The sequence below is a fragment of the Acinonyx jubatus genome, chromosome A1 (assembly GCF_027475565.1).
Source record: "Acinonyx jubatus isolate Ajub_Pintada_27869175 chromosome A1, VMU_Ajub_asm_v1.0, whole genome shotgun sequence".
NCBI classification, from domain to species: domain Eukaryota; kingdom Metazoa; phylum Chordata; class Mammalia; order Carnivora; family Felidae; genus Acinonyx; species Acinonyx jubatus.
In genome coordinates, this window is record NC_069380.1 from 176,489,811 (window position 1) to 176,977,397 (window position 487,587).

Genomic DNA, 487,587 nt, shown 5'->3' on the forward strand with positions numbered 1-487,587 from the left:
GAGAGCCCTTCGTCTGGCTTGCCAGTGACCACCTTCCTTTTCTCTGAGTCCTCACATGACAGAGAGAAAGCATTGGTGTCTCTTCTTATCAGGGTACTCATCTATCTCATCAGGAGGACTCCACTCTCATGACCTCCTCTAAACCTAATTACCTCCCAAAGGCATCTCCAAATACCAAAACATTGAGGGTTAAATCTTCAACATACAAATTTCAGGAAGACACAATTCAGTCTATAGAATTCTCTATGTTTGTCCACCCTCCTCTGAGCCCCAGGAGGTTAACCTAGCCTCCACAGACTGCACCACCAGGCCCCCTTTCCCTCTGGCTTTTGATTGGGGCCAGCTAACTGATGGCACCAGAAGGAGATTGAAGGGCCAAAGGAAAGAGAGGTCAGAGTATGTGTTTCCCCAGGTGCTTCCCTCTGGATCACAGGAGGCACAGCTATTCCTCTGTGGGTGTCTCTCACAGCTACAGATCTGGCTTGGTTCAGATGATCATCCCCCTTTGCCCATGCAGGCCCTGGGGTGGTGATGGCATCATGTGGTTGGCGCCTGAGTGTGTTCTCATCCCTTCTGGATTTCCCTCGGCCCTGTTAACACTTCAGTAAGTAGTCTCTTCATTAACTTCTCCTCAATTACCCTTCCTGAGTGTGCCATCTGTTTCTAGCCAGGACTCTGTCTACTAGAGCCCAAGTCTCCTTCAACACAGCCCAATCTCAAAAGCCGGGGATTAGCAGTCTTGAGAGGGTGCCAGTTACAGCTAGGGTGTGATCAACCCAGGCCTCCTTCCTTTGCCTTCTCAAAGTTTTTGGCTTCAAGACCACTAGGTATTCATAGAAATTATTGAGGACTCTATTTGAATCCATAGTTACTGTATTAGAAATATAAATAAGAAAATTTAAAAACACTTATCAATTATACAAAAAAGAAGCACAATACACATCAAGACATAATGTTTTATACAAAAGGCTATATTTTCCAAAACCAAACAATTATGACAAAGATGACATCGCTTTATGTTTGTATAAATCTCTTTAATGTTTGGCTTACGAGAAAGCAATTGAATTCTTGTATCTCCTTCTGCATTCAGTCTGTTTTTTTTTTTTTTTTGAAGTATATTGAAAAATAAGTGATGCTCTGCTGTTATTTTGAAACATTTCTTTGTATAGCAGATTTTCTGAAACTGGCAATAATATTACCAATCTCATCAGGAGTCTTTAAACACTCAGAAATTGTCATGCCCACCACGGCACATACACATTTCCCAAAATTCTTTTTTTTTTGTTTGTTTGTTTTTGCATAAAAGCCCTAATTTTATCAATGCATCCAATCCTGTCAGGCTTTCTTGAATTGACAGGTTTACTTCATTTTGTTTTCAAAACAATGTCTGTCAAGTACTCAAGATGGAGTAACCACAGTTGTCTGTCAGGTGTTCTTTCAGGTGAAAATGGCGTGTCATGGAGAAAGTGGCTAGTTCAGCTTGCAACTCAGACTGTGGCACACTCGATCCTCCTGGAGTCAACCATTGTACACAGATGAACTTCAAATGTAGCCTTTCTGCATTGGGTATTCTTCCTGTTTTATTCCACAGAATATTAAGGACATCTGGGCTCCAGGGTTGAGATTTAGTAAGACTAGTAATCTGTACTGTGTCATCAAGAGCATTCTTGAGTGAAACTAGCTTTTCTCCCTCCGCGTCAATGGTGGTGAAGAAGACAGTGACCAACAGTGCAATGTGAGGCTACCACCTTGATTCCCTCTGAGCTTTAGCACTTTGATCCCCTATCGCTTCTGTACTATCAGTGCAAATGTCAACACAGTAAAGAAGGCAAATAATGTTTTAGTATTATCATTAAAAGAGTTTTGACCCTGCAGATCCTCTGTGGGGACCCCCAGGGGTTCTCAGATCACTCTTTGAATTTTTTTTTAATGTTTATTCATTTTTGAGAGACAGAGAGAGACAGAGCGTGAGTGGAGGCAGGGCAGAGAAAGAGGGAGACACAGAATCCCAAGCAAGCTCCAGGCTCTGAGCTGAAAGTACAGAGCCTGATGTGGGGCTCAAACTCGTGGACCATGAGATCATGACCTGAGCTGAAGCCAGACGTTTAACTGACTGAGCCACCCAGGCACCCTTCAGATCACTCTTTGAAAACCAGTGCCCTGTAGCATAGAACAAAGTAATGGAACTGCTGACCACATCTTTATTTTGTTCAAAGACCTTTTCTACCCTGAAACTCACTTGAGCCTCTGGAATCTAACTTCTATGAAGGCAGAAAGTCTTTGTTTGCAGAATTGGGCAGTGCCTACATGTGAGATGCCAATAAATAATTAGAAAGATTATTAAGAAGAAAGGTCTTAAATACTTAGAAATGCTATAAATTGTTAGATTATAAATCATTTGTAAGATTATTAAAAAGACTTAGAAAGATGGTTTAAATTCAAGGTAAGTAAACAAAATAATGTATGCTTTTGATCTCTTCTGAAAAAAGTATTAGCTAAATGGATGTAATAAAATATTTAGCTTAAGAGAAACAGCACTCTGAGCCTCACTTTTTTTATCTGTAAAATGTGCACAATTTAATCTGCTACTTATCAAACTTTTCCATCTGAGGATTTTATAGAGCAAAGGAAAAATAAACAGGTATTTCTTGTGTTAGCCAGAAGCAATCTGCATTGAGCAAACACATTTTCTGAAATTTCCTGTTTTATTTACTACAGTTTTGGGGGACCTTGAAATTCTAGTCCACAGAACACCTTCCTTCCTTCCTTCCTTCCATCCTTCCTTCCTTCCTTCCTTCCTTTTTTGTAGGAGCAAAACCAAAAGTCTGTTCTAAAAGGAGGCTGATGGCCTGCCTGGAGGCAAGGGAAGAACCATATAACCATTTTGAGCCCGGGACTATGTCTGGAAGAGCTTGGTCCTGGTAGATTTTCAACTAAGAAATGAGAGTTCTTGCCCAGAAGGAAGAAATAGGCCTGGAAGTACGCATCTGGGCAACATAGAGGTCACAGATGACTCCCCTCCCCACCCCAGAGGACTTAGTGTCACATGAGATGTCTGGTCTCAGGGCACTGCATTCTGGCCACAGGAAAGCTGGATGAGTTGTACAATGCAAACAATTGGAGTCTGGAAAGCATAATATGACTCAGGTGACTCTGAGGCATCACATGAGGAATCCAAGGCTCAAGAAGCTTGAATAACTTGTCCTAAGTCACATGGCAAGGCAGGTGGCAGAGCTGGACCCGGCACTATAGCAGGGCCTGGTGGGTAACATGTATGAGATAAGTGGACCTGGTGGGAAACACCTGTCCGTCTCTAGGAAGCAGCTGTTACTCAGAGGCTCAAAATGTCAGCTTACTCTTTCCAAATCTTCCATATCTTTCCAGATCTTTTTCAAATGGAAGCAGGAAATGTGTTTTGTTATGTGAAATTCCTCAATTTCGAATGATGGTAATTCATGCAATAAATTTAAAGATCCATGTGGGTCATATACAGTCAGGGGTCACCATCATTCTTTCTTCTGAAAGGAGAAATGTTGTGAATTATGCTGGAGAGATAAATGAAAGCTCTTGAAGATTAAGACGAGCCCAATAGGTGAAGAGCCTTCAGATATAAACAAACCTTCGCTTTATAGCTGCTCTCAAACTGATATTTAGAGATTGGGTTGAGACAAATTGAGTAATCCTATATACACCCGAGTGACATATTTCAATATTTAGGCTACAGACTAGGCTTGATCTAGCCAGGAACAGCAAGAACTTGGGGAAAAAGTCAAGTGAAAGTTAGCAGTCCTGATTGTTTAGGGTTGCAATTAAGTTAGATAGGAAAGAATCATGTTCTGAGGATTTTTCCCTCGCAAACCAAAGCAAAGGGGATGTGAAATAGCAATCAGAGGCAACGCACTTCTGGAAAATGCTGAGTAATGAAGCGCCTATAGAAACAAATCCAACAAAGCAACTTGAAAATTAAAGAGAAGCTGGGTTGGTGTCCTCTTCCCTAGTTTAGCCAAAAAACTCCAGCAAAGCGACAATGCCAACCCATCGTGGCTCTCAGGGGACCTGGTTCAAATCTCAGTCCTGCCCCCCACACCACCTGACCCGTCACTCTCCCTGCTAGCTGCTATGATCTGTTCCATGATGGGAACCTCACTGAGCTTTAGGGCTCCCGTGGATGAAATGGGAACTGTAGTACCTGGGGAGAGGGCTGTTAGAAGGAAGGAGACAGAGAGAAACATCACAGCTCTCCCTTGCTGAATGCTTGCTGAATGTCAGGCATGAATCATCTCACTTTGTCTCATTACACCCACATTCCTGCCTCCATCATTGTTGTCAAGAGGTTTATAAGCCCCTAGCATGTAAAATAGTGCCATTTGTATTATCGTTTTCATTATAGATGATGTGTATGCCTCGTAGGCCAGGGCAGGGGGCAGCTTCTCTGAGTCCTATTATTGAAGCCCTGGGAAGCCTCCCTTCACACAAGAATCCTAAACAATCTTGCCCGGGGAGAACCATCCTCGAGAACAGACGTACGCTTCTTGTCTTTATATTCTAACCCTTGAATTGTAGTAAGCAATTTGAAATGAAAGTAGACTGTCTTTCTGGGTAAGTAGATTTGAAGATTTATCTTTTAGATCTACCCACCTCTCACGTAATGCTTGCCCCAGCACTGGGAATAAAGTACCTGCTACATAAATGTCGCAGAAAGTAAGTTTATTGTGTTTCTCCATTTTAGAAAAGTAATTTAAGTTTGTTATAATGAGCTTGGGAACTACAGGTGGTGGGAAGAAATAAGCTCTTAAGGGCAGCAGGTAATGCTAAGTGGTACAGGGGTCTTTGGAAAGCAAAATGCAAATCCCAGCCTAGAAACTAGAGGGTTGGAGGGTGGAAGCTTTCTTCACCAAACCCCAGGAGGCTGCGACGCATGGCTTATTTGTGTCTCAACATCATCTTGCTCCTCTCAACATGTCCTGGGCGAACCATAGTGCCTGGCAGGAGGAAGATGCTCTGTAAAGTTCTAACTTCTGCTCAGAGTGTGTGCAGAAGTTCTGGGAACAGGGGAGCTTCTGGTAGTCATAAGACCCATGAGGGACACTAGTAATTCGTGGGCAAGAGCTAGGGAATGCGAGGAACAGTCTTGCACCCCTAAAGGTCAGGAACACAGAGTTCTGTGTGCATGAATGCATGGAGTCTGGAGGAACACACAGCCTGAAAGCTAATGGTGTTAACCCTCTGGGCTGCAGAATCATGAGAGGTTTGGGGTTTTGTATCCTTTTTTCTTTTCTTTCCTTTCCTTTCTTTTTCTTCCTTTCCTTTCCTCTATTTTCCTTTGCTTTCCTTTTCTTTCTTTCTTTCTTTCTTTCTTTCTTTCTTTCCTTCTTCCTTTCTTTCCTTTTTTTTTTTTTTTTTTTTTTTTTTTGCTTTGTGCATCTGTATTTAAAAAAAATTTTTTTTCCTGGAAAAGAACTTAGGTGATGCATGTGATGGGGTCAAGAAAAAAATAATGTATTTTCTTTCAGATTTTTTCTCTAAAGATAGGAATTACTTGCAAATGCAGTAGAAAGAATCACAGAGTGAAGAATGAAATAATTGAAGGAAGTAATTTAACATTAAGAGAGTAATGATCAACGGTTGGAAACCCTCCTAAGGGGCAGCCTACTTGACCCCAGTGGAACCAAGAGGTGCATAGAGTCCCTTCTCTTCCTCCTGGTCACACCACAAGCAGGTGGCCACGTGAAATGTAGAAGGTAGCTTATCAGCCAGGGCGGGAACAGATGCTATCCCCGAGGCCAAGACCCACACAAAGGCCTCAGCCCCCACTTGTATTTCTAGCCCGTTCTCCCAAGATCCCTGACAGCCATCTGATAAGATGCATTTAGCTGTCTAGTTTGCATGGTCCTGACAATTTTCATTCAAAACATATGCAAATACTGGGGGCCGATTTCTGGGGATAGAGGCTGTGGTGAAATGCTTCTAAACTTTTAACCAAATGAATCTATTAACCTCAAGAAGAGGAGCTTCTGATTTCAGACTCTATTTGCATCAAAAGGACAGTTAGACCCCTGTCTATTCTTTTCCTTATCTGGCGGCTTATCTCATCTCTGGGAAGATGGCAATTAGCAGTGCGCCTGGTGACTTTCCCAAAGTCACTGGGACCCTTGGCTCCTCGTGCGGTGGTGATGGCTATGAGGCCCCTGAACTCTCCAGCCAGGCCCTGTGTGAGATGAAGCCTGGGCGGGCTCAGGGCACAATCCCAAGCCACTAGGTAGTGGTTGGAGCCAGCGCTCACCAGAAGCAGGCTCTCAGGTCCTCTGGGCACCTGCCTGGTGTGTTTATACAGCGGCAGGGTCGGCAGTTGAGGAATTAGCACACAAAGAGAACAGTGCTGCACAAACCCCGCTGATTAATTAATACTCTGACCACAGTGCATCTGGGGTGGTAACCCAATATGCTGCCAAGGGAAGGGGCTAATTTCCAGGGGGACCAGGATAATTTTTGCAGAGGCATTTCCTGGTTTCTTCCCCAGGCCTGGTGGGTTTAGGCTCTCGTCTCCTGAATCCCAGACTGGACATCCTACATTAGACCAGTGGCCTTGGGCAACACCAGCTTCACAGGCTTGCAACCAGTGCAGTCCCACAGGAGCTTACAGGAACCCTGACCTTAGTTTCATGCCCTGATGTCACCACCTTGAAGTTCTTAACAATTTTTAAGGGGGAGGGGCAGAGAGAGAGAGAGAGAGAAGAGCACGACGCAGGACTCGAGCCCACAACCATGAAATCATGAACTGAGCCAAAATCAAGAGCCAGATGCTTCACTGACCCAGCCACCCAAGCGCCCGTCTTAATAATTTTTTAACGAAGTTCCTCCTTGTTCAGCCTGCACCACGCCCCACAAACCATGTAGCCAGTCCTGGGCATGGGTGACAGCATGGGGCCCTGGGGATTGCTGGAGTACCTGCAGCTTCTCAAAGACCTTTCCAATTATCTCCACATTCCACACTCTCAGGTACCTGTTGCCTTCAGCCAAAGATTCTGTCACACACCTCCCTGTCTTTGCACTTCATGTTCCTTGTGCCTCATAAACTTTCCCCTTTCCTCATCCTCCTGTAGACTCCTGTTCATCCTTCAAAACCCCGGAGCAGAATCTTCCCCCCCCCTCCCCCAAACGAAGATTGCTTTAAAATCCTGCAGGCAGAGTTTGCCCCATCCTCAGTGCTTTCAGAGCCCCTTAACGCTTCCATTGGTGCTTTTGGTGAACTACATCATGGTGATGCTTCTGTCTCCTGGGAGTGTTTAAAAATATTTAAAAATATTTACCAATTGGTATGGCAGAAGCATCGACCAATGAGAGTTGATGGAAGGAGGCCAGACACAGACAAGGAGCAAGATCTCTGGAGGACCCCCCATGGGACCTGGGGTTAACCCTTCCCTTTCTGGTTCATGGGAGTCAGAGGGCTTTAGGAGCCCAGAGCAGAGTGTAGTTGATCAACTATTAGGGAGTATTTCAACTTTTCAAAGTGTGTATTGTTGTCCTGGTGCATCCTGGCTGACCTGCAGAGCCGAGAGCTCCCCACTCAGAAATGAGCTGACTTTCAGCACAGGCCTTGTGTGGTTCATCTCTCCGTGCAGGTGTCTGGGACAGGGGTTGGTCCAGAGCTAGTACTCAGAAGAGGAGGATGGAGGGGGTGGGAAATGATCTGCGGTAGCTGGGTTCCGGGGCATCCTTCTCGGAGGTTAGGGAATAAGGAGACTGCTCTGAAATCAGGAGGCATCCCTTTCTCCAGCTTTCCCCAAAGGACCCTCTACAGGGAATGAGTCCAGCATATTATAAGGTGTCCTGCAGTAGCTGGGAGAAAACACAAGAAAAAGGAGTCAGTCTCAGGCCATATACATACAACTGATGAGTTACTATTACAGAAACACACGCACCTACATACAAACATACACAATCTATAGATGTGTGCTATTCACACACGCCACCTACTCCCCAACGTACCCCCACATACCCTAAAGCTGGGAGTGACCCACAGAATCCAAAGAATGGCCAAGGCAGCCTTCCATGCTGGGTTGGAAGGGTGGCCAGAGGGTGGGGGTGGCAGGAGTTCCCTGGAGGGAGAGCAGCTTGGTGCTGGAAGGGTCTGGAGAAGCAGAGGCAGGAGCAGAGGGCACCAAGGAGGGGCTGGTTAAACAGGGGGTGCAGTGAGGCACCACCCCAGCTGGGGCAGAGCATGGATCTCAGGAGGTCATGGGGCAGGAGGGTACAGAGGGGAAGGTTATGTAAAGAGGAGAGTGTGGAGCAGGGAGGAGGCTGGCATTGTGCAGAGAACCTTCCATACAGCAAGTGTATGCTAGGTACCTTGCAGACATCATAACTTCTCATTCCCACTGTAACCCTCTGAGGTGTGAATGATCTCATTTCACAGACCATGGGCAAACTCATGAAGTGGCTTGCCCAGGGCTGCAAAGCCATGGATTGGAGCCCACATGTAGACCCAGGTCTTCTGGGCTCCTAAATCCCCTGTTATTTCCACCTTGCACTCAGTGGGTAGAGCTGTGTATAGTGACCTTTATTCCCTGCCCCGTACTTCTCCTCTTCCCAAAGGACGCACTGGAGTGTCTGCCCCTTATTACATCTCCACAAACTCTAATTGGGAACAAGTGGGTAATACAGCAGTGTAAGGGATTTTGGCAAGAGCCAGGTTTCTCAACTTCGACACTGTTGTCATTTGGGGCTGGATCATTCTTTGTTATTTGAGGCTATCCTGTGCCTTATAGGATGGTTTTTGTTTGTTTGTTTTTAAATGTTTATTTATATATTTTGAGACACACACACACACACACAGAGCAAGCGGAGTGTGGGGAAAGAGGCAGAGAGAAAAGAGAGAGAGGGAAAAAGAGAGAGAGAGAGAGAGCGAGAATCCCAAGCAGGTTCTGTGCTGTCAGAGCTCAGCCTGACAGAGTTCCATCTCAGGAACTGTGGGATAATGACCTGAGCTAAAGTCAAGTGTCAGATGCTTAATGAACTGAGCTACACAGGTGCCCCTTGTAGGATGTTTAAAAGCCTCTTTGGCTACTAGCATCATTCCTTCTTCTCTACCCCCAGTTGTGACAACGAAAAATGTCTTCAGGTATTTCCAAATGTCCCCTGGGGGGGGAGTTGAACCCCATTAGTTGAGAACTGCTGGGTTAGACAGATGGCTAGCTTATGAGGATCTAGAGGGGATTTTACAAGTCTCCTAGCCCCTCTGCATTGATTTCCAGCACTCCAGCAGAAACATGTCCCTCTTGCTTAGGTGATGATGAGTCAGGCTAAGCAGCAGGGGGGTTGACACCATGACCTCCGGAGGGCCTTCTGGGCAGCCTTGCTGATCTGGGCGGGCACCGGCCCCGCCCTCCCCCATGGGCGACTGGGCTCCCATAGAGCGACCTTGTCCAGCAGCGCTCTTCCTCCTGCACCCCCAGGACGGCAGACCCAACAGCCAATTATGAAAATGAAAAATCCAGGTCTTGGCCTCAAATGAGTATTTTCCTTTGGTGCTTTGAGTCTCCTGTAATAAGCTCCTGGTCACCAAGGAATCCCAGGAATGTGGCCTTGATAATAAAAATAGGCACCTGGCCCAGAGGGGCCCACTCACTGGACTGGCACAGAGGCCTGGACAGGCGGCCTCCAAGTCCACAGCTGCCCCTCCCCTGCTGGGCAGGGGCACTTGCTGAAACTGCCTGTCCCGTCTCAGCCCTGGGCCTGTTTCTACATCCTTCTTCCAGGGCCTCGCTGCAGCTCCTGCTTCCTTAGGAAAGTGAGAAGCCTTATAAATGTGTGGCTTCATATCAAGAGAAACAAAACACAACACTTCCACCTCCGACCTAACATGGTTTGATTGTTTACTTCCTCTTATGCTATCACCAAAAATGATACTCTTCTCATTTCCATTTTAAAGAGGAAGAAGTTGAGGCACAGAGAGGTTAAGTCACTGGCCCAAGGGCTCACAGCTGACAAGTAGCTTTGCTGGGTTGTGAACTCAGACAGCTGTTTCAGCTTCATCTGCCAGGTGACCAGATTGTCTGGGGCCCTGGGGCTGACACCAGGGGTACAGGAGATCTTGACTTTGAGTGTACCCTCCCTGGGTGGCTGGGAGGGTGATGAGCTCCGTAGGAGACTGAGAACTCTGGTCGCTCCATGTCTCCCTGGCTGCAGGAGTGTTACTCTGTAAAACAGGAGGGTTGATGGGGAGGAAGGGCTATGTGACCAGGCTGCCCAGGGAATCTACCTTCCTCGGAGCTCCTCCCGAGATCCTAATTCTTTCATATTTTACCCCAAAAGAGCATGCTCCCAATTCAGGATGCCAGTTGATGGCATTTCCCCAGGAATAAGTATAGGGAGGCAGTGTAGGGCATAGCCTTGGATCCTCAGAGGGTAGGGTTAGGGCCATTTCTGCTATTTGATACTATGTGCTCTCAGCCAAGTTACCGAACACATGGGCCTTCTCATCTATATTTTGGAGCAAATGAAACCAACTTCTAGAGTTGTGCCATTCAATGAGAAAATGAATGTGGAGCCTTGCGCACTGGGCACACTGGGCATACTTGGAACACTGGGACCCTCTAGAGTTGTTTGATTATTATTTTGATGGAAGAGGTAGGGCATCATCTAAAGCCCTTGGGCCCTGAGGCAGGTGGCCAAACATCTCTGGGACTCAGCTGGCTCACCTATAAAATAAGGGAAACACTGAAGTCCCATTTCAGGGCATAGGGAGCGTCAGGAGGTGGGGACACATGTGCAGAGGCCCAGAGGTGGGCACTGCGCTGGCTGGTTCAGGATTCCAGGTAATGAGGATGCCCAGGTAGGGATACAGGAAGGGCATTCACAAGAGTTCCGGCTACAAAGTGGGCTGGCTCCAGTTTTGAGACTGAGAGCCTTTCCTGGCTTCTGGAGCCCAGGGACTTGTAAGTATTAGAGACAGTGACACAACCGAAATGGTTGTTGACTCTGTGCTTTGTCCCCAGCACCCCTGGGGCCCGGAGCTGGGTTCCTACAGGAGTGAAGTTCTACAGAGTGAAGTGAAGTGAACAGCCTAGAGAGGCCAGGAAAAATTCCAGGGTGGGAGGCTCCAGGGGCAGGTATCTCCTCTTCCCCTGTGCCCTGGTCCCTCTCCCACAAACACTATCATGTGGCTGATTGTAGGCACCAAGAACCTAGGACAGCGACTGGACTGGAGCACAAGACTACTAATAATAGCCACTAGTTATCAAGCGCTTTGTATGTACCAGGTACCAAGCTAAAATCTTCCCAGGCATTGTCTCATTTCATCCTTACCAGGGCTCTCTGGCATAGGGATCGTGTTCCCTGTTTCATGAAGAACTTAAGGTTCAGAGAGGTTAAGCACTTTGCTCAAGGTCACACAGCTGGCACATGCTAGGACCAGGATTCAGCTACAGGTGAGCCAATCGAAAGGCTTTAACTTGTACACTCTTCGCAGCCCTTCCAGAGACCTGTTTCTCTTAAACTTGTGATTAAGGTAAGGCAAGCACCCTATGAACCTCCTTTCCAAGCTCCCTGAAGAGTTTATCCTACTGCATTTGGAGTCAAGTCAGTTCAAGCCATAGGGAGTGACTTCTGTAAACTGTATTTTCTATATCCAATGTTCTGAGACACATCATCTTCTTTTATTTTATTTATTTATTTTTTAATGTTTATTTCTGAGAGAGGGAGAGACAGAGTGTGAGTGGGGGAGAGGCAGAGAAAGAAGAAGACACAGAATCTGAAGCAGGCTCCAGGCTCTGAGCTGTCAGTACAGAGCCTGACGCAGGGCTCAAACTCACGAACTGTGAGATCATGACCTGAGCCGAAGTCAGATGCTTAACTGACTGAGCCACCCAGGCGCCCCCATATCATCTATTTGAAGATGCACTGTTGGTTTAATGATGACCTTTGGAGAGGAAATAAAGGAAGGGCACATTAATCTAATGTTCCTAAATTCTTCTACTTTATATCACGGGTATATGAGCATCTTAGGATGGAGGAAATACTGGGCCAGGATCTGTGTTGAACCCATGATGTAATAATAAGGTGTATAGGAAAATTCATGCATTTATCTGTTCTTTCCAGAACACATGCATTTTGCATGTATTTTTTATTAAAGTGTAATTTACATATGGTAACATGTGCACGTATTAACTGAACTCCTTCCTATGTGTACACCCACATAACCACCATCTCTTCAATGACTGTTTATTAAGCGCTAGTTTGAAGGCCAGGGATACAATGATGAACATCATTGGCAAGGTCTCCTCCTTCCAGCAAAGAAGAAAACAATAACTAAGTAAACAAGTCCACAAATTATTGCAACGGTTTTTGTATTACGAGAAAAACCAAGTGGTGTGTGAAGATGAAGAAGAAAGAGAAAGAGTCTCTGCTTTGCATGAGGGGAGAGGAATCTCTCCTGCAGGCAGCTGGCCCTTGAAAAATTAAAGTTTGTGGTCCCCAGGGGAAAACATTACAGGCAGGGAGGACAGAAAGTGTGAGGTCCCTGAGATGGCAGAGAGCAGGCGTTTGAGAAGGTCAGTAAAACTGGTAAGATGTGGGTAACAGGGAGAGGTGGGCATTGACCAAGATATGCCTGGCCTCAACAAACATGGCAGGGATTTGGGCATTGCTTCCGTGTACAGATGCATCCTATCTAGTGATATTGATGGTACGGTTGAGAGGCCAGAGAAGGCTTCACAGTGTGGTAACTTCTTTTTTATTATTATTTTTTTTAGAGAAAGGGGGGAGGGAGCAGAGAGAGAGAGAGAGACAGAGAGAGAGAGAATCTCAAGCAGACTCCATGCTCAGTACAGGGCCCCACATGGGTCTCGATCCTACGACCCTGGGATCATGACTTGAGCTGAAATCAAGAGTTGGATGCTCAACTGACTGAGTCACCCAGGTACCCCGAAGGTGGTAACTTCCGACTGCCAGCTGGCAAGACAGAAAAAGGGCGCGTTCCAGGCAGGATTCTGTGTGTCCAAAGGCTCTGTGGTAGGAAGCAGGGAGTTTGTTCTCTAACACACTACCTGGTTGAAGGCTGGTGGAAAATGAGGAGTGGGGTGGGAAGTGTAAGCAATGAGGTAGAAATGGTGTGCAGAAACCAGTCCTTAGTGTGCATCAAAGGACTTTGAATTTGTCCAGAAAACCTGCCTCAGAAAGAACTTCTGAGCAGTGCCTAAGGTGACTTGGAGATAGCACAGATATGGCATGTGGTTAATCCCCAGAGACACTGGGGCTCTCTGAAAACTGCAGTGTATGGGTCTCCCGTGAGCATCACAGTGCCATGTATAGAGTGCCTGGAGCACCACTGTCTGCCTTAGAAGTCCTATTTCAGGAAAAGTGCTATGTTTTATTTCGAGATCCACAGTGTCTGGACATAGTAGGTGCTCAATAATAGCTAATAGAGTGAATGGATTCCAGTCTCACATGTACCTCTTACCGCCACCCTGGCCGTCCATCCATTGCCCTAGCATCCCCTCTCTGGACTCACTCAGCACTCTAGATGCTCACCCACCCCTTTCCGCCCCAGTAGAACAGAGAAGTAGTTATAGGCCATGGGGTTTAGACAGACTTGGGGTCAAATCCTGGCTTGACTGCCTGATTATTGTGTGATATTGAGCAAGATAGTTAACCCCTATGAGACTGTTTTCCCGTTCCCCCAAAGAGCTACCTAGTTCCCAGGGCTGTGCAGAAGACTCAATAAGCTAATGTTCATAGCAAGCCCTTCATAGGAAAGGAAGATGTCCCTGTCTGGTCTTGGTCCACCTGCCACCACCCACAACAGAACAGAATTGACCAGAAGGGTAGAAGCACAAGCTGTGGAAATTAGCAAAGGGCATCTCTCCCTCACGTGCCTCATACCAAAGGCTGGTGTTCTCCAAAGCTGGTAGTAATCTGTAAAGTAATCCAAGAGAAGAGTATATACTCCGAGATCATTCAGGGATAAGCTCGAGTCTTCTCTGCAATGACTATGGTGACTCATGAATCATGGAGAGAGATGCCCACTACTCTGTCCTTCCCACCACATGTGCCAACCATGACTTGACAAACATTCCCTGCATCTCCAGCATGAAAAGAGCTTCTCACTCACTGGAGTGCGATGTTTAATTTGAAAATACAACCTGAGATGGTAAGGATGGGGAGATCTAGATAGCTCCAGAAGCCAGGACTCAATCAAATACTTCTAATTTTGAAAGAAGCTCTCTGAACGACTTTTCTCAGAACACTAAGACTAAAGGGGCTGGTTATCTCTCCCTATCTCCTCTCCCATCCCCAGCCAAGGCATTCCCAGGATCCCTGGCTTGAGTGGAGTGATTCAGGTGTCTGGTCTACCACCAGGGTCTTCCTTGGGCCAGCAGGTGGGCCCAAGGGTGATCCAGATGCCTTCAGGGGTCCAACAGGGACAGGAGAAAGTCAATCCCCCATGGGCTTCTGCATTCCAGACATATATTAAATATCAAATAATGGATGATGTTAAAAACTCTCAGGATGCTAGACACACAGTCAAACCAAATACATGTGCAAGTTGCTTAGGAAGATGCTTAAAGATCCCACTTGGAATGGAAGAGGCTGTATTCAAATCCCAATTTTTCCCCCTACTTATCACCCAACTTTGGAATATTGATTGGGATTAAGATAATGTGCAAATTAGTAATAAATAGTGTCATCTAAGTAAGATAAAAGTAAAAATTCAAATATCAACAGTCCATGGTTGATATGGTAGTCTTTGGTGCTGAGGACTTAGGCTCTGACATGCATGAATCCTCCCAAGGTTACCTCATAGGCCAATATGGATGCTTAAGCTCCTGCCATCATGCCCACATTCTAGTTGACAGGAAGAGGCAAGGAAGGAGACAGGGAAGCCCCCTGTCCCATCCTCCTTTTAAGAACACTTCCTGGCATTGCACATACCACCTCAACTTAAATCCCATTGGCCAGCTTTAGTCATCTGGCCACATCTATATAAAAGGGAAGCTGGGCAATGTCATTATTCTGGTTGTCCATGTGTCCAGATAACAACTGGAGAGTACAGACCTAAGGAACTAGCAAATATCATGTATTGAGGGACGAATAGCAGCCTGTGCCACCATTGGGAAAAATCACTTCCTTTTTCTGATATCCATTTTATTCATTTGTAAAATGGAGTTAGTAGTAGTATTCCTAGGGTCATTAGAAGAATTCACCGAGATTTTGTAAAGTGCCAAGCACGTTGCTTAGAATACGGTGAGGGCTCAATATCTTTCAAGAAATATTAGTGTTCTTGTGACACATGACTCTCGCCTTTGAATATCTGCAATAAGAAGCAGAGGGGCTGTGCTTTCAAAACCCAACCCAGGCTGTATTCAAGCCCACTCTGGATGGACTTAATGTCATGTTACCTCACTGGCAACACCTGGTTTGAACGGGGAGCAGAGAGGATGCTCACAGGGGGATCAGCTGTAGGTATTGTCATTATCCCTATTTTATAGATCGGTATACCCAGGCTCACAAAGGTGGAAGGGCATATGCAAGGTTATCTAGTTAAGTAACAGAAAGTGCTAGAATTTGAACTCAATCTTCTTCCCTGGGCCTGGCTCCTAACCACTACACCACACTGCCACTCTTGTATGAATGCCCATGGACATTTTCTTGGGAAGTGTCTCTCATGCTGCAGGGACCCATAGTCAACCCTGTGTGCTCCAGCAGGATGCTCCTTGGACACTCCAGCCTGGGGATGAACTTGGTGGCCCCATCCACATCCTCTGGGAAGCTCTGCAATCCCAGGGCTGCGGGGGAAGCTGGGCTTCAGTGGGATAGGAGTTTCCTTCTGGCAGTCACCCTCCACACTCCTCAGTACCACAGCGCTGCAGTGAAGGGCTTGTGCAGGTCCCAGCCTGTGCTCTGGGTGACGTCACTGTGTTTTACTTTTTCACAATCACTACCAGTGGGTGCCCATCCGGTGCCGGGGCTGTGATTGGGGTTCCGGGTTGGCCGACATACCCAGAAAGAACCACAATTGCTTGGGGCCTTCCATGTCCAGCAGCCAGGGAAGCCAAGCCAAGGAGTACTGCCAAACCTGCCTCCGATTCTGCCCACAGGGAGGAATTGGTGACAACAGGGCTCCCTCTGCCTTCTCCTGAGCTTTGGACACTAGTGCCTGGGGACCTAATACAGAGGATCCAGGACCTGGCCCTCCTTGCAGCTGTGCCTTAGAAAGTTCTAGAAGAAGTGCAAGGTGGTGGGTAGAGGAACTGTAGGGATGTAGAGAGAGGTCAGCATCTGAGAGTCTGTCTTTGGGCTCTTATCCTCACAGTATCTCCTCACTGCTCAGGCCGGCTGAAGAATAGGGGCCAAGATGGGGAGAGAAAAGGGAAGTCCCAGGGAACTGGGGAAACTGAGGCTGAGTACGACCAAGGTTCCAGTCTTAGAAGTCACCTTGGAGGGTTTAGATTTTACCCCAGGAGGATGGGGAATTAAAGGTAGGTTTAAGCAGAAGGGATAAGTGGGGTATGATTCAACTAGTGTTCTAGAAAGATCTCTGAAGCAGTGTAGAGGTCGATACCAAAATCTGTATCAGTCAGGGTCCTCCAGAGAAATAGAACCAACTGGAGACACACGTATCTATGTATATATAACCTGTATATATATATAACACATATAACCTGTATATATGTTATATAAAACCTGTGTGTGTGTGTGTGTGTGTGTGTATAATATATATATATATATATATATATATATATATATTTATATATAAAACCTGTGTGTGTGTGTGTGTGTGTGTGTGTGTGTATAAAACCTGTGTGTGGGGGAGGGTGTGTGTATATATATATATGGGTTAAAATTTATAGGTATATAAGGAGGGAGAAAGAAAGATTTCTTTCAAGGACTTGCTCACAGGATCATGGGGGCTGGCGAGTCTGAACTCTGAAGGGCAGGCTAGCAGGTTGGAAGCTCGGTCAGGAGTTGACGTTGCAGTCTTGGGGCAGGGAGACATCACCAATATGCTATGATGTGTGCCCAGAGGCCTCTGGGGGATCTAGGGTAGGCCATGCCCCTGAGCTGTGGGACGGTTTCTGCCCAAAGCTGACCTTGGTCTGGGCTTGTCTTCTCCTGTGTCAGCACTTCCCCTGCACTGCACCCCAGAAGCCATCAATGTATCTGTCCAATCTGAATTGCAGACTTCTTGAAGGCAGAGGCTGTGCCTTATATCAGGGCACACTACATTAACACAATGCCTGGTTCATAGGAGGTGCTGAATAAATATGAAAGAATTCATGAATTTCCACCCAGAACCCACACCTGTGTCATGTGTATTTCTCACCGTCTCCCATCCTCCTTCCTTCTGGACCTACTGGACACTCCTGAGCCCACCTGTAGGACAGAGGTGCTTACAGGCCATGGGGTATGGCCCTGGGGCTGAACTGTGGTTCTGACATTCACATGCAACCTGTATATAAATAAGGTTTGATGAATTGATCAATTGATTCATTTTTTTTTTTTTTCCCACATGCCTATTCATTAAACTTTTGTATCTAGGTAAGCCAGATTCAGGCGCTGGATTCACACAACAGAGACCAGCTATGATCTCTGATCTTAACATGGTCACCACCTGGGCAGGGGAATTCACACACACACACACACACACACACAGTAATAATAAAACAATGCATCTTGAGGACAGCGATGGGAGAGGTAAGCACAGGGTGTTAAGGGAGCATGGGGAGGGACACCTCAGCCAGTTGGAAGGAGGGCATCTGGCTTCTGCTGGAGGGGAGAGCTGAGCCGAGCCTGAATGTTGTGTAAGAGTCTCAAGGTGGAGAGCAGAATGAAGCTGGCAGGGAGAAAGCAACCCAGGAAAATAGTCTGGCCAGGGCAGCCCTGGAGCCCAGCAGACTGCAAGGCAGAGATTTCTCAATAGAGCAATCCCTTGGCACTCCTGCTGGGAATTGAGTTATATTTCTTCCCCAGGCTTTTCAGCATCCAGGCCACCTGCTCATCTGGTTCTTGCCATAAAGAATTCACCCCGTGCCAGGCTGCAATGAGACCTTCCTTCCCTCCTCCTTTCTTCCTCTCCCCCTGGCTTGGCACATATCTAGTTCAAGGGAGGCTGAACCAATGGGGAGGGACTGGCTGAGTGGCTGAGGAAGCCAGGAAGGACAGTGGGACAACCTCAGCAAGCTTGCTGTCTGCAGATGCCAGGCCTTGTAATCCACAGAAATCCACACCTGTCCAGTGCAGGCTTAGGTGTTCTCCCTTGCTCTTCCCATCTGTAAAATGGAGCTAGACAATCACATTCCAATTAGGTGAGAGCTCATCAGCCATTTTATGCCCTGAGCGCAGCACAGAACTGACCCAGGGGAGCACTGAATGTATTTGTTGAATAAATGAAAGGCCCGAGAAGACAGATACTAAACATGTGATTGCAAGTGGCAATCTGCTTTCCCTAGGCAAAGCAGACCAGGAGGAGGCTGCTTGCCTTTAGGGTCTCCTGAGGTTTAGGAGTGGTCTTGCTTATTTTCTCCTTGGGGCAGAGGCTGTGTCTTAGGGGACCCAGCAAACGGCCTGAAAAAGCCAATGAACATTTATTAAATGACTGCCATATGCCAGCTGCTGTGTTTAGGCCCCTGTTGAGCGGGCTTTCTCTTGTACTTTTCACCACGGCCTCTCGCACAGTTGAGGGCCCTGAGGCACTTATATAACTGGTGCTCCTCAGACATTTATAGTTAGATCAAATCACTCAGTTTGATTTAGACCAGAGATTATAAAAGGATTTCATTTCATGGGCCAGCATCTCCTTGTATGGGTCAATTAATTTGAACACTACACTGAGAGAGATTCTGTGGCTGTAGTGGGCTAAATTGTGGCCTCTAAAATGATAGGTCCATGTCCTAACCCTTGGAACCATGAATAGGATCTTACTGGAAAGTAAGTGTTGAAAAATTTGGAAAATTAAATTCTCAGATGCAATTAAGTTAAGGGTCTTGAGATGAGCATATCCTGGATTACCTAGGTCCATCCTAAAATCATGGACAAGCATCCTTTTTTGTTTTTGTTTTTTTTACACATTAAGATCTAAGTGATATTCTTTTTTTTTTTTTAATGTTTATTTGTTTTTGATAGCACGCATGCACATGGGAGCGGTAGAGAGAGGGGGGGAACAGAGGATCCAAAGCAGGCTCTGTGCTGACAGAAGAGAGCCCTATGTCGGGCTCACACTTATGAACTGTGAGATCATGACCTGAGCTGAAGTTGGACGTTTAACCGACTGGGCCATCCAGGAGCCTGGTGAACAAGCATCCTGACAGGAAGCAGAAGAGAAGACACAGGGAAGAGGAGAAGGTCATGTGAAGACTGGGCAGAGCTGGTGGGAAAGCAGCCACAAGTCAGGAATTCCTGAATCCACTGGAAAGTGGAAGAGATAAGGAATGATTCTCTCCTAATGTCTTTGGAGGGAGCATGGCCCTGTTGACACCTTGGTTTTGGATTTCTGGACTCTGGAACTGCGAGAGAATAAATTTCTGCCATCATAAGCCCCCCAGTTTGTGGTGATTTGTTAAGGCTGTGCTAGGAAACTGATACTGCGGCCTTCCCAGAGCTCAGCAGGAAGGGGCACCATGACAGATGGATGATGTCTGCACGGGCAAGGGAGGGCAGAGGGGCAGGGCTGAGTATCGGCCAACTCTGATTTAGATCAACCGGGTCTTTGAGTGGGGAGACTTCGTTTGCATAAGCACATGCCAAATCATCCTATCACCATGATTCAGCACCAAATGGCACAGAAGTTCATCAGGACTTCCATCCTTTAGCTGAAGGGAGGCAGGTGAGTTGTGGGAAGCAGTGGCACGTCAGTATCCATTGTTGTTGGCTGAACGAAATAATCCTGGAGGCAGAAAACCTTTGGGGAACTTGGGAAAAGTGAAGGTAGTACCTGGTCATCTTTCTCAGTCCCCGCCTGCCACCTCTAGGTAGGACCACCAAGAATCATCCAGAAGAGATACGGCTTGATGTTGGTGGAGAAGTCATCCTGGAATGGGGGCAGATTCTATTTTTGCTGGTGTCACCCATTCTAGAATCTAACAGTCATTCCTGTCATTCCTGTCATTCCTGTCGGGGTCTCCATCATCACCTCTGTGATGAGGGTGTGACTTCACACCAGCACTTAATCCTTGGTTTTTCTGTCCTACCCACAGCAAAATATCAGCCAAACTCACACTTCCATGTAATAAGAGGGCAGTCCAATGTGGGTTCAAGCATTTGCAGACATGATCTCAAGCCCTGGCTTTTATCTTTCCCTGTGTGATCTTGGAGAACTTCCTATCACTGGTCCTAATTTTCCTCATCTGCAAAATAGAAAGAAAATAATATCAACTTCAAGGTGTTACTTTGAGGATTCAACTAGATCACAGAAATAAATGTGCCCAGTACATACACTTAATGCCTGTGCAAAACTGTTTAAAGACAAAACATTGACACAGACACACAAAATCTGTTGACCTACAGAATTCTAGACCCCTTTACTGAATTCTAGACCCTTTTACCTGTTCCTATATATTTTGTCCCCTGAACCTTTGGTGATCACCATTTATTGAGTGCTGTGTGCCAGGCACTGTGTCAAACTCTTTATGTGTCACTCAATTCAGCCCATCACAATCGCCAATCAAGTAGGTGCTATTGCTATACCCATTTAACAGATGAGGAAACTGAGGCTAAGAAAGGAGAGCAGCATGCCCAAAGTGACCTACTAAGTAGAAATTCTGTCTCTTAGCCATCATATGGCTCAGCCTCCTCACTGAGGACTCCCCTGCAAATGCTCTTTCGCTGCTCGGTATGTGGTGAGTAGACCCCAGGGTCCTGTGATCCCTTTAGCCCACAGACTCCTTGGGGAAAGGGAATGAGCTCCTTTGTCTTTAGATCCCAAGCACTCCAAACTGAGTTTGGCATAGAGTAGCAATCGCCTAGGAGGGCAAAGTGAGTGAATAAAAACTGTCTTAACAAAGTGGAACCTTTGTGCTCAGACGAAGGAGATCTCAGTTCTTATCCACCTTCCACCTTTATTTTCTGGGTGACCCTGTGCATGCATGGCAGTTATTTCTTTTGTGAAATGGGGCTAATAATACACTCTTTGCTTTGACATGGAGGCAGGGTCAAGGGATCATTTTGAGAACGTTTCAGTTTGAGCAGAGCTAGATGATGACTATCTGGTTCATGCCATGTCCCCAATAGCACCCAGCAGACAATAGGTGCTCAGTGGTTATTTGCTGTATGAGTAAATGACTCAGTGCTCTTCTTGGCGGTTTCATAGTTATTAAAAGCTGCAGAATGAGCTTTGAACTGTCCTGGTTTGGAGGGGGTCTCTCCACACTCCTGTAGGAACCAGCTGAAAACAGGGTGCTGGGTTAGGGGTAGTCCATACACTCACCTGCTGTTGCCTAGGAAGGGTTAAACCTTGGGCAGCTTGGTCTGGGTGCTCTCCAACCCCGCCTTGCCCCATTACTTTGCCTCCAGCTGAGATTAGTCCATTCGTTTACTCATAAACAGGTGGCACACTCCACCTGAGCAGCTAGAGATAAGGGCAATTTTCAAGCTGAAGCACTAAATGCGGCTCTCTGTGCCTCAGCCCAACTGCTACCTTTGTCTCAGGAGTCTGGGAGGCTTTTTTTAGGCAGCTCTGCATCCTTTGGAAACCCCATATGTTTAAGACCTGGGGGGCCAGGAATGGCAACACAGACAGAAATGAAATCCATGATCAGGCTCCCAGAACTGAAGGAGTCTTGGGCCAGGAGAGCATTAGTCAAGTCCTGCCAAACCTGCCAAGTCAGGAGTAGTCTGGAGAACCCTCAATCCAGAACTAAGGCTAGATCTTCTCAAGGCTCCAGAAGCCTCAAAATTCTTTATTTCTAGTGCCATATAATCTCAATTCTTAGGCCTTCCTCCCAGTATGTCTTCCATGCCAGTCAGATAATAGGCCCAGAGATGTCCCTTAACAATCCTGGTTACCAGCAGCCCAACAATTCATGCTGGACCATGGCCTGTGAGTCAAGTCTGGCTCACTACGTCTTTTTGTATGGCCACAAGCTAAGAACGGTTTTTACATTCTTTTTTTTTTTTTTTAATTTTTTTAAATGTATTTATTTATTTATTTACTTACTTATTTTTAAATATGAAATTTATTGTCAAATTGGTTTCCATACAACACCCAGTGCTCATCCGAACAGGTGCCCTCCTCAATACCCCTCACCCACCCTCCCCTCCCTCCCACACCATCAACCCTCAGTTTGTTCTCAGTTTTTAAGAGTCTCTTATGTTTTGGCTCCCTCCCTCTCTAACCTTTTTTTTTTTTCTTCCCCTCCCCATGGTCTTCTGTTAAGTTTCTCAGGATCCACGTAAGAGTGAAAACATATGGTATCTGTCTTTCTCTGTATGACTTATTTCACTTAGCATAACACTCTCCAGTTCCATCCACGTTGCTACAAAAGGCCATATTTCATTCTTTCTCATTGCTACGTAGTATTCCATTGTGTATATAAACCACAATTTCTTTATCCATTCATCAGTTGATGGACATTTAGGCTCTTTCCACAATTTGGCTATTGTTGAAAGTGCTGCTATAAACATTGGCTGATGCATAGGGGCAGTTGTACCCCAATGTTTTTATTTATTTTTGAGTCAGAGAGAGACAGAGCATGAGCAGGGGAGGGGCAGAGAGAGAGGGAGACACAGAATCTGAAGCAGGCTCCAGGCTCTGGTTGTCAGCACAGAGCCCGACGCAGGGCTCGAACTCAGACTGTGAGATCATGACCTGAGCTGAAGTCCGATGCTTAACTGACTGAGCCACCCAGGCACCCCTGGTTTTTACATTCTTAAGTGATCTTAAAAAGTCAAAAGAAGACTATTTTGTGACAAGTAAAAAGTATAAAAATCAAATTTCATTGTTCATAAACAAAGTTTTATTAGAAAAAGGCACATCTATTTACCTACAGTCTATGGTGGCTTTTGCGCTCTGCAGAGCTGAGTAGTTGCTGAGGTTCTAACAACTGAGGCCATTGCTTGGTGTGTTACAAATCTCAGGGATGCCACATGACACTGTCAGATGTGACATGTGTAAAATCTATTTGCAGTTCAGCATTAACACGTGAACATTTGCAATTGATTTTGATGGTAGGTGATACTCACTTTGAATCCCTATTAAATGAAATATTATCCCCATGAAAGACTCCCATCTTTTTTTCTTTTTTAAATATTTTTAAAATATTTATTCATTTTTGAGAGAGAGACAGAGCATGAGTAGGGGAGGGGCAGAGAGAGAGGGAGACACAGAATCTGACGCAGGCTTCAGGTTCTGAGCTGTCAGGACAGAGCCCGACATGGGGCGTGAACCCATGAACTGTGAGATCATGACCTGAGCTGAAGTCAGACGCTTAACCAAAGCTGAAGTCAGACGCTTAACCAACTGAGCCACCCAGAAGACCCAGGAATCCCATCTTCTTATTAGTGGAAATGTATTTCAAAAATTGGGGCTCAATTATTATTATTACATTTTTTCATTAATAAAATTTGAGAGACTTTCTTTATTCTCTCTTGCACCTTTATAGTGTCCTAAATTTTGCTTCTTGGCCTGCAAAGCCTAATGTGTTTGCTATCTGGTTCTTTACAGAAAATTTGCTGACCTTTGACCTAGACTGTGCCAGAAACTTCTTTATTTTCATCTCCCAACTCCACATCCTAGGTTGTCTTACATCCATACAGAGCCTAGCAATCCTTTACAGACTGTAGTCAAGTTTGGGTTCAAGAGTTCTCACCACCCTAAGGGGGCATAAAAAATTCACAGGAAGACCTGTTAAGATGTACCCCTTGTCCTGGCCTCCTGGACAGCTCTCTTCTTCCCTCCCGGCATATCTGGTTAATACTCTCAAGGAAGCCTGTCCTACTCACCAAGCGCTCATTGATTTTTCCTCTCCTCTGCTCTGAATCTCCATAGGAGAAATTTAATTCATCCTGGCCACTCCATGGATCAATTGATTCCAGACCAATGGAAAATTAATTCCCTTATGTAAACATTTATCAAACATCGTGTTAGTGGCTAGATCAGTGGGAGATCCAATTGGTATGGATCACAACCTCCAAGACCAAGTGGCTTAGGGATTCCAGATTCCCCTGGGAGTCAGGAATCTTGAGCCTAGATTTCGAGATATTGCATAAGTTCCACCACTTCTTAACTGTGTGACCTTCTCAAGTTGCTCTGTCTTTCACGGTCTGCATTCCTTCATCTGCACAAGATGGGGCTCAGGCTGAGTTAGGACCAGGCTAACCCGAAGAGTTACTTTACACTAGCTAAGTTGGCAGTGAGGCACCTGTGCTGGGCTAGCACTGAGTACTGCCAATGTACTCCTTCTTTCCAAGCAATAAACCCAGTCCTCTAGACTCGCCCATCCCCAGTCTCAGACAGAATGTCTCTGTAACCACTTGCAGCCATGTCCTCCCCACCTTCTGCCTCACCCCTCAACCGCAGGCTCCCAAGGATTCTGGAGCAGACTCACCTCCCATAGCCCCAGGCTCAGCCAAGCCCAATTTCTTCATCCAGGATCAATTATTTTTTTCCTCTTCTTACCTTAAAGAGTAATAATGAATCACACTGTCAAGCCCACAGTCCTTTCTATTATTCCCTCTGCCTTGGATTTCCTCTTTGGTTGTGTAATTTGGCCTTTACGATATCCTTCCCTTGCTAACAGAACTCAAGCACTCGGGAGGAGGTGTTGGAGGACATTTGGTCTCCTAAGCCAGGAGCATGGGGAGTTCTTGATTCCTACCTCTCCTCACCCCCATGTCCCTTGGAGCTTTATTCACCCAATCCTGCTGCCTATTTCTCTCAAGAATGTCCCAAATTGACCCTTCCTTCCAAGCTCCACAGTCCTATTCTCTCCCTCTCTTGGTTTCCTGGGACTCCTTCCTCTTTCCCTGTAATCTACTCTCCACACAGCAGCTATGGGGACCTCTGTCAATGCAGGCCTGGTCACAAGGCTCTCCTCTCCTGCTTAAATCATTCTATGGCTCCCCATTACCCAAAGGATGAAGTCTAGGTTTCCTTACATATTGGTGGCTCACAGTTAGATCTGACATGATTTTTCTGTCCTAAAGAGTAGTTTCTAAAGTTGAATTTGGAGGTCTTTAGTAGAGACATAGGCTCAGCTGAGCCTGAAAGCATCTGAGTTTGAGTTGCCACTAGGTTCTTATTCAGCTTACCTCTTGAAATGGATATTTGTTACTCCCTCCCCACCCCCCAGATTTGCATCCAAGTCCTTTTTTCTTTCTTTTTTTCTTTTTTTTTAGGGAAGAATTCTGTGTGAGTCTTGGAAGAAAGCAGGGTCTGGATGCCACCTCTCCTATCCAGGCAGAGTGGAGGTGCAGGACCCAGCTCGGTCAAGTGCAAGTTGCCCCTTGGGCTTTGAGTTTTGGGGAATGGCCCTGGTACAGAACTACTCCTGAAAGAGCAGCAAGGTACTGGCACTGTGGTTCTAAACACAGGGCCCCAGCGGCTGACCCAGACTGCAGTTCCTGTACCCAGTGTTCCTAGCCCTCACCTCTCTCGTGAACCTGCTTCTCTGGCTTATCTTAGAGTCTAAGAGTCACTCAAGGGCCTTCCTTTGTGTCTTTCTCCACTTATTGATATGCAAAGTGAGTTTCTGTGGCTACTAATAAGATGCCCAACTGCTGCCCCAAGTCCACACCATCTATGGGCCCTTTGTTCCCTAAGCTCAAATCTCTGACCATGTTCTTCCACATCCCTAGAGATCTGCACCTGCTGGTCGTAGTGGGAGAGCAGCCAACCCTACGACGGGGGTTTTTTGTTCTGTGAGCCAATGAAATTTTCCTGGGTGGGATTTTCCATCCCTTGACACCCAAAGAGTCCTATTACAGTCATTAAGTCATAAATGTTATTAAATTTAGAAGACATTTATTGAGTATCAGCACTGGGTCAGGCTCAAGGGGAGATCAGCACTAAGTCCCCTTGGCTAGCCCTGAATTGTTTGTCCACCCTGGAGCTGTTTCCAAGGAAAAAATCAGGTGCTGTTATTAGAAGGAGGAGATGGGGAATAGGTCCTGAGCAGAAAAGCACAGTAGTCTCAGTGGATACTGGTGATCGTCATTATCTTATTAATTCTGAAGTTAAGGAAATGTGCTTTCGTTAGGAGATAAGGGACCCTGAGTGGGAGCAGACAGGAGACAAGCTGTGGACCAGGTGTAGAACCGGCCTTCTCCAGCGAGGGTTCATGCTGAAATCCCCAGTGCTAGAAAGAAAGGACGGTCTAGACCACTTGCTCTGAGGCCTGCCCACAGCTAACTTCCTGCTCACATCTACTCAGATTGCCTTGGTGCAGATTCACCGTTTTCAAAATTCTTAGAGAGAGCCACAGAGAGAGAACATGGGATGTCTTCACTACCTCTTCCCACACCATTCTTCACGGATGAATTCGGGATGATCCTAAGGCTGATACTCAGAGTTAAACACCTTGCCCTGTCTAGTCAAGCTTTTATCAATCTCTCCCGTGTCTCTGTGCCTCAGTTTCCTCATCTGTAACATGAGACAGTTTGAGTTGACTGCACTATTGACCTTGCGAGACTGCTGTGAAGATCAAGCCTAAGATTCCAGTTTTGAAACACACTGAAACGTTCAGTCTGACAGAAATATCCACCAAAATGATTTAGAAGGTAAGTATGTTCTGTCTTTACCTGAATTCAACCATTTGGATGGTGGTGCCCTGCTTTTAGAACTCCAAGTCCTTCCCAGGTCCACAAAAGTTCTGCCTGACCTGCCCCCACCAAACCTCCAACATTATCATGTGTCCCTTTCCGCTTTGGGCCTTCCTTCTGATCCTCAAAAATGGAAGACTCCCACAGGATCATGCCTTGTGGTGACCTCTCCTGCCTCACTCAGAGCTGTCCTCTCCTCTCTCCAGTCAGGCTCAGCCCAAAGCTCACCTCCTCACGGAAGCCTTCCCTGATACCTCACTTCAAGTCAGGGGCCCTGATGCACATACTTGTAGCACTGGACTTGGCCTTCTTCGCTCTGATCACAATGGCAGTAAATTAGTTATTTGCATAAGGGGTTGATTTATGTCTGGCTCTCCTGCTAGAATATAAGCCCCTGGAAGGCAGGGACTATGAGAGACCTACTCCGCGCTCAGTCCCATAGTCCAATTAAAAGTTCGTAACAAGTATTTACTGAAAAAAAGAAAATGAATAAATGCATTAATTAAATAATTTAATTCCTTTTCTATAGTAGATATTGGGGTAGATACTGATTATGTCACATATTTTACCCAAATCAACGGATTGGGTAGAAAAATCCAAAGGCAATTGGGAAGCATTAACAGATTCACAGGCAAATCTGCTCATTTAGAGAGAAACTTCATGGAAAGTATCATCACTAGTAACTTTACAATACAAGCTATGTAGTGGTCATTTGGGCCAACAGGCAGGGAAAATCTTCTTTTGTAATAGTCAGGAACAAAAAAGGTCCTGAAGCTGCATCCAATATTGTCTTTGCAAATAATTAGTAAGCATGTACTATTCATAAACTGAGCAAATAATTGGGGAGTGCCTCCCGGGTGCCGGGCTCTGTGCTGTGCCCTAGGATGGCTGAGATGAACCAGACAGACAGTGTCCTGCTCTCAAGCAGTCTAAATGGGGAATCGGAAAACAAGCAAGTAAATAAATGACACAGTCCTGCAGAAAGTGTTTTCAAAAAACCCACTTTTGATGAATCATGAACCGCTCCATAAATCAGGCACAGCAGCCCGAGTGTACAGAGGAGGGGACTGAGGCTCAGAAAGAAGTGATCCACCCAAGGTCACCGGGCTCATGAGTGGTGGGGCTGGAGTTTGTTCTCCTCTTTGTCACACAGGGACTTTGTTTCCCTCTTTGCCTGGCACTTCTTGTGGCCAGATTCGTGTGGAAGATGCCAGAGGCTTTGGTGATTGAGATGGAACTGGAATTTTGCATAATAAGGATTTACTGAGCTGCATCTGGATGGCTCAGTCTGTAGAGCATCCAACTCTTGATTTTGGCCCAGGTCATGATCTCACAGTTCATGAGTTCGAGCCCTGCGTCGGGCTCTGCACTGACAGCTCTTGTCCCCACCCTTCTGGAAACCAGGGTATCATCATCTGTATTTTGGGGAAAAAATAGCCAGTTTGAAGTGTTGCTGGTGCCCTTTAATTGGAAGACATATTCAGGGGTGGTCCTGGGGTGGCTGTGAGTCCTTCAAAGCGTCCTGAGCTTAGTCTCTTCTATTTCTCCCTCCACACAAACTCTTGTCCCCACTGCTCTCCCCTTTAGTTGTGATGAAATCCAAACTGTTGCCAAGTCCTGTGAGGTCCTGCTAGTTTCTTCCCCTTCACTTTGCTCACCACCCCGGTCTTGGGGTTATTCCTCAAACATGCCGTGCTCTTTTCCTCTCCAGGGTCCTTGCACTTTACTGTCCCCACCGCCCTGGTGGAGTGGTCTTCTTTCAGCTGTCTGCATGGCTGGCTTCTTCACGTATCCAAGTCTCTGCTCCAATGTCACCTCACTCACTGTCTGAGCCCTGACCCTGTTTGGGCTTACTTTATAGCAATGATCACTACCTGGCCTAGTATTCAATGCTAATATAATTATATAACCTGCTTGTGTTTTTTGGCTGTTTCCCCCATTAAAAATTAAGTTCCACAAGGGTACGGACTTTGTTCCCTGCTGTGGCTCCTACACCTAGTTCAGCACCTGGCACAAAGTAGGCGCTAAAGAGAATCTTGTTGAATTAATTAAATTCACAAAGTTAGAGGGACTCCCCCCTGCCACTCCTCTCCACTTAGCTAGCTAGTCCTTCGGGTTTATAATGAGAAGTTTCCCCTTGTTTTAGGACCCACAAGGGCACCACCTGCGTTGTGTTTCATGTGAATGAGTCTAGCTATCCATGTGGGGGTGAAGTGGTATCTTACTGTGGTTTTGATTTGCATTTCTCTGATGACTAATGTTTGCAAGCATCTTTTCATGTTTTATTGGCCATTTGTAAACCTTCCTTGGAGAAATGTCTATTCAAATCCTTTGTCTCTTTTAAAAATGGGTTGTCTTTCTGTTATTGAGCTGTAAGAGTTCTTTATACATTCTAGATACAAGTCCCTGGCTAGCTATACAATTGGCAAATACTTTCTCTTACTCTGTGGCCTGTGTATGCACTCTCCTGTTGGCGTCCTTTGAAGCATGCAAGTTTTTAATTTTGATGAAGTATCTAACTTTTTCTTTGTTGCTTGTGCTTTTGGGTCAGATCAAAGAATTCCCTATACCTTCTACTTAGGTTCATATGCTTTTATGTCTTAAATTTAGGTCTTTGATCCAGTTTGAGTTAATTTATGTATATGGTGTGAGGTAAGGTTTCAACTTTATTCACTCACATGTGGCTCTCCAGCTGTTTCAGCTTCATTTGCTGAAAAGATTTTTTTCCTTCTATCGAATGGTTTGTACCCTTGTCAGAAGGAGTGGACAACAGATGTGTGGGTCTCTTAACCTTATTTCACAGGTCCCTATGTCTACCTTTGTGACAGTACTACACAGTCTTAATTACTGTTGCTTTGTAGGAAGTTTTGAGATCAGGAAGTAGAAGTCCTCCTACTTTGTTCCTTTTTTTATTTTTTATTTTTTTATTCAGGATTGTTTGTTCTGGATCCCTTATAGATCCATATGAATTTTAGAATCAGCTTGTCAATTTCTATAAAGTAATCATCTGGGATCCTACTAGGAATTGCATTAGATCTGTAGATGAGTTTGGGGAGTGTTGTCATTTTCACAGTGTTAAGTCTTCTGATGTAGGAACATGGGAATATATTCATTCTTGAAGGATATTTTCTTGTGTCTTGTGTTTGTGACTCAGGCAGCCAGTCAACAATGACAATTTTGTTCTTTCCATGGGCTACTTAAAAAAATGGTGAGGGGCCACCATAGACTCTTGGTTACTGCAGGGTCGTTGAGTCCCTAGCCTGGATGCTGAGCCAGGAAGCCAAGGCCTTATTGATAGGCTCTTATTGAGAGAGTGTAGAAAATGTCACCAGGTCAAGGGTAGGATTCATGCAGGTAACAAGAGACCAGGCTTACCTGAGGTGAGGGCCTTTATCATTGCCGGCAACATCTGTCACAAGTGCTGGCCAACCTACTCCTTCCAGAATGCAAATCACACCTGGATGGTCCCATAGGAGGGACCGCCTGCTCCAGCCAGACACAGATGGGGTCGTCCCCTCAAGGAAATGAACAGGAGAGAGCTGCCATGTCAGCAACTGTCAGAGCAGGAGCAGGTCTGATACTTTACCTCCAGGAACACAGAGTTGCCCAAATGCATCCCTTAGGCATTACTTTTGCTTGTTTTCATTTCGTTTTGAGCCATAATCATGTCTTACCTATAATCTCTTCACTTGCTATGTTTTTTTGAAATCAAGTCACGGTTTCCTAAAATAAACATATTGGACCTTTATGTCATTACTTTGCAAAGCGAACCAGCATCACTTACTATAGAGAGAAGGCAACAGTAAAAGTAAATACAATTAAACAAACTGCTATTCAATTACCATTGGATATCATCTCCTCAAAGGGCTGTAAGCTTCTGTTAAAAAAAGAGATTAGCAAGATTAGGGAGGTGCTAAAGACAGGCCGGTGCCCAGCTGGGGATTTCTCCTCAGCTGAAACCAGGCCTGAACAGGGAAAAGACAAGCTTTGGCCCAAGGATCAGTGTCATTTAACTCCTTGTCTATGAGTCACCTAAATCATCTTGTGTGCACCAGTGCCATGAGTCCCACATGCTCGGACACGCAGCTGTACCTCATCAAGATTTCACAGGCATTCCATGAATAGTGAGGAGGGTGAGATGATTACTGTTATACTCATGAGAAAGTTGTGGCCTCAGGGACTTGTCTCATGCAGTGGCAGGAGCCAAGATTTGGACTGAGGCAGTCACTTTCCAAAACGTGCAATGGTTTTATTGTCTGCTGCGTCCTCTCCCCCCACGAATCCAGCTTCTGGGACCCCAGCATGGAAGAGTTAGATTCAAGAGCTATCTCTCTTGGCCCCAAGTTCATTCCATGTCTCTCTTTGTGTCAGTAGTTTCTCTCCCACGTAGGCTGGACTGAATTGTCCCCCCAAATTCATATGTTGAAGCCCTAACCCTAATGGGACTGTACTTGGAGACAGGGCTTTTAGGAGGTAACTAAGGTTAAATGAGGTCATAGGGGTGGGGACCTAATCCCACAGGACTCCAGAAATGTCTCTCTGTCTGCCATGTGAGGTCACAGCGAGAAGGGTGACCATCTCCCAGCCAGGAAGAGGAAGCTCTCAGCAGAACCTGACCACACTGGCACCCTGATCTTGGACTTTCGGCTTGCAGAACTAAGAAATAAATGTCTGTTGTTTAAGCCATCCAGGCTATGGTATTTTGTTATGGCAGCCCAAGCTGATGAAGACACCAGATCTGGGGGATTTAGGAATCTACGTTGTCATTGATATGGTCTCACCGACACTCCATGACAGTGCAGACAGCTCACAGAACCACCCTGGTCTCTCACACCTGCTCTGTCACTAGGGTAAGGCCTCACTCTGTATGCCCATCATCTGAGAAATGGAGATAATTCTCATCTACCTGTCAAGGTTCTTTTGGCCATCAGAATATGAGCATGGATGTAAAACAGATGGTCAAAGCTAAAAGGAGCTTAGGAGTTTAGTTTGTTCCACTCTTTCCTCTTCCAGGTGAGTAACTTAGGTGCCTGAGGGCCTGGACCACATAGGGCCCAGGCCAGAGCTTGGGTCGGGGTGTTCTCCCTACCCACCCACCCACCCACACACATACACTGTCAAACGCTTTCCTATCTCCAGGCACCATACTAAAGTAAAAGCTGCTGGAGAAAGTGAGACTGCTCTCCTTGTAGCAGCAGAAGAGTCATCTGTGTCCAAACTCACCCTGACGTGGATTGTGCCCTCTCCCCGCGGGCTCCACAGTCCCAGCGCCGAAACGGCTGGTTATGCTCTCTTCCCACGGTTAGCCCTATTAGCATTCCTCCCCCCTCTGCTCCACGTGTCCCATACCAGGCCATTACCCAGAGCCAAGACAGCACCATGTGTCCCTGCCATGTCAAGCTCCAGAAGAAAGTGCCCCCCCCGCCCCCCTTCATTCCAGCAGAACTCTCTCCCGAAGGATGCCACTCTTGTATTTATGGCACCATTTGCTTCCAACCAGTTTCCTTCAGAATGTGTGGTCTTTTCTAAATAACGGCCACCTCCCCTCCCTTCTCGCCAGAGGTGAGGCAGATTGAGAAAACTGGCAGGGCAGGGCCCAGCCTATATGGAAGACCTGGTCACAGACCTGGCAGGGTGGAAGAACTTGGCATGCCTGGGCAGCTGGTACCCAGCAATTTGCTCTGAGCTGCATTGGCTTGGTCAGGCAGCCCTATTAGGAAGATTAGTATTTCTCCTTTCCCTCTCATTTTTATTGTTGAAGGACGTTGGGCTTGTGGGCCAGATAAACCTGGGCACAAGTCTTGCCTCTGTGGGAATGTGAGCAAAACAAGGTCTCTAAGACACCTTTCCTTACCTGTTCAATGGGGAGAGTAATGCCCACCTGGCATTATTATTTTAGCATTTGGCTCATGGGAGGAGCTAAAACCATAAGAGCTCTAATATGAGCCTTTGCCTGTATCAGCACTTAAAGGTTTCTAAAGCTCATTCATATCCAATATCCAAACTCGTGCTTATTTTATAGAAGGGGAAACCGAGGCTTGGAGGGAGGGGGAGTGCTTTGAAGTGTGCAGTGATGAGTGGCAGGAGTCAGACCTGCAGCCATGGCTGTGGGTGAAAGGGCAGTGCTTCGGGGCAGCTGGGAGCTGACTGTCCTTCCGGGGCTCTCTGTCACAGGGAGTGCAAGCAGTGGCTCTCCCACCCCGTCTTTCTGAGCATTTTCTCCAAGGTTAAGCTGGAAGTTAGTTGTCCACAGGAAATGTAAGTCTGAGGCACGCCTGGGTCTAAGAGATTGGGAGATGCTGCCTCATTTATTTTTTTTCCGGTGCTATGTGCTGGGAGCTTTGAGGATTGTTCTGGATCCTGGGAGCCATAGTTGGGGAAGAGGGTCCTCAGGATCCATGGGGCTCTGGGAGGAGCTGGTAAGTGTGCTGGTCCACACTGCGGACAGCATAGGTCCTTTGAACCCCAAAGATCGTATGCTGAACGTCGGTGACGTGTGCAAAACACAGAGGTTGGGGAGAAGTCTGCCATCTCCTCACAGGCAAGACATACGAGGTTTCCAAGGCGGTCAGTCCATCCCAGCAAGGATCCAGAAGGCAGGCAGTGTGCCTGGGTAAGGAATGGCCCCATGTCACTGCCCCAGCCTCTGGCCATTAGATAGAAAGGAACAAACATGTACAGCACGACCTAAATTGTATATCCATTTCCTCGCTGCTGGGTCAATACAGACCAAGAGCTGCAGCAGGGGAACAAGATGGGGATTACTCAAAGAGACAGACTCTCCTGACCACCTCCTGTGTGCCAGGCATTTTCAAATATAAATTCTCATTTAATTCTTGAAGGCTATGGTGATGGTAAGTAATGTCTAAGATTATGAACTCTGATATCCCGATTCTAGCATTTACTAGCCTGTGATGTTGGCCAAGTTACACTCTCTGATTCTTGGTTCCTTGTCCTTAAAACTAGGCTGACAATTACTTAAAAGTTGGTTGTGCAGGTTAAATGGGGTCCTCGGTAAAAAGCACCGCATTTGATACCCAATAAATGTGAATTCCTTGACTCTGCTCTGACCTACCAAATGAACATGCCCAGGGCAACAGAAGCAGGAAGCATGGGATAAAGATCTTCTCCATCACATGTCCTCCAATACTGGAAGCCTTTGCAGATGAGAGACACATCATTGGCCACCTCAAGGATTAGAGTGTCTGGTGCCAGAGAGGAGGGGTACCTTGTAGTAAGAGTTTGCTAACAAAGGCCATTTGACCTCTGTGAGCAGATTCTTGTGTCCAGGGCAGGAGGACATGTTCAGTTGATCTGTCATCAAGGGTTATGGAATGATAGCTCCCTGGGCATAGTGCCAACATTGTTAAGCATTGGAGGGTGCACTGGATTAAATAGCATCCCCCCAAAAATTCATGTACACTCAGAAACTCAGAATGTGATGTTATTTGGAAATAAGGTATCTATAGATATAATTAGTAAAGTTAAGATAAGGTCATACTGGGCCCTAAACCCAATATGACTATCGTCCTTAGAAGAAAAGGAACCCCCCCCCCCCCAACACACACACAGAAGAGGCCATATGAAGAGGCAGAGATCGGAGTGATGTGTCTACAAGCCAAGAAAGGTCAAGGATTGCTGGTGGCCGGAAGTTAGAAAGAAGCAAGGAAGGACTCCTCCCTAGAGCTTTTGGAAGGAGTCTGGCCCAGCCCACACCTTGGTTTTGGGCTCAGCCTTCAGAACTGTGAGGGAATATGTTTCTGTTGTTTTCATCTGCTCAGTTTGTGGTAGTTTGTTATAATAGCTCTTAGAAATGAGTGCAGGTTCTTCTGAGCCACAGAAGGAGTTAGCCAGTTGAATGAAGGCTCGGTGATGTCGTTTAAGTAGGAGGATGTGACTTAGTAATAAAAGCTACTGTTTACTGAGTGATTGCCTGGTGCCTTACCGTCTTATTTCATTTATTTCTCATGGCGACTCTGCGGGGGTGTTAGTGTTATTCCCTTTTTACAAGCAAGGAAACTGAGGCTCCAGGAGGAGGTCACACAGATGGTAGATCTGAACCCAGTCTGTGTGACTCCAAGACTGTGTGGTTTGCACCCAAGAGGGGTTCCAGGAGCTAGTGCCACAGAGGAGCGTTCTCAGAGACTTCCTGGCCTGTGGCTGTCAACCTCACTAGTAGCATTTGAGGTCAGAACCTTGGGCTGTGCTTCTTGTAGATCTGCAGGAGGGGCCGGGAGCCTTCCTGGAGCTTAAGGTGAGGGGCACACAAATTGCAAATCCTTCTCTCTTGCCCTAGCACCTGGGTTAGGCTGGCCTCTAGCCTTGCTGCTGCCTCCTGCTGACACTGGGGGTGGGTGGGGCATAAGCTGGGAGAGTTGGGTTCTTTTAAAAACGACTTGTGTTGGCTTCATGTCTTTCTTATAATAACAACAAATTACATTTAAAAAATAGAAAATATAGGCAAGGAAGCGCAAGGTGGGGGGCAGGGGGGCGGGGCAGGGAGACTATAGAACCAAAGAGAAAAAAAAAAGAAAACTTCGATCCATTTCAAGATGGTTATTAACCTGATCAGATACCTTTCCAAATCCCCTTTCTTCTCCCCGCCTTCTTCTCTCTGTCCCCCTTCCTGTGTTGTTTTCTTTCTTTCTCACTGGCACTCTTGATCTTTTTCTACCCCTTTCTCTGTGTGTGTTTTGCTCCATACATTTAAATACCCATAGCATATATTTGCATACATAGGGCATGTGACATATGGTTTTATAGCTTGCTCCCAGCCCCTCCCCTTTCAGTGCACCGTTTGCACCTTTCCAGGTAGATCTGCAGGGTCTAGCTCCTCCCTTTTATCAGTTATGCACGATCCCGTGATTCTCGCGTGCCGCCGCTTATTTACTCGGTTTTTTGTTCACGAACATGCAAGGTAGTCCACTGCTTGACTCAGATGAACCTCCCTGACATGGACATACTTGCACATGCAACAGCCCACTCAGCTTCAAAAATAAAATTCCCAGGAGAGAAATTCCTAGGTCAAAAGAGATGCACATGAGACACTTTTAAGCACATTCTTGAAATCGTCCCTAAGAAGATCTCTCCGCCTGTCCTCCCGAGAGTGCGGGACGAGGGCACCCGTTCCCTCCCACGTGCAGCACAACAGCTATCACATGGTTAACGTGTGCGTGGTGGACAGGGCAGGTCATTCTTGCTTTCTTTCACATTTCTTTAATCATTAAACAGACTGGGTGTCCTTTCCTATGTGCGTTAGATATTTACTTTTCTTCTTGGGTGAAAATAGATTTTCTACTGGCAAGGACTTTATCTCAACTTGTCAGAGATCTTCCCGTGTTCGGGTTGCTAAATTTTTGACGTGTATGCTGTACTACGTCCCTCCGTGTGTCCCTTTGATGGTGGCTGTGCCATCCAGACACATGCCATTTGTAAATAGTCAACTTTGTAAGTTGTTCTCTTACAGTTTCTGCCTCAGCTGTCGTGCAAAGCAGGGGCTCTGTCTGTGAACGTTCTGGGAGCTCAGGCTCTGCCTGTGCACGTTCTGGGAGCTCAGGTTGTACCCTAAAGCAGGAGGGGCTCTGCTTCCTTCACTGGCTGCATTTTGCTCCTGCGTGCTGAACCACTTGCATTTCCCTCTCTCTTCCCCCCGGCCTTTGCACATATTCTACCTCTGCCTGAAGGGCTCATTCCTTCTCTCTTTCCTACTGGGGAAAGAGGAGAAATCCTACTGGGCCTTAAAGACCTTGCCCAAGTGTCATGGACTCCAGTGAGCCTGCCTGACCCCCTGCCCTGTGTTAGGTGCCTCCTCTATGCCATTCTGTTGGAGCACATGCCACAGGCATCGCTTGCCTGTCTCTCTGCCAGCCAGCCCACAGGCCTCTTGAGATTGGGCCCGTGTATCGCTCACTATTAAATCTCCAGACCCCAATGGTCCTCACCACATAGTAGCTGCTCAATAGACATTTGATGAATAAACAAATCCATGAATGAGTTGTAGACCTGCCCAGTGTCAATGTCCTCCAGCCAAAGGCCACCAGGGACACACTTGTGGTTGAATAAGTTGGAGAATTGTGGGCCTCTCAGTGAGAGGGTATTAGAAAGGACTAGGCACTTCAGGAAGGGTATCAGGAAATGAGGCTTTGCTCTGGCTCAAATGCTACCAGGAGGAGGTGGGGGCAAGCCTAAGATTGGGCATCTCAGTAAATTTTGCCTACAGGGAGGGAAGACCAGACTATGGCTGGAGTTGTAAGTGATAAAGAAGCAGTAGCCCCTCGCAGGAGCCAGGATGGGGGACGTTTGGTCATTTTTGTAGCTTGAACACTGTCTATGTTTTATCTGTGTTCACACACGATTACGGAGGGACTCGTTTGTGTCTTGATCTGTCTCAGTCACAGAGTGAGCGGTCCTGCCTGATGCTGATGTTCTGAGAATTGTTCATGTTCAACAGGAGAACACAAGCCTGGCTGTGAATACCAGGCAGGGTCCCTGGGTTTCTGACCAGCTGCCCACCTGCTCAGTCACCTGTCAGCGCCACCACTCCTCCCACCCTGGTCTGGCCTCCATCTTTGCCGTTCACCTCATGCTCTTGCCCACTGTCAAGACCTGCTCCTGGACGGGGTTTGATACGGGTGGTGGGGGAGGCATGTTGAAGTGTCAAGAATCCTGGACCGCATAGGAAATCAGCACATTTGTGCCCGGACGTGTGTTCTGTTATTAACGGGCAGCATGACATTGGTCCAGCCCTCTCTCTCTCTGAGGGTTCAGTTTCCTCATCTTTGAAGTGATGGCCTTGGGACCAAACTTCTAATAGGTCCTTTTATTCCACTCTGAAGGGGACTGAAAAACTTCATTATCCTCTGACAGAGGCATATAAGTTTTTGTTCCCTGTTGAAATGAATGGCTTCTGACCTCTAGGGACAGGTGTAGGGGTCAAATGCACATGTAAGTGTGTGTGTGTGTGTGTGTGTGTGTGTGTGTTGAGGGGATGATTTTCTGGCACTTCTAAACCCCACGATGAAGCAGCCCCCATGTTGCCCATTCCTAGGGTCACCTTTCAGTTTGGGAACTTGGGAACATGAGTATGGGGAAGGGGAGCCAAGGGTGGTCCTTTGATTCTTGGCTCTAGTCTCACCTCCTCCATGCAGCCTTCCTCCAACACACAGCAAGCCCTCATCTCAGACCCTTTACTGGTGTTGGTGGCCATGTGGTCAATGGAGAGCCAGACTGTAGTGGGGGGATAAATACAACGTCCAGCCAGAGCTCTGTGCACAGGGTTGAATGCTTGGTGGATGACCGGTCCTCCTTCATCCATCCCTTCCTTGCCCCTTCTCTCCAGCTCTCGTTTCTTCCCAGAGGACGAGGACCAAAAGCGGGGTAAGAAGCAGCCTGTGTAAGCTGACCAGGATGTCCTCCTCTTGACTTGGGCCTCTTGTGAGTCCTTTCCTGTGAGCTCCCGGCCTGCTACCATGAACTCCCCACGTTCAAGTGTCACAGTCCAGTGGCGAGGTCTTTGTGTTGTCACAGCCCTGCAGACATTCCTTTCACTGCCATCCCCACTGGATTCCTGGCTGAAGAGGAATGGAGACTTGAGTGCTGTGGCCTCGATTCTAAACCACCACCTCCCACCCTGCCAGGCTGGTGTCTCTGGGCCCCTTCCCGCCCTGTGCCTTGCTAAGACTGGACCCGTGGCAGGCTTGCTGGGGAAGGGGTGAGGCCTGCAGAGCAAGGTGCCATTATCAATACAGAGGGTGGAGTTGCAGAGTCAGTTGGGGCAAATTTGGTGGCATCTAGTGTGACAGAAAGTCCTGGTCAGGGCTTCAAGACCTGAATTTCAGCTCTGCCTCTGACCCATCTCCCTGGTGACATTTGTGAAGTCCTTTCTTCCTCCAGCCTCACATTTCCCATCTGTGCAGCGAGGGCACCACCACTGTATCTGCCTCTACCACCAGAAGTCTGGCTCCCTGTGGAAAGGGATACCCCAGGAACGAATCTCAGGGGTCTCTAAAGAGGCCTGCTTTTTCTCTTTGCAGCTTTCCTGATTTTGCTCCCTTGTGACGAGGCTGGGCTTTCAGCACTAGGTGCAGTGGGTTAGAGTTTCAGCCACAGCAGCATTTGAATCCTGGCTGTGAGTCCTGGATCAAGTTACAGAATCTCTCCAGGCCTCAGTTTTCTCATCTCTAAAATGGAGATAATACTGGTGGTTTCATTGGATTATTCGAAGGATTAAATGCAATAAAACAAGCCAAATCCTAACACAGCGCCTGACACATAGTAAACCTTTCATGAGTGCTATTATTATCATCATTGTTATTGTTACTGTTGTTGTTTACCACCTGACCTCTGTTACTCTAGGGAAAGAGAGCCCCTGCTGAAGTCTAAGTGGGCAGCTTGGCATGGCTTGTGCAGGTGGCCAGGGAGCCTGGGTTTGAGCCTTCTGCATGCATGCCCCAGGCGGAGACTCCAACTAGAAACTTCCAGCTGCCATGGACAGGTCCTTCAGCATGCACTGTGCCAGCAGCCCAGGGAATCGCCAATATACACACACATGGGCTGCTGTGAGCATAAAAGAGCTCCCACCTGCACAGCGCTTGGCCAGGTGCCTGCCTAGAGCCCTCAGTGAATCATAGCCAACAGCACTGTTGTCATTGCCACTAGGCGTAGCCATGTCCAAGGTGCAGGAGTCAGACGCCCTGGGCAGGGACAGGCTGTGGACTCCAGGCAAGTGGTTCAACCATCCTGACCCTCAGTTTTCTCCTTTGTATAATGGGACCAGCAGCACCCCTTTCACAGGGTTACGAGGGGGATTACACAGAGCACAGCTATGAGGGTTGCTTGAGCTGCAAAGACAGTCATGCTCAGTTCCTGTTTTGTGTCCAATATGGATGGCTTCCTTCATGCACTTACCCCACCCCTGCAAGTGCCCCTCTTTTCACTGGGGACATTTGTCCCATCTCCACGTTGGTGGCAAAGAAGACAGAATCCTCGACGCCCATTCTTTCTCTGTCTCCTGGCCCCAAAACCTTCAGCTCCAGGCTGCACTTGGCTCCATGATTAGTCGACCAGCAGCTAAGAGACAGGAAAACTCAAAAGGAAGGGACATGCACAGTGTTTTTGTTTTTGTTTTTGTTTTTGTTTTAATTAAAAAGAAAATGAGAAAACAAAAACACTTCCCAGGGTATGCTGTGATGACACATCACGGGCATGTAAATACATATAAAAATGAGAAAAAAGTCCCAGGATCTGCAGGCATGGACCCCTGTGCAGTGGGCTATAGGTCCCTCCCTTGAGGCTTTGTTTCCTCAGACGTTCACCTCTCCCGGGCTATAAAAAAGGAAGCGCTCATTCAGCCTTGTTTCTCTTGGAAGACTCAGCCACTTTCAGCTCACTGGTCCATGACATGAACACAGGAAGCTGGGCTTTACAAGATTTTGTAAGTGGACAGTGCTGGGGTGGGGGGCATGGGGTACGTGACTCCTCTCCCTGCCCTGCTCAAGGTCTCCGGGGCTGGGGAAGTGATGTCCCCCTGTGGGGAGAGGTGGGACACACTGTCCTTCAGGGGCATGAGCTTGGGCTTTCCTCCTGAATGGCAGCAAAAGAAGTGCCTACAGGTAAGTTGGGAGCCCCAGAACAAGGACTTGGAGCAGGATGAGATGTGCCTGGGGCCAGGGCTAAATTTTGATGGACAGCCATAGGGCAGTGGATGTGCTTGCCTTATAAGCAGCTGACACACTGACCTGCCTTGACTGTTCAACCAATTGTTCCGTTCCTGCCTTTGTTCACCCAAACTCTGGGGGTCATACAGACCCAGACTCAACTCATGACTCTGTCACTTACTAATCTGTATAATCCTGTGAAGTTACTTAGCTTCCTAGAGCCTCAGTATCCTCATCTGTTAAAGGAGGAGGTTCATTTGAACCCCACAGGGTAACTGTAAATAGTAAGTGTGATCATGCCTTTAAAGAGCCTAGCATAGCACCTGGCACATAGGAAGTACTCAACAAATGGCTGCCATGATTACTGCTATCAGGAGCACCAGTATTTCCACTGCAAAGTTGGTGAGTGTGTGTGTGGACGTATGTGAGATAAACAGAAGGTTTACACAATGTTCTAGGGGAAGGATGAATTGCTCTGAGCTTCCTGTGTATGCCTGGGTAGTTGAGAGTCTTGGACCACAGCGATGCTGGCATGGGAGGCCTCAACTGCTTTCCTCCCATGCATGTCCATGTGGTTCAGGAGCTGTTCTGTTCTAAACCTCAGTGCCCTCCCTGGGGTAGAGGACACTGTTTGTGTTGATGCTGTTGTAGAAATGAGGGCTGAACTGGTTGAGGACAGAGCCTCCATAGCCGAGAGCGTTGGTGGGCATGGGGTTGGCCCATTCGCCCCCGCCCCCATGGCTGCTGAGGTTGGTGAGTGGGGTGTAGGAGCTGAAGTTCAGCAAGTTCTGCCCCATCTTGTCAGCGGGCTCAGGGCTCAGTCCTGGTGTTGCCACAGGGCGGCTCACCGGGCTCGAACCGCTCACATAGGCTGTCATGGTGGAGAGGAAGTTGTTGAGGCATGGGGTACCCGACGGGGGAGGTGAGGACTGCTTCTCTGGGGAGCTCGTGGTGCCTGGTGACGCACTGTCCAAGATGTCCTGGGCCTCTGCGGTCTTCGGGCTGCCCGCCAGGAGGCTGCTGTCTGTTTTCTCCGAGGCCAAGGATCCCGTGCTGGAGGAGACATCTGATTTTCTCTTCCTCTTCCTGCGGAAGTTTCCGTTATCGAACATCTTCTCACAGTTGGGATCCAGGGTCCAGTAATTCCCTTTGCCTGGCACACAAGTGAGAGAGGTTAAGTAGAGAGATGGACAAAATGCTCTGCTCCCGTTTCTGTGTAGCATCACAAACTAAACACCAAAGAAACACACGCAAAAGGCGGAAGAAAAGGCAGGGAGAGAGACACAGAGGAATTGTGTACAGAAAACACAGGGATCTTTAGCTCAGCTCCCTGCTCACAACTGGGAGCACAGAGGCGTGAGCCATGAAAGTGCTTACAATGCAGGCCTCTGGGAGACGTTCAGGGGCTGGGGGAATGGAGAGGGAGGGGCTCCTTCCATTGCTGACGTGCAAGAAAACTAAGGAAACACTTCAGGGCTCCCTGAAAGTTTTGGGCATGGAGTCCAAGGGTGGACTTGAGTCCTGGCTTTGCTCCTAAGTGGTGGAGGGACTTCGGGCAAGCCTCAGTTTCCTAGTCTGAAAAGTGGGTCGGTTGTACCAGTCCCTTCTTCCTCAGGCTGACTGTGAGAAAGGGCTGATGCTAGACGTGTAGCTGGGCTGCATCACCATGAGGTGCTGTCCAGAGGTAAGGCCTGAGCTCAGCCTGCGGGTGAGGCCAGTCATTGGACTGGACACTTGCCTTCCCCTGGGGCCCCAATAGTTCTACCCTTGCTAGCCTCGAAGTGGGTGAAGGTGGGGGCTCTGAGCCATGCCCTGGCTTCCTGTGGGGGAAAAAGAATGGACTTCAATTCAGGGAAATGCATAGCTGAGTTTTTAACGGTCCTGTATGGCCATTCTGTATGGCACTGAATTTTAGAAAGTCATCATTAAAAAGGAAAAGTTCACAGTCTTTGGTGGTAGAGAGACCTCCACTCAGCTTCAGGCTCCATGGCTATCCCTCCATTCTGTGTCACCTTAGGCAGGATGCCTCTAAGTGTCAGTCTCCTTATCTGTACAATGGGTTTAATAAGAGCTATCCTGCAGGGTTGCATTAAAGAAGGTTATGTACGGCAGGCAGCACAATGTGGCCCATGCTTATTCAACAAAGTTAGATCTTCTCCGAGAAGGCTGGGGGTGCACTTGGGCTTGGCCTAGTCCAACTCACCCCAAGGACTTTCTATGAGCTGAGGGCTGGGGACTCAGATTAATCATAACAGTTCCTATAGTCTACTGGGTGCTTGTTAGCACCAAAATCCCTGCATACATTATCTCATGACCCCCATCACAGGCCTGGAAAGGAGCCACTGTTACCTTCCCTATTTTGCAGGTGGGGAAACTGAGGCTCAGGGACCTAAAATGCTGGAAGTCGCTGGCTGGTCCGTGGTCCAGCCAAGGTCAAAACCCAAATCTGCCCCCTGGGCTCTCCCAGTCTCCTTCACTGACAACCTTGAGCCCCCTGTCTTGGGGGGACACAGCCATATCAGAACTGTCTAGAATGGGGTGCTGGTTTGGAATGACATGAACCTTCCCTGGGAGCGTCGGAGGCTTGCCCCACCCACTCCACACTGCGCCCGCAGCCCCCTTACCCGGGTCGTCCTCATCGCGGGGCACCTTCTTGAAGCAGTCGTTGAGAGACAGGTTGTGGCGGATGGAGTTCTGCCAGCCGGCCTTGCTTTTGTTGTAGAAGGGGAAGTTGTCGGCCACGTACTGGTAGATCTGGCTGAGGGTGAGCCGCTTGTCGGGCGCCCCGTGGATGGCCATGGCGATGAGAGCCGAGTAGGAATAGGGGGGCCGCACCAGCTTCATCAGCTCCTCCTGCGAGGGGATGGGCAGCCAGCCCAGGTCGCCGCCCCCCAGCCCAGACATGCCTGGCAGCAGCTGCCTCTGCACACCGTAGGCCTGGGGCAGGAAGGGGCTGGTGTTGGAGCCCGACAGGTAGGGTGGCGGAGTCATGGCCGGTCCATTGAGCCAGAGGTAGGGGTTGGGGGTGGCCCCGTACTCGCCGCCCCCCTCGAAGGAGGGGGGCCGCTGAGGGCTGGGCACGCCCTGTGGATGGAAGAAGTTCTCATAGTAAAGGCTCATCTCGGGGGGCTCCTGGCCGATGCTGGGGAACTGGGGGCTGCAGCGAGGTGGGGAGGGTGCTGGGAGGTCGAAGGAGCTCATGCTGGGGCTGGGCTCGGCCGGAGCCACCTGCCTGGCACCTGCACAGGGGAGCTGTCCCTGACAGGTGCTCTGCTGGCCCAGCCTCCCACTTATACCCCTGCAGGCTTGGACTGTGGGCCCCACCCAGGGGCGGCCACCTGCTGCAGACCCGCCCCTCCTCCAACAGCCCTGAGAGCCAAGGGGAGGGGGCCTCCTGGCCAGGCCCACTGCGCGTGCTCAGACCGGTGCTGTAGCTGATGTCCACAGTGCCCAGGGTGCCCCTCTTCCTTCTCTCTCTTCCCAGTTCCCCTCGCCCCCTTATCTCTCTCCTTTCTCCTCGTCACCTGGTTCGCCTTGTTTCTCCTTCATTCTGTCTCTCTTCCCGTTGTCTCCTCACTTGTCTCTCCCCTTTCCTCCCCTTCTTTCATTCTTAATGTCCTCTCTGCATCTCCTTCTCTCCTTCCCTCCTTGCTGCCACATTCTTTCCCTTCTCTTCCTCCCCCTTCTCCGGATTCTGTCTTTTCAAAGCACTGTTCTGGACACCTCTCCTTCCCTTCCTTCTTTCTCTCTCTGAGTTTGTTTCTATCTCTTTCTACTTCTCTGTCCCCTCTTGCTCACCTCCTGTGTGTTTCTGCTTCTCTCAGCTCTCTTTCACTCCTGTCTCTGTCTCTCAGTTCCTGTGTGTCACTTTCCCTGTCTCCTGTCCGCTCTTCTTGCCCACCCTGACCCCTCATTCTCCGCCCCCTCACTCAGACTGGATGAGGCACTTTACGGGAAGCCACATCTTTGGGTCTTCTGAAGTGAAGACACACTTTCTGGAGTTTCAGGAAAGAGCCTGGCCTTGGAGAATCAGAAGAGCAGAAAGGAGCCTGGCCAGAGAGGGCAGCTGATTGGCTGTAGGCACCCTGTGTGCACCCACACACACCACCCAGGGCAGGCAGGCTGACAGGGCTTGTGGACAGGCCTGGGGATTGTCCTGGAGGAACAGCAGGGCCCATCAAGACAGTGACCAAAGGAAGAGACTGTGAATGGGCTTCTGGGGAAGATGAGAGAGAACTTGCACTCTGAAAGTTTCTTTCTGCCTGCAGGGGCCAAGCAGGCCCCCGGGCCACTATCTGATCAAAGGCCTTTCATGTTTCAGATTGCAGGCCCCCCCCCCCCCCCCCCCCCCCCCCGAGAGCTGAGGCCTGGAGGAGAGCCCTCCACCCCTCAACTCACCATTCTCCTCACACCATCTCTGCCTCAGGCTCTCGAAGCGGGAGTCCAGCTCTCCCTGCTTCTCCGTGTTACGGTCGGTCCCTCTCCTCCCTGGGCTTCATTCTCCTCCTGGAACTTAGAGATGGTTTGCCCCAGCCTTCCTTCATCCCAGGCAGGCTCTCAGCTTGAGGGGAGGGGAGTGGGCCCCTTCTCAGAGGGTAGGCAGCTGTCCCTGAGCAGGCTTTGGTACAGCCTGAGTACTTCTCTCTTGGATCAGCAGATTGGAAGAAAGTTCCAGTCCACTTTCTCTGGTCACCACCTCCCTCCTGCCCTCCTACCTTCCTTCTCCCCATTCAACTTTGTCTCACTCCTCCAGACCCCATGTGCCTGAGGGGGAAGAAGGAGGTCACTTCCTGTGTTAGCTGGAGGGGCTGCCTCTCAGGGAATCCCCCCTTCCCCGGCTGTCTGTTCTCCTCTACAGCTGTGTCAGGAGACTGACGTGTGGGAAACCTGAGGGCCATGGAATGCATCTCGTTTGCAGCATATTAGTGCTCAGAGGATGAGCTCAGGTAACTGGATGGGAGGGGTCCTCCCAGGTCCTGAGAAACCACCTGTCCCCACTGGGGAACAGTGGATGAAGTGACTCCAAAAAGGCCTGTCTGCCCAGGTTAGGCATGGGGTAAGCATACTGCGCCTTCTCTCAGAAGAGTAAAGCAAAGGAGGCCCCATCTTTGTTTCAAGTTTCTCTGCTGGGCCTGGCTTGCTGGTGTGGGGGGGGGGGACATGACTCTTTAAGAAACAGTCACGTTAGAGTAGAGACCACCAATACAGACCCCAGGTCTGATGGTATAGCTAACTGTACAGCCAGACCCTGCTATCTACAGCTCACAGTCACAGCACCCCAAGTCATGTGACAAGTTCACAGTCAAGCTGGTCAGGAGCCCTTCTCCTAACCCCTTCATCCACCTTTTGCCTATTGCTGGGGTCTCCTTCTGGAGAGTCATTTTTTTTTAATTCTTTTTATTAAATTTTTTTTTAATGTTTATTTATTTTTGGGAGAGAGAAAGACAGACAGAACATGAACAGGGGAGGGGCAGAGAGAGAAAGACACAGAATCCAAAGCAGGCTCCAGGCTCCGAGCTGTCAGCACAGAGCCTGATGTGGGGCTCGAACTCACAAATTATGAGATCATGACCTGAGCCAAAGTCAGACGCCCAACCAACTGAGCCACCCAGGCGCACCCCCCCCGAAAATTTTTTTTAACGTTTATTTATTTTTTTGGGAGAGAGAGACAGCAGAGGAGGGAGGGGCAGAGAGAGACAGGGAGACACAGAATCTGAAGGAGGCTCCAGGCTCTGAGCTGTCAGCACAGAGCCCGACGTGGGGTTCAAACTCACAAGTCACGAGATCATGACCTGAACCAAGATCAGACGTTTAACCGACTGAGCCACCGAGGCACCCCCTGTAGAGGCACTTTTTTGAGGAAGCTCACCCAAGCCTCCCTGTTGCCCCTGGGCCTTGGTTCTTTCCACTGGAGATCAGAGAAAGCCTGGCCTGTCTTAGGAGTCCTGGCCCCATGTGCAGCCGACAGTCCTGAGTCCTGTGGCTGCAGCTCACAGCCTCTCATGTCCTCCCTCACCTGGCCACAGGATCAGGCCGTCAGGTCAGGGGTGCCCAGAGCTTCCCAGAGGCCCTTATCCCTGATTTTCATGAGCATTGCTGTGGTCTTCGGGGTAGGTGACAGGAGCTGGCTGTTCCTATCCCCAGGGGAAGTTTGGGAGTTACAGCCCAGATGCCCCTTGACGAGTCCTGGAGCCTCTGGGAAAGGTATTAAATGTCTCTATAAACGAGGGTCATTTGGTGGAGGAAATTATTTCAGGCTTTTGAATTTCCCACGAGTGGAAATCCTAACCTGAGAAACTTGAAGGAAATAAACAAAACGTTGGGCAGGTGTGGCCCTAGGGCAGCTTAGGGAGTGCTGAGGCTGAACTTTTCCTTCCAGAGGGAGGCTTCTGTGAATGAGAATGACCCCGAATTATGATATCTGGGATGGAGCAATAGAACATGAAAAACTCTGGGCTCTGGGCTTCTGTGGAGCTGGGTTCCAATCCCTGTCTTGCTATTGGTAGTTGTGTGATCTTAGCCACATTTCTTATCTTACAAGGTCTCGCTTTGCTTACTGTTATATGGAGCTGCACGTCAAAACTGTCTCGTGGAGATTATACAGGAAAAAGTGATGTGATAGGTATAAACTGTAGAGCCTGAGATCTGGCAACTCCTGGACGACAGGTGTTGTCAGGGAGGTGGCTCTGGGCAGGAGGCCTGGTGTCGTCTCCTCCAGCCCAGGTTTCACCATTGGCTCTCACCTTGGGAAAATCTTGCCATTTGGGGTGACGCCTGGGGAAAGAAGGAAGGCCTGCCGCTGTCCTGGAGTACGTGCCCAGCACACAGCTGTGTGCACTGCTGGGCCCAGAAGCCCAAGGAAGCTCAAGGCCTACAGAAAGGCAGAAAGGGTGAATGTGCACAGGCCCCATCTAGACCATGGCTGGCCAGGGCCTCCACCCCTGGCCTTGACTTTTGGAGGGGTGGAGGAGTGTGTGAGGAAACAGGCGGGCGGTGGGGGGTGATGAATAACCAGAGACAGAGGAGGCAAGTGGGGTGTGATCTGGCCAGTGCTGCATTGCAAGGCAGTGCAGGGGGCAGACAGACTTTGGAGCCAAACTTTCTGCATCTGAATGCTAATGGCTTCTTCTTCTTCTCCTCCTTCTCCTTCTCCTTCTCCTTCTCCTTCTCCTTCTCCTGTTTATTTATTTATTCTGAGAGAGAGAATGCACGAGCAGGGGACAGGGCAGAGAGAGAGAGGGAGAGAGAGAATCCCGAGCAGGCTCCTCACTGTCAGCACAGAGCCCGACGCAAGGCTTGAACCCATAACTGTGAGATCATGACCTGAGCTGAAGCTGGACGCTCAACTGACTGAGCCACCCAGGTGCCCCCTGACTCTACTTCTTAATATGGCACTGCCTAGTTCCTTAATGACACTAGAATACCTCAGATAGCAACCGACCATTCTGGGCCTGTTTCTCACCTGTGATGGAGAAAACCAGCTCCCTCCACGTGTTGCTTTGAGGACTAAGTCCCAGAGAGTTGGCACATGCTCAGTAAACATGAGCCCTCATCAGGGACTCAGGAGCCTGAGGGTGGGGGAAAAGGCCGGTGCCCACCAGCTGGGGCTACCGCATTCTCAGGCTCATGGACGTTACCTGCCTTCTCCCCAGTTTCCCTTCGGTAGGGGCTTGGCTTCTAGAGCTCTTTTCCTTTCTACACATACGACACAAGTAGCTTCCGAGTCCCAGGGTTTCCAGGTCGGGATGGGGCATCAGGGGATTTGGGACTAGCTTCGTCTCTGTGCCAGTTTCTTTACCTGTAAAAATGAGTATAAGAAACTGCGGTTTTACTACCTACTGTCTGCAAATAGTCGTGTATGAACAGCTATGTGTTGTCATCTGGGCGTCCTTTCTTGCTCACCAAAGCTGTGTCTCAGAATACGCTGGGGCTTGCCATGGGGCCGGCTTCTCTGTCCCAAGTGTGGGCTTTGAGGAAGTCTGGCCCAGGCGTCAGCCAGGTTGACTCTCATCCTGGTGCTCTCTCCTCTCTGCTGTTGTGGCTTCTGGTTGAGCTTAAGGCTAGAGAAACATAGACATATACCGCCCTCTGGTGGCCATCTATTTAAAAGCAGGGAGCGGAGAGCAGAGATTCCATGACCTTTCCGTGACCTCGAAGGGGCACGTTGCGGAAATGAACAACACATTCAAAGGAGCAATTGTGCCCTGGGGGCAAAAAAAAAAAAACCCCATTGTCATTCCACTGCGATGGAAATAGTGGGAACTGGATTATCAGTGGAGCAAAATGTCTTAGAAGTCAGCCAAGTGGCAATCACACTAGCAGGAATTAAAATCCAATTTCTCAGATCGTGTTTTCCGAGTGCCTTGCCTTGCTTAATCTCTGAGCCTGTGCTCCCTCCTCTGTACAATGAGGATAACCAGGGTCACCTCCTTCAGAGGGCTGTTGCAAGGACTGAATGAGACAGCCTAGGAAAGGCCTCTGATGTGCTTGGCAGTAAGTCATCACCTCACTCATTCAGCAAATACTATTTGATCATCCCTACAGCAGCGTTTCTGGGGGGTGCAGGACACTGTGACAGCCACAAGTGTTGAGGCTCCTGATTTTTCATCTTTGTGCAGTACCTGTAGTTTGATTTACTTACTAACTTTTTAACTGGCTCTCAAATTTTTTTTTTTTTTTTTTACTTAACGAATTTATTTAAAACATTTTTTTTAACATTTATTTATTAGAGAGACACAGAGCATGAACATGGGAAGGGCAGAGAAAGAGGGAGACACAGAATCTGAACCAGGCTCCAGGCTCTGAGCTGTCAGCACAGAGCCCCAGGTGGGGCTTGAACTCACAAACCACGAGGTCATGACCTGAGCTGAAGTCGGACGCTTAACCGACTGAGCCACCCAGGTGGCCCTTAACGAATTTATTTTGAAGATAAACTGTATATGACTTTTGGAAATGGGTCATCAGTAATCAGTATCGCTTGCCATAAATAGAATGAGAAGAATTAGCCTTTATCTAGAGTTTACAATGTGCTGGGCACAGCCCGAACTGTTACCCATTATCTCATTCAGTGGTCGCTGTAATCATCCCCATTTTATAGATGAGCAAACTGAGACAGTACAGGCCTAAGCCTGCTCACTCTTTGCAAGAAGGTGAGACCAGCGAGCATTAGGAAGGGGATGAAACACAGGCCAAGGACTATCTCCTTGGAGAAAGTACAGGGATCAGAAGAGAATAGAAAGGGAGAGATTTTTCTCGTCATGAGAGTGGTAGACAGAATAATGACCACCCCCTCCCCATCACAGGATGTCAGCCCAGATCCCCAGAATGTGAATTTGCCATCTTCCAAGGTAAAGGGGACTTTGCAGAAGTGATTAAGTTAAAGACCACAGGGACCAAGAAGCCTGCATTATCCAGGTGGGTCCAATGTAATCAGAACTGTCCTCACAAGAGAGAGACAGGGAGATCCGGTAACAAGAGATGCGACAATGGAGGCAGAGATTAGAGCAATGTGGGCATGAGCCAAGGAATGCTACCTGCTTTGCAGCTTTTAGAGGTTGGAAGAGGCAAGAAAATATACTGTCCCCTGGCATTTCTGGAAGGAACCAGCCCTACTGTCATCTTGATTTTCACCCATTAGACTTATTTCTGGGGGCGCCTGGGTGGCTCAGTCAGCTGAACGTCCCACTTCGGCTCAGGTCATGATCTCACAGCTCGTGAGTTCGAGCCCCGCATCGGGCTGACAGCTCGGAGCCTGGAGCCTGCTTCTGCTTCTGTGTCTCCCTCTCGCTCTGCCCCTAACCCACTCGCATTCTGTCTCTGTCTCTCTCAAAAATAAATAAACATTTAAAAAAAAAAAAGACTTATTTCTGATTTCTGATCTCAAGAACAGTAAGAGAATAGATCTGTGTTGTTTTAAGCTACTAAGTTTGCAATAATTTGTTACACCAGCAACAGGAAACCAATACAATTGGATTCCATGTCACGTGGAGATGTGACCCTGCCCACCGGTGATCCCTTCCCAGGCCACCAGAGCCTTTGTCTTATACTTAGGGAAACATAGTCTGGTCAACAAGAAGTCCCCTACCTCCCTTCCCCCACCTCTTGGTGAAGAACACAGGTCGGGGCTGTGGATTTAGGGGTTTGGTCACTTGTTTCATTCTGGGACTTTTATGGGTTGTGGTGGACCCTCTGGGCCTCAGTTTCCTCATAAACAATTGGAAGGCAATGCTGTGTGATTTTGAAGGCCCTGCCCAGCAGGTCCTACCTATGGAGCTCATTAAAAGGCATTCTCCTGGGCCCAGACCCCAGAGATTCTGACTTGTGAGGCCCGGGTGGGGCCTGGGCACCAGTGCTCCGAAGCATACCCAGCTTAGAGAGCAAGCAATCTGGGGATCCAGCCCCTGGGCCCAAAGTCATCCCTCAGAAAACTGCCCTCAACCACCTGTTCCTTGGAGCCCATAGCATCAAGCCCCTGATCTACTGCTTCCAAGCTGTGTGATCCAGGACAAGGGCCTGTGCCTCTCTGGGCCTATTTCCTCACCTGTAATTTGGGACCAATAGTAATCTATACTTCAGAAGGTGGTTGTGAAATTTCAGAAATTCAGGACAAAATGCTGAGAAGAGTGCTTGGCACATAGTAGGTGCCATGCACGTTGCCTCTCAAGTTACTGGTTCCTCAGCATGGTGTTCAGAACTGAGCACGCCCCCAGCCTCAGCCAACCTCTCCTGTCTCATTCTCGCCTACTGTTGGTGCCCTTCCTTGGCTCATGGCCATGTGAGCTTCTAATGAGCCCTCAGGTCCAGGCACCTTCCCTTTGTCTGGAATGCCCTTCTTCTCCACCTGGAGAACCCTGACTTAACCTTTCAATGCCAACTCAACGCCATCTTCCCAGGGAAGCCTTCCTTTTGGTGTCCAGGCCGCTGTTTCTTCCCTCCGGTTTCCCTCCATACCAGGAACCGGTTCAGCCTTTGCCATGATGGCCAGTTTATTGCCTGACTTCACTATGGGGCCTGCAGTCCCTTGAGGTAAGGATGGTAGTTTTTTTCAGGGCTTTGAACAATGTTTGCTTATTTTAAGTGTTATGTATTTATGTATATATGTATGCATTTATTTTGAGAGAGAGAGAGAGAAAGAGAGAGAGAGAGAGAGAAATTCCAAGCAGGCTCCACACCATCAGCACAGAGCCTGATGTGGGGCTTGAACCCACAAACTGTGACATCATGACTTGAGCTGAAACCAAGAGTCAGATGCTTAACTGACTGAGTCACCCAGGTGTCCCGGGACTTTGGACGATGTCAAGCACAAATTAAGCTCTAAGCACATTTGTGAGGGAGGGAGAATAGGCTGTGGGATGTCACTTCGCGTTGTTCTGTGGAAATTGGGGCCATCGTGGTGACTATCCCAGAGGGTCTCCATAAATCAGAAATGAGTTGAGGCCTCTAAAGTGCCTGGCCCAGTGGTCTCCCACTCTCACCTGTGTGTCAGTGGTCACTGTGCTTACCCGGGGTCCAGCTGGGTGGATTTTCACCGGTGACCTGCCCAGAAGGCCATTCCTAAGATCAAGGGAAACCACACCTGTTCATTTGTAAACGTGGCCACAGCATTGAAAAGCCAAGCAGCCGCTTTTCCAGGAACCTAATGCTTTCCTCAGTGTTCACTGGTGTAAAGCCATTGTAATTAACATTAGATTTCTCATAACGTTTGACACCAAATATATTATTTATTTTTAATTTTAAACTCTTTTTAAGATCTGTGTGAATTTTGGGGGTCTATCATAGAGACAGATTTTTTATCCACTACATCCCTTCCCCTCAATTTCATAAATAGTGATAAATAACTGGACCCAACCCTCTTAAGAATTTTTCTCATTGGAATCACCAAGAAATTGAGTCTAAGGAAAACAATATGGTTTATAGTGCTTATTATTATAAGAGTTTGGTTATTAGACCTTATTATTATAAGGATTCTTTATTATAAGACTCTCAGTAAATAGAACACATTAATATTTTATAGATCACTATTGAAGTCTTTCAGCCTGGTACCTGCTCCATAGGTTTGTTAACAATTCTTGCCTTTTCTTTCTTTTTTTTTTTTTAATTTTTTTTTAACGTTTATTTATTATTGAAAGACAGAGAGAGTCAGAGCGTGAGCAGGGGAGGGGCAGAGAGAGAGAGGGAAACGCAGAATCTGTAGAAGCTCCAGGCTCCAAGCTGTCAGCACAGAGCCCGATGTGGGGCTCGAACTCACGGACCACAAGATCCTGACCTGAGCCAAAGTTGGACGCTCAACCGACTCAAATTCTTGCCTTTCTGTACTCTGTCCAGACTCCCAGGCAACAGGAGAAACCCACCCTAAACTCCCAGCCCCATCCCCTCAAGCAGGATGGTTTCCTGTAATGCCTGTGCCTCTGTTCTTCACCTGCCCTACTCTCTTGCTTCCTGAGCCTACTTCTGGCAAGAATCCTTGGAAGAGGACATTTGGCTTCAGAGCTGGTCCCTCCCCCTTCGAGTACCCCTCATTACCCCACTCCTGGGCCTCACTCCCCCAGAGGTGTTACTCTTAGCAGAATTTAAACTTCTCCATGTACAGACCCACCATGGTGGCTCCAATGGTGTGTGTCCCATCTAGAGACACTTTTACTTTGGGGATCACACTAAAGGTGCTTTGTACTGAATACCCCTGATGAAGGGGTTCTGGAGAGGAGGTATACTGTTCTTTAGCCCCTGGTCTCAGAAGAATTTATGAGTGCAAGAGTGAGGAGTTCTCTGTGCACTGTTCCTGGATTATCTTCCCTTTGGGAAAGGGAAAGTGAGTGATTTTGGACCCAGTGGCCTTGGAAGTATACCACTTTGCATTGGTCAATAAATTCTGTTCACAAGAATGTTTCAATTCCTTCCATTAGTAAACATCATCTCTTCAAGCAAAGTCCAACCGGGGGGCTGATGGCAACCTAGAGCCCCTCTCTAATGGGCAAGTCTTGGGAGTGAATCAATCACGAATCATTGAACCCTCACTTGGGCTTCAAGAATGAAGATAATGATCACCGTGGCTGCTGTTGGGTCTCTAGCATGTGCTCTGGCACCAGAGAATGGTAGGTGCTCCCTTGCTGTCGGTCAGTGTTGGGGTAGTTGTGTCTGGGGGGCATGGAGCTGTGGAGCAGAAGTAGTAGTGTGGGGTGCACCGTGGAAGACGAGGACCTCAGAGAAGGCCATGTTCTTCCTGTTTGCTTAGTGCCTGAGACACTGCGGATCTCTTTGCAGGTCCCTAGAAGTCACCCTGGCTGGGACACTGTGCAGGTCCAGAGCTGAGGTCCGCGCGTCACTGCTACTGTTTCTGCCACCAGCCAAGTGCACCCTCAGGAGAATCCCCCACACTGAGGATGCACCTCATTGGATTGGGGGTGCCAGACCAGGGCGGGCAGGGGAGTGGTGCCTCTCCCAGCAGCACCAAAGCTCTACTGTAACCACCAAAGGTCTCTCTTGCCTCTTTTGAAAGAGCCTCTTGCCGACAGTGCAATATTTGGTGAGCCTGCAGGGCTGACTCACAGAGAGCTGACAAACACCGTTGCCCCACGGCCTTAGTTCCTCCAGCTGGCTTACTGTCTATCTGGCATCATTGTTTGTCACAGATGAGGAAACGGAGGCTTAGGGAGGCCAAGTGCCTTTTCCAAGGTCACGTTCTCTGATTACTTCTCTCCAGGAACCATGGATTCTTCTGGAATGACATTCCCTCATTAATGACCTTGGGGATTTCCCAGGAGAAAGGCAGAGATAAAGGGTGCTAAGCCAACACACCAGTTCTTCCGATTAGACTTCTCTTTCACTCTCTGCAAGCAAAACAAAGCGACTACAGCAGTGGTGGGGCAGTCTGCCCAGCAGCTCCCAATCCCCAGCAAATGTTTTGAACACAAGGCTCAATGAAAGGGTGAGAGTCGTGAGGTCCGGCCCGGTGAGGTGTGGTCTGGCTGCTGTGATCTCCTGGGTTCCGGTGGGAGTGAGCTACACCTACTCCATGCTCTTCTCCGCGTCCTCCACCCCCTGGGGCCAGTGAGGAGGCATTTGGACGGGAAAGCCAGACCACCGCCCACCGACACCACACAGCCAGGCTGACCAGCCACAGTCCCTGGGTTTCTCACCGATCGCAAGTTAAGTAAAACGTCACGTGAGGCAGTGCGAGATCCGTCTTCCCAATGCTGCCAAAGGGACTGGAGAATGGACCCTGGAAGTGCGGGGAATTGGTTCATCTTCACTCCGACCAGAGAGAAACAGGAGATGGAACCTTCTCCATGTAGCCTGCCCAGGGCTGTGAGAGCAGACGAGGAGATACACCTGTGAGCAACGTTTCTGCGGCTTGTCGTGAAGCCGTGGCCAGCACAGCCACGTGGCATCTTGAATGGCTCCCATCCTTCCCTGCCTCACTGCTCTTTTCCCTCCTTCTTGCTGCCTGGGCATGCCCTCCCGGATAAAGGGTCAGCTTCTGATCCTTGGGTTATGTTTTCTTGGTTAGCGCTTCTCAAATTTTTATGTGCGTGTGAATCACCAGGGGCTCTTGTTAAAATGCAGTGCCAGTTCGGTGGGCCTGGGTGGAGCCCGGGATTCTGCATTTCTAACCGGCTCCCAGGGATGCCATGAGGAAGCTCTGCAGACTAGTCTAAATCGTGAGATCCTAGGGGACTCGGGCTATCATATTTGGAACCAGGAGTGGATTTAGGAAATACAGTTTCCAGATGGGGTTTTGGAACTACAGTGGCCTTGTGTCTAAAGGCAATAGGGACCTCACAGTAGGTGGGGGGGTAATAGCTCCTAGCATGCAGTGATGTCATAATCCCTCTTGCTTCCACCCACAAAATGAGGTGTGGGTGGAGCATGGTATTGGGGGATGAGGCAACTGAGGTGCTGAACTAGTTCCAGAGTCGTGATAATTACAAAAACTGTAGCGGCGCCTGGGTGGCTCAGTCGGTTAAGCGTTCAACTCTTGATTTCAGCTCAGGTCATGATCTCAAGGGTCATGAGTTCAAGCCCCACATCAGGCTCTGTGCTGGCAGCACGGAGCCTACTTGGGATTCTCTGTCTCTTCCCCCCTTTTTCTCTGCCCCTCCCCTGCTCATGCTGTCTTTGTCTGAAAATAAATAAATAAAAACTTAAAGCAAAAATTAGAAAACAAAACCAAACCGTAGAGTAGGGTGGCTTCTTACCATGGCCCAGGAGATCTTCCAAATAGAATGTGGTGGGCTAGGACAGTTGCAGGCATGTTCTCCAAGTCTAAGTGCCTCTGCATTAGTTTCCTATTGTAATAAACTATCACAACTTAATGTCTTAACACAAATTTGTTATTTTAGATCTGTAGACCAGAAGTCTGGGCTAAAATCAGGGTATTGACAGAGCTGTGTTCCCTCCAGAGTCTTGAAGGGAACATCTATTTCCTTGCCTTTTCCCCCTTCTAGAGGTTTCCAGCATCTCTTGGCTCATGGCCCCTTCATCCACCTTCAAAGCCAGCAATGGGCAATGACTTCATCTCACTCCTCATCCCCTGTCTCTCTCCCGCTGCCTCCCTTTTCTGCTTTTAAAGACCCTTATGATGACATTGGGGCCACCCAGGTAATCCAGGAGAACCTCCCTATTTTAAGGTGAGTTGATAAGCAACTTTAACTCCATCTGCAACCGTGGCTCCCCTTTGCTATATAACATATTTGTAGGTTCTGGGATTAGGGGGTGGTCATCTTTGGGGGGCCATTATGCAGCCCCTGTGGGAGTTTTCAGAGACACTATTTCATGAAGTTGCAAAGCACACTGTGCTGAAATCAGGCCAGAGTCGGAGTACAAGGGTGAAAGAGTCTCACAGATACTAATGCAAAGCTTCAGCAAGTCTCCTGTGGTAGAGTCAGGGCGATGATAGGGAAAGAGCAGACCCTAGGGTCTGGTTTAGGACATGGGGTATATGAGCCTGAGGATCTTGAACCCTAACCTCCCGACGGACAGAAGCAGTCTCTTCTCTCTTGTCAGAAAGAAACAGCCTTCCCTCTCTTGGAGAGCTCACGGGCAGCACATGCTCTGCGGTTTGATGCTTATTCCTCTGGAAAACTGACGCCCCCTCCCCAGCCACCTCTCACCACCTCTACCTGGTAACCAGAGCCAGGTCCTGGCATAGCCTGAGAGGGGAACTATATGTCCTTCTTTGGGAGGGCACAGCTTATAAGCAAGGGATTAGGCATCTAACAGGTACTGGGAACATGCACAGGGATCGATCTGAGGGTGTCAAGGCTTAGGTGGTTGTATAAAATAAGGTTAGGTAGGAGAGAATTCACTAGCATAGGGCACTAGTTCCTTACTCTGGTTTCAGTGTACTGGTGAAAATATCTGGAGCTTGTTCTAACAGTTTTCGAAGATAGTTCCTTCAAGATTGAACTGATGGTGGCCCACAGTCAAAGGAGTGGAGATGCCAGAACTTCCTTGGCTTATTCAATGTTATTATTGAAGAAGGGGGCCTGCCACCCCTCGCCCATGTGAGTGTCACCAATGTTTAGGTCTTCAGGGGTCAGGACATGCTGGGACATGCCATTGAATATACATGACAAGCTGTTGTATTTCACATTTCCTTACACTAAAAAAGAGGCATTGAAATTGAGGAGTCGTTTTGTATTTTTAGACATAAAAAAGTTGGGAATACTGCTTTAGACTATTCATCAAGTGACTTTGGAGTATGCCAATTTGAGCAGTGCCTAGAGCAAAAATAGTCCGCAGCAGGTCCAGGCTGTGGTTCAAGCAGTTCTGCCTCCAGAACCATACGACCCAGCAGGTCTGATGCTGCTGAATTATCGGTAGTAGACGTGGATGCCAAGTGGAGTCCCTGACAAGGGACTGCGACATATGATAATTACAGCACATACCTCTAGGAATCTAAAGCCAAGCTGTGTTCTCCTCAACCTTCTGTTTAAGAAATAGCTCCCAGAGTGCTACTGGGTCCTAGCAGAGGCTGAGCACCTCACTGGAGGACACTAAGTGACAGAGCAACTGGAGATGTCCATCACGGGTGTCCTAGGTATCTCAGAGTCATAATGTGGGTCAGCATGGCAAAAATCCGTCATATTATTAGAATCCCATGGTACCTACTTTTGCTTCACTGATGTCTTTCCTTCAACCCAGACCTGTGGACCCAGGGAGGCGTTCCATATGGCCAACTTAAGGAGAGAGACAGGACTGAAGCCTTGTTTATGGACAGGGGGCCTGCTCTGTTGGTGCTAGGCAGGAATGGACCCATGGTGCTATTGGTTTACCTAATAGAGGGAGGCATGAGCTGAGATAGACGTTCATACTCCCGGGCAGTAGAACATGGTTTGGCTGGGTGGTCAGAGGACTGAAAAGAATCGTACTAGAAGATTTACTACTGGGATCTAGGGAGTAGGTACAGGCATAATCCAGCAGGAGTAGATTCAAAGCTTCCTTTCCACACTTGAATGCCCACCAGAAGGACCACTGATAAGGCAGACAACGATCGAGTGAATTGGATGACCAGTACTATCAGTCAGCCTTGCTCCTCAGCTATCACTTGCTTGCCCAATGGAGCACAGAACAAGCAGGCATGGAGGCCGTGCATGGGTCCAACAACATGGTATCCTTCTCATCAAGGATGATATAGTTGTTGCTACTGCTGAGTGTCCAGCCTCCAGAAGTGGACTGACATTGAGTCTGTGACATGGCTCCATTCCTCAGGCCGGCATGGTAACTCCCCACCACCTTCTACTTCCTCCATTCCCCTTCCCCCTTTATCACCACCCTAGGATTGCATAGCCCCCAAATACGGGTCATCAGTCATTGCCTAAGGATCTGTTTCCTTGGGAACTGGAGCTATGACTGGAAGGCAGAGGCACCCAGTGTTCAGAAGGAACAACAAACAGATGTGTTACAGGTTAGGAGGTCTGGAAGGCAGGGCCCAGCCTGATTTTAGATGCTGGGAAGGCAATTTGTTTCCATGAATTTCTCTACTCTTTGCTGATATAAGCCTAAAAGTCTGGAAGAAAGAAAGAAAGCTTCCACTCCCTGCTTAGAGAGAAGGCTTAAAAATGCCCCTCCCCTAAGAAGAGTAAATAAACTTGGTGCCCTGGATCACATTAAAGTGTGAATGGTAGATATCACCTCTGTCTCAAAGGCAGAGGAAGGGACAGCAGAAAGCAAGGGGTCTCTGGGTGCCTAAACAGAGGATGAGGGAGTGCCACCAAGAGGAGATTACCTACAAGGAAACCACTGAGTTAGGCAGGGCTGATTCTAGATGGAGTCCTGCTGATCACAGCTATGTGGCCTTGGAGAAGTCATTGAATTGTAGGATGAAAGGGTTGGATGAAATGATCTCCAACGGTCCCTGAAAACTCTCCATCAGGAAAGGAAAAGATGCATCAAGTGGATCCTTCCTCCCATCCCACCCACCCCACCCTCCCTCCCTGGGAGCTCTGAGGCATCCTTATGTCCTTCCTTGGCAGCCCTAGCTAGTTTCTGACAGACCTTGCTTATAGTAAGGGAACATCCAGGGGCACAAGGACAGTTGTGCTGGACGCATAGCCCCCACCCTCACTTATCCTGGGAGCCATCATAGGCATTGTGGGGGAGACTTTCACAATGGGTATGGAACGTACACAGTCTGACACTGAGCTGAGGTTAAAGCAAGAAAGTGAACATATGGGTTAAGGTCACGAGGCTACAAGTGGACACAGCTGGCTGTGCCCCTCACTGGCTGGGTGACAAAGGCACACGGCTGGCTCCCAAGCCTGGGTTTCCTGGTTGGGATCCCATTGCCAACCTCATGGGATTGGTGTGAGGGTTTAAGAAAAGGATGCACGGGGTGAGTGTCTGGTAAATGGAAGCTATATCATTATTGTTATTGTTCTTACTGCCGGCATTGCTGTTATTGCCACGTGACCACAACATCTGGAGTTGTCCTGAAAAAGCACCAAGTGGGTCATCAACCCGACGAGCGTCCTAACTGAGATGAGATTTGACACTCAAACTCTGTTTAAATAAGAATCCACGAATTTCACTGTTTGCCCCATTTCTATGGGACAAGGAGGAGTGCTCAAGACCCTTTCAGACTTCATAAAAACTCACAGATACTGACAGTTTTCAGAAAATGGAATTCAGAAATATTACCACCAGGGCCACACACTGTTGAGCCAGGAGAACAGAGTGATGGGATTTTTAGAGGTTAAAGCTGACTTGCTCGGGACACAGCACAGTCTCTGCAAGATGCCTTGGTGAGAAACAACATCTGCAATTTCAAGGCAGAGGATCGTATCTGGTTTTCTACAGTCGTGGGTAAAGGGGGAAGGAGCCATTTTCTTGTCTGTGTCAAGATTTTTTCCACTAGTAGTTGGAAGAGCAGACATTTGAAAGTTAAACGTTGGGATTTCACAGTTTGGACCGAGAAAAATCACACCTGGAAAGCTCAAGCCTATAACCTGGAGAGGAAAAGGGCGGAACAGGATTAACAGATACAAGAAGAGACACACAAGCTCCAGTGTCCACACGTGAAGCCATGAGATGCCCAGGAGTGGTGTCCAGCTCCTCCACTTCTCGAGGACCCTCACTTCTTGCTCTTTTGGAAAGTGAATTCAGCCAGATTCCAAACCTCCAGGAGCTGCCTCCTTACCTTAGGGAGCGCACAATGCAGACAAAATGCCAACCACCACCATAATGGGACTTTTTGGACTGTTGAGGATATTGGAAGCTGGACCAGCAACAGGTCTGGGGCCTGTTGGCAAAGGGAACTGGGGGCCCCCAGGAAGAGACTGGGGTGGACAAAGGCTACGGGGACTCAGGCACAAAGGTGTCCAGCAGATAGCACAGGGTCATGGTTAAATGCCAAGCTTCCCACCTGGCTGCCTGGGTTTGAATCCCAGACTTTCCACTTACCAAGTGGATGATGTTAGGTCACTTCATGCCTCTGTTTCTTCATCTGGATAATAATCATCTCCACCTCCTAAATCTTGATATAGGAAGTTAATTCTCATCATGTCTATAACACTGTGCTGGGGACAGTGGAGCTCAATCAATTGGAGCTCTTATCGTCATTCTCTCTCATCTGGGGACTCTTTCTCTAAGAAGTGAGTGCCCACCCCACGTCTCTAGATGGCTCTAGCTCTGAGCCCCATGTTGCCCTGCACTTAAGATCCACCCAGTACTGACATCTTTCCCAAATGGGGTCCTCAGCCTCTGCCCACCAAGACCTCTTCATGCACAGCTCCCTCGGGCTATGGAGGTAGGCCACTGCTCCCATGTTCTGCCCAGAGGAGCTCGTCACCTTCTTTGGGCCTCATCTGAGGAGCCCAGGATTCCTCCAAGAAGAGCTACCCCTTCCGACCTGATGACAAAATCCAAAGGCCGGACTGTTAGTCCACTCTTTTCCTAACTCTTGACCATTTGGTTGCATGGTTTTTCCATTCCTTTCCAGAAGAGGAGAAAGGTAATATGAAAATGACCTGAGGAAGATTGTGGCAGACTTTTCTGTCATCCTTACACCCAACATTCATGGAGAAGATTTCTTGGGGTGGCATGAATGAAGTGGGCAAATCCGGCACTAAGACAGTCTGGAGCCAGGCCCCTTAACGTCACCGCAGGCCCTGGGTGGCCTGCCATCCTCACCCTCTCCAGGCCTCAGAGATGCAGCTGGCGAATTACGCAACAAGGCAAACTGGCGTCATGAAACCATTTTTATTGTCAGTGAGAAACAGCAACGCTTCAGAGATGATCAGCTAGGAAAAACACTGGTTGGTTGTATTAAAAAATGTAAAGTACAAAACTATCATCCAAAAATAAAATAATATTTAAAAGGCTTTTCTGTTAAGTGCTAGGACTTTGAAAATGAAATAAAAACACAGCTCCTTATACCTAAGAAACTGGGTTATGAAAAGATGCGCCGAAGATATTGGGGAGAGCACAGTGGGAGAAAGTGTCCTTGCTCGCTTCTTGTGACCACAGCCCACAATCCAGGCCGCAGCATCCTCACCCACCGCCTGGGTCGCAGGGGGCCAGATCAGCCCTTGCTTCCTGAGTGAGGGCGACTGGTAGGAGGTCTCCCCGCTGTGTGAGGCATCAGCGTCCCACCGTGTCTCTCTTCCTCTGGAAACTTCTCTCCCTGGCTCCCCATGTGTGGCCCTGGTCAGCAGCATCTCACAGGTCAGAGGACAGGAAGTCAGGGATCTGTTTGCCTTCTTCAGGAGGTTTGCTGGCCAGCTTTGTGGGAGAAGAAAACAAACACCATCCCAGGATGGGATTCTCATGAGCACCAAAGTGGGGCTCACAAGATCCCTGCCCAAAACCCATGGAGTATGAGGGGCCGTGACCTTGAATGTGGCCAGACAGGCAGAACCCCACAGTGGTTAGAGCACAGACTTGGCTGCTTCATGTACTTACTTGGGCCAGTCGCTCACCTAACTCTGTGAGCCATGTAAAATCCTCACAGGGATGGTGGAAGGTCAGATTGGACCATGTCTGCAAAGTGTTTAGCATGGTACCTGACTCACTGCATGCTCACAGTAAACTCGGGATTATTATAGTAGCAGATATCGGGTTTATATCATCTTGAGGATCAGAAGTGTCAACGGTACTTTTTTTATCTAGAGTGAAGACTGACAAGTAACAACAGGAGATGGGACTTGAAAAGTCAGGCCTTGGAAACTAACTTTTAATTAGTAGGAGTTTGTAATATAAGTTGAATAGGAAAGCTCTTCAAAGGAAAAAAAAATTAAAAAGCACTTTCAGGTTCCAAAGATAGCCAGCTGTTGTGGCTCTGACAGGCGTATTACCAGAGGGCGGTTTGGGGAAAGGAGGTCCCAGGGGCCCTGCTTATCCCCTTGGGACGTTCCTGCAGCCCAGCTGGGATCAGTCCTGCTCTGAGACCAGGGCCCAAGAGGACTGCTGGCAGAAATGCATTCTGGCATTTCTGTCCCAAGCCCTGTGGGCCCTGACCATGCCTCCCTGGGAGGGATCACACGTGTGTGCACACATATACGTGCCTCCATTCCCACCCCCCATTTTCTCCTCTTTCTGTGTTGCTTTCCTCCTTTATCTCTCCCCATATACCCTTGTCTTTCCAGCCATCTGGGTCCTCACCATTGCCTTGAAGAACTGATTTACTTTCTTCCGTTTGAGCGTCTTCTTGTCACCCTCTGAGAGAGGGAAGAAGGTCTGGCTGAGGCGGGGGGACGCGTTGGCATCATCCATCCCAGGTATGCCCGCCACAGAGAGAGTGAGGGCTGGAAGGAGAGTGGAGAGTGGGGGTGAGTGGGTGGGTGGAGGAGAGGCGGTGCCCAAGAGGGTGATGTTGGCGAGGCGGAGAGGACACAGGCTGTGGGACAGAGTCCTGGGAGGACACATCACGGTGCCAGGCAGGAGGCGGGAGGCCTGCTTGCTGCCCTGAGGGGGCCTGTTGAAGCTGTCCTCTTGGCGAGGCTTGCCAACCCCACAGACAGGGGCCTGCCACCTGGCCTGATCCTTGCCAGGGCTTCTGTGCTGGAAACACAGTGCGGGGAGGTGAAGGCCCCTTGGCCACTGGGGTCCTGATTTCCTCAGGGGACGTGGCCTTTGGCCCCAAGGTGGGGAGACAATATGAGCTTTTTTCCTTTTTCTCCAAGGCAGGGGCTGGTAGACAGAACTGGTGGTTCCAGCTCCCAGCTTGGAGATGCACAGACCTGACAAATCAGCTACCTCTTGCCCCTCAGTTTTGATGTCAGCAAAATGGGGACAAGGGCACCAGCCTCCAGCATATTGAGGTGCTGTGAGAAGGCGACGGTGGAATGGCTCTGTGTCCGGCCAAACAGAGTTAGGGGGCCGTCCTGCCTTGTGTGGCTGGGTGGGGGTTAAGGGCATGGTTCCAGGGACAGAGGGCCTGGTCTACACTCAGCCTCCGCCACTTCCTAGCTGCTGACATTCTCCGTGCCTCAGTTTCCTCATCCACACAATGGGGCTGATGACATTATCTCTATCATAGGTATGTGTTGAGGCATAAATAAAAGATGAAGAATTTATCACAGGGAGGGCCTAGTGCTGGGCAGCACTCGAGAAATAGCAGGCATCTTTGCTGAGATCTGCCTGCTGAGTTCCACAGGGCAGTGGTTGTGTCTTGCTCTTCTCTGCCCTGGCCCTTGGCACAGGGAGCCTGGCCCAGAGTGGCTGACCCTTGAGACAGCTGCATGTCAGATGCAGCAACCCCAGGTGTGCCCACCCCGTCATGGCTGTGGCTTCGCCTTCTGCCAACTAGGAACGGTCATCCGTGTGCTGCTAACCTCCTCCCTGGACGACGAGTGCATGCTGGGGGATGTAGGTGGCAATTATGCATTAGACACTTGACCTCTATAAGATGTGCTGGAAGTTTCTGCAAGTTCCTGAAATAGGGCCCCAGGTCAAAAAAGGAAACACGGGGCTTCTGGCCTGTGGGGAGGCCTAGCTAACTGAGAGTGCAGGGCCACCCAGTGTGAGAATGGAGTCCCGGTGAGTCCCGAGGACAGGAGTGGCAACAGGCCTTTACCCCAGCCCCAGGTGCAGCTTGCAGGGCCGCTTCCCCTACAGAGCAGGTGGGTGTGGTGCGAGCTCAGAGGACAGGGGGCCTCTGAGCAGAGCCTCTTGCCCCCAGGATGCCTGGCCCCTTTGCCGTGTAGATCCAGTCTCCGCCCATCCTCCACCCCCAGGCTGGTGGCCCCACCATCTCTGTACCTTCTGGTGCTGGTGGTGGCAGGGTGCATACCTGGGATGGTGGGCATGGACTGACTGGCGAAACTCATCTGAGAGAGGATGGATGACCTGGGGGGAATGGCTGCATGCTCCGAGAGGTTGGTGTCACTCATGAACTCGTGCTTCCTGGAAAGCTGAATAAGTACACACACACACACATACACACACACACACACACACACCACAGAGGGTTAGCATTAGGCAGCTCTGTGCCTTGAAAAGTCAGTAACAAGGGCTTGGCAAGGCTTCTGTGGACCCAGCTGTAAGTTGATTTATTCTGTTATCTATCACTCCATGCCAGCCTGCCAAGTATGGTTGCACAGGTTGCACACTATACAACTCCAGGGGTTAGGGAGGCATTGAGGCATTCATTTAGACTATCATGTGAATGATACCCTCTAGAATTGTAAAACACAGAATACTTATTTCTAGTCTTCTCCTCTGGCAAGAGTAGCCTCTGGGGTCTACTGGGAAGTTTGCAGAGGGTCTTCTCTTTCCTGGGAGGCATCTCAGTCGGCCCTTTGCCCTTTCAGCTGCCACCCCTCCCTTGCCAGTACAGTTAACCCCTCTTCCTTTCCTAGGATCCAACAATGCCTTCAACAAACCTCTCTTTTAGGGGGCGAAACTAAGATTTGGACCCAATGACACCAAGTTTCATTATCAAATCGTTATAAGACAAAAACTCAGAGTCAGGGCAGTGAGTCCCTCTCTGTGTCCCCAGCTGGGCTTCTGGCTCACTGGAGGAGCCTAGGAGGGTCTGAGACCTCAGTGGTTGGAATGGCCCTGGGGTTGGCGACAGGGGGTGGACATGAAGAAACCCCTTGCCCAGCACTGGGAGGACAGCTTCTGTCCTGTCTCACAAAGCCCTGCACAGTGGTGGGAAAGACATGCACGGGCTGGAGTCTACTGGCCTGGGTTCAAATCCCGGTTCTGTCACGTCAGGCTGTGTGGGTACCCACAGGACTTGACCTCCCTGCTCCTCAGATACGGCCTCTGCATCACCCACCTCACTGCAGACGTGAGGCCTGAATGGGACCTCATCTGGGGCCCCCAGAGAGTACGGCTGCTGTGCAGCAGAGATGGGCTAACAGGGCTAGAGGTGACCTGCCGGTGCCGCTCACCCGCTTCAGGTCCGACTCGGCTGCTGCCTTCTCATCCGCAAACACCACGCTGCTCCTCTTGGCCCTCTTCTTGGACCTCCGCAGCTTGACTTCCGGCAGAGTGCTCCCCACAGAGATCGTCTCCGCCGGCTCTGCTCTTGGAGTCTTCGGAGGTGCCACCTCCAGGTCAAAGCTGGAGAACGGGAGGGACAGCGGTAGAAATTGCAGTGAGAGCGAGGTTCAGTGGAACTGCCTTGCAGGGACCCAGGCTGGCTGGGTTGTCACTGCGGGAACAAGGAGTAGCTCAGGTAACCCGACAGAGTTCGGGGAGCTGCTTGCTTAATTTGCAAACACTCAGAATGCAGAGTAAAACGAAACTGAAGGAGGTGAGCCGCAAGCCAGGGAGACTGGTGGTGAGGAGAGACACCCAGTTAAGGTGTGGGTCTGATTCAAATCCAGCACTGCCACCCTTTACTGAATGCCTTTGGGCAAATCACTCAGCCTCCCTGAGCCGTTATTGCATGCGGAGTACTCGGCTCACGTTCTCATGTCCTTAGAGTAGTGGAGTTTGGGCTGGGTGGGGATGAGGCTCTAGGACGGTGGAAGGGGAGAGGCTTTTCTTGGGGTGAGGGAGCACCTCCCCCCGGCTGCAGAGGGATGGATGGGTGCAGGGAGATCAGCTCCGCGGTAGGGACTTGCAGGGACACAGCCCTGGCAGAGGTGAGGAGATGCCAGACTGAAGCAGGACCTGTGTGGGGCTCTGGCGGCACAGATTGCTGAGCTGGGAGAACGCCAGCCGCAGGTGAATCCTGCTGGGGACCCAGGAAGAGCCGTCTTGCCTCTCAGGCCTTGAATGACCCCCTATCAACGGCACCAACGACAGCAGCTGCACAGGGTGGTTGTGAGGGTTTTAGTGACTTCTTTAAAAAGAAGGGTTGGGAGGAGATAGAAAGGTGGCCTCTGGGACAGAGGGAGAAGTAGCAGGTGTTGTTGGGGGCTGAGGGGGCAGGAGTGCAGGGGGCTCCTGGGGCAGAGACTGACCTCTCAGAGGCGGTCTTGCTGGGGGTGCTGCAGTCAGAGTTCATGGATGCCATGGAGATGATGGACATCTGCCTGTAGGAGCGCAGCATGGACCGTGGGCGGCCCACTCGCCTGTCTTCAAAGTCGGGCTGCGGGTGGGGAGAACGGGGTGGTCAGCAGTCAGGCCCTCGGGCTGGATGGGCCGGGTAATGTGGCTTCCGCCTTCCCGCTGCCTCCTGCACCTGAACAGGGCAGGGCTGCAAGGCAGATCAGGGCATCAGGACAAAAACTCCTGGCTGGCTGAAGCTAGGTGGTGGTTGTTTTGGAAAAGAATTTGGCTGGCCTTCATTCCTTGTTCCTGGGAGGTGACCTGTTAACCCTTGCAATTTGTCCCAGTGACAGGAGTGTCATCGTTCCTTGTGGTGTCCCCTTGATGAGCAGACTCAGGCTGAAGGCCAGGCCAGAGAGACCAACCATGTGGTTATAGGGTGGGGTGGTGGGGGGCGGCTTTGAACCAGGTGATGGAAGTTCAACCCTAGGGAGGGGAAGGGGCTAGAGACTGATTTCCGTCATGTGGCCAATGAGTCACCCCATCATGACTATGCAATAATAAAAGCTTTCAACGTTTAGGCTAACGTGAGTTTCCTGGTAGGTAATCACACATCCGTGTGCTGGGAGGGTAGGAAGGGTGATGCATCCTGAGGGCATGCAAGCTGTGTGTTTGGGACCCTCCCAGACCTCACCCTGCGCATCTCTTCATTTAGTTGGTCCTAATTTGTATTCTTTATAGCAAAACTGTAATCATAAGCATAGTGCTTTCTTGAATTCTGTGAAATTGTGCGCACCTGAAAAGATAGAGGGAGCCCCCAAATTGGTAGCCAGTCGGTCAGAAGTGCAGGTGGCCTGGGAACCCTGGTGTCAGAAGTAAGGGGATTTTGTGGAGGAAGTTGTCCTTAACCTGTGAGGTGTGACCTGACTCTGAGTAGGTGACATCAGATTGCACTGCACTGTCCTGTCATTGTTGAAGGACACAACCTGTTTCCTGAGAAGCTCCTGGGCCAACAGACAAGAGACCCAGACTTACCTCTATGCTCTTTGAGCAGCTCACTTCCCCCTCCGGGCCTCAGTTTTCTCATCTATAAAATCCGAGGGTTGACCCCATGGCCTCTAAGAGACTCTACAGCCTTGATGTTCTAGGACTCTACTTTCTGGGGGAGGAGGATCGAGATGTCCCTATGAGCACCAGGCCATTGGCAGCTTTATGTCACAGAGCTTATTAGTGGCCCAAAGCACTGGCTTTGGAGGCCAACAGAGCCTGGTGAAAATTCTCACCCGCTAGGTAGCCTTTGGCGAGTTACTTAACACTTCTGAACCTCCAAGAGAGATGCAAGGAGTTGAGAATCATTCCTACTTCCCAGGCGCATTGTGGGGATTAAACGAGTAGTGTCATGTGCTGACATCAAACTGGGCACACCCTAGGTGCCTCCACAGGCAGTGTGACTTCTATTCTTAGCATAGCCCCTCAGTGCTAAGGGCTCACTTTGAACCTGATGTTTACCTGGGGGTGACTGTGAGGGACCAAGGTTATAGGAAGGCTCCCCTGGATCAGGTTCCTTGCTGGGTCCCTGCCAGCCGCAATCCCCATGGCTCCCCACATCCCTCTCCTCACCCCTCCCAGCCACAGGGACCACCCGTACCATTTCTCGGACACCATACTCCTTCTCCACCTTCAATTTCAGGTTCTTGAAGCATTCTTCCATTCGGTCATGGAAAGGCCGCAGATTCTCTGACACTCTTTTCTCATGGATTTTGATCCCAGCTCCCAGGAAAGGGATCTAGAGGGAAAAGCGGTACATGGTGAGCCACAGGCTGGTCCCTGGCTGCAGCCTGGGACCTGGACCATATGAAGGTGGCTGAAGCCAGATCAGCCTGCTCAGAACTCGTGGAGGGCACTAGAGTCTCTGAGACCTTCACACAGGGTCACCAGCCCTGGGACGTAGGGTATCTGGGGTTACGCTGGGGTTGCTCTGGGAGGGAAGAAAGACCTCCAACTGCCCTTGCCCCTAAGAAGGTCGGAAGCCCATTAGAGGCTGTATGTTTAGGCATGTCTCCCCCTTATGAATCTACTAAGGGGCAGAGTGTGGGGCCAGCAGGGAGGAAGCTCTGAGGCTCGGATGTAAAACCTTGCCCAGGAAGCTCTGGGCATTGGAAAAGGGAAATATGAGCATCAGAAGCTGGAAGATAGAAGAAAAGAAGAGCTGAAAGGAAGAGGAGGAGTGACACAGCCTCATCTTAGAACACGGCGGTCCCATTAGAGCTACGTGGCTGCTGAAGAAAGATACGGAAGTGCTGATGTCCTAAGGTACCAGCCAATAGGGAATTTTTAAAAAGTGATGCAAAATCCTTGGGAAGATGGGGGAGGACGAGGTGGCAGATGTGAGGGAGTTAAACTCATTCATCAACAAGAGAGGTCAATGGGATGCTGTCTAAATGGCAGTTAGAAGGAGGAGTAGCTGAGCCATGGTGGCCACTACTAGAAGAAACAGCTGGGAAAGTTAGCAGTGTGGTCCTGGGAGACATAACTAAGGCTGCAAAGACGTGGAATATAGATTATTTTGAAGAAAAGCAATTAACATTTCCATGATGCAAGGAGTTGAAAATCATTCCTACTTCCCAGGCGCGTTGTGGGGATTAAACAACGAGTAGGTGTCCATGATGGCGACATAAAGACATTCTGCCTCCTTCTCCGGGAGGCACCCTTGAAAGGACAAGATGAAGGAGTTACTAGAATCTGATCTGACCTACAACATGGCCAGTGGATGGAGGATGGCAGCTCGCCTTCCAGAGCAGTGGAGGGAGAGTGACAACAAGAGGCCAACCTGCCTCTAGAAACCCAGGAGAAGCTTAGGCATTGGAGGCACCAGGTACCCCGGAAAAGTTAGGGTGACTCGAGGAGCCGAACACAGAGGGATAGATTGAGATTCTGTGACAGCAGCAGTCAGGTCTCCAGGTCCTCACCACTTCACCCTGTAGCCAAGTGCTGTTTTCTCATATCCCCAAGAAGAAGGGGCTTTCCTTCAGAACGATTAGGACAAGGAGTACTGGGCTCAAGGGTACCAGGCACAACAGAAGTCAGGGATGACGAGCCAGACTGAAAGCAGGGGGTGGAAGGGAAGTCGGCACGCTGGTAGTCAGACCTTTACTCCAAGTCACAAACTCCAGCAGCATAGTCGCCAGGATGATCTCTCCTATGTTTGAGAGAGTTCTCCCTGGAGAAAGTGAATGGCCCGTTATACAGACATTTGTGGACTGCTCCGTTACTATAGAATGATGCCATCCAGTTGACAAAGGCATCATCCATGTACCCAAGGCTTCACTTAGCTCTTTAGTGCTGCAGTCCCAACTATGAAGATCACCAGACATTGAAGGAAACTCTCTAATATGAAAGACCGAGATCCGAACCAATAGACAGGAAAGAAAACAAAAAGGAAGGAATGAAAAAAAGGAGGGGAGGAAGGGAGGAAGAAATGAACGAACTTGAAGAAAACAGGGAAGGTGAAGAGGGCCTAAGAAACATTATTTTACAAAGTTTACTAAGTATGTAGAAACAGAAGAGATCCTCCATCCATGAAATAAGAAATATTTTATTAAAAAAAAGAAGAATGATAATAGAAATACCACATATAAAAACTAATAATATATAAAGAATGAAGGTAAATTTATAGCTTTAGTTTTACCTATTAAAAAGGACAAAAAAAATCAATGATCTAGGCATCCATCCCAAAATATTAGTAAAAGAACAGCAAATTAAACCCAATAAGAGTAGAAGGAAAGACATTAATAAAAGTGAGAGTAGGCCTGAATGACAAAGGAAACAAACTTACAGCAGAGAGGACTGACAAAGCCAAAGCTGGTTCTTCGGAAAACTGTTTCTTGGTATCCAGGAAGGCGAAAGATGCCTGACCTGGAAATTCTAGTACCAGATATATGCTGAGGGAAGTAAGTACTTATGTTCACCAAAAGACACGAACTAGAATGTTCTTTGCAACTTTATTCATACTACACAAAACTGGAAAGCAACCCAAATGTCCACCAACAAGAGAATGGATAAATAAATTGGCATATTATTCAGTATGTTGTATATTCATTCAGTGGATGAGGGAAACAAAACCCACAAACTTCTGATATTTGTAACAACCTGGATGAATGTCAAAGGCGCTGTGTTGAGCAAAAGAAGCCAGACTCACAGTAGTACATACTGTGTAATACCATTTATATAAAGTTCAAGAACAGGCAAAACCAACCTATGCTGATAGAAGCTTGGCTGCATTTGCCAGAGCTACATATTCTCATATACTATAAGCGACTCAATGCCTAGGCACACACCCAACAGAATTTATGCATATGTGTGCCCAAAAGACACATATAAAGATGCTCATTCCTTGTAATAGCCCCAAATTACAATCAACCTAAATCTCCATCAGTTGAAAAATAAATACATTTTGATATAGTTACATCATCCAGCTGTACAGACTATTACACATCAGTGAAAATGAGGGGTGTCTGGGTGGCTCACTCAGTTGAGTGTCCGACTCTTGATTTCAGTTCAGGTCGTGATTCCAGGGTCATGGGATTGGCCCCATGTCAGGCTCCATGCTGAGCACGGAGCCTGCTTGGGATTCTCTCTCTCTCCCTCTGCCCCTCTCCCCTGCTTACACTCTCTATCTCTAAAATAAATAAATAAATAAGGGGTGCCTGAGTGGCTCAGTCAGTTAAGCGTCCGACTTTGGCTCAGGTCATGATCCCACAGTTTGCGGGTTCGAGCCCCCCGTCGGGCTCTGTGCTGACAGCTCAGAGCCTGGAGCCTGACTTGGATTCTGTGTCTCCCTCTCTCTCTGCCCCTCTCCTGCTTAGGCTCTGTCTCTCTCTGTCTCTCAAAAATAAATATAAAATTTTTTAAATAAATAAATAAACAAATAAATAAATAAATGAAAATGAATGAATCATAGCTATATACAACAAGATGAATGAATTTTTCAAGCATAACATTTAGCAAATAAGTTAGACCCAAAAGAATGCATACTGTGTGATTCCATTTATATTATAGGCCAAAAATCGGCAAAAGTAAACTCTAGTGTTTAGAAATGAGTGCTTAAGTGATGAAAACTATTTTTTATTTTATTATTATTTAATAATAATAATAATGTTTATTTATTTATTTATTTATTTATTTATTTATGTAATGTTTTATTTATTTTTGAGAGAGCGAGCAAGTGGGAGCGGGGAAGGGGCAGAGAGAGAAGGTGACAGAGGATTTGAAGAGGGCTCTGTGACAACAGCAGGAAGCCCGATGGCTGGCTTGAACTCACAAACCATGAGATCATGACCTAAGGTGAAATTGGATTCTCAGCCAACTGAGCCAGCCAGGCTCCCCGAAAACTATTTTTTAAAAAGCAAGGAAATGATTACTTCAAAAGCTGGGTAGTAGTCAGCCTTGGGGAAGATTAGCAATGACTACAATCTGGGCTTATAGACACAAGCTGGCTTCTGGGTGCTGGCAGAATTTTATTTCTTCACCTGGATGGTGGTCAAATGGATATACATTTTGTGATAAATCACTGTGCTGTATATTTTTGCTATGCATATTTTTTATATGTAATATTTCACAAAACATTTAAAGGACAAATGCACTGTAGACATCTTTCCATGCCAGTAAATATAGAGAAAAGCTTTACAAAGAAGAAAAAATTAAGCAATCAGTCTAGAGACCTGTGAAATCTTGAACACAAAAAAAGTACTTGGAAGGCTCTGGCTTTTGTTGTGTTGCTAGACTAGGTACAAGGACATTCCCTTTTGAAATCTACAGTTCTCTGACTTTGAGGAAAATCCAAAGTGTATCTGGCTTTGTGAAACCAAGATCCAATTTAGAATTAAGCTCCAAGAGGGCAAGGAGCAGGCCTAGGTCTGTCCAGCACTATTTCTATGGCTGGGCACAGAGTAGGATCTCAATAAATATAAGGTACAAGAATGAACAGAACACACAAGGAAGAGCTAATTCGCTGTATGTAGCATTGTTAGCAAGGCTGCTTTCACCCTGGCAGGGCAACATCTTTGAGTGTAAAGTGCCCAAAGTTAGGGTACCTGGACGCTGGGAGGGAGGCACGTGGCCCCCTTGGCAGTACTGAGTGGGGAGGGGCCTCTGTAACATGGTGGTTCACTGGGGGCGGGGGTCTGTGCTTTGGAGGAAGTGGCCACTAGGGGGTGTTGTCTGAAGAGCCCAAGCTAATGCTTTTGAAGTCTTCTGTCTTGGTAGTGTCTGCCCGTTAGCTCCAAGACTTTGGTAGAATTGTTTTTAGAAGGCACAGCCTGGAACTAGCTGTGCTGTGAGGCTGAGGTTCATGCTTTGGGTGTGGTGGGCACAACATGGAGGATCCATTACCAGGTGATAAGACCTGCCCAGGGAGAGGCCCAGGGCAGTGTTACGGATTGAGAGTGACACCCAACACCCAAAAAATTTGTGTGACATGCTGGCCCTCCCTAGGGCATCCCAGAAATACCTGAGAAAGGGGACTAATCAAAGCCAGGCCTTCCTGATTCCCGGGTTGGCGGTGTGAGTGGGAGCTACCATTATTTGGGTATTAAAGACCATGATGACCTCAGAAAGCTGGGGATCTTGGGTATGTCTGGGTTTCACAGGTGGCACAAGGTAAGAAGGGAGAGAAAATTCCAGACACACAAAATGCATTCAGGAAACTGTGTCTGTGCAGCACTTGCTGTTTCATTTTTAAAGCCTCTCTTTGCATAAATTGGCAGAGGCAGAGAAGGACCTGAATTAGGAATCCTTATTTTAAGAAAAGAGGCTGCACCCAATGCTTCTCATTCCCTGATTTCCCTAGAGTAACAAAAACTCCCTACCACAATAGCTTGCTTTTCTTTGCAGGGTGACTGGCAAGAAGGGAGGGAGGGAGGACAGGCAGCTGCAGACAGCTGCCCCCTGCTCCCTGTGCCTCCCTCCAGCTCCTGCCCTCTGGAGCCCACCTGGTGTTCTGGGTGCTGAGTGCTCCCTGCAGAGCAGGCTGAAGTGCAAAGAGGGAGAGGCTTGTCCTTTGAAGGCCTCTGGTGGGGGGGGTCTGGTGGACTGTTTCTTCTCTAGGGAGTGAGAGCGAGGGGGAGAGAGAAACAAAGGGAGAGAGGGAGGGAGAGAGAAGGAGGGAGGGAAAACACAGGAGAGGGAGCTGGAGAAAGGCAGGGAGAAGGAGGAAGGGAAGTGGGGAGAGAAGAGGAAGGGAAGGGGAGAGAGGAGTAAGATGTGAGGGGCAGAGGGAGGCAAAAGACAGAGAGAGGAGGGATAGAAGCCGAAACATCTATGAGAAAAAGGGACAGATGCGCAGGAAGAAAGAGATAGAAAGAAGGAGATCATGGAGGGAGGGGGCGGGGTGCCAGGAGAGAAGGGATGGAGGGGAGACAAAGACAAGCGGGCAGAAGGAAGGACAGGGCCATCCAAGTTTTCTGGCTTGGCTCTGGAGGTGCAGAATGCAGGCTCTGTGACCCAAACCCCACCAGACAGAGGCCTCAATTATTTTCCAAACCTGGTAATCCATCTGAGCATTATCTGCCACAAACTGGGTCAGCTTTAGCAGGAGGAGAAGTACGTGTGGGGGGCCCAAATCTTCTACTATCTGATTGGCGTGTGCCAGGTGGGGGGGTCCTGGCTTTCATTTCAGTCCCACAGGGATAAGCCACCTCCTCTGAATTCAACATCCATCCGATAGAGCAGCGTTAGCATCATGCAGCACAGCATCGCTGCCCAGCACCCCAAGGGTGCAGTGCCCCAAATCCCCGTTCCAGGATAAGCCTGCTTGTGTGAGATGTAGATTCAGAAGAAGGGCTGAAAGTCAAGGGACAGGAGAAGAGGTTAACCTAGGCCACGCCAGCCAGAAACTAGCAAGCAGAGGGCAAGGGAGTCGGAACAGGACAGAAAGCAGGCAGGGCGACCCCGCCCCAGTCCAGCTACACTTTACCTGCCATGCAATCAGGTCCTTGAGGCGGCTCAGTTTTTCCTGGTCCTCAGGGTGATCCCTCGTGTACTCCTCTGTGAAAAAGGCCTGGGGAGGACAGGCAGGAAGTTTGGATTTCCTGTTCATTTGGTGTGGACCCCAAAACCAATGTCTCTGTTACTGTGAGAGGACTCCATGTGAGGGGGGCAGGCATGAGGTCACACGTATTTGGATGGGACAGGGACCTGTAGGGACTGACACTGTTTCCTCTTCTTAGAGGCTCAGATCAGAACCCATTGGGCAAGGGCCACAAACCCCAGGGAAGGAGTTCTCCAAGTCTCCCTGGAGCGGAAGCATCAGCCTCAGTTGGGAATCTGTCAGATGTACAAATTCTTGGGTCTCACCCAGACCTACTGAATCAAAACCTCTAGGTGGGGTGGGTGGGGATGTGGAGGAAGAAGCCCCATAGGAGATTCTGATGCTGCTTCAAGTTTGAGAGCATTGCCTCAGGGAAGAGAACTCAAAGAGTTATTTCACCCGTGGTGCTCCAGCTGGCCTTACCACCTCCCTGTGTGTGCCCTTGCCCGCACCCCCACCCCCCAGCTCTTTCTGAGACTTATGTCCTTTGCGTGTGTGCACACACACAGACATATATTATCACCTCTCAAGGCTAAACAAAGGGTTACTGATGATGACTGATGGGGTATCCCAGGGTGGCTAGAAGGACTGCTTGTGTGACTGGAATTACTGTCCCTGAATTAGACTTCTGCATAGTTTTCTTAGTTTTGTATCAGTGGAGGACACAGAAATAGGGAATTCATTATGAGATATATTGGAATGAGGCATTCATTTTTCCATCTGTGCTATTAATGTCTGTACTAGGTAAAAGCACAATAAGGACTTTTTATTCTACTTTAGTGCTGGGAAAAGCTCTGTCCCTCTCCTGAGAAACTGGTATTTTCCCCAGTGGAAAATGTGACTCATAGAATTATTGGCATTTCCCTTTTTGCCATGGATACCAGGAGGCTCAAAAATAAAATCGGTGGCTAAAATGTGTAGGTATCTCTGGAGGGACCTTATGATCTGGATACCTAGATTATAACTCCCATTTTGGAGTTGATCTCCTCTCTTTTCTCTATTTTCACAGATCCTGGGTTTCATTTATTTCCATTTGTTGAGGTCATTTTAATCATCTGTGGAAGAGATAGATTCACACAAAGTGGCATGCACTTTGATTTGTGGCTCCTGTACTTTTGCGATCTGGCTCAGATCCAGAGCCTTTCACCGATGGAGGTGCCTGGATGTGCCCAGAGGCACAAGGGATCCGTGTGATCCCTACTCCTTCCTGCCACAGCAGAGTGTAGCACTGAGGCTGGAAAGGAGATGAGAGAGGGGCTGTAGAAACTCTGGAAGACATATGAGGTCTGCCAAGCTGACAAACAGCTACAGTAAGATAGTGACAGGCAGTTACATCTTCCCCCGGGGGGCCCTCCTGCCACTGCTCTGTCGCCACTGGGGCCTGAACAGCAGCCCTCACCTTCTCGTACTTGGCGAAACCTCCCATGACAGCAGGGTCCACGATCCCATTCAGGAGCATGGACAGTGGGTTAATGGGGAGGCTTTCGTCACTCTGGTACTGGTTGATCATCATCAGGATCTTCTCATTGGCTATGGACATGGTTTCGATGGCATTCTCCAGAGGACTAATTGTGGTCTGTTGAAAACGAGATCACCAAGAAGAAAGAGCCTTAGCAGGTCGCTTTAAAAACAGATAGAATTATTGGTATTGATTTCAACCGGGGTTGGAATTCAAATGAAGCAATGCTCCCTGAGGGACTGTAACAGGCTCTTGTTATAATTAGTGAGCTCTAGGGGCTGTCTTCTGTCTGGGGAGAGACAGGCTAACTTTCTGCTTAGTGAGAAAGGCATTTCCCTGGGGAGGTAGAGGCAGGAAGTCTCAAGCTCTGGCTGGGGTTTCAGAAGCTGGGTGTGCTCTCGGGAGAGTTTTCTCTTCTTATTACCTGGGCGAAACACGCTCCAATTCAACCCATCCGGTATTGGTTGTCCGCCTACTATGTGTGAGCTATTAGCTGTGTGAGCACCTGGTGATGTGATCACATAGCCTTGCCCATAGTAGGTCCTAAAATTGTTGTATAAAGGGTCACTGCTCCAAGGCAGGTTCAGTTTAGATGAGAAGATAAAACTAACCCCCTTTCCAACACCTCTTAGAAAGCATATAAACAGAGTGCCATCAAATGGGAACTGGCAAAACAGTGCGGTTTTCAAAAGATGGGATCTGGAATACAAAACTAAGCACAGGGGTCTGTACACTTTTTCTGTGAAAGGGTCAGGCAGTGGATATTTTAGGCTCTGCTGCAAGGATACGACCCTGCTCTTGCAGGGAGAAAGCAGCTTCAGGCAATATGTAAATGAATGAACCTGGCTGTTTCAATAAAACAGGTGCAGGTGGGATCCTGCCCACAGGCCATAGTTTGTGGACCCTTGAACTAAACAAAGTAAAGCTGAGTATAAATCTCAGCTCTGCCATTTTTTTCGAGCTGTGTTACCTGGGGCCAGTTTCTAACCTTTCTGAGCCTTGGTTGACTCCTTGGTAAAATGAGGATAAGAAAACCCACTTCAGAGAGTAGCTGGTAGCCGTTGTTATTAAGTCTTGTCGGTGTTAGGACAGAGACCGGCAGTCGTCCTCAGAAGGGAAGACTTGTCAGCAGGGCAGGGTAGAGGCTGGACAAAAGGGCCAAGGAATTGGAGAAGACTTCTTGGAAGAAGGGACCCTACATTTTATCATCTGTGAGATGATGGTGATATAGTCGCTGCCTCACTGGGAAGTAGCAAAGATTGTTTTAGATAATACAACACTTGACTCGTAGCAGAATTCTTTAAAAATGGGCACCTGCTAGTTATAACTACTGTGTATATGAGAACGGCAGAACCAGCCTCTACAGCCATGTTCTTGGTCATCCTCTTAAACCATTTCCTTGGATCTGTGAAATCCGAGCCTCTTACCCCTGTGTTTCTGAACCTTTGTGAGGATGACTGCCCTCTGCAGCAAAAAAGGGTAGATGCCACCTCTGTTTCTTTCTGCCCCCTGCCACATCACATTGGCACAGTCAACATTCAGACACACACACACACACACACACACACACACACACACACACATGCTCGTGCGCACACACAAACACACATATGAGGGAAATGAGGTGAAGGCTGCTCGTGTTGGTGGGGGCTGCAGTCCATATGCCACAAGCTGCACCCCTGGGTCTCATTTCGGTGCAGCACACAGACCAGCCCCACAAGGGTTTTACAAAGCTGAGGTCTAGACCGAGTTCTAAGGAAAATCTGTCAGGACCACTTGGATTCAGCCCAGCACCACACCTGGATTTCAACAATAGCCTGGCATGTCTGAAACACGCAGGCTTTAAGGTGAGTTATTAAAAATGGAAAGTCCTATTGATTGGCTTTTCCCCTCATTTCTGAAGCTATTTTTGAATCCCTAAGTCTTTAGCCTCATTATAACCACCAGGAACAGAGAATGAGAATGAACATTCTTTGGGTTTCTCACCTACGACTGAATATACAGCTCTCAGCAGAGTTATGGGGTTATGTATTTGGTGGGAGGCCTGGTTGTCAGGGGCTGGTAACAGGAATAAAAGCATTGATCATGATAATGGAGCCAGCTCCATTTACTGATTGCCTCCTCTGTGTCAGCCCACGCTGGGCTTATAACACTCTCGCACTTTCCTTTTGTTCCCCCCACAGCAGGTCAGCAGGTCAGGTCACTTGCCCCAGGGCAGATGACTGCAGAGCTGGGAGGAAACAGGGACAGGGGTGTTCCTGATTCCAAAGGTGAGCTTCTCCCACCACAGACAGCTCACACTCTGCTACCAAACTTGCCTTAAATTCCCTGTTAGGATTCAGTCAGCCTCTTGGATCACTGGACACTTTTCTAAGCTAAGCCTTGGTTTCCTTTTCTGCAGTGTAGTGCAGTATAGTTGTGTAACACTTGCCCAACTTGCTGTGAGGGGCAAATAAATTATCAGGGAGAAAATACTTTGGAAACAGTTTCAAGGGGGAGAAACATCAGCCAAAAGATGAAGTGATGGTAATCCCTTGCAATCAAGTGGCTGAATTCCATATTCTTCAAAGGCGTTTCTCTCATCTCACCCTCCTAAATCCTCTTAGGAATCCCATGAGCTGCATGAGACAGGCATAATTTACTCCTACCACTGATTACTTTGACACTTCAAGTCCCACTCTGGACTTCAGTGTTTTTATAAGCAAATAAAGGGACTGGACAAAAACCAGGAATGGCTTTGCACACTGGAGACTGATAGGCCCATCTGGGCCCGGAGAAGTCTATCATTTAGCCAGTATGTGAGTTCTCATTTTAAAAAAAATTAATTCACCTGGAGGGAGCTTGCCACAGCTTCTGCCACTCCCTGTTGTCTTGATGTCACTATTTTACATACTTACATTATCCTCCTGGGTTCTGAAGGCTTTTGATTTTGCAGCTCTTGGACTAAATGACCTCTAAAGTACCTTTCAGTTCTGCAATTCCACGGTTTTTTAATCTCTATTTTGCAGGTGATGAAAACTAAAGCCCAGAAATATAGTGTTTGTCCAACATCATATAGCTCGTTAATGCCTGAGTTGAATATGGGTCTCTGATCCCCAGATTGGGGTGACTTGTAAAGACTGCATGTTTTCAGGGCCAAGAACAAGTAAAGAACCCTTAATATGCAGAACTGACACTTGAATCCCATCAGAAAACACGGATGTATACAAACAGTCCCATAGTGTTGACAATTCATGGAAGAAACAGCCGAGATACAAATTCATACAAGACAAAACCAAATTTTTTGAAAATGAGCTCACTTGGCAGGCATGAAACCTCTATGTCTGAGACATCCTGAAGTTCTCGGTAACCCAACTGAGGGGAGGCTATTAGAGATAAGTTGATTGCAATAAACTTTTTGGAGGTCTTCCCACCCTTACATCAGAAGGTACCAGTATAAACAAAGCAAAACAAAAATGCTGGCTCTTTCCTAAATTCACAACCCTGAGTTCATAAAATAAATAACCAGCTCAGATACTATGGGGTTCTGCATATTAATTGAGTGACTATTGATGGATTTACTGAACAAATTGTCTTGAGCACCAGTTATGTGCCTGAAACTAATTTTTGCACTCAGAGATGTGGTAGGGAATAAAATAGACAAAAACTTCTCTTCCTAGAGCTTATATTCTAGTAGAGATGATATTCTAATATGTTATTATATTTAAAATTCTAGATATTAAAAATAAACCTATGGGAAAATTATGTAGTCTCTTAGGGGGTGATGGGTGCTTTGAGGAGAAACACCATAATGGGGGTGGAGGGTGGGTGGGAGGGCAGAGAGCACAGCAGGACCTCCTACGGTTTGCCCATGGCCTAGCAGGTACAGGGAAAAGAGTACCCCCAAAGGATAGGTCACAGCCAGGGCCAATGGGTAGAGGCTACATATTAGCAGAAAGTTTCTGATTCCTTACCTCAAAAATGGGATTAGTAATAGTATCTATGTCACAGGGTTTTGTGAGGATTAAATGGGATAATGCTTTAAAGCCCTTGATACAGTGCCTGGGACACCTGTCAAACCTTATCATGTACCAATGTGTCCCATGAGTAAAGGACATGAATAGTTTCTTCCTTTCCATGGTGCTGCTTATCATTGGGATGGGCTAGGGATATGCTCAGGAAGGAAGAGAGAGGGAATCCAGTTGACATATCCGATATAGGAGGTGAAAGTCAAATCTCACTTCTTTCACTAACCTTAAATAACCTGTACATCAGTCCCCTCATCTATCAAATGGGAGAATAATAATGTCTACCTTGCGGCATTGTTGAGGGGTTTAAATGAGGTCATGCATGTGAACAGTTTAGCATATGCTTGATAAACGTTTGCTAATGTCATAATCATTATTACACCTCTCCTAAGGTCTAGGCCAAGCCTGTGCACAGGAGATTGGAGGGCCATCAAGCTGCTGGCGGACATTAAAGGCTGGAGTGGAATGGCTTCAAGCTGATGATACAGTAGCTTGAACACGTCAGTCAGACCATGTCCCTCCTCTGTTCGTGGCTCTAAGGCATTCGGTAGAAAAGCTAAAGTCCTATGCTGGCCTACAGGGTCCTACAGGACTTGGTATCGGGCTCCCCCTACTCATCCTCACTTGCCCTGAATCAGACACAATCATGTTCTGTCCACAGGGCCTGTGTACTTGCTAGAATGCTAGAATGTCCTCTGTAATATTTGTGTGGTCCACTCCCTCATTTCCTGCAGGCCTTTGCTCAAAAGCCATTTTGGCAGGGAGGCTTTCGCTGGCCACCCTGTTTGAAATAACATCTCTCCTCCACCACCTTTCTTTTGTTTTTCTCCAAACTGGTTATCACCATGACATTATTATATTTACTTTGACTTTTCAGTATGTCGTTCCTACTAGAATGTAAGCTTCATTGAAAAATCTTCAAGTGCTTGACATGTGTTAGGTACTTATTAAATATTTGTTAAATGAATAAAATGAATAAGACACCCTGAATATGTCCCCACTTTTTAAGTTTCCTCACAACCACCCTGGCCTTTCCTTGGCATCCTGGGAGCTGCAAGATCCTTAGCTGTTTGAGGACATGGAGACCCTGAAGTTTATTGAGACACAAAAGACATATTCAAACAATTGCAGTCTAGCCGGTGTTTTGCCTCTGTGTGATTGCCTCTCTCTGAGCCTCAGTTTATCCAACTATAAAATGGGTTCATAGTGGGATTCTTCAGAGGTGCCCTAAGTTGCTGCTGAGATAGAAAGATATGAGGACATGATTAAGTGGATGGTGTTCTAGGCTCTCTGCCTCCTCGCTGCACCCAACCACAGAAGCTCCCATTCATCAGCTTTATTACAGGACTCTATGTAGGTTTCATTTCAGTTTATCTGATGCTTAAGAAAAAAATCTGAAAGCAGGTAATCCAGATGGTACCTCAGGTCCCTTCCTGAATTGGAATTCTAGCATTTCCCCAGTGGCCTTGAACAAAAGCTTGTCCCCTTCTTACAGTTAAAGGGCTCCTGAGATATACTATTCCCTGAGGGCCTGTAGACTCACCTGGGACATTTGAACCACTTCAAACCAGCGCAGGATCCCTGGAAGCTTGTATGCAGTTATGAAGGAGGTTCTCTCGATCCACATCGACTGTCCCATAAGCAGGGGGTGGCAAGGGTAGAAAAGAAACACACTTAAGAAACCTGGCTATTAGAGAAGTTTGGCAAGAACCCAGCCAGGCCCCCAAACCTCTCATCAACCCAGAGCCTGAATAAATGTTGCAAGACCCAGAAACATACTCCCACTTTACCCTTAAGAATTCTTTCCTGATGTGAAGTTTAAGTTTTCCCTGGATTTAGGCCTGGTAAGTTTTAACCTGGGGTCTCTGAATAGTCAGAATTTTTAAGCAATAATGAATGCATCTATCTGCATTTTCTGGGGTGGAGGGGTGTTCACAGTGTTCCCTGCATTCTTTTTTTTTAATATGAAATTTATTGTCAAATTGGTTTCCATACAACACCCAGTGCTCATCTCAAAAGGTGCCCTCCTCAATACCCATCACCCACCCTCCCCTCCCTCCCACACCCCATCAACCCTCAGTTTGTTCTCAGTTTTTAAGAGTCTCTTATGTTTTGGCTTCCTCCCTCTCTAACCTTTTTTTTTCCCTTCCCCTCTCCCATGGTCTTCTGTTAAGTTTCTCAGGATCCACGTAAGAGTGAAAACATATGGTATCTGTCTTTCTCTGTATGACTTATTTCACTTAGCATAACACTCTCTAGTTCCATCCACGTTGCTACAAAAGGCCATATTTCATTCTTTCTCATTGCCAAGTAGTATTCCATTGTGTATATAAACCACAATTTCTTTATCCATTCATCAGTTGATGGACATTTAGGCTCTTTCCATAGTTTGGCTATTGTTGAAAGTGCTGCCATAAACATTGGGGTACAAATGCCCCTATGCATCAGCACTCCTGTCTTCTGCACAACATATCATAGTGAAACTGGCAAAATACAAGGATAAAGAGAAAATTCTGAAAGCAGCTAGGGATAAACACGCTCTAACATATAAAGGGAGACCAATAAGACTCGTGGCAGACCTATCTACTGAAACTTGGCAGGCCAGAAAGGAATGGCAGGAAATCCTCAATGTGATGAACAGCAAAGATATGCAGCTGAGAATCCTTTATCCAGCAAGTCTGTTCACTACATTCTGAAAGGGCGAGTGGCTCCCAAATTTGAAGAATCAGTCTAAGGCAAAGAGCTGGGAGAGACTTAGCGCGTCCTCCTTTTGCCAGTCATGAGAATTAGAAGACAGATCCTTGCTGGGAAGCACACAGCAGACACTGGGGACTGAAATCACTGTGTCTTCTTATTAGTATGTCCTGGAAGGTTTGACTTCATCAACACTCCTGCTTAGCCTGAGGGTCCCTGCCTTCTGGAAATGCCTGAGTGCCCTGTGGTTGAAAGGTACACCTCACACAAGGCCTGGATGGTATCTTGAAAGTGTAGAGGTTCAAGAAATGAAAACAAGCCTGATGGAAAAGACTGGAGAATGGGTGTCATCGTATCAGTAGATGTTAGCTTTACTTCTTTTTGCTTTGGATCAAATGCCCTCCCATTCTGACATTGACAGACACCTGTTCTGGTTGGGCTGGGTGGCCCTGGGGAATGATCAAGGCTGCTGAAGATACTCACGGCAAATTCATTCTCAGGGTCAACGGTCCCTTTGCGCACAGGCCGGGAGTAGTGGAACTTTTGCACGTAGTTGGATTTATAAAAGCTGCAAGACAGAAAGAGGCAGAGGCTCCTGGTAGCATGCCAGGTTGCTGACACAGAACCTGAGCTGACCTTGTGCTGTCAGGGGAGGCCCACTACAGTGAACTTCAGGTCTGGCAGTTAAAATTGTAGCATTTAAAATCAGGTGCCCCTGGGGCACCTGGGTGGCTCAGTTGGTTGAGCATCTGACTTCTGCTCAGGTCATGATCTCGAGGCTTGTAAATCTGGGCCATGCATTAGGCTCACTGCTGTCAGCATAGAGCCCGCTTCACATTGTCTGTGTTCCCCTATGTCTGCACCTCCCCTGTAGGTGCTCTCTACCTCTCAAAAATAAATAAACATTAAAAAATAAAATCAGGTGTTCCTTGTAAGGTGATTGAGAAGCTAAACAGGTCTCATGTCCTTTAAGAACACAATACCCCTTAGAGTACCAAGGAGTTGGAATTCTACCATTAATGCATACCTAGGTCATCATTTCTGTGACCTCAGTGAAGAATCTAGATATGCCTATGGTCCTAGCCTAATGTCCTAGGGGTATCCTCCAAAGATTTCTTTAGTTATCCCAACCACCCCCCAAATCACTCTTCCTGAATCTCTGGGGAGGTTCTAACACTGGGGCCGGCAGGGCACGGTGCTAGCTGGATGGTTGTTATCTCTTGCCCCAGTGCCTGGCTGAAGAGGTTGGGGGGAGGCTCAGACCCAAGCTGAGCTATACCTGCTCAGCCTTCTGCACTGGTGTGGGGCTGCTGGGACAGACTCCTCACAAAGAGCTCCTGCTTCCCACTGTCCTCCCAGAGGAGAGGGCTTTCTCTAAGGCACTCGAGGTGCTATACTGGGTACCCCGGGTCTGAGGAAGGTAAACTGGGCAGCTCTGAGGTGTGCCCCACAGGCCCCCTGCCTCATGGCCCCATCACTGACCTCACAATCTGCTACTGAACAGAGGGAGGGAGACCTTGCCTTTATGCTGCTTTCTCTACTGCCCCTTCATCATCGTCAGGACATATCCACTGTCAATGCACAACCTCAACAAATGCTGAAAAGCTGTCCCTTTGGAAGAACGTGCTCCGTATGAGCACTGTCCCCATCCTCACCCTGCCTGTTGCCTGCCCAGCCCACACACTCTGGCTATGCATTCCTTGGAACCACTCTGTCACCTGAGTGACAGGCTCTCCACCTCCAGTTCAATGAAATGTCATTGCTGCTTCCTGATATTTCACTGTGCCTTGTTCCTCCCCTCTCTGGCTTCAGCCTTTTCAGGGACAGCACCCAGATTGCTAATTGGGCTGGAGGGGGTCATTCTTTTCCCAAGAGGAAAAGAGATAAAAGGCTGGCTAAACCAGAGAAAGAACTGGGAGGGCACCAGGGCCTGTCCTGCCACCAGCTCAGCTTGACAGCTCCATGGGATTTTCTTCCCCATCCCTTCTTCCAATGAACTGTGGGTCTTACTTTATTATCTGGTCAGGCACTGGCTTATTCTTGAACCTTGGGTGTTCATCCAAGACAGGCTGGACGGTGAAACACTGGATGTCTGGGATTCCTGTAGTTAAGGGCTCACAACGTGTTGTGGGCTGCAGGGACAGTTCCCAGTTGAGACCTCCCACGACAGCCCTCCTGGGGCCAAGATTTTATTGAATGACTGACCTCAGGCTGCTGGCTGCCAACTAGATCCTAATGACAAGTTAGTAGTCATCATGGTCCTTATCAGAATTGCCTGTCACTTGTAAGCCCATCTCAGGGCTCAGCCCTTGCTAACAGTTGTTCAGTGGTCCTTAATCATCATTATCATTTCTATACTAACTGTAATACCATAATGAATTTATAGTTCTCAGTCAATTGCATAGCATATCCCCCATGGTCTCCTTGCATCTCGCCAATTCCACTCAGCAGTGTTATTAATGTAATTCTCCCCCCTTTATAGATGAGGACATCAAGGTCAAAGAGGCCAGGCGAATTACTGAAGGTCACACAGCTTGTGAGAACAGAACAGAGGTCTGTAGTTGGGTCTTTTAACCACACGCTTGGGGTTCTTTGACCCTAGACTGCTCCTCAGTGTGTTCCTTTGACCAGCAGCATCTGCATCTCCTGAAGCCTTGTTAGAAATGATGAGTCTGGGGGGCACCTGGGTGCCTACATCAGTTGAGTGTCTAACTTTGGCTCAGGTTATGATTTCACAGTTCATGAGTTCGAGCCCTGCATCAGGCTCCCTGCTGTCAGTGCAGAGCCTGCTTTGGATCCACTGTCCCCCCCTCTCTGCCCCTCCTCTTGCTTGTGCCCATGCTCTCTCTCTCAAAAATAAATAAATATTTAAAAAATTATAAGAAATGGTGACACCTACCTCAGACCTATGAATCAGTGTCTAGAGTTTTATAAGAGCGTCATGTGATATAGAGGCATCTTTAAGTTTGAGAAGCACTGCTTTAGAGCATGCAAATAGATATCATTTTGCATTCCAGCCCTGAAAATTTGAAAGTAACTGCTTGTGGCAGGATTTTGAGGCCATGTCCAGGCTGAGTGGGAAAGAGTTCTATGATTGATTAGTGATGCCTTCCATGGGCGCAGGCTATGGGAGCTTCGTCTGCCTATTCTAGACCTTTATTCATTTTAAACCGATAGCATGGCAATCCAAATAAACAAAACCAGTCATCACTGATCCCATCTCCTGGCCCCTGTTTCCCTTCCCATGCCTTTCATGTCTCCTTTACTCATCTCTCTTCAGGTATCCAAGATCTCTAATCCCTTCATTCCACCCAATGATTACCACAACTCCAGAAACTCTCCCTGAGCCTGGAATTTTTGCCAACCAAGGAATCACAAGCTCTTCTTTCTGGCATTCAAAGTTTCTCTCTGGTTTCCCAAAAGATTCTACTATGCCCTTTGCTTGAAATATTTTCTCACATCACCCCCTCTTCCCGTGAGCCCTTGAGGCAAATGTCAAATACCACAGGCTCCATAAGTATTCAATTTACCCTCAGTCAGGTGTCGTTTCCTTCCTTTGACTCTCCACAGCATTTTGCCTATACTTAGGACTCTTATCTCTCCAGCTTCCTGTCTTTTCCCTTCCCAGACCCTCCCCACCAAACTGTGAGCTTTTTGATGGCAGAAGCTATGATTCTTTCATACAGAAGAAATGGCCAAAATATAATTCCAAGTTAAATTCAATTGTCCCCCTCTGATAAACTCACTCCATATTAGTATGCTGTGAATTTAATTGTTTTATCTCTGCAGAATATTTCCACATTAAATGAGAGTTCCTTAGAGAGAGAGAGAGAGACAGAAAGACAGAGAGACAAAGAGACAGAGACAGAGAGAGAACACAATGCTTAACATAAATAACAAACCTCACTGGAAGGATTTCTGTAATATTCAGAAAAACCATTTTCTTTTTCAAGCCATATAGCCAACAGCTCCCTTCTCTGGGAAGGAAACCACTTTGGTTTCCACACCAATCCATTTATGTAGCAGCCAATCTATGGCTGCTCTCCCACTACAACAATAGAGTTGAGTAGTTATGACATAGAGACCACATGACTAACAAAGACTGAAATATTTCCTATCTGGTCCTTTATACAAAAGTTGGCCAACCCTTGTTCTAGAGAGGCTTCTAAGTCACATCCACTGATCTTAGCAATTGGCCTTGGACCAGGAGGAGAATCCAAACCTGTCCTGAGGAAACTAGTGACACCAGAGCCTTTAAATCATGCCCAGGAGGATGCATAGCTGGACTGTCTCACTACATGTTGAGTCTGTACATGGAACTGGGACCCCAAGGTTTGGGCAGGGGGAATGTGGGAGACAGGACACTCAACTAAGAGGCCTTAGCTTTCAAATGTCTTCCCCTACTTGGTTACCTAAAAGAGAAGACATGAGATGTGTTGCCCTTCCAAAACTGCTTGCTAGCTTTTCTACTAGTGAAGGTGAGAGGACAGAGCATTCAGAGCTCAGGTTTTGGCAACGAGGAGATCTGGGTTCAAACCCTAGCTCCATCAGTTTTCAGCACCTTGTGCAAGCTGCTTATATTTTTTGAGCCTCGGTTTTCTGATTTGCATATGCAGAGAGTAATAATACCCAACTCAGAGGATTACTATAAGGATAAAATGAAACAATGCATGAAAAATGCCTGGTACATGATGAACAGCTAATAAAGAACATCCTGTTCATTAATTTTAGTGGGAGTAATGGCATTATAGAAAGAATATACACTTTGAGACAGATCTTGGAGTTCAAATCTCACTTCCATAACTAGGTTTGTAACCTTAGGAAAACTACTTTACTTCTTTGCCCTACACATTCCTTCTCTATGAAACAGGACAGACATAATACCCATCCCATAGAGTTATTTGGGGGTTAAAGAAATAATGGTTATAAAGCACTCAATCTATTCATGGCATGAAGAGGACTTTTAGCAAATGTCAACCCTTTTTCCTTTTCAACCTGGTTCCTGGTGCTACTAAATCAGGCCTGCATATGATGAGATAACCTAGTAACACGTAGTCTCCCTTCACCCCAAGCTAAAATGCCATGGAGCTATTCAACACCATGAGTCCACTTAAGAAGGGCCTTAGTGCTAATCTCCTGTCTCGCCTGTAACCAAAATCACATTTGTAACCAGTCAGCCCCAGGACTAGTTGCATTTCCTCTTGCAAATACCATGGTAGAGCAGGCATGAAGGGCAGGTGAGCATAATGAAAAGGTTACAGATGAATATGTATCACCCAAGGGAAAAATATTTGGATTAAGGTTCGGCAGACTTAGCAGACCAGCCATGCAACCTGTCAACCCCATTTTAAAGGCTGTAACTTAATTTGTGCTACAGGGTGTGGTGCTGGGAGCCAGGGTGGGCTAATACATCACCACTCAGCCATCTGCCCGATCCTTGGGTTAATGTGCTCTCTGCCACCAGGAGTCTTGCCCCCTGCCCAGTGTCAGCTCCTGGACCTATGAACATCTCACTGGCATCATCTCATATCCCCCATACCCTCCTCTGTAGACTTCAGTGAGCTGGCTCCCTCCCTGCATCCTTCCCTCCTTCTTTTCTTTATTTATCTCTCTTTTCTCTCTCTCTTGTTTCCCTTTCCATTAATCAACAAGTATTTTATTATCATTACTTTTTTTTTTTTTGCTTTGTGCTGGGCACGAGGGGAGATGGGGGGACTTACTACAGCAAACAAGGCAGTGCAGGTCTCTGCCCTCCCAGACCTTATAGTCTAGCTTATGTGGACCTTTAAAAAGCACAAAAGATAACAGATTGAGATCAAGTCTCTAAAGAAAACAGACAGGGTGTGAGATAAGAGGCTCATGGAGAGTTCAGAAAAGGCCGCTTTAGATGAGTGACCAGGAAAAGCTCTTCCAGGAAGTGACACCAAGTTAAGATCTGATGGGTAAGAAAGGGGTTGGGGGAAGGGCATGGCGAGAAGAGGGAACAGAAGATTCATAGGTCCAGAGGGGACCAGCTAGGTGTGTTTAGACAACAGAAACGAGGCCAGTGTGGCCAAAGAGACATGAGAAAGGGAAGGAAGAATCCTGGGGAGGGGGGCAGGGTTCAGATGGTGAAAAACCTACTTGCCTTGATCAGGAGTTTTGATCTTATTGTAAGAGAAGTAAGGTGCCATTCCAGTTCTTGGAAGCCACTGTGTTCCTTCCCACTCAAGGCCTGTGAGCACAATTGTGCTTCCCTCTGTCTGGGCCCTTCTCCCCACCTCCTGCTAACCTTTGGCTTGTTGCTAACCTTAGATATTACCTTCCTCAAGGAAGGCTTCTCTGCCCTCCCACAGTGTCCTGCATGGCTTCCTCTTGGCATTAATCCCATTTCTACAAATACATATTTAATGGTGCAATTAGTTGTTCACTGTCTCTTTTACTTGCTAGACTATAAGCTCCCTGAAGGTAGGACCACTTTGTGAGTGTGATCATCAGTGTCTTGCACAATGATTGGCACAGAGCCAGGGCTCTATAGTATTCACTATGAGAATGAATGAATGAGTGAATTAATCAATGAGCACAACATTTAGAATTTCCCGAGATGGATTCTTTGGATACCATACTAGACACTGACATTGGCACCACTGCAATGATTCTGGCAGCAGCTTCTAAGCTCTAAGGTGGGGCTCTGTGGGCCTTTGCCTGGCCCTGGCTGGGCCATTCTCCAAGGATACACTGGCCTGGGGCATTCTTCACGTCATCTCCAGGGGCAGAGGTTGTGTTCATCTTCTCTGCATTGGGGAACTGGCTCATCAGCTGCATCTGGAAATCTTCTCTTCGCTCATACTCCTTCCCTCGGTAGATGAACACTTTGTTCTGCAGAGAAATGACACCCAACAGAGATCTTAGGGCCTAGGCTTGGAAAACATGATGCAAGCAAAGCTGGGGGCCTTGTGACCTGAGCACCAGCTCTGGTGACCTCCTAGAGATCTCTCTCCTTTCTGCTTCCCCACCACAGAAAACAGAAGCTCAGCTCACAGACCTAGCTAGGTATACCACTTCTTTAAAAAGAATGATTCTAAAAGGAGAGGGGATTGTGGATGCTGGGAACTTTTTCAAACTGTCTTATGTATAAGTTCCAGAACTGTTCCTCACTCAGCTTTCAGTGTGTCATACCTGGTCTTCTGTTTGCATGACCACAAAAGGTCCCTCCTGCCTTTAATGAGCCATGTAGGCTGGGCCTGCAGGGTGGAAGGTACCAGTTTTTGGGTCCTTCATCACATAGCTCCTGGCTCTAAATCCATGAAAATACATTCTTTACCCTTCTTTGACTATGTTAGCCTTCTCTAGATCAGTAGTTTTCAAATAGGAGGTGATTTTGCCTCCTAAGGGATACTGGCCATGTCTGGAAATATTTTTGGTTGTCACAACTTGGGAGAGGGGGAGCTACCGGAACCCCGTGGGTAGAAGCCCAGGATGCTACTAAATGTCCTTTAATGCACAGGACGGTCCCCTTAACAAAGAACACCCTGATCTAAAATGTCAGTAGAGCTGAGGTTGAGAAACCTTGTTCTAGATCATATCTACCATCCGTGCCACCTCTACTGGCCCAGAAGCTCTTCAGTCTAAACCCACGTCTGTCACCTCTGCATGTCAGTGCTTCCAAATCTGGGTGATTGTCAGATGGGCCTAGGAGACTTCTAGAAGTTCAGATCCATAGGCCTTGCTCTAGACCTGCTGAAATGGAATCTGTGGGAGTAAGATCCAGAAATATATGTTTTTAACACGTTCTCCAGGGGGTTCTGATGTACAATCAGGTTTGGAAAGCCACCTCTACTCCAATGAGGAAACCCTCATTCTCTACCTCTTTTGCAGCCTGTGGTGCTTACTTTTGTGAGTCCACTCTGACTTCCCCATTGACTGGTAACAGTGAGTAACTTAGCTACTCAACTAGACTGCAAATCAAGTAAGGTCAGAGATCAGATTTGCTGTTTCTTTTGAATGTCCCTGACTTTAGAATTGAACCTCAGTTTCACTGGATGGAGTCCTATGGGAAGGAAGCCTACAGCTGACCTAATCCAACTCTCTACATGATCAGTGAATAATCCACAAGAGCATTACTTCAGAAAGTATGCTCCAGAGGGGGGCCTGGGTGGCTCCATCAGTTATGCATCCGACTTCAGCTCAGGTCATGATCTCATAGTTCATGGGTTCGAGCCCCACATGGGGCTCTGTGCTGACAGCTTAGAGCATGGAGTCTGCTTCAGATTCTGTGTCTCCCTCTCTCTCTCTCTCACTCTGCCCCTCCCCCACTTGTGCTCTGTCTCTCTCTGCCTTTCAAAAATGAATAAATGTTAAAAAAAAAAAAAGTATGCTCCAGAGACCCCTGAAGGTCCCTAAAACCCTTTCAGGGCCTCATGAGATCAAGGAGCACTCTTCATAATAATGGTCAGTTGTTATTTGCCTTTTTCACTACCATTCTTTCAGATGTGTGGTAGAATTTTCCAGAAGCTGCATGATATGTGTAGTCTATCACTACAGACTAAATGCAGAAGAAAGTGTAAGTACCTCGCCATCCTCTCTTAATCTAAATATTAAAGAGATTTATAGAAATATGTAGCAATCTCACTGTTGGCACACATTTTTTATGGGAAAATATAACTATTTTTTCATAATGATGCAAGTTATGTTAACATGTGACAGGTTAATTATTGTTATTGTTAAATAAATTGATAAATATTTTAAAATTTTCTTAGTTTTAATTTTGAATATGATAAATGTAGACAGCTAGAGTCTATCAATACAAAAGTTCATTGGAGACCTCAATAACTTTTCAGAGAGAAAAGAGATTCCTGAGCCCAAAAGGTCTGAGAACCAGAGCTCTACAGTGCTGGCAGGGTAGCAGAAGTCCACCGGCTCCCCTTGAACACCACACTCAAGAGATGGGGAGCTCGCTACCTCATGGGGCAGCTCTGTGTATCTATAGGAACATGGGGTAGCTGAGGGTGGTGATGATAGAGGAAACTGGGCATGTGCTGGGGATGAGGGCAGCCCTCAGATGGAGGAGAGCACATAGTCTCAGTACAAGCGGATCCCTGAAGCACAAAGCGGCAGCTGAGAGGCCCCAGGCCCCTGGACTGGGTCTCAGTCACCCTCAAACTCACCCGCAGAAAGGAGGGAAATCCCTGGCCATAGTATCCAACAGCAAAGTAGTCTGGCTTGGGCCTGAGGATTTTCATGATGTTTTCATAGAATTTTGCCTGCTGGATCTGGAAGGAGAAAACTCACAGCTTGTAACAACATAGATATGTGTATCAAAGGCACATTCATCTCAGAGAGGCCACTCTTTTTTATTTTATTTTATTTTTTATTCTTTAAAATTTACATCCAAATTAGTTAGCATATAGTGCAACAATGATTTCAGGAGTAGATTCCTTAGTGCCCCTTACCCATTTAGCCCATCCCCCCTCCCACAACCCCTCTAGTAACCCTCAGTTTGTTCTCCATATTTATGAGTCTCTTCTGTTTTGTCTCCCTCCCTGTTTTTATATTATTTTTGTTTCCTTTCCCTTATGTTCATCTGTTTTGTCTCTTAAAGTCCAGAGAGGCCACTCTTGAGAGACGATCATTATACCAGAACCAAGATGCCCACTGCACATATTTGCATATCTGTGGGTATGTCTATAATCATAATAGCAATGGCTGTATTCACCCTATACCAGGTTCCACGTTAATCACTCTACCTGCACCAGCTCATTTACTCACATCATCCTCTTAACAACCCACAAGTTTCATATGTCTGTTTTGCAGATAAAGAAATGTTTTTCGTATCTCATAGTGCAGCTAGTAAGTATGAAGCTGAATCCAGCCAGCTGTCCAGAGCCCCCACCTCGCCATGCTGCTCTCTCCTTCGGGCACACAAGGCATGTGTTTGTGGGGGTCTATGGATGCATAAATATCTCCAGATATATGTATCTTCCCTTGTATGTACCCTTGACGTATTTCATCAATTCTAATAGGTGTGCATTCTTCATAGTTTAACATCTCTGAAAACAGTTTACATCTTACTTTACACCTGATAGCATCTTAGAATTGCTATTAGTCAGATAGAAATCATGACAAGGCACATACAAAAAAAGACTGCATCTCAGACTGATGGCATCTTAAATTTGATACAATATGGGAGATAAGTGTGCATGGACACAAGCCTGGGCAACATGGACTTGGAGAATGGACATGCATGTACATCAACATGTGCATGAATGTGTACTGTGTGTATGTGCATGTGTGTGTACAAATGTGTACTAAGTACGTGTGTACATGTGTGCACATGAATGTTCACTGTGCGTATGCATGAATGTGTACTATATGTGCATGTGTGTGTGCATAAATGTGTACTGGGTGTGTATGTGCATGTATACACATGAATGTGTACTCTGTGTGTGCACAAATGTGTACTGGATGCATGTGTGTATGTGTGCCCCCATGTTTGCAAATATCTATGTGGATGTATGTGTAGGGTAGATATAAGTGTTTCTTGCTGTGACTACATATGTGTGTTTGCATCATATCTTACACACAGTACAAACAGCTAACAGCCCAGCTGCTTTTAACAAGAATACTGCATTCAATACCCATCCCCCCCACAAAGAAACAATAAATCATCTCTCATGTTTGGACTCTCATTTTATAGTTCCCTGGACAGAGCTGGACTGGCCTGTCAAAATAGGCTACCATGGGGCACTGGTGTCCTGGCTCTGAGGTGGCCAGGAAATATGTAGGAGGTGTACAAGTGGGGGGGAGCAGCCCAAATGTTCTGCATTTTCTCTGCAGAGGCCACTTCCCCGCCAAGCCCTGGCGTCTGCAGCACAAGTAGGCTAGGCTGGCTCCCCCACTCTCCACTTACCACCCCCACCCCACCACCAATCACAAGCACCGAGGAGCTAATGGGGAATGGCCAGATGGGGAGCATTTTAATGTGATTTATCTGTTAATCAGAAAGCACAAATTTGCGTTTTTATTTAATTGGCTTAGTGATTTGTAGCGATTTTACTGCAAATGTAGCACAGTGTTTATTGGGTGTGCAACGGCAGCAGCAGCCCCAGTGCCAAGCAGGTACTTACTACTCCATCCGGGAAACTGTCACTAATGAGTTTTCCCAGAATGCTTTCTTCTGGAAATATTCCCAACTGGAAGGAAGGCTTTCAGCACAGCCTTACTCAGCTCAGGCCCTACGTACATTCTTTTTCTGGTGTCCTGACCCCACCTGGCCTCCTGCTTCCTCTCCCCAGCCTCTCTGGGGAGCTGAGGCCCTGGGCACCCTGTCTTACCAGGTTCTGGCTCAGGAGCTCATAGTCAAAGATCTCCATCTCGTACTGTTCCGCCAGCTCCTTGCACAGACTGATGGCTTCTTCCCACATCTATAGGAAGGTCATGGACACAAAGGTTAGGAGGTACATCCAAGCTTGCAGAACCCTTGCTGAGGAAGGGACTCAAGGCAGCTTGACTCCTGGGACTGTACTGCAAGCCTCACTCCAGCCCAGGCCCGGCCCCATGCACGGCAAGCCAGGTACTTACCAGTGAGCATGACCCTTCCTCCGCCCCACTCTAGTTTCGTGACAAATAATGGAACAGCCAGAGACTAGGCTAAATGCTTTATCTGCATGCTTCTTGGGTCTTCACAAACACTCTGGGAGGTGTCTAGTAACAGCTGCATTTCCCAGGTGAGAAATGGAGGTTCAGACAGGCAGAGACATTGTCCTAGGTCACATGCTTAACCAAAAGCTGGGCTAGAATGCACACCTGGGTGTGACCTGAGAATTGTCAACTATAGACCTATTGTTGTACAGCAGATCTCTAAAACTTTCTCATCTTGTGTAACTGAAACTTTATACTTGTCACTTGGGGCCATTTGGAGTATATGAGTGGGGAGGGGGGCTGCATAGAGGTAGCGGTGGAGCTGAGTATAACGAGAGTGATTAGAACTTTTTGTAAATAGGCATTTTCCATTTGAAAAAAATCCTGGAAAAGCAAACCCTTTTCCTCTGCTCTGTCTTAGGCTGAATCCGATAGATCATCCTTCCATCTTAGACTGAAGGGGGTCGGGAGCCTCTGCAGAGGCGGGAGATGCAGAGTGGGCTGGAGATCTGGCAATCTCAAGGGACACCCATCACATTTCATATTCAGTTTAAAATGGGAAATGCATCTAAATGGAGAAGCTAGGGGAGGTGGGGAAGGAGAGAGGGGAGGTTGCCAAAATGTAGTGTGTGCTGTGTAGCAAAAATGCTCTCTCTTCATCCAAGCATAAAAATAAATAAAAGCAAGTGCCGAGTGGAGGAGCCACGGCTGTAAACCCGTGGACAACTTAGTGAGCAGCATAAAAATGCTTTATGTGCCAGGAGGAACCAAGTCTACAGGCCAGGCTGGGCTGGGGCTTTCTTTCTGTTCAGCCTGAACAAGAAGACAGTGGTAAAGTCCCTGGGCTGGGTCAGGGGACTTTTTGGCTCATGTGGAGATCTTTGCAAACTCTGTACCATACTCTGCCAGAAATGCCCTCACCAATGTGTTAAGAGACCACTGATGGGCCAGGGAGGGAGTCAGATATCTAGGATTTCCTCCTGAGTCTGCCTGTATGGCCACCAGGACCTCTGACAGTCACTGATCCCTCTGAATCTCATATATTGATTATTGAGTACCAGCTGGCTTCTAGGCATGGTATGGTATACAGTGATGGAATAGGCATAAATATGGACAAGACACAGTCTCTCCTGTCCTGAAATGTACGTGGGTAAAGCATGCACATAAATAGATGCAAGAATTGGGTTTTGAGGGATGTAGAGGAGTCCACAAAATATTGACAGATGGACTTGCAAAGTAGAAGGCTATTGTGTGTGTCTGGAGCAATAAATCTACATGAGGGAAGGTACGGGGAGAGGAGGTTAAAGGGATGCTCAAGAGTTTGGGCTTCATTCTGGAAGTTTCCACAGCAGTGGCTATTGAAGTGAGCTGTACCCATCTGCTCTCTCCTCTCTGCTCCCAAAGTACCTGGGCACTACCCTCATTCTCCATTATTGCACAACACCAAAGGGTAATATGCAAAGAAGATCATGATTGGTTTGTCTGTTTTGCCAACTAGATGATAAGGTCCTTGAGATGAGGGATGGCATCTTTTTCCTCTCTGTTCAGCATCGGGTGAGTTGAACTGGATACATGGCAGAAGACAAAGCTCAACATGTCCTGTTGGGGCTTTCACACCGTGATGCACTGAATCAGCTGTAAACAAATAGTAAGCTCTGACTTGATGTCAGCAGGGCAGGAGGTTTCAGCAACGGCAGACTCACTGCCCTCAAGAGGCTTATAATTGTAAATTATAAAAACAGTGGTCTCCAACTGCTCAACTCCTGGGAATTTATAAGCCCTTCCACAGACATTACCTCATTCTGTCTTTCCAGGGAAGGTGGGGAGATCAGGCTAAGACAGATACAATGAACTGCAGTGACAGAACAGATCAAAATTAAGTCCACTAAATTATGTCCAGATGAATAGTAAGAGGTCTTGTAATTCAGAGGAGAGGCAAAGCTGTCGGTAAGCTGGAGGACTCAAAAAAGGTTTGATGGAGGAAGTGGCCAATCAACTGGAGCCTTGAAGGCAGAGTAGGGTAATGATGACAGTTAAAATTTAAGAAAATATGACTATGTACCAGGTCCTATGTTAGGTGTTCTACCTGCATTCTCTTACATAATTTTCACAATACAACTAGGAAGTAGGTACTATTAGTATCATTATTTTGGATGGGAATTGGAGTCTCTAAGAGGTCAAGGGAACTGTGACAGAGGAGCAACGTTTGAAACCAGGCTGACTCCAGAGCCTAAGCACTTAGCCACATGCCACATCTCCTACAGGATGAATGGTTGCATTTGGGTTGGTGCTTCTTGAAGGTCCACTGGGGACTAGAGGATGAGTATCAGTTGGTCTGGTTAATCTTCTCCCAACCAAACATTTTGTCCTTGTTGTTTAAAGATCAATGGCATCACCCTGTCATTCATTCATGTAATTCATTCACTTATTCAACATATATTTATTTGTCCCTGCATGCCAGGCTCTGCACTAACCACTGGACATTCAGCAGTGGACATGTCTTTGTGTTTGTGTCATTCTAAAATGACAAGCCAAACAATGAATGTAAAAACAAAATGAACAAGGTGATGTCTGATAGTGACAAGTGCTTGGAAGAGGCAATAAAGGTGACTCGGGGCAGGGGCGCTGTTTTGCCTAGGTTGGTCAGGGAAGGTGTCCTTGAGGACATCTGAGCAAAGCTCTGAGCTCTGAGAGGGAGTCTTCCATGGAAAGCTATGGAGGAAAAATGTTCGAAGATGGGAGAAGCAAGTGCAAAGACGTTGATGTGGAAAAGAATTTGGCATACAGCATGGGGGCAAGAGGGAGCTGGCAGGGAGGAAACAAGAGAAGCGGTCAGAAGACAGCTCATGTGAGGCCTCACAGGTCACAGACAGGATTGTGTACTCTTTCTGGTGGAATGTGGGAGCCATTTCCTGTACAGAGGATGATCTGTTGGAGGCACTAGAGGGAGCAGGCAGATTTCTCAGAACCCATTGAGTATCCAAGTGAACAATGAGGAGGCCCTGAATGGAGGTGGTGAGAAGGTGGAGCAAAGTGACCAGACTCAGAATTGGGAGGGAGAGCTGACCAGACGTGCAGATGGATGGGGTGCAGAGTATGGGAAGGAACCACCCTTCCCCATAGCCACGATCTCCACAGAGAGAGGGAGGACAGGGGTAAATTACCTTTCCTTTGTCAAAGTAGCCTATGATGATGTCATAGAGCGTCTCCTTCAGCTGCCGGTGAGTCTGGGGGTGCTGCTGGCCTGTCTGCATGACCTGCGATGTGCACTGCTCATCTGACCACTGAGGACAAGAGATACACCAAATCACCCGGGGCTGAGAGGGAGCCAAGGGGAGGTGTCTTCCCTACTTATGAGGAGCAGGAGGAAGCTCTGCACACACGTCTGTCAGCTGGCCTGTCACCCTGGGTGTGAATGGTCAGTCAGGGAGAGGCTGGTCTGTGGTTTCCATTGGGAAGTGTCTCCTGATTTTTGCCAATTGTGCCTTTTGGACTCTCTATTGGCTCACGTGTGTGGTTTGTAGGGATTTTCCTGGAACCCCTATAAGACATGAGCCCAGCTTTTCAAAAAGCCAAAGGAAATCCTTCAGAACACTGTCCAGCTACAACACTGTTTTCAAGAGAAAGAAAACAGCTCACTGGGCATGCTAATGATTTATAGGTGATGTTTGAATGTTATATAAAACTGTAAAACATGTCTCAGGGGGGTTATTGTTGTTGCTAAATGTGAAAGTCACTTGAAACCTTATGTGACCAGGAAAAGTAGTGCAGAACAGTAACTGGCCAAGTCAAGAGTTTGGGGACATAGCAAAACAAAATTTATTGGGCTAATTATTTTCCTTTTCCTTTTCTGTTTCCTTCTCCTTTTCCTTTCCTGTTCCTTTCCTTTTCTTTCTTCCCTTCCCTTCCCTTCCTTTCCCTTCCCTTCCCTTCCTCTTTCTCTCTTTCTTCCCCATGCTCCTTAACTCTTTAACTTGCTGTGAAGGCCACATAGAGATCCTAACACAAATCACCTTTATTGGAAGGACAGTACCTTGAGAAGCCAGGTGTGGAGAAGGAGTGTGTAGGCAGCCTCTGTGTAATTATCACAATCCAGGTGAAGATCGCGGAGTTTGTACAAGTACCTGTTTGGGGAAATATGCTAGGTTACCAGGGTCAGTGATAAGGAGGCCGGAGATAGGGCCAAGTAGGAGTCAGACAGAACAACTAGGCACCTCTTGGGATCACAGAGGAATCCTCCATTGCTGATAACCAGCTCCACCCTGCATGGGTGACAACAGCAGCTGTTACTGTTTATGGGACACCTAGTGTGTGACAGGTACCAGGCTAGGTATTTTGAATGCCTTAGATCATTTAATCCACATGGCAACCTTGTGAGATGGGTTCATTGAGAAAAGTATGGTTTGGAGAAGTGTGAAGTATCATCCCAGCTGGTATTCAACTTGATACTAAAGAATCTGGCCAATGCAATGTGACAAATAAGAAAGGTGAAATGAATAACTCATCACAAGTCTTGTGCTAATAATTGGAAGAGCTGGAACATGATCCCAGGCTAATTGTCTCCACAGCTCGTGCTCTGAACTTTGTACCATTCCGGGAGAATGAACAAGCCACAGCACTATAAAGGACAGCTCTTCAGTGGGCTCTTGGTATAAAAGAAGTGCATTTTCTGGTAAGAGAAGGAAGTGGACCAGGGTCTCAAGATTAGATATTCATATGGAGACCTTGAGCAGTCAGTAAGGAGAATATACTATTCAACCAAAACCACATTCCTACCTTCTCTCCCTTTACAATGTGAGGTTCCAGTTCTGAACCCTGGGATGACTGCATTGTAAAAATACAGTTGTGAGCTATGTTGGGAAGAGAGATCTGTGGTGCTATGAGAACAGGACTCATCTATGTAGGGAGAGAAGGGATTTCTAGAGAAGTTCCTATGGCATGGCAGTTGAGCAAGGATCTAAAAGTGAGGGGATGAATGAGGGATGAAGATTCCAGGTAGAAAGATTTGCCTATTCATTCATCTAACAAATGGGTACTTCAGATATTATATCAGTTCATCCTCCCAGTCAACCTTTTATAGACAAGAAAACTGAGATTTATGTTAAAGTACACAGAGCAAGAAATAGGTAGAACCAGGTTTAACCATCAGCAATTTCTGCCTCTATAGTCATGGCCATTCCACTCCCCTCCCTTTTTACCTTTTCTCTCATCAGTCAGTTAAAAGTGAAATTATATGTGGCTTGCATGCTGGGAGTGTTGAGCTTGTGGTCTACCTTTAGAAGCCCCTATGTGCATGGCTGAATCCTACTTTATCTCCTCCTGCCCATCCTTCATCCTTTAGATCCTTAGATAGCTGGGTCCAAAAAGCTTAGAGCATTCAGAAGACAGATTTACTCCTTTACTGGCCAAGGCACCCTCTCTTCTCCTTTGTCAGCTCAAGGGTTTGGTGATCTACTGCAGAGCCCAAAGGAAAACACCCTAACGGGCCTGACCAGGGATTCAAACCCAGGTACCTACATAGGCCAGATGCACAGCTTGAGTGATGTAGGCAGGGTGAAGTCTGCCTACAAGGGGGAATGGGGACAATGTCATGACTAGAGTGCCCCAGATTTGTCAGGACAGGAGGAGGGCCCAGTGTTGCCATACCTACCTTCTGAGTTTTTAGAAGAGGGAAATTTTTATTTTATTTATTTTATTATATTTTACTTTTTAAGCTTATTTATTTTGAGGGGGGGTATAGAGAGAGGGGTACAGAGAGAATCTTAAGCAGGCTCTGTGCTGCCAGTCCAAGGCTCAATGTGGAGCTTGAACTCATGAACCATGAGATCTTGACCTGAGCTGAGATCAAGAATTGGACACTCAACTAACTGAGCCACCCAGGCACCCCGGGGAATTTTTATTTTTTTGTAAAATCTCTAGATTTCCAAATTTTGGCAACCAATTAAAAAATGTTTTTAAATACTGTGCCTGCCAAACAGAACAGGTTTTCAGACTATATCCTGTTACATTGTTTGGTTTAGGCAAATGCAGTTTTCCTAGATTACAACAGAACTCAAATCTCCAGAGCTTATGGAGATCTGGGGCTCACCATCTGTGTTACTAAAATGGGAAGGAGAGAAAAGAGGTTGGAAGGATGGATCCATGTGCTAGACACTTTACCTATAGCATCTCATTTAATCCTCAAAACAGAAGGTAGAATGGAAACATTCTATAAAGGGAAACCTCAACCCAGAGAGACTGAGGGATATTATCCAGACTCGCCAAGAAGACAAGGTGAAAACCCCAGACCCTTTGGACTCCAAAGCTTTGCACTACTATAATAAGTCATGTCTGGTGATGTTATAAATACTATCTCAGCTTAGGACAGCCTATGGAATTATCTCTTATCCAAATGATAGTTCCTATTCCTGGAATAATGCTAAACTAAGTACCTAAAAATATCTGCAATAATAGCAGAGTAGGTTCAGGCTTGGAGTCTCTGGCATTTGACAGAATGGGTCAAAAGACTTGAAAACGCTTGTTAACCTTCTGGCCAATTTCTCTTTGTGACTCTTGTCTCATAAGGATATGAGCAAGCTATAACTTGGACACATAAGATATATGTCCAAGAATTTTGTCGTTGTGCTATTTATGATAGGAAAAAGTTGGAAACAACCTAAATGTTCAACAATATAGGATTGGCTATATAAATTATGGTATATTCTGGAAAGAAAATTTTATAGTTTCATTAAAAATGATGTTGAAATTCATCTGTTGATATGGAATTCTTGTCAAGCAAAGAATAAATTATGAGCAATATGATCTCATTTTTGTAAAAAATATGCAGGCATAGAATTCCATCTCTATATAAATATAAAAGGGTCTGAGAATATGTATGGATTATGAGAGTTTATTTCACTTTTTTTGGTCTATATGAGTTGTTTGTTGCTGTTGTTTTGATAGTAAGTATGCATTATTTTTGTAAAGAGTAAAAATAGCAATACAAAAAATTTGGAGAAAAGAATATGAGATTCTGAGAAAAAAATGCCCTCCCCCCAAAAAAACCCTTCATGATATATTCAAATAAATGTCTTTTAAATGCCTACAAGAAAATAGGTTATCATGCATCTTGGTATTTTTTTTCCTGTGCAATTGGGCTGGCCAATGGTCTAACTACATGCTTCATAAACCCTAGAATTGGGCCCCATATGCTAACCCTTCAACAAATGCAGATGTAATTCACCAGCTCGATCCATAAGATGGGTTAAGGAAACTATGGTCTGTGGATACAACAAAACAGCATGCCAGGTTGTAGAACTCCAAGTGGCGTGGGGGGCTGCTTAGGAGAATGAAAAGAGTTGAATCTGGAGAGATTGATAGGAATCAGAATACACAGGGACCTAGCATCAAGAAGGTAAGTTTAAATTCCATCCTGAAGGCAGCAGGGAGCCATTGATGGATACTGAGCAGGAGAATGATACAGCAGGTCTGAATTTTAGAAAACAAAAATCTTACCTTATGTACATCTCTTCCCGATTGTTATCTTTGTAGAAATTCTAGGTAGTGGAGGAAAAACAGTGGTGAGTGTTTTTCTTTGCAGAGTGGCAGGAGTAGAGGGAGTAGTGATGGAGACGTGGGGAAGACTGCTCTTTACTATCTGGGCTCTCTGAGATGCGAGCCTGGAACTTACTTTCTTGAATGCATCAAGCACCCTTTCTAGGAGAGTCTACCTTGAAAGCCACTCCCCTGATCCTTAGGCTATAAAGGGACAGAGGGGGTACCTCAGCCACCACATGTCAGGGTGCAGATGGGCTATCTGCTGCACTGAGAGGTGGGTTGTCAGGATTGCGGCAGCCCAGCTTGATTTTACAAGCTCAGACCCATTACTCAGAAGGAGCTGGTTGTTCTCAAAATAATAGCAGTAATCAGAGTTCTAGGAATAGTAACAGATTTCAGAGATAATAACGGATCACAACTCCTGATAGTACAGTGGTATGAGGAGTTACGATGAGACTCCACAGGCAAAGACATTTAAACTTGGCAATACCTGGGAAGCTCGACTCAAGCTCAGGGATCATTTAGACCAGTAGTGGTCCTGGGCTCTACCACCAGATATCCTAATCTTGTGCATTTGTAAATGAGCCCTTAAAAATTTTGAGCCAGGAGGTCATGATCTGACCCATGAGCTATACTTTGAGAAAACCCTGGTTTAACTCAATGTACCCATGTGTACCTGAGGCTCAGAGGGAGGAAGGTGATGTTCCGGGTGTTCCAGGGTACACAGTGGTTGGCAGAGACACCCTCCCCCCATCCTCCTTCTTGATGCCGTGTTTACACCACACCAAAAGCTAGCAGGGTCTAATTGCTTGTGGATCTACCTGTCCCAAGGTCAGAGTCTGACGGTTGAAGGTCATTTTCTTCAACTCACTTCTGCCTCTCCATAGAGACAAATTGCTAAACTCCTGGAAAACCCCTCTTCCTGCTCTTTATGTAAATTGGGCCTGGTGGAATTATTAGCAATGAATTCCTTTCTGCTGTAATCAGGATATTTTAACTCCCCTTAGCATTTCAGAAAATCAATGGCAATATCTGGGCTATTAAAAAGAGAGTCCACTTAGGTTAACAGAGGCCACACAAAAGAACTATGGGACAGGATTTATATTTTTGGAGCATTGAGCATGGCGGGGGCGGGGGGGTTGATATGATGGATGCTACATGGTCTTTTGGCCAGCTTCATTCATTTAAACCACTTTAGGGTGGGCTGATGTGGTGGTGTGGGGTGTTGCGGCTGGTGCTACCTCTCATGACTGTACCACAGCACATGTGAACGGAGACTGTTCAGGAGACGGCTCTTGGCGGGTCATGTGGTATAGGGGTTAAGAGCCTGCACTTGAGATTAGCTGTTCTGGCCCATACTAATTTGCTGTAAATTCTGGTTATTAGATTATTCTGTAAGAGAAGGAAACTAACATGTAGGAAGCATTTAACCACGGCCCCAGGATGAATAACCTAAGAAATAGGTACTACTACTTTCTCTATGGAATGGATAAACCAACTAAGCCTTCAAAAAACTTCCTTGACTTGTCTATTCTATTAGTTATCAGAGATAGGAGAACCTATGGGCTATGAAACTCCAAAGCTCATACTCTTAACCCCTTTTTACTGCCACTTTCCTTCCATGTGATGTGTTAAGTACTAAAGAAAACACTCATTCCCATTTCATATATGAGGGAACTGAGACATGGAATGGTGCAGTTACTGGTCTCAAGACACAGAGCTAGCAGATGGCAGAGCAGGGATTCAATTCCACTTCTGTCTGCTTTCTGAAGCCCTTAGCACTACTTCCCTATCAAGAGCACAGTGAAACCCCAAACCAGGCCTGCCCCCAGGACTTGATGGGACCTTGGGGAGAGGTGGCTGACCCCACATACCAGCAGATTCACAGTGCAGCTCATGCGGTTGTCTTTGCTCTCATCGGTCATCACACCCCGGTAATCGAGCAGCTTCTCCAGGAGGCCTTTGACCAGGTTCACAAAGTTTTCCACTGACTTGAAAATAGTCGGGTGCTCTGCGGCACATTCCATCAGGCTGTGGGCAGAGATGGCAGGGCAGTGAGCTCATGGCCAGAGGAGAAAGAGTGTGTTGAGGGGTGGCGGGGGGGGGCGTCGCGAATGAACCAGTGAGTCTAAGTTCCCCTGGTTCATGTGTTGGCTCATTTTGCTCATTTATTCAATCATGTATTCATTTATATACTTAATTGTCTATACAGTTTAGCAAGCATTTAATTTTTTTTTGCCCACCATCAGAATGGAAAAAAAATGTCCAATGTGGGCAGCTATCCAAAAAAATAGTGACTTCTACACACGGGGAAATAGTCACTTCTACACATCCACATTGGGAGTGAATCAGTACCACCCTTTGTGTGGCAATTTCCACAATATCTATCAAAATTGTAAACGTACATACCCTCTGGCCCAACAATTCTACTTCAGTGAAACTATTCTACAGAAATATTCCCAGAAGCATGCAAGGATTTATGATACTTACATATTGTGTCTATAGTGAAATAGTTGAAACTATCTTAAATGTCCATCAGTAGGCAAACGGTTAATAAATTAAAGCATATTTACAAAATGTACTTCTATGAAGATACTATAAAGTATGAGAAATCAACATGCTTTGACACAAAAAGCTCTATAAAATGTACAGATCAGTGAGAAAAGTAAGTTTCAGAACAATATTTGTTTTTTATTTAACCAACTCACATAGAACCTACCATGTCCCAGGCATTATTCCAAATGTCTCACAAATGTTAACTCACCTAATCTCCCATCATAGTCTGATGAGAAAGGATGTTTGCAGATAGGGAAACTAAGGCACAGAGAGGCCAACTAACTTGTACAAGGTCACACAAGTTGTTAAATATCAATATTCTGGCTCTGGCATTTGTGAGTGGAAGTGCATGTCTGCATCATGTGTTTCTGTGTGCTTAGAAATGTGCCAAATATGGCCCGGAAGGATAAACACCAAACTCTTAATGGTGGTTTCTTCTGACAAGCAGTCTAGGTGGGGGAATAGAGAAGAGAGTATTCATTTTTTAAATTTAAATGTGCATACATTATTTGAAAATTCTACATTTTGTTATAATATTAATATTCTAAATTTTAAAAGCAAAAATTAAAAAAAAATGTGACATTACTTAAGCATCTATTAGTTGCTAGGCAATATGATAGGCATTGTGTGGGGTGGGGATGGAGAGAAAGATAAAATAAAAAAAGAAATATAAAAAAAAAAATGCCTACTTTCAGGAGGCCCACAGGCTAGGCAAGGAGAGACAGATGGATTAAAATTTTGATTAATGACAACTTTTTATTAATCACTTATTTTGTACCAGACACTGTACTAATCATTTTTTTCCTTTTTTTTCTAATTTTTTTATTCTAATCACTTTTTCTTAAGAAATCATAATAATAGGGGTGCCTGGGTGGCTCAGTCAGTTAAACGTCTAACTTTGACTCAGGTCATGATCTCATGGGTCATGAGTTCGAGCCCCGTGCTGGGCTCTGTGCTAACAGCTCAGAGCCTCGAGCCTGCTTCAGATTCTGTGTCTCCCTCTCTCTCTCTCTGCCACTCCCCCACTCACACTCTGTCTCTCTAACTCTCAAAAATAAATAAACATAAAAAAAATTAAAAAAAGAAATCACCACGATAATTCTGACTGGTAAAAATTATTCCTTTCATTTTATAGAGGAGGGAATCAAGGCTCAGAGAGGTTAAACGACCTCCTGAAATCACTCTCCTAGTAAGTGGTGACCTTGGGAATCAAGCCAAACACTTCACTATTTTCCCACAGAGAAACATTGTGGTGTGTTCTCTGGCATCTTGAGTAGACAAGCATTACCCAGGCTACTATTTGTTTCTGGCTAATATCCCTGTGGCAGCTTAGGTCCCAAGAGCTCCAAGTAGGGAAAGGTGAGAAAGGCAAGGACTTCAGAGGGTCATTTCTTCCCAGAAGCCAAATCAGGCTGCAAGGAGGCGACACCTCAAACTGTGGTGTGATCAGACAAATCCATCTTCTCCGTGGGAGAAGCACCTGTTCCCTGGCTCTCAGTGAGAGACGCAAATTGCCCTGTGATTTAGGCCTGTCTGGCTCAGTCACAGCTGTGCCTGACTCCTTCTGGGACCGTCACTTCCAGCCCCGTTTCCCAAGCTAATAACAATGCGACAACGCTTTGTCCAGTGTTTGGGTGTGATTCCTCACAGCCTCTCAGGCAGCTCAGACCCAGAAGGTATCTCACGGACTGAGCACAGCCCAGACCAGTGGTTCTCAGTCCCTGCGACATGTTAGAATCTCCAGGGGAACGTTTTCTAAAGCTCAGTGACCACCCTAAAATCAATGGCTTTGTATCTTTGGGAGTGGGAGCCAAGTAGCAGTATTTTATCTTTAGAATTCTCTAGGTAATTCCAATATGCAGCCAACATTAAGAACAACTAGTTTAGTCCAGTGATTTGCAAAGTTCAATGTGCATGGGAATCGCCTGGGGATTAACAGATTCCAATTAATAGATTCTGTTAATAGATTCTGGTTCAATAGATCTGGGCTAGGGCCTGAGATTCTGCATTTCTAAAAGCTCTCAGATGATGCTAGTGCTATTGGTCCTTTGCAAAGCATGGGTTTTGAAGAATACTTTCTTAGTTTCTCTATTCTTTAGGTGTAAGATAATAAATCTGCTCATATGGTCTAGGATTGGTGAGATGGATTGGCAGACTGTTTGGAACTCACCCATCCATTCACCATTCATCACCACCTACCACCATCCACCATCCATCCACTCAACAGATATTTTTCTAGGAACCAGGGATTCAGAAATTATTAAGACACTGACTTCCAGGAAATCACAGTATAGCACAGGAAGCAGATACAAAAATAAAGACTAATCATAGTATATGATACTCCCATTTATTATTTCCTGTGTTCCAGATGCTGTGCAAACCCATTTTATTGGTTATCTTATTTAATGCTTACAAAATTTCCTGGAGTTGGGCATTATTAACACTGTCAACTGATAGAGGAGGCATGAAACCCCCAGGACTGGGTTCTAATAAGGGTCTTGCCAAAGTCCCCCAGCTGTTTCTCTCCTTTGAATCCACAATGGAGGACAGATACAATGAAAAAGGGTCATGGGAATCTCCAGGTGATGCAGATAATTCCTCACTCAGAAGAAGAGGGGGCGGAGCACTTGCCAGCCACTCCCTGTCTATACTTCTGCCTGGGTGGGGGTTGGGGGGGGACTGGAGGGAACTCACACTGCCCTAGAGTTGATTTGCATTCAGCATGGGAGGCCTTCAGAGGGAAGAACCCAGGCCCACGCTCTGTGTAGGTGCTGATGGAACTGGGTTTTCACTCACCCTTTAAAACTGATGTATGGAGTACCTCTTATGACAGGTCCTTTTTCAGGCACTGAACTGGTTTGGGTGGGATCTTGGCCCCAGAACACACATTCTCTGTCCCTTTCACCTTTCCAGCTCCCTTACCACTTCTAGAAAAATTCTCAGGCAGATGGAATACAGCAAAATAGAGTGCCTAATTACTCTTTTCAATGTGGGGACCTTCACATTAAGAGATATGGACAGGGGCACCTGGGTGGCTCAGTCGGTTAAGCATCCAACTCTTGATTTCGGCTCAGGTCTGGATCTCACAGTTGCCCCTCCTATGCTTGTGTGCACTCTCTCTCACTCTCAAAAAAAAATTAATTAATTAAAAAAAAAAAGAGGTGGACAACTGGGAGTGGGCTTTGGGGACAGTTCTGAGGGGGGGGGGGATGTTGTATAAGGTTGTATAGCTTGTACACTGCACAAGAGCCCATGAGGGCTGAAATTGAGCCCCACGTCATGCTCTAAGTCTGTGCCCTAATGCAGGTCTATTGCTGCCATAGGAAGGGAAACCCTGCTCTATTCACAAAGGCACCATCATATTGCTAAGCCATGTACCACAGGACTGTGTCTGCCCAGAGAAGGTCCTCCATAGCAGTAGAGGCCCTGAATGAAGGGCTGAAGGAAGGGCTAGAGGAACTGTAGATGACTAGACTGGAGGAGAAATGACAGGTATGTCCATGGCTTCAAATAACCACATCAGTGTCTACCTAGAGAGCAACAATAATAGCTAATATTTCCAGACTACTTACTAATTATCAGAAACTGCTAAGTACTTTACATGACTTTTCTTGCTTAGTCTCAACAAAAACTGTAACAGCTGGATAGTATTTTATCCTCAGTTTGCAGATAAGGAAACTGAGGCTCAGAAAGCTCAAAGGCAGAAGAAGGGACCTGGCCCCTGGACATTTTAATTGGACCTTGACTCCTCTGGTTGGGCTTGATGAGTTTTGCAGAAATCATTCACACCTCTATCCTAGAAGCAAAAATAATGAGCTGCTTTTAATTTCCTCGACCTCTAAGGATTCCTTTTATAAATAATCACTCAGGAAGGATTTGAAAATCCTGCTGATCATCTGAAGACTGCTGCAGAGCCCCATCCGCTTATAAAAATGGAAATTGCCAGCACTGTAAATGGTTTCCCTTATGGTCAATATTTAGATTTTCCTTTTTAGAACTTTAAAATAAACATTGACTCAGGCAAAATGTCACTTTTTCCCCTGGACAGTCAGTCTTGATACCCACCCGAGGAGCAGACAGTGGGTTTCTCCTTCTGAGTTACGTTTGTGTTCCCTGTGTGTAGTGAGGGCTGTGCGCAGTGACAGAAGGGGGACAGGGCCTGCTGAGATGGTGCTGCCTGGGAATCTGCCCTGCCTACTGAGCAGGGCAGGGAGGGTCACTGTGAGGGTTAGAGCAAGGCCTTTAGTTTGCTTTTGTTGTTGGAGATAAAATATTCAAAAAGGATGAGGAAAAGAATCTGACATCAGAGTTCTATCAGAGAATCATACAAGTCTGAGAATATACAATTAGGAAGAAATTTGAAATGTCTGAGCCACATTGCTAAGCCTTGGGAGAAGTCCTTCGGGAGGAAAGGGACAATGACATGAAGACGGAAACTGGGAGTCAGATGGCTGAACAAAGTATATTTATTAAGCTTTTACCTGCTGTGTGCCAGATGCTTTATAGTTATTCAGTCTTCAAAATAGCTACAGGCTTATTATCCCCATTTTGTAGATAGAGATATTGAGGCCAAAGATGTGTGATTGGTCCAAAGTTACACAGATGCTAAGTGGTAGAATCAGGGTTGAAACCTAATGTCTTTCTCCAAATATATACAATTGGCCTACATGCACATGAAAAAATGCTCAACATCATTAGCCATCGAGGAAATGCAAATCAAGATGGCAATGATATCAGTTTCACAGCCACTGGGATGGCTTTAGTCAGTAAGGCAGATATTAACAAGAGTTGGGGAGAATGTGGAGAAACTGGAACCCTCACACACAGCTGGTAGGAATGTGAGTGGTCAAGTACTTTGGAAAACAGTCTGACGGTTCCTCAAAAAGCCAAGTAGAGTTACCAAATGACCCAGCAACTCCACTTCTAGGCATATACCCAAGAAAATTGGAAGCATTGTGTCCACATAAAAATTTGCATGTGAATGCTCATAGCATAGTCATTCCTAATGTGAAAAAGTGGAAACAGCCTACATGTCCATCAATTGGTAAATGAATAGGGGTGCCTAGGTGGCTCAGTCAGTTAAGCGTCCAACTTCAGCTCAGGTCATGATCTCGTGGTTCACGAGTTTGAGCTCTGCGTCAGGCTCTGTGCTGACAGAACAGAGCCTGGAGCCTGCTTTGGATTCTGTGTCTCCCTCTTCCTCTACTCCTTGCCTGCTCACACTCTGTCTTTCTCTCAAAAAATAAATAAACATTAAATTTTTTTTAAAAGATAGGTAAAGGAATAAGCAAAATGGGGTATATCTAAACAGAGAAATATTAGTCAGCAACAAAAAGAAATGAGGTGCTGACGACTGCTACAGTGTGGACGAACCTTGAAAACATGATATACGAAAGAAGCCAGTTTCAAAGTACCATATACTGATTCTATTTACATGAAATGTCCAGAATAGACAAATCCACAGGGGCCGAAAGTAGACGGGATGATGACTAAAGAGTATGGGGTTTCTTTGGGGAGGTAACAAAACTGTTCTAAAATACATGGTGGTTATGGTTGCATAACTGCAAATATACTAAAAGCGATAAAATTGTACACTTTCAGTGAGCTGTATGGTATATAAATTATATCTCAATAAAATCTTAAAACAAAAAGACGTGTCCTGACCAAGTTCAGTGCTGACCACTGTCCACTGCCTCACGCAGACCTATTCCCTGCAGTCAGGCAGAGCTGGTTTGGGTCCCAGCTTGTCTACCCAACTAGATTGTTCTAGTTTCCTCAGACAAGACCCTTCCATGAGCCTCAGGGCCCAGCTCTATGAAATAGGGGTCAGAGAGTAAATGCAGCTAAATGAGGCAGTGCACAGACAGCATCTAGCTCAGCATCTGTGCACTGCGTGTACCCTATTTATCTTGGTCATGATCAACATCTGTGTAAGATTAATAGAGAAAGAAGGAAAAACTAGCAAGAATTATTCCACAGCAAAGAGATAACACAAGTGAACATTTTGGTGGATTGTTTTTCTCTTCACAACACAGCAAAGTTTCTTTTTATCCATCCCATTCCATCAATATCAAAGAAACAGCCACTCTAGAGAGAGAGAAATTTTAGGTTTCTTTCAAAAATGGAGATTCTCCAATACCAGGAGCCAGAAGATCGATCTCCAGGGGAGGGAGGAGTCTCTGAAGGCCTGGAGTCCCAAGCTCTCCAGCCTGCAGCTGACCTTCCCGGCTCCCCCCGCACACGGGTGCTGAACTTACATTGACTCAAGCAGCTGCATGTACTGCTCGTCTCCTCGGCCTCCTTCCACCTCATGGTCCAGCTTGAGGATGATCTCATTTTCAAACTAAAGCAGTAGGAGACGAAAAATCAATAATAACAACATTAGAAGGCTGAATGTTGAAATTAGTCAATTTGTTATTTTAGCCAAAGCTTTAGGGAGCACCTATCATTTCCCAGCGTTTGTGCCCAGAACCGGGAGTGCAAAACGGAACGGGATGCTGTGCCTGCTTTTAGGAGTTCCCAGAGTATGCGGAGAAGAGGAGTGGATGATAAGTGCTGGAGAGAGAAGGAGGGACAGGAGGGAGAGAGTGACCACGTGAAGGAAAAGGGCATTTCAAGCAGAGGACACAGCGTGTGCAAAGACGTGGAGGTATGTGACAGAGCACTGCATCTTCAGGAAGCGGCACGTTGTCACAGACAGCTGTCTGCCTAGCCTTCCTTTCTCCATACTTTGGTGATCACGCTGGCTCTAATCTTAGTCCTGGGGACACAGATGAGCTACCCATACCTCCCTAGCTCCGGGTGTGGGCATGTGACCCAGGCCTACCTCTTAATCAGTATCTTTCATCATCTAGACACTAAGATTAATAAAGGCTCAGGCTGAGTAAGTGAGACTCAGATCCAAGGCTTTGCTGAAACTCTTAGCAAAGAGTCTGTCTGCTCAACGTGAAGATGGAAGGCTGTAAGCCTGAGGCTGCTGGAGATGGCCATAATAGAAGAGCCCGCCTGGAAATGACACCAATACAGAGGAGAGTGGAAAAGGGGAGACAGAGAAACACTGAGCCCCTGAGCCCATCCATACTTGAAGCTCTCATAGGTACATGAGCTGATGCCTCAGAAAGTAGACTGGTGGCAACTGTAGTGGTCAGAGATCAGACTAGGTAAGTGACCTGAACACGAGTATGTACCTATAGTCCCAACATATCTTGGTACATGAAGCCAGAGAGCGTTCCATCTCCCCATTTTCACTCTTAAGAAGCATCTCACCCAGTTCAGCTCATGGCTCACGCAATGTTTTGAAGGGCCATACTGTGTCCCTTTTCATGGCTAAAATGTAAAACAGTTTGTACTTTCAATAACATGCCGTGATGAATCCATCCAAATCACGCAGTCTGCTTCTCCTCAGTTTTACCATTAAATACGAAACTGGCATCTGGAGGAGGGAAGAAGGCCCTTGGCAAAGGTCACCAAGGACTAGGGAGTCTTTGGGTACTCCTGGCTTCTTACCCAGCCTCTACTCTCAGACCTTAAAATCTCTCCATGAAGTCTGGAGGTCATATTTAAGGAGGATCATGTCTAAGGGTGATAATGCATGAAAAAGCAGCCAGCCCCGGATTGGTTCCACTTCACTAAGTGTCAGGTATTATTACACATGAAGAAGTATGTGTAATGCTCTGTGAATGGCAGCGACCTTTTGGCAGGCTCCTTCCAGTGCACAAAGGATCAAGCCCAGTCTAGTTGGTTGGAATCTTTAAGTGATGAAAGGCAGGGGCTGGATTCACTTTCTCCTCAGCTCACATCTGTGGTGCCATTGTTCCCTCACTTTTGTGTGCTGAGGGCCAAAAGAAAGGACAAAAAGCTTGTGCTGATACAGCACAGATGAGAAAATTTCCTGTGAGTTTCCTCAGTCGGGGAAGATTTATGGAAGGAGATACAAAAAAACCTGGAAGACGGGTAGGATTGTGATAAATATGAAGAGGAAGAGCATTCTGGGTAGGAGGAACGGAGTGAGCAAAGGTTGTAGAGGTGGGAAAATAGAGAAAAATGAGGAGAGCAGTTAAGAAAGATCAGAGTTCAAGAAGAAAGAAAAGAAAAAAAATTAGAATGAAGACCCAGATGGGGGCCAATCTGATGAGGGTCTGGACTGCCAGTCCACACATGAATCATGTACCTTACATGATGCATTGTATTAAGCATCTCGTATGCATCAAATATCATCCAGACTTAAGGGTTGGGACTATCATGATTAGAGATGTCTACTGTGCCAAGCTTGGGGCAGGAAGTAATACAGCTAAAGGACTGCAAGCATGGGCTCTGATGTTAGACCATCTGATTTACATGTCTGCTCCATTCCCTCCACCATCTTAGGAAAGCTATCAGGTCTTTCTAATCCCACTTCAGAGTTTATATCAGGCATCAGGGGTCGGCAAACATTTTCTGTAAAGGGACAGATTGTAAATATTTTAGTCTTTGTGGGTTAGTCAGTCTTTATTACAACTACTCAGCTCTGCTGCTGTAACACAAAAGCAACCATAGATAATGTATAGACAAATCAGCATGGCTGTATTCTAATAAAACTTTATTTACAAAAACAGGTAACAGGACAGATTTGGCCTGTGGACCCTATCAATATAATAGTGGCCCCTACCACATGGGGTAGTTAGGAGGACTGGAGGAGACTTTATATATAAAGCACCAGGGGAGAGCATAAACTCAAATGTGCATTGGATTTGCTCATCTGCTTATGATTACTGCTAATGTTATTGTTATTACTGCTGAATGTTACTGGAAAGCAGCTTTATGGGAGAAAAATAGCATTTTTTTCCTTGTCTGAGTTGTTCAGTGTTAAGTGTTGGCATGATTCCTCCCGATGCGATGAACTTTCCTTTAGAGCAGAGAAGTGCATGGGGTAAATAAGCACTTGTCACAAAGTCACAAAGAGCCTGCAGGGAAGGAAATTATAGGGTGCCAGGGGCTGTGCAGAGCTGGATGACTGTGCCACACGTGAGCCCTTCAGGCCAGGTCGGAGAGCGAAGGTTTCAGTCAAGCACGTCCCATGACAGACGCCAGCCCGTTTTGTTCCCAAGCAGGCACTGTGCGCAGGAGCGGCTATGACCACAGCCTTTGGCATCCAAGAGACTTAGTTTGAGTCTTGCTTTGACTTTTCTCCCCACTATGTGATCTTGGGAAAGTTAATAAGCTTCCTGAGGCTCAATTTTCTCATCTATTACGTGAAGATTTAAAATAGCACCTACTGGGGCACCTGGTGGTTCAGTTGGTTGGGCATTCAGCTCTTGATTTTGGCTCAGGTCATGATCCTAGGGTCATGGGATTAAGCCCTGCACCAGGCTCCATTCTGAACATGGAGCCTGTTTAAGATTCTCTCTTTCTCGGGGTGCCTGGGTGGCTCAGTCGGTTAAGCGCCCGACTTTTGGTTTCAGCTAAGGTCATAATCTCATGGTTTGTGAGTTCAAGCCCTGCATTGGGCTCCACGCTGACAACATGGAGAGTTCTTGGCATTCTCTCTCTCTCTTCCTCTCTCTCTGTCCCTTCCCATTTCTGCTCTCTCTCTCTCAAAATAAATACACTTTGAAAAATGAAAAAAATTCTCTCTCTCTCTTCCTCTGCCCCTCCCCTAATGGTATGTACATGCTTCTCTCTCTCTCTCTCAAAAACTTAAAAATAAATAAATAAATAAATAAATAAATAAATAAATAAATAAATAGATAAAACAGCAGCTACTTAGAGTAGTGTTGGGAGAAGTTAATGGGAAAATACACGGGAAAGGCTAGCGTGGTACTTGGCACACAGTAAGTGCTCAATAATTGTTATCATGACACTGTCAACATTGCCATTGTCAACAGTATCACCATCTCAGTTAGTCTTTATGATAGCCAAGGGAGATAGATATCCTAATTTTTATTTTTTAAATGAGGAAACTGAGGCAAAGTGGAATCTTTGTCTTGGGTTTCAAAGCATGGATGGACTTGACCTAGAGCAGGCCCAAGGGTCCAGCATATGCTGTCACACATACACTGTGCCATGCCACTGTGCAGAGCTTAAAACAAAGGTCTGGCTCCTCCAAATCAATTCCGTTTTCGCCACAGCTGCACAGCTGCATCACATTGTTGACTCCTCACCCCACCCCTGCAAGGGGGATATTTGTTAAGGAGCATCTGCAGGTTACTTTCGCAGAAGTCAGTGCTACAGAGGCCCACCAGGAATCTTAAGAGGCCCTACTCAGGAAAAAGGAAGTGAACTCTAAGAGCCCAGCCCTCCTGAGTGGGCCTCCCTCCTCCAGCAGAATGACTCATGCGGGCCTCACGTTTGCATCATGCCTTCCCCAAATTGCTTTTGTGACCTCTCCTTACTACTTTAGAATATCTTGGATATTTTCCTTATTTGTTTGCCTAGAATCCTGTTGAAGTGTGAAATTTAGGGAACAAGAGCTCTTCTTCAAATGTCTGGTTCTGACTTTGACTTCGTATGGGAGGGGCAGAGATAGTGTGAAAGGCCAGGATGGCTGAGTGATAGGGATAGAACTGGCACCAGTAAGTCAGCCCGTGGCCTCCTTTGTTAGTGAAATGCTGGTTGTCTGGGGTGGCTGGAAGCAGACTTGGGGGAAAGCAGGAGAAGGTAGTGTCATGTGAGAAGGGATGCTTTAGGGAGTCAGTGCAGCTTCCTAATTTTCTTTGAGTTATCTTGTCTCCACCTGCTCCAGATCATTGCCTGTGGAGCTTGGGTTTGGGAACCTATAATGGTATTATGATATTCATTTTACAGATGAAGAAGCTGGGCTTGAAAGAGGTTAAATAACTTACCAAATTTATCCAGCCCACAACAAGCAGCAAGTCTATCTAACTCCAAAGCACACTGGCCAGAACACAGTAGGTGCCCAGTATATATTTATTGAATCGATTGTTCTTTTCTTCATTATATTCTAAGCCATCTGAAGCACCCCCTTACTCTAAGCCAAGACTCCGTTTCAGGGAATCTGCTCAACTGATATCTCTGTCCATTAATTCATTTACCAAGCAATTATTGAGCTCATGCTGAGTCCCAGGTGCTGTTCTAGGTGCTATCAAATGCTGTTACCTCTTCCATCTCTGAGAGGAGTTTTCTCTAGGACATCTTGCCTACTATGGCTCAGACCCTCAGGCTAATTGTGCCACAGTCCTGTTCTACAATCTGTAAAATAGGCAATCACTCTCCTCAGTCTCTAGACCCCAGGACTCTGACTCTTTGCCACCATCTTCACCCAGACACCCCAAAGCCCCTCCCTGCACAAAAAATTGGTCAGGAAAACAGGTGGTCTACCCAGCCTCTGGGGATTACTCAAGCAATCATCAGCTACCCTCATTACCCTAAATGATGAAAATATTCACTGGAATGTTCCTCCCTGTGCTAAGGCTTTTCCTCTGAAATGTGGAAGGATGCAGGTCTAAATGCTTCCATTCATCCTGGGAACATTGACATGGTTCTCACCCACACTCATGACAGGCACTTGACAAGTTCAGGAATGAGAGACTACCCTTGGCCCCAGAAAATCTCACGGTCTTGTGATAGAGAGAGATCTATGAGCAGATCGTCATGCAGTGTGGGTCAAGTGATATGCCTGAGCCTCACTTAGGTAGGTCAAGACACATTTCACACTGACTGGGCATGAATGTGGCAAGCCAAGGCTCCTTTTGCCAAAACTGTCCTGTCCATTGCCCCACCAAGGAGTAACAGTGTGCCAGGGATGGGACATTCAGTCCGAGTCACAGGATAGGAACCCCTGAGATGGTCTTGGGTGAAGTGCTGTACTTATGAGGGGTAAAGGTTATCAGTCAAATGCAACAGCTATCTAATTTGGGCTACAAGAGAAGACAGGGAAATCTGGCAATGAAGTTGCAAAAAAACTCAGAGCAGAGAAAGAGATTGCCCCAGAGCCTCCTTTTCCCCACCCCCACACCCCCTTAAGCCCATCAGTGTTTAACCCCCTCCTGTCCCAGTTCCAGCCCATGCACATCCTGCTTGAGCTCATCTGTCTTTTGCATCCAGATGAACCACTGCCTCCGGAAGCAGGAAGGGCCATCTCAAAATGTGAGGCCTCAGCTGAAGGATGAGTAGAATCTCTTCAGGTGAAGAAATCAAAGGAAGAGCCTGAGCAAAAGCAGGGCGGCAAGAAAACCACAAGATGTTGTGTCCCTGGCCAGAGGCAGGGGTCCTGCTAACTTTTCCTTTGGGTTCTGCTATTTCCTTTAAGAAACTCAAATTTTAGAAAGGAAAGCCTATCTGTCACCTTCTAGAAACCTAGTTTTTAGCTGATAATTTTGGCATCATTCCCTAATGCTAGTTTGCATGCAAGACCTCCTGGATTTCAGACCCAGTGCTGGGGTTTGCTCTGGATTTGGCCATCAGGGCTGCTTGGGGCTCCTGGGGGACTGGCATCCTCCTTTCCTGGGAAAACCTTCATGGCTGCTTACTCTGAACCAAGGAGTCGTGCCTGGATCTGCTTACCCCACAGCTGAGTTCCTACCAATCACACCAGCTGGTTTTTTCATGGGAAGCTGCCCCATTAGTCAGCTTGATTGTGCTGTCTCTTTTGATAAGGGAGAAATTAAGAGAAGCAATTGGGGAACATTATTACGATGAACACATGCTTCGAGTGAGGAGTCCAAGGATGACCCCCATTCATAGAAAACAGATGGGTGGATGTCATGGGGATGCCACAATAAGGAAATCCTTTCAGGAAAAAAAAAATCACATTCAGGCAAGCCTCTGAAGGCCACCAAATACAACTGTCAGGTTGTAATCCAGAAATGACGGGCTTGCTTGTTTTTTAAACATTGCATACCATCAGGTACTTGGAGTGTTTCCTTTGCACACCTGCCCCTAGGACATCTTCTGAGCCAGCTGGTGCACACGCCTCTGGAGGGTGTACTGATCTGAGGGTAAGTATGATGCCCTTTATGTCACATTGTGTGCCCTCTACGTGTTTCCAAGCTTCACATAGTTGGCGTCCCCCTTAAAAGTCAGCAGATTGCAAACTGCCTTCAATACCCAATCCAGTGTTTCACCTTCTACTCCCCCTTATCCCAACTGGTTGGATATGGTATCTTTCTTTATCTGAACTCCTCAACCTGATTTCTTTTCAGGCTCTTTGCTGAAAGAGGGGACAGCTGGTCACTAGCCTTTCTGGGACTAGAAAGCTCCTGCTAATTAATCCCTGGGCAGAAGAGTACTATCTCACACTGATATCATCAGAGCTAACTACAGATCTTTCTCAGCTTATAATGAGGTTATGTCTGATAAACCCATTGTAAGTTGAAAATATAGTTAATTCAAAAATGCATTTAATATCCCTAACCCACTGCGGCCCAGCCTACCTTAAACATGTTCAGGACACTAACATTAGCCTATAGTTGGGCAAAATCATCTAATGCAAAACCTATTTTATAATAAAATGTTGGTCAGCTCATGGAATTTACTGAATACTTTACTGAAAATGAGAAATAGAATGGTTATGTGGGCATAGAATGGTTCTAAGTAAATCTGTTGTTTACCCTCATGGTCACGTGTTTACCCTCATGGCTAACTGGGAGCTATGGCTCACTGCTGCTGCCCAGCACACGGCAGAGAATCTACTGCCTACCACTAGCTCAGGAAAAGACCAAAGTTCAAAATTCAAAGTAAGGTTTCTACTGAATATGTATCACTTTCACACCATTGTTAAGACCAATAAATCGAACCATTATAAGTCGGGGACCACCTGTAGTCTCTTTCTCTCCTTAGAACAATGTTTTCCAAAGTGATTGGCAGAATGGCACATCCAATTGATGTTTCTTACACAAATAAGTTTGAGAAACTGGGCAGGTCTGTTTACCGTGGAATGCCTCAGTGCTTTGACTATGTTAATGTGCACTGGAGATCTCTAAGAGGGGTTACCATATGCAGTAGATTCCAAAGGTATTTAATTTCCAAACCCTCCTCCCTAGAGCATCTGGTTGGATTAGTGCTCTATGGAACATATTTTGAGAAAGCACTAATGAAGAGGATGCCATTCATTCTTTCACTCAGGCAACATTTACTGTGACAATACCAGGGACGGGATGATGCAGTGGGCACAGCATGGTTTGGGGACTGTAGCGACTTGTGTGTTGCAGCCTCTGCCCCACCTCTTTGTTGATGTGTGACTTCAGGCAAGTGACTTCACCTCTCTAAGCTTCGGTATTTTCATCTGTAAAATGGGTATCATAATGCTACCTAACTCTCCATAGGGTTGCAAAAAACAAGATCACAGGAACTAATGCATGGAAAGTACTGATGGTGTGCCTGATACATAGTAAGCACCCAGTTAATGGCAGTCATTTTTGTCATCATCATCATCATCACCTATATTAGATAAGGTTGAGGAAAATGCAGAAAATGCTCAGAAATGAGTATAACACAAGGCAGTATATAATCATCATACCTCAGACAGATAAAATGATGTAGGAATGGAGAGAAAAGGTCTCTTAAAGGACACAGGACTGCACTGGACTTTGCAGGATCAGTAGGAGTTTAGGTGATGGCAGGCAGAACTGTGAACATGGCAGAGCGTAGAAAGAAGGAGAAATGCATGGAGGAGGACATTGACGGAGGTAACCCAATTCACGTGAGCTGCAGGAAATAGCTGGGGAACAGGTTGGGGGGGGGTGGGGAACAAGGTAGGCATAATGGCTGAAAGGGCTGAGTGAAGAGCAAGGAAGGCCCTGAATGCAAGCATAAGGGTTTGCACTTTACTGGGTGAGGATTAGAGAACCAGTAAGCCAGAGAGGGGAGAGATCTGTAAGGATTTTAAGGAAACACAGTTTGGAATCTGTTGCTTTTTAAGTACCTGTCTTAAGGGGAACTGTTGGGTGGCAGGAGATGGTCTCGAGTGAGAGGCAAAAACGCTGGGGGAGGGGGAGAAAGAGCCTGTAAGGGGTAAAACCAGGTGGGAAGGTGTGGCAGAGAGGACAGCGGGGCAAGATTTGAGGGAACCTCGGCAGAGGCAGTCTGGCAAGACTTGAAGACCAACCTTCCTGAGCTGGGTGAAACTACAGAACACTGCCAGGAGCCTGTTGTGGAAATGGGTGCTTATTCCACTGTCAGAAGCTTCTACAGTGACTGGGCCCAGAGAGCGGTCCTCATCCTTCAAGTCTGATGGGACTTTTAATGAAAACATTTGGCCAATGACACTTGCATTGCACCCAAGTTGCCCACTCCCTCCATGCTGGGGAAAGCCTCCTACTGCCACCACAGATCCACAAGTCTCTCCTGAGCAACAGGCCTTTGACTCCATTCGCTGTCATTTTCACTCATGGCTGAGTGTGACTCCTGGGAAGCTCAGCTCCTTCTAGACAATATAGAGCCTCCAAGTTGTCCCAGAAGAGAAAGAGCTGGACAGAGGCCGGCGTGAGATGAAGGCAGGTGGGAGGGGCGGGCTCTTTGGACACACCTCGAGGGAACTCTTAGGTAGGGAAGTATGGTCCTTGTACTATTGAGAAAGGGACCAAGCTGATACCCAGCAAGAAAGCACATTTTCATCTTGGCCTTGGGCAGCAAAGCATGATAAAATAGTGACCTAATCCAATCTGCCAGCTCATTCTGGGCACATGAATAATGTCCCTTGCCTACTGTCAAGCCCCTGAATGAAGCCCAGGCAGATGGAACGAGGATATCATTATGGGGAAATGGGCTGGGGATTAGGAAGGATGGCATGGGTTTCCAGCCTCATTTTTTACCTTTTTGAAATCCCCACTTCTTTGATATTCACACAGCATCATGTCGAAGAAGATTGGTATGGTGGCTTTCCGGAGCTCAGCCTCAGGGATAAGTGTCATCTCTAATATAGGTCCCACCATGCCTGGGATGAAGCAGATTTTGTTCTGGCCTGTAAGAGAAGAGGGGCATGGACACATAAAACAGTTTTCATGATGCACAGATCCTCCTCAGACCAAGCCTGTGGAAAGGAAAAGAAGGGAGGCAGAATAGTAAAAACAATAGTTAACACATATATGGTTGTTTATGGGAGCCTGGCACCATTTTGAACACTTTACATATATTAACTTCTGTAAGAGGCGCATGCATCATCCAGAACGAGCTGTTATTAAGGATAATAACATGGGTTTGTGGAAAGCATGTCACTGCTTACAAGGGCTTTTACCTGCATGATCTCCTTGGCAAATGGAGCCCTGATGCAATATGTTGGTGACGGCCAATCACAGGGATATTTGAAACTATGCCTGTCTACATCACACACCATGTTTCTGAGATTGGAAAACATGCTTTTACCAACTATTTCATGAAACAGGAAAAGCAAAATTTGCTGCTAAGAATATGCTACTAATAGTATGGTCAGCGGAATGGTGAAGCACTCCCACACCCTTCCCCTTGAGGGAACAGTATGGCCAATGCAATAGTGAGTGGAATGGTGAGGCATTCCTGTGAACTGCCTGTTGCTCTTGGCATTCTAGCTACACTGGCCTGCTTCCGGTGTCACAAACTCACTTTGTGTCCTTCACTGCCAGGCCTATGCACACAGTGCCCCTTTGTTGAGAATAGTTTTTCCTGTCTGTGCCCCAACACCCCCATTGCCACCTGGCTTCCCCTGGAAGGGTCCCACTGGATAGATATGTTGAGAAAAGCCCCCAGCGCGTGCCTTCCCACCCCAGGTAGGTCAGACCCTCCGCACTGGCTTCTTGTGTTGTGCCCTCTCCCCCAACTTTGCAATTATGGCTTTATTTGTGAAATAATATGATAACTATCTGCCTCCTCCATTTCACGAGAGTAGAGACAATGTCTGTTCTCACTGTTGTACCTATGGCACTGACTACAGGACATATTAGATGTTCAATACATGTCTGTTGAATGAGGAAATCAATTGCCTGACCTAACTAGCTATATGACTTGGATATACATCTTTATAAAAATGCAAAAGCAATACATATACACACCTGTTGAGAAGACCATGTGAAAATATACCTGTGTATACTTAGCACAGAGCCTGGAAGAATCAGCATCTAGGGGCACAAGTAGTGTGGCACAGTGGTTAAGGGCACTGATCCTGGAGCTAGAATTGCCTGAATTTGTAAACTGACTCCACCATCAACTGCTGTAAGATATTAGACAAGTTGATCTCACCACTTGGGGCCTCAGTGTCCTCACCTGTAACCTGGGAGAATAAGAGTATTTATTTGATAGGCTTGTTGTGAAGAATAAACGGATTTTTACCAAGTGCCCAGGACAGTGCTTGGCATGTGTCACACTTTACACAGTGTTAGCTACTACTGTTCTGGTGTGTGGCCAGAATGAACCATCAAGGGAAGCCTTGTTGAGCCAGAACTAAGCAGACTACTCAGAATACACACGAGAGAGGCACGGTGAGGGGCACTTAGGAGTCGCAGGGATTTCCCGGAAAGCGAGGGCAAGGGTATCCAGGTCACCCTATCATCAAAGCTGATGCTTGGGTGTTCCATCAGCGGCTGCCACTTCAGAGCCTCAGAGCCCAACCTGGAGCAGAGAGCTCCTGCGGGTGCAGAAACTCGGGTGGTATGGCGCACAGCCTGGTGCTGTTGCTTTCGATTAAAGTTCAGACAAGGAGCCAAGAGGGAAACTGCAAGAAAATGAATTTTCATGTAGCCTAAAATGAGGCTTAATGCTCAAGTATTTCCCCAGAATTCAGATAAAAAAGGCATCATCCTAGGACTACCTTCGGCTAGTGAGAATGAAATGGTGAAGTCAGGCTGAGAGTTTTGTGAAATATAAAGACACTTTTCCAGGATATCCGCTTCATTTTATGATGCATTTGGATTACACTTGAGCTTCCAGTCTTCGTTTTGGCCCAAATAGAAAAGAAAAAAAATTGTACATTGTAGCAGGTTTATAGTAATTGCTAATCTAGGTTTTTGATTTCATCCTTCAAGATCCTTTAAACCCACAGTGGGGTTTTAAAATTCAAAGTCAAGTGCAATAATAAGTAGAAAGTAAATGGGAAACTGTCAGATAAGCCACCACGGAATGGAGAAATTGCTTATGCAACAAAGGCCTTTAGAATACTGGAGGGCATTGGGTATGATAAGGATATATTTAAGATGGTTTAAAATAAAGAGCGGACATGCTGTAGACCAGGGATTTGTTAGATACTTTTGACCTCCATTCTTTGCAGTCAGTTGAAGAGATGTTTGGAAGAATCAGGGAAATGGAGAAAGATGCTGATCTCTAAATACAGTGTGAGCTGAATGCCCCTTACAATGCTCTGTGAAGAAATTTTATTCATTTACATCAAAAGCAGAATTTCAGCACATTGGATTTTGTGTTCAAATAATCTGAATGTGTGCATATATGTGTCTTTATACACATAGACACGCACACACGTGCACACACATACACACACACACACATTTGTAGTTAATTGGATGCAAACTCATTTGGAAAAAAAAAATCCTCATTCAAGAGACACACCTGCTGCTGTATTCCAAAAAAGGCAAGGCAAGGAATCAGAAAGAGGGTCTTTTTTCATATAATGGAAGCTGAATCTCACTGAGCACAGATACCAATTAGAAAAGGCTTTTAAAGTGCCAATAAGCCAGCAGGATAAATCCACATGCCAAATTACATAGGCTTTGGGAAAGGCTCTGGTGGTAATGAGAGCACAGAGAAGAGCTTCGGTGCGTGGGTGGAAAGGAGTCCTGTGTGTTCTCGGGCCTGGGTTTCTAATCTGTGCAATGGCCTCATCTATCACACCTCTCAGGAGGAGACTGGTATCAGGGCACTAAGAAGATGACCTGACAGAAAAGGAAGAGGGAGGAAGGGAGCGGGGAGGGAAGGGGGAGAAAGAGACCATTGTTGTGAATCTGCTGAGACCAGAGTAGAGTCAGTCACTGACCTTGTGAGGCTGATACGAACAGAAGGGGCACTCTTTTGGAGAGAAGACGGCTCTCCAAAGGTGGACACAGACTCTGGAATGAACAGGGATGTGGACAGGTCATGACCTCCTGGATTTCAGAGTCCTGCATCCTCCCTGGGACTCTGAAGTGAAGCTGGGCCGACCCAGAAAGATCACACATTCAGTTCCAAAGGGGAAGAGAGAACACAGATCTCTGCTGCTCTGGCTCAGGCTTGGAAAAGCTCCCTTCTGGCACTGCTCTGAGACAGGCAGTCTGTTTGCTCCTCATCGTCCAGCACATACCCAGCTCCAGCTTCCCCCCAGGCCTTGGAGAGTCGCTGAGCCCTACAATCAGGTCCCACTGTGGCCCACTCCATGGCCCCGTGGCTTTGTGCCTGTCATTTAACTTCCCTGAGCCTCTGTGATCTCATCTGTAAAATGGAGATAAAAATAATCCCTGCTTGGTAGGATTGTTGAGAAGCTTAAAAGAGTTCATATAAACAAAGGGCTCTGCAGAGTGGCTTATTAGAAAGGCTCAGGAAGTACTGATGTTGACAGTGGTGATGATGATGGTGAGTACTATAAGCTCAGCCTCTGCTGGATTCTGGAAAAAGTAACATATAAAGACATGTTGCAATGCACGGAGCTTCCTAGAGCTTTGCACGGAACATTTTATACCTATCAGTTTACTTGTTCACCTCCAGAGCAAAGAGCTGGCATGGGGAGAGAGGGTCAGGATGGACTTACCTTTTCTCCCAGGGCTGACACTCACAACCCTGCAGACCCTTCTTTATCCCATCTAAATATTTCATAATCTGTCCTCAAAGATGTTTGAAAAACTCCAATCTGCCCATGTTGATCCACAGTTTACAATCCTTCCATGGCTTCTGTTGCTCTTGGGACCCAGCTCCGTAGGCCCGTTTGGTTCAATGCTCCTGCTCTGTACCATTCATCTTTCCTCTTGCCTGCCTGTCCTCCCTCCATGCCTGGCTCCATGCCTCAGGCACACTCTGTTCCTCCTCCTTGGGCCTGCATATGGGCCCTCCTCTGGCCACCCTGCTTTCCCTTCCCTCTCCCTGACCCCATTTCTACACGGAACCCTACCTCCACCTGTCCCCACAAATAAACCCCACTCATTCTCTAACATCATTCTATCAAATACGGAAGCTACAGCCAAATGTATCTTTTGAGCGCTTGAGACTAGTCCAGGTTGAGATGTGCTGTTGAGTATAAAAAGCCCACTAGATTTCAAAGAATCAGTTCTGGAAACCAAAAACAAAAGTTAATACATCTCAATAATGTTCTGTATTGATTGCATGCTGAAATGATAACACTTTGGAATACAGGGTTACATCAAATATATTGTACCATTAATCTCACTATTTCATTTTTCTTTTTAAAAACTTTGCATTTAGACAGGGGGCTCACATTCCAGTTTCAGAGGATATGACTGCTCTGGAGCGAAGGCTCCACACCATTCCTCATCGAGGCCATCCTCGGCTCACTCATGAGACTGTCCTTTACAGAGTCTCCAGCTGCCCCAAACTTCTGCTCTGCAGCAATCCCCTTTGACCATAACGAGATAGCTCTGCAATCAGTAGGTTGCTATTCAGTGCAATGATCACGAGTCTATGAAGTCAAGGGCTCTATCACGAACCTGTTTCCAGTTGTAACTCCAGCCAGAGGCACAGTGCCTGGCATTTAGAGGATGCTCATATTAGTTTCCTGTTGCTGCTGTTATAAATCACCACAAACTTAGTGGCTTAACACAAACAAAGTTACTATTTTATACTTCTGGATGTCAGAAGTCTGAAATGGGTTTCATTGAACTAAGATCAAAGTGTGAGCAGGGCTGAGTTCCTTCTGGAGGGTCTTAGGAAGAAACTATGTACTTTCCTCTTGCAGCTTCTAGAAGCTACCTACATTCCTTGCCTCCTGGTCTCTTCTTCCATCTTCAAAGCCAGAAGTGCATCTTCTTTAAATCCCTCTCTGACTCTCCTGACCCCTTTTATTCACTTCTAAGGACCCTGTGGCTGCATTGGGTCCACCTGGACAGTCCAGCATACTCTCACCATCTACAAAATTCTTAATCATGTCTGAGAAGTCCACTTTGTAAGGTAATATATACACTGGATCTAGGGATTAGGACATTAACATCTTAGGGGAAATGTTATTCAGCTTACCACAATATTTTGCTCAGTATTTGCTATTCAATGAGTAAATCAATATTCAGTTGGATACATGGATGGATGGATGCCTCCCTATTTCCATTTTCTATTTCCTGCCAGCAGCTTCCTCCAAACCTAAGAAGCCATGCTTGTGTAGGCTGGTTGCTCTCCTGGAATACCTGTCCTTTCCCCTCTTTCTTTCAGTCTGGACATGGGCCAAACTGGGGTCTCATTCAAGAGCCATTTTCCCGAGTGGATCCATCCTTACTGCCCTTGCCTACCTCCCATTTACCTGAACTCTTGAGTCTCTACCACACACTTCACGTTAAAGAACACATCTCAGTTTGTTCTTTAAATTAAACATCTCAGTTTGTTCTACTCTTAGGACTAGATGGTGCCTCTTCTTAGAAAGGTGGGGACTGTGCCTTATCCTTCTCCAATTCTCCCACCCTCCCTGGAGCCTAGTGCTGAGCTGGACACTCTGTACATGCTTAAAAAGTAAAGGCCCAGTTGATCTCATGGCTCTGCCAGTAGCAACCTCCCCACAGACGAGGCCATGATGCCAGCCGCTTGAATTTGTCTTTCTTTCCCACGAAGACTGTTAACCCCGCAGCCTGACATTAACCCAAGTGAATGTGGGATGGCTAAGTGCAAAGTCATTTTGGCAAAATGTGCATTGCTTCACTTCAAGCAGAAATCAAATGTTATGATGTTATACTATCAGGAAACGTATATTACATTTGGCATAGTCCCATTCCAAAAACACAAATGGCATTAACCCCTTAGTGCTCTGGCCCTGGTAACAAGATGTGGTCCTTCTCTCCATCAAAACCTCCCACAAGTAACCTCTGTCACAAAAGCACACACAAACACAGAGACATGCACACACACGTATTTGTTTAGGCTTTTCTCTGAAGAATGTTAAATAATCTTTAAGCCTGAGATTATCTTTGCAATTAGCTATCTTATCATCACAGGATTGCTCAAATCTTTCCTGATGAGAAGAAGAAGATGATGATGATACTGATGATCATGGTGATGATGCCCTGATTGCTTTGGGCATTAAAACAAAATTTAAAAGGTTAGTATGCATTATGATTTACTCATTATCAGTAGTCTTGGAAAAACAGTTCACTATTTCACACTCTTTGAAAATAATTTGCATATTCTGAAAAAATATTAGTCAGAATATTGGACTTGGGAACAAGAGATAGGTTCTTTCACTTCAGCTGAATCACTGATTTGTTGACCTTGGGAATGTCCTTGTGCCTCTCTGGGCCTTAGTGAGCTCCCCTATAAAATGGGGGGGGGTTGAATTGGATGATGTATCAGTTAGGGATGTAACATAAATCTGATTACCATGGCTACACTGAGTAAGTTTTGCATTAGTTTTCTTCCTTAACAAGAAGTCAAAAGATGGTCAGTCCTGAGCTGCTCCCCCATCCTTAGCATATGACTTTTGTCTTCATAGCTTCAAACTGGATACTGTACATCCAAGCATCTTGTTTTCCAGAAAGGAAGAAGGGGAAGGTCTATGGGCAAAAAATGTGTTGTGCTCATTGAATTTGTCCCCTTCCCTTTTTTGTTTTAAATTGGACAAAAAGGATTTCCTGAAGCCCCAACAAGTTTGTTTCTGTTGACTCTCTTTGGACAGAGATGCGTCATATGGCCATCATGTGCAGTAGGATGTTGTTAACTGAGCAAATTGTGATCATGAAAAAAAAGAAAACCTAGGGTTCAGTTAACCAGGAAGAAGGGAAGGATGGTATTGTGTGCGTTCTCAGCTGTGTCTGCCACAGACAGCTTCTAAGTTTCACTTGGTCTTGGATATCCCATAAATTGTACTTTAAAACCTATCATTATCTACTACATTGGTCTCTAGTGTGTACAGTGCTTAGTCCTGGTTTGGATTATCAGGTTAACCTCATTAGCATACTAGGAGAATGCATGCTAATGCCAGCATCTAGTAGAACACAAGGTGGGGTGGGGATGGGAAACCATCCATTCACTCTGCCTCCTCTTTCTGTTCACTTATGCCTGAAGGAAGACAGCTGAGGAGGAAGGCAGCTATGTAACTAATGAGTAACAGGAAAATCCCTTCAGGCTGATGTACTTTCCTCTTTATGGAAGCCCAGGCCAAGAGGTGAGGAGGGTGACCATCTTCGCAAGAGATCCTTCACTTCTTGTTTTATTCAGTGGACATCAGTGACTTTGACCACCCCCCCCCAAAAAAAAACTCCATAAACATCTTACTTTGGGAAAATATACCCCCTTCAATGGACAGAGACTTGGTGGGACCATCAAGGGAGAGGTCATCCAAGGAAGGCCAATAGAATGACATCCTCTGGGGACTGGATCTTTAAACAGGGTGATACCTGAATGGAACATACTAAAGGCAAAGTTGTGCCACCTCCCCTGGATCCTAAAGTGGCTCTGACCCTCTCCTTCACAGCCTGGTTCTCCTTGCCCTTCTGGTAAGTACCTTCTTTGATTAAGGCAGGCACAGTCAGTTTCTCTTTCTTGCAACCCCAAACCCTAATAAGTATATCTTTTTTTTTTAATGTTTATTTATTTTTGAGTTGAGAGAGAAGAGAGAGAGAGAGAGCGCCAGCAGGGGAGGGGCGGAGAGAGAAGAAGACACAGAATCCGAAGCAGGTTCTCGGCTCTGAGCTGTCAGCACAGAGCCCAACATGGGGCTTGAACTCATGAACCGTGAGATCATGACCTGAGCCGAAGTCGGAAGCTTAACCGACTGAGCCACCCAGGCGCCCCACAAGTATATCTTTTAATTGCAGTAATTCATCATTTGTATTTGTAAATAGCAAGGAGTCTGCAATAGTTCAGGGCAGACACTCAGGCCAGGGTCCTTGTCCTGAATCTGCTTCTTAATCCACGATCTGACTTTGTACATACCTCTTCACCTCTCTGTGCCTCAGTTTCCTCACAGGTAAAGTGGTGGGTTGGATTAGACCCATAACTTCACACCCTTCTCTGAAGTGCTTCAGGATCTTTCCCCAGAAAATCTTCAGGGGTCCACATGGGAGCTCAGGTGTGGCCCATTATAATGGGCTCTGGGCCCCCCACCCCACTTTAGTTAGAACAGCTTGGCTTTCAACCAACTTATGTATTGAGCAGGAGATTCTTTTTTTTTTTTATTGGCCCTCAGCTAAAAATAAACGTTAGAAAAATTCTGGACAATATGATCTCTAAAGGGCCCTTCCAGCTCTGATGTTCTGTGGAATTCTAAGCAGGTGGAATATTTGGTAACATCTTTCCATTCATCAGCATAATTGGGAATGCAGGAACGTCTGCCAAAACATAATCTATATCTAAATAAAATCTTCTGTGTGCAAAACAACGGCAATGAAGGACATTCAGGAAAGAGCAGCCTGTGTGGAAGAGCTAGAGACAAACAAAGCGCAGATCCTGGTTTTGCAGTTCTGGCAATGGCTGGGGTATTGGTGTGGGAAAGGAAGCCCACACCACACACGAAGGTAAAGACGTGGCTTTACCTCGTCTCTGCCGTTGTGAAGCAAAGAGTGCAAGGTCAAACGCAAACCGAAGCCGGGCCACTCGTGTTTCACTGGGCATATGCAATGTTTTTAAAACTTCTGATTAGTTATCATCAATATTTAGAAATTGGAAAATGCATTTAAAAAATTTGTTTCCTGGCTTCTTTTGAAAAACTGGAAGATGGGGACATCATTGGCCTTGCTTTCTAACAGGATGGCAATGAATCAGATCAGAACGGCAGCTGCCCCTTCCGCTGGGGGTATGTTTGCTTGACTTCGTTCCAGGCCAGCTACTTCCTCCCATATTCCTGACCCTGAGGCCATGTGCTGACTATTAGGTAGCCTTGCACTTGCACTATCCTTTTTTTTTTTCTTATTGAAGAATAATGGTCAATGACACATAAAATATTTCTTATATCCCTCTCCTTTTCCAAAGTGGAGAAATAAAAGACTGATAAAGGCATGCTTTTCTAGAAAAATAGGGCAGAGATAGTATTTCTTTACAGCAGTGGTTTTCAAATAGGGGTGGTTTTGCACATCCCTTTCCCCCTCCCCACGGACATTTGGCAATGTCTACAGACTTTTTGGATTGTCACAACTAGGGAGTAGGGAGGATGCTGTTGGCATCTAGTGAGTAGAGGTCGGGGATGCTATTAAATATCTTGCAGTGCACAGGGCATCCATACAACAAAGAATTATCCAACTCCAAATGTTGACAGGACCCTGTGTTATGGATGTCTGTGGGTTTAACATAGCCCAGCCCCTTCACTCTTTTACATTACCTGCCTGGGCTCTGCCCTATAGGCCTGGTACTAATGATTAAAGAGGCATAACAGGAAAATTAGGTTCTGTCCTGATGGGGCAAGGATGAAAATGATGATAAAAATTCTGACCATGGGTATGGCCTCCATGGCTTTACTCTCTCAGTTTTTACTTTTATGAAACTCATAAGTGCCCTGGGAGAAGGTGCTATTTCCCCAGATTCTACCCAGTGTCACTCAGTCCCCTTGCTTTGGACCTCACAGCTTGTAAATGACAGGGCAAGGCCCAAGGCGGGTATGTGGCAGTCTGTTCTGGGCCTGGTTGTCCAGGCCACCCTTTGATTTTGTAAAGCAATTCATAGCCCTTCTGGTACCAGTGTGTGCTCTTAACCCAAGTCTGATGCTGCCAGAGACCACAGAACCCAGACTGATGGTCTATCCACTGTGCTTCCCCTGCAGTGAATGGACCTTGCTGGAAAGGGCAAGAAACTGCTGTCCAGGAAACCCGAAGGGAACTGAAAGACATTAAAACCCCTAGGGAAGCAAGAAGCAATGTCAGGAGAGGTAACTTAGGTTGAATCCGAAAACTGGGCACAGTCCCTGTGTCTCCTCTGAAGAAGGCTACATCCAAGCCCAGGGCAGAGTAGATTAGCAGCAGAGAGTCAAGAAGGGCACAGGAAAATTGGAGATGAAAAGAGTTCATTACTTGTAACTACTCATTAATCTATCCACCTATCCATTCATCCTTTCAACACTTATATTTATGGAGCAGGATTCAGGCCTGAGGCAAGATGTGTGGCCCCTGTCCTTGTGGGATCAAAACCAAGCTCTGGGCCTTGCAGCTGTTTGATCTCAAGCAAGTTACTTCCCTCTCTGAGTTTCCTGATCAATAAAAGGAGGGGGCATTTTTCCATCTTGCAGAAGGTGACTGAAGATTAAATAAGATCTCCTTAGCACAGGGCTGACTCAGACTCTCAATAAATGTCTCCCTGATCCCATCTCCACTTCCTTCCATCCACGGGCACCACACAGTTCACACATGAGTCCTGTAGCTCACTGGGACAGGGGTGGCTTCTGGGGTCACCCTCCGGCTCAAATCATGTCACAAAAGACCCTCATCTTCCACAGAGCCAATTCTCCTCCGTGGGGTTGGAGGGTCTTTTGTACATCACAACATCACTTAAGAAACTGGAGGTGGAAGGGCACACCAGTCAGCAGGAAGCATGCATGTGATGTGTGAGAACATGAGTTCCCTCAGCAGTCCTGCCCTCCCTCCTTTTTGTGAATTCCAATTTGACTTCCTAAGCCCTCAGGGGCATCAAGCAAGATCTGCGGCTGTTTGGGGGCAGGACACGGGGATGGGCACTCTCTCTCATCAGGCGCTTATTAAGGACCCAGGATGCACACAGTGATAAACTGTTATTTCAAGCTCCCACCACTGAAACCCCTGTGGCCCTCTAACAGATGGTCTTCTAGAAGGAGCTTGGCGTGTGCAGATGTGTCTGTCTGGATGCATGGGCCTACTCACCAAGCTTGTACCACATATCACGGATGGAGAAGCCAATTAGCCGTCTCATGTCCCCATACCTATGAGAAACAACAAATGTCTGCTTCAGTCTCCATCTCAGAGATTTCCATGAAGCCCCCACTTCAAGGAGATCCAAATATTCAACCTACTTATTCAGGATTTTGTTGTATTTGGCGTGCGAGAACTGCTCCAGCTGCAGAGAATCCTGAGTGATAAAAGCCACCGCCAGATGAAAATAGTTGTTCCACAGCTGTAAATGAAGGAGTAGAGAACAGTCATGGAGAGGGTCTGAAGTGGGAAAGCATATTAAATGCTGGGTAATGTGAACAATTTATGAAAATGGCAGAAGATAGTGGCAGAACCAGTTTAATTCTGTGCACTGCAATTTTCTAACTGGCATGGACTCTGAAATTAACATCCTGGCCAAAGCAAGGACAATGGATGGATTTCTCTAGGCACTGACCAGGTCCCCAGTCTGGTGACAGGGGAGGGTTTTAGGGCTGCTTTTGAAAAATTGCTTCATTTTGTGTTTTGAAAGACAAACAACTTGCCCAAGCTGAGTGCCCTGGTAGAATTAGAGGTTGATGAGGGATATGTATTTCTGGAAGTCCTCCCTAATCCACCTGATAGCTCAGAGGACCAGCCTGAAACCCATTCTGTCTTAGAACATTTTGCCTCCTCCTTCCCCTTAGGTCAGTGGTTTCAAGGTATGGCCCCAGACCACTAGCAATAGCATCACCTGGGAACTTGTTAGAAATGCAAATTATCTGGGGCGCCTGGATGGCTCAGTCAGGCTCTTGATTTTGGCTCAGGGCATGATCTCACTGTTCATGGGTTTGAGCCCCGCATTGGTCTCTGTGTTGACAATGCAGGGCCTGTCTGGGATTCTCTGTCCCCCCATCTCTCTATCCACTCTCCCTCTCTCTCTCTCTCAAAAAATAAACATTAAAAAAAAAAAGAAATGCAAATTCTCTGGCTCTACCCTAGACCTACTGAATCAGACTCTGAAATCTGTGTGTTCATAAGCACTCTGGGTAATTCTGATGTTCATTTGAGTTCAAGAACCTCTGAGGGCCTGGTTTATAGGTAGGCTCGTTGTAATTATAATACTTACCTGATCAGTTGGTGCTAAACACTAGGGCTAATACAAGACACCACTCCACTGGCTTTTGTTAAAATAGAACCAGCAAAGCATTCTGCACATGGCAAGTGCTCCAAAGTATTGGCTGCAGTGATAACGATATTGATACAATCTACAGAACCTGAGAAATGGAGCCTTAGTGAACCCATCTGCAAAAGGGGTACCTCCTGTACCCATTGCAGAGACCTAGTAGTAAAGGTTACATGAGATGATGTTTTTAAAGGGCATGGATCTCTGTAAGGGCTCAAAAGCACTGGCTATATATATTGATTCCTTTGGTAGCAGAGGAAATAGTACAACCTGGCTCCTTGAGTGCTCAGGGCTATTATTATAAGATGACAAGCCCCTATAAGGAGCAGATGGTGGGGGGAACTTTGCTGCACAAACTTATCCACTTTCAGCCCCCTCTCAACACTGACTAGCAAGAAGATGGGTAACACTAGCTAGAGAAATCATTCACCATTGAGACTTTCATCCTTAATTCAAAGATATTCATTGGAGGTTTCAGATGGCCAAGACTAAGTAAAAGGCAGCTTTACCCTTGATAACATCATTACTGCTGCCCAGAGTGTTGCTTTCAAATGGGCTTATGCTTCCAGTTTCAGAAAGAAGAAAACAAGTATTTCATTTTTACCATGGGCCAGGCACTTTCCCATACATCCCTCCTTTCATCTCTTAAAACCTGGTAGCTATCATTAGTCCCATTTTACAGATGAAGATAATGAGGCTTGGAGGGGTTAGGTATTTTTCCAAAGGTCACTCAGTTTGTTACATACACAGTAGATCTGGAATTTGAACTCAGGCCTTCTGATCAAAGTTGAGGACTCTTTCTACACACCATGGTCAGTCTTTGCCTGAAGATGCATTAATACATTTTTTATTGAACACCTTCTACATGCTAGGCATTGTCGTCATGTGGGCATAGAGAGTTCACATACACAGACAGCAGTCCCTACCCCCATGGGGCTCGCATTCTGTGGGCAGAAAAAGTTTTTCTTTTTTGAAATTTATCTCCCAGGGTCCGAAAGACCAAGCCACTCCTGGAGTACAAAGAAGCAAACTACTGGCTTGTGGAGTCCATCAAGTCAACTCTCCACACAGAGACCAGAGGATCTTCTTAAAACAAGGTGGGTTCAAAAAAAAAAAAAACCAAGGTGGGTTCTATCACTCCCTTCCTCAACATCCTTCAAAGACTTCCCATAAGAATCACATCTCAAGCTCTCTTGTTTCCGTAGTAACACTGCTTATCCAAACACACTATACAGGTCAGTTTTCCCGGCCACTCTGGCTGTCCTTCCTCCTGGTGCCCCCATGACTTTCAGGTTCTGAAAATGTGTTGCTTTGGTCTGCCTAAGCACAGCTAATACCTCCCCCCATTTAAGATCAGATGGAACAACAATCCAAGGAAACAGAAAACCTGGTCAAAGGGCATGGAAAGTGTTATTTTGAAGGTGATAAATTCCTGATTTCAGGAAATTTCCATAAGAATAATTAGGGCACAATAAGAACAAAGATAGGACAAAGTAAGTTGAATTGCTATTACTTTCAAAAACCATTCCAGAAGTGTCCCCTCAACACATCTGGAACACACAGACACGTCAAATCTAGAGTCTCTTGCTAGCCTCTGTCCTGACTTAGTCCTTCAAAAATGTTTTCTCTGCCACCCCATTCCTGTTATATATAATCCATACATCATAACATTCACTTTTTAGAGTATAGAATTCAATAGTTTTCAGTATATTCACAAAAGGTAATACAACCATCCCCACTATTAGCAGTCATTCCCCATTCTTGTCTCCCCCTTAGCCCCTGGAAATCATTAATCTACTTTCTGTCCCTGTGGATTTGCTCAATCTGACATTTCATAGAAAGGGAATAATAAAATATGTAACCTTTCATGTCTGGCTTCTTTCACTAAGCATAATGTTTTTCAAGGTTCATCTGTGCTGTCACATGTATCAGTACTTCACTTATTTTTACTGCTGAATACTAATCTATCATATGGATATACCACATTTTACTTACCCATTCATCCATTGACTGACATTTGTGTGGTTGCCACATTTTGGCTATTATGAATAATGTATCTATGAATTTCTACATACAAGTGTTTGCGTGGATGTATGTTTTCAATTCTGTGGGGTACATGCTTAGAAGTGAACCTGATTTTCCTTTGTCTTCCCTCCTTGAAGATCTTTGTGGGTTATGAGATCATAGATCCTATGCCTCTTTTTTCTTAGTAGATCAGAAATGTGCCCCTAAGTATCTCATCCACAGGCCCAGCCCATTTTTGCCCAGAGAGCTATGTGGAACGAATTTTGGAACTGAGGGAAGTCTGTCATGGTGAGTGGCTCTATGCAATAACCTGAGAGGTGAGCAGTGGCCAAAGCAGACACTTCTGGGTGCTCATAATGCCTCTGCTCTGGACCTTCCTTGTCTTTTGCTCCTAAAGAACCAGGACAAAATGCAATAACATGGCTTTTCAGGCCTCATTCAATTTCCAGTGTTCTCTCCCTCAATAAAGTGCCTATTCCAAGGGGGCTGATCTGCTCAGACTCCATAGACACAACATGAGCATCTTGGCCTCCTTGGCTTGGCTCACCTATTGCACCTAAGTTCTATTCTTTCATCAAAGCCCCGTTCAAGACCCACTTCTTTCACAAAGCCTTCTCAACGTTTATTTATTTTTGGGACAGAGAGAGACAGAGCATGAATGGGGGAGGGGCAGAGAGAGAGGGAGACACAGAATCGGAAACAGGCTCCAGGCTCTGAGCCATCAGCCCAGAGCCTGACGCGGGGCTCGAACTCACGGACCGCGAGATCATGACTTGGCTGAAGTCGGACGCTTAACCGACTGCGCCACCCAGGCGCCCCTCACAAAGCCTTCTCAGATGGCACATCGGGTCTGCTCAACCCTTCCGAATTTGAGTAGCTCTTAGTATGTGCAACCACAGATTTGGGTCTACTGTTCTACACCTACCCTTGTGCTCCACTCACATTCCATGACAATATCATCCAGTGGTAGTGAAGAAAATACAAGCATCAGTGTCTCATGGACTACGATGTGAATACCAGTTCTATCTCTTACTAGCTGGGTTGCCTTTAGCTACTTATTTGACTTCTGAACCTCATTTTCCTTACCTGTAAAATGGAAGAAAATAATGGTAACTACCAGAATGGATTGTTGTTAAGTGCTAGGTATCAACTGATGAGTGGATAAAGAAATTGTGGTTTATATAAACAATGGAATACTATTTGGCAATGAGAAAGAATGAAATATGGCCTTTTGTAGCAACATGGATGAAACTGGAGAGTGTTATCCTAAGTGAAGTAAGTCATACAAAGAAAGACAGATACCATATGTTTTCACTCTTAGGTGGATCCTGAGAAACTTAACAGAAGACCATGGGGGACGGGAAGGAAAACAAAAAAAAACAAAAACAAAAACAAAAAAAAAAAAACAAGGTTAGAGAGGGAGGGAGCCAAAACATAAGAGACTCTTAAAAACTGAGAATAAACTGAGGGTTGATGGGGGGTGGGAGGGTGGGGAGGGTAGGTGATGGGTATTGAGGAGGGCACCTGTTGGGATGAGCACTGGGTGTTGTATGGAAACCAATTTGACAATAAATTTCATAATAAGTAAAGTAAAATAAAATAAAATAAAATAAAATAAAATAAAATAAAATAATATGCACATGAAATCATCCACCACAGGCTTGGCACATGTCAGGTGCTCAGTAAATGGAGTGGTGGCATTGTCCATGGTGCTAGTCATAGATTATTTGTCTGTCCTGTCTTTCCAGATGTAAGCTCCACAAGCACCAAGGATCTTGTCTTCTACTTATGTGTATCCCTAATGCCATATTCAGCACAATGGCTTAAATGTAGCTGGGTGCTAGAAAATATTTATTTATTGATCACCATATTGTTAGAAAAATTCCCCCATTGTTTCAAAAGGTTTTAGATTTGTCTTTCCTCCCTGCTCCAAACTGCCTGGTGGCATGTCTATTAAACACCCAGCTCAGCTGGCTCAGGCAAACCACAGAGGCTTTAGTCAAACATATGGATCTTTCTTCCCTGGGGGAAGAGTTGAGGTGGCTTCTGATTGGAAATTTAATATTTTGAAATAATAGGACAATAGAAAGTTAGAACTAGAATAAATTTAAGGGTCATCTGGTTGAACTCCCTTATTTCACAGATGTAAGTAAACAGTGAGATCCACATAAATGACCACCCAAAGTCATACTGCTAGCGGGTATAACTAAAATTTAGCTACTTTCAATTAGCTCTCAAAAAATTATAAGTGTAATATACACATGGCAAAAAAATGGTATAAAAGATTAAATGATAAAAAGTAATTTTCCATACTACTTGGACCCTAGTCTAATTCCCCAGAAGAAAAATTTTTTAACACTTTCCTGGATATCCTAAAAAATTTTTTATGTATAAACAAACATGTATAGACATTTTTTTAAAAAAAAAGTAGTCTGCTGTACTTTGCTTTTTTCTCTCATCAATATTTCTTGCCTATGTTTCCACATTAGCCTGTACAGATCTACTTCTGTCTCTTTTATTGCTGTATGGTATTCTTCTATAAGTATATACTTTAATTTTAACCAATTACCTGTTTATAGGCATTCAGATTAACTCCAATTTTTTTTCTTTAGCAGCAGTGCTGTAATCAACATTTTGTTTATACATCTTTATGCATGAGAGACTATAATGTAGTAAACATTCCGAGATCTGGAACTGTTAAGAGACAAGGTCTACATAGATTTTGTTGTTTGTTGTCTTTGTTGTTTGTTTTAATAGACACTGTAAGGTTGCCTTCCAGGGTTCCACTCCAGTTATCAGCTCCATTTTCATGGGCAAGTTGCCCTACCTCTCTGAGGCTCAGTTTCCTCATCTGGAAAGATGAAGCTAATAGTATGTAAAGGGAGGTAATTATAAGGGCCAAATGAGGAAATCACTGCCTAGAAAACTCCTACTTCATCTTGCAATCTCAGTTCAAAAATCACTTCCTAAGTGGGCATTGGTCATATAATGGTGAGCATAGCTGCCTTCCAAATATCACTTCCTGGGGAAGCCTTCCCAATGTGCCCTGTCTAAAGCAGATCCACCCATTCACCTTCATTACACCCTGCTCACAGGATTTTTGACATGTTTTAGGTTGAACTTACTTATTTCCTGTCTCTTCTAATGGATGTGAGCATCCTGCAGTCAAGAACCCCCTCTTTTTATTTACTGTTGAATATCCAATATCCAGTGTTGTGTCTAACCCAGCACATGCTCAGGAAATATTTGTTGAGCAAGTTCATTAATGAGCCCAGCACTCCCTGTGCATTCTTGTTAATTTGGGAATTTGGGAGTGATTTTGGGAGTAAAAGCCTCCAATCATGGATTCAGGTTAGGAACATCATGTCAGAGGTAGTCTAGAGTCCTCAAGCTGAAGCAGGTATGGCCAAAGAAGCTATCCCCAAGCATGCGACCATCTTTTGGTGTGGGGAAGTTGTCCCACCAGGATCTTCCCTGGGTGGGAAGTACTCTGGGGGGGGGGGCGGGTACAGTGGGCCTCTTCAAGCCTTCAATGGGTGCTCTCCATGTGTGTGTATACTCTCTCACACTTTTTTTTTTTTTTTTTGGCCATTACTAGTTGCATTGCCTTTATAAAGACCAAGCCTGCTTTTAGTCCTTCACTAATGACTGGAAGTATCCTTTTCATTTCATAGGGTCTACAGTACAGGTTCAAAAATGATCCCAAGGTGATCTGGTGCCCAGAAGCTGATCCAGAAATGCCTCAAGGCCAAGGCTGGAATTACCAAATGCAGAGCCAATTACAGTTTCCCAAGTAGAGAGAATGTTCTTAGTAGTAATCAGACAGCTGCCTAAGAGAGAAACAATCTTCCTAGGGCCAAAGAGCACATCTGAAGTGTAGCCACGGATTCCTGGCCAATCAGAGTACCCAATATGGAGAATCTAATCCCACAGCCAATCATTGTAGAGCTCTCTATCCCAGATTCCAGCAAGAGCTAACTAGGGCAGACAGTGTTTCTGAAGCTAAATAGAGCTGTCTCCTAGATTTGAAAGGCAGTCTGTTTTTAAGAGACAGTGCAGAAGAGTGGAAAGGGCCTGGGACTTGCACACAGGACTGGAATTGAATTCCAGCAGCTCCTGCTTAGCGGCTAGATGACCTTTAACAGAAAAGTCAACCACTTCTCTGAAGCTCAGTATATTCACCAGTAAACTGGGTATATCCCAACCTAACAGGGATGGTGAGGATGAAAATGCCCTAAGTAGACGCTTAATAAAAGTTAGTCATCTTTGGGGCACCTGTGTGGCTCAGTCAGTTAAGCATCCAACTCTTGACTTCAGGCCATAGTCTCACGATTTGTGGGATTGAGCCCCACGTTGGGCTCTGTGCTGGTGGTGAAGCCTGCTTGGGATTCTTTCTCTCCCTCTCTCTCTGCCTCTCTTGCACATTTTCTCTCTCTCCCTCTCTCTCAAAAATAAATATATAAACTAAAAAAAAAAAGTTAGTCATCTTCAAAAGCTTGGATGCTAGAAGGTGGATTTACAGCCTACTATATGACTCTAAGATCCTTGAGGGCAGAGCAGTGCTCTGCTCTGCTTCTGAGTTCCTCATAATGTGTTGCAGTAGTCCTGGACCCATGAGAATTGCTCTTAAACAGAATTCCTTGCTGAGTTGAACTTGAAATCCTCCCTTGGTCTTCCCTGACCATTCAAATGCATGTAAATGCCAAGGCCCAGCCTCCTGAACAGGGCTTGGGAATGCAAATTATTTTAGCCTCAGGCAGAAAACATAATTTCTATAATTCCCAGGTCTTGTCACCCACAGAGTGGCACCCACAGAGCTTCTTGCTTTTTGCCCTTTGTATCATAAAACCGCAGTTCCAGAAAAGATATTAGAGATAATCTCATTGCACCTACCCCTCCTCTGGACAGTGGCTGCCAAGGCCAGCAGCACTTAGTGATGGATGCTGTTCCTGCTGATATTAAATGCATAATTAATGAAACCATAAGAAGGAAACAAGGCATGTTCCAGGCAGGGTACAGAGAACAAATCCATTCTCGCACGGGGTGAGGAGAAGGTAGGAGAACAAAGATAAGGTTGAAAAATGATCCTGTTCTTGAATACTTTTTAACAAATATCTATGGAAGTCTCATTAGGAAAAGAGACTTATTTCATTCTGTAATGTTGGCCATTTTTCTGTTTTATGAAACTCTGTGGGTATGACAGCCCTAGGCAATGTGTGGGACTGGAAAGATGCCTTCCCACTATCCTGTTTACCAAGGACTGACATTGAGTTCCTAGATTTGACATATTTTAGGGCCATCACGTCAAAATGATGACCATTATTATAATAAGCTAACATTTTATTAAATTGCTACCATGTTCCTGGTAGTGTTCTAAGTGCTTTACATGAATTAGTTCACTTAATCCCCTCAAAAATCCAATGAGGCAGCTATTATTAGTATTTTAATTTGATATTGAAGAGACTGAGGCACAGAGGAGTGAAGTAATTTGCCTAAAGTCACACAGCTCATAAGCTCAAACCTTCTATGTATGAAATCCCCACTTCTCTGGGCATCTCTCAGATGCAGATTCTTTTCCAGGAAAACAGGATAAAACCTAAAATAATGGCATGAGGGACAGGAGCTGCACTTCTCTTGGAAAGTATCCCCTAAGGCCATGGAGGAGAGCCAGAGTCGGGGAAACCAGGTCTGAGGCTGTCATTGCCACCACCCACGGAAAGAGATGGACGGACTAGCTGGCAGTTCTATGGCCTAAACACTGCCTCACTGCTGGCCTCTAGGTACGTTCCTCCAAGCTGCCCCTCCAAAAAAGCAATGACCTTATTAGCTTCCTGGAACACACTCGTACCTGAAGCCTGCAGGCATCTGGTTCACATTTGGAAGGGAATCAAATACTTCTCTTGATTCAAAACAGCCAAAGTGACATGTTTTGTTTCCATGTCAGAGATTTATAACTCTCAGCCAGAACCTCTCCATGAACCCAGTGCGGGGGTGACTCCCTATCTAGCACATGACTGTGGTGATCTGCAGCTGTGATGTCAGCCACTGCTGTGCTTTGGGCCCAACTCCTCGCTGACATGCTGTGACACTTCAGGCTATCTGCTTATCACCTCTGAGTCTCAGTTCCCACATCCTTCCAGCAGAAAAAGTACTAGTAAGAGTAACTAACTTGTAGTGTAGTGGTAAGGGCTGAGAAAGATAATGCCCATAGAATGCTTGCCATGAGATCTGCACATGTAATCCATCAGAAAATGGCAGCTACTCTTTTTATCATCATTATCATAATAGCTCAGTTGCCTGATTTGAATGCAAGGTAGTGGGAGAGAATCTTATTCAAAGATAATGTTTATTACGTACTTATAGGATAATGCTTTCCAACAGAGTGGACCTCGTAGCCCTCCACCCAGGCATCATCTCCCCAAGGAGGCCTACTATGCATTGGGCACAGAGCATAGAGTCTGTGAGTATAAGGTCTCATGAAACTTACACTTTACTGGAGGAAAGAGAAAAAAATGTGCATGTAGACAAATAAGAAAGATAATTTCAAATAACATTTAGTGCTATGAAGAGACTACAACAGGCTAAGTGGTAATACATAAAAACCATGGGATCAGCGGGGAACCCTCAAAGGGGCTCAGTCAGGGAAGAAAGCATTTGAATGGAGACTGGTGAAACCTTACAGTGAATTCTCCCAGCAAGCCCCCTGACACATTCCAATTCTGCAAAAACCCTATGAAACAGAAAGAGTAGGTATTATGAACTTTTTACAGATGAGCCAACTGAGGCATGGAGACAGCCCAGGCCTTGTCTGAAGCTGTACATCTAGTCATAGGCCAAAGCCCAGCTAAGAAATGAACACCCTAGATGAGCAGGCAGAAAATACCATTGCCTCAGCTCACCGGCTACTTGCTAAACTTGCACTGCAAGAGATCCTGGGGGTCAGGGGTTTCCCCAGAGGAGGGATCCCCTTTCAGGGACCTTCTCTCTCACATCTCTAGCCAGAGGTAGCAATCTGGGCTTTTCCCCAAGGCTTTGAGGAATTGTCTCTTCTTGCCTATGCCTTGAGCAGATGTGGCACTCTGCTTGCCCCAGGGATGTGTTTTGAGACCCTCACATCTCACAGAGGCCCCAGGGATTGTCTGAACCCAAAAAGTGACTTCTGAAGGAATCATGAAATGTACTGTGAGCTTTGTGAGCTTTATTTTTCAGTGTGAGTGGCTGCTTTTCTAGGCTCCGGTGAATAGAAAACTACAAGAATGTGATACATTTCTAAAAGGTGGTACCCACTCTGACAATGGATGAACGCAAATCTCCTCTTTAGCATAAGATACATTATACAGTCACATTTGCATATGCTGCTCAGTTAATGACTATTTAATCAAGGGCCTGGTTCTAAACCCTCAGCTTCAATCAAGGGCCTGGTTCCCTCCTTGCCCACACCCGTCTGTGGAAACCCCCAGAGGCACTGGCATACCTTATGTGTGCTTCGGGATGTGTTTGATGGTAGCAATCAGCCCAAGATGCTAGACCCGCCTTGCCAGGGCACCCCAAGCACACCATGGTGCCTCACACTCACCTGGAACTCAAAGTTTGTGTGTTCCAGGAACTTCTGATTCATGGTTTCTGCAAACTTGTTGATCGCTCTCAGGAAGACCCTGGAAGAGGGGAGAAGGTCACTAGGCCATCTCAGCATGCTAGGTCAAGCATCCCTCCCCATCTTCCAGACCAAAGTTCCCTCAGGGAGGGGCTCAAAGACCCAAAGAAGAGGTCAGCTGACCCACCTGCTCATACAGTAGACCTGGGGCCATGTTTGCTCTGCAAGAACTTAAGAACTAACCATTTGACTTCCCTAGAAAATGTGCATTATCTTTTGTTTAAACTATTACAAGCTTATGCCAGAAAATTTATGCTATCCAGAAAGACAGAAATTGCCTCCTCCACAACAAACAAGCAAACAAAAAAACCACCAAATTTTATCACCTAGAGAAAACCATCCTTGAGATTCTGATGAACGTTATGTTCAAAGGTCTCCCTAGATGTATACACATGAGTGGTATTTGAAAGATATCATTTTGATAAATAGGGCTAAACGGCAAATGCTGTTTCACAGCTTGTCTTTTTTACTCAGCAATAAATAGTGTGTTCCTTTCGTGCCAATGAATGCAGATATACATCATGCCTTTTAATCACTGAAGAGCATGCCATTGTATGGATGTGTCACGGTTTATGTAATCAGTCATTTAGTGATGATCCTAGATGCTCAGCTCTTACAGTGTTTCAGTGATCGCTCTTTATGTATGCCTTGCACCTCCTATATATACCTCTTTTCCAGTCTTCTTCTTGAAGTGGTAATACTTAGCAAATGTTATGCCCACTTAACATTTTGGTACCTGTTGTCAAATTGTGTTTCTCCTTAAATGTCTTCCCATCCATCTCTTCCTTCCCTTCCTCCTACCAAGCCCCACTGACTGGTCTTTCAGCCTCCCATCTCTTGCCTCGTCAATATCAAGAATATTTTGCCCAATGGACCCCTCCAGTCATGTTAATCACCCATTTCAGTGACTGTCCACTGTCCACAAGATAAGCCCAAACTCTTTCTCTTGACAGTCAATGGCCTTCATGACTGGACCCCATCCTTTCTGGACTAATTTCTCACTGCTATTCTGTGCTTTTTCTTGTTTTCTGATACAAAGCTGCATTCCTCCTTTGTATAGACTACCTCTCTTCTTTTAAATCTCTTTAGGGCAGGGTCTGCTGCATCTTTGTGTCCCCCAAAGGACAGTCATTGCAATTTCTTTTCTCAGAATTCATCATGGTCTAGGATGACTTATTTGTGTGACTCAATAATGCCTGTCTGCTCCACTAGACTGTACTTTCCTTGAAATCAGAGACTCCCTCTGTGATCTCATCTACTCTCCAACCTACTTGCCTTTGGCTCCCAAACTTACATCTTCCTCCCTGGTCTCTCCCTTGAGCTCCAGCTTGCAACCCAGCTCCTTACTCCATACCCTCACATGGATGACTAATAGGCATCGCAAACATAATGTCAAAATTTCAACTCCTATTACCTGTAGTCTTCCCATCTAAGTTAAGAGTAACTCCATTCTTCCAATTGCTCAGTGGGGGAAAAAAAACCTGGAAGCATCTTTGATTTTTTCTCTTTCTCTCATATCCTATACCTGGCCTGTCAGCAATACCTCTCAGTGTTACTTTCAAAATACACTCATAATTTGACTTCTTTTCATCACCCCATTGCCAGTGACCTCAACCAAACCACCATCATTTCTCTCCTAGATTTCTGCAATAGCCTCCAAACTGCCACATGCCAAACTGTGATCTAGTTTCCATTGTGCATGTGTTTTTGTAAAGTCTTCAAGGAGAGTGGACAGACCTTACCTGTACCACTGTCTAAAATTTTTGATTAACAGTGAATAATCAATAACTACTTATCCATTGAATGTCTGGTCCAGGGAAAATGCCTATTTGGCTTACCTGAGACACAATAGGATGCCAGTAAAGAAAGTATTAATTAGAAGGTTATTGCTTTGGGTAATGATTTTTGCTTAGGAAGCTCTGAGAGACTGTATAAAGCATACCTGCACATCAGAGGTATCCCCTCCCAGGGATGAGGAACCTGGGCTATTTATTTACTAATGCCAGCCCCTCACAAGGTGAAAATTACTCCTGAGGACATTAAGTCCCTAGCACTTCTGGCTTGCCTTGCAGATGGACTGATCTCTCTCTTGCAGCCAGAGAAAGTCCAGAGAATGAAAGAAGTAGGAAGCTCTCAGGATGTGTGGTGAATGTCCACCAAAGCTGCAGGTATACTCTGGATGGGCCAAGAGTGTGGGCAGGGCAATTATAGCATGTGCTACATTGGGCATTCCTTGTAAAGAACCTGAGCCAGGTGTTCATCAAGCACTTAAATGTTTGTTGAACAAAGAAGACAGTGCAGCCTGGTATCAGGATCCCAAGATTTGTATACCCCCCCCCCCACACACACACACATACACGCACAGCTGGATGTGGTTTCTGGCTTTCCCACTTGCCAGCTGTGTGGATTTGGGACATCTGTTAATATCACTTTGACATCTCAGCTTCCATGCTTGTGAAATACCAACAATGTAACCGCTTTCACAGGGTTGCTGCAGGCTTCAATGGCAAAAACATGGCAAGGGTGGAGCATGGTGCCCGACACCATGGTAACGACAGTAAGAGAGCAGCCGTGGCCACTTCAGACCCTTTGCATGGCTTCGTTCTTCTTCTGAGGTCAGGGACTGACAGCAAAATGGGCAGACAGGACAAGTTGCAACCAGTAACCAGTTCTGAGGTAAGCAGGATCACACAAAGACAAAACAATGAAAGTTTCACAAAATCCTTCCCATATCAGGATGTCAGAAAGTGAGATTTCTTTGGTTTTGCTCTTCTGTCATTTGCTAATATGGCTTTGAAAAATATCTATATTTTCTCCTTTAAGATTAGTATCTGATTCCCCAGAGGGAAATGCATTGAGTGGCTGTCATGTTATAAACTTCTTGGAATCTGTAATGTGATCCCAAAATGAGGGGTTTTACAAATTCTCAGAAGCAACAAAGCTATTAATAGTAGTCAGTAATAGTTATTATTCTGATTGTCAGCCTAAATCTGTCTCTGGTTCTCAAAGGCCAGTTGAATGATCAGGAATTGATCAACACTCTTGTGTTAATGGTGGATACTGATAGCAGATAAGGGCTGGGGGCAGTAAGTCAAGGTTCTTCCCTCTCTCTGGATTCTTCCACAGCTACCCACTGGGAATCACAATATCACTTAACTTTGGTTTCTCATGTATGGGTTTGGAAAAGTTATGTCTTTTGGTTTCTCTTTAAAAATAACTATACTTAAATCCTAAGCACTAATATGGTGAAGTAGATTGGAATTAAAACATACTCAATGATCTCTGTTACTCTCAACAATGAACTTGAATTGTTGAAAACAAAGTTCATGATCAAATCTCAACCTAACACTTCCTGCAACTCATTTGCAATGCTTAGCAGGATCTATAAAATCAATAATAATCAGAGCCACAGTTACCAGTAATGGGCAGGGCTCTCTGCTAAGTACTTAGCATGGATTCTTTCTGTGTTTCTGTTTTTCTTTTTTAGTTCTCACATTAGATGTTGTTTCCATTTTAGAGATACGAGTTTAGGTAACTTTCCTAATAACCCAGACAATACATGTGAAACCAGGATTTAAACAGAGGTACGATGCCTTCACATCCTAGGTATTTAACCACTATGCTATTCTGTCCATAAGAAAACCTCTTAATTCTGTTCAACGGGAGCTATGAGTTCACCTTATTAATAATAGCAACTACAGAAGTACAGGTATTCATGTACCCTGTGCTAAGTACTCTAACAGACACTCTTTCACGTAATTCTACAAACTGAGGTACGAGCCAATGTTACACCCATTTAACAGAAGAAGAAACTGAATATTGGAAAAATAAAATGATCTCCCCACATTCACACAGCACATAAGCAGCAGAGTCCAGACCCAATCTCAGGGTTGTCTCTCTCTAAAGACTTTGCAATTAACCAGAAGGATATACTGGCTCCCTTGAAGGCCAGCCTGCACAGTCTTTTGGCGCTGGGCATGCTCGAACTCGTGCCTGCCATTCTGCCCAAAGTTCCTATACACTTTGTCCCTATCATCCTGCTGCTCTGCCCACAGCTGCCTGGGCACAAGGCCAACGCTTGACTCAGACAGTCTTCCCTGGGTGGCCAGCAGCCCATGGGTGACCTTATGGGTACCCCGTGGGGGCACCCAGGCCTGAAGTGTAGTTAAATCAAATCCTTTTAGGCAGTCCGATAGCATGACAACCAGGGAGAGTGCAGTGACCTACGTCCTGAGTAGAAGCCATGAACAGATGACTCTGACAGGAAGCAGAAGCTGTAAGAGAGAGAAGTCAGCTGCTGTAAGAAGGAAGAAACTGGCAGAAAGATCCTTGAAGGCACAGTAGGGTCATAATGATGATAGTTAAAATTTAACAAGATATTACTAAGTGTTCTATATGGATTTTCTCAACCAATTTTCACAATATCACTAGGAAGTAGGTGCTATTGGTATTACTTTTATTACATAGACTCCAGCATGTGCTGGAGCAAGTTGATCCCAGGTCAGAGTCCCACTCTGGTCCTCTTCCATGCTGTGGCCTGGAGCTAGTTGCTTGACCTCTGGGAATCTCAACTGCCCCTTATATGAAATAAGCCATGTAAAGGTTAAATAAGATGTAGTGTATAAAGCTGGTGGCCTAATGCCTCAGCACATAGAAGTCCTCAATAAATGTCAGTCACTGTTGTTGTCATTATTGTTAACAGCCTGGTCACCTGGTAGCTCTGTGGCAGGAGTATCCAAGGCTGAAAACATTCTGATGTGACAACCAACCCACACCCAGAGGTTGTGCTGTGGAAATAAAAGGGTATGCCCTTTCTGGTGAAAACACCCAAGGGAGAGAGAGGGCCTCTCTGAATCCCATTTCCCCTTCCCCCTGCAGTCCATAGGATGCAGTTGATTCTACTGGTTAAAACTTGACAATGGAAAATAAAAGAGCTGGAGAAGGGAGCTCTCACTCCTCCCCTTGAGGCAGTGAGAAATCCATTCTCCCAGAGCCTTTAAGCTGCTTCCCTCACAACACACAAAAGCCCCATGCACCCAAGAGGTTAGAGTGAATCGACAGCTTCCAGCTCAGCGTCAAGGAACGGCTCACCCCGCGGTGCCCCTGACCGCTCATGTAATCTGGGATTCTAGCGAGCCATGCAGTAGGCTCTTGGGATCTAGACTCCTGCAGCCTGCTGAACACCAGGATTAGTTGTGCTGTGCTGGCTAAAGAACCCATGGAGAGGCCTCCTTCTGGGCAATATGCACTGGAGGAGGCGAGGTCCATAAAAAGGAGTAGGCACTACAAATTAATGTAGGTAGTAGGAAGGGGAAGTGGCAGTCAGTGATTTGTCAGCATCCCGATGGAGCCACCATATGACTGCTGGGCACTGCCCTACTCAACATCCTACACTTGACTTCTGTGACCCCATTGTGTGCCTCTTATGTGCTTGAGACAATGTTAGACCTTGAAATATGTCACTGATAAAGGTAGACAAGATCTGGTCCAGATTTGCCTTTTCTGTGAAATATTTTGGATATTCCCAAACCATAGGAATGTGACAAGGAAAAAAAAATAGCTAACACTTATGAAATGCTTGCCATGTGCCAAACACTGTTCTAACCACTGTGTGTATATTATTTCATTTCATTTTGGCCCTCACAACTGTGATAGGTACTTTTATTAGCCCCATTTTATAGGAGGAAAAACTGAGTCATAGTAATTACATAACTTTGCCCAAGGCCATCTAACTATTAAATGGTAGAGGCAGGATATGGACCCTGGCAGTCGTAAATCCTAACTTGTCTGGGTATTCTTTGTGCTCTGAACTCACTGCAGTGACTGCAGCAATTGGTCATATTTCCATGGGCACATTTACTGTCTCACCAACTAGACCGTAAGCCCCCTGCCTTCTGGGACCACGGCACAGGCCCACTCCCTAGAGCCCTGCATAACCAGGACACTCAATAAATATGTGTTGGTTGATTCCATTTAAGATGCTATAGGGATGTGTACAAACCCCCAACCCCCCTCAAAATGTTGGATTTCCAGCTTGAGGTGCAGATGGAAGGGGAGAAAAGAGGTTCCTAGGTATAATTTTGTTAGTTTATAATATTATGAAGAACTTCATCATTTAAAAATTTACCATATCATGTAAATCAAATCTTTCTGAAAGCTGCATCTTACCAAAAAGAAAAAAATGTTCTAACAGAAGGCATTTGTTGCAGTAGACATGTCGCTTTGTCTGCATACACAAACAGTACACACAGCTGAGGAGACATTCAACTCTGGAAAACTCCATTCTCTCCAACAAGCAGATAAATAAATTACATATGACTAATACATACACACATAAATCATAAGTGATAACAGAGAAATTATAACAACAGGTAAGTTTTGTAATATATAAGTAATAAGGAAGGAAGGAAGGAAGGAAGGAAGGAAGGAAATTGTAAAGTACATACTAACCAGCATAGGAAGTAGAAATGATGTTCTGAAAAATCCTAGTCAGGGATAAGCAAGGCTAATGTTCTGTTTGTCCAATTTACATTGAAATCTTTCACTAACTAGTTGCATGACCTTGGACAAGTTACCTCTTTGGGTCTCTTTCAGTTATCTGAGCCACTACATATGCAGTGAGCACATCTGTACAATGCACTTCATAAAATGAGCCTCACTATTTTACAGGATAAAGCAGTAAAGATAAAGAACACGGACTCTGATCGCATGGCTTATTAGCAGTGCAACACTGTATGAGTTACTCATCTATCCTCATATGTAATATGTGGACTGTAGTAGTTTACATCATAAATTTGTTGGTAAGATTAAATAAACTCATACAGATTATAAGATTAAATAAGGTATTCACAGCAGGGGTGGATCTAGGTGATCAATACATGTTAGCTATCATAACATCACAGCAAATGTAAAAGAGGTGAGAAAATTTCAAGTGCCCCACTGTGGACTGAAGATGAAGGACATCTACTGACTCATCGACATGACTTCAAGGAGAAAAGAGTCATTTTTCTGGTTGACATTAGGCACATCCTTCTCTAGTCCAAGGCTAAATTTGTTGTCTACACCTGGAGATGCTTCTATTCAGTGAGTTTTCTGAGGTCCCACCACTGTGCTGAGGAGTCACTCATTCTATCCTCACAAAAAATACCATGAAATGGAGATTATAATTAATCCCCACTTTACAGATCAGGAAATTGAGAGTCCAAGAGATTAAATGACTTCCCAAGAAATAGAAGTGGCAGAACTTTTTTTTTAATGTAGAGACTTAAGTACTTAGCTGATCCTTAAGAGATACAAATATTTCTACTTAGGAGACAATTCCACTTCCTTAGATCCTTTAGAAAATCATATTGTAATTTTCTAAGTTTAAAGAAACCAAGGATTATGGTATCATCTCTTGGGGCCTGTCCCCCAAAAAGACGAAAGTCCATAGCTCGCTGGCACTGCAGGAGGGGACATTCCTCCAGACTCTTCCACATGCTTCCTCTAAGATGACTGTAGATGACGCAGAAGAAATTGCTGGCCTGGTCAGGGCTGCAGCCTCTCTGGGCTTCCATCATCCTGACCCTGTATAAGTGGCAGATGTCTGTGCATTTATTTGCCTATCTATCATCCATTTCTCCTGCTGGTAATAACACCTAGATGTTTCCTTTGGGTAACTATTCCCCCTACCTCCCCTTTTGCTCCCAGGCTTTGTGGTTTGGGTAGAACTAACCATAGCCTCCCAGTTGCAAGGTGAGTCACGTGACCCAAGCTTGATGAAACAGCAAATTTCATTTTCCTGTCCACAGAAGTTTATAAATGGGCATGCAGCCTAAGCCAGAACTCTGAATATTAGCCTGGGGACTCTTGTTATACCTATTGAAGAAGAGGCCTTTTCTTTTTAGTGGGGTTGCTAATTCAAGACATATATCTGGAATTTCTAGAGCCCATTTCCTCCACCACAAAGAGAGTATCTACTTGAGAATGAAGCCAACAGAGAAAAGAGCAAAGATAGAGATACAGATTTCCTACAACACTGTTTGAGCACCTAGATACATCTATGCCTGAAGTCATAACTCTGAGATTTTTCAGTTGTCTGAACTAATAAACTTGACTCTCCTTTTACTTAGGCAAATTTAAACTAGATTTCTTTAAAAATTCTAATCAGTAAGTACTCACTGGATACACAGAGTTCATTATATGTATTTATGAATGTCAGGCTCTGCGGTAGGAGCTGGAAACACAGAGATAAATTAGATATAGTGCTTGCCTTCAAGAAGTCCATTCTTTAGTGACAGAAACAGTCATGTGAAGAGATAATTATAGTACAGTAGAATAAGTGCCATAATATGGGCATGTATAGAAACACAAAGAAAAGAACACATTCTCCTACCATGACAAGAGTTCTAGAAGCATCCACAAAGGAGAGATTATAGTGTCAAGAATTTGAAGGATACTTTCATGCTGAGTTTGGCCTAGAAGGGAGGAAAGCAATAGTTTATGAGAAGTCACAGAAGAATAAAATGGTAGATAACAGTGAATAGTTGAATGTATCTAAAGTAAAGGGTGAGTTGAAGATGACTCATGTGGGTGCCTCATGTATTTTGGCAAAGCCTGAAGACATTATTGACCAGCTGGCAGACAGTAAGAGGATTCACATACAGCTTAAGAGCTGGCTACTACCATAATATGAGATGACTGAACATTGACATAAGGTACTATCAGCTACATAATTTGTTGAGCTCAGTACACAATGAAAATGTGAATCTCCTTGTCAAAAAATTACTAAGAATTTCAAGATGATAAAGAGAGGGCATTACACCAAGTATGGGGACTTTTATAGTGTAGGGTGGTAAGCAACTGCACAAGTTGCAGACCCAGAAAGCTGGCCCTGACATAGAGGTAGAAATGGACCTGCCTCTGATCTGTGATGTGGCCTGGGTCTAATTCCCACCAACACTTTAATCATTGCAAAGCCTGACTCCCATCTGTGCGATGTGAACAGGGAGAATCAGGGCAAGGTTAGCTCAGAATGAGAATTCTGACATTTTATTGCTGGGGTGATTTTCCTCCTCCCAACATAAGCTCTGATGCACAGACATACTTTTTTCTGCCTTGAGAAACCTCTTCTTCCCTTCACCAGCCCCTAAAGCTGGCCCCAAGAGCACTGTGGGTAAGTGTGTCTATCAAGTCACATGGCTAGACACTTAGGCATCCAATTAGTAGAAGAACATCTTTTCAGAGGACAGAAAGGTAAGGGATGAGGGTCACCCGGGACTGGAGTCAGCTATGAGGCATACACGAGATAGAAATTCTCAGACTGTATCCAATGACAAAATTATTAATAAGTAAATGTTTAGAGTCTTTCCTCCTTGCCTCCCATTAAGGAGAATTCTGCATCTGCCTCTTCAACTTCTCTTTTTCTTTCACCCTCTAGGGATATTCCCATTTGCCAGTCAATTCTTGGTTTTGCGATATGGAACAAGGGCAATAGGTAGAGACAGACAACAGTGTAGAGTGAAGGCCTTTCATTGGGTGGATTTAAAATAAATATACAAAGCCAAAGGGAAGTAAGTGAGGGGAAAAAAGGGGAAGGGGCCAAGAGGATCCAATTTTAAAGGGGTTTGTGGATAAGGACTGAGAATAAGATTCTAAGAGAAACTTGAATAAAGCATAGGATGTGAGAGATACTGAGAACCACAGAAATGGAGAAAGGGAATAGCAGAAAGTATTGTTGAGTCTTAGCATTTGAATTTCATTTGGATGAGATGATACTATTTGAGAGATAATTACTTTTCTTTAATGTTGTGCTGGGTTATGTGGGATCTGAATTATACTTGGGTTATACTGGTATCCTATGAGATGTTAATAGAAATTATATACACACAGAGAAGCATACATATATGAACACCAAACGATTCCACTAACAAATACATTTGTGAAATTCTGTATCCTAAATCCTCCAGAGAATTCCACGAGCATACTGAAGGCTCTAGGAAGTCCTGCAGCACAGAAATCTTTTCAAAGCTATTTAATCCAATGCTTCCTAAATTTATTTTACTCTGTGTCACAAAATATATTTTATTATTTTGAATAAATGTTAAAATAATATAATTTTAATAAGGCTGACCTTAAGGTCTACTGTCTCGAGAGTTTAGGGAAGACTTCACAAAGCATGTTACTTTAACTGGTATTTGAAGAATGGAGAAGGTGGGGGCTAGCCAACTCAGTATATAAAAAAGGCATGAAAACTAAAACATTTAAAAAAAAAAAGAAGGTTCAAGATTGGTGTGGAACTCCTTGGGGTTTAAAAGAAGAAAGACTCTGCTACACTTTTTATTTTCACCAGGGAAAAGGTATCCCCACCTTGTCTCTACGAGTGCTCTTTAAAATGATCGCTGGGGTGAGGTAGCTGTTAGGAATGAGTGACAGCTCACCTGTTCTGAACCATACTCATGGCCATCCAATCTACAGGATACACATTTTTCCCAATGAGGTCCTTGAACATGATGAAGGTCTCCATTAAGAAGTCCTGAAATTGTAAAGCGAAACACACCCGTCATCTTCTTTTGTAGGAACTCACTAGAAGTGCCCAGTGCTGTTTACGTTTTTTCTTTATTATTTTTTGGAGGGGCAGAAAAGGAAAGGGCACAGCCTTTCAAATAAGTCCAAAGAAACCAATAGCGGTGGATTTTTAAGTGGAAGCTTCAAGTTACTTACCAGGAGACTGTTTCACAAATACAAGTGGAATGTGAATATGGAAAGTGAAAACACTCTCAAAACAAAGCACTAGCAATTCTGTCTTTGGGAAGAAAGAAGTAAATGCATTTATTGATGTTGCAATTTTATAATCATCTTCCCAGATATGTATTTAATATGGAAATACTCTATACTTTGTGAAGGCATCTCAGGTCATTTAGCAAACAATTATAAACACAACCATCTAATTATCAGTAGTATAAACACAGCTCATTCATATGTAACAGATACATCCATGGGCACATTAGAGGAAACAGCCCAGGGACTCTCTTCCTCTCATTTGAAGAGGCTCAGAGTGGATCTCAACACACCCCATCAGATATTGATTGAAGCAGGCCAAGATTCTGCTCCATCTTTGGAGAATACAAATTCAAGACAAGTCCAAATGGCAAAGACCAGGACCACTGTCATGTGGACACTCCTAAGCTTGAGGAAGAAAAGTCATACTGTCTCTATGCTTCCAGTAAAATTTAAAATCAGTAGGAAACCCACTCAGAGTTCTTTCCTTAAGCCAGGGGTTTCCAAGTTATTCTAACAGCAGAATTCCAGGTCCAAAGAAAATATTACCCAGAACCTAACATATAAAATAGATAAAAGTAGGGGCGCCTGGGTGGCTCAGTCGGTTAAGTGGCCGATTTCGGCTCAGGTCATGATTTCGCGGTCCATGAGTTCGAGCCCCGCGTCGGGCTCTGTGCTGACAGCTCAGAGCCTGGAGCCTGTTTCAGATTCTGTGTCTCCCTCTCTCTGACCCTCCCCCATTCATGCTCTCTCTCTTCTCAAAAATAAACGTTAAAAAAATTAAAAAAAATAAAATAAAATAGATAAAAGTAGAAGAGCTGTGGGGTGTGTGTGTGTGTGTGTGTGTGTGTGTGTGTGTGTGTGTTTATGGTAGAAGATAGTGAAGATGGGAGGAATATAATTTGAAAATCACTGCTTTAAGCTAAATTGCAAAATTCTGGAAATGACATCTGTTCCTTTTCAGCAATCTTTGCTTCTAGGGAAAATTACCTCAATACTTTAAGTCCCAGTTTCCACATCAGCAGAATGGGGATAACATCTAACTCAAAGAGTTACTATGAATATTAAGTGCACACTGTCTAAAGGATGCTCAGCATAGAGCCTGGACCATTGTAAGAGCTCATTAAGCGCTCGATGATGACAATGCTGAGAATTATTCATCCTTGATAACACTTGGGGGAGTGTGGGTATCATCACAGGCTCATTCCCTTCTTATGGCAACAAAGCCTCTGGCTCATAGATGTAAAACCTAGCTTCTGAGTGAGAAGCTATAGCATGCTGTCAGGGTTAGGACAGAAGTTCAAATCCTACTCTGCCACATACTTCCTATGTGGCCTTGAGCAAGCAGATTGTAGACTTGTAAAATGTGACTACTAATCCCTATGTTATACTGTTGTGAAGATTATACAAGAAAGCATATATGTTCAACAAATAAGAATTCCCTTTCCTACTCTCTTCCCACCATTCTTTCCATTGAGGATCAAACATTAGGATCCTGATCTCTCTATTTCCATGTCACATGGCATAGAGAAATTGGGGAGAAATCCTGGGATATTTGGCTCTCCTTTTGTTTTCTTTTGTGTATATCCAGAAATAGGTTCCATTTCTTCCCAATACTGCACCCAGTGAGGAGACTATCTCTCTGCTGAATGGCTGAAAGAGTAGGACATTGGCTTTCTAATAATTCCCTTTATATGGGCCACTCTCTGAGATTGGTTCAATTCTAGAACCCTTGGTTACTCTAAGGAAAGTTGAAAGTGAGCCCCAGCAGCAGAATTCCTGACTGGCAGCAGTAAGGAGACAATGACAAAGGTGATTATGTCATGTGCTACAGAGCTATGAGCCTATAGGCTACAGTCCTGTGCAGACAGTTCTGTAACAAATGAGTCCTGAGAGGCTAGAAGAGTAAGGGGGTTCAGAGGCCAACTTCCTCCATGCATTTGTGATCATAATATAGAAATAGCTACCTTTTACTGGTAACTTAATATGTGAGAACTTCTGTGCTCTCATTAATCCTTCCCCACACTATGACATAAATAACATCATCCGCACTTTTCAGATGGGGAAACTGAGGCTTAAGAGGGGTTAATTTGTCCATGGTCACATAGCTCTCCATGACAAATCCTGGATGCAAATCCAAGACTGTGTGGCTAACACTCATGCTTGTAAGCCCCCAAATGTCCATAATTCATCAATAAACATTTGTTGCAGCATATTTAGACTGGACATTCAGGTTTCACCTCTGACAGGGACTGAAGACATCCTTCAGAAGTGGTATATACAAGCCTAAATGGAAATTAGAACTAGGAAATCACATGAATGTGTTTGTAACTTAGACACACACATGCACAAAGTCCACTGGGACATCTTACTCTAAACTCTTTTTTTTTAATTTTTTTTTAATGTTTATTTATTTTTGAGACAGAGAGAGACAGAGCATGAACAGGGGAGGGTCAGAGAGAGGGAGACACAGAATCTGAAACAGGCTCCAGGCTCTGAGCTGTCAGCACAGAGCCTGATGCGGGGCTCGAACTCATGGACCGCGAGATCATGACCTGAGCCGAAATCGGCCACTTAACCGACTGAGCCACCCAGGCGCCCTTCTTACTCTAAACTCTTAAGAGCCAACAGTGTGGCATGTCTCCCCTCCACTGCCCCCCACCCCAGCATCCTGTAGACTCACCACAAGTTCAGAGCTGGTCTGGAAGGTCTCAATATAGAAGGAATAGTGCTGGTCACCCATCTGGTTTAAGATGGCTGTCATACATGCCACAAAGTGACTCTGTAAGAAATAAAGAAAATTGCCATGAAATAGTGAAGAGAGAACCATGAGATTCATCTTTTTCATTTCCTTGACTTCAGACTGGAAAACACCGAACCATCTCGGGCAAGTATAAAAAGTCCCCCAAAGGGGATCAGCAAGTGAAACTTGCCTATGAAGAAATGTTTCCTTATGGTTCATTTATGGGCTCGTTCTTCCCAAAAGCATTTATTGAACAGCTATTATGTGACTGGGACTGTAGTGGGAGCTCGGATACAGAAGATAGGGCCTGACCTATCACTTCTACAGCTGCTTGTAGAAGTCTTTGGGAAAAGACCACTGAGTTGGTGTCAGGAGATCTAGTCTCTATCAAGATCCCGAAGACAGTTTGATTTTCTGATAAATAATTTTAATATCTAAGCCCCAATCGTTTCATCTGTAAAGCAAGACAATAATCCATCCATTTCAACCCCCACATATGTGTCAAAAAGATCAAATGATTCCTATAATGCTTTGAATTCACTTATTTTCTCTATAGAGGGGTCAGTTGTTAAACCATCATGACTCAGTCAGTGAGAAGCCAGTAGCTACCAGTAACCAGCACTTGTTAAGGGCTTTGGAGGATAAAAGAAATGAGAAGAGGTGGTTCTTGCTCTTCAGGAGTTCATGATCTAGTTGGGAAAGGAAGGTTAACATCCATGAGGGAAAAAGTACAAGACCTTTAATCTGCCAAGCAGACCAAGCGTCAGAGGGATTCAGACAAGAGAGAAATCAATGCAAGGACTTGGAGAAGAGGCGGGTCTGCATGGGATCAGAGGAGCAAGAACCACATTCTTTCATGCACCAGAGTACATCACCATACCCCTTTCTGCTTTACCCTTCCAAATTTTATGACTCTGTATCAGGGTGTATTTTCTGTTTAGGCTAGTATGTGCAAGCAGCATTTAGGAATATCTACTCTGGAAACCTTGTAAAGGGAGTACCAACCACAAATCCACCAGGATAGAGGAGCCACTCAAGGTTGTCTCCTGCAAGATTCCAATGGGACTGCCATCTTAGTCAAAGGAAGTCCCACTAGGTTTGGTCAAGGGCAGGCTTATGGAAGAGGGCCTACTCAATGTGATGTAGGTCTTTCCAGGGAACCTTACTGCTAAAAGGTGTCAGACAAATGGCATACCAGAGTGGTGGGCCTGGAAGTATTATGTGTGAACCAAGAAAATGGGCTTGGTATCACAAACTGCTATCTTTGTTTAGAAAGACACACACACACACACACACACACACACACACAATACATATCCTTATACATTACAGCTTTATAGTTTATAGTAGTGGAGGAACAGCCTCAATGTCCCAAGAAACTCCTTCTGTGTTCCTCCACAGGAAGTCTTTTGGATAACTGAATGTCCTCAAGATCACATTCCTAAAAGTAACTCCCAGAGAACAGGAATCTCATTTGCTTCTAGGTTTTTTCCAATTAGGATGTCAGGAATAACATGCTTTCCCAATCAGCAAGACCCACTGTAGAGTTTGTGGGGCTCAGAACAAAATGAAAATGAACAGTCCTTATTAAAAATTATTCAGAATTTCAAGACAGCCCCAGTGCCCATTCTGGGCACCAGGCAAGGTCATACACCCATGAAGCCAGCCCTGCCCGCCAGTGACCACCACCACACTCACACACCATAAATGCTTAGAAAACATGCAAAGCTGGCAGAGAGTGCAAAGCTGGGACTCTTGGGAGCAACAGTGAGGACACTATGTTTATGGGGACCCGGAGCCTCTACACTGGAGTGAGCTGTCTTGACCATCCAGGAAGGCAAATCCTCTTCTGCTCAGGCCCCCAGGGGGTGGTGGTGAGTTTGTGAAATTATCAGTCCTTTTCAAACGAGACAGAACACTACCATCTCTGTTAACTTAAGCAGGACCCACTTAAACCAAGAAAGAAGATTTATAATTGTGTATCCCGCTGGCCAGGCTGGATGCCAGGAAGGAGAAATCAGAGAGTTTGAGAGGTGTGTGTGTGTGTATGTGCATGAGCGTGTGTGTGCGCGCACACACGCATGTGTTTCCTCTACTCCCTCCATCTCATCTCTCCTCTCCTCAAAGATTTCAGCCTATGACCACTAGAGGTCTTTTCTTTTCACATGGTAGCTGCCGAGCAGTTTGTTCGGCTTTTTATTTATTCCTACGTGAGCAGACCCACTACACTTCTTGCATATAAACAGTGAAAATTACAACATAAAGGACTCATCATTCCTTCTTTTGGAGTAATTCTGCTGCTGGTCAAAGCCTGGCTCATTTTGCAAGGAAAGGGAGGACATCTCTGCAGGTAATTCTACTGCTTCAAGGTAAGAGATTTGGGCAGGTTTTATTTTTTATGATCCATGATCCTCTAAGAGAAAATGCTATCGCCTCTTGGACAATAGTTTACTTTTAAAGCTTTGGCTTAAATGAGTCCTGGGACCGTGAGCTTGTGTGTGTGTGTGTGTGTGTGTGTGTGTGTGTGTGTGTGGTTGTGTGTGGTGGAAAATCTACCATTGTCAGAACTGCAGGCTGCCCCAAATGCATAGATACGGAATGCTTGTTATTTCCAATGGCTTGATTTGAATTTGAAGTGGGGGAGAAAAGCAAAAAAACAAACCTCAAAGCTCAAGTTGCTTGGAATTACCTTGAAAAGGCTGCATTTTCTTAAGCCTTGTTTAGAGAAACTTCCATGCTTCATTTTAAAAGAAAATAAAAGGGGAAGGGGTTCTACTCCCGACTGAGAGAGAGAGTAACCATTTTAAGAAAGGATCCACTATTTTTTTTATAAGGACTTGCTCAGTGTGTTACAGTCCACCAATCAATCAAAATTACTTTTACCGGCTTGTTCATTTCTTCCTTCTAACTACCACATAGAAAAACCCAGCTCAGTGCCTTACAGTACGATTTGTAGTGCAATGTGACTGAAGTTTGGACAAGTTACCTGCATTTGGCTGTTAATGAAAAATGACAGTGTTTTCCATCCGACTAGAAGCACCCCTTTTTTCCTACTATGATGTCTAGCCCACTTTAGTACCAAATCTGTCAGAAATCACACCAATGTGACCGACTGATTAGTGAAATGGCATGAGATGCCAGCAGCAGGTTTGCATTCAGAACAGGTTCCCCTCTGTCATTTAAATTAAAAAACAAATAACAAAGCAAAACAAAAAAAAAAAGGAAGAAAGAAAGAAAGAAACTAAACACTCTGTCACATAATGATAGAATGATGGGATAATATTATGCCTCTCTGACGTTTATCCCTTTTTCAGTAATATCCTTAACATGGCAATCCACCTCTTAGCTTCCTGTCCCCTTCCCTTTTTATGAGTTTGAGACCTTACTCCTACATCCACCATGTTTTAAATGTTTAGAAAGAGAGAGGAATGGGGTGGGGGTGTGATTCACTAGCAACTCAGATACTCCTAACATCGACATTGCTCAAACTTTATAGTGTAGGAGCCAAATCTCCCAGTCCTGTTGGCAACATGGAAAAGCCCGAGTACTGCATGGGGTACTCGACGGCAGGGTGGAGGGATGCCCTTCAGTCCAAGCTAGGGAGAATCCCCCTCTTCCCATCCCTGGCAGAAATGCTATAGGTGACATACATTTACTACCAAGGCATGAGGCAGCCACTCATCCATAGCCAAGCAGCATGCCAGCTGCCTAGATAGGAAATTGCTTCTTAAAACAGAATAGCAGGGGGACCTGCATCTTAACTCCCAGAGAGAAATTGTATCCGAGACGCTGGCACAAATCAGGCAGAGTCACCTCGGCTCCGTTCGGGGCGGTTGAAAATGTAGCTAATGAATCACAGCATGGAGAGACACGGTTTGAAACTAGGTCAAACGTGTAAAAATAAGTGCAATCATTGCAGGCACTTGGCTGATGAGGGGCTACTTAACGCCTTGAGTGGCAGGGTTTATTTGCCACATAGAACCCTCTTCAGCGATCCGCCACAATCAATCCTCTTAATTAATTCAGCCCATCAGTGTGGAGAGAAGTCTTGCACACCTGGGAGAGAGCTGAAGCTCCAAAGGGAAACAGCCAGGGTCTCTTCACTGTGTGATGGCAAGAGAGAAAAAGAGAAACCCGGTATCGTGTGATTAATATTAATTAGCTGGGATACTAGATGACTGGGATCAGGAGAGTAGCCCTCCCCAAATCATTTGGCTCCTTTGCATAGAAAAATCATCATCGTCGTCATCATCATCATCATCAGCAGCAGCATATTGATAAGGCCGATAGCTGGGTGAACATCAGTTAACTCAAACATATCTATTTAACCACCTCTAACGCAAACACACCTACACACACATACACACAACAGTCAAGCCCCCTGCAGTGCTGAGTGGACCCGGGAGAGGCTATCAGTTTGCCCTGCCTTGAAAAACAAACAAAACAGGGGGAGAGGGGATGGTTGCTGTGGATGCATCCCCCACTCACCTGAGATGGTGGGAGGGATGAGCTCACAGAGGGAGAGAAGCAGCTAACTTTGGGAGCTTGCTACCTAAATGCCAACATTACTACGCGATACCAGCTGGTGACACGTTGCTATAGTAACTTCAAATAATGTGCAGGGCCAAAATAAAATAAAATATAGAAAGCGCCAAGGAGAGGAGATGAAGGAAAGTTTTCATACCAAGGGAGGCTCATAGGGAGATGAAAAGTTCTATTTATCAGGACATTTATTTCCTTTGGAGGCTAAGAGTGGCCAAATGTCATTCTCAGGTTGCTTCTCCATTCACCCCCACATCTGCCATGTGGTTATATAACAGATTTTATTCCTGGGTGGAATTGGCACTGTCTGTGTGGTGGATCCAGGACCGGAAGTGGGAGGCTGTTGTGTTAGGAGAAATAGGGACTCTAAAACCCCTTCATCTTAGAGCTTTGTAGGCTACTCAGAGTTACAGTTTGTAGTGATTTGGGGGGAATCTAGTGTATTGTTCTGTCTTAGCAACCATCAAGTCTGGGCACTGTGCTAGGTGTGAAGGTGCAGTAGTGAGCGGGATGGATAAGGCTGTGCTCCAAAGAGTTTACACCTGGTTCTGCCAGGATGTAGAGCATCAGAGGGCCTAGGAGCCAGCCTATCTGAATTCAAATCTCAGCTCTATCTCTTACTAGTTGTGTGGCCTTGGGCAGGGTCTTGTGCCTCAGTGTCCTCATCTGTAAAAGGGGATAAAAAATGTTCCTTACTTCATACAGTTCTGGTGAGAATTAAATCAAAAGGCACTTAGAACATAGAAAGCCCTCGATAATTGTCAGCTGTTATTATTATTCTCATTCTTGCTGACTGTGGTCTAGGGAAACTATGCAGATTAGCCAATTGAAATCCCTGACCTGGAAGAAGGATATGATGAGATCACTTACCCATGACTGTCTGTGGACACATCAAGTGCTCCCAATAACAGCTCAGTGCCCTTTGACTCCGAACATGCCTTTGGTTAAAAACATGCCCAAAGTCCAGCTGTCAAGTATATTGAACATGTGCCTCTTGGGCCAGATACGTTGGGAGGTTTCTTTTATTTGGGGACAATTGCAAGAAGGTAGGAAGAGTCACAATAGCACCCAAATTGTTCAAAAGCATGAAATACAACTGTCTTCATCAAAAACGTATCCCCCTGTCTCTGTGTGCAGTGACATTCTTTGGTTACCCAGAGATCCTGCTGTGTGATAGAGTAAACCAAGTTACCTTCTTTCAGGGGAAGCTTCTTGATGGGCACAGACCCCAGGGTTTCATGTGGCCAGCTCCACGTCAAAGGCACAACATCACAGGAAAACAGAAAAGTGCACTTGGATGCCATATACTCTGGATATGCCCTGACACATTATATCTGTACAAGATGACAACTAGTGTAGAGTTATCTGTGTGCACCTCTGCCTGGTGCTGTGGGCATTAATGATGGCTCAACTACTCAGCATTGCCAGGGCCAGAGCTGCAGGTGTCTCCTCAGAGAGCTAGCATCACTCACAAGGAGCAGGAAGGGAGGGGCAGACAAGGCTGCTTTAAATCAAGGTTGGAAAAGAAGACTGAACTGGTAACATACTCTTTATTTGAGACGAACACATTCTGATCTTGGTGGACCTGTGCCTATGGCTCTGTGATGTGGGTCACTTTAAACCATCCAAAGGATATAATGGGATCCCAAGGGGGAGGTGGATGGCAAGCAAATTCCATTCATTCATTCCTTGTGCTCAGGACTCTACATTCATCATGTCACTGATTCATTTCAACAAACTCATGAGGTCAACTTTATACCCATTTTATAGATCAGGAAAGTGAGATGTATGGAGGTCAAGCAGCTTGCCTAGATAGACATTTAGTATATGATGGGACAGGGATTAAAATCTGAATCTTTCTGACTCTAAAACCTGTATCTTTTCATAAATCCACTGTGTCTCCCATGTCAGCACTGTCAGCTCACCTGGGGAGAGATTTTTGTCCATTTATTCATTGCTGTATCACCAGTCTAGAATTGAACTTGCACTTAGTGTGGGTTCAATAAATACATGTTAGATGAGAGACTGAATTTATTATAGTATTCCTCATCTCTAAAAGAATGTTATAGGGACCACCCTGCACACACAAACTCTGAAAAGTTAGGGTCATGTGTAGACCACCTTTGCCTTGGGAGAGGCCAGAAATCAAAGAATTTTTGTTCTGCTTTTGAGTGTACTCCATCTTAAGTTATATTTGATCAAGCTACAGTGAGATCGTTCTTTCACACATTCCTTAATTCAACAAATATTTCTTGAGCACCTACTATGTTTCAGGCTTGGTTCTAGCTGCAGGGGATACAACCAGAAATGAGAGTAACAAGATTTGTTCTTAATGAGCTCTTATTCCCATTGGATAGAGGGCCAGGGATGGAGAAACACAGTAGAATGAATGAATAACCAAGTAATAATATTTTAGGCAGTGATATCTGCTACTAATGAAATATTACCCAGCAATGAAATGGGGATGGAGTGAGAAGGAAACTATTTTCAACAGGGGAGACAAAGGCAGCCTCTTAGAGAGCTGGCATTTGAATGGAGATCTGAATGATGAGAGTCAGTCATGCAAAAATCTGGCAGAACAGCATTTCTGGGCAATTGAATAGCAGATGCAAAGGCCCTGAGGTGGATGTGCTTGGAGTCCTGGAGGATCCCAAAGAAGGCCAGCATAGCTGGAAGGTATGAAATGAGGGAAGACACTATATAAGATGAGGTCAGAGAGACAGGCAGAGGCCAGATCCTATGGGCCCGTGGGGGTCAGAGGCAAGCATATGGATTTTCCTCCAAAGTGCAGAAGGAGGCCATTGATTCGAGTTTTAAAAAGCTCACTCTTGCTGCTGTGTGTTTCAAGAACCCCTCTTTAAAGAGATGGCTCCCATATCTTACCACATAAGCCCATCTCCAAGACACTGTACTGGACTTATTCCCACGGTCATGGGTCTGTGAAAAGTGCAAGTTGTTTTCACTGTTGACTCTTCCTTATTCCTGGTAGTGTGACCTCTTTTCGGCAAATGCTTCTCACTAAATTATTATTTTATAGCGTACTCTGTCCCTCTTTGTTCAGGCAAGAGAGTGGACTCTAGTTTTATGCGGATCCCATCTATCTTCAAGCTTAGTGGGCTCATCTCCCTTTTATTTGGAGCTGAATGAAGGGGAGCCTGCTCCAGTGGCTCCCAGTCTCTGATTAAAGCCATTCCCATCTGTGGTACCTGAGAAACCTGCTTGCTGGGAAGGAACACCCGCCCAGTTTTAATTGAACAGAAGATTTTTTTTTAATGTTTCTAATAACATTTGTGGAGGTGTGGGTGAAGTTCACAAATGTGATTGCAAGAAGAATAGTTTCAGAAGCATGGATTTATTCTCAGCACATATACCAGTGATGGGCCTCCAAATCTTTGCACTGAATGCCTCAAGAAAGGCTGTGCAAAAAGACTGTTTGGAGTCCTGGACAATACAGTATTGTCCTCAGCTCACTTCTCCCTGGGAAAAATCAAAGCGCTGAGTATCACCAGGATGTGGGCTCTGGATAAGTATCCTAAGCAGCCCCTCACCTTCTTCTACAAACGTGTGGATCAAGGTTATGTATGACACCAAGATCAACCTCCAATAGAAGAAAGATTCACAAAAGGATACTATGTTTCAGGCAGGAGGCATTGTGGGGTAAAGGACAATAACTACCATTTAAAGGGCTAAGCCTGTATCCAGCACTTTTTATAGGACTTTTTATATGGTTGTGGCAAGAGAAGAAAAGAACTGGAAGAAGGAGAAGCTAATAGTAGTTGGACATTTATGAGTCAGACACTAGGCTAAAAAGTATAGTGATGGTCACAACCACCATCAGTTATTGAGCACTCGCCATGGGCCAAGTGGTATATATGCATTAATCCTCCCAGTATCCAGGTGATCTTGATAAAACCACATGTACTTTACAGATGAGAAAACCTAGAAGCAGAGAGGTGACATGACTTAGCTAGATCAGCCTGACCCCACGATGCTTTTGTTTTTCTTAGAAAAAAGAGAAAGACATTACCATTTTGCAGACATGATATAATCTTAGTGACAGGAAAATTAAGCAAATCCTTAAAGTACACGAAGAAAGGAAAAGGGCATAACATTTTACCTCACTGTGCTCCCTGCCTAAATAGCCTTGAATATTAAGAACATTCAATATTCCATTCAATTCAATAAACTTCTCGAATACTAAGAAATATTCTAGATATTTCCTATGCCTGTATAGAGATGGAAGGATGGGTGGATGGGTGGATGGATGGATGGAGGGATGGATGGATGGAGGTAGCTTGGCATATGGGTAGACACAAAGCCACACAGACAGAGCTAGCTCTCTTCATGACTGTGCCCTGTGGCTTATGAGTCTCCCATGATTTTAGGCTCAAATGCGGATAAACACTCGATCTTCTGCAGTGCTTAGGGCATTGAAGGCCAAGAAGGGTTCAGAGTGGAACATCAGTGCCATGTACTTGGAAATATATCTGGTTTCCCATAGAAGCAGTTTTCCTAGAAGGCACTAGACAGGGAATCCTAAGTCTGGGAGCAAACGCCGGTTCTCTTCAACATGCTCTGGAACTTTGGACAAGATACTTGATCTCTCTGGCCTCAGTTCTCTCATCCCTGAAAAAGGGACCAGTGCTACCAACAGCACTGTTGTGAGGAGTAAGTAGAAGGCAGGTGCAGGGGTCCTGTGTAGAGCCTGGCACACCAGAAGCACTCAGAAAACCTTCTTGCAATGCTCAGCTTCAGCCCCCTCTCTGGTTCACCAGAACAGTTTGCTGATCAGCTGAGGAAGTGTGGAGTTAGCTTTTGGTTGACTCGTGGAGGATGATTTAAACCTCCCTGTGGACCTGGAGAGCTGCATTGCGGATGATGATTTATACAATCTCTCCCTGCCCTTTGTTTCCCTTTACAAAGTCTCCATGTTTAGATGAGAGGAGGGGCAGGCAGACAAATGTGTTCACAGACAACCAGGCAGCGAGGCAAGAAGGTTTTCAGAAGGGATGATTATTTTGTGGATAAAAGGATTGCTTAGTTTACCCCTTGTGTTTACTTCACAAGGAGTGAAGAAGAGTAAAGAAGATCTCTCTCACATTGCGTTTTAAACTTCAAGCCCAGCTTTCCAACCAGGACTCTCCCTGTGCCTCCCCAACCTCCCCCAGATAGGTCGAGTTTTCCCTGCTGCAAGTGGCCTGCTAGTCCCAGCAGAATCTGGTACTCAGGTCTGAGCATGATAATAACGGTTGGGTGTGTGTGCAGGTGGCCTCTTTGCAACACCTGCCTTGACTGCTTAACTTTACAGGGCTCAACCAAAGCAATGACACACTGATGGTTTAATTATTAATCCACATTAGGGCAGGATTTTCTCCTTTCCCAGCTAATCCTCCACTTCTTATTCCCAATTAATCGATCGGTTAACAAATATTTACTCAGCACCTATTATCTGTAAGGAGCTGTATCAGGTACCTATGACACTCTGAAGATCTCAGAGTACTAGGGAAGATTATCCCTGTCTAGGTAGCTAGCTAGCTATCATTTATCTATCTGTCTATCAATATAGTGGTTTTCAACTAGGGCAATCTGTCATAATTGGAGGAGAGGGGAGGTTGCTAGTGATATCTATTGCATAAAGGCTAGGAATGCTGCTAAACACCCTACAATATACAGGCCAGCCCCAACAACAAAGAATGATCCAGCTCAAAATGCCACCAGTGCTGAAGTTGAGAAACTCTGATCTGAAGAGAGATATATGTTATGAAGCCAGATGACAGGTGCAAAATGAGTGCTATAAGTAAAGCTTTCTCTAGGCTTTTAAGAAGTGGAAATGACCTTTGTGGGTAGGGATGTTTAGGGAAAATTTCACAGAGTATGTGGGGCTTGAGGAACTACATGATTGAAAGGGATTAAGCTAAAAATGGGAAAGGACATCTTAGATCTATAGAAAATACATTTCATTTTATAATTTGATTAATTTGATCGGGAGTAACTGCCTAAAAGAGCTGTGTGGGGAATGATTCTAAGGCCAAGTCCTAGCTCAGCAGGAAAGAGTGTTGATTGATTAGTGATGTCTGCTATAGGCAAGGGAGGGGGAGGGATAGTGGAGATGCTGCGAAATTGCTGTCCCACTTTTGTATGTGGAACAGGATGAGGAAAGACGCAGAGGTGGAAATGAGCAAAGTGTTTTGGTATAGCAGAAGTTCACAGAGGGAGATCACGAGAGAGACTAGGAAGGACAGACTGGAAGGGCCTTGAATGCCAGGTTGAGAGCTTTGAGCCTCAATCTGCAGGTAATGGGACGCCACACAGGCACCTGCCTACTGGGTTGCCTTCAGGACAGCTCTGCTGACAAGGTCTTGAGAATGAAAGACAGCTGTCCAAAGTCCTTGCTCTTCACTTCTATAAAGAGAGTACTATTTCATCTGTTAACAGTAAAAACTGGCAGAATCATCATGCTTGGGCTTTTATGAAGCTGATTCCAATGATGAAAAAAAATCCTATGAAGCTGAACTCAGAGATAACTCTTTGAAAAGCTGACTCCAAGGGTTCACATTAATGAGCTCCCGTAAAGCCCTTTTGGATAGAGCATTCCTTCTGATGTCGTATGTGCAAAAAAAAAAAAAAAAAAAAAGCCTCAAGGAGGAGGGGGCAGAATGGTGGCAGAATGGTGGAAGACCATTTCTGGGGCTCATCTGCCACTGACCTTCTGGTAAGGACACTACACTGCCCACTGATGTTGTGCTTCCCGTCAGCCCCCAGATCCCCGACCCACTGGCTCCATAGGCTGTTTCCTCTCTGCCCTGGGAATGATACCTCATTGATTTATTGGTTTGCGATTTTCCGAATGACATCATACTCCATTTTTTTCATTCTTTCCTTTTGCTCACCTCCCTCCTCTTAAATTCCCATTTGTCCCACTTCTACTTCCCTGTCCTTTGGAATGGTAACAACACCTTCCAATTACTCCTCTGCAGTCCGCATTAGCTGCCTGCTGACTCCTTCTCCCTGTCATCGTTAATAAAGGTGACACTGCAGCTTGGCGTGAGTGCAGGTCCGCCTCCCACCTGCCCCACCCTCCCCTCTCTTGGACCAGAAGACTCCCTAACCACAGAGCCCCTGCCTTTGACGCTTTCTTCCTGTACCCAGCTCCCTTCCCTGTGTTCTAATCCACACTCAATTAAAGAAAGATCAAGTGACACAATAAAAATGCCATCCAGAGAGCTAGCCTGGTAATGCCCAGATATCAGATCAACTTACTACAACCCCGTATCTACTAATTCTATCTAGAAAAAAAAAAAAAAGACGTCATAGTTGTCTGGACGGATTTGTTTTTGAAAACCCCTGCTGACTCTTTTGCCCCGGCAGGCCTGGAGAAATCCTAGCAAAAGTCTAATCAAAGTTAAAGCTTAGAATTGGAGAGATGATAGGGAGGGTGCTCCTTGGGAGTCCTTGCAAGCCAGTGTCCTTGCAGCACAAGGGGAAAGCTATGGACCAGGGAGATTAGGTGGCTTCCCCATGGTCACTCAGCAGCTGTCAGTGGTAGAGCGGGTGCTAGAATGCAGCTGTTCTGACCACAGTGTTAAATCGACTATACCATTCTCTACCAAGTCTAAATGCTGGCCCCTGGCCTCCAAGACCCCCGCAAACAAAATGACTGTTATTTTCCTATCTCAGCCAAGGGGTTGCCCTGATACCTAGAATAAATGGACCTCCACTAATAATGAAGGCTGATGTTTGATGTGCACATGCTTTATCTCCCTCACCACGTAGGTTTCCAGATTTGGGGAAGAACAAGCCATTGAGCACTAATTTCATCTTTCAAAAAAAATTGAATGGGTGCCTCTATTACCACTATTCATTCCCACTTTGATTGATTATGTTCTGTGCCCAGCATCCAAATCTGGTTAAGAACATCAAATTAAAAACCAAACGATTGATCACTGAAGTCACTCTGTGTAATGAAAATGGTCTGAATGTGCCTCAGGGCAGGAACAGGGTGGGATGTGGGAGGCTTTGCTTACAACACTTTGCTCTGAGATCCTCAAACTGGCAGTGCGCAGGACTCACACAGTGCACAGAAATGCTTTGGTTGGCATGGTATTGTTGTTGTTGTTGTTGTTTTTAACATTTGACTTGTGTGTCAACTATATTCAAACAAAAAACTAAAAAATAAAAAATAAAACATTTGACTTTTTGTCAACATTTAAAAGATAGAAGCTATTCCATAAAGTTTTGAATTTTCAGCTTCTCTTGGACACTTACTTGGAAGATCCAGAGATAGCATTCTGCATTCCCATATGGCAGCACTGGGAGCTACCTCCAGAAGTGGACAGGGCCTATGGAGGTTGGATATGCACTTGCCAGGCATCCCAGGCCTGGCCTTATTCTTGGGTGACATACTTGTCTTAGCATTGAAGTCCTCTGTCCCAGGAAACCCCTTAGCCCCTGGCAAACCAGGATAACTGGTCACTCTACCTAGTTCTTCTTTTACATACTTGCCTGGTCCCTGTGGGCATGTGCACATATGGCATTTTCCCCATGGCCTCTTCCCCATGGCTCCCTTCAAGCCCACATGGTTCCCCAGAATGACATTCAAGGCTGCCCAGCATCTGAATCCTGTTTCTCCTCACTTCCCCAACCTACCTGCCATCTATTCCAAACTTCTCTTCATTCTCTTGGCATCTGCATAAGCTAAGGATGCCTTCTTTTACACAATTCCTTTTTCAAGACCCATGCAAGTGATATTCCCTCCTCCAGGAAGTCTTCTATGATTCCACCTGATGCTCTTCTGCCCCAGACAGACCTAGGTACACCCTCCCTCTGCTACAATCATTCTTTCTCCTTCTGTTGTATGCATCACCATTAACACAGCATCAAGTGAGTAGACTGTGGTGGTGGTCGTCCTAAAGACACAGAGGGAGTCAGAATTTTGATGAAGTTTTAAAAAAAAAAGTAAAAATTGTAAAACTTAATTAGAAGTCCCGGTATCTCTGTGAGTTTTTTATGATTCACCAAAATGAAAACTGAATACCATCCCACAGGAACCTGTCCCCACCCCATGACAATATTTAGCATTCCATAGTCTAAGAACATCTGGGTCTCCTGAACACTGACATCCAACTCTCCTTCTACTTATAACATGGAATATTAATTACATGCCCTCCTGTGTTCTCTGCTAGCCCTGGAGGTACTCAAGGTCAGGGACCTTCTTCCATATCCTGTATCTTCAATACCTGGCTCATGGAAAGTGCTCAGTAAAAGGTTTTCCAAGTGAGTGAGTGAGTGAGTGAACCTCCATCAAAGGGTCCAGGGGGACTGTCTCATTTGCTATGATTTTAGAAAAAGAAAAAAGGTTCTTCTTAACTGTCCCAGTGCCCACAGGACCTCTGTTTCTTAGCTGGCTGCCCTGAATCATATTACAAGCTAGAACAATCAATCTATGATTAGGGTCAAGCCATCATTCTTTTGGACATTTATCATGAGATCATAAGATTACAAAGTGTTGGTAGCTTTAGGGTCTTTTCTTATAAATAAAGAGAATTCCAGAAGTCCAACTTCCTACTGGACATATCCCCTGGGACACCCCATTGGCAGCTCATCATAAACATGTCAACATCATCCTTCCCTCTCAGGCCTCTCTCCCTCCTCCCTATGTTTTCCTTCTTAGAATCACCCTCAGCTTAAGACAACAGCCTAGCCATAGACTTTGATTCTGATCATGCTCCTTTTCTCTCCCTTTCCTCTCTCTCTTCTCTCTCTCTCTCTCTCTCTCTCTCTCTCTCTCTCTCTCTCTCTCTCCTATAAATCACCTAGGCCTGGGGATTTAGAAATTTATCTTGAATGTGTTTGTTCTTTGCCCCCACTCTCACTGCCCTGATTGAAGTTACCATCATTGCCACCTGGCTTACTGCAACGACCTCCTAAGTGGACCCTGCCTCCAGCCCTGCCCCTTCTAATCTCCATATTGCAGGCAGAGTGTGGTCTTACTAAACTGGAAATGAGACTGACTCTCATTCCTGCTTAAAATCTTCCCCTGACTCAGGGTAAAAATCCAAACTTCTTAGCACAGGATGCAATTCTCTGCATGATCTGGTCCCTTTCCAACTTGATTTCTTCCACTCTTTCACCTGCTCCTTTAAACTCTACCATCAGGCAACACAGAATTGCTGTCCAACTCACTTATCCAGGTCATAGTCCTCTCACCTCTGACAGCCTGACACATGGTGTTTCCAGCCTCAACACATCAACACGCGTGAACGTGCGCACGCGCGTGCACACACACACACACACACACACACACACACACACACACACCTTTAAACAATTTGCCTCATCAGCTCTATTGAGCTTCAGGTTTCATATTTGAGATCACTTCCTCCACTAAGTGTTCTGGGAGTCTCTCCACCCCATGCTGAGTTGGGGGTCCTTCTCTGAGCTCTCATGCCCCCAGAATCATCACTTTGGTGGCACTGATCACAGTTTTCAGGACCCCTAACCTTATCTGTCTATCTTTGCTATAGGACTGTGAGGGCAGACACTGGATTAGTATCCTACTTTCTTATCTCTTCATCTACAATATAGTTCCTGGCACATAGTTGGTACTCAACAAATATTTGCTCAATGAATGGCTATACGGTCTCAGATGGAAGAATAAATGGGGCACAGGTACCTAAAGGGCGTGTGCTAATTTGGGTCTGCTTTAAGGAGACACACAGATTGTTACAGGGCTCTCTTCTAATCAAATAATTTCCTCAAGGGAATTAGAATAAAGTTTGGTCTGTCATGGAAAGTAACTTCCTCACTGTGTAATGGCTTAAGCCTGAGTGGGAAGGGCAATGGATTTTGGAATCCTGGACATTCTTTCCAGCCTCATATCCCATGGACACAGTAGGAAACAACACTAGGCCCAGAATTAGCAGACCTGGATCTCGGCTCCAGTCCTGCCACTTGATTCCTGTGTGCCCCAGGGAGGTTGCTTGCTCTATCTGTCTTCACCTATAAAACAAGGGTATGGAACCAGCTCCTTTGACTCTGAATGTGGTCACTTGTGGTTATCCATAGCTGAATTTGCATCCTGATTCCCAAATTCCTAGCTGTGTAGGTCTCTGTAAGTAATGCTGACTTTGTGGGGCTGTTATATAGATTAAATATGATTACATTCATAAGGGGATAATGCAGTAGTGCTTACAGAATATTCAATAAATGGTTACAATTAAGAGTATAGGCATATCACATGGTTAATTTTTTAATGGTTATAGGATAAAGCTACACAGAAATAGCTAAGATTTAAGCTCTTTAACTCTGAGTCATGTCAACCCCCTCCCAAAAAAAAGATTGATTGTACATATTTGCAGCCCTCTGTATCTTTAAAACAAAGCATCCAATAAAACTGACATTATGTCACAATTAAGACAATAAATGTTAATTGTACTGAATCAAGCCACTAATTTTGCTCCTACCATAATGGAATTATATATTTCATTTTGGAATTTTAAAGCCCTTACAACTTCAAAGCATCATCTGTCGCATGCTATCATTTCAAGATTGGCAGGATATTGTTGTAAAGGAAAACTTCCCTGCCCTTGTGATGTCAGATGATGTTCCCCAGGGCATCCACCCCCTTCCCTCAGGTCTCATTTAGTGTCCAAGGTTCCAGCTGGTGGCACAGCATGAAGATGCCTTTCCAATGAATACCCTGTGTTCCTGGAATCCTTCTCTGGTCCAGGACCCATGTGGATTATCACTTTCACAGCTGGTTAGAACAAGGAGAGGCCTGAATTCTATCTAGTCCTAACTTTGCCATCAAGGAGTTGGGTAATCTTGGGTGAGTATCTTAACCTGTAGAGGCCTGATCTGGAAAACAGTAAAGAGGCTTATGGCTTCAAATTCCAAAGGTGTATTATTGGTATGTGAAATTAGAGAGATTGCAGAAGTAGGTCCCTTCCTTTCTCATTCCTTGGATGAGGCTGGGCCGGGAAGTTGTGGTTACCAAACTTTGCTACACATTAGAATTACCTGGTAACCCAATTCCCCAGGCATCAGGACTTTTAACGCTCCCTGGGTAATTTCTGATGTGCAGCAAACTTGGAGAACCTCTGGTCCTAGGGAGTCAATATAGCTCAATAGACAAAAATGAGGCAGGCTTCCCTGACTCCAGACTGGCCACTGGTCATAAATAAGCTACTCGATCCCTACAAGCCTACTCTTCCTTACTTCTGAACTCATAAGGTTTTTGCAATCAATAGGTGAGATAATGCACAGGCACCTAAGGCTACTCAAAGCATGGTTCATTGACCAGCAGCACCAGGGTCACCTGGGAACTCATTGGAAATGAAGAATCTCAGGACCCCATCCAGACTTGATGAATCAGAATCTGATTCTCAAAAAATTCCCACGTAGGCAGCTCTCAAATATTGAGGTTTGAGAAACACTGCTCTAATACTCAGTTCAATAAAATGTACCTTGTGTAACTTTCTCATCAGCCCTCTGCGTTCATTCATTAGCCATTCATCAACACTTGCACAGCACGTGTGAGGCCAGATGCTGGGCCCCTAGCATAGTGACTGGCTCATAGCAGGGCTTCAAGAGATGTTTGGCCATTTCATGAATGGATACAAAAGGGAATTAGACCTGCTTCCTACTCTCCAGGAAGCTCATGGTCCATGAGGAAAATCAAGATATGAACTCGCATATCTGGAACAGAGCAATAGTTACGAATGATGAAGGCTCCCCTTTATTTGTATACTTGCCACATGGCAGATATAATGCTAAGCAATTTAGGTACACGATCTCTTTGAATTCTCAAAACAATCTTAAGGATAAATACCATTATCACCTGCCTTTTGCAAATGAGGGAACTTTGGCACAGAGGAGAAAAGTAGCTTGTCCAGAGCTACACCCGATGAGGAGGTGGCACTGACAAGGTTTGAAGTCAGCGCAGCCCCAGCCTGTTCACTCTGCAGCACTGCCACTATGAGATGAAGCACCAGAGACAATTTCTGGCTTAATAACTTTGACTACAGCCTGTTCAAGGGCAGCCCCATCCCCAGGTGCTGTGGGATACGCAGCAGGAAGCCCTGCAGGCAGAGATGCTGCCAGGTTTCTATCGCAGCAGAAGAGCCGGCCAGAGGGCCGAGAGCTCCTGCAGGCTGCTTGTCGGACACAGTCCACCACATCTAGCTGTCCCTCTCCCTTGGCCTCTCTATGCTGCTTGGATATTTTACTTGCAAATACATTTGGCAGTTGATGCCAGCCTCTCAATGACAAGTCCAAGGAACAGAAAGAAAATTCCTTATCAGAGCTTGGGTATAAAAGCAAAGAAACTTTCTGAAAATCACATGATGAGTTGCAGGGTCTCAAAGCAGGGGTCCTGAGCTCTAGGCTCATGAGAAGTTGTGAAAAAGGACAGGTCTGTGATCACCAGGGATAAAGGGTACAATGTAATTCCTCTGGGTCTTCCTCACCAAATAGAGTTCCCAAGAATCTGCGTCTAAATCAGGCTTGGCATAGTAATTAATTGAAATATTTATTTGTGCTTCAACCTTCCCATAATTTCCCTTCCCTCTCCCTCCCTTCTCCCTGCCATTTCCATAAGGGTGTCCAGGGATTTTGCTCCCTCTCTTTGCAGGGGCATTCTCAGTATGAACCGGCAGCATCAGTTTCACTTGGAACCTTGTTCGAAACACACATTCTCAGGTCACACCCCAGAACTGCCGAATCAGAACCTCAAGAGCAGGCCCAGTGATCTCTGTTTAACAGGTCCACTAAGGGGCTCTGATGGGTCTAACATTCAAGAACCACTTGGGTCGCCTGGGTGGCTCAGTCAGCTAAGCATCTGACTTTGGCTAAGGTCATGATCTCATGGTTTGAGTTCGAGCCCTGTGTCGGGCTCTGTGCTGACAGCTGAGCCTGGAGCCTGCTTCAGATTCTGTCTCCCTCTCTCTCTATCCCTCCCTGACCGGTGCTCTGTCTCTCTGTCTCTAAAAAATAAATACATGTAAAAAAATAATATAAAAAATTTTTTTTAAAAAAGAACCACTGCCTTGGACAGTTTTGAGGGCAAAGCAGCCTCAGTGAGCAACTGAGGCCAGTAAGAAGGAAGGGGGACACAAGACACAAAGAGGGACAAGAAGACAGAAACTGAGGGGGGAAACAAAAGGATGAAAAGAGATTCCTAAGACTAGCAGGGGTGGTGGTGGGTTGAGATTCTAAGTACCACAGATCAGTAACTCCTGCATGCCTGAGGGGACTGTGCCTCTAGGATGGCCCCAGCAGTACTGAACTAGCAAACTTTCACCCTTAGGGATATGCACGATCCTTTAATGGCTAACTCAGCAGTGACTAGAGTGTACGTAAGACTAGAGGGATCTCCATGAGTGCTCAGCTGGGCATAAGACCCTAAGGACTTCTCTATGACCCTCTGGGTAGGGAAGAGGAAGCTGAGATTGAGTCTGCAAATGCTGGCTGAGTCAGGCCAGGGCTGCTCCAGGTGAGATTTAATTTCATTTAGAGAAAGTCAAGGATTTATCATCTTGTATCTCACAATAGTTCATGGATGTAAATCTCTACCCACTACACCTGGGTGACTTTCAAGAGGTACTTTTCCAAGAACATTCTTCGTCCTTCCCAAACTTTCTTTAGGCAAAGGCAACAGTGCCTTGTGAACACAGAACACAGGGGTGGGGAGGTTTGATTCCCAGTACAGATTTCCCAGAGGCATCCAGTGGAAATCCAAGAACACAGACTGGGACCAGAGACAGCCCAAAGGACCACTTATGTCCTTCTCATTTCTAAGGAGGAGAAACAGCAGGTTCTCCAGACCATATCTGGCCAATGTCCCTCCCATTACTCAGCTTCTTCTTGGTGAATAGTTTTTCTCCAGACCCTCATTTTAACCATCAAAACATCAATTCTCACAATCTTGGGTTTAGTCCAGATAGAGCTGAGAGGTTAACATCCTTCCACCTCCTAGCCTATGCCTGGCTGGGTGATGGTTGCAGAGCACCATCCAGGCGAGTACAGGTGCTAAAGCTTTCTCTCTTCTGGGCAATAAGAATTCTGCCTCACCTTGAGTCTGGCCTTAATGTCCTGTCTCCTCACTCTGACTTCTACCTTGATGTCCACCATCCACCATCTCAGCAGGTAGTGCTTTTCTTCTGCTTTCAACTCTTAACCTACTTCTTTCTCTCTCTAATGATGAAAAAAAAATATTTCCTACCTTCAAGGGCAGTATTTTCTAATATGTCATCTTAAGCAATAGGCATTAAGTTCCTGGAAGTCAAGGATCATGTCCTACATACATTTTGTACTGCACCCACTCCAGTGCCTGACACAGGTTAGGTTTCTAGTGAATGTTTACAGAATGACTCTGTAGACACTACCTGTTTGATAACTCCAGGTGAACATTTTACAGGTATCCTAAACTCAAGATGTTCCATTTAAATTTTTGATTTTCACCTCTTCACTTAACTTCAAATCTAATCCTCTTTCTGATAGAGGTAATAGCACCTCTGTCCTCCCAGTTGCCTATATAGAAAGATTCAGGCATCTTTGAGACTTTAATTTCCTGGCCACATCTAACTGTTGACCAAATCCTTTCCAGTTCTATGTACAAAATATGGCTGGACTTTCTCCATTTCTGTCTACCACAGTTCAGTCCACCACCATATCTCCCTAGCACTATAGCAATAGCCTCCTAACTAGTATGTGATTCCAATCTTGCTTTCTCCCATCCAGGGAACAACCAGAGTTGATTTTTAAAAAAATCTGAGTCTCATTGTTCATGTTTCTACTTGGCCAGAATTAAACCTGAAGTCTTTCCTTTGGTTTCATCTCCCACTACTCTGTTCAGACACAGTGTCTTTCTCTAAGTTGGACAAGTTAGTTGGTTCTAATAGGTTTCTCATTTTATTCCTCTTACAAAAACTTTATATTTTTCCTTCTAAGCAATTGTCACAATTCTTAACTAGATATTTATTTATGCATTGACATGTTTAGTGCTTGTTTCCTTTCCTAGGTGGAGCTCCTCAAGGGCACGGACAATGTCTGTCTAGTTCACCAATGTCTTCCTAGCATCTAACACAGTGCCTGAATATAAGAGGTACATAATTAATATTTTTTAATGAACACATGCTTAAATTCTAAACATTATGCTCAGCATGCTACACTTATTCTTGCTCTGTTGTTAGAGTTGATTAGCTAGCAAAGGTGAGACATTCCCCTGATGTAAAGCGAGATTAGGCAATTCAATTTAATTCTGTTCAGTGCAGTTCAAGTCATTTCAATTACATTCAGTTCACTTTAATTTAATTCAACAAGTCTTGATAGGTACCAAGAAATATGACAGTTTTTATGCTAGGGTGTGGAGAAATCAGTGATAAAAATTATCTACTTCCTGCCCTCAGGAGGTTCTCCATTTATAACCCCTCATGTTACAATGAATGACAATTGTAGCACATATGACTAAACTTACCTATGCTCATTAAATTGCAAATAGACAACTGGTTGACCTAAACTGGACCTCGTTGCCATAACTCACCAGTGTAATGTATTGGGGTGTCTGATGACAGTTACAGAGGTTTAAATATTGCACAAGACCAGTGGAGGTGAATAATGAGATGGTGATGAAGAATGTTGAGTCCAATGACTCACCCTCCATTATTGGTCCTCTCCAGTGATAGGAATTCTCCAATCCATATTGAGATTCTATCCTAGAATCTCATGTCCCTTTCCAACTGATAATTTCTCCCTTTTATTCTGTTCCATCTTAAATATATGAGATCTTAGCCTACTCACTTTCCCTAAGACGTGAGGTGAATATGAGATAAAAACGTTAAGACATATTATTGATGTCCTAAAGTGAGATTATCTATTACAAGAAGCAGAAGCAGTGACTTTCAGGTATCACCACTGAGCATATGTAAATACCTAGAGATATGGCTCTGAGTCCTCTAGCAGCTAAGGCAGAAGAAAAAGGAAAGATGTCAATTTATACAGTTTTACCTTTCAGACATGGAAAAGCAAGAACAGCTTTCTGCAGAAATGACATGATTTTCTTCTCTGTAAATGTATACTGGCAGAAATTTATCATGAATCCTTATAAAAGGACTTACACATCAAGTCAGAGGATCTCATAACTGGAAGGACTCTTTAAGGCCAACACTCGCCTTCAAACATGATGCCCTCTGCAGCATCCCCAATAAAAGATCCAATGACCTCTGCTTTAATAACTTGAGAAAGAGAGAAATGCCCACATAATCAGGAATTCCCTTTTCCTGTAGACAGAATTGTTAGAAAGTTCTTTCTTATATTGGACTGTAAATGTTTTCCTTGTAATAGCAAGACACTGAACTAATTCTGCTTCTGGAGAAGATTCCCCTAAAATATTCCGAGAAGTTTATGCTTCTCATACACACCCACTCCTGCTCACTGGAATATTCTGCAATGGCACCTAAATTTGCATATGTTGTCTCTGCCCTGTCCTTAGCTTAAATATTTTGGAAGTCAGTAATTTATTACTGGACTCTATTTGATCTCGATTCTGGGAACCTGTGTCATTCCTTACCAAACGTACCATGAGCTGGTCATGCTGATAAAACACAATCATTTGAGGGACACAAAGCATACTATATATTTTTTCCCTACTGTCTTAAGTATTTTTGGCAAAAGAGAGAAGTGTGAAAAGGTGAGAGCCCTTTACCCCGAGTCAATTATGAGGGTGACTGGGTGGCTGATAAATGACAGCCACTTCTGCATGAATAGCCTCTCTATTGCTAGGCATTGCTGGCACACCAGCTTTTTTTTCCTGGCCTTAGTACTTATTTAACAATCTTTCAGAGAACTCTGTGCCTAATATTGAATCTTAAAATGTGACATTGTTCATATAAAATGAATATTTAAACCACATGCTGCAAATTCATACCCCAAAAAAGGGGAAAAAATATCCCCTTTGTCCTCTCTTTTAATAATAAAAAGGAGTGGGGGTGCTGAATGGAACAGCCACACTGCATGTGTATAGAGAGCTATAAATTGAATGTGTACACCAGGATTTCAACAAGAACCTTCTACACTGTCAGCACTGTTATTCGAAAGATGGTTTTTTTGGACTTTCTGTTTGCCCTGCTCTTGCTTGCCCACCTCTGGGGCTTTTCATTGCCCTTAGAAATCCAAACTTAGATGGGGAAGGAAAGCAAAGATGGTGCCTAACAGTCTTAGAGCCTCCTCATTAACAACAGACAATAGGTGTGAGCCTGGTAGGTTCCTTTTCCAGCAAAGCAAAGCTTCCAGATCATCTGTGTGTCCCTTTCATCAGGACTCCTTCCCCATCATGAGGGCAGATAATCAAGTTCACTAAGAACTGTGCTTTATTCATGTATGTGCATGTGTGGATATCATGTTTCCCATATGCACATCCGTTCACTCTGTTCGGGGAGAATATCCACCAGGTGAATTTTAAATGTGCCTGTGCTGCTTTAGTTTTCAAGAGCACAGTGCCTCGGTGAATAGTTGAGGTGAGCTGGCAGGGAGGGCCTCTCTGGCACCGTGCTCACTCAAGGTAGATTTTGCAGTAGAAACCGCCCCCTTCTGCTGATGAGCTCAGTGTGTCTTTGTAAGCAGGCCTGTTTAAGGAAATACTAAATACCCAGAAGCTGGGGGGTGTTAAGGGGGTGAGGAGGAACAGCCGCAGTAACTGGAACTCAACTGACCCTAGAACTAACAGGGCCACGAACAGATCAGGAACCTGGGAAGGTCAAAGCTCTTCACCCCACAAAACCAGGTCCATCTGGAAAATGACCCAGAACAATCTTGACAATGAATTGAATCCATTTAGCTATCTCTGAGAAAGACTGCATTTGTTCTCTTCTTTGCCAGAGTCTGGAAAATCCAGAAGGATTCCCAAGTGTTCCTGAGCCTTCCTAGTGCATTGCCTCTGCTGTTCCATTAGTAGAAATGAAGTCCTGATGTTTTCATTCACTGACTGTCCAGCAGTGGAAAGAGGTCCAGGTCCACCTGTGATCTTATACCTCTGAGTCTCAGTTTTCCCATCTATTCAGTGGGGACAGTTATACTTATCCTCACAGGGCTGTGAAAAGGACAAAATAAACATTACATTGAAATAATAATAATACCTAACATTGCTTGAGTCCTTATTATACGTCAGGCAATGTGTTAAGTTTTTCTATCTCTTGTCTCATTTAACCCTCACAACAATCCCATGAGGTAGAAACTCTTGCTGTGCCCCACGATATGGATGTAGAAACTGGGACTCAGAGCAGTTAAGTAACTGGCTAAAGGTCACACAGCCAAATAGTACTGATGGTGCCCATTTTCACTCATTCATTTATTCACCACCATTTATTGAATGCTTGCTACACACCAGACACTGAGAAGCAAAACCCCACATAGGCCTTGCCCTCGTGGCTCTTATAGTCTTGTTACTGGAACACCCCAAGTGCAGATTAAATGGAGGTGGAATAGAATCCCAAATTCTGCTCAACTCAGTGGTCCCCAGATCAAACCCTCTGGGACAAGCCTTGCCTGGTGCTGATGATCAAAACATGCTTAGGGTGACACTGCTGGTTCTACAGATCATCCAGGGACAGAAACCAGGCATATTGGCCAAGGCAGAAAGGTCTTGTGAGTTTCTTTGTGTGAAGCATTCCCAGAGTTATAGGTCTGAAAGAAACCTTGAGAATGAATTGAATCCATTTCTCTACCTCTGAGAAAGACTGCATTTGCTCTCTTCTTTGCCAGAGAGATTTAGCCAGGGAAACTCACTTTAAAAACCTGGCTAAACAGAGTCTGTGTTTACAAACAGGTGAGTTTAAGGGCATTCCAGTGCCTTTAAATAGTGAGCACTCCTGGTGCATTTTAAATGGGATTGATTCAATGCGTTTTCTTAGCACACAGCTTTTCAGGAATGCAAAATACACCTGTGCCCAGCATCTTAAGGCTTCTAAAAGGTAGATGATGCTTTTCTCCTTATTTGGTTACATGCTTACCTCTTAAAGCATTTGTATAGAAGTCCTTCTTTAAACCTAACTGGCATCCCACCTGAGATACTGAAGGTATCGGCCATACTCTTTCTAATACAACTGAAGAGAGGGGGACTTGAGGAAAGAGGGTGGATTGGGGCAGATCACAGCCTTGCGTTGAGGATTCCTGTGAGATCTGGGGCAGTCTGTTGGGTTAATAACATCACTTGTGGTTGAACCATTTCCCTAATTCTGTTCTAGCTGTTCCCAGACATGCAGTCCATTTCTGAAAACCTTTTTCTTGGAGATACTTAATGCGGCATCTGTCATTTTTGCCATGAAACCTAGCACCTGTTCAACCAGGATGGATCATACAGGTCATCAAGCCATTCCCTTGCAGGACAGAGGAGGAAGTTGAGGCTTTGGGAATTTGGGCAAGAATGTGCAGCAAATTTGTGGCAAAACTGGGAGGACCATCCAGACTCCAGACCATAACCCAGTCAGTGCCCTGCCCTTTGAAGATCCAAGTCCTCCCCACCCTCACCTAACTCTTTGTCTCTCTAAGGTCCAGAGCAGTGTCTTGTTCTTTCTTAGGACCGCCACAGCCCAGGTATAGGCACATTAGTTGCCTAAGACACATCTGCCTTGCTTAGACTTGAGCAGGCAAGACCAGGCAAGACCACCTTGGCCATGAGACATGAAGAGCCTCTGTACAGTACCTGTTCATAAATACACTGTTTGTAAATAGACTTTGCTTAACCAGGTTTTTACAACAAGGTCCTCTGGCTGAATATGTCTATTGAAGAAGACTATAAATGCAGTCTTCCTTCCTTCCTTCTTCACATGCTTATTGAATATACTCAGTTATGTGTTGGAGCCCAGAGCCCTCCCACTGGAAAGAAATGCCCATTACTCTCTGTGCATGCCCTGACACTGTCCAGATGACCTTCTGTCCCCAGTGGTCCTGAGCAGGGGCATTTCCCCTTCTTCTCCTCCCGGACTACTTTGAGCCCTAAGTAAATGGAGAAGGCTGGCATTCTCACCTCCTCTGGGAATGTGCAACTCCCCAGCTTTCCATCATTCCTGAATCTCTGCAAGGCTCAGGAGGGCACAAAAGTGCTTAGCTCTACCCAGGTTTGCTCTCGGTTGGTGGCAGCCTACAATCACCCTTCCACTCCCTCAAACTCCCCTCTTGGAGATTTGCCAGTCACAGGAGGCACTGCCTGCATTTGATTTCTAATGCCTCTGCTAAGTTGTTTTCCCTTAAGATTTTTTTAAATGTTTATTTATTTTTGAGAGAGACAGATAGACAGAGTGTGAACAGAGGAGGGGCAGAGAGAGGGAGACACAAAAACCAAAGCAGGCTCCAGGCTCTGAGCTATCAGCACAGAGTCTGATGCAGGTTTCAAACTCACAAACTGAGCTGAACTTGGACACAACCTACTGAGCCACCCAGGTGCCCCACCCCTGCTAAGTTTAACAACTGGAGAAAATACCTGCTTGTATTTCGCGACAGTTCCCTAGCTGGTGGTCCAAGTCACTACTGATTTAGTCATTGGGTTGCATACATGTACAGCCCACATAGACCCATCAGAACCTTTCCAGAATTCAGTGACCTTGACCACTCATGTAGTCACTTCCCTTGACCTTGGGGGCCACCCTTGAAGATGTCTAAAAACCAAGGACTCTGCATCTGGGGATCAACTATCTTTTGGGCAAGTCACTCCCCTCCTTGGACCTCAGTTTTCCCATTTATAAAATGGGAGAACAGGTATAGATGAGTCCACGGGTCCTTTCTGAGGCCAAGTGTCATCTGACTGCTGAGCCACAGCTGTGGGAAGGGAGGTTAGAAGGGTCTTGCTGGCCACCAGTTGACAGCCTGTCATAATTAACCTTGACTGAGGCCTGAAAAAAATCTTTTCTGTTTCAAAATGTAAAAAGAAAATTATATAGATGGACATTTGAGCTCTTTCCATACTTTGGCTGTTGTTGATAGTGCTGCTATAAACATGGGGGTGCATGTATCCCTTCAAAACAGCACACCTGTATCCCTTGGATAAATGCCTAGTAGTGCAATTGCTGGGTCTTGGGGTAGTTCTTTTTTAAAGTTTTTTAAGGAACCTCCATACTGTTTTCCAGAGTGGCTGCACCAGCTTGCATTCCCACCAACAATGCAAAAGAGATCCTCTTTCTCCGCATCTTCGCCAATATCCGTTGTTGCCTGAGTTGTTAATGTTAGCCATTCTGACAGGTCTAAGGTGGTATCTCAGTGTGGTTTTGATTTGTATTTCCCTGATGATGAGTGATGTTGAGCATTTTTTCATGTGTCGGTTGGCCATCTGGATGTCTTCTTTGGAGATGGATGAATGGATAAAGAAGATGTGGTATACACACACACACACACACACACACACACACACACACACACACAATGGAGTATTACTTGGCAATCCAAAAGAATGAAATCTTGCCATTTGTAACTACGTAGATGGAACTGGAGGGTATTATGCTAAGTGAAATTAGTCAGAGAAAGACAAAAATCATATGACTTCACTCATATAAGACTTTAAGAGACAAAACAGATGAACATAAGGGAAGGGAAACAAAAATAATATAAAAACAGGGAGGGGAACAAAACAGAAGAGACTCATAAATATGGAGAACAAACTGAGGGTTACTGTGGGAGGGGGGATGGGCTAAATGGGTAAGGGGCACTAAGGAATCTACCCTTGAAATCATTGTTGCACTATATGCTAACTAATTTGGATGTAAATTTAAAAAAAATAAAAAATAAAACAAGTTAAAATTTAAAAAAAGAAAATTACAAATCAAAACGAGGAAGTGTTTAATTGAATGTTTACACATTGGTAAATGCCATTAATTGTTAAATTTGGTGTTCATAAAAACTTTCATTATATTTAAAAACAATTTGTTCCTTAGGATTTCTCACTTTGAGAGAATGTTAAAAATATGCCTGGTGACTGCTGAGGGCTAATAGCCATGAGTTACAGCCAAATGCTTTCAACAGCCAAATCATAAAGAAATCCCTTTTAAATATTTCACAGCAAAAAAAAAATACTAAGGTGGAATGTGGGTAACTTTAAATGTGTTTGATAAGATGTAAAGTAAAATCTCCAAAAATAAGAATGCCTAGAGCCTTTGAAAATCTTAACACTGTATGAGTACCATACCAAGAACTAATATTTATTAAGCACTTGCTCTGGCCAGCCTCGTTTTCTGAGCCTTTTGCATGTATTAGCTCATTTAATCCTTTAGACCATCTTTGAGTTAGGTACTGTGCCCATGTTATAGGTGAGGAGACTGATGCAGAGGTAAGTAGTAACCTTCCCAAGGACACCAGTTAGTTACCAGCACAGCTCAGGCAGGAAACCACTGTTCCAGGCCCACACTTGTAGCCACTCTACTGTACAAGATGCCTGGTGACCCTGGGTGTTTCCAGAGGAGAAAACAAATGCTGGCAGTGTGAGAAGGAAGGGATGCATGGCTCTACAAATTAGGAGTGCAATTTATGTGGCATCAAAAGACTCCATCCCTGCTCAGCCCAGCTGCTTGCTGCTATCTCCCCTGTGGTGTTCTTCCGCCCTCAACATCTCCTCTCTAGCTCACTCTCAGCCCCACCGCATGCTATTGGTAACACAAAAAATAGTTTTTCTTAAAAAGAGCTGATGCCCATTGACAGCTCCATCAGCATGTTATATAGTAGTTAATCTCATTCAATCTGCACAACAAACTTCATTTTATGAACAAGGGATTTGGAATTTAGAGACTTGAAATAATTTGCCCATGGTCACATAGCTCTCAGAAGCAATGGAAGCTAGGACTTACACTCTGGTTTTATTCAAAAGCCTAAACTCTCTTTTATAATAGGAATATATATGTATTGTTTAAACGATTCCATTAATAAGTATCATGAATAAAAAGTGAAGCCCTCCTTTTCCCACAACCAATCTACTCTTCTCTCTCTGATCCCCTCTCCCTATGTGTCCACTGTTCATAGTTTAGTGGGCATCCTTCCAGGCTTTTGCTGTATATTTAAATATCTTCTTAGATATCTATCCATCTACCCCTTCCTTCCTCACTTATTTATTCTGGCTTCACTCTCTACATGTAGCAACTCCCAGGATGGAAAAAGCAATGACAGTGCCTTAATAGTCATGTCAAAATTCCAAAGGAAAGGCTGACCAGAGCCCTTATAAACATCCATGGGATGAGGAAAAGCTTTTCACCCTTTTACAAAGTTTCTTTGGCTAACCCACCAGTCTTGTCTACTCCTGCCTGGTCTCATGTGCTGAAATAGCACACTACCTTCTCAGCCTGGGAGGTCTCTGGGCTCAGCTGGCTCAGATCCCACCTGTGGGGATCTTTGAGAAGAACAGGGCATCTGCATTAGACTCATGGTAAAACTCTGACTCACTGCTGCTTCTCTGTCCTTTGCTCAAAGGGAAATCACAATCAGAATTATCCAGAAAAGAGAATCAGGCAATAGACTGAATTACGTGGGGACAGGGTCATGCTACACTGGTTTTTGCATACTCAGCGCCAGCAGAGAATTAAGTACACAGTAGGTACTAAATAAATTGTCAAATGAGTAAGTCTGTAGAATAAGAACAGGGTCTCTTCCCAGTGTTGCATGCAGAAAAGCTCTGTTACAGTGAATTTTTTATTTGAAAAAATGACAGAGTTTTAGGCCTCTGGTGGATTGTTTTTTCTTTTATTTTTATAGTCACAGTTCGGGGGCAAAGAAAAGCCTCTATCTCTCTGAAATAGTAGGAGATGCCCATGGGGTTTGGGTAGCTTAAAATACAAGGCTCTCTTACACATGTTGTAACAATGGGAATATTTAACAATGACATCGACAATGTCATCTGTGCAAAAGAGGTGATTTCCTGGCTGAGAGATCCTCAAGACAACACTGTGCCTAAGAGTGGGCAGTCTGTGAGTTCAGGGCTCTGGTTCTGGTGCCTGCTTCTTGGCTGTGTTATCTTGGACAAGGTACTTAACTTTTCTGTTTCCTAGTTTCATCATGTGTAAAATGGTTATAATAATAGGACCTGCCTCATTCAGCGTATAGACGAGCACAGTGTTTGATGTACGTGTGTGTGTGTGTGTGTGTGTAATAGTCTAGACCCTCATCATTATGCTACTCTTAATATCTAAGAACTTGATTTCTATCGACAACCAGCTGTCGAATGACTGAAGAATGCACTGTAGAGCAGGGTGAGATGCTGAAATAGATGTTCCATCTAAGGCATCTGAGTCCCCAGTGTTGGGCAGGCAGCACATAGCAACCTTTCTAAGTGAGTTAGCCAAATGTTCCTAATTGAGAAGCATAAGTGGGGAAGGGGGAAGGAGCTCTAAACTTCTATCCATAAGATCTGGATTCAAGCCCCAAATTTGTCATTTATCATCTTAAGTGGAAACATTAAGAAATCTTCTCTATATGGGGCCCCCGTGCAGCTTTAGAAGGAATATCCATGGAATACAGAGAGAGATTCAAACAAGAGACTCAAAGAATGTGAGCCAGAAAGGCCTCTAATACTGTCCAAGCTAGGGGTGGTAAGACCCAGAGTCTTCCCATTTTTTATAAAGTCAGTGTAATAGGGGAACCTGGGTGGCTCAGTCGGTTGAGCATCTGACCTTGGCTCAGGGCATGATCTCATGGTTCATGAGGTCAAGCCCCACATCAGACTCCCTGCTGTCAGCACAGAGCCCACTTCAGATCTTCTGCCTCTCTCTCTCTCTCTCTCTCTCTCTCTCTGTCCCTTCTCACTTATAAAAAAGAATAAACATTAAAAAAAAGAAGTGGGTATAATAAACACTCCCCTTTCCTCTTACTTCTACTGTACCCCTGCAAGAGTCATGATAAATGAGGGCAGCAGGGGAGACAAGAGGGAATGGTTTGGACTGTGCTCAGCTAAAGCAGGCAGCTCTTATCAGCTTTAGCCGATCATCACCATGTCCGGCAGACCTAGCCAAGCCAGCTAGTCTGACTTTTTGGCAGCTGGAAATCTTGATGATCACATAAAACCTCCCAAATTTTATATATTCCCCTCTAACTCAGAATTAATTTTATAATTTTGAATGGGCCAGCACCATGAGGACATCCAAACACTGTGTGCCAGTCGCCCCATGGGCTGTGTTTGACCTCCAGTCCAGTCCAGTAGGCCGAGCCTACAAAGCCAGACCCTGAAGCACAGATCCCACAAGGAGCCTGCTTAAGCTGGTGGTTAGTCATACAGAGGCAGGGATGGGATCTGATCCTGATACTCCAGCCAATCCTAAGAGATCAAATAATGCTATGACAGAATGTCATTGTTATAGGGAATAATGACAAAGTGCCTGAAAAAACACAACACTAAAAAAAATAGTTCCTAGGTGAAAATAGCATATCTGAGGCTTTCTGTCATATGGAAAACCCACAGCAAAATCCAGGGCCAAGAACCAAAACCAAAATAGAAACATATAACCCTCAGTGAAGGATTCTTCTGCCATAAGACAGAGCTATATTGTGTGACCCCAAACTCAAGCCTCTCAGTCCTGGTCACAGAGCGATCTCCACTCCTGTTTGGCCAGATTTTTCTTCTGAAAGCTTCTGTTGCTTGAAAGTCTGAAAAGGCCGTTGTGCTGAGATCATACTAATATTTATTGAGCTCTTAGTACATGCCTGATGCCGCCTAAGTTCTTTGCATATGTCAGTGCACTTAATCCTCAAAACCCTGTGAGGAGGGCTTACTTGTTCCCCTATGAGGAAATTGAGGCCCAGAAAGGTTAATAACATCCCCCAAAAGCTCAGAGCTAGAAAAAAGCAGCTCTGGGGTTAGAATTCAGACAGGCTGGCTCCAGAATCCAAGCTTTTAGCTACTGCCCATAATGGTTCCTGCTTAATCTTATGGTACCAGAACACACAGAGGGCAAGGATGCCCCCAGCTACTGAGAACATTGCAAGACGGGCTACAGGATTTAGTTTGGCTGTACCCTGAGCGTTCCTCAGAACAGAGGGTACCAGATCCCCTATTGAGCAGTATCTATGGTCCCTGAAGGGACAGACCTTCCTCCCTTGTGACTTTTATTTCGTCTAGTGAATGTGAATTCTGCCAGAGGACCATCTAAACCAGTATTCACACTAAAAGAAAATCAGAAAAGGAGGGTTACTTGCTAAGTGATAGGAGGATGTATGTATATTCAAGTCTATTTGCATTCCTCGTTTCAAAAATGAGACCTCTAGCTTTTTTATCAAGAAGTCTTAAATGACGGGGTGATATGATATCCTGCTCTATCGGCTCCTTTAATTAAATGAACTCTGAAAAGTTACACCTCTGTGTACACTCAGAAAATCCCCTACCCTGTTCCCTTTTGATCTCTGTAATTTATTTTAAAGATCACATTGAACATGTTATTTGTTCTGGGGCCATGGCCCAAAGAAATCAAATTCTAACCTGATCATAGCAATCCATTCCATGTCACTCCAGTCATTAAAAAGCTGCCACACACCCCCACCCCCAGTTACCACTGCCTCTGAATCAAGTATAAATTCAGTCTGGAGTTTCAGGCTCCAGACACCTTTCCAAGTTATTTTCCACTTTTCATTGACTGATTCTCCTGCCTTTCAACTAAACTGGGCTACTGGTTGTTATCTCTTTCATGGGATATCTTAGAAACCATCCCTTCAAGCAGCACAATTACACGTGGACTGAATTTTCTCATTTTGGGGGTCTCCATGAGGCTTCTCAGCCATCTGTACCTGTAATTCTGCCCATGTTGGAATCCGCATTGTCTTGATCTCCCTCTTGAGAAGTATAAGCAACAGGAGGGCAAAAAAATTATATCTTCAGTGATTCCCTGTCACATTTTACACATAGTAGGTATTCAGCAAATGTTTCTAAAATTGAATTAGTCACCTGGGGAACTGATGCATGAATGGAATAGTCTTGGATTTTGTGTTTACATTCAAGACAATACTGAGGGAACCCTACCACTGAGTTATACACCTCTATCCACATGCTCTGGTTTTCACTGAATAACAATCCTCTCTGTTAGGGATCACAGTTCTAAGTAGAAAGGGCACTCAGTGGCTTCTCTTACATCTCTGTAACTGGATGAATGTAAAAATAGTATGGAGATATTCTTTTAATTTGGTAACTTAACAAATCCTTGTAATGCCTGCCTTATGCTGAACAGTGCTTTTGGCATGTGGGAGACACAAAGGAGTAACCAGGTGCTGGTCACTGGGGAGTTCCTGGTCAGCATAGGAAACAAACTGCCCTAAAGGTCTGGCCCTGGGTGGGTGGCCAAAATTATCTGTGGAATGAAGGAATAAGGTAGAGGAGAAGGGACGGAGGGACAAAGAGAAAGAGAGACCTAGAAAGAATATATAAGGGGCATCTGTGTAGCTCGGTCACTTAAGCCTCTGAGTCTTGATTTTGGCTCAGGTCATGATCTCATGGTTTGTGAGACAGAGCCCCACATTGGGCTCTGTGCTGACAGCACAGAGCCTGCTTGGGATTCTCTCTCCCTCCCTCCCTCCCTCCCTCTCTCTTTCTCTCTCAAAATAAATAAACTTAAAAAAAATAATATATGAATGTACATGTGTCTGTATATGTGTGTGGGTGCATGATAGATAGATAGATAGATAGATAGATAGATAGATAGATAGAAATGTAGATCATGGATGGGTAGATATGAAAAAATAGAAAGAGGTGAAAATAATCATTGTCTCCTCTCCATCCTGTCTCTCTCTGTAACATTATCCTATTTTACCTTCTCTATAGCACTTTTCACAATATTAAATTAATTTATGTACATGTTTATTTACCCTTTATTTTTAAAAAAGTATTCAGAATCCCCCTATCAAATGTAAGCTCCATATGACTGGGAACCTTATCTGTACTGTTACTCGCATATTCCCCGGAGCCCAGGCCATAACAGACAAAGGGCTATTTGTTTAGGTGAATGAATAAAAGGAGCCATCAGGTAGAATTTCACACCTAGATTTTGAACCAGAAAGTAAGGCAGGTGTACTATCCAGTGGTGGTCCACTTCTTCTTCTGGGGCCTTACAAGAGGAACTCTCTGGGTCTCCCAAGAATGGGGTCAGTCCCAGGGGGAAAGGTCTAGGGGAACAAAAATGGCATCTGCTGACCTTGCTTCTAAGAGCAATTGCAATGACCACCCCTGTCCCCACCAGGGCATAGCTTTTCAGAATGCTCATGGTGTGGCATTTATTTTTTATTTATGAAATGCTTGTGTGCTCATGCCAACCTAGCAGGCACTATGACACACAAGGACCCATTCCTGTTCGTCTCCACCAGATAACAGGCAATATGAAGAACAATGCATGCATGCTGACAGCTGGCCAGCCCCTCCCCACAAAACAAATGCACTTATTGTTATGGCTTTATCGTAGTTGGAAATCTTCAGCTCCAGTTTTAGAGGGAGAAATAGGAAATAACGAAACAAAAAGGAGGCAGTTTTATATGGAGGGTCAGATAAGCCCAGGTTCCAGGGAAGACAGACCTGAATCCCAAACAAGATAATCATGAATTAGTTGAGTGGCCCCAGGCAGGATGAATCTGAGCTCTGCTTTCCTGTCTGTAAAAAGGGGGTAATGAAATCTACCTTAGAAGGTGGTGGCGAGGCTAATGGATGAGAAAGCGTGTAGCCCAGTGCTTGGCACAGCCCAGGCACCATCAATGAACGCCAATTCCCTCCTTGTTCCCCTTAGAAAATGCTCCCTCTTATTCCAAGATGCACCTCCTCTTCCTAATCATGGCCCAATTCATTAATTCAAGTGGGTTCGCAGTGACGGTACTGGGTAGTGTGTCAGTTCAAAGTATAGGTTCTGCTAGCAGACTGCCCTGGTTCAACTCATGGCTCTGTCACTCATTTGGTGTGTGACCTTGGAAGTCTGAACTTCAGGTTCTGCAGTTCTACACGGGAACAATTCTAGGAACTCAGTAGAGCTATGTGAGAATGAAGTGGATGTTGCACAAAAGACATTAGAACTGTACCAAGAACATCATAAATGCTCCAGTATTAGTGTACTCAGTAGTCCACTCTGCCCCCTCTGGCCTTCGTTCTGTCCCTCCAACATGGCTGAACTCCCTCCTGACTCAGAGCCTTTGCCTATGCTGTTCCCTCTGCCTGGAACACTGCGCCTCCAGATCTCTGCATAGCTGGCTCTATCTCAATATATAGGTCCCAGCCCGAAGACCTTTTCCATAGTGAGATCTGTGCTGCCCACTCAATCTCTATTAGCTTCCCTCAAATAGGACATTGTTGATGAGGAAGTCCTATTGTATGATTTTCAGAACACTCAGTATCACCTGAAATTAGTTTTCCTGTTTGGTTTGCTCATTTATTGTCTCTCCCCACCCCACCAGAATGTAGCTCCGTGAGAGCAGAAACCAGCCAGTCTTACTTCTTGAAATAGTGTCTGATGTATAGCAAGTCTTGAAGAAGTGAATGGATGGATGAACTAATGGGTGAATGAATGGCTATACCTCCAGTTGAGAGAGTGGGCTGGGACATCTGGCTCTTTGCAGTGCTTTGCTGGGCTTCTGCTCACCTGAGGCCCAATACAGAAGCTGTGCTAAAGGCCAATTGCTAAAACTCTCCTGCACTTTCCTCCAGATATGAAAAACAGCTTAATGATAGACTTAATAGATAAAAATAAAGATAAAAGTGCTAAAGATAGATCCTGGGAGAGACCTCTGAGACATCCTGTGACTGATCCCCCTCAATCACCCCACTAGAGGAGCTCACACATCTCATCCCTCAGATTCCTGCCTCCTGATGCACCAGGCTGGGCTGGATGTGGTTGGGTGGGGCACTACTGCCTTCACTGGCCCCTTCCAGAATGATACTGGTGGCTGGAGGCCTCCTCTTCTTTTCAAGTGACCTGAAACTTGGGACCCTTTCTCCCTCAAGGGCAGAAAGACGGCTAAATTTCACCTTCCTCACATTTGTTGCTGCTGAGATCACCTGTGGAATAATCTGGGCCTCTTGGGTAAACACAGGTTTGGCTCTGAAGAACCTCATTCAGCTGATGGTTTGTGAAAGGAAGGTGGGTAGCAGAGGAGGGAGGTCATGTTGCGCCATGGAGCCTGGCTGGCCCAGGCTGTGTGTCTTCCTCGAGCCAGCAACGTGGGGGATGTTCACCTTTCTGCAAAAGAACCACATCAATATTCTGGATGACTCTTACACAAGTAAAGACAAGTCTTGGGGCTAAAAGCCAGGAAAAAAAATCAGGCCACACAAAGGACCGAGGCCTTGGAAAAATCAAAATAATAAGCAAAAACCAGAGGTACTGGCTTCTAGAGAAAAACCTTGGGGCTATACTTCCACAGGGAAGTATTCTACAGGCTGGAAGAATGAGTGATTTCCAAGTGGGAGGGATACACCCACAATCCTTTCTTCTTAGTGTACACATAGGCTGCTGACACAGCCCAGCCAGTCATTAATTGAGGGCCACGGGCAACTTACTTCACTTCTCCGAGCCTCAATTTTCTCACCTCTGAAATGGGGACAAGAATACCTTAGGGAAAGAACTCTTAGGAAGATCAAATGAGACATGATACAAAATGCTTAGCACCATCTGGGCACAAAGCAGAAGCTCAATTAATGGCACTGTTTATTATCATTTTGGTTGAGGTTATTCCCACCAAATTTTTACTCTAAGACCCAGAGTTCAATTATATTCTATCCTACCCTCCTGATCTTTTTGCATAAAATGCCGTATCTTCTCTAACTGGAGGAGGGAAAAGAACTACCTTTCATGATGTACCTGTTATGGCATTGACCCACAGCATGGATGATAACACAACCCCAGAGAGGTGAAGTGACTTTCCCAAGGCCACAGAGCCAGTAAGTGGCAGAGCCAGGGCTGTTTGGTTTTAAACCCATACCTTTTGAACCATGCCGAAGGATTCTTCCTGGGTCAGGAGGAAGAGAAAGGAACTATATCATATTCCCTAATCTGGGAACAGAGGCTCTTCATGGTTGCAAATGCTCTTTTGTCCTAATCTTGTCAAGAAGGAACTCTGAAGTTGTAATATGGATCTAAATCCTTCTAGAGTTATTTGCCAGCCATTCTCAGGGGAGACAGACCCCAGAGAGGAGGTCTGAAAGGAAAGAAAATTAGAACATTTGGCAGATGGAGATAGGGCAATGAGACAAGACATCTGGGAAGTGAAGTGTTCCAAATGAATGGCGCCCACTGGGCTGACTGAGGAGGGAGGCTTCTTCCCACTGAGATCACTCAACTTCTGCATCATCACAGCCAATACTGCAAGGGGCTCCCAAGGCTGCTCAGAAGGGGCATGAATACTAGTGTGGATGATAGCTCCCCAGTGCCTTTATAAACCTGTTTGTTCATTTAATCCTCCCAACCATTATAAAGCGGGTATTGTTGTCCCCATCTCACAGATAAGGAGACTGAGGTTCAAGCTGGTGAAATGCTCCCTCAAGGTCATTTGGGTCTAGCACTTTGTAAGGGCTAGAGCTGGAATTCCATGAGGGCTGGGCAGGGGGTGGGGTTTCAAAGCCTGGCCGGTCCTCACTACACATGCTTGTTTGTTCTCCCTTTCTCCAAACCTCCATATTCCCACCAGCCCCACTTTTGGGGTCCTTGCCTGCTGCTTGTCACTGGGGCAGGGCAAGACCACTGCTGCCATGCTCTATTTCTGACAATACTTCTTGCTTAGCAGAAAATGCCCTGCCTGCCTTGAAGGGCCAGCCTGCTTTGTTCTAAGGTGCCAGCCACAACATTCTCATTACCTTTCAGACACTTCTCCATGTAGGCAGAATATCAGGTAGTCAAGGGCTCACCAGATTTCCAGGTTACATAAAATCAGGGTCCTCTGTCAGGGCCTCTGGCATGTTGTTTCACCTCTGTGCCTCATTTTTCTGTTCTGTCAAATGGTCCCTTTTGAGGACCACTGCAACAGTGAGAGCTAAAGCGCTCAGCCCTGACCTGGCACATGGAGAGTGCTTTATAAATGCTAGTTATTAGCCCATAGACCTGAAGCATATAGAAGTGTGCTAAGTCAGAACACTCTTGGAAGCCAGTTAGTCTCTAATTCTCCCACTTTACAGAGATGGTGCATAAGGCCCCCAAAAGTAAGGCAACTTTTCTAAGTTTTTACAGCAAGGGGCAGTGATGACTTAGAACCAGTTCTTCTCATTCTCAAGCATGTGCCCCTCACTCCAGGATAGAGGTCCTCAAGCATAACAAGCTTTAGTGTCACCTGAAGGCAGGCTAAAACAGAGTTCTGGGCCCACCTCACAGGTTCCAGTTCAGTAGGTGTGGGTGGGGCCTGATAATATGTATTTCTATCAAGCTTCCAGGCGATGCTGATTCTGTAGGTCCTGAAACTCTACCTTGAGAACCATTGTCATAGAGTCTGCAAACTCTAATGTCTGGGGGAGGCCAGGCAGGTAGTTAATGTAATATGTGAGCTAGGATCTGAAGGCAACTGAAAATTATTGCCAGGCCTTGTGGGAATAACCACTACTCCACATGAGATGGGCCTTGTCTAGATATGTGGATCCTATGTATCCAGATCTTCCGTTTTCTTAAAAGAAGCCATAAGTATGTCCTTTTTAATGTGAAAACTCCTAGCATTTAAATATTAGCATGTAGCTCACATTTAAAAAAGTATTTGAGCCAAGAAATTACATCCATGTGTGGAATTTGATCTATAGGCCACAAGTTGAGGAACTCAGTGTTGCCCAGGATCTGAGTGTGGAACCAACCCTACATACAGCTGCTGCTTATTTGGCAGAAGAAATATAATCCAGAAAATCATGGTTTGCCCCAAAAGGGAATGTGCCAATGAATATTTTAAAATCTATTCATCTGATTCACATTCCTGAGGCATTCTCCAAAGCTGAAACTCAGCTTCATGTACAAAGCAGGGCATTTGATCTGGATGCAGGGAAAATTCTAGTTAAACCCCCATTTTATGGAGTAGAGAAGCTTCAGGGGGCATTCCAAGCTGTGCAGACTCATCCAGCTCATCCTGGAACATTCCTATATTTATTTATCTCTCTTTTTTTTTGGCTATTGCTATTAACAACAATGTTTGTTGTATGTATATGATTTGCTAGAAATTTTACATATAGTGTCTCATTTAACCTGAATAATATTGTGAAGAAACTGTTATTATCCCGGTACTTCAGCTGAAATAAGCAAACCTATACTTAGAGAGAGCCCCTATAGTGGTCAATTATGGAGGAAAAGCTTACACCAGGTCTTGAGAGCATTAAAGACCGTTAAACTTCTAGTAGGTTGATTGGTGGTTTAACTGGCTCCTGAGCCCTGTAGTGTCCCATATGTAAAGGTCAAGGACTATCTTATATTTCCCTGTAGCCCTTATAGGGCCAAAGTCAGACCCTACCCACTTCATATCCTCAATGCATAAAAGCTTCAGCTAGTGAAACTGGCACCATCTTGGAGAAAAATTCCTCCTCATCATCAGAGGGGGGACTCGGGAGAGAAAATTACAGTTTTCTGTAAAATATGGAAATAGATGCTTACAAACAAGTTCAAATTTATGATAATTTCCTGATACCTCAAGACATCTCACTTGAACATCTGTGTAGTTCATGGACGAGTGCATGAACTGTTGCTAATCAGAAATGAATTGTGCCAATTCCACAGACCCATGTTCTTGCATTTTCAGATTTTTCCCCTTCAAGCTAGTCTCCTTCTAAGTTAATTAGACCACAACAGAGGCATGGATACCCTTCCATGAATCATAGTAGGCAGAAATCACTGGCGGAGAGAGAATAGACCAAGGAAAATAGTATTTTTCTTGCCTTGACAGTTGATTCTTTAACTCTCTTCTCCACCACCCATACACACACAGCCATAAATAAGATACACTACAGACTTTCTCAGGTGTCAACATCTTAATGAGTATATCTGCTTTCTGACACTTTGCAAAAGGTCAATAAAGGAAAAAGAAATTAGACACAGGCCTGCATCATTCTCATATGGAAGTTACTCCATTCACACTAACAGCAGCAGTGGAATTGTTATTTTGCAACTGTAGAACAGATGTGAAGCCCAAATGATATGGTAGAGTTTTACTTTTGAATGGTGCATATTTTTAAATTGGGGGAAAGGATGGGGTTTGACATTTATGGGTGACAGAGTTCCTGTTGCAAAGCGACCCTGCTGTTAAGCTTAAGCTGAAACAGGCAGCCTTGGAGAAGGGGGGCTCTGTTCTGGAGGGACCTGTCCCCATCCCATCCCTCCAACCTGGAGACAGCTCATAGCATGACATGTCTGCTAGTTTCCCATGGCCACTCTTATTCTCCAGTCTGTTTTCCACAACATCATCACAGTGATTTTTTCTGACCCAAACAGAATCGGGTCATGTCCTGCTGAAAGGCGCTTCAATGGTACCCACAACTCTTAGGATGAAGTCCTGAATCCTTAAAGTAGCCTAGGCTTTCTGCCTGGTCTGATCCTCCCTTCCCTCATCATGTACCACACCCCTTGCACAATCCATTCCAGCTCAAGGGTCCTCAAATAGCCACTTGCCCTTGCTCCACAGGGCCTATGCACCTGCAGTGACCTGTGTCTGGAACACTGTGTCGCTCTACCTGCCCTCTGCAGGCTTCCAACCTCAGGCTGTCCAGACCTCCCAGACAAGGACTCCTTGCCATGTCCTCTCCTTGCACCACACGCTCTTCCTTCAAAGCACTTCTTCAGTTTTTAATGAAAGACTTGTTTGTGGGTGCCCTGATTGATAGCTGCCTACCCCACTGTCCATGAGGACAGGCTCTATATCTGTTTCTGCTCACCTCTGAATACTTAGACTTAGCATGGATCAAGGGTCCTCATCCTCAGCACTACTGACATTTGAGACTGGGTAATTCTACACTGGAGTAGGAAGGGCAGTCTTGTGCATTGTAGGATAAGCAGCAGCAGCCTTGGCCTCTCCCCACTAGATGCCAGAAGCAATTCCCAACTTGTGAAAAACAAAAATGTCTCCAGATGATGTTCAATTTTCCCTTGGGGGGAGTAGGGAGGCAAAGTCACCCCCAGTTGAGAATCACTGGATTAGAGCCTGGCGCACAGTTGGCACTTAATAAAGGCCCACTTACTTTCCAAAGCCCTTTTTATTTCCTTTTGTAAAGCAGGAGGTCCCTTTCTAAAAATCAGTGGAATGCTAATACAGAAAACAGTGGAACAGGTGCTGCTTCAGCAGATGGATGGGGATCCTGGGACCCACCTACTCACCCCTCTCCGCACTGCAGTGGTCCCAGGGCTCTAGAAAACGCCCAGGGGAATGGGGGCAAATAGGTCTGGGGGTAAAAACAAAAGATGACTCTGCCAGCTAACCTGCGCAAGTCACTTAAATGCCCAGAGCCTCCATTTTTCCATCTGTAACTGGGAAATGAAAGTCTCTACCTTACGGGTTTTTTGGTAAAGGAAGTAAGTTAAAGTGAGCAAAGAATCTTGTACTGTCTGACGCATAGGAGGAACTAACAAGTATAGGGTGACTTTTTTTTTTCCTGTTTCTTATATCCTTCAGGGGCCTTAACAGAGAGCTGAGTCGCTTACAAGAACTTTAAGCATCTTATTAATTTTATATGAAAACAAATATTTGGACATGGGAGATCCCTGAAAGAACCGTTTATTTTTATGCAAAAGAAAAAGAAAGAAAGAAAGAAAGAAAGAAAGAAAGAAAGAAAGAAAGAAAGAAAGAAAGAAAGAAAGAAAAACAAAAGACTTGTTTAAAGTGGCAGTTGTGGTAGCTCTGTAAAGAAATATTCCTGGAATGATTGTAAGCATTGGGGGGGGCAGTTCACCCCTGCAGGGTAACTTCCATGGCCAGAGGATTATAGGGACACAATACAGGTTAGCTTCAAAATGTACAATCTCAGAATTTTAGTCAGCTTGCATTTTCACTATATGACCCACCGCACCTGGAGGTGATGACCCTGGTGATGCCACCAACCGCCATGCTGTAAAGGGCAGGAGAAGTTGGTTTGGAAGATGAGGAACCGAGACAGAACAGTTCTCCAAGTTCAGGTGAATGGACAAAGGGGCCCACCACTCGAGTGAGAGAAGAAAGATTGCATTTCAATGTTCTTAGTGACCATGGGTAACATGGGTGGCATGCCTGATGCCTGCTGAATTCCAGACCCCAGTTGTCCAGGGGTAACGAGGCACAGAAAAATCATGCCCTTGAGCCAATTACCATCCAGTAGAGGTTGGGCGAAAGTGTTATATACAGGAAGTAAATATAAGGGAGTTTAGAAGAACAGATAAAAAAAATAACAAGTCATCTTTCTTCATCTGAAAAAATAATTATAATATCTACCTCATAGGGTTGCTGTGGGTATTGAGTTGATATATAGAAAGAGCTTAGAACAGGGTCTGCCACATAGTAAGTACTCAGCAGATGTTTCTATCATCATTAACCCTTTACTGAACACTTACTATGTGCTGAGCACAAATAAGCATGTTACCTCACCTCATTCTCACAGCCTCAGGAGACAGGCTTTGTATTATCTCCATTTTACATTTAAGGAAACCATAGATCAGGAAGGTGAGAAAGATCTATCCAAGGTGAGAAAGATCTATCCAAGGTCAGGCACGCTAGCAACATAGATCCAGGAAGCAAACCCAAATCTAGGGCTTGGCAAAAGTGTTCATAAAGGGTCAGATTTTTCTTTTCTTTATTTTTTTAAATGTTTTGAAAATTTTAATGTTTATTTGTTTTTGAGAGAGACAGAACACAAGTGGGGGAAGGGCAGAGAGAGTGGGAGACACAGAATCTGAAGCAGGCTTCAGGCTCCAAGCTGTCAGCACAGAGCCCAACACGGAGCTTGAACCCACACACTGTGAGATCATGACCTGAGCTGAAGTCAGACGCTTACCGCCCGAGCCACCCAGGTGTCCCAAGGGTCAGATTTTTCTTAAACAGATAATGCATTTTTAGGTTTTGCCGGCCATAAAGTCTCCACTGCAGCTCTTCAACTCTTCCATTGTAATGTGAAAGCAGTCATAAACAATAAGTAAACTAATGGGCATGGCTGTATTCCAATAAAACTTTATTGACAAAATCAGGTAGTTTGCTGGCTCCTCTAAACCACTGCCAGACACAGTCTCTCAAAAGATGTCTGCCAGCTGAAGATAACAACAAGAGCTGTCAAGACTGATTTAGGTCAAAGAATGTAGGCTGGGGTACTGCCTTGGAGATTCCCCTGACCATAAGCTAGCCAGCCCCTACCAACTCACTAAATACTACCCCTCTCCTCCCAGAGGGTCTAAGTCACAGTGTTTGCAAAGCTGTGGCAAGCGAAGCGGTGGAAGAGCTAATCCATGATGGAGAAGCTTTGTTTGATTTTTCTCTAAGTATATTTGAATTATTAAGTGTCTTGCTCATTAAGCGAAGGGTGCTGTTATAATTCTATCACTAGAGACAAAATTGCCATTTAAATTGAGTTTTGCCAATTTAGCTAATTTAGTAAGTGGGCATTGCCACATCTTAATTATTATCCTCTGATTACAGATTATTCATGGGGATGATGCAGTGTTGGTGCACCAAATCTATAGGCTGGAGTGCATGCACCTTCCTTGGAAGGTTGTCCACTCTGGGAAATGCTCTACCCTGTAGTGAACGGGTAGCCAGGCCGGTTTCTCCAGTGATGTCCAATTATTTACTAATTAATAAAGAAAAGAATGACCAATAATGACCACGATAAAGACCTACTGATTCTGTCTCCTTACCAAGACACACAGAATAGTTATCGTTATTCATTTTGATTATCTTGCAGTTGGCTATGTTTCCTTCTCTCGGCTCTAGGTCTGCTATTGACTAGCAGTGAGATCTTTGACGAGTCACTTCACCTCCTGGTGCCTCAGTTTCCTCCCCTAAAATTGTCAGGCAAGTTCAGAGTTTTGGTGCAAAGTTGAGACTAGGGGGTGGGAAGAGAGGTGCCCTGAGCTTGCATGACCCTCATTAATGTTGCCTTTTTAAATGCTCACTCTGGGCCCCTTCCTTGAAGCCCCCTGGCCCCAACTCTTGTAGAGGCACTGGCATTGCCTTCTGTATAAAATGATGTCTGACAGTGTTATCATTCTTGGGTCTCTTAAAAAACATTTTATGCTTCTGGGGTTTGATTCTGTGCATATCGTCAAGATGTAGACGCTGTTGATTTTGTTCTCTGTCTCCTGAAGGGCAGACAGGTGGTTTTGAAAATTTTCAGACAACTGGGGAACTAATTTGTTCTCATTTGCAAAAATACTTAGGAAACAGAAAAATACTTCCTTAAAGTTGTTTTTCCCCCAAGAAAAAAAATTTCTGGTAACTTCCTAAAGGGTAGCTGACTTGACTTGGCCTTTCATTAGTTGTGTTGAGAGGCATGAAACTACACTCATGTAAGGATGTAGCTGATAGAGAATGGCTTTTTCTGTGTGCTCTGCTGAGTAAATGTCATTCCTAATTATTATTTATCTGTAGGACTTTTAAGCTATAATGTTTTGTTCTACCAGAAATGTCTGATTTTTGATATTTTTAGAGAACCCGTTTTTCTCCTATGAAGTCAGTGTACTGTGCACAGTTTGACAAGTTTTAAGACAGAACGTAGTGGTTGGAACTCTAAGCAAAATAATACAGTAATGAAGGATGACTTCTCCGCATCTGCGATGTTCATCACTGCTCTACTATGAAGACCTTCATTTCACCGCTAAGTAGGTAGGACATGATAAAGCACTGAATTCTCAACTAGCATATATTAATGTTCGCTTCTTAATGCAGTCTCCCAAACCTTGACCTGATACTCAAATGGCTGCTGTCCAAAGGCTCTAGTGGTTTTAGAATCCAAACTTCTCTGCTGAGCTGCCTTTCAGCATGTCAGACCTTGCTGACTGAGCACCAAAGAAAGGAAAGAGAGCTAGAACAATCCAGTCCTCTGTGACGCCTTGGCAGGATCAGAAGGACATGCCTGACGTTCCGTTTTCCTACACTGTCATTGTGAGTCAAGATCTTCTTTGCTGATTTTAAATTTTGATCCAATGATGTACAGGAGAGGGCATCTCTGCTGTGACTCATGGATTTTGGCTCTTCCAAGCTGTGTACAAATGCACTCAGAAACGGCAATAGTACAGTGAACTGCAGACCATCCCTGTACGCTGTAGCTCCCTCCAATTACCAGGACTGTGCACACACAGTGCAGGCCAGTCCTGGAAACTCTGCCAATGTGTCTTCACCACTGCTTAGCAGCCTGCTCAATGGACTCCCTCTCCAGTGCTCTACCAGAAGTTCCCGAGATTAAGCTCCCTAATTTAAGCCAGTACATAGGTGGATAAGATTCACATCTGGCTGATAGAGCATTAGCTTACTCCTGCCTAGTTCTTTCACCTCACAGACCACTTAATTTTTTTTAAATCAGACTTAATACTAAGGCTAGATGGTTAAAGTTGTTTTGGCAACATATCATATTATATTTTCCAATTTGTAGATGATGTGATAAAATGACTGTATCACATAGATAATAATGGAACTGATGATAATAATGGCATGATAACCAACATTCATCGAGTCATAAGCCTGTGAGCAACACTGTGCTAACATTTAGCATACACTATCACATTTCATACTCATTAGTGCCTGATAGGCTGGATCTCAGAACTAGCTCCATCCTGGAAACAAGAGAGACAAGTCTTGGCAAGGTGAAGTGTCTTGCCCAAGGTCAGGCAGCCAGGAAATAAAAAGCAGGATTTAGATCTAGGTATGCATGAATCTAATGTATGCAGTTAGCTTGGGAGAAGTGTGAATGCTGACAAGTGTTTGGTTCCTTGCCTGCCTGCATGCATTCTCCTCATATGACAGGTGCTGTGGTACCTTGCCCTTAAGGGTTTGTAAGTCAGTGGTGACAACACAGGGTGGTTTCAACTATGATGCACTTCAGGGACAACTACCAGAGTACTCAGGAGGGGAATATAAATCAGACCAGACCAAGGAAGTCTTACTCCCCGGGGAAAGATGGTGGAGGGAACTTGTCCCAAGGGATTTACAATTCTGTTCCTTTTCTACTAAATGAAAAATAAGGGAAGTGACACAGGTCTTGTTCTGGTTCCTGGTTACTGCCACCCCATATCCGGCATCTATTTGGTGCCCTGCCTCAGCACTTCTCAACCTTGGGGACACCCCACAGATGTGAGGTGAGCTACAAAGCAAATACTAATCCATGCACAGCACAAAGGGAAGATTAGCACTCTGTGCTCCACATGGTTAGGTCTAACATTGTTAAGCTTATTAGCCACAGACTCTGGTCAAGCTGAGTGAGGCAAAAGCAGGCAAGGTCCCTAAAACAGCACCATTAGAGATGACACCAGAAGTATGGTCAGGAATCGTGGGTACTCCCTGGAGTACACTTTGTTCATTCTTCTCAGTGATTACATCAAGTCTGGACTCCAGCCACCCCATCAACTCCCTGCCTCATCAATCTGCATGTTGAAGGAAATCCAAGAAGGGAATGCAAAAGATGGCAACTGCCTGGAAGTTGGGGAGGTGGGCGTCTGACCCCAAAGCTGCTTGAAGCCTCATATGGACAAGCACTCTGCTAGCATGCTATGGCCAAATTTCCAGAACAAAGGCCAGCAAGGCCCCTTGACATCCACATGTGTTGCCCCTTCTCATCAGGAATGAGACTGAATCAAAGGAAAGGACATGAGTTGAACTAGAGATGCATTGTTTCTGAAAGGTGGACAAACGAGCAGACTGCTTCCCCAGCTGAAAGTGGTATCAGTATTAAAATAAAACAAAGTACTGAATTCATTTATGCTGACTCCTGATGCTCAGGATAATGACTAATTTACCAGAACAGGGAGAGCTGACCTCCAGCACTGGCTCTCAACCTTTGCCTGCACATGAGAATTACCTGGGGATTCCCAGGCTGCAATACAACTAATGAAATGGGATTGTTGCAGGTGGGACCCAGGTGCCAATATCTGCACAGCCCCCAGGTGATTCCAGTGTGTAGTGAAGGTTGAGAGCCACGGTCCCACAGGCTAACCTGCCACACTCCAATAGAGGAAGCTACTGGTAAACACAACCTGATTTCCATGGCGACGTGTCACTGAGCTCCTCTCCCTTTCAGAGCACACCAAGAGGTGAATTATTTAGTTTCCTTGTCCCTATCCCCACCGTGTTTCAAGTGATGGGGCCTCAAGTGGCAGGGAATCTCTCTTATTTAATGACTGGAGGCTAGGATGGGAGCATGATATAATCTTGCCTGTAAAGACCTGCTGGAGAAACCATTTCTTTGCAGAGAACGGCAGGCAGATGTGGAGTGTGCTGAGGAACAGTTAGGATGTGGCAATGGGGACAAGAGACAGACTTTTCTGTGAGAATTGCTATAGTTTGAGGATGCCACATTGATACTAGAATATTCTGGTAGTCTTTCTTGGGATTTGGTTCCTTGGAAACTATGATATCAGATCTCTCAAAAAAAAAAAAAAAAGAAAGAGAGAGAAGGAAACCACTGTTTATCTTTAAACACTGCATTTGTGTTTGTGTATTTATAGGAAAATATCAGAAAGATACACATTTCACTTTTAAGACTGGTCACTTTTGGAGGCTGAAATTTAGGGAACAGTGAAAGGGACTTGATTGTTTTTTATGTAACGCTTGTTTACAATGTTTGGATCACTTAAAACAAGAAGTATATAAATATTGGCTTGGTGGGCCAGCCTTGCTCTCACTCAGTATTCGGTTCCATATGCCCCAGATCCAAGTTCCCCATCGCCAAAACCTACATCAAGAGTGTCAGTCACACACCTCTTTGCTGAGGGCTTCATGAGGAGGCCTAGGAGTGTGTCACATCAACTGGGAAGTCTCCAGCACTTTCCCTCCCTCTCCCTGCTCACATCTCCCCATGTGGTAGCTGCCTTCTCTGCCTCCCAGTGATCTCCCTACCTCATGTCACCTACCTGAACCTTCTTTCCCTTCCTCAGCCCCTCCTCAGCCTGGCTTATACCAGTGGTTTTCCTGCCTCCTACATCCCCTGCCCCCAAGATCCTCATGACATGTCCTCCTCACTTCATAGAATAGGGGATCTACCCTCCTCACTGTGCGTATGTGTGTGTGTATGTGTGCAGGTGATCTTAAAGATCACATGCTGGCCATTAACATTAAATTGGTTTCCATCACCTCCATCATATCCCTTTGTCCTATTTTACCTTCTCTATAGCACTAATCACTTTCTGACAGTATGTCTTCATTTGTTTATTGCATCTGTGTCTATCTTCCCACTAAAATATAAATATGTGGTCAGGATTCTGTTCACTGCTATAACCCTAGCACCTATAACTGCTCCTGACATGCCCTAGGCTCTCAGAAGTATTTGTGAATATATGGTGGATATATGAATGAATGAATGAATGAATGAATGAATGAATGAATGACATTTTTTTCTGACACACAATGGCACAAGAGGAATAAAGAAAAGGGCTGGCAAGAGGGAAGTGATCAAATCAGAGGTTCCCTGGAGGAAGGTTTCACACTGTTTCTGGGACTGGCTGGGAACTGTCTCCTGGATTTCTTGGCTGTGTCTCCTAGAACCACACCACATGTAAGCCACTACACCAGAAACTTCACATTCCTCATTTTAACCCTCACTGTCATCCTACAAGGTAGCATTAGCCTAGTTTCACAGATGAGGAAACAATCTCAGGGATCTTTTGTCCCATTCTAGTCAAACAGCTAGAAAGTGACAGAAATGGGATTAAAACTCCAATCAATCTGATCCCAAAGCACTTTCCACAAAACTCTGCTATCTCATAAAATAACCAAATCTCATTTTATATGCCATGGGCTTAGTGCACTTGGATAGGTGGGAAGGGTTTCTTCAAAGAAAACTGAAGTTCAAAGAAACCAAGCAATTATTCATTTCCTGAGAGACAGCCACATCAAACCAAACCCCCTTGGAATGGCTCTAGCTTGGGTGTCCTTTCTACTGACCCACTGTGGGTAGCAAGGCACATGCATTGATGGCTTTTGTTAGCAAAGGGCTGATGTGAGCTAAGCCATTCTCTCAGTGTTCTTTGGAATGCATGTGCATTTTTAAGATGGCTTCCCAAGTCTGGGCTCTGTACAAAGGAACCCTTCATGATTGAAAGCATCCCACATACAAGTCTTAATCCTGAGATCAAGGATGTCAGTAACACAGTGACTTCACCAAGCGAGCTGACCAGCCAAAGACATTTTATCTTTCCCAGGAGGAAAATGAGCTCACATGAATTCACTTTCCCCAGCGTGTGTGCTCCCCTTGTTCTGGCGAGTGCGTGCCATGGCTGTGAGGACGCCCCATGAAGGAGGCTCACCCATGAAATGTGATGAGGATGCTTTCTTCCCTGTTGTTGCTGGTTTTTTAAAAACACTTATTTATAGAGCTTAATTGTGCAAATGTGGGGAGAAAAACAAATGTAAACCTTGATGGATTGCTGAGAGCATGAGAAAAGAAACCAAGGTTGCTCAACAATCTAGAGAGGCTCACACGTAAAGTGCTTTCCACCATCACTCTGGGGGTGAAGAAGATGTAGATTTAAGAGAGAGAAACAACCCTTCTTGAAATTAATAATTCAAGGCAGAATCACAAAACTTAATTGCTCCCTGTCAGCCACAACTCATCCTTGTCTTTCGTTATTTTGCACAAATTGATTTGGCAGCATTAAATAGCCACCACATTCATTTTTAAAGGACTTTCTTGTTATCTTTAGCCTGTTAATATGCTCATCCTTCACCCCCCCTTAAGTAATTCTGGGCAGATTTTTACTCATTGAAGTTCTCATTTGATCGGAGGAGGGAAATTGTCCAAGATGAAATGTCATCCTGGAGGACATACATCACCACCCTAAGAGGCCCTGAGGTCCCTCACACCCAGACATGCAGCCCAGAAGTGGGTGCATTAAAAAGGAAGAAAAGCTGGAGTGTCTTCTGAAGCTGTGCTTTAACCACTCCTCATATGTGGCTACTTAATTTAAATTAATTTAAATTTGTCAATTTGTCTGTCAGTCACATTAGCCCTATTTGAAGTGCTCACGGGCACTCATGGCTAATCACCACCACATTGGTACCACAAAACACGACTTCTGTCATCACAGGAGGTTCTGTTGGATAGCACTGGTTCAAAGCTTTCAGCCTCCAATAGGGTGGCTTCTTACTACCTTACTCATTCATGACAAGGTAAGCCAGATACTTTTTTTTTTTAACGTTTATTTGTTTTTGAGACAGACAGAGACAGAGCATGAACGGGGGAGGGTCAGAGAGAGGGAGACACAGAGTCTGAAACAGGCTCCGGGCTCTGAGCTGTCAGCACAGAGCCTGATGCGGGGCTTGAACTCATGGACCATGAGATCATGACCTGAGCCGAAGCCAGCCGCTCAACCGACTGAGCCACCCAGGCACCCCAAGTAAGCCAGATATTCTGCATACAGTTTGCCATAATTGACTTTGTGGAAAATCCAGATGTGAAAAGCTATGGATTTCGTGCCTGCTCTTACCCATTTGGGATAGTCTCCTTGGTGTCAATAGAACAAGGAATGGGGAATGTTTACCATGTGACCAAGGATGGATGTGACAGAAGAATACTGGTCCTTGGGAGCCTGGCTTATAAATGTTTTATGCAGTGAGCTTGAGAACATCTTTCACCCCTCCTGTGCCTAAGTGCCATTTGCATATATGTGGCAGGTGGCCTCTGAACCTGCGTAGGCATACTGCATAGATACTGTGATTTCCTTTCAAGGCAGAGCACAGTAGAACTTCAGTCTACTGGGCCAGTTGCAGGTTCAAGTTGACCTTGAGCATCCCATTCCCTTTTCTCAGGACACAGAGATAAAAGGAATACATAGATACCCCTCATCCTACATGTTTGGCCTTTAGTCTACCACCAAGCAAGCCTTGGTATAATTAATAGTGCAGTTATCTGCCAATTATTCCACTATTCAAGCAGCACTAGAAGTACCTGGGGCATAGAGTGAGCATCATGTGCACAATTAATAATTTTCATCACTCAACTACTTGTGTAGTATTTAACCTAATAGCATTAGATGTGCATTATTGGGCTTTGATTGCTGTTTTCTTCTATCCACCCACTCTTGTATAACTGTTCTCTATGAAGTTGTCATGATTTGTTGACAAATCATATATTTTTTTCTAATTTCTTACACTTTTCAACAGTTTGCATGTACCTGAGCCTCTCCTTTTTAAAAATGTTTCTTTCCTTTAGCTTCCATGACACTGTCCTTTCATGGCCTCTCTTTTGGATAGACCATGCTTCATGTCATTCACTAGTTTTGTCCTTCTGCCCAGCAAAAGTTACCTTCAGACTTGGATTTCCTCTGAGCAGCACATACTCATGGCAAGGAGTTAAAATTGTGCCCTGGTGGAATTGGGACTGGAGAACTTAACTGACCCCATGAAAACAGTGGGGCATTCCAGGGCAGGGCAGGGCACGCTTAGACCCAGTTCATCTAGGTGGAGAGTGAGTGTCCCTGGTCAGCAGCACTGCCACTGGTTAGCACCACCGGTTGGAGGAATTAGGGGTTTGTTTGTTTGTTTGTTTGTTTGTTTACTTTAGGATGCAGGAAGTAGAGACCAGACTACTACAAGATGGTAGAAGAGGAGGATCATAAGAATGAGCCTGTCCACCTGGGATCACTAGGTATAATATGTGTAGCAGCAAGACTAACTATAGACCCTATCTTCTGGTGGACTGAAAACGTTGCCAATATTCACTTGTCTTTGGGCAGGGCAAGCCAATGAGGTGGCTGGCCCCAAGTTTTCAGGGGGAAAGAGTTGGCTAGGAGGACCTAGAGAAATTCCAGGTTGACATCATCATATTTCTGCCTCTTCTTCCTCTACATTTGTACCCTCTCTACCACCCATCTTTGAAAGGCTTAGGGATGTGTGAATTCCCATATCCACTGAAACCCATGAAAGATTCCTACTAGCTATACTGTTTTATCATCCAAAACCAACTAAAGACTTTTTCCTCCATAGTTCACCCCCAATCATATAGGATTATACCTTTGTTATTATCTTTGATTCCTATCCCTCTTAAACCCCACACTTAGTTGGTTACTAAATTCTGACAATTCTATTAAACATCTTTCCGATAGGTTCCTCATGGCCTTAGAGCAGTGGTTCTCAAAGTCTGGTCTCTAAACCAGCAGCATTAGCATCACTTGGGAATGTGTTATAAATACATATTCTCAGCTCTCACTTACAGAATCAGAAACTCTAGAGATAAGGCCCAGACATCTATGTTTAACAAGCCCTCCAGATGGTTTTGACTCATGCACAAGTTTGAGAGCTACTGCCTTGAATCACAATTCAAACTCCTTACACTGGCCTCCAAGGCTCTAGATAATCTGGCCCTTCCTAATTCTCCAAACTCATATGAAGCTGCTTCAATGCTTCAGCCACAGTGGTCTTCTTTCAACAACTAGGAGGGCCTAAGATCTTCCCACCTCAAGCCTTTGTAAATGCCAAGTTCTCCATCTGGAATTCTCTTAGGTTCTTTGCTCTTCTTCCCACTTTTCACATTGCAAACTCCTCTAATCTTTTAATTTTTAGCATATATTATAGAAGTTATGCTTGGCCAAGCTACCTAAAGTACCTGCCTCACATCTGCCCTAACTTTTTTGGATATTCCCTATATCTGTTCCTTGATTATTTGTTTTGTATCACAATCTATATATATTTTTTTTTCTGGTTACTGGCCTTGTTTGAAGAAGAAGAGGAAGATGTAGACATGAAGACATCACCTGTTTTACTCACCCTTGTGTTTTCAGCATGAAACCTGAGACACAGTGAAAGCTCAAAACAAAATAAAACAAAACAAAACAAAACAAAAAAACCTAGTTGTTGAATGAATGCATCTAGCCTGCCTTCACCTCTACGTATAGAGCTATAAACATTGGAGGCCTTGGTTTGTTTATCTTCAAATGATCCTCCCAGTCCCCTCTAGCTCTATGCCATGGTATGATGGGTGAAATACTATATAATACAATGCAGCAAGCATCTTTTACTCTGGATAGATTCTGGTCCACCCTAACTTGGCCAAACTTTGAGCCAGGTCATTGCTCCCAACTTGCAGCCTTACGCATCCATCAGATTCATTTTCCCTCATTCATTATTTTCACCATGCCCTCTTTGGATTTGGCCATCAAACTCATGAAAGATCAAAGCAAGCCATTCCCATTCTAAGGTTCAGGCAATTAGGAAAAAAGGCCTATTTGTTAACAATAATGCCAAGGTTTGTATGGCAGTTCAAAAAATATAGAAGGTAAGAGGCTCATTTTGCAGATGTTCAACGTAAGTAAGAAAAATGTGTCTGTATGTAAAGCTTCTTCCTTTTAAAAACAAGGGAGATCAAGGTGCTGAGATAGGTCTGCATGTAGCATGTGAGAGACCTTGAGTACCCTCCCCATGGTCCCCAACTGGGCCTGGGTCTGTAGCTATGGGAACTCTTGGTCCTGGATCCCTTTGGCCTCACTGGCTTCTAAATCCATGTTTTCTCAAAGCATTACACTTGATCCTAAGAGAGGAATTCCCTTTGCCAAGATCAGCTCCAAGGAGTGGGTCCAAAAACCTGAGCCAATGACACCCTGCCAAGGCACGTGAGCGCTGCTGTGAGTCCCTGGGCACATGGTTATGCTTACAAAGTACCTTTAGGCACTTCACAGTTTGTTTTTGTGGAAATATGAGACCTAAACCAGGTGATGATACACCTCTTCCTCAGGGAACCAGAACTTGCTAATTTCCAAGAATAATGACAACAACAACCATAGATAATATTTATGGAGGAATTACTCTATTGGTCTGGCAACCCGTGAAGTACTTTACACGAATGGTCTCTTTTAGTCTTCCAATACAATCTTATAAAACAGGTGCTACTATTTTCCTGCTTTATAAGATGAAGTACAGAGGTCCCCATGGGTCACACAGCCAGTCAATGGCAGTGTTGAGATTCCACCCAGGACAATGCTCTGATCCACCCATTGCAGCATCTCCATCATCTTTCCCATGAGGCAGTTTTGACTTGCCACTTTTTAGATCAGGAAACTGAGGCTCAGCTAGGGCTACCCAGCTGCACCAGGTCCTTAACTCCCTCCTATGAAGTCAATGTTGCTCCTCTTCACTATATGTTAAACTTTGTGACTTTCCATAAAAAGAACAGATGGGTGGGAGACAGGGGAGGGTAGTGGAGAGAAAGCATCACAGAGAAAAAAAAAATTAAAAGAGAGGGAGAGAGCATGTGAAGTCTAATGTTCTAGGTGGTAAAATTAATTAGGGAAAACAGTCCAAGACAGAACTGATTAGATGGAAACCTTCGCAGGAAGACTGAAAAGGAGCAATTGTGTCTGGGCAGACTGTTCACTTTCAGTTCTAGGGGCTTCTGGAGGGTGTAGTTACTAGTGAAGCCCCAAACTGCAGAACTGTAACTTGGTCTTCAACAATATGAGTACCTACTCATGACAGTCCAAAGAGAATTGCAGAATCCTCCAAATTGATGAAAAGAAAAAAAAAAGGTCAGAAAAGATGGTTTTGTTAATTATTAAGTTGTTAGCCGTTCTTCAGGAAATGTATCTCGGATCCACTAAAAGGCAAAGAGGAGGCTCTCCATTTTTTTAAGCAGGATGGAGTTGTTAATAAGAAGTCTCAGTCCCTTCAGGTGAAGAATGTGATTGAATGGAGCTGAAGAGACAAAATGGGTGTTCACTGAGTCTAAATTGCTATCTAAGAAGCGGCCAAAATATCATCTAGACTTTTGGGTCCTAATACTTCTTGGGAACAAATGAATGAGAAAAACCCACCCTACTTGAGGGAACACACAGGGAAATCCAGTTTGCCAATGACATGGTTGGAGGAAATAAAAATGGGTTATTGGATGTCAAGAAACTGACAAGGCAGAGGTTGGGTTTTGAGGGAGAAAAGATAAGAGAGAAATAAGATGGGGGGCAGAGAATTCCTATTTATACTAAAACTACTCCCTGCCTGAAGCCCAATGTCTTGCATGCCTGACCTCATTTCCTACTGGCCCAGGACCACAGGGCCAGAGCTCATTTGTATGGACAGTATAACTCTCACCACTGATACTGACTCATCAGATGGCTGTGGCCCACTGGGACTTTCTGGACACCATGTGGGGAGCAACATAGTGGGAGGATGCAGGTGCCTCCGCCTCTGAATTCAAGAGGGCACACACAGCAGGGCAGGAAGAAGGTGGGGGATGGCAGGAGGAGGCAAGGGGGGTCAGCTAATTACCAATTACCAAGCCCTTTGCAAACACAACAGCTTCACCTGAATGATAAATGTTATTACTCTAGCTCCATTTTGCCAACTGCGATGTTTCTACTTGCAAATTTAGAGAATTCTCCAAGGGAGCAGCAGATTGCTTATCCCACAAAACTTCCACCCTAGCTCACATCCTGACTGGCTAAAGGCTGCAGGATAAAATTCTTTCCAAAACACAAGTTGTGTAACATCTATGCAAATAGCCAGGAATGGAAACTTTCAAACACATGTCATAAATGTCTTTACCTAAACAGAGTCATTTACATTTTATAGCATTTTTCAACTTATAAAGCACGTGCACATCCTGTGTCTCACTTAGTCCTCCTAACCTTCTGTGGAGTAGTGTTATTCCCCATTTATCAGATGAGAAACCAGTGGCTCAAAATAGTGCAGATATGCTCAAGGTCACAAAGGCATGTGCAAAAAGGAATGAAGAGGGGTTAAATACAAGTTTCTTGGTTCAAAATTTCCCTCATATGAGTGTGTGACTGTGCATGTATGTGTTTGTGTGTGTTTGCCAATATATCAGTTTCAGCGCCTAGCATAAAGGGTAAAACTCCACACTAGAGTAATTGTTTTCAGTAGACACCCTTTTGTAATGATGAAAGTAACACATAGATACTGTAGAAAATTTAGAAATGATATGAAAGTATAAATAAAAAAGTGAAAACCTTCCATATAAGCTTACCACCTAGACAACCTCATGTTGTTTAGAACAACAACACAAAATCTCTCAATCTGAACCACCCTTGGCCTGATTCTTCTACCCAATCTCATATTTGCATAAACAGAGGAAAGGAGAAGGAGCCAGAGAGGCTGTGTGCAAATTGTAGTTCAAACAGGTGGTATCCTCAGTAGAGTGATTTAACCTCCCTGATCTTAGTTTCTTTCTTTTTTTAAAAATTTATTTTGAGAGAGAGAGAGAGAGAGAGAGTGCGAGAGAGAGAGGAGGGGCACAAGCAGGGGAGGGGCAGAGAGAGATGGAGAGAGAGGATCTAAAGCAGGCCCCACTCTCCATGCTGAGTCTGATGCAGGGCTTGATCTCATGACTATGAGATCATGACCTGAGCCGAAATCAAGAGTTGGACTGTTAACTGACTGAGCCTACCAGGCACCCATGATCTTGGTTTATTTTGTAAAATGGAGTAAAATTATATCTGCAGAGTAGGACTGATAAGAGAAATCCACAACTTGGCATTTACAAAGTGTTTAGAAACCTATGACAATAATCACTGTATAAAAATTTGTTAAATAAAAGGGTTACTCAGTCTCAACACACAAATCCAAAGCTCCCTTCCAGATGATTCTCCTTGGAAAGCCCCCCAGAATATATCAGATACTCAAAAGAGATAGGTTATAGCCAATCGAACAGCTCTGCCTGAGGAACTCTGGGGAATGAGACAATACAATTTAAGGGAAATACAATGGGTTAGGTTCTGGCTTTAGCTCTGCTATGCATTAGCTGTGTGACCATACACAAATCACTTAACCTCTCTGAGTACTGTAAATCTATAAAATGAAATAACTCGATCAGTCCAGGAAGTAATGTAGGTGATACTCTATAAACTGCAAAATCCTCAATTATTAAGGTTGTTTTCTCATTGCTGTTATTATTATAAAGGTAACAGCCAATACCTACCTTATTGAGATAATTAAATGTATTAGGCCTACTTCAAATACAATAGCAAGGGCATTAAGAAAGCTCTAACCTGGCCAGGTAAACAGATTCTAGATCATTCAGCTAATGGCTTCAGTTTATTGACAATATTTTTATTCACTAACACTATTTCTTGGTATCCCATAATATTACCTTGGTTCTACCTGCATAAACTAGGGATCATCTTCTTTGAGGCCCTACCTCTCATCCATAAAGTAAGAGAATTCTCTTTGGAAGCAATAAATACCTTAGGCAATGTGGATGCTCTATTGGAATTCTTTCTGGGAAGCTTCCTCCAAAAGCTGCACGCCAGCTATGCAAATCCTGAAGAGTGACGTTATTGCAATTTGAGTTAACGTTCTTTCTCAAAAGTGAAATGGCATGAAAGTTAAAGAAATGCATGAACTGAATAGAAAGGCCACTTGGGTTATGACAAAGCTCTTAAATAAGATTTATCAAATCTCAGCAGGCACATGGCATTCTGATAGAGACAGAAATGTTCTAACTTCCAACTCCTCTGAAGCATTTTTTTTAAAGATCATCTCTCCATTCTTGAGGGGTCACCACACTATTCTCTTCCTTGCAGCAAAGGGGCAAAATACTGTGGTTGTGCACGATTCGACTTAGGAACTTAAAGGTTCAGTTAAGATCTTGGGTAAAGATTGTCATTAATACTGTTTACAACTTGTTCTGGACAGTGGTCCCTAACCGTCAGCAAAAGCAGTTATCTCCTTGTACTCTGTGGGCATAATCCCCTCTCTGGAAGCATCTTCTCCTGAGCACTTATTCTGCACAGGGGCTCTGATGAAATGGGTTGGGAAACATGGGTTAAACAAAATTAAGCAGACATCTTTACTGGAGGCAGGAATTCTCAGAGCTTTTAAGGTATAGCAAATTCCTAGGCGAGGGATAAAAGTGGCAGAGTTTCCCTCATTAATTTGACCACAAAACTGATCTGTAGGCCTGAGTTTCCATGGAATGTGTTTGGGTAAGTTTGACTCATCTTTAAAAATATTGTAACAATTTTCAATTTCTCAAAAGTCCAAGCTTATTTTTCTGGATAGCCTCTCAAAACTTTGCATTAAGAAAGAAAAAAATATATGTAAATAAAGATCACATGGTGTTAGAGTGGCTGGTTAGCTCAGTTGGTTAGAGTGTGCGGCTAATAACGCCAAGATTATGCAATGTTTCTTGTTAGGAAATGATGATCTTGAGTGTTATAATCTGAAATCTCACATCAGGAGCAATATGGATTTAATTCAAATTGCAAATACGATTTCCTGAGTGCTTTCCCCATTCCAGACATTTTTCTAGGCTACCATTGCACTCATTCCCATTGACCATTATCTGACATGCCCTTCCTTCATGGCACAAAGACACTGGCATTAGGACTCTTTCTTAAACATTTGTAGAAGGAATTGACAAATAAATAACTGAGAGAGATAAATAGCATGCTTGAAAAGGTAATTGAGAAAGTGTTTCTACGCATTGAGTGAAGACCTAACAAAATGAATTTTAGTTCATAGAGCCAACTTTAACTATATATTTTGACAATAAGAGCTGCCAATCTCTAGGAGAACAACTTTCTGTCACTGGGCTCGGAGGAGCTCCAGGTGTCCTTGGGTGGAGGGCAGAAAGCTGAGAAGAGCCTTCTACATTGATCATGGTAAGTTCAGTCATTCAGTTCTTAGGCTTTCCTGTAAGTCCAAAGGAAGGGCCAAGTTCCAGCTATAAATTAAGTCTGCAGAAATGAACGAGTACAGAGGTGATGTGCTCTCAAGGGTTATGCTGTCCATCACCTGCCACTGGAGCTGCACTATCACCTTTTATGACATCAATGGAATGCTTCAGCTGAGTTACAGCTATGTCCTCTTACCAAACCCACCAGTTACTGCCAGTTACCCAGTAAGTGAGCTCTCTGTGTGGTGTGAATAGTGAGATCTGGGGTTGCATTTATCTCCCAAGTAAGAGTGCCGGCCAGTAAACTGTTGAGCCATGAAAGAAGGGAGGGGAGGAGAAGAACCACCTGATAAACTTTGCTCAAAGCCACCCAGTTTCTGGAATTCTATTAATAACTCCCAGAGAAAGTGTTTCCACCCTATCCCCTTGGCATTTTTAAAATTAAAGTATGTAAGTGAGTCCCCACACAGCTAATTGCATATAATTATATCTTACATGATATTTTATTTTATTGTATTGCATTATATTTTGTACAGTCATAATAAATGCATAATCATTATTATGGCACAGGCAATATGGCATAGTGGTGAGGAGCTGAGGCTCCGAAATCACACTGCCTGGGTTTGAAACCACCTCTGTCTCCTACTGTCTGACATTCACCAAGTTCCTAAATTTTGAGAAGCCAATCTTCTTCTTAGTGTTTATCTATTCACTGGAGATAAAAATAGTCTCTATCTTATTGTTTTGTGGATTAAATGACATAGTTCATATAAAGTACTGGATTCTAAATCTAACAACACTGATGACAATTATTACCAGGATGTGTATTAATATTAATACACATTATAAATGTGTGGTCATTTAGTATAATTTCAGGAAAATTAGGAAGGCAAAAAAAAAAGTTCAATAAAAGCTTATCTACTAATACTAATCTACTGGTTAATATCTAATATTTTACCTTTAAAATACCATCAAATTTAACTTAAGGTCCTGATCTCTGTTAACATATAAATACTTCAGGGAAGAATAATATTTTAGCTGCTTTCAGCTGCCTACATATTAGCAGGTTTCACTGGGGCTCAAAGAATTGCTGTTGAAGAGGTCATGAACACACTGCTTACCTGAAGAAAGATGGTGACACAAATCAAGGCAAGTGACTCCATGATCATTATAATGAAAACATCAGGACAATTCTACTTGCCATACACTCACCACTTCTTCAAAACATAATGGCCACTTTAATGTTGACATCAAATTAACACATGCTGGAGAAATAGGGGCACAATTACACCAGATAGCAGACCCCAGAGAATAAGTCAGGTGGCCACCAGTCCAGGGTAAACTGATGGGCTCAGTGGCCCTGGACATTAATTTTTAATCTGGAGTTTAGAGGAAGTAAAATTTGATGAGTGTGGTCAAGTTTGTGTCCAACAATTCATTTCCATGGAGTTAAAGCAACTTAATAAATCTCATGAGCCTTGGAGTAGAGCATTGTCCAGTGACAGAATAAAATACAGGGTATCAGGAGACTCATTTGGGCCCCAGCTCTGCCCCAAATTGATGCTGTGCCCCTGGAAAATTCACATGGCTTCTCTGAGCCCCAGTTACCTCAATTTAAAACAACGAGTTGAACAACATCACCTCGGAACATTATTTTAAATTTTAAATTATATTTAAAATCATTTATCAATTCCACAAGCCATCTGGGCTTGAAGTGTCCTTGTGAAAAAGCTGAAATGTGATAGGGGTGTCTGGGTGGGTCAGTCTGTTAAGCATCTGACTCTTGATTTCAGCTCAGGTCATGATCTCGTGGTTCGTGGGATCTAGCCCTGCATAGGGCTCTATGCTGACAGTGTAGAGCCTGCTTGGGATTCTCTCTCTCCATATCTTTCTGCCCCTCCCCTGAACACCCACACTCATCCACTCTCTCTCTTGCTCTCTCAAAATAATTAAATAAATGTTGAAATTTGACAGTTAAACTTACCCTTAACCACCATATCAAATCCAAACCCATCACTCCTATACAGTTTACCCATTACTATTTTGGCAAATGTTTTTCATTTTCCATCTTTACATACTTGTATATGTGGCCCCTATAATACGTTTTTAATTAGTTTGCATTTGTTAAGTAACCTAAGCATTATCATAATGGACAATATTCTGAAAATTGCTTTTTTCTCCCTTATCTACGATTTGTCCATTTCAGTACTCACTTTTTTTTTTTTTTTTTTTTTTAGAGAGAGAGAGAGAGCACATGAGTGGAGAGGGGAGGAGAGAGAGGGAGACAGAGGATGTGAAGGAGGCTCTGCACTGACAGCACTGAGCCCAATGTGGAGCTCGAACTCAGGAACTGTGAGATTATGACCCAAGCCGAAGTCAGATCCTCAACCGACTGAGCCACCCAGTCACCCCACATTTTTTTTTAATTGCAAGATGGTGCTGCTTAGGATGAATGCTATGCCATTTATTTGGCCATTCTCCTCCTAGTGAGCATTTGTATGGTTTTCTATGTTGTGATATTACAAACAGAGGTGCAATAATCTCCTTGTTTATATGGGTGAGTAATTTTTTAGATGAGATACCAAGCAGAGGAATCATTGAGGTATGATGGATTATAATTTATTATCCAAATAAGAACTCAGAAAAATATATTAATAATTATACTAGTATAATAGGCAGAAGCCGGGACTATTCAAGACAAACCAGAATCTATGTTCTCCCTAGACAAGAAGAATATATGGTTTTTTTGTGTTGTGTGTGTTTGTGTTTCTGTTTAATTTTCTTTTTTTATTTTAGAGAGATAGAGCACAAGCAGAAAGAGGGGCCGGCGGGGGCAGGGGGTGGGGAGGAGAGAGAGAGAGAGAGAGAGAGAGAGAGAGAGAGAGAGAGAGAGAGAGAATCTCAAGCAGGCTCCATGCTCAGCACAGAGCCTGATGCGGGGCTCGATCCCACAACCCTGGGATCATGACCTGAGCCAAAATCATGACCAGTTGCATGCGTAACTGACTGAGCCACCCAGGCACCCCTGTGTTTAATTTTAATAGATAGCAGCAAGTGACATCCAAAATAAATCGAATGGGATATTTTTAAGCTTTCATTCTACTATCTAAAGTTTGGTTTTCCCCCCTCTCCAAATGAAAGACAGAATATCAAAAGCTTATGCTTCCTTAGATGCCAGCTAATCTTTAGCCTATGCTTCCTTTAGATGCATCATTTTCACTGAGAGGCCATCATTTTCTATATGGTATGGCTAGGAAAAGGCCCTTTTTGAGTGTGACAGTATGGCTTCCATCATCCTCAATTACCTTCCCTATGAGCCTACCCTACAAACATGTACTTTTTTTCAACTTCTATTTTTCATGCATATCTAGTTCCTTTGGGACTTTCTAATGTTTCACAATCACTAAAAAAATGACAAAAACTCAATTAAGCAATCATCAACAAATAACAGTCAATTTTCACTTTATTCTGCCATTCTATTCTCCTGATTGGAAATCAAAGATTACCAGCAGAGCCTCACTTCAGTAGAGAACTTTCTTTGCAGACATAAGAGAGATGGTGATTTCATTATCAACGAGTAATTTGTCCCATTGTTATTCAATTAGAAAGCACTAGAGCCACAACTTTGCACCAAAGTAAATTCTAGAATTCCTACCTTGACTACTGAAAAATTATGTAAACAACAAGGATTGTTGATATCAGGGTACAAGATAACTGGAACCAATTCATTCACTGGTATTTATTAGAGTGCCCAATACTCATGAGTGTTGTGGGAGACAAACTGTTGTATAAATATGGCCTAGTCTACCAAGAATTTATAATCTAGTTGGGGAAACAATACTAGTGAGAGCAATTGAAAACAAGGTGGCTAGAAGCACCTAGAATCCTTAGCCAGATTGGTGGTTGTGAGTTTTCCTTCACTAAAAAGGCTGAGTCTTTGATCTAAGAAAATGCTGTGATTATCAAATGGCTTAATTATATCAACCTCACTGGCCTTAAACTGTAGGTAATAAGGGAACAATACAGGCTCTTTTGCCCCAAGCTCTCAGAGATCAAGCATATTTGCAATTAATGAATTCAGTGTTGGATTTGGAAGAGTAAGCAAATATGGTTTGCATCTCTTTATGGCATAGTGGTTAAGAGCATGGGTTCCATAGACTAATGCCTACTTTCAAGTTTGGCCTCTATTACTTAATAGCTGTGTGACCTAGGGATATTATATTTCTATGCCTCAGTTCTCCGAACTGAAAATAGAGATAATAATCATAGTATTTTGTATATTCTGTATATATAACATATATTTTGAAAACAAATGACAATACATGCTAAATTCTTAGATTGGCTCCTGGCACATGAAAGGTCTCCAAATACTATTTGTTATTTAAAGCAATATCTGACACTGGGAATGTGTCAGGGAAATGTTATTTAACAGCCCCTAGCCTAACTTAACCTTATTATGTCCCAGGTGCTATTCTAAGCACTTTAAATGGATTAATTTGTTTGATCCCCCCAACAATCCTACAAGGGAGGTACTATGATTATCCTCATTTTATAGATGAGGGAACTGAATCAGAGAAAGGTAACCCAAGGGTGAATTTATGGCAGAGCCATGGTTCAAACCTAGTGCTCTTAACCAGTCCACTAGGCTGTTCTCACCACTCCAAGTTCCTGCGTATGCACAGGTTGCCTCAGATCTAGCACAGGGATATCTGGGATGGCCAGGAACACAGTGTGATCAGGAAGACAGTGACAAAAGGACCCCTGCCAAAGTGGCTGGTCCTTAGATCCACATGTATACAGACATGGGTCATAAATAACAGGCTCTTGTTTTAACAAACACACCTCAAATTATTTTGCCTCACATGTAGCTAGTAGAAAGCTCATTTAGAATAGGTTCTTTGTGAGTCCCACACCCTGAGAGGACTCTATTCTCAGAATTTCAGCAGCTTATGCCTCATCCTGCTGAAGTAAAACAAGACTCAGGAAGACCTAAATCCAGTCCGAATTCTCATTAACTGTCTAGATGACCCTCTGTTCTGCCTTAAGAGCTCCCTATGATATGTTTGAGTATAAACATGACAAAATGAGAAAGGGTCAATCAAGGAGCTTTTCAAATATTTCTGGTTTAGTGTGACACATTACTTATAATCTTAAAGATTCAGCATAAAATTTTTTGAGAGGTAAGATTTGCCCTGTTAGAATTTTTTTTCTTAGCCAAATTACATTCTTTAATAATACTTACTATGGGAATCAAATCCTGAATCACCGATATCACACTTGGATTTCTTGTATTTATTTACCAGCTTGCTTTTGGTGTATCTTCTAGTTCCCTATGTGGACTCCTCCATAAAACACCTTTATCATTGGTCCTTGATGGTTTAATATAGCTAAAATGATCAAGACTGAAATTTCCTGTAAATATTATAAATAGATCTAGATAATGTAGAGTGGGGAAAGATTCTGCTCAACCCCTGACACTGGAGACTGCAGCATTATTTACAGAAGCTTTACACTAATGGAGTGTGTGTGTGTGTGTGTGTGTGTGTGTGTGTGTGTAATCTGTCAGTCCTTCATTTCTCCATATAGTCAGGAAAATTGATAAATGAGTCAAAATTATTAACACATTTGAGAAATTAAATACATCAGTTAGATGACCTTGGACAAGTGACTTAATGTCCTTGGGTTTTCATTTCCTATCTGTAAAATAAGGGTAGTGTGTTAAATTAGGGGAGATAGACAACACATAAAAGACCTGCAATTAATATTAGCTGTTGTTATTGCTTCTGCTGCTGACTTTGAGTCAAGATTTTCAAAGCAAAACCCAAACAAACTTTAAGAATACTAATAATCAGCATTATTCCTCAAAATATTATCAGACTTTATTTGCTTTTGATCAAAGGTTCTCTTCTTATTTACTTATGATTCGGTTGGCTCTTACCAGGGATAATTTCTAATTTTCTGGATTTGTTGGTTTTATTGACTTGCACTAAATCTCTGGAAAATGTTTAAGTAGTAGGCCCTCAACATCAAGGCCTGGAAGAGATGATCCTGGGGTGAGAACAGCCAGTTGCTGTCCAGGAACTGAACATGCCCTGAGTTTGCCCTGTGATGATCCAGTGTCCTCTTAGATCCACACAGATTACCTTTGTCTGGCTGCCAGTTCTGGTCCAGGCGCCACCTCTGGGGAGAGGCCACAGTGGTGCCATGGAAAAGCTAGACAACCACAGCCATGTCAAGATATGAAGGGACTCTGAAGATCATTTACTCTGCTAATCACAAAATCTAAAGTGTCTACACGGGTCAACAGATAATGTAAATGAGTGTAGCCTAAGCAGGTATGGTTGAAGCAGATGTAGTAAAAGAGCTCACCCCACCCAAAGGGCACATTCACATCAAAGGGATTATGGACTGGTGCCTTATGGGGATGGGGACCCAGGTAATCACTGAGACCCCAGAATCCAGGTGGTTTTCTATGTGGAATCTCTTGGTTTTAACATGTTAGCAATTCAATTTTTAAGACATTCCACAGACCAAATTAAAAATAAGTCTTTGCTGGGGCACATGGGTGGTTCAGTCGTGTAAGTGTCTGACTCCTGATTTTGGCTCAGGTCATGATCTCCCAGTACATGAGATTGAGCCCTGCACCCAACTCTGTGCTGACAGAATGGAGCCTGCTTGGGATTACCTCTCTCCCTCTCTCTCTGCCTCTCCCCAGCTCATTCTCTCTCTGCCTCTCTCTCTCTCTCTCTCTCTCTCTCTCTCTCTCTGTCTCTGTCTCTCTCGTCTCCAAATAAATAAATAAATAAATGAAAAAGATAATAACCATTTGCCACATCTGCTAGTTTTTCCATTCTGATTTAGCCCTGATATTCTGAATCTAAATTTAGTGCTTTGCTAATGGTCCCTCTAGCCAAGAGAGTGAGCTCCAGAAAACAGGAACCTGTCAGTCTGGTTCACTGATAGGCCCAAGAGCAGTTCCTGATTTTGAGTGGGCACTAAATATTATTTTCTTTCCTGAGTGAAGCAATCAATGACATTAATCTAAGAAAGGTTAAGGAAGAAAAAGTTATTAAAGTAGTTATTAATCTAGTTATTAATCTAGATTATAGTCAGAAACAATGAGGTAAGACTACTTTAGCTTTAGCATGAGGGAAGCATCAAGTTGAAAATCAACAAATCATGGGGATAAGAGGAAAGCAGGTCAAAGAGAATAAAGGAGCTTCACTGGAGTCAAGGCTGGCTTCAAAGGGCTGTGTTCAGGCTGTAAAAGCCAGAAGACATCCCTACCACATAACTTCTGAGGAATGAACGCATGGGTTTTGTTTCTTCATTCAAAAGCTTCATTTGAAACTGCATCCTCAGTAAACCGAGGGTGACAGTCCACGTCTGCCACCGACCTGAGTTTTCTGAACCTATTTCTTCATCTGTAGAAATGAACATGATCCTAACTGCTTTATCATTTTGGCAGCCAAAACTGAGGATTAAAAGAGATAATGTTGTCAGAGCCTCTTGCGCAGTCTATAAAAATTCTTAAATGGGATCAACACTGCAGTTGTTATTATAACACCTATGCATCTAATCCCTCCTTGGGATAAAATGAGAGGGTTATACCAGTGAGATAAATTTTTAGACCTATTTTGGATAGGTCTAAATGTCCACACAGAGGCCATAATTTCCATACCATCCTCACTAAATTCAATAGCAAAGTTTGAAATAGCTCTATTCATAAACTACTCACTTCCAGAAAGCAAAAAGCATAAAAACTGCTACAAATATCATAGGGGATTTTAGTGTGCTGGTTTGTTTTTGTTTTTGTGTTATCTCAAATTTTCTAGAGCTCTTTTTTAGGTAATACATTTAAGTACCATCTTCTAAAGAGTCAAAGAAACAGTTGAAAATTAGACCCAACCTGTACTCTACCATCAGTGAGCTTCCTTGACAATGAGCTTGCTCTATTCCCAGGGTATTCTTGGGGAAAGAAGAGGGCAGGGCAATCATAAACAGGTTCTAGAGAGGCTCTATATCGCCCTAGCCATATATCAGCCTGATAAATAAGACTCAAGCCGAGTGGAATTTAAATGAAGCTATTTTGTGTACAAAGAGAAATGTTATCTCTACTCTTGGGATGAGTACAGCCAAATAGTTTCCATCAGGAACCTCAAAGCTCTATAAACTTCAATAGTACATTCTAACTCTCATCGCACACTAATGAAATAGTAAAAGTATAGTTGTCCTTTCATTGTTTGTGCCTGAAGTTATGACCGGTTGCAAATGACAGGAAATTGGAGACAACATTTTAATGGCTATGAATGTATTTATAAAGAAGCTTTGGTGTCTAATGAGAGTTGAGAAGGCACAACAATTGAGCAACAATTTACTGCCAAGAAATCAATTTGAAAATTCTATACAAGATTATCACCCACTAAATTGTCTTTCTTCAAAACTGTAGGCCCTAAAATGTTACTTCTGGACAAGGAATTTCACAAACAATAAATGCTAATTAAGTAATCTATTCAAATGAGTTGATTGAAAGGGAAAAAAGGAATCACCTCTTGTAAAAAATTTCAACACTCTTGGCTATATTCCTGCTGTTGCTGCTTTCGGTCCATCTTTCTTTATTGAAAACTAGTGGCATTGGGCAATAAACCAGGCAACTCCATTTTTCTATCCCCTTCGTACATTATAATACAACATGAATGACTATTCACACACAGACTCATACAGACACACACACACACACACACACACACACACATACACACATACACATTCTACCACACACAATGACACACAAGGAATTCTGTTTCTGATGTAACAAACTTAGGTAGGCAGAGATAATTATATATTGCAGTAGTTATAAAGGCAGAAGAGAATGTTGATGTCTGAATAGGACCTTAAGAAAACATACACATGTACACGCACACACACACATGCTCATCACACAACAAAAGAGGAACTTGTGTGCATCTCAAAGCTATTTAATACCTTTTGCAAACAGAGCAACAAATAACCTAAAAGCCAACAGATAACCACAGGACAGGGCATGCAAGTAAGAGCCCCACTTGAGCCAAAAAAGCTAATATATTTTCTGCCCCCAAATAAAGAATAGCCTGGCCTATAGCTGAAAGACAAGACCAAACAACGAGGCAGATGAATCACTTTATTCTTCTCATATCCAGGGTGCCTTACATCATCAAGAGTCTTTAGGTAGATGCTGTTTTTTTTTTTAAGAGAGCAAGGTGCTTTGGTTGCTCTCCAGCCCAACATATGTGGATACCCAGTTAGCCCTTGCCCTCTGGTCTCAGAGATCACAGATGATAACACCATGGTAGAGAAGACACCAATTTTGACCCAGCAAACTGCATGGAAATGAAATCAAAAGACACTTGGTAGCCCTGTGGCACTTTAGAGTAAAAACAATGGGGCATTATTTTCTCCAACAGTCACATCCTTCTCTTTATTTCTTTTCCTGGTATCTAGGCTTTTCATGGAACTTGTGGATATGAGTTGGTGATCCAAAACACCTCTGTCTTGTGCTGGTTTTGCATAACTTAAAAAAGGGTGTGTGATCAGTTTTTACCATTTGTGTGGCACCAACTTCTTGGCTAAGTATGGGAAAATTTAATATTGTGCCCTTTAACTTGAACACAGAAAAGTATTAAACAGGAGAATTGATTTAACATCGTGTGAAATTAAGCCTGAAGGACATTATGTCCTCATAAAGCATAATTACTCCTAAAGTTTTATCTCAAATTGTCTCAGAGGAACTGTCTCAGCAGGTAATAAACAGACTTGGAAAAATGTCACTGGCCACATTAAACATCCCCTAGTCTGGATATGGAGGGCAATTTAATGTGTAGTTAAGTGTAGAGGGAAGAGCTCTTGCTTCTAAAAGCTCCACTGACCCAGATGTCTCATGAACACTGCCACATGAAGAGAGAAGTTAGGAGGGATTCTATGATAAAGAGCAGGCTGTACAAGACCTGTATGTGTATAGAATGTGACATAGCCTTAATAAGAATATGAGAAGGACAAAAACTCTTAAATGAATAATAATTGTTCTAATCCTCTGATTTAAGTATAGCATATACCTGAACTATTAAATAAGTGAACTGAAGAGGAGCCACTCTGACAGTGTAAAATAAAATGAAGTAAAGATACTAATGAAATACAAATGCAGGAAAAAAAATGAAATCACTGAGCTCTTAGCAGCCAGAACCACAGCTGCTGGCAAATCCTCCAACGAACACCCACAAAAGTGGAAACACTTTTCCAGGGGGACCCTGGAGGGACCTGAGGGTTTTGCTTGTTGCTCTCACCTCCAGATAACCCACATTCTAAATATATTAAGGACACAGAGACTGTGATTTGCCTGAAATAGTGCCCAGGGGGAAGATGGATAACCTAACCTGGATGATAAACGAAATGAGTAAGCTTGAGAGGGCCTATGGTTCAGAGAGAGCAGAAGTGGTGGCCTCACCAGAGACAGAAGGGACATCTTCTCTAGAAAGCTGTGAGCTAAAAAGTTCATGGAGCAGTCCATATTTCTCCAGGATCCCACTTAAAGTTGCCTATCTGCCTCCCTTAGTCTTACAGCTGCAGGCAAAATAGTTCACATAGGGGACTTTGTTGCCATGACCCTTTTAGGGTCATCTGCTGTGAATGTGGTGCATTTATTGTTGTCACTGAAGGCTAAATGTTTAGTGCTATGAACCTCAGAGAAGCTCCCTGAAACAGAGGGGAATGATGCCAAAAACAGGTCAGTGATGTTTTATGAATTAGGCCTGAGAAAATGTAAGCATGTCTCCAACTATAGGCAGCACAATCAATCTGCTGATCTTTTTTAAAAAGTTAAAAGAGTAAGCAATAAATCAGCAGTGAGGGGTAGGTCCTTTGCCATCACACTGTCTTGAGATGCAATTTTAAATGACTTTGTAGTGACCTTGCCTATGTAATTTCAGGACTCAAAAGAAATTTTCCTCACATATTCCATGTGGCAACTCTCTTGGACAAGTGTCCTGCTTCTCTTAGATGGCCACTTCTAACAATTAGATGTCCGTACTGTGACTCTCCTCTTTCTTATAAATGGACAGACTTGGGATCTGGATCTGATTCTAATCATCTGAAGCTGAGAAAGTCATCTGGGCCAGGAAGGTGTGTCATAAGAACATATGGCTCAGCTAACACCAGGCCACAGACAAGGGAAAAAGCCTGGCTCTAGTACCATTAAGAGTAAACCCTGTCACCACGACTATTCCATGGCAAACCTGTTCCAAATACTGAAAGAAGAAAGGCACCCTGCTGACCTGTAGAGTCATAAAGGAACAATGCTGATGCAGAAGTGGAGTGTCATTTTGTAACTCAAGCTGTGCAAAGGGTGACTGTGTGACAGGAAAGAAAATATTAGAGGGTTAGGCCCCAGGAAGGGACTCAGTGATATTTAGTGTAAAATATGTCTTGTGAGACTGTGATATTGTTTATCCACTCAAGTCCTTCCAAAAGCTCCAAATCCTGATAAACTTTATAAGTGATGATCTTTGAGTGTATCTTCTTCAAAGCAATATTGACTTTGGGGTAGAATCAAAGTTTTTATTTTTCTTGAGGACTCATGGTGTAGAACAAAGTAGATGCATGGGTCTGGAGAACAAGTTGTAATTTGGATCCTTGCTCTATTACTTAAAAGTTGTATTTGCTGGTCAAGTAACTGAACTTCAGTTTCTTCACCCATAAAATGGATTATCATAAAGATTAGCACAAGTTAAATATCCCCAGCTTCATGCCTGAGAGTGGGTTCAGAACAAACATTTAAACCTCTTCCTTAAAAAGCAAACACTTCGATTAAAAAAAAATATTTCAAATTGAATAATACCTCTCCAAAATACTAAATACCCCACAGGTTTTATTTCCTTAATTTAGTCACGATGATCCAGTGTGAGTCAACAGAGTGAAATGTTCTGCACTGTCCAGGATGGTAGCCACTAGCAACATGTAGTCATTAGCACTGGAAATTGTGGCTAATGGGACCAAAGTATTGAATTTCTTATTTTAATTTTAATCAATTTAATTTAAATAACTTCACATGGAAAATAGCTCCTATAGGGCCAGACAACATGTCAAGTTTGAGCTCTGATAGATAAAGAAGGAAGGCTTTGGAAATGTATACATAGCAAAGGTGGGGAATTATCCATAGGCTCTTCCCCATTAGCAGCAGCCCCTGAAGGCAGGTGAGCCGGGTCAGCCTTGCTCAGACTCACTCTACGGACTGGCGAGGATGAGAGAAATAGGGCCAGACGGTGGCTTTCTCTGACAGAGCCAAATTCTGTGACCTTGAACAAGTTTCCCAATTTTTCTGAACATTTTTTTCCTCATCTATAACTTGGGATAATACCTCAGGGTTATTTTCAAGGGTTAAATGCAATAATGCCAAAATATATTGAAGCCTGTAAAATGAGGGACAACTAAAAAATAGTTTACCATATCCTTAGTAGTTTTGTAACACTGGCCATGACTCATTGTTTTTCTTTCCAGCTTGATTGAGGTATAATTGGCAAATAAAATTGTAAGATACTTAAAGTATACAACATAACGATTCGATATATATAAACATTATGGATGGACTTCTCCCATTGAGTTAATTAACATATCCACCACCTCATATATTGGCCTTTGTGTGTGTGTGTGTGTTGAGAACACCTAAGTTCTACTCTCTTAGCAAATTACAATTATACACTACAGTGTTATCATTTATAGTCCCATGTTATGTATTAGGTCTTCAGAGTTTATTTTTGAGCTCAAAGTTTGTACCCTTTTTACCAACTTCTTCCTATTTCTCCCACCACCCCCAGCTTCTAGGCAACCACTTTTCTACTCTATGAATTTGATTGTTTTTTAAGATTCCATGTATAAGTGATAGCATGTGGTACTAATCTTTCTCTGTATGACTTACTTCACTTAGCATAATGCCCTCCAGATTCATCTATGTTGCCACAACAAACAAGATTTCCTTCTTCTCTTAAGGTTGAATAATATTCTACTGCATAGATATGCCCTGTTTTCTTTATTCATTCATTTGTCAATAGACACTTAGTGGTTTCTATACCTTGGGAACACACCTGCTGCTATAAACATGGGTACATGTACTCAAAGAGTACAGATATCTCTTTGAGATAATAATTTTATTTCCTTTGGATAGATACCCAAAGAAGAGATTGCTGGGTTGTGTGGTAGTTATGTTTTTAATTTCCTAAGAAATATCCATACTGTTTTCCATACTGGTTCTTTCAGTTGACATTTTCACCAAAAGTGCACAAGAATTTCCCTTTCTCCACATCTTCCCAAACACTCATTATCTCTTATCTTTGTTATTATTATTATTATTATTATTATTATTATTATTATCATTGTTGTTGTTATTTTGAGAGAGAGAGAGAGAGAGAGAATGAAAGTGGGATAGGACAGGGAGAGAACAAGAGAAAGAGAATCCCAAGTAGGCTCCACACTGCCAGCACAGACCCCAATTTAGGGCTCCAACTCACAAATTGGGAGATCATGACCTGAGCCAAAACCAAGAGTCAGACACACAACTACCTGAGCTACCCAGACGGCTCATCTTTTGTCTTTTTTATGACAGCCATTCTAACAGATGTGAGGTGGTATCTCACCATGGTTTTGATTTGCATCTCCCTGATGCTGAGTGATGTTGAGCACATTTTCATGTACTTGTTGGTCCTCTGTAGGTCTTCTTTAGAAAAATGCATATTCAGGTCCTCTGCCCAGCTTTTAATAGGCTTATTGATGTTGTGGTTGTTTATGTTCTGTTTGGTCTTGCTTTGCAATTGAGTTATGTGGGCTCCTAATACCTTTTGGATATTACTCTTTATCAGATATGTGGTTTGCAAATATTTTCTCCTATTCCCATAGGTTGCCTTTCATTTTGCTGATGGTTTCCTTTGTGTGCAAACTTTTTAGTTTGATGTGGTCCCATTTGTTATTTTTGCTTTTTGTGTCAAATTCAAAAAACTCATTGCCAAGATCAATGCCAAGAAGCTTATCCTTCCAAGTTTTATTCCACTTTTATGTTTTCAAGTCTTACATTCAAGTCTAATCCATTTGAATTGATTTTTGTATGTAGTGTAAGATGTAGTGTAAGGGATCCTGTTTCATTCTTTTGGATGTGGATGTCCAGTTTTCCCAGTACCATTTATTGAAGAGACTGTCCTTTTCCTATTTTATATTCTTACCTTCTCTGTCATAAATTAGTTGATCATATATGCATAGGTTTATTTCTAGTCTCCCCATTCTGTTCCATTGATCTATGTATATTTTTTATGCCAATACCATACTGTTTTAATTACTATGACTTTGTAATACACTTTGAAATCAGGGGGAAAGATGACTCTTGCTTTGTTCTTTCTCAAAATTGCTTTGGCTATTTGGGGAATTTTGTGGTTCCATACAAAATTTAGGATTTTTTCTATTTCTGAAAAAAGAATGCGATTGAAATTTTGGTAGAGATTGCACTGAATCTGTAGATCGCTTTGGGTAATATGGACATTTTAATGATATTAATTCTTCTAATCTATGAATGTGGAATATATTTCCATTTACTTGTGTTACCTTCAATTTCTTTCATCAGTATTTATAGTTTTCAGGGTACAGGTCTCTTACCTCTTTGGCTAAATTTATTCCTAAGTATTTTATTCTTTCTGATGCCTCATAAAATTGGATTGTTTTCTTAATTTCTATTTCTGATAGTTTGTTGTTGGTGTATAGAAATGTAGCTAATTTTTGCAGTTATTTTGTATCCTGCAACTTTACTAAATTTGTTAATTAGTTCTAATAGGGGTTTTTGTGGTGTAATTTTTAGGATTTTCTATATATAATATCATATCATCTGCAAAACAGACAATTTTACTTCTTTCTTTATGATTTGCATGCCTTTTAATTCTTTTTCTTGCCTAAGGGCTCTGGCTAGGACATCCAGGACTATGTTGAATAGAGGGTGTTCCTGATCTTAGAGGAAAGGCTTCAGTGTTTCATCTTTGAATACAATGTGAACTGTGGGCTTGTTGATAGTCTTTATTGTGTTGAAGTATATTCCCTCTATACCCAGTTTGTTGAGAGTTTTTAATCATGAAAGTATGTTGAATTTTGCCCAGTGCTTTTTCTGCATTTATTCAGATGATCATATTATTTTTATTCTTCATTTTGTTAGTGTGGTTTACCACATTGGTTTATTTGTGGATGCCGAACCATTCTTGCATCCCTGGAATAAATCCCACATGACCACGGTCTATGATCCTGTCAGTGTATTCTTGAATTTGGTTTGTTAATATTTTGTTGAGGATTTTTGCATCTATGTTCATCAAGGATATTGGCCTATAGTTATTTTTTTCTTGTGGTGTCCTTGTCAGGATTTGGTATCAGAACAGTGTTGGTTTTGTAAAATGAGTTTGGTAGTGTTCCCTCCTCTTCTATTTTTGTTTTTTTTTTTTTGGGGGGGGGAAGACTTTGAGAAGAATTGGGATTAGTTTTTCTTTAAATGTTTGGTGGAATTTACCCGTGAAGGCATCTGGTCCTGAATTTTTCTCTGTTGGGATGTTCTGGACCCTAGTTACTAGTAACTGGTCTGTTCAGAGTTTCCAATTTTTCATGGTTCAGTCTTGGTAGGTTGTACATTTATAGGAATGTATCCATTTCTTCTTGGGTGTCCAATTTATTGGTATATAATTATTTATAGTAGTTTTTAAATGTTTATTTATTTATTTTTGAGATAGAGAGTGAGAGAGAGTGTGTGTGTGGGAGGGGCAGAGAGATGGAGAGAGAGAATCTCAAGCAGACTCTGCACTATCAGCACAGAGTCTGACAAGGAGCTTGAACTCATAACCGTGAGATCATGGCCTAAGCCAATATCAACCTACTAAACCTACTAAACCACCCAGATGCCCCTTATAGTAGTTTTTATGATCCTTTGTATTTCTGTGGCTTCAGTTATAATGTCTCTTCTTTTCATTTATAATTTCATTTATTTCAGTCCTCTTGGTAAGTTTAGCTAACGGTTTGTCTGTTTTGTTCATCTTTTCTTTTAATTTAAATCCAAGTTAGTTAACATATAGTGTAGTAATGGTTTCAGGAGTAGAATTTAGTGATTTATCACTTATATATAACACACAGTGCTCAACCCAACAAGTGCCCTTTTTAGTACCCATCATCCATTTAGCCTATTCCGTGACCCAACACCCCTCCAGCAGCCCTCAGTTTATTCTCTGTATTTAAGGATCTCTTACGGTTGGCTTCTCTCTCTGTTTTTATCTTATTTTTCCTTCCCTTCCCTTATGTTCATCTGTTTTGTTTCTTAAATTCCACATATGAGTGATATCATATACTTGTCTTTCTCTGACTGACTTATTTTGCTTAGCATAATACACTCTAGTTTCATCCACATTGTTGCAAATGGCAAGATTTCATCCTGTTTGATTGCTGAGTAATATTCCATTGTGTGCGTATGTGTACGTATGTTCCTTATGCTAACTTTGGGTTCCATTTGTTCTTCTTTTTCTTGTTTTTGGAGGTATACAGTCAAGTTATTTATTTGAGATCTTTTTCTTAACATCTGTGTGTGTATATATATATACCACCATCTTTTTTATCCATCACCAGTCAATGGACATTTGGGGTCTTTCCATAATTTGGCTATTATTGATAATGCTGCTATAAACATTGGGGTGCATAAGCATTTTTTTTCTCTTTTGGATAAATGCCTAGTAGTGCAATTTCTGGGTTGTAGGGTAGCTCTATTTTTAATTTTTTGAGGAATCTCCATATTGTTTTCCAGAGTGATAGCATCAATTTGCATTCCCACCAACAGTGCAAAAGGGTACCCCTTTCTCCACATCGTCACCAACATCTATTGTTGCCTGAGTTGTTAATTTCAGCCATTCTGACAGGTGTGAGGTGGTATCTCATTGTGGTTTTGATTTATATTTCCTTGATGATGAGCGATGATGAGCAGCTTTTCATGTGTCTGTTAGCCATCTGGATGTCTTCTTTGGAAAAGTGTCTGCTCATGTCTTCTGCCCATTTCTTCCCTGGATTGTTTGTTTGTTTGTTTGTTTGTTTGTTTTGAGGGGGTGTTGAGTTTGCTAAGTTCTTTATAGATTGTGGATACTAATCTTTTATCCTATGTGTCATTTCAACTATCTTCTTTTATTCCATTTGTTTCCTTTTAGTTTTGTTGATTGTTTCCTTCACTGTGCAGAAGCTTTTTATCTTGAAGATGTCCCAATAGTTCATTTTCACTTTTATTTCCCTTTATGTCTAGTAAGAAGTTGCTGTGGCTAAGGTCAAAGAGGTTGTTGCCTGTTTTCTCCTGTAGGATTTTGATAGTTTCCTATCTCACATTTAGGTCGTTCATCCACTTTGAATTTATTTTTGTGTATGGTGTAAAAAAGTGGTCCAGTTTCATCCTTCTGCATGTTGCTGGCCTGTTTTCCCAATACCATTTGCTGAAAAGACTATCTTTTTAAAAAAATGTTTATTTATTTTGAGAGAGAGAACAGGGGAGGGGCAGAGAGAGAGGGAGAGAGAATCCCAAGTAGGCTCCATGCTCTCATCACAGAGCCTGATGTGGGGCTTGAACGCACAAACCATGAGATCATGACCTGAGCTAAAATCAAGAGTCAGATGCTTAACCAACTGAGCCACCTAGGCACCCCAAGACTGTCTTTTTTCCATTGGATATTCTTTCCTGCTTTGTTGAAAATTAGTTGGCCATACATTTGTGGGTTCGCTGTGTACATGCACATACACAGGGATTGAGCCCAGTGAGATAAGCAGCACAGCCAAGTGGAGAACAGAGCTGTTCTGCACCCACCATGCATTCTGGGCACATCTCTCAGAAGACCAGCACAAATCCCTTCTACTTGCTTAGTCTACTGACAATCGTGTGCTGCATAGTTTCAGTTCTAGGGGAAACTGGATCTAACTTCATTTGAGTTTCATTCTGTTTGCTTGTTTGTTTTGCTTCTGTTTTTGCTTATTTTTTTCATGTTTTCAAAGAATCAGTTTAGTTTCACTGATCTTTTCTACTGTCTTTTCAGAATCTATCTCATTTATTTCTGCACTGATCTTTGTTATTTCCTTCCTTATGCTAACTTTGGGCTCCAGTCGTTCTTCTTTTTCTTGTTCTTGGAGGTATAAAGTCAAGTTATTTATCTGAGATCTTTATTTTTTCTTAACATCTGTTTTATTGCTATAAACTTCCTCTTAGAACAGTTTTGTCACATCCCATAAGTTTTGGTATGCTGTGTTTCCATTTTCATTTGTCTCAAGAAAGCTTCTGATTTCTCTTTTGACCCATTGGTTTTAGAAATATGTTACTTAATCTCTATGTACTTGTGAATTTTCCAGTTTTCTTCTTGAGCTTGATTTCTACCTTTACACCATTGTGATTAGGAAAAAAATGCTTGATATAATTTTCATCTTAAATTTATTGAGATTTTTTTGTGGCCTACATGTGATTTACCCTGGAGAGTGTTTCATGTGCTCTTGAGAAGAAGGTGTATTCTGCTGCAATTGGATGGAATGTTTCTGTATGTCTGTTAGGTCCATCTGATCTAATGTGTACTTTAAGGCCAACCACCTTGCAGTAAGTTACTACAAGTAAGTTACTTGTCTCTATGAGTAAATAAAAGCATAATTTATGACTTATACATTCTGAGGAATTTCATTCTCCTAGCAGGTGGGAATTCATTTGTGTTCCTTTCTGTTAATCATTCCAAACTTGGCCTATCTCATAACTTGGGGATCATATTCAGCAGACAAAATATCCTCATTTGAAAGTTAATTTTAAAACACAGAATGGAGATGGGAATGCAAGCTGGTGCAGCCACTCTGGAAAACAGTATGGAGGTTCCTCAAAAAAACTAAAAATAGAACTACCCTATGACCCAGCAATTGCACTACTAGGCATTTATCCACGGGATACAGGTGTGCTGTTTTGAAGGGACACATGCACCCCCATGTTTATAGCAGCACTATCAACAATAGCCAAAGTATGGAAAGAGCCCAAATGTCCATCGATGGATGAATGGATAAAGAAGATGTATTATATACATACACACACACACACACACACACACACACACACACACACAATGGAGTATTACTTGGCAATCAAAAAGAATGAAATCTTGCCATTTGCAACTATGTAGATGGAACTGGAGGGTATTATGCTAAATGAAATTAGTCAGAGAAAGACAAAAATCATATGACTTCACTCATATGAGGACTTTAAGAGACAAAACAGATAAACATAAGGGAAGGGAAACAAAAATAATATAAAAACGGGGAGGGGGACAAAACAGAAAAGACTCATAAATATGGAGAACAAACTGAGGGTTACTGTGGGAGGGCAGATGGGCTAAATGGGTAAGGGGCACTAAGGAATCTACTCCTGAAATCATTGTTGCACTATGTGCTAACTAATTTGGATGTAAATTTAAAAAAATAAAACATAAAATTAAAAAAACCACAGAATGGAGAAAGCATATTCTTAGAGCATGTATGATTATGCCTAAATGTACATGAGGAGTCAGAATCATATTTGCAAATAGCACAAGAATGTGCTTATGTACTTTATTGATTTTCCACAGTTAAAAATCCCTTAATAAATCTAGTTGCTACCAATGGACCAGCTATAAAAATAAAGCCTGCTTTAAATTAAAGGTGAAGCTATTAACATTTGTCCTACAGCCTATAAGACTCTAATGAGTTCCTTTCCGGCATTAGTGAACTTGAAGCTTAACTGAAATGGGGCTGCAAAACCCATTGGGGTTTCTGTTGTTCTGTTGTTTATTAAATGTTTTTCTTGGGACTGGCTTGATCTAAATTGTTTCATAGGTGCTTAGATAAAGATAGAGCAAGTGAGGATGTAAACATACCACTTCAACAGATATTGGGAATATTTTATAAAATACAAACGCTTCAGCAAAAAGTGTCCATTCAAGAGATGTTTAGTTATGATGATAGAGCACTATGAAGCACTGGGGCTCTGCAGTGGGACTTCTCAACTGAGACTCTATTGACATTTTGGGCTGGAAAATTATTCATTGCAGGAAGCTGTTCTGTATATTGCAGGATGTTTACAATATTCCTCGCCTCTAGCTATTAGATGCCAGGAGCGACCTCCTCCTAGTTGTGACACCAAAGTTGTGGACAGACTTCCTAAAATGTCTCCTGGGGGTCAAAATTGCCCCTGGATGAGAACCACTGCTCTAGACAAAGTCAGACTTGCTTCAGTTGTCCCTCTGCCATTCCCAGCTGTGTGACCTTGAACAAGAATTTGACTTCTCTAAGCCTTAACCTTATTTCCTCGTATGTAAAATAGGGATATTGCACTTCCATTTGTACTTGGTGGTTTGTGAGGATTAAATTAGATAATGCATGTAAAGCATTTACCATAACTTCTGGCAAATACTCTTTACTAACTGGTAGTTACCATTGTCATTAACTACTTTGACTTTCTAAAATGTTCCAAGCAAACAAGCCAGAGACTCTAGCTCCTTCTCTGCATGAGCCCAATTACCAGGTACTTGGTCCAAACAGAGAGTAAATGGAAAAGCAGAAATTGCCAAAAGAATCTTCCCAAGGGCTCCCTCTGGAAATGCTTTGCTATTGCCTCTGGATGAAAGCAGGCTCTTCTCCTAACATAGGGCTTATTGATATGACCTGGACAACTTGATTTATCTTCAGTAGCCCAAAGAATGAATGGAAACCAAATGAAAAGCCAAGATGCCTGTCAATAAGCAAAAAACCCCATTTCATTAGGGAATAAAACTCCTCAGTGGCCATCAGATGTGAACCTCAGATGCACTTCTAGCCACATTTTTTGCTTCCTTTCGATTGTCATGTCTAAAATCTCACATTTACATTTGTACATCTTTCCATCTATAGGATCATGATAGATCCATAGCTCCAGGAGGGAAGTGACTCTGCTCTGCTCACTGCTGCATTCCCAGTGACACAGACAGTGCCTGGCTCAGAGAAGGGGTCAATAAATATTTACTGAATTATAGCACTTCCCTCTAAACAGCATTTGTGTTCTCAGCACCCTGATCATTGATTGCTCTTTTGCACATTTCCAGTAGAAGGTTGCTGGCTGGCAGTCTTTCTTCCTCAGAACCTACCTAAATCCCCTGTAGTCTTCACAGAGCTTAAATTTAGGATTGCCCCTAATTCTTTTTGACAGTAAAGCAAGGAGACAAGGAATGGTTTGCCCCTGGCAAAGTGATTTGGTTAAAAACAAACAAACAAAAACAAAACAAAGCAAAACAAAAACAATGGGCTTTGGTGACTGACTGATCCCAGTGCTGACACTTGCTAGGTGTGTGGCCTTCAACAAATTAAATGATTGCTTTAAAACACGGTTTCCTCCTCTCTTGGAAATAGGGATAACAGTAATATCCCAAAGGTTGCGGTGATAATTAAGACAAATGATCATTTGGTAGCTAATATTTACTGAATACTGACCACAAGTATTCACGGTCTGTGTAATCCTTTGAATATCATATGAGAGTTAGCATTATTATCCTATTTTACATATGAGGAAACCGAGGCTCTCTTAGCAAGCTTCAAAGCCTGTATTTGGTCTCAGAATTTTCTGATAATCCAGGGCTCTTTGCACAATGCCTGCCTGGTGTGTATTAGACACTTCATGTTTATTGAATGAATTAAAAAAATGGTCATATTTGGAACACTTAGTCTTAGTGTGAGAAAAATTTCTTCATATTCATTTGCAATTAGGACCCCATCTACTTCCAGTGGGCCAATACCTGCTGAAATATTAAACGTAGCATAAGAGAGAATGTTTTTGGGTAAAATGGAGCAGAGGATTTTTTCAAGGCAACAGACATTTTAGATATAGTCAGGTTCAAGAGAGTTGACCTTAGGAAATCAATTTGACTCCACAAATGAATATGTAGACATACTCTTTTCAGTAAAAATTACCTGGCTGCTATAGTTACCCCAAAGTATTCTCACTTGTTTTCAAGTCTCAAGAGGGCAGAGGAGCTGAACTGTAGCAGCAGTGAGCACAGCCCACGTGAATGATGTGAAAGTCCTGGGTGTAGTTTTGCAGGCCATTTTGCTGGTCACCCCCTGGGGACTCTCTACCACAGCATATGACACGGTGCATTTGTCCAAGCCCTGCTCAGACCTCCCTATTTCAGTATGATTCTGGGCCTGATGAGTGAGTTGTGCTACCTTCGAAGGAGTGGTGGCATTTCATTACTCTGTGACCTGCCACAGACAGTCAGCTCCCAACATGCTCTGGCCTGGGAAGCCTGAAGCTATTTATACTCAGAACCCAGTTTTAAATTATTCTTGCAGAAAAGAGAACCCAGAGGTTGTAAAGGGGCAGCTTTCAGATGTTTTTAGTTTGGCCCCCAAATTATTTAAAAATTTTAAATCAGTTACCAACAATTAAAGGTTGGTATTTTTAACACCAAATCCAGGAGTCTTTCACAAAATCATTGGTTCTAATAATAATGGACCTGGATATCATTTGACAATGAGGGTTGCAGGTGAGCAGTAACTGTCCCCTTGATGGCATATCTCTCCCTGCCAATTTTTTCCCCAGCCTGCTTCACTCACCTAAGTTGCTCTGAAAGCAGGTGGGTTTGCAACGCTCACTAAACACACTGTAGAAAATAATAATAATAATAATAATAATAATAATAATAATAATGGTATCTCATTTTACTGAATACTCTCCAGTGCCTCATATCGTTCTGGCCACAGCCCAGTGAGAGGGTTATGACTAGTATCTCCATTCTGTAAATGAGTAGCAGAGGTTCACTCAGAAAGTTTCAATAGCTTGCTCATGGTCACACAGCTGGAAAGTGGAAGAGCATGGATTCAAACGTAGGCCTCCCTGGTTCCAGAAGCCAGTTCCTTCCCTATAACTGAACTGCTTTGTTTGGGGAGCAGTCACAAAGGTGCCCCTAGTCCTCTACGCAGACACTCCCATGTGGAGATGGATCTTTGTTAGGAGTGATTGGGGGTTAATTAACCCAAAATTATCTCCATAAAGTGTTGCTGAAGGGAATTCCAATGTGGCTAATATACTTAAGGCTTGATGAGCTGTGGCTACCCATGGTGTCTGTATCAGACTGCCACTGCCTGTTCAAATGATTGGGAGTCTTCGTAATTGACTGAGGAGCCCTCACAAGGGAAAGGCCTCCATGTGAGTGAGAAAGGATGAGCTGAGGGGGCTCCTGAAGTTGCCAGTCCTTCCCTCCCCACCACCCCTACAGGTTCTACTCCTACCCATTGAGATCCTTTCCCCCAATGCCTGTTACAGAGAAGCTGCCTAGAAATGAGACCTAGAAGTGTATTTGAATGCATTGGTAGAAATCCCACACAAAGGTAGCTGATATAGAGGGAATAAGTAGCTCTCCAGAAAATAAAACACATCTCAGCTACTTGGCAAGCTCAATGTAAAAAGCAGGAGGGACAACTTCCATTAAGCCTCAGAAGGAAAGCCCTCCTCAGAGCCAAACAAAACCACTTCCTGGGGCCCAGATCACCAGGCCTCCTGCCAAAGACTCCATCAGCACATCACTTTAACCCAAGAAACATACAAAGGATCCACTGCCCCAGAAAATGTGTTACCTTCCTCTCCCCTCAAACCCATGGGAAACTTTTTACTGCTCTCAGAGTGGAACCCAAAGTCCCTGACCTATTTGATATAGCACCCGTCGGCCTTTTTCGAGAGCTACCTCTGTTCTCATGCCTGCTCTGAGCACCTTCTACCCTCTGGTGCCTCCGAGAACCTGCTCCCTACTAGTCCCATACTCAGAGGTCTCTGTGTCTAGTGTTTCCCAAAGTGCTTTCTCTCCCCCATTGCCCCATTGGCTTCCACTCCCAAACCCTTCACCTAGTTAAGTCCTACTCATCTTACATGCTCACACTAAATGCCCCTTCCTTTGAAGGGATTCCCTTACTATATAGCCTTTCACACTCAAACTGCCACAAAAATGTGTCAGGGATTCATGCCACTCCTGTGGACTCCTACAGCATATGACTTCCTCGTGGTGGGTGGTTATCACATTGCACTTAAATTAAACCTTTTCTCTTATGACTCTTTAGTACCTTGTGAACTCTAGAGGAACATCTCAGCTCATAGCTGTATCCCCAGTACCCATCCCCGTTCCTGCAGATCAAGGGTGCTTGGGAAGGATTTAAAGAAGAAATATATATGTGAACAGAAACAGCCCTTTATAGAAGGTTCTCCACTCTATAAAACACCCAGCACCACATTGGAAATCTTAGTTCCCAAATGGGCACCACAGAACCTCAGGAGCATGCAGCCTACAGAGCCGCTAAGACTTGGTATTTCCTTCTTTTCTTAGCTCAGATCAAGGCCTTCTCTGCTATGGGCCTTCCATTCTATCTCACTTAAACACAGAAGCTAGGAGCATGAGCTCTGATACAAATATCTGGTTCAAAGACCTGTTACACCATTTACTGCTATGGGAGATTAGCAAAGTCATTCAACTTCTCTGTGCCTCAGCTTCCTAAAATGGGACTCAACTGCATAGCTGTGAGGATTAAATGAAATCACATTTACAATCTTTCAAACAGGGCCTGCTCCATAGTAAGTGCTCAGTGATATTGATTAATATCATGCCTCTTCTCTTCTATGAGACTTCTTAGAAATTTATTAGCTCCTTTGTGGGGGAGCTAACACATGCCTGGACTAATCCATTATTTCTCTCCTGTACTTTTCTTGGTCTTTTTAGTATTTCTAGCATTTCTCTCCAGCGTAGAAAGCTGGAGAACCAAACAGTTCACCTGATTGGGCATCTGGGTGGTCTTTCTCTTCCAAAGGGTGGTGCTCTAGGTGGGATGGGGCACACGGTTTATGTTCCAAACATAAGAGTAGGAGAAGACATCACTACCTCCAGAGACATATGCTCCCACAAGTTGACCACCACATAGAAGAAGGAGGTGTGTTCTTTACCAAAAGATATAAGCAAACTTGGTAGTCACATCACAGCCCATGGCTGAGAGGATCCAGAAAACCTCTTCAAGTCGCCCTGGAAAACCCCAGTTGAAGCCATAAGTTTAACAAACTCAAAATGTTGTTTTCCAACTCAGGTCAACTCCAATCAAATTAATTTCCTCACTCTATATCATTTCCCACTCACCACCATCAATAACTAATCTATTACCAAATTTAACTGAAATAAGTTTTTAAATTTATCTAATTCACACCATCTTCATTATTACTACCTAGTCCAACTGCTTCCATTTCTCACTCGGATGACTTTAATAGTCACTTTGCTGTCACCCTGCTTACACTTTTGTCTCTGTCCAACCCATTTTTCTCAGGACAACCACACAAGTCATTTAAAAACACAAATGTGCTCATGTCCCCCCACCTCCACCCCGCATGTCTCCCTTTCTCTCCCTCTACCCCAAACACACACAACTTAAAACTCTTAACATCATCTTCTCGTTTTCAGAATCAATCAAAAGACTTAACATGGCCTTCAGGACCAACATTATTGCTCCTGTCTGTTTCTTTAGGGCCACCTTTGGCCTGCTCCCTAGGCTCCAGCCCTAGTGGCCTTATTTAGTTGTTACAGAGGCCAAGCACCTCTTGCCTCAAGGCTGGTATGAATGGTACTCTTTTGCCTGAAACACCATGCCCATCTCTTGATAATCCCTAGGTAACGTCAATCATCCTTCCTGAACTTAAATGTCACTTCTTCAGAAAGTACTTCTCTTATGCCTGCTGGAAATCCAGTCTCCCTATTATTCTCTTATAGGACCTCATCTTTTTTTCTCAAAACACTTAGCATGGTTTATAATTACATATTCAAAATCAACTTATTTTATCATTCTAATTATTAAAGGCATGTATAACTGCTAATCAAAGCTTCTAATTAGTAACAGTGGACCAAGAAGACAACATTTTTGAGATAAATACAGCCCAAACATAGAAACCTGACATTTAAGTTTACCTCATAAATGTATACTTTACCTAAGCCTTGAAATGTTAAAAGTAGCTCCAGAAGATGTATTTGGCCTGCAGAATCCTTCCTTCCCTGCCTCCTGCCAGCCAGTCCTCTCCTGATACTTGCTACTTATCCTTGCCTTGCCACAATGACCAAGTTCAGATGGAAGGAACATTCATTTTCCTGTCTAGATTAGGCACATCATCAAGTATGCTGCTTCCTCTTCTTCACGTACTTGAATTCCTATTCATCCTTAAAGGCATGGCTCAGGTGTCCCCTCCACTGGGAAGCATCTCTCCACTACAGCAACAGGTTAGGCACCCTGAAGGTGGCTTTTCACAGTACCTTGACCTTGTTTAGAGCTTGCCTCTTACCATACTGTCTGTAACATGCCCATTTCATCCTTTAGACTTGAGAACTTAATGGTACTCCTGATGCCCAGCATGATGCTTGGCTCACAGGGCACATAGTGGGTGTTTGGTAGAAGTATACTGGAAGAGAGAAAGGAGAGAAGGAAGGGAAGGAGAGAAGGAAGGGAGGGAGGGAGGAATAGAAGGAGACTGTGATTTCTAGGGCTGAAAAAAAATGGACATTTTGTAAGAATCCCATGAACATAGCTGAGAAAGATGACATAAATTGAAAATCAATACCAATTAGTATATGATGAAGGAAGGGATGCCTGATAGCATTAATTGGTGCTGTAAGAGTCCAATTTTTTTTTTTCTAAGAAACCTGATACGGTCTCCCTCTCTCTCTGCCCCTCCCCCATTCATGCTCTGCCTCTCTCTGTCTCAAAAATAAATAAACGTTAAAAAAAAATAAAAAAAAGAAACCTGATACAAAAAAAGTATGGAATAAAAACTTAGAGGTAAAAAAAAGCACAATATGAACATTAGGGAGACCCATTTGTTAAGCAGTCTTCATGCGTCAACAGGGAGTGGAAAGGAACATCGTGAGCCTCAACTCTGACAGCAATAACTTCCTCAAATAAAATGGGATATGCAGACAGGTCCATTCCAGGACACTAATATCAACCAAAAGCAATCTAAGCCAAGGGCCTTCCCATACTTGCTCCAATCTTGAGTCTCCAAGTGGCTCTTCACAGACCAGGACAAAAATTCATATGCTTCATTACAGATCTTTTGGTCCTGCTGACCTCAGATCCACTTGGGGAGGGAAAGGCTGAAATGCCAAAGCTCATTACTGACACACACAGAGACTGCAATCATTGATTTTGATACTGACTTGACATAATATTTCTAGGTAGGAGGTGGGCAGGATCTCCCTCCATGGTTCCATTACAGCTGCCTCTTCAGGGAGAAAGCTGGGAGTACTGGCCCTATTTACAGAGAGTGAAATAGGAGGCTCAAGGCAGGGTGCTAGGTACTCTCAGGATCCAAAGTCCTTGCTCTACCTAATGAGCCATACTCTGTGGGCATCCTTGAGGAAAGGGGAGGCCATCGTTCAGTTTGATTTAGTTAAGATCAATAGTCACTTTGTCATCATCATTCTGACTGATGACACTTACTGAGCTCTTACTATGCACCTGGCCCTATGTCTCATTATCTCTTTTAATCCACATATCAGCCATTTGAGATAGGTCCCATTTACTTGCCATTTTGCATTTTACATATTAGAAAGCCAAGGCTCAGAGAGTACACACCATTCATCTCAACCAGATTTAACCCCAGATCTGTCTCTATAGGCTGAGTTCTTAACCACTGGGTGGTACTACTGAAACCACCATTCTACCACCTTTTATTTCTTCTCATTAGCCTCTGTGGTTGCTTAAATTTTCCATCTGGTCATCTGACTTGCTGCTTCATATAATTACAGGGATTGGCAAACATCTTGCCCACAACCTGTCTATGTAAATAAGGTTTATTGGAATACCACCATGCAAATTTACTTATGTATTATTATCTATGGGTGCTTTCATGCTACAGTGGCAGAGTTGAATAGTTGTAACAGAGACCACATGGCATTGAAAGCTGCAAATATTTACTATCATCTGGCCCTTGATAGAAATAGTTTGCCAACCCCTGATATGATGAAGCAACCACTATGCTAAAAGCTTAACTTTTATTTTCTCATTTAACTTATACTACAATTGTGTTTGTATGTATATGGCTGTGTGCGGAGAGGGTACTCAAATCAATCCTATTTTACAAATAAAGAAACTGAGTTGCAAAGAGCTCAGAAACTAGTAAATGATAGAGCCATAATTCAAACCCAGACTTTCAGGCTCTAGAACCCATGCTCCTCACCATACACTACAGATTGTCTACTATGGGGCAAGCTCTCCATAGGAAGTGCTCAAATGATGCTGAGCAAAATATGGCACTACTCAAAGGAGTCCTGCTGAGAAAGGAGAGGACAGAAGCCCAGGTGATGAGTGCCCAGATGGAGGAGAGCTGGGGTGGAGCTGCGGGAAACTGAGAGATGCACACTTGCTCATGCTGATTGCAAATGGGACACATAGAGGAGGTTGGCGGCCAGTAATGTAGTTATTTCTGACAAGGAGAATGTCTCCCCCAATCTACTGACAATTACTTGGACAAATGATTTCCTAATGGTCTTTATCTTAAATAATAATTTTAAAAGATGAGTTGGTAGCCAGGCTACCCCTTGATGTCTAAGTGAGTAGCTCTATAGGGAATGGTTTTTGTTAGCTGTTAATCCATGTTCAAGGGAGAAAAGCTCATCTCTCTCTCTCTCTTTCTTTTTTCTTTGAAAGTCTGTTCCTATCTTACATAAACTTGGAGAATATGAAAGTGGCCTGGGATTCAGGAGTCATCTCTCTACTCCCTGACAGTGCAGTGAGCCTTCTCACATGGCCCTGAAGGTGGCCATCTAGACAACATTTGCATGGAGAGGGACCTCATGGGCCACTTCACTGCACTGTTGGATTACTTGAGTTTGGTGACTTTATGACTTTAGCTGAAACTCAGTTTGCATTCTTGAGGTATCCCACCAAGGAGTTCTGGTTCTATTTTCAGAAACATCACAGAACAGTGCTACTCCCCACTTGGCGAAGTCTTCAAAGGAAACATCATGTTTCCCCCAACCATTTCTCTTTTTTGGATTAAAGAGCTCACATCCCTTCAACCATTTTTACTGTGATGCCATTCAAATCTCATCAGAATTCCCTTTTCTCTTGGAGTTTAGGCCTGAAATTTTAGATTTGCAAAAATTTCATATGCTCCTGCATAAGAAGAGGCTGCTTCTCTCCAGGCTAGGTGGCAGTGGGGCAGGGGGTGAGAAGACTTGGCTGAGTGCACATGGCTAAGAGTGAGGAGCTCCTGAACCTTCAAGAAAGGGGTACATGCACCCAACTCAGTGCCTTTCTCCATTTTCTACCCTGGAGGATGAGAAAGGGGCTGGGCTGAGTGTAGCCTGGGCTGCTGCCAAAAGGTGATGCCTGGCTCTCTTGTGATAAGTTTTTCTTAGAGCTGAAGTCTCTAGTGATGAAATTATGTACTTCCCAGCACTAAGTAATGATAATGACATGTCTCATTGGGTTTCTCTTTTTGCTATGGCTTAGTAGGAAGCTCACACTAAAGTTACACTTGAATTTTCTCCTCTTTCCTTGTTTTATTTTTGGCCTCTTATTTCCTTTCAATTACTATTGCTTTCAGTTTTACTGTATCTACTTTTTATGTAAACTATCTCATACATACACTTCTGTTTTATCAATCAATTCTCCCGCCCACTATGTGCAGCAGCTTTGTTGGTTCTCACACTTTGATAATAATGATGATGATGATGCCAATAGTAATGATATTAGTAATGATAAAAGAAGCCAACGTTTATTAAGTGCCTGTGGCCTGGCAGGCGCTTTTCTGAATGCTTTAAAAGTGTGATTTCATTGAAACCTATGGTCATCCTATGAAGTAATATTTATCAGCCACATATTATAGATGGGGAAACCGAAGCATAGAGAGGTTAAGTAAATTTACCCTACATTATAGATTCAGAAAATAGCAGAGCCAGTTTGAAACCTAGACAGTCCATCTTCAAAATGTATTTCCTTGTCCAGTGTGCAACACTAACTAAATTATCAGGCCACTTCAAGCCACTGCATATCAACTCTAGGCCCAGAAGGTTTTGGATCTCATCCTAGGGAGTACTGATGAGGGCTTTGAGGCATTGCTCACCATTGCCCCCAGCAACAGTGGTTGCTGGCTCCTTCACTGTCTCATGCTCTGGGTACTCCTTCCAATCCTGTGCCCCTGTCCAGCAAGCCAGACTCAAACACAGGACTGGGATACAGAGAGGCAGCCCCAGGCATGGGCCCAGCTGGGATCATGGAGGGTGGCCAGGCCCTGGCTTGAGAACCATATCATTTGTATAAAGGTCCATGTCCAGGCAAGACAAGGGCGAGGTGGGACAATCAGGGAATGATACACAGGCCAAAAAATAGGAACGAAGGAAGACAGAAAGCCAAGAGGTCCTCTGGCTGATCCTTACTATACCTATTATGTGCCAGATACTTAATTACATAAGCCAGTTATTCTTCTCATTCTGAAAGAAGGAAACTGAGCTCACAGAGATTAGGTGACTTGTTCTAGGTCATTCAGCAGTATAGGTATAAGCATGGAAATAACTCTTTGTAGGAAAAAAGTCTCACCATATTAGTGTAAGTATTTCATTCTAGGAGATGGGAAGTCCCCCTACTCCTAGGGGCTGTGGTTAGAGTTGGGGATGTGGAGGGAAGGCAATACCCCCAGTGGCTAGAGTCTGAGGAATGCATGGGGGCACTGGGGGAGATCCAGCATGAGAGGAGGCTGCTTCTCTCCAGGCTAGGTGGCAGTGGGGCAGGGGGTGAGAAGACTTGGCTGAGTGCACATGGATAAAAGTGAGGAGCCCCTAAACCTCCAAGAAAGGGGTGCATGCACCCAGCTCAGTGCTTTCTCCATTTTCTACCCTGGATGATGAGAAAGGGGCTGGGCTAGGTATAGGCTGGGCTGCTGCCAAAAGGTAATGCCTGGCTCTCTGTCCATATATCCTTACCCTTGCAAGGAAGGGAGGGAAAGAAAAGGGAAAGAAAGGAAGAGAAGGAAAGAAGGAGGAGGAGAGAAGATATTTAAACATGAGCTTCTATGCTTTTGTGAGGTATATCATAGGAAATCTTTGTTCTTAGGCAAACACCGTGGGCCTGTCAAGTGAAAGGGAATGAAAGGTGTCCTCACTGGCCTGTGATTTGCATCGGAGGCAGATGGGGCTTCACAACTAGCACTGGCAGGGAGCATATAAGAGAGCCAGAAAAGGACACTGGCTTCAGCAACAGTCTGAGATCCCTGTAATAGAGGACCAGGAAGGAGTCAGAAGGAAATGGACCACAAAAAGCCACAGAAAACCTCTTGGTTCCTTGGAGGACAAACAAACAAACAAACAAACAAACAGCTTCACAAAGAACAACAACAAAATGAGAGGAGACATTTAAAGCATTTTCTCTGAAACTTCATTTTTATTAATTCTACCCTTAATATTACTGGAGATTTGCCACAACCTCCAGCGAGGACTTTCACCTCCTAGAATTTTGTGCTATCTCTATGTGACCTGAAGCCCAATGCATAATGGTAGTCATGATAAAAATAAGAACAGTAGTGTCCACTTGTTGGGATGAGCACTGGGTATTGCATATAAGCCAATTCGACAATAAGTTATATTTAAAAAAAAAGAACAGTGGTGTCCATTGTTTATTGAGTGCCTACTATGTGCCACACATGATACTGGCTGGGCACACCATTTGCTCATCTCAGAAATGAAGGGTGGGCTCTTTAATAGCTCTGGAGTCCTCTGTTTCTGCAACTGCTGGCTGCCACTGAGCTCGCAGTTTATCTGTGATTAGATCAGACCATAAAGTAACCCCCCCTTCCCTTCTCCTTGTTAAAATTCTGCAGTGTGGGCAGGGATCCAGAAATGGAAAAGCCTTCATTGCAGTTGCCTGCCAATGTGTTGCAGTGCCACAGTGGATGGAGCACTGCAGAGTCCAGGGCTTGACAACTGTCCCTGGTAGGTGTGTGGTGTGTGTGTATGTCAGGGGGTGAGGGTCCCTTGCAAGCTCAGGCTATAGGCTCTTCTGCTGGCTCCCACCCAAGGCACCTCTGGTGGGCACTCAATTTCTTCCAGGCCCCAGGGAAGCTCCCTGATCTAATAAAGATTTGAGGTCCTTGGGTTCTGCCAGACCACACTCATCTTGGGCAAATCCTTCTTCTGCCTCCCACAATTTCCTCATCTTCAAAATGGAAGTGATAATGCCTGGTCTTGGCAGGAATTATTGTGAGGCCAAAATTGGCTGGTAAATCTGAAAACACTTTGAAAACATTAACATTGCTAGTAAAAAGTGGAGGGGTCACTGGAGCCATTCTTATTTTAGTGTAAGTACATGCATGTTAATCAACCAAATATGTTGGACTGGTTTACACAGAAACATAAATCTCTTTGGAATGGGAAGACTTTTCCAATTTATTCCTAACAGCTGTAGATAATCTATAGGATGAAGTTACCAAGTGTAACTTAGACTAAATAACAGCGAAACAGAGTTCCCAGGTGCCACAAAACCAAAGAAGGTGGTACTAATGGGGGAGGCGTTTCCTGCCTGCTTCTACTGCCACTGGATCCCACTCCCATGCTAAAACAGGAAGTGTCGATGTCTCAACATTGGAAAAGAACCTAGAAATGACCCAAGCCAACTCTACCCTATGAATGAGTCTGTTTATACGAATGCAAATCACTGGTCTATTTGTTGGCTTTTCTGGACTTGAGCTGATGGAGAAGGGGGTGAGACATAACCACTGAACCTTGCACCCCTCACTCCCATCTGACACATAGAGTTATTTGTCTAATGATAAATCCAAAAGGGTCCAGATTCTTCCATATGTCTGAGGAGGCAGGTTTTCCAGTGTCTGGTCCCAAGAAGAGTAAATAAAATTATTTAAAGGTAAAAGACTACAACCTAAAAAGTGGCAAGAAAATGTTCCCAGTGATGCAGGGAAAAGAACTGCAGTGAGAGAGATATCATAAAAACCTTCTGGAAATGCTGACTAAAATATAGAGGTATATTGGGCTATTGCTCTTTCCTCTATAAGAAAAAGCTGGACAAAATGGCCACAACTTGCATCTGATGGTAGTAAAACTTTACCCTAGAGAAGGCAGGCTGGAGGTGACCTTTCAGAAGTAGCAGCAGAAGGATCCAGTGCCTCTAGCCAGGAGGACATGTGGACCAAACAACTATCCTCGTAAGGGCAGGTACCCTAAGGTTTATAGGAGAGGCAATTCCAAGAGATACGGAGTTCCCACCCTCAACACTGAACAGCCAAATGAATGAGTCACTGACCCACGAGAACTTATTAAAGATGCAGGAGAGAAGAAGGCAAGAGAAAGGGATAATGAGGAAGAGAAGAAAAGGAGAAAGGGACAAGGATAAGGAAGGAGAAATGTGATGCAGAAGGGGGCAAGAAAGGTGGCAGGGCAAAGAGGATTGGGGGAGAAGATGGGGAGAGAAATCAGGAGAGAAGGGCAAGAGTAAACAAAAGAGGAGACACAGGGAAGGCAGGAGAAGGGAATAAAAGGAGAGAGGAGAAGGAACAGAGGGGAAAGGTTTCTGCTGGATTTGTAACATTTTCTTTTGAAACTAGGCTGTGTTTTTTGTTTATGTTCATTACATTCTCCTCCATGCTGTTTTGCATGCCTGAAACATTTTCTAATTTTTTAAAAAAAGGAATAGCAGGAAGAAGAAAGAGACTAAGAATGAAGAGGACGTAGAGGGAGATGGCAAGACTATCTTCCCAGCTTTCTTTGACAAATGTAATCAGAGGGTTGGGGTTTGGAACCAAATAATAGCATTGGTGGCTTCCTCATCCATGTGAAAGGTATTTGGGAGCATGAAGCTGGTTTTGTCCACTAGGTCCAGTTCCAAGTAAGGCACCTGAACCTGAGCCAGATGGAAGTCATGATCCTTCCACCATCCTCACTGCTGCATTAGAGAACAGAGCTCCAGAATGGCATCCAGTTCCACTTCTGCCTTCAACTTAGTATGTCACCTGAACAGCTCAACACATGTTCCCTGAGCTCCTGCTCTGTGTCAGAAGTCATAGTGGGGGCTGGGATACAAACCCTTTCTTTTTGAAGAGTTTATGGGTAGAGGAGAACTTCTCAGAGCCTCAGTTTCCCCATCTGCAGAATGAAGGGGTTTGACTCAGTGGTTTTCAACTTGGGCTTTTTGGAGCCCTAGGATTCCAGGTTGTGGCTCAGAGTGACTGGGGGTGCACTGCATCCCCCCTTTTCTAGAACTTTATTCTTTATTTTAAAACTTTCTAGCTTTATTCTGTCTCAGATATTGGGATTGGACTTAAGCTTGAATTCAGAAATATTATTTCACTTCCAAAGAAGATATGAAAGCCATTGAATGAGATACTCCCCAAGGTCTAAAGTTTTAAAGCTCTCTGTTCTGTTTCTAACGTTGTATGAGTTCTTAAAGACTCTAATGATAAGAATTCATTTGGTCATTCACTCAATAAATGCTTATTGAGGTTCTCAATAAATTGGGACAATCAACAAATAAATAAACAATCTAATAAAACAGGGTAGTGGCCACAGAGGACATGGAGGATGGAGAAGAGATTAGGGAGGGCCTCTTGGGACATTCTTGGAGCTGAGGCTACATCAGTGCGAGTTCAGCCTTGGAAAGATCTGGGAGAAGGGCAATCTAGACGAAATGAACAGCCAGTGCAAAGACCAGATGACAGAAATGAATCCAGCATGTCCAGGACTGGAGGATCCAGGTCATAGACAGCAAAGGTGAAAGTGGTATGACATAAGATGGAATGAGGAACATAGGCGAGGCAAGATGCTGTAGGTTCTTGCAGATTTTGTAAAGAGTTGGGACCTTACTTTAAATTCAGTAAGATATCTTTGGGGAGTTTCAAAGAGAGCTCTGATGTGATCTGATTAAACTTTATAAAGATCACTCTGGCTGCTGTGTGGCGGATGGATGGTAAAGGGGGCAAAATGGAGACCTTTCTTTGTTGGTATGGATGATAGATGGAGACACGAGAATAAGTAGTAGAAATTGTGAGAAAAGGTCAAACGTGGCACATTGAAAAATGAGAAAAAGATTTCGTGATCACTACATATCCAATACCTTTCTAGACTCCAAATATATGAGTTCTGATCTTAACCTCACCTTTTGGTGTCTAATTTTGCCCAAGTACACCTATGCTTAGTAATTCCAGAAGGCAAAAATAAAGCCAATTCCCTTTAACTTCTTGACCATTTGTGGGAAAGTATAGATTCAAATAGGCCCCAAAATGTACCAACTCTCTGTTCCTTATTGAGAAGGCTGCTGGGGGCAGTTCTCAATTGGAAAGACAAAGACTTGGGCCACAAACATTAATTCTTTAATCTCAGATAGGTATGCAGTAATGCACACCAACAGATCTGACCAAGCAGTTAACTGAATGCAAATGGAAGGGAATCTAAACTTTGATGTGAAGAACCACAAGATCTAGTGGTAAGTGATCAATAATTATTTTTGAAGTGTCTCCCAAAAAACTCAGCACTATGCCTCATACTTTGAAGAATATAAAAGGAATATGAGACATATTCCTTCCTTTTACATATGTATCCTTCATCTGGCAGAAAATGACCAGTGCATAAAATAGACATCTGGCAGTCCAAATGGAGTGGGGGGTAGTAGGGTGGGGACTGGTGCTCTCCACCGGATCCAAGCTGGCATCAAGGGAGCTTGGGTTCCAGCTCCACCTCTGTGTCTTAGGACAAGTAATTATTCTGGAAGTGATTCCTCTTCTTTAAAACAGGGGTGATGTTTCCCAACCTTCCTAGTAGGGATTACATGGAATTTGAAAATTCTTTGTAAGTGGTAAAGTATGGTATAAATAGTAAGGGTTATTATTACTGACTCTAAGTACAGAAGGAGAAGGGAGATGGCAGTGTATCAGCAAATAGAGCCTTTTCTGAAAAACAAAAATCTAATCAAGCCTCCCTTGCTCAAAACCCATCAGTGACTCCCCATTACCTAAAGCAGGAGGTGGCAAACCTCAGGCCAAATCTGCTCCATTGCCTATTTTATAAATTAAGTTTTACTGGAATACAGTCACAGCCATGTCTGTGACTGCTTTCCTGCCATAACAGCAGAGTTAAACAGGTGCAACAGAGATCGTATGGCTAGGAAAGCTGAAAGTATTTACTATCTGACCCTTTAGAGCCAGAGAGAGAGAGAGAGAGAGAGAGAGAAACTGCTGACTCCTGGCCTAGAGGATAAAGTCCAACCCTATTTAAAATGTAAAGTCTCCTGGTACTTGAAGCAATATTTGAATATATAAAATGAACCAAATACCTTCCTCCAAGTCATCCCCAACTCTGTACAACATTTTGTACCACTTCCAAGAGATTCATTCCATATGAGGAGGCATTATCAGCTACCTCCTTAGTGCTACAATGGGGATCAAGAATTACTCTTTTTTGTAAACTCCACAATGTTTATCACAGTGCCCAAGTTATAATGTGTTCTCAATAAAGCTTAACCAAATTCAATCTGAGTCGTAAATACAGCAAATATAGTACACTGAAGGACAAACATTTCATTTGCCCCAGAGACCTACTGTTGATACATCATTGATAATATATCATTAAAAGCAAAAGCAATTGGGAAGTGAATTAATTAATTTTCTCTTAATTAATTAGTTGCACAAGTATTTATTCCATGACAACTATTCCATGCCATAGAAGCTAAGGCAAATTAGGTAATATGGATTATACTCATTGCTTTGACAAGAAGTAAACACCAGTTCTGTGTCAAGCTGGAGGTAAGGGCCAGGGGTTGAAAGTGACTACGACCACCTTCTGTTTTCAAGGAGCCTGTAGTCTAATTGAGGAGGCTGAAGGTCAGCAGATAATCATGGCACAGGGAGACAAGTGTAATGCCAAAGTGGTAGAGAAAGCATGGAGATGCAGGGAAATGGACAAGATTCCTGGGAATGCTGTATTGTACATTTCCTCCTCTATATTTACCTACAGTTTATTCCCCCAAGGAAAAGTAAGTGAGCCAAAGCCCACTCACTAGTATCCCATGGTCTCCAGTTGAAAGCTATCTGATGAGCTCACATTGACTGTGTTATTTAATATAGATAATCTTATTTAATCCTCACAACAACTCTGATTTTATGAAGGCCAAGTCACTTGTTCCAGGTCAACAGTCAGGAAATGGAAGATTATACTCCCAGTCAATCATCATCTAAAGCCTAGGCATTTAACCCTTTACTGTATAGCCTAATTACATGTCAGAGAAGAGGACTAGGAGTCTATTTTAGAGAAAGGTTTCTAACCTACAGATATTGTACTAAATGTTTCTATTCCTACTAAATGGACACTTATTTCATGAGGACTATCAAAAGTGGACCAAAGGCATGGCTGGAACATAAATAGTCAGTGTGTGTTCAATAAGTCAATAATCAAGGGAGGAAGGAATAAAGTGTTGCAGAGATCAGCAATAACTCCCAGTCACTGGGCGTGCAACAGACTACTGCAATATCTCTGGGGAACCATTCTGAACTCTGGACAAGATATTAATTAAGCCCTAAATACCAAGGCTAGGGAACTCCCTATCAATTAGTGGCCAGCTAGGAGCCTGTGAAGACCTGAGGCCTACAGAGGGTGATTCCTTTTAACCAGGTGTACTCACCAGAACATCTGTGCAAAGGTCATGATGGGAATTGGGAGCAGAAGAATTGAATATAAACAAGCAATTTTTTTAAAGTGGAAATTTTTATATTTACTAAGCTTCCTAGGTTATGTCTAGGACACAACAGTTTCCACATTAACTTAATTATTCAAATTGTCATTTTCAACTTTTCATTCCAAATGTAGTATAAAACCAATAAATATATGGAAAAATGCCCAATCTTAAATTCCATAATGTGAATAATGATATATAATCCTGTCCCATTTTATTGGCAGGGATTGGCAAACTATGCCCTTAAAAAAAATCATCAGACTGACCAAACACAGCGACAAAGAGACTCTGGTAAAAGTCCTTTTCATGCAGTAAGGGTGGAATTGCATAGTAGAAGTTTCTGGAAGGAAAAGGGGTAATATCAATAAAATGTAAAATCTATGAGTACTTAGACCCACTAATTCTTGTTCTAGAATTTGTTCTAAGGAAATCATGTTCCAAGATTCACATACTTTAAAAATTTTATTTACAGCATTAATAAAACCAACTATTTAGAAACAACTTAAATATTTACACACACAAAAATACTATTTAAATAGATCATAGTATAACCAGACAATAGAACAACAGAGTCCTATTAGTCTACCTAAAAGAATGGTGTGAATCTATATGCTTTAATGTGGAACTTCCTCCATGCTGTTTGGTTAAAAAAAAGAAAAAAAAAAGGCTTCCTGTAAACCTGCAAGTGTATGCAGTATGCATGCAATGAATGTGCAGATGGTACCAGCAAGATGCATAGAATGAACTTAACCAAATCAGCGATGCCTAGTGGCTCTTTCTGGATGGTGAGATTTTAGGTGATTTTTTGTCCTTCCTTTTTTTTTTTTTTTTGATTATATACATTATTTGAAGTTTTACAATGAACATGTAATACCTTTAAAAATGGAAAACCAACTGTTTTTAAATATCAAAAGAAAGGGTACATAAATTTCCTGTAGAAAAAGCAGGGCTAGGGATACCTGGGTGGCTCAGTGGGTTAAGCCTCTGACTCTTATTTTCTGCTCTGGTCATGATTTCACATTTTGTGGGTTCGAGCTCTGTGGATGTGGGCTCTGCACTGACCGCTGTGGAGCCTGCTTGGGATTATCTCTCTCCTTCTCTCTCTGCCTCTCCCCTCTCCCCCAATTGCTCTCTATCTCTCTCTCAAATAAATAAACACTTAAAAAAGAAAAGAAAAGAAAAAGCAGGGCTAAACTAGAATAATGGCTGACTTTTAGAAGGAAAATATAGAGGAAAATGAAACCTGTCTGACAGCCTTACACAAGAAGCTTAGTCCTTCCCCAGTCCTGGAGAAGGCAGGAAGGACCAGTGGTTAGGAGCCTGTGTTCCAGGATCAGTCCTTGGGTTCAAATGTCAGTTCCATCATTTACCAGGTGAGCGACATAGCAAATCACTTAACCTCATGTGCATCAGTGTCCTCATTTATAAAATTAGGGACAGATAGCATTTGCCTCTAAGATTGTTGTGAGGATTAAGGACTACAGTAAATGAAAAACACTTATACAATGCCTGTCACATAATCAATGTTCACTAAACATTAGCTCTTATGAAAACCAGCTTCAGCCAATTGTAGCCTAAGTGAGTTAAGTTACCCAGAATGAAGAGCTAATGAATAGTTAAGGAGAGGAAATAGACAGTGGACAATTAGGCAAAGAAATCCACAAAAGTAGACATACAAATATCTAGACTCCGCAGCACAAACATTAAGGGTATGGGCTGTGCAGTTTCAGGCAGGTGACTTAACCTCACAAGTCTTAATTGCTCATTCTGCAGAATGGGGATCACATACAGAAGGCCATTTTAAGGATTAAATGTCAAGTGCTAACATAGTGCTTGGCTATAATAAGTTTTTAATACATATTTGCTATGATTAATAATTATTATTGGGACATATGGGTGGCTCAGTCGGTTAAACATCAAGCTTCAGCTCAGGTCATGATCTCGCAGTTCATGAGTTTAAGCCCCACAGCGGGCTCTGTGTTGACAGGTCAGAGCCTGGAGCCTGCTTTGAATTCTGTGCCTCCCTTTCTCTCCACCCATTCCCTGCTCTGTCTCTCTCTCAAAAATAAACAAACATTTAAAAAAATTGTAATAATTATGATCAACTATGAGATTAAATGGTGAGCTCCCTGTCATTATAGGTAACCAGGTAGGCTTACTTGCTGCATGCAAGGATGATGCAGAGAGGACTTAGTCATGGAATAAAGGGATGGACTACTGAATTTTTCCAGACCTAAAAATTCTGCAGTCATTGAAACATGAAACTGATTACAAAAGTGGAGTTGTTTGGGACTGTCATACTGAGTGAGGTGGGAACCCATCACCAGCAGGGCTATCTTCCCAGAGAGTAGCGTGGTGTTGCAGCTCCCAGAAGCCAGCCCTGCTTTTCAGATAGGCAAGGTAAGTGTGAGGTAATTCCCCCAAACATTGTCCATTCTCTGTCCCAAGAGTTGTTCTACCTGCTCTGAAAAAGCTGTGGATAGTGGTTCTGGCACTCACAACAAGGAAACCTGGCTGCAGATGAAGAGGACAGTATTCATAGCAACAGCTAACCCATACTGACTGCTTACTGTAGGCCTAGCTTTGTCCTGAGAGATTTGCATAAATGTCTCATTGACTTCTCTCATCAAACTCCTGCATCTGTGTCTATACTGTGAGCATCACCTGCATTTTAACAGATGAAAAAAAAAAAAAAAATGAGGCTCAGACAGGATAAGTAATACCCCAAACCCTTTAGCCAGGAAGGGACAGGGGTTTTAACTCGGGTCTAAGGTATATTCAGAATGTGAAGAGTCATTGTAGGGCCTCAGGCCAACTCATTAGCATTACAGATGGATCCTATTCCCTTTCAGATCTGCCACTCAATGGCTCCAGCCCCACAGGCTTAGTTGGTCTTTCTCAAGGTAGTTGGGAGCCTGGAAAGCCAAAGTTGCCATGGGCATTATCTAATAATTCCTGACTGGACACCACAGACAGAATACTCAATCAAAGATACCCAAATACTTAGCACTTTTATTTTCCTTTAAAATCCTTTAGTCAACCCAGGCAACATTCAAATTTGTCTCATCCCAGTGCTGTGGGATCCACTGGACTTAGAGAAAACAGATTTTCTTTGCCATGGCCAGGCCAGGGGACAGCTCCCTGCACCTCTCCAGACCTGCACAGGCCTTCAAACTCTGTTCTCAAATCACAGATATAACCTGCCTTACAGACCAGGAAGATCCCAAGGGGGCAACTTCAAAACCTCATGGGTAAGAGCACAGGCCTTGGAATCGTGAACTCTCGGGCTCACATCTCAGCTCCTTCACTGAGCACTTACCCTCTCTGAACCTCAGTTTCCTCCTCAGTCCAACAGGGGTTCCAACACTTATAGATTTGTTTTAAGGATTAAGTGAGATGATGCAATATTGGAGAGGCAATGGAGTGTAGAGGTGATGAGCACAGACTAAGTTCAGACGCTGCTATCATTAGCTGTGTGTCCTTGGGCAAGTTACTTAAACTTTCTGAGCCTCAGCTTCAGCTGTAAAATGGGGAAAATGAGAGTATCCACCTCTCTAGGGTAGGGAATTGAAAAGTTGTATCTTGTAAAGTGCTTAAAACAGCACCTGGTAGGGACGCCTGGGTGGCTCAGTCGGTTAAGCGTCCGACTTCGGCTCAGGTCATGATCTCACAGTTCGTGGGTTCAAGCCCTGTGTCAGGCTCTGTGCTGACAGCTCAGAGCTTGGAGTCTGCTTCAAATTCTGCACCTCCCTCTCTCTCTGACTGTCCCCTGCTTGCACTCCGTCTCAAAAATAAATAAACATTAAAAAAAAAACACACAGCATCTGGCATATTAGTAAGCACTTAGTAAATGCTAGCTATTATGATTAATACATGCAAAGACCTCAGTATGGTAAAAGTAAGTGTTCAATAAATGGTAAATGTTTTTACTACAAAGTACACCTTCCATGGATAATTTTATGCACATTTATCTTCTGGAAAGCAATTGAAAAATGAAGACATTAGGGGAAAATCTTGTCCTTAAGTAAATGTTACAGTCAAAGCAGAGAAAACTCAGCACCCTGTTGCACTGGCAGGATGCCCTAGGACCTCCGTACTATGCCCAGGCCTCCTTTGCTTCCAGGGGATCCTTTACTTAGCCATTCACTCTTTCAACAAATGCTCATTATACACCCAAAGTGAGCCTAGAAGCAGGCTGGAAATATCCAAGCAGTTAAAAAAAAAAAAAAAAAAAAAAAAAAAGGCTCCATCCCCAGCCATCCTGGAGTCTACAGGTTAGTGAGGAAGACATACCTAAGTACATGCAGACACAAATGGTTCTTTCAGGACAGCTGCAGTTTTTGTTGTGAAGGATGTGCTGAGAAGGTATAATGGGTCTTGCTGTGGTCTAGCACTGAAGGTGTATATGAGGGAGGAGTCCTTGGAAAGGCTCCCAGAGGAAGTGGCACGTAAGCTGGGACTGCAAAGATGAATAGGAGCTGGCTGACGGGTGCCTGGGAGTGAGTGGGAGGAGGAAATGGTCCAGGCAGACAGGCATTTTGTTCCCAGGCTTTGTGGCCACAAGGTGGTTGCCGCACCAGGGGACTGGAAAGAGGGGCGGTGCGGCTGACTTACTCCTAGAGCACCCACTCAAAAGCACTAGGCGAGGATGCTGGGATTGGGAGAGAAACCCAGGTCTGAACTTCATTCTCAGTTACAACTATTCTCTCTTCCCTTTCAGACGCTCCTTGCTGGCTGGCAGGACTGCCAGGCCTCAGACCCCTGCCCCCAGGCCCAGTGAGCTCAGTTCTCACTCAAATTCCCAGAGGCTGCAGACGTGGCTCACTTTGCCTACATGTGAACTTCAGCCAAGACACTCCAACAGGGTCTCTGCCCTCTGAATGCCCTCGGATGCTTCAATCCTGTCATGGTCACACAGCACTGAGTTTTGTGACAAAAAGGGAAACAGCATGAAAGAAAACAATGGCCCCAAAGGAGGAACTTGTGATTGACACAAATGGGGATGTTCCCTTAGGGGCACCATGTATCATCAAAGAAGCCAGCCCCCAGGTCACTGATTTCCCTGTCTGCCTACATGCTATGGAAAGAAGATGTGTTTAAGTTTCCTATAGTTTTACAGTGGAAACTGATGCTCCGGGAAAGGAAGCCGTATGTTCCAGACGTAGCAGGTTTCTTTTGGAATTCACACACTGGGAGTCTGGCGCTATCCCCTAAATGGTACTTTTGTTGTCTTTTTGTTCAAGACAGCAAGCTTCTTCCAGGATCAGAACCGCCTGCCAGCCTCTCTTGATAAACAGCCCACCAGCTCTCTTGGTAGATCAGATGTTTAATGATTAGCCTAACCCATTGTTTATCTAAGTGGCAATTACCACCGCAATGAAATAGTATTTTAACTGCAGGGGGAGCATTACGGCGAGTTCTCAAGTAGAATCTACTGTCTGGGAATGGCCAACAGAGCTTCCCATACACAGAGGAGAGGACCACTTCATCCTGGCTGGCAGATCTCCATGCCTGAGATGCCATCATTAGATGCTGCTCCAAAGACCTAAGGAAATGTGCCCCGGAGAAGTGTACGGTCCCAATCCTCTCAACTGAGGCTCAATGGCCCAGCAAAATATGAAAGTGCGGCCTGTGCTTCTAAAGCGTAACAGCCTAGAGTCAGTGGAGTTTGTGAAGCAACCCCACCACCGCAGGAGCAAATCTCAACAGGTTCGATTCAAGGAAGATGGGACCAGTAAGACTCCACCTGGCCTAGCTGAGGCTGATGTCCAGACTTCTGAGGACCAAGGTGCAATGGGTAAGACTCAAGCCTCCAGGCACCATCACCTTCCCACCTACTCACTCTCCTTCCCCAGGTCCCAGAAGGCAGGGGGCTTTCGGAACATTGCGATCCAAACCTCCCCCAGTCTCAGGAAGCATTTCCCAGCTTTCAAAAGGAAGAGACTCACAGCCAGCAAGTCCCTGGTAGAAATGCCAACAGCATCCCAAAGTGCCATCCAGGTCAACGGCAACCTCTCTGAACAGGACATTGTGTCCTCTGACCTTGCCTACTTAAGATTGGCTCAGCATCTTGAGGATGGGCCTCGAAGGGTCAAAGTGTCTCATCCATTTCCTCCTAGAATGTCCAAGGTGCAGAGCAATGGGCCTATTAGCATATGCTTGGAAGCAGGGGCTTGGAGGGCTTCAGAGAAAGCAACTGCTGCCATTCAGGTCCCCGATGATATTTACCACAGTCCTACCTGGGCAGCTAGAAAGTCCACTTTCAGCCCAGACAGGTCAGGTGATATAAGCAATTCCATACATCCTTTGGTTGACATATGTCCAGGTGATGGGAGAACAGTGCCACTATCAGATTCAGAAAGATCCCCTTCCTGCTTAAATGCCACCAGCGATGCCAGCCACATGCCAGGCACAGGGAAACTTAAACCCGAATTGCTTTTGCCCAAAGACAACTCTGATGACAAAGACCTTGGACCATTGTCATCTCGGTCAAAGGAAACATGTGTTCCCTCACCTCCATGGACTCACCGCTCCCCCTCACCAGGCTCCCACAGCCAGCCAGCCCATCTGGGAGGGGCTTCAGACTATTCTTCATCGAGCAACAATCACCAGGATCTGCTGTCACTCAAAACTAACAGTGTGTCAAAATCTGTCCCCATGTGTCAGGAGCAGATGGCAAAGAACCCCACCCAGTCAGACACCCAGGACTTTCAAAATTGTTCAGGAAACAGTCACCTCCCAGCTCCTCTTCCAAGGAGGGAGACCACACTGCAGAGCAGCAGAGAGACTGGTGGGATTAATCCAATTCACCTGGCACGGGGGGAGCTCTGTGATCTCCAAGGCAGGCTGCAGTCGGTGGAGGAATCTCTGCATTCGAACCAAGAGAAAATTAAAGTCCTTTTGAATGTAATCCAAGACTTGGAGAAAGCTCGAGCTCTCACAGAAGGGTAAGGTGAATTTTTTTTTTTATATTGAAAACTACTGGGCTAAGTCATTTGCCAAGACAAGGGCAGAGAGAGAGCATTGGTTTCTGTTAATAAAATGTCTCCAAAGTCTTTGAGGTTCTATGGTTTCCCCAAGTCATTACCAATGGCCTCTCTTTGTTGCAGATGGGTTTCATTAATTTCTAGGCTTTGGTGGATTTCCATTGCTATTTGTTTTTGTTTCCAGATATCAACAGACTGGAGAAAGGGGGGGGGCAATGAAACAACAGGGTCAAAAATTATTTTCATAAAGAGAGGGGGTCAGTTAATGATGGGAGAAAATGACAGCACACAGGTACCCCCCCCGCCCCACACACACCATCATCTTAGCAAGTTGCTGTATTTGCACAGGATTTTAGTTATTTGTGTTTGTTACAAAGGACTTGAGGGTACTGTTGACCTTCTCTTCCACAAACCACTCTGATGAATCCAGCCAGCCCATCACTGATCTGCTAGGTAGAACCTCAAATGAGATCACAATTCTGCAAAGAGGAAAGAAGTCACAAAATGCTTTCCTGGGTGACTCAGCACCAGTCTGGGGAGGGGGAAGGCAGTCGTTTAAGTGTGGAATGCTTGTCCTTTGAAAAAGTTCTCCCTAAAGAGTGAGTAGAAGGAATGGCCAAAGCTAATGAGCAAAAGGGTAGAAGAGAGAAGTAAATAACTGGCATTTGCTGATATGAATTAGAACAAACATTGCCTTATAAGAGGGAAGCAATGCAGTGATACAGAGAAATGCACTGAATGACACGGTCAGAAGTTTTAATAATCTCATCTCTTCTACTCATTTGCAAAGTCCCTCAGTTTCCCTTCCTATGGAGTGGGGGTAAGAGTAACTGACTCATCTCACGGGCTTATTGTCAGCATAAAGAAAACCTCAGATATGAAAGTGCTTAAACATTTATTAAGCCCTCCAGAAATGTGAGATCCTAGTATCATGGGTTTCTTGTTTCTTTATTTGTCATGCAACTCCAGAACACTGCTACCCAAGAGAGGGGCAGTGCTATGCTGTAGGAAATAAGTAGCTAGAATGTGTGCATCCCATGGGGCTTTTGCCCACAGATTTATCCAGAAAATGCTCTCTCTTGCAGGCGCAACTTTTATCGAACTGGCCAAGATCTCAACAACTGCAGTACCTGCCAGAATACAGCGTGCATCATATACAGGTACCTGGCCACAACTGAGGCCTGCTCTGTAGAGCACAGAAGCTGTGGGGGCCGCAGAACAAACACCCTTGTAAACTCTCTTAGACATGTAAGGTCAAGAGAGAGGCAAAGACAGGAGGCCTTGGAATGCCTGAAAATTTTAAAGAACAAGGTGTTTAATTAGGAAATGTTAACATCTGGTTCCAAGACAGACATTGCTTTGTGTCCTTACAATAAGATCTGTGAGCAAATCCTTTTAATCACCCTACATTTATTGCACACTAAGTATAGGCACCACAACTAAGCTCCACATGCATATTTGCAACTCATTTCACAATTGCACCTTGTGAGGCAGGTGTTAATGTCCTCAGGGAAGTTGAGCCATTTGACCCAGCTTGCATTAAACATTTTCAGAGAACAGAACAGGTCAGACTCAGGACTCAAGTCCAGATCTTTCTGATGACAAGCCCTATGATCTCAATTATTCCACCATGCTGCCCCTTCCTCACAGTAGCAGTCACCTGCCAAGCATGCACTATGTGTCAAGAATCGAGCTAAGCACTTTGTGTTCATTACTAAGCACATCATTTCCTTCTGGCAGAGGGTAAGGTTGCTGCAATAAAGTAGATTTTTATAAGCGGTTGATGGGAAAAATCATATAGTGATAAGTACACTAAACTTGAAGTCAAAATCTCCAAGTTTGATGCCTGCTAAATTACCTGGGGCTCATTGCCTCACCTATGGAGTGGGAACAATTATCCCTATTAAGTGTTGCCAAGAGGAGCAAATAAGATCAGATAAGTGAAAGTCTTTTGTAACTGCAAACTTCTATGCAAATCCAAGGGCTTATTACTGTTATTACTAGAAAGATCAATGCCCCCTTAGCTGGAAGTCCACTTTTGGTTGCACAGTAGAAAAGTGGTCAAAAGCAGTCATTTCAGTTGATGGCATCTAATTTTGTTTGACTAAAGTATACAGTTTTGCTCTCTCTATTACTTTTTCTATCTTGGAGGAGAAAAGCAGCAAGAGCCTGAGCAAATTGAAGCCCAAATTGTGTTGCCAGTGTCTTTTTGAAATCTCTCATTCTCTTTAGTAGAATCCTGAGACTTTGTCCTAACAAGGGATTGGGGGTAGGCAGAGGGGTGCTGGAACAGGAAGTCAGGAGCCTCCTACACTTAGATGGGGTCTTGGGCATTTTCTAAGTGCACCTTATATCCCCCCGTCTTAAGCAAATTTTCTAATCACTAGAACAAAAATTATCAAATGTCTAGGGGAACCTGGGTGGCTCAGTTGGTTAAGCTTTCCACTCTTGATTTTGGCTCAAGTCATGATCTTACAGTTTGTGAGTTTGAACCTCACCTCTGACTTTGTGCTATCAGGGCTTGAGATTCTCTCTCTCTCCCTCTCTCTCTGCCCCTCCCCAACTTGTTCTCTCTCTCTCTCTCAAAATAAAAATATATTTTTACATAAACATAAAAAAATTATTAATTGTCTATACATTTAGGAAGGGCAAAAAACTATTCATCATAAACAAGAAGAATTATTTTTAACTAACCTCCATTTAAATTTTGGATGATCTCTTTTTTTTTTTTTTTCAGCAGCAGATGATGTATTTTCTACTATCTTAAGATGACTTTTTATTTAGCTCTGTAAGTGAAAAGGACAAGTGGTCATTTCCCAATCTACTGTGAGCTTCATGGCCTGGCCTTGGGCAAATCATTTCTGGCCTCTGAGTTTCTTCATCTGAAAAATGAGGGCCTTTAATTAGATGGTCCCTATGGTTCCTTTCAGTTCTGACATTCTGATATTTTATGCTAAATTGAAAGTGGCAATATTTGACTAAATTATGACCTTCCAACAAGTCTGAGAATGTTTGCATTTTTCTGGTACTTACTTCAAACATCCCAAGCAAACATTCTAAATTAAGTGACACCCCTGGATGGGTTAGCAAATCATCACACCCACATCCCTTTCCAGTTTTTCAAGAACAGCTATTGTATGTATCCAACCCTTATTACCATTCAAAAGCAGACTGCTCTCCCAGACATTATCTACAGTCTTGTATCTAAGCCATTGCAGAACGGGCAATTAATTTGATGAAAGCAAAGAGATCAGAACAACATCCCCATCAGGGTAACAGTGGGAAGAGGAGAGTTGTCAATTTTTTTTTTTAACATTTCAAATGACTTCAAACCTTGTGTTGTGCCCTGGAAAGTCAAATCTTACAAACTAATGAATAAGTGATGTGAAATATTCATCCTCAGGCCTTGTTAAGCTGCAGTCTCTCTCCTTGGTGATGGATGGGCCCAGTGCACATCACTGTACATAAAGTACATGGGCGTGTGATGAGTTGCCTGCTGGGTCTTCTATGGAGATGTTGCTGCTAAGTTAAAAACATAAGGTTTTCCAAGTGGCCCCATCAGCCAAAGGATATGGCTCTGCTACATGTGAGGTCATCAGTTCTATCCCATTCATTCTCCCTGCTCTACGAGCCTTCTGGGTGCCCCCACCCCATGTCTCCTTGGCTTTCTTCTTACTGGGGATCATTCTGGCAGACCCTACCTCACCAAGGAGAATAGCACTAACACCAATGCCTACAGAATCCATGCATAGCTCTCAGGGACTTCTATACAGCCGGCAGAATGGACTCTTTGTTAATGTGACTGCCATAGGTACCAAGGCAAGAGTGTGGGAATTGCCTCTAGATGTCTCAAGCTGGTTGCAGGCTGTTTAGTCCCCAGTCACTCTCCTCACCTCTCCTTAGTATTAATCCTAGGACAAGTTACTCAAAGGATTGGGTGAATGCCCATGTGGTATCTAATGTGGTTCCAACATTAGACAACATTGAATTACCTGGTGAGAAGGTTGTCCTTTTTTCAAATTTATTTCGATCCTTCTGCTTATCTAGGTGGGGGTGGGGGGGTGGGGTGGAATCTGAATTTGGTACTAGAATATCTTCAAAGCCTTTCTAATGCTTGCTTATCACATGCCTTTGCCAAGAGAGAGCAGCTCTCAGGTTCATAGCCATAGGCAAGCAATAGTATCCGGCCAGAAGGTAATCATTTTACATGTTTTACTTAAGTTTTTAACTTTGAAAACTAGTCCCCCCTATATATCCATTGCAAGTGACACAGGTCTCCATTTTCAAAAGTGATATTACTTGTTTTGTATAAATGTTCAAGTTTAAAAGTGAATTGATTTAGAGAGGAAAAAAAACAAGTAACTAATTGTGCAGATGGCATGGGGAGTTTCACAAAGATCTTAGAGGTGGTACATAAAGGATGAAGTTTGGGAAATGCTGTCCTAAGGGATAAGCTCCCTTCCCTTTTCTCAAGGGCCTGGGGTCCCTCCATGCCATATTCCTCTTCCTGTTCTCTGCTTTTCTAGCACTTCATCTTCACATCCACGGCCACGGACACTCTAAAAATAATCACAGAGCCTCTTCGGAGGTCTTTGGCTACACCGATCATGCATTTATTTTCTGTACGTAGATCCCAGGAAAATAGCTGCTTGGTTTAAGTTGTAAAATGTCTCAAATGTTTTAAGGAAAAAAATAGGAAGTCTTTCTCAGAAAAAAAAATTCTCCTCCCATCTAAGTGTGTTGCTTAGGAAATGGAAACAAAGTTCAGGCTACATATTTACCATTTGAAATGGCTGAAGGAATGAGGTTGGCTACGTAGGGTTTGAAAGGTGCTAGAGAGCAGAGAGCAGCAGAAAATCTGCAGTTTGTGAGAAAGTCGACCTGGAGGGCTGTCTCCTGCCTCCTCTGCTCATCCTTAGCCTCTTTTCATGGCTTTCACTACGCTCATGGGTCTGAAGTTTATTTCTGTGACACTACCCTTCCCTACCTTTCCATGAGCTTGCTCTTTCCCCTTCTCTCTCTCTCTCTCTCTCTGTATGTCTCTCTCTCTCTCTGTATGTCTCTCTCTCTCTGTGTACCTATGAATATTTCCATATTTGTATCTCAAAACCACCTCAGATTCACCATTTATCAAAACACACTCCTTATTTTCTCCTACAAAATTAATTCTCTTCCTGTTATTTAGTTTGCTCAACACCATTGACCATGGCTCCATAAACTATAGTCCCCACTGCCTCACTCTTCTCCCTCACAACACACATCAAATAGGCTACCAATTCTACTTGCTAAATCCATCCCCTTTAGCTTCAGCCCCTCTGTCTCTGGTCAAGTCCCTCATCATCTGTCACTTGAATGCTACCTCATCTTGTTGCCATCAGTCCCTTTTGCCCCATCCCAAGTAATCCTCCACATAGATTGCTAAATTACCCAAAAAGTAAAATCTTAACATGTCACTCCCCTGCTAAACAATCTTGCCGTGGTTCCTGCTGTTGCATTTAGCTAATTTTTCAAGGCTCTTTGAATGTGATACTAACCTTCTCACCTGCTGGGTCTCCTATTTCTCCCCAATCACAAGGAACTGGGCTAGCTTCAAATACTGTGTGTTCTATCACATGTTGGTGCTTTTGCATAAGTCCCCTCATTTCCTGGAATGTCTTTTCCACCCTGCTTTGTCTGGGAATTTCCTCATGTTGTTCCTCTGGATAACCTTACATTCCTTCCTATGGAGGATCCCCATGGCATGCATGTCCCTCTGCTATACCATTTATCCTATTGCATTGTAATGTAGTGTTGATGAGTTTCTTTCCTTCAGTAAATGGCTAATATCTCAAAGTTGTGGGACAGTGTCTAATTCATAGTTGTCACTCAGTAGATACTTGTCAAAAAAGGGAACACTATATTGACTGGGGCAAAGATAAAAAGCAGTGATGGGATTGAGACAGTTATTTAGATTGTCCAAAAGTAAAGCCATTATTACCATTTGTGTGTGCCCCGACCCTTAGTTAATTAATGAAATGTTCTTATAAGGGAAGGAAGGCTTCTATGCAGCAGGTCCTCAGTAGATAATTTTGAACTGAATCATACATCTGAATGTAATACAGAGATTGTCAATTTTCAAATACCTGGAGTGCTACATACTCTCAACAAGATGGAACCTAATCAAATCTTCTTTTGATGACTCAGAGAGCTTGTTGCAATTTCACAGGACATTGAGATCCTCGTTCATCATGGCCATCCAATATTACTGCCCAGTACACTTCTGTACTGGCTGTGGTAAAAAGGCAGTTTGATTTGCAGCAAACCACAAACTCCCTCCATGCTCCAGTATCTCCCTTCTCTGGTATCTGATCTGCCCCCAATGATGTCTTTGGAAGAGGAGATTAAGACATTAGAGATCTGTGGTCTTTCTTGGTAAAATATCAAAACCCAATGTGGTGAGCAGAATAATGGCCCCACAAGGTATTCACATTCTAATTCCTGGGCACTGTCAATATATTACCTCACATGGCAAAATGAACTTTGCGATGTGATTAAGGATCCTGGGATGGGATGAGTGTCCTGGATTGTCCAGGTGGGCCCAATTTAATCAGAAGGATCTCTATAAAGGGAAGAGAGAAACAGGGGATACAGAGTCAGAGGAGGTACGCAATGGAAGCAGAAGGTGAAGAGAGGTATCACAAGCAAAGAATGTGGACAGCCTCTGAAAGGTGGAAAAAGCAAGGGACAGAACTTCTCAGAGAGCCTCCAGAAGGAACAGTGATTTGCTGACACCATGACTTAGAGTTCTGGGGACTTCTGATCTCCAGAACTCTGAGAGTACCACTGGTGTTGTTTGTCACCACTCATGTGTGGTGATTTGTTTCAGCAGCAATAATAATACAACCAGATTAAACCCTTATGATTAACAAACTACTCACATCTAATTGGAAGTCAGTTTATTTGACTTTTTTTTTTTTTTGGATGATTTTTACAACTATGATAGCTAGCTGAGGGCAGGGATCTGTTGGGAAGAAAATCAGGGGAAAGAAATAAGAAGTTTCTATTATTACTTGTCATTATAAATACCTTTTGTTCTCACCTGTAATCCTCACAACCATGTGAGACAGATAAAAACACTCCCATTTTGTAGATGAAGTAAGAAGTTCAGGTACTTGCACAGTACTCAGATAATACAAGTGGGAACAGGTGAGTGAGGCACTCTCACATTCACTCTGAAGCTAGTAATGACAAGATTGGGATGCTGTTCTAGGACCTGCTGGCTAGATTCCACAGCATGCTACCTTCAGAGTCAGACCTATTTGAGGAGTGTCAGCAGAGCATTACATGACTAAGTTCTCCTCAGCCAAGGGCATCGTGAGGGCTTGAGTTGAAGACGCAGGCCTTCAATAGTGTTTTCAAAGGGTGATCGTGGACTACCTGTATGGCAGTCTGCTGGGTATATGTGAATACTGGTCACTGGCCTTCACCCCCAACCTTCTGGAGAAGAGGGGTGGGGTGGAGGATGGGAGTCTGGTTACAGCAAGCTTCCTGGGAAGGTCGGATCCATTATAGCTTCAGAGACATTCAATCAGGGTCTTGAAAAGAGGGGGTGGCAGTTGATTTACTAGGCACTTTTGTGACAAACAGCTTACATGTCTATGAATAGAAAATTCTTGCTAATAAAATAGCCAAGTAAGTAGTTTTTGTCTTAAATACATCATTAGAAAGATGACTTTCCCTTCTAATTACAGGTTTAGGTGGTCATATACAGACCTAAATAGGGGGTGCAGGTGAGGGTGGACACAATGGGAAAGGAAGAGAAGGTCAGGGGGCTTGCTCACAGAGTAAGTGGAACTTTTGAGGCCTCCTGTTTCCAATGAAAAGGGAAAACAAGTCTCTGTCAGTCCATTTTGAGGTCCAGGCTTGCCTTATGCATTACTTAGGGTATTCATTTGTAGTCACTCCTTCCTGCTACATCTCCCAGCTCCTTGGGTCTCATCTGAGATCAGAAATGAAATGGCAATCCTTGCCCACATTCCTCTTCCAATTAAGATTAAGACCAATTAAAGCCCAATTCTGCTGCCAAGCCAAGAGAGCAAATGCTAGGAACTATCCTCTGGTGAGTCCTGGAGGAGCAGTCACAAACACTAGGTGGGGTGGGTATGCAAAGTGCTGCCCAGCACCACCACCCCCTGTTCAGGAGAGGGCTATAGTCACCCCATGCTCCTGAGCCAGGTAATATGCATGACACTGAATGCCAGAAGCCTCCACCACCATTTCCTCAAGCTCCACAGACCACAGGCTGCATTTTCACCATTATTGATTCCTCCACTGTTATAACTCCTTCTGGACCAGACAGAGATGTTAAGGATATGCAAAGGGAGATTTACAGCAAGCGCCTCTCCGTGTACCCGGCAACCAGCTTCCTCATTCCCGGTGTCTCTCCCTTACAGTTTTGATATTCAGAGCTCATTAGAAGGCGCCTCTCTGGAACGCAAGCCAAAGTCTTACAGCTGTGTGCCCTGCAGGAGAAGCCAGGCCAGGCCTGCACCTTACCAAGGAAAGAGGCTCTGGAGAACTACGTGAGCCAACTAGGGGTCAGCAGCCCTGAGCGTCTTCCTTGCGTTTCCATCTGAGGTGATGCTTTCTGGCCACGGGGTCTTGGCCTGCCACTTAAAGCTATTGCCTGACCAGAGAAAAAGGCCTTAGTTTATTAGAAATGTGATATGCACCCAGGCCTGTGGGTTTAGTAACCGACTTTCCACTTAAATTATTTAGTATTTTTCCTTTTGTCTGCCTCTGATGCTCTCCCAGTGTGGAGCTGGGTGAACTGTGAGAGCTTTCTCTGCCTTCCAGCCACAATCCTCCCTCTGGCCAGCAATGAAGTCCACAATGAAAAATAATTATAAATTACACAGCATATTTGTTCTTTCTGGTAACCACAGATGCACTTGCAGCCCTCACCACATTTCAGTCCAGACTGAGCAGCATTTATTGCAAACAATGGAATGGGAACATTACAGCAATATCATCCAGTATCCCCCAAACAACTGCCCCAAACATGGTTCAAGCTATCTCTTTAGGAAACAGATATAGAGTTTGGGGTACAGGTGGAAATTTCTCTGAGCCCTGACAGGTTGATCCCCAAGACATTTGCCCCTAGCCTCTGTTTCTCTCAGTAGCTTTATCCCTTTCTTTTCTGTAGAATGCAAGGAGAAAGTATGATTTATTGCATTGGCAATTTATCTGAAATAAAAATTAAACCCTATTTTAATGCATTAATAGCTAAAGAGGCTGAAACATGCCATAAATATAAAATCAATCAAGTTGAGAATTTCACAGGAATAACAAATGGATGGCTGCTGGCACAGAGGCCACGGTTGACCACAGAATGACCCAATCTTTATTTCTCTGTCAAGTTAATGTAACAATCATTACCATTTGTTGAACCAGGCATGGTGCCAGGCGCTTTGCTAAACACTGGACATGTATCATCTCACTTCGGACTCCCAACAAACAACCCTAAAATGTGGGTATGGATATTGTCACTCAGCAGAGGAGGACACTAAGACTCAGAGGGGCTGCATGAAGATTTGTCCAAGATTCAGTGGAGCCAGAGCTCAAACCAATCCTGCATTCAGGAGATTTTCCTGCCCCTCTTACCTTTTGACCTTGCATAATCAGTGAATATATGTTAAAGTTCTCTGACATGGCCTGCCCTTTCTGAAGGCCTAACCTGAAGGCCTTCTTGACACAGAGCCACAGAACACAGAGCACAGATCTCTTTCATAGACAGTGATCAGCAGTGAAGACTTCTACAGCTTGGTTCTGCTTATCTATGTACCAAGGAGAGCACCTGTGATTTTCTGAGGATTCGTCAGCAGACAGATGCCCTAGGAGAAGAGGTGCACTTGCCAACTTAACATGGATGCAAGTTGTGAAGCTTGAAATTACACCCTATAAATAATGAGAAAACTAGTCGTTAGAAGAAAGTTTTAGGAACAAAATCCCTTCTATGCTGGGGTGGGGAGGGTATTGGGAGGGAGAAAACAAACTAAAGCCCCTACTTTCCCAGACTGTAATTCTTCCCCAGAGACACTTTCCAAAGCAGCATGGTTTATCCAAGTGGATAGGAACCAAACTATCCTCACTGATTCTATTGATTCTTACAGCTAATTCTTTAAAAAAGAAAGTGACAGGAGGTCAATAAATCTGTGGTTCACTTGGGTTCCATGGCAAGAGAGGCCACAGAAGCTCTCTGATGCACAGAGATGATGAAGAGATGGAGAGGGGTTTAGAAGATGTTTTATCTTCAGGAAGATGCTGTGGATCATTAATTTCTCAGCCAACTTGCCTGGAGTGTATGGTTTATGGAAGTGGCTTATCATCTTTTCTCTTTATAAAAGAGCAAGACTCACCTAAGAAGGAAGTGCACAAAGCCTACCGCAGACCTCAGCAGCCTACAGTAGACCCAAGATTGCAGAGCCCCTATATTGCCTTGAGTAAGCTGCCTCCTAAGGGGGTTCCCATCTTCTCTGGCAATGCAGTGTCACAGTCAGAACTGCTCTGCAATCTAGAAACATTATTACAGAGGCACCTGGGTGGCTCAGTCAGTTTAGCATCCAACTCTTGACTTCAGCTCAGGTCATGATCCCAGGGTTGTGGGACTGAGCCCTGTGTCAGGCTCTACACTAGAAGGGGAGCCTGCTTAAGATTCTCTCTTTTCCTCTCTCCCTCTTCCCCTCTCCCCCACTTGCACTCTCTCTCTCCCTCTCTTTCTCTCTCAAATTAAAGAAGAAGAAGAAGAAGAAGAAGAAGAAGAAGAAGAAGAAGAAGGAGAAACACTATTACAAGGTGTATTGGTCAACTGGGTCATAAAGTGCCCTTCATGCAGCCCAGCCCCAGGTTAGGTCTGGTGTCACAGGGGGCAGTGAGGTCATTAAGGTGCACCAGGCCTTGGTCATCACACCTCACCACCCCTACCCCATACATATTGGGCAAATAGAATCTCACACAGATAGAGACTATTATGTTCTTTCAGTGCAATATATCTTAGTGTACAAGCTTTGGAGCTAGACAAAGGAGGCTCAAATCCTGGCTCTATCACTGACCAGTGCATGCTCTTGGCAGAATATTTAACCTCTCCTTGGCTAAGTTTCCTTGTTTGTAAAATGAAGTTAATTGAGAAATACATGAGACATGTAAGAATTACTGAACTTGTAGTATAGTATCAACAATATGGATTACTACTAGTTCTTCTCTTTCTACTCCCTTCCTCTCCCTCCACTTCCTCCTCCTCCCTGCCTTCCTACTTCTCATTATTGTTATTATTATTCACTTAAATACTACATGTCCTCACCTAATGTGATACAGGTCCTCTCATTCTTTCTTCTTCTTAGAATAAGACCCCCAGTAATAGACAAGCCCCAGGCTAAAACATTTGACCCCTCTTTAGGAAAAACAAAGGACTAGGAATCAGGAGACCAGGCTTATATTCTGATCATAATTCATGGTATGACTTCCCTTTGCCAACCCCTTTTGTCAGTTAAATGGGGATAACAATCTTCCCATATTTCTGGGCTATTGTAAGGGTAAAATAAAAACACAGATTTGAAATGTTTGCGGTTTGAAAGTGCTATATAAAAGTAAGAGGTTTCCACTGTTTGTTTCTATATAAACTTTTATCTCCTTTTGGCTCACCCAACTTTAGTTTGCCTAGCCAAGATACTACATCCAGAAACCAGCTCTATTGTTTGCTTATATATTTATGTATTTATCCTCTTTTTGCTTCTCACTATTTCTTCTTCTAGACAAGCCATGACTTAGGCTTCTCGCTGCTTCCAATTACCTAGAAAAACATCCTTCTACTTTTCACCTAGCATGATAGCTGAAGCATTGATCTGTCAGTTAGATTAGTGAGGTGCCCTCAAGAGGAAAACCTGAAAGCTCTCTTCCATTTCTACTTTACACACAGCTCACTTTCTAAATCCAATGTGGTGCCATGCACAGTCATCTTGGGTAGGAAGGGCTTTAAGGCTCCCCAGTGAACTCTTCAGTGCCCCCACCCCTGAACCAGGTGTTAGGTATTCCACACATCTTCAAAGGACTAACCTCACAGACCTTGAATACTCTGGACTATCTCAATGGCTCCAGGCCTGAATCCCATACTGTAACAATTTCTTGACCACCGTTTGGCCCAAACTCTGAGCCAGAGCTCTACACAAGCTAGGCACTCAACATTTCTCTCCTCCATATGGAATATGTATGCAGAAGATGATAAGAGTGGCAGGGTAGGGAAATTAAGAGGAAGAAAAGAAGCAGAGGTGAGGCTGGAAAAGTTACTGGTGTTCTATGTCAATACCAACCTACAAAGAACCCTCTGATAAGACTTTACTTGAATTCTTACCAAGTAGGCAGCTTATTTCCCTTTTCAAGAGGTTGCCAACTTGGTGTGGATTGGATAAGTAGGAAGTTAAGGGGTATCTCCTCTTCTCTACTCAGCCTCAAAATGAAAACAGATGAGAGAGGGCACTGCCCCTGCCTATTTATAAGGCAGCTGCTACCAAAACAAAATATACTCCCTCTCCTCCCCTCCAAACTAAACAGTAGTTTGTCAAACGGATGGATAAGAAGAAAAGTGACAATTTTCCTTTATGTTAATAAATTGCTTTGGCCGAAAACACATTAATCAATTTCTTTCCAAAGCATACATGCTTCCCTACACTATGCTATTTCCCTGGCCTTGAAAAAGAAAGTCACTTTCAATCCCCTTTAAATTGTCAAGACCAGTGGGGACAGTTGCAGGAGCGGGGTGGGGAGCCCTAATGATTATAATGGAACCCTGTGGTGTTTCCATAGAAACATAAAGAGTGTGTTCTTCCCCGAATGTATACCGAGGGGAGGAGTGAAGAATGATGTTGCCGACAAGGTGTACAATTACTGAAGAGCTAAAGGTGTGAGTGAGGAGGTAAGGCATTCAGTCCCTAAGATAGGGAGACAAAAGACTTATTGAAGAGTGGAGTAGGCAGAGACCATATCCTACATGAGGACATTTCATCTGTTATTTTGTCCCATCTGCACAACTACCCAGTGAGGTAGCTTTATAATCTCCTCTTTCAACTGAGTCTCAGAAAGAGTAGCAACTTGCCCAAGGTCACCCAGCCAGTAAGTGGTATAGCCTTAGTTCAAACCCAGGAGTGTTCTACTCAAGAGCCCCTGTTCTCTTCTCTATATTGTGCTGAACTTTAAATTGTAATGAGGAGACTGAGTTTACATTGTCTCCTGGCTCTTCTCTCCCCAGGCATGCCAATTCTATACACATTCTGGAATCACCCAGAGCATTATGTTTTCTAACTGATATTAGGACACTACTGTGAGTCTTGGCAAACTCAGGTGATTTGCTGTTGTTGTCATTTGTTTGTTTGAATTATGAAGTCAGAGAAATGTTACAGATGAGAAGAAGGAGGCCAGTTTATGTGTATGTTCGTATCATTTGGTAGACATATATGGATGAACAGTTGGCAAGTAGGGGTAGTGGGGATAAATGCAAAGCATATTTGTAAAGCAACTGTTAGTTTAATCACATACCTCAAATACCGGGATGTAAGATCCACTAAAGCAGTAACCACATCTGTCTGTCTTACTATTATCCCTGCAACTGAGCACAGTGTCAGGCCCAGAGCAGGATACACTGGCTGACCAGCTGGTTGGCTGGCTGGATGAATGGATGGTAGGTAGGATGGATGGATGGGCGGATGTATGAATGGATGGATAGACACATGGATGAGTGGTTGGATACATGGATGGTTGGCTGGCTGGCTGACTGGATAGATGGGTGAAATATCCTATACCAGAAAGCACAAGAAATTCCTGGAACGAGCAGGGAGTACCCACTTTCTTGGGCTCTATCTGGTGCTCTAAGATTAAGGTCATTTTTGTGCCTTTGGGGGAAGGATAGGGATATTTCAGGAGGTAGGAGAACTGTGAATATGGATGTTCCCTACCTGTGAACTAGTGCTAGAGGGGGTAAGAATCAGAGTTTGCAACATACTGCTTTACCGGCTTTCCTTGAAGCAGTGCAGAGGTTGCTGAACAACTCTTCCCCAGCCCCCAAATCCATCTCTTTAAGTTTCCACAAGGGAGAGTGAGGTGCAGGTAGTGCAGACAGAAATTCACCCCAGGCCCAGAGACAAAGAGGAGTACAATGCTGATACTGCATCCTGGAAGGAAAGCCTCACTGTTTGAGTCTGTGGATGCCTCTGCTCACTGACCTAGCGAATCCTGGGCTGTGACTAAAATGCCCCTAATAGCTCTTGATGTTGGCTATCATTTACTGAGGACACAGAGCCACTGGACTACCAGCATGAGGAGGCCATAAATAATGTTTATCTACCATTCCTTCCCTAGCACCTAGCATAGGGCCTGGCACATGGGTGATAATAAATATTTGTTGAATGACTGACTGAAAACTTGATGCCTTGTTCTGAGCTGAACTTCTTAAATTTCACTGAAATCCTATGAGTAGATATCATGTTTATTTTGCAGATGAAGATACTACTGCTTAAAAATAAGAAATGACTTCCCCAAGATCTCACAGCTAATCAGTTGTGGAGCTTTGCTTTGGAAAATACAGCCACTATGTAGGTCATCCATCCAGGAGTATATCTTTATAGAGGGCACCAGGGAGAAATGGAAAAAGAAAGGATGACACCAAGGAGAAGAAAATCTGGGCGAAGCTTATCAAAACTACAGAAATGAAATAATCAGAAACACCTTCCCAATACTCCCTAAGCACTGACACCCCATCCGTCTGGCTACAAAACATGCCATCTGGCTCTTCTGACTCTTTAGCTTCTTCCATCTCAGAATGCCCATTTGGGGACTTCATTAGTCATGCATGACAACCATGATTTGCCTTTCCAGCAGCGCTTAGTCTGATCCTGGGTCTCTAGAAGGTGATATGGGATAGTAGACCAGGACCAAGTATCCTTTTAATGACAGCTCTTTTTCATCCCTTGCTGGTTAGAAAGGCTTTGGACACTCATGTCACATGGCAAACCAATGTGGGGTCTTTCGTCTTCAATATGAAACATTTCATTTCCCTTCATGCTAAGCAAGGAGAATGTACTGTTTCCATGACTCTGCATTTCCTCCCCTTTCCACACTCCTACACTGGTTACTCATCTTGGGCCATCTGAGGCCTCTAGAATGAAACCAGGTAAAAATACAGCTAAAAGCTTAAGAGCCTTCTTATAAGGATCTCAGCACTGGAAACTCCTCCATAAGTAAATCTCCGAGGGAGGAAAGTGGACAATTAAGGGCAGAGGGAGCCCCTGCACAGCCTTCAGGGACATCTGCAGGATTCATTCTTTCTGGCCTGCCTCTCAAGCTTCTGGGAAAACTGAGCCCGAGTTATGAGTCAAGCTGACAAACCCTAACACACCTGCAGGCCTGATTCTCAAGCCCTCAAGGACACAGGATGTGTGAGTACCCACTATGAGCAAGCCAGAACTTCTGTACTCCCAGGTATCTGACTCTCTCAGCCTCTGGGAACCCTGATCCCCAAATACATCATGTTTAGCTCACAGACCTGTGTACAAATAATACAATGGAGTCTGTACATTAACAACTCCAAAACATACAAATAAAATAGCAAAGAAAAAAACGAAGATTAGGAAATGCCCAGTGAAGTATTTAAATATGTCTACATTGAGGAATATTACGTGGTGAATGTATATGGAAAGCCCTCTGAGACACATTGTTAAGTTGAGAAGCAAGGCAAAGAGCAAGACATAATGTGTTAGTGGCAATAGTCGCAATGGTGACTCATAGAAGCTACCAAATATGGAAGCCTTACTACATGCCAGGTACTGCCCTAAACACTTCCTTTGTATTCTTTCACTTGGTTAATATACATATTAATTGCAAAGAAAGCTGTTGGAATAGTTGCTATTATTGTGTCCATTTTACTGATGAGGAAACTGAGTGGTTAGTTCTTTTGTATCTTCCCCTGTATTATTTAAATCTTTTATAATGAGGCAGCTTTCATGCAAAATGTGTAAAAATAATTAGCAATTAGGGGCATTAAATAAATGTGAGAGAGATTGTAGCAATATTTACTGAACACCTACTATCAGGTTGTCATATTACATGTCTCATCCTCAAAAGGAAGGCATTACAGGTTCCGATTCAACCAGTGAGGAACTAATGGTTGAAAGGGGTGGCACAGTTTTCCCAAGGTCAGCAGGTACCTAAGCATCTGGAACTTGATCTCAAAGCCTATGCTCTTCCATGTCAGTTAGATACTTGGTGATTCTAAATCAATAAGTGCTGATTTGAATTTACTTTCCTTCCTTCTCCTCTGTGTTTTTCAGTGTAGAATATGATTTTCGACAGCAGGAAGGCAGGTTCCATGAAGTTCTACAGAGTCTGGAGGAAGCAGAACCAGTTGAGGAGGAATCTCCCCCACCAAAGTCCCCAGCAGAGCCTCCAGTCCCTGAGAAACAGGACTTAAGGAGGAAAACCAAGAAAGTGAAGAAGAAATGCTTCTGGTGGATCTGAGCTTGTTGGGTCCATTCCCTTTGCCCTCCCCAAGTACCTCCCCAAGGTGGGGAAACCACTGCCCTCAGGCCTTCTCTACTTCTTAGCACAGGCCCCAGGTGGTGAGCCATTCAACTTGCAAAATGGGAAAGACTCGGGGCTGGTTTAGCTGCTGCTGGACACCTGACCACTAATCTCACCTAAATGAGTGACACTTGCTGAGGACTTTATGGATACTAGAGTGACCACTTGCCTAGTTCCCTGTCACACATGACCAGTTCACATCCTTGTTTGATAGCCTAGGTTCCTACCATGGGCAAAAACCCCATCACATCTTCTAAAACCTCCATGATGCTAAACACTCCCTTCCCATCCTGAGTTCATCATCCCAAAAGAAAAAAAAAAATGTTGCGCACAACAGGAAAATAGAGGAATGTTATAATCAGATACCCCAGGGTGGGGGGTGGGGGGTGGGGGGGGGCAACTAGAAACATAAACTGGCAGTTTTCTAAGATATTGGCATACATAAGTACATCAGAAGCGGTAGGGCATAAAAATGCAAGATCACTTCATGGATTGGGTAATTTTCATTTTTAGTTAGCCCTTAGATCCCATGGGACCCAGATCCCATGTCATCTCATGCTATGTGAGCTTTACAGTCTGTGGCAGAGTAAAGTTATGGCAGGATATAAGGAACTTGTTGGTATGGCCATCCTGTAATTATAGCCGCTGCAGGGCCTGCCTTAAACCATTGTGATTCTCAGCTTGGGGCCTCAGACCTGTTGGCAAATGGGTGGGACCTGGTTTGGGCTTGAACTTGAAGGTTCCACAGTTACTGTCCCTGCAATATTTAAGGCCATGAGATCCAGCAGCCTGTCTGTCTGTTTCGTCTCACCAGTAACATCAGACTAAGATGAAAACACAACACTGGTTCTTGTTCATTCATCCCAGCAACAGCCTTGTAGATAGGTCCCAAAGTATATTAATCTACACAATTTCCCTTTGTGATGACCAGGTGATGGTCACCTGATTGAAGAAGCAGCAGGACTGGGGATGAGGATATATTTTCTTCCATTTTAGTATTAAAGACCTTTCCTTCCCAAAGTCTGAATTCTTTTGAAGTCTGACTCATTCTTTTGGCAAGATCCTCATACATGTGGGTCCAGTCAAACTTGCGTGGCTGAACAAACTACTATAATGTAATTAATTGCTACATACTCTTGGGGATAAGGGGTAGGTTGGAAAGGCTCGCATTCCTTTGCATTAAATTCTCTAGCAGCCTGTGGTTGCATTGATGCTGCTTAGAAAAGGGATCCTAAAGCTCCACAGGCACTCAATGAAGAAGGCATTTTATAATCCCCTTTGCTGAAGATCAGGTCGCTGAGTTAGAGTCTTTGTGGAGTGCACGTGGGGTGTACGTACCCCACTGCAAATTGAGACTCACTGAACAAACCACTCCGACAGATTCACCTTTCCCTGTCACCGTGCTGCAGTGCACAAAGCTATTTCGGTGAGAGTGAGAGGGAAATTTGGCAAAGAGTCTCAGCTTGCACTATTTAAGTCTTGGAATGTCATTCAAGATGTTCTCATTCTGTTTCTAGTGTAATGTTTAAACCCACAAAATGAGACCGGAATACATAACACTAAGTTGGAATTAAGATAAATACACTTGTCATACTTAAGAAGTCACATTTCAATAAGATATGCTACCACTGGCTAAAAGCCACAGATCTTTCTGTATCCACACAATCAACTCTCAGTTGGCCCCAACAGTGGAAAAGAACAGCACAGAAGATAATCCAATAAGACAAAATCATTTGGGATGTCTTATGTAATTTTATCTCATAGTAGAGCTTCCATCTTAATTTGCTTTGCTTACACCGATTTTCAAATTAATTTATATTCTTGGGTAGCATGCTGGGATGAAAATAATCCTGTTCCCGGAATTAAGAGACCCAGGCAACAGAACAGTCTATAACACTAACCTTCGGCAAATTGCTTAAATTTTCAGGGCCTGGTTGTCCATTCTTGAACGGAGATGTAAACACCTACTCTACCTACTTTGTAAGCTCTGTGCACATTCCAACATCAAAATGAGCAGAACGACCCAGAGCTCAGTTGGATCATTTGCCAAAGTTACCCTGGAACGATGAAGAGGTGTCTGAGGTAACTCACACAAAAGGATAATCCAACTCTTAAATGATGAATCTCACCTTGTCATACACTTGTATTGAGTGAGGGGCCTGAGATAAAGCCTCAACTGAATTAAATGAAACTGGGGTTGGAAAATTTTGACATTTTGAGAAAAAACAAACAAACAAACAACAACAACAAAAAATGAGGCTATATAATTCTATACCAAAGCACAACATAGCACTGCTCAGGCCACCAGCCTGAAACCAGAAAGGTCTCTTCTGAATACTGAACATTTAAAATAGTTAGGAGGGAAATGGATTCAGTAAACACCTTCCTGCTACACAAAAATGGTCATCTCCATGTTTTGAAGAACATACAGATACGTATGCCAAACCTCTATCTATACTCGTCTACCATGTGAAATCACTTCTTTGTAAAATACGATGTAACATCTACCATGCTATTCTACAGAAATGCTGTACTTGAGGTTATATGGTTTTATGGAGAGATATTAATTTGGCAAAAATTACTTTTGTAAAATTGAAGGGAAAGAGACTCACATATCAACTTAAGTTGCAGGAGTTTGTGTAGCTGCTTTCTCTGTAGTTAAAAAAATAGGTACTCGCTATACTTGGAACTTCATGCCAGCTCATCTATAGAGAGCACCTTCTTCAAGACTGTGTACCAATGTAAGGTTTTGTAAATTTCTAAACTGTTTTAAATGGGATATTATCTTTTGCAATAAACTTACGTATTTTTCCTAGGTTTTAAGACTCCATTACTAGCTTGGGTTGATTTGGGTTATAAATTTAAACTTAAGAAGGATGCCTCAACGGTCCTAGGGACAGGGATAGTTTTCATTATAATTGCTTCTAATTGTGTTCCAGGAAAACAGATAAACAAAGAACACATTTACAATTTGGTGCCGCAATGATCACATGAAGCCCCACATGTCCTAAGAGTGAAGGAGGCAGTTTAAATCAATGGAATAGTTCCTAGCTTCATTTAGATGGATACACTTTCATATTTTTTATCATTATTGTGCCCATACACCTGAACTATAATTTATTCAACTTAAAAAAAAATTTTTTTAATAATTTTCTTTCTTCCTTAAAAGTTCCCTAAAAGGCAACTCTATATTGCCACCATAAGGAAACCAATATGATGCTCCAAAAATAGAAGATGAAATCAAAATAATTTTATTAAACTCTTGCTAAGATTTTTGAGTGTTGAAGGTGTTAAGCCTGAGACCAGCTCTCTTTGTTAAAAAGGGAAATTAGCAAATATTCAACACATGCTAAAGCCACTTTAACACCAAACACATTTTCTACTTGACTAATCAGGACGTTTGAGAGAGAACTGAAAAGAAAACAACTTTCCCGCCATACGATTCCTTTTTTTTTTTCCCCTGCATCGTCCATGAGCCATCTAAAGCCAGCTTGTTTACCAATTTAAGGCGGGAAGAGTCATGGGCATAGAATCAGAAGTCTTGGGTTTGATATTATTCTGCCACTTTCTTTTTGCTAGGTGACTTTGGGAAAGTTAACCTCTGGGAGCCTCTGACTCCTTATAATACTGAACATAACCTTTGTCTTACAAGGGTCTCTGACAATGAAGTGAGTAAAAGCCCTGAGCACAATGTAGGGTACACAACAGGTGCTCACTAATTGCATATTCGTTCATTTGCTGATTGGAGTAAATTGGGAGAGAAGATGCAAGATGCCTTCATGGGGCTGCGGTAGGTTTTCAGAAGCAAGCTTAAGATTTTCTCAGTCAAAAAATGGTGTTGATAAGGAGTACACTCTTCTTGCTTTTATTAAGACCAGAAACCATGACAATGAATTGTTAAGTGACAAAGTCCTCAGTGATCCAGAAGAATATGAATGTATATTAAACACAGCATAGCACTCTGAGAAGCGAAAGATCCTTGTTGCATGGAATAAATATCCTTGAGGTGAAAGACACTGCAAGAGCTGGGTCTGTGCCATTTTCAGCATGAGGCAGTCAAGTAAGGCTCGATGAGTCGTCCAAGGGCTCATAGCAATCACTTGGGGAAGTCAGTGCTGGAGTAATGTAGTGGTGGGTAGAATATGTGAAGGTCGATGGGACCCCATGGCCCCGGGTTAGTTCCAGGAACCACTGACACTAAACTTGAGACCAATTCTGACTGGCAGGTTCAACTTCCTCATTAGCTGAGCAGAGGTCTCAATACCCTTTGCTTGAAAAGGCTTTCATTTCGAGCTGCTCAAGGCAACTTGCTGTATGCTAAAAACATATTTTTTTTAAGTCCCAAGAAACACAGGCGTTTTATGATCATTATGCTCATAAAGCATGGCTTGCAATGAAAAGAGCTGCCGGACAAAGCCACACCCAACCTACACTGTTTGTGTTTGGTGTAAACTATGTTTGACAAGCTTAATATTCAAAAGCCCTTTGAGCTCCATCTCAACTTCATCCCCATCTTTTAACCAACTTACAGCTTGAATTCTTATTGATCACATCTATCACCCCTACTCCTGAGGTTTCCCAAATATATGATTTCAGCCTGCCTCCTACAGGACACTCAGCCCAGGAAGAGCAAACCTAGAGTTTGGTTTTCTCACTGCCAGATGAAGCCAGTTCCAAGATAAACTTGCCTCTCCTCCACTGCTGGCATCCTGTCCCAAACCCCTTCTCTCAGATGGCCTCCACAAATGTCCCAATTGGTCCCCCAACATATACTCCCTTTCCCTTGCAGCATATTCTCCACATTGCAGCAAAGACAATTACTGCAAAATTTAGATCTGACCCATGTCACACTCTGGCTTCCTGACAAATTTAGAAAGTAAGACCAGGTCTGTCACCCAGAAGGGCCCATCTGACTCTCCCATGGAAGCTTCCATCTCAGGCACTTCCCCTGTCTCCTCTACAGACCCATTATCCTAACACATCCTTAAGGATCTGTGTAAGCTTTTCTGTCTGCCCGGAATAATCTACTCTATGTCATCCTCCCCTGGTCAGTTTCCAGCTCTACTGGGACTTCCCAGGTAAGGTTTTCTAAGACTACTACCACCACCGTCCTAGATCACATGAAAAACTCCTTTTGTATACTCACCTGGCACCAGAGACCCCTCCATCAAAATTCTTGACACAGTTGACCTTGTACATATATTTGTGTCATTCTTTGATGACTATATTTCTCTCTCATTAGCCTATAATCTTCTTAAGGTAGGAATCCTGCTTATTTTTGCTTACCTTTGTGTCTCTAGCACTTAGCATAATGGAATTCAAATATCTGATGCAGTAATAAATAATGAATGAACTGGATCCAGTGGATCAGCATGAAAAAATGATTCCCAGGGTTTTTTCGTTTGTTTGTTTTCTTGCCTATCAGTCCTCCAGTGGGGATGGTGCCACTGGAATCTATAGGCTCTATCTTTCCCCCAGGAATATCCATCCTTCTACTGATTAGTAAGCAATGTGCTCAGGGCTTGTAATTCTACTATGGTCTACCTGGCACTCAGGACCCAGGAACGTCAAACCACTATCATCCTACCCCCACTGCCAACCTCCTAATACCTTTATTCTGAACGTTGACAGCCCAGTTTAACCTTGTTTCAGAACAAATTGCCATCATAATTAAATCCCAATGCATTTTTCACATTTTACCAAGATACTGCCTTACTATATGAAAGAGGAAATTAGTTTTGAAATTAAAGCAGATTGTTAACTATTTTCTCTGTAATGTTTTCATTAAAATGCCAAAATTTATTACATGTGACCTAGTCCCTTTTATAGAAAATGCAATTTAAAGGAGACAGGGTCTATGTAACTGAAGAAACATTTTGGGCAGAGCATTTTGCCTTGGTTTAAACCACAACTAAAATGAAAAGACAATAAGCATCAAACCAAAGGATTATTCGCTCCAAAGCAAATAAAGCATTTATTATCACGAATGGCCTCACAAATTCTTAGAATCCACAACCATATTATATTAAACTTCATTCAAATAAAACCAAATTTTTTTCTCCTGGCAAAACTTCAATATGTATTTTTTTAAATCATCAGCTAAACACAATGACCTCCCATTGGTGCTTGGGTTTGGTTTCCCAGGTAGCACATGTGTTGTGATACCCTGGTTATGCTGACAGAAAAGCCTTCTTTCTCCTGAGCCAAATGGGCTGAGTCACTTTAATTGATGAAATTGAGAGTGGTTCACATAGCTCTTTCAGCAAGCACTCCAAGCCTGACTGAATCCAATCCCACATGCAGAAATCCCATATGGGTGATGGAGAAGAGAAGTCATGAGCTGTTGCCATTGTTTTTTTGTTTGCTTGTTTGTTTCAAGATAGAAAACAATGTGCTGTCTATAGTTAGGGATCAAGGGGAGCAAATTCAAAGCCATGTAATGAACTCACCACTGACCTGAATGGATTTCCTGAATAGATCCTTCCCTCTTCTCCAGAACCATGTATCCACCAGCTCCAGGGAAACTTCTCAGATCAACCCCAGCCCTAATCACTTTTTTCCAACAGTTATTGATTCCCTTCTCTGTGTTGGTCAAGAAAATCATAGATGCAGCTTGCCTTATAGAGCTTATTATGCCCCAGAGAAGGGTGATGTGTTCTGACAATAAGCACATGTCCTTTTCTGATTCACGCACCTGTATGTAACACCCCACCTTCCCTCCTTTTGACCCTCTTAAAGCAGTCCTCGTTATTCTCTTGTGATGATTATTTGTCTTAAATTATAGCTATTTCTAGTCCTCCCTTCACCCCTTCTTTCCCCACTATATGTTGTGTCCTGAGAGTGGGAACTGCTTTCCTCAGTTTGTAAAGTCAAGGAGGTCCTTGTTTAACTGAAATGAATGACTTCACCATCATGAGCCCTTGACTGTTCTATGTAGACCACTGTACTGGCCTTCAAGGGCTACTTTCTCTACTTTTCTAGCTCCCTTGGATCCAGCTCTCTCCTGGCTGCCTGAGGGATCTCTCTAAGACACACATCTGGCCATTACCTGGTTTCTACACCCTTAAAAGCATCCCACCAGCATCCTAGAGCATAACAATCCTCCCACAGCAACACAATTTCTTTACAATCTGACTGCAATCTAATATGTATTGCCTAACTTCCTACTATTCTACTTCCCCCTATCCCTGCCTCCTTGTCATCTTGCAAAAAAGTCAGAGGCTATTGCATATCAGTGACTTAACACATGCTGTTCCCTCTACTTGGGACACTGTTCCATTACCTATCTATCATGGAAAATAATTTTCATTTGGGAGGAATAAATGAATATGAGCCATGTTACTACTAATTATGATAATAAAGGCTCTAGCTTCTTGAAGTTAAAATGGGCTGTTAAATGCTTTGCTTCCATTAACTGATTTATTTCAAGGTAGCTTACAACCACCCCATTTTCCAGGAGAATAATTGAGGCTTAGAGGGTAATAGTAATGTGTCCAAGTATACAAGTATGAGGTGGTGAAGACTGGAGTGCCTTCAAGGTCTGCCAAGCTTGGGAGCCTGGGCTTTTACCTCCTATGCCAGACAGCAAGTTGCAATTTAAATGTCACCTCCTCTCTGTAACTTTTTCTGATCATCCCCCGCCCCTGCCATGGGATTAGTCACTCCATCCTCCCAGTACTCATGGAGCTTTGAACAGGCTGCTGCTTATATTATCTTGACATTTCTTTTGTCAAGCTCTCATGCACATCTCCACCAGGGAGCAAAGTCCTGGGGGACAGAAATTGTCATCTGAATCTCTATGGCCCTCTAGGTGTTTATCACATTGCCTAAGATGCTATATGTGCTTCATATATGATTGTTGAATGAACTGGGAGAAAATAGGGAGATGAAAACGTTAGGAGGAAAAACAACCCATGGTACAAAGACCAGAACAAGGCTAGAAGTACTGACTTCTGCCCCTGACTTTCTGCACAATTTTGAACAAGTACGTTCACCTCCATCCCCCACATCTGTCTTTAAAATGTAACCATCTGCCTTTCTGGCTTCACAGGCTGGTTAGAAGAAAAGTAAAATTATATACATGAAAATGCTTCAGTAAGTTTGACTATCTCATTAATTCCTATTTTTAAAGAAATAGTGTTTGAGGATTTTTTTTTCCTGATTATAAAAGGAAAGCAAAATCATTTTAGAAAAAAGTGAAGCTACAGAAATGTACAAATCATGTGTCACTTAAGCAGAAGATATCAACAAAATTTTAGCTTCAGAACAGAGTCTCTGGGCCTGACCTCTGGGAGATCCAGGGATTCTGGTGAAGGGCCACATGTCTTCCCTCCCTGGCTTCCAGGATCCCTGATGGCTTTCTTTTTATTTTTGGGTCTTTTGACCCTGTCTCTATATTTAAGACATAGAATTTCCTCATGTTATTAAAAAATCATCATCAATATTTAATGACTGCACAAATGCATCACTGGATGAACATAGCATAAATCTAGAAAAAGGGGGTTCTGATCTTGAAGAGTCATTTGATGGCATTGATTCCTTTGAGTCCCTTTAGAAGGTCAACACCCGGGAAAGCACAGCATGGACCCTTGTGGGGGAGCCTGCTGCACTCAAGGTCGTGCTGACAGGGTCTCTCAGGATGGCTCCAGACCCGCAACAACATTCCCAGGGAAGGACCCTCTGTGATGGGATTTCTCCTTCAAGCTTTTGTAGCAGACATATGGCATCTGGTTTCATCTCAAGGGGGCTTTGTGCACAGCCCAGCTGTAGCAATAGCTTAATAATACTTCCCAAATCCAGGAGAGATCCCAAGTCAGGGCCACAAAATAGTTTGTCATCTGATACATAACATTTGTGTCAAAGCAAGAGAAGACTCCAGTACTGAAGGAGAATAATAATGGCTCTTCTTTACCAAAGACCTGCTAGGTGGTAAGCCCCATGTGATAGGCTTTAGACATGCTTTTTCATCCAATCTCCACCATTATACCCCCATTTTATAGATAAGGGAACTGAGGAACAGAGAGCTGTGAAGTGAAAAGACTTCCTAGCTGTGGAATAAGGTCTTCTCACTCCTTAAGAAAAGTATGACCAGTTTCCAACTAGTAAAATCCTTTCAAACTCAAGACCTTGGGCCCCAACTCCACAGCCCTTAGAAAGCAATGTTGGGTGTGAGAGCACTCAGTCAATGCCCAAATGGCAGACATTCTAAAGTTTCCAAAGTTTCCAAAGTTCTCCAAGGACAAGAAAAGGCTGTCCTCTCCTCCAGTGCCAGGAAATAGGACAGCAGATATAGTGAAGTCTTACCTTTAAGAATATACTTAAAATTACTTGTTCAAAATCAGGTCTGGCTCCACTTACGGAAAGCTAAAAGGCACTGAGATATTTGGATGTACTTTCATTAGGGCGATGATGTACCAGTCATGCATTTCCTAGTACTCCGTATACAATTCCTAAACCACATCTCTGTCTCTCCCTCTCTGGGTGCTGACAACAGTAGTGTGTTTCCTATGCTGCTTGCCACCAACTTCTCCAGGGCCGAAGCTCACCTCCTCTGTAGAATCACATGTTGTGTGTCACTGCATCACATGTGAGACTGTTATGGTAGCAGCAGCAACAGGAGAGTGCTTATTATCTAGGAGCATTCTGTCCTCATAGCAGAGGTTTGCTCAACTGGACAGACCAGGGAGGCTGCAGTAGCTGTTTTAATGAATTTAGGAACCTCACATTTCCCTTTCATTTTCATCTCTGTGGCTCATCATGGAACAGAAGGAAGGTTGGGAGAATGAAACCAGCTCTTTTTTATGCCCCAGTTCTGAAACTTTGTCTGGAAGAATTCTACCACATAGGGCTCATGAAGTATTTGGGAATTTTATATAGGAAAGACCTTCATGGGAAAGCTTGACATGAAACAAATCTTCTCTCATATTATTTTTTAAATCAGAATTATTTTAAAGCTAGACATTAATTTGTACTTTTCATTTTAGTTTGTTCTTTCCATTCATTCATTTCCACAGCTTGGATAAATGCCAGCCACATGCCAAGTCCTAGGCCTATGGACGGGATCTTCAAAGATAATGGGATACAATCCCTTTCCTCAAGAATCTTAGTCTACTGTGGAACATAGACAGGTAAAGAGAAAATTCCATTATGATATGGTAATACTGTAATTTAAAAATGGGCAAAGAACAATGAGATCACTGAAGAAAGATGATCTTGAGGAATGAGAAAAGATTTCACAGACCAGGAGATGGAGATAAGGCCAAAAATACTGCTCCCTGTTTCAACCCCCTTACTCTTCCTCTCCATCTATTCAAATTTTCATGTTACTCAAGAACTAGACACAATTATATGAAGTCTACCTTGATAACTGACTTCTGTGCATACATGCTATGGGTTCCTTGGAAGTTGAGATACTAATTCATTTTTTTTGCATATATACTTTAGGCCATGTACTCTTTGATATGCAATTACCAAAATCCTTTTTAAAGTAAAACTTCCCAGGGTGCCTGGGTAGCTCAGTTGGTTAAGCATCTGACTCTTGATTTTAGCTCAGATCATGATCTCATGGTCATGAGATGAAGCCCCACATCAAGCTCTGCTCTGGGCATTGAGCCTACTTAAGATTCTTAAGATTCTCTCTCTTTCTCTCCTTCTGCCACAGCCCTGTGTTCTCTCTCTCTCCCTCTCTCTCTCTCAAAAATAAATAATAAAATAAAATAAAGTAAAATAAAATAAAATAAAACAAAATAAAACAAAATAAAAAAGTAAAACTTCCCCACCCACAGGACATAAGCACCCTCTATAAGACCATATCAAACAGCAACCAAGCTACCCCAAGCTAATGACGCCACCTCTTGGTACCAACTGGAATTTCAGGACTCTTATATAATGTTTCTTCTCTTTCTTAACCTGATCTCCCCCTAACACATACACATACACTTACACATACACACATTTACTCTTTTAATTTTTTCAAGTTTTATCTCAGAAAAACATTGTCCCAGACATGCACAGTGAAATGCTTAAGATGGTGGCTTCAAACTCTGTAGACCTGGATTTGGATTCTGTATTCCTCCTTCCCCTGAATGTGATGCTGGACAAGAGCTCAAACCCTCTGATCACTGTTTCCTTTCTGAGAGCAGATAATAATTTTTTGTCAACCTCACAGATTAAACGTGATAATGTCCTCAAATTTCCATCTCTGCCACACAGCAAGCACCCTAGAAATTTTAACTGTGATCATCACCAACATATATATCCTCTGAAGAAAATGAATACATCCTTTCCCCAATTCTTTACATTTGGTCCAGTTATTCAATAGCAATTCTCTCTCCTCCCTTACTCTCCTAGTCTAATCATGCCCTAAGGGTGATAATAGTAACACTTGCATAAGGGTAATGCAAGTAACACTTGCATGTTAAGGAAAAGAATCGTGGTTTGTATGTAAATAAAGTAAATAGCAGAAATCTTCCATTCCTTCAGCAGTGTTCATTCAGGTCATCCTATATGCCAGGGACATTGTGTTTCCTACAGATGCAGAAGTGATGAAGACATTGTTCTCTAGTGCTAGGAAGAATGTTCTCATGACCGTGTGATGAGTACATGAGACTGGTTCATGCTGAAGAGAGCAGAGGGGTACCAACTTGCATGAGTGGAATGTGGGTCAAGATGTGCCTCCAGGCCAATACATGAAAAAAAAAGAGGAGTTTTCGAGGAGGAAGGTTTTGCAAAGAAAGGTAAGAGGAGTATGTTCTAGACAGAGGGAATGGCATGCAGGAGAATGCAAAGAAGAAAAGGAACATTCTGTAGCTAGCAGAACAGTTCCATCAATTTGGCACAAGAGCGGGAGGTCAAGAGCATAGGGGAAAGAGGCAGGCCTGTACTGGGCACACTGAAGGCTGTGGTGAGCAGCTGGGCCATTATCTTCAGCCACGGTGAGGCCACTGAGGCTTGCCCACCAGGAAAGCTCTACGTGATAAGACCACATGGGCTGCAACGGGAAGAATTCAAAAGGGACAAGAGAGGAGGCAGTGTGTCTTGGTAGTAGCTACAGCAGAGGAAGTGGTAAGAGACAGTCATTGACAGACCCCAGTTAGTAGCATTGATGGTAGAGGGAAGCTCTGGATTGGAGAGGCCTTTAGACATAGAACCCGGTGGTCTGCTCAAGAAAGTGGACACAAGCTGTATGTGGAAGGGGAAGGAGACTTGAGATCATTTCACACTTCCATTCTAGCTTTGTCTTCTGCAAAACCTGCTATTTTGTAAGTCCCAAGACTCCAGGCTCTTGTTCTGACTTTACAGATTCCCATAATTGAGGAGATTGATTCTAAATATATCACTGTCATTACAAAGCCACCAAGAATCCAGTGCCACTTCGCAGGTTTCTGAAAGTTGACATGTAGGTCATCTTACCAGACTGCAAGGTCTAGGCAGAGCAGCATCTGGAGCTTGGAGGTGCCCATTATTACCTTTAAAATATTCGATGCCTAAAGAACAATTTAAGGTCTTAGTGGTGTAGGAGTATATACTATGCTATTTAAGAGGAGGAACTCTACAAACAGTTTTGCCTGGGTTCAAGTCCCAGTTCCTCCACTAACAAGTTGTGTGATTATAGGTAAGTTATATAACCTCTCTGTGTCTCAGTAACCTCAGATGTAAAATACAAGTCTCTGAGGCAGGTTGAGAAGTAAGACACATAAGGTGCTTAGCTCTTTGCCTGGAAAACAGATGATTTGCTCAATAAGTGATAACTTTGTTGTAAGTATTGTTTGTTAACAAAGTGTTGGGTTGCTGAGTGAAGGTGTGGAGTCAACCAACCACTTCTGGCTTGGAACCTCACATCCTCCTGTCCTAGACAGTCCTCACACCTGCTCTCCATGGGACAGGTTTGGGTGGAGGTGGCACTAACTGTCTTGCTGTGGCCCCTGCACAAGCATCTTGAAGTCTGTGGGCTCACAGTGTATCAGAGAGTGGTCATGTAGGTGGGCCATTTGCCATTTGGAAAGTGAAGTCAGAACTTGAAAAGCCTGGCTCTCTGATGACTCAGGTGTTTTCTGGAGTCTTCAGCACTATTGTGAGGTGAAGCAGTGGAGGATGGGGCGATTACCGCCTTTTTTTTCCTTCCTTTTTGAACAAACTGCTCTGAATTTCCGGAGCTGGCTTGATGCCAGCTGCATTTACCTTTATTTAATCACTCAATAGACTCCTCTGCAAAAACCGGGGTAATTAGGCCCAAAATATATCACCCAGAGGCTTATTTTAATTACCCGAAATAAAAACTAGATCCCAATTTCAACAAAATTACCAGATTGTTCCCCTTCCAAGAATTTCTGGCAGTGTGTAAATTCCCTGGTTGATTCTCCCTATGAGATTGTCCATCCCCAGCACTAAGGAGGCCACACACAGGGAACAGCCTTCTGTAGACCAGTCAGCAGAAGGATGTAACAGTCAGGGAAGGTTCTCTGAGACAGCCCCTCACCTACCCAAAAAAATCTGAGAAGTTTTCCTCGCACTGTTCTAAGACCTACAGGATAGCACAACAGACACACGCTCTGATGTTGGACATCCCTAGTTCACATCCCACCTTGCTACTAGCCATACATATGACTTTGACCATGATGTTTTCATCCTCTGATGCTCAGTCACTATTCTCCCAAACAATGGGAGATGATGACAATTACCCATGAGGAATCAAAGACATGCTCCATCACATCTGATTTCCAAACTTTTTTTTAACATCTCTGAAGATTACAATCAATGCAAAAATAAGCCTCTGTGTCACAGTTTAATTGGTAGCATGATCTCTTTCATATGGGCACATAAAATCATAGTGATTCTTACATTTGATAAAATAGGACATGTAGCACATAGAATCCATTCCCTGGTAAAATGTTAAGTTCTCAGATTATTTTTTTCCATTACTCTTCTGCTCTTATACCACAGCCTTCTTAACCAAAAATATGCAAAAGAGAATATGGGTCCTACAAGAGATTTTGGACTGGGCTGGAAAAACACCAAAGATTTTAGTCAATACATAGTATTTGTAAGTATCCTGCATACATCACTATTCTAGAATCTTATGCTTATGACAGACATCACTAATCAATTCAGTACTTCTTCCCCTGAACACAGATGTAGCCTCTGATTCTTTCTCAGGGCAGTACTACAGGCAGCTATTACCAATGCACCCGACCTAGCATATGAAGCAAAATCTATTTTACATCCCTGGCTCAGGATCTTGGGAGATGGAAAAAAGAATAAGCATCGGCCAAATCAGAAAAGTTAAATATATGAAAAGGATCTTAAAAATGATAGAGTTCATTGCACAGAAGAAACCAAGGTCTAGAGGGGTGATATTGGCACCAAGTCACAGAACCAACTACACAGAACAAGTATGGACAATTTCTCATGTTCACTCTTAAGGACAGGGAACTAACCGATGGTTGCCAGAAGGGAGGAAGGTAGGGGGATGGGTGAAATGGATAAAGGGGAGTGAACTTATCTTGATGAGCACTGAGAAATGCATGGAATCATTGAACCACTATACTGCACACCTGAAACTAATGTAACACTATATTCAATTATACTTGATTAAAAAAAAAATTTTCCTGTTCTCTCATCTCCGAAATGTCCTTTCTACCAAACCATGCTGCCTTTCTTAGCATCAAGGTCAAACTCCTGGGTAACTTTAGTTAACAAATGTATATATGATTGTTTAGACTCTTGGCAAAGAGAAGAGGGGGAAGCAGTCGTGTAAAAGTTTTTTTGATTTTTGTTTTTGTAAAATTTCCTTTTGCTCATTTGCCACCATCAACACTTCCTTGTTTAGGCAAGCAATTTACAGAAAAATTCAGGAATGGCTTTCCAGAAAATGATAATTACAATGTGCTGCACACAAGAAGTGATCCATCCTAGCCCTATGGTTCCTGTAATTTTAATAGCTAACACCTTTTATCACAATGTTCCTACTCCTACAAATTAAAAAAAAAAGTCACCACTTAATCCCACATAATGACATGCCAATGACCATGCACCCCACATCCGATCAAGGTCCTCTCAGGATTTCAGAAGTATTAGGCATGTCTGGTGTTTGCCGTAAATATTGTTTAATATTCCCAGGCAATAGAAACTAACCAATAAAAATTATATCTGGAAAATTGAAAGTGATGGTTGGAATGGGCTCTCTCCTTCTTGTCAAATTTCAATTTGAAATTAAATTGGGGCCTTCAGCACTAAGACAGGGACTCCTGACCTCTGAGTAATTACTTTCCAACATCATTTTCTTTAATTTGGAGGAGATATTTCTGTTCTAAAAGTGCTAGAAAGGACCATTTTATGAAAATAAAGCTACATCTTGAGAAAAATCTGTTTATTCCTTCCTTCTAGTTCAGGCACATTCCTGCTCCTAGTTAGGTGTGCTTTCTACATACCTCCAATACTCCCCACTCAGCCCTCCTGTTGCTGTAATCACACCAACAAACTCAAGAGTCATTGAGACTAATGACACAGCATGTGACTTAGAACCTCTGCAAGGCTCCTGGAATCAGCCCAGGGGATGGGAAAGTATGAACAGACAATTCCTTACACTGCGCCCACATTCCCTGAGATACGGGTTCCTGATACTGAGAGGAAACATTCTTTGATGAAGGAAAAGCATTCCAGACTAAGAGAAAGACATACAAATACATGAAGGTATGAAACAACAGCATTTCTAGGGATTATTTCACTCATTAATTTGCTTAACAAACATTCATTGAGGACCCATGGTATACCAGGGGCACTGCTGGAAGCTGAGGGTAAAAGAGTAAGCAAACATGGTCCCTGCCCTCAAGGGCATCCACAGAATGTAGGGAGACTGGAGCACAGAGACAAAAAAAATCACCTTACAATGAACTAAGTACAATGAATCCAATGGCTGAGGTGTACAGGGGGCTCTGAGGGCAAGCAGGAGAGCCAGGTGGGGAGGGACTGAAGCCAGATGTGCAGAAAACAGCAGGATTTGGTGGGAGGCTAGGAGGACAGGCAGGTGAGTGAGAGGGGGGAATCAAGGGCAGCTACTACAGTTCTAGGTCAGTACTGTAAAATGGGATCCTAAATGAAGGGAGAGTATGGAGCAGGCTCCTGGGGGGCTGGTGATGAATTACGTTTGGGGCACAGTGAGTCTGAGGTACTTGAGAAACACCCCACTGAAAGGGGTCATGGTTTTCTTGAGGGCACAGACCATGCCTGACTCATTTCTGAGTCTTCATGCTGAGTATATAAGAGGTTTTCATAAAATAGTGAATGAATAAATAAATGAATATTATGTACAAGAAACGCATGTGCAAATGCTTTTTTGTGTTATTTCATTTAATTTCCATAGGAACCCTATCAGGAAGGTCAAGTATTACCCCCTTTTATAAATAGGCCTAAGCCTTAAAAGTTCTGTGGTATAAGAGAGGAGCTATGTATGGCAAGTTCACCAGAGTAGGGGTGTGTCCTGGCAAAGATTGATGGGGCAGCAGTGAGGAATGCATGTTGGAAGGGCTAGCAACCAGAGTACAGCATTAAATGAAAGGCTCAAAAAACTGGGTGTAGTGAATGAGGGCCAAACTATGCTCACATGCAAAGGACAGAGAGATGCATTGTATCAGATAGAAAGGAAAATAATAACAGACACCAGTTATTTGGTGCTTCCTATGATCCAGGCACTGTTTTAAAGAATGACTGTCCTAAAGGAGAGACAGAGAGTTAAGACCTGCTATAAATGGATAAACCAAATAGATGGATGGCCATCTTTAGGTCTAGCTCTAAAGAAGAGGCATAAAGATTAGGGAGGTAATAAAATGCTTATCTCAGGCATGTTATGGAAACCACAGACATGGAAGCTTATAACTAAATAAGATATGGTGAGACTTCTAAGGAGGAAGGATGGTAAGTTAGAAAGTGATGGAGACCAATTTACATGACTCTCTGTCCCAAGAAAGCAGGAGTACCTGGCCCTGAGAGCCCTCTTTATGAATGTCACCACTCCATACACACAGTGTATGGTAAGTAAACATGCATTGACATGACTAAACAGAGCCAAATGGGTCTAAAGAAAATGTTTACCCTCTGTTGTTTCTAGGGATCAAATCCTTACTTGCCCAGCTTTTGTTGAAATGACACTCAGCCCCTTGCTTTGTATCCATGAAGCAAGACTAGAGCATATCGACAATCAACATCCCAAACCTAGCTGAGATCCCAAACTGGCTTCCTGAAAGCTGAATCCAGCTGTTCAGGGCTCAGAGAATGTTTATAAATATAGTTTCTTATTAGCTGCCAACACTTAAATATCAGGACATTTCACATTTTCGGCTTCTCTTGAGAAGCTGGGAGTTTTGGCAACTATATGGCCCAGTTCCATATGGTGTCAATCAATCACAGCTGGGTAGCACTTGTCCTCATTAAACATTAGAGTCCCTGCCTGGTTCATTCACTCATTCATTCACTCATTCATTCAACAAATACATATCAAGTACCTACTATACGCAGGGCACTGTTGTAGGGTCCAGAGATACAAATGAACAAAACAAATGAAATCTTTACATTTTGGAGCTCATTTTATCACAAGGAGAGCAAGACAATGAATCAATCAAGGTATACATATTTTTCTAGGTGGTGAAAAGTACTAAGAAACATAAAGAAGTAAGGTGTGGAGCTTGAAAGAAGATTGAGAGGTGCTGGGTATTATACACAAGGTAGTCAGGGAAGGGAAGCCTCTCTGATTTGGTGACAACTGAGCCAGGATCTGATTTACATGAGGAAATAACCCCTCAGTCCTGAGGCAGAGATAGGTCAAGCCGAGGGAACAGCAAATATAATCATGTTTTGTGTGTGGGAGAAATGAGGCAGAGGACATTTCAGGCCCTAGCAATGGTTTGGATTTTATTTTGAGTGAGATGGGAAACCACTGGTGAGTTTGAGCAGAGGAGTAACACAGTGGAACATACTCATTTATGTTGGTGACTGGTCCCCATAAGCATTATTTTTGGCCCTCAATTTAAAGCAAGATGGGCAGAGGTTAAAGGGTTAGAGATGGACTCTTTCTGGAGAGGGAAAATAATCAGACTATGAGGCAGGAACCTCCTGATCTTCAGAATGTAGCATTTGTACAGAAGAATAGCCCAAAAATTAGCAGTGACTTGAATTAATTGACATCTACGGGCAGAGTTAACATACAATGAATCCACTTAGAAAACCAAGCACACAAGACACTGAGACTGGACATTGTCCAACTCTATGTCAAAAGAAAAGGCTCCTGGTGGATGTGAATGTGGAGCATTCTGTCTGGCCACTTACAAAAAGCTTCTCTCACTCTTTAATCTTTACCAGTGACATTCCATCTCCATTGGCACACTCACCTTAGTTGACAAGTCTTAATTCTTGTTTTATTTCAGCAACTTGAGTTAACTCTTGTGTTATCCCAACTCAGATAAGAAAAAATCTAACTACTGTACTCCAAAACAAAGTAATGATTGGTGCTAGGCTTTCAACATAATCTGGAGTTCCAGAAAATCCATTCCTTGACCCTGAACAGTTTGAAACGTTTGACAAGAGGAAGAGATGTACTCACAATCAGAACATGATCCCGCCCCATCGTGATGACCGTCCGATTCACTGTACGAAGAAGCTGGACCATGATTTCTTGGATATGGTGGTAGGTAAAGGCCTGTAACATAGTCAGAGACATCTGTGTGACAACCAGACATTGTATCTGCACATCTCTTCCAAAGAACATCCAACAGTGGTCAGATGTGGTCATCACCAAGACCTCCACCACCACAACTGCTATCACCACCACCACTATCATCATCACTGTAGCCATTGTCATCATACCTCCATGACCATCATCACCTGGCACTGGGCACGAGGAATTTCATTAACTACCTTAACTATAAGGTAGAGATTAAGAGCCTAAATTATGGAATCAGAATCTTTTGTTGTAGAATACTAAGTACAGAATTATTGTGCCACATTGGCTGAGTTACTTCTCTGGACCTTGGTTTCTTCATTGGTGTAACAGTCAGGATCTAACCTGGGATAGGTAGGGCATTTACTGCAGGAAATTGGTTACATGGGTGATGAAGAAGCTGAGTCATCAAACAAGATTACCTAGGGATCAGCACTAGAAGGAAGTCACTATCACCTCTGAGCTAAAGGGACAAATAGACGAGGTAGTGTTTCTGGAGTCCAAGACTGGGTTTCTGTGATGGAAACTATAACCTTGGGGGAGCTGATGCAGTAGAGGCTGCATTATCCATCTTGGGGGAAATCCATGGTGAGCCTGGTTACAACATCTACAGGGTACTACCCACTTTAAATTCAAGCCACTGAACCTTGGGTAGAACTTATCAATGCTTTCTGAGCATTTGCCATGGTGAGCAAGAGTTTTATGGATGATTACAACACAGATTCACTACATCCTCAAATCCTCTTACCAGCATAGCCTTAAGGCACAGAGTTTCATCTATGCATATCTGGGATGGTGGTCATGGACAAGTGGAAAGGCCACTTGGAATTCTAAGATCAGCAGCTCCAGGTATGAGTTCCAACTCTGCCCTTACCAGCTATGTGGCCACACTTGTAACTTAAACTCTGAGTCTCAACTTCATCATCTACAAACTGTGGAAGGTTCTCTCACCAGCCTTTCAAGGTTGATGTGAACTTAAAAGTGACACATGCAATTTGAAACAATGCACTCACCTAATTCCACTGCAGGAGATTCTGTGGGTCTGAGAAATAGCCTGGGCATCAGTAATTTCTGAATTTTATGTGGGTTATTCTGATGGCTGAGAACCATGACAAACGTACTGTGAAGCTCTACAAATGAAGGCTGGAATATGGAAACAGCCTGTGTCTCCAGGACCCAGTCAGAGACTGACATAAACAAAATGCTAAAGAAATGGGTGATTTAAAAAGTGGTTAACTACTCACACTCGTTCCTAAGTACCTCATTAAACTTTGCTGCATTCACCTCAACTATAGTTTGTCTTTTAATGTAACCAATGAAAGGAAATAGACTCGTAGTTGGGGGAGGGCAAAAAAAAAAAAAAAAGAAAGAAAGAAAGAAGGAAGGAAAGAAAATGTGCTTATTAAAAAGCCCCCTCATCTCCCAACATGCTCTCGGTGACTATTGTTTTCCAAAGGTGAATAGCCCAGAGCTTGCTTCCTCTCTCTGTCCCATACTTGCTTCTTTTGCACTTTAGCTATAACCCCCAATTCTCCAGCCCTGTAGAGCTCACCAGCAAGACATCTATCAAAGCATATATTTTACAGCAACAGCAGTCTCATGCTCCATGGGGTCCAGCTGGACCTCAATCTCTTGCTAGATTCTCTTACTAGATTAGGTGAGCTCCCCACAACCATCCAGCCCTTTCCCCACATCTACTCAGGGGTAGGGGTAAGAACATCTCCCCTCACTTCTTGGCTGTAGGTCAACCTCTCTCCTGATTCCTTCTCCTTTATTTCTTCAAGCCTTTTTACTGACTTACAATCTCCTATTTCTTACATTACATGACTGTGATGCCTATGGTAATAACAATAATAGCTAACATTTCTGAGTGCTTACTAAATACCTGGCACCTTGCTAAACGCACTAACTCATCTCACAATGTGATGAGCAATATTACAATCTCCATTGTTCACATGTAGAAACTGAAGCCCAGAGAGGTGAAGTAACTTGTCCAGAGTCACACAGTTAGAAAGTTAGGGAAAAATGATTCAAACCCAGCAGTCTGGTTCTACAGCCTGCTCCTCACCCAGGCAGACTCAACAGGAACACAGATCTCTGGCGGCTACTTGCCAGCCTCTTTCCATATGTCAAGATACATAGACCCCGACTTCAATTGAGCCAACTTCTAACTGCCTTCAGTGACTTCTGATCTTTTCTCTCCTTTTTAGAAAATCTTCAGTGCTATGTATTCATGACTCCCTTATCTTTTCTGCATTCCTTTGCAATTTCATCAACCTAAGCCCACTGCAAATTTATATAATGGTTTCCATTTGATGTTATTTTTTTTTCCAGGATTATATCTCTTCTTTTACCAACAGAGATAATAAAACCCCTTTTCTCTTGACCTCCTGCCTCCTTCTTTTAAATAGCCATTTCATCTTAGTCCAAAAAGCGGCAATTAGACTGCTCAGGAAGTTTGGTATTTAAAAGTGGAAAACTGTCAAATTCAATTCATTTCACTCTGAAAGCTCCCAGTATGAGAGGCTGTATGGCAGAGTGTTTGGGGATCAGACAGACTTGAGTTTGAATCTCAGTTCTGCTAATTTGAGCTAGGTGACCTTGGGCAAATTACCTTTATTCTCTGAGTTTCAATTTATTTATAAAATGTGGCAAACCTCCTAGTACATGTTTGAGGTATAAATAAAGTAATGCAGGTAAATCCCTTGATATTAAGGGTTAGCACATAGTAAGCCCTCAATAAGTGGTGGCTGCAATTCATATTCCCCTGGGTCTGCATCAGCATTCAGGCTAGGCTTACAGATTCTCAGCACGTAGCAGAATATGCAGTATAAGGCAATACATAATCTAAACTCTGGATGATATCGAATGTCACCTAAAAAAATGTATAGCATATATGCAAATAGAAAACTTTCAAGATGATAAACCTGTGCTAAGCAGTAAAAATGCAGCCACAAATCACCTACTGTTAATTGCTCTAGTGCCAGGCAAGTGGAGGGAATCTCTAGGAAAGTGTCTTCTGGGCTCAAACTAAGCAGTGGCTTATAATTGAAAAGACAAAGTCAGTCTTCCCTTTATGGGCCTGGCAAAGATATTAATCCATCCAACCTAAACACACTGCAAATAGTAGTGATTTTTCTTCTTTAATAATTACAGGCTGTGATACCTGGATGGATCTTGGAGTACTTTCTATAAGTGAAATCTTGTACATAAGCCCTGTTATATATAACATAGTGGAAGGAGAGCTGGAAAGCTGGCGGGGGGCGAGGGGGGTTGCTTCTTGCTTCACTCGAGCCCCTATGCCAGCCCTGGGACTTTGCAGAATGCCATTCAGAACCGATCCCCCACAATGTTTCCAGAATAATAATAGAACATACCATACATGACATGATTTTCAGTAATAATATATAGACACAGCATTTTCAAACACTGAATCAAATTATGCTGAAGGCATCCTCTTTTTTCATTCAAGGTTCATTCCTTTCATTCAAGGTTTCAAACAAGGTTCAACCTTTGTTTTGATCTCAAGCAGAAAAATCTCCCTTTGATGTGAATATGTCTTTTTTTCCCCCTTAAGTTTATTTTCTTATTTATTTTGAGAGAGACAGAAAAAGTGCAAGTGGGGGAGCGGCAGAAAGAGAGGGAGACCGAGAATCCCAAGCAGGCTCTGCACCATCAGTGAGGAGCCCGATGCCAGGCTTGAACCCACAAACCATGAGATTGTGACCTGAGCTGAAACCAAGAGTTGGATGCTCAACTCTGAGCCACCCAGGTGCTCCAGTTCTTTAAAAAATTTTATACTATATTTCCTCTGATTCATGATTGTCTCTTATTTTTCAAAATTCTATTTTTAAAAGTTTGCTTTGCCTCGCAGAGTCTCTTTCCTCCAAGTTGCTTCTCTTCTGTTTGCTTGTTTTGCACTCTTTTTTTACATTCAAATTGTTCTCTGTTCTCTGGAATGGGTGATGGTATGTTCATATTTTGGTGTGGGTAACTGAAAGGCTGGTTGCCAACTCTGAGCATGTGAGTAGAGCTTGTGGTCTGTGAGCTTCTCTGCAGGGTGAACCAGTTGGGACAGTTAGCCAGAGAGTCTCAAATACTCAAATATACAAGTCTTTTTTTTTTTTAATTTTAACATTTTTAAATTCTTTTTGTTTTAATTTTTTGAAAGAAAGAGTGAGCACAAGCAGGGAAGGTGCAGAGACAGAGGGGGATACAAAACCCAAAGCAGGCTCCAAGCTTTAAGCTGTCAGCACACAGCCTAACACAGGGCTCAAACTCATGAACTGCGAGATCATGACCTGAGCCAAAGTCAAACCCTTAACCAACTGAGCCACCCAGTTACCCCTATACAATTCTTTCTTCTTGTGCTGCTCAGATTCCACACACAGGCATTCTCTCACCTCCTGCCTGAAGGATTAAGCACCAGCTGTAACCTTCCAGAAGCCAAGTGGGACAAAAGTGTCTGAAGCTTCTGCTTCTAGGATGCATACTTTGATTGATACCTTATTTCTAGTATGGCATCATTGACTTCCGTTTTGATGAGTGTCTCCTAGTCCAGCCCTGTTTTTTGTTTTGTTTTGTTTTGTTTTATATTAAATTTAATTTACTGTCAAATTGGTTTCCATACAACACCCAGTGCTCATCCCAGCAGGTGCCCTCCTCAATGCTCCTCACCCACTTTCCCCTCTCCCCGACCCCCCATCAACCCTCAGTTTGTTCTCAAACTTCAGCCTCTACTACAAAGCTGTTTTGTCTTTATAGATTAAGCCTCCAGTGACCCAGCTGCACCGAGTCAGGCTGCTTCTTCAACAGACTTGCAACCCGTCTTCCTTGTTACAGTTCCTCTCCGTCATCCCACCTCCAGGGGGACCTGGTACTACCACTTTCTGAAACGTTGGGGGAATCTTTGCTTTAGATTGGATGGATGAGTTCTCAGCTTTCCCCAATGCCAGCCTATGAATTACCTTTCCTGGGCCTGCTAAGTCACTTATTCACTTTCCATATGATATCCACCTTCTTTTAGAATCCTCCCTTATCTTCCATATCAGGTTTTCATAAGGGAGCAAAACATGGGACTACAGTTTATGTATCACCTTCACAAGGGGTTTCTACACCAAATTTTTGAGTTTAAATGTTTATAAGTGAGCCGATATCATTCAAAATATTGCAAGTTCATGTGATAACGTTAAATAACAAAAAATGTGATTGTGTAATGCAAATGGCTGAGGTTTTGAAAAGAGTTCCAGTGCAACCCCTAAGTTTACAGAAAGAAAAACTTCAGCACTGAGAAAGGGGGGTGGAGGTGGGGGGTGGGGGAGGTCATGTGACCAGTGGCAGGTAAAGTCATCAGAGCAAAAATGAAAAACCAGTTCTGCTGAGCAAGTCCGGGCCAACAGCTTCCTCCACTCCAGCAGGCACACAAGCAGCCTTGGTCTTTGCGTTCATGCCAAGAACAATCCCAGCTTCTCCACCTGCTTTGTCTTTAGATCTCTTTAGTAGGAAGATAAAGATCTCAAGGTCACAACTACAGAGTTAAATCCAAAGACCTTTTTTTTTTTTAAGCCAAAAAACAATGCATTTTCTGACCACAGAAACAGCTACAATCTATGGCTGCTACTATTTTTCCATGCTCTGCGTTTCTATGTAAGAGGCCTTTTAAACTTCTTTCTTATCTCAAAGGAACCACAAACACTTAGCTAGAAAGAAAATATCCTAACTTTCAAAAGATAGTAACAGTATCATCTAAAGTAGAGTCACCTCTTTCTATGACCCCTTGAGGCAATGTGATTTTCCTTTTTTTTCTTAAACCTGGAATTGCTTCTTTCTTTTCTTTTTTTTCTTTTCTTTTGAGAGAGAGAGAGAGAGAGAGAGAGGAGAGAGAGACAGAGGGAGAGAAAGAATCCCAACCAGGTTCCACACATAGCACAGAGCCTGACGCAGGGCTTGATGCCATGACTGTGAGATCATGACCTGGGCCGAAATCAAGAGTCAGATGCTTAACCAACGGAGCCACCCAGGCACCCTGGAGACAATGTGATTTTCTCATGAGTTCTAGGCTTAGTGCTATCTGCCTTCTTTCTTCTTGTTTGAAGTAGTTTCCGTCCGGAAAGATTTGACTTTAACTGTATAACACTACATTGTGGGGAGCAAGTGACAGAGGCTGCCAGGGATTCAGAGGAGGGGGAACTGGGGGTCAGCAAAGTCTAGCAGGGGGCTTTGTCACTCCCCATCATCTCTGCCTCTCCTACCCACTGGGTGACTTCCATTTCCCAGGTAGGACTTAAGCAATACCTTTATGTGGTCATAGGTGTCTCTGAACCATAAGTTAGCCTTCTTGAGAAGGGGGGAGTTTGAGTTGGTGGCAGAAAGATATAATAAAGAAGAAAAGAAGATATGGGTCCTCATCCTGACACTGCTATTACCCAACAGTCTTGAGGTCATACCATATGCCAGGAACTGTGCATGTAGATTTGAAACCTATAATCTTACTTTTTTTTAAGGCCCATTGAAGTCCAAGATGAAATATGAGGATCGAGAGGTTTATAAACTTGCCCAGACATTATCCACTCCTAAGTGGACACGCCTGAACGCAAGCTCAAGTCTGTCTAATTCTGGGCTCTTTCCAAAGCATGGTGGTGGTGCTGGGAGGTGAGAGTGCTTTGGATTCCAGGCTTATAACTACCACCGCCTCCATCTTTTAGGATCACAGAAATGAATAGATGCAGCAGCACTTTGTAGATGATAAATCATTCTGCAAATTTGTCCAAAGTTAACAATAAGACAAACATTTGTGTGCACAGCTGTTTATAGCATATTGTATTGCTTTTAATATCCAAATGCACCAAGCAAGATAAATATCCCCAAGTCTGGGGTCCTATTATATAAACGACAGCTTATCCATGCAATAGAGTAGAAGGTAGATATGCCTTGACCTGGACAGATATCTTTAACACACTCAGTAAAAAGAGACTACAGAGCACCATTCATAAGCCCATTTATGTTTGTGAAAAAATATTTTTCTATGTCCAAAAAGTCTGTAAAAATAATGGTACCCCAGAGCAGAGGTAAGAACGAGAGATGTGAGGTTAGAGGGATAATTTTACTTCCTGTGGTTTGTTATAATTTTTCATAATAATCATATATGATAATAAAGAATATAGAAATTTTTCCCAACCAGAAAAGAATGAATGTCAGTCTACACACCCAAGAAATCGTATTCACAGGGATGGAGTGGATACACAGCAGGGCCACAATGTGCTGCGGGCAGGCCTGTGGTGAGGCGCGAGGGCACTCCCCATCCCCTAGACCTTCCACCCCATGTCAAAGCTGCCATAGAATCCTGGTGCTCACAAGTTGGAGTGAAGTTGTCAGTGTTACTGAGCTGACAAAAGAGCGCTACAAAGTAACACAGATTAACCCTTTTAAAAAGGCACAAGTATGAAATGTTTTATCCATTTATCAAATGCTTTTAACTTCCATTTTCTAGAAGGTAGGGGGAAAAATCTACTTAAAGCAACCAGGAGAAAGCACAAAACCATCACGTCCAACAACAAAAAAATCCCATTGTGCTTAGAGAGAAACGTTGCTGTTATTCAGATCCTGTAAGTTGCTTTGTGGGAACTTTTATTAAAATACACTGGACCCTCCAACCTGCAGCCTAGAGCGAAAAAAATTAAGCCTTCTTAGGTCTGTAAGTCTAACATCTCAGCGCTGATGAATGGAGACTGGTTGGACCGACTTATGAAGATGTACCACGGAGATGCTCTACTTTTGTGTTCAGTTCTTCAAAACGGGAGGAGTCTATGAGATTGTATAAGGAGAAGTGGATAAAGAACACAAGTAACAATTGTTGAATTCTTACTGTGTGCCAGACTATGGACTGTGTGCTTTGTATTTATAATTTCAGTGTGTCTTGGGAAAACCCTGGGACAAGTATTACCCCAATTTAAGATATAAAATAAGATTCATTCTGATTGTTAATACCATTCAGTATTTATTGAACACCTAATGTATGTCATTTACCATAATAATACTGTTTTACGTGAACCACCTCATTTAATTCACTGAATAATCTTAGAAAACTGCTATTCTAATTCTTCCTATATTACAAATGAGGAAATTCAGAGGTTAATGTAACTTGTCCTAAGTCACAGAATTACAAGTGATGGAGGTGGATTTGAATACATGTCTTCTTGGTTGCTAGGCTTATATGTTGTGTACACAGGTATTTATAGAAATTTTGTATTATTTACAACATCTAAATGTAACAAGCAAGATACATGTGCAAATGGCCCTACAGCAATGGGCTCCTTTAAGATTTCCATTGTAGAAATGGAAGTTTGTAAACTTTTTGTAATATTCCAAAAAAATTTAACAGAAATTGTACACTCATTCATCTTCAGTATCACCACACGGGCTTATTAATTACAATGTCAAGATTTCTTGTTTGCATGAGAACTACAGGTCAATACTCTGTTTAACTCTGCTGGTCAGAAAATTCAGAATGGTGCTTATATATTATTCTTTTTTTTTTAAAATAATGAGTCAACACATCACAACGTTTAATACATGTTTCTTGTTTGGGAGACAATATATTTTAAAACGTGCATCCAGTGAAAACCGGTGGGTGAAAACTGCTTGGTGGTGACAACATTTTCTATTATTTATCCAGAAAGTCATTCAAAATGTGGCTTCTGTGTCTCCATGCCAGGGCTGCCTGATGAGCTTTCTCCCTCCCTCCAATACTGACCTCCTCTCCATCCCCTCCATTGGCAGCCTAGTGTTTCTATTCTCTTTCCTTTGTTTACTTTTGCTTTATGCCTTTGCTTTATCACCATACTTCATCCCTGATGCCAGGATGGCTTCAGCCACAGGCAGAGAAGTTGCCTGTGGAGATCAACGTGATTCTTCCCCACCCCAAATGAATTCCCAATATATCTCCAACTGTTTATTGATACTTGAAATTCCATGGAGATAATGTCATTCTTTGACTTAAGGCTAATTCTCTCCTGTTAAAATGCAGCCCTGATTGAAAACTTTAAAACATTAGAATACAAACCCCTGTGAGTTAAGAGCCATAATGCATCCACTACTATAGGTTGTGCATCATCCCTGAATTCCTTGAGGATAGGGATTAAATCTGGTTATTGTTTTAGGTTCAACACCTAGCACAAACACCTGGCACACAATAAGGAATCACCACATCAATTTAATTTAATTAATTAATTAGAAAAGCTCACATGAAGTGTCAGGTAATTTGTCAAGACGCAAGGAGAGGTTCTTAGATGAGGGGATGGAATCAGAATGGAGATTCTGGAAGCTTCCGGGCATGGACTTCCTCAATTGTACTGATAACACAGCTTGACCTCACACAATGACTAAAGGGTTCTTGGACAGGAGAAAAGAGGAATAAAAAAAATATACACAATCTTCCACCCTCCTTCCTACAGTGAAAATACCCATAATCACCCAGCCATCCTCCAGAGAAAGAACATAGACATCAGACAGCTCACTTTGTGATGAGTGATCTAGTTTCCTCACCAGGACCTCCCCAAATCAAAATCCTATTGTCCTCTTTTTTTTTGTAAAATGGAAGCTCTCCCCACAAATCCCTCCCAATTCAGGTAGGCATAAAACTAAGTTCAGAGACAGATCTCATGAAACACCCCAGTATCCTATGCCTCAGCCAAAACTCAGAGCCCACTCTCACTGACTGCTTAGGAATTGATAACACCAGAAACTTTAGAAAAATTACCATCAATGTGAGGCTTTAAAATCTTCCTGTCCAACCTCTTTTCCTTTGCCGGGAAATTATGGAGAAAGTAGGCCAATTTAAAATGTAAGAGAATTGACCAGCAAAAAGCAATAAATCTGAGGAATAAATGTGAATCCTCTGATCTACGTGTGCAGTTACACAGACATCAGTGCTGTTTTTTTAGCTCAGACTGGATATAATTAAAACCCTCTCCAGAATCTCATCTCAGAACAAGCAATAGAGGCTGTGCATCTCTCCATGGTGCTGATAAAACACTGCCTTCTAGAACTAGGGCATTTCTCCTCTTGAGAAGTATGAAGTCTCAATCTCTCTCTCTCTCTCATGCTCTCTCTATATCCTTCTCTCTGTCTCTATATCTCCGTCTCCCTTGACCACCACAGTGTGTGTCTTTGCTTTAATTTTGATAAATCATTTGCAATTTATTTTATTGTTCCATAATTGTAATGATGATTTCAATATATTTTTACACTCCTATCATGTGTCTGATATTTACTATCATCCCCACCCAACTCTTTTTGGAAAGTTTAGATTGTATGTTCCCTCTTCTACCACTATCTCTCTGTGGCCAACCTATTTCCCACAACAAATTTGGAAGGGGGAGAACTAGTTTATTTTCTGATTTATTATAAATTTTCCAATTTGATCTATGGTTTCTGGTGGTTTTTCTAGATGAAAAGAAGATGCCCACCTTACTTCCCAGTCTCCATAATATACTCAGCACCACCACTTATAACCCATATCTCTGATCCTTCCCTGATCAGCTGCAAACAGGAAAGCCTTTCTTCTGAATGTTCAGCTCCTTTATATGCTCAGCCAGTGACAGCCCAGCCTAAGTGGTTAGTATAACCAACTCAGCTTGAAACAGATCTATGTGTTTATTCCTAGAAGTACATTAAGAGTTTCTTTCCAATGAGCGTGTGGCATCTAGAAGTAGTATTCTGCTTTCAGTGTTCGTAGGTCTAGAGATGAATTTAGAACTTTGGGGCAGTGCCTAAACATTGAGTTGCTGCCCCACCCCAAACTCCTATCCTACAAAAATGAAATAGCCAGGGTAGCACTCATTGTCACTCAGTATCTCCAGAAACATACTTTGAGTATCTATTTTAGTAGTTGATAGTATGGCTGCATTTCTAGAATAACCTAAGGACTTTCTAAATATATAAATATTTTCATGCCCAGGTTCTACCCCAGACTAACTCTAAATCTCCAGGCATTGCTATTTTTTTTGAAAGCTCTTCATATAATTCTGATATGAAGTGGAACTGAATACTACTGACTTACTAGGTGCCGTGCTCTGTCCTGAGTTCTGGGGATTTGGGGACAGAGAAAGCCTAGTACCTGCTTTTAAGAAATAAGTCCATTGGCAGGGTATTACTAGGGAAGAGCCATACAGTGAGGAAAGGCCATAACAGTGTTATCACAAAGTGCTGAGTAAACTCAGAAAAGACATAAAAAACCTAATCTAGGGGAATCTGGGATGATGTCCTGAGGGAGGTGCTATTACAACCAGCCAGGTAAAATTTGCACTTGATATGCTCTTTGCTATAATAAGTAGGGCTTTATAATAAGAGTGCTTTTCTCTAATAAGAGTATAATCTACCAACACATTACTAACCCATATATATTGTTCCAACCCCTTTCCCTCAGCCTGTGTCAAGTCTCACCCTGCTCGCATACATTCTTACCTGCTCCCTGGAATTCTGATTATGATCTTCCCATAATCACAATGTCTTCATAAAACAGAGTTTACCACATCTTAGCCTTGGACTGCAGGCCACTCCTTGAGGAAGTTCAGCCCTTTGAGTCTGGTGAGGTTTTATTTCTTTCAGGCACTAACCCAGATATCCTAATCATCTGTAGCCAGCTCATCCTTCCCACAGAGAGCAATCAGATGGGTTTTTACCTGTGTTTGAGATCCCCTTCTCCCCCTGGTCACCTGCCAATCTCCTACTCAAATAAAAAAAAAAACAACAGTTCAATAATCATCTTCAGGAAGCCTTTTCCCACTCGACCTCTCTCAACCCCTACCTCACCCTAGGTAGGGTTGGTTGTTTTTTTTGAGTTCTCACAAAACCTTACTCAATATTTCTTTGAACTAAGGTACCACATCTATCAATTTTGAGTGTCCTAGTGTAGCATCCACTTGACATAGCACCAAGTACATGTATAAATATGTGAAGTGAATGTGTCAATGGATGGATGGATGATTGGACAGATGGATGGAAGGATAAATATATGGTAAAATGATACTCCTAAATTTATTTTGTATCTTATCAATTCAGAGTTTAGTGCAAAATAATAGATGTGCTAAGTTATCTCTTCTCAAAGCAAAGATGCTTTCTTTTTCTTACATGCACTCTTTCTTTTCTTCTTTCACTGTTTACCCTATAACCAAGATGTGGTGTTATAACTTGTCTTTCAGAGTAAGTTTCAAGTAGATAAATAATTAGTCTTCTGAGGGTATTCTGGAAGATTATAACTATTCCTTTCCAACCTTCCCTGAATTGTGTCATTCCTTGCCCCTAGATATGAAAGCATTCCCTCTGCTCCCTAAAGACTGGTTCTATTCACAGAAGAAAAAATATTCCACTTTTCACAGTAGTTGCTTTCAGACTCTACTTATCATATTTCTAGCACCTCTCAATGAGTTTCTTTGAAGCATATCTGCCCTTTATTACCTACCCACAGCCACAGTGACAGTCAAGCCAGAGGAAGACATAAACAATACCAGTCTTGTCTCCATTTAAACATTTCTGATACCTCACAAAAATGTGTATGATAAATTATAATGTCTAACAAAATCAACTAACTCTTTTATATCCTAAGATTACACCTCTAAATTATGTGGAGTTTTAAAAAATTCACTATTTATTGCACAAACATTATCAAAAACAAAAATGACATCATATACCCACAAGCCCAGCCCTGAAACATATCTAACTTATTGTTCTATAATGCCTTCAAGTCTTTTTCATGAAACTCTATGCAGCATGTAGACAATTTGTTTCCTGCTTTTTCCACTTAACATGGCATAAACATTTTTATTATCATACTTTTTGGCCAAAGGGAAGGCTCTGTTTGTACTTACCCTCTGAGGTGGTATAGGGGAAAGATTTAGACATAGACAGATTGAATTCTGGTTCTGCCAATAACTTGCTAGGTAGCCTAAGTCTATTTACTTAAACTCCTGTAAGCCTCAGTTTGTTCATCAGTAACATGGGCACGATAACAGCTAACTCACAGAATTGTGGTAAAAATTGACATCTGTATATACGTTGCTTGACAGTGTTTGGCTTAAAACAGGCATTCATGGATGTGTGACTCAGGCGTAACAGTAATATTTTTAAAACATGGATCTATCATGAATTAGAATACAAAGTACACACAAATAATTAAGATAAAACACAAGGTTGAATTAAAGTAAATTCCACCTTTGGGTTCCACCCCCAGAACACTGAGAGTTTATATTCACTCGCCTGAAGTTAGAGATACTTAGGTAGAAAAGCTTGAAAATAACTGAAATCTATCAGCACTCTTTCATAGATATATTTGAGCGATCTGCCTCAGATCACAGACTGTCAGGACTAGAACTGGAAATAGAGCTCACGTGTTCTCAAAAGCTGCTGAAAGGCTTTAATACCAAATATCACCTTTCCTGTTACCACCACCTCAACCAATACGGCACAAAAAGGAGACATGATTAATCAATTAATCAAAACTTTTTTTTGAGGGATTACACTGTGGCAAAATGAAAGAAGAAACATAGACTAGGTATCAACATGGTAGTCATGACTAACAAAATATTAGGAAGCAGTAAACTAATGCTCAGAGAGGCCGTGGAACTTCTCCAAGAGCACACACTTAGCTAGCAGTGAACTTGGGAGGCTGAATCCACATCTGCATGTCCCCATAATCTTTCAACTAGAATTTAACTCAATGAAAATCATCAGATATGTTCTGACTGCCCAATCTGTGCCAGGTGCTGTGTAGGATATGGCAGTGAACAAGATAGATACAATCCTGGCATCCAAGGGGCTTGTTGTCTAGATGAGAAAACAGACCACTTAAAGGTGAGCAAAGTGTGGTGAGTGTCAGGTAAGGGAAAGCACTTACAATGTTTGTAAAATATTCAGGCAATGAGGACATGTAAATGTGAGCCTCTACTCTTTGTCCCCAAATTCAATTACACTATAGGTTAAACATGCTTACACAGGCTGGCCTGGGAATTTGACCACCATTACTCTTCTGCATCATTTCTGTGGGAAAATGTGTGCTGAATTCTAAACTGATTCAGGAGCACAACAATGCTCAAAGCTGGGAGCACAACCATAGTCAAACTTGGTACCTGCTTTTTATATGATGTTTTAATGCATCAGCAGCAGATTTACCTTTCTCATTAGCTTCTGCTGACTATCAAACATAAAATTAGCATCAGCATGTATTTCTAGAAAGTAGAGCAACTGGGATGGGAGGATCAATCAAACCACAAAGATTAATTATTGAGTATCTGCTTGGAATTCGGCACTGTGCCCAGAAAGTGCAGAAATATAGAAGAAATATAAGACTGGGTCAGCCCTATCCTTAGAGAGCCTGTGAACCAGATATAGGATATCCTATATCTACATAGAAGTAATTCCAGGAAGTAATAGGTTGTGTCAAAATTTCAAGAGACTGGGGTGGACATATGACTGTGGAATGGTTAGGTGAATCAGAGATCAGGGAAGTTAAGCCTGGCTTCAAAAGACAGCTACAATTTGGATATTTGGGGAGAATTCATCATGGCAGTGGGAGGAGGTTCATCGTGGAGAAAGGCATAAGATAAGATGGGTTCTGAAATAATGAATAGACCATTGAGACTAATGTTGGGAGTATTGGGGAATTAGGTCTTACAGGTAGTTCTGAATGAAAGAGCATTTTGTCTTAATCACTTTTGTGTTCCCAATGCCTAGAAGGGTACCTGGCAAATAATGGGTCCTCAGTTAATATTTAGTGAGCTGTGAAATAGAAAGACAATGCATTAGTTGAAAAGAGAAAATAATTTTTAAAAAGTGCTAGTCCTCTTTCAACATAAACCAGACAAGCATAACATGATAAGAACAAATGTAAAACTGCACATAATTAAGGGCTAAATGTGATAGTAAAGCCAAAAGCTGTCAGAATGCAGCAGGGAAAGTAAGACAGGGCAAAAGAATCTGTGATGATTTTTTTCTTTTTTTTTTTTTTAGATTATTTATTTATTTTGAGAGAGAGGGAGGGAGGGAGGGAAGGAGAGAGAGAGAGAGAGAGAGAGAGAGAGAGAGAGAGAGAGAGAATCTCAAGCAGGCTCCACGCTTTCAGCACAGAACATGACATAGGTCTTGATCCCATGAACTGTGAGATGATGACCTGAGCCAAAATCAAGAGTCGGTCACTTAACCGAATGCCCCTCACCTGTGATGATTTCTTAATGGAAGAGGCAATTTCGTCAGGTTTATTAGGAAGGGTAAGGTTTGGCTCTCAGAAATCACAATTCAGATGCTCACAGGGTGAGGCAGATAACACAGACACGAGAAACCTATCATCTAGAAGCACGACAGGAAGTGATGGCACTGTGGCTTTTACTAAATAAGTTGGTGAGCCAGACAAAATATATGTGTGGACTAGATTCAGGCTGTGAATCACCAAGTGGACAACTGGACGGCGAAAAGAAGCGAAAGAGTACATTCCAGACGGAGGAAAGGGGTAAAGGACAAAGAAGACAGAGCATGAAGGCCTGGGGGGAGCCCCAGAGACTGGTCTCACTAGAATGCAGAATGTTGGCTGAAGACAGTAGGAAATGGAGTTGCAGGAGAGAAAAGCTAAGCTGAGTTTGGATTTCAGGTAGAAGAAAAGGTAATAGATGGAGAGTCAAAGATAGCTTCAGTATGCTGTGTTGCTTGGAGAAACTGTGCTGAAATTAAACATTTTATTTTCTAATCTGAGCTGCTAAATCAATGACCTTTATCTCTAAGACCAATGTTGCCTGAAACTTCCTGAGAATATGTCCATTCTAGAACTCTTCGATTGTTTTCTGAAAACTTTTCCTGTTCTATTGCCAGCTGCTGCCCCCAGATTGTATATGACAGTTGGAGCGCTATAGAGAGCGCTGTGGATCAAAAGCATCTTCAAACACAGAGCATTTCCTTCCTTGCTTAACACATTTCACTTAAGGATTTACATTTACACCAGTTGAACAAATCAAAGTTATGGTTCCCTCAGTAACTGTAACCTGGACCAAACATTGCTATATTTTTCTGCTGCCAAGCAGGCTTTTAACTCATGCCTCCCAACTGTGAAGGGGAGATTTAATTCAGACATTATGCAAGAAATGCTTTTTGGAAAGCAAGTGGCTGGCCCAGCAAAGGTTTCATGTAAATGGCTGTTCCTTGCAACATGTGCTTTTATGCAAAGGTTCCCTGCAGACAGAAATCTTCCAGAGCCCCTCCACAGTCTTTCATGGTGAACAGAGAGGTACCTTCTCCACTCCTGCAAGCTGTCACACTTGATCATTCATGGGTCAGAGCCCAGCTTTGTTATATTGAAGGCACTCAGTGTCAATGAAAGGCACTACATGGAGCCAAGACTGGATGACAGAGTAAGGCAACTAGGGCACTTGCCCAGGAGGCAAAATTTAAGGGGCATCAAAAAACTCAGTAACAGATACAAATCAAGTTTAATGTCATATTTTTAGAAATAAGAATTAGTGCAAAAAATCCATAATGAACAGGAGCGCCTGGGTGGCTCAGTTGGTTAAGTGTCTGACTTTGGCTCAGGTCATGATCTCATGGTTCATGAGTTCAAGCCCTGCGTAGGGCTCTGTGCTGACAGCTCGGGGTCTGGAGCCTGCTGGTTTGGAGCCTGCTTCGGATTCTGTGTGGGTCTCTCTCTCTGCCCCTCCCCCACTTGCACTTTCTCTCTCTCTCTCTCTCTCTCTCTCAAAAATAAATAAACATTAAAAATTTTTGAAAAATCCATAATGAACAAAATATCAAAATGTATTTTTTTAAATATTGCATTCATATATTATTTTTTCTTGATTACTGAATTTTGCTGCCCTCTTACACTTTGCCATCATCCCAGGCAAGTACTTCATTTGCCTTACCCTTTTCTGTCCCTGAGGGGTAGTCCAGGTGGGTGAGGGACAGAACAGAAAGAGCAAATACGGAGAGGCCATTGTGGATTTGGCTGTAGGCAAACTCCTTTAAACTTTGGTCATGGCAGATAAAGGAATATTAAAGAACATCTCAAGAAGTATTTCTAGTTGGTATTGATGGAACAAAATGTGTTGGATTATTAATTTTATTGGAGAGAATTTTAGTCAACCATCAACAAAAGCTGTCTTCTAATTTTCCAGGTGGATTCTCTGAGAATAAACGACACCAGGACCATCTGGTAAGTTATGCCAAACTACTCACTTTCCAAGCCTACCAAGCAAAGATCAAGTGACATTCAAGTCCCACATGTTGGCCGAGGAAACATCGAATGGACAGTGTTGTCAAATAGCCCAAGTGAAATGCTATAGCCTGCAAAGTCCTTGAGCCCAGGACAGGCTTTTATGCTCTTCCACATACCCAGTCCCCAGAGCCTAGTCCTGGGTTAGTGCATGCTAACATTGGTTTAATCAATTGCTCATTCAGTGGGAAGTTACATTTTGCCTCCAGATAGGCTGGAGCACTTCACAGGGTGGAATCCTCCAGTAAGGCCAATCATCTGTTGGCAGATTTTGCTATTGTCTCTGATAAAGCAGAGAAAAACCCTTATCTAACAGAATCCCTTCACATTGGACTAGGCATGCTTTGGGGAACTGTTCATCCTCAAAATGCATTCTTTGCAAGTGAGCAATCATTCCTCAAATACTTCAAAGATAAGCTTTTAAATTTTTCTGAAATATTGTTAGCTTCATGGACAAGTTGCAAAAATGGTACAGAAGTCCCTATGTATCCTTCATACAGCTTCCCTTAATGTTAAAATCTTAATGTTAACATAACCAGAGCACAATTACCAAGCCAGAAAATTCACATTGGTACAACATCATTAACTAAACTATAGACTTTATTCTAATTTTTCCAGCATTCCTTCTAACATCCATTTTTTGGTTCATGATCCATTTCAGGATCCCACATTGAATTCAGCTGTCATGTTTCGTTAAGTCCCCTCCAATCTGTGACAGTGTTTCATCTTTCATGACCTTAACTTCTGAAGGGTACTAGTCTGTCATCGTTTAGAATACCCCTCAGTTGGGGCTTGTTGAGCATTTTCTCATTATTAGATTGAGGTTGTGCATTTTTGGCAAGATTCCCCACCAAAGTGATGTTGTCCTTCTCAGTGCATCTTATCAGAAGGCAAATGATGCTGATACGTATCTTTCCTGGTGATGCTCCTTTCATCACTGGTTAAGGTGGTGGCTGCCAGGTTTCTCCACTGGAAAGGTACTAGCTTTCCTTGTGTCATTAAAAAGTGGATTCTTTGGGAAAAATACTTTGAGATTATGCAACGACCTCGTTTCTCATCACACTTTTGCCCATCATCTTTAGTCCCCATTGGTGGTTCTTCCTTGTAATAAGATTATTGTGGTGTTTGCCTAATCAAAAGTGAATTTTAATTATCTATAAACCCTATTTAAGGTCCAAGGACCAAAACCTGCTGAGGTAAAAGACAGCACTCTCCTGTCAAATGTACCTTTCCCACAGCTTTGTGGGGTTGGACACCCAGTTTAGGTACAGCAAGCCTCTGGCACCCAACTCATCATCCCCACCCCTCACCTATGCAGGAATTGGGGCTCTCTTTCTCACTGGCCTATGTAAACACTCAATACTACTAGAGAAGAAACCATTGCCAATAAATAAGAATCACCATGGGAAATGGAACATATTTCTATATCTCTGCTCTAGGTTGAGTGTTTAGTTTGTCTTAAAATTGCTACATCCCTGGCATATCCTCTCTTTGACCGTGAGAACTTGTAGACAGTAGAACCAAGCCTGTTAGGGAGAAGAAAAGCATGGCAGCAGCTTCCCTGTGCTTTGGGGTTTTTATTGTTTTTGGCAATTCCATTGGGTCTCAGCAATGGTGTGCTGGTAAAAGTTTATCGACTGGCTCTCCAGGAAGACAAAAACAGAGGCCTGGATATATGGTGTTTGCCAGTTCTGTGGTATGAGGACTCCTTTCATGATTGATTTCAAGCCACCAACATGACATCACTGAACAGAGTTAGAGAAGAGATGGGCAGCCTCAGAAGAGCGTTAAACAGCATTCCTATTGCAGACACAATAGATTCAAATAACCTCACGCACACAAATAAGAATAAAGTGTAGTAAGATAATTAGGAAGGGATGTGTTTTGAATATCTATTTATCACATTTGATTTTAATATGGCTTATTTAATTATAGATACCTATATAAATTTTTAATAATGGCAATTATTTAACAAATAACTCATAAAATTCCTAAAAATTTAACACTTGGTTCCCTTGAGTGGTGTGAGCCAGCTCCAGCACACCACCTCATACAGTAGTTATCATGAACGAAATTCAGGAACACCCCAAAGGAGCCCCTGAAAAGGGAGGACGACACTTTTCTCCAGACCCTCCAGGAACCCATATGAAGTCCAGATTCCCTGCAGGGAGTGGCTTGGCTCCAGCAGCAGCATCTGTGGCCTTTTGGCAAGCCTCCTGTGGAGGCTGTGAGGGCTTCAAAGCATCTGGCTGCCACCAGGCCTGGTTCAAGATCTACTTTCGGTGCTAATAGGGTGCAGAGTCCTTCCCAGGCTCAGTACCTATTTCCCATTCTCCTAGGAGGCCACTTGGCCCTTTACTCTTCTTAAAAGAATTATAGGCTTAGAACAATGGGAGGAGCATAGGAGGGAAGGGGAACAGAGAGGCAAGAAGAAAAGTCACATGTACTGAGTATGGATTATATGCCAGGTACAGTGCTGGGGTGGTTTCACAGATGTTCTTGTTCACTGTAATCCTGGCACATGGGGAAATAGCATCCCCATTTTACAGACAGAGTATATGACTTCTCAAGATTCCCAAGCTAATAAGATGCAGATCAGAATGTATCCCCAGCTCTGCTTATCACTATAGCCTCAGCATATAGAACACTGCACAGAATAACACCTCTAGAAGTATTTGTGGGATGGATACATGAATGTAGCCTGACCCCAAAGTCTATGCTCTTACCTCCACAGGGAAATGAAGCTGGAGACAGTGTTCTTAAATAGTAAAGCGTACATGTGAAAAGGCAAAAGGCAATGTGATGTGTGAGGGTTTGTTGACTTGAGAGTGAGATGAAGGGATTCCTGCCAGGCTCTGCCTTTTGCTAACTCTCTGACCTCATTAGGAGTGCTACCTACTCTCTCTCTGAGGCTTGGCTTCCTCACCAGTAAAAGGGGGATAATAAAACCTACCTTTCCCATGGGGTTGCCAGAAACAAATAATTATAAGACATGAGAGAGCACTTTGCAGGCTAAAGTGTGCTGGGAAAGAAAGTGTCTAATATGTCACCATCCATGACATCATAATGTTATTCTACTAGCCTAGAAAGGGCAGATTTAACACCAAGGAAGCAGAGGAAGAGCAAGGGGTAAAAAGAAAATGGCCTTGGACATAGCAGAAGGTAGAGGATTCTCATCTATTTCAGCTTTAATTTGGAGGCTTAATTAGCTGCTCTCTGTTTGGGATGCACCACAGACAAGAGAATTTTTGCAAGCCCTGTCTCCCTGCCTTTTGTTTGAAATATGAGGGAGCATATAGGTTAGAAGAAAACCCTGCTGCTTCTGCATGGCAGTATTGATTCCTAGGAATTAAATGGTAATTCAAAGAGGCAGCAGTGGCCTCCCTTCAACCCTGCATCAAGCAGGCTGCCTGGGATTATCAGAGAGCCCAGAACTAGGGTGGCCCTGGGGGGTGCACTTCAGAAAAAGACACCCAAGTACAGACTTGCAGAGTCTGCTTCTTTCCCACATGGCAGGTCAGAGGCAGGGCTGGACCAAGAACACCCTCTAGCCTAGACTGCTCCCTGCGTCCACCATAGTCCCTTCTCCACCCATCGGAACCCTAACAGAGCTGCTGATACTATTTCCCTTTTGTGTCAATATCTGATCCCCTTCACAGGAGAGGCATGAGTGTGAGTATTCATGTGTGTGTGTATACGTGTGTTTAAAAATACGTGTACCCCACATCACATGTGCATATTCAATATATTAGACAAAGGAGTCATAGCAGGTGGGGGAAGTAGGGGAATGGGGAAAAAAAGATGGAGATAAAAGGTAAGAAACCCCCCCTCCCACACACACACACAAACAAAAACACAAACAAGGGAGGACCTTGCACATACCAATGATGGTAACATGTTATAAACTGAGGGTAGGTAATTCAAGCCCTGCACCTGACATCCAAGGAATGCAAAATGAAAAAAGATAATACCTTCATAGCTCTCAGAGCAGAAGACCTGAGGGGGGGGAATCAAATTCCACCACTGATTTGGGCAAATAATATTCATTCATGTATTTATTCCTACAGCAGATAGCTTCGTGAGCCAGGCATTATGAGGGGAGGGCTGCTGTAAGATTTGTCTCTGTCCTCACAACATTCCTGATCCTACAGACACAGAAGTCTGCAGAAGATGACAACACAGAAGCCACGACAAAGTGGGCACAAGCTGCTCCTAGACCACAAGAGAGGGGTCAGGGAAGAGGTTAGTGAAAGAGTTTTAGCGGAGCAAGAGGATGGAGAACAAAGGTGGAATTGGTAAGAGGTGAGGCTGAAAGTGTGAAGCTTTGCTCCCTGAGCTCAAAGCCTGGCAGGGGACACACACAGGAAAGTGTAACACCAAGCAATTAGTGCTATAATGTCAGTCTGAATATGCGGTTAGGAAGACACAGAGAAGGAAGCCCCAAATTCTGTTTAGGGGTTTGTGGAGGGGGAGGGGGAGGGTGGTGATGAAGACATGGAACTGAGAAGACTTCAGAAAGGAAATATTATCTGAGCTGAACCTAAAAGGTAATTAGGACTTTACTTGCATAGAAAGAATGGGAATTGAGGACATTCCAGGCAAGAGAAAATGAATGAGCAAAAGCCCTCCCTACCAGTGTCTAAGCTGATAAATACAAATATCAGAAATCCCACTGACTATGACTGATAGAGTGCCTTGGTTAACCCCTGCTCCCCACCAAGATTTAGTCAATGGGTTCAAAGAGTTTTAAAAAATAAATAAAAAGCTGATTCTGCGCATTCTCTACCTCCGTGAGGCGAGGCAGGTATAACCAATACCATCTCCTGTTCAAAATTAAGAGTCATCTTTACATACTTTATGATTGCTAAGCAGGGTACAAAATGATGACTCTCCTTTCTGTTAGAGGAGTGAAACATAAAAACGAAAAGCCTGGTTTAAGAGAGGGAAAAACACTCCCTCTGGGTTTGGCGCAAAATTAAATCTTATGAGTTACTCAGCAGCCAGAAAGGCACAGAGCAAAGCCAGTGTGAAACAGCCTTTCAAAGTAACTGGAGTTGACGGCTAACCTTGCTCAGTAAGGGGGAAAGAGGAGCTACACAGGCAGAAGTCAGGCCTTTATCCTTCACCTGAGCCTGTCCCTTTCCTATGCCAAGTGCAACTCAAGCAAGCTGGAGGAGGGAATTTAACACTATCATTAAAAAAAAAAAAAAAAATCCATACCCAGGCTAAGGCAGACATCATCCCCTGAGTCATATGCCACCCAGGGTTACACTGAATAAGGTAATAACAGGAAAGCAGAGCTTCCTTATGCCAGGCCTGCTGTGCTGGGCTGTAATTACCCAAACGATGACAATCAATTGAAGACAAGCATCCTCTCCCATCCCCCAAACACACAATGCCCCCCAAAAGGAAGCTTGGCATCCTGCACTATAATTTCTAGATTTCCACGCATGGTTCTACCCCTGAGCAATGGTTCCCGCAGGTAGATATAGTCTATACTTGGGAAGGGAGACAGGCCAACAAAGCAACAGTAAAAGGGGATGGCTATGCTACTGTCAGCAGAGAAGAACCAAACAACCAGAAGAAAAATCCAAGACATTTACCCCGGGAGGCTTTTTTATTTTTCCTCCAAATTTCCAATTTTGAGAAGTCAGTGCCTGTAGAAACCAAAGAGCACACCCGACAGTCTGGATTGTCAAAGTCAGATCTTTGCACTGGCCCTTCCCCACTACCGCATGAAAATGAATTTATGAGTACAAATGAATGTGCTTGAAGATTTTGCCATTTTACGGTTTATTAAATGCCATATTGGAAGACGCTAGGTTTTATAGACTGGAAAGGGCTCTTTAATTGAGAAGGTAAAGGAATGAGGATGAGCCCAACCATTCTTCCATTTCCAGTGAATATTGAAAATAAAGAAAAAAAATAGGTCACATTAGAGTGATGGTTCTTAAAGTATAGTCCTTGGACCAGTAGTATCCACATCACCTGGGAACTCAGAAAAATAAATGATCAGGTCCCATCCTCCAAATGTAAGGATCAGAAACCTGTTTTAACAGCTCCTCCAGGTCAGAAAGTTAAAAACTTTCTGCAACTAGAGCTGTGGTCCTCTGCCTTGGCTGCCTCTTATCACCACCTGGTAAACTTGCCCTTGTGATGCCCCTGCCAATCCCAAGCCAATTCAGTCAGAATGGCTGGGACCAGAGCCTTGATGCAGCTGCTTTAAAAAACTCCTCTGATGATATACATGTGCAGCCAGAGTGGAGAGCTGCTACATACCAGAATAAGAGAGATTTAGATTAGATACATGGGGACTTCTGATTGTCAGTTGAGTTCAAAGGGATAATGGCAACTAAATGAGTCTCCTTGGTGGAAGGAAAACCTTTTGAGAAGAGAGGTTTCCATGTTCATGAGCTGAAGAGGTTTGCTGCAAAGCTCACGTAGAGCATCAGAATCTCATACCAAACCCAATGGTAACAACTGTATTTAATAAGTCATCCAGCAAAGAGAGTTGCTCACCCAGGGAAAGGGGTGGGCTAGGCCCCATAGGCAGAAGTCATTATAAAAGCAATGCACTCAGAGGCAGTAGAGTGACACCACACCTCCCACACACCTCAAGTCCAAATGCCGCAATCCTCCAAGGGGAGCTCAGAGCCTCCCACTCACTTCTCATCTTTGAGGCCCCCACTACCCAGAGTGTGTGAGATAGCAGCCTCTTCTCACCAGTGTCTGATGTTACCCAGTGTGCAAAATGATGACAACCCATCAGAACAGAACTCTAGGAGGCCACTCCCACTGGATGGGCAGAGCCTGAGCACCTCTGCTTCACAAATGAAACATGAACTGGGGCCATCCTTCTACCCAAATCAGGGAAATGGTCAACCCATTATAAGTGTATTCCTTACATGGGGGTCCACTGGCATATCTCAACAAGCCAGGCTGTTTTCCCCCATGAAAAGGGATGTGAGGATTACTAAACTGTAAGAAATATTATAAATTCTTTTCAACAGGAAGAAGCAATATCTTTAGGATGTTCTAGAGAAATGATGAGTCAACTCTCATGTTCCTACACTGCAAGTGAGAGTAAGACCAAATTCTCCCTTAATTTTTTTTTAAAGATCAAATGGCAAAGACTGGAACCAGTTCAACAGCTGGTTGGTGAATGTACTTATAAAAACACCACCATCATCATGACAGCATCACAAAGTGAATCCTGATGATCCAAGCACTTGGGTATCATTCTCCCTCTCCCCAAGCAAAAGGGTGAGGATAGGAAGAAAATGAGAGAGAAAAGACCATGCTCTTGTATCTCCAATGCACATGATAATTCAGACTTTGGAGTCTGACTGACCTGGGTTTTAATGACCCTGCCATTTATTTGCTGTCTGGCCTTGAAAGTTAAGTCCATGAATTTCAGGTTTTTCATCTGTCAAATGAGAATAATAATCCTTAGCACCTATCAAGGGTGGGCAGAAAGAAAACAGAAATAGCATTTAGCACAGTGCCTAGAAAATAGCAAGTTAAGTAGCAGCTGTGACCATTAATTATTTATCCTTGAACACCCAACTTCAGTTCCTTTGTGAAGAATTCCTTGACAAAAATGCTTACACATAGACTCACACACACACACACACACACACACACACAAACACACTCAAAGTTTTTATAACTCCAGTACTGTGTAAATCCAGATTTGGTTATTATATTACTTTGCAATTGTTTATTTACATATTCTTATATATATTCATAGATTTTCTTAAGGAAAGAGACCAGGCTTGTATGTCCTCAATGACTGGCACACAGCTGGTGTATCATATATATTTACAAATGAATAAATGAATCAAGCTACTGTATTTATCTGGTAATGAGATAAGAAGCTTAATTAGGATGGCAAACATGGAAAGGACAACAGACATAGAGAAGTTGATAATAATGGTTGACTATGGGATATAAGCAGTAAAGGAATAATGTTTTGCTGTGTTTTCTAATTATAGTCAATCATAGATACAGTTCATCTAGAAATGACTTCTCTCAGAATTTTCTAGGGAGGAGAAGGGGTGGGAGGGAATGCTCACCCCAATACTTAGAAAATACTCAGTTGTTTAAGTCTACCCAGTCTTCTGAAACCAGCCCATCTAGGAAAATAGACCTCTTGGACATTACATAAAGACAAGGTGAGGCTGCCAAATGAACATGAGTTGAATCAAGAGCCTTCCCTTTCTTCCAAATCTTAACAATTCTAGTTTGTCTCCCCATCTTTACTGTTACCACCAATCCCTCTTCTGCAGACTCTGCCCTTTGGAGGCCCTCTACTTACTCCCCTGAAACTTTCCTTTTGGTGCCATCCCTGACTAATCTCTGAAGGATGTCTACCAAATACACCTTGGCTTCACTGCCATAGCCACCCCCCAATCACCATCCTACTCCTCACCCTGAGCACTCTGTTCATCCAGAAAGAGCCTTAACCATTTCACCATTGCAGGAGATAACTAAGGAAACAAAACCAATGTAAATCAGCTAAGAAAACTGATGAGGGTTTTCTTGACTGTGCAGGCCTAGGAAACTCCCCTCCTCCCCCTGCAGACAACAGTTTTAGTAAACGGACAAGTCACCCAGAAAGTCTGCAATACATCCATACCTACATCCCAAGAAAGCCTGTCCAACAAGAAATATGGTGACATAATGCTACATGTTTAACTCCAGTCCCCAAGCCATCTTTCACAGCCATGGGGGTTAGTCACTGGAAAAGCAGGCCCGCTGAGCAAGCCATTGACTTTTATCTTTAGACTTCAACTGCTATTCATCAGCATCAATATTTCAGAGCTTAATCAGCTCAGCGTTAGTCTGAGTCCAGGACGTCTACATCATCATGAGGACTCACCGCATCCTGACAGCTGAGGACCTCCAAAATGCTGTTGAGTAATTCGACACAGTACTTCTTCTCCTGGACCTGGTGTTGCATCTCATCCCTCTGCTCCAGCAGCTCCTTCAGTTCTTTGGTGATGACAGGAAGCAGAATGTCCCGGCATTCTGGAATGAAGGACATTCAGAAGCATTTGAGCATCCTCCTTCTTTTTTTTTGTTTTAATTTTTTTTTCAACGTTTATTTATTTTTTTGGGGACAGAGAGAGACAGAGCATGAACGGGGGAGGGGCAGAGAGAGAGGGAGACACAGAATCGGAAACAGGCTCCAGGCTCTGAGCCATCAGCCCAGAGCCTGACGCGGGGCTCGAACTCGCGGACCGCGAGATCGTGACCTGGCTGAAGTTGGACGCTTAACCGACTGCGCCACCCAGGCGCCCCGAGCATCCTCCTTCTTTAGTTTTCTTTCTTTCTTTCTTTCTTTCTTTCTTTCTTTTTGATAATTTTTCACTAAATAAACAATTCATGAATATATTTTCCTTGTAAAAAATTTAAGTGTTAAAGATTAGGTTCAGGTTTCCTTAGAACATCATTCACAATTCCAGTCCCTCCCCCAACACCCGCTCCCCAGAGGAACCCAGTTCTTTTATTCCATACATATGTGTGTAAAAGAACTGTATGTGCACATATGCAGCTACAGAGCCAACATAAATAAGAGGCAGACATAAGTAAACAAGACAAAACCCAGTGCCTTCACCTCCTGGGAGTGGCAACCTGTTAGGAGTATTCACACAACAGAGCTGTGAAGTAATGAAGGTCAGGTTTTCCCTTAAATGTTGATTCTGTTGGTGTTCTAGTTGATAACTCAGACCCCATTACAAAGATATGAATCCAAGGGAAAATGCCAGTTGGGAGATTTTAGATATTAATGAATATCTCCTTGGGAAGTCAGCAGACTTTAAATTCTACTTCAGATTGAACTAAAATAGTAAACTCTCATTGGAAGTTCTGATAGTGACTGCCCCATCCCTACAAGTATTTAAGTAGTAGGTAGCTGTCTATGGATAGGGGTGATGAGAAGGTATTCAAAGAATCAGATGAAGGGGTGAACTAAATGGTTGTTAAGTCCCCATCCAGAAGTCTATGATTCCCACAAAATACACATTCAGAGGAAGCGGCAGGCAGAAGGATATATTTGGTAGGGGGAAAGACACTGGACATGTTTGCAATGTTTACAAACCACTGCTGATGTTGTGGGAGCTGCAGACCAGTCCCCAGCAGAAGCAGTGGTTTATCAATCTGAAAGTCACCTACTTTACAGATTATCAAAAACAGCATCCCCATGAGACAAAGCCTCCCATGCTGAGAGTCAGCAAAATTTTAGCTGAGGAGGCCATTAATAACCTGGTCTGTTTTTCAGAAAGTACTTTGTCTTCTCATTAACCATGATTTCTCAGAAACGTCTGGCTCCTCTGTTTTGAGATGAAATAATTTTTCTCGTTTGTAATTGGAGCTGTGAAATTATATTAGTCTGTAAAGCTTCAGGAAGCAGCATTTCTAAATTGTCAAGCAAACAAATCCAAGTATTTTTAAAAGACAAATGTTGCAGAGCCTGAAATCAATCTTTACAGGCAGAGCCAATGAGTATCAGAGACTTGCATACCCACCCTGGGTACCTGATACCTAATAAAGACTGGGAGATCTCCCATCTGGCAACAAGTCCAAATTGTAATTGGACCAGCACTTAGGAACCTGCAGAGCTATTCAACTCTGTATTTTCACAGGAAGGTGCTTTCTTTCATTGAAGTGATGACAGAGAGGACAAAGCAGTGTTTCTGGGCTCTGGTTTCTTCCTTCTTGGAGAAAGTTTTGTCCTATGGAAGGTGTTACTACCTGAATCTATAACTCTCTTGAAGTGTGATATTCTTTTGCAATAATTTCATGACTCAGGGATACTTTAAATAAGAAGGTCCTTTTCCTCGCCTCCTACTCTGCAATATTAGTGCCGTGGAAAGAATGAAATGGAGATTCTTAGCCCACTTTAGAAAACTACCTTGAGATGAATCAGGCCAAAACTACATCTGTGACCACAGCCCCCGCCCCAGCTCTAGAGGGAAGCATGACTAAGAACCACATGTGAACTCCCCATCTTCCTTACAGGTCCACTCCTTCTCTGCTCTGTCTCGGAGTGGAGACACCTTAGTCACACAGTCAACCAAACAAACTTGCTTCCTCTCTATGAACCCAACATCAATCCATCATGAAATCATATCTATCCACCCGCAAGCCAGCCTTCTCTACCCTCTATTCCAATCCCAAACCCATCTTCCTATTTCCAATCTCAGTAGCAGGAACTTCCCTCAAACTCAAGCCTGACCATAGGTCTCCCTGCTTAAAGTTCTTCATTGGTTTCCAATTGTCCTCAGGGTGAATTTTGTGAACTCTTTGGCATAGCTGAAGGCCCTTTGTTACCTAACCCTTCCTTATCCGCCCACTGTCCACCTTGCACATTGTTCCTGACGTGGTCTCTCCCTCTCCTGCTTCTCAGTTTTTGCACATTATTTTCTTTGCCCAGAATGCTTTTATCCCACCCATCTTTACCTGACTTTTTCTTGCCTTCTAGGTCTTAACTTAGATGCCAAATCCCTAGGACAACATTCCTGACACTCAAATATGACTTGGCTGACCCTCTTCTGGGATCCTGTAGCACTCAGACTTCTGTCTTAACTGTTTGCCATACTATCTGGTCATTGTCTGTGTAATGGGATGAGCAGTGAGATCCTCCTTCCAGTGAGAAGATGAAAACAAATGGTGTGATTATCTTACATTCTAAATTCAAGTCTCCAGTTGCTAGGGTACACCACAAGGTTTTCTGAGAGGTGCCAGTTCAGCACCAGCCCCACACCAATCTGCATGCACCTCATCCCAGAACCGAGAGAGGATCAGCAGAGGCCTTTGCATGTAAGACAATGTCCATAAAGAGAAGCCCCAAAGTGGGCGTGGACTGAGGAAGAACCTTCACGAAATTTATGAAGACGGGACTGGCACCATACCTTCCCACTAGGGATTTGTTGGCTGATCTTTGAGCCCAGATGCATCCCCATTCTGCCAATGGAATGGGGAGATGTGGGAACACTCAGGAGTCCCGCTCTGACCAGAGGGAGAGGGTTAAACACAAGCAAGGTGTCTTTTCAGGGACTCAGTCACATCCTCAGCGTGGTTGCCCCATGTCCAAGCCTGCCTATGGCAGCCTTCACTCAGAGTTCCACTCCACACACAGCCAGCCCCTTACTTTGTCACCAACACAGGATAATCGACTCTTTAACCCTGTTCAATATTTTACAGGCTTTAAGGTGAAACTCATTCTGCTTTAGCCAAGTTCCTATTGACCGAAAGGTGAATTCAGCTCAGCTCAACCCTCCTGGGGAAGGGTGAGGAGCATTGTCACGCCTTGCCCTGTCCTCCCCACAGCCCTTTTGGCAAACAGAGTAGATGCCTAATTGAAAGCCAAAATTCTCCCTGGGTGAGGCTGAGTGGTACGCACTTGGCTTGGTGCTTCTGTTTGTCCGAGGAGCGTTCACAGATGTCAGAGGCCACATGGTTAGGTCAGTTGGACATAAAGGGGGACCTCCACACACAGCTCCAGTCTGACAGATAGCAATTTGTTCTCATAACCTTCCTCCTCCAGCCAGTGTGTCACAAAGAAAAGTAATTCCACCCACCGGGAAATCAATAGCTACCCACAAACTTCATACTCCCGATCAGGTCACAAGCCTTTTACAACTCTACCAGCATTTTCCCCCAACGCATTCTTCAGCAGCAACTCATGATTCACTTTCCTTACCTCCCTGAAAGCACACCTAATTACAATATTCAGAATCATCACTCACTCCCCCTCCAGCCTGCATCTGCCATGATGTACATCTTTACTTTATGAACCCTGAGGGCCAAAATATGTCTCCCAGCTAAACAAACAGCCTATTTAGAGATTTCAGAATCCAGCACCTGTAAAAAGTCTCTTTAGGTATCTTAGAGGGGTGAATGCTAAAGAAGAAATGTACTTCCAGAACTTTATTGTAGATACTCACTGGAAGTTCATTCCAAGCTATTGCTTCTACCACATATCTCTTATATTTAACATAAAACATGACATTGCACCAAACCTATAAGAAAACGCCCTGTAATAAGTTGACATTTGCCATTCAGAAACAGCGATGGGAGGAAGGGTAGATTGATATGTAACTGCTGGAATTTTTAAGAGGATGTATGTTTGTGCCCCAAAGTGTCACACTGATTATAAATATACTTTGTAAGCTCTGATAGTCTGTATGTAATCTATTTATGTCTTTGAGTATATATGGGCGGGGGGGGGGGGACGGGAGAGAGGAAGAGAGAAAGAGAGAGTAGGGAAAGAGAGATATAAGAAATAAATACTGCTAACAGGCATGGTTCTAGTGGATATTATATTCTAATGGAGTATCAAAAATAATTCAAGAGGATAATAATTGTCTTAGGTTGGATTCTCCAGGAGCAAACTCAAGAGATGAGGTTTGGGTGAAGGTGACTTACTTATTAGGAGGAGTTCCAGAAAACGCTGAAAGGGGAGTGGAAAAGTGGGACCATGAAGGAAAGGAGGCCAGTCAGGCTGCAAAAGCAGTTAAGTGTCACAGAAAGGGAGCTCTGGACACAGAGAGGGCCATAGGGGGACATAGGGGCAAAGCGGCTAGGGTATTTCAACCCTGGGGACAGACAGCCACAGGCACTATGAATGCCCTCAGTGCACGGGCAAATAGGCCCCTACAGCCTAAGGGCAGCACAAGGAGGCCGGTCCTGGCTGTTGGGAGAGAAAGTCCTTCCAGAGCTATTTTATGCAAAAATAAATATTCATGGATTACAGGAGACACAGTGCCCTGGAGTGGATGTTGCAATGACAAATACAAATATCTGATAGTAAGACAATTAACTAGGTAACAGGAGAAAGAAAGTCTGGGTGTGTGGAGAGGACTGTTCCACGTGAGGCAGTCAGGCCTCTCTGAGATGGAGATTCCTGAGCTGAGACCTGAGGGTGAGAAGGGAAAAACCTGCAAAGATCTCAGGAAAGAGCATTCCAAGCAGAGGAAAGGGCATGTGAAGGCCCTGGGGTAGAAATCTGCTTAACACACTGAAGGACTCACATGGACAAAGTGTGGCCAGATTATAGAATATGGGGAGCACAATACGAGAGGACAAACTTGGAGATTCTGGCTAGGGCCAGGTCTCGTCAGGCCTGATGGCCCATGGTAAAGAGTTTGACTCTTGGGTGGAGATAAACATGTTGTGTTTCATTTTGTTTTGTTTTGTTTTGTATTTTTAATGAAGCTTGGGGGTGGGCCTAGAGAGGAAGGCAGAACACTGAGGAGGCTTTTTGAGAGGGGGAAGAAGAGGTCTAATGTTCACTGAGCCCTCACTATCTACCAGCCATTCTCTCCGTGAAAAGTATATCATTATACCTATTTTGTAGATGAGGAAACAAGTTCAGAGAGGTTCAGTAACTTGCCTAATATCACACAGCTGGGATTTAAACCTAGGAAATGTGCTTCCAGAGCCCATGTTCACATCTGCCAAGCTATCCTGCCTCCTTACAGTAACAGTGATGGGGAGAAAAGATGAAAGCTTGACCAGTTTGTGGCAGGAGGGTCAGACAAAAGCAGAGAGACTTGGGGCAGAGTCGACATGTCTTCCTGATGGATTAGACATGCTATATCGATGTGTATTTTGAATGCATTTTGAACAACTGCGTGAGAGAATAATAGATTCATTTTAGGGTTTATCAAGTTAGGACCCAATCACGGAGACCATTTCATCGCCTCAACTAGCAAGTAATGAAAGATTCCCATCAACATTTCTCAGATGGTGTGAAGTGGTGCAGCAGTAGCCTATCATCACACCTTCTGAAAGCTGTTAGGGCATAATTGGTGTGTTCTGACAGGTGCCTGCACTTTCACCTACCCCTCTGCACTTTCCGAGATCATTTTCACTGTCACTGCTGACCGGCTTCCTCCCAGCCAGCTCACTCATTAAACCATAATCCAGCTCCATAGAAAGTGCTTTTAGGAAAATAAAGGTGCAGATATGGCCAGTTGAGTCATGACCCAAAATTTGATTTGTCCCTAATGCTTAGAACAATTACATTCGCAATGCCATTCCAGATGAGTGTAGCTCAGCCTGTTAGAAGACTGTCTCACCCACCTCCTAACCCTGGCTAATGGAAGGAGAAGCAAATGAAAAAGCCTAGGGTGGAAACAAGTGGCCTCTATACTGGATAATCGGAGCCGTTTGTAAAGGAAGATTCCCATCAAAGTAATAGGCTCCATTTCAAATTCATGCAGGAGGAGAAAAGAGTCAAGTTAGCTTTTTGACTGCAAAGAGCTATGTCTTACATCCCTCGCGCCCATTTGATTCCAATTCGGTGACATCTGGAATTCAAATTAATTTATAAGCACTTAGGACACATATTATAACAGTCAGTACCACCCACACCCCTCCAGGGCTTATCATCCCTGACCCACTGCCTCTCTTCTGTACCATGCCACACAGATCCCTTAATCCCTTCACCCCCAGCCCTTGGCCCTCTGGAGACTCACACAATTCCCTGGCTCCATGAATTTCAATCTGTTCTTGACCAGGAACTCTTTCTGAGCTAATCTGTGGTCATACACTCAGAGTTTTCTCAGCAATGCGAGTCATTATAACAGCTATGTTTTAAGAAAGGGTAGAAACCATTTGTCTAGAAATCTGTTGAGAATGAAAGAGAATGGGAGAAGGGAATATCAAATATGAGATATGCAACCTATGTTGAACTCCTCCTCCTGTGAACTCCAGACACCACATTGAGAATTCATTTGGTCCTTCTCAAAACCTCTTCTGGTATATTGTGTTATCCCCATTTTACAGATGAGACAATAGGAGCTCCAAGAAGCTTACCCAGGGTCACTTAGCTAGGGTGACCATAACCGAGGCAAGATTCCAACACAGGCCTGTCTGACCCCAATGCCGGTGCCACTCCAACTTCACATGTGCATGAGTACGGACAATTATTCCCAATTCCTAGATCCTGCCAGCATGAGGCAGCCACCCTTTGAATTTGTTAGCTCCCTCAAGCTGGCCTGAAATAGAAAATCCAAAACCCTGGCTGCCTGGTTTGTTTAATGGTTGGTTGTTTTGTTTTGTTTTGTTTTAATAAGGGGTATGGTCCCAGGTGAACAAAACAAACAAATTCTGATCCTAGAATCCTAAAAAATAATGAGCATTCATCAACTCGGTGATTTAACCTTTAGTCCAGTCATTCACTTTCATTTTGTTAATTCAGCCAACCATTTATTGAGCAACAATTGGTTGAGCTTACCCATCTCACTGCAGTTGGTTAGCAAACAGCAGTCATGACCTTCAAACTATTCACTACCTTTTCCTAGAAGACAGTGAGAGTCTGGAGCGAGATGTCTAATCTCAATCAAGTCCTGTCTCCTACAGTTCCTGGAACAATGCTTGTCACACGGTAGGATCCTAATATGTGTTAGATGAATGAACAAGTGTTTGCCGATTTCAGAGAGGGAGCCTGTCTGCCTACATTGAGGCCAACGCTCACAATCAGAATGCTATTTAGTGTTGGATTAGTGCAGTATTTATTACTCTGTGCTGTCCTTGAAGAAACCAAGTGGCAGTAGCTGGCGGCTGGAGGAGGGGTGTTTAAGGAGCAGAACTGTATGTGTGTTTCTTCCCCTTTCCCTCCTCCCCTTGAGCGGCTCTTCTAGTAAGACCCTCCCATTCTTGGCTTTACCCTATCATAGGGGCAAGGGTGGGGAAGTGGAGAGAACTCTGGATTTACGGTCCAGAGCCCTAGGTCTGAGTCCCAGCTTACTACTGGTAGGTGGTGTGACTTCAGACAGGTCATTTTACCTCCCTTCCTCTAAAAATGGGGATTAAAATGCCTAATTCATAAGAGGCTCCAAATAAAACATCATACACATTCAGTTGTAGTTATTAAGTATAATGAGGTATGGGGATCTAATGTTATGCCTAAGAAGTTTTGAATTCCAAAGCAAAGCACGTTGGAACTTTAGTTTCCTTCAGCTGTAGCTGACATCTACACTTGACAAAACGCCTGGACCAGGCATGCCGGAACAAAATGGATTCGAAGCTATTACCTGCATCATTCAAACAAAGTGTGCTTCTGTCTGAAACACCAAACTCGGAGAACTGCGTTCCAAGAGGTGGATATAAATTGAAATGATTGGAATATATGCCTCAGATTTTTATGTTCCCTTTTGTATGTGGATAGACTAAAGGAGAGCTTGGGCATGCTTTTTCTGAACATCCTTTTACATTTCTGCTTGCACCTTAGAATAATAATGCCACTTACCCGCAATCCTCAAGCCGCCCGTGAGCGATCCTATATCGCTGCCATCATAAAACTTACAAATACCAAGAAGAACAAAAACCAACAGCGATGCTTTGGATCAATATTGAGCAGCCAGCATTCCATTTCTGGGAAAAGCGCACATTAAAAGCCTCTTGTTTACATTTTAAGGCTAACAGAGGGGCCCTTCATTTCAGAGAATTAAATGAGAAAATTCTCCTGGATTCAAGCATTAGCAAAATGGAATGGTTGTGTAATTGTCTCCAATCATCTCTGTTCCTCTTACCTTCCCCATAACAGCTCCAGGGGAGAGGAGGGTGGGGTCCCTCTCATTTACAGCCCTACACGTTAAAATTCCAGTGTTGCTCATTACAAAGGGAAAACAGAGAAATGTAATATATTTGAAACAAGCCGACTAATTGCAAACAAACTTCAAAGAAGAGGGGAAAATCACTGCCTTTTACCCCCCCTAAATAAAAGTGGGAATGTGGAGAATTTCTCCTCTGGCCTGTTCTTCTTTCCTAAAAGCACTCAGCTAAGAAGGTGGAGAACAGAGACAGCCCTAAGGGGGCAGGGGTTCTGCCTGCTTCCTTTCTCCATTCCTGCAACAGAGCCAATGTGAGCCCTCCTCTGGAAGGCCCAAAACAAAAGAGTGACTTAAGAAATGAATCACCTACTTAGGCTGGATATTTTAATGAGAGGATCAAAGAGATCCTGTTTGGACTCTGAGGCCAGCGAAGAGGAAACTGAGCTAAGCATGAGACAGGAGAAAGTAAACAGAATAAATATCAGTCACCAACATGTAATAAGCTTTCTGTACTAAGGGAGGACAATATATGGTCCTTACCCTTGGGGCAGTCCAAGTATAATAAAGAAAAGAACCTGTCAATTGATAGGAACAGTATAGAAATCACATACAATGAAACGCACTGTTTCCAATTACGTTCAGTCCCTGCTGATGAACCTCGAACTGTACTTCTATGAAACTGACACTAGTATTTTATTTGGGGCACGACATGTTGATATATTTATTATTAGTTATATGTACTCCTTCCCATGATACCTTACTCCAAAAAGAAGAAAAAAACAAAAGAAGAGGACATACCAATGTAAAAGTTAACAAACACAAGGGCTCCAAGTGCCCATAAAATGGGGCTCCTCGCTTGTCTGATTATCAGGGCAATAAAGAAAATCAACCAAGTTCTAGAGTTTGTTGGCCATTAAGGTAGAAGAGAACTAATTCTGTAAGAGAAACACAGTTTTGTCTGGAACTAAATTCTTACAGAAATTTTTCATACTGAGTTAATGTTAATGTTCTTCATTAAAGTTTAGTAGTGTTTAGTTGCTTTTGACATCAAACTGTGGAATTTTAACTCTGAAAAGAACCTGAGAAAAGCTAATGGTTTCAATTCCTTGGATGTGTCGAGTGCCCATGCAAAACATCAAAACAACAAATGGAGGAGGGCTCAGGATTGCACACTTGTCCTCACATGGCAGCTTCATTTATTTTTCATGTGAACAAGTATTTATTGACTGCCTAGCAAATATTAAGCATCATAAATGGCATAGAGGTATATAGAACCAGGATATAAGTGGTAAAGATAGAGAGAAGTGACCAAATTCAAGGTATATATAAGAAAGATTCAAAGGCCTTAGTGATTGATTGAAAGTGAAAAATGAGGGGTGCCTGAGGGGCCCAGTTTGTTAAGTGTCCAACTCTGGTTCAGGTCATGATCTTATGGTGTGTGAGTTCAAGCCCTGCATTGGGCTCTCTGCTAGCAGCACAGAGCCCATTTCAGATCCTCTGCCCCCTTCTCTCTGTCCCTTCCCCCCTCACTCTTTCTCTTTCAAAAATACATAAACATTTGTTAAAAAGTGAAAAATGAGGCACAGGAAGATTTGAGGGCTAGTTCAAAATGACTGGCAAAATAATGGAAGAAGAAAAGCTTTTCGTGAACAGAATGAATACAGTTTTGGAAATGTTGAGTTGGAGTGCCTGTAAGACATTCAGATGGAGATGTCAAGGGGACAGCTGGATAAATATGTCAGAAAATAATCTTCTACAAATGGGTAAGCATTACTTCAGCTATATGGAAGATACATAGAACACTGCTGCCTCCCACAAAGAATTTATAATGGGCAATTATAGTGTATTTAAAAGACAGCAAATTACTAAAGCTTATTTGGTGATGGTCATGACAACCATGATGAAAGGAAAGGAAAGAGAAGGAAAACGAGGGGAAAGATACAGAAGACGAGGAAGAGGAGCAGGAGAAAGTGAAGGTGGAAATGGAAAAGAACAACACCTGGGGTCTGAAGCAGGACAGCTGGGGATACATGTTGGGACAAGGGAGCTCAAAAGAGCTTGGAAACATGAGGGATTTTCATTAGAAAATTTTGTATCATCACAAGGACAGGTTTAGATAAAGCCCAAAGATGGTTAAGCAGCCCAAACTGCCCATTTGCTCAAGCAGCCCAAATGTATTGATCTAACCAATACATTTGTCAACACCATCTCTTTACTAAGTGGGAGCAAGCAGGAGCTGGAAGGCAGGGTTTTCTGGCAACAACAGTTAATCACTATTTCTGGAGCACATCCAATGTACCTGATTGTTAAAGCTGGGATGGAACATAGCTAAAGTCTGTCCCTTTCCCTCAAGGACTCTCCTGCTAGAGCATCACACACAGCCTACTAGCCCAAGAAAAGGCACAGTGATAAATTGGACTATGAGGAGGAGGGATGGAAAGAAATGTCAGCCATGAAGGAGGCTCCATTCTCATTCTTCTGATGCACTAAGTGCCAGGCCACACAATGAGTGCTACAGAGTGAACGGTAGAGGATATTAAGAGCAGGAATCTCTCTCTATCCTTGTTTCCTTCTCTGTAAAGTGGGGAAAATGAGAGCACCTCTCTTCACAAAGTCATAAGAATAAAATAATATGTATAAAGCACTTAGAGTGGCACACCTGGACCATGGTAAGCACTATAAAATTATAAGCCTTTGTTTATTTATTTTAAAAATATTGTTTATTTTTTAAATTTCCATATGTAACTTTCTAGGTAGTAAAATTATGCTGTATCTTGTATGGATGGTGATTGCATGTGTAGATGCATATGTAAAAAATTCACTGAGCTGTACATCTATGATCTGTGTATTTCACTTTATGTAAATTTCACTAACATTTAAATATATATAGTTAGTTATCAGGTAGGTAATTTTAGTTTCCCTTCACAGATGTACACAGTGGGGCTTGAGGAAGTCAAGCAAATTGCCTGAGATATTGTGCCAGATCTCAGCCTGGGTTCCTATTTCAGTTGAGCCTTGCTCCCTGACAGGGCTCAAGACAGCAGTTACCCAAAGATGCTGTGCTACACTCTACTTTGAGAGTCTCCTGCATGAAGAGACAGCAGCTATTCCCTCCTCTCTGCCATTCTTTCTCCCACCTTCCACCCTCTTCTCATCTCAGCTCAATCCCATTGTCTCATTAACTATTAAGACAAAAATCCTTGCCAAGTAACAACCCACAGGGAAACACCCAGAGGAGGACTGGCAGTGATTAAGGACTGAAGGGAACACACCCAGAGCTCTGCAAATCCCTCAGGGGCCTAAGGTGCCCCGCTACGCACTGAAGTGTACCCCCTCTAAGTATGCATGCAGTTCTTGCCAGGACAAAGAGCATGAGCCAGAGAAGAGTGAGTGCTCCTAATTTAAGAAGTGCTGTAGAAATTAATTTTGTATGCCTCCTCCATTAGCAGTGTGTCTGAATTAACTTTAATATGCAAGTTATCATGTTAATCTTTGATACTAAAAAAGAATGTATCATCATTAACCTTCCTATCCCTGAATTTAGCAGTGCAGTCTTTTTATTAGCCGTACGTAATAGAAGTAGCATGATTTCCTGGCATCTCAGTACTCTACCTCTCTGTATGCAGTTCCACCAGTCACTCTGTAGAATCTCTGCTGATTCAGAAGTCCATTTTTCAAACATTTGACTCTAACTGCCCATAAGTCACCAGAAGCTGACTCCACCTCCCCATCCTTTTTTTTTCAGATTCTTCTAAATGGGAATAAATTTTCCACTGCAAGCACATTCCAAAAAAAAAAAAAAAAAAAAAGAGGTCATGATGGTCAATGGAAGGGGGCCCACAGCAGGAAAGAGACATGAATAAGTTCTGTGTCATATTTATGAAAGGCAAGCTCATGACAGACTAGCAGTAACTGGTCTTCAGAGCTCTAGGATATTTGGGGGACTAAGTTATGGTTACAGTAGGAACTGATGCTTCAAGGGATAGGTAAACAAATTAAGCAACACTGGGAAATTAGCTGTTAAGGATAATAGGAAAATCATCCAATAGTATAACCTAAGACATCTTTCTTTTTGTGTATTCACTTGATATATGTAAATTATAGGTAAGGAAAGTTACCTATACCTCCATTTGATGAATAACTTTAACATTCCTGTTCCACTCATTCCATACGTTCTAATCTTTAAAACGTGATAATAGTGCAAAATAAATTGCATTTTGCCACCTTTTTATTTCACACCCTCTCGTTGAACAGCAAGATCATGAGAAATTAAAGAACTTCTTAGAAGGGGAAAATAAGACAAGAATGAGGTCTAAAATAGAATCTTAAATCATCAGTCCTTGAAAAATAAAACCAGTTTCTGTTCTCAATAAATGCAACAGCATAGAGTTTAAAATTATCTACATATTGAAACTAAATTGGCTACCAATCCAGCTTTTCTGCTTGTAGGAAAGCTACCAGTAATACAATTGTGGACATATCTGAGATCACCTCTGGTGTGTGGGTAGTTTTTATGTTCTCCTTTTAGATTTAATAATTGCTTTTCTGGCTGCTACCTTAAGAAGGTACGACATGTGGGGCACCGGGGTGGCTCAGATGGTTAAGCATCTGACTCTTGGTTTCAGCTCAGGTCATGATCTCACCATTTGTGAGTTCAAGCTCCACATCAGGCTCTGTGCTGACAGCACAGAGCCTGCTTGAGATTCTCTCTCCTTCTCTATCTGCCCCTACCCAACTTGTGCACATGCATGTGCATGTGCGTGCACATACTCTCTCTCTCAAAATAAACAAACTTCAAAAAAAAGTCATGATAGGAATAAGAAGGCAACTAGTATTTCAGCCAAATATATCTTCAAAGGGCTGAGAGCATTCTAAAAGGCAGAGTCAAATATTCTCCAAGCTTTAACCATTTATTTTCCAAGTTAATCATTATTTTTGCCAATATGAAACCCACCATGTACTGCTCATAATTTACACCCGCACTATTAATTACTTAATATTTTTATAAAGTAGATGCATTCTAATCTGCTTATATTCTTTTAAATGAAAAATTTGCTATTTCAAATGGAAAATCAGTATTGTCTGCCATAGATGGAAGGTAAGTGTACCAATCAATACTATTAAAACAAAACACTTTAATTAAATTCTAAGAGTAACTTAAGCCTGAGGTCTGCTCCCTTGTTATCAGAGGAGATTAATAGAGAAAGATTAAAGACAAAACAGCAAAAGTATACAATCCTTGACATAACTAGAAAGACTGAAAGGGAGTTAGAAGAGAATGGTCTTCTGCTTCTATGATATTACAGTTTATTTGTGCATGCCCAAAATTATCCTTCATGCCAAGGAAAATAATTTTGCATATGGTAGTACATATCCACACTTTGAAAAACACAATTGCTAAGAAATAAATCAAAATTGGGATTCCTGGCTTCCCATCTCTGCAATTAACTGATGGTGTGACCTTGGGTAGGTCTTCTGGGCCAGTGTCCTGGGCTATAAAATGAGAAGGCAATCTCTCCAAGGAGTTGCTCAACTCTATGTGTCCGTTTTTGTGAAACCCTTAAACATGTTACAGCATATCTTCTCATCAACTGAAGTTTTCAGTTGTTAATTGCATTCACCCTCTTATCTGAAAGTCTTACCTAGAAGAAATAGCAAAGATTTGAAAAGATCAGCTACTTTGGGGCAGAAGAACCTTTTGAAGCTGTTGTGTTGGAAAAAATCAATAAAATTGACTGCAATCCAGGCACCACAGAGGCTGACTGTCCAGGATATATGCCTGTGGCTCCCTCAACTTTGGAAGCCAGTAGACAAAGCCTGTCTTTAAATCGATCTTATAAGCCTAAATGTCCGTCAACTGATGAATGGATAAAGAAATTGTGATTTATATACACAATGGACTACTACGTGGCAATGAGAAAGAATGAAATATGGCCTTTTGTAGCAACGTAGATGGAACTGGAGAGTGTTATGCTAAGTGAAATAAGTCATACAGAGAAAGACGGATACCATATGTTTTCACTCTTATGTGGATCCTGAGAAACTTACCAGAAGACCATGGGGGAGGGGAAAGAAAAAAAAAAAGGCTAGAGAGGGAGGGAGCCAAAACATAAGAGACTCTTAAAAACTGAGAACAAACTGAGGGTTGATGGGGGGTGGGAGGGAGGGGAGGGTGGGTGATGGGTATTGAGGAGGGCGCCTGTTGGGATGAGCACTGGGTGTTGTATGGAAACCAATTTGACAATAAATTTCATATTTAAATAATAATAATAATAAAACAATAATAATAAAATAAAAAACAAATCCATCTTACATACCATCGCCTGATCACTTGCCTGGGCCAAGTGGTAGTTTATGCCAGGTGAGTAATAGAGGATCCTGATTCAAATGACCAGTTTCCCCCTCCCTATGAGAAAAGTAGGTTGATGGTGGGGGGAATCGGTTAAAAACCAGTAGGTAACTATAAGCTTGCTCATCTGCAAGGTCTGGTATAGTTAAACAAGTTTCTGTATTTGTAAAAGAATGACAACAACCTCACTTATAAGGTTTATATAAGAAATTACAAAAAGTCACTATTATCAGAACTATAGTAGTACAGTTTTTTCCCCCTGTCTTAATATTCTAAAAAAGCCAATTTAACCAACATTTTATTTTTAATGCTCTATGTTGGCTTCACCTCTGAACTGATAATAATGAAAATGAATACAATAATTATGAGTGAAAATTTTATGAAAATAATAATTATACTTATATTAATTTTAAGCGACCACTTATGGAGCATTTGTACCACCCAAAGACTGTGCTAAGCACTACTTCATTTAATATTCATATCAACCCTATTATTATCCCCATTTTATAAAGAAACAGAACCAAAGAAGTGATATGACTTTTCCAAAATCATAGACGGATACAACTCAGAGATTATGAAACAAAATGAATAAACCCCATAGTGTCTTTCTAGAACTAAGTAAGTCTTTGGTAAAGAGATCATACAAGAAACCTTTTTCATACATTTGGGGCCAAAATCAAGAAAGCCATGAAAAAAAATTGGGGAGAAAAAGTTCTGAAAAAAAAAAAAAGTCAGGGATTACCAAAATATAGTTTAATATATTGAGAAAGACTAAATATTCACAGCTCTGAAGCTCTCTTTTTGTTTTGTTTTTTTAAATAAATTTTTAGATGTTGTAAACAAGAAAGACGGAATCATCTAGCTCTCTCCTCTGAAGTCCCATGGCACTGTGCTCATATCTCTACAACGGCATATTCATCCTGCATTTTAATGAAGAGTGCCTCATTTTGCAAATAAAGGCAAGCTCCTTGAGGACATCACCACGTTTTTGCCAAGTTTGTATTTTCTAAATGGCTTCCCAACGCTTTGTTTATAGTAGCGAATCAGTAGCGAAACATTTATTGAATTGAAAACCCTATTCTAAATGCCTCTATCCTGTATGGAATTTGAGATGCCAGGGAGGCAGTTAAAGATACGGGTCTTCAGGTGAAAGCAAAGACTTGGACTGCAGATTAAGGTTGGGGGTTGCGGACCTCGCAATGGCACTGAGCCACCAGGGTGGACGGTCTCCCCCAGGCAAGAACAGACAGGGCGGAACTGGAACGCAGCTGAGTGGTTGTGGCATGAACTGAATTTGCTCCATGGCAGTACTCTTTCTCGCTCTGTATCCCCGCTTCTGACCCTCAGGCATAGAAAGGAACAGCTGCAGATCTACAACCATGCAGCCGTGCATTCTGAGGATGTCCCCCTTTTCCAGGACCAACTAGGGAACAGAAGCTATGGAGGGCTACTCAGTGTTTTCCCCTGCGTTGGCAAGAGAGGGAGAAAGGTAGGGCAGGGGAGCAAAAAGCCTGGCCACATGGAAGGAGCCGGGCGTCAGATGCACAAAACAGCCATCTCTCCTGCTCTACTCCTCAAATCCCGAGGTCTCTTGATGCGTGTGGCTGAGATCTCCTGATGAACTAGGACGAGGGAGCAGCAACACATATTGTGCTCAGAGAATTATGTTTTCCTTTTCCTACTGAACCCACAGTACAAGCCATTCTGCTATTCACAGATTGGCTCCACTATCCACCAAGGTTTGCAACTCACTGTATGCCCCTGAAACACCACAAATTTTCCTGAAAGGTGACTGGGACCTCTTGATTTCTCAGCATGAGTGTTGAACAGACAGCAGAGCGCTACAGTGAACCTCTTGCTACCTGGGCTGTAGATTTTAAAACCTGCAGCTTCAACCAAAAGGAAGCCCAGAATCCCTGTAAACCAAAGCAAACCAAAGAAGGCATCTCACGGCACACATAGGTTATGGCAAATCTGGGACATTGGCAGGGAGGGGCAAGTCTGATGAAAATGAATTTCTTGAGACCCACAGAAATATTTGTATAAAGAGAAAAATCCGCCTGCAAGTGGGGTTCTGTTGTCCTCACTGCTATTCCCTCTCCAAGTGCTCAGAAGACGGATGGAGTCCCACGTCCCCCACACCAGGAAGCACAGACTCAGCCCTGACAAACCTCTTAATGACACACTGTGGATTCAGCTAAGGCCTGTGTGAACAACGCACTGCTCAGCATACATCTGAACACAGTGAGTTCTTTGGTGTCTTTCATGTCAGGCTGACCCCAGTGCCCTCAAAACCTCAGGATAACAAAATGCTTTTCAAGCAGTCTTAATTGTACTTGAAGTTGCTGCCTCTTTTTCTGTGCCGTTCTGGCAATGCAGCTTTACTGACACAGATGGACACACTCTTCGAGATCCAACTCTCTGACGATACACATGAGGAACAGAGCCCAGAGAGGTTAAGTGGTTTGTCCAATGCCACACAGCTTGTTAGTAGGTTTACTGGACTAGAGTTCAAATCTTCCAATTTTTAGTACAGTATTTTCTCCACCAGACTATGTTACCTTCCTTAAATTAAGATAATTGTTCCTTCATTCTATAAACATGCATTGAGGATCTACTCAGTGCCAATTATTTAGAATACAGGAAAACACTCTTTACCTGAACTCAAGAAGGTGCAAATATTTCCTAATACCTCGGGGAAGTGTCAAAAGAATAAGAGCCTCCCCAGACCCATAATATAAGGATTCTCACTGCATTTATTTTATTTTTGATGAAACAAATGTGAACTGGGAGGAGTGCCCCGTGTGGCCAGAAGCTGGCGTAAGAGGCCCAGAGCTACTATAGTAAGTGCCAACTTCTCTTAGCTCATTCTCACACTAGGAGAACTTAACAATTTCCCCATCATCTTGAGGAGCCTGCAAAGAGTTCACTCGGGGGAGGTATGTTAGAAGAACCCAACACAAATTTTGTAAAAAACAAAAATACAGGGTTGCCTGGGTGGCTCAGTCAGTTAAACGTCTGACTCTTGATTTTGGCTCAGGTCATGATCTCATGGTTTGTGGGATCGAGCCCCACGCTGGGCTCTGAGCTGACAGTGGGGAGCCTGCCTGGTATTCTTTCTCTCTCTTTCTCTCTCTCTCTCTCTCTCTCTCTCCCTCTTCCTTTCTCTCTGTTAATCCCCTGCTTGTGTTCTCTCTCAAAATAAATAAACTTTAAATACATACATACATACATACATACATACATACATACAAAAAACATACTTTCATTATGGAGGGGAAGGATGCTTAAAATTTACAATCTAATCAGAGCTGACTCTGTCCTTCCTGGGTCACAGAGCCACTTGTAGCCAGAGTAGAGTGGCAACTCTGAGGGCAAAATGGGCTTAAGCTGGGTGGGAAAGAGCTGCAAGCCTCCTGACACAATAGTGGCAGGGTCAGGTAATCCAAAAGTATCAAGGCCAAAGCCAAATTAGTAGGGGAAATATGCTTCCTTCAAGTGAAATTAGACTGTGCTGTGTCTGAAAAAAAAAAAATAATAATAGTGCTCACCATGGCAAGGTGTGCTTCTTAGATGAGCCAGAAAGAAAACTCTCCCTGTAACTCTCTTGCAACTCTCTTGTAACTCTCTCTGGCAGGGCAAGTTTCATGGGATAAATTCCTACAGCCTACCCTCTCTCTATGAAGCCTGTAGTCAATTACCATCCTTACCCTACATTCTGGAACCAGAGGGGATGGGCAGAAGAGGGCCTCACTCAGAATCAGCTAATGGCTGATGCAAACTTAAGAAGAGGCCAAGGGGCAATGGGTAAGATTTTGCTCCAGGGCAGGGGGGAAGGCAGCAGATTTAAGGAAGAGGCTGCACAGGGAACATGTACAGGCTGGATGAGAGGCCTGGCAAGGACAGAGGAGACAGGTAGTGAGATGGACAGACCTGCAGAGCTGGGGGCTGGTGGGCTGCGGGGTAGGCACAGTGTGGGTCTGAACAACCACCTAATCACCTTGTGAGTTCCTCCCAAGGCAGCCCTGGGAAATCATCACCACCGCTGGCTCACAGGCGGTTGCTGCAGGGACTGTGATCCCTGAGAGCCAGCAACAGCAGACATATTCGCCAACCACTGGCCTACCATGGACGGGAGTGATGAAATAAGTTCCCCTGCCAGCTCCCTAAGTCACTAGCATGTGCCTTGAACCAGAAAGAAAGAGGCCCCTACCACACTTGAGTCACACTTCCAGTAACAATTTGTGTGTGGGCAGCTAACTGGCCTCATGGGAGCCAGCCAATCTCTGAGGGCCTTTCCCCTTCCTCTGCAGACTGGATGGCAGGAGGGACAGCTCAATTTCTGTTGGTGTGTATATGCTTACTTGGTGTTTAGCATTTTTAAAATAGACACATTTTAGGGGCACCTGGGTGGCTCAGTTGGTTAAGCATCTGACTTTGGCTCAGGTCATGATCTCACAGTTTGTGGGTTCAAGCCCCACATTGGGCTCTGTGCTGACAACTCGGAGCCTGGAGCCTGCTTCATATTCTGTCTCTCTCTCTCTCTCTCTCTCTCTCTCTGCCTCTCCCCTGCTTGTGCTCTGTCTCTCTTTCTCTCAAAAAATAAATAAACATTAAAAAAATTAAATAGACATTTTTAGAGCAGTTTTAAGTTCACAGCAAAACTGAATGAAGGAACAGAGTTCTCATGTACCCCATGCTCCCCCCCACACACACAGTCTCCCTCCACTATCAACAACCATCATCAGAACCAGATCAATTTTTCAGAGATTTCTTTAGATCTAAACTGTGTAGAGAGAGGGGGAGGGGGGAAGAGAGGGAGGGAGGGAGAGGGTGGGCAGGCAAGTGAGAGAGTGCTACTCTTGTAGAAGCAGGGGAAGTGAGCTGACTTGCTATCCATTTAAGGGTGAGCCTTCTTCTTCAGATCTTCTCTGAATTGCTAAATTTGACCACTTCTGTACAGCTGGTTGCTAATGTCCCTTCTAGCTCAGACATTTGATCTGCCTCCTGTGTGCTCAATACTTTAACACACACATGCATATACAATCCTTTAGGTCACTCTCAAAACACCCCACCAGGCAAGGAGAACAAGTATTTATCACTTTCGTTTATGTTAAATAGAGCTGAGGTGTCAGGAGCTGTCCCCAGAGCCTGACAAGAGTTTCCTTCCGGACTTCCGTATCTATTGTTCTGGAGGGATTGAGTAAAAGTGTGAGCACAGTCCTGGGTTTCATCACCATCTCAGAGATTCAGAAGCCTTAAGTGCAGCAACAGATATGTATGCTGGGGACATGCATACAATTAAGGGAAGTATGGAAGTCAGGAGCCTGGAGTTGAATCCCAGCTCCCAGTCTATGCAGAAAAAAGAGATAATAATAGCACCTATGAGGTAGGGTTGACAAGAGGCTCCACAAAGAGAGTGATACACAGCTCTCAGCTCATGTAGGCCCACAAACGTCAGAGTGAGAGACCTGACATGACCCCAAACCCTTCATCTGAGAGACAAATGAAATAAAACTTAGAGGTCCATTCACTTCTAACTTAGAATAAATAGGAAACTGTGAGCTGAGAACCCAGCCAGCTCTGGTTTCACATTCTGTTCCACTATCAGATGATTACAAATAACAGTAATACTAATAATAGTCACTGGTGATGATGGTGATGCTCCATTTATGAGCCCTTACTAAGTACCAGACCCCATTACACCTCTCACAGGCCCTATTGCATGTGAGGCTCACAATAAACCAATGAGGTGAGCTTCCTATGCTGTTCCCATTTGGCAGATCAGTAGTCAGATGCTCCTAGAGGTGACGTGTCCTGGTAAAGGCAACAAAGTCAAGAGTAGATCCAAGCTCTTGTTCTGAACGATTGTCCTGTGCTGTGCCTCAAAAATGGGATGTCTTTCCTCAAATAATTGTACCCTCTTTAGCTGAAGCCATAATTAGAGCCTTGTTTGCCTTTGAGTAATTGGCTTCCCTCTTTGCTCTGGTGTCTGGTTCCACTTGGGCAGTCGCTCCAGCCTGGAGGGTATCACACTCAGCAAATCCACTTTGGCTGCCTGGGGCTAATGAGGGCTCTTGAGGTGGTTTTCATTTAAGTGCCTGGTACTGCAGAGAATATCCACACACAGACACACCCCCTACCATCAAGGACGACAGTGGAGTTGTAAAAACATGTCCTTCCCAAATTGGATCATACCACTCCAGCTTTTTGCAGAGGACAACATGGTCTGCTTTCTGCTGAGTTTATCCTATATGGAAGAAGCACAATCCTGTGTGACAGTGTGTGTGTGTGGGGGGGGGTGGGTGTACATGCATGTGCATGCATGTGTAGGGGAAGAAGAAGGGACACCCAAAATCCTTGATAAGCCCTGGGAAAGTTGAGCAAGATTTGTGTCCAACAGTGAAGAAATAATGAGCACAGAGGACAAAGATTTGTCTATCAAGGTTATGAATTCCAACAAGTTTTTCTAGCACTAAATTAAATGAACCCAAATGTCCCTAAATAGGAAAATAATGAAATCAGTTGTAGCTCACCTATATGATAGAGCCCTATGAAGTCCATAAAAATGACATGGGAAAATATCCCAAACAATTCTCAGTGAAAGAAGCAGATTACAAACTTGGTAAAACATTATCTCAATCATATAAAATACATGACATGAAAGATGGGAAGAATAAACAATGTTTATCTCTAAATTAGGAGCTCATAGATGCTTTTATAGATTTCCAAATGTTCTACAAAAACACAGTATTTTGATAATACTAATTTCTATAAATAATAAATGTCATCTTTCCCAATCCTGGACCAGCATTCCCAGGAATATGCCCAATGAAGCTGATGATGTGGTCAGAGGCCCCCATTTGCAAGGGACTTTGTCAGGCAAAGATGAACGCTGAGTTCTGAGGCTTGAAAGTCAGGGTCTTTGGAGAGACAGGGTTCCACCTCTGACGCAACAAGGTTGACCCAGAGGCAGTTCTCCAGAAAGGGGCTGTAGCGCACTCATTATTCTCTGATGTTTGGCTGATACCCTTCCTCCTCCATAAACCTGTCATTCCAAAAGCACTGTTCTCACTGAATTCTGGTAATAATCATACTTACAGCATTATTTGTAAGTAATACTATAAATTTGTAATAAACTTATTCAAACCCTATAAATCATTTTAAGCCCATAAATCATAAATTTACCCCAGAGGCTTGCTGTCCTGGGTCCATGCATAGGTTTTACTTGGCCCGCATATTGTTTTAAAAAATTTATCAGCAGGTTCCATATAAAAACACATTTGTAGAACTTCCTTCCAAAGAGGGGAAGATCAGGTAGCATTGGGCCCATGTAATGACGTGGCAATGATTCCTTGGCACTGATTCACAGCCCTCCTGTCTACCCAAGGCATGGACGCCCCCTCCCGGTCCTCACCACTCCCTGTCGCCTCTTCACCATGAGCTGAGTTGTAATTGATCATTCTCACTCTGTTTTCTTAGTAGCAGAGAAAGATTTCTCTGTATACTTGTCTCTGTCAAAGGTGGGGAAATGAATGATTAACCAAATGGTACCATGCTTTAGGAGAAAATAGAAGGAATCACATTTCTTTCCAAAATGAAGAAAGTTCTCACATGTTTCAAAGGCAAGAAAGAAATCTGTTATTAAAAATATATATAAGTGAAGATTACATTATTAAAAAACATATTGATAAGGTTATCTTATCAAACAGCATAATTAGCTATCACTCTGCACCTTCATTTCTACTACCTTCACGTGTAGGCTCAAGTTGGAATACCTCTGGCGTAAATCTTTTCTCTCTCAACTGTAAGCTCCCCGGGGGTGTGGGCAGAAACCCTTCTGTTCAAACACTGCACAGCAATTTGGAGCGTGTACTGGGAATCAGACTCCACCTGGTATCCTGGCCCTCTCATGCTATTGGTCTGTGGCTGCTGGAAGGTTTCTCAACCTCTCTAACTATCAGTTTCCTTACCTGTAAAATGAGGATATTAATACCTACCCTGCACAGGGAGGTCATGATAATGAAATGAGAATATGTGTGAAAAAACTTAGCGTAGCATCTGGTACCAAATAATGGCTAAACAAATGGTGGCCATAAAATTATTTATTACTATATTTCTTTCATACTCCCCATAGCATAGTGCTGGCTACGTTTTTAGATTCTCAATAAATATAATTTGAATTGAAATCAATCTGCAGCTGGTTTTCAATTCAGCTGTATTGTGGTCTTAAGGAAACTTCCTTCTATTCTAGGAAAATTTTGGTGGGGGCAGGGGGAGGAATCAGCAAAATCAAACTTAAGTCCTCCTAAAAGCCTCAGAATGTCCTAAAACCCTGACTCACTATAATTTAAACCATCTACAACTGTAATCTCACAATGAAAACAAACAAAACAATTTTGGAGTCAACATATAAATGTGTAAAGATTTACATAAGCTTTCGCATTGTGTATGTTTCCACATATAAAGAATCACTCCCAAACTGGGAAAGAATCCCATGGATCATGGACTGAAAGGCACAGAAACAGCCTGATCCTGCAGTTCTCTAGTTTTAATGAGGTACTTTTTTTTTAATTGCTGAAGAGTTGATTTGGATTGTCATTAAAGAGGTAATCTGGGATTCCCCCCAATTAAACCATACTTCATAATGTCATTAAAAGCTACTATTCTAAGTATTTTGGGAGGTTCAAGAGGGATTCTTTTCTTTGATTGTATGCCAATTTTTTTTTTTTTTACCTCAGACCAAAAAAAAAAAAAGGACACTTTACCAAATCTCTCTTGGATTTATTCTGCAGCTTATTAAATCACCGTCTTCTCTGATTCTAGATCTGAAAGTTTCTTCCCAAGACTGAATTCTGCAATCAGTCACATTGAAAAGGAAAGAGATGTGAGGGACAGCCTCTTCTCTGATCTCCAAGTGTAGAAGGGACATTTTGGAACTGGATGTAGCTTTGTAACACTGTAGGTGGGAGGGACAAACCCCTATTTGAAGAGCTTTGATGTCTCCAAATGCTCTGATGAGAAAAAAAACTTAGGTCCTCAAAACTCAACAGCTCTTTCTTGAAGAAAATAAATTGGCTCCAGTACGTAAATCCTTTTACCTTTTCCAGGGTTCTGAGCTTGGCTGTGAGGCCTTGAGGGCATCATGCAGTTTCCTTCATCTGTTTGACTTTGTATAAAATGGCCTCATTCCTTGCTCCCAGCTCAGGCAGGCTATTTTAAAGTGTTGGGGGCAATATGTGGGAGCGGAGGTTTTTAGGCACTAAATGATGGTCAAAAGATTCAGCAATATATCATTGTGAATCAAAGAATGATTTTTTAAATCACAGGTTTTCATATTGGTAGATCTCTAGAAATCTCATTATTGTTCAATCTATGATTGTATAGTTGATCTACAGAGGTTATGTGACTTGCCCAAGACCACACAACTACACAGTAAGTGAGATAATGTACATTAGTGTGCAGCACAGAGCTTGGTGCATAACAAGCACTCAGTAAATGTCAACTGCAGTTGCTACTGTTGATATTATTGTTGTTTCTATTATTCAGGTCTCTTTACCCTTCGTTCAGTGCTCTTTTTATCAGATACATAAAGAAACCACCCTACGGGCCCAGTCATTTCTTGCTATAAGAAAAATGATCATTCGAAGGAACCATCTCATTTCTTTCATAACTGAGAAGGTTCAAGCCTTGAGAAGTGCTATGTCTTGCCAATAACACAGGAAGCCAACACAACAGAGGAGCCTAAATTTGGGACTTGCCTGTGGAAGGAGAGGCCTGACCCTTCTGATCTTTCCACCCTTGACTAGTAATAGCACAGAGGAATTGTACACTGTGTACCAGGGATTGAATTCAGGCTCCAGCAACCCTCCTTACCCTCAAATCTCTGGGGAAGAATAATGTCCTGGAAATAGAAAATCACACTGGCATGGAGAAAATAAACTGTCCCACACTTGAAACTGGGAACAATGTATGGTCAAATGGGGAAAAAAAACAAAAAAGATTAAAGCAGACTCCTACCTCACACCATATATAAAACATAAATTCTGTTGATTGATTACAAACTTGTGTATCAAAAATAAAATGATAAAACTCTTAGTAAAAATATAAATGAAAATCTTTTAGCCTTGGGATTGGGAAAGATTTCTTAAACAAGGCATAATAAGATTTGACTATTAAAATGATAAATAAATTGATATTAAAAGAACTTCTGTTAGAAAAAATGCTCTTAAGCAAATGAAAAGGTAGGTTAAAAGTATATAAATGAGAGGAGATATCCTTAATACATAAGATCAGCAAAATATGCATATGAAGAATACATAAAATCCTGCAAATCAATAAGAGAAATACAATCAACCCAACAGAAAAATGAACAAAAGAATTGGACAGACCTATCACAGGCATGAAACACAAGTGGCAAAGAAACATAAGAAAAGATTTTCATCATCACTGGTGATCAAGGAAATGCAACTCAAGACAGTGAAGACTTAACCTCACACCTATGTCTTTGGTAAAACTTGAGAAGTGGGACAATACCCAGTGTTGAAGCGACTGTGGATCCACAGGATCCCTTATGCATCACTGATGGGAACGTAAACTGATGCAACCACCTTTGGAAAACAGTTTAGCACCATCTCTTGAAGTCAGGTATTCAGGTCCCTTATGACCAGGCAAATCTTCTAGTAGTTGTATACCCCAAAGAGACTCTTGGATATTTGCAACAAGAAGCATGTACAAAAATATTCTTAGTAGCAATGCTTACCATAGAGAAATACTGAAACAGTCCAAGTGCTTAAAATTCCATAGTTTATTCACAATGAAGCCCTCCACAGTTGTCAAAACAAGGAACTCCAGCAACATGTAATATGGATGAATCTTAGTAAAATATTAAGTGAAAATAAAGTAAGTGTCCCCCCTTCCACCAATTTACTCATGTTTCAATACCCTTTTCAGAAAGATAAAATAACCAAAGCACTAGATATATAGAGATGCAATAAAACTGCATAAAAGGGAAAGCAGAGAAATGATTAAAGAAGATTCTAGAATGTGGTCACCTTTGGTAAAGAAAGATAGAGCCACACAGTTACATGCCACTGATTGTTAAGTTTCTAGTTTTTGTTTTGGGTAGTGAGTGTATGAATGTTTAATTTATTGTTAACAATAACTAAATGAATATGCAAATAAACAAAAGCAGACCCCTGTGTGGACCAATGATGAGGTATATTATGACTCAAGTGCTGTGATGCCTCCAGTTCTGTACAAGTAAAGTCCTTTCTTTCTTTTCCCTATTTGTAAGCAACTCTGGCCATTTAATCGTATGACTGCCAAGGTCCAAAGACCAGTTTCTGAAAGCTGGTATCAATGGAACTCTAAGGAGAGCAGGCACATAAAGAAATAAATCATAGCCCTTATCCATAAGCAGCCCGCTCCATCAGCACAGACAGCCCCATAAACAGACAAACGAGACTACAGGATGTCAAGTATCACAATGGAAGTCTGCACTATGCACCGTGGGAGCCACTTCTCATGACCTGCACTGCTTTCCTTTCCCTCACTCAGGCTCCTGGAGTTGTGTTTCCAAATCCAGAGGCGTCAGCTGGAGGGCTACATCTATCAGAATCTCCTTGGAGGACTGATACCATGCACATCACTCACTCCCTCACTCCATCTTCAGAGTCACAATCTTTGGCATAGGGTCCAGGATTCTGCAATTTTAATGAACTCCGCAGGTGCACCTAAGGTTTGAGAAACCACCCTCACAGAGGGTCTGTGCCTTGTTTTATCCCCTTTGTAAACCCAAGATAATACTCCGATCATACTGAACTCTCTACCATCACATCTTCCCCTATTGGTCAGGTACCCTGGCAGCCACCCCACTTTTATAGCCCCTGGGGAAAGAGTTGGGGAAGGCTTCCTCAGAAAGGAAGGTGTGACAGAGGGGAAGGCTAGCGCCCCCTCTGCTTGAGGTTGAGACCTGCAGCCACAAGACATGTGTGTCCCAACAACCTCTCTTGAGCCAAAGTCCCAAGGAGAACCATTTTAGATAAGTTGTGGAGAAGGCCAAAAGCAGTCTTTCTTCCCTTTCCTAATTTGGTCCCTGGGACACAGTTCCAGATGCAACTTTGGAAAGAGGGAGGGGACTATTTTGAAACTGAAAGACTGGTTACATCTGAAGCCACAAGGTACCACTAAATGAAAACTTTAAATTGCCACAGTACAATGTGAAGTGAAAACTCAAAAAGATTAGATTAAAAACAAACAAAAACTAGAAGCTGTATCATCTTTGCACACTGAACTTGATGCGGAAATTTGCAAACTTGCGACTGTTGTGTCCCCACTACCTCCCAGGCTCAACCTACACTAGAGACTGAGTAAGTGCTGAATGGGGCAGAGGTGACATGCCTACTTACTGAAGACTGGACATTTGGTTTGGGCCTTAAAGGGATGAGTAGCAGCTGCTGGTTAGTGGCTGGGGGTAGGGGAAGGCGCTGGGGAGGCAGAAGAACTCATCCTAGATAATATTTGCAAAGAATAGAAGTATGGAAGGCTGTGTACAATAGTGTACAATGCCAGGAGAGACAAGAAGCCCTCCACAAGACGAGCTCATGTCCTGGAGGAACAGGACTTATTCTCTTACTGCCTTTTCCTTCTGAATGGTCTCAGAGCCCAGCCTGATGTGGACATTCCAAGCTCCAGGTGGCCTCCTAACACTACTGTTTGCTGCAGCTCTGCTCTGAAAAGTTATAGCAAAAGTTACAGCATCAAGAGTTCCATTTCCCACCCAGGCAAGGGTCCCTATACACAGCCGTCAGAGAGTTGCCCAGCATTTGAAACAGGGATAAGGAGTGGAGGATACAAGAAAAAAAATACCTCAGGAGGAACAGTGAGGCATGTCTCCTAATATGAAAAAGAAAGCGCTTTCAACAAGAAAATAGGCACTGTCTTCTCCTTTTTATTCATTCTGAGAATAAAGCACCGTATAGTAGAAAGAAGATGTGTTTTGTTATTCAAATGACTTGTGCCCTGAATCCAACTCTAATACTTACTACCTGTGAATGGCAGAGACAGCACTCATCAAATATTCCATGTGTATCCCATCACTTCCAGATTCCCTTGCAGCTAGGTTAGGAACTTGTGATGGGTTCTGGCCAAAGGACTGTGGATGCACTTGGTGGGTGTCACTTTCAGGCTGACATGGAGGCCATGGTACCAGCTAGAATAGCTTCAGAAGGGACAAAAGGTGCAGGGCCCCCCATCAGACTTTACAAAAGAGAGAAATAAACCTTTACATTGCTAAACCACTGAGATCTAGGGATGTATTTCCTACTGTGGCATCACATAGCCCGATACATGAATACCCTAATATACTGTGTAATATTTGGTCTCATTGGGATAAAAGTTACTTGGTATTCCAGGCCTTGGTTTCCCCATCTATAACATGGGAATAATAATACCTATGATATTAGGTTGTTGTGAGAATTTAATACATGTTTATGTCCTTTATAACACTTAATGCATAGCTAGCATGTAATAAATATAAGTCTCGCTCTAAAATGCTATTGATAGCATTATTATTCTTGTGGCTATTACTGTTATGCAATAGATACAATAGATACTTTTAAGTACACAGCAAGTATGTAAAGTACTCTGCTGGGTAGTTTTACGTATGTTATCCCATTTTTGTAGGTAAGAAACCAAGGTTCAGAGAGGTTACTTGTTCAAAGGAACACAGCTAGTAAGCGACCAGGCCAAGACCAGAAACAAGAATTACCTGAATCAAAAGTCTGTATTCTTATGGCAACAGTCTTACTCACATTCTTCAGATGTGGAATCCTGGAGGTTCAGAGATGTTACATAAGTTCACCAAGCACAGTAATAACTGTAGAGCAAGAGGACTCTCCTCTGCTCCCAGGCCAGTGCTGCAGGGATGTGCTGATTAGCAAAGATAAACCCCATGGCACTGGGCACAGCCACCTGTGCCCCCACCCCCCTGGGGAGCTGTGGGTATTGTGGGCAACAGACAAGAGGAAAGGGAAAGAAGGAAATTGCATCCTGATAAAAGAAAAACTGGATGCTTTGTACTCACAGAAGAACTCCTCAATAAAGTTTCCAAAGAAAAACCTACTAGCTGAAAATAAACACCAGAAGAATTTCCAGATCTCTGTCAGCACTGTGTCTCTTGTCTCTGTCTCTCTCTGTCCCTTTCTGTCTCTTCATTCCCTTCTGTCTGACTTTCTGTCTGTCTGTCTCTCTCTGTTTCTCTTTGTCTCTCTCTGTCCTTTTGTTTTTTTCTTTCTGTCTCTCTCTCTTTTGGTCCCTGTCTCTCTCTGTTTCTCTATCTCTGTCTCTGTCTCTTCCTCTCCTCCTCCTCTGTTTGTTTTGGAAGTTGAGAAAAGCGAGCAATGTGGATCCTAAAGCAGTTTACACTGAACCAGATGGTTCATCTGATTAGCATCAAACTAAAAAGACACATTACTTAGAGATTAGGTTCTCATAGGGACAAATCTGTTCCAAAGGCACATAAGGTTTGCTTTTCTCGCAGACTCCCCCCAGAGCTTTCTCAGGGCATATCTATTCCTTTCTCCCATCACCACCAGCGGGCAAGTCTGAGCTTGACTTAGAGAAGATAGCAAATTAGTCTCCACAGATTTCTTAGTCTCCTCTCACTGAACCCTGAAATCATTCACACTGGGTGGGCCACTCCCTGTGCGACCTTGGCTGCTTGAGACTCTTAACTCCCTCACACCCCAGGCTAAAAGGCCATATTATGCCATTGAGTCCACACAATAACCCAATGATACCCGTTCTGTGGTTATTCCCACTTTTCAGATGAAGAAATTGAGATTTACAGGATTAAGTAATTAAGTAATTTATTCAAGATAATAGGTCTAGGAGAAGTTGAGATTAATTGCTTCCATGAAAGAAAAAAGGGGGGAAAGTGTGTGTGTGTGTGTGCTCGCACGTGTGTGTGTGTGTGTGTGTGTGTGTTAAAAGGGTCCTACAGAACAAACCATCATAAAATATGGCTGTCAAGTGTTCCAGACTGTGTAACTATATTGAGGTCTACAGCAAGACAAACAATAAAATGAGAAAGCACAAACATCTCACTCTGACCTGTATTTCTTGTAGCATACATAGCACAGGCCTTTCGCAAAAATAAAGGGAAATGAAATTAAGATTGAAAAAAAATAGGAAGCACACATAGGCCAAGGCCTTTTTATTGAATAAGTTCTGTGTTTCTCAGAGGTTGAGGATATACATGTAGCTTCCAGGGAAGGAAGGAAGCTTGGCTTCCATGCAACTGTCACATATGAAGGGACCCTCTTATTGCAAGGAATTGAGAAGTCAGAACAGAAGTTAGGAAAATGGAAGGGGCAGCAGGAATAATAACCACAACACCCATAATAACAGCTATCACTTAGTATAGGACACTGTGCTGTGATAGGTACTTTAAATGCATTATTCACTTCATTAGCCACATGGTAGCCTTCTGACATAGACACGGTTATTATTTTTCCATTTCACAGATGAGCTTACTAAGGATCTGAGAGGTTAAGTAAATTGCCCATAATCACACAGCTAATAAGAAAATGAACTAGGAATTCAACCCAGACCTAGTGATATACAAGAACGGTGTCCTTAACCAGTAAACCTTGTCTCTCCCCCCTCTCCATAGGATCCTCCTGAAGATAGGCCAATAGGATAGTCTGCCAACATTTCAGAAAGTGCTTAAAAGCCTTCTGGCCCCTCTGCTTGATGTCAATACACATGTTTAAGGCTGTGAGTACAAGCTAATGTCACCGACAATACTCCAGGCAATTTGCACATCTGGCAGTTAAATGAGTGCAGGCTCAAAGCAAATCACATCCCTGAGGCACAGGACACTTCACAGGGAGAACAACAGGAGGGATTTCATTTCAGCTCAAACTTGGCCAAGGAATCAAACTCACCTTATTTAAGGGTATAAAGGAGATACCCAAGAGCCAATGAGACCCAGCAAGCACGTATGAATTCGGATTGTATTAATTTGGAACCTGAGCACTTAAGAAGAGGCATAAGCTGATGTTTCCCTTTGGGGTTATTTTGGGAAGAGGGTTCACTTAGCAAATCAATAGTGGGAGAGAAGTTACCTTTAAGCTGTGCATACTGCTTTCACATGTGAACCAGTGATGGATAGACTAATTACACATTGCCTCCCCTTTGAAAGATGTCTCCAAAGAGTTCTCTGTCCACCTATTTCTGGTCTCTGTAAGTGTTTAAAGGGAAGAACTTTGCAATTCTTTTCCAACTGTGTACAACGCTGGGGCTGGCCTTCTGTCTGTTAATATTAATTAGAGGGTTTTTACCAAATCTGAAACTCAGAGACACAGCAGGACTGGTGGGTAGCAACTGTCCAGCCTGTGATTATGCTGACTCTTGGGGGCCACCACCAGTCCGGGAGATGTGACTCCAGTATAGGAGTTACTCCGACTTCCACCAGCCTGGAGTCGACACCACATGCCCAATCCAGGACGGTGCTGGCACTCCATCTGGCCTTGATGTTAAGCCGGGCCCCTGCAATGACGGCAGCTCTGAACAATGAGGGGAAGCCAAATAGCCCCACTCTCTGCTGCCTGTGCAGTGCAGCACCATACGTACCTGAAGTCATCCTGGTCCCTAGGGTGGGACTCAATTCATCTCTACAGTCTCCACAGTGACACCCCCCCAAAATCCAGGAAGAAACTGCCAGGGCAGAAAGGGGCAGGCATATTTCAAAGCTTTCAGAGTGAGGGCAATTCAGTCTGATGTGGAAGTCAGAACATGAAAACCACAGAATGTCCACTTAAAAAACCCAGTACACAACAGATGCAAGAAGACTTACCAGGATTAGTTTCTAATCACCTTGCCACAAAACACCTTGTAAAAACAAACCATATATTTGTTGCATTCATCTGTTGTCACACATCTGTCTGAATGGTCAGGAAACCACAGACACAAATATAAAATCACAAGAACGCTTTTCTTCCCATGCCCTTCTCCTACCCTTAACTCCAGGGACAGGAATTCAGAGAGCAATTTTGGATGCACTATGTTAACCAGGCATTGGGGGAAAAGAATATTTACAGTGAAGTGGCTGCTGAATATTTCTGTGATTACTAGGCAATTTACGTAAGTATTCAAGCCCAGCTCTCTGAATAAATTTCAGCTGGGTGAGGACAGATTCTCTGCCTTCTAAGACCTCTTGCTTCTTGCACAGTTTGCTTCTCATTTTATCACTGACACCAGGGTGGACACAGAGGAATTAAAAATTGGGAAGTGTTGGCCTTAGCATACAGAAAACAGTGCTGACCCTCAAAAATCATTTTTTCTCATCCTCACAGATAGGATTGATATCAGAAATGTCGGGGCGCCTGGGTGGCGCAGTCGGTTGAGCGTCCGACTTCAGCCAGGTCACGATCTCGCGGTCCGTGAGTTTGAGCCCCGCGTCAGGCTCTGGGCTGATGGCTCAGAGCCTGGAGCCTGTTTCCGATTCTGTGTCTCCCTCTCTCTCTGCCCCTCCCCCATTCATGCTCTGTCTCTGTCTGTCCCAAAAATAAATAAACGTTGGAAAAAAAAAAAAAAGAAATGTCAAATGTTTCTGGAGATGAGGTGAATGATGAACTGACTTCTAATCCTGCCTGGCCATATCCAGAGGTGTGGCCCTCTAGGTCACTTAAAAAACAGGGCACCCCAAGGCTCTTAGCAGTGGGGCACTGGTCAGAGGACTGGTGGTTACCAGAGATCAGTTTGGGGTGAGCAGAAGCTCCTGCCCAAAACTAGTGTCATTCCCTGCTCTTGAGAAAATACCATTAAGTGAAGAAAGGCAAAGTACAGGACAGTTGGATATTACACTATTATTTGAGTAATAATAATAATAAAAGATCAGGGAAGAACGTATAGTATAAATGTGTCTGATCGCTTATACATGGAGTATCCCCGGAAGCAAACATAAGAAACTGGAACCATTGGTTGCCTTTGGAGAAGAGATCAGAGAGATTATGAAGAGGGTCTGGAGGAACTCTTTTCATGTGGTACCTTTTCATACCTTTGCATTTTGATCCATGTAAACACATTAGCTATTCAAAGGTAATTTACATTTTGCAAAACTAAAACAAAAACCCCTCTAATTTCTACTCCATCAGAATCTGAGATGGGTCACAGGAATCCGCATTGGCTCTCGAGTTTATTCTTACACTCTAGAAACTTTGAAAACTTCTCTGTTACAGGTTCTTTCTACCAAAAAAACAAACTTTACCTACTTCCTCTCAAGTTGAAGACATTCATACAAGTATAAACCGTGTAGGGGAAAATCTCATGGCAGAATGACCTAAAGATATGACTCCAAATTTACCACCTCATTAAACTCTCTCAGGAGGAGCAAACAATGCAACCTAAGCTTTCCTAAAATCAATTTAGATTCCGATGGCTAAGTTGTCAGCTACTTCCTACTTTTTGCATTTATTCAGACTGAGGGAGTTGTTAGAGAAGAAACCTTTGAGTCACTGGGTAGGTTTCTCTGGTCTGTTGAGCATGTGGTTTATGGCACCTTTCACCCAGCCAGGATGCTTTGCACTCACCTTGCTTTTTAAAGAGGTTGCTCTGGACTATCTCATTCATAGACTGGACTTTCTGCTTTTGGAGTTTCACAGGGGGGATGCAGGTGTAGAACTCATATAGGAGTTGGCTGAGGACAGGAAAAATAGGAATGCAGAAGACAAGTTAGATCAAGTTAGATGTTTCCCACATCTTGCACTTACAATGCACTCCCAGACTGCCAGCTCTGTGGAGGCAAAAACGACATATATCTTGCTTCCTTGGCTCCACAGTTCCCGGCAAAGCATCAGATGCATAGTAAGCTTTTATGTCATTGGTGTTAGTGTTGACTACTAATAGCATCCAAAGAGATGCGAAAACCTGAAAATGATACCAGTAACCCTGAGCCCTTATGTGTATCAGACACATGCTTTGCACTTTACATCCATTATTCTAGTTAAACCTCATGACTCTCTGAGATAGATACAATACTTATCCCAATCTACAAGTGGAAAAACTAAGGTTCAGAAAGGTTAACTAACTTTCCTAAGATTGTGTAGCTGGCGGGGGGGGGGGGCGGGGGGGGGCATTGAAAAACAAGGATTTAAAACCAGGTTCTGATTTTGTTACCATAACATTTTATTTACTAATGTTTTATAGTTAGTAATGCTTTATAAGTCTTAAGATCAGAAGGGTCCTTATTTTTTAAAAAAAGCTATGAAAAGTTGTGAGTAAGAACTAGTTTAGGACATGAAAAAGAAGATAGTTCTTCCCAGATAGAGTGAACACAAAGACACCGCTGAAACAGAATTATAGCCCCTGTCAGCTTTCCAAAATCATCTCATTGTGCTCATTCATTCTTTCAAGTACTTGTTAAGCATCTATTTAATGTGTGACAGACAGTGTGCAGAACAGTGGGGATACAGTAGGAACAAACTTGGTCCCAGTCAGCATGGAGCTTACATTCTGATGGAGGTCGACATTACAACACAGAAGCAAACAAATCAATACAAAGGGATACGTGCAATGAAGAAAATAAATAGGAGTTGCATCACAGAGTAATGGGGTAGGGGGTGGGGGAGAAATTTAATTTATTTACAATATTCAGAAGTAGCTTCTCTGAGAAGATAACATTTCATTTGAGACCAGAAGGATGAGAAGAAGCCAGCAGACATCTTGATACAAAGAAAAAAAGGACATTAGTGAGAAAACCAATGAGATCCAAATAAAGCCTGGGATGCAGTGAATAGAATTACAACGATGGTAATTCCTCAGTGTTGATGGATATGCCATAGTCACGTAAAATTTGAACTTTTTAAGAGAAGTTCGGTGAAGGGCATGCTATCTTTGCAACTCTTTCCTAAATCTGAAAGTATTTCAATAAAAAAAGTTTTTAAAATCATCTATATGTTATATCAGAACTTAGGTGAATTTAGGAAAAAGAGGAAAGGACATACTGGTTCAGATGCCTCTATCCTAACAGCATGATCACCCTAAACTAATGTGTTCATCTCATGAGACAAGTGGGGTAAAGAAGGAGAAAGCAAACGGGAGCCTATCTCTATTATTCCTGTAAGGTTGCTCCCCATTTGTAACTATCTGGCATAGAGGGCATAGACTGGGACCCCAAAATAACCTTCAAGTCCAAATGAAATTAAGACATTTACAGCAACTATCAGTTCTTTAATCTATATGTTTGCATGCTGTATCATTTGTGTCACCAAAGAAGGAAGTTTATTTTATGTCGGTGTTCATCAAAGTCTGGCAAAATAAAACCAGAATGTCAAAATCCCACAGTGGAGGCCCTACACCAAATTCCCACCATGTGTCCTCCCCACCCTAGCTCCAAGTGCCCATCTAGAACCCCCCCCCATAAAAGCACTCCTCCATTCCCGCTGAACCCCTGGCTTGCCATCAGAGCCCAGGAAAGCACATGGTGAGCTCTCACCTGAGTAACTTCGCATCAAAGACCGTTTCCACATCATGGAGGACAGATGGGATGTATTTCAAAGCTGCCACCTAGGTGGAAAGTGAAATAAACATAAGGGATGCCCACATCCGACAACTCCACATGGTGAGGAGGGTACTTCACAACGTGAGAGGGATCAAGAGAGAATGACCCTGAATCCTGGGCACTCCTACAGAGAGATACAAGACACTGTATGTAGACTGAAACATTAGCATGCACTTCTTTGATTACAAAAGTAAGGCACAAGTTCTTCTATCTTCAAGGAGGAAGTAATGTATACAATGATCACAGACTTTGAAGTTAGACACCTGCTGTCAAATCCTGGTTCTACTCCTAGTAACCATGTGGTTGTGGACAAAACTTAACCTCTCTGATGTCTCAATGTCCTTGTCTGTAAAATAGGGAAAACAGTACCTATTTTGCAGGATTGGAAAAATTAAAAATAATATACATGAGGCATCCAACAGAGAGCCAGCATACTTATTTTGGAGACTGTTAAGTGGTAACTTCTATTATTATTGGAAGATAGTGTGTTTGAATTGTATTGTTGGTGGCAAGGACAGCTTGGACTAAGTTATTCATATTTTCTCACCGTGGCCAATTTGTGAACAATGGTGGGAATGTTTTGGTCCACTAGCTGGGTTAGCATACTAGCTGTGCACTGCTTGTTGCCTGTTTCTTTCCTCGGTGCAAGTTAACTGATGCCGCCAGAGGTATGAGACACACCCCCAGTCCCCCACATAGCAGCATCCTTTGCTAAGCAGCAGAAAGACTGCAGTTTCTACAGAAGGAGTTTTAAGTCACATGGCTGGAAAGCAACACTGAAGAATCTAGTGGAAGGATGCATTTTAAACTTTTCTTTTTATTTTTCTTTATATTCTAAGTGTACTATACACTAAGTGTACTAAGTTAACACTAGTTAACTAAGTGTACTATAGTTAACATCACCCTCTAATGATCAGACCAAAATAAAAATACTGAAAATTCCTTTCTTAAAGAAAATCTTACTTCTAACCATATACAGCTGAGTTTCTTAGTTAACATAAATAATAATTATGACTATTCATTCTCGGAGAACTTTGACTGGGGCAGGCACTGAACACCTGACAGACTATCTTCTTAAACCTTATGTCAGACCTACAGGAGAAATACTATTTTCATAGATAAGGAACCTCTGGTGCACCAAGATTAAAGAGCCAAAAGTCACAAAGTTAGCAAGTAAGAGAGCCACGATTCAAACTCAGGCAGGCTGCGTGGATAGCCACCCCTCAGAAGCCTTAAGCTACGTGCCCACCTCACTCAAACAGCAATTGTCTCTCTCTATGCCTTCATCCTTTCATTTGTTCTCATTGTTTATGATTTTCAAAAGTCAGCAATATAAGTGCAATGTACAAAAACATCACACAGGATAAAGTATTAAGGTGAAGAGTGTCACTGAAGTCCCACATCTCCATCTCAGCCCAAATCCTTACTCCCCAGAGGGGCCACCGTCAACACTGTGGTGAGTTTCCTTCTTGACTGTTTTCTATGCAAGAATGTGCACAGGTGCACGCACACGTGTGTATGTGTGTGTGTGTGCTTGATTTATACAGTTCTGCACCTTGTTTTTTGCAGTGAGCCATCTAGCACTACTATCTTTGCATGCTATCACATAGACTGCACACCCTTCATATCCAACCCCTAGTTAGCAATGCCCTTATGGGCACATGGTACCTTCTCTAACCCCTTCCCTACTGATGGAGTTCACACTAGTTTCAGTTTTTCTTTATTATAAAATATGTAGTAAGAAAACAGTTAGTATATACAATTGTGTACCTGTGAGAATCCCTACAGGAGGGATTGCTCAAAGATGAATTAGTGCATCAAAATGTATATATATAAATAAATATAGAATATATTTATAATATATTATATGTATTTATATATTATAAATATATTCTATATAAATACATATAATATATTATAAATATATTCTATATTTATTATATATTATATAAATTATATTATTTATATGTTTGTATATTATATATTTATTTATATATTATAAATATATCATATATATTTTTATATATAGGAAATATTGTCATTATTACATTAGAAAGAAGTGATAACCAATTTCCTTTTACTCCTTTCCCTATGCTAACACTGGTATACAAATCTTTTTAGTTTTGTCAATGTGATGTATAATTTGCAACTAATTTACAAATCTTTGGTTTCTAGTGCATTGGGCACCTTTTGTATATTTATTGAACATCTGTCTTTACTAACTTGCTTGTTCATATCCTCTCCTCATTTCCCTTTTGGGTGATTTATTTTCTTATTGGTTCGTGAAATTCTTTATGTATCACTAAAATTAGCCATTTTGCAGTAAAAAAAAAATTGGAAGAATTTCCTTTTGCTTGTCCTATTTGCTGCTTGTCTTTCAGCTTTGTTTATCAGAGCTTTCATTGCACAGAAGAACTTTAATCTGTATGTTGTCAGATTTGTCAGACTTTTTCTTTATAGTTATTTGATCTTGTGTCTAGGAATTCATTTTTTATTCTTTCAAATCAAGATGACAAGAGATAACAAGATTCTAAAGCTGATGCTCTATTGGGACACTCTTGTTCCACAGGATGGTGTTGGGTATTCTGTGAGGGGAAAAAGGACTTGCAATAAAATAATTTGGGGGAAACTTTGGTTTAGGCAAAAATAAACCAGTGAGCTTTCTTTTTTGTTTTAATTGCAGAATTTTTCAGAATTGCGATATGCTAAGACACACTATAACATCCTTCCAGGCAGTTACAGTGTCTAGCACATTCCAACCTCGTTGGTCAAGGCCATTTTTGTCAGGAAACCCCAAGCAGACATGGCAAAAACAGATGCCTGAAGGGCTGGGAGAGCAAAAGAAAGAAGTGAAATGGAATGAGTCTGGGCCAGTGGGAAGTAATGAAGTGTGTGGAACCCACATTCTCTCTAAAGAATAAGTTGTTCTGGTTCACCTCTTTTAACACCATGCTAGCCAAATCAAACACATGGGCAGGCTGCGCTCCCCCCACCATGGGCAGCTTGTTTACAATGTCTAAATTCTAAAGAGATGCCCTGTGCTGAGGCGCATGCTCTGATAAAAGCTGGTTCAAGCACTCCTAGCAAACTGTCCTTCCATTCACTCTTAGGCTAAAGAACACAGAGCTCTGGGCCCGCAGGGGCCTGGACAGGAACCCCAGCACTCCACCTAGCCCCTGCATGCACCAAGACCCACTTCTTCATGCCCTGAGCCTCAGCATCTTCATGTGGGATAAAAGGGAAATGACGTAAAACAACGTATATCATGTACCTACTGCAATTTCCAGCACACAGTAGGCCCCCAAAAGTGTACGTGCTGAATTTCACCTTATTTCATCCCTCAAACCCCTGCCCTCATTCCCCAGCACCTGGACAAAGTATAATACGTACTCATCATAATTAAGACCAAAGTGAGAGGACAGAAACAGAAATAGAACCCTCAGCAAGTTGAGAAAGCCAAGACCTCAGTGCCGGCAGCAAGTTATTGGCTTTCAAGGGCTGCATATTGTTCCAGGGCTTTGAAGTGATGCTGTAGAATTGCAGTCACCAGAAGTTTACACTGACACACATAAACACTTCAGCTATTAGGAAGGAGAAGTTGGACAGGGCTGGAACAAGGACTGTTTCAGAAGGAGCCAATCTTCCCAGCTTCTCAGCTCTGGGCTGGCAATAAAGTAAAACAAACTAAGTAGCTGTCGCCCCGAGACTCAGAGGGTGTTATCAACTCAACTGGAGAGTATCAAACTTCCGTCTGGTCCAGGCGGCCTCACAGAGAAGCAGCAGGCCTGTGGTTTCCTTTTCCAAGGAGGGCAGCTCATCTCTGACCCAGGAAGTTTGCAGCACTGGCCGCAGGGCTCCTGTCCATAGTTCTCCCCTTCACATGGCTCTTACACACATGAATGGAGTAATAGCAGGTGGGTGCAGCAGGGGCAACCACCAAGCTCCCCCAGAAGGCAGAACAGCTCAGCCATAAGATCCTCTGGAGACCTCCATTTGTTGCATGTTTCTAAAGCCTGGAAACCAGAAACAGCTTGGCATTCTAGACCCACTGGCCTCTTGGGAACTATGTTACTTTGTTGGCATAATTTGCACTCCCATTAATACTACTATTATACATAAAATAATATTGCCATGTTGTTACGTTTATTCCATAGTATATATTCCTGTATTGCATATAATATTTAAGAAAAACATATACAGACAAGTTTATGTGAGTGTGTGTATATAAATGTATATAACAGTCTTAAAATAACAACCATTACTAGAAACTTTAAATGCGTTAAATACTTTACATGCATGATCTCATTGCACTTTACAACTACTCTAGGAATAGATACTGTCATCCCATTTTACCAGTGAGTAAACTATGGCAGAGAGAGGTTAAATAATTTGCCAGAAGCCACACAGCTACCATGCAGCATAGAAAGAATATGTACCTGATTCTGTCCAGCTGGCCAGTGTGTTTTGCTACCACTCACCCTGCTGTAAGGAAAGGCTTCCATGTTAGAAGATGAGGAGGTTTTGATGGGGGAGAGAAAGATGATTTGGGAAAGGAGGCAGAGAACCTTCCCCTTTTTATAAGGATAATTTTTGAAAAGAAGGTACAGTTTTCCTGACATCTCCTCAGTGAAGAGTCTTCCTCACCACATATATCAGGGGTTGTAAGAACAGAGACCAGGAAAACATTTGCCAACTTAATAATTAGCTTACCATGTGGCACCAAGTGGTCTTCTAGATTAGTCACGAATTCTGGACCCCTCTCAAAGGCTATCAAAGGCTAGTATCAGCCTCGAGAAGACAGCCAGGTCCAAACCAAACAGCAGTGGTTTCACTGACCCAGAGAGAAGTCATGGGAGGTCACTTGAGATGATTATTATCCAGATGGACTTCTCTAGAATTGATAATCCTGGGCTGCTAGGAAACAGCAAGTATTTAAAAATAACAACAAAAATCAAAACCAAAGAGCTACACTCCCTCAAAATCAATGTGGATTTTCTTTTTGAGTGTTTCCTCCAAATGGAGGAAGATTGAACTGCACCGATGCCAGTAGACAGAATTTTAGCTAAAAAGAGCACACCTTGCAGTGATGCAAGATCATACGAGAGCACTGGACCTCTTCCTCACTCAAGAACACAGACAGTATTTCCAACCCACCAATATTCAGTCCTGTAATTTTTGCCAAGCGATGGATGGTTAAGGTCCATGGAAACTGGACAATGTCACAGAAATTCACCACAGCATGACCACAAGAAGACAGCTTCCCTAGAGATGCAGAGCTGTCCCTAAGGAAAGTACATGCAGCTCTGTCAGGACAGTCAGCCTCCTCACCAATATTTCAGGGAAAGAGAAGGAAATAGGGACCAACACATTCCAGAATACATGAGTCTCCATGCTTTCCATGATGCAACATTATGCTGGCCCCCAAAGCTTGGTGGGAACAGGGGAGTTCAGTGTTTATAAATGGCTGGCTGAAGAGTGAGATTGTCTGAGTCAAGTCCCTGTGGACCACTTTTATCTGTGTGGCCTTGGGGAAGTTAACTCTGTGTTCTAGTTTCCTCACCAGGAGAATGGAGGAATAAAGTTACCTAATTTAGAAGCCGATGTGAAGATTAAATATTAGTTATCCATATTACTACAACAGCCTCACTGGAACAAAATTTCATCCTCCCCACCACTGAATCCATTGTCCTCAAATATTACGTGTAAGTATGGGGTATACAATTGGGAAGGGACAAGTTAAATAATAAGTCTTGTTTCTCCTACTTTGGGAATTTAGCCTACAGCTGTAGGCCACTTCACAAGAATGGACCACTTTCTTCCCTTAGTTCAGGCATTTGAACATTTTACACTAATAAACAATGAAAAGAGAGGAAAGAAAAATGTATTCTTAATTAGCTTGCCTTCATGTCTGTGGACCAAACATCTATCCATCTTTACTATTGTTTACTGTCGCTTACTGCTTATCTACTTGGCATTTTGCAGGAAGACTTGGGTCTTTCATGAAACTATGCTTTGTTTGGTGGTGATTAGGAACTCAAACTCTGAACTTACACAGTCTGGATTCAAATCCCAGACCTACCCCTTCTTAGTTGTGGTTAAGTTATTCAACCTCACTAAGACTCCATTTCCTCATCTGTAAAGTACAGATAAGAAGAGTATTTGCCTACTAAGGTTGTTGTTATAAAAATCAAATGAGCTAACAATATATGTAAAGCTCTCAGCTTAGTATGTGATACATAATAAATGTGAAAATACAAAACAGTGGAAGCTTGTATTCATTCTTTCATTCATTTAGCCAAAAGAATATTCGAGTACCTACTAAGTGGCAGCTGCTGGTTCAGATACTGGGGATACAGAAGACAGAGCTACCCTGCCCTTTTGGACACTCTAGTGGCATTATTAGTATGCATGACAATCATAGTTGCCACGGGAGAGTACCATTCAATATGAGCTGTTCATTTATTTTCACTTGCACCATCAAATTGGAGCATTATGATGAATTCTGGACCTGAAGGAGAATGGAACAAATGGGTCTACATAATGTCAACAAATGTCCTTTCCTCGTAGTTAAGCTATATCCAATTCACTAGTGTCTGATTTTGAACCTCTCCACCTACCATCAGTTTTATCGACAGTGCTCACAAGGCTGGCACACATAGGGACTTGTAAGCTTATGGCCTGTTACTGAAAACACATGGAGCAGTGCCTGGGTGGCTCAGTCAGTTAAGCACCTGACTTTGGCTCAAGTCATGATCTCGTGGTCCAGGGGTTTGAGCCCTGCGTTGGGCTCTTCTTGTAACAGCTCAGAGCCTGGAGCCTGCTTCAGATTATGTGCCTCCCTCTCTCTCTCTCTCTGCACCTCCCCTGCTCATGCTCTGTTTCTCTCTGTCTCTCTCAAAAATAAATATTAAAAAAAAAAAAAAGAAAATATGTGGAAACTCCCATCCTAATCCATGCCTTGTGGTAGAGAAAACATTAATTTTGGAATCAAGAGACCTGGGAAGACTCAAATCCTAGCTCCACCACTGTGGATAGGTATAATTTGGGATGAATTATTTAACTTTATGAGCCTCCCGTGGACACCAAAGACAGTGATTCCTTGCAGATCTCTGGCAGGATGAAAAACACTGTATGTGAAGAGCCCAGCTTCATGCCTGGCACATGGTAGGTACTCCACCAAAGAAAGGTATTTTTAATGATCTTCTACCTTCTTTGAATGGCTGGTTTTAAATTCTCCATAGTTTAGGGTTAGCTGCTGCCATGCCAACTCTGAACAATAAGAAAAACTACAGGAAGCAATTCACAAAAGCCAGATGAGTCTTAGAAATGAGAAATAACTTGATTAGGTCCCAGAACCCACAATGGACAAAGCTGAGATTGAACCAGACCTGCTCTATGCTAAATTAAAGCGGACTTGAATGACGGCTTCCACCATAAGCTGCTATTTGTCTGGAAGTGTAAAGTTGGAACCAGGAATGGTACTCCTTGGCATTCTCACTCTACCCTCTCACTCAAAATTTATGGAAGCCACTACTAATCGATCACAGAACTCTTTCTCACCATACCCCATGCAGGCTTGGAATCAGGACTCCAGCCATCCTTGTACTATTTGTCATTTCTTTCTTTCCTATAGAGTCAGTTCATGTGGGTTTATTCTCCCTGAAATTTATATCTATGTTTCTTGATCTAGCTGAATAACCAAATGTCCTAAAACTGTTCAGCTTCATATGACAAGGTGAGGAATATAAATATCCCCTTCCACTCCAGGAAAATGCTCCAAAATCTATGGTGAGGTATAAATGGCTAAAAACAATCCATTTAAATTGAAATGTGTAATAGGCTCTATATTTCTTGCTTTATATATATTTCTTTATTTAATCCTCTTAACGTTTCCTCTAAATTAGACATTAGGCCTTCCATTTTATAAAAGAATAAACAGAGGCCCGAAATTCCACCCAGGTCTCTCTGGCATGAAATCCAAAACTCTTTCTCCTGTGGCAAATGTCAAAGTCCAAGAAGATTCTTTATATGGAGTTTGTTAACATTAAGGAAACTTGACCCCTCTCCCCTCATTAGCCCACACTTCACATCCTAAAACAGCATTAAATCTTCAAAGGTTACTGCCTTCCATATTTATATATGGCTACGTACTTCTTTGATAACTTTTCAATAGCCATAGAAATACGTTAGAAATTGTCATTGATTTTATGTAAATCCTGGAAGCTATATTTGACCCTTAGAGCAAATTAAAAAAGAGATGAAGCCCGTTTTGATGGCTCTGGGGTGGAAACCCATGAGGAGAAACCAGCAAAACCTGGCCCAAATCCTGGGGAAAATAAGGCTTTTTTTTTTTTTTAGTGTTTTTAGTGTTTATTTATTTATTTTGAGAGAGAGAAAGAGAAAGAGCATTGTGCACTTGTTGGGGAGAGGCAGAGAGAGAGGAGCTGTCAATGCAGAGCCCTATGCAGGGCTCAGTCTCACAAACCATGAGATGAGATCTGAGCCAAAATCAAGAGTTGGACACTTAATAGACTGAGCCACCTAGGTGCCCCAAATAAGGCATTTCTAACATAACTTCCCAGACAGTAAGAACTTAGATAAAAAGACTTATGCCCAGACCATAATAATCACATTAGTTCCTTGCATTTGCATAGGATTTTATAATCTGCTCTTTCATAGCTGGTGTTTTTTGATCCTCACACAGTGAAGTCTTACAGATGAGGAAACAGACAGTGAGAGGTTAAATGACCAGCATAAAGTCATACAGCTGAGCAGGAACACTCTTGTTGACCCACGTCTCCTCAGTGCCATAGATACTCGCTGGTTCCTCTTTGCTTTGTAGCTTCCTTTCTTTCTCCTCCTTTCTTTCTGTCTCCTCTTTGTTCCTTCCCCCAAGATACACGTAGTTCATCACTGGAAAATAGGTGCTGACATTAAGAGTGGCTCCATGATAGCTGACTCCCTGTGTCTTTCTCAAGGCCAGTGGTCTGTCTCTTTCCTGGCACCTCTACTCTCTGGGGCATCTGCTCCTTTCTCTCCCCAAACAACTGGCTTCCTTCATTTGTCCATCACTTCTGCTTCCTCATACTTTAGCTTCCTTAGAGCTATGTCCACCCTGACTCGATGCTATAGCCTCTCTTATTGCAACCAGTCAAACCCAGCCCTCAGGAAACATCCTAACACTGTGTGGCCTCCCACTGGGAGCTCGGCTGCTTCCAATGTTATAGGCGGGGTGACAGGCTCCAGGTCTTATCACATTTCTTTATGCTGTCCCTTGCTCTTGTTATCCTCTTTTTTGTAAAATGACAGAGGTTTGAAAAATCATGAGGGAAGACTTAAAAAAAAAATAGCAAAAGGGAAGGGAAGGTAAAAACTCTAAGACTCATCTCCAGTCATATCCTCAGTAGGTGCTAAAGGTATAGCGTAAAGAACAGTGTAATGGATTAGCTCAGAGCATGGTCTTCAGAGCCAGGCAGGAGGAGATCTGAACACCAGCCATACCCCTGACTACCATGGAGACTGAGGAAGTGGTATCGACTCTGAGCTTCAGTTTCCACATCTATGACATTGAGATTTTCACACTTATCCCAGGAGTCATTCATTCAACAGGTATTTATTAAGCATCAGCTATGTACTAGGACTGTTCAGGTACTAAGGATACATTGGTGAACTAGACTAGACAAAGCTTCCCACTATACACACACGCACATGCGTGTGCATGCGTGCACGCACACACACACACACACACACACACACACACAGAGTTCCCTAACATCTGTTCAATCAAAAGAAGCCATTAGCAGAGTGATTCCTGAACTTTGGTTGACACCAGTGAGCTATTTAAACTCCCATTTGCCCTGGTCACACTCCATACTGATTAAATTAGATTGTCTGGTGGTGGTGGTAACTAGGCATCAGAATTTATTAAAGATCCCCAAGACTCCTGGGTGGCTCAGTCAGTTAAGCATCCGACTCTTGGTTTCAGCTCAGGTCATGATATCTCACTGTTTCATGAGTTCAAGCCCCTTGTCAGGCTCTGTACTGTCAGCATGGAGCTTGCTTGGGATTCTCTCTCCCCCCCTCCTCCATTCAAGCAATCTCTCTCAAATAAATAAATAAATAAATAAATAAACAAATAAACAAATATTAAAAAATAATTTAAAGATCTCCAAGACATTCGAATGTGCAAAGTTTGGAACCCGTGCATTAGCAGTGGATACTCCCTAGACAGATGTTTGCCTCTGACTCCGCATCTGCATCTAGCTGGACACTAGTACCTCATTCATTCTAGCCAGAGGCTGGGTGATCCCAGTCAGAGTCATAGCAGATATTTATATTAGCAACCAAAAGGATAACTCTGATTAAAAGTAGGAGAAGAAGTCATCTATGTTAACTCACTGGTTCAGACAAATGTGTTTGCTTCTTATTCATATGACATGAGGCAGCCCCTCCTGAGCACTTATGAGTCAATTTTGTGAAAGTTATGAAGTCTCCTTGAAACAGCCTCTTCATTCAGCTTCTCTGCTGCTAAACTCTTTCTCAAACTTACGGGTAGGTCTCAAGGTTTCTCAAAGATTTACAGAGTTTGGGGGCACCTGGGTGGCTCAGTCGGTTAAGCATCCAACTTCAGCTCAGGTCATGATCTCATGGCTCTTGGGTTCAAGCCCTGTGTTGGGCTCTGTGTTGTCAGCTCAGAGCCTAGAGCCAGCTTCAGATTCTGTCTCTGTCTCTCTCCATCCCTCCCTGTACTCTCGCTCTCTCTCTCTCTCTCAAAAATAAAAAAAAAAAAACATTAAAAAAAAATATTTACAGAGTTTGTGGAACCATCAATTAGAGGACCTCTCTCTCCAAAGTGTCTCCTATTTATTGAGGAGACTCTAATCCACAAAGGGGATCTGAGCTTATGGAGCTGAGAATCAAAAGTAGAGGAATTTCAGAGACGGCCACCTGTCCCCATTACAAATGGATCAAGGTCAACCTATTACCTTCCAGGTAGCAAAATCTTCAGAATTATTAAAAAAAAAAAGAGGCACTGTTATTTTCACAGCAACAGACAATAAATACACTTTCTCCCGCCCTGAGGAGCCCTTTGGTGTCCATGATCCTTGTGCCATGTGGCCAGCCCAGGCCTTCAGTTAACACAGGGCTACACGCGCAAGCAAAAGTAGACATTATCTCAGCATGCTGTTATTTACCAGATGACCAAGGGAAAAGATATTTTTTTTTTGTAGTGTAAACCAACCTGCAAAAGGATGGTTGTTTTATACTGACTTTTCATCAGGTTGTTGATGGATTCAAAGAGCCGTCTCATGGATTCTTCAAACTCCATCTGTTCTTTGCCTTCATAAAGCCTGAAAGAAGACACATCTGGGTCATTTCTCAAGCCTGCAGGCAATACCTGTGAAAGTGTATGCCAGCCACAAACTTCATTTGAAATTAAGAGAGAGGGGTGGGAGACAGGGACTTCAGCGTGAGGGTGCTGAGTCAGCAGGCTTTGCATGAATAATTCACTCCTGGGAAAACCTCTGTCCACACCCAGAACAGATACCCTCCCCCTGACTCCCATCTGTTTTTTAAACCCTGAAAAACTTCAAGGGAATGAAACTCGTCCAAGCTGAGGGGACATTAATAATTTCACCCTCTGCAAGAATCAGAAGGCAGACTGTGGTCCCCAGGGTAATCCCCAAAGTGTCTGGGAAGCATCAAGGAGAAATATTTTCAAGTATACCGCCCTTCCACTTAGCCATTGCCTGGTTGTCAGATAAATACACATGTGAATGTTCCATGTCAGGGGCCACTGTTTCTCTGGCCCTCTAATTTCAGGAGTGTGCGTATCACTAGTGGAAACCTCTTGTTCCTCTGATTACAAAGGCCCTACATTGTTATCGTAAAAATGCAAACATAATAGAACTGCATTGCTTATAAAGTGAGATCCTACCTGAAGATTAGGGATTGTTAACATTTGGACAGTTATTCTTGCAGAGATTTTCAAGGCCCACACCAATATACACATGTAACTTTTCATAGAAACCATCCCTTCGTATAAAATCAGTCTCCAGGCTCCTGCAGCTTATGGCCCTCTTGGTCTAGCCCTGGAGTGTTGTTCAGCCCAAGGCCTCTCCAGACAAAGCTTTATCGTCAACCGTGAAAAATCTGCAGCCTGATCTGTGGCGTCCTGCATGAAATACAGAGGAGAGTGCTCTTGTCTCCAGTTCAGATAAAGAGCATCTCCTGTCACTGCCCTACACAGTCAGACACCAGTCGCTGTGGCTGTGGGAAAGGTGCTTTCCTTAGATAAAGTGCTGACACACTTAATGGGTTTGTTTGCTCCATCAACCACAGGAAGGGTGGTCCATCAAGTGCTGTCTCCGCTAAATTCTCACCCATCCCTTTACCTCTTTTCTTTCTGCTTATCTTCTATTTTTTTCCTCTGTTTTTAAGCATGTGTCTGCTTCTCTGCTTGTGAGTATTATTTACTTTCTGTCTCTCTGGGTCACTATGTTTATCTCTGCTTTTCTGTCTGACTCCATCTCCCTCTCGCGCGCGCGCGCGTGCTCTCTCTCTCTCTCTCTCTCTTTCTCTCTCTCTCTGTGTGTGTGTGTGTGTGTGTTAGTCACTCTCTGCCTCTCTTCTTTTTTTCCTAACTAACAGCTCCCTAAAGCCCTCCTGAAGTAAGAAGCTTAAGGGAAATCCAATACTGAATGTTCCAATCAATTATAAGGACCTGGAAATTGCTACTGACTTTCTGGGTATCTAGTTCAAGGTCATAGAGCCAGGGCCGTGAGAGGAGCCAGGAGTCCTGAAGCAGCTCTCTCCCTCTCCCTCCTCTTCTTTAAACTACTCACTCCTGAATCTTCTTGTCCTACTAGCACAGAGATGTCTGCCATAGAGTATATGTTTTAGATTCAGTCGGCTCTGGGTTTATAATCTCCACCTTGCCCTGTACTAAAGACCTTTATCAATAATAGCAAACATTACTGTGCACTACTCTGCCCCAGACACTGGCTGCATACATATTAAATCATTTACCCTCCTAACCATACCATGACATGGGCCCTATCATTATCCCCATTTTACAGATCGATGAAACTCAAGCAATATGCCCAAGGACTCCATGCCTAGGAGTGTTAGAGTCAGAGTTCACACTTGGCCATCCGGCTCTTGGGCCCACTGTCTCAATCAGTTTGGACAACAGTTTGCTCTATGCTTGACTGCCCCTCTTCATTCCCTCAAGCCCTGGTTTCTCATCTACAAAACGTAGGCCATAACAGCACTGTGTCCAAAGACTGTGAGGAGACCAGCTCACGTGTGAAGTGCTAGGCATATGCCTTGTGCCAGCGAATGTTAGCTGTTGTCTTGTTATTAATTTTAGGACTATTACTGTCATTCCTGCTTCAGAGATAAGGACACAGAAAACTCTCAAGAGATTGAAACTTGCCCAAATCCCATCAAAGTACAAACTATGGGACCAGATCTGGTAGAGAGAAGGGCAGGATCCTAATTCAAGTGGTGGTTTTACTTTTTGTCCAAAGCTAAGCTAATGAATGGTCCATCCCCCAAGGCTTTTGCCTGGAAATCTGTTTCTCTTTCCACTAGCCAGAGCTGCCTTAAAATGTCTAATAAACAATCTCACAATCCATATTATGGTCTATAGTGTTTCTGACCTACATTTAACTCTCAGACATGACTCCCCATGGTGGAGTTGTCATTATTTATATACAGATGGACTTTCTCTGTAAGGCATACTTATTAGCCTATTTGCATGGGGCTGGAGACAGTTGGGTTTCCTACCAGGTCATCTTCTTGGGAACCACCTGTGAGCCTATAAGAGTGGCCTCCAGCAGCTTTTTCTACTGGTTGACCCTGCCCACCCCCACCTTCTATAACTGAATGGTCTCTCGGTAGTGCTCTCTCTGGAATTCGTTTTGTTTTATTTTTAACACAGAAACATAAAAATGGGCTTTGTTGGGAATCATCCTAATGGCAGCACTCCAGGGGAATGCTCCTGAACTCCTGATGAAGAGATCCCTAAGGCTGTCCTGGTTCCCAACCTCTCTATTGTTTTTTTATTTGCTTGTTTTGTTTTAACTCTTTTTGGATTGTCTGAGCTGCACAAACATCCTTCTAATAAATTCCTTTTTTTCTTAGACTAGCTCTGGTTGGATTTATTGCAACCCTGTCTGGTCAGAACTCTGCAGGGTGAGACTGGTTTCTTGCTGCTGCCCTCTGGAATTCTGAAACAAGAGCTGAGGGGAAGGCCAGTGAGCCCCTAGTCCGTGCTTCCCATTGTACAAAAGAAAAAACGGGAGAGCCAAAGTGAACAAGTGACTTGGCTTCACTGCCATCTTTTAAAAGTCATTTGACTGAGGTGGGAAAGAAAAGAGACATTCAGGCCGTGAGACCAAGTGAGGACTATGTACCCAACCTTAAACTTTGTAAGAACCTGAATTTAATTTCTACCACCAAGAAAAATCTGATTTGCTCCAGGTCACACTGTGGCAGTGGTATAGCTTGAACCAGAACTCAGCGTTCTTCTCCTTCTGCACTCTGAGAATCTAACCCAGGAGAGCAGATACCAGATCCCACGAGGCCAAGATCAGGGGCATCTGCCTCAGTGGGAATCCAAGCTGCTCCCTGTTATTCATGTCACAAGTTCAGTACCTACACACTACACTCTGGTCCAGAGAAGAAAAAATATTCTACACCTACCTAAGTTTCATCAAAGATTAAAAAAAAAATTCTATGGGGAAATGGCTTGCATTTAACAGTGACTACATCATTAAGTAAAATTGTTGCAGTCTTATTTACCAATCGTGTGTGTGTGTGTGTGTGTGTGTGTGTGTGTGTGTGTGTGTGAATTGTTAAGCCTAGAGTTTTACTTGGTAGAAATAGGAAAAAGAGTTGGAGGAAAATGACTGAAGATGAGAAGAAGTGACCCACACGGCTACTTAGTGCAAAGGGCTTTGCTATCTAGCCAGACTTCTCCATATAATGGCTATGTGGCCTTAGAATCTTCTCCTTCCTTACTGGCAAGATGGGAGATAGAATGCTCACTCAAAGGATTATTTTGAGGTGAGAAAAAATGAGATGATGCCTTTCAAGTGTTTAATATTATAGCTGGCACCTAATAAGTGTTAAGTAAATATCAGCTACTATTCTTACTGTTGTTGGTTCCCAAGCACAGAGGTGATCACACTGGGAAACTCTGATCTGAGCATACATAAATAAAAGGAATATATCCAGGAAGGAGTGACCAAGGCAAATAAAATACACAAGGGTTTAGATTACGCGGAAGAAATAAATTGATGATGGAGGGCCTTCAGCAACGTGGGGCTTCTCCTGAGAAGCTGGAAAAGAAAAAAAAAAGCCTCATCTATCTGCAAGGCTTTAAGCATGGCCTTGAATTCAAGGGCACGGCAGATGTAGTTTCAAGGTCCTTTTTTAGCACTTGGTCTCTGTTATAGCTTCAGGAGGGAAACATTTTTTTTTGGCTTCAGAAGGCCCAGAAAGATGCTTCTGAAAGCAGCTGATCATGCCAGGGAAGGAATTACTGAAGGGCCCGAAGGCCCTGACCACAAGGAAACTGGAACAACCTGCAAGGCACTGTTCTGGGGCATGTGAGCCCAACCACGGCAAGCACTGGGCTCCCAGGGCTTGGATAAATATAGCGATGCTCTGCTTGCATGTGATTCATTAAGGAGACACTGTGCACAGCTGAGCACTCGCTAAATGCAAATGGGGCCCCATATGGTGTGTACGATGCTTTGCACCACCTCTTCCAGCAGGTACATAAAGTCTCAGCCTAAAATGGAGATGCCAACCTCAGGCCAGCAGCCCGGGGAGGGGGGGGGGGGCAAAATCTAACCAAGGAATCCCCAGGCTTGGAAAGGCAGCAGGAAGATTCACTTTGGAATCCAGGGGCGGAGGGTTTCCTGGCACACCAGCCCCATTTCATTTCTTAAGCCTTAGCCACTTCCATCTCCTCTGAGTCACATTCACAGGCACCCTCCTGATTTCTTCCCTGCCTCTTTAAGGCAAGATAGAAATTTAGGTAAGACTGTGTGGGTTCCAAACTCTGCTCTGACACTTACCAGTTGGGTGACTTTGGCTAAGTTTCTTAACCTCTCTAAGCCTCAATTTTCTCATTAGTAAAGGATATTAGCCCCATAAGGTGGTCCTACAATCAAATAATACATGCAAAGGAATTAGCACGGTTCCTAGCATATAGTAAACACTCAATAAATGCTAGCATTGTTAGCATTTTCTTACAGATCCACCCACTTTTGCTTCCTAAGCATTAACAAAAAAATCAGCATCTTCATAAAGACTAAGGTAATTTATTGAGCACCTACTGCGTGCCAGGCACTGCAGTGGAAATAAACATAAGTAAGAGCCAGTCCCCATCCACCCCCCACCCTCCAAGAAATCACAAGGCAGGCCGGCAGGTAAATTATGTATTGCTACATAGTAGAAACATTGGACAATAAAAGTTTAACATTATTATTGAGTGTGTCCTAAGGGTCAGGCACTGTGCTAAATTCTTCACATGGATAAGCTCATTTGGTACAGACTATTATTATTTACATTTTACATCCGAGAAAAGGCAAAGAAATTAAAGAGGCCTGACCCAGGGGAATGGACGGGCAGAGGAGGGAACAAGGGCTCTGGTGGACACTGACCAGAGTTATGGCCTACCTGGGGGCACTTCTCTGCCCTCAGCAGCCCCCTTCCCTGGCCATCCCCAAGGCCTAGCTGCCTCTCCTTCCCTCCTCCCCAGCAGTCCCATCAGTGCCTTGTAGGATTAGACCTGGGCCCAGGTTTCCATGGTCTTCCTCACCTGGTCAAATCTTTGCCTAAATTTGCTCTTGGCAAGACACATACCCGACTCATTTCACAAGTGCCTGGGAGCAAGTCCAGATTAATTGAAAGGTTTTTAAAATGAAAAATCTATTTTAAATGTCTCTGTGATCTTACATGGAAAGAAGCAAAATTACTCAACAATAAGGCTGTGCTACACCATTCTGCTACTGTGCCACACAAGTCAAGATACTTGTATACTCCCAGATATGAGGCCAGTCACTGGAGGAATACTACAGGAGGGAGGCCACTTACTCAGTGAATTTCCTTAGATGAATGGCATGCACTCCACACAATGTGAAATCAGACTCTGATGGCATCTGAGCCCTCGCTGTGGGAATACTTCATTCTTAACCATCACTACTTGTCTGTTTTCTCCATTAGAATATAAGCTCCACACTGCCAGAGCCAAGGCTATCTCGGTCTAACTAGCAATAGGCCTGGACCATCAAAAATGAGTTACAAACAAAGGCATCAACTAATGAGAAAGTATCAAATGAATGAACTTCAAACAGTTCAATGCAGCTGTACAGAAATGTCTTATGAATCAGTTAGTTCTAGTAGTGCCTGAACTAGATAGCACTGATAGTCATTCTCAGCTATGCAGCCTTATTTCTATTACCTTTACTACTAAGACGACGACTACTATTACTAGCTGCTACTTACTAAGCACTTGCTATGTACCTGGCACTACGCTAACTGCACAAGGTCACCCAACTTGTAAAAGGCAGAGTCAGAATTTAAGCCCGAGTGTGTCTGGCTCCAAATTTCACTCTTAACCACTAGGCAATTCTGCCTCCAGAGAATAGAGCAAAGTAAGAGCCAATTGCCAGGAACTGGAACAAGTCAGAGTGAGTACAAAAGCATCATTTGCCCAGGGAGTGATGTTACAGGACTGTCCAGGGAAGCTAAGCGGCTGGCTCTAACCTTTTTCTGTTCAAGCTCTAAATCCAAGGTGACTTGGCTGGTTTTCCTATCCTTGAGCCAATAATTCGCTCTATTAGAGTAGGTATAAATTAGTGATTTTACAAAAAGAACCATTAAGCCATTCAGGGTTTCAGAGGAGTGATTAGTTGGAAAAATCACAACATTCTATGACCAAACCTACCTGCCTCTCTGCCTCACTATCTCCTCTCTCTCTCTCCTTCTCTCTCTCTCCCCTCACTCTCATTCTCTCCACCCACCTCTCCCTCTCCTCTCTCTCTTTCACACACACACACACACACACACACACACACACACACACACCCTACTCCAACCTGGGATGCAGAATAATTGTAGTGAAGCCAGTGGCTGAGTCTGTCTGAAAATCATCCTTGCATTTACTGATCCTACTTACAGAAAGAAACACTTGAGTGCACTCAGCAGGCACATTTAAGTCAAAGCAAGGAGGCTGGAAAAGGATTCATGAATGAGAAGGCTCCCCTCCTGATTCACCTCTGCTCTGCGTGGTCCTTGTCACCACCCCGACCCCTTCCCCTATCACCAAGGTCTACAGACCCAAGATGAATCCAAAATTGCAGATTAAGACAAGGAATTTTGGTCCAATGAGTCTAGAGTGAGGTGTCCAGCTCAACAGTGGCCAGAGAAATTCTCTTTTGAAGGGTAACAACTTTGAAACATAAGGCATTATTCCCTTAAAAGAGAAAGAGTAGAGCCACATCTGAAAGACAATATGCAAGGAAAGGCTAGTGTAACTACAATGTTGCCTATGTGGATTGCCAAGTAGCCTGGCCGCCAGAGAGAACTCCATGCAGACTTCATTTAATGCATGAAACAGTGGAGAGACAGGGCTCAGACAAGTTCGTGGTGCCAATCCTTTTGTCAATGACAAAACTATTTCTCCTTGAGCTGTTATTTTTTCCGAAGTCTGACATTTGAGGAGGGATCACCCCTTAGGGCAAACTGTAAAGAAGTTTCAGTAAACAGTCTTCCTCTTATAAATCACCCCAGGGAAGAATGATTTGCAGATGAGAGAACAAAAGACAAACTCAACATGTGGAGAATCCTGTTTTGAAAAATGTCTAGGATGAACACACAAAAATTAATGCAATCACTGAAGAAAAACTGCCTCAGGTGGAAGCATAAGCAGCCTAAATAAAAAAATAAAAGTTAACAATACAGAAGGAATGAAAGAAAACAATCCATCCAAAATACTCACTTTACTTTAAAATATGGCAACCCTGTGCAATAAATTAATAGTAAGTAGGTAATAAGATGCAGGCAAAAGCCTTGAAAAGGACTCTAAGTTATGAATAGAGTATGATGGGTGCCCCAGCCATCCTTCATTCTACTGAGAGGAGCTGCAGCCTTTATGTAATTTGGCAAGAAGAACTAAGTTGCATAATTCTGCACTTAAGTAAATTTCTCTATTAGCATGAAAAATAATCTTCAGGGTTTTTCCCCTCAATATAATTAGAAATTGAGTCTTCCCAAAACAATGCTCCTAAACAGAAATAGAAATGCACACACACACACGCGCGCGCACACACTCTCCCTCCCACTGCACCCCCCCTTCCATGTTTCCAAGACATATAGAGAAAAATATAGGTTGCATCATTTAATTGAAAGAGAAACTAATAATCTGCAGAGGCCTTCCAGCATTTTCTCTTTAGGCCAAGTTGGTCTAAAAGTTTGGGTACCAAAAAGAAATTAGGTTTTGGCTGCTTCTCTGACCATTTCTTCCTTCAGTTTTTTAATGACCTAGGAAGTGTCCATAATATCTTAAGTGATAACAGAAAAAATTAAGTTTCAGAATGATTACACACATACACACCCTTAGTAAAAATCTGGAAATCTCTACATAAGTTGATAATATTGTTATCTCTCAGAAAAAAGATTGTGTATGTCAACAGTCTCCTAACACACTTTTATGTTAAATAATTTTTAAACAAGTAAATATTATATTTAATTTTCAAAAGAGATATCTACTCTTCCTTTGAGTGAATGTTTCTTGCCTTCCAGCTCCTTTCTACAACAACCTTTTCCCCCCAAGTCTTTCCTGAATTTTCTCATTCTTACCATGGGAAGTAGGGCTGGAGCACAGGGATTTAATTCAAGGTCATACAACTGGAGGCAGTTTTCCATCTACAATTACAGAATCAAAGTACTGATTTTTCACCCACTTCCTAGTTCATGGCATGGACTGCAACTAGAGAGACAACTGCCCAAGTAATGTCAAGTTATTGTTACTCTAAACTGTGGTCATGCCAGGAGCATCTGAACGTTGTCCTTTCAGTCTTATGGCTTCCTGAGAAGGATAATGAACTCTAGGTTTCTGCTCAGTTCTACTGAGAGCCTTGACATTTAGTATGTGGAGTTAAATAGAATTTTTAACAATTTTCCTTACTAATGGTGCTGGGTTTTAAAATGCATATGCACTAAATCTCTTTGTTTTGAAATCTGGGAACACCTGAGGAAGCGTTGAGTTCCAATGTGTTAAGGTTTACATTACTGAGGACCTCATTTGAGTAGTATTGTGGCTGAGAGTGTGGCTAGACACCAGCAGTGAGCAGTGTGACAGAAAGCAGTGTCTGGGTCTGAGAACGAGTTCTAAACCAGACTCCAGCATTGGTGTGTGTTGTGACCATTAGCAGGTTACTTTGCTCTGGGCGCTGGTTCCATCATCAACAAGTGGACTACTTTACCACTAAGGGAAGCCTCCAGCATCTTTCACTAGCTTCTATGGTCAGAGAGTCAGATAGGGCATCCCGATTATCTAAGACCAAGCCTACTCACTCTGCAGAGTTCACCAGCATGGCAAATGGCCCCATAGACACCCAAGTCAGAGCCTGGGGTAGGTAGTGATGGGTCTTCGTGGATCTCTTCACCTGCCAGCTGTCATTTAGTCATCAAGTCCCATTAATTCCACCTCCCAAAGCCATTTTTTCCCAGCTCTACTGAGATGTAATTGACATGTAACATTGGGTAAGTTTAAGGTGTAAACCATAATGATTTGATACATATATTTATTGAGAAATGATTGCCACAATTATAGGTGACACATCTATCACCTCATATAATTACAATTTTGTGGGGCGCCTGGGTGACGCAGTCGGTTAAGCGTCCGACTTCAGCCAGGTCACGATCTCGCGGTCCGTGAGTTCGAGCCCTGCGTCAGGCTCTGGGCTGATGGCTCGGAGCCTGGAGCCTGTTTCCGATTCTGTGTCTCCCTCTCTCTCTGCCCCTCCCCCGTTCATGCTCTGTCTCTCTCTGTCCCAAAAATAAATAAATGTTGAAAAAAAAAATAATTACAATTTTGTGGGTATGTGTGTATGTGTTTGTGTGTGTGTGTGTGTGTGTGTGTGGTAAGAACATTCTAGATCTACTTTCTTAACAACTTTCAGATATATAACATGGTATTGTTAATTGCAGTCACCAAAGCCATTTGCTACCCTCCATTGTCCTTATCACCAGCTTCATTGGGGTCCCCATCACTTTTCACCTGTAGCGGTTTCTGAACCCACCTACCTTCCTTCAGTTGTACCCCCCGTTTCAATCCATTTCTACAAAATGGCCAGAGGGAGCATTTTAAAAACAAAAGTGATCATACCATTGTCTGTCCAAAATCCTATACTAGCTCCCTGTTTTCCTCAGGATAATGTCCAGATGCCATGGCCTGACCTTCAAGGACTTTGAGATCTACCCCTTCCTATCTCTCAAGGTGATCTCCTGCTACGCTATCCATCTGTCACTGAATTCCAGCCACCTTGGCCTTTCCACAGCTCAATTGAGTCAAGCTCCCTACTATGTTGGGTACCTCCTTCCAGCTTTATTTTCACCAATTACACTCTCATCCTCTTCACCTGCCACCTCCTACTCATCATTCAGGTCACAGCTTAGATGGCACTCCCTCCAGGATATCACCTTGACCTCATGAGAGATCTGACCTTCTTATCCCATGCTTTTAGGGCACCTCACTTCCCCTTAACTTCACATGCACCCACAAGACTATCTGCTTAATGACTCCTTTCCCAGCTAGACTATAAAGTCCCATGAAGACCAGGCTTGAGTCCATCCAATTCATTGTCATATTTCTAGTGCCAAGCACAGTGGCCTACTGGCTACTTGATAAATATATCTCGGATAAACACTTGATCGCCAATGCATACGAAACTTCTACCACTAGACAAATATTTCAACTAGATAGAAACATTCATTATCAACTCAAAGGCTTAAAAAGAGGAACAATGTTGGGGCCCAGCATGCATGAAACAGGTGTGTAATGTGTCAGTGCTGAATATAAGTAAGAACAGATGCTAAGTGAAAGGTCTTTCAGAAGCTGTGGACCCTAAGGGAAATTCGGGAACAATGTCGAGAGATACCATGTCACAAAAAGCCATTTACCGTCTCTAGATTTTCAGATGCTGAGATGACCTGTGACTTAGTTAGAACAGCCACTGTGGTATGTATTTGGGTGTCAATCTTTATTTCTGGTATAAATGTCTTGATAGCACAGTGATTGGAAAATAGTAGGAGCTCAACAAATACACATGTCTTTTTGAGATCATATGTGAAAGACAAAATACATGGGCAATGTATCTGAAGAGATTTGACTTCGTTTGGGAATCTTAGGTGACCGGGAGGAGACAGTAAGAGAAAACTGGAGGGGAAGAAGAGGGAAGGGCATTCCACTCCCAGGAAAGCAAGCATACAGGTCCTGTAGCAGAAGGGAGTCACGTGGGTGAGAGTGACTGAATGAAGACCCCTGAATCTGGGGTGGAGGAAATCTGGGTTAAGTCTGGTGAAAGAAGACAGGTGGGTAGCAGGAGCAAGACCCATAGACCCTCACAGGCCACGTGAAGTTTTGTCTTCATCCTCAAAGCAATGAGAAGAAATTAGAAGACTTCAAGAAGAGGAATACCCAGATCAGATTTGAACTGGGGAAGATCATTCTAACTGCAGTAAGTTTAAAGGTTTCCATTTCTGAGTAGTGTGGTGGATAAAAATGTCCTGGAAAATGACTACCAAAGCCAAATTTTCTTTTCTTTTGTTTTTTTTAAATCTTTTCTTTTTTAAAAATGTTTATTTTTGAGAGAGAGAGAGAGAGAGAGAGAGCACATGCAGGGGAGGGGCAAAGAAAGAGGGGAACAGAGAATCCAAAGAGGACTCTGTTCTGACAGCAGACAGCCCGATGCACAGCTTGAACTCAGGAACCATGAGATCATGACCTGAGCCAAAGCCAGATGCCTAGCCACCTGAGCCACTCAGGCACCCCTAAAGGTGGATTTTCAAAATGAATGAGAAAACGTCAGGAAAGTAAAGAAACCATAGAGGAGAAACACAAAGCAAAAGGGAAAATCTGGATACTTAGAGAGCAATAAAGCCAGCTTCTGCCCCCAAGGCATTTGTTCAACCTTTGTGTCCTTAAATTTCTATTTAGGTGGTCGCTTGGGGAATAGAAAGAATGAGATCAATTCGAGGGGCTGCTTGTTGGAGACCCTTGCATAAAGCTGGTATCCCAAACTGTTATGAAAAAAAAAATCTATTGCATGAAAGGGAACAATAGAAAACTACCTGCTCCTTGGTGCTGGATGGAAAAGGACAACACATCTCCATTGAGTTTCTTAAGCATGAGTCAGTCTTCACCTGGATTTTGTTTTGTGCGTGCTTTTGTTTTTGTTTTCCCATACTCATGTTCCTTGCTTGGTTCCACAAACAGAAATTTTAACTTGAAAAGGTTTCTGCTTGTTAGCATCCCTGTTTTCTTTAGAGCAAAATAAAAACTTCATTTCAAGACTAAAAATATATAACAATTGATAAAGTTCTAAAGAAATTTAGCTTTAAAAGGGGCGCCTGGGTGGCTGAGTCTGTTAAGCGTCTGACTTTAGCTCAGGTCATGATCTCACGGTTTGTGAGTTCGAGCCCCGTGTTGGGCTCTGTGCTGACAGCTCAGAGCCTGGAACCTGCTTTGAATTCTTTGTCTCCTTCTTTCTCTGCCCCTCCCCCACTTGTGCTCTGTCTCTCAAAACTAAATAAATGTAAAAAAAAAATTTTTTTTTAAGACATTTAGCTTTCAAAAATAATAATAACAACAAAATGTCCAGGAATCATGGTCACCCAAAACAGAAACAGTGGAATCAGGCCCACAAAGACTCACTCAATTATACAGCAGAGAATATAAAATCTTATATTTAATATGCTTCACAATAGAAAAAGGATGCTTTAAAATATGACCAAGAAATAAAAACTAAAAAGTGAAAAATTATATTTGAATAAGAACTAAATGGAATCTTCAAAAATACTTAAATAATTAAAATTCAAAACTCAGTGAGTTCAATTGAGTAATAGACATAGCTAAAGAAAGAAATCAGTTAGCTAAAAAACAGGTTCAAAGAAATTACCCAGAATGAACCCCCAAAAACAAAAAATATAGAAAATATGAGATATGGAAACATGGAGAAAAAGAGGTCTAACATACTTCAGTTGACATTTCAGAAAGGTAATAGAATGTATGGGGAAACACAAATATAAAAGAATAATGAGTGAGAGTTTTTTATAATTGGTATTAAAAATCAAACTTCAGATTCAGGAAAATGAACTTCTAGATGTATAAAATAAACCCACTCTTAAGTAAATCATAGCAGAAGTGCAGACTATACAAGACTATACAAAGCCACCACAGAAAAGAGACCAGAATGCCTATAAAGGAGCAACAGTAAGACTGACAGTTAACCTTAGCAGCTGATCACACTAAAAAAAAAAAAAAAAAAAAGCTAGAAGCCTATACCCAAGAAAATTTCCTTCCAACTTTCAGAATAAAATAAGAGTAATTAAAATTGAGAAAATTTACAAATAAAATTTGCTAAGGTTAATTATAAAAGATTTACTTCAAGAAGAAGGAAAACAAAATACAGAAGGTCAAAGATGACAGAAGTTACAGCCTTTTTAAAATTGTGCTAAAAAACATATAAAATGTACCATTTTAACCATTTTTAGTGTACAGTACAGAAGTGTTGATGAAATTTTATTGGAAAAAACATATAAATAGATACTGTTTAAAATTATAATAATGTGTAATTTATGGAGTATCCGAAAGCCAAACTAAAATACTGCACAATCTTAGTGTAATATTTAAGAGGGAAGTGACAGTATCTTCTAAAATTCTTCTATTATTCAGGGGGACTGTAAAGATATTAACTTGAGATTTTATTACGTTAAATACGTATGATAGAATACCTAAGTAGCCAAAGTAGCCACTAATAAAATTGAATATAAAATGTAACTTTCACAGGCATCTGGGTGGCTCTGTTGGCTGAGCATCTGACTATTGATTTCAGCTCAGGTCATGATCCCAGGATCGTGGGATCAAGCCCCACGTCAAGCTCCATGCTGAGCATGGAGACTACTTAAGATTCTCCCTCTCTCTCTTTCTCTATCTCTCTCTCTCTCCCCACTCCTGCCCCTCCCCTGCTCACACACATGCTCACTGTCTCTCTAAAAAAATAATAATGTAAAAAAGTTACATGTAAAAAAATGTAACTTTCATATTAGTAAAGGGGAAAAAGCAAGTGAGAAAATTGAAAAACAATTTAAAAGGAGGAAAGAAAAAAGAAAAAAAACGATAGAAAAATCAGAATGGTGGGGAGGATTCCCAGCTAAGATGGTAGAAATAAATTCAAAACATTAGTGATTGCAAATAAAATCTAATACTGCATTATGGTGAATATTGTAATCAAACTACTAATACGGAGGGACTTCCTAAAACCAATAACAAGGCATCTAATATTTTTAAACCAATACATAATATATGTCACTATTGTTACTTAACACTGACCCAGAATCCTAGCCAATGCAGTCAGATAAGGAGAAAAAGAACTAGGATTAGAAGGGGAGAAACAGAACTTCACATATTGACAGAATATTTTAACTGTCTACTTAGGAAATTCGAAAGACTCCATAGCAAATAGATTATATGGAAGCAGCCAGACCATTATAGTAACACAGTAATGCAGGTGTGAGATGATGAGAACTTTGTTTAGGAAGTTGGCAGTGAAAATGGAAAGATGTGTATGAATCTGAAAGACATTTAGGAAGGAAAGGTAGAAACTCAAATGCAAACTATGTGGGAAGAAATGAAAAATAAGTTGTCAGGAAAATCTTAATCTTTTTTTGACTTGTGCAGCATGCTGGATCGTAGATCAGTGTGACGAGGGACATCATGACTTTGGTTCTGGATATGTTAACTTTGACTTGCCTTTGAGATATGAAAGAGGAGGACAGCAGGTAAATGGACACACAGATGTGGAACTCAGCGAAAGGTCAGGCTGCATTTCCGCATAGCAGAAATCTGCAGAGCAGGGGGAGCTAAAGCACTGGATTTGAATTCATTCACCTAGGAAGAGGGAGCTGAGTAAAAGAAGGAACAGGCCAATCTTTACGACTTCCAAAGAGTCTGAGAAGTATGAGGAATATGAAAAGAGTTCTGTGTTATAAATGCAAAGATAAAAAAGTGTTTTGGAAGAGATAGTTCAGCAGTAATAAAATACTCGGGTTCATGCTATTTGGGATATCCTTAATTGTTGACATAATAGCATTATCATCTGTGGCTTATTCACAAAATATATTTGATTACGGTCAAGCTCTTCATTGTTTATCGCCCCTATGGTACTCAAGACCTGTGGCTCTTCTCTCCTCCTAGAATACCCATCTGATAGAAACTCAGGACGTGATGATTAATGATATGACTTAGCCCAGCAAATTGTGATTTGGAAGAACATCCTTCTGAGAAGAAGTTCACCTGTGCATGAGTATGAGTCTCTACAGAGCACACTCTGATGATCAAACTGAATGACTTTGACATTAGCCGCTACTTTGGGTAATATGGGTCTTTACATTATCTCTAGTACATTAACAGAGAATTGAGAAGTGACTATAATCATATATTTAAAAAAAACACTGTCCAAAATTTCAAACCAAAAATTCATGGTGGCTGAAACGTATATGGCTTCAAAAAATTGTAAATGTTGTGATCATAAGACAATGATGCTTAGCAAAGTTGAGAGAGTGCAGGAGAAACCAAAGGGACTCTGCAGTGATTTGAGGAGCACAGGCCATGTCTGTTCCTAATCTAATTAGAGAGTGGGCAGTTCCTATCACGTGTGTCTTACAGGAGGCAACCAAAGAGGCTAGTGGGAATATGAAACACACATTTTAAAATTTAAATACAGAATTACTATAATCCAAAACACAAGTGCCTTGCAGGACAATGTACACTCTTTTTGAACTCAGAGCCCTTCACTTCTGTCAGGGCCTGTGTAATTAACACAGGAATTAATGAATCTATCACTTCCCACTGAGCTGCTCAGTGTAGGTACCACTAATCGGTCACAGCTCCCTGTGCAGCTACTACCTCTAAATGCAGCCTCAGTGTCCTCCTCAACACAAGTCCAGGCAGCCACCACCAATCCATCCTTGTGACATGTGACACCAGCCCTCCTCACCATGTAAGTGTCAGCACACTACCTGGCGTGCCAGAATTTTCAGTGAAATGCTTGCAGAATGTCTGGGCTATACACTGGCAATAAACCCTGCATATGGCAAGCTCTCCTGCTCTCTCCCAGTCCACCTTCCTGCTATTCTCCCCTTTGCTCACTAGCCACACTAGTCTTCTTTAACTTTCTCGGAAACTTCAAGCTCTTTCTTATTCAAGAATACATGCTCAGACTTTCCCTCCATAAAGGACTCTTCCTTTTATCCCTTGCATGGCTGGTTCATTAGCCTCCTTCACAGGTTAGTTGGAATTTCACTTCTTCAACACTGTGAGGTAATCCCAACATTAGACAAAGAAACTAAGGCACAGAGGCTGTCATTTGCCCAAGGTCACGTAGATAATTAGTTACTGGGATTCTTCACCATTACGTTATACCACATGTCTTAACTACTCGCTTATTTCCCTCGTTGGTGTTTAATATGGTTTGCAATTAGTTGGTGTATTTCCTTACTTTTTATTTTATCTCCCTCAGTACTAGATGAGGGCAGAATGAGGGGTGAACTACATCTGTCTTCTTCACTGCAGTGTCCTAGCATAAAACTTGGCCAAATAGTAAGACTCAAAAATATTTATTGAATCAATCCATGAACTGGACTGAACTGAATGAGCTGCATTAGCAGAGTAGATCTGAGTGACAGAGAGGCTAGTTTGGAGACTTGAAGGACGGGCGACCATCCGGGCCTCATAACAAAGTCCTTTTTAATTTTCCATCCACCCCAAAGACACAATTAGCAGCAAGCCCAACAACTGAGAAATATATTATTTCCTATTAAGGAAACAAATTCCACTTTGAGGTGACACTGCCTCGGGTGCATTTGAAGTAGATCACCAAGTGTGCCCAGCCACCCTGATTCGGTTCACCATCCCTGACAATAACGTCAGCTTGAATCTCACCCCTCTGGCGAACCAGACCTTATATTATCTTTCATGTTCATATTTAGTTACAGGGGATTTGCAAACACATTTCCTAAATCTACATATTTATTCAGTAAATTGATCTCTCACCCAAGTCATTCTCTGAGGAACTGTCAGCCGCAGCATTTGACAGGAACAGCCATTTTTTGCACGAAGGCAAGGATTCTGCCAGCAAGCTAGGCTTCTAGATGTCTAAGGAGGAGTTAACAAGAAAAGGAAATACTGCTTCAACCTGGACGAATGAATATCTTGTGTCATCCATGGCTTTTCCCTTAACTATCTACAGCACAGATAGTCTTGTTCTGCAAAATTAAGCCATTTAAAGGGACAATGAAAGCAGACAGGCCCAGTGTTTTACACTTTGCTGTGAGCCAAGTAAGAGATCGGCACCCAATAGAAGCGGTTTACTCAGCCTCTGAAGGATCGGCAGGCAGAAGCCAGTCCAGCATTACACCCGGGCAAAGGACAATCCGCAGTGTAGGTAATTCACATGAAGATGATGGGAAATCGACAACACCTCAAAGCCCTGATCCCTCTGCCTCTTTAGGGCCTCCAACTGGATATTAGGAAAGATGCGACGCTCTGGGGAAGGGCTGGCTAATTCACCGAAGACCTCCTCACTGAAAAATATCTTGCCTCTGATCAGTTTTCGGTCCCCATGACTTTGCTATAGCATGTGAATATTGCTGATGCTGCCTCCTTGAAATGCTCTCTTTCCTGACTCCTGGAATGCCAGTCTTCCTGTTTCCCTTCCTATGTCCCTGATCAGCCTTCCCTGGAAGGACTGGCCCCTCCTCCATCCCTTCAACCTGCTAATCTCCTGGGTTTCATCCTGAATTTTATAGCATTGCTCACCTTGTGCTATAGCTTCAAATACCTCTTTGGATCAATTTCTACCACAACTATATTTCTATTCTTTACTCTCCTGAACTCCAGATTTGTATCTAACTGCCTGCTGTACATTTCTATCGGGCTATGCCAATAAACACCTCAAAATTTATCAAAATACACCATTTTCCACCAGAACTTCTCCTACCCTGTATTCATCATGCTGATGAGCAATGTCTAATCAAATAGGCCATAAAGTTCAACCACAGATAAGCTGATCTGGCCCTTTCCTCCAACTCCACTCCCACACACATTCAGTAAGTGTTGGCAATTCTGTCATTCACACACCCATATCTTCTTCCTCCCCTTCTCCAGCCCCACTGTGACTGCCTTAGTTCAAGTCTTCTTGCCTGGATCCCTGCAACCCCTTCATGATTAACCTCCTGACATCCCTCCTCTACACCACCTTCCACACACTCACCTTTCTTCCTCAGTGATCTTTCTAAAAGGTGAATCTAAATCATGTAAGTCCCCTGCTTTAGAGCTTCAGTGGCTCCCACTGCCAAAAGCAGGGGTTTCTAAACTGCATGATGAGAAACCAATTAAAGCATGATTCTCAACAGATGCTTATTTATTTATGAATTATAACCAAGTGTTATTCTAAGTCAACTGTTCATAAAGTTTAATTTCTCCCTCTTGGAACAAAATAAAGAAATGTTCATCTTTCTACCTGATCCCAGCAGATGAGTCTGTGCACCCACTGGGGTGCTCACTCTGTGCTCTGAAGATGGAGGGCAGCATTAATGATGATTGTCCCTGGGGGATGACATTAGATGACTCCATCTGGCATTCAAGGTGTCCCCAGTCGAGCTACCTGTCCAGATGCAGCATCCCCACTCTTCCACCAGCACAGCTTTGCCACCAGCCACTCTTCCTCACAAATGTGCTGTCCATGGCCACAGCACAGCACAAAGAACCTAGGATTCCATGTCATATCCTTCCCTGCCGACGTCGAGCTGTGTGACCTAGAGTCCCTTTCTATATCTTTCCGGGCCTCAAGCTCCTCTTCTGTGAAATAAACATCATAATATCTATCCTTTGCAGGGTTGCTGTGAATAGTAAGTGAGGCAGAGTAAAAAGTGACACAGGGCCAAGCACAGAGAAGAAGCTTCATAAGTGGTATCCTGAAGGTAACAGGAACAATTAGAAGTTCTGTTCCACATGCCATTCCCTCTACTTGGGACTCGTGATTCTTATCCCCAGACCCGCCATGGGCTAATTTATTGAATACCTTTCAATGTTTAGTTTAAAGTGTCACCTCCTCTGAGAATTACTGATCCTCCTGAGGTGGGGTTTGCCATTTAAACCCGTCTGCACCCTGAGCCTTAGTTGCCTCATACCGTTGACCACTGCTCATGCCAGGGAGCTGGGATTTGCTTGCTGGGATGCATATCACTCACGCCCACTGGGCTGCTGCTACTTAAGGAAGCCTCTCTTATTAATTTCAGAGTCCCCAGCACTTAAAGTGCCTAGCACATAACAGGTACTCAGTGAATGTGGGCTAATATTTTTATATGCAAAGGAAAAAGAGGGCTGTTTAAGATGCACGCATATGCACAATTTCATGTTACAATGACGGCTACTTACTTCATGGTTTACAAAGTGCTTCCCCGTGTTTGTAATAAACAGGCTGTTAGCTCCCCCTCAGCACTGTAGCCACTCACAAAATAGATAATAAATTAAAGAGAAGTAACTGTTTGACAATATCCCTTTGATGACAGTTTTCTCTTCCACTCTGATCTGATGCCAAGTTAATGTTATCATAAAATAATTCCATTAACTGCAATTGTGCAGTTTACTGAACCATTACTGTCATCAAAAAATTAAATTATATTCAAAACCGAAAACAGAGGCTTACATAGGAATAAATGGCATCAACATGCAAATATATTATATGCAGGAGAAACAGGAATAGCAATGTGATGGGCACTCCAGCCCAGGCTCGGCATAAACAGATGATTACATTTAAATATTTATTCATACATGAACAATGAAAACAAATCACACTGGCAAGTGCCTTCGAGTTAAATTCGTATTTGTTTAAAAAGGCAGAGGCTTATGTATTCCCTCTGACTACAGGCTACATTGAGCATGCCTGAGCTTTATTTAGATAGTCTTACTGCCTAACATATGCATGACCAGGAGGGTGAACTAGTATATAATATTTACATAAGAAGAAACTGAACTAGTGGGAAGGCGAGGCAGGGACGTGAGAGGGAAGATGCACAGAATAAAGCAAGATGCAAAATAAAAAGCAAAAGAGAGCATCAGAAAACATCTGATCACCTGATGCTGAAGGCAAGCAGAGAACGGGCAATGATGTCTGGCCCTGGATGAGTTGAGCCAGACTGAGGGTGTCCACTGGAGGTAAGCACCATGCTCCTTTGACGCCTATGCTGATGGAGTGGATGCTCCAGTGCAGGCGACTGGCACTGTGCACACCGTGGCCATCCTTCCTGGCTCCCAGATGAGGGGCTGGGGAATAGGAACACTCCCGAGATCTTACGGCTCCTATCAGGACGTTGAGTACATTTCTCTTTCCCTGTCTAGTGACTCCTTCAAGGAGTGTGAGCTTACCTGGCCTGGCCCTATGTCAGCTTTTCTTTCTTCATCCCTTGAGAGGATATGAAGGTAAAGTCATGGTTGCCTGGACAGCTTTGCCACAACAGCAAGGAATCCTTTCCTGACAACCTCTGTTCCAAGTCATTTTTTCCCTACTGAAATCCTACCATATTTAGGGATGACAGTACCTAAACTTGAGCATCCTCATGCCTCTCCACAGCCCTGATGATGATACCCAGCAAGTCCCCCCTTCCAGGAGCAGCTGTCGTCACTCAGGACAGCTCCCCATCCTGGCCAACCATACTTTACACTTGCATGGCCCCCAACAAAGTTCTGGTTCTTAAATTTGCTTAATTAGATGAGGTAGAATGTGAAGCCTTACTCTGCTAATTCTTAGCTGTGTGACCTTTTTAAGTTTGAATCAAAACCTCAGTTTCCTTATCTATGAAAGGGGGACAGAAAAGGCATCCCATCTCACGTTGAACGAGTGTCAGTACCTGCCATGTGCTGTTCTCAGCGCTTTGACAGTATGAACTAGTCAAAGACGGGAGCTTGGGAGCTGCCATTCTAGCAGGGAGATGGCAGTAAACAAAAGCATACTTAATTACTGTACAGTCCGTTAACATGTGATTAGCTCTATGGGGAGGGGGAAAAAGACTACAAACAGAGTGACAGGGAGGGGAATCCAAAGTGCTGGGGCAGGAGTTGCAGTTTTCAATAGAGTAGGGAAAGAGACATGTGAGTGAGGATGTGAGAAAGGAGAGGGAGTGAGCAAGCAGATATCAGGCGGAGGTGTCCAGGCCCTGAGTCAGGAGCCTGGGCCACAGCAAAAAGGCTTGTGTGGCTGGCACAGAGTGAGTGAAGAGAAGGAGGAGATGAAGTGGGGAGATGAGGTTCTCCATAGAATTTTTGCAAAGACTAATGGAGGGAACAAGTGAAATGCGCTTAGCAGGTAATAATAACCGTGGCTTCTTGCTATGCGACAGGCACTGTGCTAAATGCCTGACATCCATTAACTTATTTAGCCTGCACCACAACCCTGCGAGGGTTTGTACATACATGCAAGGACACTGAGCTTTAGGCAGACGAAATAATCTGCCTACAGTCATAAACATCACTAAATGGTAGCAGCAGGATTCCAATGTGGAATTCAAACCCAAGTAGCTAGCTCCAGAGTCTATGCCTTTAACTTGAACTAAGTGCCTCTCCTAAGCAAAGGGGGTTGGGAGGAGGGAGGGGAGGAGGGATGTAGAGATGCAAGAGCATCCCAGGAAACTGGGAGCATACAGAGAGGGAGGACAAAGCAAGAAGTGAATAAGTAGATCCTGAAGGGGAGCAGGAGGCATGAAACAAAAGCAAAGACAGGCAGTGCAAATAGGGAGCAGAGAGCTGGGTACATGGCTGCTAGGGCTCACAGGGCTTGACCACACACACAGCAGACATAAGCAGGGGCCAGCCAATGGGCTAGCAACAGACCAAGGTGAATTCACAGGGCCATAAAAGTCCTACATTGTGATCCTCAAAAGGGAGAGAGATCCCTTCCTCCTTAAAAACAAACAAACAAACAAACAAACAAACAAACAAAAACAGCAAGACAGCTTTAGGATAGCATGAACAGTAAGCCAAACTCTGAGCACGGATCAAGACACCATTTCTTAACTTAAATCTGAGTTTTTGAAATAAACACTCCTGCTGTCTTGCCCCGGTAAAAACATGGTAACAGGTAACGTTTGTTACATTTATGAAATGAAGTACTGGATGCTACATGGAGAAATTTGTACATGTAATCTCACTTCATCCTCAAAACACTAAGAGCTGGTTTATCCCCATTTATGGACAAGGAAACTGAGGCTCAGAGAGGGTAGGTCACTCACTAAGCTGGGTGCAGGGACAAACATGACTCCCTCCCAGGTCTGTCTCATGGGAACACTGGCCATCACTGAGCCAACATTGACCAGTACAACATGAACATAATCATTAGCCCACATTGCCCCCTGAACTCTAGCCTATGGCAGCATTACGATTTGGAAGGAACACAGGTAAGTGGGAATGAATCCCTCTGTAGCGCCACGCTCTGGGTTTTCTCTGTCTTAGAGAGTCATCCTTACAGAAACACCACAGCCTTACTTACTTCTATGTGCCTGGCCAGCAGGAACGGAAGCTATTCAGTGCCCATTATGTGATTCAGGGAAGCACAGGCTACTTTGGACTCTGAGTAATTCCACAGCTCAGAAATCTTGGGGATCAGCTCAGCTGGTTGTCTGAGCTTCAGGATAAAAGGCACTGCGAGGAATTTTATGAAGAAGCTCAACGCCTAGAAGATAATCACTTCCACTCTTTCTGAATGTTTCTCACTATGCTCTGTGTCTCCCAGAAGCTCAGTCATTCCAGAAAAGCCTAATGGATATTGGTCATATTGATGGCTACTGAGCATATTTTGGACACATTTCCCACGATTTAGGAGTTTCCCATATTTTCAAGCCTGCCTCCCTCTAGCAAAAACTTGAACCTGCTCTGCCAGCTTCCACTGCAACTATGGCACAGGTATATGCCCAGACACCTGCCCCAGACTTTGGCTCAGGAGCCAGTGACATAAGGAGAGAGGACAGGAAAATCACATTATTTGGCTATGTGATAGAAATAAATAATCCTTAAAAAACCCAATCTTTTTCAACAACTTCTCTTCCTCCCTTACCCAACTGCATCCTGCATATTGATACAGGATAATTCCTAGCCCTTGCAAACATTCGTGTGCAGTATGTGCAAAGAAAAATGGCAAGGGAATAGCTAATGGGAGCTAGATTAGCTGAAATTATGCACATGAGACAAAAAGACAAAGAATAACAGGAAAAAGAAACACAATATCAGACACAATAAGTCCCCGAAGCAATAATTATATTATGATTTCTCACCAGCTGGTTTAGAAATTTCAAACCTTGTATTTTCTAGTTTCCTAAGTAAAATGCCCTCCTAGTTTGGGGAAATACCTCCATCACTTCCCAATGTCCTTGACGCCACCCTAGAGAGGAAACCATTGATAAAGATTCTAAAATGGACAAGACACAGGAAAGCTACCTTCCCTCACCATGAGGCCCTAGAACTTCTTTGCAGGTCAGCCTACACTTTGTTCATGAGAAAGGATTCAAGATTAGGCCTGGATTATCTTAGAGACATCTCTTCTAACCAAATGCATTGTCTTAGCCCTCAAAATGCATCTTGTGCAATAGGCATTTGATCAGTATCAATGATGTTCTATATGCTATGCTGAATTAACAGAGCACCTCACTCCTTAAGAAGCCAAAAGTCACTGGGGCGCCTGGGTGGCTCAGTTGGTTGAGCATCTGACTTCGGCTCAGATGATGATCTCAAGGCTCATGAGTTCGAGCCCCAAGTCAGGCTCTGTGTTGACAGCTCAGAGCCTAGAATCTGCTTCGGATTCTGTGTCCCTCTCTCTCTCTTCCCCTCCCTCACTCATTCTCTCTCTCTCTCTCTGTCTCTCTCTCTTTCTCTCAAGAATAAATAAAACATAAAAAAAAAAAAATTAAAAAAAAAAGAAGCCCAAAGTCACTTACACTTCCAGCAGCACTGAAGAAGGAAGAGGACTTCCTAAAGAAGAAATAAGTGTCTCAAATACACAACTAACCTTACACCTAAAGAGGCTAGAAAAAGTAGAACAAATAAAGGCCAAAACCAGCAGAATAAGTGAAATAATAAAGATTAGAGCAAAAATCAATGATATCAAAATTAAAAAAAAAAACATTAGAACAGATCAACAAAAATTAGAGCTGATTCTTTGAAAGAATTAACAAAATTGATAAACCCCCTAGCCAGATTTATCAAAAGAAGAAGAAGAAGAAAAGAAAAAAGAAAGAAAAAAAGGAAAGGACCAAAATAAATAGAGTCACAAATGAAAGAGGGAAAATCACAACCAACACTGCAAAAATACAAACAATAATAAGAGAATATTATGAGCAAATTGCCAACAAATTGGGCAATCTGGAAGAAATGGATGTTCCTAGAAACATAAAAACTACCAAAACTGAAATATGAAGAAATAGAAAATTTGAACAGACCCATAACCAGTAAAGAAATTCAATCAGTAATCAAAGATCTCCCAACAAACATGAATCTAGGGCCAATGGCTTCCCATAGGAATTCTACCAAACATTTAAAGAAGAGTTAATACTAATTCTTCTCAAACTGTTCCAAAAAACAGAAATGGAAGGAAAACTTCCAAACTCATTCCATGAGGTCAGCATTACCTTGATTCCAAAACCAGACAAAGACCCTACTAAAGAGGAGAATTACAGACTAATTTCCTTGATGAACATGGATGCAAAAATTTTTAACAAGATACTAGCAAGTCTAATTCAATAGCACATTAAAAAAATTATTCACCGTGATCAAGGGGGATTTATTTCTGGGCTTCATGGCTGGTTCAATATTCACTAATCAACCAATGTGATACATCACATTAATTTTAAAAAAAGGATAAGAACCACATGATCCTCTTAAGAGATGTAGAAAAATCATTTGACAAAACACAGTATCCTTCTTTGGTAAAAACCTCCAAGAAAGTAGAGATAGAAGGTACATACCTCAACATAATAAAGGCCATATATGAAAGACCCACAGCTAATATCATCCTCAATGCGGAAAAACTGAGAGCTTTCCCCCTACCGTCAGGAACACAACAGGGATGTCCACTCTCACCATTGTTGTTCAACAGAGTACTGGAAGTCCTACCCTCAGCAATCAGACAACAAAAAGAAATAAAAGGCACCCAAATTGCCAAGGAAGAGGTCAAACTTTAACTCTTTACAGATGAAATGATACTCTATGTGGAAGCCTGAAACACTTCACCAAAAAAATGCTAGAACGGATACATAATTTCAGCTAAGTCACAGGATATAAAAATCAACATACAGAAATCAGTTGCATTTCTATACACTAATAATGAAGCTGCTGAAAGAGAAATCAAGAAATTGGTCCCATTTACAATTGCACCAAAAACCGTAAGATATCTAGGAATAAACCTAACCAAAGAGGATAAAGATCTGTACACTGAAAACTATAGTAAGCTTATGAAAGAAATTGAAGAAGACACAAGAAATGGAAAAACAAACATTCCATGCTCATGGATTGGAAGGACAAATATTGTTAAAATGTCGATACTACCCAAAGCAATCTACACATTCAATGTAATCCTTATCAAAATAACACCACATTCTTCACAGAGCTAGAACAAAAAATTATAAAATTTGTATGGAACCAGAAAAGACCCCAAATAGCCAAAGTAATGTTGGAAAAAATACCAAAGCTGGAAGCATCGCAATCCCGGACTTCAAGCTTTATTACAAAGCTGTAATCATCAAGACATATGATACTGGCACAAAAACAGACACATAGATCAATGGAACAGAATAGAGAACCCACAAGTGGACCCACAAATATATGGCCGACTAATCTTCAACAAAGCAGGAAAGAATATCCAATGGAATAAAGACAGTCTCTCCAGCAAATGGTGTTGGGAAATCTGGACAGCAACAATCAAAGAATGCAACTGGACCACTTTCTTACATCACATACAAAATAAATTCAAAATGATTAAAGACCCAAATGTGACTCAGGAAACCATCAAAATCCTAAAGAAGAAAACAGGCAGCAATTTCTTTGACATCAGCTGTAGCAACTTCTTACTAGACATGTCTCCAGAGACAAAGAAAACAAAAGAAAAAATGAACTGTTGGGACATCATCAATATAAAAATCTTCTTCACAGCAAAGTAAACAATCAACAAAACTCTAGGCAGCCTATGAAATGGGAGAAGATATTTGCAAATGACATATCAGATAAAGGGTTAGTATCCAAATTCTATAGAGAACTAATCAAACTCAACACCCAAAAAACAAATAATGCAGTGAAGAAATGGGCAGAAGACACGAATACACATTTTTCCAAAGAAGACATCCAGATGGCTAACAGACACATGAAAAGACTCTCAACATCACTCATAATCAGGGACATACAAATTAAAACCACCATGAGATACTACCTCACACCTGTCAGAATAGCTAAAATTAACAACTCAGGAAATAACAGATGTTGGTGAGGATGTAGAGAAAAGGGAACCCTTTTGCACTATTGGTGGGAATGTAAACTGGTACAGCCACTCTGGAAAACAGTATGGAGGTTCCTCAAAAAACTAAAAATAGAGCTACCCTATGAACCAACAATTGTATTACTAGGTATTTATCCAAAGGATACAAAAATGCTGATTCGAAGGGGCACATGTAACCCAATGTTTATAGCAGCACTATCAGTAAGAGCCAAATTATGGAACAAGCCCAAATGTCCATGGACTGATGAACAGATAAAGAAGACATGGAAAACTACTCAGCCATCAAAAAGAATGAAATCTTGCCATTTGCAACAACGTGGATGGAACTAGAATGTATTATGCTAAACAAAATAAGTCAGTCAAAGAAAGACAAATATCATATGATTTCACTCATATGTGTAATTTAAGAAACACAATAGATGAACATAGGGGAAGGGAAGGAAAAATAAGAAAAACAGAGGGAGGAAAACTATAAGAGACTCTTAAATACAGAGAACCAATTGACGATTGCTGGAGGGGAGTTGGGTGATGGGCATCAAGGAGGGCACTTGTTGGGATGAGCAATGGGTATTACATGTCAGTGATGAATCACTAAATTCTAATCCTGAAATTGTTACTACACTATATGTTAACTAACTTGGATTTAAATTATAAATAAATAAATAAATAAATAAATAAATAAATAAAATGTAAAATTTGCATCAATTCTAAAAGGGAAAAATGTAGACTTGAAAAAGAATCTTAAAAAAAGAAGAATGCACATGACATATGTTTTGTGACATGGTACAAGACAGTCATCTCTTTCTATTCTCACCTGAAATCTCAAAGAATGTTTCAGGACAATCCGAAATGATTCACATTTCAGATGCCTTGTTGAGTATGAAACTTTTGTAGCCCATCAATTGTCATGATCAAAATGATGACAACAGACTTCTACTGTCTTTTGGGAAGCCATCTCTCCAATTAAACAAGTCTATACAATAAATGGGTGACCCGACCCATGGCTCCAGAGGTACACATGAGACCACAAACACATAATCTGCATATTCATTTCCTTGGTCATACTGTTTCCTTAGCACATGATCAAAGATAGTTCTTGGCACAGGATTTTACTGGAACAACAAAGAGCTTACAGTTGTTTAAATTAGAATACGAACCTGAGGCTTCCAGTGGCTTTAACATTTAAAAACTTGCCTCAGAAGGTAACCAACAAAAGGAAAGCAGAGGCAAGATCTAGAGAGACAGGGACTATCCTGATGGCATTCAGTATCTTGATCCAGCCATACCTGAGGCCAACTGCCCTCTGGGTTTTTAAAAAATGTGAAATAAAATAAAGTCCTACTCTTCCTAAATCAGTTTAAGTTGAATGTTCTTCATCTGCACTGATGAGAATCCAGACAATACATTCCACATATGTTTTTTCTTACCTCCCATCACACACAACCAACCTGATCGTACACACAAGCACAACCAATCCCCTGCCTAGCTTTACCTTCCTTATAGCCAGGATGAACATAAACCATTCTTTTGCAGGTTGCATTTGAATGCCTCCATCTCTGAAGCCCTTCAAAAGAGCAGCTAACCTCTGTAACACTGTTCATCAAACATCAAATCTCTTAGGTGTTCTAACATGTCAGCTCAATTGTTGGCTACTAGGATCTCAAGGACAGATAGATCAACTGCAAATACCAGCTCATCTGTCATGCACAACTTGCTAGAGCCAAATAACTGTCAAACTCCCCAAGTTCTGCTCTCTCCACTCCCGGTACCTCTATCATTGAGGATTCCTGGAAAGTTTTCACCATATCTCAAATCAAATGAAAAATTATAGATGAAATACAGAAGAGCCTCAAATCACAAATCAAGTCCATTGGATGAAACATAACTCTATAACATGTGAAGATTTATATTTTTCCCCGAATGAGCTTAGAGGGAACAATTATAACCTATTCATAACTCTCTGTGTTGGATTTTTAAGTTGTTTTTGATCAATGGCTGGTTGTAATTTTATAAAAGAATCTCTCCGATGACACAAACACTGTTGTATCCCAGAGGAACTGCAGAACTAATCAATCACTCTTACATAACAAGCACTCACTGTGAAAATAATGTCCTCGACCGAACAATGAACTTGAACACATATTCCAAAGCTTTCAGAGTTCGTAGGATCGGCTCACATTGCTCCCCTCTGCTGGAGGTATCCAAGTAAGTCTTCAGCACCGTCATCAATTTCCTGAATAAGGGATTATATTTTGAAAATACATCTCTTTCTAACTCACAGCATGGTGATTAGTTTGCTCAGTAAATTATAAAGCATTCAATCAAAGGTTAAAGGTGGTGGTACAGCTAAGCTTACTCACTCGTTTACAGCCATAAAAATAACTCTGCTTAAAATATATGTATTTAATACAGGGAGTAAATTAGTATTTCCTGCCCATAAAAAGCCAGCAAAGGAAAAACTAGTGAGGCAAAAAATCTTTTGACTGGGAAAGCTAGTCATAATCAGGATATGAGTGGAAGTAATGGTGGTGATAATGTTCTTTTCAGCATTTGCTTCCTATAAAATAAACTTCTGGTATTATCATGGAATTCCCTTACTGAGAAACTTCCCATGTTTCTTCATTACCAGTGAAGCAGACTTCAAACTATTTGGCCTAAACTTCAAGGCCCTTTGGAAAACTGATCTCTCCCAACCTCTCCAGCATCACCTCCTATCTGTAACCATCAGTTCCCTGTGTCCAAGTTATAATGGGCTACTTGGATGTGTACTTTCTCTTCTCTAGCCTCTGAATCCCAGTGTCTACCTCAAGTCCTGCTCAATAAATGCTGGCTGACCGACTGAATGAATGAATGCTTTCATGTACTGCTACCACAATAAAATATTCATTCTAACCTATGGGTTTGCACATTTTTATTTAATTCAAATAATCCATCATGGACTGGGTCTTATCAGAAAGGGAGAACTCACACAGCCTGATACAAAAGGAAAATACTCAAGATCCTTGTGCCCTGGGCATCCTGGCAGGGCAAGCAGGAGATGGACAAGAAACTCCCATATGTACAGTAACTTACTTGTAAGCCAAGGTGGCACTGAAATGCTGTTGAATGTAAGCCTCCAGAACAGTGTTGAAGTGCTGGAATTTCCGGTCAGCAATGAGTCCGATTATGTAGATCTGAAGAAGATTCAAGGAATCAGGGTTTGGGGGTCAGACCCAAGGCAGGAAGCCATAGTCACATGGCATAATTAAATCTCCAGCAAAATTATTTTGCCCAGGAATTAACTCACTAACATATTGTTAGTCCTCTTCATTACGGTAGTATCTCTCCTAAAAGGCATTTCATGAAGTGTGTTACAGGGTGTTATAGGATAAAAGGGCTTCATGGCCAGGTAAGTTTGACAGATTTCAGGATATCATTGTTAGACTGTCGTCTTTCCTTCAGGGTTTTTTGGAGTCTTTAACATATCTACATGCATCGTGAATCTCTGAGAGGGTCATACAATGTCTAGCACTTCTTACAGGTTACCTTTCCAGAAGCCCTCTGGGAAGCACTGGATTAAGTCACAGTTGTTTCCAAGTAACCTCTTTAAAATGTAAATGTCACTGACACAAGCAGTTAATGCACTAAGACTTCATTGGTCACTGATACCCTAGTGTGGACATGACCCTAAGAAAACATGAGTTGGGACACAGAGGAGGAACAGATCATTTGGGAAGATGTTAGAGGAAGGACTGGGATTGTGTGCTACCATAAAATGTTCTGGGTGGGCAGGAGGATGTAATGATGCTGGGAATTAGGAAACTATGAGAAAGAAGAAGGTAGGAAACATTTTGGGTGCTTCATAACCTGGCCAAAACAAGCTCCCGGCATTCATGGAAAGCTGAAGCCATTATTCAAGGCATCTAGCTTCATGTACTTGCAACCAGTACTAATATGACATCAACATTTAAAATTCCCCTTTAACTCATCCTACCATGCTTTCAAATGAACTAGAAACAAACACAAACTCCCCAAATCCTCAGCTGCTCATTCATTGCTCTAATTGCCAAAAGTTACAGTGCCTCCAAAAAAATTCATGAAAGGGCCACAGGGGACACAAGTTCTCAGTGTTCTCACAGTGAGACACACACTAATGTCTAATGTCACTAAACACCGGTCCCTTCTTTCTTACCAATGCATCGAAGACGAGGATGTCGTACTCATTACTTTGAGAATGCTCCATCATGATATTGAAGAGGGCATCCAGAGTATCCTGGAGAAACTGGACAAAGTAATGAAGGTCACATTAGAAGAGTGAAGAAATTCCACTCCTCAGTGTATCCCTAAGGGAATGAGAGTACACATCCAAGATGTGCTGCCTTCAAAAGGTCCAGGGAGCTTTCTTCACAAGAGCCAGAACTTGCAGCAACCCAATTGCCAATCAACAGCATGAATGAATATATGACAGTGTTTTAATAATACAGAATACTCCATAGTAATAAAAAAGAGCAAACTACTTCTACATTCAACAAGGATAACCCTCATGAGAACTGTGTAGAGTATGATAAGTCAGACACAACAATGTACAATATTCATTACTCTATTTTTATGAAATTCAAGAACAGGCAAAAAAAATCTATGATGGCAGTCAGTATAAGGAGGTTGAGAAGGAGTAAGAGAGAGTCTACCTCAATGCCAAAAATGTTCTGTATCTTGATCTAGACGGTGTGTATATCAGTATGTACGTGTGTAAAAATACAGTGAACTGTACCCTTAGGGTGTGTATTACTTTAATAACATTTTTTTAGAAAAATAAAAATATAATGCAAAGGTAGAGACAATGTAATTCCCTCCTCGATGCTTCTCCAAGCTGTCCAAACATGATAGACCTTATGAAAGGATGTCTGGAGAATTTTCCTTCTACTGCTGAATCAGGTAGGTGGATCAATGGTGCACATTTTAAAGCACTGATCTGAAAATTCTACCTTTGCTTCTCCATGTATGGAAAATTAACTAAAATCTGATACTCTTCCTTCCTAGGAAATGAGTCAATATTTCCTATAGTCCCTGAAAACACAGAGCTACCAAATACAGATGTTTAATCTCAGAGTTTCTAGCTGACCAAATTCCTGAGGAAACAAGATCACCAAGACCTGTGGGAAATATTTGTCCCAATTTATAGAATTGAAGAGAAGGTTGCTTCATTAGATCTGTACCTCAGACACTATATTCTCCAACACCATGTGGACACAACAACACATCTGACATGTGTATTATTTCCTGCTTGTTTCACTTAAAATGTGAGCCCTGATGTCTTTCTCTTTCATGTATGATGCATAATACTCTGTAAGCAACAGGAACTAAGAATACTTTTTATTTCTAACACTAACAGTAGGTAGTACTAAAAGATCACACTTTTTAGCAATTTATACCAACAAAAATAATGAATAGTTACTATTTATTCAACTCTGTATGATTTACGTGTTTAGTAGAACATTGTGTAAGAGACGACACTAAGTAATTTTTAAATATTATTGCCTTGAATGCTCACAACAACCCTGCAAAATATGTCACATCCGTATTATCACATAAAGTTGGCGAGTGGTTGAGCTGAGATCTACACCCAGGCTGATCTCCCTCCAGAAACTAAACACAACCATAGTTTTTTACCACTCAACATGTTTTCAGCATCACTGAACCAAATCAGCCTCTGGATTTCCCAGTAAAGGTTTCTCATGGCAATCTGAGATGTTATGTCCCACTGTTAGAGAAAAAGTCCGATCTTTCTCAACACTTCATTTGCCCCCAGAAGCCACCCATAATTTAAATCTCTGTCACTGGTGGATGAATACAAACAAAACGAAGACCCACTGACCTTTACCACCTCCTCTCCATCGACAATCTTCAATTTTTCTAAGTTTTCCTGTAGCAGCTGAGGCTTCATACGCCACTTAAGCAAACCCAGCAAGCCCACTGAAATAGAGTCCAGATAAGCTGAATTACTATTACTAGACTAAACTGTTCATTCAGCATCTTCCTGGACTTACACACATACACACGCACTACATATACACAACTCTTGATGGTTTCATTACCATTCTGGGTGAGCTTTGTGGAACACACCAGGGTGGAAATGGAGAATACATCCCGGGAGCTGACAGAGAGCCCCCCAACACTGCTGGAGCTTCGACTCAAGGTGGCCCCCTTGTTTTCCACATGGTGTCGATAAGAAGGAAGTGTCAGGTAAGCACTGGCATCCTCCATCTTCTTACTCTCCCCCTGGGAAAAACACCTTGGTTATTTCCCCAAGCCGTGGGTACATGCCCAATGCCACACAGAGTTTGAAGGTGCAGAGGATCAGAATTTAAAAAATCATCAGAGAAGCAGTAAATAGCAGCTGGTATGGCAGGGCTATCTTTCCACAAACCAGGCAAGAACCCAAAGTTACATTAATGGAAAAAAGATTGACCAACCATTTGAAGGCTCTGTGGACTTCATTAACAGTACAAAGGGAATTTGAAGATTCCCCTGGCAGTTCATTGTGATTCCGCCTACATTCCTTGAGATCTTAACACATGCCCATGAGCAAGACAAGGAATCAGGTTAAAGGAGCAATTAACAGCAAAGGCACCAGAATCTGAAAGTCCTGGGATCTAGACCCTATTCCACCACTCACAAGTCTGTGTCATCTTGAACACATTGTTTGGATGTGTCTCATTTTTCTCGTGATTAAACCGACGATTAATCATATTACCTACGTCCTAGAAATTTTGAGCAGACTAAATGGGAATAATTCATAGAGAGCTCTTAACAGAGTTGATAGGCACCTAAGTCCCTTGGAATGTGGAAATGAATGATTAGAGGTAGGCATTATAGGAGTTAATGTTTATGGATCCCTTACTCTGTACTGGATACTGCACTAAGTACTAAGTATGCACTAAGTATGCTTTAGTTCATTCCATTTAAACCTCACAATTGCTACTGGCACTGTTGTATACATTGCTATCACCCTCGGTTTACAGATAAGAAAAGGGAGACTTAAGGAAGATAAGTAAATAGAAAACTGACTACAACTGGGCCCCTGCCTCCAGTGAGTTCACAATATGTTGGGGAAGAATGGCTTTCAAGCCAAGAACTACCTTGATGTGTCATAAATGAGAAGACAGCAGCTGTGCAGAAGGGAGGTGTGGGTTTCCAGAAAAGCCAGAGAGACTCAGAGAAGAGTACCTTATAATGAAGCCTTGATGAGGCTATGCTTGCCATGGAGACCATAGGCAAACGGATGTTTTCAGTCCCCAAGGTTGAAAAAGCCAAGGACAAGAGTTGGATCCCTGTGCCTGTCCTGTTTCACAACCACATGCTTTGTCTCCAGTCAGGTGCTAGCATAGGCATCCTGCTGCCATAAGAGGGGTTGCAGGAAAGCATGTGAGTGAGATCAAGGCAAACCTCCCCACTTCTTGAAAATAGTCCAAGTCTCATGATGTAAAATAATGACAGCCGATATCTATACACCCTTTTATACACAGCCCTTCCACATGGGTCATCTCACTGGTTAGTCATAAATATTACCATCACACTTAAGAAAACGGACACTCAGGGAGACATGTGAGATGATTCCAGATTTAGTCAGGGGCAGGATCAGGATCCCAGCATCTGATATGTTGCCATTAGCAATAGTGAGGCATCTCTCAAGTGTTTCTTGCTGGTCTTTTATATATCCCACAGGGCTCTTTACAGTCAATAGCCTATTCTGTATGTAACAATAACCTTTTCTACATATTCAATGTTCCATGTACCCATCACAGTTGTGTTTACAGGAGTGGTCTCATATGATACTCACAATTATTCACTGAGGGCTCATAGAGAGGGAAACAGAGGCAGAGAAGTTAAGATTTTGCACAAGGCCACATGGCTGGTAAACCCTGGTGTGTGTGATTCTGTGGTCCCTGCTGTTAACCACTAAGCAATCCTGCCATCTTCCCTTGGATTCCTGGACCCTACTCACTGCAGAGTTAATCCAACTCATGGTACCTTTAGGACGACCAAGTCATGGCACCCATCTTGCAGAGTGGTCCCATCTTCCTTCATCAACTTCACATAGGACATGGCAAAGTTCTTTTCTCCTTTATCTTTAGCTGGAAATAGCATTGTGAGGTCAGGAAAGAAAATGACACATGGGTAACCCAGTTATCTCATTTCTCTCTCCTTAGAGGAGCTTCAGAGATGCCACTTGGTCAGGTACTCACATTCCAGGGATGACCGATGTCGAAACATGAATCTCAGATGGATTCTCTGCATGTCTTCAATAGGGACAGCCACCTTGGTAGGCAGAAACCAGAATTCAGGAGACAATGAGTTAAACAGCTTTTCCCACTCCAGCACCCCCACCCCCCGCAAAAGGCAGCCTGACCATTTAACTGAGAGAGCTGCATGCTGATTTATTATCCATCCATCAAGCCTGATGAACTGTAAATAAATTACATAAGAACTAGCTATGAAGAGAAAATAAAGTACCAAATGTAATCCATTTGGCAAATTGCATTCCTAGCCAATGAAAAGAGGTTCATAAATTATAGTGGGTTAAAATGAATCTCCCCAAATTGATATAAAAGTCACATAACTTTAGCACAGGATTTGATGCACTGCACACTGCACAATGCACATTTTCCTTACACACTCCAGGAGTTCTGGCAATTGCAGCAGGGCTTAGCAAATTAACAATGGTCATTACAGGGTATGCCTGAGGACTCTTGTTTATGAAAATTCATAAAAATGCTTAAATCCAATAATATTTTGGAAAACCCTAGGGCTCATTCCCATCCTTGGCTGGACAGATACCCAGATGTTTTTACCTTTGAAGCCACTGAGCCAAATCACCCACTCCTTGGTCACCCATTTCACTGCCCAGAGGGTGGTCTATTGAACCCTTGATTAATACGTATCAGGCCTGACCATGGACTGGCCACCTCCCAACACCTCACAGTTCTCTCCATAACTTGCAATTCAAGCCAAAGCAAAGTTTAGCTACCTGTGAGGAAGCCACTTTGATTTTTTAAAGGGACAAGTTTACACTGTAGAGATGACTATTAAAAGCCAAACCGATGTATACTTTGGGACACTTTCTGCTCCAGAAAATGAAATTTGAGCCTGAAGAGATCCATCATTTGTAATTTCAGACAGAAGAAAGGGATTTTTCTGAGAACCTCATGAATGACTGCAGTCCAATTCATTCTTTTGCTGCGAATTTAATGGCTACTCCAAGCTATGGTCATGTGACATGCTGGCCATGTTAATGTAAGGCAGAGGCCCTGCAACTCAAAAAGCTTATGGTTCACATGGGGAGATGCATATTTTAACAACCATATGACAAGGGCTAGCAAAGGGAAATAACTAGTGTACAAGAGAACACAGAAAAGAGAAAAACAACTTGGTCCATCCAATAGCTTTCTGACCCTGAAGTTGGGTAGGTCATTTTGAAGAGTGAATTTGGGGAGACCCACTGAGGAAAACAGGAATATAAGTGACAGGGCAAGAACCACTGAGCTCTGGGTAGCTATCTCAGAAAAGGAAGTTAAACGAACATCTTGAGTTTGGGTTCAGAGAACAGGGCAAATAAAGACTGCTACTAATTACAAGGTAGAGATATTCAAGCTTCCCTGTTCACTGAATTAATTCCAAACTCTTCTTCCAATGCATGATATTCCCTTCCACTTAGTGTGACAATCTGATAGTGTGAGTATTTGTGATTAATGCCACTTTTGTCTGAGACATATTCCCAAGAGAATATCTTTCAGGCATCAAGTGGTCTTTTATAGCCTCACATTTGCTTGCAAGCTCTGTCGCTCCTCACTGCTGAGTAGAGTGACATAACTTGGTAGGCTAGACACTGTCCACAAGAAGAACATATGACAATTCTCTAGTGGCTGGTCCTGGGTCAGTGAAGGGTGATCAAGAGAAGCAGGTTGCTCATGCTTTGGGCCACCATTTTTACTCCCTGACACACCACTGGACACACACTAGGGTATTGCTTCAGGTCTTAGGGAGGTGTCTCAGAGCCCCTAAATACATGTGTGCTGCTATCATCATCATTATTATTATTATTATTATCATTATTACCTTGACTGTTTCATTCCACCGTGGCTGTTTGACTTGATAGTACACAACGGACCGATATTCATTCATGGGCTTGTCCCCAGCTCCTACACAAATTGCATTCTGATCCAAGAGGGAAAAAAAGAGAAAAAAAAAAACACTATAGAACTGCCATTTTCTGTGCTTGGGCAATTTTGGTTCCAAGGCCAACAATGGCCTTAGGGCCTTGGAAAACCCTCCCTTCACCAACCCTTCTGCCAGGTACCCTTCTAAATTACAGATTTATACATGAACATCCCTGGCCCCAGGAGTGACAGCTGCTTAACTACAGAAATTCTATTACTTGCATTCTGGAAACCATTGGAGCACACCAGGCGCTGACGTGACTGACTTATTGTAAATAACCAGCCTTGGAGTTACTGCATGCTGCCAGTCTTATTAATCCTATTTGTTTCTTAAATCTGAATGTGCACAAAGTTTACAACAGGCTCAGATCAGTCAAGCAGCAGCTCATTCTGATGTATTTCTGATGCTAACACAGAAGCTGGGCGATGGGAGGGAGCATGGGTTGCAGACAGATACAGGGGCAGAGGGAGCCCCACAGTCACGGAGCATCTTCTAGTATCAGGCCCATGCCAAGCACTGGGAAATGGGCATTAGTCAGATATTCAACCTGACATGAGAGTTCACAGTTTTGCAGAAAGATCTTTAGATAAGCAGACAAATCACTAAATGCAATGTAATGGCAGACATATGTATTTATTACAGTGGAGCACAGAGAAGAGACACTTAAGTGTAGCCTGAGGATTCAGGGAAGATTTCTTGGAGGTGATGACAGTTGAGAATCTTGAAGAAAGATTCCAAGTTGGCTCTCAGCAGAAATGTGGGAAAGACATTCCAAACAGAGAATGAGCACAGAGCAAGTATACCTTATAGGATATTTAGCGTTTGCCATAAAAATCACATTCAGAGTAATAAGGAAGATCTGCTAATAGAGTGTGCTAGCACCTTAATTCTATCTCTTTGTATTAATTCTAGCTGTCTGGCCCCAAAACAAGATTTTAGCTAGGGTCACCCAGAAAGGGTCTAAATGTTTTATACCAGACCAACAGAATTTTATTTACTTCTAGTCTCCAGAGATGTAGGGACAAAAGGATTGATTTTAGAGCGCCAGGCTCCCTAACTGCAAAACTGTGTGTCTCTGGGCATTTTTAGGATGACAGACTCCTTGCCTCTTACAGATTCCATCCAATTCACCAATGGATCCTTGAAATCCCCTCTACCACCACCACCAGGCTAAATGATCCAAACTGGCCACACGCAAGCACTTTGGGACCCCCAACAAGAGAAGCTAACTTGTGGGAAGTAGAATCCTGCTTGTGGGAAGTAGAATCTCTCCCTGGAATTCTCCCTCTTTACTTCCAAGCTGTAGGGCAACAATGATTGAGGGTACTTGCAATCCAACTGAATCCATTTCAAAATAAGGATATAGCATCCTTTCAGAACTTACCTCTAAGAACAAACAAACAAACAACAAAAAAACCCAATTATAACCAGTGAACTAAAAATGAAGAAAGACAACTCTCTTGGTTTTCAATGGAATGAATGGAATGAGGGCTTACAGAAATTTTTGAGGCACTGACCTATAAACATACTTTCAAAGTTTTTCTAACCATTTAGAGAGTGCTTTTTGTCCAGCATTATGCTGAACGCTTCATACATACTACCTCACTTAATCCAATCTTCATAACCACCTCAGATGATCACTGCTATCGGCATTTCAACACTGAGTAAACTGAGGCCCTGAGAGGTTAAGTCACTTGCCCAGAAAGGTAGCAGAGCTAGCACACATCTCGACCCACTAACTCTCTGTCCAGTGTTCCTTCCATAACAACCTTCCAGCCTCCCATGATTTATATCTAGTGACATTTATGGGCTTAGAGTTTCTGTAGCTGCAGTGAATCCCATGTAGCTTATAAAATCTGAAAATACGTATATATCTCTGGTGAAAGTAAAATTGTTGTATGGCGAGCAACTGAATTCCACAAAACTATCTTGATGGCGAAAACTTTTGATGGCCTAAGGCTGTAGAAAAAAGTTTCAGTACTACTCTGAGAAAGGCCTAAGACCCTCACTCTCAACCCTTCCGAGATAAAACTGAATGTTTCCACATGTGTCGAGAATCATGACCAGGGACTGAGCCTGGTTTTAGAGAAAATATAGATTTGTAAATGTCTCAAGTAAGCCTGTTCAATAATTTTCCCCATTGCCCACCCCCATGGTACCCATTTAGCAGTAAGAACTCCTAGTAGGTTTCAGGTTACTTGAAGGCAATCTGCATAGGAATCAGGAAGCCTGGGGGCTTTAATGCTGAGTTAGTCTTGGCAGACACACTTCAGCAGGAGGAAAAATCAGGCTCCTCACACATGCCCTGTCTACCTGATAGTAATCACCTGAGGAACAAATGACACCATGGATGCAAACGCACTTTGAGAACGAGAGTGCTCTACACCAACAGAGCCACATGCCAGGAAGATGCCAGTTAGCAGCCACAAGGCAAGAATCAAACCAGAAGACTACTATACCTTTCTAGTAACTAATTTTAATGAACACTTACTATGTAGATCACCTTATTCGATATTCACAAAAGCAAGGTGCAACTGCTGCAGTCTCTGATTCAGACAGAAAATTGTAGGCATAGAGAGATGATGTAATTTGTTCAAGGTCATCCTGCTAATCCAGGCTACACTGGGAATTGAGCCTGGTTGCCTGGCCCCAGAGGTCATGGTCTCAACTGCTATACTATTCTGTCCTCTATGCCTGCCTCTACCCCCGTTGGCTAGCTGAGCTCAGAAGAGGACAGGTTTCTCAGCCTGGCATCTAATCCTTTTTGCTTCTCCTTAAACTTGCTTCAGGCATCCATCCTCATTGTAGTGACCATCTGACTGCCTCAGTTCCTGGTCAGGGCATCAACTTGCAGTTGCTCGCCCTTCTCTGAATGTTACCCCCCTTCCTGTTTCTGTGTATTTACTGCATACCAGGTGCCTTACCCTTACCATTTTGTTTAACTTGCAACCCTGTGAGGAGGAAATTATGACTCCTCTTTTATAGACAAATAAACCTTATCCAAGATTATACAGCTACTAGGAAGGGAGGTTGGGATTTTAACTTGATCTATTTGATCCCAGAGTCCACTGCATTAGCTTTTCTGCTATGGCCCCTCCTGTAAAAGGTTGCTGAGACCCCAAAGTGGGCCAAGGACACGTGTAACTTACTCTGTCCTCTGGCCCTGCTCTGCCAAGGGCAGTGTGCACCTGCAGCGGGAAAAGAAACAGATATCTCTGAAGGCAACTGTTTCCACAGGAACCCACCAGTATCAAAAGTATTTGAGTGTGCTGCCTGACACTTAATTAGGCAGTAATATTTATTTCTGCAAATAAAGAAAGAACAGCCTCCCACAGGCTTCCTTAGCAATTTTCAATAGTCAGTCAACTGAACTCCCCCGTAACTTCCCTAATAGAGGAAACTGCAAATTATCACCGTGCCCCATAGTTACCTCTCCATTTCAGCCCCCAGAATACCTGCTTATATATTCATCTTTGATGAGCATGTTTGCGCAGCCTGGTCGGGTGTGACTGGAAAGGGTGGCAGAGGTAGAAGAATGGTTCAGGAGCAAGATTCGATGCCTGCATTCCTGCTAAATGTTCCTTCTAATTTGTCCTTTGACAACACTGAAGGTGAGCATATCAGTGTTTTTAAAAATGAAGCTGAGGTTTAAAAGTTCTTCAACAGGTAGTCGGATAAAAATAACTTCAAAGCAATGGTCTATACATTCATGAAATGCAATTTCCCTTTCAGATAAAAGCCCTCCGCTCTTCTTTTGTGATCTTTTGAGCAAAATGTCTCTCACTTATTTTACTTTTCAGAACCAACAAGAAGAGGATGATTTAAACACTTGGATTTTTGCTCAGCTAGATATTAATTAATGGGGCCAGTCTTTACCAACAAACAAGACAATTGGGGTTTTCTTTAAATTTAAAAAATAATTATTAATCTTCCCAGAATCTGAAAGAAGTGGTTATTAGCATCATTTTTTGATATAAGAAATAAACTGGAGGATTTTTTTTAATGGATAGGCATTATAGTGAAGTATTTAAGAGGGCCTGAAACCTGGAACCAAACCCCATCCCTACCATATACTAACTTTATGTATGTACTTAGAAAAGTACTTAGTACTTATGTACTTAGAAAAGCAGTTTCACTTGAAGGCTTAGTTGCCCCCACCCCCATAAAAATGGGGATAATAATGGCAATGCATCATACTTATCCCAGTGCCTGGCACATAGTAATTCCCCTGTGAATGCCATTTATGTTCTTAGGTAGAGGGTAGAAATATCTGCCTGAGCCCCAGGCCCCAAGGCTAGAGCAGATGACTTATCAATACTTAACGCCCCCACGGTACTGTGCTATCTAATCACCTACTGTGGCCTAAGAGGAATATTTGCCCACGCTGAAACTGCTGCTGAGAGCTGATTTTATTTTCAGCTCAGTACTCCAAAAGGAGAAATGGAGAAGCAGAGCTCTCCCACACACTGGACACAATTGCTGACAACCTTTGAATAAATATAAGTAAATAAATGTAAACACACATGACAAATATTATATAGGACATATGCTGTATAAATATTTATAGCAACGTGCTTTGCATTCTTGAATACACTGTGTTGGCCCTCTGGAGACCAATTTACGAATAAGGCTTTCCACCAGAATTCTAGCTGAGCACTAGGGAGTTGGATTAAGTGTTGGGAATGTCTGCTTTGAGGCCATCCTGAGTCTCCACACTAGCCCAAGGCTCTGTATTGATCCTTTTTCTTGTCATGGATTTTGCCTGAATAAACCAGCTCAAGTTTCAATGTGAACAACATTTTAACAGCAAAAAACTGACCTATAAGCTGAGGTCAAGCAAAAAAAAAAAAAAAAAAAAGGAAATAGAAGAAAGAAAAAGGGATTATGAAAGGAGAGAGACAGACATTGAAAAACTGCTTTGATGTAAAAGACAACACGATACAAGGTCTTACTATGGGCCAGTATGCTAACCAAGCTCTAAAGCTGTAGATCATGTTACTCAAGGCATCCCAAAGGCTCTTGGCAGTTAGCAGATTGGGATGAGAAAAGCATATCTTTGAGAGCAGAAGCACCCATGGTGGCCGGGGCACCCGGGACAGCAGCAGGGGCCCTTACAGGTAGCGTTTTGCCATCCTCTGCACACACACACATGATCACTTCAACATTCCTCTGTGTGGTCTTGTTGTACTTGTCAAAGTCTCCTTGTAAGAGAGTGATGTAGATGTCGTTCCTGACATCCCCTGCAGGCAGAGGGAGAGAGAGACAAGAGTTGGTGTCTGTGCTGCAGGAGAGACACTGACTGGGAAGCACAGGGAGTGGGGGCCTGAGAGGAAGTGCCCTGCCTTGACATCTACTAATGAAATCAAGATCAGACATGCTTGAAAAAAGCATTGCTTCCTCATCAGGGAGGCTGGGAAGATAGGTAAAAAGGGGATGGACGAACGCCAGGACATCAGTTGTAAAAAGGTAGGCGGGATGGTCAAAATTGGCTGTTTTTCTCCCCATTAAAATCATTTAATTTCCATCCTCTAGTGACACCTTCTGGAAAGGCAAAGGAAAGCTCCAATGGAGCTGATCTTGGCCCGTGAACAGCAACCACAGTCAGCCACACAATCTTTCACTGTGCAGAAGATAGAGTGCCTTTTTGAGTCCCCAAGGAACACGGAAGGAGGGTCAGGAGGTGTTCAGGAATGGGGGGCAATCAGAACGGAAAGCCCCACAGGGGAATGCACAAGGAGTTGATGTCACAGGTAAAGCAGGTCCAAATGAACCACAGGGCAGGCCCCTAGGGGACCGCTATACACGGTGGGGAGGAGGAGGAGTGAGAGCAGCTATGCATGCAAGTCTAAGACGGGATTAAGATGAAAAGGGAAGTTTCAGAAGAATGTTATTATATCATCTCATTTATTTATTTTTTTATTATATACACGTTCCGAAAATGTTAATAGCAGTTACTTCTAGAGACAAAGATTTGAGGGAGCTTTTAACGTTTCACTTTATACCCTTTCATGCTATTATAACATTTTACAATGAGCATGGAGTCCTCTGGTAATAAAAAAAAAAAGCTTAAAAATTTAAGAGAATGACATATCCTCCCCAAAAGAACAGAATTATTCAATGTGTAGTAAAGAAGAAAAAATGTCCATGATAAATTATTAAGTGATAAAGCAAATCAGAGAACTCTATATAAAGTATGTAAAGTAATGGTATATAAAGCATATGAAGTGTGATCGATCCCATTGTGAGGGGAAAAAGTGCATGTGTGTGTATTTATGTGTTTGTCTTTATTACGTGAATGTTTGGAAGATTTTTGGATATACAAAAATCATTTCCAGTGGTTACCTTCAGGGAAAGAAACAGAAAAGATGTAGTAGAAAAGTAAGGAGTTGACTTTTTAAAGGGAAAATGGATGTGACAAGCTAGATCTCCCCCACCCCAGGAGAAGGCCAGACCTGGCATGATGATCTCTGGGAAGCCCAGCTTCCTGGCCACCACAGTAGTCCTATCCACCAGGTGTGGGTAGTCCTTGCGGATCTGAATGATGTCACCCACAAGCATCTTCATGGTCACCCAGAGGCCTGGAAGGGAACGCTCACCATGAAGAGGCAACTTCAAGGTATTCTCAGTCTCGCTGCCCCCACCCCCAGCCACCACCATTTCTCCCCTTGAGCTCCTTCTGGAGGACACCACTGGAAGCAGAGAGAAACAATCTCAGAAGCAGTGACCCAACCCAGGAGGAAGGAAGGTGAAAAGCAGATGGGCTCTGGAGCCAGACATCTGTGGGTTTGAATCCCACTGGTGCCTTCTAGCAATGTCAGCTTCTGTCAAACTAACCCACCTCTCTAAGCCTAGCCTCTGTAAAGTGAGGTAGATACCACGTATATCACAGGAATGTGGGAAGAATTAAATCAATTAAGGAGATATATGAGAGTGCCTGACACATAAGAGATAGGATATATCAGTTCCCCTCTTCCTCTAGGCACTAGGACATGCCTCCCAGATTCAGGAGATGCGGTTTCCATCTCCACAGATCACATGCTTCCATTCTTCACAATGGTCTGTCTAGAAGGAAGGCTATGTTTCCCAGGGTTTAGGATTTTGAACTGTTTTCCAAAGAATCAAGAGCTCCCAAGACAGAGCCCAGTCCACTGGGCACATTGTGGCATTTTACCTTGCCCTCCACTGTCTCCCTTGGAGGCCGTGACTTTGCCCAGCAGGCTATGGAGGAAGTCATTCTCAGCTGTCACTCTGGGAAGGAAAAGAAAGCACAAAATGCTTATGCGGCGCTGTCAATAAGGTTCCCACCTTGTGGTTCCATGTGTTCCAGAAAGTTACCCAGGCCCTCCATACACCTTAGGTGAAAAGTGAGACTGCCCATGCCAGCTCAGACAGCATAGATGCCATCAGGAAATGCCACAAAGCAACATGGCTCGGAGATTTGGGAACATCATTGCTATAAGTAGAGGCCATTTTTCTTTCCCTAGGAAGACTCTTGGAAAGGAAGGATTCCCAAGCCCTCAAAAGGAACATCTGTTCAGTAAGGTGGCAAAGGCTTTAATGCGAGTCACTGACCTCATCGCCAATAACAAAACACCATACTCCCTGGACATCCTTGGGGTAACAGAGTAAAGACAACATTCTCAAACTGGAGGTCCTGCTTTCTTACAGACACCTTTTCAGAGCAGGAAAAGGACATTTACCCTCCTCACTACCCTCCTCTCAAGTTATGGATATTTCCATCCGTGAGAACCAGGTAACGATTCCCTGTTCTATGTTCTTGATATGTTATTGCTTCACAGAGTCATGGTTCTTGTATTACTTGTAATCAATGCATTAATCTTTTGTTGATTATTTAATTCCCCATCAATTCCCCAAAATATTCCCCAAAATATATTTTAATTCCCCAAAATTAAGATCCAAGAAGACAGGCCACGTCTATCTTATTAACCACTTCGTGCCCCATGCCTACTGCAGTGCCCAGCCCTCTGCCAGATGTCAGTCAAACTCTGTCAAATACAGAACAGTTGATGAACGAATATGTGAAAAGCAGGTTGGTCTCAAGTGCCTTGGCACAGAGACACACTCGTTCTTTTACTGCCCTCCTCTTGGGAGGCCCAATGGGACCATCGCCAACTCAGGGAATTAGAGCCTACTTTCCAGCAGCCTTCAATGAGGAAGGGTGTGGTTTAAAAGAAGGGAAAGAAATGGAAAATCTCTCACGGGTGAAAAGGAATGAAGTGTTGCTTTTCTTCATCACTCTCTGCTTTCCCCTTGATGATGTCTGTTATGTCCATTACTAAAAAAAAAAAAAAAAAAAAAACGAAAGAAAGAAAGAAAAAAGAATTAATGACTTACACTCTCCTGCTCCCAGGAAGGGATGTCAATGGGATGAGACTATAGGATAAGAGAGGTTGGGTCAGAAAGTCTTAAAAAGCAAGCAAGCCAGAATCAGACAATACTCAGACAGCAAGGGTTCATAATGTGTAGCACCTGGCAAGCACTTCTGGGCAAAGCAGGTTGGGAGGTCAGTAGGCCACAGAAATATCCAAGAGACTGTGGTTTAGCAGAAGCCAAGAGAAAAGAATCAGAAGAGTGTCTGTGAAATTAAACAAGCAGGATTGGATTTGACATAGATATATTGGGTGTCTACTGTGCCTACAAAACCCAAGCACAAGGACTCCCTATGGGACCTGAGGATCTAATGAAATCTACTCGCTCCCTTTTCATAAACATGCTCATATGCACGAACACTTAACTGCAGGATCTTTGAACCCTGCAATTCCAGAGGGATCTTGGACCCTCTGAAATTTCACCTCAAATTAGCCACTAAAGGCCCATAAAACCAAGGTGAAGAACTCCTGAATTAGAGAGGGGATTATAGAAATGGTGGTGAGGGCAGGGGAGGGGCATGGAGAACAGCTAGTCAAATATAGCCAAAACCCTAGTGACATGAAATACCTCAAACACTTCAAGCCCATTAAAACTGTCTGGATAATAATCAGCCACTGACTGCATTTAATTGAAGAGGGGAGTCAGGGAGTTGACAGAGGGAAGGGGAACTGTTATTTGAATCTATTGTCCACTCCTGTGATCAATAGACACCCCCCCTAGCCCATTCTCAGTGGGCATGGTTTGGGTGTAGCAATTTCCCTCTGGCTCCAGAGTTGTTCATATGACTTGTCCAGTCAGAGGACCACATCTGCATGCCCAGAGTAAGTGCTTCAGGAATGAGCATGTTGCCTACATTTATGTTCCTGGGGCTTCTACTAACTAACGGGAAAGAGGTGTTTTCTTTCCGCTAGATTACTAAACTGGTAAGATGCAAGCTTGGAACAGATGGCCCACATTTTGCCAACTAACTGGACAGTCATCTTCAGAATAAGTCAGCAAGAGGACATAGGAGCTGAGAGATAATGAGATATAAATTCAAGTTCCTGGATCCAGCTATACCTGAAGCAATCTATGCCTGAACCTTTCAGTTACATCAAATTGCTTTCACCTGAAGCCAAAAGAGCAAGCAGACTACAGCTGAGGACAAAGGCACGGTTTGAGGTAAGGTTGAAGAACCCTCACTGTCTTAACAGGGACACTACGATGTCAGGAATATCCTGACATCAGCATTTCAGAGCAGGGCACAGATCAATCAGTCCAAGTCTCTCATTTTGCAGATAATGAAACTAAGTCCCTGGGGAAAATGCTTGCCAAGGTCACCTAACTATCTAGCTAGCAACAATGCCAGGCTAAAAAAAACCAGTTAGGTCATTATAAGCTAACTTCATCTACTCCACCACTTTGCAAACAGTGCCAGGGGACTAGTTGGAGAGCCAGCTGGTTTGTGCTTGCAGATCGGGGTATCTTGAACGGAGAACCTGAAACACAGGGTTTAGAGATGATACAGAGGAATTATAAATGGTACATGATTTAAAAAGTATATTTTAGGAGCACCTGAGTGGCTCAGTTATTTGAGCATCTGACTCCTGATTTCAGCTCAGGTCATGATCCCAGGGTTGGGGGATCAAGACTGGTGTTGGGTTCCACACTGAGCCTGGAACTTGCTTAGGATTTTCTCTCTCTCTCTCCTTCTGCCCCTCCCCCCCGCTCTTTTGCACTTTCTCTCATTCTAAAAAGCCAAAAAACAAAACAAAACAAAAAACAAAAAAGCATATTTTAATAAAAAGAAATAAAACTGGCATATAAAATAGCTATTTTCACAGGTATTTAAATGGTCTTCCAAAAAGTGTACTTTAGTTTAAAGTGGGCTAATTAAAAGAAAATATATTAGGTAAATAATAATGCAAGTTATAGTTAAATATAACAAAAACCATAAAAGCGGTTAAAGAATGATGAAGCCTTGGAAACCCCGAGAGAGAGCCAAGGCTTGGAGAAAAATGAGGAGGTGAGGCTGCTCTAAAGCAACCTCATTTGGTCACACCAACTCTCCAAACGTCCACTTCCATCTAGAATTTAGATGTGTGGCCAGTGACTCATTCTGTGTAACTGCATTTCCTGTCCTGGATATTTTTTAAAAAGTGATTTGTGCCTCATAATTAGATCCCACCCGAACTGTTCCTCCTTCACCACGCTGGGGAGCAAAGGCGCCAAATGTTCAGACTGCAATGCTCTCCCAACACTCTGCTGCAGACACGAGGAATCCATTATTCACTGCCTTCATCATAAATCTGGATTTAGCCACCAATTATTTTTATTTAGTCACCAGAAATGTAGGTATTAGCAGCTGTCTGGTATAAATTTTTTTTTTTGGCGGGGAGGGCAAAGAGGAGAGGGAAAGAAAGAATCTTTAAAATTCAGCCATATAAAATGTCCACTCCAGTAAAAGTTAATGGTGTGTAGTGTGTCATTACCTGCAACCCCAAAGGGCCGTCTCAGTCCCTGAGTGCACTTCTTTGTATTAGTATCCTTGAGATCCATCTTCCCAACTCGGACTATTTGACAAATCAAGTAAATTTTATCCCTGTTGAGGTCTTTGTTTCCGAGGTCCTGTAGGGCAGGAAATTAATAGTTACCATGTGTCTAAAGAAGTAGAAAAGGAAGCCTAGTGATAGCAAATTCTGGGGCAGATGTATTTAGCACTTAGTGTACAAGGACCAGTCATACAATTAGTCACAGGAAAGGCTGAAAACAAGACGATACACCCATTCCATAGATAAGAACTGTGAGTTTTAGAAAGTTCTAGAAAGGAAACTGAGGGACAGGTCTCTGGTGTTCAATCCCCATTCTTCAATTTCAAACCAATGAGAAGAGGATAGAAGTACAATATCAGTCATACAGGCAACATTTCCTATATGCCAGCTGATGGATCCAAAATAGCTTTTGCTACAAATGACTTCATTTGTCTCATCACCACTCAGCACTACTGAGGGAGAAGGCCAAAGGAAGAGGGAAAGCTCCCAATAGTTACATTCACTGAGCACCTGATGTATGTATATCAATCAGGAATGGGTTGTTGTGGCACAAGTAATCCCAGCATCTCAGAGCTTTATAAGACAACAGAAGTTTACTTCTAGCTCAGGCTGAATGCCAAATGCAAACAGCTGTCCCCCACCCACTCATCTCCCAACTTGCTCAACAACCCACCCTGGGCCTCTAGCTGACGGGCGAGCCATCTCCTCAGAACAGGTGCTTCCACTGTCCCCACAGCAGGGGAAGGAAATGTGGCGAATCACCTTTTGGTCTTAAAGCTTCTACCCAGACAAGGCACATCACTTTGGCTTGCATTTCAATGACCAAAGCAAGGCAGGCAGCCTCAGCTAACTTCAAGGGGGACAGCTGAGTGCCCTCAGGTGTGTGCCGTGAAGGAAGAACACTGAAACTGGTGAACTACACTAATGTGTCCTGCACAGTGCTGTATTTCTCACATGCCATCATCTTGTTTGATCCTTAACAACTCTCTCAAGTAGATACTGTTTTTGCACCCCATTTTACAGAGGGGGAGACTGAGACATGAAGAAGACAAGGGGCTTCCAGAGGTCATGACCTTAGTCCTTAGAGACACTGTCCAGTCATTCTAACACCAAAGTCCATAAACCTAACTACCACAAAATATCTCTCTCCCCATTAGAAAGATACACGGGAGGGAAAACCACCCAGGTCACCTCACTATCTGGGTGTCCTGCTCAAATCTAAAAGCTTCAGTGTTCTTGGAACCCCCTTCCAGATGGGATCAAGGCAAGTTGTTGGCGTCTGAGCAGAGAATCCTGGGCCTGGCCTCACTAGGGAATAGCTGCTTTTCCTCCAAGTTAATCCTCATATAGGCATATGCACTGGGAATAGCCTGTCAGCTCACATAAGAGCCAGGGTCCAGGCAAAGCAGCCATCCCCAGGCTCTCAGTGTGTATGGTGTGGAAAGAAGAGCATGGGGGTGTGCAGAGTTTCTGGGGACAAAACATGGTCCCAATGTAGTCCACACCTTCCTGCTTCAGGCTTGTGATAGTTAATTTTTTTTTAAGTTTATTTCTTTATTTTGAGAGAGAGAGAGAGCATGCACACAAGCGAGCAGGGGAAGGGCAGAGTGTGAGGGCGAGAAAGAATCCCAAGTAGGCTGCACACTGTCAGCTCACAGCCCAACATGGGGCTCAACACAGGGCTCAGCCCCACAAAACGAACCTTGGGGCCATGACCTGAGCTGAAATCACTAAGCCACCAAGGCGCCCCCGTGATGGCTACATTTTATGCACCAGCTTTGACTAGGCCATGGTGCTTAGTTGCTTGGTCAAACACTAGTCTAAATGCTTCTGTGAAGGTATTTCGTAGGCCCGATTAACATCTATAATCGATGGACTTTAAGTAAAGGAGGTTACCATACATAATGTAGATATGCCTCATCCTATCAGTTGAAGGCCTTGAGGCCTTATTCACTGTTGTACCTCTAGCACCCAAACCTGAGGTTTTCCAGTGAAGGACGAGTTGTGCCTCAAGACAGTAATAAAGAAATCCTGCCTGAATTTCAGGCCTGCTGGCCAGCCCTACAGATTTCAAACTTGCCAGCCCCCACAATCCTGTGAGCCAAATCCTTTGAATAAACCTACATATATATCCTATTGGTACAGGTTCTCTGGAGAACTCTGACTGATACAAGGGCTGTCCTTTCACCTGCTGAGGGAATGGACATCTGCTCCCTGACTCTCCTCAAAGTCTCTCTACTGGGCAAGGGGAGAGGAAAGTTAGGGGAGAAGGGGGCTTTCTGGCTAAGGAAGCTCAGCCACTCATTTGTATTTTCTGCCTTGCCCTATAGGCAACTGAATTTGAGATCCCAATTATTTTACATGCAGATGGTTGGAAAGCCTCTTCTCTGGCCTGCCTGCCTCCTTCCTCCCAACCACCTTGATATCCCTGAAAAACTCATCTTTAGAAGCCATGTTCATTATTTCATTTCTCTCCCTGCAACAACCTTAATAGCTCCCTATTTCCTACCCTATTAGTGCTAATCTTCCCCAGCTGACGTGAAAGGTCCCAGACATAATATATTTCCAGCTGTCCTACCTGACCAATTCCCCACTATTCTCTGCATGTAAGTACTCTATTTTTGTCACAAAGATCCCGTTACTGCTCCACAAACACACAATGCTCACTTTCAACTCAATCTTTCTTCCTAAGCCCCCTGTCCACACCTCTGCCTCAAATACTTACCTCTTACTCCTCTATATATCCAAATCCTTTCCAACCTTAAGAGCTCAAGGCTTGCTTCCCTTATAATGATTTTCATCCCTAATTACTTCCCCCCTCTCATTAGAAATTTTCATATTTTTGAAACATCTAGTTTGGTATCTTTCAGAGGCATTCCAGAGTCACAAAGACCCTGGCACCTGAAGGATCCTCCCTAGATGTTATGGGATGAATTATGTCCCCTCAGAATTCATATGTTGAAGTCCTAACCTCCCAGAACCTGAAAATGTATTTGGAGATAGGGCCTTCCAAGAGGTAATTAAGCTGGGGTGACTGGGTGGCTCAGTCGGTTGAGTGTATGACTCTTGATTTCAGCTCAGGTCATGATCTCATAGATTTCTGGGTTCAAGCCCTGCATCAGTCTCTATGCTGACAGTGCAGAGCCTGCATGGGAGTCTATCTCTCCCTCTCTCTGTCCCTCTCCCACTCACAATGTCTCTGTCTCTCTCAAAGTAAATAAATAAACTTAAAAACATAGGGGCGCCTGGGTTTTGAGAGAGAGAGAGAGAGACAGAGAGAGAGAGGGAGAGAGATAGTGCAAGAGGGGGAGGGGCAGAGAGAGAGGGAGACACAGAATTTGAAGCAAGCTCTAGGCTCTGAGCTGTCAGGACAGAGCCTGACACAGGGCTCAAACTCATGAACTTGAGATCATGACCTGAGCCAAAGTTGGATGCTCAACCAACTGAGCCACCCAGGCACCCAGACCATCTTAATATGTTATGCAAGCACAGCAAAATGCTCAAACACATTGTTTCTCTCTGGAGAGTGTATAAATGTGTGATCCTTCCTCAGAACTGTGTTCCAATTTGTGGTGTCTCTAATTCATTTTTACGCTGACCTTATAAAACTCAGACATATTAGGGAAGTTGAGGCAGTGCAATAAAACTTAAAACATGTGTCACCCAATTTAGTAATTCATTAGTACTCCTTTTATTGTTCAGTCTTGTTTCCTGTAAGTTAGCAACAACCCCCAAAGTGGGCAAATTCTTAGGGAAACTGGTAGTATATTCTGCCTTCCTCTTACAGATCTAAGGGGTTGAATGCTTATAAAAGAGACAGAGGGGAAGTTCACCATTGGCCCGACTCATGTGCCAGCTCCTAGGGCTTTGCCCTCAAAGAAGAAACTAGAAAGAGCTAACATCCAGAGAAAAATAAATAAGGCCAGCAAGGCACATACCTACCAAGTCTCATCTCATCTCTAACTTAAATATCACCTCAATGTCCAATTGAAAGTAAGTCCCAGTCAAACACCATCATATCATCCTGTTTTAATTATCTGCATTGCATGGATTGCCTTCTGACATTTTCTTGTTTATTTACTCATTTATTTATTTTCTGAATTCCCCCCATCATACCATGATAGAAAGGTTCAATAACCTTATTCAATGCTATATCCCCAATACCTAGCACAAAGCACATGTTAGGTACTCATTGAATTGATCTTGAATCAATAAAAGAAGTTAGAGCATCATGACTTTCCTTGTCCCAAAATGAAGACTTCCATCATTTCAAGACAGAGAAATATCAGCCTGTTGAACCAGTCAACGAAGGTTCCCAAGTTCATTTGTTGTGGGAAGAAGACATAGCAGCCCAGGCAGAATTCCATGCAAGCAGAATCACATTCTCATTAATATTGAGAGACACAAATTTACTGATGCCCTTTCCTGCATGTTTACATCATGAATTGGTTCTCTGCAAAAAGAACCACTGATTGATTCCCTGTCCCTGTCCTTCTCGTGAAACATCTGTCTCCTGGTTTAATCAGGAGGCCCTATGGGACTTTCCTATTTATCAAGAAAATAAATAGGCTCCTCCTTCTAACTAATAATAGATAAACATGACTGAGACACATTTATATATGCCAGGAAAACTTTGTCTAAGCAATTAGGACTCTGATCTTATTCCATGCCTCTGGCCCATTTTTCAGGAAATAACAAACAAAATAAATCAGCTGCACTCCAATCTAATTGTGACATAACATGAGACATTGCACTTAATGGGCTGTAACTGGAAAATTATTGTAGAGCAACGTAGGTTAATGTAGCATGTCGGTCACTCCTGGATCAAACTCATAGGTTTGGCCAATGCCCAAATCCCTCCCTGACTCCTCCTCTGTAATTTTCCTTGCTAACACATGCATCAGAGTGAAAAATCTCATAAATGCTCTTCTCTCCAAAGGATCTTGCAGAGAACACCAATATCCTTAGGTATCTTAAGATAACACTCTTAACACACCCTCATGGAAATAGGACAAGAGAAAGGTCTTCGCTAAAAATAATAACCCTTATCCTCTGATTTCCACTGTTTGTCCTTCCCACAACTAAAAAGCCAGGTTCACTCTCAGAAATAAGTCATCCAACTAACAATTGATTTCAACATTTCTACATGTGTCTTGCCCAGCAAGTATTGGTTTTTAGAAGAATGATCTCAGGGATCCATTAAGATCTTTAGTCATCTATGACTTAATTTTATTCAGAATATACAATTTATCAAGGCAGCCAATGTTCTTAGGAGTTCTTTTTTTTTTTCTGATACATTTTAGAAAGGTTTTTAGAAAGTCTGAGCCAAAGAAAGGAACTCAGATTAACCAATGAATTTACTGATAAATCAGAATAGCTGCTGTATCTAGTTCACGCAGACATTATTGCTGGAAGGAGTCTGTGCTTGTTTACACAGCGCTCTGTGTGTATTCTCAGTGTGCACATGAGTGAGAAAGAAAGAGGGAAGAAGATATAGAGAGGGGAAGACCCACCTCCCTAACAGCTTCTTTAGGGCACACAACACCCGCCCCCCCCACCCGGACCCCCATCTGTTCTGAATCTCTCCAGAAAGCCCAGAACACAAATCTGCCCCAAGGTCATGCTCCCTCCTGATCAAGTGGCCAGCCTCTCATTTCCAAGATTGTATCCTTGCGAGTGTGGAAGATGGCTACAAGAAGAATGTACACCCACCGTGAAGACCACCTTCAGATTGTTGAGCATCTCGATCTCCTTTGGGAAGCCCCTGCTGCCCCATCGCACCAGGTAGTTCTCACTGTGGGAAGAAGAGTGGCAACTGGTTACTGCCTAGGGCTCAACACTGCTTTGGAAAAAATATTCACTGAGCCTCTACTGTGTGCCTGACACATGCTGGCTACTGGGGACATGGTAGTGTTTGAGACAGATGTGGTCCCTCCCTCTAAGAGATCACCACTAACAGAGACAGGGGGCAAAGAATCAATAACATGTGTGCATTCATAGTCTCTTTCCCTCCCCCCATTTGCTAAGCAAATTCTGGCCCAGCTACCTAATATTTTTGAAGAGAAGCAGCATTCTCTGTAGCATTATTAAGAGTGGAAGAGAGGAGGAGGAAAGGATTTTGGTATATTTTGCTGGACATTAAGAATATATTTGCCCTTCTCATCTCATTCCCTTTTCAAGACTGAATAAAGATTTGAATTTTTTAAAATGATCCATTGGACATAGGACTGTTTTCTTGAATGGAATGTCACAGTATGATGGGCCAAAGATGGCCTTAGTCATTATCTGAGATACACTGAAATAACTATCTAAATGCAGTTGTGACAACTATTTATATGCAATTGTGCTATCAAAACAAAGTTCAGGGTGTTACAAGAATGTATATCAAAAAAGTCTGTCCTAGTCTGGGTACTCAGGGAAGTCTTTGCTGAGGATATGACATGTAAATAAAGTCGGTCAGGAAAAGATAAAGAGAAATGTTTCAGGCAAAGCAAACATGCATTTAAAGGCCCTGAGGCAGAATGGAGCTTGATGCACCTACAAGCCAGATCCAAGGGGTGCCTGGGCTCAGTCAGTTAAGTGTCTGACTTTGGCTCAGGTCATGATCTCACAGTTCATGAGTTCAAGCCCCGCGTTAGGCTCAGCTGTGCTGACAGCTCAGAGCCTGGAGCCTGCTTCGGATTCTGTGTCTTCCTCTCTCTCTGCCTGTTTCCCACTCGCACTCTGCCTCTCTGTCTCTCAAAAATAAATAAACATTACTAAATAAACAAATAAATAAAATAAAATAAAATAAAGTAAAATAAAATAAAATAAGAAAAAAATAAATACAAACCAGATCCAAGGGGAAAGTGGTAAGAGAAAAATTAGAGAGGACAGACCATGTAGGCCTTGTAGGTCACCCAAGGATTTTGACTTGATCCTAAAAGTAATGGATACTCCCTGAAGGGTTTTAGGAGGGGCAGTCACACAATTCTGACATATGATCATTTACCATCTTACATCTTCTAGCAACCATACCCACCCTGTGGGGTACATACTAGTCAGTCCAGCCACACTGGGAAAATTAGGAGAAACTTAGTAGTTTGATGAGTTGAGTCATAAGGTTTGCCATGCCATACAGGAGTATATATAGATAGTGTTAAATAAATGCCCATTATCTTGAATTAGGATAAAAACAAAGCAAAGCTCAAAAACCAAATCATCCTAAAAAAGAATATTAAGAATTTAACAAAGTTAAGGGAAGTCCCTTGTTTTCAGAGATTTGTTCTCTCTGATGTCTTGTTACTCTCTCTCTACTCACCTCTAGAAGACTGATGAGAGTAGTCTAAGCAAGGTCAAGGGGGAAATGGCACTGATAACAAAATGAACACAGCTCTAGATTAACCACTGGTTAAAATTCAATCAAGTTAAATGTAGTTTTTCTTTTTTCTTCCTCCCTTCCTTCCTTCTTTCCTTCCTCCCTCCCTTCCTCTCTTTCTTTCTTTCTTTCCTTAGTAAGTTCTAAATATTTCAGTGGACTTTTCAGCAAACTAACCAAGAAGCCTCCAAGGTTCCATGCAAATAATAATAATAATAATTATAATTGTTATTATTTCCCATTGGTTATCTCCAGAATGTCACAGTGAAATACCTGGGTATTTCCCAGGACCTTTGATCACATGTAGCATGACCTACAGAGAACCAGCCCGTTAGGTCTAAACATCAGGCACTAGCAATTTTCTTCTAGGGGAAATACAATAAATAAGAAAAGCAACTTAGAGGGCTGAGCTGGCCCTATCCATCCATGCCCAGCAAGACCTGGGTGGTAAGACCAAAGGCCTACCTGGCACCGAGCCAGGTAAGATCTATTGCACATGACAGTCTCCTCTAAGGAAGGGGAGGACCATCCCAACTCCTCCTCAAGATTTTTTTTTTTTTTAAATTAGCCTTGCCACTGGCTTGATGTCTAAGATGCTTCTTTTTTTGTCCTATAAAAATTTACCTTAGATTTCCCAAACTTCTCTTTAAGTATCCACTGGAATCAGACCATGACTTATCCCAAAATTGAAAGCTCTGTCTCAGCCAAATTGTTCCCAGTTCACATTTGGGCCACACTGAGAATGCCCTAACTTGTCTTTGGTTCATTTATGTCAACCTGCTTGGTAAGAGGGGAGAAGATTTATTTCTTAGGGAAAAAACAGCTGTCCAGAGTCAGAATGACATAGGGAGTGCTTTCAAGTTCCCCTGCCCCTTTCTTGTATCATGCCTCTTCTCATCTTTCTTTGTTTTCTACTTCTCTCTCTCTCATTTTTTTTCTTTTGGTTTTTGCCCTTTTTGTTCCCTCTCTTCCTCATCTCTCAGTTTCCTGAGGGCTTCCCTGTATATCTGGCACTCTCAGAGACATCACTCAGGCATGCCCCATTGAGCATATCATCCTGTATGGCACATCAGGGAACAGAGCTGCCTTGTCACTGATCCATTGCCTCCTTCTACAGAGCTGGCTCAGGTCATCCATCACTTAGATAGGCCGCAGCCAGGCACCCTTGCCAATTCGAATATAAGGAAACATGTTTTCTGAGAGGCAGGAAGGGTCCTCTGAGTACTTTCAGGATCTTTGTCACAGGCACCTTGGAAAAACCTGACAGGGAATGGCAAGGGGCCTATGACACACAGACCATTTCAAGGTGGGTTCTGAGGGAAAAGGGACACTCACTTCCAGTGTTCACTGAGGCCCACCAGGTGAATTAGGCTGACTCTTTAATGTTAGGGATTTAGATCTGCTATAAAGAGTAGCTTTCTACCATGACAATGCTGACACTCTGATGAGAACCATTCAGGATATTTGATACAACTCTTTCCTTGGTGACATACTAAAGTGGGAACTAGCTTGTCTTTGGAGTTAGATAGATGGACCTGAGTAGAAATCTCAGTTCCACCATTAATACATATGTACGACTTTGGACTAGTCACTTGACCTCCCCAAGCCTCATTTCCTCACCCAAATGACATGGGGTAAAGGGAATTAAATTATATCATGTACAGACCTCAGTTCATTCTCCTTAGATGAACAGTCCCTCCATGTTTCACAAATGTGTCCAGAAAAGCCATTACTTTCTAAAGTACTCCTCTTCACTAGGCATTGTACATGGTCTCATTTAATCAAAACAACCAAGCTAGAGAGGCACCACTTTCTCCATAAAGGCAGACGAATTATGCTCCAGCTTTCTTCCAATATGTTAACTGGGCCTTCAAATATGGGACTATGTATTGGCCCAAAACCCCAATGGAGGAGACCAGCAGGGTCACCACCTGGAAGGATGGTCTAAACCACAAGCAGGGGCCAGGGGCCTAGTAGTGGGGGCTGGAGGTATACCAGAGTCTCCTCCCTGGAGATTCTCAAAGGTGTGTTCACTTCGTCAAGCTGAGGCACCCAAGGGTTCCCTTACTTTCTCTGTTCTCGAGAGCAACCAGTTAAAGTAGTAATAATAATAGCCACAGCCTCTTGGAGCACCACGTGCCAGGCTCTGTGCTTCTCACTGATGTCTGAAAGAAATGACCCTGTGAGGTTGGCGCTCACATTTTGCAAATGGGCAACTCAGGGCTAGGAAAGATGAACAATTTGCCTGAGGTTAAGAAAGAGCAAATGGTGGGGCCAGGATGTGAACTCAGGCAGATCTCAGAGCCCACATTCTTAACCTGGTACCGCCCTCACCACTCATTTCTTAACTCTGGTTGTGTTTTATTTTGTTTTTGTTTGTTTTATTTTGTTCTGTTTTTATTTTTTACTTAAGTTTTTTTTTTTTAATTTTAATTCCAGTTAGTTAGCACACAGTGTTACAATAGTTTCAGGTACACAATCTAGTGGTTCAATGCTTCCATACATCACCCTGTGCTCATCACAAGTGCCCTCCTCAATCCCCATCACCTATTTCACCCATCCCCCTATCCATCTCCTATTTTAAAAGTATGAATTTTAATCTATCCAATGCCACCTCTATGAATCTCATTACCTCTGGTTGTTTTCCAGAATCACAAACCTATTTACAAAACCCTACTGTGTAACCATAACTGCACTATGGGAAAAATTTGGTGGTAATATTTCCACCTGACTGGTACATCCTATAAAAAGTTATTTCCACATTTTCAGGCTCAGTTTCTCTTCCAGGTGGGAATTTCTCCACAAGTGATGGCGGAAATAAAAAGGATGTTCTGTGCTCTGCTAACTCCAACCTCCCATATACACAGAAGTCAGGCAATACTGAACACACCTACCTTATGACAGTTTGCTTGTTGGGGTCATAGAGAGACATGAAAAGCTCAGCATCTTCCCCAATTCTGCACACAAAGTTTCTCACAAAGACATAGAGGCTGTGGGTGGGGGATGAGGAGATCCGGGAATACATTCCATAATCTGGCTGGTCTTTTGACTAAGAGGTGGCAGGAAAAAAGGAGGAAGGTAGAGAAAATTAGCCCAGCACCACTGAGGACGCAAGCCTGAAGATTTCTGCATTATAACCAGGTCTACAACCAAAAGCTTCTGTAATCTGAGCCAAGTCACTTTGACTCTCTTGGCCTTGATTTTCTCATTTTGGGAAATAGTACTATTTGCCCAGCTTTCATCATAAAATTAGTGTCATAAAAATCACAAATTACTTTTTCAAAAAATGCTTAAATGGTATTCATTGAAACTAAAAACTTCTGCTGTTTGAAAGATGCATTTAAGAAAATGAAAAGGGGAGGCACAGACTGGGAAAATATATTTGCAAAAACATATATCTGGTAGAGAATTTGCATTTAGAATATACAAATATACAATCATATTTAGAATACACAAATAATTCTTACAACTCAACGATGAGAAAATCAACCCAATTAAAATGGGCAAAACATCTGAACAGACATTTCACACACACAAAAAAAATTACAAATGGCCATGGCCAGTAGGCACATAAAGAGACGCTCAACTTCACTAGTTATTCAGGAAAATTCAAATTAAAACCATGATGAGATACCATCACACAAGCACTAGAATGGCAGCACCAAGTGTTGAAAGGATGCAGAGCTACTGGAACTCTCTCATATACTACTGATGGGGATGCAAAATTGTACGCCCCTTCTGGAAACAAGTATGGCAGAATCTTTATAAGTGGAACATACACGTATCATAGGATCCAGCAATCCTACTGTCAGGTATTACTAGAAAAGAATGAAAATGTATGTTCAAACATGTGTTTGCAAATGTTCATAGCAGTACTAGTTAAAATAACCCCCAAGTGGAAACAACCCACCTGTCCAAAATGGACAACTGGTCAAAGGTATGGCAACTCAGCAATAAAAAGGGAAAAATAATATATACCACAACACAAACCTCAAAATCACCATTCAGAGTAAAGCAAGTCAAACACAAAAACCAAGGGGCACCTGGGTGGCTCAGTCGGTTAAGCATCCGACTTCGGCTCAGGTCATGATCTCACAGTGTGTGAGTTTGAGACCCGCGTCGGGCTCTATGCTGACAGCTCAGAGCCTGGAGCCTGTTTCGGATTCTGTGTCTCCCTCTCTCTCTGCCCCTCCCCTGCTCATGCTCTGTCTCTCTCTGTCTCAAAAATAAATAGATGTTAAAAAAAATTTTTTTTTAATTCAAACACAAAAACCATACGATTTCATTTATATGAAACTACAGAAAAGGCAAAAGTGTAGTCACAAAAAAACAAATTAGGGACTGCCTGCAGCTGGAGACTGGGGAAAGGAGTCAACTGTAAGGGGACTCAAAGAAACTTTCAATGTGATGCAACTGTTGAGATCTTGATCATGGTGGAGTTCACCCAGCACTGTATTTTAGCCAGATTCAGTAGACTATAGTTTATAATGAATTGATTTCATTCTGTGAAAATTATCTCAATAGAGCTAAAAATAAACCTTCTTTCAAATAATACACAGTGGATAAAATGATTTTTTAATCATAAATCAGAGTATGTTAACCTTGAAAAATAAAATTACGTTTCCTTGAAATCTTTTGTCAGTTTTCTACCACACTTGGCAACAAATCTTAACTCTTCTCCATGATGCCTTGGGCCTTGTGAGATCTGGCTACTGCTCCTTATGTCTCCAAATCATTGCCTACCCTCTCCCATGGCTCAGCATGCACCATCAACACTGGCCTTTCTACTCCTTGAAACTTCAGAACACAGTCCTACCTCAGGACCTTTTCACTTACTGTTCCCTATACATAGAACACTTTGTCCCTAGATCTTCCCAGGCCTGGTGACTTCACATCATTCAAGTGTCAACTCAGATGTCTTCTCTGAGAGATGCCTTTCTTGATGGTACATTTTTAAAATAGCTCTTGATGCACTATGATTCACAGAACCCTAGCTTGTTGTCTTTTAGAGACTTATCACCATCTGGAATTAATTTGTTTGTTTGTTTACTTTGTATTGCCTTTTTTCTTTTCTCCTCTCTGGAATATAAAAGCTCCATGAGAACAGGAAACTTGCCTGGCATTAAACTACCTGTGGGATGGATGCAGAATGAATTACAGTCCCAAGTACCAAAACAATAAAATGCAGATGGCTATTGATCATCTCAGGTCATAGGACAGATGCCTCCTTGAATAATATACACTCTAGTTAATTAGCTTATTATTTTAAGTTTATGATATGCTAAATAATGCCTCACTTGGCTAAAGGCTATTTTACAAAGCTCACCAATTCTTCCTTGATGCGCTCTGTGATTTTATCAGTCGCCTCCTCATGTGCATGGAACAAGCTGATGACGCTGGTATTATCAGGGTCCAAGATATTTCCATCATCATCTCTGACAATCAGATCAAGCTCAAGAATTCTGCAAAGCAAAATCCATAAGTGAGGATAAATCCGTAAGACTTTACGATGTTGTTGGGAGGTTTATACCAGAAAATTTGCCTGGTCTCTGAAGATTACAGACTTTCACAGAACAGCTCTACACCAACAACCTTGCACACGGCTTGTGAGCCATACTGGGACAGTTCATCCTCTTTGGGTAGTACTGTGGCAGTGTGTATTAAATTTTCCTAAAGTGTATCTTTCCTGCGATATTAAATCTAGAGAAACATCCACATTTGAACAAGAATGTGTGTTACAGCATTGCTTACATCAGCAAAGTGATGAACAAACTAAAAGGTCTGTCAAAGGGAGAATGGCGAGGGAGGAGGGGCCAACATGGCGAAGAAGTAGGGGGATCCGAAATTCCCTCGTCTCAAACAAAGCAGGGTTGAAACCAAAGGACTTTGGGTTCGGGAGGCAAAGGGCTTGGGAGGCAAAAAGCCAATTGCTTCCAGGGACCCACTGGCACAATCCGATGGGCCATAGGTGCGTGATTGAGAACCCGAGAGAAAACGAATGGAGGGGAAGGATCCCCTTCTGCGGAGAGACAGAGAGAAGAAAGAGGCTGGGGAAGCATAGGACTGTATCTGGACAAGAGAAAAACCAGACAGGGATGGAGAAAGATCCAATCTCTAACTGAGGGGCTTTCTCTGGTCTGGGGCTGGCTGCCCAGATCACGCACCTTGGGGGGAGGGGAGCCAGCCCCAGGCTCCGTGGCTAGGTCAGGGGCGCAATCTGCAGTGGAAGACAGCGATCCCCTCCCCGGAGTGCTGTGGGACAGGACAAAACCTGCCTGCGCCCACCAGCCAGGGACCACTTATCGGGTGGTGCAGAGGTGCTTCCCCAGTACCAGGGCGCGTGGAGCGAGAGTTTGAATCCCAGACAAGCGCCAGGCACAGGAGTCAGCGAAGCAACACAAACCACCTCATTTGCGCCTGCGGCACAGTGAGGACAGGTCGAACAGAGTGGTTTGGGACACCCGGTCTGTGGTGGAGAGACTGGGGTGTCGCCATTTTTCTCCCCATCACCAACAAGGAGGGCTTCAGGGAAAGGACAGCAGGCCCACAGTGGAGGCGGGACCCGCCTACACCTAGCCACGCCCCTCTGGCCGAACCTACGCGAGAGGTTGACGCTGAGGAACCAGACGGCCCCGCCTCCAGACCAGCACTGTTGGATTGCCTGGCTTGATTCTTGGACAGTTCTTATTATACAGATATATTCTTCCTTTTCTCCTTCTTATTTCTTCCCTCTAGTCTGGTTACTCTGGTTGTTGGTTTGTTTAAGCAGACATATTTAATCCATTATCTTGATACATGTTCTATACCTCCTTCTTTATTTTCCTTACTCTCTCCCTGGATTAAGCTGTATAGTTTCTCTGTCTGGTCAATTTTCTTTTCTTTTTCCCCTGGCTCCTTAACTTATTTTCCTTTCTCTCTCTCTGGATTAAGCCAGTAGGTTCTCTGGTCAATTTTCTTTTCTTTTTCCCCCGCCTCCTTCTTTATTTTACTTTCTCTCTCTCTGGATTAAACCATATAGTTTCTCTGTCTCGACAACTTTCTTTTCTTTTCTTTTTCCCTGCCTCCTTCTTTATTTTCCTTTCTCTTTCTCAGGATTAAGCTGTATAGTTTCTTTTTCTGGTCAATGTTTATTTTTTTCTTTTTCCCTGCCCCTGTCATTTCTCTCTTTGTATGGGATAAGGTCTCTTCCATCAGCACTGCCTCCACCTTGTTATTTACTTGTAGCTGGTGCTTCTGGTTTTGTTTGTTTGTTTGTGTGTTTGCATGTTTGTTTTCTGTTTGTTTTTCTTCATTTTCCTTTCCAGGGCTACTTCAACAAACAAATCAAAACACACCTGGTGGAGGGTCTAAAACATCACTACTAGTAGGGACATAAAGTACAAAAGTCACAACAACAGAGAGCAAGTAACACTTTCCAAAAAACACCTCCTGAAGGGCCAGGCCCTGGACGGTATATGACCCCTCTTTTATATAGCAGTGCTGGCAGGTACAGGGCAGATAACAAGTTTTTCAAACACATAATGGACAGAAAACTAGCCACAATGACAAAAGGGAAGAATTCTCCTTAAAAAAAAAAAAATCCATGAAGAAATGACAGCTAAAGAATTGCTCAAAACAGATATAAACAATTTAACTGAACAAGAATTTAGAATAATAGTCATAAGATTAATTGCTGGACTTAAAAAAAGCATAGAAGACATCAGAGAATATATTGCTGCAGAGATCAAGGAACTAAAAAATAGTCATGATGACTTTAAAAATGCTGTAAATGTCGGGGCGCCTGGGTGGCTCAGTTGGTTGAGTGTCCAACTTCAGCTGAGGTCATGATCTCATGGTTCGTGAGTTTGAGCCCCACGTCGGGCTGTGCTGACAGCTCAGAGCCTGGAGCCTGCTTCAGATATTGTGTCTCCTTCTCTCTCTGCCTCATCCCTGCTTGCACTCTGTCTCTCTCTATCTCTCAAAAGTAAATAAATGTTTTAAAAAATAAAATAAAAATGTTGTAATGAGGTGCAAAATAAACTAGAGGCAGTGACAGGGAGGATTGAGAGGCGGAGGGGAGAATGGGTGAAATAGAAGATAAAATTATGGAAAAAGATAAAGCTGATAAAAAGAGATAAAAAAACATTCTGGATTAAGAGGGGAGAATTAGAGAACTAAGTGATCAATGAAATGGAACAATATCCATATCATAGCAGTTCCAAAAGAAGAAAATAGAGAGAAAGGGGCTGAAGGTGTACTTGAACAAAGCTTAGCTGAGAAACTCCCCAATTTGGGGAAGGAAACAGACATTGAAATCCAGGAGGCATAGAGAAGTCCCTTAAACACAACTTCAATCAATCTTCTGCATGACATGTCATAGTGAAACAAAATACAAATATAGAGAATTCTGAAAGTAGCTAGAGATAAATGGGCCTTAACCTACAAGGGTAGACACATAAGGGTAGTAGCAGACCTATCTGCTGAAACTTGGCAGGCCAGAAAGGAGTGGCAGGAAATTTTCAATGTGCTGAATAGGAAAAATATGCAGCCAAGAATCCTTTATCCAGCAAGTCTGTCATTCAGAATACAAGGAAAGATAAAGGTTTCCCCAAACAAAAACTGAAGGATTTAATCACCACTAAACTAGTCCTACAAGAGATCCTCAGAGGGGGGGCTCTGTAAGTGTAATGTTGCAAAGACCACAAAGGACCAGAGACAACACTATAAGCAGGAAACCTACAGATAACACAATGACTCTAAACCCATATCTTTCAAAAATAATATTGAATGTAAATGGCTAAATGCTTCAATCAAAAGACATAGGGTATCAGAATGGATAAAACAAAACAAAACAAAACAGGACCCATCTATTTGCTGTCTACAAGAGATGTATTTTAGACCTGAGGATAGGTCTTTAGATTGAAAGTGAGGGGATGGAGAACCATCTCTGCTACTGGAAGTCAAAAGAAGGCTGAAATAGCCATACTTATATTAGACAAACTAGGTTTTAAACTAAAGGCTGTAACAAGAGATTAAGAAGGGCATTATATAATAATTATGGGGTCTACCCATCCAGAAGAGCTAACAATTATGCAGCAAATTCAGGAGCACCCAAATATATAAAACAATTAATTACAAACATAAGCAATCTTATTGGTAATAATGTGATAATTGCAGGGGATCTTAATACTCCATTTACAACAATGGACAGATCATCTAGACAGAAAATCAATACAGAAACAATGGCCCTGAATGATACATTGGACCAGATGGACTTGACAGATATAATCAGAACGTTTCATCTTAAAGAAGCAGAATACACATTCTTCTCAAGTGCACATGGAACATTCTTCAAGATAGATCACATACTGGATCACAAAACAGTCCTTAATAAATATAAAAGAATTGAGATCATACCATGCACACTTTCAGATCACAATGCTATGAAACTTGAAATCAACCACAGGAAAAAGTTTGGAAAACCTCCAAATGCATGGAGGTTAAAGAATATCCTACTAAAGAACGAATGGGTCAACCAGGCAATGAAAGAAGAAATTAAAATATATATATGGAAACAAATGAAAATGAAAACTTGGCAATCCAAATGCTTTAGGATGTAGCAAAGGCAGTCCTAAGAAGAAAATACATTGCAATCCAGGCCTATCTCAAGAAACAAGAAAAATCCCAAATACAAAATCTAACAGCACACCTAAAGGAAATAGAAACAGAACAACAAAGAAACCCCAAACCCAACAGAAGAAGACAAACAATAAAGATTGGAACATAAATAAACAATATAGGATCCAAACAACAACAACAAAAACAGTAGAACAATCAATGAAACAAAGAGTTGGTTTTTTGAGGGGCACCTGGGTGGCTCAGTCGGTTAAGTGTCCGACTTCGGCTCAGGTCATGATCTCGAGGTCCGTGGGTTCGAGCTCCGCATCGGGCTCTGTGCTGACGGCTCAGAGCCTGGAGCCTGTTTCAGATTCTGTGTCTCCCTCTTTCTCTGACCCTCCCCTGTTCATGCTCTGTCTCTCTCTGTCTCAAAAATAAAAAAATAAAAAAATTAAAAAAATTTTTAAAAAAGAGTTGGTTTTTTGAGAAAATAAACAAAATTGATAAACTAGCCAGACTTTTCAAAAAGAAAAGAGAGAGGACCCAAACAGATAAAATCATGAATGCAAATGGATTTATCACAACCAATCCCTCAGAAATACAAGCAATTATCAGAGAATACTATGAAAAATTATATGCCAACAAACTGGACAACCTGGGAGAAATGGACAAATTCCTAGACACCCACACACCAAAAAAACTCAAACAGGAAGAAACTGAAAATTTGAACAGACCCATTACTCGTGAAGAAATTGAATCAGTTATCAAAAATCTCCCAACAAATAAGAGTCCTGGACCAGATGGCTTCCCTGGGGAATTCTACCAATATGTAAAGCTGTTCCAAAAAATAGTACTGGAAGGGAAACATCTGGACTCATTCTATGAAGCCAGCATTACCTTAATTCCCAAACCAGACAGAGACTCCACAAAAAAAGGAGAACTACAGGCCAATATCCTTGATGAACATGGACGCAAAATTTCTCAAGAATATACTAGCAAATCAAATTCAATAGCATATAAAAATAATTATTCACCATGATCAAGTGGGATTCATTCCTGGGCTGCAGGACTGGTTCAATATTCACAAATCAATCAGTGTGATACATCACATTAATAAAAGAAAGGGTAAGAACCATATGATCCCGTCATATGCAGGATGCAGATGCAGAAAAAGCATTTGACAAAATACAGCATCCTTTCTTTATAAAAACCCTCAAGAAAGTTGGGATAGAAGGAATAAACTTAAGCATCATAAAAGCCATGTATGAAAAGCCCACAGCTAATATCATCCTCAATGGAGAAAACTGAGAGCTTTCCCCCTGAGATCAAGAACACGACAGGGATGTGTACTCTCACCACTGTTGTTCAACATTCTGTTAGAAAGTCCTAGCATCAGCAATCAGACAACAAACTGAAATAAAAGTCATCAAAAGATGAATTCACTTTCACTTTTCGCAGACGACATGATACTCTACATGGAAAACCCGAAAGAATCCACCAAAAGACTCCTAGAGCTGACACATGAATTCAGTAAAGTCACAGGGTACAAAAATCTATGTACAGAAATTGGTTGTGTTTTTATACACCAATAATGAAGCAACAGAAAGAGAAATAAAGAAACTGATCCCATTCACGATTGCACCAAGAATCATAAGATACCTAGGAATAAACCAAACCAAAGATGTAAAAGATCTGTGTGATGAAAACTATAGACACCTTATGAAGGAAATTGAAGAAGACACAAAGAAATGAAAAAAAAACATTCCATTCTCATGGATTGGAAGAATAAATATTGTTAAAATGTCAATACTACCCAAAGTAATCTACATATTCAATGCAATCCCAATCAAAATTGTACTGGCATTCTTCTTGAAGCTAGAAGAAACAATTCTACAATTTGTATGGAACCACAAAAGACCCCAAATAGCCAAAGTAATATTGAAAAAGAAAACCAAAGCAGGAGGCATCACAATCCCAGACTTTAGCCTCTACTACAAAGCTGTAATCATCAAGACAGTATGGTATTTGCACAAAAACAGACACATAGACCAATGGAATAGAATAGAGAACCCATAATTGGACCCACAAATGTATGGCCAACTAATCTTTGACAAAGCAGGAATGAGCACCCAATGGAAAGAAAAGACAGTCTCTTTAGCAAATGGTGCTGGGAGAACTAGACAGCAACATGCAGAAGAATGAAACTGGACCACTTTCTTACAGCATACACATAAATTAAACTCAAAATGGATGAAAGACCTAAATGTGGCACAGGAAACTATCAAAACCCTAGAGGATAGAGCAGGAAAAAACCTCTTTGACTTCAGACAGAAATTTCTTGCTCAACACATCTTCAAAGGCAAGGGAATTAGAAGCAAAAAGAACTATTGGGACCTCATCAAGATAAAAAGCATCTGCACCACAAAGGAAACAATCAATAAAACTAAAAGGCAACCCACAGAATGGGAAAAGATATTTGCAAATGACATATCGGATAAAGAGCTAGTATCCAAAATCTATAAAGAACTTATTAAACTCCACACCCGAAAAACAAATAATCCAGTGAAGAAATGGGCAAAAGACAAGAATAGACGTTTTTCCAAAGAAGACATCCACATGGCCAACAGGCACATGAAAAGATGCTCAATGTCACTTATCATCAGGGAAATACAAATCAAAGCCACACTGAGATACCACCTCACACCAGTCAGAGTGGCTAAAATGAACAAATCAGGAAACCACAGATGCTGGCGAGGATGTGGAGAAACGGGAACCCTCTTGCACTGTTGGTGGGAATGCAAACTGGTGCAGTCACTCTGGAAAACGTGTGAAGGTTCCTCAAAAAATTAAAAATAGATCTATCTATGAACCAGCAATAGCACTACTAGGAATTTACCCAAGGGATACAGTTGTGCTGATGCATAGGGGCATCTATACCCCAATGTTTATATCAGCACTTTCAACAACAGCCAAATAATGGAAAGAGCCTAAATGTCCACCAACTGATGAATGGATAAAGAAGATGTGGTTTATATATTCAATGGAATACTACTTGGCAATGAGAATGAGTGAAATCATGCCATTTGTAGCAATATGGATAGAACTGGAAGGTACTATGCTGAGTGAAATAAGTCAGTCAGAGAAGGACAGATACCATATGTTTTCACTCATATGTGGAACTTGAGAAACATCACAGAAGACCATGGGGGTGGAGGGGTGGGAGGGAAGAAAACGTTACAAACAGAGAGGGAGGGAGGCAAACCACAAAAGACTCCTGAATACTGAGAACAAACTGAGTGGATGGGGGTGGGGGAGAGGGGAAAATGGGTGGTGAGCACTGAGGAGGGCACTTGTTGGGATGAGCACTGGGTGTTGTATGTAAGCCAATTTGACAATAAATTATATTTTTTAAAAAATAGGGAAAATGGCTAAATAAACTGTGACCTATAATGCAATTCCATGTGCATGGCTTAAAAAATAGGGTATAGTTTTAATATGTTTAATGATACAGCTCAGTGAGAAAAAATAAAGTATGGGGGCACCTGGGTGTCTCAGTTGGTTAAGTACCCAAGTCTTGATTTCATCTCAGGTCACGATCTCATGGTCGTGGGTTCAAACTGACAGCATGGAGCCTGCGTCGGATTCTGTCTCCCACTCTCTCTATCCCTCCTCCGCGCCCTCTCTCTCTGTCCCCTGATCATGCTCTTTCTTGCTCTTTCTCAAAATAAATAAACATTAAAAAGCTAAAGTATGGAAAAATGCATATGATATGTTTACATAAACAAGTAAGTCAAGCCAGATATATTACCTGGATACATGCACATGAGTAAAAAGCAAAGAGAGAAAGGACTGGACAAAAAGCAGCAAACTACCAATACTACTAACAAGGACACCTGTGAGAAGTAGGACCTTGGGTGGAGGGGTCTAAGGAAACATGTGCCTTATCTTTGTTTTATAATATAATATATTATAATGTAATGTAATGTAACATAATGCAAACATAGCAGAAAAGGTATTTCTATGTTATCTATTCAACAACATTTTGAACATAGCTTTTGGGGGGGGAATCTCAGATATACTGCTCATTACCCAGAGCTTGCTCATTAACTCTTTGACTTCCAGGCCACAAGGTTTCCCCTGCTTGGTATTGATTTGTTGCAACAGCATCTGCCATTCTGATTGGCATCAGTGATACTAGTAACAGCAAATGCACAGCACTTGCGGTAAGCTCACGTATGTTGAATATTTTACGTATGCTAATGCACTTAACGCTTACAAAAACCTTATGAGGCATATATACTGTTAACATACCCATTTTACAGATGAAGAAAAGACCAAAGAAATAGGGGCTAATTAATTTGCCCAAAGTCACATAGCTAGTTAAAAAGTAATATGGCATCCTGGTCTGACTCTTAACCTCTATGGTATACTCTCTAAATAGGAGGTGCTTAGGCGTGGTACTGGATTAGGGGACAAGGGTAGGTTTGCAGAGGCCTTGATGTGAGGCTGCTTTTGCACTTGATGTTGAGATGGAGGGCCTCAGCTGTCTATACAAAGAGAGCTGGTGGAGACTCTGAGAAGGCCAACAGGAGTCCTGCTTAGGCACCACTACTGAGTTCCATATTCTGCAAGGGCAGCAAAGACAAGTGAAGGAGACGATGTTTTCATCTCTTATTTGAGAACTGGACTGAGAAGCACATCTCTCATCTCATCCAAATGCAAACAGAAGGGAGCCAAGGTTCACCCATTTGTCCACATTCATTAGGAGATTAACTTCCAACTAGATATGACTCATAACGTTGCACAGCCATGCTGCCGAACAGGCGATGCTACGGGGGTATAAATGCTTTCAACTAATGCTGAGCAGAGACTCGCGTGACCTCAGAAAAGATGGAGCATAGCCAATACATAATTTAATGCCAAGATCTCTCTAGTTCTTTCTCTTCAAAATTTATCAAAGTGGATTCGGTTCTAAAATGTATGAATAAAACATTCTCTGGGTCCAGCTATCTTGGGATTTGGAGGAGTCATTTGAGGATTCCTCACTTCTTGGAGACCAGGAAGCTTGCCCATTACCAGTCTCGTGTGGAATTTTAGCAGCTTTAGTAGTCACAGGCCAGGCTGTCAGGATTCCCACAACCCAGGGTCAGAAGAGGCTGTCTCCCAAATGAACAGCAGACCATTTGCTTTGGAGAAATGAGCATTTTAGCAGTTTCTTCTCAGAGGTAGCCCCACACTGCTCTCTTCTGTTCGAGAAAGTGATAAAATGAACTGAAAACAAAGGCAGGGGAAGAAGCTCCCACTGCATGCATTTTCCAAAAACAAAAAAATTTTAATGGTAATGAAAACAGAAGTGGCTCCTTATGTGGCTCCAGATCGTCTGGACAAATCCAAACTTCTTTACTTGGCACTTAGGCCCTCAAGTTTCCAGCCCCTGTCTGCCTTCCCCTCCATGCTCTCGTTCTCTGAGCTCCTCCCATTCTCTCTCTCTCTCTTTCTCCTTCTCAATTTTTGTCCTAATCATCCCCACTAGTTTTGTTACATTAGGGCAGATGCTAGCCACCTGCCTGTCTCCTCCCCGCCCCCAACCCCCACCTTCTGGTCCATGCTTCCTGCTCTCATGAAATGCATGAATTCCTACTCAAGAGTCTGTTCACTTCTCTCTCTCCCATATTAATCCACAGTCCTTGGAGGCAACAGAATGCAGTAGTCAAGCACTTGAATTCTAAAGCCAACCTACTTGGTTCAAATTTCAGTCATCTGGCGAAAAATGACCTAATCACTCTTTGAGCCTAAGTTTCCTCATCTGAGAAACAGAGATGATAATAGCACCTACCTACCTCATAGAGTTGTCATGGAACCTAACCGAGTTAATGCATGAAAAGTGCTTAAAACAGCGCCTGGCAGGCTCTTAGCAAGTTATTGTTGGTTCTCACTGCTTGCTTTTTGTTGTCCATATAGTGGCTGTTTTTTGTAAATGTTTTTTGTAAATGCTAGGCCTCGAGGCCTAGCATGTGCTCAAAAAGTTTGATGTCTGAATGAAGGAACAAAGAAGAGAAACAGGCTGATTCTGGTCAGTCCTCCATCACTTAATTCCTGGCTCAACAGCCTGAGGATGATGTACCTCACCACAGCTCCTGACACTCTGCCCAGAGGTCTGCCCTTTTGGCTTTCAGGAAGCCACCCACCCCATGTCAGAGCTCTGACCTCCCAAGACACCAGGCCAGTGTTAATTGAAGGTGTCCAAATCTCCCTCCCTGCCAGCTGAAGACATCAAGAAAGGGAAGCAAGAATCATGGGCCACCCCCCAGCTCAGGGCCTCAGTCTCCAAGGATGCCTCTCACTTCCCCAAAGGGAACTGAAACTGAAAGCTCAGGGTTGGTTGAGGCAATGCTGCAGAGACACAACTGAAGGGGGCAGGCGCCCTCCTCCTCTTTCTCCTCTCACCAACATTCATGTATTCATCCAGCCATCATTCACTGAGTGCCTCCTGTGTGCAGACCCTGTTCCCACCACAAGAGATGAATTAAATGGTCACTGTATTAGAGAGTGCCCATCACAGCAGGGGAGACAAGCCAGTAAAGAGGTGATTACTCTTGGGGTGCTAAGGGCCTACAAGAGCACCTAACCCAGCCAGGGGTAGGTAGGGGACAATCAGAGAAGGCTTCCTATGGGTGGTGACCATTTCTTCCATCCTTGGCCCCTTTTCTTAGGAACCCTGTGAAGAAACATCTGAAGGTCACAGATGCCATTATTGCAAAGCAGCAAAACTCCCTCACTTCTCACACTCTCAGCTGCGACTGTACTCAGCTAAAGATGTCACCGCACCAACAGTGGCAGCAGCTGTGTGGCAAACTCTTCCTGTCGCTCTGGGATGATGTGCATTATAAGCAGATTTGGACACGCTTGCCAGCTGCCAGCAGGGGAACCGGCAGAGGGACCATGCTTCTGGGATGGGAAGCAGGTGTAAGCTGGACCCACTGACTTTCCTAGTGCATATGGATCTTCTTCCTCAGTGCATATGACAAAAGCAAGAAAGACTGGCTGCTAAGAAATTTTCTTCTTACTCCCATTGAATAGACTCTTTCTACTTCCCCCTCGGATGTAAGTCCCAGCCTTCTGACCCATTTCACAATCCTCTAAACATGCCATGCTCTCTCACACACTACTGCCTTCCTTTTTTTTAGCCTACTTAACACTTCTTTATTTTTCAAAATTCCCCTCAGGGTTACCTCCTTCAGGAAGCCTCCTTTGACTTCCTTCTCCATGGCGAATTAAGAGTACTCTTGCTTGGTAAGCCATCAAACTTAACACAATACATAACAATAGTTTACTTGTAGCTTCCTCCTAACCAGACTGGTCTCTTAGCAGACAGGAACTTTGACATCTACAGCCTCAACAGCTGGCAAGATATCAGGCCAATCATAAGCGTTCCATACATGTTTGTTGTTGGGATGAATAAACAAACCAGTAGGATTTGGAGGGCATCCAAATGCCGGGAGAGGGGGTGAAGATTTACAGTTCTCCAATGCTAACCAGGTACCATAGTGGAGAGGCCCATGGACTCTGGAGCCAGACTGCTTGGTTCTAAATTCTGGTTCTGCCATTACTAGCTATGTGATTCTGGACAAATTACTTGACCTCTTTAAAAGCCTTCGTTTCTTCATCTGAAAAAAAAAAAAAAAGTGCGGATAATAAAACTGCATGCCCCATAGGGCTGTTATAAGAATTAAATAAGACAATAAATGTAAAACACTTAGCATCAAGTCCGGTGCATAACAACTCAGATTAAATGTTACTTTATAATATTATTATCACTGCTATTATTATCAGTGGGTTGTCCTGCCTCAAAAAATGGTTTCATGTTCTCCTTAACTTCAGAACATCTAAATTCCATCCCTGCTTCTTCCCTTTTGAGGAAACACTTTTGTGACTATGCATAGGAGTTAGCTGATGGCATGTGGGGTGGATAATTTAGGATGGGGGAAGGGACATTTAAATCTCACACTGGGATTTAAGGGAGAGTTTTGTTAAGTGCAGGAATAAAATGACAACTAAGCCAAAAGTGAACCAGCATGACTGTGTTCCCCAGCCCCTCGGAAGTAGGTTAAATGAGTGTCCTAAATCTCTCAGCCCAGTAATAACCCCTGTAAAAGCAAGCCCTCCCTCCACTTGCATGTCCCCAGATCCCACCGGGGTGATAAGAAAGGCACACAAGCATGGCGTTGGTAACAGCCTTCTCTCAAATAGAAAGTGGCAAACTTGTATCTAAAAATGAAACCAAGCTTCTCTGTAGGGAGACAGGAAAGAAGGGGGGTGGGTAAGAGAAAAGAGCATCTTTGCAGAGGAAAGAGAGGTTACTTGTTGCCATAGTCTATTTTGGATGTGACTTTCTGCTTCAGTTCCTTCAACTCGTCCTTAGGCAGAGTTCCTGAGAGGAGCTGGGACCGCCACTCCATCAGGTCGTACATCATGGCTTGCACCTGCAGGAACCGATCCTTTTTGCTGGCCTACGAGAAAAAACAATGCACGGTCACCTGCACCGAGGGTGTGTGTGGGTATCTATGTGGCAAACTGTGCCAAAGTCAGACATGTTCAGGGGCCATGACTTGAGCATCTCTCCTGGCCCCTACCCAGCTACAAAGGGGGATTAGGTGGTAGTCTCAGTCATCCACAAAGTTCCTCCCCCTGGGCCCCAGGGATTTCCAGAAATGAAACTAATAATCCCAATCACTTCTTGGTTAAAGAATGGGTGATTTCTGACTCTTATCAGAAAAGATACTTGTTGAGCAGCAATGCCATGAATATCTGCTGTAATGCAGGTCCCAGTGCTCAGGACATTTAAGGCTGGAAACTAGGGCCATTTTTCTGGTGATAGAGGCCTATTTCTAGGGCAGCAGTCCCCCAAGTGTGACATGTGCACAACCTGTGGGACACAACAGCTTTTGGTGATAGAAAGACACAATGTTAAATAACATGGATGCATATGGTGATTTTCTTCCATTCTTCCTCCATCCTTCTGTACAAAGGAAGGAGAAAGGTGCAGTTTCATGGTAATGTTGTCTTTAACCCCTCTCTCACATTTGTCCATTTTTTTTTTTTAACAAAGAGAGAGGTCTTCAGCTCAGAGCTTTTGACAGGTACTATAGCAAGCACTTAATAACATTGACTTGTTTTCATTGTATTTATTTGATAATGTTCTTCTAATTGTGCCAAGCACTTTTGGCTTTCCATTTGGGAAAGCATGTGTGATATAATAATATATATAAATATATATAATTTTATATATATATATATATATATATATATATATATATATATATATATATATATAAAATTTGTTCTTTGTCCCCAGTTCTCGGCACAGAGCTCCTAAAGCCCTTGGAACATCCTGAGTGATAACAGCATTTTTCTTTTTATTCATAATGAGCTCCTTTTGACCATACCTGAGTTTATGCTAATGATGTGACTCCTGATGGTCCCCTAGACAGCTTCAGGATGGGGGCTGAATGTGAGAGGAACCCACTATGTGATTAGAGAGTTGGAACTTTCAGCCATACCCCCCTCACTCTTCCCTTCAGGGAGGGGGGGTGGCTGGGGATGGAGCCTAATCACCAATGTCCAACGATTTAACAATCATGTCTATGTAATGAAACTTTGATTAAAACTCTCAATCAGTAAGGTTCCTGGCACTTCCCAGATGAGCATGCTTCGTGCAGAGAAAGTGGCATGCCCAGAGAAGGCATGGAAGCTCTGTGTTTACCCACCCCATTCCTTTACCTGTATATATCTTCCTTTTGGCTTTTCTGCATTGCAGCCTTTATAGTAAAACAGTAACCATGAGTACAGCTCTTTCCAGAGCTCTGTGAGTTGTTCTAAGGAATTACGAGCCCCCACATAGAGGTGGAGAGGAATGATGGACCCCTGAATTTGTATTAAGTTTGGACAGAAGTGTGGGTAGCCTGGGAACCCGGGATTTGCAACTGGCATCCTAAGCGAGGGCAACCTTGTAGGACTCAGTCCTTAAACCTATGGAATCTGAAACTGACTCTGGGTAGGCCGTGTTAGAACTGAATTGAATTATAAGGCATCCAGTCAGTGTTGGAGAATGGGAAGTTGTTGTTGGAAGGCATGGAAGGCTGCACAATTTATTAAGTAAGTTATTTTAGTTTACTAAAAAGGGAGCCAATTTAGGTATTAAGTAAATATCGTACAGGTGGTACATAGACACGGCAAGAATCATGAAGGTGATACTGAAATACCGGAAGTTTAAGGTTCTCTTTACTAGGGCAAAGGGCACAATGGACTTGATATTTAAAGATTTTTTAAGGGAAAATGACAAGTTGCCACATTGCGTGTGTATGCTATGTTTAAAAGGGGGTACTGGAGGTGAATGATTAACCACTTTAGCTTCAAGTTACTGTTCTCCCCCTAAGCTTTCCTAACAACTTTTGGGAAACCTATACAACTGGATGTGCCCATTACCATATAATACGAAGTATCCACACGGGAGTTGATATTGATGACCATAAAAGTTAAGTCTACAAATAGCATGTGTACATACCAGCAGGTGAACACAGGGCTGTAACAAAGATGCGGTAAGCCCCGGTTGACGTTTTCACTCTCAGCTTACTGGTTTTCTTAGCTAATTGCTTTCATTAGGAAGTTTAGAAGCATCAAAGGAGGATTTAAAATTAGATTTGCTTCAATACAGGGAAAACACATGTAAAATGCACTCTTTGTTTTTCCAGGGTCAAAACTTATTCATAGATCTAAGGACAATAACCATTAGTTAATTAAAATATAAGATGGTATTTCTCAAGGTATTATCAGTAGACTACCAAATTAAAGTCCCCAGCGTTTATTAAAATGTAATAAAAAGTCCCATTAAAGGAAGCTTTATCTTTTAACAAAAACTTTTGCACTAGTTTTAAAGCCGAAGGATCACATCAGACCCCTGTTTATTATGGCTCAGTCACAAGCTTGCTGTGTGGCTTTGAGAAAGTTACCTAATCTCTCTGGGCCTCGATGTACTCCTACTGTTTGTTCTCTACTATGATGCCGAGGCCACCTTGGCCTGCCCTGCTCAAGGATGAGTTCCAAATGTGAACCATACAAAGACTGCAGTAAGCATCCCAGGGATCAGGGTTTTGAGTCTCACCACGTAGAGCTGTTTCCAGATGCTGCCCCACTCCCAAAGTGTCGTTGTCACTTCTTGTGCCAGAGGAATTTCTGCAGGAATGATGTTCTCGATATTTCTATTTAAGGTGGGAGACAGAACTCTGTGAAATTGAGACCCAGGTGCTAACAAGATAAAATGCTGGTAAATTTGCATTAAGCTGCAGCTGCTAAGAGGGCCCTTGTTGGCAAGAGACTGAACAGCCTCCAATAGCCACACCAATTACATTATGCAAATGCAAGGAGCTTCTTTTTTAATGTCCTCCTTCACTAGGGTGGGCCCTTCAAGCTCGTTATTCAGGCTTAATCTACTTTAATATAGTTCAAAGGCAGCTGCCAGTGAAAAGTTTGATTCTCCAACTTCCTAATACCCCCTCAGCATCAGGTCTGAACAGCAATCAATTTGGATTAGATCTCCCATTTCATGAGGAAAAGGAGACACACAAATAAACATGGGCACGAAGAAGAGGGATCAGCTGATTCACATCTGCCAAGTTAGGTTTTCAAAGCAGACAGGACAGAGGCATCTGGGAGCTGTGGGAGGGTCAAGTCTGGTGAAGAATGACAAATACCTTCTTTTCTCCACTGTCACTTCCTTGATGTGGATAAAGGATTTAGGGAAAATGCCCTGTTGGGAATAAAATAAGATAAAATAAAATAAAATGACATATCCTTACAGAAATGACCTGAGGCCTTTGTGGCTTTTCCCAAAAGCTATTGACTGGTAAAAACCCTCCAACTTTAAAGGAATAATTCATTCTCTTAGGTCTAGTTCTTTCTAGCCAGTTGTCCACCAGTTGTTCTAGATCTCATAATAGCCCTAGAGTCCCGAGAATGCTTCAGTCCTATTTTGGACAAGACAGGACAAAAAAAAAAAAAAAAGACTCGCTCTAAGAGAAACAAGGTGCTTTGTCTCTCCCCTCTCCTGCCCAATTTCAGGAAAGTAGTCACTCTTCACAGTCACAAATAGCTAGAAGGTCAGGTCCTAAAGCAACAGTGTCCTTGGTTGCATGTGGGCTATTTGATATAAGACCTATTTTTCCCTGGATTTATTTCATTGTTCTTTGGACAGCAGAGTGGGACCATGCCTCCCAATACAGCAATGCCAGAGAGGAGGGAAGAAGTGTCTTATTTCCTTCCCCCATAAGCTTGTCTCAGTTAGCAAGAGAAGTTTATCAATTACTTGCAAATTCCTTCATAAATTAACCAGGGTGCCTGCTGGAGGCATCTGTGTCCACCCTAGACCCGGTGAGCAATAAGACCAGTAAAATAGGTGCCCGCTTTCATGGAGATGATGGCGTAACATGGGGTTGGAACAGGTGAACTCCCCAAAGGCAGAAACTGGACTTGTCTCTGTGAGGGGAGGAAATGATGAATGCACCCAAACAACTCTAGAGAAAGGCAGCAGAAGATGAATTTCAAACAAAACATGTACAATTCCATGGGGAGTCAAGGAAGGGGGAAATCATATGCAACTGGCCTATCAGAAAAAGTCAGAAGGAACAGAAAGCTGCGGAGGTTAGCCTTAAATGGAAGGGAGCTGAGACACAGCAAGTGCCGAGGTGTAGAGGTGGAAAAGCGCAGGACACAAAGAAGGAGAGATGAGACAAATGTGCTGATGAGCTACAGAGGTTGGTAATTGCCCAAAGGGATTGCAGCATCATGTAAAGACATCCAGTATTGTTTCAAGTAAAAACGAATTGACCTTACCTGTAACATTTTGTGCTTTAGGAGGTATCCCCTATACCAATCTGCAAAGAGAAAATAAACAAACAGGTCTCTTATCTACTCTTACAAGCTTATTGCTGGTTTTTGTTGTTGTTCTGCTTGTTTTTTTTTTTTTTAATTTTTTTTTTTCCAATGTTTTTATTTATTTTTGGGACAGAGAGAGACAGAGCATGAACGGGGGAGGGGCAGAGAGAGAGGGAGACACAGAATCGGAAACAGGCTCCAGGCTCCGAGCCATCAGCCCAGAGCCTGACACGGACCGCGAGATCGTGACCTGGCTGAAGTCGGACGCTCAACCGACTGCGCCACCCAGGCGCCCCTATTCTGCTTGTTTTTAAGTAGCAAAGAAACTACTGTGAAGTGCTTTAGACCTCAGGCACAAATCCAATTCTGGAAGGCCCTAGGCTTCAACAAGCTGTTGAAATCATTGCCAACATCTCCAAAAATCATCTAAAAATACAGAGATCTCACACAACAATGCGAATTTCCTCCTTTTGGAAAAATAGGAGGCCCAGTGACAGTGGCTAGTGCTTCCCCACGGCCTCAGTAGGCTGACGGCGAGGAGCAGCTGGTCTCATCACGCAGAACAGGTGCCTCAACTCACCAGCCTCCACCCAGCCCCTCACTTATTCCCATTACCTGCCTGGGCCCCATGTTCAGATGCATGCTTCAACCTCTTCCTTAGAGACGTACAAAGGCTGAGGGAGTTTGGCAAACATACTAAAATTATACCCACAGTTTTAACAGCAGCAAATGGTGTCTAATATGTGATTTGCAAAAGTTAGTCATTACAAAACAGACAAGTTCAGAGATGGGTAAAAGGACAGGAATTTTAAAAGATTCTTCCCTTTGCAAGAACTTCAAAAATGATTCAATTAACAGAAATCCAAATTATACACAGTCTCAAACAAAATGAGCCTCGGTGTAGCAAGTATTGATGACTATAATGAGCCCACTGGCCTTTGGAATAATTCAAGCACAGCCAAGTGGTGGCATTTGTCATCTTTGTAAATAAAAAGCGTCTGTCGGGAGTCTCATTAGCAAACCCTCATTACTGGGCTGATAGATTGTTGTCGAAATATGTTCTCAACAGACATACGTGTAAGCCCCCAAACAAACAAGTTGAAATGCAAAGTCACCATTCACAGTCATGAGGCAGCTTGAAGGTCAGGTCCTAAAGAAAACTCAAAGCAACAGGTGCCCACAGTGGCTCCTATTTTGAGAAACAGAAAGAAAGGGAAGGAGAGAAGGAGAAAAGGAAGGAGAGAAGAAAAAATTTAGAGAAAAGGAATCTCCGGTTTGGAATAAAGTACTGTTTTAGGCACTCTTCATGTATGAAGTCTCTTAACCCTCGTGACAGCGATGAGGTAGGAACTATAATTATCCCATTTTACAAAAGAATGACCTACCTGAGGCAGAGAGAAGTTAAGTAGTTTGCCCAGGGTTACACAGATAATAAGTGACAATGTCAGGATTTGAATGCACATGGCCATCACACTGCGCTTCCTGTCTGATGCAGGAAGGAGTATGATGGTTGCCTAATATTTCCGTCCTCTCAATATCTGAATCCCCAAAACTATATCCCTACTAAGCTACTTTCCAGCTGAATACTTCCAGTGCTGGAAAACATCATGAGGCATCACATTCTATGTTTACACTCCTAATAATCTGTCCATAACTACTGGGAATAATTAACCATTAGCAATAGCGTCAATGCTGGTAAAGGTTTTGTTTTGTTTCTTTCAAGTTATAAATTAATCTTCACAATAATCCTATAGAGTAGATACTATTATTGCCTTAGTTTTGCAAATGAAAATAGAGAGGCACAGAATGATTAAGCAGCTTGCTCATGGTCACACAGCTAGTCGGTGACGTAACTAAGATTTAAACCCAAGCATCTGACTCCACAGAGATGACACTCCACAGCCGTACACTATAACAACTCCTTTGTTTGCAGTTTTACCCCATGCCACCAACTAAATAAGAACATCTTTGGAATATTACTAGCCACCATTTTTTGATTGCTTAATATAGGCAAAGCTGTATGTTAAGTGTTGTACATGCATTTTCTCATTTAGTCCTCATATCAATACTATGAGCCAAGTATCATCATTCCCATTTTATAGATGAAGAAATTGAAATTCAAGTCAGTTGATGTACTGAGCCAAATCACACAGCCAGGGTTCAAGGGCAAATCTGTGTGGCTTCAAAGCCAGCCCTCAATGCTTTTCTGCCACATTAGCCACTGTGTGATGAGTACATATACAGAAAAAGTTCTCTTAGAGCACAAATACAGACAAGGGTCTCATAGTTGTAGTGACCTGAATCTACCTGATGGCCAAAGCCACCAAAATCTACCAGAGACTAGGAAGACAATCAAGGGACCAAAAGTCCCTACCCAGAGCTCATGTGCACATCTGCTTCTCCATGACAGGATCTCCATGATCAGGATCCCTTGAATCCCTGGTCCAGGAACTCTGCCTGCTCAGACCCTTGAGGCTCAGTTACCTACAGACGCCTTGTAGCTTTTCTGATTCTTAGAACTTCAGCTCACTCCTGAGCAAGGAATCTATTGACTATTACCCAGCATACACGTTCTGTTTCCAAGATTCAAGTTCAATCAACACTGATGGTTCACCTACCATGTACATGACACTGGGCTAAGTACTTTCAGAAATAAATATCCTGTGATCCTGGATGAGAAGGGCTTATTACCACCTCCACTTGCAAGATAATTATAATTCATTGACTGCATCAGGGCTCTCCTTAGGACTTTTTTCTGACATCTCCACCTCTGCTGGGCCATTGACTTCCATGACTCCTGATGTCGGCTCCCTAATCTGGTCATCTGTCAGCTATATCTGGCTGTACTCCAAGACCTGACCAGGCAGATAACAATAGTTGGCATCCATAGCAAAATGCACAACAATGAACACCATGATCAGAAGCAGGCACACAGCACTTGCCATATCCCAGGACTTGCCCCCAGGCTGAACACCTTTTCCTATTAAATAATAGCAACCCCATCCATGAGATAAGCACTTCTGTTTTAAAAGGGAACTCATAAAGTGCATCCTGGGGGAAGATGAGAAAAGGAAAATGTTTACCATTCTTCTTGACAGTTAGAAAGTACCAATTCTTCAAACTGTCCTCCCTTCCCACATCCCAAATACTAAAACAAAATGTACCTAAATTCTCTAATCATCTAGCATCTGTGGAGAGTAGGGAGAAAGTTGAGGAGAGATTAAAAATATCTCAGGATAGAGACGCCTGGGTGGCTCAGTCGGTTGAGCGTCCGACTTCAGCTCAGGTCATGATCTCACAGTACGTAGGTTTGAGCCCCGCATTGGGCTCTGTGCTGACAGCTCAGATCCTGGAGCCTGCTTCAGATTCTGTGGCTCACTCTGAATCTGTCCCTCCCCCACTCATGCTCTGTCTCTCTCTCTGTCTCAAAAATAAATAAAGCATTAAAAAAATTTTTTTAAATATTCCAGGACATTAAAAAAAAATCGATGGCCTAAAGATCCAGTCTTCTCTCTGCTATCTATAAGCAGCATAATTTTTGGTCATGTCACTAAAGCCTGAGTGTTTTCATCTATAAAATGAGGGAAATAACATGCACCCCACAGGGTGTTACAAAACTATTTTTAAAACATGATTATGAAGTAAACCATCTAGTAAAGGTATAAAACCTTGGAGGGGAGGAAAACACCAATTTCAGGATAAGTATTACCTACAGTATGGACAAAAAGACAAGAATAGAATAGAGGAGGGATAAACAGAGTTTCAAATGTATCTAAAGTTTTTATTTCTTGAAGTCTGAAGTAAACGTTGCAAATTTTAATATTTGTTTATTGAGTGGCAATTGCTTGAATGTATTTTACTTTCCTGTATGATTTTGATTTCCTGTATAATATTAATATCAGATATAAGTTAGCAATTATCAGTGGTTAAGAGTGTGCTCTCTGGAAGCAAAGCTCAGATTTGTATGGAGATCTACAACTTACTGTCTGTGTGATCTTAGACATTTCTCTGAGCCTCAGTTTTCTTATCTGTAAAATGGAAATAATTATAGTGTCTGTCTCATAAGGCTGAAGTTAGATAAGGAATTCAGAGTTTGTCCAGTGCCTGGCATATGGTGAGTGTTCAAAATTAGTAAATACCATTCTCTCTTTTAAAAATCAAAAATCATCATCAATAACAACCACTACCAGAGAAAGTTGGCAGGGCATATTTTCTATTTTATTTACAGAACGTACAGATTTTTTTTAAGTTTATTTATTTATTTTGAGGGCAGGGAGGGATAGAGAGAAAGGGAGAAAGAAAGAATCAAGCTGAGCCCAATGCAAGGCTCGAACTCACAAACTGTGAGATCATGACCTGAGCAGAAAACAAGTCAGACATTTAACCGGCTGAGATACCTGGGCGCCCTGAGAACCTACAGATTTTGAATACCATCACTTTTTCCCAGTGAAGTCCCAACAAAGTAAATGACACATGCTTCAAATTCAACAAACTAGAAGTTTACTGATGATTTCGCCTCACCCTCATTCAGAAGAGAAGTTCACTTTCACAGGACCTGTCTCTAAAGCAGACCCAAACAAAGGGACATCTCCCTGCAGAGTGGCACTTTAAAAGGATGCCCTGTCAAATGTTCATCAAGACCCTCTCTTACCCTAAGAATAAAGAACTTTGATCAGTCTCAGTGGAGTTGTTAGTACAGAAGCTGCTACATGGCTCCGGGTCCACCCTACTCTGCGAGTGGTAGATTCAAAATTCTCTTTGCAAACCTCTTGGCAGCCCAACAAGAACGAGGTAATGCACACATGCCAACTTAGAAAGAGCTCCAAATATTTTTAAGTGAGAAAAGCAAATCTCAGAGTGGGATGCACAGTGTGGTCCCATTTCTAGGAAACAACCAAAGCTATGCCTTACCTGAAAAAGCAAAAGAAACTATGTTGGCCTCCTCCTTCATACCTTCCCTTTGTTTCATTTTACTGATGAACAAAATTCAAAAGTTCCTTGGGAACCACTGTACAGAAATCTCATTCTCTTCCCACTAAGAGTGGGCCCCCATGACCCAGACAAGCGTATTTATCAGTAGATGGAATGAGACTTCACCTGTTGTTCCAGAAAGAAAGCAAATAATTCAAGGAGCATTTAGTCCCTCTGAAGGGCTTAGAAAGAAGAGTCTAAACAAGCAGGATTCCTCCCAAGACCATCCCCCACCATAGTGTATGTCATCAGAAAAGAAAGAGAGACAGACAGAGAGACACAGGGGTCTTTGGAGGTGGTAGTCACTGCCTTCAGAGCACTTGGTATAGCTTCTCCACCCACAAGCCAGACAGGCATGAGGGGTAGAGTCCAGGAGATTCACAGCTACGGACATTTGGCATCTCATACCCCAGCTACATGACTATTCATGCAGGGGACTGGCTGATCTTTGGGCTTATTTGATCAAGGAAGACAGAGATTTGGAAAGAAAGCATGCCAAACTCCCTCCCACCCCCAGCCTTGCTTAAGCTGGAGAAGGAGGGGAGGCATTAAACTGGATATAAGATTGAAATTTTCTTTTGAAATGTCATTAAATGTCAGGAAAGATGTCAACCAAATATGACTGAAGGAAGTGAATGAGGAAAAATAACACTGATTTTTTTTAATGTTTATCCTCCCATAAGGACTTCTGACTGCTCAATAAACATATGTATTTATGTGTTTTTTACCCAGAACATAGAATCAGAACATAGAATGTTTATGCTACCTCTGGGTAAAAAGGGCAGCCTGAGAGATATACTATGGACCAAAAAATAAGCATTAGGATATCTAAGGCTTAGCAACAATGGGTACCCTTCTGAACTGTCTGAATTTTCAACAGAACAAAATATTAAATTTAGTATAGGCAAGGAAGGGCTGGCCTCACCTATTCCAGGCAATCAGAGAGCCAGCTTCCAGATTCTCTGGGCTATACTGTAGACAGATATACCTCCCGGTCTCCATGTGGCTGTATATAATGGGAGGAAGGATGGAATTAATCAACACAAAACACCTAAGAGTGTCCTAACATAGAGTCTAGCATGGTGCTAGACAGCTTCTTTACTTTCTGTCATGTTATCCTCATAACAACCTTAAGAACAGACAATGGTAACCCATTTCACAGGTAAGAAAACTGAAGCCCACCTACCCCAGACCATTCAACTAGTGGGTAGTGGAGCAGAGAATAACTTTCTGATTCAAAAGCTCATGATCTTTCCACTCCTTTTTTGTTTGTTTGTTTGTTTGTTTGTTTGGGGGGAGGATTTAAAAACCATCGAAAAGTACAAAAAATAAAATAACAACCACTCACATTCCTACCACCTAGAATTAATCATTACTAATATCTGGAGATGGGTGCTTCATATCTTAAAGACTGTATTATCATTTTGTCTAAAATAGATATGGGCTGTTACAAAGAATTTAAAGTAAGAAGGAAAATATAAATATAGAAGCTAAAAGAATCATCCTGAATCCCATTACCCATAAAAAGAAAAATACTATTAACATCATTTTAGTCAACTTCTCATTTATATTTATATACACAGAATAACAGATGGATAAATAGATAAAATATCATTTCCAAAAATTCTCATAAAAATTAGCATATAGTAAAGATATTATGCAAATAAAAATCTCAAATACCAAACTTAATCTTATTTATTTGTATTTAATAAAAGAAAAAGAAATGGAGTGAAATTGAAGGAAATGCTGAAACTTTGGTTAAATGTTTCTTCTTAGAGGAATCCTCTTGCACTGTTGGTGGGAATGCAAACTGGTGCAGCCACTCTGGAAAACAGTATGGAGGCTCCTCAAATAGTTAAAAATAGAACTACCGTATGACCCAGCAATTGTACTACTAGGTATTTATCCAAAGAATACGAAAATACTGATTCAAAGGGATACATGAACCCCAAAGTTTATAGCAGCATTATCTTCAATAGCCAAATTATGGAAATAGCTCAGTATTCACTGACTCATAAATGGATAAACAAGATGTGGCATATACATACAATGGAAGATTACTCAGCCATAACAAAGAATGAAATCCTGCTACTTGCAGCAACATGGATGGAGCTAGAGAGTATTTTGCTACTCGAAATAAGTCAGTCAAAGACAAATACCATATGATTTCACTCATGTGTGGAATTTTAGAAACAAAACAAACGAGCAAAGGGGAAAAAAGAGGGAGGGCAGCAAACCAAGAAATAGACTCTTAACTATAGAGAACAAACTGATGGTTACCAGAGGGGAGGTGAGTAGGGGGATGGGTGAAATAGGTGGTGGGGACTAAGGAGGGCACTTGTGATGAGCACTGGGTGATGTACGAAAGTACTGAATCACTGTATTGTACACCTGAAACTAATATTATTCTGTATGTTAACTAACTGGAATTTGAATAAAAACTTAAAAATAAAATTAAATAAATAAATTTCTCTTCTTTACACACACAAAAAAAATCCTGAAAACTCCTTAAAAATAGTTATGAAATGCATTAAAAGATTGGTGTGGTTAAAAGTTTGTAATTGTTCTGTTTTATTTCTCATATTGACCAACTCTCTGTTAGGATAATATCATAAAGTTAATCTATTCCCTTCTACCCCTCACTGCTCAATTTTATGTGCTGTGTTTTTTTTTTTTCTTTACATTGTCCATTTCCCTAACATTAACATTATTTTTGGTAGTCATAAGTATTGTGACGTTTAATATCAATCTCTATAAATTCATTCATTTAGACTCAGTGCTCACCACTATTTCCTTTTATCACAGCCTTTTACTTCCTGTATTATGAAATTTTGATTCAGCTCTCAATTGGCTGGATTTTATTTTTCATTTAGGTTTCTATAAGAGGGTCTCATGAGCACACCCCCCAGGTCTTTTTATTACCTCACCTTGACTAATTTTTGACTGACACTGTGGTTTTCACCTTTTTATGTTTGCCAGAAACAGGTTTTCAATCAGAATCATAGGCAGAACTTCGCATCTGCAAAGCAGACAACACCGGACCTGATCTCAGAGCCTTTAGCTGTCCAAGGCCCTCAGGGAAACCTTAAAATCCCATAAATTCCAGTTTGAAAACTCCCTATGGATATGGATGCATGCATGATGAGTCTTGATAATTTGTATACCAATGCTTCAGATAAATAGAATCATTTTAGCAGACTTCTGAACATTGAATATACATTTTCAAAGTACTCATGAACTGGCAATCACTCGCTAAATTAATATGCCCAGCTCTTTCCAGAAAGGCAATGTGGCTGCTTCTTGCCAGGATACATTAAAATAAAACTAATAAAACAGAATTAAAAGAGGAAAACCAGAACCAAAGAGGTTAGCAACAAGGACACTAATCCCAAAGACAAATAAAGGTGGCTTGAGTCATCAAGTGTGACCTTTCCGAAGGTCGGGACCAGGCCAGGCAAGGGAATGAAAGGCTCTGACTGTGTGCTACCCGTGTGGTCAGTTTACTGGCCTCAAGCTCTTTCTCCAGGAAAACGAAACGGAAAATACTTGTCTGAATCTCAAAATGTGGGATGCGGCAAATAATGACCAGGTTTTTTTGCTGTCTTGGTAGCTATGGAGTGAAAGAAAGGCTGTGGACTTATACACATGGGGAGGGAAACACAGCCACACTCCCTGTGTGACCCTCAGCGAGTCATTTCTCTTCCCTGAGTCTTGTTTCCTGACTTGCAGACGTGAGGCCTCACGCCTGTTTCTCAGGATTAGCATTCAGCAGCATGGGAGACACAGTGAGGAGAGTTGTCATCTGTTTATATTTTCATTCTTTGACCTTGCTGGATACTCACAGTTTTCTTATCTGCCACTGGGTAGAACCAGATTTGTGAAAGATGGGTTGCAGTGTGGAAGGGGGTAGGGGGGTTGGAACCATATACTCTCCTTCCTGCCCCTGTCCCATTCACTCTGTGTGTAAAAGGTTTTAACAGTGCCAGACTGGGATTTTCAGAGGCCTGGACTCTAAAAAGTGCTTCGTTTCACCTCACATACAACCCAAAATAACAATAACACTAAAGGATAAGACAAATGTAAGGAAGGTGAACAAAGTTCTCATTTCTCCCATGATGACCCGGCTAAAGCTGTTTTGAAATATCAAATATCAAATTTTTCCTCCTCACAAAAGCTTTTCTGCTTGTTTGCTTTTTGGTTTGCATGTGTGTGTGTGTGTGTGTGTGTGTGTGTGTGTGTATGCTTGTGTGCATGTTTGCATGTGTGTGTACGCGTATCTGTGAGTGTGCTGTCTGTGTATGCTTGTGTGTCAATCTGCAGAACAGCCTTGGAAGTTACATACAGCTAATCTGGCACTGGAGATAAGACCTGTCCTGTGGGTGGCTGTGAGGAGTAACTAGACTAGCATGTCAGCATTGTCTGGAATTTAGCACAGTGCCCCCAGTACGTGGTAAGCATCCAACGATGGCTAGTTCTATAGGCACCTCTGTTCTTCTGGCTGGCTGTTTCCCCTGGAGGGGCTCTCCTTCACAGTAGCACACCTGTTTCCTGCCCACCCCTCACTCCCATCACAGCACAGGAGAGCATCACCTGAGGGATTAGCTGGGAGGGAGGGATGGGCCTGGGTGCTCAGTCCACTCACCTCTTCTTTCTTCTTCCTCTGCCCAGCTACAGGAAGGACATATGCTCTCCACACAGTCGAATTAGTGGCAGGCCCAGGGAAGGGGAGAACTGTGGAGGTCTTGCTCTGCCAGTGACAACTGGGAGAGTCTGGCTCAGAGTGGCCGACACATTGGCAAGTTTCTTTAGTATTACACCCAAGCCACACTCCCAATATCAATTTTATCAGTGACATAGGTGATATATTGATTCATAATGGCCTAACTCATGGGTCCAAGGCCATTAGCTTTTGTGCAAGTTTTAAAGAGTACCCCTACGACCACCAGCACCACCATGGGTAAACACAGCCCAATACATGCTTGGCTTCACAAGAGAATGGCCCCTCTGTGGGAAGAAAGAGATGCCACTTTGCCCAAGACAGGGCCCCCAGCTCGGTGCAGGGTGTGAGCACTGCTCCCTGGACCAGGCACAGTGCCTATACCACACAGTTGTGCATATCAGTTCTCCTGGAATCAAGGGTATAATTTCCTAAGCCCTTCAAACCCCTAATAGTGCTGATTTCCCTTTATAACCTTATTAGTATTGATACTAAGAAAGAAGGTGGGTGTCATAGGCCCTAAGAGCCTCATGGCTATGGCAAATGGACAGCACAACAAACATCAAACCACACAGTCAGGCCTTTGCTACTAAGCATAAATTGCTAAAATAACAAAGCATTATTTTCAGTACATTCAAATTACTAATATTATCAAAATTCATAACAGACCACACACAGCTCCAGGTTCCAAGAGAGGGCTGGAGGTGCTGGGTATATGCTGCAGGCGTCCCAACACCATCAGCTAGGGGTCCTGGCGTCCCTGGATCACCTGAGCCAGTGACTCACCTCCGCAGGTCTCCTGTATTCGCACCACATCACCAATCTGCAGGGAGAGCTGGAGGGCTCCACTCCCTTGGAAGTTGTATATGGCTGTGAAACAGAAGAGAGGGGCAGCCTGGTCAGACTTCTGGATACTGATAATCACTGTTCCTCCCTGTTTTACCTGCCTTGAGTTTACCCAACACCATGCAGACTACATGGGCTAACAAGACTAATGCAGAACCCACTGCCTACCACAGGACTGAATGCAGCCCCAGCCTGGCTGCTAAAGGCCCTCACTCATTGACCAAACCTGACCTCTCCCAGTACAGGTTCTGCACTCCAGTCTGCATGACAAGCACGCTGTTCATATCATCTACCATAGGTTGACCTCTCACAGTGCACCAGGCATGTGCTGTGCACATCTTCTCATTCCCTTCTCACAGCAACCCTGTGAGGTATAAACTGTGATCCCATTTTGCAGATGGAAAACAGAGGTGCCGAAAAGGTAAATAATCTGGTGAAAATCATCAGGCCAGGAACTGACAGGAAAATCAGTATCTAACTTCCATATTCTCAACCACCATGATGAGGTACTTGCTGCTCCCCAATTACTCCCTCCTGGTGACAATAGCCTGATATCCAAGGATGTGCTGTCTCCCAATTTCCATTATCAGTGCCTGGGGGCAGTAGTTGGCTGTGAAGTAGCCAGAGTCCCCTCTGTGCTGTCAGAACCTCCGTTAACCCCTTGGAACACGACCTCATGCCATATCATTGCAGTGCGTAGGCCGTGCTCAGCGTCACTTGCTAAGTGAAGACCAGGCCACATTGTTAATCCATGTTAGGGTTGCAGCCTACTTTCCAAAGGCTAAAAATGGAACCACCAGCTTAGTAGGTCTTCAAGAACAGAATAAGACACAATGCATGTGGTTTGATTTAAAGAAAGTCTCTCAGGAGACTGAACAGTATGATCCTAGAATGTTGTCATCATTCATTCATGCAGCAAATATTCAGTAAGTGGCTATGATGTGCCAGGCACATGCTAGGCACTGATCTCACTCTATTGGTGAACACAGAAATAAATACAAGTTTACAAAAGATGATACATGTGAAAGAGAAACAATAGAGCCTGGTATAGAGTTATAGGGCACATCACATTTTGTTGGGGTATTTAGGAAAGGCCTCTCTGAGCTGATACACAAAGTAATTGAGCTGTTCAGCTGTGGGGACACTAAGGGAGGGGCATTTCAGGAAGAGGGAACAGCATGTGCAAAGGTCCTGAGGAAGGAAGGCACTTGGCATATTCAGACAACATCAAAAGAAACCTCTGTGGATGGAGTAAGATACGAGAGGAAAAGGTGATACAAGATGAGGCTGAAGAAGTAGGGACCAGGTCCCGCACAGCCTTGTGATGAGCTTAAGCTTTACTCCAAGAGAATGAGAAGCTGGAGGGATTTTATTTATTTATTTGGGAATAGATTTATTGGGATACAATTTGCCCATATGAGGTATATAATTCAACAATTTATTCACAGAGTTGTGCAGGCATCACCGTGATTAATTCTAGAACAATCTCATCACCTCGGAAAGTTACCCCAGCCCCAAGTGGCTACTAATCTACTTTCTGTCTCTATAGATATGTTCATTCTGGGCACTGCATACAAATAGAATCATATAATACATGGTCTTTTGTGACTGGCTTCTTTCACTCAGCAGTGTTCTCAAGATTCATCCATGGGGTAGCAACTGTTGCAACTCAATTTACTCCCTCTCCCACTGGTCCTCAGTTTCCTCATATGTCAACAAAACAAAATGTATTCAAAAACTACTTCTTCAGGTGACTTCAGCAAAAATGGCAGAGTAAGGAACTCCACCTGCCTGTCCCTCCAAAGAAGTAATGAGAAATCTGACAAAAGCTGTCAGAATCAACTGTATTAGAACCCTAGAAAATAGTCAAAAGTTTACACCGAAAATGCTTAATCAAGAAAAAGGCAACTGAAACCTAGTAAAGCTTTCTGGCATTTTAACTTACCCTTACTCCCCACCTCAGTGGTGGTCTTGAAAATGGTATTCTGTGTTCTTTGTGTGGGTTTCTAGAGCCAGACGGAGCAGAGAGGACCTTGTTCTAAGAAACTGTAGTTGTCTTTTTCAACCTGTGTGTGGGCTCCCCAAAGGATTAGAGCTATGAGCTTGTCCTTTATTATTGTTTATTATTTATGCTTTGGAGGAATGAGAGGAGTAGAAGTAAATTAAGTCAATGGTAAGACTACCAGGAGTACTCAGGATTCCTCTCATTTAGCTCAATCTATTATCTGCCCTGTTGGGTCACACGATTCATCAGCAATGAGCTTCTGTTTGGTTTGGAGACCACTGGGATTAGAGAGACAGAACAATGGCCTTTTCATGGGCTTTTCCACATTTACTCTGCCCCCCTCCATCCAATCGCCACACATTAGCCAGAGCAATAGTCAGTGCAATGGGATTATATCACTCCCCTGCTTAACTAACACTCTTCTGTCTTCCACCCACTGGCATGTGTATAAACAAAAGATAGTCTATCCATACAATGGAATATTATTTAGCCACAGAAAGGAATAAAGTAGTTACAGTTACTACAATATGGATAAATATGGAATGAACAATACCCACATATACCAGGGGATCTGGAAGGCTATGCACATGGTTGGACATGCTAATAAAGGATGGAGAAGGCCGTAAACTCTCAACTCTGACTGACCTTCAAGCACCATGCTGTCAGGAAATGCAGGCAGGCTAAGGCAGAGCAGCAAGTAGCCTGGTTAAGTGTTAAAAGTATGCCCCAATACACACATACAGAGTCCAGCTGCAAACAGCAGATTTTTTTTTCTTTCAACTTCAGGCATTTGGAGATTTGAGTGACCATATTGCAACAAATAATACAGTCTTCACAAAAGTACTTTAGAAAAGTCATTAAACAAACAAACCATTATATCCTGTATTAAGCAGCTACAACAAGCCCTGACAAGGAAGAGAATCTGACATCTGAGCTAGCACATTATAATATTCAAGATATTCAATTTTCAACACAAAATTATGAGGCATGTAAACAAACAAACAAACAAACAAACAAACAAGAAAGTATGGCCTATTCACAGAAGAAAAAAAAGAAATTAATAGAAATTCCTCACAAACGATATACATTGGATTTATAAGAAAAAGACTTTAAATCAATTGTCTTTATGCTCAACTAGCTAAAGAAAACTATGGGCAAATAACTAAGTAAAACCAAAAGAATAATGTCGCATAATATAGAGAATATTATTAAATAGACAGAAATGACAAACTAATAAAATAGAAATTCTGTAGCTAAAAAATACAATAAAAAATGTTAGAGAGGCTCAATTGCAGACTTGAGCAGTCAGAAGAAAGAATCAATAACCTTGAAAGTAGGTCAGTTGAGATCAGCCAGCCTGAGAAGTAGAAAGAAAAGAGAATAAAGAAAAATGAACAGTGCCTAAGTGACCTGTGGGATACTATCAAGCACACAAACTTCATACAATGGGAGATTCCATAATTAGAGAAAAGAGAGATAAAGGGGTAGAAAGCATATTTGAAAAAATAATGGCCAGAAACTTTCATTTGATGGAAGACATAAATCTACAGACCCAAAAAGGTCAGTGCTATCTGAGCAAAATAAACACAGATATCCACACTGAGACATAATGGTCAAACTGTCAAAAACCAAAAAAAAAAAAACAAAAACAAAAAAAACAAAAAGAAAAAACCAAAAACAAAACCCAGAGAATTTTAAAAACATCAAGAGAGAAGCAAATCATCATGTACAAAGACTCCTAAATAAAATTAATAAGTGATTTCTCTTCAGAAACCACAGAGGCTAGAAGGCAGTGGGATGTCATATTTAAAGTGCTAAAAGGAAAAAAAAATCAACCAAGAATTCTATCTCTCAAAAAATTATTTTTCAAATATAAAGAAGTTAAGAAATAAACAGAAACAGAGGTCCATCACTAATAGACAACTGGAAAGACAAATACATAAAATAATAATTATAAAATCTATAATACACACATATACACAATGTATAAAAATGTAATGTGTGACAACAACAACAAAAGGGGAGAGAAAGATTTGTACAGAAGCAGAGGTTTTGTCTACTATTGAAGCTAAATTGGTATTAACTCAAAATATATTCTTATTATGGTAAGATGTTAATTGTGAACCCCAGGTTAACCTCTAATAAAATAAGCAAAAAACACAGAGAAAAGTAAATGAGAAAGGAATCAAATCAGTAAACTAGAAAAAATCAATTAAACACAAAAGAAGGTAGTAATGAATTGAAGAACAAAAAAACATGTAAGATACATAGAAAACAAATAGCAAAATGTTGGAAGTAAAACTTTCCTTATGAGTATTTACATTAAATGTAAATGAATAAAACTGTCTTGGCAAAAGGCAGAGATTGGTAGAAAGAGTATAAAACAATAACCAAACACACACACAGACACACACACACACACACCCCACCATGATCCAGCTGTATGTTATCTACAAGAGACTCACTTTATATCCAAAAATACAAGTTAGGTTCAAAGTAAAAGAGTGGGGAAAAAATGTTCCTTGCACATAGTAACAAAAAACACTGTAGTGGGTATGGTAATACCAGACAAAACAGACTTTAAGTCAAAAGTGTTTCAAGAGACAAAGAAGAGTATTATATATTGGCAAAAGGGTCAACACACCAAGAAGATATAGCAATTATAAACAGATGTCCCTAATAACAGCACCAAAATGTATGAAGCAAACACTGACAAAATTAAAAGGAGAACTAGGCAGAGGCTAATAATAACCAGAGACTTCAATGTCCCACTATCAGTAATGTACAGAACATGTAAGCATAAAGTCAGTAAGAAAATAGAATATGTGAGCCACACTGTAAATAACCAGACCTAAAGGACATATACAAAATACTCCATCCTGCAACAGCAAAATGCACTTTCTTCTCAAATGCATATGGAACATTTTCTAGAATAGCCCATAAGTTAGGCCACAAAACACATCTCAATACATTACAAACACTGAAATTATACAAAGTATCTTTTCCAATGACAGAGGAATGAAGCTAGAAATGAATAAGAGAAATAAAACTGGAAAATTTACAACTATGTGCAAATCAAACAATATACTCTTTTTTGAGAGAGAGAGAGAGAGAGAGAGAGAGAGAGAAAGAGCGCACATGTATGCACACTAGCAGGAGAGGGGAAGAGGGAGAGGGAGAGAGAATCTCAAGCAGACTCCTCGCTCAGTGCAGAGCCCAACTCAGGGCTCAGTCTCAGGACTGTGAGATCATGACCCGAACCAAAATCAAGAGTTGGCTGTACAACCAACTGAGCCACCCAGGTGTCCCTAAACAATATACTCTTAAGCAACAAGGTATCAAAGAAGAACTCACAAGGAAAATTAGAAAATATTTTGAGACAAATGAAAATGAAAACACAACCTCACAAAACTTATGGATGGAGTGAAAGCAGTAATCATATCAGTGAAGGAGCCTTGGAGAAGAAATGAGATCAGATTCCTCCTCAAACATAAAAAAGAAGCATTTATAATATTGTTTCACTGTGTCCCAGAGAAGCATATTCTCAATTGTCCTTTTGTGTTGTCTTCATAACTACTACACGAGGTAGCTACTATCCTCATTTTACAGATGAGGAAAATGAGGTACAGAGGGTTTGAGTGGCTCACCCATAATCTCCCCTTACCCTGTTGGTAGTAAGAGCCAGGACTCTAACCCAGCCCTGTGCCTTATTCATTCTCTGCACCTGTTTCCTCCCCACAGAACCTAGATGGCAGGTACTCAGGTGTTCACCAGACCCTGCTTCACACTTCAGTCTTGCCACATTCTCTACGGGGAAAAGGAAGAAACTTAGAGGCTACTTAGTCCAAACACCTATACAAATCAGCCCTTTCACCATGGGACCAACTAGTGTTTGTAGGTATTCATAGTAATGGAAAATCTCGATCCTGAGAGACGATAAAACTTGGGAGTCAAGAGTCTATCTGGAATCACGCAGATGTGGCTCCTGGGCCTCATTTTGCCCTTTATTGGCTCTGGCCTCAAACCCAGAGCCACAGCATGTGATTATACAGGTTTTGCCCTGCAAGGGGTGACCCATTGGAGGTTAGTGTGCAACCTGTGATCTGGTCAGGGGAGGGGTATTATTTTTGTAATCCACCCAAAGTCACTGTAAGGGCCAGTGGAAGGCTGCTGGAGCAGCTTCACACCCCTGAGTCTCATTTTCCCCAATCGTAGAATGGAGGAGATGATAGTCCCTAATTTGCAGGGTTCTTAGGAAGCTCAGCTGACATTAAAACACAAAGGATTTACTGGTGTCTGGCCATAGTAAGTCCTCAATAAATGGTCATCATTTTTCTCTTTATTAGCATTATAAAACCTCCTAAAGCAATCTTTTCAGAAGAACTCCTTCAGAGCTCTTCTTTAGGTCACCTTAAATCTGTCTTCCTGCAGTTTGCAACAAATGACACTGTTGGTCAACACTGAATAAAATTAATCCTTTGTTCAAAACCAGACCTTGAGAAGGCCCTCAGGGGACTCAGGAATCTCTTCTCCTGCATAAACATAGCATGTTTCTCTGTTGCCTTTACACTTGATCTGATTTCAAACCCTGTCCCCACACAGGCTGCTGACATTTGGACCTGCTCCAGCTTGCTGGTGCTCTAACTCAGACCCTCCCACTCCTTGCTCCCTCCAACCCCAGAAATTCGGCTGAGAACATGTCTGTCACAGACCTGGGCAGGGCCATGGAGGCAACTGAGATTTCTAACAGAAGAATCCCATCCACAAAATAAGTTGGCCTCTGGGGAACTAGCAAATAAGGTCTGTCCGTCAGACATTAGGAGGGTGGGGTGAGACTGTGTTTTGTTCCCTATTTCCTCTCCATCTTTCCTTAGGAATCCCTTCCTCACCCTCTGCCCAGCTTCATCAGATTAGAAGGTTCCAACTGATCAATTTAAGAAAATGTTTTGGATAGATCTTGAAACATGGTATTCAACATGAAGGTCTGTATTCATTCCAAAGACTCACATTGTATGAAAATGAAAGTAACTGATGTTGCTGTTTAATTTAAAAATGTATTTCTGCGTTTGCATAAGGGCCTCTATTCTCAAGGCTCCATTTGGGGAAAATCAGACATTACTGACAAGGAAGTGGCTTTGCATACCAATACCCTATTCTGTTAAATTTTCTAAATGACTAACAGGAAACTTTGAACAAGAATGCTACTGTTTGCTAAAGTTTGATTGCTTATCTATGATCCTCATTTGAGTTATTTCTGACCAGTGTAGAAACAGATCACCTTTTTCCCTATTCCCTGTAGGCCTAACCACTGTCAACTTTTGAATGAGGGATGAAAGGGGCAGAAAAACATGAGCAAGATATAGGACAAAAAATAAGTAAAGCCACTAAAATCATAGCCTGCCCCACCCTAGCCATGCCCACCCAAGGAAGATGGAAAAGTGGTGGGTGGCAGGATTCCCAGAGACACCCATTCTAGCTTCCCCTTTCATATAAGGTCTCCAGACACTGGAGAATACGGACACATCTGCATGGAGGATTTGACTTCTTCCTCCATCAAAGTACTATACCCAAGAACCAAGGCAGCAGTTGGTTACTGACAAGCTGGCTTAAACCAAAATACTTATAGCTGAGGATCAAAGGGATGTTTAAAGTACCAAGGTCATCTGGGCTCATTAAACCCAATGAGGACTCTCATACTGGAAATGTGGGTTGGCAAGCCAGTGGAAACAGCTACTTTGAGACAGGTGAGACTTTCAACAACCCTAGAAATAGAACCCATTGATTAGCCACCAATTCCACTTAAACATATTGAGATACACAGTTCATCAGGAACCTAAATTGAGAGAAATAAAAAGTAAACACCATTGTTATAGCATGCAGTGCACAGAAACAACAAGGGTGGGGTCGCTGTAGTTTGTGCAATGTTAGGAGGTAAGTACATGTTTCTCTTGGATTTATAGGTGAGGAAACTGAGACACAAAGAGGGTAAACAACTTATCCACCTCATAACTTAGATAGGTCAATTGACTGATCCAGAAGTCTGCTTTCTAACCACTGCACACACTGCTTGCCCACCAAAAAAAGGTAAACGCTTATTGGGCATATATTATCTACCAAGCATATATAATTTTTGCAAAGATATTCATCTGAGCACCTACTGTGGGCTAGGTACTGTTCTGAGTCCTGGGGTTATAGTGACAGATAAGACAGATAAAATCCCTGGCATTCTACTAGTATCACTGCATTTAATCTTCACAGTAATCCTCCAAGCTATTATCTTCATGTAACATGTGAGAAGCTCAGAGATTAAGGAACTTGCCCATGACCACACAGCTAGAAAGTGGTAAAAAGTGGATTCAAGCCCAGATCAGAGTCCAAAGTTCTTGCTTCCCTTACCAGCCTATTTCTGATGTTCCAATTTAGTGTGTGTGTGTGTGTGTGTGTGTGTGTGTGTGTGTGTGTAGGTATATATTTACATATATGTATATATATACACACACAGTATACACTAGACTTGTTCATTTCCTGTTTTCTCCAGCCTCGGTGAGGATGAAGATTGAGTCTGCCTTTTGACCACTGAATTCCCAGTGTTGTTCCCACAGTAGAATTCAATCAATATTTACAGAGCTTTAATAAATACTTGTTGAACTGAAGGGATGCGAACATGAAGGGCAGGTATGCCCCTTCTTCTGGTTAAACTCTTTCATGAATTTCTTAAGATTACTTCAGGAGATGCTGATTCAGCTTAGCTGCCAATTTGATTGCAGCCAAGTGCTCTGTGATCTTTAGGGTGGACTTATACCTCACCTGGGGCCCTGCTCTTTGCTGACATGTTTGAACGTAAAAGCTTCAGCAAATACCAAGTGTTAATAATAGAGCTTGGAAAAGTAGATACATAAGAGGAGCAAAAACAATAATGGAGAAAAATAATACAATTGCCTTGAGTTCACTTCTCTAGTCCCTGAGCTGGACTTTGGAGGGTCTCTAACCTAGGGGAGTACTCACCTACTGGCAGGCCCACTTTGAATTCACATGAAACACACTCATTGTAAATGCACAAGCATTTTGCCTGAAGTCTCTGGGCAAGGTGTTGACAGGCTCAGCACCAAGGCAACATCCTGATGTTGCATCAGGGAGGGCAACTGCCATGACCCAGCAGAAGCTTCCAGCAGCAAGGCCAGAGCTCACATCCAGTGATGGTATTGAATAAGGTTTGAGAATCACAGCCAGAGGTAACCAAGGAGGAAGTATTCCTCCACTGACCAGGAGAAGACAGAGGAATTACAACCTCCACTGAGCTTTTCTGTGCACTAAACACTATTCCAAGGGCTTTATCCATAGTCACCTACTTAATCCTCACCATAATTCTTGGGTACAATCATTGTCATCTCCATTTTACAGATGAGAAGACTGAGGTAGTGTAAGATCAAGTGAATAGTCCAGGATGACACAGCCAGGAAGAAGCCAAAGTGCCTATCACTGTACTCCATTTAAAAAAAATTTTTTTTAACATTTATTTATTTTTGAGAGACAAAGAGAGACAGAGCATGAGCAGGGGAGGGGCAAAGAGAGAGGGAGACACAGAATGCAAAGCAGCTTCCAGGCTCCAAGATGTCAGCACAGAGCCTGATGTGGAGCTCGAACTCATAAACTGCGAGATCATGACCTGAGCCGAAGTCAGACGCTTAACCGACTGAGCCACCCAGAGCCCCTGTACTCCATTTTTAGTAAGCCAAAGGGACATGCTCAGCTAACAAGAGAAAGGTGGGATTGCCATGAGTTCTCTAACTAAGGACAGTGATTCTCAGCTAGGGACAGTTTTGCCCCCAATGGAACATTTGTCAATGTCTGGAGACATTTTCAGTTGTCACAGTCTGGAGGGGTAAGAGGATGAAGTGAAGGAGCTTCAGCATCTAGCTGATAGAGGTCAGGGATGCTGCTAAACATCCTACAGTGCACAGAACAGCCCCATAACAAAGAAGAATCTGGTCCCAATGTCAATAGTGTCAAAGTTGTTAAGTACTACTCTAAAACATCATGATGGGATTCACTCTCCTTTCCAGGGCTGCTGTAGGTGCGCACACACACACTCACACACACACACTCTCTCCTATATTAACACACTCACACACTAGAGTTGGAAGAATGGCTTTATAATGAAACCAGGGGCTGATTTCTTCAGCCCCTCACTTCCAGGGAAGGGAGTGTCTGACACTCTGCTGGATCCTGCAAGTTAGAAAAGTGAGATGAGAGGGGATAGTTCCTGCTGTCCTGGAGCTTTTGTAAAATCTAATTGAAGAGACAAAATTAACCCAGAAAAAACAAGAAACTCTTAAAAATAAAAGACTAAGCTGTGGACCACAGCAGCTGTAGAGTCTCAGAGGAGAGAGATCAAGAGAGGCCCCATGAAGGAAGTGAGACTGGAAGGAGAGGGAGGCACAGAGGGAGGGCAAGGGGGAGAAATGGAGTGAGAGCCCCTGAGGAGGTGGGTGGAGAATAAAGGTGGTAAGGGCAGGGAGGAAGAGGGGGAGGCTTGGTGTGATGTGGACATAGTCCCAATGAGGGACAGCTGGACCATGTGAATAAAATCCCAGGGTGACTCTATTTGAGTTTGGGGACAGTGGCCAACTACAGGGGTCCATATGTTTGAGGAAGAGTTCAAGAATACTCCATTCATTGCTGTGCTGCTCTCATAGAACCCAGCCTCCTGACAGGAAAGGGTTAGGGTTGAGGAGATGAAGGCAAGACGGGGCAACTCAGTCCATCCGAATCTTATGAGACCACCAGATAGTGAAAAGCCACCCATAACCCATCACCTCCCCACCCCTACCACTCATTCATCTACCCACTTATCTACCCACCTGCTCATCCATCCACCCACCCATCCATCCAATTAACAATTACTAATTGAGCACCTGCTCTGTGCCAGAGAAGAGCAAGAGTCATTGTCTTACTATCATGGAGTTTACATTCTAGGGAAGAGCCAAATAATTCAACATGAACCTGCAATGAAATATGATGAAGGTGATGGAAGAGCTATGGTAGCATGAAGCAAAAGGTGCACCTGTGCCCAACCTGTGAAATGGAGACATTAGTACTAATAATGGTGTTGTTTGTTGCCTTGAACAAAAAGAAGAAAGCGAGATTACTACTGAATTGTAAGTTTCCTTAGGGCAGGGACTGTGATTTTATCAAAACCAGCTCAGGACCATCACTTAGCATAATACCCAATTTAGGACCACCACTTAACACAGGCTTACTGAATTTAATTGATATGAATAGGCAATAAAAACAGCTTTCTTGTCCTTCACAGCTCCCAAAACCAAAAATTTATACCTTGGGCAGAATGCCTTCGCTGTGTCTATTGTATTGGTTTACTAAACAGTTACTGAGTACTTTTACCGGGCTCTTACTTAACTCACTTTCATGGACGGGCCGTGATGAAATTGTAATGCAAAACGGCACACGTACAGATTTGCAAGAAGGATGTTTATAGTGTCTACTGGATTCCTAAGGGGTCCCATGTTACAATAACAATTACTTTCTCTTATGTAGCATGTTCTTGCTAGTGCCTTATAGCTGGATGGACTCAAAGTTGACCCCAAAACAGAGCTCTGCCCTCAGACAATATGCTATCCAGTGGGCGAAGTGACATGTAGTTTGTTACATAACTAAAAGGTGAAAATTGAGTGCTTCAGTAAAACAGAAGAGGCTCCTCCAGGAATGAAGTGTAAGGAAACTGCCTGAAAGAGGTTGCATTTCAGTGAGACCCTGAAGGTCTCTGCTCCTCCATTTCCTTATCTGTGAAAGGATGATAAAAGTACCCATCTCACAGGGTGGTTAAATGTGGTAGCACAAGTGCTCTGTAAATGTACCATGTTGAAAAAAGGTGAGCAATGTTACTATTTATGACAGTGGATAACTCAGATCAACAGTTTAAGTAAGGAAGTCTCGTATGCAATTCCATTCTCCCTGCTGCTCATACCAAAAACCTTGGAGTCACTCCTGATTCCTCTCTTTCTCTCATACCTAATTCCAATCTATGAGGAAAATCCCATTTTCTCCACCTACAACACACACATCCAGAATCTAAGCGAATCTCACCTCCTCCACTGCTGCCTCCCTGGTGTGGGCCACCACCATCTCTTGCCTGGGTTATTGTAGTAGTTGCTGGACTGGCCTTCCTGATTCCTCATTTAATTCCTCTCTCTCCATCATAAAGCATCTAGAATAATCCTTTTCAAACAACTCAGAACATTCTGCAATTCTACTGAAACCCCTACAGTGTCCCACCTCCTTCCATTTAGAGTAAAAGCTGAAGTCATTGCAACATGTGCCAGGCACTACTCAATACAACCTCCCGTCAGAGAATTCATTTCCTACTCTTCTGCCTCTTGCTTATTCTCCTCCAGCCACACAGGGACCTCCCACACATCAAAGAGGTACCCTCTTCATGACCTTTGCATTGACTGTTGATTCTACCCAGAACATTCTTTCCTGAGACAACTCTCTACTGACACAACTAGTGAGGCAAGCAGCAAATTCCCACTTCCTTGGCAAATCCTCTAGGTTCAGCTGGCACTATGTATGTCCCTCTGCCAAAACCCAACATGCTGATCATGGTGTCTCAGCCCTGGCATTGCTACCACTCAATCCAGTCCAACAAATGACTGCTCAACATCTGTTCTATTCAGAATCTGTGTTGGATCTTGCATCTATGCAAGTCACAGTGTCTACCTGTCTCCTTCTACCATCTTAGTTTAGGCTTGGATTCAAGGGATCATGTGTTGTCAGGAAAACTCTAAGTGCCCTGGAGTAATGTCTAGAGAGAGGTCTGGAAAAGTGAGAAATGAAGTCATATCCCCTTCCAACCCCAGCTTCTATGACTGTAGCTTTAAACTAGTGCAGAAGCTGACAGTGTCCTATTGAGGTCACAGGAGATGACTTTCTCCAAAGAGAACTAAAAACCAAGTAAGACTTAAGAGGCTTACAAACTCAGCCTTACTGTGTTTTAACTCACATCAATTAAATGAAGTAGGAATATGGGAGAAAGTGCCTATTAAAGAGAACCTTTGTAGTGTCTCTACCCAGATTCCTCTGGATTTGGATGGTGATGAGCATTATCATTTCCCATTTGCAGAACATTTGCTACAGAACACAGACTGTGGCACCCATGTGTAATTGACTATTAAAGACCTGTAAGCTTTAAAAAACAAGCAAACAAACAAACAAAAGTCCAAATATCCAGAAATTATAATATTATGGTGACTACATTGCCTGCCTCAACATACAACAGCAATATAAGGATGTTGATCTCAGGAAGAAGCAGAGCTTAGGAAACACAGTCTGTTAAGGTTCATTCAAATACAAACATTATGATTGGGAACAAGATAGCCACTAACTGATCAAGCTCTCACAAGCTTAGGGATTAGGACCATCTCTTTAGTGGACTCAAAGAGCAGGCACTTCTGAACAATCCCAAATTGCTGATGCTTTAGACAGTGGAAAGCCAGGCACGTAAGAATTGATTGCTAGGATGGAATCAGATTTCCAATACATGTTTTTGTTGTTGTTGTTGTTGTTGTTGCACCAGACTAATTTCTAGGGACCAGTCCAAGATATAGTTGGCCTCCATAGCAAAGATACATGTACTAAGATCCCTCCAAGTGTTTCCTTTGGAATTCTTTCCTCCATTGTTCCTCAGAGGCCTTCTCAGACCCTTCTCTCCAATATTCTTATTCACGGAACGAACTCTTTTCTTACACTGGCACATATAATGTAATTATATGTTTATTGATTTTTCCACAAAGGCCTTTTTTTTTTTTTTTGTCTCTCCCACTAGACTATAAGCTCCAACACTGTAGAAACCATATTGGTCTAATTCTAGTAATTTCCTTGTCTAGCATAGGGCCTGGCACATAAGAAATCCCCAATAAATATTTAAGAAATAATGAAGAATGAATGAGTAAATGGCTGAACAAGTTAATGAGTGAAAAATGCTCTTTATCCCTCCTCCTTGATTATTACCTTGGCAAATGTGAGTCCATCTATTCACATCTCCTCTCTCAGACCTTTGAACAAATAAATATGGATAAAAGATTCAGTAGACACTTGAATTGCAAAGTCATGCAGAGTTGGGGTGGGTGGCATGTTGGGGCCACTATTATGATGTTATCAGAATATCAAAGTTATGAATGAGTGATGGAATTAGAAGGAGTTGGTGAGGAGAGAGAAGAGAACAGTGCTGATGTGTTAAGAGAAGCTGGGTTGCCGCAAGAAGGGGGACAGAGGTTTCCAGGGTGGTCTCAGTTCAGACCCTTCTAGACACCTGCCTCTCATGTTTCCTGGATTTCTTTTTTATTTCCCCTGATCCTTAAAATATACCTACCCCTTCCTCACATACACATAAATACTGCACAACTTTTAATTGAACCAGTCTGAATGGATTTTGTTCCTTTAATAAGAGCCTGTGCTGCACGAGATTCAAGTACCCACTGCCCACTCCAAATCTGTCCATTTTGGCATGGAGCAGCTCTGTCTAGGGTCCTGCACTGCAACAGCATCACACGCATTCCTGTATGTGGGGGTGGTCTCAGATTCATCCATATTCCCCAATCAAGACATGGAAAAAGACCCTTTTCCTACTTTTGCAGAGCCTAGTATGGTTTGCATTGTGCCCCTCCCACAAACAAAAGATGTGTTAGAGTCCTACACCCCAGTACATCAATGTGTGATCTTATTTGGATAGAGTCTTTACAAAGGTAATCAAGTGAAAATGAGGTCATTAGGGTGGGCCCTAACCCAATAAGGAGTGGTGTCCTTATTAAAAGGAAAATTTGGAGAAAGACACATACACAGGGAGAACACTGTATGGAGATGGAAGTAGATATCAGGATGATGCCTGTGCAAGGCAAGGAGCACCAAAGATTGCCAGCAAACCACTAGAAGCTAGGGAGGGGCATAGAACAGATCCTCCCAAACAGCCCTTAGAAGGCACTACCAATGCTCCCCAACACTGCCAGCAAGTACTCAACCATAACCAGAGACAGCCTGCATATAGAAGAGGTTTCTAGGCATCACTGAAGCCCCCCGCACCAATTCCCCCCCTCACTCTCTGTCTGAAAAGCCTGACCTGTCCCTAAATGTCATACCACAGACAATGGTCATCCCTTAGGGACTCAACTGTTATCCATGCCTAGTCCCACAAATTTGTTTGTTGAAGCCTTAATCCCCAGGACCTCAGAATGTACCCAAATTTGGGGATCAGTTCTTTAAGTGCATGATTAAATTAAAAATGAGGCTGTTAGTGTGGAGTCCTAATCCCATATAACTGGCATCCTTCTAAGAGGAAGAGACACTAGGGGTGAGCGTGCACAGAGATGACTGCGTGAGGACAAAGCCATGAGACGGCAGGTGTCTGCAAGCCAATGCCTCAGGAGAAACCAATCTACCGGCACCTTGGCCTTGGCCTTCCAGCCTCCAGAACTGTGAGGAAACAAATTTCTATTTTTTAAGCCACCCAGTCTGTGGTACTTTCTTATGGCTGCCTTAAACAAACTGACATATCATCCCCCAAATCCTTCTTCCCCTTCTTCCTTAGAAATGGCACTCCTAATTTTCAGCGGGGTGCATGGCTGCCTGCATTACAGACTACATTTCCTAGCTTCCCTCCTCAGTCACGTGATTAGGCTTTAGCTAATAGGAAACAAGAGGAAGTGTTAGGTGGGCCCTCAGGTAGGTGTCCTTAAAGAGAAAGGTCATGTCCTTCTGCTTCCCTTCATCCTTCTTTCTGGCTGGAAGGGGGACTTGACAACTGGAGCTTGAGCAACCAGCTCAGTTCAGGAGGCAGCAGCCTCATGCTGAGGAAGCAGCATAGTAGACCATGACCCCCTCTTCATGGACCATTTCTGGGTTTCTATTTGAGGGAGAAATAAACTTCTAGTTTGGGTAAGCCACTGTTTAGAGGCATTCTATCACCCAGTCACACTTATTCTTAACTGATACTGTCATACTCTTTCCTCCTCTCCCTTTTCTGCTCTCCCTTCTCTCCTTCAAGGAGGAAGCTCTCATCACTGAGACTCAGGCAGAGAGGATTAACACAGTAAAGGTGAAAAGGAAATGTTATTATAAGTAGACTCTTGCAGGGTTAACTAATCAGGCAGTTAATAGGTAAAAGGTCACTTACTTCTGTTCTTGTATTCCTACATCCAATCCCCGCCCTTCTCACAATTAATTATATTAAATTCTTACGGGTGGCATGCCTGCTCAAAACTTCCATTGTACACAGAACGAAGTCCAAACTTACAAGGTTGGTGTTCAAAGCTCTTCACAATCTGGCTGCAACCTACCTCTCCAAAGTTTTTTGTTTTGTTTTGTTTCCCATTATAAACATCTACCAAAACCAAAGCAGAATATTTATTGTTTGATCCAAATGCCACATGCATTCCAACATCTTGCCTTTTTCTATGACATTCCCCTTCCCAGATTCCATCCTAGTGTGGTGCAAAGGGCCTGTAAAGTCAATTGAATTTAAGGCCACGCCCAAGTGCTTCCAAATTATATGAACTCTGGGCCTTGATTTCTTGATGTATAACATGAAGATAATGCCTCACATAAATGTTCTGGAGCCAAAGATATTGCGCGAGAATAGGTCTTATAAACCACAAAATATTATACTCTTGGAAGGCATAACTGTCCTGAATCTGGCATTACTCTGTGTTTCTCTTGGCTCCAGAGCCATTAGGTAACCCCCTTGACCTTAGTAGGTAACTTTCATTGAGCCAACCACATTACTAATGCTTTTCCTGCATTACCCCATCCAATCCTCACAACAATCCCCCAAGACTGACATTATTCATCATTACCCCCACTCTATTGATAAGGAAACAGGCCCATATTTGAAATCAGTTCTGACTTCACAGCCACAGCTTCTAACGTTACATATATCTCCTCCAAGGACAGAGTCTGTGCCTTTTCTTACTTCAGAGTCACACTGTTTTGTCCTTGGAAACACCTATCCCGCCTCTGGGACTCTCTGGAATCCTAATGATCACATGTTTCCTTTCTTTCCCAAGGAAGGAAAAATAATCTGACTATAGATCTATATGAAGGGTCAACTGGCTGCCTACCAGACAATAAGATGAGCAAGAAGCCAGTAGTTCTGATGATAAAGGAGCCTCATGTAAAGCCAGCCCCGAGACAAATAGACACCAGCAATCCTTGAGAATTAAGACAGAAAAAGACTGGCTAATGTTACCAGCAATGTTTGGTTTGCTGACAAGGAAACCAAATAGGAAAGCAAAGCTCAGATTCTCCTTGTGTTTTAGGCCTGGCTGGGACTCTGGAGATATTTCAAGAACCCCCTAATCCTTTATATGTTTCTCTTTTCTTCTTCAAAGCCCCCATAGTCATTATCTCAAATGCTCTTCATAAAAGAACACCTTGAAATCAAAAAATATTAATTCTTTAACTTACAATGAGAAAACGAGAGCATAGATCTGTCTGCATATAGTGATGGTGTTGGAACTAGAATCCAGACTCCTTACTGTAGGTTTCTGTTCTTTCTGTTCCATGACTCCAGTCCCCTATTTCATCATAACCTAAACTTTGCCTTTTCCTTCCATCTACCCAGGGCCTAAGAAAGAGGGCTGGAGGCTACCTTCCTTAGTCCAGCATTCATTTGCAGAGAAAAGAGATTCTTTTGATGAGCAGGCACCTACCAAGTGCTCTCTGGCTCCCTAGAGGGTCATAGATCTTCTGGCCCCCCAGTGAAATAGAATTTTCACAAGTAGACATGAAAAATGTCAGCCATACTATTAGATCAAGAAGCCTCTGAGCTTAGGGCCTAACAGAGCTCCCAATCTCTGAGCACATAGGTGGGATTTTCCTCTTCTAGAGAGTGTGGGAACCCCACTCCATCCTGTAACTCTATCTCATCCTGTGATGTCATGTCCTCAACTAAACCTCCATGCAGAGGACAAAGTCTAAGAATAATAATTGATAACATTTAGTGAGGATTGCTTTGTACAATTGTCATTCTAGGGACTTTATGTGGATGAATTCGTTTAATCCTACAATAACCCTGGGAAGCAGGTACTATTATTATCCCCATCATACAGACAAGGAAACTGAGGCCTGGAGAGAGTAAGTAACTTGTCTGAGTCACAGGGTTGGGAAGTGTCAGAAGCTGGAATCCAAGAACAAGCAGTCTAGCACCAGAGCCCAAGATCTTCACACCATAGCACAGGGCCTTCACAGCAGGAATGCACTGCAGCCCTTGGGATGGAGGCTGGGACTCTTCCATATCACTCAATCTCCCCCATTAACTGCCCTGCTTACCCTAGACCACCAATACTGTCTCTTGTCTGCTGCCCAGGCACCTTCGCCCTTCTGTCCACCCAAACTTCCTCCACACTGGCTGCAGCATGAATCTGCTCATGCCTCTTCCCTGCTCAGAAGCCCTCTTTGGTTCCCCACTGCCAAAGTAGAAAGAGTCTCAACTTCTTAGCCTGGCATTTATAGACTTCCAAAATGTGGCTCCAGCTTACTCTGAGCATAATCATTCCCTTCAGGTGAAAGGCAAACCTCTCTTCTTTCCCGGATATCCCCTCCGGGTCTAGCTTTCATCTTCTACACTACATTGGCCTCTCCACCTACAATGGTCTGCCCTATTTAACAGTCCCCATCTTAACTTGAGAAAAATTTCAGCCTAATACCCCTAGCTAGAGGGGCCAAAGTTAGAGAAGCTTTGAGGTTAAACATGGTCCTTTTGGGGTTTAGTTCAAACTTCCCATTTTACAGATGAAGAAACTGAGCCCCTCAAGGGTATAGATTATTATTTGTTGTCTGGATGGGGACCATTCGTCTTAAAACACTCCATGGTGCCTAGAGCCCATTAAGTGAACAGATAAATGTTGAACTCTCCAGGGCAGTATTTCTCCAACAGTGGCCTTGGGACTACCCTTAGTAATAGCGCAACCCCCCCCCCCCCCCCGCCCACCCCTGGACCCTCCAACCTCTGACCTATTCAATCCTCATCTCTGAGGGTGGTGTCTGCCATACAGCGGTTTTCAAATTCACACTTGAGTTTGAAAACCACAGTGAGTCTATGGAGGTTGCACCACGGGTGCCACTTAGTAGAATGAGCCCCAGTACCTGAAGCCTCCCTTCCCCCAGCTACCACTTCCGCCCCTGAGCTTGAGACAGAGGCTTCTGGGAGCTTAGATGGCTGAAGCTGATGAGGCTGGCTTCTTGGATATCCCCAGATAACCTAGCAGAGAAGCCTTTCTCCCCATAGGCTCTCCAGGGCTGAGTGAAGGACTCCGCCCTCCAATACCACCCCACAAGCTAGTATAGCCCTCTAGACCTTCTACCAAATCAGGGGTCATCTGACCCAGAAGGAACAGGCAGGAGAAGCAGACAGATGGGTGTCACTGGGCCAGGCTAGGCCGGGCCAGGGGAGAGAACGGGCGCTCCTTTATGAGGCCCGCTCTCTACATGGGGCAATGGAGTCCACTCATTGAAACACTGGGAGTCTGGCACACAGAGCCAGGTTGACAGGCACTGGGCTGGACTGCTTCTAAGGGATGCACCAGCACTGGGGAGAGGCAGGGGGCTGCGCGCCGGGCGGGAAAGGGCACGGGCTAGGCGAAGCCCACAGGGCGGGGTGCCCTCCTTCCTCTCCCTCTGCCTCCTCTTCCTCACCCAGCTGGCCCCCGCAGCAGGCTGAGGAAGCCACTGTGCCCTTAGACCTTGGGTCAGAGCTCCCGGCCCGCGCCCATGCCGCCGCCTCCCGCAGCATCTTTCTGCGTGCGGTTCTCTGGCCAACTGCCCTTCCCCCAGCTGGGGACCCCACGCCCGCACCTACCCACGCCGTGCCGCTCCTTGTCAGTTTTGCGCCAGGGGGCCATGGCTGGGCCAGGGGGGCTGCGGGCGCCTCGCGTCGTTCTGTGGGGAAGCAACCAGGCTAGGCACTCCGCCGGGCCCCACTTCCTTCCTCTTTTCAAACTCCCTCTCAGGGCCCGCCCTCCTCTCCCCGGGGCGCCCGCTCCTCCTCCCTCCCATTGGGCTGGGGCGCATTAGGAGGCCAGGAGGTCCGCTCCAACCTGCTCTTCGCTAGGCAAGTGGGCATAAGCCAAGCAGGTACTTGGGGCCCCCCAGGCCACCACCACAAGGGCAGGAAGTTCCCAGACAACTGAGCCTAGTGATTGAACCGAACTCCCTCCCCTGCCTCCGGAGCAGGAGCTTTGGTATCTGATGTGAATTCAAATCCACACTCTTTTGCTTATCAGCACAAGATGGGATATGCCTACTTTATAGGATTGTTGTGTGGATTAGAGGAGATAATGTACACAGCAGATGACACATTATGGTAAATATATACCTACAGAGGAGGTCATTTGTGGTTTTTATCCTGTTGGTGCCACGGACTCATATGAAAGTCTGATAAAAGCCCAGAATACTCTCCTGTGAAAGTACACAAGCTTGGGATTTACCAACAATGCCAGAAGGTAAGGGTGCTCTGAAAGCCAGCAACAGGGCCCCCAGGAAAAGAGTCCTAGAGGTAAGCTAATAAAGACATTTCTTGGAAAAATCTCATTTTTGCTCTGGGAACAGATTCTATCAAGAAACAAAGAAATAAGGGAGCCTGGATGCCTCAGTCCGTTAGGCCTCTGACTTCAGCTCAGGTCATGATCTTGTGGGTCCCTGAGTTCGAGCCCCGCAATGGTCTCTGTGCTGACAGCCTGGAGCCTGCTTCAGATTCTGTGCCTCTGTCGCTCTCTGCCCCTCCCCCACTTGCACTCTGTTTCTCTCAAAAATAAACATTTTTAAAAAGTTTTTTAATTAAAAAAAAATTCGCTTTGACCCACAGTAATAAGACTGAATTAAAGTCTTCCCAAATTTTCTTTATTCATAATTCTCACTACTCTTTCTGCCTTAAAAAGTCAATTAGATTAGGCAATAATATCACAGCTGACAGGCAGCTATGGCAAAATATGAATTTCATTTTATATAAAATTATTTCCTTTTTCAGGCACCTGGGTGGCTCAGTCGGTCAAGCATCTGACTGCAGCTCAGATCATATTCTCACCGCTTATGAGTTCGAGCCCCACATTAGGCTCTGTGCTGACAGCTCAGATCCTGGAGCCTGCTTCGAGTTCTGTGTGTGTGTCTCTCTCTGCCCCTCCCCTACTTGTGCTCTCTCTCTCAAAAATAAATAAACATTAAAAATAAAATAAAATAATTTCCCTTTTGGTTTTCTAGCAGCACAGTTTAGGTGGTATGTTTTGTAGTGAGCAGTTGAATCAGTCAGGATTCCACCAGAGAAACAGAATCAGTAGGATAAGTATATAAATATAAAGAAATGTAATGTAATGTAAATATAAAGAAATTGGCTTATGTGAATGTGGGGCTGGTTTGGCACATCTCAAATCCATAGGGCAGGCCATCAGGAAGTGCAGGCTAAAAATTTTCAGGCAGGAGCTGCTGTCCACAGATGAAATTTCTTCTTTTTCAAGGAAAGCTCATTTAAGGCTTCTCAACTGATTGGACCAGGCCTTCTCAGACTATTGAGGATAGTTTCCTTCACTTAAAGTCAACTGATTGTAGATGTTAATTACATCTACAAAAGGCTTCCACAGCAACACCTAGATTGGTGCTTGATTGAATAATAAGGTCTGTAGTCTCACCAAGTTAACTCATAAAACTAATCATCTCAGCAGTATTACAAATCACACTGTACGTCAGAGGTTGGTGGACTTTTTCTGTAAAAGGATCAGATAGTAAATATTTCAGTCTTTGCAGGCCAATAGGCAAAATCGAGGATATTATGTAAGTACTTATATAACAAGAGGGAAAACAAATTTCCACATTTTTTATTGATAAAATTCTAAATTTGATATTAATAATTGAGTATATTCTTTTGTGAGTAGGTCTAATAATGAGAAAAATAAATTATGGGGGAAGATCACATTTTACTTCATTGGAGTTAAAAATTAGCATTCCCTTTAATCAAAACAGATTGCAAATATTCATGTTAATGCTGATCTGTAATAAAATTTTATAGGTCTCATCTTTGAAAATGTCTTTTCCCACAGGTGGTATGTAGTGAAGCATTAATCTTACCCAGTAAGAGTTCTGATATTTGTCCTCAGCTACTAGGAAGTGATCTTAGGCCCTTGGAATGTCATGGTTTGCTTGGGAAACTTCGATCACACTGAACAGTCTAAAAATGTGATTTAGGGAAGGGGCTGACCATGTCAAAAAGACAAAATGTGATATGGCCACATGGTATCAGTTGACCTGGAGGTTGATCAACTATTGTGGGCAATCAGTCAATCATGCCTATGTGATAGAGCCCTAATTCTACTCTATGTACTTCTTCCCTAGACTATGAAATCTGTATCCTTTCCCAGTAACAAATGGTAAGTGAGCATAATAGCTTTTGGTAAATTCTGTGAGTCCTTCTAATGAATTATTGACCCCAAAAGTGGTTTGGGAAATACCCAAAACTTGCAACTGGTGTTGAAAGTGAGGGTAATCTTGTGTGGAGTGAGTGCCCTCTAAACTTTGTAGTTGGCTTCATCTCACAGTTGGTTAAAACTCTCAAAGGAAGGTACTGACAAATACTGATTATCAATCCATGAGCATAAGATTTTATTAAACATTTTCACTGCTTGGAAGGCATCTATAGAATTTTATTAAATTTTCCTTTTAGCATGTCATTATATTGCAGATTAATCACTTCCAGTTGAAGGTTATATGGAAGCTCCTCAATTGCTCAGATAAATGGATTTTGAAATTTAAAAGTTTCTTTTGTACTTGTATTGAGGTCTGAAAACCATTGTTAGAACTATAATTTGAGCTGGGAAAATATGTTCACTGAAAATTTGTGTAGTAATGGAAATCTCACTTTTTAAGTTTTGACAGCATAGGAAGTTTTTAAAGCAGCTTGACATTACTTGTGATTTCATCAAAATGACTTTAGTACTCTGTATATAATCGTTGTTTTGTTTTAAATTTTGGTTGAATCCATTAAGAATCATTATGACATCAGGGGCACCTGGGTGGCTCAGTTGGTTGAATCCGACTTTGGCTAAGGTCATGATCTAGTGGTTTGTGAGTTCGAGCCTCATATCGGGCTCTGTGCTCCAGCTTGGAGCCTGGAGCCTGCTTCAGATTCTGTGTCTCCCTCTCTCTCTGCTCCTCCCCTGCTCATGCTCTGTCTCTCTCTGTCTCAAGAATAAATAGCATTAAAAAAATGTTTTTAAAAAGAATCATTATGGCTTCTGAAGAAACGGCTAATTTCCAAAGCCATCCAGTGTTCAATAGTAGTGATTGAAGACTGTTCTCTTTAAGAAAAATGTCAATCTCGACCCTGAGCTCAAAGTCACAGGGCACTTATAAATGTTAAGCGATCAGCAGTATGAGTTGGTAAGGCAGGTCAGGATATTCAGCTTCTGTTTTTGACAAAAGTTCACAAAACAGATAATGGTTAAGTCCAGAAAAGCTAATGAAATTCACCTTTGACACAATTGGTTCAATAACACGTGATAGATTCAAATACTTTCTACAAAGTACCTTCTGATGACTATTGTAATAAATTAGCATAGGCTATGTAAATTGTAAATTCGTCCAAAAAGCCATTCTGTGCTCCACACATTTTCACCTCCAAGAGTTGTAACACATCTTAGCAGATTCCACTTCAGTTTGTACTGAATTAGTGTTTCCTCATTTTCTTTGAAAATATTTTTGCCTATAGTTTTTCTACATGGACTATTCATAGAAGCTAATTCATCATTCACTTCAAACTCAGCATGAACTCATCAAATAACACCTGAGCTGTATTGGCAGCAGCTTTTAACTTATCAAGAGCTGAAGAAAATCACTAGAAATCATTTGCCTTGTTTTTAAATTGATTATTGATGTTGCTCCCAATGTCCTCAGCTTTTCAGGCAACCACTATTATCAGAAGGCTAATGATCTTAAACTACTTCATTTTCAAAGACACATGTAAGATGTGACTTTACTGGTGTGATAATAAATGAACCACTTAGAAATGCACATCAGTTGTTCATTTTCATGTTTTATTTTCATGAAGAAATTATGGTATGATGACATTCTGTTTTAAATTTTCCAATTTTTCTGGCCATTGCTTTCTTGTGGTTGAGTGTTGTGATGAATACTTACTCTGTTATAACTGTATTCTTTTAGCACAGTTGTGTCACTGCATAGTAAACACACTGCTTTCCTGTCTAATTCAATAACAAAATAACTCACACTCCACCGTGTCTTAACACCATGACATTTGGATCCCACTACTCTTCCCTTCTCTTCCTTCTCCTTCTGAAAATATGGCTATTGTACTGGTCATTAAAATTAAAATAAAATAAAATAAAATAAAATAAAATAAAATAAAATAAAATATTGCTCTATAGAAATACACATGGCACTTGAAACACTGTGGAGTTATAACCACATACCTGAGATTTGTAGGTTGCTGAACACTACTGCAAAGTAATGAGAGCACCATAAATCTTTGTCACAAGTTCTCACCTTTGCCATCATAACATGAAAGCTCCTATTGATGTTATGTAAATGAATGGACAAGACTGTGTTCCAATAAAACTTTATTCATTTATGGACAATGAAATTTGCATTTCATATAATTTTCACATCATGAAATATTCTTCTTCTTATTTCTTTGCAACTATTTAAAAATATAAAAACTATTCTTAGTTCATGCTCCATATAAAAACAGCTGGTGAGCCAGAATTTCGCCAATGAACCATAGTTAGTCACCTCTTGCCATACACAATTCTACCATCTTCATAAACCCATATCCAGGTGTTTTAAAAGACACCTATTTTTTCACCTTAGGTTTCTGATATATACACAGACAAGTCCACATCAGCAGTATGATAAAGTACTTGGTAGGGGGATAAGAGTAGGTAAGAGAAGGTAAATAAGGTTGAGATCTGAGGAGGACTAAAGCTTGTGACACAACCTAAAGTAGGGGTCTTTCTTTCTTTTCTTTCTTTCTCTTTCTCTCTCTCTCTCTCTCTCTCTTTCTTTCTTTCTTTCTTTCTTTTCTTTTCTTTCTTATAATGTTAACATATTGAAAGAGTTGAAAAATTGCTTGTAGTCCAGAGAGATGACATTTGGGAAGTTATCTTGACCAAAGATTAATTAACTTCTTAAAGGAGTGTTTTTTTAATACAGAAATCTTTAAACATCATACTGATTAGGATATGGCTTTTGTATTTCTGAAATATAGGCTTTTTATTATAGTTACTGATTATATGGCATCATGAAAAATTTTGGCAAGTGAGACTGATGGTCAAATGTAAAAATCTGACTAAAACCACTTAAAGAATTTACAATTATCTTGATCACATAATTTTATTAAACACGCTCTGGCTATTTATCAAAGCCACAAACCTGGTTATTAGGTGGTGCACTATTCATGACTATAATTTCATAGACTGAGATATGAACAAGGACTTCTCTGGCCAAGACCCTCCTGAGGTCCAGATCCATGTATCCAACTTCTTCCTGGACTTCCTCTCCTCACCCCACTTTTACATCTCCTTTTCCAAAACCAAGCTCATCATCATAGCCACATCCCGGACCTGTCCCTCTTTTGATGGTTTCTATCCTATGTAACAGGTAAAGCGACCAGACACTACTCCAACTGATATGCTAGAATCCCAACTCTATCACTCACCTAACTCTGTAGTTTGAAGCAAATTACTTAACTTTTCTAAGGCTGTTTCCTGAAGAAAAAAATTGCTAACATTTATTGAGTACTTACTGCATGCCAGTCCCATATTTAACATTCTACGTGCATTATTCCATTTAGTCCACAAAGTAATCCTATGAAGTAGGTACCATTATTATCTCATTTTGCTAATAAGTATTCAGAGACCAGAGGGATGAGACCCCTTTTATAGCCACCAACCACTATGACTCCCTATGAGCAGTATCATTACTTTCTCTTTCGCTCAGGTCAGAAACTTGACTCATCTTAATCTCCCTTTTACTCCATATGATCATATCAAAAACAGCTCTTGGATCTGCCCTCTCCTCCACACTGCTACCTTGTCAAGATTCTCATTTGAAACTTGGACTCAAGCTCCCTGCCTCAAGTCTTGCCTCCTTCCAATCTCTTCATCACGTTACTTCCAGGACACTTTGCCCAAGCAATTGTGGTCTCCTCAAAGTGTTGAACCACACTAGAAAAGATAAACAAAGCAGACTTGTGGTAATGTGGGAAATTTTACTACCTTTGTAAAATCAAGACATTGCACAGAATAGTGCCATGCAAAGCTTCAAGTGAAGGTCAAAGAAATCCATCTGGAACTATGTTTAGGCAAATTGTAGAAATGTCTTTCCACAAGGCACAGCAGAAGGGGAAGTTTTTAATGTCTATTTTTCTCAGAATCATAGATTTAGGTCTCTATTTTGCTACATTTCACTAGTATGGCTCTAATGACTATTAAATATTGAAATATTCCCATGTTAAGTTGCTAAAAAGCCACTGTTCCAAGCCCTGAAGTGGCCTCCTTCTATTCCTTTCCTTGGGAAGTCCTCAGTGGGTACCAGTGGGGTCGCTGGTGCCTGCCAGCTTGTCCCCTATAGATCACAGGGGTGGGGCCTCTTCCCTGTGTGTCTCCCTAGTTCTCAGCCAGAGTGCATCTGGGTAGGGAGGTACCCAGGGTAGGGAGGTAGCACTGGAATGTCAATTGGTAAATGCTGGGAGTCTTCTGGCCCATCCACTGGTGTCTTTCATGTGGCTGCCTTTGGGAACATCAGCCTCCAGGGTATTATTCAATATTTTTACCATCATCTCTTCTTGTGTTACTCATGACAAATAGCTTCTATGAGCATGTTCTGATCAGTTCAAACAATCTGGAGTGAAAACTTACACTACCCAACTTTCATTTACCAGAGTAAATCCTAGGTCCCTATCAGGACCAGAAAGAAAGACTAGGTAAGAAGGATAAGCATACTCAAAAGTAATTAGCTACACTAAAGGAAGCAGCAATTGCAAACATGAAGATTTTATGTGATAAGGAGGCACTCAAATAATTCTGCCATAAGGTAACAGTGAAGTCTCTAGAAGTGAATGTGGGAGTGGGGGTTGGAGATGAGGGAGGATCAGAAGCTTTCCTGCTTAACAGGATCCAGTTTATTCCATTAAATGTAAATAGCCTCAAACCTTACTGCTAATTAACACTCCACAGGCTGCCTGGGAATCTGTCCAAACTGCAAAGCTAAGATGTCAAAGCCCTAGTTAATGTCCCTCAGTGCATCCTCCATACCCTTTAGGACACTAGTGAAACTCCTAAGTAGAACATCATCCAGGCCCCTCATGATCAGATTCTAGCTCTCCTTACAGCTTCATTTCCTGCCTCCTCTGCACTGCCCGTTCCTCCACCACCACCTCTCCCTCCCTGTACCACACACACACACACACACACACACACACACACACACACAGTCACTCTCCACCACATGACACCACAGAACAGAGGTAGTGTCTTACCACATGTAGTATTTGAAGTGTCCCCACACTGCCACAAGTTCTCACATCTCTGTATGCTCTTGTCTTTCCCCAACAATAACACCCCTTCGTCTCTAGGCTAACCTGTTCTGAGAAGACTTCCTCAGTAACACCCTCCCCACCTCCCAGCTCCTCCTCCAGCCACAGCCAGACAACCCTCCTGGGCACCCACAGCAGCCCATGCTCACTGCTATCCTTACTCCTTAGCTGCCTATTCTGTCCAGAAGCTCTGTTCATGTCTGACTGGCACCGACTGGTTGCTCATCTAGAGACAACTACTTTCAAGAGTCCCAGTGCCAACAGCCCAAATGCCAAATCTGGAGGGTGGCCTATTTGTTGAATAAGCTCATTTGATTCTCAGTGTTTAATGAAAATTAAATATTACCAAGAACTAACAATCAAGGGATTTCACCTAAACTTCTAGATTTCGAGTTTTTCTCGAAATAAATATGAAAATCTAGCAACTTGGGTTTGCACTTCCACAAAGCCAAAATCAGCCAGAGCAAAGTCCCCAGAGCACATTGTCTTACCAACCGTGGTTCTCAGCCCTCCCTTTTCCCCATCCAGTACCGAGGCCAGGTCTCCACCACCATTTGTCATTAGATTTACATTATTGATTTTCTTAATAAAGACAAAAATGATAAACTATTTGAGCTCATATTCTATCAGAAGTGGGAAAACAAGAGAGACCGAGAGGATAGGATTCAGGAAACATGGGAGAAGGGGTATAGGTTTTGAGATGTGAAGAACAGTTCTAGATGGAGGTCTATGTCCAAAGAGTTCTTAAGTTGCCATAACCCAGTTTACTTCACTCACTTAAGGTGCCTGCTTAGTCCCTATAGACATTTGAGTTGTGACTCTTGGTAGGTGTGCTGGAAATGAGGTGATAGCAAACCAATACAATCAGGTTCTCTCATTTCGAAAGTATAAATGTAGGTGTTCCTAAGGAAAGCAAATCGCTAGAGCCAAGAGTATCTCTTGAACAATGTCAATCTTGCAGAAATCAAAACCACATCAGGTATATGGCTTAACAGGAGACAAGAGATTCCTCATAAACTCTTGTGTTCTGGCAATAAGCCTCCAACAATTTGGGTGTGACTCATCCCCAAGAAGTCCAGTGCACACTTGCACACCATGTTGTAATTGTTGACCTACTTGCCCTCCACCCATCCCTAGAGGTTGAGAGTTCCTTTACTCCACAAAAATCTATTGACAGTCCCTTATGTGAAGTACTACGATAGGCACTGAGGATACACCTTGGTGAACAACACAGACAAAATTCCTGCTCTCACAGATCTCATAGCCTAGCAGGGAAGGCAGAAAACCAACAAGTACACCATAAGGTTTAATAAAGAAAATAAAACATAGAAATGATACAAAAAATGTCTTGCAGGTCTGGAAAAGGGAAGAGTCAGGGAAGAACTCCATGAGGAAGTAATATTTAAGAAGTGATATTTGGGAAAAGAATATTCTAGGGAGAATTAACTGCAAATATAAAAGTCCTAAAGGGAGAACAAACTTGGAGCATTCAAAAAACCAAAAACAAAAAAAAAAGGGGGGGGCAGTGTTAAGGGAATGCAGTGACTGTGTGGTAGGAAATGAGTTTGGAAATTAGGTAGGAACCAGATCATGGAGGGCCTTGAAGGCCATGGTAAAAAGTTTGAAGTTTAATCTAACACTGGGAAGGGAGAAAGAGACAAGCAAGCAGCCCTGTACCATCAGGAGCTGGCCTGGCACTCAGTCTATGGTGTTGTTCCCACTGAAGGTCAACAATTTCTCAAAAAATTAACATCAGATGATCTATGGCCATGATGGATAAAAAAACAAACAAAACTACTCTGTAATCATGACTAAACACAGAAAATATATGAACATTGTATAAACCAGAAAATGACCAAACATGTCCCTATCATGGCTAATATGAGTGGCTAATGCTTTTTTTTCTTTTAATCAATTTCAGCTTTAGCCTTATTCTAATCTTCATCCTTCTAGGTGAGATTTATTAATACATCTAATAATAGAATTAACCCTGCTTCCTTCAACACTAACCAAAATCACCAACACAAGCCCAAATCCTATAATAGAGTCCCTTGTAACACCTATGGCTCCCTACAGCATACAGTTACAAGCACTTTAGGTGTGTTGCTGGTGGTATTTTGATAGACAGCATTGCCAAATGTTACCAGAGGATTTTAAGTAGGAGGTGATATAACCTTTTAAAATCATTTTCATTGTGAAAAATAACAACAAGCCCTCTAGGTAAAGAGTAGAAGAACAAGATGAGTGTGAGGCTGTTTAAGCAGTCAGGGAAAAATGATGGTAGGTTGGACCAAAGTGGTGTAACAAAACAGCCAAATTCAAGATATATTTCAGAGATGCTGTCAGTAGAACTTGCCTGTGGAGTGGGTGGATATATAAAGTAGGAAACCAAAGTCAGAGATCCAAAATAAAATGAGCTCAAATAAGATAAAAGCCTATCTCTTTTTCATATAAAGTCCTGGTTATGGCATTGCAGCTCTGTGAAATCATCAGGGGTACAGTCTCCTTCTTTCTTGCTCTTCCACTATCCTTAAGGTTTACAAACACTAAGTGCAGGATCCAAGATGGCTCATTACTACATTCCCATTCCAGCCAACAGGAAGGGAGACAGGGATAGAAGAGGGCATGGCTGAGAAGTATCACTCATCACTTTAGCTCATATTCCTCTGGCCAGGATTTAGTCCTGCGGCCACACCTACTTCAAAGAAGTTTGGGAAATATACACTTTACCTGGGTGGCCATATGTTCAACCAAATGGTCTGTTTCTATGAGAGAAAACAGTTATTGAAGAAAGACAAATCCTGGTTGGATTTAGTTAAGGAGGGAATATAACATAAAAGGATAGAAGCAGTGAATATAATCAACTCTTTTGAAGAGTTTTATTAGAATGGAGAACAGATAAATGGGGTAGCAGCTGGCTGGAGACCATAAAATCAAGAAGTTTAGAGAGGTGTAGTGACAGTGAATATGAATCTTTCAAATCTCCTGTGAAGAACATAATTGCCTATGGTCCAAGGTGCTGTTATGAAATCCTTTCCTCCTCATTCATACCAAGACTATATGTCCCATGGCCTACTCAAGGCAGTAACTAGGGGTGGCAGAGAGATAAAGGTATGTATGTTCCTGCATGACACAGGACTTCTCTGACCAGCAACTTTGGCCTGAGGACTCAACCTTGGCATTGCTAAAACTTTCTTAGAATTGCAATGCAACCTAAGACCTTCATCTGTCCCTCCTTCCCTCCCTCCCTCCCTCCCTCCCTCCCTCCCTCCCTCCCTTCCTTCCTTTCCTCCCTCCCTCCCTCCTTTCCCTCTCCTTCACAGAGCTCAAATCTGCATCATGATCTGATCAGCTCTCCCAATCTTCTTACCATTTTCCCTCACTAGTGTCTGAGAGAAATGTCTCAATACATTGTTTACACATCTATTTCTGTCTTGGAATCTGCTTCTTGGAAGACCTGAACTGATGCAAGACTTGATTTCAGAGCATGTTTGTAGCCTGATGAGAATGATCCAGGCATGAGGGGAAAAAGGGAACATGGTTAAGAGAGAGGGAATCATTACAGGTGACCAGTCCTTGAGTATGAGATGGGATGGGATGCATGTCTTTAGATGGGGGTATCCAGAGTCACTCATTCTAAAAGGAAGGAAGGCAGAAGACATGGTGAAGATCCAGACTTATAAGTAAAGGTAATAGAAGGAAACAACAGTTGTTCTTTTCAGAGAGGTAGTTGTTTCAGCATACAATAAGAGGTGGGTGAAAGCTGGACTCTAGAGCCAGCCTAACTAGGTTCAAAGGAAAACTCATTCCAGTACCAGCTGTGTTACTTAGTGCCTCAGTTTCCTCATCTTTAAAATAGAGATATTTTGCAGCATCAACTTCAGAGAGTTGAGAGGACTAAATGAGTTAATACTTGCAAGCATGTGGAACATTCATATTTAGCATATAAACATGCAACAAACGTTAACTATTTTCTCAGTAAAGTATGAAGTCATCAGCTGAAATTAAGGAAGGAAAGAAGGTACAGAAAGAGAAGTGAAAGTCATCTTGGAGAATCAGAAAATGAGTGCCCGCTGGTCAAAAGGTTGACGTGAGAGAGTAAAGATGATTGGATTTCTTCTGCCACATTCATCTATTTAGGCACAGATAAGCTTGTGATTCTCTACTCTGGCTGCTATTAGAATCACCTGGAGAGCTTTTAAAACTTACTAATGTCTCAGGTCCTCCTCTATCCCCCAGATTCTGATTAAACTGGTCTGAGATGAGAGTTCAATAGACTTTCAAAAATTCTAACGTGTCACCAGAGCAGAGAAGCACTGGAGTAAGGGGAAGAGCTCACTCAGTTATACTAAGTTGGGTTTGACTGAAGTTTGGAGGTCTTTCCAGGGGAATTCAGAGGAGAGATCAAGGGAGGGGTTAATTGTGGATAATAGAATATAAGTTAGCTAAGGAAAAAAATGAAGACTTTCATGATGGACAGTAGAATAATGGTAGAGTGAAGGGTTTGGTGTTTCCACTGGAGTAGAATTGTTGACATGGGAAGGACTTTGAGAGCAGAAATATCTCACGATCATATATATCTTTATCCCAAGTGCCAAATACATAGTAAGCCCTCAGATGTTTTATATAAACAACACAAAAATTTAACACAACACAATTTAAGTAATTGAAGTATACCATGAGAATTATTCTTTTATTTTTTTAATTCATTTATTTTTGAGAGAGAGTGAGAGAGAGCGAGCAAGCAAGCATGAGCAAGGGAGGGAGACAGAGAGTCCCTCTGACAGGGCAGAGCCCAACGCAGGGCTCAATCTCGCGAACCGTGAGATAGTGACGTGAGCTGAAATCGAGAGTTGGACGCTTAACCAACTGAGCCACCCAGGTACATCCCAAGAATTATTCTTGTTCTGGTGACTTTTTCAAAGTCCAGCCTAAGAAGTTATTATCTGAATCTAGTTGACCTAAAGTGGTTTTATTGTAAAAGGAGCTTAGTTACAGAGAACAGAATCTACTATGACTAATTTAATCAGGAAGTCATGTATTATAGAGTATTAAGTGGGTCACAGAATTGATGAGGGGGCTGAGGCAACAGAGACAGGATTTCCAGAAATAACTAACTACCAAAGCTACACTATGGAACTGGACTT

The 487,587-nt window shown here is 43.2% G+C and overlaps 3 protein-coding genes across 5 annotated transcripts; 1 reads left to right on the plus strand and 2 right to left on the minus strand.

Moving 5' to 3' along the window:
* Positions 1–39,669: 39,669 nt before the first annotated feature.
* On the minus strand, positions 39,670–43,684 carry FOXI1 (forkhead box I1). Its single transcript, XM_015065776.3, has 2 exons — positions 43,031–43,684; positions 39,670–41,559 (listed from the first exon to the last, which is right to left on the minus strand). Exons 1-2 carry the CDS (start codon positions 43,605–43,607, stop codon positions 41,000–41,002), a joined length of 1,137 nt encoding a protein of 378 aa, XP_014921262.2. The 5' UTR covers positions 43,608–43,684; the 3' UTR covers positions 39,670–40,999.
* Positions 43,685–60,974: 17,290 nt separating this feature from the next.
* DOCK2 (dedicator of cytokinesis 2) lies at positions 60,975–474,859 on the minus strand. The gene is made up of 52 exons (XM_015065771.3): positions 474,704–474,859; positions 454,773–454,856; positions 444,257–444,297; positions 443,119–443,174; positions 442,530–442,626; positions 439,730–439,878; positions 427,098–427,233; positions 424,666–424,820; positions 420,127–420,208; positions 414,355–414,490; positions 411,713–411,788; positions 410,664–410,740; positions 409,945–410,070; positions 408,608–408,732; positions 403,391–403,489; positions 401,521–401,593; positions 401,306–401,409; positions 399,370–399,553; positions 399,150–399,247; positions 397,467–397,556; positions 396,368–396,468; positions 395,394–395,528; positions 366,703–366,811; positions 355,395–355,465; positions 353,491–353,597; positions 319,863–320,011; positions 293,617–293,712; positions 155,400–155,498; positions 152,377–152,471; positions 141,881–141,959; positions 131,258–131,358; positions 131,109–131,167; positions 119,997–120,145; positions 110,505–110,590; positions 103,566–103,722; positions 101,650–101,690; positions 98,189–98,279; positions 97,320–97,439; positions 93,849–93,938; positions 91,683–91,787; positions 89,253–89,394; positions 84,547–84,628; positions 83,020–83,104; positions 81,386–81,472; positions 75,776–75,952; positions 74,263–74,346; positions 67,939–68,076; positions 66,263–66,390; positions 65,243–65,414; positions 64,135–64,255; positions 62,505–62,647; positions 60,975–61,625 (listed from the first exon to the last, which is right to left on the minus strand). Exons 1-52 carry the CDS (start codon positions 474,744–474,746, stop codon positions 61,563–61,565), a joined length of 5,493 nt encoding a protein of 1,830 aa, XP_014921257.3. The 5' UTR covers positions 474,747–474,859; the 3' UTR covers positions 60,975–61,562.
* On the plus strand, positions 157,530–277,831 carry INSYN2B (inhibitory synaptic factor family member 2B). Of its 3 annotated transcripts, XM_027034126.2 has the most exons (5): positions 157,530–157,828; positions 256,157–258,383; positions 259,508–259,582; positions 274,775–275,007; positions 276,952–277,831. In XM_027034126.2, exons 2-4 carry the CDS (start codon positions 257,038–257,040, stop codon positions 274,959–274,961), a joined length of 1,608 nt encoding a protein of 535 aa, XP_026889927.2. In that variant the 5' UTR covers positions 157,530–157,828; positions 256,157–257,037; the 3' UTR covers positions 274,962–275,007; positions 276,952–277,831. The 3 variants fall into 3 exon arrangements, with proteins under 3 accessions (XP_026889927.2, XP_014921256.3, XP_053082612.1); XM_015065770.3 differs by lacking the exon at positions 276,952–277,831 and having other exon boundaries at positions 157,531–157,828; positions 274,775–275,400; XM_053226637.1 differs by lacking the exons at positions 157,530–157,828; positions 276,952–277,831 and having other exon boundaries at positions 255,779–258,383; positions 274,775–275,400.
* Positions 474,860–487,587: the final 12,728 nt, after the last annotated feature.

Excerpts from the sequence above, each read along its gene's own strand:
- FOXI1 (XM_015065776.3), bottom strand. The coding sequence starts at position 43,607 with ATGAGCTCCTTCGACCTCCCAGCACCCTCCCCACCTCGCTGCAGCCCC. Across the intron at positions 41,560-43,030 it reads CCGCGATGAGGACGACCCGG|GCAAAGGGAATTACTGGACC; the intron begins GTAAGGGGGCTG and ends CTTGTGTGCCAG.
- INSYN2B (XM_027034126.2), top strand. The coding sequence starts at position 257,038 with ATGGCCCAGCAAAATATGAAAGTGCGGCCTGTGCTTCTAAAGCGTAAC. Across the intron at positions 258,384-259,507 it reads GCTCGAGCTCTCACAGAAGG|GCGCAACTTTTATCGAACTG; the intron begins GTAAGGTGAATT and ends TCTCTCTTGCAG. Across the intron at positions 259,583-274,774 it reads ACAGCGTGCATCATATACAG|TGTAGAATATGATTTTCGAC; the intron begins GTACCTGGCCAC and ends TGTGTTTTTCAG.
- DOCK2 (XM_015065771.3), bottom strand. The coding sequence starts at position 474,746 with ATGGCCCCCTGGCGCAAAACTGACAAGGAGCGGCACGGCGTGG. Across the intron at positions 410,741-411,712 it reads CACTTCATTCCTTTTCACCC|AGTGACAGCTGAGAATGACT; the intron begins GTGAGAGATTTT and ends TTTCCTTCCCAG. Across the intron at positions 155,499-293,616 it reads GGCGGGATCATGTTCTGATT|AGTCACTTTGTGGCATGTAT; the intron begins GTGAGTACATCT and ends TATTTCTTACAG.